A 433,405-nucleotide genomic window follows, 5' to 3' on the forward strand; every position below is an offset into this window, starting at 1 on the left:
ACGTCGGACCCGGCGGCCGCAGTGCACCTGCACACGTGCGGAGAGGGGCGCTGGAGGCTACTCTGGAGCTTCTGCCATTCCGCGGCGCGACTGCTGGCAAAACGGCGGCGATTGAGGCGGTTGGGAACAGCTGTAGCAATGGTGATGGCGGTGATGGCGACATGGCGGTTTGGGACTTCATCTCAGCGCGGCCGCCGCCCAGGCGCTGCTGCGCCCGGCTGCTCAGCCACCTACCGGATGGCGGAGTGGCCCTTACGGCCCTCACGCCCGTTCGGTCTGCGGCCACGTTGTGGGGTGGCGGTCGCGGGGTTAGCGGCGTTGGACTTCGTCCTTTATCCAAACTGCACCGTACCATCTGAACGGATGGATCTGCCAAGAAAGATGACATCCAAGGCGGCTATGAGGCGATCACAAAGCTTCACCAAGAGCTTCTCCTTCATGGGGCCGGCCGGCCGTTAAGTCGCAACACCGGCTGCCGAGTGCCAACAGCTGCGTGCGCTGGCGCCGACGCGTTGTGGGCCGCGCTGCTGACGCCCAAGCTGCGATATCAACCATCTATGAATAAGTGGCAGCGGTGGCGGCTTGTCAGTTGTTAACGTGCCTTAACAGACGTTGCGAATAGCCCGCGTTGGAATCGCATGGTTGGCAACACAACGCAAGTAAAAATGGGCTTCCTTGATGAACCTACTTTTTAAGCATTGTAGCCTTTGTAATTTTGGATGTTTTGCTGTAGATATTATTTTCTACATATATACTATATAGGCACTCACGTGCTTTAAATCGCGCAATGCAATTGAACCATGGTAAAGACAATGATAAATGAACTGAGAGCTGACATACCCCATGCTTTGTGTGTGTATGTGTGTGTGTGTGTGTGTGTGTTTTTTTTTTGGCGAGTCGATAAAAGTGGTTTTGGACACTGGATGAGTTTTTAGGGGTGTGGTGAGGGGGTATGTAATTCCACAGACCTTCTGTCAGATTCACTAATGCAGTAGGTCTCTGCGGTGTTTAGTTACCGGAGCATTCTTTGAAAGTAGTGAATAGGGCCACCGAGTACCTAAAGCCGTGATATTCCCCCACAAAACTTCTTTTAAATAACCGGGGATAGGTACATGAGCAGAGTAAATGCTATTACGAACGCCTATCACAATGCTGAGCGAATAGGAAAATCCATAGATGGAGAATTGTGCCGCGTTACGGGTGCTCGGGCGCAGCCAATCCACCGTTACCCCAGCGGTGACCTTGACCCGCATCGTCTGTCTCGGCTCCAAAGCCTAACTGGCGTGGAATTGGGAGCGTTCGAGCACTTATGGTCCAGCGCAATTCTCCACCTAAATCCATTCCTGATACACATTTGCTTGCTCATAGTCATGTAACCCCGGTAAATTCACCCAACTTTCATATTGGTCGCTCCATAGACAGATGGCCACAGAGATCAACTTAAAAGGCCATTGTTGCATTCATTTAGTGGAGATCATTAAAGAGCCGTGACAGGCCACAAGTCGCGTGACATCATACGTGTAACGACCAATGACGTCGGCCTGCAAAACCCAATGGAAGCGGCTAGCAGCGTGCAATAAAACAGGGCGCTGCTTTCTAAATGTCTGTCGTGCGCCATAAATGAATATATTCTTTGTAGCCTGGCAACTCAGTATCTTTTTTTAACTATTGTACTAGTATTTAATAATTTCATAATTTTATAATTGTGCTTACGCTTTATGTTGATATTAGTGATAAATCCTTAGATAAAGTAAATCGATGTGATATTTAATAGAAAAATAGCAAACTAACGCACCATTCATTCGAAAGCTGGGGAACCTACTAAAAAGAACTACTAAAATTCCTGAGGAACCAAAGGATCAAATGGGGATCAAATAGATGCCTGCTATTCCGTCGTGAAAACGGCCAATAAACACTTTTCGGCTGGTAAAATTACATGATAAGCAATTTAAATGAATGTTTTGAGTGTTGATTTCTGCGTAATTTTCGGACATATTTGGACAAATGGCTGACTTGAACATTTTTGGATGGAAATTAACAGAAATGCCGGATATTGGACGAATATTGGACATAAATTTTCTAAAACTGGCATCACTTATCTGCTATTGCTTTGAATCGAAGACATTGGCAAAAAAAACTATTATAGGAGCGTTGCTTTTCGGTGCTATCCCTGTCTTCACGAAAATTCTCACATTTATGTTCAAATTACCCCACACTATAAGTTATTTTGTGATATTTAAAACAGCTTTCAAAAGCAAATTTATTGGATTGAAGGCACTTATTAGTTCATTGTACAACAAAAGCCGTTGCGTATTAGGCCCTGACAATGTAAGATTTTGCTTTGCAATGAAGTTGCAATGACGTGTTGTTGGACGTTTTTACTTGCGAAATTGATTTTGTGCAGTGTGCGTCAACGTCTTCATTCCCTGAAACTTTAAACCCCGTTCATATGATAGCCCTTTCAGTTACAATAATTTCCCTCATTGGTCTTACTGGCGTGCCACGTATGGTTTTTCCGTAGTTTTGTATTATTCATGCTATGTTCAAATTGTCCCACATGTTCAAATTACCCCACCCAACCCTACCCAGGATTTCGCCCAAGAAGGGGTCACCTGCTCTTGAAGGGGCCCGCGAGTCACCCGGGGGCCCGGAGTCAGCCCAGGCAGGGACGTATCCAGGACCTTTCGATGGGAGGGGAGCGGGAGCAAGGTGGGTCCAGTCGCACTGGCAGACGGGCATCTTCAAAACGACTCTTTACCCTGAGAAAATGTTGAAAATTGGCAAGTAGAAGTATCATTTATGTCCGAGGAGTGTGCCTACTGTATGTACAGGTCTCGCGGGTTTTAACGGTAGGTTTTGCACCTACCTAGAAAATTTAGTGTACTTCAGGCTATATCTTCGTCGTCTTAAGCTTTTAAGTGTTGAAGATGCGATCGACTTGTTGGTTCACAAGCCGGCCATGATCGTGAAAAATGGCTTCATCGTGGATCGATTAGTTTCTGAGATATAACCGGAAAGGTAAAAGTGCAAAACCTACCGCTTAATCTCGCGAGAGCCGTACATGGTATTTTACGAGCGAGCGAAGCGAGCGAGCTCCTCAGAGTCACCGGTGTGTGGCGCGCTCAGAGGTGCCGGTGAAAGGCCGTCAGATTCGCTGTTGTTGGGTCCTCACAGGCGCCGTTGCGGGGTCTTAGGGCTTAGAGATACTGGTGGGGTCATCATTGGCATGCGTGTGGCCCTACAAAGTGGCCTGCAAGTGGAAAGTGGCCCTTCATAGGCTGGCAAGGACAGGGGCGGATCCAGGAAAACTCCAAGGGGAGGGTCATGAATCGAAGTGGTGCCCCTACCTATACCCAAAATTAAAAACTCAACGGATTTCGTCCACTTCATTTTGGTGGTGCCCCCATTTTCAGTTTTTTTCTTCTTTTTTTCTTTTTAGTCAGTATCTTAACTCTTAGCCACAACCACATTTACCAATTGTAAGCAAGTATATATGAATGTGCTATGTGCATAGATGCTATGTGTATATATGTATGTTGTGGACGCTGAGTAGTGAGTACTTACCAGGAACGTTATCAGGTAAGCAAATCGTTGTCAGTCCGACGAACTTGACCCTGGCGTCTAAAGGGTCTGTCCTTGACACTTCAGGCTTGTCAGGGGCACCAAAGTCCTTTAAGGGACACCACAAACCTTTCAGGGGCACCTACGGCCTTGTAGGGGCGCCACAGGCCCGTCAGGGGCACCACAGGCCTGCCAGGATTAGGAAGTAGGGGCACCACAGGTCTAGCAAGTATACACGACAGGCCTGTCAGGGGCACAACGGACCTGTTGGGCCCATGAGCACCCCTAGGGGCAGGGGCACCACAGTCCTTCCAGGGGCACCGCAGGCCTGTGAGGGGCACCAGCGGCCTAGCAGGGGCACCAGTCAACACAGGCCTGCCAGGGGCACCACAGACCTGCAAGGGGCACCAGAGGTCTGCCAGGAGCACCACCGACCTCGCAGGGGTAACTTGGGCCTGTCAGGGCCCAGGGGCACCACGGGCCTGTCGAGACTGAGAGGCACTTCAGGCTTTTCAGGGGCACCATAGTCCTCTCCGGGCGCAGGGGTAGCAGGGGCACCAGAGGCCTGCCAGGGGCACTACAGGCCTAGCAAGGGCACCACTGGTCTATCAGGGGCACCACGAGCCTGTCATAGCCAGGCATCTCAGGCTTGTCAAGGCCCAGGGGCACCACAGGTCTGTGAGGGGCACCAGCGACCTAGCAGGGGCACCAGTCAACACAGGTCTGCCAGGGGCGCCACAGACCTGCCAGGGGCACCACAGACCTGCCAGGGGCACCAGAGGTCTGCCAGGGGCACCACCGGCCTCGCAGGGGCACCTTGGGCCTGTCAGGGGCACCACGGGCCTGCCGAGGGGCACTTCAGACTTTTCAGGGGCACCAGTCCTCTCCGGGCGCAGGGGTACCAGCGGCCTAGCAAGGGCACCAGAGGCCTGCCAGGGGCACCAGCGGCCTAGCAAGGGCACCAGAGGCCTGCCAGGGGCACCACAGGCCTAACAAGGGCACCACGGGCCTGTCAGGGACACCTCAGGCTTGTCAGGGCCCAGGGACACCACAGTCCTTCCAAGGGCACCGCAAGCCTGTCAGGGGCACCAGAGGCCTGCCAGGGGCACCACAGGCCTAGCAAGGGCACCACTGGCCTGTCAGGGGCACCTCAGGCTTGTCAGGGCCCAGGGGCACCACAGTCCTTCCAGGGGCATTACAAGCCTGTCAGGGGCACCAGAGGCCTAGCAAGGGCACCACAGGCCTGCCATGGACACCACAGGCCTGCCAGGGGCACCACCGCCCTTGCAGGGGCGCCTCAGGCCTGTCAGGGGCACCACGTGCCTACCGGGGACACTTCAGGCTTGTCAGGGGCGTTACAGTCCTGTCAGGGCCCAGGGGCACCAGGCCCGTGGTGTCCCTGCTGGGCCTGTGGTGCCCCTGGCGGTCCTGTGGTGCCCCTGTCAGGACTGTGATACCCCTGATAGGCCGGTGGTGCCCCTGGCAGGTCTTTGGGCCCCCGGGCCTCAAGGGGGGGGGCCATGACCCATGTGACCCCCCCCCCTTGGATCCGCCTTGCCCACTTAGAGGCTGGTAAGCGGCCCTCAGAGTCACTGGTACGTGGCCCTCAGAGGCGCCGTTATGTTCATGATACAATGAAATGATAGTGAATCAAATAAGTCCAAAAAGTACTATCATTTCATTGTATCATGAACATAAGGCCATTTTCTAACATCATCATATTCATAATTATGCTCAAACATATAGGCATAGGTCACCTTCAACGTATTCGACTTATCTCGATAAGTTAATTATAACGGACAACGGTGATAAGGTCGTTGCTCTAGATATGACACAGTAGACCCGCTCAAGGGTGCGAAGGGGTGCTTAAAAATGTACATGTGCAATGATGCACATTTAGATATTGTGTCTAGTTACACTGAGCCTAACTCGGGATCTGGGCCATGTACATACAGGGTGTCCCATAAGTTCGTTCTCACCTAAATTTTACGTTTTTAGGCTCTCTTGCTTAAAGGCACGCTGAAATTGGTTCGTTTCTGGGCTTACGTGGTTGCCATGGCTGGTAGAAATATGCTCCACAGTAACTAATTTCTGTAGACAAAATAGTTTTTGCTAGAGAGCCCGTTTCCTACACAGACGGCTGACGCCGCAACATAGAGGTCTCCAATACGGGTACGTCTCGGTATTTAGTCAGCACGTGACCATTCGCGACGATTGAGGGTAATTGAGGCCTACCAGTCTGTAGACAATGTCCATCGCTAACTGGACGCACAGTCAGCAAGTGTTACCGATGATTTGTCGGGAGTCAATCATTGCAAGTTTATCCTCTTTTTTTTGTCAGCTCTCAGGAGTGAGCCATGTGGCCAAAACTGTGTGGCGCCAAAGTGGCCATCAAAAAGGTCAAAGGGTTAGAAAGTTGGTAAGCAGACTTTTCAGGATGGATTACCAGCTGTCTAAGAGTGTTCTTTCGGGGTACATAACTCAAGGTGACTTAAGCTTTGCTTACCGGAGGGCTCAAAACAGTTGGCCAAACATGAGTTTCGTTATGCCTGAGGCTAAAAAAACTAAAGGGCTGAGGACATCAACCAGGTCATCTGGACTAACAAGTCCACGTTCGAGATGAAACACCCGTCCAAACCCGAAAACAACCCCATAAGGGCGAAGGAGGAGGCAGGGGTGTAGGATCGCAAAATAGGTGGGGGGGGGGGGGCTGAACCCTGGACGCCGGTGGGGGCGGCGACGAAAGGTGCTGACCGGGGGGGGGGGGGAAACCACCAGTGGAAAAGGTGTTGACCGCGGGGGGGAGCGTGGACCGTGGTGGTGAAAAGCGGGTCTATGACTTGAGTGATTTGACTTAACCTCTCCTCCTGATCCAAGTTCAGGCTTATAAAATAAGGCGTAGGTATTTATATGTATTTAGGGGCTCCTTAGAGGGACCACACTTTCCTAAAATCTAGGTACCTACTCATTTTTCACCAATCATCCACTTCATTTCGGAAGGGTCAAGTTTTTGTTTAAAGATTGTAGACTGTTTAATAGCTCCCTTTTGGCCGTTTCAGGGACCACCTCGACTACTTCTAGGGCCACGATAGCGGTATCGACAAAGTAGGCGATCGTGATCGGTAAAGCAGGACCGTCACAGAGCAATTTCTGTTGAAGTATTTCGCAAACCCCCGCATTCTGCATATCATTGGAAGCATAATTTAATTTTTTAAGTTGTATAGGTCGTGTAGCGACAAGAATGCTCCCAAAGTGCACGAAACAATTGCAGGCACGTACCTAGGATTTGGCCAATGGGGGGGGGGGGGGGCGGAGGATCCCGGGGGGCCTCCTCTCTACAGAGGGCAAGGGAGGATCTAGGCGAACGTTTTGTGAGCGTGTGTGTGTGTGTGGGGGGGTTACAGGTCGGCCGACATGCCGGGTCTGATGGATGAATTCTGACGACCGGGGAGGGGGAGCGAGTATGTCGAGATCAAAAGGCATTTTGTCTTCGTCGTTTCTGAGATTAAGCTTTATTGTTATAAGTCACTCGGCTCAGTAGTTTTAGTTAAATCCACCTATACAAGTGCGTTGCCACGGATTTCTTACTGGGGGCGGGGGGGGGGGGGCGTATCGACCGACTTAAAAACCCAGAAGTTGATATTGTTACCGCACACCGTTCCGTGCTTCTATCCTCAGGATACAGAAGTCCTTCTCCTCCACGCCGCAACCCCCTTCCGGGCTGGACAGGCAACTTTATCTCATGCGGGCCGCTCCAAGGGAGCGCACCCCGTAGTCGGGTGCAGTGAGTACCTTGGGGCTGGGTGGCCTGTCCTCTGGACGGCTCAGCCCCGGTGACTCACTAGGGTGCCTGCCCGGGCCAATGTCTCCCCCTATATCCTATCATCCTCTCGGCTCTGAAATGGTCCCATGGACCGAAAGGGCCTAACCCAACAAAACAAATATTGTTACCGCTTTTTTAGCCTAATGCATTAGTAGCATACAGTAGCGATCTCTCTTATTGACCTGTTTATGAATCGGCGGCGCGAAGCGCGGCGAAAATTTGCAAAAAAAAAAACATTTGTCAAAACACAGCTCCAAAACACAAATTTTACGACCCTTTAGCATGCTAGTACATACAAGCCGGAGTTCCTTAACAGTACACATATGAATTTTGATTCAATTTGACACGGTTAATGTTATTACAGTCACGATCTTTCTTATTGATTGGTGTGTGAATCGGAGGCGCGGAGCGCCGAGAAAATTTGCAAGAGCATTTGTCAAAACACAGCTCCAAATCACAAATTTTACAACTCTTTTAGCATGGTAGTACAAGCCGGAGTTCCTTCACACTCCACAGTACACACATATAAATTCCGATTCAATTTGACACGGTTGGTTGGTGTAATTACAGTCACAATCTCGTATTGACATGTACGTACAAAAAAATGCAAAAAATCAAAACACAGAGGGGCCTCATCTCTACAGAGGACCACCTCTCTACAGAGGACCACCTCTCTACTGTGGGCCTCCTCTTTTTAAAGGGCCTCTCAACTACAGTGGCCTCCTCTCTACAGAGACTTACTCTCTACTGAGGGTCTATCCCTTTCAGAGGGCATCCTTTCTTCAGAGGGCCTCCTCTCTAGTCTTTACAGGGGACCTCCTCTCTACAGAGGACCTCATCTCTGCAAAGGGCCTCCGGCCTCCTCTCTACTGAGGGAGTCCTCTCTACAGACGGCATCCTCTCTTCAGAGGGCCTCCTCTCTACAGCGGGCCTCCTCTCTTCAGAGGGTTTCTGGCTTCTGCTTTCAGGCGGTCTCCTTTCTACAGAGGGCCTCCTCTCTACACAGGACCTTCTTCTTACAGATGGTCTCCTCTCTACAGAGGGCCTCCTCTCTACAGAGGGCCTCCTCTCTACACAGGGCCTCCTCTCTACACAGGGCCTCCTTTCTACAGAGGGCCTCCTCTCTAAAGGGGCCTCCTCTCTATAGAGGGCCTCCTCTCTACTGAGGAGTCAGTCTCTACTGTCTGACCCTAGCGGTCAGACACAGACACTAGCGTTTATTCACAGGAGGCCCCAGGAAGTAAGAAAGGCGCTAGCTGTCAGGCTGGTCAGAGGCCCTGAATGTCCTGGCTTTATTTTTGGGATTCCCCCCGTGGCCTTCGGCCCACGGGGGCCTTCTGAAAACCCCAGAGGGGAGGGCGCCCCGTCCGCCCCCCCCCCTTGGGTACGTCCCTGAACAACTGTCCTCGTCGTCCGTCCGTCCTACCGTCCGAGTTTCACCCACATGGCATTGCACCCACCCCTAAACAAACGAAACGAAGCTGTCGAGTGTTGCACCTTTGTTTTGTTGTTTTTTTTTCTTCTCTTTCTGCGCCGCTTTAGCGTGCGCTCTGTATCCGGAAAATATTATCGTTTGAATATTCTCGGCCGGAAAATTATTAGTGAGCACCTATCTTCAGCCTGTCTCGTTATCGCGATACCGAACGTAATCCCCGATAATTATCGCTGATCCCGGATAATTTTCCCTGATTATCCGGATGCCGAACGCACGCCTAGTAGCATCCAAAGGTTTTGTGCTGCATCGTCTGCTGCCTACGATGGCGTCAAATTCCGTGAAAAGGATTTGGCCTTCTTCTGAAGGCGGGACATAAGTGATATCTTAGAAAAAAAATATGGTAAAAAAGTTAAAAGCTAGTGAACGTGCAAATTTCTTTCACCAAAATATTTTAAGATAATGCCTGCTTATTTTTAGTCATTATGACGTTATCATTATTTAAAGATTTGACATAATCATAAACATAATCAGCTGACGATTTTTACCGATTTCACCTCTATTTAACTAGTCTTGATACAAAAACGGTGTCACCGTTCCGTGCTTCTATCCTCAGGATACTGAAGTCCTTCTCCTCCACACCGCAACCCCTTCCGGGCTGGACAGGCAACTTTATTATTATTATTATTATTATTATTTCATATTCCCACTAACCACCATTCGGTGGGCATTACAGAGGGAAACACATTGACACACATAAACAATATACATACAATACAGGCAGCGCAGTGCCCTGTCATTCATAAGCACGTATAACGAAATCAAAATGCAGAACAAAAGCGATTTTCTATAACAAAAAGTTTGATGAGACAGCGAAGCCTCATGAGTAACCGGCAATTATTACAACGAACGATGTGACATCACCGGAACAACACCACATACATATGCATCATTTTACCGCGTGATTTTCCAAAATGTATTTCACAAAATCAGCTTTCGAATAGTTTCGGACATGAATGGGCAAGCTATTCCATAGTTTTGCACCACTGTAAGAGAAGGACGCTTTCTTCATTTCAGTCCTATAGGTATAACTAGGTCAAGGTTGCCTGATTGCCTTGTTTGTCGGTCTGACTGTCTCTCTTTAAAGAGAGACACAATTAGTGGCGGCATACATTCAGGGATAAGTAGACATTGACGAACTGTTTTTAATACCGCGATTTTATGCTGTAAGGCAAGATCTCCACGCCAAGCCAGTCTGTGAGCTTCGCGACCTGCGATACGCTGTGCAAATTTAACTATTTTTCCTATTCTCTTCCCTTGTGTCACATTACAATTTCCCCAGAGAGCCATGCAAAAGCGAATATGAGGAAGAACAAGGGCATTGACTAGGAGGACAATTACTTTTAAGGGCATCACGCGACGAAGTTGGCCCAATCGAATCAGCATACCAATACACTTTCGAATGACACCGTTTATCTCATGCGGGCTGCTCCCTTGGAGCGGCACCGCTGCTCCCGAGGGAGCACACCCCGTAGCCGGGTGCAGTGAGTGCCTTGGGGCTGGGTGGCCTGTCTTCGGACGGGCTCAGCCCCGGCGACTCACTAGGGTGCCTGCCCAGACCAATGTCTCCCCCTATATCCTATCATCCTCCCGGCTCTGAAATGGTCTTACTGGACCGAAAGGGCCTAACCCAACAAAACAAACAAACAAACAAAAACGGTGTGAGTGTGACAACGTTCGGGAGATGAGATAACAGATGCATTATTTTCGCGAAGGTTGTGTGTGCTCGTTTGTGTGCACGAACTGGAACTGTTATGAATGAAATTAGTTTTCGAGTGATATGCAGAATGCTTGATTCTTGTAAAATACCGCAACCGAAATTGTTTGGTGACGCCTGCTGTACTAGTGTTCTAACATGCTGACCAATTGATCAATTCAGGCTTGTTAAATCCACAGTTGATTTTTATAAGTACCTTCCTGCCCTGGGTTTGTTTTGCTAGTATGTTCTTTCTAATGACTCGAAGGTCCTTTTATATATTAAATTTACTCCCTCCATTGCAATGCACATTTTCAAAGTACCCAGTTAGTTTTCAGGCCAAAATTGGGCAGTCGTAAAGCAGAGAGGCGCTATACCCAGACTCCAGAGATGCTTTCTAATCGGACCAAACTAAACCAAACCTAACCAAACCTGACCTAACCTCACCTACAACCTACAACCAAAAACGTGCAACCTACAACCTAAAACCTACCGCCTAAAACCTAAAACCTACAACCTACAGCGCCTCTCCTTGGTTGCAAAAAGAAGTGTGACGTCTGCTTTACTACCACCCAAAATTGTACCAATTAACCTTGCCAAGTTGAGCTTTCTTTGATTTGTCCATATTTTATAATGCTGGGGGGCTGCCTGGCAAGTTGGGGGGGGGGGGGGGGGGCTGACCAGCAAGTTGGGGGGCTGAAGCCCCCCCCCCCCAACTGTATAGGATCCTACGCCCCTGGGAGGAGGCCTCCGTTTCGTACCGTTATGTTCCTATGCGAAAGGCCAAGGTCACGGTATTGTGGGGTTATAGGCGTCCAGACGCTGACCAGGTTGCGATTGGTGTCCCAGAAACAGCTTTGGGAAGCATAATGCTTTTCTAAGAACATCTGGGAGGAGTTTCAACCCTCAAGCTGAACTCGAACCGCGAGTATGAACACATTTATAGAGGAGAAAATGGCATCCGAGAGGTCGTAGGCCCATCTTCAGGCAAGACAGTGCATCAGTGCACAGGTCAAGCAAAGCTTAAAAGCGGTGCAAGGAGACTGTGACAGGCGTTTGTGGCAAGACCACATGCCAGGCACCTCATCGGATCAAAATTTCATAAAAATTTGTTGGTTATGCTGAAAATTAGGCTCGTCGAAGCGTAGCGCTGTTCCAGCCTCGAGGAGCTCACGACGCATGTCAAGTCAGTCTGGATTAACTTTAAGCCTGCTATGCAGCCAAACATGCCGGTTGGCATGCCGCAGCATGTGTTCATGTGTTTGCCTATTAAATGGGGAGCACATTGAGGGGTCACAAATATATCAAGACGCAATGTACTCTGTTTCACGTGCAAATATAATGTGAGAACGAACTTATGAGACACCCTGTATAGCGACACACGGTAAGTGACGCTCGAAAGAACGTAAAATCATAAAGAAGTTCTAAGTTAATTTTTAGGTCACCTCAAAGCCTCAAAGGCCAAGTCACCAGAGGGCGAAACGGCGAGGGGGGAGGGGTCGTACCCGCTCCCTCTCGGCAGGTAGAAAACCAAAACCAATAGGTCCGTCGAGAGTTAAAGCCATGACAGTGCTCGTCCTCAAGGAACACAATTAAAATGTCATGTATAGTAACATATATATGATACCAATAAAATTCATATTTCATCTTTCTCTGTCACTTGCCAACTGGATCACAAAAGCTCGAGCCGCGCTATCGGGGACGAACTGAGGACGAACTGCAGGGATGCGAGTTCTGCAGTTCTCCGGGCAAAGCTCCGGGTGCGGCCCCCTCGGCGGCCGTGCACATCTCTAATGCGGAGCGGGCGGCGGCTGCGGGGCGGCCGCTGCGCTGAATACCGGCTCGTTCTCGCCGAGTGGCGCCGAGTCTCGCGGCCGCCGGGGTGTTTTGGAGACTGCGGGTCAGTGTTAGCTTTCTGCCGGTCGGTGAGCGGTGTGGGCGACGCTGCGATTATCTGTGAACCCAGTGCTGGTGTCCCGTGTGTGGTGACCGGAGGGCGACCTCCGAACCAGTGCCATGGAGCCCGGAGGGCCAGCCAGACCCAACGGCGTCAATGGCTACCCGACCAGCCCGGAGCCCGGCGACCAGTCGCCCATCAAACAGGCCACTTCGACGCCCCAGCATCAGGTAACACACGTCATCCCCGCCCTACACATATGCCTGCTAGCTCAGTTTGTGTGAATGCAGCCCTAACAAGTAACAGCGAACTACAGGTTGAAATAATCTCTCAGTCTTCCGCCGGGCTCCCGCCGCGCCGGCGCGAAACACCCGAGTGCCGTTACGGGTCAGAATCGCGTGCTTCAGTTGATGGCCGGCGTCACGCCGGGTAGGAGACATTTCCAGCAGTTTTTTAAATTATTTATTATTATTCCGGCGCCCAACTCGCGCAGTGTGTGTGCCTCCCGTTGTTCTCCGGGTCTCAGGAGGGTCTGTGCGGGACTCGGGGTCGGCGCCTCCCTCTGATGTCTGATGGCTGTCGGGAGGCCGCCCTTTTACCCGCGGCTCACGATACCCGCGCCCCGCACCCGACGCCCACCTGTTGCCCAGACAGCCATAAGGGTCAGAGTCGCGCGCTGGCGGCCTCCGACCGACACCGGGGGCTGAGACGAATACAGAGGATCGGGGCGAGCAGGGAACGGGGGTGGGGTGGGGTGGGGGGGGGGGGGGTGATGCGACGGATTATCCTGGTGGAGCTCAGACGGACGTCACGCAGGTTTCCTGGGAATTTGGAGCACCGTAGGGGTATGGGCTGACACGACGGAGATTTTGATGAGCAACTCAGGGAAGTAAACCTATGTGCAGTGTGCACCGTCCGTCTACACTTTAAAGCTAGGCACGGAGTACGAGTCGAAATCACACCCCATCGTACCGCCGCAGTACCTTTTTTAATCAGCCCCCACTCGGGTCTCGCCCATCTCGAATCTCGATCGCTCTGCAGTCCGCGCCTCCAATGTCTGTGCTGGGCCGAGGCGACCCCTAACCCCTGGCACCCATCAGACCAGCAGGGGCGCAGCGTCGGACCCCCGCGGGGCTCTGAATCACCTCCTGGCTCACAGTTACCATCACTGAACTGAGAGGCGTAGCAGTCAATCAATTGTATTGCTGCTTTTATCCCCTGGCCCGGTCCAACACTACCCTTCTCCTCCTTGTCTTGTCTACCACTGCCCCTCCCCTCGCGGAGTCCCCACCTCCGCCCGTATGGATGATGTCACCTGAGGGGGGGGGGGGCAGGTGAATCCGGGGGGGGGGGCAGGTGAGCCGGACATGGGGGTGAGTCAGAACTCGACTCTGCTGACTCGATCTTGACCGGGCCGCGGGGTGGCGTCGTCCATGCTAGGTGTGCTGCGAGGAATGCTGTCTGCCACCTCACCCTCGGCTCCCAAACCCCGTCCCCATCACGCCAGCGCTCGCCGCTCCCTGTCGCTATTTCCTGGCTAACTGACCAGAGTGCCATTATGATACACACTGGTGTCACTGCTTGGAACCCCTGACGCCTACCAGCCGCCCCCCCCCCCGCCCCACCCGCCCTCAGAATATCTCACAAGAATATCAGATTATCTGCCAGCCCGTTAGGATATTCTGTAAATTAATACCGAAATTCACCAGAAATGAAAGAGCGTACCACACTTAAGGCTGGTGTTCGACGAGCCCCCGAAACTCAAATTAATTTATAACCTTTCTTTCTCTCTCTCTCTGTCTGTCTCTCTCTCTATCTCTCCTCTCTCTCTCTCTCTCTCTCTCTCTCTCTCTCTCTCTCTCTCTCTCTCTCTCTCTCTCTCTCTCTCTCTCTCTCTCTCTCTCTCTCTCTCTCTCTCTCCCCCCAGACAATTGTCTGTCCGGGAGAGTCCCGCCCCTCGCCCTCCTAGATGTCATTGACTGAGATAGGACAGCTTCAGTCAGGGACAATGGTGACCGAGACAGGTAGGCCTAGGCCGCGCGGGTCGGAGACAATGCTCCACAAATTCCGACCGCTGTCATTCTTCGGCTGAGACTCGCCGCCGGAGCGATGGAACGAGACGGGACGCGGCGGCATGGGACAAGGGACAGGACGGGACGGACAGGGGTGTGGACGGGACGGGACAGGGGACGGGACGGACAGGGGTGTGGACGGACGGTACGGGACGGACAGGGGACAGGACGGGACGGACAGGGATGTGGACGGACGGGACGGGACGGACAGGGGACAGGACGGGACGGACAGGGATGTGGACGGACGGGACGGGACGGACAGGGAACAGGACGGGACGGACAGGGGACAGGACGAGACGGACAGGAATGTGGACGGACGGGACGGGACGGACAGGGGACAGGACGGGACGGACAGGGGACAGGACGGGACGGACAGGGATGTGGACGGACGGGACGGGACGGACAGGGGACAGGACGGGACGGACAGGGATGTGGACGGACGGGACGGGACGGACAGGGGACAGAGGACGGGACGGGACGGACAGGGGCGTGGACGGACAGGGATGTGGACGGACGGGACGGGACGGACAGGGGACAGGACGGGACGGACAGGGATGTGGACGGACGGGACGGGACGGACAGGGGACAGGGATGTGGACGGACGGGACGGGACGCAGTGGGACGCGGTGGCATGGGACAGGGGACGGGACGGGACGGGACGGGGGTGTGGACGGACGGCGCTGGGCCAGACGGATGGACGGACGGACGGACGTTGGACGGACGTTCTAGACTGGGGTTCCGTTATTGACGAAAAAGTGGTTTTGATTCAGGTGTCATTTTTATGACGTGATGACTGAACAGGCTCGCTGCCACTTGCTGAGTAGCTTAAGTAGTCGGGAGCGGTTCCATTTGGGGTATAGGGGAGAGACACCCGATACAATTTAATATGGAAAATAACCTGGACGTGGTGCTAAAATTCGGAAGTAAATAGGAGCGTGGTTTCGTGCTACTTCCTCAATGACACCACATGATGGTGTCGGGACCAAGTCGAGATGGTGGCTGAAAAAGAGAAATAGGATTGTTGAATGAGGACAGCACGACTAAAATCAGAGGTGAACCATTATTTGGAGCGCCGATGACCACTGTAGTCCGGGCGCCCAATTCCCAAAAACCCCAATACATCATCATCATCACAATTATTTGGAGGATTACGCTTTTTATGATTTGGTGGTTGTGAATGTTTGCGCTCAGCGTATGTTCCTGAATGCACGCCAGTCCGTGGCTCGTCCGTGAGTCCGTAGCTGGCAGAGACAGAGTGGACCTCTCCCTGTGCTCCGCGCCGCAAACGCTCCGCCGAGTGACTGCGCCCCCGCGCGCCGACCGGGGGTGACGTCACTGATCTAAGCGGTGACGTCACCGGCGAGGTGACCTCATCGGGCTGCGCCGGGCTGGTCCACAGGCTGGTAAGGGGTAGCCAGTGGCTCCTACTGGACGATACCGACTGAACGGCGCTGGTGCAGGATATAATTCGGCACTTTGTCGGCGTGCTCGAGAGATTTGCCCAGACAACAAAAGATTAATCTATCACATTAATCATTTTTATTCGGACAACGTAAGGAAGCTATACAATATGCGTTGCTGGTGGACTTCATCCATTTTGTTCACAAGCATGAAACATTTTCTTAAAAAATGTTTTCAGTTTTATTTATCTGAATCACAAAGGTGCGACTTCGTCTCAGTGTAATAGAATTCAGCTCAGTTCAGGATGCGCCCCGACCAGTTGACCCACTGGGCCTGGGGCGGTGCGGCCCCCGGTGCAGTGTGGGAACTGGGGCTGCGGGTCTCCCCTGAGCAACCCCTCCCCCGTCTGCATTTGTGGCGTTCTCGGGGACCAGAGTCCACTGGTCACGGACGGTCACGAACCCGGCTCGGTGCTCACGGACTTCGTGATCCTGCTATCGGCGCGAGCCACTGGGCTGGCGGGAATGAATGGCCGGAGTTCGGGGAGAATGGCTCCGGCAACCCATGGCTCGTTTAAAAACACCAACACTTTTTATTCTTCATAAAAATACTTTTTAAATTTGCTCGTTTTGGTTTGATGGCTTTGGTTGGCGGCATCGCTGTTTTGTGTTAGCTTGATTGACCAGGCTGCTTCACTTATTACAATACTGTTAATAGGAAATAGTAACAAGCATCGCCAGCAACTTTTAAATATTTACCTATATACGAAAAATTATAGTCTCTCGACTCCCAAAGTTTTTTTGCGTATTTTTTTTTTTGCTGACGCTCACGTTGCCATCCAAAAGTTACGTAATCGAAACTCATTTTACTAACCCCCAACAAACATACAACAACAAACAAGAAACTCATTTTACATATCTGCCCACATAGTTACATAACAGAGCTCCGTTAAATTCAGCCTACATGCATGCATGTCATCGGACATGTTTTGGGCTGCTATCCGCTCCCAGATCTGTGCCAAAGCCACCGTCCACTGCAGAGGTTTGCAGAAGCCCCGTCTCCGCCCCCTTGCCCCGTCCCTCTTCTCCTCTCGCTCTCCCTCGGTACAGGTCGCTCAAGGTCACCTGCCCTCCGCGGCCAAGGTCACCCCCTCCCCGCTCCATGCGCGCGCTGCCATTGGCCGGCTGGGGGCGGCGTTGGCACAGTGCCAGAGATGGCCCCCAGGATATGGCTCGTCACGGGACCGTGATTTACGCTGGTGGGAGGTGGGAGACAGGCGATATGCTGCTAACCGTGACCTGTTCGAGACCTGAATACTGTCGTGGATACGATGGGAACGGATCACATGTTTGATACCAGATGGGACCGTTTTATTTTATGCCTGCTTTGATTACTCAATGCTGTCATGCTTGCCTTTTATCTCCGGTCTACTAAAAGCTTGTTGAGCAGTTCACGGTATGCTATTGCTCGACGAATAGCGCACGGAATTCTTTCAGAGCTAGATCGCTGATTCACAGAGATCCTGAACGCGACACATGAACTAACTCCCAATTGAACGTCGGATAAAAGAGGCCACGTGTGACGTGACCCTGCCCTGCTGCCCAGTGTGCCCACCCTCGGGGGAGGGGGGGGGGGGGCACTGATGATTCTGATGATTAATGGACCATTTTTATCGCTGCCTTTCACATCTGTGGGGGACGCGGCGCCCCTCCGTTGTCCCGTTGTCCCGCCGTTGGTGTCCCGCTGTTCCCCCGTGTGTCGCACGTGCCGAGCGGAGTAAATCACCCTCTTCGCACAGCCGCCAGATGAAATTGAATCGTCAATGAGCGTCCATGTGCGCGCGCAGAGGCGAATCCAGATTGGAAATCTGGGGCGGTAGCTAAATTTTCGGCCACTATTTACGGACAGAAAGTGGATGTTTAAACATTGAAGGTTGATAATTTTGACATTGGCTACTCGCTAGAGCGCGTTTTGTTCGATAATCGCAAGTATTTGGTGTATGACATAATATAGGTAGGTGTTTGCTTATGTGCAAAGATGTAGGTACTGCACATGAAAGTTGAGCGCAAAGGAACAAATAAAATTGATTTATTTACTGCATTCATCTACACCAAATTTTGTTTTCCATGATTAAAAAACTTGTGTTTGTCGATAAGCGCACTTTAAGCCCTTTCCACGTACGAGAGGACCACACCATCAGTGTCTCTGATTTGGCCGTGCCCTCCGACCACCCGTGTCGGTGGGTCCGCCCGTGCACGGCCGGCGTCAGGCGGTCTGGTCCTCTCCGGCCGTGGGAACTCGGCCGGAAGATCGCACTGCAGGGGAGCCGGACCCGTTCCGGGCCCCGGGGTACGCGCTGCCTGGTCGGCGGGAGGTGATTTGGGGGGGGGGGGAGCGGGATGAGGACTTGTTGAGCCGACTTTTGTCAACATATTGCCTGAAATGACCTTTTACATTTATCTGTGCACTTTATCGTGCTGTGCAGGATTGCCTTTTTTATGTGGCTTCTGGGCCTGGCTGCCTTTACAATACGGGAGCTTTTGCTGAGGCACATCGAACAATCTATTTGATGCTTGCCTTACTTTTCTTTCGTACGTTTGAAAGACGTTTGTCACTCATTGTATGTCGTTGTTGGAGGGGAATGAATGAAAAGGTTCAAGGCAAGAGACGCCAGAAAGGTTCCGTCGATTGTTTAGGTGCCGAGTACCCTTGCAAATACTAATTAATTGTCGCTCATCGTCCTAGCATGATTGCAGTGTGAAACTGTCGAGATTCGATTTCAATTCCCACCTCGTAATGCCCAGCGGGTTAATGCAAAGTTAAGTTTAATATCGTGAGCTGAGGCTCCGATGCCCACAAAAGGAGCACCCAGCTGCGTAACGCGACAGTACTATAACGCATTGACTGGTGAGCGCGTCGGCATTCACGGCAGACCTCAGCGCCGTGACGCCGTGGTTCGTGACGTGACGCGACTGTCGGCGGACGTGACGGACGTGAAACTGGTCGGAGCTCCTGAGCTGGGGCCGGGCGGCAGGCAGAGAGGCCATCCTCCTACTGATGGGGGGCGCGTGTCTGGGAGACGGCTGGGCCGGGCGGCTGGCGCAACACAATGGCGCTTTTCACCACTTTCCAGCGTGCTCGGACACCGCACCTCGGCGGGGAGTGTCGGAGTGTCGGGACTGCCGAGTGTCTGTGAGGGTGGGGGAGGTCAGCCATCTGGCAGGGGTCACCAGTCACGGGGAAAGTGGCGGGGTGGCCGCACGCCTCTGCTGGCACAGGCGTGCCCTGTGTGCCTTGTGTGCCGTCGGTGCGGTGCCGCCCCTCGCGTCGCCACAGTGCTGAACTGCAGAGAACAGAGGCTGGTGGATAGGCTGTTTCGGCAACGAGACTGATTTTCGGTCTGAGAACACCAGGCTTCGTGCTGGTTCTGAGGATGATAAGTCAGGGCCGCTGATGGTTGCCTTGAAGATCTCAGGTGGAATTTGGCTGAATGCCAGATATATTTGAATGTTTATTGGTGAAGACGCTGCTGTCATTATGTAACGTTAGCTTAGTGCATAATTGGTGTCTGATTTTTAATAGACAGTTAGCTTCCTCGACACGCGAGGGATTTTCAGAGGCTTTACTCAGCCACTATTTCTGTGTTTTACCAAGACGTGCTGAACTTTCCTCAGCGCTGGCCTAATCGACTGTTCGGTCATTGTAAACATTCATCAGCCCGACCCTTTCACCGGTACTGCAGTGCGGTTACTGGTTACCGTGCCAGTCGGGCCCTCCCGCAGTGTGGTTACTGGTTACCGTGCCAGTCGGGCCCTACCGCAGTGTGGTTACTGGTTACTGTGCCAGTCGGGCCCCAGGCCGTGACCGCCTGTGACCGAGGCTGCGCCGTGGAGAGTCTGTGTGGAGGGTCTCTGCTGTGCTGTGGCTGCGACCGCCCGTCTGGAGACGGCTGGTAGCCGCTCGCCCCATCACGGGTAATTGTCAGTGTAACTGGGTGAACAGACCACTTACTCATGGTGGCGGCTCGAGGGGGATGACTCACAGCCCGCCTGGGGGGAGGGAGGGGGGCTGCAGCGCCGCAGACACTAGCGAGGGGCCGAGAGGTGCACGAATGTCGCCAATCAACGCGACATTTCGACATCGTCCATTGAACATGGTGTCTTTCACTCAGGCGATAGAGCTCACTTCTACAACTGTCAACCAGAGGACAAAAGACTGGTGATAGACAATAGAAAATTACACACGAACTGAAAAATAAACGGTTTGGCGGCCGTCTTTGACTGTTTAAATATCCACAATGCCTCACCGATCCAGGGCTGCTCTCAGGGAGTGACGAAACTCAAACACACCCGATGGCCGACTGTTGACTGCAGGGCTGCAACTCATCCCTATCACCTGTGTGGCGACGGTGGTGCAGTTGGCGCCGGCACCAGTCACGTTCGTCCTCTCACTTTCATCTCCTGACCTGTAGGGACGGGGTCGTGGTGGTCCACTCTCAGTGGTCTAACACGGTGTCCCCCTACCGCGACCTGTGTGGGGCCGTGAGTCCACTTATTGCTCCAGCACTGCCTCCATATTGGCCTCCAGGCCATGACTCGTGTTGGTTCGCCGCGAAATCTGCTATTTCTCTGTCTTTTCGTGTGTTTCTGTGTCTCCGCATCCTTTCGTATCTCCGTGTCTGTCTCCATCTCTCCGCTTCATTTCTCTCATCAGCATCGGTGTCTCATTGTCTCTCCGTGTATCGCTTGCCTCTCCCTGTATCGCTTGTCCCTCTGTGTTTTCTCATGTCTCAGTGTCTCTCTGCCTCTCCGTCTCCGTCTCCGTCTCCGTCTCCCGTCCCTCGGCCGTGACCGGGCACGTTTGCCCTCATGTCTACCGCGCAGCAGACCGACTGTTTAGAAAGGCGCCACTCCGCGCTGACTGGCTCATTGGCATACAGCGGACGTCGCTTTGACGAGGCTCTCCCTGAGCGAGCACTGTCTGCAGGGCCTCCCTCTGCCAGGGTGGCAGGGAGGCCGCTAATTGTCTGTCTGTCTGTCTGTCTGTCTGTCTGTCTGTCTGTCTGTCTGTCTGTCTGTCGGTCTGTCTGTCTGTCGGTCTGTCGGTCTGTTTGTCTGTCTGGGTCTGGGTCTGGGTCTGGGTCTGGGCCTGGGCCTGGACTGAGCCGGCTTTTGTCTGGTTTGGTCTTGGTCTGGTGTGGTCTTGGTCTGTGTCTGGGTCTGCGCTGAGGGGTCTCGGTCTTGGTCCGATCTTGATCTGTTTTTTTTTTTGTTCTGTTTTTGTTTTAGTTTTGGTCTTAGTCTCTCGTCTCTGATCTCGGTCTCTGGTCGTGGTCTGGTGGCTATCGACTGGCTGGCTCTCTCAGAACTCATTAGAAACTCGCACAGAACCGGCACCCGCCTACAGGTGCAAAAAATGTGTCCCCGCGCGGTAATGAGCAGACGGAGTCGCTGGAAGCTCTCTGATTAGGCTATGTGGGGCGGGGCGGGAGAAGGTTGTGATTCTTGGCCGCTGTGGCAACCCACGCCTGTTTTCCGTAATCTGACTCCGTGCGATGAGACAATTATTTGTGGAGCTGTATAAGAAACGCTTTAGGTACTTGGACAACGTGCGGTACAATCGTTTTTGAAAATATGGTAGGCTGTATAACACCGCTGTGATCAGCGCAAGATCAGCGTATCGTCTCTTCTTTGTCATTGTCCATGCAGGACGTCCCCAGTAGCAATACCCGACTGCAAAGCAGCAGCCCCCCTGGGTCACCCTGTCCTCGTGGACAAATTGTTCCTGTCCCTATGGACAGGAAGCGCCCCAGTTCCGCCGTCCGCCGCTGGTCGCACACCCTATCCTTGTGGACAGACTCGCTGTCCCCGTGGACAGGAAGCGCCCCAGTTCCGCCGTCCGCCGCTGGTCTGTCTCTCTGTCCCTGTGGACAGACCAGTTGTCCCCGTGGACAGGAAGCGCCCCAGTTCCGCCGCCGTCCGCCGCTGGTCGCACACCCCTGCTCTCGTCGATCGATGGTCCTGTGCCGGCCGCCGTGCCCGGCGTGGCTACGGCCCCAGTCAGCCACGGCCGCCGCGGCCGAGCGCACGGTACGGCGCGGTACGGTACGGCACGGTACGGTACGGCGCGGTACGGTACGGCGCGGTGAGGTGTGATCTGTGTGCCACCCTGGAGAGGCGGTGGTGGGCAGTGCCAGTGGCGAGTGGCGAGTGACGTGCAGTTCCTGTGTCGACTGTTCTCGCCAGAAACCAGTGGCTCAGCTCGGCTAACTCGGTTCGCTCTCGGTTCTCGATCGGTTCACGCTTGGTTCACGCTTGGTTTTTATCGCTTGACGCTCGTTTTGTGTTCGGTTCTCGCTGTTTTCTAGTTTGGTTCTTGCTCGTTACCTGTTCGATTTTGCGTTGCATCTCTACTAGCTAGGCTCCGTGCGATGCCACCTTTTATCGCTACGGGAAGTGCCGTGACGGTTCGTGCGTAACGTGAACTGTGTGTGAGGAACGGGTGGATGAAAAGGAGTGGTTTGAAATGGAAACAATGCGATTTAAAGAGTGATGCGAAGAAGAGCAACATGCGGTCACTACGAGATCAAACATTTTCTGGCCACTGATGTGATCAATTACGCCGAAAATTGCAGCATTGCGTGATACAGATTTTCGACCACCCCACACTGCCGAACCCAATCTGCGAATTTCCGTACCGGGCCGCCCGGTGCGGTGCACACCACTGCTGCCACTGCTGCTGCCGCTGCCGCTGTGACCGCCGCCTTTAGCGTGTGTCGCCGGTCCCCTGCGGGAGTTCAAACAAACACTCGGCTTTTATCGGGACGATTAGTGGAGGGCCGGATTTACAGATCGCCTTATCAATGTGTGCTGAGGTGGAGTACCTCGGCCAGACATTTAATTAAACTGTGTTGTTCTTTCTGTCACCCGGCGTGTGCAGTCCGTTGTGAATTTACCATTGCTATTTTCTAAGGCTTGAATTAGGTACCCTCTTGAATTTGAAAGCTTGAATTGAATTGAATTTAATTACCCTGAATCATGATTTATCAATCATTGTGTTATTCCTATGGGGCCCCAGTAATGGGTCCGTATCGATGGGGTGAGTTCTTTACCCAGTACCCTCTCTGCGCTCAGCGCCATGGAGTCGGGCTGCCAGTTAGGTCACGTTCGAGGGGACATTGCGGTGCAGTCCCCCGTTTTATCCGGTCGCGGTGACAGGCTGTGCCACCCGGTGTAGGGGGGGGGGGGGAGGGGTACACCGATGGGGTGCAGCGGGGTCAGTTGCAGAGGGGGAGTGTATCGTCACTGACCTGCATTGGCAGAGCTGCGGGCGGTATACGGGTACAGCGGAGGGATGGGACGGTTGTAGGGTGGATGGGGGACAGATAGGAATGGGAGGCTGGGGTTTGTGCACTGGAAGAGGGACGGTAGGCAGGTAAAACTGGGATGGAGGCTGAAGTCAGAGCTCAGGCCGTGGGCAAAATTAAATGAGGAAATTAGGTGACTCAGGTCTATCTCTGTTTGCTGTAAACAGGTTGCTTAGTAGCGCCGATGTCTCAGATAGGACAGTGTCAGTTTCCGGCAGGGGACGGGTAGCCGATGAGTGCCCGTCCACGGAGGTCACTCACCCCTCCCCAGTCCCGTGACCAGAGGCCCCTCCCCTTGCCTAGGGGACGCCGGGAACGCCGGCCGCAGACTCAGTAATCGCCCTACCAACTGTCCAATGGCTGCCGAGGGTCCGCTCAGGGGAGGGGGGGGGGGTCCCGACGAAAGGGAGGGGAGAGTGACCCATTGTGGAAAGTGCAGTCCGCCGCGCCGCGGTGGGGGAGGGAGGGGTGATTAGCCGATTAGCTATTAATGAGAAGCGCGCGCGAGCCGCGGGGATGGGACACTCCTCCCTCGTGTGGGGACGGGATGGGAGGGGGGGGGGGGAGGGAGGATGAGTAGGTGGTGAGGTGTTCCGGTGAGACGTCAACCTGGGCCAGCTCAGGTTTACATATGTAATTCTTCCCAATGCTAATGCTATACCATTTTTGAATGGCATTTCCTTGCTGGAATGAAACCATGTTTTCAATCGAGCCATGGCTGCGTTTGATTGGCATTTCGGAACCGCTGCACCTTTAGTAGCCCCTTCCATCAATCTGTTCCCGTCATTGTCGAATTTCTCATTTCGTTGATTTTTCGCAGACCGCAGTCAGATCATGTCCTTTCGTTAATGGTAGAGGTAGCGGGGGTTAGTTCATATTTCACGTTTGTGCGTGATTGTTCCGCAAAACAGTTCCTATAATGGGCGTTACATTTTCTGGGAACGGTCGCTGCCGTACGGTTCTCCAGGGTATTAGTCGTTGGTCGCTCGGCGAGCGGGAGGGCAACCAGTTCCGCCCCTGTATCGCGTGACCCCTTGCTCCGCCCAGTTACGCACGAGCGTACTCCACGCCGCGTAGTAGCATGGGGAGGGGAGGGTTAGAATGGTGGCATGTGTAGAGGCTAGAACCGGTTTCCACCGCCATGCCACCGCCCAGCGACATGGAGCGGGGTCGGTGACCAGGGCGCAGGGAAAGGTCAGGGGTCAGCTATAACGTAGAACTTTGTGTCTCTCTCCCCTCCGCGTGTAACGACCGCACGACAGCGGCCGGCCGCCGATCAGGCTAGACATGTCAAGGTCACCCGCAGTCAACGGGCTCAGAGGGTTGGTCGAGTGTGCGTCCGTGGCTGACGACAGTCTCGACCATGTGCTATGGTGCCGATAGACTAGCGTGGGTAATAAGTTTTTGTTCAGGCTGCTGGGGTGTGTCATCTTGATATGATGCTTTGTAACATGTATGATACGCAACCTCGCTGGCAGTGGCCGAGAGGAGGGGGGGAGGCGGGTGCCGCCTCCACATGTTTAATTTTGTTGATAGCTGCGAGAGCTGAAATTTGGCAAGCCTGGCCTTTGGTTCAAGCTGAATTTTTATGACAGCAGCTGTATTTTCACCCTCGCCCATATTGGTGTTTTGCCAGCGTCTATCGTAAAGAGGGGGAGGAGGGTCCGTTGGACCCCTTTGCCGTTCAGCTCCTGATCGAGCTAGAGCTTCGCGGAAAAAGAGCGTGTTGCCCGTGACGAGAGGAGGCCGATGATACCCAATTTTAACCATCGCCGGCACAGGGGGGGGGGGGGGGGGTTGATGCAACCCCCCTAAGGTTTTTCACGAATAACTCGCGTGAAAAGCGGCCGATCGCGACGAAACTTTCAGTACCCTCGCATTGATCAATTTTACACCTACCCTGAAAATGTTTTGACCCTGACCCAAATGACCTTTGACCTGTGACCTCTTTTCCGAGACCATGTTTGGCCGGAATCGCGATTCGGCATTTGTCGGCTCGCATTAGCCGCGCGTTTGCAAGCTTTTCGTGGTTTCAAACGTTCAAACATGTGATTTGATGTTGCTCCCATACATTAGGGTGGGTTTCAAGGTCAGCTGAAGGTCAGGTCAGGTCATTGACCTTTGGTGACCTCGGGTGACCTCGGTTCACTTTTTCGAGTTTTACATGCTTCTAGGCTAGTTTTTGGAGCTGAATTCGAATTTAGCAACCATTTGAACATTTACGAAGTAGTTTTGGTGCCTTCGTAACATGTTACGAAGCTGTCAGAGGCGGTTGACACGTATTACGAATACCCGTCACAACCCCTACCGGTTGACCTGACCTGACCTGACCCGACCTGGTCTAAATGCTTAAAGACATCATCTCTGATCAAAACTAATACGATATTCGTGATCAGCACCCCGGAAAACCACATGGCAGCCACACTTTACGACTTTCTAACAGGTCCCGATTTTCCCGGTTTTTGGGTCATTGACCTGACCTGGAAGGTCACCCGATGACCTAGGACCTTAAAATTGGGTAGCATCGGCTTCCTCTCGTGACGGGCAACACGCTCTTTTTTTTCCGCGAAGCTCTAGCTCGATCAGGGGCCAAACGCGAGGGGGGGTCGCACCAACCCCCCTTGTGCCGTCGAAGGACGCAAAATGGCCTGTGCCGTCGAGGTTTAAGGTCCTAGCTCATTGGTTGACAGGTCAATATAACTCAAAAGTCGGGGAATCGGGACCTATTAGAGCTTTGTAAAGTAAAGCTGTTATATGGTTTTGCGGGGTGCTGATCACGAAATTCAAGTTAGTTTTGATCACAGATGATGTTTTCGTGCATTTAGGCCAGGTCGGGTCAGGTCAGGTCAGGTCACATGTTACGAGTGAACCAAAACTACTTCTTAAATGTTCAAACGGTTTCTAAATGCGAAATCAACTCCAAAATCTACCCTAGAAACATGTAGAACTCGAAAGAGTGAACAAAGGTCATCAAAGGTCAGTGACCTGACTGATCTTCACGTGACCTTGATACCCACTAGAATCCATGCGATCAACATCCTTTCACATGTTTGATCGCTTAAAGCCACAAAAAGACAATAAAACGCGTTCTACTCGAAATACGCCAAAACGCGATTCCGGCCAAACATGGTCTCGGAAAACAGGTCACAAGTCAAAGGTCTTTTGAGTCAGGGTCATGCAAATTATAGGGTAGGCGTAATATTGAATAACTCGAGGGTACTGAAAGTTTCGCCGCAATCAGCCGCTTTTTGCGCGAGTTATTTGCGAAAAACTGAGGGTAGGAGGTCTGTTCGACACCCTCCTACAGGTGCGAAGGTTAAGGTCAGGCCGTTGACCAATGGCGTCAAAAGTGAACCTCTGTAAGGCCCCAGGCCCAAAATGTCGCGACGTCGCAGCACCCTTCGTGGCAGGGGACTTTTCAACGGGGAATGAAGCTTATATGATCTAGTACTATCTCCCAGAGGCCTCACAACTTGTATGTAGCTATCTCGTATTTTTCTTAAGAGTCACCTGAAGTCAGGTCGGTCACGCAACCTCACGATTATTAATCAATTGGGAAATATGAAAACTGTTATTTTGGCGCCGGGAGCCATCTAAAGCTGTCTCAAGCGCATGAATTCGCGATTTTATACAATTTTTGCAAGCCCCAGCATTCACTTTTCCATTCTTAAAGTTAGGCGACTTCATTTATGACGTCAGTAAGGTCACAGGAGATTTCACCAAAAAGTCACGATCAAATTGAGCTAGCGAGTCGGGAAGCCACCAGTGGACTTGTAAGGACCTACCGCATCGAAGAAGCGATATGACCTCCTTGAGTCAGCCTCGTGGCCTGAATGGCTCTGCCCTGACATGACCTGAGGTGAACACCTTAAATTGACTTCAACAAAAACAAAGCGTTAACTATTCGAAGCGTTTGAGCATGCAAAACTCTTGGCTCTGTAACCACTTAAAGGTAGTGTGCCACCTTTGAAAGATTTCCCATTTTATTTTTCCTAGGATAAGAAGCTTCTGTTTTTACCTAATATCGCAAAAAAAAAATCAAAAATGGGCCTGGAATAGTGCCTTTTTCGCCTAAAAGTTTATCGGTTTTTAGATATGTATAACAACTGTAGTGGGCTCACCTGCAAACAGGCGTCGGGCAACAATCGCGAATGCGGCGCACTTGTGACAATAAGCAAAGGTCATTATAGTGTTACGACCATACGACGTACGGGAATGAGTTATCAGCTGTCTAATCGTAGACAACACAATGTCGAGCCTTAAACTGTAAGCCCGTATTGGTACTGTTTCTTTTATTTGGCTGTCGAACATTATTTATGGTTTGAAATATGATTTTATGTAAAATAATTGATATGAAAAAGCCGTCTTATAAGTTATGACCCCATTTCACCACACGCAAGTGGCAGAAATGACAATGATCAGCTGACGCATTTTTATTGGCCGAAGTCAGAGCGCGCGGCCCGACGCACCACGCGTATTTGGAAATTCCGACCTCGACGAGCATCAGAAGCCACCTAACAGGCGTGTTCGAAACCGCAGGAGATGATGATGAACGGGTTTATCGAAACTTGATTGGATTAGCATATCGGTAATAGCGATTTCAGTGTGTGCATTTATTGTTCATAGTGGTGTGAAATGTGGTTGGGGTACGACCGACAACCCGTCGGGGCGAATTTCGCACTGGGGTACTCAAAATTTGAAGAATTTAAGACGTTTCCATGAGTTTTGAAGGTATGGATAAGTTCTAAAAATCCGGTTCTCCTTATCTGGGCCATTAACTCCATACGGTCCAAGAAAGCTGGCACACTGACACTACCTTTAAGGTGAAGTTGTTTACCAAAAACCGATCCCGCGACTTGGAGCTCTTATACTGACCTCAAAGTTTATCGGTGGACGTGAGACATTCAACTCGGGTACCAGTTGCTGCATCTCATACGACGCACGCGCTCAGTTTTATCCGCAATGCGCTAGCTCAATTAGGGGCAAAAAGACGGAGAGGGGTCGTAATCGCCCCCCCCCCTCGGCCGGGGTATATGCAGAAAACCCAAAATTCCGTTGAAGGTTAAGCACTGAGGTGATATATTATGATGCGAGAAGGTATAGGTAAAAACAAGTATGCACACGAGCGGATGTGAATTAAACTGTATTTGAGGTATGCCTTTTTTATTATACATTCGATTTGCTTTAGTTATTGGTAAGAACAGATACAACCAAGAAGAGCGCCCCTGAAGAAAAGGTGGCACACCGGACGGGTGCGATTTTAAGGTCCAAGGTCAGTCGGGGACCTCTAAGTTCGGATCAAGCGCTGCATGTTAGGGTTAAAACTTAATAGAAAAAAATGGGAGCAAACAAGCATCCCGATTTTGGCAGCATCGTCATGCTTTGTCACGGCACTCATCCACTCCCTCGGCCAAAATATTAGTTCCTTTTTGTATGAGTTCTGGCATAATCCCGCACATTATGCTGCATGTTGTTTGCCATGAAAAAAGCATGTTCAGCTACGTTCTACGCAGTACGCACTAACCTAACCACCATCCCATCATCCACCACTAGCCACCATCCCGTTCTGTGATCCGTTCCACCCCACACGAATCAGCCGAGATACTAGTCAGTCGGGCTAGCGCTATCCTCCCCTCCCTTCCTGACTGCACAGCGCTAAAACCCAGAGCCGAGACTTCCCGAGCGCGACCTCTGACCCCACGCGGTCCGAAGGGTCGGCCGATGCCTAAGGGCGCGCCGCGCGCCGGCCACCCGGATAGCCTCTGCCGAGTCTCCCTTCCATACACCGTTTACTACGCGCTCGATTCATTCATGATTCTGTGTTTCTGCGTCCCTCTCGCTAGGTGGCACCATGGATGTCATAGGCGATCCCAGGAAGATTGCGGCCAGAATACCCCAAACGGCAGAAAATGAGGTTTTTGGTGGATATCTCGGAAAGTATTTGGCATACAACGATGAAATTTCACAGTCTCGTGGTAAATGTGCATATACATAATCCGGGTTGATACTTATGCATTTAAACATTATATAGGACCAGATATGTCCGAAAAAGCAAAACCAATAAGACTTTTACTGGAGAGCCGTACATACAGGGGTGGAGGGATATGGACACTGAGCGATTGTCCGGGAGGGCTGGAAATGCGTGCTCAGGCGCGCACGTGACGGCCGTAGATAGGGTGCAGCTGCCTATTGGTGGAGGGGGACAGAAAGGACTAATATTGTCGTCACATTCCGCACAAAATCATCAATCATACCAGCCGCTGATGGCTTCGATCGACGACTGCTCTTTTTGCTGAGTGAGCGGACACAATGAGTCAAAACTGACGGACCAATGACCTGCCCTCACGGGTCAATAGGTCAACAAACTCGGACTAGTCGATGGCGAATGTGCCCGCCCTCACATTATATGGAAATTTGATGGTAAATTACCGATGTGAGATGGAGATTCGAGCTAATGTGATCGCGTATCTTCAAAAGAGTAGCGCCTCATCAGTCGTTGGATTGTTTATGCTAAGACGTGATGATTTCACTCGCTTATAATGGTCTTCGGGCCATCAGAAAAGCTTTGGTGATAAATGCATCTGGATATAATTTTTCATCCCATCACAGTTAAAAACATATTTCGATCCGGAATGTTGGCTAACAGCAGACAGTAAAGGCAGCAGCAGAGGCAAAGGCGGCAGCGGAAGGAGCAGCAGCTGCAGATACAGCAGCGGCAGTAGCATTGTTGTCCACCATCCCACTGAACCCGTCTGTGCTGACCTCACCAGGGCGAGGGACGAACTCCGAGTCCAGTGACGTCACCAGCGCAGTGACGTCACCAGGACCGAGTGACGTCACCGGCCGCCCGCGGCAGCGAACCCTCTCGACCGAGTCTCACGAGCGAGCGATACGAGCTGCTGAGAGCAGTGGCGGCACCTCCAGTGACCTCGAGTGACGGACAGTGACGGACAGTGACAGTTCAGCGGCCTGTGGTGACCTGTGCTGACCCGCGGTGACCCCTGGTGACCCGGACCGCCCGCGGCCATGTCTGTGCCGCCCAAGAAGCCGCCCCGCTCAGCACTGGCATCCCGCGATGGCACCGCCGGCTCGCCAAAGCCGCACATCCGCTTCGAGGACTCCAACAAGGTATCGGTAATCACGTCTGTCAGTTTGTATTCGACGGCCGGCGGCCCGTGATTTGATTTTGTCGGACGGGCTTTTTTTTCTTCTGAGATTCGGGGTGGGACACGCTGCTTTGATTACCTGTGTCGGAAGATTGGTGGTTCAAAACATGATGTTTTACAGGTTCTGTCGCGTTTACTGGATTTTTCTCGTTCCCAAGTGAACTTCGTCGTCTGTAAACTGAAATGGGCCATCTTCTTTTCCGTGTGTTGGAGTTTTTACGACTGCGGCTCAGGTAATGAACTGCCTCGTCATCGGTGGCTCATGGTTTGGTCAATACTGTCCGAGGCCAGCACGAGCTCAACTGTTTGAAGACGGGCTGGGTGACCTCAGCTACTGAGCCCCCTCTCTCTCTCTCTTCCTCTCCGTCTCTCTCCCTCTCACTCCCATGCTAAATTGCGCAGCCGTTCGGCGCCTCAGTCGGAGTACTCTCGAGTTGTTTAGTTGAAGGATGCTGTCCGCGGGCTGGGAGAGAAGGGACCTTGGAGACCGGTACCCCCTCCCCTGCCCTGGTGGCGTCCAGCCGTCTGGTCACGTGACCCCAGCCGGGATGACTCATGGCTGCTGGCCTACCGCTCAAACGTTGAAGGTTCGGGGGTCTGCTTTCTTTGATTTTGATCGGCGTGTGCACAAGCACATGAAGAACGATATTAATTAATTACATTAGGTTAATGACTCCCCAACGTTTTTATTAAAGCTACAGTGCATTAATATTAGTATGTGCTAACTGTTGTTCTTTTCTCTTGCATGAACTCGAAAAAGGGCCCTTCACTGTCGGCAGATGCATGTGACATTCACCGTGATACCCTATTGACGGGTAGTGGTTAGTGCGTCCATGATCTATCTTCCTCGTTCCGTTCTGTATCTGTATTTATCTGTGGCTCTGTTCCCTGTATCTCCTACCAGCCTTACCAGATCGCGTGACCGCTAATCTAATCACGGTGTCCCCGTGCTGTCTCTGTACCGGGGCGGCTCAGGAGGACCCAATCTGCCTTACTTTGTCGGTATGGGTCGCGACCCGTCCCCCTGGGACACAGGGCGTCTGCCGCTCGGCGGCTCCTTTGATCCCCCTCCCCTCCCCGCGCGAGGGGGTGGGGGTGGGTCACGCCTGACTGACCCCGGGGAGACAGAAGGAGAGATGAGAGACAGAGACGGGAGACATCCATTGGAGGGTGGCTCCGGGGTAGGCAGGAGACAGGAGACATTCATATGAGAGTGGTTTCGAGGGAACCGGGAGACAGGAGACATTCATACGAGGGTGTCCTCGAGGATTCAGTCGTAGTGTGATTAGGAGGGCAGTTGTGAGGCTTCTCATTCACCTTGGTAGGTGATATGTGCTCCTTTACTGGGAAGAGTTGATTGTAGCACGAAAACGAGGACGCGCCTTCCAATGGCACCCGATGATGTGATGCTCGATGACCCCGTGTCGGCTCCGGCCGCCTAGTCCCTCTGCTGCTGGGTGTAGGGCCTGGGCCATGAGCGCGCACCGGGCACCCCACCAGCCGCACCCGGCTCTGTGGCGTGCACAGTGCACAAACTGCACATACCGCTGGCCGTGCACGCCCCCGCCAAACGGTGCAATGTGCATAGATTGGACACGACGCCGGGCCGGCAGGAGGACGCCGCGCCGCCCCCGCCCCCGCCCAGGACCGGTTTTTCTCGCCAGACCCCTGCCGGGGCTCCCAAACCGGCTGTCCGGGGCTCTCAAACCTGTTGTCCGATGAGATCACCAGGATAGGGCGCGGCCGGACTCCGCAGCTCCGAACGACCATTGCTGAATGTTCGAGAAACAGAAACAACACCAAATCGGCGGCAAGTTGCAGCGATGCCGGGCATCGCTGGCTATTTCCTAGTATTCTTTTGGGACAAAATACCAAATAAAAGCCTGTGCGGATTGGATGGTGTTGCCCGTCGGCCCCCGCGCACCGTCGCAGCGCTCTGCCACGCCCATTTTACTCCCGCTTTACGCTGGCCTGCCCTCGTGACGGTGCGGCTGGGTGTGGGATGATCTGCAGCAGACTGCAAAACAATTCCTGGACTGCACGATTCAGGGGGTTTCAAACAATTTACACGAGTGTGTTTACTTATTTGAGTTACTCTTTCTGGCATCTACTTGCTTGCTAATATAAACACTTGATTAATGGAGCCTTTTATTGAGTTTTTTTTTTCATGACCCGGCTGCTTGCTTTTATCGGGCATGCCTTTATCCCATTATTGTCGTGTAAGGGTCCACAAATGTCCGAGGACGTTCGCTGAATACGTTCTAGTGTACTATGTTTACGGACCTGGATGGCTCAATGCCTTTTTGCTACATCGCCTATAACAATAGAGGATCAGTGAGCTATTAGTCTGAGCTAAGCATTGAACCTTCAAGGAGTAATGCGTTTTCCGCTTGTGTCAGCTTTCCTATCGCGGTTTGATATTATTATCGCTTTTCACGGTAGTTTCTTTACCTCTTCGTCGTCTTTTGATGAAGGCATTGTGCTATTTTCTGACCTACACCACTCCCCAGCGGCCACCAGAATCCTCACCCGACCTGACCTGCTCTGATTCGGTGCCAGTGCCGTGAAGCCCTAAGAAGTCTGAGTTTGACGAATATGCATAGGTATCGGTAATAAGGATGCCTGGTGAGTAAATCCCTGGTGAGAAGATAAACCTGCTGATATTTGCGAAATTGTAAAACCGATTTGGGGGAGTATGCCCCCCCCCCCGCAGCGTTCCGAACCACCTTTCTGGATCGGCCAATGCGTCTGGGCGACAATTCTATTCCCCTGGCCCCGACCAATGGTAATCTATTGGTCATTGTCGGCGATAACTGGGCCGTAATGGCGATCGGAGCCTTATGATAGCGGCGCGATCGGACGGGAACGTTCTCATCACAGAGCCTCATATGAGCGGGAGCTAGGGGAGGAGGATTGATAGACGGTGTGGGGAGGGATAGATGACTGAGGACTGGGGACTGGGGACTGGGACAGGGAGGACTGAATGGGCGGGGAGCGAGGACTGAATGGGCGGGGAGCGAGGACTAAATGGGCGTGAAGTGAGGACTTGGAAGGAAAAGGTGAGGGGGAGGGATAAGATCAGGGATGGGCAGGAGTGATCATGTCGAGCAGGGTAGGGAGGAAGAAAGACTTGTCATCGAAGTTATTTGGTAATTAACGGACATTGTTACTTGTTAATCCTGACACAGCCACAACATCGTATTTCAGCCAACATAGCACCACAGATGCAGACACAATGCAGACACAGTCGATTGGTGGCGCAGACTCAGCGTCGAGGCGCTTCGGACAGGACAGCCAAACGGCTGACAAATCATCAACACAGGAACACTGGCCGATCATTGTGTGTGTGTGTGTGTGTGTGTGGTGGTGGTGGTGGTGGGGGGGGGGGATGGGGCAGCGATGACAAGTGTGGTCCATTTGTCAATACCCAAATATAATCATCCGGCCCCAAGGGAGATATTGGTCACCAGTTGGCACTCCAGCCGAGCTCCGGCAGCTCTGGTCTAACTAGCTCAGCTCCGTGAGCTGGGGACCTCAGTAATTCAGTTCGAGGAGCTGGGGATCTCGCTAGATCTTCTTTGTGTGCTATACTGCTTTGTAACTCAGATGAGAGCTGCGACCACTCACTTGGTGCCCGACTAAGCCATCCGCTTGTCTCCGACGGCCGACCCTCTCTGATAGGTACAACTTTCCAATATTCGCTGATCCATCATCTACGAGTATACATTCATAAATGTGACGATTCCGCTGGTTCTCGTGTTTCCTTTAGTCATTATTCATTCATTCGTGTTTCCTGTTCATTCAGTCGTGCTCCTTGCGTCTTCTGTCGTGGTCACGTGTTTCCTGATACGGATCTGTTTACCGTCTCTGAGTGAATACGCAGCAGATGAGGCGCACACGCAGCGTACCTGCCTGCTGGTCCCCCATCCTGACTGCCCTGTGTTCACTGCCGCCGTCCACTGTCTTAGTGTCCACTGTCTACTGTCCATTGCTCAGTGTCTAATTAATGTCTTCTGTTCCCTGTCCAGTGTCCACCTGCGAAGCCTTGGAGCCCTAGTGGGTAGCTAAGGAGCCCTAGTGGGTAGCTAAGGAGCCCTAGTGGGTAGCTAAGGAGCCCTAGTGGGTAGCTAAGGAGCCCTAGTGGGTAGCTAAGGAGCCCTAGTGGGTAGCTAAGGAGCCCTAGTGGGTAGCTAAGGAGCCCAGTGGGTAGCTAAGGAGGGGATAGGCGACGGGGGTGGCCGTGTCGCCTCACTGCACGAGACGGAGCGCGATATGCATCTGTGGGCTACTCACGGGGGCGGGCAATATGTACAACAGACCTAACAGACGGGACGGGTGGGCTGAGGCGGCTACCGAGGCTGCTACTGAGATTGTTACGAAACTGCTGGTGAGCGGTGAGGATGTAGCTGAACAGCGAGACTGCATCTGAAAATGCTGCTGAGTCACTGATGAGGCTAATAATGATGCTTCGAGCTGATGATTCTGATGTTGACTTTTTACGGTCTTTGAAATATTGTTTGAAACATTTTGTTGTTGTTGTTCAACAAATAAATCATATGAGATAGCAATGATTATACCAGGAGAAAACTAAGAGGAACGGCGTCTCACAAAGATGCCAAACGTTACATGCACACCTGTCCGCACCCCGTCCCGTCTGTATGACGTATATGTGTTCGTCTGGCCGGTCTGTCCCGTCCGTCTGCCGGCGGCTGGCGGCTGACCGGCTGCGCGATGTCCTTGTGACCATGGCGTCAATGGCCTCTGGCACCTCGGACCAATAGCTGCCCATAACGCGACGCACGTCATGAGCGGTCGCCGGGGATGCAGCGGTGCAGATAGCACGCCGACCGGGTCGGTCACCTAGCAACACCCGCCGGGCAGGGCGAACCGACCCCCGCCCCCGGCCGGCGCCGCAGTCGATACAGCTCTGCTCGGCTGGGCCCGATTGGTTAATGGGGACCGACACTAAATGGCTAACAGTTCCCACGCTTCGTCACCCGCCGCTGCACTGCACCGTGCAATTTGCATGGCATAGAGCGGCAAGTAATTTATTTATTAGTAAGTAGTGAGCCTGGCCCACCGCGCCCCGGGGCCGGTGGCCGGTCAGCGCTCTGCACCAGCTGCCCATACCGCCCGCCCGCGTCATGGCAGCGTTGCCTAGCAACAGAGGCTCGTGGGGTCAGAGGTCGCCGACTGGCACTTGCCGGGCGTCACCAACACTCGCCGAGGTGTCAGCTAAGCCGAGCGAAGCCCCGCGCGGGGGGGGGGGGGGGTAATGCAGCGCATTGAGCGGCTGTGTGTCACTCAACTGTCCTGGGAGGGGGAGATGGGGAGGTACGGACGCTACAACACGTCATCATCAGTCGGATCCCGGAAAAACGCGCCGATGACAGAGAGATAGTGGCCTACTTGTAGCGTCAGCGGGAATGGGGGAGGGGGGGGGAACAGGGTGCGCTGCAGTCTGGTCAAGGGTTGGGTGAGTCATATTGGATATATGTATTATTCCAATATCCACGGGATCAGGAAGTGGGTCGTTCTGAATTTATTTCTGTCTTTGCGATTGGTTTTCACGAAGCAAATCGTTGGGAACAGTCTGGCCTGGTATTTATATTTATCACGATGATTGGTTGCTGAAATTTGAGACACGTCCTTGAATCTGGGAACACTGATAGATTGACTGCATTTACATAGTGCCTTTTTATGACTTTATAGTTTAACTAGGGATCAGACGATGTGCAATCGCTCCCGCCGCTTGCGAAAGACCATAAGATCATAACCATAATGGTGCCAGATGCGACGATAGTTCAGGCGCAACCACCAACCAGAAAACCACCAGCCAGTAAATCTCCCACCGATTTAGTCTTGTCTACGATGGGTAATCTCCGTGTTTTGTTTGCTGATCGGTCGGGTTAGATTGGTGGTTCCAGCGGGGCTCGTCTCGGTTCGGTACCGATCTACCTCAGCGAGAGGGAGGTGCCTCCCAACTAACCAGCGGGTCCGTTCACCGAGCGAACGGCGACTGAGGGCGCCCTGTCGGCGACCTTTCATCCCTACTTTCTGGCATTTGATCCAGGCCTTTGACCCGCTGCGAACGGGTTGTTCCTCAAATGATCGAAACACCGAATAAGGCACCATCTTCGTCTCTGCTTCACCGAGACTCCCTCCCCTCTCTGTCTCTGTCTCTCTCACTCTCTCTCTCTCTCTCTCTCTCTCTCTCTCACTCTCACTCTCTCTCTCTCTCTCCCTCTCCCTCTCCCTCTCCCCCCTCTCTCTCTCCCTCTCCCTCTCTCATGATCGAGCCAGTCAGGTTTATCATAAACCTGATGTAGACTGCTGCAAACATCAGCCAATGTTGACTGATTTGATCTGCTGATTACCAAATTCCATGATTTCGTCAATCGTCATTTACTATAACGCTGACACAAGATGAAATAATTACACGGCGTCCCCGTACCTTACACACGAGCCTGCCGCCCTCTGGTGCCGCCGCTCAGGCTGAGGGTCCTCGCGGGTCCTCCTGTCCTCTTGCTGATCGTTTTCTACCTCCCGGCCAATATGATCGATTGCACGCTGAGGTGGCCGTCTCTGCGGACCTAGCGCACGCCTCCCTGACGAATCGGACCGAACCCGTGACGAAATGGTGATCATTCGCGTCTTGTGAAACCGCCGACTATGGTTACAGAGGGCTCGGAGAAGCTTCTTTTTAACGGTAAACAGTTTAGAAACTCATTGGCCATTCATTTGGACGTGACGCAAGCATAAACCAAAGTAAAAAGTTAGTAGGTATGTTGTCAGCTTAGTGGTTTTATGCTAGTTTTGTGATTCAATCATTCATGACTCGAGTTTTCACTAACTTGTTAAAGCGCTTAACTCTCGTCCTTTTATTTTGAAGCAAAATTGAAATGAAATTTGGCAAACTATAGTGGGCGTTGTTGCATGCTTTATAACAAACTCCTGCTGGCCACGATTTGGAGGCGTGACTAGGGAACATGAATCACGAATAAGAGCGTCGCTGTGAAGCGCAAGTTTGCCCATAGCCTGGTCGTGAGGGCACCTCCATGTGTGCCTTTCTATCAACCGTGGCCGAGCACGGGGCTTCTGTATCGACCCCGCGGTACCCCTGTACGGGCGTTAGTGCAGCGGGGGCGTACACGGGCCACTCGTGAGTCACGGCTCACTCGTGAGTCACGGCTCACGGCTGGCCGCGACTGTACGGAGCCGGCCGGTTGTGGGACCCCGGGTGATTGGCTCTCAGATTCCAGCGCCGATACCATGGCTGCAGGGCTGATCCCATTGGTGCTGCATGCCGTGCTAGTTGGTGGTGATATTTCGGTAAACAATTATAATTATCGATTTACCTTATTCCCACGATCCTGTCAGTGATATCCCATGTGTTCCGATATTGGTGTTAGTTTTATATTGATTGATTGAGGGACACATCAACCCTCAGCTCGTGACCGCAGACCCAAGACACATTCACAGGCACTGGTTATAGGCTCTCGGTGTTAGCAGCACCTTGTTTGGGTCTGAATAACCAATGACACAACCACCGACAGTCTGTCTTCCTCGTTCTATCCCGTGCGGTCTCTCGGCCGGTTCGCGATGGTCGTCCTGGATAGCTCCTTGCCGAGGCAGTTCTGCCTCGTGAGCGCCTTCGTCTCGAGCGACTCCGCCTCGAGCGAGTTCGCCTTGAACCAATTTGTCGCCAGATGAAGTTGTTTACGACTCTGAACTCCGGAATTGGCCCCTGGAGAAATGTCTTAAGTGGGATGCTGAGGATGCGTCGGCGGCTGCTCGAAAGAAACCCTCGGTTTCCACTTACGGAAATGATTTCATATTTCTTCTTGTTAATCACTGCTTTTATCTCCAGTAACTGGTCATAAATGCGTTTTCCGAAGATGAAGCTGTTTGTGTTTTGACTGCCCATCTATATGTTTGGTTATATCGGCGTTGGTCGAGTGTACGAGTTTTCCGCTTATTTGAAATGGTGCATCGTTTTGACTCGTGAAATTCATTCTATCGCATTGTCGAAATCCATCAACAAGAAGCCTCGTACTCGTATGACTGTTAAACAGCTGCCGAGTGTGACGACGTGCTGAGTCTAACAACCGTGTTTGTTGTGTTTCAGGTAAGCCGGGGTGTGACCTGTGACCTGTACAGTGTGGCCTGCCGTACAGTCTAAGACAGCCTCTTGGAGGTGCGTCTTTTACCTCCCGTCAGCGAAAACAATAGTAAGAAACAACGCATCATCGAATAGTTTCATCACCTCATTCATCACACATTGGTGCTATTTATTCGTCCAATCTCGCTGTTCTCCGATTCGTTTCCTGCGGGACCACCCACACGGGCCCTGCGTGTCGCTGGGCTGGGTGAGGAGGCGGCGGCGCGCGCGTGCGGGGGGGGGGTATTCACAGTCACGCACTGTGCGCTCCGCTGCGGCGGGACTGGGGCGATCGGGCCGATTGGAGCCGGCTGAATCGGCGGGGCGTGCGTCAACAGCGCTGGTGGGAGGTGCTGGTGATGTTATTATGGTGGTCCAGGTGTCGATATTTGAGCGTTATATACAGGATATCAATGTGCAGAAAGTCAAGCCCGTCCACTTTTATTCCATGTGTGGATGGTCATCATTGGCGATAATGGTGGTTCAGACGACGGCATTGAACGCTATTTGCAGGATATCAGCGCAGGATACTCAATGATTTAAGCTCTTTCGCATGCTCCTCATGTCAACTGTTATTCCTGAACCCATTTCTAACGCCATTGGCTGGCGAATGCCCTCCGGTACCCATCAGGCGTCAGGTGCCGTGGAGCGACCTTCACCCCCCTCCCCTCCCCTCCCCCACGCCGTGGTGAGTGGTGACGCTGCGGCCGACCGGGTGAGCTGATAGATTTGGGCCGGCTCAAATTTCGAGGCCTCGACACCGACACCCGCTTCTGGTCAGGGGGGGGGGGGGGGGTGATGGGACCAGTGTATGAGAACACTAGGAGCTTGGACTGCTCTTGAACGACAGTCGTTGCAAAATTTGGTTGAGGAAGTCCTGAGTCTGACAGGTAAATCTTTTAGGGCCAAAAGGTAAGTTTTACCGACAGAAAAATAGCCGCCAGCCGGAATTTTTTGCCTAAAGACCGCTTCACATACAAAGCGTAAACGCGATGGGCACGTAAGCGGATAGGGCTTTACCGTTTTCGCTGTGTATGTGAAGCGTTCTTCCGACAAAAAATTCCGGCAGGCGGATGTTTTTCTGTTGGTAAATCTGGCCTCTGTACTTTTTATCTCAATTTTTATTTACGCTTTCGTAAGTCCTCTCTAATCCCATACCGATGCCAATAATCACATCATCTTCGAACTATATCGGTCACCAAATCCCGCTAGTCACCGGGCGCAGACCTTCCCCACTGAAGCGGCGCTGTCCGGCCCGTCCCGCCCCGCGCCTCTGCCCCTGCAGCAGCGCGGCGGCCCGGCACGTCAGGCCCAAGGCCCTATATACCAGGCCCGAGTAGGACGTCCGGTCTGTCCATCACAGTGGCCCACCGTGTGAGGACGTCTGTTATAGGCTGTACTGCGCCGACAGATACTGTACCGGGGCAGGCTAGGTCCGGGGAGATGGGGTGTGTGGACCTCGGAGCCGTGCTGTCAATATTTTGACAAATTTGCGCATCTTTATTTTCGATGGTTTCATATCTGTAAGCGTGATTTTCAGGCCTCTACTTGTCCAAAATGACGAAGGAGACGTTACGTCTAGACAATAAGCAAATATCATCAAACGCTACATTTTTTAAAGTATGTAGTTGAATTTTCGTTCCCTCAAGTACAATTGCCTAAGTAAAAACACTTGAACTGTTAGAGAAGCCAGAGCTCGACGAAATATATCCTTGTTTATTCAGCACAAGCCGCAATCTGACTTCACGCTTACGTCAATCACAAAAGCAAATCAGCAATGAACGGTAATCGCGAACAACCGCAGCGGATGCGCCATAGTTTAACTGAACACGTTGTCAGGTATAACGTTCACAAAAACTGCAGCGTCTTCAGACATAAGGGGAGCAAAAAGTCAATTCTAGCGCCGTGTCTGCGTGCTGCCCAGGAGCCGTGTAAATAAGCTGCGGCGAGGAGCGGCGCGGCGCGGCGAACTTCGCGTGACGACGCCGGTCATAAAGAGCTGGCCGCGTGACGGTCTGTGACGCATCATAAGGTGACGTGACGCCGGCGAGCAGGACATAATGCGCCGGGCCGACGGCGCTTCCTGCGTCTGCAGGGGTAACGGGGAGTGGAAGGGGTGACCCGCGACAGGTCAAACGACGTGCGACGGCCGGAAATGCGCTGCTGGTGCTTTTGACATCGCCTGATAAGAAAATGAGCAGTACCTTACAATGGTCTTTTCCTCATGTCTTTATCTCCACATTATTGATCGCGTTTGTTATGAAAGTTAGAGTTGTCCAGAATTTTAACTCGCTGGTGCATCGTTTTTTTTTTTGTCTATTCCTACTGCCCACTGGTCACCCGCTGTCCCGACTACCTTCCCTGGACCGGTGTGTGTGACTATTCCTCAGTTCAGACCGGGCGCGGAGCTCACAGCGTCGGTCGATGTGTTGTTTACTCCCCCCGAGCCTGGCGAGCTCACACGCTGTGGGTCGACCCGCTGAACTGGGCTCTGTTCCGTCCTCCCTCCCTCCCTCCCTCGGAGGCCCGCTGCTCTCTCATCCTGTCCGAGTCTGACGGCCGCTCCAACACAGGTAACTGTTGTTGTAAGCGGCCGTCCATTTCGCTCCCAGCGCGCACAAAAATAGCAGGGAGAAACGGAAAAGGCGGTGGTCTTCGACGAGTATTGAAAGACCGTCTTCCAGTACCCGTTTTCAAAACTAAAGGAATCACGATCGCTCTATGCATAGGCTCTGCCTACGACATAATCGATAACGCTCCGCGCTGTCTTGGCTTTTTATGTCTTTGTCTTCGCTTTTGAATTGTGATATTTTTTGTTACCTTCGCTGTCTTGTTCCGGTCACACACACGGCCTCCCCAGATGATCCGTCTGAGAGTGAGGACTTCCTCCATCAACCACATCACACAATCTGAACCAATCTCCCCGAATGTCGCGCGGCGCCAGCAGTGGATGATGTGCGCCCTCGTCGCGGATGGTCTATGGTCATTGGGCCGTCTCTGACCCTGCCACATACCGTAACCACCGGCCAGTCCAGCCGGGTCTCAGCGTGGATTGATGACACGGCGGATGGCGGGAGAAATCGGCGCGCCCATCTGCCCCACCGCCGATGGGTCGGGGATGATTGGATGTCGGCGGAATGGCTCAGAGGCTGGGGCCGATTCCAAATGTCCCGGTGTGGGACGCGACTGTGGGACTCTCATGCTGGTGACGTTCTAGACGCAATGCGCTCTGGTTGATTGCCGGGATTTCCCTTGAAGAATCTGTGTGGTTCCAGAAAATCGCCAGGCTCAGTTGCGAATTCTGAATTAATGCTGATCTTGCGTGAAGATTATTCAAACCTTTCCTGTTATAAGTCCTGTGACTTACGGCTTTTCGGCTCGATTTCATGGAAATGACCCATTGTTGTCTCGCAATGGCCGGCCTTACTGAAGGTCAGATGGGATGGTTTCAGTTTTCGGATTCACCATGCGAGGAAGCGACCGTATGAAAAGAAGTCCTTCCAGGGGAGGGAGAGGACTTCTCGCATCCGCATGCGATCAAACCGTGAATCAGTTTCCGTTGATCGGGCGGGTTACATCAGGGCGTGGTATCGGGCCCTCTGCTAAAGGTAGGAAGTGGAACTGATACTTACCGGACGCTGGCGGAACTGAGGGCTGGCGTTCGCTGTTTGTGAGGGACAAATTTACATACCGGCTTCAGAGTACCAATTTCCGCAGGACGCGTGCAGGAAATCGGTCCTCGTCGTGCTCTTGGTGGCATGACGGCATAATGCTGCGTTATAGGTACTGAAGCCTGCTTATGTAAATCTATCGTAATTCGTAGATGTAAAATTATGCACAATTTTCTTTAATACGTTTGTGTACGTTGGCTACTTAGTTTGCTTTTTGTAAGCTAATGCGTGGATTTATTGTACTAAAACTTTGGGATATTCCTGTGGGTAGAATATTGTATTTTTCTAGCTGTGCATGCAGACACGTCGTGCAGTACTAACGCCAAAATGGTGGCAGACTGCTGACACATGAGGACAGAAATGTGTTTCGACGCGAGATTTAAGCACTTCCGCTTTGCCGCACCATTTAGCTGTCACCGCAGTGTAGCTGGCAGCTGGGTAACACAGTTAGTCAGGCTCCAGGCCACATAATCATGCGCTCAACAGCCCGTGCCACGCACTCCTGTCAACGCCCAGCTGGCACCTAACGCCGCGCTGGGTAATCCTAACAATTCTGCAGCTCGTTAAGCTTCTGATAGGCGCCAGATTTAGATTAGGCATCCCGTCATCGAAATGACTCCGATCCGGTTTAAATTGCTGCCCGAATAAAGCTTGAAGGCCTGGCGGGTGACACGCCAGGCCTTCTTCACGCCTCAGCTGACACACGGACCCGTCCAGTCGTCACGTCTGTCACGTCACACGTCCAGTCGTCACGTCTGTCACGTCACACCGTCACACGTCCAGTCGTCACATCTGCCTCCTTCGTCACCGGCTGGTTGGCCCGGCGCCCGCTCTTCGAGTGTCTCCATTAACTACAACGTCCCGCGAAATACCGCGGACCAGCGTCGGCAGCAGCAACTGGAGTAAAACATGACGGGACTATCTGTCACCGAGCAGGGCGCGTCGGACCGCCCCTCTCCCTCCCTCTCCCTCTCTCGTCCTCTGACCGTCTCACCGCTCTCCCCACCTGCCCGCGAATTCCTGCTCTGCTATCTTTAGAAAAAGACCGGCGTCTCGGGCGCATCCCGAGGCGCGCGATCCCCGGCGCCGCCCACCCGGCTTGGCTTTGGTAATGTGGACTGGCGTTCCGAAGTCGAGCCGCTGCCTGGGGCGCCCGGGTCGTCGGTTTCGACGTTACGTCTGTGTACATTACGGGTGGCGGCGGGCGTCGCCCGTCGGGCCGACCGGAGACGGACTGCGCTCGGAGTGTGGGGCGCACCGTGAGGACGCAGTGCGTGTCAGTGTGACTCCGCTACTGACTCTGAGTCGGGGCTGGGGAGTGCGGGGATCGGGAGAGATTTAGGAACCGAGACTGAGGTGTGAGTTGATCAGTGAGGTGTGATCAGTGTTGACGTGGGGCGATTTAGTGGTGTTTGGGGATGTGTGGGACTAATTTGTGGTGATTTGCAGTGATTCTGTGGTGATTTTACGAGTGTTAGTGATTGGGACATTCTCGGAGTAACTGTGACGGTGATTGGTGATGACTGGGGAGTGACTCCCGGTGGTGCAGTGACAACCTCACCAGCCGGGGCTGAACTGAAGTGACGGGCGACCACCCCGCTGCTCTGCGGGGAGAGATGGGCGTCTCCGACACGGCCCCCAGCTCCTCCGGGGACGAGACGAGAGTGAGTATGAGAACATAGGCCTGACTCCTCCCTGGGAACGACTATCGACCATAGCCATTCTGTGCTTGTCGTGTGGGTATGGGACGATGAGGCCGTTTGTAGGTGAACTTTTGTGTTACAATGATTGGCTGGCCGGCTAGACTGCTGTAGTCACGCTAAGAATGCGGCCAGTGATCTAAGGTATGGTAGAATCGCCGCTTAACGTCATTAGTTTGGCTTCTGATAGTTTTCTCGAATAGCTTGAATGCATAGCGGCCGTTCAGGGTTTTTCTTGTGTGTGTTATCCAATGTCTTATCCAATAGCACGGTTATATAAAGGGATTGGCTTATGGTGCAGTTGAAACAATGGTCGTATGGCACTCTGCAGTGATTTACACACTGCGCTTGATCTTATCTGCACGGTATCCGAACAATCTTCTGTAAACACGCTGATTCCCACTGAAGTGGCTGCGACAACGTTTGCACTAGCGGCTAGTGTTTACTACACTACTCTCGAGCAAAGTTGGCGATGGACCATTGATCTCGTCCAATGAATCACTGCAGTGATTTTGTCTCGGCGGCCGGTCACGGTGGAATCGGAAATCAAAACAGCCGGTTCACAGTGGCCAACTTTTGCTCCAACTTTGCTAGCCAACTTTTTTACGGCGAAGCTATATTGCGTTAAAGACGTTTAAGTGATGCCTTTCGTTTCGCTTTGTTTCTCATTTCCCGCAGTCAGTGCTGGCCAGATATGGGCTTATTTGCCTCGTTAGTTGTTTGGTGTAGGTTGAGGTGTTCAAACGGCCTCCGTGAACCTGTTTACCCGGTGGATGACCGTACACTCAGCGGTATTCTTGACTCGACCCGCCCAGCGCCGTAACTGCCTCACGCCTATCGACTTCCCGTCTGCGATCACCGGCCGGGGGCTCATCGGTCGGCGCTGATGGCCGCTCTCAGACACGGGTCGCTCGCCGCGGCAGTTCCAGCCCGGTTATCGTCGCTCCGGACCCTCTCCCGTCGATGGACCGACCGACGAGGTGCCACCGGTCGCGGCAGCCTGTCGTCGCCGCTGTCATCGGCACAGTCAGCACCGGAATCGAATCGTCGGGTCCGGGTCGTTGGGTTGAGTCGCTGGGATGTGGTGCTGGGATTGCCTGTCTGGCTCGGGTCTGGCCGTCCTGTCGTCCGGTCGCACGGTTCGAGCCGTCTGGTTATCTGCTCCGAGCCGTTTGGGCTGTGTGACTGAAGTTAGTTGGTACGGACTGATGTCGGCTGGGGCGCTGTTCGGCGTGGAGAGTGTGAGACATGTTAGACCGCTCCCAATTTCAGGATAGATTAGCATTGATTCTGAGCATGCTAACTGCAAGCTCGCAGTCATTTGAATATCTTTTTTCAAACCTTTACACAGAAGGCTGAATCAAACATTTCTGCAATCTGACGTATTCAAAACCTCAATAGTCCTTCTTGCGCCCGTGTCCTTCAGCATTCCCGGCCACTGTCGTTGGGGTCAGGTCTCTCCTGTACCTCCGTGTAACCTCAGACTGGGAGCCCCGGAAGGCGGCCCATTACCGCGAGCCGTGAGCGACGTCCCGTGATCCGGCAGCGGTGGCCGTGAACCCTGACCGGTCACGGCCGTGCCTGGTCTGAGTCTTAGTCTCAGTCTCAGTCTCAGTTGGACGGCGTGCTCTGTGGTGTCACCGGTGCCGGCTCGGACATGGATCCGTGAAGTGGCGTGATGCCTGTGGTGATTCATTAAGTCCGGTAGAAGCGGAGCTTTGCGTAGGATCTAGTGTTGGCTGTGCTGCTATTGGTGGTTTAAAGTTAAATTTAACCTTCCGGAGAGGTCAACTAGCTGATCTTCAGTTGTACTTGTATGGTAACGGACGCATTCCAAAGTCAGAAACCCTCACCGTCTGTGAAGTGTGAGGCCGCTCGACATCAATCACCATCTGTTTGCTCCTGGGGACGTAGCGTCCAGTGCCGACCAGGTGACCAGCGATCACCAGTGGACCTCGTGGCTGTGAAGTCAGCGGCACTGAACATGCTGCCTTGGACGCCCTTGTCGCTCTCCACGGCCGAGGTCGGGGTCAGACTGGCGACCCTGCTGGAGGTGGACCAGGCTGCTGGAGGTGACGGGCTCTGCGTGAGTTGGCTCAGTCCCTCCCTCCCAGAGGTCCCCCTCCACCCAGAGACTCCCTTCCTACTAGAACGACTTCCTCTCTCCGGGCGGGATTGATTGGCAAACTTTGCGCCGGAGTTAGCGTTTCCGCGTTGTTTGGTGCTGGGAGGGGGAAGGTGGCGGGACCATTTGAGACTATTGGCGAACTTTAGAGCTGATGTTTCTGAGCGCTGGGCGCTGGGAGAAAAGTGCCGCTTGTTGGCTGGTATATAAGGTGTGATGTCCTTGCTTGTCTGGTGATGCAGTGAGAAGTCGTCTTCAGAATACCCCACGCTGTAAACGAATGCTACTTCGCTCACCTTTTATATAATTTAATACGGACGAAATCTTTTAAACGCTGCATACTTGCATGTCTTGCTCTACTCCGGCCGTGACCTCCGTTCTTTGCTGGCAGTTGCCCCTTTGAAGGCTGGTTTGTTCTGTCGGCGTGCCGCTGCTCTCATGTGAAAAGCTCCCAACGACCCTTCACATCCTCAGCTGCATTGTTTTGTGCCTCGGAATGTCCTCGGTTACGGCAGTGTAAGTGGTCATTGTGCGCTCCTTTAGACGCATCCTCAGGCACGGTCTAAGCCGCTGCTTTGAGAACTGTCATCGCGACTGTCACGGTAACCGTCACGGTAGCTGTCACGGCTAGCTGTCACCGTCACGGCCACCGCGAGTCAGCCCCGTTGTCACAGCCACTCTCACTGTCAGGGCTACTCATATGGCCGAATTAACCCTCCCACGCCGCTGAGAGAAAATCAGCCGGTTCACGCCAGATATCCCAGGGCTTATCACGGTTATAATTTCGCGCATCAGTGAGCCGGTGGGGCCGTTAAGGTTCATGGCAACTTTGCCGCATCATGGCGCCCGTGATTGAAATGTTATTACTGCGATCCCGTTCATCACGTGGCGTTTAATGTGCCCATCCTCACGGTTGCTGCCGTTTTTATCTGCACTCCTCGCGGCATCAGGTACTGTTTTTACACCTGTTGGCACGGTGCCAGAAAATCTCCGTCCTCTGCGGCGCCCCAATCAACATTCCTCATTAGTGGACTGTGGCCGGCGCGTTTTTACGGCTCACCGGCTGATGACGTCATCCGGACACCGGCCAGTGACAAATGAACCTCTTATTGCGCGGACCTTGGCGAGGCCAGCTCATCGGTGGTGTGCTGGCTGGGTGGCGGCGCCATGAATGCCAATGACACCGATTTGGCGCCAAAATGGCGTTGAAATGGCGCCAAATGACGGGTGCGCTTATCGGTTGAGCAGCTTCAAAGCCACCGAGCGCTGCGGATTTGTGCTCGCCGACGAACGCGTTTATTCAGACGGAGCGGGACTGTATGGATGTGAGGTGAGACTTCACCGGCCGGGCATAGCGTCCGTCACCTGCCTGGTCGAGAATAGAACAAACGAGCTGTGCTTGACGACCTTTGATTGACGAGCGAGCGATGCTGACTTCGAACGCTGCCGACGTCGAGCAGTGCTGACTTCTAGCAGTGCTGATTTCGAGCGGTGCTGACCCCGAGCGGCGCTGACTTGTTGCTGGAGATGAAGGTGAACTCGGGATAGTGCGAATGAACGATGTGCCGAAAGACTTTTCTGTGAGGATTTACAGCACCATTGCTCGAGCTCATTCAGCATTCTTTCCAAATCGCTTTTCGCAGTATCCTTGGATTGTTTTTTTTCGCATCGCGGCTGCCTTTTCTGAGCTTGTATCGGGATAGAAGCTGCGATTGCGCAACAGCTGTTGCTTTGACTTGTGCAAATCTGAGGAGCCGGAGACTTGCACAATATCGCGCGATCTTCCAACAACATGGTTGGCGTATTACTGATTTCGTTATCGGCACATCGGACTTGCATGAGGCCGTGCCTACCCCGATTACGCCTATCAGCCATCGCGCAGAAAAGGCCGTGTAGCAGCCGAGATTTCGGTGATTTATTGCGCCGCTCATCATTAACGCAGTTATAAATCGCTAATTCGACCTTTTCTGTGTGCACCTCTGCGGGATGTTAGTTTTCACTTGTGGTTGGAGTTTTTCCCTTGCAGTTTCTTGCTGGTTGATCCGGTTGCATTTACGAGGATCGATAGCAACCTGTAAGCTATATAACTTCTATTGTTGCAGAGGCTGTGAACCCCAATCACCGTGATCATTTGTCAAGAACAATGGTTGTATATTAATGCCGGACTGATTGTGCAACTTTATCTCGCTATTATGTAAATATTCGCGAAGAGTAGGCCGGCGGAGCAGATGGACGATTTATTGGGCCTGTCTGTGTGTTTGGAGCGCCCCTGACCGTGTCTGGGGCCGGGCGGAGGTCACAGCTGAGTCACTGGGGTCAGACAGACTCCACACGGGCCCTCGCGTCGGCGGCACGTCCGATGTCTCCTTTTATAGCTGCTGGAGTCCATGTGTGGACCTCCGCGGCCCAGCTGACGCTTAGCGGCTTTTATTGTTTCCACGTATCCCTGGGGCTCTTCAGCATTTTCCGTGTCAGCGCCTATCTAGGGAGCTCATGTGATCCTCTTTATTTTGTTGTTGTTGCTATGGATCAGGACTGCCCGGGCGAACTGCTTCCAATGTCAAATCAGACCATGCAGTCAACGCCTTATCCGTTTTTCTGTGTTCTCTTCGAGTCTGCATGATTCTTCTACTTACCGAGCAGTGTCGGTATCAGCGGATTACCACACATGAAGTTCCTGTAAACCCCTCCCAAGCTCACATACTTGCGGACTAAACCCGTGCTTACTACAATGCGAGTGTGCTAAACGATAGGTAAGCTCATACACTAGGCGAGATGTAATGCTGACTCGCCCTTCAGTGTGCCTCGGCCAGTCTCCTTTGTTTGGGTTTGGATTTTCATTATGTGTTTTATATGAAAGTTACTGCGGGGAGATGAGGACAACCTTTTTCCCGAAACTCGTTAAATAGTTATCGGTTGATTCAGTTTGACTAAATTTTGTGTTGTTTTGAATAAGTGGCCTTATGAGTGTTGCTCTATGCATTCCCAATGCCGGTTCTCTGTTGCTTTGACGGTTGTGTTTATGACGTTTCTGCCGTGGCGTCATGCGGGCTATGTCGGTGTTCCTGTTATGCGTGTCATGCCTGGTTTGATGCTATGCGTGATATGCCTGGCCTGCTGCTATGCGTGTCCCCATGCTATGCTATGCAGAATCCCCATGCCGGGATTCTGGAACGTCTCCAGATGACATCGGAAGTCGTGTGTGAAAGGCAGGGTGCGAAACAGCGCTGAAATTCCAACCACTCCTCTATCATCTGTCTATCGTCTATCATTCCCCTCTCTGTCTTTGCTCCCGCCTCCCTCTTCCCAATTTTATTCCTCGTCCGTCTCCGTTTCCTGCTTTTTTCTTTGCCGCTGGATAATGAATATCCCCGGCCTAACCGCCCATGAGTTTATATGGCTGAAGCTGAAAGTTTTTTTTTTTGCTGGTAGTGGGTTCTACCAGATTGGCTATTGTCCTGGCTCGTTCGGATGGCACAACCCAACTCCTATACCTATATCGCTGTCATCCTGGTTTGTGTAATGTATATGAATGGGACATGACTTCCTGCTGGATTCGGAATTCAATCACCGTGATCGATGTTCAGCAGTTATTGTGAAATGCTGGTGTCCATGTTAGGTGGTGTTCGGGGCCAGGCCGGTCGTGTATAGCTTCCGACGTATTAATTCGTACTGGGTTGCGGCATCGGGAGCCTGGCCATTTTTGTGAATTGATTCGAAACTTGTCAATCTTTATTAATTCTGACCACAAGACGCTGTCGCATTTGAACGCTGTGCAATTCATCCTGCTCAGTGCCCACGTTTTCATTGGTAGTCTCCACAGTGTAACTATTAGTCAGGGGAAGGAGGCCCAATTTTGGGCCGAATAACGCAAAATTGGGTAGAGCTTAGCAAAGGGTGGTTTCTGGGACAAAAATGACCGCTGAACCCGAATCTGACCGGTGCGCACCACTAACTAATGTTGCACCACTTCCAGAGCACGTGCAACTGCGTAGTTCTTCTTTTTTGAAGAATGGTACCCTTTTTATATATTTTAAAATAAAATTAGTTGTGTAGTTATGTTGTATTCCAAAACTTTAATATTATAGTCAAAATTCATTGCATAAATGAAAATTCTAGCCAACGCATATCGCATACAATCTATGACGTCACTGTGACGTCATTTATTCGTAAATTGACGAGAAAATGAGATGTGACAACAAAACATTTAACTTTATTCACAGGATACGCTCATTGGCGCGTTTAAAATGCATTGAGCATGCTCAGAAAATATCTCCCCGTTGCAAAAAGAAAAAATCGTCTGGATGGAGGTACCATTTTGGCCTACAGGGGGCGAAATCCGCGGAGCGTGCGTTTTTACCCCAAATAGTTTTTGTGCAATAACTTTTGATACAATGCTTGCATGTCGTCCATTTTACCATCGTTGTGATTCTCTCACCGAGACGCATCGAATAGTATGCAAATTGGCTTTGATTGGTTAAGATTATATTTTACCGCAGTTCATGCCTCATGGGCTCAGGTCGATTATCACGCTAGTAAAGGTTATGACCTGACTGGAAATGGTCATGTAGTTTACCAATCGCTTTGGCCGATTATCAAGATAATCGCATGGAAAATGCTTTCATTGCTCTTATGTGGTTTGATCAAAAGCTATAGCTGAAAAAATTGCTGATGACGCTTTCAGGACGCCACATGACGAAATTAAAAGTAAGGTATAGAAGTCGTTCATACATATATGTGTTGGCGCCGCAAAGCATTCGTAAGGCATTGTATTCTTGCGAGATTTTAGAATTAGATGTGTTCTTTAGTTTATTACGTTGGCATACGTACCTAATAAGGTGGGCGTAAATTTCGTCACAGAGGGTTTCACATGTGTTATGTCCCAAGTTCTTATCAATGTCTTGTGGTTATTCATGTTCTTAGACGTCACATACCCGAGCATTGAAGAACACATAACAACTAACCGGAGAGAATTTGATTCTGGTTGGTTTTATTTATCTCTTTTGGTAAATACATAGGTTTACACACACGCACAGGCGAACACACATAATGTAGCACGGCTACTATCAGGAGGCGTTCGGCTGCCGGCCGCCGGCACGGTGACTCTGTGCACCCTGGGCGGTGGCCTTCGCCCAGGACGTCTGCCTCGTCCATCCAGCGGACGCGTCTCGTCGTGATGATACAATATGTTCCGTCCCATTCTGTACAGTACACGCCACGCGGCATACGCACATAGGTAGTATCCCGAGTGCTTGGCACCGCCGTTAAGTTGTACGACGCCAACCAGCCGGTACGTGAAGTCGCCGGCCAGGTCGACGGAGCAGAGCGACTGGTCGTTCTCGACGCAGGACTCGGATAGATGCGCCTGTTCCGATGCGTCAGCCGGCTCTCCCTTCTTCTTCCGCGCACTGCCGGCCGTGCCCTAGGGCGCGGCAGACCGGCGCTGGTCCACAGGTGGCGTGATCCGCCCCACTCGGTCGAGGAACTCCGTGACGTATTTAGCCGGCCCCGAGAGCACATCCTAGAGGGTGGGGAGCGGCCCCCAGAGCCGGGTTCGCGTTCTTGCGCGGCCAGGCACTCGCATAGCAGGTGCACGACCGTGTCCTCTTCGCTGCACTGTCCGCAGAGAGAGCTGGTGGCCAGGCCAATCCTGAAGAGTGTGGCCCGGACCAGGGGTGAGCAGCCGCTGCGGATCTGCGAGACAGTGGTCTGTCCCCATCGGTCGAGGTCGTCGTGGCCAGGAGTGTTCTCCAGATGTGGGTGATGCTTGGAGCGATCGAGGGTGAGCCGGCCGGCCCAGTGTCTGATGGCGATGCGTGCACAGGCCAGGTCAACTGGGATCCGACGCTGGTCGCCTGATGTTGCCGCGATGTTTGCTAGGCGGTCCGCTTCTTTACTACCCTCGACCCCCGCGTGGCCCGGGATCCACTGGGGACTGATAGCTCTGCCCCCGGCCGCGGCAGAGTGCAGGAGAGCCCAGATGCCCCGTGTCAGGGCCGATTCCTGCGCTGCTGGGCCTCGGCTGAGCAGTTGGAGGCCGGACAGGGAGTCCGAGCAGAGCAGGACAGACCGAATGGCAGCGAGGGATGGCTCCGGCAGTCCCAGGAAATATTTTAACGCCTCCGACATCGCCGCCAGCTCCGCCTGCATGCTGCTGCATACGACTTCTGCCGGTATGGTACATTTGATCTTGCGTCCCTCACGGTGCAGTTCGAGGAGGGCTCCTCCGCCGCCTTTCTTGGTACCGTCTAAGGCAGATCCATCAGACCAGATTGTGAGGTCTTGATTTGGGTAGGCGGCCAGGGCCTCCAGGGTTGCAGTCTTCCGTAATTCTGGTGGGTCGGTCCTCTTGGTAGGTCTCGGAAGCTTCAAGCCGAAGTGGACGTTGGTGTTGTACTGATTCCACGGCGGTTCTCCCTGGTGCAGGGGTAGTGGGGCTACGGGCACTCCACCCAGTCCAGCTTCCTCGCACACCCACTTCCCCACTCGTCGGAAACAGGGTCGATGCTGGAGGCCAGCAACGTCCTCATCTGGCGGCGACGGCGCCGGCACTCCCACCTCCTGGGCTTCCTGTTTCTTTCGCATCCAATGGAGGTGGGCTCTGTAATGTAGTCTAGGTGGCGGTGTCTTATCAATGAGCTTCCGAGCGGGATCGTCCGGAGGGAGTCGCGTCAGGCGTCCATACTCTCGGCCTGCCAGCTCCTTGGCCCGTACTGCCAGCTCCGGCTCTCCCTTCTCCAGCAGCCGCATGCTGGTATTATTCAATCTCTTTTGGACTCAGATGGGCGAGTTGGGAGAGCTCCATATTCAGCTCGTCGCGCCCGTCATCATCAATCTGCATTCTGCAGCTTTGTCTAAAACGGTTCCATGTGTGTTCCAAGAGCATCTGATGGTGTCAAGCCACATGCATGTTGAAGGTGTCACCAAGCTTCAACTTTATAGGGCAATCACTAATCCATGCTCCTTTGATACAAATGAATTTTCACTTGCAATGTAGTCCCAAGAAAATGCACTTCACACAAAACAGGTTTATGAGGAGGCATTCGGTTTCAGATCATTTTTGTAGGTACTGTTTTGTTCCTGCATCGTCTATCGTGTGGTCTCGCTTCGATCATGGATTGTTTTCCTCAAATATCTAAGATATTTCACTTTCTTACAAAGGTGATTTTTGCCCTTTTTGATAAACCACAGCTGTTTATTTTCTTTCCCAGTCTTCATGACAAGCACAATTCTGGATCATTTTTTTTATCGCTAGCCAAACGCACGGAACGACTAAGCTGAACCCACGCTGACTTTCCGTTATTCATAGGAATGGATATTTACTTGAAATAAATAAAAAATTATACAATTTGAACTATAAATAAGACCAAAGCAACGATATTTAGTCAATTCAACGCCAACAGTATTTGGATTTAAATGCCGTCGCAGCGCCAGAACACGGTAAAAATGATATAAAAATATCCCATTTCACGTGATTCATCAATCTGCTGTACTACTTCATCCAGTTTGACCAAATTTGTCAGGTGATGAGTTGGACTGTCACGTTCTCAATGTGACTCACATGTACCTCTGCAAAAACGATTTTAGCATGATCCGACTCAGAAATGTTCATAGATCATGTTTGATTATTTTCCCTTCTCTGATTTGCATACGACGGGAATAAAGTTAAATGCTTTAAGGACAAGACGACTTTTTCCACTCATTTATAGGTAAATGACGCCACGGTGACGTCATCGGCTGCCCGAACATTGCAAAACTTCAGCTTTCAATTACGCCATGTGTTTGTAGCACAGGGACAAAATCTCAAAACAATATCTCAAATATCAACGACGTTACATTGCAATTCATTAAAAAGGTACCATTCTCCAAAAAAGATGAACCAAGCAGTTGCACGTGCTCTGGAAGTGGTGCAACATTAGTTAGAGGTGCGCACCGGTCAGATTCGGATTCAGCGGTCATTTTTGTCCCAGAAACCACCCTTTGCTAAGCTCTACCCAATTTTGCGTTATTCGGTCCAAAATTGGGCCTCCTTCCCCTGACTATATGTGGAGACAGTGTAACCATGGATGAAGGAGAAATGAAGGGTTCTTTCATCCATGGTGTAACTCTGTGTATCAATGCGCTCCGTCCCAATCCAGAACTTGCTGGTTGATATTGCTGGGTGATGTTGGAATGTCGTGCTCTTGCAATTACCGGGTTGATTTTTTTTCGTGAAGTCTGACTTGTCAGCATCTGTCGTCTGAGTTGGTCACTAACTTAGCGGTGTTATAAACTGTGGCAACTGTTGCCGGCGGCTATGTCCAGCGGCTGAAGGCTGAGGGCGACGCTCGGGATGTGTATCGTGTTCGCTGCTTCCCGGTAGAGCTTCTGATACACAACGTCCTGTGCTGGTTACTGGTTGGTGTTTACTGATTCGAGTGGTGCCGGGAGCCACACCTTACACCACCGGGCGTGGCGGGTGGTAACTGGTGACGGCTGGAATGAGTGCCGACTGGTGTCGTCCCGTGGTGCTGATGCTGACTCCACTCTGGGGCTACTGGTGGCATCCCATGATGCTGGTTCACCTTTCGTCAGCGCCACTGTAGCCCGCCCCGGCTGAGTCTGCGGTCTGACGGTATTAGTGCTGACGGTGTGACATCCGAGCCGCCGCCGCCGCCACCGCCCGGCCGCCACAGCCATTGTCACCGCTCTACAATGACCGGGCCGGGCCGCTCACTGATTGTCTGGGAGGATGCTCTGACCGCTCACTGATTGTGTGGGAGGCTGTGGTCGACCCGCCTGCCCCGCCGTGCTCGCGGGCGGCTCGCCGGCCGGTGCGGTAGCCCCGGAGTGGTGGATGGTGGGCGAAAGACGCCGGCGGCGGCGGGAAGGAGGTTTATTATTACCGGTGGGCCGGAACTTTCGGGAACTTTCTCTGGTCTGTTTCGAGACCGGAAATGCTACTGTTTTTCTACATATTAGAGCAGGAAGCACTCACGAACTTAAACGGGAAAAATTACTCATAAAAAGAAGAAAGTATTTCATAAAGACTCCTACGCGTCAGAACACTGTCCTCTGTTACATTTTGCCCACGAGCGATCCCGCCCATCCATCAGTTCCTATCACCCGTGCGGCTATGCAGTTGTGCACTGTGTGCCGTGCGCGTGTATGTTTGGAGGTGCAGCGAACATTGCGGCCCGGTGAGCGATCGCCCCAGCTGCTGACACGGAGTGTCTGTTGCAGCGTGTTTGTGAGGGGCCTCTGGGACTAGTCTAGCTGCTGGGCAGGTCTGCTGCTCCGCTGTACGGCCCGTCTCGGCCGGGTTTGACTGATGTCGCGCTGGTTCTCGCGTTAGCGCTGGTTTCGCTGAGGCTTGACGTTGTTGATGCTGTAGGTGTTGATATTCGTGCTGTGGTAGGCTAGTGCCCCTTGCTAGTGGCGGTTTCTCTCGGCATTGGTGCTGGTTCGAGTGGTGTCGCTGTCGTAACCCTACATCTGTAATCAGGCAGCCAGTAGCGGTCGTCATAGATTTACCGTCGGTTTGTCCGTAGCAGGGCTGTGGGATGGCTGTTTTCACGGCGCCGTGGTAGGATCGTCAGCGCCGTCCACTGGAACAGATATACCGGGCCGAGGTGGTGGCCGATACCGTAACGACACGTCCGCCTGGTGAACTGTGGACCGCAGGGGGTAGGGCAGGGGTGGAGGGGGTGTGAGGACAGACTGATAACGGAAACATGCTCTGCGGGATTGACAACGGATAATTATTCAGTGTGACAACGTTTTCAGAATTGTTGGAAATCGGCCTGTCTCCATAGGCCCCATTCCAACACCGCTCTATTGATTTGTGCATTATAATTTAATATTGCCTTATCCTTAGGGAATATTTAAAATCCGTTTCGGCACCAGGATTTTCGGCACATAATACTGGCGTCGATAGATGGCATGACTCTGCAGCCAATAGCCGATTGGTTTCACTTGACATACCGCAGGGACGAGGTCTGCATACTCGATGTATTTACGGCTGATCGCTGGCGACCTGCTGACCCCCCGCTGACCGGCTGCAGCGCGCTGTGACCCGCTGACCCCCCACTGACCGGCTGCAGCGCGCCGTGACCCGCCGTGACCTCAGTGATGTCAGCCTGACTCAGACGTCTGGTGAACTCTGTGCTATCCGGTATGTCTGAATAGGGAGTGCACAAAAGGAACGAAATGGAACGCGACGATGGGGCGTACGAATTCAGTGCAACAATCACTGGGAAGCTGTGGCTTGATTGAATTATTGCAACGTAGTTCAAATTGGATATTATAAACAAGTTTCCTGATTGTTGTGTATGGTTGTGTATGATGTGTAATGCGTATGAAATGCAACACACTGTAGTGTAGTTTTCACTTCATCTTATTCACCATTCTAAAAATGTGTTTTTTTTTTGTTGCGTTTGGTCATACGCACAGCAATGTATTTGATGAAGGCGCTGAGATTTCTAACCCTTTACGGTGAAGCTGTTTGTTTTGGTTATGAGCTGTCCTTTCAGCCCGTCAATGGTTGTCAGCATTCATTATTGCCATACACTCAGTCCCATGGAGGAAGACGGCTCCTTTGAAACGAAGTGCTGGTTTGATGGAGCACCTCCATTGTAATGACAAGCACGAGGAGATGGAAGGCGACGTTGAAGGAATAGATTCACAGCATACCGATCCTGGTCCTTTTGATTTACCTTTGGTCTATTGATCATTTATTTCAACTTATCCCACCTCTGTCTTCGGCGACATTCCGCTGAATGAGTGAAAAAGATCAGGTAAATACCCAGCTCTCTGTGATGTGGGTGTCTATCTACTGTCTCTACTGTCTAGGCTGCCTCCAATAAATGTACGGACTGCAGACGGCGGCTGTCTGCGGGCGGCTGGTCGTCTGTCTGCTCCCCACCCGCCCCCGTCTCCTCCCCCTCCCTCCGTCTGACCCCTCTGCACTCTGCGTGCCAGACACCGGGGGCGTCTCGCGTGACTGTCTTCATCCTGGCTTCCCCTGAATCCCGCCCGTATCGTCACGGCGAATTATAAAGCAGCCACAAACAAACTGCAAACCAGCTGACGCCGTGGCGGCGGGCCGGGGGCGGAGGGGACGCCGCGGAGCTGCGGTGGCAGCGGCGGCGGTGGTGGCGGCGGTGGTTGGGTCGGTGTTGACGCCATCAGCGATGCCAGCATTGAAAGCGATGGCGGTGGTGTGGGGGCGGCGGGGGTGGCAGCGATGATGGCGATGCTGATAGGAATCATGTTGTGGTAGTGGTGACGTGGGGGAGCAATGTTGATGGTGGCAGTGGCTGTTGCGATGACATGTCGATGGGTGGCGACGGTCTCCGCACCGCGCCTCCGTCCGCCGTATCAGCCGGAATGCGTTCTGTCCGCACGGCACTGGTCGTTTCGGGTATATTTGGCAGGCACCGGCGCGTGCCGCCAGTTACCAGGCGGGTCTCACACACCTCCGTCAGATTACCTGTCCAGTGCCCATGTCTCACCCTCAGCCTTCTGCGAGCAGCCGCCTGACGAGCTCACGGCTTACGGAGAAGTGCTAAACGTGAGAGCGGCTCGCGGCTGAGCGTCGCTTTGGCTTTGCTCCTCTGTTGTGACTGGATTCGTGGAGATTTATCCTGTCCACCTACTGAGCTAAGCCTTTCCTGACCTTGAAGTTAGATGTCGCCTCTTGGTAGCAACTCTTATGTTTATCGCAAATCACGCATGGATTCCTTATTTCTTGGGCATATTATCTTCGCCGTACCGTACCTATGTTGAATTTCATTGAGAGCCAATGGACCGTTTGGATGGGGCCCTTTCCGAAATTCGGCCCGCCTGCATACCGTTCTAGACGGGCGGGAGCCTGTTTGTCCGTCTATCTGCCGGGTGAAGAGCACGGCCTGCCATCTGCCGGTTGCTGGGGAGTGGCGGCGTCTGCTGTCTGTTTGAAGGTGGTCCGTCTGCCGGTGGTCTGGAAGGTGGCAGCTGGTCTTAGTGTGGTCCGTCTCCCTCTATCCGTCTGTTTTTTGTCCATCTGTCCGTCTGCCGCTCCAAGAGTGGTGGGACGGGATGCCGTCACCCCGTCTGTTCGTCTGCCGCTCCAAGGGCGATGGGTCGGGATGCCGTCACCCCGTCCGTCCGTCTGTCGCTCCAAGAGTGGTGGGTCGGGATGCCGTCAGCCCACCACTCTTGGAGCGGCAGACGGACAGATGGACAAAAAACAGACGGATAGAGGGAGACGGACCACACTAAGACCAGCTGCCACCTTCCAGACCACCGGCAGACGGACAGATGTCCGTCACCCCGTCTGTCCGTCTGCCGGTCGCGCCGATAACCGTGTCGCCCCGGACCGTGTCGCGGCGATGGCCGTGTCGCCGATGACCGTGTCGCCGATGACCGTGTCGCCGATGGCCGTGTCGCCGGGGACCGTGTCGTGTGGCCTCCGACTCCCCGGGTGATGTCATGCCTGAGGAGACGGTTGGCCAGATTTGGCGCCATCACCCGATCCGCGGAATGTGCCGATCGAGTCGGGCCGGAACCGGTCCCGGCCAGGGGGTGGTGGGGGTGGGGGGGGGGGGTGTCTGGGGGTCGGGGAGGGTTAGGGCACCTGGCCGGGACCGGTCCCTGCCTCGCAGGGGTGGGTGGGGGTGGGGGTGGCTGTAGGGAGGGAGGGAGGGAGGGGGTGAGGGCTGCCAGCACACCTGGGACCAGTTGGAGTTAGTAGCAGGGGCGGAGCTTCCTATACAGTTGGTGGGGCGGCTGCCCAACCAACTTTGTATTTTGCCCCACCAATGAGCGTTTTGCCCCACCAACTTAAGGTGATTTCTAAGGTTTGTTGCTTTGCAAATTAATCTTTTTCGCATTGAAGAACTTTGAAATGTCTGTTTAATGCAAAATAATGTCTGTAATGATAGGAATTGATTCAGTGTGGCATTTCATTCAACTTCATAATCAGACATTGTGGGTTTGACGACTTTTTGCCCCACCAACTTCCCTGGAAAAGCTCCACCTATGGTTAGTAGTGTGTTTGTGTGAGGTGGGATGCCTCGGAGGGGCTATGTCGTTTTCATTACATGCTTTTTTTTAGCTAATAATCTGAGCTAAAAAATTCCACTGCTGCATGACATCAAATGATGCAAATTCAACATATCACTGGCTCCAAATACCTGAGGTGATGTGTTGTGAAATTTGAGCTTTATTGCGAGGAACGGTCGATTATTTCGGTTAAACTGCCCCACCAGACGGTGGCACGCGCCTCCGTCACGCCCGCCGGTCAGGTGACGAACTGCCGCGCCGTGACGCGGCGTCCGCCGGCACCGGAAGTGGCCAGTTTCCGGCGGCCCAGTGACCTCCAGCCGGCGGCCCTGTGTCGGCTGCTGCTGGACGGCTGATGTGCCGAGTGTAGCGCCCGGCTGGGCTGCAGCCGGAGGAAGGCACCGCTGTTTGTTTGTGTAACACAGGCGGATGTGTTTCCTGTTTTGGGTTTGTTGAGGGATGTAACAGTGCAGTGTGTCGTGTCAGTCTTTGAACTAGTCGCTGATTTGGGTTTCTGTGATAAGAGATTATTGATACAGTGATGTGTAACTCAACATCAGACTCCATTCACATCATAGCGGAATGACTGACACACAGCCGTGGTTTCACGGAGGCTGGAACTAATTGTTTTAGTATTGGATGCTTTGTTACGTTTCTTCTGCCTTCACCGGACCTTCATTCTACTGTGGTCCCATAGGCGGCAGAACGGTGAGGGCACCGGGGCATCGTGCCCCCCTTTGATTTGGACATTTTAACATTAGCCCTATGGGCGTTGCATGGAAAGAATGGGACCAAAAGTCGGCAGTGCCCCCCCCCCTTAATTGAGGGTGTACCGCCGCCACTGTGTGGTCCTAATTTACATAAACATATATTATCGTCGCCTTTTATGTAACGAACTACTAAACACTCAGCTTTACCCCAAAACGATCAACATGATTCCATGGAAGTGGACACATTCTAGCTTCCACCTGGGTGCTAGCGACCAGAAAAATGTCTGTTCCTATTCCGCTTTCGGCTGGTGGAATGCTGACGGTTATCACGCGATTACAGTTTGTTCGCCGTCATTGTTTGTCGTGTTTGAATGGGCGGCGACTTGTCGCGTTTTGTGGAACGCTTCTGCCGAAAATCCTTCGTAGCTGGAATGTTTGATAGGTTCAGCCGATAAACTGCCCATGTTTTACAATGTTTCGCAGTGTGATATGTGGTGTTTGTGTTCTGTGACCTTTTCTGTGACCTTTTCTGACCTTTATCTGTCTCTGTTCCAGGTGAGTGGCAGGAGAGGTCTTCGTGCTCCTTGGAAGGTGGGTTTGAAACATACACTTCACCTCAAGCCACGACTTCAAATACTCATCGAGTCCTGCCGTCTTATGGAAACAACGCGTAGCACTTGTAAGCCAAGTGCAGAAGCTGACCATACGCGGTACTTTTGGATTTAATTCCACGATTCGTTTGGTTCCCTCGGCCAGAAATCTTATATCGATTTCGCCGGCGGTCGTTAGCTTCTCTTTCCCACCGCGGGACCTTCCCCTGTCCCTGAGTCAGTCGACTGGCGGTGCCTCGACCATGTATGGAGGCTGCCGGCGCCCCCGCTCCCTGCCACCCTTCCCCTCCCCGCCCCCAGCGGTGCACGCCAAATATGGCTACTGACGCCGGCACGGCCACTGCCTGGTCAGCGCTGGGGACACGGTTGGAGGCTCGTGAGGAGGCGCCAAGGCGGTGGTTAGGGGAGGTCGATGAGTCGGCAAGTAGGGGAGCGATATATGCTTCGGGGCTGATACGAAGGGAATGAATATGTTGCAATGGGAGATGAATTCCGTGTTGGATTTCTTGTGAATTATGCTGACAATCTGAAAGTTACAAATTTGAGTCTTACGTTATTGTAGTTTGACAAAGATCGAGTTTGAGAAAGATTGACCACAAATTTTTTCATAAACCTGACATGTCAAGTAATAAAATCGTTTTAGCTGGACAAGAACAAATGGTAATGCGCCCGCCGGTTTCCATGTGTGGGTCCGGCTGCCGTTTCGTTGGTCAGCGCCCGCCATGAATGGAGCCTTCCAGGGCTCGTTAGAAATCGCTGCCAGGCTCCTGAACAAATCGCCATTGGATTGCATATCTGCAATCGGCATCTGGGCAATCCGTCAATCGCAATACGGGCTAAGCCGATCGGCAGAAAAATCGCGAACCTGTCGAACTGCATTGCCGAGTCATGCACTGGCCACGGCGGTCTGGTAACAGAGCTGCCAGATCCCCCAGATCAGCCTTGGCGCTTTTCCCGGAAAAGCCATCGCTCACCGTGAAGATTGACTTTCGAAAAGAGCGTCGCCCACTCAGCCATCGCGGGCGAATAATTTGCTGTGAAAACACTCCAGTGTGGAGTTCGCGCTAGGCATGCCTGCGTTCAGAGGAACGGGACGAAAAGATGCGATGGAGGTGGAATGCTAAGACCTCTAGCTGGCAGTGTATATAGTTATATAATACCTATAATTCAGTGACGTTACATGTCTTTGGTCCGCCGGCCCACGCCGCCGTTTTACCGCCACGTGCAACTGTTGGTGTCAGAACTGGTCCCTCAGCCCGTCCAGTAGTGGTAGCCGCAGCTAAACTACACCAGTAGTTAGTTGCGCGTCAGAACTGGCCCGCCCGCTGGTGCTACTGTGGACACCCACAGCCATTGTTTGACGGTCGTATATGGCCACTGACGGCCCGGTCCGCCGCCACCGCGCAGGGACTGTGCTTGAATCGTCATCAGAGTCCTGACACAGTGCCTTACGGCGTTTTTGTGGTTTGACTTACGCATTGTGTTTGTTACTGTGTTCGAGTCACCATAGAGTCCTGACGCGGTGCTTTACGGCGTGGTGTGTACTGTATTTGTGGTTGGAGACTGGAGTGACACTGTGTTTCTGGCTTTATGTGCGTCTGCCCGCATCTTGGAAATGCCTTCTGGGGAAGATGCCGGACGTTGCTGTGGGGTCTTAGAGAGGGAGATCGCTGGTTAGGAAAGGATTGTGGTGGCTGACATCAACCGTCTGGATGAGGTCGAGGACGGGGGAGGGGGGGGGGGGGGGGGGGGGGGGGGGGTTGTCAGTTGAGACGGGTAGGAGTGTGGTATTGCAAAGGAAACTGAATTTCACTGTCGGTGTAACTATTGATAACCATCCCAGGAATGCACAGCACACTAGGTGCATGAGACATTATGCCTTGCGTCGTACCCCATTGCGCTTATGTCGTTTCTCTGGGACCGGAACCCCGGCAGCTGATGCCCCGCCGCCGCCGCCCCAGCGGCGGTGGGGTGCCGTTGGGGACGGGTGGGGCTGACGGGGGGGGGGGGGGTCGTCCGGCGTCCCGTATGCCCGGTATTTCCTGGGGAGCGGGTTACGGCGGCCGGTGTCACGACTCCCCACCGACCCCGGGGAGGGGAGTGGGGGAGTGGGGAGTGCCTGCCGCTGCATTCCGACGGGGTGGGGCCGGCCGCCCTGCAGGGACGATAGGAGGACATCGGTATAGTGGGTGGGGTAGGGGCCGTCGGAGGGTATCGGTAGACTGGGTGGGGCAAGTGCCGCTGGAAGGCATCAGATCGGAAAGCTGGGTGGAGTAGTAGGTGCTGCCTGGGTATGGAATGTGCAATGTGCATTCCAAAGGCATGGCCGGCAGGTCGCCGTCATATAGAAACAATAGAAAACACTACGAGCGACTTGGGAACAGCTGTGGCATGCGCCAAAACACTATATAATACCTGGGCAAGGTAAGATATTCACAGACGTAGGTATGTTGGCACGTGAACAACTGGTTCACGATAAATTGCATGACTAGAGGATGTCAAATTCGCCTGTTTTCCGTTCCGTGCCGTAGTTTTTCCCGTCCAGCGTTATGCGGCGTCCCGTGGTGACGGCGCGTGCCACGGCAGTAGGTGGCGTGACGTGCTCTGGCGTCACGGTTACCAGGGTGCCAAACGTAACGGCTGCGTTACACGTGGCACTGCCGGGGCTGGGCTACTGATAGAGACTCAGCTTCAACGGGGCCTGGAGGGCGCCTAACTTGGGGGAGGGATTGTGGGCAGAACGCTCACTGGAGAGTGAAGAATGAATTTCCATTGTCCATTACTTTCTATCCATTATCAGGAATTGATGCGACATGAATGGGGCCATTCGAGACCCATTTTTTCAGCTGAAACTGATACAACCACTTGGCCTATCTTTGTACTTCTGCGATCAGGCTGCTTATCTGTCAGCGCTATGTTTCGGCTTGATATTCACTTCCTATGCGCGTGGGTGACAGCATAAATGCGTTTTTTATGACAGCAGCTCTCGATTGGACGGTAGGACAGATGTCATTGTTGGAAGAGGTCAGGAGGCCACTCGAGCCTCGTTTGCCAGACTGTATTTTAACTGTTTGTTGTGTCGATGGATGTCTACAATGCATGTAGACTCTACATGTAGACTCTACATGCTGCATTTATCACAAACCCTGGACGGAGCGTCAGTGAGAAAATCGTACCTCGTTTTCACACGGCGAATCGCACTATTAATAGACTCTCCGGACTTTTAAACCACATGGTTCTCACAGATAGTGTTGACTCGGCGTGAAAACTGTTCTGACTTCCTCTCAGTGGATTTGTTAGCGTAATTGCTGATCGACTGAGTGAAATATTTTTTTTTTTTGTCAGTCAACTCCGTGCTCGCACCTTTCACATTCATTACGAATTTAAGTGCCGGAGAAGCGCAGAGAGGTATTAAACATTTCCAGTTCCCATAGAGCATTGTCATGGCTTCCGTTTAATGAAGGGGAAACTTTGATTCTAATCACTTACTACACACTCATGCACAGGGGTGTAACTTTTGCTTTTGAGATGGGGGTGCACTTGGTGATGGGGGCGACCTTCAGTGAGGATAGGGGCGCTTCCAAGGAGCATACATGGTGCATATCTCTCAACAGGCGCGCACACAGGATTTTTTAACGGGGAGGGGGGGGGGGGCACGACCTGCAAACTGGGGCCCTTCATGCCGAAGGACCACAGACCCCAGCCAAAAAAGCTCCCCAACGTGATTATATTTCGGTTGACTTGAAACTTAGCTTCTGTCGATACATGATAAAACAATTACTTCAGTTCCCTTTCAATTTTCAAAGCATTAAATGCTCCATTTTTGTTTACGCAGCATGTTTCATTCAAATACGATCCAGTGAGTCGTTATCACCATTTTAATGTCTCTCAATTTTGGTAAAATGCTTTGTTGGTATATTTCGAAATTCAGACTTAAGAGTGATCACCATTTTGTGTTGCTCCAATTTAGTTTGAACACAGTCTGATGCTGCAAATGGGATTGCAGTTCATTTATATTAACCCAAGGCCCTCTAACCGGCGCACCGATAAACGGGTGTCAAGGCTTCTACTTATAGGTACAAGAACTTTTCAAATAAAATGAATATTTTTCATGTGCAGTTTTAATTGTAAGAGCACTAAACACCCCAATGTTAGAGTCCAATGGTACAAAATTGGATATTACGAAATGACATTAAATTCGTTTGCACGAATATCAATCAATCAAATTGATAACGAAATTGCATTTAGCTTTTTCATTCCGAAATTTTATAGAATCGGGGTGCCCTTTTTACGCTCGGCGACTGGTGACACCCACTTTTGCTGGAATCACCTTTTTTATTGGGCGCCTTTCTTCTGCTGGGGTCGCCTCTCTCTTGCTGAGGTCACCCCTCTTCTGCTCGGCGGGACTTGCTTCTGATGGGCGCTCCTCCTCTGCTGGGGTCTCACACTTTTCTGCTGGAGACTGACACTTCCCTTCCCGGGTATGCCCTATTTTTGCTAGAGGCGTCCCTCTTCTGCCGGGCGAGCCCAACGTCTGCTTAAGTCGCTCAACCTTTCTACTGAGGGCGCCCTTCTTACTCGGCGAGCCCAACTGCCGCTTGAGGTGTCCCATTTTTATTGTATGCGCCCCCTTCTGCGGGCAGCGCCCCTCTTTTGCGGGGCTGCCCCTCTTCTGCTGGAGGCGCCCTCGCCCATCTTCTGGTGGCGGCGCCCCTCTTCTGGTGAAACCGCCCCTCTTCTGCGGGTGCGTACTCTTCTGCTGAAGGTGCTCGGCAATATCTGTTGGGGGCATTGCTCTTTTGCTGGGGAGCCCCTGTTCTGCTGGGGATGCCCCACTTCCGCCGGGGCCCTGCTGCTGGACGAACCCAACTTTTGCTCCAGGTGCCCCTTTTGTATTGGGGCGCCTCTATTCTTTAGGCATCCCTCTCCTGGTAGGGCGCCCCTTTCTGCTGGGGCGGCCCTATGCTGGGGGTACTCTTCTGCTGGGGGCGCCCCACTACTACTGGACGAGCCCAACTTTTGCTTGAGGTGCCCCATTTATATTGGAGTGCCTCTCTTCTTCTGGAAGCATCCCTCTTCTAGTGGGGCGCCCCCTTTCTGCTGGGTAGCCATTCCTGTGTTGAGGGCGCTCCTTTTCTGCTGGAGGCATCTCTCTTCTGGTTGGGCGCCCCCTTTCTGCTGGGGTGCCCTTCTTCTGGTAGGGCGCCCTTCTGCTGGTGAGGCGCCCCTTTCTGCTGGGGTCGCCCGTGTTCTACTGAGGGCGTTCTTCTACTGGGCGAATTCAAGTTCTGCTTGATGGACCTCATTCCTACTGGGGGCGCCTCTCCTCCGCTGGGGCGCCAGTCTTCTGCTTGACGATCCCAACCTACGTTGGAGGTGCCCCACTTCTGCCTCGGGCGCTCCACTTTTGCTGAGAAAGTCCCGTTCTTGCCGGGGTGCCCCTTTCACCCATTTTTGGGGAACGATACGACTGGACGCTTTCCAAGCCCGCAGGCAGCACGACGCCGGTCACGAGACGGAATGTAGCCGGGATATCACACTCACCATCTGCTGTTCAAGAGCTTATCGGTGTCGGGCAGCGTGTGGGGCGCCGCTTAGCCTATGGGGGTGCACTTTGACGTGATGGGGGTGCACCTGCACCCCCATACATATAGAAAGCTACACCGCTGCTCATGCACACTAATCACACCACTTCAGCTAACACGCTATCCGATGAACTGACCGGCCCCATGAAGTTTGCGTAACTAGAGTTCGCCGGATACTCTCCCTCTCTTCCTTTCCTCTATTTCTCTCCCTTTTTCCTCTATCTCATGTTCGACTTTGCCGGTCCTGTTAGAGGAATATATTATCTGACATGAATCGTTTGCGTCTTTCACCTAGTTAAAGGGACTGTCCCACCTTCAAAAAATTGCTTTGATATACTGTTCTTGTGTTGCAAGACATAGATTAGGGGCCCCTGTACACGAAATTGGCAAACATTCGGCCCATAGTTGGCTAATTGTTTAAAAATTCCAATTTAAAGCTTTTGGATCGATTACGTCATATGATTGTTTTTTTATCGGGCAAAGTTTTTTTCCTAGCTGCCAAATAGGTGGCACAAAGTTTTGTTACGCTTCTGCCGCGAATAGTACAAACATTGCGCATGAAATCAAAACTCAGGAAATTGGTATTTTAGTAACATGCAAGGCAACATGTTCAATGTTCATTGAAAGGATTGAAATGAAAATTGGAAAATTGAAGCTTGAACTTTGTCAAGAAGAAGGTCGCAAACTGCAAAGAATATCAACAAGGCCTTATTTATCATTTTTAAAAGATTATAGAATGCTCCCTAGTAAGCAAAAGCAAGATATTGATGTTTGATTATTGATGCTGCCCACAATGTCTTGGGCACATGGATGATGGAAGTGAGCTCAACTTCAATAATCAGACCTAAGAATCACAATGGATATAGCCATGAGCCAGACTGCAAAGTATGGCAATTTTGTCCAGATGTTGTCAGTGCAGACTCCTTCGTCTGGTGCGGATTTAAGTGTGGTGCGGTGTGGATTTGGTTTGGTGTGGTGCAGATTTAGTGTAGCGGGGTGCAAATTTGGCTTGCTGTGGTGCAGATGTGTAGCATTGTGGGGATTTGAGGTCAGTGCAGATTTTGACTGGCCATTTTGGGGTTTGGTGCATTTTTTGTGTTCTCTCAGCCCCCTTTGGTGTGAATTTTCTGGCTCAGTTTGCAGGGTTTGTGTCAATTTTGAACTTAGGCCAGTGCTCCTTGGCGACCTGCGAGCCATACTCTGCAGTACTGGCCTGGGCCCATGAGCAAAGTAATATAATATAGTCTGTTCAAGATTCAATATAATAAGTCTGCAAAACACATTCCAGCAATTGTAATTGAAGCAGAATGAATTGTAGTGACCTGCATTTGTATTTTTGTTGTGTCTGTGAAAAATAATAAATATACCTACTTATTGGAAAAATCGTGGCCTTTCAGCACATTTGGCAGAGTTGTGTGACTGATTTAGTGGCTCATGTGGAACGCAACGAGCTGCGGAACAAGCTTGAATAGCATTTTGCCTCAGGGCTATCTGCCAGAAACATTTCATCTGCATGAATTTATCTACAGGCAAGTCTGACAAATTTGTGGATTAACTGGGGACCTTGTAAGCCTGCATATTAAATTCTAGCCTACCAGCTCAGCCCTATCCTCAGTTTCAGCATTCAGCATGATAACAGTTCTGATCAAGTTCTGATTGTCACCACTGAGACACCAATGGAGTCCTCTGAAATTTTGCCTTTCAATTAAATTATTTGTAAGAGTTTCAAGCTATATTTAGACCAAACATTTCACTCTCAAAGATCTGCGACCTACCCCACTCGTCCAGTAGGATGCCTGGCGCGCAAACAGTCCAGCAGTGAGCTGCCAGCCGGCACGCAGGGCAGCAGCAGGCAGCGGCAGCAACGGCAACTGGTGAACACGTCTTGGACTGGAGCCACGACATAATCTAGGCTAGCGTCTATTCAATTTGTCCATGTACAAGTCCCACAGCTCCTGCCCGAGGTGCCCGAGGTTGCGCAAGTCAGGGAACTGACCACCTCCAGCCCAGGCGTGGTTCACTGACTCAAGATATTTCAACTGACCAGTCAGAGTTCATATTTTGCAACTTTTATCCAAGTTATTTGTAATTGTAATATTCTAAACTGAATTTTAGGCATGACTTCATTTTTCAAGAGCTACATACAAAGAACACACCTTCCCTGTGCAGCACGTCTATTGTCCTAACATTAGTCACATAGTTGCAAGAAGCGACTTGAATGCGGAACCTGCCTGTTTTGAAGCCCTGTTGTCTGTTGGGTGACACTGCACAGAGGTAAGGATGGGGTGTGATTTTGCTGCTGTTTGTCAGGTGCAATATGTGTGTCAATGATCACAAAGTACTCTAAAGGTTTAAAAAATGCACAGCATGGCCTAACAAAGCACATTACCTAGGTTTTGACAAGCAGCGCAGCGACTGTGGTACAAAGGCCCAGTCCTGGTCCCATGCTCATGTTAGTAGCTGGATCTGCTCCCAGGAAACAAAGGTAAAACACTATTGACAGCTTTAAGATGAAATCTGCAGGAAAACTAAGCCATCTATAAAATCTAACATAAGCTTAAAAGCGCAACAGAGCATTTCTGATTCAACGTGCAGCACTTCCGCTTTCATCCGCCATCAGCAACTCAGTTCAAAGAATGATGCATTACATCACTAAAATTTATTTCAAAATACCTCTGCATGGTGTTTACACAAACAACAGTTCTTTACTAGACATGGTCGACCTCAGGCCACCCACACTTCAGCAAACAGGGTATTATCAATGTTTAACGGCTCAAGGTTAGTCGTCTTGGATGTTCAGAAATAAAAAGGTGAACATTCATTGTCTCTTCCTTAGTTGTCACCATCAATAGATTGTGGACTCCTCAGAGCATGTCTTGATTATGGAGTTGAAACAGCAGTGAGCAAATCATTTATGATTTTGATACTATGATTAATTTCAGTGAGTTGCACACTTGAACCTGACACCTGCCATTGATAAGTTCATGGCTCTTGCATTCTTCAGTCACATGTAGGACGGCCTCTTAAATATTTAAATACAAAAATAAAAATACTGCTAGAATTAGAAGACTATTAGAATTAGTTTGCCATATCAATTTAATTCTCCACCTCGTGGCGCCGGGCGCTGTTCCAAGAGGCGTTGTTATTTTTCAAGGTTTCAATAAAAAACAAGTCGACAGATACAGAAACTTCGGAAAAGGCGGAAACGTCACAGGTTTTAAGTGCCAATACCAATACATTGTGGCACTTATTTGCACAGATGTCAAAATCAAACACGAATTTATTTGCGATGAAGTAATTGCTGGAGAAACGGTTTTCACGACTCTGATTTTCAAAGAACGCCCATCAAGATGGCTATCTCAACTCAATTCTAATGTTAAGGTGGGACAGTCCCTTTAACTTGTCATCAGCGTATCGCAAGTATCTACATGGACGATGGCTGCTGTCGTCTGTACGACAGAGGATGTCTGTCCGCTATCCACTGTCCCGTCTACCACGTCCACGCTGTCCACTGTCCACCGTCCACTGTCCGCTGTCCACTGTCCACTGTCCACTGTCCACCGTCCACTGTCCACCTTCCACTGTCCACTGTCCACGCTGTCCACTGTCCACTGTCTACGGTCCACTGTCCACCATCCACTGTCCACTGTCCACTGTCCATTGTCCATTGTCCACTGTCCACTGTCCACTGTCCACTGTCCACTGTCCACTGTCCACTGTCCACTGTCCTCTCCAGGCCGCCCGTGTGCTCCCGTAACGTCTATCGTCTCTGTCATCTGTATACTGTCCTCTATCGCTTACCGTCTCTGTATACCTACGGTTCTTTATCGTGTATCTGGCTATGTTGGTACACGCACACAGGACGCGGTGACGTCAGAACAAATATCGATGATAAGGAGGGGGAGGGGGGGGGGGGAGCTGGGACCTTCTCAATACTCACCGAGATGAGAACTGTGGTCGTGGTCACGCGACCCAATGACAGGTCATGTGACCTGCCAGACCGCTGTAATCATCGGTAGGTGCTGACAGGTCACGTGCCCGGTGAGCCGCTGTCATTACTGCTGGGTGCTGACAGATCACGTGATCAGCTGACCAGGCGTTACCACCACCGGGTGATCTGGTCATGTAATCCGGTGATCTGATTATGTCTTGCTGGATAATCCTGTTACTGGGAGCATGGGTGTGACGTCACCTCATTTCCACTGTATAACGGAAATCGGCATAAAACGACATTGGTTTCTCTCCGCGCTAAGCGAAAGTGGGCGCTCTGGTTGTATGCAATGACGTGCTAATGTCACCCGATTGCATAACGAGCGACAACGTTTGCATCTGTGCATTGAACCGTGCAGCTGTCATACAAGCTGCTTCGTTAGGCGCACCGGCTAATGCACGGTACGCATTACGGTAGGGGTTGTTAATGTGCACACTGCACAGACCATGTGTAGCGATTATAGCTCATTTTAATAAGGAGCTAGGGATGCGGAAGTTGTAGGTTGAGATGCCATGGGAAAGATGGTGACTTCTGGAAGAAATAGGACAAAACCCCGCTGGATGAGCAGTACCTCACAGTGGACCCAAAATACACGCCAAGGTCAGAAACTTCCCGTAAGGCCAGAATCTCGCAGTGGGCTAACTGGGGCATTCCACGTCAAATCGAACAAAAATCGGCTGTTTTGCACCTTACCATCAGCGATTTCATTATAAATTTGTGAGCGAGTTCCTGTGTGGCCCCGGACATTACATTGACGTTTTTTGCACATTCTGACCACAGGTCTTCTAAATATAGGGCATCAAATTTTTACAAAATGTTACATCTTTATATTTTTGAACGACCATAACTTTGGTTGTACTTGTTTGATTTGAATGAAATAAACCTTACTGTTTAGGTAATTTCTTAAGCATTTGTTTAGAATTGCACGTACTTAAATATATGACCTTGAAATTTGCTTAACTCTGTTCTTAAGCACAAATATTGAAATAGCAAAAAACACGTCACCTTCGATTTGGCTCATTTTCATATATTTTATTGCCTACCATATTCTTAACAACCTGTGAAAAAATTAGAGTGGGCCATTCATAAATTTTGAAGAAAATTGCACATATGCAAACGTATGTTAGCACGCGCAGTGGAGGGGGAAGAGCGAATTTCGCCCACCCCTCCTGTTTTTCGCCAATATCTCATAAGATTAATGCGAAATTAATTTTGGCTACCTGTCAAGAATTGAATTGGACATCTCATCGTGCAAGCAATAAGAAAATCGGTTCACAACTGTTATAGTAATAGCGGTGTAAAGTGAACACAATCCTGTCGCCGCAGCGACGCGGCGACTCGGCAGCCGGCGCCGACTGCTACGCGCCGCCTGAATTGTAGACTGTGCCGGGACGGAACGGAACGGTTCCGTCTTTACATCGCGCTCCCTACCGCTGATTACGTTCGATTCGCGTCAAATTTTGTGAGAAGACTAAGAAATGTACAGGCAATCTTATGGTGAAAGAATTTTGAAAATCGGTTGGTAAACAATTGACATATGAACGTGTAAACACAAAATTGTGATTGCTGCGTTTCCCGCATCGGCCGAGCCCGCCTCAGCCGGCGACATGTTACTCTTAGCAGGCCTCTAACTGCCATATTTATTATTGGATTAACTAGAAATTCCCCATATATACTAAAAAAATGTATGTTCTTTCGTATAGTGAAGATCAAAAGACGTGAAGATATCGTTGCGTGATAATGTTTTCGTTGAATTTACTTCATGATGCATTTCCACACGGCTCAAAATTCACCGCAAAATACCTTTTGCCTGAGACACTTTTACTATGGAACGTGAATGCTTGACTACGATGACTATGCATTTCCATTCTCGCAGAGTTTGGGATATCACTAATCAGCAATTATTCATTTCAGAAAGTGTACACAAGCAAGCATGTCTTGACTCTGTCTTTCAAGGTCACGCGCGGTTGCGTGATGTTGATGCATGAAAACGGCGTTTGCCCCGAAAGTTATGAATGGCCCACTCCAATTTTTTCACAGATGGTTAGGAACATTGTGACGGACATAATATGTAAAAATTACCCAAATCGAAGGTGACGTGTTTTTTGCTATTTAAATTTTTCTGTTTTAATTCAAGGTCAAATGCATTTCAAGGTCACTTCAATTTAATTTTATAATTAAAAATCAAAGCCTTATCAATTGCCTATAAGACCCTGTTAATATCATTTCGATACCAGAAAAGGAACCAGAGTTATAGCCATTTAAAAAATTGATGTGTGGCATTTTTCGCTATATTCGATGACCTATATCTCAGCGATACGTTATCAAATTTCGAAAATATTATACGTAACTCAGTTTTGAACCATGCCCAGTCTGCCTACAAATTTTCAGAAAAATCGAAGGGGATGACGGATTTCGGTGTTTGATTTGACGTGGAATGCCCCAACTGCGGTACATTGTCGGGGACTCACACGAAGGTCACCAGCTGACGGGTCGGGCGCCGGCTGGTAGGAAGGACGGGCGTCCTTTTGTTCTCGGCTTTGGTGGAATGTGACGAATCACGTGCATCTCGTCCACATGGCCCTCACCGAGGAGGGCTGGGCGGGAGGATTTCGGCACGAGAATCGAGATCCTCTCTGTGGGGGCTATGTGTCTGAGAGGAGAGGCATTGGCACGTCAGAGGTAGACTAAACTTTTGCTTATCGTAATAACTCAGCCACTGTTATTGCCTTTCATCTTGTAGGTGCTGTATTCACTATCCAGGTACTCGTTTTCGCTGTCTGGCCATCCCCAGTGAGGACTGATGGGTGATGACTCCATGGGAGGCATAATACCGATGATGAGACGAGGTCCGCCCTGTCCCTTATGTCTCCCGCCGGGACTCTGAGAAGGCCACCCTCCCTGCTCATGTGACTGCCGTCCTGTCTGCTGATTTGAGTTAATGTGACTGCCTTCCGCCCCGCTGATGTGACCGCTGGCCACCCTGCTGATGTGACTTTGATGTGGCTGTCACCCTCCCGCTGATGTTCCTGTGATGTGACTGATGTAACTGTGATGTAATTGCCGGCCTCATTGCTGATGTGACTGAGGTGCTGCTATAATGTGACTACCGGCCACCCTGCCCTCTTCCACGTGCCGTCCCGGCTCCGTCGGCACCTGTTGCCGAACACATCACTCACGATGATGGACCAATCACTACAGACATGTGCATGGATCCGAGTGATGGATCTATGATTTCAGTGGATCTTGAAGCAAAGTACAGGTTGGGATCTATGATCCCACCGGATCCGGCGTGAAAAATACATCTTGGATCTATGATCTCAAATGATCTGACGATAAATTAAGAACATGGATCTATGATCTGAGTGGATCCCACCATGCACCACATTTGAAACCATGTTTTAAAGGGTTTCTATGTCAATAAGTGACACAAAACTATGGATTATGACGTGCGATCACATAAAATCACTAAAACAGAACCTTTGTGAGTTGAAACAAGTGCTTTTTTGGGATATATGTGTTAACAAAAAATAAGTGAGGATCTATGATCTCACTGGATCTCAAGCAAAAAATGAGACTCGGATCTGTGATCCCTATGGATCTCTCGATAAATTACAGAGCTGGATCTATGATCCCGACGGATCCGAGATCAGGATCCGTGGGATCAGATCCCAGATCCATTTTCTCGGATCCATGCACATGTCTGAATCACTCATCCCTGGGCGGGCTGCTTATGGCTGTGTGTTGCTCGGTGCTCACACATTGCCGGGCGGTGGCGGTGAGGCGTAGGTACTGGTAGGGAAGTTGGGGCAATGCCGGAGTTGGGGCAAAGCCGAAATTCGAGATATTTCGAAAACCGTAAGACATGGATGCCACCTGTCAGTGATGCTCTGAAGCTTAAGTGACTACAATTATCGCATGTTTGTTACGAGTCGTCATTCGGAATACTTCGACTGTGAGGGCGCCAAGAGCGTTTTCAAGGTACGTTTCCCTTGTACTACATGCGCCTTTGAAGCTGCATTTTTTACTCATTATGCTACCGTTTGTCTGGCCAATTCGGTCAAGTAATCTTTAGCATGTCTTTGCATAAGTGTGCTGCCTATTTGAAATTTATACAGCACGTTGAAAAGTTATGGGCCTGCAAATGAAAGTATGGCTGGCTGGGGTAATGCCGAAAACATGCGATTACGCACGTGTTAAAAGCACGCTACGTGGACTTTACTGCTGTAGAATATCAACGCGTATTTTTAGTCACACAAATTACACTTTCAACCGACACAACGGCCTGTTACCTATAAGGAATGATTTACCTGGCATTTTCTTATTATATCACACAATTATAACTTCCAGTGTGCACCGCGTCCTCAAGCTCTTGAAACGTGTGTCAGCTTTGATGAATTCTGGATAAAGTTTGAGATAAAATGGCAAAACATCAATGTCGGCATTCCCCGTAGATCATTTCTCCCATTTTCGGCTTTCCCCGCAGTCCGGGGCAACGCCGAAAAAGTCACTTCTTTGATATTTTTAGTTTGTGCGCTTAACGGTATGCGAATTCATCAAATGCGCCTGGTATGTTTGAAAGGCAAAAGACTGGCCTCTCGAATGACGCCAACAAGAATAGCGTATGTTGTCTACCTTGCGTGCTACGGGCGTCAGAAAAAAAGTCTTCGGCGTTCCCCCAACTTCCCCTATGGTCAGGGCGAGTCCCATTATATCACCTGGAATACGGCATCATAAGTGATGGAGTAAACGCGTGTGGGAGACGAGGGCAGGGGAGGGGCTGAGGAAACCGCCGGTAGTGATCATTTAAGTCGTAACTATTTGGAGGCAAATATTGATATGTGAGAAAGTTTTGCGACGATGTGGTTAACTCGGCTATCACTAAACCGTGTGCTAGTGCGAAATGCGAATTTTCAGTGAAAAAGCGTGCGGTCTTAAGTCGAATCTGTCAAGTAACTTAGGCGTATCAGCGCAGCCACGTTCTGTTTTATTTGACCGTTGGGCGTAAGACTCCGCGGCCTCCTCAGCGCCACCCAGTGCACACTGACTAAGTCACTACACAGCCTATACGCAGCCTACGCAGTAAATGTACACACTACACAGTATACGATACACGCCCAGTGGGGACGTGCCCTTCCATAATAGCATACGGCGCCACTGTCTGGTATATTTCGGCAGCCACCGAGGAGGCGGGGACACTCATTCAGTTCACAGGCTCATTACGCGTGATTTATTCAGATATATGCCAATACCATTATTTGGTATTCCGGAATACAATGAGCGATTGGAAACCGTTATTGCATGACGCTGATTCTTATTCTAATGAATTGTTACGTTAGATTATATTTGCATCCATATTGAGCATTCGCAAGTGACGACTGTGGGGACCGATTTTCTGCGGGAATTAGGGGCTTTTGGGCTCCTCTGAGAGCCATTGGCAGCCTCCAACAATGGCCCTCTCGTCTCCCGCCGCGCAGACCCCCTGCTACTGGAAGGGGGGGGGGGTCGTCTATTGAGTACGTCCCGGCCGGGCGGTGCCGTGAGCGATGGTTGGCCACCTCTGACGCCGTGGGCGGGATGGCGGTGGGTGGTAGGGGAGAGTGGGGTAAGATGCCCAGGGTGGGAAAGACGCCCCACCCCCTCTAGCGGCGAAACAAAGAATCGGACCTGGAAATTAATGTTCTTAGCGTAAAGCGGAAGCCTGCCTTGTAAACTGCACAAAAATTTGCGAAGCTCAGTTGGGCAACGGCTGGCTGATGATTGCATGTTTTTTATTTGCTGCTTTCAAAAAATATTTTGGTGTCAAAACATTGTAAATATCAAAGAAGGTAAATAATTTTTGCGTCCCTTGCTATAGTCGTGATACATTAGCATGCGTGTACTGTGTCCCAACAACAGTGTTTCAGGGTGTATTTTTATGGCTCACAAATTGTACTGATTTAATGTTACTTCGGTACCTTGGGGTAAGATGCCCCCTGTCCTGATGGGGAAAGACGCCCCCCTAAATCCGTAGGCTGTCCTTCAAACAGCCCGTCAAATCATTTATTACATACTTGTGATGTAGACAAAAGCCGATCTGGGACTACCTATTGAGAGTCCAGTACGATCGGGTGCTCCCCATGCCGGTCTCTCGGCCCACATAGCGACTTTTTGGGCGGCATCTGACTCTGAGAGCCCTCACGACGGCCTCTGTGGGCCCCATTATTGGCTCCAGGGCCCCTCACGATATCCTTTGAGGGCTCCCACGTTGGCCCCACGTGCCGCGCTGGCATCGGAGGTCCCCACGATGGGCTCGAGGGCCCTCAAGCATCATGAAGACCTATAAGAGCCCCACAGTGGTCTCCGAACGCCACCACGGAGGCTTGTTTGGCCGCGCTGGACTATGATGGCCCTAACGATGACCTCTGAAGCCCCTTACGACTACTTTTGAGGGCCCTTATGATGACGTTTGGTGTCTACTGCAGGCTCGAAGGGACTACTGATTCGTTCAGGCGATTCACGTGCCCATTTATGTCACTTATAGTGCAGGGGGCATCTTTCCCAACGTCAGGGGGCGTCTTTCCCACCCTGTGGGGTAAGATGCCCCCTTTCACTTCTTCAGGAAAATGCTTAATAGCAAAAAAAGTTATAATATTTCAGGCACGAAAGTGTGATATTTTTGGAGAAAAATGATGTCGGCTTCCGTTGAAACTCCAAGTTTTTGCTTTCCCATCGTCATTTTCGAATAATATTTGACATAGCAAAACCCTGGGCATCTTTCCCCACTCTCCCCTATTAGTGGAGAGTGGTGGGCGGTGGACGGTGTTAGTGGGTGGTGGTGGATGGTATGGGCGGTGTATGTGGACAATGGATGAAAGGCGGTGGGCGGAGGGCGGGATGGTGGTGGAAGGCGCACGGTGGACAGTGAATGGTGGTGGAAGGCGCACGGTGGACAGTGGGCGGTGGATGGTGGACGCTGTGCAGTGGACAGCGGACGGTGGGTGGCGTGGCGATTGGCGGTGGGCGTTGGACGGTGGACGGTACATGGGGAGGGGGTAGCTTGGGTGTAGTCAGTGACTCAGGCCGCCAGCGGCGGTGATGGCTGAAGTTGCATCTCACCATGACTTTAACAAATAGCGCCAATACGCAAAGTGAAACGGCCTTGACGGCTATTATGAGCCTATGACAGACACCAGCTGAATGACACTCCACCCCCTCACTCTCTGGTGAAACAGCGGCTCTCACAGGCGCGCCGTGTTTTCATGTCAAGTGTCAGTAAAACCGCCGGTCGGTGTTTTCGCAGTGTGTTTGGACGCCGGAAGGTTTGCCCTCGTCCATTGGTAGCGGCACGTCGTCATCTAATTATAATAAAGGCCCCGTCAGCACGCTTATCCTCACCTGGGACGGTGGCCGGGCTAACAGCAGACGATCACGACACACACCCGCACACGCGCTACGTGTGTTATCTCTGCAAACACGGGGTGTGATGGGCGACATCCATGGCCGGACGGGCGGCTCGTAATGCGCCGTCAGCCCCGGGCCGCAGTGTTGTATGACCCGCCGCTCCGTAACACCTCGGCAAACACGTAACTGACACATGTGTCACTCGTAACATCTCGGGAAACGCGTGACGCGTCACGTGCGTGACTCGTACTCTTGTTTGTCACGTTGTGTTGCGCTATCGTTAGTCTACCGGCTTTTTGGGTCGCTTACCTTAGCTTCTCTCAATGCTGCTGCTTAGATGACTTGCTGCGCATGTCGTTAGATCGGTGGAAAAATCCTATCCCTGTGAACATTAAGCATGCATTGTCTATTCACAAGTAGTTATTGATGTAGTAAGGTACTCAATGCTCATAACTCGCACTGAGGTCGCATGACTATGGAACAATGTTCTGATAGCTGGAGTAGGAATTAGGATAACGCCAGGATGCCTAACAGTCGAATTTTTAACAACTTGGCTAGACTCATTTGCAAATTCACCAACTCGGTCACTATTGTGTACGCCACACACTATCAATTAACAAGTGAGGCACCATTAATTATTAATCGCATCACTGTTTTGTGGTCTACAGTAGCAGCTGCTAAATAATGTCCCTCTGCCGGATGAGTCGGTCCTGTTTTTGTCAGTTCAGACCATTTCACCCTGTTACTGACCTGCGGTGTTTTTCGGCCCCTCTGTGGACCGGAAACCTGCCGTACGGAAGCGCTATTTAACGCTGTCGCCCGGCTATTCGAGCTAATTCAGCAGCTCGTTATCTGAGACCTCGTCTACATATTAATGTATGCTAATGAAGCGGGATACCAATTTGAGGGAGGTATTCTCGTTCCTGTAATGCGTTTTTCTTCCTCTTCTCAATGACACAAAGTTCCGCGACTGAGTTAACGATCTTTGTGATGGGTCATACTGTAAATTACCAGTTTTACCTTCCCGATTCTGTTTTAGCTCCCTCTACCATGTTTCACCTGCGTTCGACAGTAGCGGCAGCGTCCAGCCTCGCATCACTCCCTCCCCGCCCCTCCTACCTCCCCTCCCACCTCCCGCCTCTTCCCGCCGCCTTCCCGTCCCCTTTACCACCCGCCGAGCCGGGTGATGGATAATTTATGGGACTCCACTTACGGACTCGGAGCCCCGGGGTGGGACGGCGCTGCTGAAAAACCGCTGCCTTTTCGTGCTGGATCCGAGGTGCGTGGGGATCGGGCGGCGATAGGACCGTCTTGTAAAACCTGAAATATACCCGCAATTTATCGGTTTCCAGTCTGAGCTTTATTACATATATCAGAGTCCGACGGATCCAGGACAGCCCACAGAGCCACACACTTATTTGAGCTTCTAGCCTTTTATGCAGTCGATTGTTAAGATGATGGTCACGATGAGCTTCGCGCAGTATTTCTGATATTTTTCCACTGGCTTCCCACCAATCTTAGAAGAGGTCCTTGACTCTCGGCGAATTTCGAATACAATGATGATTCGGAGGGCGCGAACGGTCCATTTCTGAGCGATCGCTCCGCTCATACGCCCAGTCTCCGTACGCCCAGTATGTCGAGCGGGCGGCGTTTGGCGCCCATCACCTGGTCCTACTGGGCGGCGGCTGGCCTCAGATAAATGGCCTGTTTTCAATTACCTCAGCGATGGTATCTGCCGGCTGACGCGGGAACTGGCGTGCTCCCTGGATCACTGGGGGCGCCGCGTGATCCGGGGATCACTGTATCTGATCTGTCGCCGGCGACCGAACCACTCGCGGTGTGACCCGGGCTTTAGCGGGACAACCGAACGGCTGGTGGTGTGGCCCGGGCTTTAGCGGGAGGAATATGGGAGCACACGGGAGAGGACGTAGCGTGAAGTAGGTACCGTAAAGTGGGGCTATTTGAGACAGTGGGGCTATTTGAGACAGTATTTAAAATCGCTATAAAATGAAGATCGTTTGATTTTTGTGTGATATTTTTGCTCAGGGAGGTGTGGAATCGAGCAGTAAATCGCCTGAGCAAAAAATCAAACATAAATTTTAAGTGGTTTTTATTTTATAGCAATTTTAAATACTGTCTCAAATAGCCCCACTGTCTCAAATAGCCCCACCTTACGGTACTCTCCGATACATCATGGGCGGGTGCTTCGCTGCTGGATGAACCTTAGAGATCCAGGATGTTTTATGGTGCGTTTTTTTCGAGATGGCTGCAGCGGGTACCAATGTTGAACTTGCAATGGAGTCCTGAGAAAGCTACCGGACTGGAGCTGTTTCATTTCATTAGGATATAACGTAATATATAAGGCTGGATAAGGTCCTTGTAAATGAAATATTCGGGTAGCATTTATCTGTTCAGACCACTCCAGGTCGTTTGAACCACATGTGATGCAGCCGGACCGGCCCCCTCCAGCGACATCGCGCGGCGCGCCCACCCCCTCCAGCCGCGCGGTCTCCGCCGGCCGCCGCCCAGTCCCAGCCGTCCGAACCCGCCCGACGGCCGCTCACAGCTCTAATCCGCTCCCGCCAGCTGCACTGAATACCGGCCGCCGGCTGCCGCGCGCCGAGTCCGTACGGTGCTGCCACCTGCTGGCGGCGCGGTGAACCAGGCCTCAAGGGCGGCGCGTTTGAACCAGCCGGCGCGTGGGCGTGGAGGAGGGGAGAGAGGGGGGGGGGGGCGGTGGCTCTGCCGACCTTGTGGCCAGACGCGCGCCACTGCTGCCGCGGCGCGCGGCCGGAAGGTCATTGACTGGCGGTCGGCGCCGCCACATGGCGGGAACGGGCCGATGGGCGGACGGGGTTACGGCGCGGGAAACTGGGGCGGCAGGGGACGGGACGGGACGGGACGGGACGGACCAGAGGACGGGAGGGAGGGACGGATCGGGTGGCGGCGCAGAACAGCCGAGCAGCTACTGAAACTGGACTTCAGATACTGGGTCGTGATCATGATTGAACTACTTGAGTTGCTTGGAAGGTGGATACATCGCTGCATAACATAACATAACATAACATGTATTCCATGTAACAGCAGGCCACTTGGGCCCAACGAGGTTACAGGTAGATGAACAAACACTGTATGTAAAACACGGTACAATTACACCATTTCATCGAACACTAGCCCACGCTGTTTATAATACAAGTCTAACTCATTTTTAAAATTACTTAAGGAGGAACTATTGATAACTCTAGGAGGTAAACCGTTCCAAGCTTCTATGACCCTACTGGTAAAAAAGGACTGTCTTAACTTGGTTCTGGAAAATTTCTTTACTAGTTTGCACCCATTTCCTCTCGTGGAATTTGTATTGATTGTAAACATCTTCCCAAAATCTAACTTATCAATCCCTTTGTATATTTTAAAAAGTTCAATCAAATCCCCTCTTATCCTGCGGTAATGAAGTGAAAACATATTTAAGGAAGCCAGGCGTTCTCTGTAGCTCATTTCACCCAGCCCAATGCATGCTTCACATTTTCACAATGCATGCTTGGACATTGTTTGATGTTTGAGACTTCGTTAATTCCCTTCGTCATCTTCTCTGTCAAACTTGAATGCGTGAACTGTGTAGACAATTAAAGGTGCTTTTTGATAAAATAATTTAGGCTTGCTGAAAGAAATAAGTGATATTGGTCTCAGGTCTTACTGTCAACGTTTTATATTTTGGATGTTTGATATTTGATTAGCGTTATCGACTATTCCCGCTCCAACTGTGGTCGGTGTTATGGGAGAACCCTTCGATTGTGAACTTCCTGTACCCGCTGCTAACATTGTTTTCCGTTTGTCTGTTTCAGGTGAGTGTCGCTCAGTGCTCAGTGCTCAGCTCAGGCTCGCCATATAAGGTACCTACTGAGTCTGTAAGGCACATCTGTTACCGCTGCATAGGACAGAGATACCCAAGAGATACCTCACATCGGCTCAGGTAGGTGCGGTGTTTGACAGCCGTGGTGACCTTTTCACATCGGTGCCTCCATCCAACTCCGACTCCAAACATTGCTGCTTTGTTGGTTGATTTTCGAGTTTCTAAGTTGGATGTTTGAGACTTCGTTCTTTCCATTCTTTTAGGAGCCGGTGGAAGATGGACACTGGACAGGTCCACTGAACAGTCGTAAAACAGGAAGTTAAGGATCTTCGGTCATTACTGCTAACGACACAGCAGCGTTCATTTATACTGTCGTAAATTTGTGAAGTGTCTTGCCACATTCTTTTTAACTGGTAATTGTGTCGTAAGTTAACGTTTCCAGTTAAATTAGGATAATTATTTCAATAGGACTGTGGTTGCCACGTTTGTTTGCAGATCATTATTACTTAAGGTTTTCAACGAACAATTTCATTGACGTATCTTCCTCGTGTGGAAGGCAAGGTTCAGTTCATTCCTCATCATAGCGCGCTGCTCTCTTTCAAGACTGCCTCCGTATATTAATGAGTGTCAAACGCGACAATGCACTGCGGAGCAAGGCCCTAAATACACTGCGGACTCAGCGGAGTATCCGGTCCAGTTCCACACCGCCTGCCTTGCAGCTCAACGATCTTTTCAATTTACTCGCATTTCCCGCCGTCTTGGACGTGTAACCTCCGCAGTATGGACTGCGCATTGAGTCCCTTCAGATCGAAAAATGGAACTCTTTGAAAGCTTCTCTCGCCGTTGACCGACGATTCATCTGCATCGGGGCGTTCATAGTCGCTCCTGGACTCATCTCAGCTCTATGGATGGGATCTGAGGCCTGTTGCTGAACTTCCTATGAATCTTGATGATCACTGGTTAGATGATAACGTGGGGTAGTGGGGCCATTTAAATCTTACTGGGATTAATGAGAGCTTTGACTATATAGTTTTCACAATTTGTCGGCACATTTTTCAAGAGTCTGCAGAAGCCCTCCACAAACCAATGATAAACAATCGTTTCAGCGAGCTGGTGGCTAAGTTAGCAGCAGGCGACGCGGCGAGACTACTCATAACACTATCAGAATGACCAGCCAGTCTTTTCTCTGCGGTAACTCAGCTGACATTTCGCCGGCTATCAGCTTCTCCTGACAATTTGACCGCTAGCTCCAGATCCCCCCCGCTCCCCCACTCTGCAGCCGACCAATGGCAGGGCCGTATCGACTTCTGGGACCCCCGGCGGCGGCTGGGTCGGGTCCGCAGTGCTCCCCGCTCTCTCCCCGTGCTCCCCCGCTCTGCCCGCTGTCTGCGCAGGACCAGCTGAGCTCTGTCGGGGCGGGGGCCGCCGCGGCAGAGGAGGCACTGAAGGCAGACCCGACTGTTCCGTGGCCAGGGTCTGCTCTGGCGGCCGGAGACCGGGGTCTGCTCTGATGACCTGAGGGATTTGGTCTGAGTGTCTGTTCCGGCGGGGTCTGGGTGTTGGTTTGATGGACCTGACTGGTTGGAACTGAGTGGTGAGCCGGGACTTGGAGAGGAGCTGCGGCCGTCCGCGCCGCGGGGATGGAGGAGCCGGTCACCGTCTCTGTGATCCCCACCGGCGGGCAGGAGGTCACCAAAAAGGTGAGCAGTGAGCACCCCGCTCCCCTCCCTCTCCCCCGCTCCACTGCCCAGGGTGCCCGCCGCCGGCGCCGGTTACGGCGAGACACAGAAAAACGTGAAAACTATTACGGCTTGCTTAAGATCAGAATTCAGTTTTCCTTCTGGCCTTCTGCATATCAATTGATGTCGTTTTATCCGGAACAGAACTCAGAAGACCAGAAACTGTTTTATTTGAGGAAACAAACACATGCGTCCATTGCCGGGGAACCTTACCGGCAAACCGTGGCGCATTTTCTTTTCGCAAAGGGCATTCTTAGACCATTCTGTTTTGTTGACTTGCGATCGAAATATCGATAGCTATAACACAAACCTCAAGATTCTGCTTCATAGGCTATAATGCCTCATATTTGTTGCGCATTGCGATACATTTCCAACAAATTTCGCTTGATGTACTCTGGGCATTGGACAATGACGTCTGATAAAATCCTCGTCACAACATTCCTGTTGCTTGCCATTTGATTCAAAAGTCTGAAGTCGGGCTGTCTCGAATCGCTCGCCGATCACTCGCTACTTGCATTCTCGTTAGTGGTGTCAATCGGAACTTGAATCTTCGGAATTCTGATGTTGTCCAATGTCCAATTCGGAATTCGGTTGGACAATGGCAGCAGGCTTTGGACAACTTTGGACAATCGCTTGCTACACCTCAACATTTTTAAAAAGTAGTCGTGTTTAACATTGATTGGCTATTAGAAAGCTCAGCTTTCTATATGATTAACACTTTTGAGCTTGTAACGGTACATGAAAAGCAAATTAAATAACAGTGTTGAGTGTAAACTATTGCGTAGGTGTCGTACATCTTTGACAAATGGCTGGCTTGGACATTTTTGGACGGACAATCGACGCAAGCATTGGACATTGGACGGACTTTGGACATACGTTTTCTTAAATTGACACCACTAATTCTCGTCAATAGATGGCAGAAGCGTCGTGCGCCTGAAGTGCAGACTGTGCCGCACGACTCGCCACAGTCACAGGCTGTTTGCAGTCCCGGCCACTAGATGGCAGGGGCGTTGAGCGCCTGAAGTTAGACTGTGCCGCGCTACTATTCACTGCACTCTGTCTCTGCTTACCGCTAGATGGCAGTGGCGTTGGACGCCTGAAGGCAGGCTGTGCCGCAATGCCATCACTTTACTTACATTCCTGCCACTAGATGGCAGCAGCGTCAGACGCCTGAAGTTAGGCTGTGCCGCGGGGCTCTCGGCGTTCCGTAAGGTGAAGCGGTCGAGGTAATCATGCAGTGATCATACGAAGAGTGGCGTGCGCTGCACCTGAGCTCGGCGCCATCCAAGCTGATCCTCAACGATCATGTCCGATATTCAATCGTCTTTTTACCTTGTAGACTCATCGAGACACCCTCTGGCCTCTACAGTGCAGGTTAGATCTCCAGCAAACCCTAGCGCTATAAACTCGTTCGGTGTTCATTTTACAGTCTACCTGGTTCGTTTCTACCAGCCTCTTTCATGGCACTGGTTACCAGTGTCCGTCCCCTTACCTACTTCATAGCTCGTTACAACATTTCTCCATGCGACCATGCGGAACTCGATCGCTTACCGTACCGCCGTAACTTTACCGTCGCGACGGTAAAGTTACGGCGGTGGCGCCGTCTCGTGCTGCCACCTACCGATCGTTCCTGGAACCACCGGCCTCCCGGCGGCCCTGCAATGCGGCGACCGTGGCGGAGCTCTCCGACCCCAGAGGGAGGAGTGTTTGGAATGCAGCCCCACGCCCGCCGCGGCCGGGGACCTCTGGCCAGACGGAGAGGGTGTTTGTACAGAACTGATGAACTTTTGCGGACAGGCGTACCGAGAGAGTCTTAAATTTACGGCCGCCGTTAAAGGAAAATGGCCACCTTTAACATGGGGACTGAAACTGAGATAGCCATCTTGTAGCCCGTGTCCGAAAACCTATCTTTCTACCTCCTTACGGCCGATTTCGGCCTCCATTCGTAGTTATCGGCAATTTTAAAAGAAAATACGCCAGGAATGCGTCCTTATCCCAGAAATGCGTTCTTATCCGACAATACAGCCACCCGCGGCGAGGCTTTGGTTTTTTACCAATCAGCTCCAACCAGCTCAGCTTTAACCAATCAGCTTATCTGACACAATCCGACGAGTCTGTCTTCTGAACGCTGATTGGCTTGAGTGTGACGTCATCGCTATGCCATCATACAGTAGGTGCCGTAGAGAGTATCAACATAGTACCAATATGTTAAATAGTTTTAAATACTTTTTCGCGAATTGTGCACTTCTGGCACCAGTTTTAAAAAGAAAATGAAAAATAATAATGTCAAAATGAAAAACAACGATATCTTCATATTTCACGAAGGTGGCCCTTTTCCTTTAAAGGGACTATCCCACCTTTAACATGGGGTTTGAGTTGAGATAGCCAAGTTTGCGGCGAGGTTCAAAAACCACTATCTATCTAGGTTGCAACCCCCGCGGCCTCTTGGTGTTGAAGAAATTCGTTCTCTTCATTTGAAAATGGGCCTTGTACAAGGCCCTATCTTCAACATGGAGCGACCGTTAGTGTGACGTCACCTCGTTTAGTCATTCTGATTTAAATGGGTTTGTTCGTTGAAAAATCGCTTAAAACTTGGTCTGAACTTTGTTGTGGTGCCTACAGAGTAAAAAGAATCAGCTTTATGACAGTAATGTGGCCTGGGGAAGGAGGTAATTTTGGGCTGTGACGTCACATATTTGAAAGTTTGTGTTTGGAATATGGGAAGCCTAAGATGTTTAATGAAAAATAAATGCCAGAACCGTGTTCCTGGTCATCCAATCTATAAAGTCGGGCACAATTTAACTGGTTTTAACAACATTTTAGAAGGTGGGATAGTCCCTTTAACCCTATTAGTGGCAGGCTCCTGGCTACCCCCTATTAGTGGCAGGGGGGGGGGGCTGTTTACGACCCCCCTTGATATCTCGAGATCTAACGGGCCGATTTTCAAAATTCAAACGGCATTCGATTTCGCTCAACGAGATCTACATTTCTAAAAAAAAAATAAAAAATGTCAATAGGGGGGTAGAAGGGGGTAAAAACGGGCAAATTGCAGATACATTTTAGACTGTTTATCACGGCCAGGTTTCTGAACCAATCTTAACGCAACTTTTGCCGATCGATAGAGAATGAACCAGGAATTCACATGGATCCTAAAAATATGCATTTTCAAAAATCATAGGCGGATACAGATCATTGAGATTGGGGGTACACAAAAAGTATAGTAAATAAGGTTTTTGTTAGTACTGTTTGTAAAAAGGGTGGCAACGGTCTTGTTATGTTACAATTTTCTTATGAGAGAACGACTAAAATTGTATTGGTCATGCATAGGCGGTGTCAGGGCACCTATGTTGGGAGGTAAAAAATAACCCCCCTTTTTGGACGCCTGGATCCGCCTATTATAGCAAAAACGTGTCAAAAGAGGATGCACAATAACTTTGTATATGTTATCACATGATACCTTTCATTCACTGTTCGTAAAACTGGTGCAGCATCGTGATCTTCGCCCGAATGACTCGCTTCACGAATAGGACCCCCAATTCCCAGTGCTCTGGAGCCGCCCCTGGTAAAGTTATGAACTTGAAATTTTCAGGGAATGTGCCCAATTTAGTTTTAGGAAAAGTCAGAAAATTTCAGCATCGTAGCTTCAGCAGTTTCGGAGATATTCCCGAAAAACCTGAGGGGTGGATAAAAACACCCCCCCCCCCTGCCACTAATAGGGTTAAAAGGGCAGACTCTTGGGTCGTCTGTATTGGCTGGTGATTTATTTGGAGACATTTTGCTAACCTTCTCAGCTTTCTCTCTTATCGAGCCTACTCAATAATGTCTTGTGTTTCCATTGTAATATTGAGAGTCTTCTCGAGAAATACGACACCAGAATGCAAATGCATTGCATCATTTCTATGTGTGTGGGGGCCGCAAGAGCCGGGGGCGGGAAGGAGTGTTCTTGTTGCCTGAACGGTGGCTCGGACCGCACAGAGATGACGTGCGTCACCTTCTGCTGACGTTGCGTCATCCGGTAGCGTTCTGCACAGACGGCGCGATCGCGTATGTATGTATGTCTGTCTGGTGAGCGCCTGCATACATTTGGAGCAGCGAATGTATGAATGTGCCTTATCGATACAGCTCCGCTGATATAAGTAGTTCAATCCCAAGGCTACTTTGCATGTGAGAGAAAGTGATCTCTATTGCTGGTGACTGCCGTGCACGGAGCCTCTGTAGGTCCTTTGATTTTGATCAAAGAGGAAGTGCAGGAAGCCTTCCTCACCCACGTCTTTCCACATTCTAAAGAAAAACCTAAGTTCAGTGATATTTCCGTTATGTCCTGTACGGTTGCTGTTACCTTATTTGTAACATTTCAGATTTATTATTTGATCCATACTGTAACTCTGCCGTTTGTTGAGTCACTGGGACTCGGATTTATCACCATCAGCCCTGTGTTCACCCACTCAAGCTCTGTTCCATGGTTATTTGTCTTCATTGTCTGCAGTGACCCGGTGCATCGCACTGGCTCCGACGGCGTCACTAAGACTCCCGGAGGCCGGAATCCAGCAGTGTTTGTACGGAATTCAACAGTGTTTGTACGGAATCCAGCGGTGTTTGTACGGAATTCAGCCGAGGCAGCCGAGCAGAGATCTGTTTTGATGAGCTGGGGGTGGGAAACACGCGATCGATGATCTGTAGGGGATAACTGGAACTGGAGCTGGGTGTGCAGTGTGCACTGTGCACTGTGCTGGGATGCTAGAGGCTAGGGAGGAAATGAAGGGCGTAACTAGAGAGTGGGTTTGATAAAAAGTGTGGAATGCAATTGTGGAACAGGTGCTAAAATTGAGTCACATTTTGGTTTTGCTGTTGATTTAGTCATATTTATTGGCATTATATTCCAATGCTTTCTTGATTGTATACTATTTCAGAAATGATTTTTGACATAATACGATATCGTTATAAAGAAATGCCGCGCGGCACTACCTACCTATAACCGCAGCCCTGCCCGCTCAGTTCCTGTATCCCCGCGACCGCCCTTCGCTGCACCGACCGGCTGTTTATCGGTACGGTCCACGGACGGCCGGACCGCCGGCCACATAGCTGGACGGCCGAAAACACAAACAGTTAGCCGACTGCGACACATGGAAGTGCGACCCCCAGGGGGACAGGCGTTGGGCATTGGGCAATGAGCAATGTAGAGGTGCAACTTTTGGCAGAGTTGTCATCGGCGCTGTGGTGTCATGTGGAGAATCGAACCAAAACCAATTGATGGCAAACCCGTCTGATTAAATCAGCGCGGCGCCGTGCAGCGGGCCGCTTCTGTGCACCCCTTCACGGCCACTGGGTGCAGGGTGGACTTCTGATCGGACCGAACTGGGGGAGTCCAGCCAATGCCAAGTCCAAATGATCCTAAGTCCGCCGAGTTCAGCGCTCCACCGGGTATGACTTGGACCTAGTCTGGCAGAGTCCGCCAGTCGCTCGACTCGAGTCACGGCCCGGCTGAGTCGAGTTATGGGCCGCTGGGCGCTGACGCCACCCCGACAACGCTTGTGGGTAAACTCATCACCTGACCAGTGCGGCTGACCTCACGACGGGACTGGGAAATTCATGGTCCGGCGGGGCTTCAGTAGGGTGGAAAAGACAGGCTTATTACACGGATGGGTGAGGTGATAAAGACAAGGTAATGGGGAATTCTGAATCATCTGTTCAGCTATTCATCATATTTTCTTCTTTATTCCTTTTTCAAGAGTACGCCTTTCAAATCCAAACACACTCAAAAGATCAGCGTGTATTTCTATTAAATGATTTTATTGCATTCGTTTTTGTTTCTCTGTTCGCGAGTCCAAGCCAGTATTGTTGCCCAACATCATTGTATCAGTCAAGTTACATTATTACGTCTAGTGGTCACAATGGATATTTTTTTCACCTGAATAGGTGTGAGCACCTAAATACATCCAGGCTTTATGTTTTCCTTCAGTCAGTCGCTGAGCCTGGAAGTGAGTACATGACATAACGTCTAATTGTTCATTAAGTCCGCACCGTTTGGTTAATTACTCCCAGCTTCTATAACCGCGCCACTACAATGGGTCATTTGGCGGCGGCTAACGGTCGGGCGACTTTTCTGCCTCCGTGCCGCCTCGAAAATAGTCCAAGGCCCATGACTGGGACGGTACGACTGGTCAAATAAACACGGCGGAACCGTCTAAACAGGCCGGCGACGAGACAGACGGGGCACCGGACCGGGGGGGGGGGGGGGGGGCTGTGCAAGGAACGGGAGAGAGGGTAGGGAAAGGGAAAATGAAAGGGAGTGACATTGGGAATGGGGTCCACGAGAATAGGGTACCGATAGGGGCACCGAACGGCGAGGAGGGAAAGGGGTTGTGAGAGGGAAAAAAGCTGAGAAAGGGGAAGAGAAGAAGCCGAGGAAGGAAGTGGAATAAAGTGAGATATGGGGGCATAAATTCCCCAGTGAATGATTCTAAAGTGAACTAGCTTACCAACAAGGAGATATTTGGCGGGGCACCTTTCTCAGCAATGCAGTGGGATGTTCACGGCGTTGGCCGGGGGGAGGGGTCGGTCCGGAGCTCCGGGGGCGGGTGACGCCGCGGACGGTGACGTCCACCCTGCCGCCGGTGGGAGGGGCCGGACAGGGGTTTAAACCGGCGCCCCCGGCGGCCGTCCTCACTCGGGCTGTGCGGCGCTCTGAGGAAAGGCGTGGGCAGGCCTCCCTCGTCCTCCATCGGACGCCGCCGCCGGACCCGCTGCTTGGTGGAGACGCAGCGAGATCCTCTGTGATTGGTGGATATAGTGGTCGTCCAGGAGGGAATCCACGCTGATTGGGTGGCACGTGAATTGAAGAAAAAGTGAAAACACAAAAAAAAAGAATTGTTAAATTGAATAAGTGTGTCAGCGGAATGTTGCGGTGGTGAATGTGCTAAAAAGCAAAAAACAAAATAAAAATGGGTGTGACGTGATATATGTATGTGAGCGAAAGACTTGCGATCGAACGAATCGACATTTTGAGTGCATAAACAAAACAATCGACGAACATTGTCGAAAACACGCGTGACGCTAAGGGACAAATTCTTAGTGCAACAATATGGAAGGGGAGTTCACCAAAATGACCGAATCACTGGGACGCAGCTTCTCATTTCGGGTAAGTGCTTCGGTGGAAATGTCGTCTGAAAGTTCTGTGAACGGAACTGTTTAATGCTGGACTGATGGAACTATTTAATGCTGGACTGATGAGACCCTCCCCCAGTGTCATGATGCTCCTTGGTGTACCCTAGGCGTTGGTGCCCAAATTTCCAAATGACGTTACATTATGTCACCTGGTTGACGTTTTCGCTGACGCTCTGACGTGTCGCGTACGGCGCATAATTTCCTCCTGGCTTCTGTAATTTCTGGCTCATATTCGTGACAAAGCGGTTCCATTTTCCTGGAAACAGGCTGTCGCTATGAGTCGACCGGTGGTCATTTCGCGGTGCCGCCAGCCTGTTAGCTGGTGCAGGGTAACGAACCCGTTGGTGAATTTCACGTTCACGGCTGTGAAGGCCCTGTGAGGATGACGGGAGAGTGGCACAGGCCGTAATACCGTTCACCTGTAACTGTCCGCCAAACTCCAGGGATTGTGGAGCCGAGTAGTGGTGGGCATTAGGTATCTGTGAGAAGCGGTGGCGTGACCCTCGGGCTGTGTGGAGACTAGGCGCTAATCGTCCGTCGTCGTGATAGGCGGTCACATTACTACGTTGGAAGGGCGCTCAGTTCAAAAGATTTCATATATAGAGGTCCGTGTCTGGTGCTTCAGCCATCCCATTGGATGACTGTGTGCTCAGGCTTGTTTGTTGCAGTCTGGCAAACATTATGAGTCTCATTTTGAGGTTCGACAACCATTTCCCTGTTTACCTTCATCTCCACGATTCCCTGACATCGTGTTGCGTTTGCTAGTGGGTTTCATTGGGATCCCGTGGGTCAACCAGTCGTGCCCCTAGTTCGTCGTCGACTCCCTAGATGGCAGAACTAGTTCCTCGGGGACCGCCCGCCCGAGGGGCGTGGCTGGGAGGGGCTGAAGGGCGGGGTAAGGGGAGGGACGGGTCTGATGATGACTGGCCGATGCTGTTGATGATTGATTCTCTCCACATTCGAAATGATGGCATCATCAAATAGCCTTTAGCAGGCAGCTGATTATTCTCATCTGCGAGTGCGATTCTCATCTGCGATGATTCTCATCAGCTGGCTGGTTGGATGCTTTGAATTAACACGAGTGAGCCTGGGCGCTGAGGGTGTGCAGTGCAAAGTCGTGTGTCAGCTTCGGTGCATACAGACGTTTCAGGTTTAACGGACTGCGAATGCCGGTGTGTGCTGTTTGGGTGTAAGTATGACCGGCATGGGGGCGTAGTCGGCCCCTCCAGACACTCCGGCTAACTCGGCTGACGAGCTCCAGAGCTACCTCAGGGAGTGGCTGCCGGCTTCTGGAGATAACGAGTACAGTTAGCTTAAAAACATACTCGCGGTGGAGCGGTTCAAACATGTCGGCTGGCGTGTGTAGCTGGGTGTGCTGTTTGACCAGTGATGCAGCATAGAAATCCGGGTATTTAGGGAGCTGACATTGAGAGAGGTGGCTTCACAAACAACGCCCCTATCCATCATAAAGGGACTTACTTTACCAAACTTTGGGAAAACTTGTAAACATTCTGTGAGCCGGGTCTGAAGACTACCGCGGAGTGGCTCAATCTCGGGGAAAACTTCTCGCTGTCAAAGTATTTACAACAGTTTTTTGTTTTAGGAGGTCATTTGCCTGGTATCGTTGATACCCACTGCCTTTCGTGATTTGTTTTCCTGTAACTGTTTTGAATTAGGAAACCACTGGTCCTGCCAGCTCGTAATTGTCTATCGCGTGCTTTTTTCGTTGCACCGAATCGTTTCAGTTCTTTCCGTGCACATGCCGACGCTTGTGAACAGGTGGTGACCGCACATGTGTCGGGGCGTGTAGGCGGTAAAGGTACAGGTGTCAGCGGGTGGATCACAGGTGGGCCCTGAGTGTATGCGTACTCTGCTGGCGACAGAAACGGCGGAGCTGCGGCCAGTGTGGCGCGCTTGACCGGGCTGGCGGTCCCGTGGTGGCTCAACGTCCCTTCCCTAGGGGTCGGCGGCTCAATGCTGAGACGGCGTGAGTTCAACTCATGAGCCTTTGTGACGTCAGGTCTGACTTAGTGAATTCGGCTAGGGTGAGCCTTTCTGAGGCGAGCATTTGAGAAATGAGACAGCGTCCGTGGAATGGTCCATTTAAATTCACCACAGCTACGACAATGACTAATGCTTTGCGGCTGCCTGAAATTCTGCCGTCTTCTCTGAACTACTCAGACTCCTTGTTTCCCGAAACTGTCCAGACTGCCAGTCTGCCGTCTGGAGTCTGACCAGCCAGCTGCAGTGGGGTTCGGTGGCCGGCTAAGCTAGACAGTCAGCTGTCATCTGACAGCTGACAGCCGCTCCTGACAGCCAGCCGGGCCTGTTCCTCACGCCGGCCGGCCGCCCGGTCTTGTCGGCTGCTGTTTTTGCCCGCCCTGCCCTGCCCGTGGCCGGCCGCCCCAACGTCGGCCCCGCGGCGACGGAGGAGGCGGCGGTGCGCCTAAAAATAGGCGATTTCTCATCACACGTGCCAGGGGCGCATCCCGCACCGCTCTGCGAGCTGAGGGTGCTCCTGTTCTCAAACCGACGCCGCTCAACTGGACAGTCTCACCCGATGTGCTCTTAGAGAACTGTTGTACCAATATTTATGGCTATTAAATCCGCACCTGTTTCTCGTCGTTTTCGACGCCGTGACATGTCCGCTGTGCCCCGCGGCGGCTCCCGGCGGTCGCCGCTGCCGCGGGGTTGGCTCGCGGCCCGAGACAGCGCCGCCGCCGACACGGACGCCCTCGTCGCCGGCGACGGTCTCAGTTTCTGGCGACGAGGCGGCCGGTGCGAGCCCAGGTGTGCGCCGACCCCGCGAGCCGAGAGGTCGCCGAGCGCGCCGATAGCGACACAGACCGAGACGGGACCGTTGTGAGACGGTGGTGAGGTGTTCGTGGTCCGAGACGCGGCCGCTCGACCGCTGTTGAGCGCTCCAAGTCTCCGGTGCTCGGAGGACAGGTCTGGTGGCTCACGGCGCGGGGTGCTGAGCGGGGTGCTGTGAGTGTGAGGACGCGAGGACGAGAGGACGGGCTCGCGGGGCGACCGCCGGCCGCCGGCGAACGATCGACCAACAGACAGTGACGTCTGCGCTGGACGCACTGCCGGGCATATCCGGAACGACGAACTTACCGATCCGAGATGAGCAGCTACCTGAAGAGAAAGTTCCCCTCACTGGGCAGCTTGGGGGTGAGTAGCGTCACCGGCCGGGAGCGGCGCAACAGGTGGCCGGGGGCGGAGGGAGCCCTCAGATCACCCGCTTTTTTCATTGACACGTCTCATTTGGGACCTGGCAAGATTGAATTGCTTTGTGTCTTCCCCTGACTTGCGCAGTAAAAAGTAAAACCTTCCCGATTACAAGCTTTGAGCAGATAAAGAAGGCTGCAATTACGTCTGCCAGTCACTTTTGACCTCTCAGTCGGCCTTTTGTAAATGCTTTATCTTCATAATTATTTTATTGACAACTGCCATTTTAATAAACAGCAAAAAAGGTTTGCAATGATTCATAACAAAAGTTTCAGATATTATTCTGCAAAGCTTGGACAATATTTTCACGGATTTTGTTGGACTTAAAAAAAAAAAACAATTTCTCATTGAACACTCAACCAATTGAGCCTGTTTCTTGGTCTCACTTTTTTCTCGTTAGTTTCTTGCATTTGACGTTCATTACTATTTTCCTGTCGTACCGGCGACTGGCGCTAATGTAGCCCACCATTTCGGTCGGCACCTGGTCCCATATAGCGCCGTGCTCGCGCCGAAATGAGCTCCTTCATCAACATCAGCTGAAGCCGCCGCGTTATTACCGGTAATGTCTCTTGTAATGTCTGAATTCTGAGACACCGGGGACGGAGCTCCGGAGACAGCGCTCCGACTGGTGGTTGTCTCAGCTGAGACACCGGTGACGGACTGACGGGTGTCTCAGCTGAGACACCGGGGACGGAGCTCCGGAGACACCGCTCCCACTAACGGGTGTCTCGGCGGGACACCGGGACTCATGTCGGCCGTGTTATCTGGTGAACGCTGGTCTGAACGGGAACAGTGGTGTGTGGGTGCGGTTTGCTGTGGCGGTGCGGTTTGCCGTGGCAATCATACGAGGGTGGGCAGCGCTATGCCGTATTATAGCAAGACATTAAGTGGCAGTGGAGACCAATCAGGAAGCGATTGGCTGTGCCTCAACATGGTAACGATGTCGCTATGAAACATGAAAATTGAACTTATGTAACGACAACTATGGGGCGTTACATAATGTGAGCGAATTCAGTGTGCTGCCAAGCGGACATACCTACTCAATGGGTTCGGATTCCTACCTCCGCTCGTGGAATTCCATGTACAAGGTAAAATTTAGTGTCAAGCGTTTAGGTCCTAAATGGTGTCACAATATCGGACACGTGATGTGGGCATGTGATCTACGTCCGTACCCACACGTACTCGTATGTACACGTGTTTGAGCCAACTAGCGGATGTCAATTACTGCGCACCTGTATTTTTCTGGACTTCTTAACATTTTGATATTATTTTAGTAGAACATAACACAGTTCTCCAGCTTCCAGTCATCATCATCGATTCCCTTGTCGTATTCACTTCCTCCCTCAGCAGGTATAAGACAGACTAGGCCCGGTGGTTGAGTGCGGGGGCGGGCGCCCTGCCTCCCTGTCAGGTCCAGCCGCCGGCTGCCAGGCCGCTGGCCAGTTGCCAGACGCCCGGGGCGGTCTGCCAGGCGGTCTGATGCCAAGGGCGTGGCCAGGAGCCCCCGCTGGAGGATTCCTCGGGTCCCTACCGGCGCGCGCCGCCGGGCGGGCGGTGCCGGGGTTTAGGCTGATCGGGGTCAGCGGTGCGGTCCACTGCGGGGTTTCACTGGGCTGCGGGAGGCTCAGGACGCCGCTGATCTGGGTCTGACGTCCGGCGGACAGCGGCAGCCAGTGGACAGCTCAGCTGAGTGCTGAGGCTGCAACCAACGCTGTGTGGCGGCAAAATGAGCTGTGTTTAGAGTGGAAACGTCTGCCATATGAGGCATACATATAACCTCATTGCTCCTAATGCCGCCACATTTCTTTTGCGGGAAATTGAATGCCAAAGTTGCCGTGTTCAATTGCACGTTGGGTTGAGATCGCTGAACATTGAACACTGAACGAAACACATACCGCACCATTGCAGATGTCTGCTGCATCCTGCCAGTGAGCGCTGAATGTTTCTCACATTTGCGTTGTCTCGCTGGGGAATGGTCTGTGGTATGGTGCTCCCGATCCATCTGCTCCATAGCACCATCAATCACTTAGTTGGGTCGGTCGCCGGCCTATAACCCGGCGTGGGCCGCTCCCAGTCGGTTTTACAGGCGCCGGCTCCAGTTCAGATGCGCCGAGCGGCTGTGTCGTTCGCTGTGTAATGCGCCGCGGATGACGCCGCTGGCAGTCGGCGCCCGGCGGTACCCCGCAGTTACAGAGCCGGCGCCGTGGTGCCGGGGTGATCTGGCGGGGGAACCGGGCGGTCTGCTGCAGTAAAGACGGCGGAGCTGGCGGGCCCAACTGAGGAAACCGAGATCAATATGCGCGTGGTTATGAGACTTCGAGCTTCAGCTGGGCAGTTTGGCTCACTTTTTCGACGAATCTGGTGTTTCATTGGTCATTTCTGATGCTCGAGAGCCACTGGTCCCTTGCCATTATATACACAGGCAGGCACAACAAGAAGTTGCTACACCCGCTCGATGAATGCGGTCGTCTCACAAGGAAGTGTCCCAATCGAGGTGACATTTGACCCTGCTCGCCGTCACACAACTTTGTCAATAGGTATTTGAAGAAGTTCGTTCTTCAGAATCCGCCGCGTGTAATTTCAACCCACGCCTCGATCTGATGGCAACAATTTCATCATTCCTGCAAAGTTACCGTTCGAATTCGTTCCTAACTTTGTTGAAATTACCTCAGGACCGGTCGTCTCGGCCAGTCTGAATTCGTCCGCCGGCCGGCGGTCTGCGTCTCGACCCTCCGGCGCGGCGGCAGCGCCGGTGCCAGTGGTTTACTGCCAGGGTGGTGGCTTTGTCTGGGGCGGAGCGGAGCTGCGGGGGTGATTTACACCCGGGGTGCGGGAAGTCCCGGGGAGTCGCCACTCCGAGAGGAGCTGCGGTGGGGTCTGGAGAGGTACTGGAGGGTGCTGGAGGGTGCTGAATGGGTACTCGAGGGCTGCTAGATAGCTGGAGTTCTGTTCTTCAGAGGCTGGGTGGCGGAGAAGAGCCTTTATCGGACTCAATTTCACAGCCATCGGAGCCATAAGCCGCACGGCGTGACGGCCAACTGGAGCGTGACGTGGACGTGACGCGGTCAGACCCGGGAGACGTGACGTGACGCGGTGAGACCCGGAAGACGTGACGTGACGCGGTGTGACGTGACGGATCACCGGGCGATAGGTGACTGCCGTGACACCGAATGTCATCAATTCCCAATTCGGGCGCTCCCCGGGATCTGATAGAAACTTGGCGTGGCTGCTAAAGTCTCGTATATTCCCATCCTGGCATCGTGGTTGGTACTGTTCGCGACTGACGAACAAAAAAGGAAATTGTATGGTGCAGTGTCATGTGTCATGTGTCACCTATGTCATGTGTAGCTATTTAGTTGCAAATGTTTATGTGTGTACTGTGTTTTCATCTTGGTTCGTTTGTCAGTGACTGAATGAGGGCGGTAGGTCAATCAGGGAGTGGGGAGAAGGCGCTTGACATGACGCCGTTTAAGCAGCTTTTTTTCGTAATGATGTTTTTCTTTCATCCCTTTCATCAATTTAATGGTAGGTCGTTTTCACGCCAGAAATACTTCAGTGACGTTTTCCCTTGTAGCAGAAGTTACGATGGGTCACTGCCCCCATTCTGCAGTGGCTCAGAAGTCTCTTTGTCGACCATACATTACAGACTTAACAAAGGTCAGCGACGAATAGCATGGGCGTTAACCCTATTAGTGGCAGGCTCCTGGCTACCCCCTATTAGTGGCAGGGGGGGGGGGCTGTTTACGACCCCCCCTTGATATCTCGAGATCTAACGGGCCGATTTTCAAAATTCAAACGGCATTCGATTTCGCTCAACGAGATCTACATTTCTAAAAAAAAAATTGAAAAATGTCAATAGGGGGGTAGAGGGGGGTAAAAAACGGGCAAATTGCAGATACATTTTAGACTGTTTATCACGGCCAGGTTTCTGAACCAATCTTAACGCAACTTTTGCCGATCGATAGAGAATGAACCAGGAATTCACATGGATCCTAAAAATATGCATTTTCAAAAATCATAGGCGGATACAGATCATTGAGATTGGGGGTACACAAAAAGTATAGTAAATAAGGTTTTTGTTGGTACTGTTTCTAAAAAGGGTGGCAATGGTCTTGTTATGTTACAATTTTCTTATGAGAGAACGACTAAAATTGGATTGGTCATGCATAGGCGGTGTCAGGGCACCTATGTTGGGAGGTAAAAAATAACCCCCCTTTTTGGACGCCTGGATCCGCCTATTATAGCAAAAACGTGTCAAAAGAGGATGCACAATAACTTTGTATATGTTATCACATGATACCTTTCATTCACTGTTCGTAAAACTGGTGCAGCATCGTGATCTTCGCCCAAATGACTCGCTTCACGAATAGGACCCCCCAATTCCCAGTGCTCTGGAACCGCCCCTGGTAAAGTTATGAACTTCAAATTTTCAGGGAATGTGCCCAATTTAGTTTTAGGAAAAGTCAGAAAATTTCAGCATCGTAGCTTCAGCGGTTTCGGAGATATTCCCGAAAAACCTGAGGGGTGGATAAAAACAACCCCCCCCCCTGCCACTAATAGGGTTAAGGACCTGAATGAAGCTCAGATGATGAAGAGACGCTCGACGTAGATCACTACGAGGTCTGCCAGACGTCAGCTCATCTGTCATTTGCTCACCACACCATCAAGCTAAGCGTCTGAAGATATAATTATGCAGGTTATGAACGTAATCGGAAACTAATAAAGCGGCGTGGCTCCCGACGGCGTCACCTGGTCCGTCCAATGGCCGTTATCTGGTTTATTCCGCATGACCGCGCCAGAGACGTGGCCGCCGCGCTGATGATCTATTTCGGGTCACAGCCCCTGCCCGCTGTCACCCTCAGACGCTGCGACGTCTAGACTATTGGGCGGCAATGGGGCGCACTGCAGCGTCTACATGGACTCTGGGACGGCAGCGGGGTGCGCTGCAGCGTCTAGACTCTAGGGCGGCAGACGGGTGCGCTGCGGCGTCTACATGGACTCTGGGGCGGCAGACGGGTGTGCTGGGGCGTCTACATAGGCTCAGGGGTGGCAGTGGGTGCGCTGCGGCGTCTACATGGACTCTGGGGCGGCAGTGGGGCGCACTGCGGTCGCGCTCGGCACACTGAAGTGTCTGTCACTGGTAGGTATGGGCGGCAATGCCGGTCCCAGTGCCAGACTGACTCGATAATAAGTGAATTGTGTGATTCTGGACAGATACGTATTGCACTCGATGTTTATGATCTCCTACATGAAGGCTAATATTGTCAATGTTTGGATGTTTCTCATCTACAGAAGCACGGGCTGATAAAGAAGACATTTCGCTTGATTTGGGATGATTGTATGCGCTTTGCGCTACGCTTCGCAGCGTAAGCCGGGAAGTGACCCCTCGCAACAGCCTCACATCGGGGTCATCAACACCAGGGAGGGGAGTCACGCACCCTTCTCCTCACCGCATCCTATCATCGGGACGACGCCATTACCGCCCGGTTCATCTCATTGTAATCCAGTTACCTCTCCTCTCCTCCTCTCTGCGCGGCCGGCCGCTCGGCCACCCCACGTGGTCCACCCACCCCTGCGGCCCGTTTCCGGAAGTGTTGCCGAAGCGGCGCGCGCCGGGGGCCGAGCCGCGCCGCCGCCGCGCCGGCTTCAAAGCGTCGCGATCGATGCTGCCGGGCTGACGGCCGCCGCGTGCCTGGCCGGTGTCGACGCTCCGCGGTCGGCCCGGCGCCGGCGTCCCGACGGCGGGCCCATGAGCAGCGAGCGGCCGCGCGCCGGAGGACAGGGCACTGTGGCAAGCGGTGTGGCAGGCCCAGTGGGAGGCGGTGACGGAGCAGGTGACGCAGTGGGTGGCGGAGGAGGAGCGGGCGGTGGCCGAGGTGAGGTGAAGGACCCCCGTGATAAGGCGCGCACCGGACGAGAGAAGGCTGCTGGCACCAGTGGAAGACCACACGGAGACAAAGAGCCAGGCCCTGCTGGAGGAGGAGCTGGCCGCGGACGTGCTGGAAGAGTTGCCGAAGGACGCGCTGGATTCGGCTGCTGTGCTGCAGCCATGGACGGCGGGCTGTGCCGGTGTCTGGCCTGCGGCAGGAGGCGGACGACGGACTCGCCGCAGGGCTCCCCGGCAGAGGACAGTGACCTGCGTATCAGGAAGGTTGGTGACCTAACTGTCGGCGGCGACCAGGGTCTGGTCGGGTACAGGACTGGCATGGTAGTCCAGGCTGGGACAGAGACCTGAAAGGGAACTTGAGGGGTTAAATGAGGGCCATGTAGCGAGATTCTTGGTCGAATTCGGTGCCTGGGGCTAGACAATTATATGAGATGCAGTTATTTACAGAAAAAGAGACTGAACCCGAGCAATCTTTCCTTGAGCTGGTCCTTCAATGGGTTTGTAGGTCACTGGAACAAACTAGTGGAAGAGGAGTGAGGGGCTGCAAAGTGGAACACTTCGTTTTGTTGAATAAGGGCAATCAATAGCTGGCGTAAGGTGATCGTGGATGGTGACATAAACAGCGCCAATTTTAGGCTTGTCGGGTTTCAAGCAAGTCAAAGAAGTGATGAACAATAATGAAATTTGGTGGAGGGGCTGGCATGAAGAAAATAAAATAACGTCCTACCAACATATCTTGAGCTGTTGTCACTGGTTCATTTTTTTCACGACTTTGTTGCCTGTTAGCGTCCGCTCAGCTGCAACAGGTGCGCCCACACTGTGCCCCCCGGGGGCGTGACCGACGGAATGGGTCGTTACCGCGTGCTCTCGATGGGCATCGCTTTCGGTCTGGGAACTGCTACTGTGGGAATCGCGATGGCTGATAGGATTTTCTCGAGTGCTGCTAGTTCCATACTCTTATCCGTGATAGGCATTAGATAATGAATGGGACATTTTTTTAAAATTTTGTCCGAATGGATGAATGGGTGGCTATGGGCCCGGGTGCCCCGCTAAGCAGAGCTTGTTGCGAATGACACCACGGACCCACCACCCCACCTTGCCCGCGCCCGGTTCACCGGTGATAATTTGGATCGAAAGTTTAACGTGCCGCAGGTAGATGGCGGCACGGTCCTCCCGGGTCTAGCGTGGCCCTCTCTCGCCAGTTGCCAGCTGGCTTAATATAGGAACGCGGGTCAAACGACGTGGAGCTTCCCGGCCGCGAACTCGCTGCCACCGAGTTAGGAGACGGACGCCTTATCCACTAGGCCACGGGGAGGACATTGGTTGTCGTCATTGAACGAAGTAGTTCGCCGCCCATCAAATATTTCTTTTCATGAGATTAAGGATGCGAATGCTTTCTTTCGTTCTTTTAATTGATTGGATGAATACTAGGGTTACCCGCGTGCTCCGCAACGCGAAGAAGGGTTATTTTTGACCCGTGGGTATTGGGTTGGTCTGTGTCGATTTGGTTGGCATCCATTTCGTTCGATTGTTTTTCGACGGCCAAGCATTTTGTAATAAAACAAAAAAGATACATCGCATCGAGGTGCCCGTGTCGTATTATCATGCGTTCTACTTTAGAATGATTCGAAAACTGGCGTGAAGTCTTTTGAGGGCCATCGATGAATTTCGCTAAAAATGACAATGTAATGGTTTGGAACATTTACATTTTTAAGGATACTGTTGCTAATCATGCAAAAATGAAGAGTGAATATTGGACAGAATTGAATGCTCTATCTAATGGTACCATATTCAATTGCCAAAGGTATCAGGTTACGCAGCAAACTCCGTGTGATTAATAAAGTGGCACAAAATTGACAAACACCATTTTCTCCTGTGATTTGCACCACCTTGATTTGGATCAATCAGCTTTTCACAATTTTTATATGAGAGGCGGTACCTTTCTCTTGCAAATAGGCGTTGATTCAACTCGCTCCATTTAACGGTCACCTAAAAATAAAATTAATTCCAAAATCCCTCAAAAACCGCAATTTTTCAAATAAAAGTGCCCTATCCGGTGCACGTGGCGCGTGCTATCCTCTGCATTGCACACCATTCAATAGCCCGTTCAATTCTGTACACGATGCTGTTTTCCCCGTGCCGGTCGGACCCCTGGTCACCAAGATATTGCACGGGAACTGGACCCGTGTCGGCCAAAATCAGCCGTTTTCGCCCGATTTTGCAAGCCGATTTATACATGTAAAGTCTATGACGCGAATTTGCACTTTTTGAGCACGCGCCACGCGCTCCCTATCAATCCGATCGAGCCCAGACCCCTCAAAGGCACGTCGCGCATCCTTGATCTATAAGTTGTGCAAATTTCACCGGGCTAGGTGCAACGGTCGGGCCTGTAGTCCACGCAAAGCACCACCAAGTCGGGACCTCGGTAACGGACAGACGCACCCTCCTCAAATAGTAATATAGATAACGATAAACGAAATATTCTGGTTTTCCATCGCTTTGTAAGACTGGGCTATCTGTCCTGACCGTTCTGTTCTGTCCGTGTCGCTAATGTAAGAGCTGGTACGTTTTTGAAGTTGACTGATCGTATAGTTGGGTGACATTGATATCTCTTTTGATTGCCAGCCTAATGGATGACAGCTTATCACCAAAGTCATTCCTTAGACCGCCTCGACTCCCCTGGCCGACATCACCAGTCAATCGACCGATCATTTGACTTGCACTGACAGTGACGACAGCAGAGCACTCTTGCGCCGTGACTGTTTTGCATGGCCCAGCCTTATCTTGCACCGTTAAAGACATCTGGTTAATAAGCAGAGCGACACTACTTCTGTAGAATTGAGTAGTGATTCATTGACTTTTGGTTGGGGGAAGGAACCAGTCGACCGCTTCTTTTTAGGCTCTGGCTCTGAATCTTTTTTTATCAAACGTGATGAAGACACGTGTTCTGGATTAGTTTCTTGGGTAAACGGTGAGACTTGTGCTCAACTCTCGGCAGCTTTCAGTGGTCTCTTGATGACTTTCTAGCCACCAACTTTCCAGGGTAGCAAGCCGCGTAAGAGGTTGGATTTATGGAAGGATCGAGCTCTAATAGAGACATTCAATATCATATGAGCTGCCCACGCAGGAACTTTGGAAGGCTCAGTACCTAATCTGCCCACTTGCACCGGCTCAGCTATGGCCCCGGTGAAGTTAACCAACTTCTCGTTGACCCAGCGTCGCAGGTCTCGGACTTCGACGACCACTCTGAAAGCAGCTCTTTGGTGACTTCTCACGTGACGTCGCCGCCGACACCCACATGCCGGTGACACCCACCTGGCTTTGCTGGTGACACCCACGCTGGCGCGATGTTCAGCGACCTATGAAGAGGTCTGGTGACCTCCGCCGAGTGATCTATTGACCTTTGCCGTGACCTCTGCCGAGTGATCCGATGACCTCAACCGTGACCTCTGCGGAGAGATCCGATGACCTCTGTCGCGACCTGCACCGAGTGATCCACTGACCTCTGCCGGTGTAGGTGATGACGCAGTTCCGTCACGGTCCGGGACGTCTGGGTTTGTTTTTCTGCTGGCATGGCTGGCACCGTGGACCGGCCAGGACGTTGGGGTAGTGGGTGGTGGGTGGTGGACTGCCGGCGATAGGTGTTGGCGAGGGTGACGGTGCTGTAAATTAATGGCGTCATTGGCCGCCAGTGCAGTGGGCCAGAGGTGTTAATGAGAATGAAGATGCAGACATGACTGTGATATGTGAAGCAGCACCTGTTTCCTATGGAAATTATTGCCGCAAGTTTTGATTCATTAAATTAAGCTTGTGTATTATGAACTAAGGTCACCAAAGCTGAATAAGGATATATCTGTTTCTGGAACTCAATAAGGGCTCCCTCTCTCTGGGCACTTCAAGGGGGTCCGACGCTGTGATGCCGACGCAGGCTGCCTAGCCAAAGCTCGGGCCGCTTTGATATCGGTCCATGAATGCTGCTTCCATTGATCAGTTTTGATACCTGACTTTGCCGAATTCCTCAATTTGCTTCCAATTTTGCTGCTGCTTTTTTGCAGCGTCCGACGTTCATGTTTTTACTCCGACAAGAAAGCTGGTGCTTGACAGATAAAACTTTTCCGCGGCGTGTCTTTGATATGGCTCGCATGTTACTTACGTCCTGACCTGAATTCGGGATGCGCAGCCTTTGATATTTTTTTCCGTGAGCGTGTTTTCTTTTGCTGGTAGGCCTTTTTGTTATAAATAGCCGGCGCCGGGCCGCGCTCTTGCGAGCTGTGTCGGCCGGTACCTCGGACCGCCGATATCAGTTCTGCACTGCCGGCGATTGGCGCAATTGTAGCCGCCTTTCTGCCGTTCCCCCGCGGAGGCTCAATAAGCGTTTCGGAGAAGCGGCGCCTCTCCGAACGACAAAGGCTGACGGTGACAGTGTGCTAACGAGCCGAGCCACTGCCAGCGAACGTCGCCGTCGGTCTTTGTCACAGCCGGTGGTCGGTGGTCACTGACCGGTCCGTGACCGACTACCAGCGACCAATGATCGCTGCACTGACCGGGGCGGGTGGACGAATGGATTAACTTGATTACAGCCCAGAAATGGACCCGCACCGGACGCTACGCTGGGGTCTCGGTGAGCCCGCATCGGTTGGATGCCCGCCTGGCTCGGATAAGACCCGGGCGGGATGACACTGTTTTCCAATGGTCGGCTAATTACAATGTATAGAACAGATCCATACAACTAAACTCACTGGTGTCCATATCTTAGCAACCGATGAATATGCTGATCTTATATCAGTAGAGAGTCGCACAGAATGGGAAGCCCCCATCGGATGTGGTCGTGACGGTTGCCGAAACACTTGTCTTCACTCATTCAGCCAGACGTGCGTGTTCATCACAGACCGGACATTGTTATTTGGTTGTTCCGGTCCTCACGTCGGCCGCCACTTCCCGTCTAGACGGGGCTCACGCACGGAATAGTGCCAACACGATAGCCCACAGCAACCCTTACAGTAGTTACACTCTTACACCCTTACAGCCCTACACAGCCCTTACAGCCCTTAAACAGCCCTTACAGCCCTTAAACAGCCCTTACGCAGCACACATACAGCCTTTCACAGTCCTACAGCATCCTCTGCTCGGTGTTACCGTGACGCTGGCGACAGTCCCGGATCGGCCGCCACGTACGGGCGTGCCGTCGAGCCGAGATCATCAGTCTCGAGTCTGACATGATCTCGACAAAGCCACTAAAGCCCGTCCGACGGCCGACGCACGTGGGCAGGCGCCAGCGGCAGCCACGGTGGCGGAAGGAGCTTCCAGTGGCGGCGCTGGCTGTGGCTTTGATCCTACGCACCATGCAGGTGTATTTTGTCCGGATCGACTGAGTCACGCCATCCAGAGCCACCCCGGCCATCGGTGCAGCTGTCGCCAATGTCCGGTCGTTAGCGATGTCGATGGCGCCTCGTCGTTACTAGTCTGTGTCTGAGTGGCCTTTACATGTCTAACGCCACAGGAATGATAACGCTGTGATGAGATATAAAGGATGCAAGTGAAGGCTGGCTTATGAACGGAATACATCGGTGCTTCGGAGACACTGGCGGGCATGGTAAGATCGACAAGTTGCGGCTAGGTCGACATGGGAACCTCGGTGGCACAGGTAGAAGCAGTGTAGTAAAACAAGTTTAGGTCCTCGACAGCGCTGGCAGCGCAGTGCAGTAGCACATTGCAGTGCTACCGACAAAGGCCCTGTGCACCGCTGTATTGATTGGCGCCGCGTGTTACCGCCGGCCGGCGGTCGTTAAAGGCGGCGGGGAGGAGATTGTGGCCAGATATTCATACTCAATGGGGCGACACACATACATAATACAGCACTCAAACGGCGACCCGGCGGGGGTGGGATGGTGTGGGGTGGGTGGGGTTAGCAGCGAGCGGTCGGTGTTGGCGCGAGCTCCGGACGTTTGGAGTGACGCTGACAACACACCTGGCTGTGGCTTGGACCGGCGGATGGTGTATGAATCACGGACTGCAGGTTACGACTTGCTCCGGGGGCCGCGGAAGAAGGCACCCGAGGGTTCCCACTCCTAGCCGAACGCTGTCTACACCGAAGAACGGGCTAACAAAAATCGATGTGTTGACAGTTGACTGTGTAGTTGGTGGGACAGGTGGAAATAACGGACTCTTGAAGCGACGGCCGCAGCTGTTCAGCCAGAGGGCTCAAGGGAAACACGTTTATCCTCTAGTCATTGGCTTTGTTCTTCATCCATCAATTAAACAAATCGCCAAACGTTTAACCCAGTCCAGCAGTGGGACAAAATGCCTCCATTCTAGTGATTCACCGCTGCCTGATCGATATTCGATTTTGTGTCGCCCGACTAAAACGGACACCCAGAGTCCCCAACGAGCTTAATCGATATTAAATCTGGCTGTCGAGGGACCATTCCGTTACTGGAATTTCGACTTCCCCAGCCGCCGATTGAAAGTATCTCATCGTCGACTGAATGGAACTAGGTCGGGAGCAGGGCTATAATGGCCTTTCTATATCAGAACCCTCGCCGTGCCGCGGGGCTGGGATATGTCACCCTCTATCACCAATGATCAGCTCTCTTGGAGCCAATCAAACAGTCGTCTACTTCGGAGGACGTGTTCATTTGGAGACGGAGTGAGATACCGTGATAGATCGGAGACTGAAACGCAATGAATCCGTACCATGGTGACTATACGGTCATCCTTTGTTCTGGTTCGATGCTTTGGTACGATGTGCCTCCCTGGTTCTACTTCTGCGATAGAGACAGCGCAATAACTCGAAACAATTTTATCTCAACCTACAATTTTCATTCAAATGCTTCTGTGAATAGCTAATGATTTGATAATAGGACTTTCGCTGGCATGTAAACCACATTAATACATACTTTACGGTGCGTTCACTGGAGATTAACCGTGCGTTAATTCGAAGGTAGCCGTGCACCAATTTAAATTGGTGCACGCTCGTGCAGTGATGAATTTCTCGACTGAAGTTTTTCGGAAGGGTCATTGACTTTCTTCTAAGAATTCCCATAAAAGGCCCTTTTAATGTCATGGACTAAGATTAATTTTAATTTTAATTCGCACCGTTAAGCATGTATTAATTAGTTTAACACATGGTTTCCGTGCATAAATGGTTTTAACGCACTCGTGGATGGAATGGAGCACTCGTGCGTTAATGCACTCGTTTCACTCGTGCATTAACACACTCGTGCTCCAATCCATCCACGTCGTGCGTTAAAACCATTTACACACGGGAAACCATGTGTTAATATATAATGTCGTTGATCATTTGTCAGAGCTCACACCAATCTCGACTTCGATGGTACGAGCGGTTGCCATGCCAACAGCCATGACGTCACGTGGTGGGATCGTCCATGTAATTTAATAATCTCCCAGTGCGCCGTACGTGCTTTTGTTGCGGATTATTATCGGCCACTAACTACCGCCATGTTTCCAAGGGACTGGAAAGGCAGGAGGCAAGGTGTTGCCGATCTAGTTCCGGCTCTTTGTGGCAAGGGTGCATGGCGCGTGCGCTCGAGGAAATTACTTTCCCGGCACGGCGCGGGTTTGTTTTAGTTTAATTTTATGCCTGGGATGTCTACAGGGATGTTTTTAGCCAAACGGTGTTTCTATGAATTGGCTATTTGTGAACTACCTACCTACCATTTTTTGCTAGCCTTTCTTGTTGACTGGATCCGCTCTGACTAACTGAGTTGCGCTGGGCTTAAATCTGCCATTTTAGCATTCACTGCCACAACCATCGTCCAACTTCATTCCGTCGAGCCCTGTGCCGGAAGTCTGGCTCCAGAGTTAGCGACGTCCAATAATGTTGCCATTTGGCCGCCCTCAACAGGCTGCCATTTCTGACAAACTTCTCCGCCCCCGTCGGTGAGCTCACAGATTTATTGTTTTCCCAAAGTTGTCAGACCCTTCTAGATTTGGACATTCTCTGCTACAAATGCAGCCATTTGAAGTGGTCAAACCGGACGGGCACGTAAGAGGCAGACGGCAGTCCGGTGGCTAGCTTGATGTTTTGGGTGTGCTAATATCGATGCCATCATTTGGGTATCAGCCCTCCTCCTCTGTCTGTTAGGGGACTGCTGTGACAGGACAGGTCTCCCCAGTCCCGCCTCTGTCACTGGAGTCCACCCTCGTCTGTTTCTCTGTGTTCCGTAGCAGAGTAGTATGACTGACCCGCCTCTGCCACTGCGGCCGCCATTGGGCGGTCTCTCTGTGGAGTCCGGCAGGGGACTGCAGTGACAGGTCACCCCAGCTCCGCCTCTGACACCCCAGTCGACATTCAGCGGCTCCTCCGCAGCCCATCTCTCCACGTTGGCCGGGGGCCAGAGCCGAAACCCGGCGGTGATGGGACGACTGCCTGCCGGAGCCGGTTTATGGAACCGCGGCGCCCGCGTACATTTGGAGGAATTCTTATGGAAATCGGGGATTGTGTGGTCAATATCCTCATCTCTGAGATGGTAGCAGATGTTTTTGTGAAGGCATGAGAAAAAGATAGACAATGGGCTATATTATTTTTGTACTTCACATATTTTCTGCAGTTACAGTCGAGAGAAATGCAAAACGATGTACAAACACCCTTAGTTTATTCCTTCTACTTACCCCTTCTCCCCTCAGTTTCCGTGCCATTTACCCTTCCACCTGTCTCGGCGCCGCTGCCGGTTTGGTAACTCGACCCGCCCTCCTGTATCAGTAGCACTGAGCAGTGAGCGGCGGTAGCGGCAGACCGTCGACAGCGACAGGGGCGGGCGGGGTGTCGATGGAGAGAGCCAGGGAGCGGGGTAAATATACACGCCGCGCGCTCCAGATACGCGCTGCGTGCTGTGAGTGTAGCGAACCGTGCGTTCTGCGGGCCGGCCGGGGAGGGAGGACGGATCCACAGAGATGTCGGAGGGAGACTAGCTCACTGGGTGGACGGGCGGTCCGTCCGTGCCGTCAGTGTGTATTTACGGGTGTCACGCACATACTCCTCTGACGGGGTGGGACTGTATGGGTCACTGACCGGTAAACGCTACTCTATAGAATTCATCCTATTATTAGCAATAACCTGACGAAAGTAGAGGCAATTAGTGTGTCATAAGGGAAACTCCATTCCGCATAAAACTGCTGCAGTACCTCACCTAACCCACCAGTGAAATAACGCGTTTGGGAAGAGTGAAGCTCCAAATAGTTCCACGAACCTGAACCGCTCAGCGGCTGCACAGTAATTGGTCTCGCTCAGATATATCACCTGGGAGTTCAATCTCGTCTGATCGACTGTAAACTGGGGCTCTCTGCCCCGACGGCGGACGCTGGCCGGTTCCGGTCGGGTCACGTGGGCCATACCCGGGGGTCGTAACCGCGCCGCTGTGAATATTCATGGCGTCGGACGGCGGTGACGGGCGGGCGGAGCGGCGCGGGATGGACGGAGTACGGCCGGAGTGGCGGCCGCAGACCGCCGAAACTGCCACTTATACGAGTACGGCAGGGACGGGAAATGAGACGGGTGGTGAGAGAAGTACAGGAGAGGAGACTGTCTTGCATTGGTTAATCAGAATATGGGAAGTTATGCGGTAAATTATGCAACAGAAGAACTTATCAATTTTTACATTTTTAGGTGACATGAACTTCTTGTACTGTTAACGGAAAATGAAGTCAAATGTGTCAGTCATTATAAAGTTAAAAGTTTCACTAGTTAGAAAGATAATGAGAATGTTAGGCACTGATTGCTGGTGACGTACCTATACAAGCTCGAAAAATACTTTTTTTCTTTGGAGCTTTCCTCCAAAACAAGTATTTAGAAGCTGCTGTTGAAAGTCTGAACAAGTAAGGGGATGTAACTCCATCGCAACCCAAAGTCCGGTGGCTCATCATGCTTACCGTGCATCTGGTCGGTGGTGCACCCTGCGACCTCTGACGTCAGCGTCCGTCTGTGTTTGTGGCACCTCTGCTGTGGTGATCCTTCTCCCGGTGTTTGTCCTGTCCTGTCTGCTGGATCAACCGCGCAGACAGACACGTCTCCACACAGCAGGGCCCTGGGCCCAGTTTCACCAAGTGCGGTAAACTAAATTTTGGGGTAAAATACCAAACTATCCCACTACGTAGCTACAAAAATATTGCCCCAAAATTGAGTTTAATTAACTTGGCTAGATTAGGCACTTGGCTCAATCTCACCAAGTGGGGTAGTCTCAATTTTGGGGCAGTATTTTTGTAGTTACGTAGTGGGGTAGTTGGGTATTTTACCCCAAATTGAGTTTACCTCACTTGGTGAAACTGGGCCCAGCAGTCGTTTGCTGCTCCATATCCGCGTTCGTCTAGTGGAACTGTATCCGTCTGGCGGCTGTCGGGAGCGGCTCTGCCCTGACAGTCCCACGGCACACTCAGCGCCGCTTTGAGCTCGTTCGGCCATTCGTTTAGTGTTTCTCTCAGGTGTGTGTGTCAGGTGACCTTTGACCCGGAACGGGGTGACCTTTGACCCGGTACGGGTTGACGGCAGGTCCGTGTACGGACCTCTACCAGAAGTTTTGCACCCCGAGGGAAAACGGCGATACACGCTGAAAGCATCGCACTCTGGACATTTACATTTTACATATAAGGACCGTAATATTCTGCCTGGGGATTTCCATGCAGCGTGCTATCATTCATGTTGAGGAATTGATGCCATTGCAATTTCATGTAATTGGCTATGGCTAATCCCACCCTCCATGTAATGTAATTCCGAAAAAAGTGATTTTCATACAGGTGAACTGCATCGTCATTTTTGTCTGATTTATGAATCCACTGTTCAGATTGCCGAGTGACCATTGGGGGTTTCGCGCCCAAAAGCCCCAATAAAAAACATTTTTTAAAGCTCATATTCCCCCAGCTGTTTGGATGCGCTGCTGACTTCGGGTCTTCCACTCTAGTTGGTACTCAACGATAGTTCATCGTTTGACCATACAGTTTGAGTTAGGTGACTTTTCATTGAAACACCGATGGCACATGTATCTGACCATTGATGTCGCCGCCACAGTACCGGGGTAATAGGTATCGATGGAACACGCCACACGAGTCACTGATGGGGGACAGGGGTCACGTCACTCGCGAGTCCTGTTGCTGTGATGTCGCGTCAGGTCTCATGACGGGGTAACGGTAGGTGACGTCACGTCAGCACGCCATCGGCGTCAGTGACGGGTCGTCGGCAGGGTCACCGCTACTGCTGCGGCGGCGGCTGTGCGGTCACGTCTTGTCGCCACCCGAGCTGCCGCGAGAGGTCGGGTTACCTGCCCTCCCCGTCTCCACACCCACACCAGCCCAGGTGCCCACCTCCCCACCGGGGACCGCCTCCCACGGCGCACTGAGGCGGCCACCTCAGTTCCAGGCGGCGGTGTGCAGTGGCAGGTCGGGTGGGTCCGGAACCCGAGGAAAGCTCTCCGCTCCGGTGTGGAAGTGTCGGAACTGCAGATAAGGGACTGGAAATGTGGTGGGAGCTGAATGGCCGCCTCAGACGTGAACAGTCCGTGACCCTGGTTTTAACTGCTCAGCTGATATATGCTGAAGTGTAAAATGTGGTGAATGAAGAACTCAAAGTCGCAAGAATAATCGCCGTGCCAGTTCGTGCTGTCAGAGGATTGATGGTCATCCGCCGCCATCAATTGTCACTCGTATCGACCAGTGGATGTCGTCGCTGATTTAAGTGCATTAGTTATCACTCTAATAGCCTCTGCTGACCCCATACCAGCGCCGTGTTGCCCCTGACCGTGACCGTCGCTGTCGACGTTTTCCCGTCGCTGCCGACGTTTTCCCGTCGCTGTCGACGTTTTCCCGTCGCTGTCGCTACTCCAGCCGCCTCGGGTGGGACGGGCACGGCGGGGCCGGGGCGTGCCAGGGCGTGGTCGGACGGTCCCAGCCAGCCAGCCGACCGGTGTAGCGAGGTTCCAGCTCACTGAGGGACAGACCTCGGCGGCGACGGCGCCGGTGTGAGAGTGATACTGTGAGGATACTGTCTGTGGTGGCGGCAGTGACTGCAATAATCCGAACGCAGAGAATGTGATACAGAGAGGTCACTTGAAAGATACAAGCTAGCAGTGAATGGCGAGCTAGCAGTGAATGGTCGCATCAAAACAAATATTGAGTGTGAAAGGAGTTGAAGAGATTCCTATCACATGTTAGTAAATACAGAAACACTTCGGCCAGAAGAACTTATGACGCAGAGGAAAAGGAACGTCAGGAACAGTGAAAGCTGCGGTTGTGATGAACCGTGTTTGAAGAAAGTCTGACTGGAACTCTGAGGACCAAGAGCCTCAGTCTACACATGTTTATGTGGATAACGCAATGCCAACTTGAGCAGGAGCGCTGGTAACATTTCTCTTGATCAGCGGATGATAGGACATCCAGTGGAACGTGTTCAAAGTGCCCTGGAGGAACGAGTCACAGACATGACGTCCGGAGGTGTCGAGGTGATGAAAGAGACCGTCGCGATGTGAAATTGCCTTCCATTTACGGTATGACAACACGTAATGTGTCCAACTCATACTCCGCGTTCAACAAGTGCTTCGGTTCAACTACCGTGTCAACCGACCGGCGTCGTTCCATCGCCAAGATAGCCCAGCTGTATCGGCTAATGTCTACGTGAGCTCAGCGGTGTCACTCTGCTACTACCACCCGGCGCTCTCCGCGGCTGTCGACCCTTGACCTGGTGTCCGCGGGCCATGGGGCGCCTGAGGGACCTCTGCGGCTGCTGGAGGCGCCAGCGGACCCCGGATCCGCCACCCCCGCCGGCCAAACAGAGGTTCTGGAGGCAGGACTTCACCAGAAGCCCCAAACGCAGACGATCGGTAAATTGGGGGCGGGGATGGTGCACTATAGTTTGATTCCGAACTTCGTCCGTAGGCTTCTATTGTCCTAATCGATTTCCTTTTCGTGGTGTGTGCAGAAGAGAGCCTTTTGACGTGAGAGGAGGTAACAGTATGTAGACGGGTCGACGGCATGATACGGACAGTACCCAAAATTCTGATTTTAATGGGACACCGGTATGCAGCGGATTTTTACGTGAACAACAGAGGTGTGACCGTTGTGGTTCATTGCTCGTGAATCATTCGTTTCCCATCGCCTTTTTGCAGTATCCTGCCGACGTTTTGATAGGGCAGCGAGTCCGATCGATTTGACTAACATGCCGTACAACCGGAGCACCGTTATTTAGCCTGTTAAAATTGACCACTGACTTATGCCACCTGGCTGAACTTTTTTAAACACACTTTTGCTTTGAATAACTTGATTATGTTTGTGTCCCTAATGCTTTGTTGGCGTGAGTTTGTATTTAATACAGTCATACCTTGGATGCCCCACGTGTCCAATACTCATGGTCTCTGAGTCTGTCCTCAGCAGCCCTGACCGTGTTTCCTCCTTGTGTTTCAGGTGAGTATACCGGCCGGCGCTCTCCGCTGCTGCTATGACGGCCCCACCAGACCAGCAGAGATACGATAAGTGCTCCCTCGGCCCCGGCCCGCTGCGGCGCCGGGACAGAGCTCCCCCAGGGACCACCGCTGGGGAGGACATTGTTTACTCCATCTCCGTCTCAGCGACGGGTTTGGGAAAGTGCTGGTTTTTAGTTGGATTCGGTGGTATCTGGGGTAAACAAAAACATTCTGCTGATGGAATGGGCGGTATGATTCAGCTGTACTATCAACAGTTTACAATAATGGAAAACAACTCCAGTTATTTTTGTTCTCGGTTTTCCAACATTCTGCCTTCCAGTCTTGACGGAATATTTTCTGAGCGAACCTGATCCATGAACGGTAATGACGCTGTTAGTGATGCTTCAAAGGCACCTTTAGACACCTTTACCCAGGTACCCTGTGTGGTGCGTCATAGGCTCTCTCCGCTTCTCGGACCGAAAGTTTGCGCCCCTGCCGTCCATCACGCTATCTGTGCCGTCCGTCATCCGTGGCAGGCTGTCACCGGTCCGGGGTGGCACCCCTCTCCGGCTGCCCTGTCCGGGCCTGCGCCCCTCTCCTGTTGCCAAAACTCCCGTCCTGTCAGGTGCGAGACTCCGCCGGCCGTCTGTGTAGCTCCCGTCGCGCGCGGTAGGCGGCGCTGGCGACGGACGCTGGAGGGCAGCTCCGGCGCCCGTCGCGTCCGTCGAGCCTGTCGACGATCGTCGAGAGCGACGGCCGACAGGGCGGGGCAGGGTGGCGATGGCAGTGGCCGAGGGAGAGGATTGGGAGGGATTTGTGACGGGAGGAAGGAAGACAAAGTTGGTGTTGTAAGCGGCGCCAGAATAGCCACAGGATGACAGAGTTTGAGGCTGCATAGGACGGAAATAGGAAAGGCTATTTGGCGTGCGTGTAAAAATAGAACCAGGAGCAAGCGAAACACACCATAAACTTGTCTCTCCTTCATCCTAGTTTGAGACAGAAAGAGACCGAGGTCAACGACGGTGGATGGAGGAGGATGAATCGAACTGGGCGTAATACTGGCATAAAATGAGCAGCGAAGGGACGTATTGAGATTGGTAATGATCATTTCCAGTAGGATCTTCCCCACGGCAATTGTAAATGATACGGAACGGCTATAACTTTCTGAAACTTTGACACTGGTCAGGCCAAACTGTCCCAAGTTCTGTCGTGAACTCAAATGGGCCGTATTTTTGCCAGAGCGCTACCGCCAATTGGCTGCCGATCCCCGCCTGTGTGCGTGTCCCTCTGACGATATTCAGAATGTGTGAAACATTTCGTCCAACTAGCTGACAAACATGGGTGGTGGTAGTTTCCAATTCGCGAGTCACAGCACGCTTTATGCTGATGAAGTGATGATGTTGCCCATAAAGCTAACCATTCACGCTCCCTCGCCTGTTTTGCCGAGTGACCGCGCTGCCGTGCGGATCGTGGAATTGGAGGGAAGGAGAGGGGACGCGCGAAATAAACAACCGCGCTCGCAGTAGCAAACTACAGTGATTTCCCGTCAACTTGTAAGTAAGGGAGGGAAGGGAATTAGGAATCGGGATTGGTGCTCTATGATTGAAGCTGTCCTATTTCTTTTTCATTATTCTATTATAACAGTTGGTTAAACATGTAACATCACTGTCCTTTCCGAAAGCAATGATGCTTCTGTAAATTATCAACACTGGGTTCTGTGGAAGTGCAATACCACACCCATGGAACGATCGCCCAACTGCGCCGCTGGTCGGGAGCGCCGACATTTCGCCGCAAACGTCGCTGTCCTTCTCCAATATGGCGGCGGCGGCCGGCGGCGGCAGCCATCCGGTCGGTTATTTACGTGCCGCCGGCGGCATTTCATGAGCGGCGCTGCAGAGCGGCGCCCCGGGCGCTGACCTTCGGCTAAGGTCAAGGTCACGGCCCGCGGCTGTTCGCTCCAGACCAGCCGTCTACTGCCGCCGCCGGCGAGCCCCGCGGACGGGAAGACTGGAAAGGCTCTCCCGGGCCTTATTGATATGGCATTGATGCTCCGCGTCGGCATATTGATGGCTCGTTCATTATGGGTGATGACTGCCGCCTTCATCAGTGAACAGTTTTTAAAGTTTGGAACTGCCCTCGGCTAATGCTGCAGACAGGTGTCAAATGTGGCGTATCAGTTCGAAGTGTGGTGGAGACTGCTGCTGTCTGAAAGCAGAAGGAAGCTAGATTGCTTCCATTTCTTGAGTCTGACCTAGAGCATTGCTAACTGTTTTTTTTTCTCGACATTTCTGCTGCGGCCCGTCTCGCGGCTCGACTGCTCGGCTGCAGTCGCAGAGTCTCATTTCCTGTCGATAATGAAAACCGCTGTCCTAGCGGTCTCGGGTTCCACTGTGAACATTGGGCCGACGATAGTTCATTTCCGGGCCGCTCAAAATGGACCGTTTTTGTTCATCCAGCCCCCTCCCCGAGGTACCGGCTCAGTCGGTCTGAAAGACATCGGATACAGGACAGAAGCAAGGCTGCTTTTAATGCATGATTGGCTTTAGTTCTTGGTTGCAACAGGTGATCCGAACGCTCCGTCGTTTGCTTTTGCAACGGTTCCATTGTGAGAACGTTATATTGACGAGGTCATTTTCCATTTGATTAAGATAAATCTTAATGCTTTTCATGTCAACATTTGATTTACTTTTTAATTGAAATTGATATCTGCGTCAGCTGTAAATTCTTCCGTCTATTTTCTGTGAATTGTCTACCTAGACAATCTTCTTCTGGTACTGGTGTCCTGCCTCAAGTGGACTCGTGCTTCGCTGGCCGCGTCATGACGCATCATTTCCGCCACAGGGCAGCGTGCCGTCCACCGGGAGGGCCATCCTTTGACGTCACATTGATCTAATACGCTAATTTGTCCGTGTCGCGACTGATGTATGGTATCGATTGACCGCGTCCCATGTCCGACCAGCGGCCGATATATCGCCAATATATCGCCGATATATGGTCGATAGTCGGGCGATATACGGCCGATTGCCAGACGATGCACGACCAATTGTGCCGCGATATACGGCCAATAATTGGATGCTCGTTGTCGGACTGTTGGCCTTCGTTATTGATACGACGCCCGGCGTTTCGTGGTGACAGCTCACTTGGTGATAGGCGTCCAACCGACTAGACACCGGCCAATACTCACGCGTGATTTGTTTGTGTTTGGTGATAGGTATGTGGGTGGTGGTTGATGCTGTCGTTTGTGCTTCGCTAGAACCTGTGGGGCTGGTTAAACTGTTCTATCGTTTCGATAAGCCGACCGAGTACATCAGCTGCCGGAAAGTCGCAGCGCCGTCTCACCTCTGGGTCTATCCATCGCTCCGATAGGCTATCGGAGCACACCAGCTAGAGATGTGGCGTGGCTGCATCTCTGTGATATTGTTATCGATCCAGCGCTCCAGTCCGACTGGAGCTGGCAGCCCGTCTGAGTGAGCACCACTTCCAGGAGCTGTTGAACAGCCCGACTGGTTATGACCTGCTGCGGATCCTCGTGTCTGAAGGGAAAAGGTCGCGGATCAGACCGGCGTGGCGGCGACGGGAAGAGGTGCTGGGATGAGCGGCGAGGCGCTGCCTCACTCTGGTGTTTGGATGAGCGGCGAGGCGCTGCCTCACTCTGGCGTTTGGCTGATCGGCGAGGCGCTGCCTCACTCTGGTGTTTGGCTGATCGGCGAAGCACTGCCTCACCGTATGCTGCTTCCTGGCGAGCTAAAATGACTACAATCTTCGGCTGACGGTTTTTTCTTTTACATGGCAGACGAGACAGGTCTGATTTGCTGTGGGCCGCAGTGCCGATGGGAGGAGTTGTTTTTCTTTGTTGGTCTTGTCTAGAATTTCCTCCCAGACTGTCTGAAACCGTAGCGTGGATTGTTTTGTTTTCTGAATGAATAAATAAGCAGTTTCGAGACATCAATGTTGTTGACTTTTTAGAAATTTGCACTTTTATTTTCCTTTCTTTGTTCCTGTCACGGTCGGTAAAAATTAATCCATATCTCTGCTAATATTTTGTGATGGAGGCATTGAATTCATCTTCCACCCGTCACTTCTACCAGTCTGCCCTGGACCGCCATCTTAGTATGTTATTATTCATCACAGCGTTACCGCGTTTGGCCGTCAGCCGGTGGTGGCGGCGGCGGTGGCGGCTCGGCCTTGTGGTATCTGTTTCTGCTAATATCTGCGGTCCCACAGGGATCTGCCCGACGCAGATTGCCGCGTCTGGGGGTGATGGGGAGAGGGAGATGGGTATCGCTTGGACGCACGCGGTGTGCGTGATTGAGGCAGAACACTTGTTGGACGCCCGAGATCTGCAGATTTGCCAATCACTGGTCGAGAGACTTGTGGGGGCGGATGCTCAATGATTGAACTAGGGCGAAGCTGGAATATTCTGCCATTGAATTACCTGAGTAGAAATGACAGACATTCGTTTGTGTGGGTATTAATTTTCGCCCTGTTTAATTGGTCACTCTACGCTGCAGCGAGGCTTTTTCGGCGCAATTTTCTAAGCAATTCTGTCTTTTTCATGATGTCATTTCAAGTTAATAGACATCGCGCTTGTATGACAGACGATTCTGTCTGGTAAGTGGTAAACCACTTGAAATTAACACTTAATCGTCAAATGTGAGTTGTTAGATGTCATCTTACAAAGGATCTGTCTGCATTTCTTTACCTACATACATCCGTATTTCTTTTTGTAGCGCAGCGGCCCTTTCCGTTTGTGTTTTAGCCGGTGACTTCTGTAATCAACTGCGGACCCGCTGACAGCCGGGCTCCTGCGGCCTGGCAGGGCGTGTGTTTCTTTCACACGTTAGCGTCGTGCTCTAAAAGCCACGGTAATTGGATTAACAAGTTGAAAGCGACGACTCGCCGGCAGTTTATTCTCCCCGGGTCCTCAGCCGGCTGAAGTTTTCGTCCGCCGCCCGGCGCGGCCGGCTCTGATAGTAGGCTGTGCCGCGGCGCAGCCGGGCGCTGCGGAACAGTCTACCCACGCAGGCCAACCGCCGCGGATGTGGAAACTACGGGATGTTACGGGCCGGAGTCACAGGCGGGCTAGCTACCAAGATTTGTGGGCTGAGGCCTGAGGGTCGGCAGCGGCACTGAATGTTGAGGCAGTCGACAGCTCTCAGCGCTAGCATGACCTGGTCTTGGTCTGGTTGTGATGTCGTGCATAAGACTTGTTTAATTTCCCATGGGACACATGAGCTTTTCATTTACGACGGTACGGTCGGTATTTTTCACACCATAGTAAGTTTGTTCATTAATTGTTTATCCTCCATTTGCTCAATATCTATTTCGACAGAAGCCATTTTTTACTTTGAAATATAAATGAGTGTTCCTCGATACGGCTCATTGCAGTGACTACCGCTTTTTCAGTGGCATGTTTTAGGGAGCCGTGCGCTGCGTGATCTTATGTACAGGTTTTCAGAGGAACTGCGTACTTAGCGAGGTCGTAATACGCTGTGCGAATGCTCCTAGCCTGCGCTTTATCGATTCAATGACATTTCCGTGAATAATAACACTTGAATTCATGCAGAGGATACTGCATAATAAATTACAGCTGAGGCCTTTCTGAGGCGCCCGGCTCCGTCCGCCGCGCTGGCAAAGCCGGCCAGAATTCGGCGTCCTGTAGGGGTCAGGAACAGCGCCGAGCACGCGAGAATGTCATAAACGTGCTGAACTATTCAGCAGCCGACAGAATGGTGCAGGGACGGGACGGGCGGACAGACGGACGAACTCTCACTCCCGGCCCCGTAGGACTGCGTCGAGTGTCGGGCGGCATCCCCGCTTCGTATCGGCTCCGACGGCCATCTCCTTTTCCTGTGGCGCTGCTTTCGGTGGCCTGTTTTTCTGTTAGCGGCCGGCGACTCAACACTTGAAGGTGAATGTCACCAGTGACCAGTCCTGATGGCTCTGACCAATTACTCGTTACCTGTCGCTTGTGATCAGTGGTCAGAGCCGGTGACTTGTGACCAGTCATAAGTCATGAGTCACTCATACCAGTGCTCATTACTCAGTGACCAGTACCTCAGCTGAGACCGCTCGACCGGCTCAGCTGCCCAGCTCGCCGGTGGAAGGCGCCGGTCGTCCGCCGACGACGCGTCATCAGGCGGCCCATGCTGGGGCCATCGATTGCCGCCCGCCGCCGTCGGTCCGCCGGTCCGCCCGCCGACGGCCCGCCGACGCCGCCGCCGGTCCGCCGCCGAGTATTGATCGGCGCGGCGGCGGGCCTCGAAATGCCCACCGGCGGAGCTGCGCACGGCGTCGGGCGGGTTCGAAATGCCCACCGGCGGAGCTGTGCACCTCGCCGGGCGGGCTCGCCGGCCGGCCGACTGGGAAGGGTTAGCGTCGTGGGCCGATGACGGCCGGGCTGGGACGACGATGGTGTTACCGGCCCAGCGCGGCCGCGGCTGTCTCGCCAGGCGCTGCTGGAAATATGGGTGTATTACATTACCAGCACCCAGATCGGCCTCAATTACTGGCCAGATATGCCCTATCTGCATGCATTATGTGCATTACAGAATAACCTGACTGCCCGATAATGAAGAGTGTTGTTCAGCGCCCCTGCTGACGGTAAAAAGGTGCCGAAAACACGAGCAGTTTGTCGGTAATTAGCCGTCCGATTTGGTTTCTGTTTGCGCCCGTCCGATGGCGTGCGTGTAGAAGGGGGGGTGCAGGAGCACATGTTTGTCAAACAACCACACGCGAGATGGGCGTATGCTCACTGAAGATTGAGTGAGTATAAATATGCAGCAATTATGCGTCTGGTTTGTTGGAACGGGTAATTGAGAGGAAGGGTACGTTTTCTGTACTTAGCGGTGTTTGATGTCAAACGTGGGTGGACGAGCATATCAATTGAACTGAGTACCTGCGAACATTATTTTCGTTATCATCGGGTAGATGGGGAATACACTTCCCTATTACACCTACTCGTATATTATCTGTCCAATTTTCTGTCCACTCTGTGTATCATTTACATTCCATGAAACTTATAACACTGATTAACGATTAACTTGTAAATGTTTTTTATATACAGTATACACACAAAACGGTATTTCAGAATCGTTTCATCCGTTTCAGCTTCGTTCGTTTCAACTTATGGAAAGAAGATCGCCTTTCTTTTCCGAGGGCTTCAAATGAAGAAAAATCATTTACTGGTCAACCTTGAAGCGCAATCCGATGTTTCTTGCAAAGTTTGAAGCAGCTTTGCGTACCCTCCTCATCCGTTGAGCTTGCGTCAGTCTGTTGGTTCAACAGACTCTCAACGTAGCAGCTGTGCTCTTATTAGCCCCGATGTGTCATGGAACCCAATCCTCACAACCCCTCAAAGCCGTGAGGGTGCCATTGTTGATTAAGTCTAGGTTTGCCACCGTGCTCGCGCGGCCCCTTCCCCCTCCCCTGCTGGCCCGGCCGGGGCTGCACGGGATGATCATGCAGTGTGTCCCTAGGCGTGCCGCCGTGAGGCGTGCCATGGGACGGCACCCATCGACCCCTTACCGCCACCGCCGCCTCGCCGCCCGGGGCGGACCGGGGGCGGTGACCGGTCAGGGGACAGTGGGGGGGGGGGGGTAGAGGGGGCCAGACGGAGGCCGGGCCATGAGATCGATACTGCGGCGGCGGCGGTGGTGGTGGACGGGAGTGGTCAGAGTGTGGACCAACCGTGGGTGGGCGGTGGACGGGGTGTGGACGAACCGTGGGTGGGCCATGGGCGAGGGTGGACGGGTGTGGACGAACCGTGGGTGGGCGGTGGACGGGTGTGGACGAACCGTGGGTGGGCGGTGGACGGGTGTGGACGAACCGTGGGTGGGCGGTGGACGGGTGTGGACGAACCGTGGGTGGGCGGTGGACGGGTGTGGACGAACCGTGGATGGATGGTGGACGGGGTTTGATGGGGCGGATGGTGGGCGGGATGAGGATGGTGGACGGACTTTGGTCCCACTTTGGTGGATGGGTGGGAGACAAGTACAGTCCTCAGCCGGTTAAGCAGCCGATACACAGCTGACTGCTGACTGCGGGGTGCTTACTCAGCAGCTGGTCCCCACTGGTACAGGTGGCAAATACCGGGCTGATTCTGCGGCCTGCAGTACGCCCCAGTGGCTCCGAAAGGGCCACTGGTGCCGTGATCTCACCCGCCCGTGCCCTGCCGCTCGCCGCTGAGCCACGTCACTGTCACGTGGCGCCTCCTTCCTGATTGTTGGCGGTGTTGGCAGCGGCGGCGGTTGGCAGGCGTCGCCCACCCCTCCCCCTCCTACCCTCCCCAGTCGGCGGAATTGACCGGAACATACCGGACACTTTCCCCTCCCCTCCCTGTGACCCCTGACCTCCTGAGCGGGGCAGAGTCGGTCGGTCACCGCCGCCTGTCACCCCACTCATTCGTTAGAGCCAGACTCATTGGCGGATCAAACCGCCTCGGCTCGGCAATGCCAGTGCGACTGCTACTGCAGCTGCTACTGCTCTAACGGTGTCTGCGCTATTCTGCAACTGCGGCTAACTACTGCTGTTACTGTAATGGTCTAAGCAACGTTTTGCAGAGACCGTTCCAGAACGAGTTATGTTGCTTCGAGATGCGTCCAAATGCGTCAGTGACTTTGAACAGACTAAGCATGAACAATCGAAACAAAGACTTGCCGTTTTGGATGAAACGACGATGTAACAAGGTCGCTCGGAGTTTTCACACTGTTTTTGCTCGATTCTCGGACTGTTGGCGTCATACGAAGTCACCGGTGACTATAAATAGCTGGCCAAGTTCACGGGACTGTTGATCTGCCGTTCTGCTGGGCGGTGCTGGGTAGTGTTCGCCGGTCCTGCTCACTTCTCTGGCTTCTCTGGACCTTGCGGCTCAATTCGGGTCAGAGCCACTGAGCTCAGTCGGTTTAACCTCAGCTGTCGACCTCGGGCTGAATTTACCCGGCTTCCTGTCCCAAAGAGGATGTCAATCAGCTGCCTCTGTGGGCTCCTGGAGGTTAGATCGTCTGAGAAAGTCTCCCTGTGGAAGTCTAGCTTTTTATGAAAACCAGCAGTGGTCAAATGGTTTGCAAAATGTGCATCTTCACCGAAATCTTTTAGTAGGTTATTTACACATAACAGCTAGAAAGGAAGGTCAATGCTTGCCGCACTCCTCTCGACGTTTTTTTCTACCATGCCCAGGAATCCATGTGCCTCAGACATGCGTCGATATCTTCCGGCACTGCGCATACCGTCGGTCTGCATTGGGACCGCGCCTAGCCCCCCCCCCCCGGCGCGCCCACTAGCCGCGGGCTGTGTCCTGTTTACATAATTTCACCGGCTGTTCCCATATGCATTGGCCGGTTAACGGGCGGTCCGCTGGACGTGCCTGGCCATGCGGTCTGGTCAGCAGGGGTGACGATTTGGGGGAGGGGAGGGGAACTCTACGGCACGTGCGCAATGCATGTGATGGTGAAATGTGATCTTTGGATAGGTTGTGATAGGTCATGTGATAATGACTGCGTTAGCACTGACCGTGTATGATCATTGTGATTTCAAGCATCGTCCATGTCCCTTCCGATTCCGTCACTGTATTCTTCTGCCATGCATAGACATTAGACCGCATTCTAGTCTCTGAAATCGTCTGTTGGCTTTGGGACATGTCCCGGCTGCCGTCTGGACCCGCTGTTTGCCCGCGGTCTGAACACTCTCTAAGACACTGTCTATCCCGTTGTCTGGCCACTGTCTGGCCACTGTCTGCCCACTGTCTCCGTCAGTCCTGTCTGCCCGTCCAGTGTTTGTCCCAGCCCTGTCTGTGTGTTTACAGACATACGCGGCCACACAATCTGTCCATCTGCCATCCGCGGTGATCTGTAAATGCGTCACACCACCCACCCTGCCCCGCCCCAGTCGGTGGGCCCTGAACTCTGTCACTGGGGGGGGGGGGGGGTAATGTGTCATTGCGGGCTCAGAGGAATTTGGAGAGGACTTTGGCCGCACGGTGTTCGGTGACAGCTTACTGGACTGTGGTAGAGACAGAGCCATGTTTTGTGTCAAAACAAACCGACACACTGACATCCGTAGCCGTTTTTCTCGATCGACTGTAAATTCGATCTGGGCGATGGTATGAATCACTGTCTGATGCTTTGATGCCGCTTCGCAATGGAACCATTTGCAGATATCCAGGATTTATTAGTTCGTGATTTAGGCTCCAGGCTAATTTGTGAACGAGCTACAATAATTTCACTCGTTGGCAATGCCAATGAGCCGTAAACGGATCGCTAGATCGGCCCAGGGCCGTTCCACTGCATGCCAAATTATCGATGCTGAGCACCGGCTGATAGATAAATTAGGTGAATCCTGGACATTCGAACCAATGTCGGATATTGTTCTATCATTCATGAATCTTTTGGAAACGGTTTCTCATAGATTGCGATTGATTATCCGCTATGTAATTGATCTGACACCAATCTGAAACTTTTTCTAAATGGCCCGCTGTCTTGCCGGCTGTCTTAACTTGCCAGCGTCTGAAGTTGTCCGTCCACTATCAACAAATCGGCCGATCCACAGCCCGAGCAAATCGTCCGACTGGTCACCCGAGCAAATCGCCCAATTGGCTAATCCATCGTCACCTGATGGGATCCTCTGCATCTAATTCAATGGCAGCCCAATGTTCCCACGCCGCCGCCGTTCTATAGATCGCCGTCGTCGCGGCCGACGCTGCCGACGCGTCGGTGTCGACGCGCAGCGAGCCGCGCCCCGTCGGTTCTCATTTCGAGGCCGCGGCGGCCGGCGGCGGCGCTCAGTCGCTGTCGGTGAGTGTCTGAGTGAGGGGAGCTGCCGATACCGAGCGACGAGTGACGCGGGAGAGAGCGACAGCTGCGGGCCGAGCAGCTGCGGGCCGAACAGCTGCAGCAGCTGCGGCGGCAGCTGCCGACCGCTGGCCAGACATGGTCACCGAAAACAAGAGCCTGGTGAGTCCGACTGCTGAGAGGGAGAGGGTGGGAGCGCCGCCGGGCGGGTGTAAATAAACACCGGGCAGAGCGGAGAGCAGGCAGAGGGCGTCACTCCGAGCACCGCTGGGACGCGTGAAGCTGTCCGCTGTCTATCGGCTGCTGTTTAGAGTTCCAATTTTGCTGACGCATCCGGCTCAAAGTGCTGGCACATCATCCGGGTATTTTACCCCGTAAATTATACGAGCTAGAAAGTTTCACAGTGAAATGTTCAAAATGTCAACACTGGTGAGGCGGTCTTCCGGTTCAAAGGTCAAAGGTCAAGGTCACCCAGGTGTCTGGGCGTGGCAGTGGTGACACGTCACTGCAGTGCGCATGCGTTCAAGTGTCTTCGACGGTGTCCGCAGTGGCGGCTATTGATTAATTTGTCAGCGCTTTAAACTGCTGGCGTGGCGTGCCGACTCAAAGATAGGTCAGACATGTTCTGTATCGTCGGCAGTCTCTGGAATTGCTGTCAATTTGCTAGCAAAATACGGATCTCGTCACAAAAATTGCGTTGGGTGTGTCGTGTGACATGGACACGAATTTCGTACTGGGAAGGATAACTGGATGCTTTTTCTGACGCACAGGACATCCGTTCATCAGCATTTTGTGCGACTATAAAAACACAACAATTGCAATAGATTGCATCAGCGACATGAGATTGAACCTGTCCAGTTCCAGAGCATCTCGTTATATAACTGAATCGGGAGTTATTGATCCAACCTATTTCTGTCAGTGGTAAGGAGCGCCTCTGCGTTCGTTCATTAAATGTCAGAGGGGCTCTCGAAGCTTTCGAAGCTCATGCCAACGAAGCTCTCCTGTCTGAGATGGGTGCGTCTATCTGACGTGTCACATGTTAGCTAGACTCGGCTAGGCCGTGCAGTTTGGTGCACCTTATCTGTGGATAAATAATTCGGACCTAAGCTGTTCAAATGGTTGCCACTGAGATTTGCTGTTCAAGAGATAGTCAGCTCATAGGTTTTCTGGCCTACCTTGCTTGCTGATCGTTTCTCAAGTGTCATCGACATAATGTATGGCCCTGGTCTTACTTCCGGCTCGATGGATGTATCTACTATCTAGATTTAAATGGACTGTTCGATGCTCACCCAATGCGTCCTCACTCTGCTCTCACCTGACGTTCTCACCCTGACATTCTCACTGTGCCACTCACATGCCCTCTGCCGCTCTCACCCTGCTCTTTTCAGCGTCTGCAATGCGTCACCGTCCTGTCAGCAGTCTGTCCACCCACTAAGCCTTATATCGGCGCTGCACTGATGTCCTTACCGTGTCTGTGCATCTCGCACCGGAGGGTGCGTGGGAGGCACTCCTGGCGGGGAGTGTCAGTCCGCAGTCTGACGGAGTGTCAGGCCGCAGTCTGGCAGAGTGTCTGTACACAATTCAAACGAGATTGGAACACCATTCTGGGGGCGACGCTGGATCCCGCGGTCTTGAGGATGCAGTGCTCTGTGCGCCGTGTATAGACGCGCCGAATGCTAACGATCTGATTGAAATCCGACGACGTATCTCGTTACGCTTTTCTTGTGCCTTTTGTGGATTTTTGCAGCTTTAAATGGAAAATTAACTTATATTCACATGATTTATGCACCTAATAGGTTTTCTTTTCCCGAGAGAAATCCCATTTTAAATGGAAAATGTATTTTCCCGGTGTCCGTGGCCCCCTCCGTCCCATTAGCACATTTGTGCCGCTGTGTAGGGCACAGTCCACAGTGCGCCGCCGTATAGGGCCGGGTCGCCGTCTGCCGCCCGTTCCAGCGTGGCTCGATGGAGCGTTTCCGATGGCACCTAACACGCTGACAATGACTCGGTGCGGAACAGAGTGGTACAATGGCAGAGGGTGGGCGCCGCCCCTCTGTCCCGGGGACGGGGGGGGGGGGTGCTGCCGGGACAGCTGACGGCGCGATGGCGAGCTAAGTGCCAGGTCCGGCGCTAAGTGGCCCGTGACGTGCTAAGTAGCCTCGGGAAGGATGCAGGCTTTTGTTATGGGGTGGTATGATGCCTATATTATCGTGGAACGATGCAGGAAAGAGTTGTCCTGGGCAGCGGCGTATTTAGAAAATCGCGAAGGGGGGGGGGGCAAGGGTTTGGAGGGCGCCACCTCACCCAAGGAGGGCGCCATACGGTCGCGAGATAAAAAATCGCTCAGTGGGGGTTGGGGGGTTGGGAGGCGTTTTTTACCATGCCACCAGTTTTTTTTTTGCGTAACCTCGTATAGGTCGTGCTGCATTGATTTTGCATCGTGTGTATTCTTTATACTTCAGGTCACAAAAGGTCAAGTGTTCTTGAAATGCTGCGCCGAAGGCGCGCGAAATTTTTGAAAACAACCTTTTCCTCCGCTTTTTAGGCACGCCTTTTATACGATCACTGTTCAAAGCTCCTCTCGCTCTTTTACCAAATTTGAAGGTGTAAAAAATACCTAAGGTTTGGTCGGGCCGCTGCCACACAAACTGTACAGAAAGCTTGGCTCATGGGTGTCGATGTATAAAAGTTTATTGGCGGTGGCATATCTACGCACCAGATCACCGTATCGGATTGATACCGGAGCGCGAGATGCGTAAACATCATCCAAATTACCTCAGACCAGCCTTCATAGCCTTCTCACAGATGCATAGTGTACTTACATAACCAGTTTCAATCACCGAAACTTCAGATGCCTGCTGTTGCGCCCGAACCTGTTGACAATACTTAATCGTAATCCATATAGATGCCATGATGCACGTAAAGTAGGATCAATCCGTTAAGACCAAAGACGTGTTTTATGCATCGTAGAGCGTAGATAGTTTTGGTAGGTATAGATACTTCATTCATTGTGCTGAATGCACGTTCATTTGTGGCAGTTTTCACAGGCAAGACATCAACTTTGTGCAATAGAACGACTAAGTTGAAAAACATGCCAAAGGAGTAAATAAATGATAGGAGGGCAGCGATCAACGGATGTTGCCAATAGGTAGAAGGGCTGCGATCCACAGGAGGGCACTAATAGGTAGAAGAGCCTCGATCAACATCCCGAGTTTCGACAGTAGGGCACCGATAGGTAGGAAGTTGGCGAGCAGCAGGAGGGCGCCAATGGATAGAAGGGCAGCGATCAACAGGAGGGCACCAATAGGTAGGAGGGCGCCGATCAACAATCAACAGGAGGGCGCCACCAGGTAAGAGGGTGGCGAGGAACAGGAGAGCACCAATAGGAGGGTGGCGATCAACAAGAGGTCGCCAATAGGTGGGAGGGCGGTTTATCAACTGGAAGTCGCCAATGAGCGGAAGGGTGACGATTAAAATGGGGGTGGCAATGGTGAGGAGGGCGCCTTTGCTCAAGAGGATGACACGAACAGGAGGGCGTCTGTGCGGAGGGCGCTGGTCAACAGGAAGGTGCCAGTGGATAGGAGGGCGGTGATCAACAGGAGGGTGCCAGTGGTTAGGAGGGCGGCGATCTACACGAGGGCGCCAATAGGAGAAGGGCCCCGATTAACATTCAACAGGAAGGACTAGGGAACCAATAGGTAGGAGGGCGGCACTGAACAAGAGGGTGCCAAAAGGGAGAAAGGCGGCCTTCAAAATTTCACATGAGGGCGCAATAGGTAGGAGAGCGCCAATAATTATGAGGACGCCGATCAGCAAAAGGGCGGCAATGTGTAGCAGGGTGGCGACCTACAGGAGGGCGCCTTCGGGTGAGAGGGCGCTTATTTACAGGACAGCGGCTTACGCGACCACCGTTACGCTTAGAGAGCTACAGCCTACAAATGTGGTTGGAGGGCGCCCGAGGGAGCCCTCCAACCGTATTTGGAGGGCGTATTTGGAATGGGCGTCCTCCGAGGGCGCCCTCCATCCGTATTTTCCCTGTAAACACATTCGCGATTGGAGGGCGCCCTCCAGTCGCGATTGTTTTTCGATTCGATTATATCACTATTGCATTTGCGATTGGAGGGCGCCATCGGCGCCCTCCAATCGCAAAGGGCGCCTTCGGCGCCCAAGGGGGGGCATGGCCCAGTGGCCCCCCCTGCCTACGCCCCTGGTCCTGGGGCTGGGGTGGGGGTTGCGTGTATGTTCAGACCCGGACTTATGATTTTGGTTCTTCTCTTGCTTACCGAATATCTCACGACCGGACGCCTATCCCTCCGCTCACCCTGTCTCTCTCCCCGGACATATCATCGGGCCTCCAAGTGCAGCTGGTGTGTGGCTTAGTGGCTGTCATCGGCCACCGTTCTTCTAACGTTCTACCGCAGCCCCTGACACGACTAACCGCCGTTCTACCGCTCCCGGTGACACCGCTAACCGCCGCTATACCGCATCCCTGACACCGCCAACCGCCGTTCTACCGCTCCCGGTGACACCGCTAACCGTTCTACCGCTCCTGGTGACACCGCTAACCGTTCTACCGCTCCCGGTGACACCGCTAACCGTTCTACCGCCCCGGGTGACACGGCTAACCTTTGATCAATAGCCGCCATCGGCAGTCAGCTGACGGTGCACGCAAACAGCTGTCTGCCCCGGGGCGGTGTCAGCGGCGGACCGAAGCCTAATGGCTGAACGGTTTGGGTCTTTTGTAGCCATTTAAAATTAAAATGATCTTCAAGTTGACGAAAAAAGGCTACGTTTTAAGCATTTCTTTGCTGAATGCGTACTGAAAGCAAGTTGTATGTCGGCGAAATACACAGTAGCTTATTATTTATCCGCTGCATTTCTACACCAGGCAAAACCTTGGCTGCTTTGCAGACTGGATGTGATCAAAATTAGCTTTCCCTCCGGATCATTCCCTGGCTCTTGATAGCTTCATCGGGTGTCTCTGCAGTGGACTCGGCCTCAGCTCCTCTGGGGAGCGGTCTGGCGGTTCGATTGGCTGACTCACCCCCCCCCCCCCCCGCCCCTCTAGTCGAGTCATTGTTGTTGGTCTGACTGCGCCACCGCCAGTTCATCTATTGATTCAGGGGTCCAGGGGAAGGGCGCGGGGAGGGGGGGGGGGTGACTGACCGGGGGTGAGGGGTCAGACGCCACCACTTCCGGGCATTTCTGGGTGACGCGGACTCGGTGAGAGAAATCCGGCAGAACTCAACTGGATGTGTGCTTCGGATTTTATCTGCCGCTTTTTTAGCGAAGAGCGCCATTCAGAACTTTATTTCTGTCTGGTGCTACTTACCTTGACCTTTTGACACACACGTATCGTTATCGTCTGCCTATCAGGGCACCTCACAGTATGAGCCATTTCCCATGTGTGGCATACAGGAGCTATTTGCGGAAGGCTCCCGGTTGATTCCCGCGATACTGCTATAGTCAGCGGTATGCGACCGCTGTGGAAACCAAACAAACACGGCGACGGGCGATAGCGGACTACGACTATGGCTCGGTAAATTCCGCCGTGTTGTTCACCACGGTTAGGTCAAAACCGTGCCAAATTGATGAAGAACGCGCATAACCACTTGTGAGTCGCAATGGCAAGTGAGCTGCGGAACCTGCTCCCCTTGGTGACCCGCGTCTCTGCTTGACCTCTCGTGACCCCTGTGTGACCCGGACGCAGGTCATTAGCGGCACCCCGGAGACAGACAGACGTACGGATGCCCGACGGACCGGTAGCGGGGTCCGGGGAGCCGGAATTCCGGACCTGCCGCCGGCACGGATCGTCTCTCCGGTCCGCTAATATCCCCCGATCGGAGCTTCCTGGGGTGTTTTTACTGACTTCATCAATCTTGTCTGTCGAGGAGGAGCCGCCCCCATCGTTTTCGGCTGCGACCAGAACATGTTTTTTTTTAGGGTGATGTTGCCATGATGTAATTTATCTCGAGTGTTTGCAGTAATTATTTTTGGCTAATGTCTGATACTGAGAAGTTCTTTGGAATGATTGCGTGAATCGATGTATCGGTCGGATCGTATATGACTATTTACGCCGCTTTGTTTCTCTCTCTCTCTCTCTCTCTCTCTCTCTCTCTCTCTCTCTCTCTCTCTCTCTCTCTCTCTCTCTCGCTCGCTCGCTCCTACCCCCTCTTCCTCTCTATATTTTTCCTCCCTTCCTGCCTCTCACTTCCTCTGACCTTTCTTTTGTTCTCTCTCCCGCTCCTTATCCTCCATCGTCTTTCCACCGCGTCTGCAGCCATCCCTCACCCATCCCTCCCATCCTCTCCTTCATTGCATCCTCCCCTCTACCTTTCTGCCTCCTCCGCCGCCGCCATCCCGCGGCTCTCGTTGTGTGTTGTGTTGACAGCGTCATCAGACCGTCTGTTTGCTCTGCCATTGCGGCCCGGCCGGCTCCGCTTGCCCCGCGGCTGTATGGAGGTCACGCCCCACCCCTCTCCCCCCACCTCTCCTCTCTCCTTCTCTCTCGGGTGGTGGTCCTGTTTCTCTGCTATAGTGGCCGCAAAAGGCGGTGGGCTCTTTCATGGAGAGGCCGCATTGTTGTCGAGGAGTGGCTCGTGGCAGTATGCTTTTATGCCAGGCATGGGCGCCCATTGGGCGGGCGGTTCTGGCAATGTTCGGGTCAGTGAATGCCTAGAATGCTGAATGCCGGGACACGCTTAAGGAAAAAAATAATAAAAAGATGGCACTGAAAGAACAGGGTTGTGTAAAACAAGCTTAAACACTTGGCTGGAAAGTACAGGTCTCGCGAGATTAAGCGGTAGGTTTTGCACTTTTACATTTCCGGTTATATCTCAGAAACTAATCGATCTACGATGAAGCCATTTTACACGATCATGGCCGGCTTGAATTACCCAACAAGTCGATCGCATCTTCAACACTTAAAAGCTTAAGACGACGAAGATATAGCCTGAAGTAAACTAAATTTTCTAGGTGCAAAACCTACCGCTAAAACCCGCGAGACCTGTACGTAAAAGCGAATACGTGGAGTGGCGATATTTGATGATAAATGCATAGAGGAACTGCATTCCCCGGATGATGATCGTCTTCGCTCCCGTTTCGCAACTCCTGTTTATAAGATGACGGCAATAAAACCGCCCATGGCCTGCCAGTGACATTTGCTGCCGACCGGCTGACATCAGCGAGATCTTTCCGTAAACTGAGCCTCCGCCGCTGCTCCTGAACAGACCCAACAGGGCCCTGGGCGGGGGTGATCTCCCGGGTCACACCCCTCTGCTTGGGCCCCCGGGGGCGGCAGGGACCTCACCTGGGCCCGGGAAGGGGTCACACCCCTTCTGTTTAGCCCGGGGCGGCAGTGATCTCACCTGGGCCCGGGGTGGGGTCACACCCCTTCTGTTTGGCTCGAGGCAGCAGTGACCTCACGTGGGCCTGGGGAGGGGTCACAGCCCTTCTGTTTGGCCCTGAGGTAGAAGTGACCTCACCTGGGCGTGGGAAGGGGTCGCGGCCCGTCTGTTTAGTTTGGCCCCTGATCACGGTACCGGCGGAGGCGGCGGAAACGAGCGCTCATGGATTGAACGGGGAGCCGGCGCGATGTCGCAATGTTTCCAGAAATGGGTGACGGCAACGGTTTCGTTTTCGAATGAAGTAATGTTTTCGTGGACTTCCTGTTGATGGTAGGCGTTGCACTTTTAAGCTGGTAACCCAAATAATTACGCTCAGAAGTGCACTCAAGATAGTTGATTCTTCCCCTCCCCCTGCTAAAAATGCCAGGCTCGTTTTCCGTCGTGCTTCATTTCTCCACTTCCCGCTACCTATGGCCTTCTAAAACTATGCTTCGCTTCCATTTTCCGCATTGATTAAACACATGCTGCCGTCCAGCACTGGAAAACGCACCGCTACCATGCGGCTGAAGCCTGTGTGGCGGCAATTTTCAGCAAGCGAGGGGCCGACGGGTAGCGGGGTTTTAGCGAGGGGCGGGGCCGTTTTGTAGCGACTACATGCTGATTGAGTTGGAGCCGTGGGCGTGGTCGTTTTGTAGCGACTGTTTGGGAGCTGCTACAGGCCGAGGCAGGGCCATTCTGGAGCGACTACAGACCTTGTGACGTCCGCCGGGCATCGAACGGGGTCCATTGACGCACGGAGTGGGGCTAGAGGGAGATCGGGCACGAACGGAACGGGGGGAGCTAGAGAAGGGATGAGAGTGCGTGAACAGAGGATAATGCGAACAGTGATGCCAATTCGCTGTGGAGATCACAGTTCATGCATCGTCTGTCAAATGGCGAACTTGAATCGTCACATTCCAGAATATCACAGCAACTTTTCGGTGAACGTGGTCTGTTGTTTTTTATTGGCTGAATGTCGCCGACATTTGCCCAAATGTGATTTCGATGATAAATCAATCGGGCTGTGTTGTATCAGCGCTATTTGGTGATCAATAACATACGGTGCCATCTAATGGAAAATGCCAATATGTCCCAGCAGTGGACTTTTGCATTTTTGAACAAAAGTGCTTCACTATGTTCTCTATCAATGAAGAATATGGCGGTGGGTGCAGTGGGCAGTGGGCGGTATACGCCGCCGCCGGAGGCCCTGCCGCCCGGTTTATTATTGGTATCGCTGCTGCGCCATGTCGGAGCCATTAGCAGAGTCGTACCGACGCCGGCGGCAGTTACTGAGGGAGGGGGAGGGGGTAACGGATGGGTGGATCGGCCCGCTCACTGCGTGTTACCCTGGGCAGGGCGGCGATACTAACTGATGGATGATCATTGGTCTGCTAGGCAAATTGAGCGCAACTAGGCGGCTGGTGTTCCTTTACTCATGGTGGTGGTAAAGCCTGTATCATATATGCAATGCGTACTCGCTATGCACAGTGCATGCTTATTAATGACATGGCATCACTGCAGTTCACCTGCTTTTGTGACTGCTTGAAGTCCGCCAAATTCTTCGTCTATTATTTTTCAGGACCTTACTCAAGGTAACGGATTTTTTTTTATAACATTTGGCTTTTAAAATAATTCAAATTCTGTCTTGCGCTTTACAGTAGTTTCCACATTCCCATGCATATTTCATGTTGAATTCAGCAACACTCGCAAGAAATTGTTCCAGTAAGCCAGCGCTTGTCATTTAAGTACCTCATTGTACCAGCATTCCGTTCCAGGTCCCCCTCCTCTCTTCCCCTCCCCTCCCCTCCCTGACCTGACCCGATGGTCTCAGCCGGAAGCCCCCTCTGTTATCTTTGGACACCCCCGTCAGGTCAATGATCTCAGTACCACCACTGGTGGCGGCGGCATGTCCTTTGATCTTCCGATCATGACCGGTAAAACAGGGTGGGTGCCGGTCTCTGTTTATCTTAAGGGGAGGCAGGTGCGCAATGAAGGACGAGGGGAAAAATTGTCATCTGTATACACAGTTAAACAAACTACCTACATGATGTCGACATGACTCGCTGACGTGGACCTATGTTTATGCAGGTTACGCTCCTTTTTTAATTTGCTCGGACTTGAATACATATCGCATCTCAGCGGTTGCACGCAAATAATGTGAAAAAGAGTCACTTTTACTACCACTACCTCGCTTGACTACCTCGCTTGGTGATTTGTGGGATCCTTGTGTCCTGGGGCCCTTCCAATGACATCCTAGGCTCACAGTATTCTGGGTGGTATGAACAGTGAACACCGCTAGGAACGCCATGGTTACTAGCGCCGGTACCGTCGCTAACGCGTCCCCGCTTTGTTATCCGTGGCTGGTCACGTCAGGCGATCTGACCATCTCTATCTCCCTGATGACTCTGATGACCCCACGCCTGACTACTCAGCTAATGACGCAGGGTGTCCCGGTCATGGCCCCCTGGCGATGACCCCCCCTCCCCCACGGCGAGGTGCGGGTGAGGGTTCAGGCTGACCTAGCAACAATGCGTAGTGCGTATGGAAGAAAGCAGTGTCGTGACAGAAAACTGCAATAATACATTCTTCAATACAGCAAACTATACCTAATGTATTTGGTGGTTCGATAAAGTTTCGGTAATTTATCGTAATTCTGTACTCCGCTGTGTAACCTGTGGATGACCTGCCCACTTTTCCTCCCCTCGCCCGTGTCCCAGCGCTGTGTGACCTCGGCTGACCTCTGCCCTGTCTCTGTGTGTTTCAGTCCGATGCTAGCTCCAGCTTCCTACGGGCAGCCAGGGGCGGCAACCTGGACAAGGTTCTCGACTATATCAAAAACGGCACAGACATCAACACATGTAACCAGGTGAGAAGGCGAGGGATATATCTACTGTGGAGGGAGGGGAACCGCGGCGGGGGGTGAACCGGGAGGACAAGCTGACTGAACTCTGTAGAACGTAAAAACGTGCAGCGATTGGTAGGGAATTTGGATTGACACTTGGTGTAGCTTGGAACAAACGAAGAAGCTCTGACTGACCCCGAGAAGATTTGGTCTAGAGCAGGTATTTACGTTTTGTGGACAAAAATCTGTTGAACTTTTTTATCAAAAATACCTTCTCAGTGCAGATGGTAAACTTCGATCGTAACCATCCTTTTCATTCGCTAGTCATTGAACCTACGGCAATATGTCCTGTGTTATCCGGCCGTCGCGACTCAGTCCGATCCAATTCAGTCTGTCTGCCCGCCGTTAGGTAGCTGAGTCACGTCTGTTCTCTAATGGGACTGATTGGCGCCTGCAGTGGTTCGGTGACGGTCAGTTGGCATTGGTCCAGCCGCGGTCTGCGCCGAGTCACACACGGTGAACAGAACTCCTGCGGTGTACTAACCCATTGGTCATTAGCCCAGCACCCGTGGGCGCTAACTCACAGTGAACAGAACACCTGCGGTGTACTGACCACTGGTTATTGGTCCAGTACCGGTCAACACTGAAATATTCAGTGAACAGAACACGCGCGGTTTGCTGACGACACGGGCCGTGCTGCCGCGCACCATTGTGTGCGCGCCGTGAATTCAGCTCGATCGCTGGACGATGCAGAGGGTCGCCATTAGAGCAGCGCCATCAATCTAAAGACCAACCGCGTTAGCGAAACAGGCCTCCCGGGAGGCACGCTGTTGTTCGTCCGCGTAGAATTGGCCGGAAAGTGAAACCGTGACAGCTTTTCATTGGACTATTAAATATTAATTTACTGTCATTTAAGAAGGCGATTAAGTACAGGGATAGTAAGTTCTTCTTTTCAAAGGCGTTCGGTTGTTTGGTGTGAAGCTCAACGATATCCACCTTTGTTGCCGAACCAGTGCCATTTTTCCTGGCCGGGTGCTACGTGTGGTTATTTTCGTCTCGCCTGAGGCGTATCGTGCGACCTTCAGTGACCCGTCCCCCCGGCCTGGGTGGGGGAGGTGGGGGAGGGGCTCTATTGAACCCGCCGTCAGGTGCGGGGCGCGTGCTGCGGCCACAAGGTCGGCCCGCCGCCCAGTCGGGGTCACGCCCTGCGGGCACTGGGATCACGCCCCGCGGCCACTCGGGTCACGCCCTGCGGCTGAGGGGTGGAACGGAGTGGTGGTGAGGTGTCCGGGTCACGATGTGCCAAGAGCGTTACCCGGATTTTAGCAGCCTGTGATATAAAAATGGCATTTTAATTTCTTTGATAGCAATCGATGTTTCTTTTTTGATCAGTGATGTTCATAAACATTAGACAAGAAACGACTGTAGTCTTAAACGAACCTTGTCATCGGCTTCCATCTACTAATATTGCATTATATGATAATAATTTACTCTTCTTGGCGTTATTCATTTCACTGATTGCCCATTTTACAATTCCTTTTGTTATGCTATCTCGCTATTTAATATTTTTTTCAAGGTGGTGTAATTTATCAGACTGGAGCTGCTATTGTTTTTCGATTCCAATCAAAATCTTCTCAGCCGTTTCAAAACGTATTTTTACGGATAGGATAGACTCGGGCTCGCCTGGCCGCTCAGTTTCTCGCTATTGCTCTTTTATACGCCATCCTGCGGCTCTATTCGGCCATCGTTCACCCCCGACCCGACCGTCACCGCCGTCCGATCGGTCGCCGCCGCTGCATTGTTTGCTCAGATCGGGTTTCGATCAGCGCAATCAGGGCGCGCGACGGCGATCGGCGGCGTCTGTGGCGAGGCGGAGGCGTTGGCGCGATCGATGCGCGCTGTCATGGCGGCTGTCCTGTGATTCTAGAATCCTGAGAGAGGGAGTTTAGAGGTGGCCTAGACGGAGCCTCCAAAAGACTGAATGAACTGTGTCTGTTATCGCCAGTTTCAAGTTTTTGGTCGTTTGCACTTATACGGCAGATAATTTGTGATTTATTTACTTTTCTAGCCATTTCGTTGTGACCACTCCCGTTTTATTGTTCATAGGTGTGTTGATGATTTTTTTAGTACCTAATATGTTTGAGTTTGTTTTTTGGAGACATCTTTTTAGCCAGTGGCGGCGTAACACACCTGCAATTAGGGGGGGGGGGGGCGCTGGCGACTTTTGGTCCAGAGACCAATTCTTTCCATGCAACGCCCATAGGGCTGATGTTAAAATGCGTAAATCAAAGGGGGGAGGGGTACGGTGCTCCGGTGCCCACCTTTCCGCCGCCCATGTTTTTAGCGGAAACTACCTTCAGTAACATTATAATTATATGAAATAGACATGGCGTTATAGGACATGAAAACACTAGCGATACGCTTTTCATGATTACCTGCAGTAATAAGCTTCTAATTGACGTTATGGCGTTGGCTATGCAGTGTGCAGTTTGCACTCTGCAGGGGATCAGACTCTGCAATTAGGTAGGTGGGATAGAGATTGTTGCTTATTGGTGGATAGGGCTTATACAAGTTGAATGACAGATCAGGGCCTGTTGACGAGCCAGGAGGTAGGACCGCTGGCTTCATAGCTACGGTTTCTGTTCAAAGATTCGCTTATTTATCTATTTGGATAGCTGCTTAATCGCCATTGCGTCATTCCGGAATGACGTCAAAACTGACATACTTTTGCGAAATGGCCGTTTATTTCTGCTTCATATGTCATAAATCGCATCCATAGTGGTTTATTCTGAAATATAACTGCAGAACTTGCGTTGTCTTGAACTCATCGCTCACTGAAAACGACTTTTCTCAGTAGACTGGCAATTTATGTCTTATTATACCCGATCTTTACCGTATGCTATATGCCGTTTTTTGTGCTCATGCCCCTGCTCAGCGGCTTTCATATGCCGTTAATTTAAATCCTGAATCCTGTTTTCCTTTTTTAGCTTCGTGATGACTGTTCTTGTCTTCTACATTGACCGACCACGAAATACCCAGCCTCTTGCAGTCTTGACCTCGTTTAGAGCCCGTCTTTCGTATGACCTGACCTGACCTGACTGTGCCGTTTGTGTCTGTCTTGTTCCAGAACGGTCTAAACGCACTCCACCTGGCCAGCAAGGAAGGCCACGGCCACATCGTCAGTGAACTGCTCAGCAGAGGGGCAAATGTTGACGCAGTCACCAAAAAGGGCAACTCGGCCCTGCACGTGGCCTCCCTCGGTGAGTGATCCGCCCCCCTCCCTTTGGAAAGTGTGTGCGTGTTTGTTACACAGGAAAGGGCGAGCGGTGTGGGTGGATAGGTGACTTTCAAAAGGTTATAAGAAAGTTGAGGTTTAAAAGTAATGGGCGCAAAATGACCTCGCAGTCGGCGCGCCCCTAACCCCCAACAAACAAGAGGTTTAAAAGTAAAATTTCGTTCGATATTTTAGTGAATTACATCGCACTACATTTCGTTTTCACTGTACGCTTGTTATAATTAACAAGCGATTTCTGTTTATATGTGGCTAGGCCTGTTTACATTGCTAAAAATATGCATTGCATGAACAGTTCTACACGACCCTCGCAGTATAGCACCGGCTCCATTATCAGCCGCTTGACCTCCCCAGCTCATCAGCTCGTTCCGGCCCGCCCTCCGCCGTCCGCGCGGCCCACTGTGGGCATTTTATTCATCACGGTGGTTGTAACCTTTGATGCACGCAGCTGTGCAGCTCTGCTGTGTGTGACCTTGACAGTCCCAGTCGGTCCGCTGGAACATCTGGGACAGACAGTTCTGCGTCTACGGGCGAGGCTTTAAACATTTGTTTGGTTTTGTATTTGGGGCAATATCTATTCCGCTTTATCGGACAGATTGATTGATTTCTGTCTAGTATTCTAAATATTGGATTGAATCAGTTAATTTCCTTATTGTTGAGGCTCGCCATAAGCCGTGATTGCTAAGTCCTTTATCCGACATGCGAGTATATCAGTGCAGTGCGCGGCGGCTAAGTTCACGCTCGCCCCAGCTGCCCCTGCCCACCCCATAGTCCCCCGTGTCTGACCGCCGGCCTGCTCCGCGTCTCTGACACCGCGTTACTCACGTGTTTATTACACCAATTACTGGTGTACGCTGGGATAGAGCGCCGGGAGGGGCTCATTTGTGGTTGTTTATGCGAGATACACGCGTGTTATGATTATAATCCCACCTCCTGATTAGGTTTGGGAGGGAGACTGATTAGTCTAGTGATGATTCAGGACCGTCACAGGTTCTTGATAAGTTATCATCTGCAACAAGATTCAAAGTATGGGTGATGTCCGAAGCTCCTAATCTAATTACTATCATACACATTACACAACTCTAGTTTATCTTTTCCGGGCACTGGAAATGTTGATTGTTTTGCTTCTGTTACTCAACGAAAATGAACTGAACGGAAAAAATTGAACGACAGTTAGCTATTTTGCATCAATGATTTTTTTTAATGGAAGTTCAATACGAACTTTCTATCAATGCATAAATCATTTAGTTTTGTTTGCTTTTTGGCATTTGAATTACTGTCTGACTGCTAGGTCCCAGGTAGAAACATTTTACAAGTAGATGTCATGTTTTGAAAAAGCCAGCCTTGCGGCCATATGAGGGCCCCACCCTTTGTCGGATGCGTCACTGCGGGTGCCCAGTTGGTTTATTTTTATTGACGCCGCGGTCATTTGGCAAATGACGCACTTGGCCCGGGTCAGGGGACTTTGTGACTTGCAGCGAGGACCTTGTGACTTGCAGCAAGGACGTCGTGACTTGCAGAAAGATAGGGGAGGGATTTAGAGGGACATGGGGGCGAATAGAGGCCGGAGTGACGAATAGTTAGGACGCGTCACTGACAAGTGACGCCCTACTCCATGTTCTGTTAGGTTATCCTGTCATATGATCAGTGACGTAGGCGGGGTGGGCGGAGTATCGTGTTTTCTGAAGATGTCTGATTGGTGGACATTGGTCCCTGAGTGAGCCGAACCCGCCAAGACCCCTTTGAGACCCTGTTTGGCAGTGTCGCTTGGTGCACTTCACGGGACGTTGCCTTGAGACGCGGGCGTGCCAACGGACGCGCAGTTGAAACACGATTCTGGAAGGATGCAGATGGCTGTCGCGGTGAATCTGGATAAAAAAGACAGCTTACCTATATGAAGCTGTTACACAAAATATATTACGGTTGGGTCGAATTTTCATCCTTCTATTGTGCGTCTTTCTCCCTTCCTTCCCGTCTGGCTACTCCCTCCCCCCCCCCCCGTTTTCAGCCGGTCAGGAGTGGATAGTCCATCTAACTCCCCCGTTCTCCCGTTTGCCAGCCGGCCAGGAGTAACTAGTCCATCTAACTTCCCTCCCTCCCGTTATTTCAGCCGGCCAGGAGGAGATCGTCCGTCTGCTGGTGCAGGCGGGCGCCAACGTGAACGCCCAGAGCCAGAATGGCTTCACGCCGCTGTACATGGCGGCGCAGGAGAATCACGACGCCGTGGTGCGGTACCTGCTGGCCAACGGAGCCAATCAGAGCATCGCAACAGAGGTGAGACAATGAGACACAGGACAGGAACACTGAGAAACGGAGCCAACCAAAGCATCGCAACGGAGGTGAGGCAGCGAGGCTCTGATTTAGACACTGAGACAATACACTGGCGCGAACGGAGCCAACCAGAGCATCGTGACGGAGGTGAGACACTTACGGGGATATCAACTGAGATACGGAGACACTGAGGCAGTATAGTGGCCAGCAGAGCCAACCAGAGCATCGCAACAGAAGTGAGAATCGTTCAGCATCCAATATGCAGAGAGGTGCAACGGAGAATTGCTCTCGGTGGGAATTGAACACAGGCGAACACATCACAGGCGAACATGTGTTCGCCGATGGATGCAGCCATTGCTGCACACGCGATTAACCAGTGAAATTGAAGTCCTAACGACGGCGGTACTAAAACTCAGCTTTCGTTCGCCCGTATCGGTTTCATTTTTCTGTCCCTCCCTCTGCGCGTCTCGCCGCCCCTGCGTCGTTTGTTTTCTACTGGAGCCGGACCTAACGGGAGATTTCCCTAGAGGCTAGAACAGCGACGGTCTTTCCCCAGTGGAGGTATTCGCTCCCTCTCCCCCAGAGAAGGTGTTCCTGCTCTCACCCCAGAGCAGGTATTTGATGGTACGTCCGCCGACCTTATCGTGTATGCAGCCCCCGTCTGGTAGCTCCGCTGTCGCATTTGGCAGCCGTGTCGGGGTGCCAAACGGTGCTGCCAGATGAGATGATGGGGCAGGGTGGTGGCGGTGGGCTGGAGAACAAATAAACCGGCCGACGCTGCAGATAGTTCCGCCGGGGGGGGGGGGGGGGGAGGAAGGTACTGCAAGGACAGCGCTCTGCACGTATTGAGGTGTATGGTCGAACTGCCCATGACAGCCGTTGGTAGGAGACGCTTCTGACCCGCTCCAGCAAGGAGCTGCTGACCCAGTATCGTAAGAAATAACACCTGTGTTATACTTACGATTTACACAGTGAGTAATTCCTTTTGTTCATTCCAACAATCTTAGGTGTAACTAGATGCCAATTGCCATGCTTACTGCAGATCACGACGAGCCTTTTATGCGTCTTTGTGTAGTTACTTTTTATATTCTTCAAGATTGCTCTCAAACTTAACCTAAAACTCCCTCTCTGAACTCGACAGTAGTCTTGCGCGTCTCCTAGTACTTGTTTATTCTCCCCCGTCCCTTATCTCTCGTCCCATTTCCCTCATTAGCGTCTCATTATTCCCGTCTATGCCCCATTTTCCTCGCTCCACGTGCGCTGACTGCCGTCGGCCACAGGCCGCAATCGATGTGCGTTACCATGCTGCCCCGCTCTGACCAATCTGAGGTGCTCCCTCCGGGGAGGACAGAGCAACGACCTGGCGATAGAGGAGACAGGCAGGCGGCAGGCAGAACAGGGAGTGGGGCAGCACTGACTGTGTTGTGGGTTTCCGCAGTCCTGGATAAGTTAGCTTTCATCTCATATGCTCGACTGCCTGCAAACTGTAATCAATCCCTGTCCAACTGTCTGTCCCGAACTTCCGAGGTAATCGGGATGTGCTCTATGTAGATCAGCACTGCTCTCTGGCCTTCTTCTCTCTCTCCGTCTCTCTCTCTCTCTCTCTCTCTCTCTCTCTCTCTCTCTCTCTCTCTCTCTCTCTCTCTCTCTCTCTCTCTCTCTCTCTCTCTCCCCGTCTCTCTCTCTCCCTCCCTCCCTCTCTCTCTCTCCCTCCCTCCCTCTCTCTCCGTCTCTCTCTCTCTCTCTCTCTCTCTCTCTCTCTCTCTCTCTCTCTCTCTCTCTCTCTCTCTCTCTCTCTCTCTCTCTCTCTCTCCTCCCCGCCCTTCTCATCAGTGCCAGAGCACACACTCGAGGCGCTCTTCTTGGGACGGTCATCTCCGCCACTGCCACTGCCGCCGGCCAGCGCCGGTCTCTGGGTCAATACAGACCCGGCGGCTGCTGGGGCGGCTGTGGCCGTGTGGCCTGTCAGGAGGATTTGTGCAGGGTTATCCTGGAAAGGAGTGTCACCAGTCTCGCATAGCCCTCGGAGGTAAGGTATCATTGAAAGGACAGACTGTCTGCCGGGCGGTGCGTTTTCAGCCCCAGTCACCGTACCCCGCCCCAGAGTCTGTGTTCCGCCGAGGTTGGCTGTTTGTCAGCCGCCGGCCGACAGGCCTGTGACGGCCCTTTGACGGCCGTGACGGACGTGACGGTCGTGATCCGTCACGTACCGTACGCTCGGCCCGGCGACTGTTTGCGTATGCCGTGTGTTCAGATGGAGTGAGTCAGGGTCTGCGTCTAGGGCTGATGTTTCTGACGCCAGGGAAAAGGCAAACGGCTGAACACCGTACATTCACGTAGCTCTGTCAATCCATTGTTTCAGAAGGAGACAGCCATTGAAAACAAGAGGCCTTTGCATATCCTTATCCGCTATAGGCACCAGTACTTCCACTGTCCTAGCGTCAAGCCATTCATTCACCAACTAAAACATCTCAAGAACGGTGTTCGTTCCATCGCGCACGTCATCACTTCACGGCCCGACTCAGATCACGTAGCTAGCTGCTCTATCCCGTATCCGTTGGTCCGGAGTACAGTACCGTCCGGAAGGCTGGCTCCACGGATGGCTGTCGTTACCCGATGCTGCAGACTTCCCGGCCCGCTGGAGGGACCCCGGCACAGAACCGTTCTGCCAGATTGGAGACACCCGCTGCCCAGCGCCAGTGGCACTTGGTCTGATTGGATGTGGGCGGAATTTGGGCGGAATGTCCGCCGCTGTTACCGCCGCCATGTTACCACCGCAGTGTTACCGCCGCCTCTGGTAACAAGTCTGACAAGGTGTGACTGGGTGTCCGCCGCCGTTACCTCCGCTGTTAGCCTGGACTCGGGGTGCGACTTGGTGTCCCCGTCGGCTAAATGTCCGCGTCTGTTAGTGCGGACATTGGGTGTCCGCCTCTGGCTAAATGACCGCCACTGTTCTGCCCCTAGCTACACAGAGCGATTGGTGTCCCTGATTGCGGCCGACCGGCCATACAGCCGCCGAGGGCTGACCGGAACGGTGGTGATTAAGGGGGATGGAGTAGGATGGAGACACGCGCCAGGACCAGGGGCGTGACATGGGGCGGGCCGACACGGGAAACTTATAACAGTTTCCATCTGTTAACGAAATTTTAATTGGGCAGGAGATAGGAAGCGTATGTGCTCCTGAGTAAAGCGCTCATCTCTGATGTGTGCTGCATAGTTGGCTCATAAATGATGGTGGCGTACACATGACTAACATACACATGCCACAGTTTTATGAACCCAGTTGATATTACCATATTACCATAAGATTCTCTGAAACCCACATCACGGGAGGCCTTTCACGGCTGCTATTTTGGCGTTTTCCGTGCAGCACGAGGTGTCGGGTCACGGACAGCCTGTCCCTGGTAACAGAGACCACACCCGGGCGTTACCGGGCGGGGCGGGGCGGTTAATAATTCAGCAGCAGTAGCACGGCCCACCGCCCGTTGGTTCAGCGCTGGCAGCGCGACCTCTGACCTCCGGAGTGACCTGGGCCGCGCGACCTCTGACCTCCGGGATGACCTGGGCCGCGCGACCTCTGACCTCCGGGGTGACCTGGACAGCGTGAACTGGGCCTGAGGAGTTGGGACTTTGATCGCCGCTATTGGCGCCGATCAAATGGGTCAAAACTAACACTCCATTTTTGGATCACAACCCAATAGTTAATTCCCAGGACGGTCCCAGAATGTGCAGCTTTGAACCGTCTTCCTCTGCCGTCTGAGTCGTTTCCAGGCAAAGCCATGCCGTACCATTTACCGTGGACATCCATTTGTCAGCAGTTAGTACAATTCAGAGCGACTTTGTCAGAAATTCCATCAGCGCCGCGGACGCCCTGGCCAGCCAGCATACATAGTCCCTCATCAGGATCTCACGGAGCTAACAGGGCGGGGATTGGATGGCCCGGGAAACAGCGACCGGAAATAGAATGTGACTGGTCGCGGCGGAATAATTCCAAACGAAATTACCTACCTGGCAGGCTTGATGTTTCTTCTCTCGTTTTGCTCATCCGGCAGTAACAATTCATGTTCGATGACCGTTTTACTTGCGACAACGAAAATTGGCCGGTTTTCACAGATGGCGGAGGCAGAAAGTTTCATTTACCGTAGATTGCCGAAGCAATAGACGACTTATAAAGTTCCCGATAGATGGCAGCAGGGGTCGGCGCCTGGAAGCATGCTGTGCCGCAAGACAGCGCACTCTCAGACAGCCTAATGCGGGCGAGTGGAATGATAAACAACAGGATAGGGAATAATAGTCTAGACTCTAGTGAATGTGGATTGTGGGTAAATGATTTTGGTAACATTTTGACAATATTTGACAAATTCGGCTGTCGTCTACAAAGGACTTTCCCTGAGTCCTCACATGTGGTAGGGTTAAAACCTCAGCGTTAGGTATCGCTCCTTCTGGTGGTCGATCCGTCCTCTAAATTATGTATTTAGTGTCGCTGTCGCCCGTTCGATAAGGTCCGGACATCAAAGCCACCGCCGCTGTGAGCTGTGTTCGAGACTGTACGGGCCGTCTGGGCGGCGGTGCCGGAGACTGTACGGGGCGTGGTCGGTCGATGGGTTCCGTCCGGCGGGGACCGTTTATCGGGGGGGAGGGGGGGGGGGGGTACTGCTGGCACTGCTGACCCGGAGACATGCCGAGACATACTGAGGCAGGGTGTAGGTAGGGTTAGGGGTACTGAGACAACGCACGCCTCACGGAGTTCTTTGGTGAAGATAACTCTTTAAAATTCGGTATATGAAATCGACTGCGGATGCGGAGAGGGACATTTGGATCAGTGGCAACACAGCGAGACTCCAATATTGACCCAGGGCGTGAATGCTCAGTGGAATAACACTCATACGAGCGTGAAACAGAAACGAGACTGGATATAGAATAAACTGATAGGATAGGACGTTTTTCTGGCCTCTCAAACCAGACGACCTTTGCAGGGTGAGGGACTTTTCGGTCGCCGCGCTGCATTTATAGCGGGGCCGCAGCTGCCGCCGGCCCCGTCTGCCGTTTTATGCCGCCGTGGTAATGTGATCTCCTGATGGCTTCCTCAAACGGTCGAGCGCCGCGGACGGCCAATTTATATTAATCGCCGTTTCCGAGACCGCGCTGTGCCGTTCAGTCAGCAAGCATGGAACTCTGGGCCAGTGACGCCATCGGGAGATGTCGGCGACGTCACTTGGGTCTATCGTTGACGTCACACTGGTCAGAGCCATGGGGCTGCTGCTCGGAAAGGATGAAAAGGCTGCTCAGCAGCTTAAAATATGCAAGCAGATATCGGTTGGTCAATTGTGCTAATTTTTGCACGACAACCTCACTAAGTAGTAAGCACATACGAACGCCCCTTGAAGCACCGCCATTACTTCATCAGCTGACAGGACCGAAGGATGGTGACATTCTCTCACAGTGAGGGGACGGTGGGGAGGTGACACCTGTGTGTCGCCACCCTCACCACCTGTGTCAGTAGAGGGAGGGGAAGGGGTGAACGGGAGGAGAGGGACGGCCTTGGGGCCGGGTATAGGCCGATACACACGTGCCTAATCATAACTGACACGCATATAGACGCGCTGACCAACCAGGGCTAACTGTTTGTATATTATCACTTCGAAATACACAAAGCATTATTTGTAAAAGATTCTGTTCGCTGGGACGTGCTGGAACGTGTGTGAAAAAAAAAACTTACAACTTCGCTCCTTTTCCTCATTAAGATAATGCAACAGCTCATGCTTTCTTAAAGGCGTTTCGTATCTTTCGACTAACGCGGTAGCAATTCATTCATGCTTGAACTGCCATGGCTTGCCAGTGGTGGCCATACGTGATCCACGAACAGCAAGAACCCCCCCCCCCCCATCTGCCCTCCCTCTGTGCAAGACGTGGTGACCTGACTGAACCCCCGTCTGACCTCCCGTCTCTCTCCGGGCGGTGACCTGCCCGAACCCCCGTCTGACCTCCCTGCCTCTGCTCTTCCCCAGGACGGGTTCACGCCACTGGCCGTGGCGCTCCAGCAGGGCCACGATAAGGTGGTGGCCGTCCTCCTGGAGAACGACACCCGCGGCAAGGTGCGGCTGCCAGCGCTACACATCGCCGCCAAAAAGGACGACTGCAAGTCGGCCGTTCTACTGCTGCAGGTCCGTACCGAGCACACTCGAGGTCATAGGAGGGTCAGCGACATCGGCGAGATTATTGAACGGGCGGGGATGAAGAGAGATTTGGGATAACAATAGAAACAGAATTTGACACGAAGAAGGGAAGATTGGAGACTAGACTTTTTCAATTCAATGTAGCTTTTTATACTATGATGACGTTTACTGTATTTCTAAAGGTGGTGCTGTTATCATGTAGTTCGGCTAGTATGATAAAGCGTGGCTTGCGTCTTGCGCCTTTCAATCGTAGTCGGATGACCATTGGCAACTTAACCCCTGATCCTCACAATTGTGACGAATGCTCAACGACCTTTGACCTGAAATCTATGACCTGTCTCGGACAGAACGACCACAAGTCGGACGTGACGAGCAAGTCTGGTTTCACGCCGCTGCACATCGCGGCGCACTACGGCAACCAGAACATCGCCTCTCTGCTACTCGACAAGGGGGCGGACATCAACTACATGGCCAAGGTGGGTATGGTGGGGGACTGGGAGGGGGATGTATGGTGTAGAGGGGCGCGGACATCAACTACATGGCCAAGGTGGGTAGGGTGGGGGACTGGGAGGGGGATGTATGGTGTAGAGGGGCGCGGTCATCAACTACATGGCCAAGGTGGGTATGGTGGGGGAATTAGAGGGGGATGTATGGTGTAGAGGGGCGCGGACATCAACTACATGGCCAAGGTGGGTACGGTGGGGGAATGAGAGGGGGATGTATGGTGTAGAGGGGCGCGGTCATCAACTACATGGCCAAGGTGGGTGTGTGGGGGAATGAGAGGAGCGGACATCAACTACATGGCCAAGGTGGGTATGGTGGGGGAATGAGAGGGGGATGTATGGGAGCGGACATCAACTACATGGCCAAGGTGGGTACGGTGGGGGACTGGGAGGGGGATGTATGGTGTAGAGGGGCGCGGACATCAACTACATGGCCAAGGTGGGTATGGAGGGGACTGGGAGGGGGATGTATGGGCGCGGACATCAACTACATGGCCAAGGTGGGTAGGGTGGGGGACTGGGAGGGGGATGTATGGTGTAGAGGGGCGCGGACATCAACTACATGGCCAAGGTGGGTATGGTGGGGGAATGAGAGGAGCGGACATCAACTACATGGCCAAGGTGGGTATGGTGGGGGAATGAGAGGGGGATGTATGGGAGCGGACATCAACTACATGGCCAAGGTGGGTACGGTGGGGGACTGGGAGGGGGATGTATGGTGTAGAGGGGCGCGGACATCAACTACATGGCCAAGGTGGGTATGGAGGGGACTGGGAGGGGGATGTATGGGAGCGGACATCAACTACATGGCCAAGGTGGGTATGGTGGGGGACTATGGGCCGCGGGACGGGGAGGGCACAGGCCGGAGTCTATGTGTGATGCTAATAGGGCAGGGCCAGATTACACGGGGAAGGGCTGTGAAACCGACGGTGGCTGGGTCACAAAACTGTATCAGTCTTGTCAAACGGCTCAACCCCATGTAACCGCTGTCCTGTCCCTGTCGTCCAATGATCTGTCTCTCTGTAACTGTGACTGCTTAGCCCGGTTCATCCTGTTGTAACTGCGGCCCGGTCCAATGACCCATCCCGTTTTAACCTTTGTCGTCTCGGTCCGGTCGGAAGGTCTCCCCATTGTAGATATGACCGTCTCGGCTCGGTCTGATAGTTTATCCTATCGTAACTCTGGCAGTCTCGGCAGTCGTGGTATGTGTACTCGTATTGTGTCCATTCTGTTCCCAGCAGTGTGGCTGCGTTGTGTTTCGGTTATCGCTCCCAGTACCCAGCCTGGGTGGTTGCGCTTTGTCGTCCAGCATTCGTAGCGGACCCCGGGCGCGCTGGGTGTTGTCCAGCTCTCCTAGCAGAGCCCCGGCCGGCCTTGGTGGCCAGTCAGATACCGTTCTGTCTCCATTAGATGGTCAGGGCGGCACGGCGCTGATGAACGGCGGTGGGGTGGTTGATGTGTGGTGGTGATGGTGGGGGGGGGGGGGGGTGAAATGGGGTGGTAAGTGATGAGAAGTGGGTGGTGACGGGTCATGTGTTCGTGAATGTAGAGGCAACTTACCAGGCACTGGAGGTGCTGTTTGATGGGCTAGGAAGGGTATTATTGGTATCGTTTGCCTCGTTAGTGTGTAAGGCTGTGGCAGGTTATGACTGAATACATCATAACGTTTGTTCGTACTTTTTTAGTCGACTTCAGGACCGTCCCTGGATCAGTTGACTTTACGAGTCGCACTTACGACTTTACGAGTTGTTCCAATTACCGTAATTGCTGAGTTGCGTGTCTGAACCGCTTACGGTGCATGTGTACAATGATGTTCATTAGCGGGGTCTCATTACCGGATATCACTGTATCTGGGTTTACATCTGGAACAGAACACGCCGGTTTGTTTGATGGTACAGTGGTCCATCAATCTCACCCCAGGTCGATGTCAGCTTGATCCTCCCCAAGTCGATGGAAACTGTAATACGTACAACGAAATAAACACGTTTTTCATACAATTTTGAGCTAGTTTGTATTTAGAAGTCTTCATATCTTCATAGACATGAAACTGTTGTTTCATGCCTGTATTATGGTGCATATCACGGTGGTGCATATGACAGCTGTCCCCTCTGCCATGCCATGGCGTAGTATGTGATCTGTCTCAGCCTCAAGCAACCTAAGCTCTCCCTCCTGCCTCCCCATGTCGTTTCCAACACAACCTGCCCCCTTTGTGTCCGTTTCCCAGCACCCCTGACCTGACCCCCTCTCTCCGTTTGTTCTCAGCACCACATCACGCCGCTGCACGTGGCCGCCAAGTGGGGGAAGGCCAATATGGTAACTCTGCTCTGTGAGCGCGGCGCCAACCAGGAGGCCAAGACGCGCGACGGCCTCACGCCGCTGCACTGCGGCGCGCGCAGCGGACACGAGAACGTCGTCGACCTGCTGCTCGAAAAGGGCGCCTTCATATCGGCCAAAACCAAGGTGACCACAGCTGAGTGGACCAGGGGGTGATAGGGGTGATGTGGAGATGACTAAGGGTGGCACGTTTTTGTGGTCATGGCATGCTGGTTATTTGTTGCCGCTGTAAAACACCAGCATGTTTGTGATCCTCGAAAATATCAGGTAGCGCTGTGCAGTGGAACTTATTTTCTAGCTGAACGTAACCTTGACTTGTTTTGAACTGTTTGCTCGAAACGATTTTTGACGTCATCCAACGTTCACGGTCCAAGCTATCTTTCTGTTCGAACGCTGTTTTCCCGCCGATTCAGCATTGTAATTGATTGTCACATTCAGAGCTCGGACGCCCTAATTTTGAGCTCGGAGTGGAGCTTAATGGAGAGGAGAGGAAAAGATCTAAAAGGATCCCTAACTATGGTCGCGTTTTTAACGTTCGGTGTCCATCATATGGAGCACTCATAAGACACAATTACAACAGCTATCCAGCACCGACCACAGATTCTATGGGTAGCTGTTGTACCTCACGCTGTGTTCGTCTACTGCGCCCAGTCTGACCGTCCCCTCTGTCCCGTGTTTTCCGCTCCCCAGAACGGTCTGACGCCGCTGCACATGGCTGTGGGCGCGCACTGACTGACCGTCCTCCCTATTTCTGCTCCCCAGAACGGTCTCACCCCGCTGCACATGGCTGTGGGCGCACTCTGACTATTCTAACTGCCCGTGTCTCCCTCATTACAGAACGGTTTGACGCCGCTGCATATGGCGGCGCAGGGCGACCACGTGGACGCCGCCCGGATACTGTTCTACCACAAGGCGCCCGTCGATGACGTCACCGTCGACTACCTGACCGCCCTGCACGTGGCCGGTACGGAGAGAGAGGGAGGGGGAGGAGGGCGTTAGAAGGAGCAGGAGTTGTGGCTGGAAAAAGCTAGTGCTGTGGTATGCGCCTTTTTCATTTTGAAAGGCAAAATTCCTTTTGTTTTGAAAGTGCTTTGGATGAGCAGGGAATCGCACTTTGCTGAGTGCCTTGAGTGTCATCATCTTATACACCGTCACCTTCTCTTACACTAATGGGCGACATCTGTCTTCCAACTAGCTCGTCGGTAGCCCCGACCAGTCTTCCTTCCCACAGGCCAGTGTAGTCGCCTTTTGAATCTAAGACAGCCCGCTGTAGCTCCGGTGACCCATCTCATTACCGCCTCCCTGAGCCCACTATATCTAATATTTCCGTCTCCGACAGCCCACTGCGGCCACGTGAAGGTGGCCAAGCTGCTGCTGGACCGTCACGCCGACGCCAACTCCCGGGCGCTGAACGGATTCACGCCGCTCCACATCGCCTGCAAGAAGAACCGTATCGAGGTGGTGGAGCTGCTGCTGAAGTACGGCGCCAGCATCGAGGCCACCACCGAGGTCAGTCAGAGCGGAGGGTGTAGAGGGTAGAGTGTGGACTAGGGCGGGTACTGGGTCGGATCATTTCGGAGTCGGGGGCTGTTTAGTAGTGTTGTACAAAAGTAAAAGGCTGGTTCACAGGATAGGTATGATGCTAGGCTAGTCGAGACGAATCCAGTGAAACCAAACGGTTGTTCACGGAAGTGTTTTTCCTCAGATAGATGCATGTTTTATATGCCATCTCCCTCTATCGATTCGGCCATTATTGGCTACGAAATATTGGGTTTCGTAGCAGCTGTCCCCGACTTCACTTGCTCTTTATTCTGCCGCCTGTTCCCTCCCTGTGCTGTGTGCCCGCGCAGTATTATCTAACACCCGTCTCTCTGCGTTTCCAGTCTGGCCTGACACCGCTGCACGTGGCCTCGTTCATGGGCTGCATGAACATCGTCATCTACCTGTTGCAACACGACGCCAAGCCCAACCACGCCACGGTGCGGGGGGAGACGCCGCTGCACCTGGCGGCGCGGGCCAACCAGGCTGATATCATCCGCATCCTGCTCAGGAACCGGGCAGAGGTGGACGCCAGAGCCAGGGTAAGAGGGAGGGGAGGGAGAGAGGGTACAGCCTGCTCAGGAACCGGGCAGAGGTGGACGCCCGGGCCAGGGTGAGAGAGGGAGAGATAGGGGAGGGGTACAGCCTGCTCAGGAACCGGGCAGAGGTGGACGCCAGGGCCAGGGTGAGAGAAGGAGAGAGGAGGGAGGGGATAGTCTGCTCAGGAACCGAGCAGAGGTGGACGCCCGGGCCAGGGTACGAGAAGGAGAGAGGAGGGAGGGGATAGTCTGCTCAGGAACCGGGCAGAGGTGGACGCCCGGGCCAGGGTGAGAGGGGGAGAGAGTAGGGAGGGAAGGGAGGACATCCTGCTCAGGAACCGGGCAGAGGTGGACGCCAGAGCCAGGGTGAGAAGGGGCAGAGGGAGGGGGACTACTATCTTACCCCTGTTCCGATCATCTGTCCCCTAGGTCTCCCAATCTGACCCTTGTCTGACGCCGTCTGTTCCCTCCCCCTTCACAGGAGCAGCATACTTCTCTATCTGGGGCATTCCACGATAGATCGTACCACTTTTTTCCAATTTGACACCCTAATCTCTCGGATTTTGACGAGAATCGGTCTCAGGGGTAATCAGGGGCTCTGAATCCACCTGTAACAATTTCAGGCTTATCAGATAAGTATTTTTTGAGTTATGGTATATAACATTATTTGGATCTTGCTTTGCAGCGCTAAGTTTGGTGGGCTGTAACTCGAAGACGGATTATTCAAATGTCAAATATTATATAGCATTGAACTTGCAATGGAACAGAGATTAATATGTATTTTTGAAATTTTGAAAAATACGTTATTTTTGATATATGGCATTTCGAGTTTTCCTTCATTTGTATTTTTTGGACTTCGGGACCGAATTTTTTTGAATTTTTATTTCCTTTAAATAATGTTTGGCTCATTGTTAAGAAGTATGCAAAAAATTAGGAAGGTGTTCTTTCTATAAATGTATTTATTTTGCGTCGCGATAACGGTCTCGAATAGTGATTTCAGGAGGGGAGCTTACAAATGGCGTGGTAAAGCTGCCTAGTGACATCACGGGTTACTGATATTTCAATTGAGGTCCGAGTCATCTGAAAAAATAAAAAGAGGGTTCATCCAACCCTCTTTCCTATAAGCGCGGGAGTAAAAAAGGCTGTTTGGTTCTGTCATTGTTTTGGACACCAATGACCATAGCTGTCCGAGATGAAAGTTACAGGACGCATATATGCGTGTCCTCCAGAGGTCTCATAACTTGTATATCTGGGAATTTTTAAAGGTCACATAAGGTCAGGTCGGTCACGTGACATCACTGTTATAAGCCAATGGGGAAATATAAAAACTGTTATTTTGGCACCGAGAATGATCTAAAACTATCTCACGTACATGGTATCGTGTTTTCATGCACTCCTTGCAAAGTCCAATGCTTCACTTTTGCATTGCAAGCCTTGCGTGACGTCATTTATGACGTCACTAGGGTCGTACGAGTTTTTTGTCAATAACTCCCGATCAAATTGAGCTAGAGCGTCGGGAAAGCCACCAATAGACCCGGGAAGACCTTCCGAATCGAATGATATGCCATATGATATCCTTTGCCAGCTTCGTGACCTGAGGGCCTCTGACCTGACCTTGACCCGAGGTCAACTATTTAAGTTGACCTCATCCAAACAAAAAGCATATCATTCGACGCACCTGAGCTAGGCGAACACAATGATGCCAAAATCGCGGCTCTGCGACCATTTTTTGCGAAGTTATTTACTAAAAACCGAACCCGTAACTTCAGTCACTTGACCTGACCTCAGACGCTACCGGTTAACCTGAGACCTTAAAATCGGGTACCAATCGCTGCGACTTGTAACGGCACACACGCTCGTTTTTTCCGCGAGGCTCTAGCTCTATTAGAAGCCAAACGGCGTGCTGGGGTCTTATTAACCCCCTCGAAACCTATTTTGTTTGCGGGAAAATGAGAAACTTATAGAAAGAACACCTTTCTAATTTTTTGCATGTCGATTTACAATGACATGAAGTTTATTTTGAGAAAGTAAAAATGTGAAAATTTTTGGTCCCAAAAGTCATTAGAGGTAAATGAAAAAAGATTAAGAGTTTTGTTCAACAAATAAAATTTTTCTTTGGAATTTTTAAAAAGTAATATTTATCACTGATTCATCGCAAGCTTAGTGCTGTTCACCATTTGTTGGTTGCTTAACCCGTTCTTGAGTTATAGGCCATCAAACTCACCGTTATAAACCGAAGTTAAAAAAATGTAATGCAATATAACTCAAAAAGTTTTGATCTGGGAAGTCTGATATTTTGCCAGGCGTCTTTGGGGCCTATGTTTACCCCTAGAACCGATTTTCATTAAAATCTGAGAGATGAGGGTGATGGGCCTGGTACGATCTATCGTGGAATGCCCCATCTGGCCCCTGCCCCCCCCCCCCTACCTGACCAATATTCTCCTGATTGTGACCACTGTCCCCTCTCCCGTCCACAGGAGCAGCAGACGCCGCTGCATATCGCCGCCCGTCTGTCCCCTATCTGACCCCTGTCCCTGTGTCCTCAGGAGCAGCAGACGCCGCTGCACATCGCCGCCCGTCTGGGTAACGCCGACATTGTGATGCTACTGCTGCAGCACGGCGCCGCGGTCGACTCGACCACCAAGGACCTGTACACGGCACTGCACATAGCCGCCAAGGAGGGCCAGGACGAGGTCAGCCACGTGCTCGGACTGGCCGACCAGCTGTGTCTGTACATCAGTAACGGCTACCTGGCCGACAGAATGAGGCACAGGCTGGGCGAGCTGGTGGCAGCCGCTGGCACAGGGCAGGGGGACGCGGGGATGGTGGATGGGGAGGTTTAGTCGTACGGCGGGAGGGTGGTACTAGTTAAAAGACCATTGTGCCTTTCGTCCCCGTCCTGAAATACTATGAGTTTTGGGAAGTATCCTTTTCCCCAAAATATTTAACTTGTGTCGAAAACGGACGACCCTGGCAGGACTCGAACCTGCAATCTTCGGATCCGGAATCCGACGCCTTATCCATTAGGCCACAGGGCCTGCAGCGATAGTCGGTCTCGGGAGTGCTTCTGACACCAGCGTGGCCGCGCGTTGTGATCCATATCACGTCAGACTTGGGGGGGGGGGGGAGGTGATGTGGTGGGGAGGACTGTTGCGTGGATTCAGAAAGCTGGATTCGGGTCTGAGTACAGGCGTTCCCACTTTGGCGACCATTGTCATTCGGTAGGTGCAACTGATAGGAAAAACAATTGCCCGGAAGTCTAAACCGGCCTAGCATGAAATTGGTTTAGGGATGGTTTGTTTAATTGCTCTGACTTTCAAAGCGCATCTGCTACATGGCAATCGATTTTATCTTACATAAAATCCAGCAGCGAAACGAGTCAGGCTGGGCGAGGGAAACGGGCACTGCCCCCCCCCCCCTCCCCGTAAAGACCAACAGATATCACTCAAACGTAGCTAATGGATAATTGATCAACACTTACACATGCCACCATCATGCTTCCTGTCTCGCGTATGGCGAGTTCCCTGCGATTCTTTATGGCATGGCTATTTGATACGATTCACTGTAAATGGCAACTATTGGTTGTTGAGTCGATAACTATTCTCCAATGGACTTATCTCCGAGAGGACAATTATCGACAAAGTTCATTATTTCGGGCGGTGGACGCTTAGTAATGACTGCTCTCAAGACAAACCAGTGCCTTACGTCACGCAGTGCTCTATAACGTGCCAATCTATTTGCCCTGTGATATCACTTCGGAAATCCGATAAGCCGAATACTGCCGTCCTATTACCGGCTTGGCCATGATTGCAGCCCTCGGGCCATCTGAAGTGAAAGGCCCTCACGGCTCATTCTCTCTCTGTTTGTCGGCAAAGTCTAGTATGCTGCTCAAAAGGGGTTTGTACCAGATGAAATAGGCTCGGTGCGCCCTACTCTGTGCGATTACGCTGTCATATGGAACCTTAAATCGTCTCGACTGCCTGGTATTATAGGGAAACACCTTCCTCATAAATAATGTGTGGGGACCTCTCGCGTTATCATGCCCCGGGAGCAAACCATGGGGCTGAGGTATCCGTCTTCACGAATGTCGAGAGAACCCTGGGAAGGAGGAGGGCCTTAGCAAGGGCCTTACTCGAGGATCGATCCCACGCTCACCTGTCTGTGAGGGCGCGGGTGCCTGTGTGAGCACAGGCTGTGATAAACCTTATGACCAGTTGACCTGACGGGTGGTTAGCGACCATTGTATGGTAGATGGCTTGTGGTGGTACAGCCCACCGCTAAAGTAATGTAGGGTTTTACCAATCTCAACGGTTGGCTTTGACTGGCGATTGTTTAATGCGGAGTGATCGAAAAGAAGATGCCAATAGCTAAAGTTGCAGCTGCGAGGGTGATGATACATATAAGCTACATTAAAAGTTTCATTGTAGTCTGGTTAATCGTTCCTAAGCTTCAGAAGCAGAACATACCCATGACTGAAACCGCACATTACTTCTGCTGTGGACTGTACCTTTGACACTCCCGTGTTACCTAGCCCTGAATATCCTCTCTCCTTACCTACCTACCTCATGGGTAAAAGACGGGCTAAATAGACTATTTCCGGCTGGTCAATGATTCGGTGATCCCCCGTCATGTGTTACACCCTATCGTCTTTCCTCGTAAAGCGGCCGATCTGAGTCATTGTTACGGAGCGAGCGAAGCGAGCGTAGTCTTTCCTTAGATTAACGGAAATTTCTGAGTATGAGCGGCCGGCCGGCCGGCCGGCCGGCCGGCCGGCCGTGGTCACGCTTTTGCGAGGCTTATATCTCAGCAACCACTTGACCGATTTACACGCGGTAATTTTTGTAGGGTAGCTTCATTCCTTCTACCAAGTATTGGACTATTCCCGATGCATGTGGGTGACCCCTTATGCACGTGCCACGTGCAAAACGAAGAGGTGTCACTTTTGTAATTGTTGCAATATCTCGGTAACTACTTGGCCGATTGCGCTGAAAGTTGGCATGTAGGTAGGCACCCACTAGGCACTGCATATACATGTGCCAGAGTTGGGGTGCTGCTGCACGTGCGCACGTGCAGGGGTCGTTTCCAGATCTCGGGAACGGCTGGACCGATTGCGCTCAAATTTGGTACACGGTTAGGGACCGGTTAGTAGGGTGCCGTGCACAAGTCAGTTGGGACCCATTTTGCACGTGCGCACGTGCAGGGTGCCGCTTCCAGATCTCGAGAACGGCTGGGCCGATTGTGCCCAAATTTGGCACATCGCTAGAGACCAGTTAGTAGGGTGCCGTGCACAAGTCAGTTGGAGGTACCCCCTCGCAATTTCGCACGTGCAAGGCCCACCCTCTCGCTCGCTCCGTTAGTCGCCCCAAAAGGCGTTATACTGGTATTATGGGAATTTTTGATTACGGAGCGAGCGAAGCGAGCGTAGTCTTTCCTTAGATTAACGGAAATTTCTGAGTATGAGCGGCCGGCCGGCCGGCCGGCCGTGGTCACGCTTTTGCGAGGCTTATATCTCAGCAACCACTTGACCGATTTACATGCGGTAATTTTTGTAGGGTAGCTCCATTCCTTCTACCAAGTATTGCACTATTCCCGATGCATGTGGGTGACCCCTTATGCACGTGCCACGTGCAAAACGAAGAGGTGTCACTTTTGTAATTGTTGCAATATCTCGGTAACTACTGGGCCGATTGCGCTGAGAGTTGGCATGTAGGTAGGCACCCACTAGGCAATGCATATCCATGTGCCAGAGTTGGGGTGCTGCTGCACGTGCGCACGTGCAGGGGTCGTTTCCAGATCTCGAGAACGGCTGGACCGATTGCGCTCAAATTTGGTACACGGTTACGGAGCAGTTAGTAGGGTGCCGTGCACAAGTCAGTTGGGACCCATTTTGCACGTGCGCACGTGCAGGGTGCCGCTTCCAGATCTCGAGAACGGCTGGGCCGATTGTGCTCAAATTTGGCACATCGCTAGAGACCGGTTAGTAAGGTGCCGTGCACAAGTCAGTTGGAGGTACCCCCTCGCAATTTCGCACGTGCAAGGCCCACACTCTCGCTCGCTCCGTTAGTCGCCACAAAAGGCGTTATACTGGTTGGTATGTGTGCTGTAGGTATAGGTGTTGCCGCAGTGTTTGGTTTCCGATTTTGATTTGAGTTTTGCTGTTTGCCCGTCGTTTGATTATTTATTATTTCGGATGAGTGGATGTGGATTCTAGTCATTTTAGTCGTTTTGTTGATCCCCGAATCTAGTCAAGTGGCTGTTTTTGTCAATGCTTTGTTATGTTGTTAGTGAAAGTTTGGTTTCAAAGATAGGTTAGCCAAAACAAGCGTTTTTTAGATGTCCTTTGAAATTGCTGTCAGCCTCTTGGCCATGCGATCCTATCAAACTTGCCGTATTGAAACACTGATGACATTTATTTGCGGCACATTGCATTTATGTTTTACTGATTTATGTTGAAGTCATCACACGCCTCCCAGATATGATTTGCCCCCTCTGACGTTTAGTGTGTGTGGGCGCGTGTGTTCGGTGACATTCACTAGATGCCAACTGTCGTCTTCCACTGCAGTGTGTGACGAATGTACGGCCCTGTCCCAGTCAGTGCGTCGGAATGTTGTGTTCACAATACACCAGTGGGCCGCCACCTGTGCCTTTCTGCTGCCACCGCCTCCGCCGCCCGCCGAAACTGCCGCCGACACTGCCATTAATTACCTAACGCTTCGACTAAAAAAGACGCCGTCCGGCTTCGGCTATCATGGCATAGGCAACCCACTGGCTTCTTATTATTATATGCTTTCTCCATACTCAAAAACCAAAGTCATCAATGGAAGAAATCAATATATTTTTCACATCTAAAGCCAAGTTAGTAATGGTAGAAGATGGATTTTTACTAGTGCTAAGTGGGGGCCGTTTGAGCGGAATCTGCGGCGTCTCGGCGGGTCGCGGCAGTTGTGACGGCCAGCGGCGACGGCGGCAGAGGCGGCGCAGGGGGCGCCACGCCCTGGGCACTATTTTTAGCGCCGTGCGGCACTTCTGGCGCGCTGCCCGCCGGTGGCAGCGGCGCCCCCCCCCCCCTCAGGGCAGGTGGGAGCCCGTTCTGGGTCAACTGTTTACTGAGTGCCCGGGGCTGAGTCAGGAATTTGGGATCGTTTGTGCCGCTGGTAGAAAGTTTCCCCTGATGCTGCTGTGTCCGTGTGATAGGGGTGTCCCTGGACAGCTCATGTGTATGTGTGACTTCTATGTCGAGGTGTGTTTTTAATTTTACCTGCGACATGTGTCCCATGTCGGCTCCGCTAAGTGGCCCGCTTTTCTCGGCCTAATGGCGGGGACGCTGTTGGCCTTACGCCGAAGGGGCGAATGGGTGGTGGTTTGTGGGTGGGAGGGTAAAATGTTATGCTTGAGGGCGTGAGGGGGGAGGGAGGGAGGGAGGGGGCGGGACTTGGAACCTATGTGATAGAAGGAAAGTGAGGGAAGTAGTAACCCCGTCAAATTGTGTTGTCCGGTTTAAAAGCTCATCGTATCGACGGGCATCGTATTATGAGAATAAGCAACAATGTTTGTGATCTTATGGAAGTTTAGTAGAGGTGTATTGGCGTAAGGCGCCCTCCGTCGTTCTGTTCCGCACCGTTCATTTCCCGTTCGCTCCGTTCCGTCAGGTCGCCCAGGTGCTGATGGAGCACGGCGCCTCTCTCTCGGCGGTCACCAAGAAGGGCTTCACGCCGCTCCACCTGGCCGCCAAGTACGGAAACATGCGCGTCGCCAAAACGCTGCTGGCCAAGGACGCGCCCGTGGACGCACAGGGCAAGGTGAGGTCACCTCACAGAGGTCACAAACGGGGACAAAAGGCCAGGAGATCACCATAGTCAGATCGTCTAGCCTTGTGAGGACTGTCTGAGGTCAGGGGAGGTGCAGATCACCAGAGAGATTACTCGGGGTCGGTCTATCCGCAGTTACGTCGGTCAGTGTCGTCAGAGACAGGTGACCTGAGAAGTGAGAAGCTCACGAGGAGAAGGAGCGAACTGAGGAGTTCGTGGTCATGGGGGGTCACGTGCGTGCCTCGGTGGGAGGAAGTCGCCAGTCGTCGCCAGCTGAACGTGTTTCTTTTTCATTAAGTTACCCCTGTCCTCCCTCAGAACGGCGTGACTCCGCTGCACGTGGCGGCCCACTACGACCACCAGAATGTGGCGCTGCTGCTGCTTGAGAAGGGAGCCTCCGTCAAGGCCACCGCCAAAAACGGCTACACGCCACTGCACATCGCCGCCAAAAAGAACCAGGTATGACAAATAGGCAGTTTTAAATATACATTCGTCATATCTAAAACCGTATTTTTATGTTTCCGTTTTTGGCGGCGTGTTAACGATCGTGTTGTCAGTTCACATACTGACGCAATTAGTGGTGCTGCTCCGATTCCCTACGTTATGTCTACTGTTGCCGCATTATTGCCTCCGCAATCCGGTTACTCTTACTTCCCGCCTGGTTTGTGTCCCGTCAGATGGACATAGCCACCACTCTGCTCGAGTTGGTGGCTCTAGTGGTTTGTGTCCCGTCACCTGTATCCCTGCTGTCCGTGTTGCAATGCGTCAGCTCTAACCCCCTGTGTCGGGTTTGTGTCCCGTCAGATGGACATAGCCACCACTCTGCTCGAGTACGGCGCCGAGACCAACTGCGAGTCCAAGGCCGGGTTCACACCGCTCCACCTGGCCGCCCAGGAGGGTCACTCGGACATGAGCACCCTGCTCATCGAGCACATGGCAGACGTCAACCAGAAGGCCAAGGTGGGGACAGGGGTACTAAGGGAGGGAGGGAGGGAGGAAGGGAGGGACACTCGGATTTGAAACGCTGCCCTGAGTATCTCTGAGTAATTTAGCCTCTTGAAAGCTCCATATCGGTACCTCGTTATGATGATGAAGAGTCAAACACCTATCTAGCCATGTATCTGCAAGAAAAATAGTCATTACCAGAGTCAATTCAAGTTTTCTTTGGGTGCTGTTCTGCCCATCGGTAAACCATGTTATCCCTTTCTTGACAATCTTCTGCCCCTCTCTACAGAACGGTCTCACGCCGCTGCACCTGTGCGCCCAAGAGGACCGTGTACCACTACCGGTGGCCGCCCTCTAACCCCCTCCCCTCCCCTCAGAACGGCCTGACGCCGCTGCACCTGTGCGCCCAAGAGGACCGGGTGCCGGTGGCGACCCTCTAACCCCCTCCCCTCTCTACAGAACGGTCTCACGCCCCTGCACCTGTGCGCCCAAGAGGACCGGGTGCCGGTGGCGGCTATCCTTGTGAAGCACGGGGCAGAGGTGGGACCAGAGACGGCGGCCGGCTACACGCCGCTGCACGTGGCATCCCACTTCGGGCAGCTGAACATGGTCCGATTCCTGCTGCAGCACCAGGCCGAGGTGAGGGGCGCGGGGATGGATGAAGAGTTGGGGAGAGAGTGAGGGTGGATGAGGATGACTGGCTCTACATATTTGGTGGGCAATGGAGGCGTGAGACGAGGGACATTCGGGACGTTAGTGTTCTCATAGAAAGCCTGTATTGTCGAGGACCTTTGCAGGCCATGGTACGGATCATTAATATCATATTTGCATTTGAGAATTTTTATTTCAGACATGAGCTACTGGTCCACTAAGAGCACGGCCATCCAAAGCAGTGTTTTTGAACGATTTCATTTTGTTATGTTTTGTTGGGGTTAGCTTTTTCGGCATAAGGCAAAGTTATGGAATGATGAGATAGAGTGTAGACATTAGACTATGCGGGTCACCGACGGAGCACCGCAGCGGCATAGACCGTCTCGGTAGGACATAAATGTCCCGTTAGGACAGCCCACCCTGCCACTCAAACGGTCACCCCGTTTTTAGTGACACTGACCCCCCCCCCTCCCCCTTGTCAGGTGAACCCTGTAACTGCCGCCGGCTACACCCCGCTGCACCAGGCCGCCCAGCAGGGGCACACGCTGACACTGAACCCCTCCCCCTTGTCAGGTGAACCCGGTAACTGCTGCGGGCTACACGCCGCTGCACCAGGCCGGGGCACACTCACCCTCAGTCTGACACTGACCCCGTCCTCCCGTTCAGGTGAACCCTGTAACTGCCGCGGGTTACACGCCGCTGCACCAGGCCGCCCAGCAGGGGCACACGCTCATCATCAGCCTGCTGCTCGAACACAAGGCGCAGCCGAACGCTGTCACCAACGTGAGTAGCGCCGCACCGCGGACAGACGCTGAACTAACACCAGAGAGACGCTCCGCGGGCGGAGGTAGAAGTAGCTCCGGCCACCGAGCCACCGACGGAACAGCAGGAGCGTTTTAGTCCCGACGGCGACATCCGTTGAATGGTTAGGTGTTTGGAATAGTAGGAGCCTTAGTATGGAAACGAGGCCACTCTTCGTACCTCTTTTTCAACCAGTCTGATTTCTCTCTCGTTCTTTGCTCCTCGCCCTCATTCCTTCATCCTGGTTTTGTTTTCGTTGTTCTGAGCCGGTATCTTGGGATTTTCCTTATCGCTCTGCCCTGCCGTCTGCTGTCCGATCCCGGTCCCTTTCTCTGTCGTTGACACGTTGACACCTCCGCGGTGTCAGGTGTCGGCCTCTCTCTCTCTCTCTCTCTCTCTCTCTCTCTCTCTCTCTCTCTCTCTCTCTCTCTCTCTCTCTCTCTCTCTCTCTCTCTCTCTCCCTCCCGTTGACACCTCTGTCTGGCCGCGTTGTGGGTGGCGGCGGCGCTGGACAGAGGACACCGATACCGAGCACAGGCCCGGGTTAGGTTACCGACGGAATGCCGACACCAGTCTGATCCTCCCCCACTGGGGTGAGGGGAGAGGACGGTTGGTTACTGACCGATAGAAGCGCTCGATGGTGCGATATTGCGCGGTTTAGCTGATTCTGACTGCCAGTTTTGTGGCCCATGAAGGAAGAGCAAAAAGAGCTCGAGGAGAGTAAATACAACAGTTAAGATTCTCTTATTCCAACACAACCTTTTATCTCTTAGCTATTGGCAAGCTCCCGACAGACATTTTTTGTCATAAGCAGAGGATGTATTCAGTAGACAGGCCCATAAGCACCGCCCTGTCCCTGTCACTGCGTGGCTTTGCCGCCGCCTCGGGCTATCACCGCGGCAAGGGCTTGACAGTGCGCCGGCCGACCTAGCCGCTGAGGAGAGCTCCTCTCGTGGTAAAGGTCACGCCATATATGGCCCCGATGACCTTTGGCGTCCCCCTCCCTCCCAGTAGATCCCTCCTGGTGTGACCGCGGGCTGATCAGACGCTGACCTTTAGGGAAGGCGTAGCCAGAGGCGGGGCGGCGGAGCGGAGCGTATGGCTGCGAGCGTTGGAGGGCTGCCTGAGCGCTGAACACTTATAAGCAGTGATGGGCGGGGAGTGGGATGATAGGGTGATCAGATAAAAGTGGCGTGGAATATGTAGAGTAAATTGGAAGAAAAAAATATGAAGCTTTGTAGGTGAATCATCAGGTGCGCGTACTACGCAGGTATGATTTATAACAAAGCCTGCACTAGAAGTTGAACGAGAGCCTCAAGTTTCCACAAAAACGATCTTGGTGTTCAATCTCGTTAACTTGGTCGTGTGACTGTTTATGTTATTGCGCCCCCACAGACTAACCTCTCTGTGTAACTCACTATGACTCTCTGCTACAGACTGACCAGACTCTGACTCCCCCTCCCCTACAGACTGGTCAGACCCTGACTCCCCTCCCCTACAGACTGGCCAGACTCTGACTCCCCCCCCCCACACACACACACACAGACCGGCCAGACGGCGCTGTCGATCGCCCAGCGTCTGGGATACATCTCCGTGGTCGAGTCGCTGAAGGTAGTGACGGAGACGGTCATCACCACCACCACCACGACGGTCACGGAGGAGAAGTACAAGGTGGTCTCGCCCGAGACCATGCAGGAGACCTTCCTCAGCGACAGCGAGGATGAAGGAGGTGGGTCGGGGGAGAACGGAGGAGAGGAAGGGGAAGGGAAGGGGCGGGAACTATCGGCCACGGTGTAAAGCGCGTTGAAAGGCGTTTTGTGAGACTGAAAGAGAAAGTAAACCGGGAAATGAGCACAAACGTTTACGGAGGGAAGGATGGAGGAGCGAAAGCAGAAATAAGTAAAAAGTGAACTGTGAGAATTTGAGAGAATTTGAGAGTATGTGTGTCTGAGGAGAGGGTGTGTGGGAAAGCTGAGACTCATAAATCGCAATGCTCTAATTACCGTGTAGATAACTGGGAGAGTGCCAGTTTTGGCCCGTCATAAATGCATGTAATAGGGTTTTACCAGGTCCCCCATGGACAAAGGCTGTTTAATGACGGGAGGTGACGGTCTCAGTAGTGGAGTTCTGATTTCTCTTGGCATTCTGTGTGCCCTTAATGATGCATTCTCCACTTCTTTCATCAATCAAAGAAAAGCGGCAACTATCGAAAGCTGTCCCTTTGGAATCATATTGTCCATTTAATCTCCATGGAACCCACCGAGCGCCTGTTGATAAACCAATATGTATCGACAAATTGCCCGCGTCTTGCGCTCCCAAAATAGGCCAATCAGCGTTGTCTGGTCATTGATTTCCCGTCTCGGTCGAGGCCTGGCTCCTCAGCCGCCCAATATCAGGGGGGGGGGGGCCTCTCAGCCGCCCAATATAGGGGGGGGGGCTCTGAGCTGCCCAATATCGGACCACTCTCATTGGTGATCATTGATCTGGAAACAGGCGCCGCTCGACCGGGCTGCAGACCTCTTATTACGGACGGTGACGTCAACAGGGGGCCAGGGACCGAAGGGGAGGGATGCAAAGATGGGATGGAGGGATTAACAGTGGTGCCTTACGTTACGACATCCTGACAGCCCTAGTACTCTTCATTGTAAATTTTGGTATAATCTTGGTTCATTTATTTATCTATTTATCGACTAAGCTTTGTGTTCTTCTTGTTGAATGTTGGCGCCCCATACAGAGCTATCGATTCTTTGTTTCGTAGTTTGTGCGCCCTGCAGTACCTTACATATCGTATCTACCGTATAACTGCCTTGCATCCCTCAGTTCTGTGCTCAGACTGTTCAGTTGCTGTCTTTAGTAGTCATCTCACCCCCGTTATGTTGTCGCCGGACCCCCTCCCCCGCTCGCCCGGCCGTGTCTGACGGTGCGGGTACGACCAGGGGACGATTTTCTCGACTCCGCCGTGTACGGGCGTCCGTCCAATGCCCAGCACGTGTATCTGCCCTATTACGAGGGTCAGATGGAGCTCAGTCGTAAGTGGACCCGGCGTGCGCTAACCCCCTGCTCCGAGCACCCCTCCCCCTCCCCCTGCCGAGAGAGGGGGCGGCATGGCGACTGCAGACCCGCGAATGACTGCTGCATGAATCCGAAAAAACTGACTATCGGTAATCGTGAACGAAATTGAAAGCCGGGTGGTTAATGAGAATGGTATGATGCATTTGGCTGATTGGCATTGATGGAAAAGCTGTACTGATGGATATTGCATAGCGATTAACAGCTCACAGTCATGATCAGACAAATAACAAGGAAGAAAGATCCGGATGAGATGCCTGAGGATGACATTGGGGATGTTCGATCTACACCATGGCTCGGCCTGCGACTGCCCTGGAGGGACTTGTCGGGCTTGCCGTCCGGTGCAGACCGAATTGTGGTGTGTCACCACTGTGATGTGCAGTGTGCTGTGCTGTGCTGTGCTGTGTGCAGTGAGTGTGCGGCGCGTCCCTTTGATGCGCTGCAGTGTGTGTGTGTGTGTGCTGTGTGCAGTGTGTGCGGACCATGCGTCCCTCTGATGCGCTGCAGTGTGTATGGACGTGTCGGCGCATCATGGCTCGCTGCTCGGTCGGCGTCAACTGCCTTGATGTTGTATACTAACGCTCCACGCTAACCGGGGAGATGCATTCTTGGACTGAGAATAGCGGGCGCGAGTGTGCACTGGGCATGCACGGACACTAACCTGGGGCTGATCGGGAGGGGGGGGGGGTAAATAAGCCGCTGTGGCAGCTAACTGGTCGGCGGGGGCTGCTGCCTGAGCGGTGGGCACGGACGGGGAGGGTGGGTTAAATGGACTGGGGGGACGCCTGTTCTCTGATTGACGATGCATACGGTTTACTCTCAAGGGAAGTCGACAGCATATTTGGCATTTCCTCTCAAGGATCGTGATATATTTACCTATGGTCAGTTATGAATTGCTGGAGTGTCTTTTTTAGCGATATGCAAGCCAATCACTGCCCAAGCTCTTGTAGTATAATGTGTCGCTTCTTCAGAGTCGGTACTTAAGCGGAGCCCCATACTGTGAGCTGCTCCCCCCTGTTGTTGGCTCCTGGTATAGTGGCCCCCGGCGCTGTCCCTTTGAGTCTAGCAGTCGGCACCGCTCGACGGCCCGACGTGGTCGATAAATCGATGTCTGGCCGCCCTGCAGCCCGACTCGGCCGGAATTTCATTAATATTTGCCCTTATGGATGGCCATTGGGTCCCGGGGGCGCCCGCTATGAGCAGTAAACAGTCGCAGAGCGTGTTTTTGAACATACATTTTAGGAGTCGAGGGTAGGGGATCACGTGGAGGTGGGGTGGGTGTGGCAACGAATGCATTTCGTCAGGGTTTACCTATTTGTGACGATATTTTGGGCATCTTGAAATTCAAATTGAAATTATCGGAATTCGCTTTCACATATTGTGAATTCCTCACCAGCCATGATGTGCTATTTTATTTTGACATTTTAGAAATGGAGGCTGTTATCAGGAGTGCAGTTTTATGATTCACAAATTATAATCAGTATCATCAAGATACTTCTTAGGTGTTGTTTTTATCCGCTGGGACTGAGAGCGTGAGATGATGTTTTTCGTACTCCAGCGTAGATGGGTAGCCATACGGCTTCCACGGTTGACAGTGATGGCATCAGTCATCTTTTGCATCTTTTGTCATCTTGCCATCACTGTCAACCGTGGAAGCCGTATGGCTACCCATCTACGCTGGAGTAGGTACGAAAAACATCATCTCACGATATCATCAAGATGCAATGCTTTCCACGGGAACAAAGCGGTTCGCTGTTGTGTGCAGCCTTCTCATTGGAGCTGCTCGCCCCATCGATTAGTTGCAACATGCAACATCCATCTCCGGTTAACTATTCATTTACTAGGCAGGGCCATAACTCAGACAGCTTCACAAAGGGAGCCGCCCTGTTCCCATGTCGGCACATACCGGTGTCCATAGGGGTCAGTTTACAGTACAGCCGGGCGGCCGGTGACCCTTCCTGACACGGTGGGTGGTCGCCGCGGGGTCCGCGGGCAGGCAGTTCGTATAGCTGGGGGTGGGGTAAGGCGGCTGGTATAGGCTGGTTTGTTCGCCGGTCGATACGTCAGGCCGGGAGGGACGGAAGTTGTGCCTTACAGGTGGTACAGATCTATCGCAGGCTGTGGGTCGGCGCAGAGGTGAAGGTGATCTTGTTTCTTTTCTTGGTCTAGCTTAAGTAGATTACGTTACAAGGGAACTACGCTAATCTAAATTCGGCGCCTGGAGTAGTGGGGTTTTAATCTAGGATCGGCTTCCAGTTCTGCCGGCTCTGTCTGATGCTATATTCGTCTGGTTTCGGTTATAGTTGTACCCGCGGCTGCAATCAAAGTGTTCATCGAATCATAGAGAACAAATTGAGATGCCAGAGAAGCCATCCGGCTTATTTCCATTTATTTTAGCTGGCATTTCTCGCTCCCAGTCCGTATGTCTCCTGGAAGTTCATTGGTTGCCTCTCCACACGCACCACACTCCATGGCCCGAGTACCGCTGAACCGGCTGAAGGATCTGGTTTGGAGACTAGGCCCTCTTAAGATGAATAATTTCCGCCACTCCACCGCCCAGAGATATCGCGAGGGGCCCGTCCGTCTCTGTTAGGTACCGGACCGTCCGGGGACCCTGCCGGACTGCCCGTCTCGGCGTTGCCGCACGCTGAGCTGGTGTTTTATTCAGGACTGGATCAGCGGCGGGGCGTACGCCCCGGCAACGTCGAAACTGCGTGAGGACGACGATCTCTACTGATTTCCGTTTTCGGATACGGAGGCGCTCCGAGGCGTGGTCTGCCGATGGCAGACGCTGGAAGACGTCCAATCTACTGATGGGTACGGTGATCCTCGTGTGTAGGAGGAGCGGTAAACACGTAAACTGCGCCCGGGTGTCATATCCGAGGCGACGCACCCGGTCTGTTTTGATGGAACTCGGCGGTTAGGGTGGCGGTATTGATCTGATAGCTGCTCCCCCGTCGGCAGTCGCTCCTTCTGCGATTTAACATTCATCCACCCGCCCCTCCGGCGTGGCGGTGCGGCCACCGGCGCCGCCGCCAGCTCGGCCTTACAGCTCCTCCGGCTCCAAAACAGCAGGGCGAACACTTCACCGCCGTCGCCGCCGCTGCTTCCCGTTACGCTGAACGCCGCCATCGTCTCCAGCTGTCCGCCCTAGGATAGGATCTCATTTGTCCGCCGGCACCGGCGCCATCGGCGTCCACCCGCAGCCCGCAGCTCACAGGAGAGCCGGGAGGCTCTGGACGCCATCGATCCGGCGGGCAGAGCTGCGCCAGCTTCTCCCGAGATGTGGGGGGGGGGCTGTAAACCGGGAGTGGAGCAGTTAGGAGTGCCGCGAGACGGGCCCGCGAACCGGAATTAGGGTAGGTAATGGTTAGCGGCCAGAGATAGTGTTGGGAATTTCCGCTGAAGAGTCACATAATGTAGGACAAGGAAGACATCTACAGAAATAAGGAAGAAAGGTATGGTGCGTAATATTTTACAAAGTAACTGCTACTGTTACTTGGGGAGAATTATTTGAAGACCCACGCGTCCGTACAATTACCGTGGGCCGGGGTGAAATACAGGCCTTGTCTCTGCTGAACGACGGATGGTGCGAGCCCTGGGGTCTAAGGGGCCGAGTGGCGGCAGCGTGCGGGCAGCGGCGGAGACGGGGAGGGACGAGAGTGGATCCGTTCAGCGCGTCCCCTCCCTGAGTGCTGCGGTGACGGATGGCGCTTCTGATCAATGACGGCTGACGTGGAGACAGACCATTGACAACTGTGACAATCTAAGAACAGCCAAGACCACGACCAGGATAAGTGATCTAACTCCGTCGGCTCAGTGCGTTTGTGGCACCGTCAGCATGGCAAGCTTTAAACTCGGATCCTCACCAAGGGTGTTGGATTATTTCTGGCGGAATACGAGTCCTCCGCGGGGCAGAACTCACGTCCAGGCGATAAACCGCGGGTTCATCCATCAAACGTCAGCGGGATGTCGCAGATGGCAAAAGTTGGCGACCTTTTCGCTGAAACATCACCAAAGTTGGACGTCAATACGGTCCAAGTTCTTGGAGTCATTTCGATCGGCGTGTAAACACAGTTATGGTCTGCGCTAATCAAACTTCAGGACCGCGTCAGTCAGTGAGCTCTGAAAGATCTGCAAACTCCTCCACTCTCTCCTTCGATCGTCGTCCCAGCCTCTCTACGTCGGGCAGCAACAGAATGCGTCTCTTGTCTTCGAGGCATCCCTCGAGACACACGACTTCCGCGGCCCGTAACACGCGCTCATCTGCCGCCGCGCTAAACGACTACCCAGTGACACTGGGCCACTCCGCCCCTGGGAAATCATCCCTGAGACGCGCCGCGGTCCCTGTCGACCTCTGATGGCCCGCTGTCGACCTCTGATGGCCCGCTGTCGACCTCTGATGGCCCGCTGTCCACCTCTGATGGCCCGCTGTCGACCTCTGATGGCCCGCTGTCGACCTCTGATGGCCGGCTGTCCACCTCTGATGGCCCGCTGTCGACCTCTGATGGCCCGCTGTCGACCTCTGATGGCCCGCTGACTCCCAGCTGAGGTGGTCTGACCTCGGCGGTGGAGTAGGATAAAGGGAATATCGGCAGTCGCCAGAGGGGACTCCGTTGAGAGAGGCAGCAGAGGCGGATCCAGCTCAGAGTTTGTTTTTTTTGGGGGGGGGGGGGGCAAACCATAACAATTTATCGATTCTTTCCATGCCTCGTCCATAGGCGTAATGTTAAAATTATGCCGTTTGGGAGGGGCAAATACCCATTTTGCCCCCCCCCCCCTGGATCCGCCACTGAGAGGCAGCGTAACTGTATGGTGGAGTGCTCATTCAGGAGTTAACTGGTCATGATGGCAAAGGGAAGGCTAGAAGGGAGAGAAATGTTTAAGCGAAGAAGAGTGGAGTTGAAGTTTTGACGTCGGACTTCGAAGCTGGAACTATCGCATGTCGTCCGCCTTGTCTTTTTAGTGCTTATCGGCAGGCGCTCGACTTAATTTGTCATTCAGTAATCAGTAGTTCAAGTTTTGTGTGCAGTATTTGTCTCATCCGCCTATTCCTAAACCCGTTCCATTCTCCCATTCTCCTGCCTCTTCTCCCCTTCTCTCCTGCGTTCCCTCCCTCTCCCCCTCACTCACAGCCACTCGTAACAGAGCAATCCCGAACAATGACCGGTCCTCGGTCGCCGCCCCTCTCCCGTTCTCCCTCCCTGCTCCGCGCCGTCGCTGCTGTCGCTACATCTTCATCTGCCGTCATAGCCAATACGACATGATCAATCGCCGCTGTCGGCGACTTCCGCCCCTCCCCGGTCTCCTCTCTCCCTCTCCCCAGTCTCGGATGTATCAATAGTCGGCGCACGTGGCCGCCTCTGCCGCGTCCCGTGGCTGCGTTACCGTGTTATCCGCCGGTAATTCGGCACGGGCCGACGCTTTGTGGCGCTGATCGATGCTGCAGTCCCGGCGGGTCGTCCTCTCCCGCCGGTACGTCCTCTCTCGGCTGTCGGTCGGTGGTCTTCCTCTCCCGTTGGGCCAGCGCGGCGGTCGGTCAGTCGTATGACCAATGACCGCGTCTGATCTGGTTTATTGATGCTGCTTTACGCGTTTTGCGCAGAGGGCGCCTTAGTAATGATGTGAAGTGTAGGATAAAGATGAAACATCGGTGAAAATGCATCACATTTGACCGATATCTCCGACTATATCGTCCAGCTAATGGCCGTTGTTACTGGGTTTTACTGGTACGATTATCAAGCCTTGCATTGCTGCGGGCTCTGCAGCGAGCCGGTATGCTGGGCTGAAAGATCTTGTATGTGGGAGGTGTCGCCTTAGCGGCAGTCGTGTTGTTCACTTCGGCCTCCCACACAAGCCACAGTGATGACCCGGGCGCGGTTTGAGTCGATACGGTCACGGAATGACGGCAGAGAGGTGCGGCGCTCCACTCCCTGGGGCCTGGCGTTAGCGCCGCCCCCACCACCCCCACACTGACGGCCACGGCCGCTCGTGGCAGCCTCTCCTTCCTCCGCGCCTCACCCACTTAGGTCTGCGGGCGCGGCTCCGCTGGCTTCGTCTCTGACGTGGGTTAGTACTTTTGTCAGACGGTTTGGGTCGTGTCCGATATTTTGGGTGGTCCTCGGGCCCGCGATGCCTCCCTATTGTCCTCATGGGTTTAAGGGGCCCTTCGGCCAAAATTTGAGGGCCGATCCTCCTTATTTCTCCGACTCCCCTCCGCCAGCGACCCTCGGCTCCCAGCCTCAGAGACGGGGACGGTCTCATCTCCCCCGTCCCGAGAGAGCCGCTCTACCGTGGGGTGTGACGGCGGTGCGTTAGTGTCTCTCGGAGAGTGGTGCTGACGGCACAATGCCTGGGGGATCGTCACCAGCATTGTCACCACCGCGCCGGTGGCTGACCAGGAGCTGCGCCAACACCAGCAGTTTGTGACGCTGCGCTGGTTGGTGCTGGTTACTGGTTCTGGTCGTGATTGCAGCGATGTCAGCATATCGCCAACCCCTTCCTCTCTCCTGTGACAATCCCCTGTCGGTGTTGCCGCTGACTAACCCCGTCTTCCGCTTCATTTGCGTCCTGACATCCGATGTGGCGCGTCAGCTATGCGTTATCGCTGCAGGAGAAAGGGGGACGCTCGCCCGATCTGGGGTGGGGTCCCGCACTCCAGCGCTCGGTATTGGCTGCGTGGGACCGTGCTGCAACTGCAGGCTCGCCCGTCAGTCGGGCGGCGGAGACGTCCCGATTCCCCACCTCCGCCGTCCCCGCCGTCGGCCGGCGCGGCAATCTCCGGACGACGGGCCGTAATCGGACCGTCTGACGACGGCAGACCGTCGCCGTCGACGCGAGGAGATCGTCGTTTGTCGGCTCCGGCCGGCGGCGAGCTGAGATTTACCGATCGACAGCGGTGTGACGTCATAGGGGAGAGGGGGGGTTCTGCGACTCGGGGAGAGTGGAGGAGCTCGGAGTTCGGCTTTGTTATGCCTACCGTCATAAACACTCCACATACGGACCAATTCCTCTAGTCAACTTGGAGTACGATGTTGACTGTGAAGTTTCCTGGTAGAACTATTTCCTAGGCGTAGTTTGTGTTTTAGCCGTCGTTCTAGCCCCCACCCTCCGTGGTCATTGCTCCCTGGAACTCCAGACTAGGTGTGCCGGTGCAGGTCATGGTTCTCCGTAGTTCCACCACTGAGGCAGGACGTCCGTGAGGGGCGGAGGGGACTGGTCGGTCACGGCTCGCGCACAGTTCATTGCTCGTTCGTCTGCCTTTTATTGTCCGCCGTCTACCGTCTGCCTTTTGTCGCTACAGCGTCTGCCGTCTATGGTCCGCTCCTCTACCTTCCACTGGCAGCCGTCTACTGTCTACTGTCTACCGCCTGTCCGCCACAGCCCGAGAGGCGTGTCCGTTCGGACGGCACCAGACCGCCCCTGCCAGCTGGGGCGGCCAAACTCGGCATGCGAGCAGCATTGATCGCGGCGGCAACAGACTGCCGGCGCGCCCGCCGCCGCCGCCCGCCGCTCGGCAGTTCGAGGGCTGCCCGCCGCTCGGCGAGCGGTTCAGGCTGATCGGGCTGTGGAAGCTAGTGAGATTGTGATATTCAAAGCGACACTGGACACACTGTCAGGGCTTCGAACTCAGCTTCTGTCTCTCTACCGCCCACCGCTCGCCGCCGTCCGCCGTCCACCGCCCGCCGCCTGCCGTCCACCGCTACTGACTGGCCGGATTACTCCTGAATTCGGCGGCGGATTATTTCTGACCTCATCGCCCGCCCGCTGAGTGGGCGGTTTGCTGACCCGGTGACTCTGACTCCGTGACTCGGGCCACCGCGCCGGTCCGGCCGGCGCCGCGAGATCAGTTGCCGGGCCATCGGCCGCCGGCGCGCCAGGATCGATCGACGCCCTCCGCCGCCAGCGACCGACTCGGCTAGACGGAGGTGTTCGACCCGCGCCACGCCGGGCGTAGCGGCGTGCTCGGTGGACGTAGCGGCGGTAGCGGTGGGCGGAGAGGTATACATTCCGACAGTGCTCTGTGACTCGCTCCGACGGTCGTATCAAAGTGACGGAGACGAAAGAAGCCGCGATAACAGTCTGCGTATCCTCTCGAGAAGTGAATCTCAGTGAAGCAGTTTGCTGTGCTTTGAATTGAACGCTATTAGAGAGGACGCCACCAAGTTGGTATAAGAGGTGATGTCCAGTGATCGTCTAGTTGAACAACCTCCTCAGCCGATGAGCGGGTGACCAGCGGACGTCGTGACCACCTGTCCCGCCGCTCGTGAAAGGCCCAGCTCCCGTAATTGGGAGTGTCACGGACCTCAACTGCCGTGGTTAGCGTGCACTAATCTATGCACTCTGTCGTTGCCTCCGCTACTCCACTGTGATACTCCAACAGCCCGGAACGGACGGCGATTCAGTTGTGATCCGGTCGTGATCCGTCTGTGAATCGGCCGTGATCCGGTCGTGATTGGTTCGTGAATCGGTCGCGATTGGCCGCGTCGGCGGGAGGTCCGTCTCGTCCCCGTCCGGGCGTCTGCCGTGGTCCGTGGGACGTGACAGTGGCACCGGTAACCGGCTGGGTGCTACTGTGATCCATTCGGAGCGAGAGAGGGAGATGTGAGAGTGGTGAGCGCGCCGGTGAGCTGACGTGAGGGATTTGGTGAGGTCTGGTGAGCCGTGGTGAGCTGGAGTGGTGAGCTAACGCAGTGAACTCGTCTGTCAGCTCTGGTGAGCTCTCCGTTGAGCCGTGGTGGTGAGCTCTAACAGTGAGCTGTGGTAAGCTCAGGTGATGAGCCTGCTGCTGTGATTTGAGGTATCCGAGCAGTGAGTGCCCGCCACAATGCGCCGGTTTTGGCGGCGGGTGCGGCGCAGCGGCGCGTTCTGCGACCACCCGGAGGAGGCTGAGCGGAAGGAGCACCAGCATCAACAGCAGGAGAACCAGCAGGAGCAGCACGAGCGGGAGCTGCGGGAGCCCGCAGGTAACGCCAGCGCTCTGGTTGGGTTGGGGTGGAAGGTCGCACGTGGTTTGGGGTGCCGCCTCCCGCTTGTGGCCGAGTGCTCCTTATCCACGGGGTGTCCAGTGTTAGGTCGACATTTCCCAGGATGATGTGGGTGCAGCCCAGTTTCTTTATAGCGGTTCCAGCGCAACGAATTGACCGATTTTTTTTTAACTTATAGTCGGCCGCAATTTTATTGAGGCCGTTAACATTTCTTAAAGTAATATTACTGCCAATGTCAGCTGCTCAAGTTTCTCGAGTGCTCTGGGAAATAGGATCCGATTTCATTTTTATTTCCATTCAAACTCGCTGTTCGGGCGGTCAGGGTTATCCCGACGTTGAGAGGCTTCATATCCCCTACTCAGGGTCACTAGGACAGTGGGATGACTCAGCTGCACTTCTGGGGCTGCCTTTTGATCCTGGCTTACTGCTCGGAACCGTCGACCCATTTTATCCGTGTCCTGGCCACGCCCATTCTGTAGCTTCATTGCTTTCATGCTGAAGGCATACTCTACCGATGACCTTTTGAATGTTTCATCCGCGAATGGCGTTTGTGTTCCACTGGTCAGTTTGACATTTCATGACTCACCGCTGCTATACGTGCAACCAAGTTGCCATCCGCACACTTTCAGGCTTGTGCGTGACCCACCTCCCCTCCCGTCACCCCTAATGAAGCCGTTTCCCGTCTGTCCCGCCGTCTCCCCTGACCGCGGCGGCCGCGGTCAGCGGCGTGCTGCCCCGTGTACCGGTGTCTGTATAAACACATACCGCGGCCGGTCAGCGGCGGGCAGCAGCACTGCGCGGCCAGCCCGGCCCGGTCAGGAGGGCGCGCGGTGACGGCGCCGGACGAGCCAGTGACACCGGCCCCCGGCGGCTCCGTACTGACAGCGCAGGGTCGCCTCAGAGTGCCAGAGGTGGCCGCGGCGGGGACGGACGGCTGTGAGCTGTGGACGGGTCGGTGTGCTGAGGGACTGTGAGAAGTGGCGGTCAGAGGCTGAGAGGTGGAGCGCCGGTGTGGAGTCGTGATTTAGGTCGTGGTGGCAGAGTCGTGATCACATAGTCGTGAGAGGGAGATTCGTGAGTGAAGCTTCGGCCGGTGATTGCGATCGAGGGCCGGTGTTCGGTGACTGGTGAGCTGCAGTGATCGGTGACCGTTACTCAGTCACTCGGTGACGTGTGACCGGTGACAGGCGTTCACCGAGCGGTGACATATTACACCGCCCTCCCCTTCAGCCACATACCTCTCCACACCTCTCCGCGCGCCATTGGCAGCTCGTGTTACCCTGATCGGGTCACCGCGCGGTCTCAGCTGACCACCGAGTGAGTCACGTGACACAGTTCGTGAGCCGTGACCCGTGACACGTGATCAGTGGCGCTGACCTCTCGTGAAGTCAGTGTGTCAGAGGCTGTGGCCGTGACTGCAGGACAGACCGACGGAAAAGGATGGATCACGGTACGTGTCAGCTCGTGAGGAGCTCTCGTTTGACCAGTGAGCCCGTAAAGGCGCGTACCGCGGTATCTCAGTATATCGCTCCCAGGACAGCTTATTTCCACTATCATTGTCATGCAGCCGTTGCTAGGTCGCGATATGATCCAGCCTCCTTGCCAGGCAGCTGTGCCATCATGCATTGAGGAATGAGGAACGTCCAGCTCTGGTGTGGTGGTCTCATCGTTTGTCCTGTTTATTTATGCAACGTTAGCTGTTTCCAGAAGGAAGTAAAGTTACTGAAACAAATGAGATCTCTGATTACAGTTATGCTGCTTATTGATGTCAGGAAGTTTCAACTCTCGGCTTTTTGCTTATCTGCCATATTCATGATGCCATTATTTCTCTTCTTTTCTGGGATATCGTTTCCGGGGAAGCAGAGCTCGCTATTACCCACATCCGGTGGTGTCCTGAGCCGTTACGCCCAGTCCTGCGAGTACAATGGGCCCCGGCCGGTCCCCTCTGTAGGTCCCTGTGCCTCTCAGCTCCCCTTGGAAGGCCCCCGCCCCCGGCCGCCGGCCGTCGCTGTCCTCCGCTGAGACAGCCGCCCTGGCATACTATCATTAGCCGCACAGCAACCACCGGTCTGCGGCGGCGGCGGCGCACGCGAGCGCCACTAATTGTCTACAACTGACGGCGCAATTCCGGGCCGGTCGTGATTGGGGAGGGGGAAGGCAGGGGTGGAGGAAGGAGTTTTTGGGAAAAGGGGAAGGAGCTTAATCACAGCTCCAATCACAGCATATTAACTGAATTCTAGGGGATTGTGCCCCCCTCATTATCTCAACAGACCCACGGGTGTGCGTGGCCAGACTCATTGGATCTGTTCCAGTCGCACTTCCTAACACCTCATAACTCCACCAAGAGCAAGATAGAGGAGGTTGGAGCAGGGCCTTCCTTGGCTTTGTAGGGGCTAGAGCTGCCACTGGAACAGGGAAGCAATCTTGGAGGAGGTTAGAGGTGTTTGGAAGTGCGACTGGAACAGACCCATTGGCAGCTCGTTGGATTTCTTTAATGAAGCGATGTTACCCGGACTCTACACCGGCGGGGATAGGTATAGCCCTGATATGGGCCTGTCGGGTATGCAGGGGGCGTGGCGCCGCCCCGGGTCGGCTCTGACCGTTCAGCGGCCCAGAGTTACGGTCGGCGGTGGACAGATTTAGGGGACGTTTACGGACAGCCCCACGGGGTCATGGTATGGTGCCGGCCAGTACAGCGGTGGCCGGTGTCGACCTCAGAGGCCAGACTGATCAGTGATCAGACTCTGCCGCTGGACAGGGTCAGGGGTCATTGGGTCAGATGCTAGCTGTCGCTGATGTGAAGAGATCACCATGTCTTCTTGCCCGCAAAACAATGATTTTATATCCGTCCGCTCCACGAAGCGGACATGGTTTACGAATCTTTTCTTGGCATTCTGTTCAATATATTGATTTGCTTAAATGCCACACACCTTTTGACCAGCCCTGCCCTCTGTCTACCGTGTGCTTCCTGTTCTGTCTTTTATCACTCTGTCGTAATATGAGTGTCACTTTACTGAGCTGTTCCTCCCCTGTCCTCCTGTCCTCTCACAGATGTGACCATGCCGTCGTGGCCCCCGGCGCGGTCCTCTGCCAGGCCCGGCGGTGAAGTGAGGTGTGACCTCTGTCCCACGTGTCTCTCTCCTCTGCGCTTCTCGCCGCTCTACTGAGCTCTGCCTGCCTCTACTGAACTCTACTGACCTCTACTAGCCTCTTCCGATCTGAACATCTACTGACCTCTCCTGGCCTCCGAACGATGAGCTCTCCTGACCTCTGGGTGACCTCTGGTAGACGGTGCACCGTGGACCTTTTCTTCCTTCTTCCTGTTGCGTTGACTAAAGGTGAGAGTGCGTTATCCCCCATTTCAGTCCCCCGTTTTCCCCCATTTGCCAGTTTCAACGAGTTCGTTTACTAGTTTTACCAAGTGAAAACTTTCTTTTTTCCAATGTAACCATCTGCCAGCTCTGCAATCGTTCAACAGTTGGTCCGTTTATATCCCCAGCTGGTCAGCTTCACGGGCCTCTCGGTTTGGTCGTGCACTGACCGGTAACCCAGTTGGAGACAGTTGGCAGCAGGATGCATTATTTATAGCTGGACATGGGCAGCCAGTTAGTAACGTGTTAGGGTACCGGGCAGGCGACGGCTGTAGACGAGGAGCTCTGATATGAGTTAGCTTCAGAGTTCAGACATCAGTGGCTGAAGCGGTCGACATGTTACATTTTTGGGGGAGGAAGTTGTCTAGGGGCTGGTATTTGTGGGAAAATGCTTGCTCGTATATGAGCGCTTTGGGAGATGTATTCCAACCAGACAGAGGGCATGCTGGGATGTCCTCAAAAACTGTTATGCGAGAAGAAAAATACGGTACTTAGTTTCGAATTTCATTGCTTTATGGGAACGGGGTTATAACATGAGAATAAATGGCTCTTGGATAAATAACGTTACCAAACACCATATGTGCATGGCGATAGTGATGCTGTAGTAGAACGGCGGAGAATGCAGAGCAGGGGAGCGGTACCAGTGTCGTCTGGTGGTCCCCGGGTGACTGGCCCGCCCTCGGCCATCACTTCTGCCCGGGTATCGGACGGCGGGGTCAGTCACACTGTGGCGCTCAGCTGGACCCAGTGGGGGGCGTCACGAATCGGGACGAATCGGCGTGATGGAGAGAGGCAGGGGGAGGGAGGGAGGCAGTGGAGAATGGATGGATTGGAATCACATGAAGAGCAGAACGAGTGGGATAAAAAAACTCAATTTCCGTTTCTCTCATGCATCCCCATATGACTCCACAATCCACATGCCGTCGTGAGCTCTGTGATCTGTCTCTATCCTCTGTGACATTTCTGACCGCTGCGATCTGTCTCTTACCCCTGTGACCTGTATCTGACCCCCTGTGACCTGTCTCTGACCGCTGTGACCTGTATCTGACCCCCTGTGACCTTTCTGTCCCCGCAGCGGAGGACCAGCCTGCCGGCGACTCCACGTACAAGTACCTCACCGTGGACGAGATGAAGTCGCTCGGCGACGACTCGATGCCCATGGATGTCTCCCGGGACGAGTTCTTTGACCGCTCGCACGACTTCCACACCGGTCAGTTATGGGGAGCATCAGTGCGGGAGAACGATAACGGGGCCGTAGGCATGTGCTTGTTTGAATGGGAGGAGGAAGGGATGGTATTGTGAGATGATTCAGGGATGGTTCCATGATGAGCGGGAGTCACTGGAGATATTTGAATATAGTGATGCTCTGATAGAGCTGGGGTTTTCAGCGACTTGTGAAATTATTAAGGAAAAACGCTCAAATAAGCTCATCAATGCTTTTACGATATCATAGCAAAACATTTTAAAATCACATTTGTCGATTAGGAATAGTATCATAAATATGCCAAAGCGATCGTTGTGATCATTGGACCGTTTCTTTTTCAGATTTTAGCTTTTGGTCTTCTGTAAAATGTTTCCACATTTCAGTTTAAACCGTTGTTGTAATTCCCGGGCCGGTCACCGACCACCCGTCTCCACTTTGCCCGCAGACTGGATCAGCCCGGCTCCTCCCGTCGAGGAGACCATCTCGCCACAGAAGATCAAAGAGTCGTACGCCCAGTTCACGGGCAGTTTCGCGCCCGACAATGTGGACATCTCGCGCTCGCCAGTCACCGCCGGGTGAGTGGGCGGCCGGCCGCGCAGTGGCAGCACTGTCGCGCCGCCAGATGGCAGCACCGGCGCTGTGCCGGACGTGGAGGCGGGCTGTACAAAATAAGGCCGTGTCGGCGGTGGTGGGAGCGGTGGGTGCCGGTGTACAGAGGTGGAGGCAGCGCGGTGGGTGGTGGGTGGCTGGATGGGACACTGGCGGTGATGGTAGTTGGTGGTGGTCGGGCAGGGATCTGGCCAATCTGGTCCTCCCAGGAACTTGAAACGCCCGCTCTGCTCCTCCGCAGGTATATTTAAGCTCTGCTGCGGCGTAGATTTTTGTAACGGCCTCTGTATATGCTTTATGTAGTATATGCCGCATTTAAGTTACACATCACCTGCATATTGTGATTATTTTCATTGTTCTTATGTTTGTTTCTCCCGCCTTTCGGTGGTGTTTGTTTCTTGACTCAACATTCTTGTGTTCTGTTTTAATTTATTGCTAGCTTTTTCCTTTTGTTATATTTGTTTCACAATATTGACATTTTTGCTTGCTCGTATCATTTCACTTTTGTGTTACATTAAAGCAAATATTTCGTCTTGTTTTGGCAGCTGCCGTCACTCTCAATCTCACTCGTATCTTGCCCTGCACTGTTCTTTGCTCGCTCTTCATTTCCCTTTTGTTTTGTCTGATGTGCGTCCTGTTTATATGCCCGTTAAAATGAACGCTGCCCCTCACTACCCTAAAGATCCGGCTTACATGACATTTTGCCACAATAACTGCCTTAACGCTAGCAGTAACAGTCCGTCATTCTCGTGGCTTTCTTTGTTGTCCTCCGGCATGTCCGTTTGTTCCGTCCGCTTTGGGGCGTGATCGGAGATTAGCTGTCCCAGAGCCGGTGTCAGCGGCGAGATATATAGGTGGCGCCTATATATCATATAGGTGGCGCCACGGTTCACACTAACCGCCCCAGGGCCTGGCTGCGGTGCCGGTGGAGGCCACTTAATTTAAATTATAAACGAAATAGAGACGCAATGGAATAAACACATAAATGGAAAGCATAACACGAACAAAATTCGCTTGCTTCGCCTTTAAATTGGACGCGGGATTAGTCTAGACCGTTCGCGCGTAAAGACTCTGATAATTCATCACAGAAGTGCCCCTCCTACTTACGATATTCAAACATTTGGCGTCGAATGTCTTGCGGGGAAGCATAATTATTAACCAAGTGACATTGGCTGTAACGCAGTAACTTCTTGATATTTAAGTCCAACTGAATGAAGCGAATACCCATGTCTGCTCTTGAGATGCGCTTTTTTGCCGCCATAATTGAATGTCATTTGAATCAGACATTTCTTCCCGTTTCCCCTGTTCTGAAATTCTTCCTTTCGTCTTTCTCTGTCTCACATATCGCCTCGCTAGCAGCGTTCTCTCTGTACACCTCTTCCGTAAACTTTACTGGCGCGCCCGTGGCGCCGCCCTGGCGACACGGGCCGAAACCTCTGCTGACTGCTCTCGCCCACAGATGTCTCTGACGGCCGTGTTTGTGTGTCTTGCGTCCCGCAGCAATTCCATGCACAGCCTGGACACAACACTCTCTTGTTGCACCGCGACTAGCTTTGTGGGAATGTTTCGCAGCAGGTATACCGTTTAAAGGTGGCGCCACCTTCGCCGCCGTCTGGCTGTAGACCGGCCCGCGCCGGCGGTATGTTCGGCTGGGGGCGCAAAATGCGTGATAAATGACGTCGAATGTTACGAAAGGTCTTCTCAGTTCCTACCATCCAAAATGGGAATTGTAAATGTGGGCAATGCAATTCCATTGTGCTCTTTCACTTGACCATGTTTGCTTTGATCGGCATCGACTGGCCAACGACGTCATTTCTCACCGTGTCGCCCTGCGCCTCGTCTCTGCGGGCGCGGGCCGGAGCCGCTTGTAGTCTGGTAACGTGCCATGACGGCCCGGGCTGGGACAGTTCTAACAGCTTCCTGCCCGCTGTGGCTACCTCTACCCGCGTGCTGCCATCCCGCCTGCCCTGCCTGGCAGACAGGGAGTCCCCGCGGTAGGACACTGATACGCATGTGGGGAGGAGTAACCCCGTGTGGACTAACGTACGTGACCCGCTATCTCTCTGGAGAACACCCGCTTCAGGGGCGCTGGTCAAAGCTTCTTTGGGGTGTGGGAGCAAACGCCGCTGTGTTTAGGTGGGAAGGGAATGCGTGGAAGGAAGGGAACAGGAAGTTGGGGTACCAGGACATGACGTCGAGAAGGTAGGTATGTTTGTGGTTTTGTCCGCGGGGCAGTATGACCGTTTGTCGGGCTGCGATGCGTCGGGGGTTTGCTGCTCTGGGGTTTGTCGCTAGCCAGCTGTGTATGCCGCTGGTCCGTCCTTGATGGGTCGATCTCGATCCTAACCGACCACTAACACCTATCCTGGCCCTCCGTCCTCGGCTGCTTGGTCGGTGAGCTCCGAGTGAAGCTCTCGGCCCCTGTAGTAGGAGTGGGGATCGGTAGTTACCGCCGGTCTGTACCGGACGGATGGTGACGGGGTGTGACGACCCAGCCGGCCGGGCTGACCTCTGACCCCTGACCGGGCGGCGCTGACCCAGGGCCGGCGACCCCGCCGCGTCGGCCCCAGCAGCCGTCAAGTCGACTAACCCCCCGCTCCCACGCATGCTACCGGCCAGACCTAAACTCAAGTGGAAGTCGTGAGTATCGACCCGGGCCGGGTCAAGGGCGCATGGCGGACGGAATGCTGCGCGCTCATTGGTCGGGGGACGAGAGCTGGCTGCTGATTGGTTGGGACGGGAAAAGAGCGCCAATCAGGGCCGAGGAGGGGTGCTGTGGGTGGGAGGACTGCGGGAGGGGAGTTTCGCACGGCTGCGAGTTGCGACCGAAGGAGCTTTCAGCTTGGGTACCGGCGCGGGTCTTATGTTGGTGAATGCTGGTATGCTGGTTTAGTTGCGTTTTACAACGCGCTGCGTTATTTAGTTATCATTTATTTCGACGAATGTCACTCATTGATTTCATTTACTTGTATTCTCTGAGATAGTGTAGGTATAGTTCTTGCTTTGGATAATTTTTTATGTTATCGTCAATGCTCAAGTTACAAGTTAAATGTTATATTGCACATCACGTATGCATGCCTGTTGGGTCGGTCATGTGATTGTTTCTCGGGTTGGATGTCCGGATGACTGTGGTCCTGTGAATGTGTGATAGTACCTAGTTTCTGGATGGTACTATAGTTGCTGTTTTGGACGATAGATGTCGGTATGGTCTTGCTTCCGGTGGTCCGCTGGGCCTAACCGCTTCGTCCCGGGCCATGTAGGCAGACTAACGAAACTAGATGTAGAGTTGTCTAGATTAAGCATAGAGTGCAGATAGTTAGAATACTATAGTGAGATGTTGTTAGACCAATTATTGAATTCTAAAAACAATGAAGTTCTTTCGTTTTTATTGTCCAATCTTGTGAAGACCTTCAAAAGGATTTTTGTTTTCATTGCCAATTAAACGGAAATGCATCAAATATGAGTCAAAACTAGGCGTGACACCCATTAGAATATTTGCCTTAGGGACGGCAATAACTCAACATTTTTAGGACAGCAAGCTAGTAAAACGTGCGAGCCCCAAATATCAACTTAACGTGCATATTAACTCATATAGTACTTTTAATTGAAGATAAGATTAACCCAATTGATAACACTGCTAGGTTTTAGGTCATACCTTTACTAGCGCCATCTATCGACAGCCCTCCCTACCGCCCCCTATACTACCGGAGCGCCTCCCATACTAGTCACTGACGCCACCTATACGCGCGGCGCAGGTTCCTGGTGAGCTTCATGGTTGACGCGCGAGGTGGCGCCATGCGCGGGTGCCGCCACTCTGGGGTGCGGGTGATCGTACCGCCCCGGAAGGCGGCGCAGCCCATGAGGATCACCTGCCGGTGAGTGGCGAGGGAGACAGTCGTGAGAGGGGAGAGGGAGAGAGTTCCGAGAGGGAGGGAAGGGCTAGGCTGCGGGGCAGGCGATTCAGTTAATTGGAACTCCTAATTGTTTGTTGCTTATGAAAACAGACATGGAAAGTTGACTTGTATCATCTACAGATCGTGGGATAAAGTTGTTAGGTGCGTGAGCCCTGTTTCGTCAAAACTTTGTGTTTGAATTCCTACCTTACGCAGTTCCTCGTCTTCGCTCCTTTCCAGGAAAACCTGATCGATCCAGGATCGATTCCTCGATCCTCATGCCCATATTGATGGAAGTCCAAACGAGCCAGTTGGAAAGCCGAAAGCGACAGCTCCGTCCTGCAAGAGTCGATCCGCTACGTTATGCCATCCTTCTCTGCCGCCCGCTGGTTTCCGTCTTTGACCTCTTCTGACCTGTGTTGACCCCGCCACCTCTGTTGGGTTCCGTCATCCGTGGGACGTGTTGTTTTGTGATGATGTTACGGATTTTTCGTTAATACTTTACTGATATTTAGTCGAAGACTCCCTCGTATACTGATTATACTATTCAAATATTTCATATTTTGTCGGTCCTGTTGTTGTTCAGGAGTTTTACATGATGATATTTATTGTTCTTTTGTTACGAAATGTTTTGACTCTTACATGCGTTTTCGTTACTAATAAAATTATCGCACTCACAAAAACCTTATTTTGTTGTGAATATCACATTACTTCGCTCCCCAATGGTGGTCTGTCGCGTTTGCGCCGTTTGTTGACTGCTGCCTGTTCACGTCGCCCGTGCTGCCATCTACCAGTTACCTGAAGAAGGACAAGTTGCTGCACCCTCCGCCTCTGATGGAGGGCGAGGCGATCGCCAGTCGAATTCTGGAGATGGGCCCGGCGCAGGCCAAGTTCCTCGGGTGAGTAACGGCGGCGGGGACAGTCCCGGGGGATATGCCGGGGACTGGGGCGGACTGAGGCACGAATTACCGCCCGCCTGGCCGGGCTCAGGTCGACCATTGGTATAAGTAGTCGGCAGTTTGGGGCCACCAATCAGCATTCATTCTACACGAATGGATTCGGGTCGTTTTCCAGATTTATAACGGCCTTAAATTGGCCGTTATGCTAGACAATCGCAATGAATGTAGTAAAGAAGTGTGATTAGTTGACTGCTGAAATGTCACAGTGTTTGTTTCTGTCGCCTGCCCTTGGTTTCTGACCTGATCCCTAACCAATGGCTGTGTTGGCGTCATTCTGCTGCAATAGAGCTTGAATTCCGTCACTATCTAATGTTTATCGTTTTGTTACGTCTCATCTCCTCATCTTGACTTTAACTCTTCTATTCATTTTCGATCTTCCCCCTCTAACCCTTCCCACACAGACCGGTGATTATCGAGGTGCCGCACTTTGCGTCTCTGCGCGGCCGGGAGCGGGAGATCGTCATCCTGCGCTCCGACAACGGCGAGACGTGGAAGGAGCACACACTGGAGGCCTCGGAGGAGGCCGTCCAAGAAGTCCTCAACGAGAGCTTCGACGGAGACGGTGAGAGGATGGGAGACATCGGAAGACGGGGAAGCAGAATTCAGAAGCAGATTAGGTTGGGAAGGGGGCTCTGTACGAGGGAATGGGAAACTGAGAATGGAAGAGCTGTGGCCTGGGTGTAACGCCAACCCAGCCACAGCAGCAGGATCCAGCTAGTCCCTTGTTCTTTCTTCTGAATGTCTCTGGGACATTGGGACGGTCACGCTCACGCTCCGTTGATCCTGTGTCTACCCCGCCGGTCCTCCCGCAGAGCTGAAGCAGCTGGAGGACCTGTGACTCTGTGACAGTCACCCCTTCCCTCCCACACCGTCTGACCCTGAGTCTACCCCGCTGGTCCTCCCGCAGAGCTGAAGCAGCTGGAGGACCTGTGACTGTGACAGTCACCCCTTCCCTCCCACACCTTGTCTGACCCTCTGACCTCTGTCCTCCCGCAGAGCTGAAGCAGTTAGCCCCATATCTGACCCTCTGCCCGCCGGTCCTCCCACAGAGCTGAAGCAGCTGGAGGACCTGAACACGAGTCGCATCACGCGGATCGTCACCACCGACTTCCCCCAGTACTTCGCCATCGTCAGCCGACTGCGCCAGGAGGTAAGAGCGCGCGAAATGGACCGGACCGTGTACACCTGTTTGAGGTCCATATGGTGACCTTTCAGGGTTCAGGGTCTAGCACCGCCTCACGTTTTTAAACAAGGATGAGTTGGCTGCTGATCAGTTTCTATTCGTGCCGCTCTCACATTCATGTTTGTCCTGAGGATGGGACTTTCTAAGAATGCAGTCGTCCCGGATTTCTCCCATTAAGACTGAATTGCTGAAGCAATTCCGCATCAGCTTTGTAACTCCCCACCCCTTCAACTGTCGTCCCTCCCTCTGACCCCCCGCCCCCTCCCCTTCAGGTGCACGCGATCGGCACGGAGGGCGGCATGGTGTCTAGCACGGTGGTGCCGCAGGTACAGGCCGTCTTCCAGCCGGGCGCCCTCACCAAGAAGATCAAAGTCGGCCTTCAGGTAACCAACCCGTTCCGGCGGCGCCGGGAGCGGGCCGCCGCCAAGCAGCAGGCGCCGCCGCTGGTGCCCAAAAAGAAGCGGCTCTGTCGCATCTGGTGAGGGTGTCTGGGCAGGCTGGGCCGACGCTCCGAGAGCGACCTCGAGGTGGTGCACGTGGACGGAATCCTGGACGGAAATGGCGCACTGCGCGGCTAGAGCGCCGCCGCGCCGAGCCGCTGAGACAGAGGGGTGGGGCGACAGGGAGAGCTGTGGGGGAGGGGTGATTGGTGAAATTCGCGGTACGAAATTCGTGATGAAGTTGGTGGGATTTGGTTCCTTTCCATTGGTTTCGCTCGTGGTTTAGATCGGCATGCGATAGCTGGAGCTGAGTGCTGGTTTTCGGGCCCTTGGTGCCCTGCGGAAGAGGTCAACTGATTGATCGTCGGGTCGAAAGACTCCGTGAGCCGCAGGCATCGCCCGGCGATTCTCTCGGTCGGCGTTTTTCACAGAAAAATCACCAGACCTCAGTCCTTACCTTGTCTATGAATCTCACTTTGAATGAGGGAAACACAGTGTAGGCTCAAAAAGGACACATTGTGCACTATTTTTAAAGCGAATGGCAACGGAAAAGCAGGGTCTAGCGAAGGCCAAATGTACAGAAAGTTATATGGAAGAGAAATGAGAGGTATTCTTTGCGTTACTTCTAGTCCGTTACCTAAGATGAGAACATAGCTAGTTTTTTTTTGTAGCTATAAGCTACTCAAGTCACAATTCTAGTCATGTCCTGTTTTCTCAGGGTTTTCTAAGTCACAATTTGTCCCAGTATTTATTGCAGTATTTATTCCAGTATTTATTCGTCTCATGCGGTTGTCTCTCAGTATCGGATATGAGCGCCGTTCATTGAGGGTTGGGATGTGATAGCGGCCCAACCTGTCCCACGTCGTCCGCGCGGTCCGGACCAGCCTGTCCCGGGGACCAGTGTGGTCCCGTCGGCCGCGCGGTCCCGCCCAGCCTGTCCGGGGTACGGGACCAGCGTGGTCCCTTCGGCGGTCCGGCCCAGCCTGTCCCAGAGTCTCGGGACCAGATTACGGTTCTATACGGTCCTGCCCCGCCACTCCGCCGCGTTTGCAGCGAGGCGGTGCCGCTGTCTGTGTGTCTGGGAGCGTCCCCGTGTCAGGGCGCTGGTTGGCCCGAGACGGACCAGATCTGACAGAATCTCAGAGTGTGGCGAGCCACTCATACGTAACGGGAATCTCAGAGATCTGACAACACAGCGTGTCGTGAAACACCGCGATATTATTTATTTGTATTTATTTCCTTGTGTATTTATTTTCGGCGTGTTCGTGTGCGGGTGTCTCGCGTTGATGCGGTCGTGTTTATTGTGTTCCTGCTCCTATTTCCTGAATACATTCCACACTTCCCTGTCCTATCCTGCATCTCTGACCATATATTCTACGGCGCACAAATTTCTCAGCTGCCGCCGCCGCCGCAGCATGTGTTCGGGTGTTTTCTAACCGTAACCCCGGGCGACGTGTCACTGTGAGCGCCGGTAACCATAGTAACGCGTCGGCGCTGCGCTGCATGCTCTAACGCGCATGCTTCCTGCGACTGGGCGCGTGGCGCGCGGCCCTGTCCGGCCCGGCGGCCGTGCCTTTCCTTGCAGTACAAGTCGGCACCGGGAGCAAGGCCTAAACTGTCACAAACGCACGGCGCGGACCGCCGCGCCGCTGTCCGGGGTGTGTGGATGTGGGTGCCGCGCAGGGCGGGCGGGGAGGGTTGAGGTACGTTGGCATATATTTTGTGGGTGTGCGGTGGGCGCTGGACAGCGGTGCCCGGTCGGCGGCCGCTGCGCTAGCTGTAGGTGTTCCGCGCCCCCCGCGCGGGTCTGTGTGTGTGCGCGCTGTGCGGCGGCTCTCTGGGCAGTAGTCGCTCGGGTTGGGCCACTGAGGGTCCAGCTCCTATATCAGCCTGGCGCTGTGAGGGCTCCGCGCCCCGCCGGACCCGTGTTTGGTCGGCCCGCGCCGCCCAGAGGCGACATCTACCGGCCGTCCGGCGCACTGTAACTTCACTGAGACGCCGCCGCGGCCCGGGGGCCTGCTGGTGCGGGCGGCCGGTGAGACAGCCGGCGGTGGTGGGTTCGATTCCCACCCGGGCCGCGCGGTTTTCGTCACTGTTTGTGCGCGTCCGGTGACGGCAGGTAAGCGTCGCGCGCCAGGCGTCCGATCAGATGCCGCCTCTGGGCACTGCTTTGCCCCGCTTGGCTGTCTACTGTCTACTAACCAGTTTGGCATGTCTCTCCCGTACCGCCTAGCGTATATACTCTAACGAAGCCCAATAAACTTAGAGCGAACCGTCTATTAGCTTTTCCAATTCTGGCTCCAGTGCATGGCTCGAAGCGGTCCAGGCAAATGCCGTTCATCTCTGGCTACTAACCCGCTCACTGTTTTGTCCATCACCCGCCGGTTCTAACCACGGCGAGCTGACCGAGCCGCCGCATAGCCGCGGAGCCGCCTCTAACTTTATTGGGCTTACGGTAGCTGGCCGCTGCTTAATGAGTGCATTTGCCCGGTTCCGGCCACTTCGAGCCCTGCATGTGCCTGTCGGGTGGAGGAGAGAGTGACGGAGGAGGAGGAGAGAGGTGGTGGAGCGGAGACAGTGGAGGAACGTCAGGAACGACACACAGACATACAAACGGCTGACACGGCAGACACAGAACACACGATGCACTAAACCTTGGATAACGATCAGATGCTGTTGTACGATTTTGGCTAGCGAGCTTATAAGCGAGGCTTGAGCCAAAGGCATACGGATAAAGGCTTATTCGGAGCGTAGACGAACGTGTGCCGTAGCTTGAATAGTAACCGGATAGAAGTTACCGAACACGTAGGCGCTAAGTATTTTACTTAACCCATTAACTACCCTAACTGCAATTCGAACGCAGGTGTTACATGATAACGGTTTTGTATTTATAATGTGCTACCGAACAACAAAAGATAAATTATAATACATATAGCTGCTTATAATTACGAATAGGAATGGCTGCTTGAATGCCTACGAAGTTTGTAGGAGACATAATCCACGCCAAATACACAGCAGCACACATTTCACGAGAGATCTGGTAGAATGGCGGGTACATCAGACATTAATTCACATCAGCACTTTTCACGGGACGACTGGAGTCCACAACTTTACCACGAATAAGAAGGGTGTGATGATGAGAGGTATGGATAGCACACCATGGGACAGCGGGGGAGCACACAGACCCACACACAGACACAAACACTCACAGCCTGCATCAGAGAGAGACTCGGCCACTCCAGGGAGGTCTGGAGCTCGATATCCGGATGGGTGACGCGGCGGTGGTGGCTTCCGACTAACACCAGGTATGTGTGCCCCTTTTTACTCACTAAATGCATGTCTAACACCAACCACTGTACCATGGCTGATCACACTCACAACGCATCCTTGCAGTCCTGGCCGTGGCTTTGTCATATTAGCGGCAATAACCTAAACGTGCTGTGAAATTGCTTTGTCCTGCTTTGATGGCCAGTAGTTGCTCAGAATCAGAATTATACCGTCAAGTGCGCCGTGGAATGGGCAGATCCTCCAAATTGAGCTGGGCGCCCTGCTCAAAATTGAGCTAGTCAGCAGTGGCGGATCTACGTTGGGGCAAAATGGGCAATTGCCCCCCCTAAACGGAAAACCTCTGGGCAAACATATCTTTTTGCCCCCCCCTAAAAAAACTACAACTTGAATACTAAAAATATGGTGTTTGAAAAGAAAATGTGAAATAAATGGAGGAAATAAATGGTGTCGGTGAGGATTAGTGATGAGTTCGGTGGGGATTAGTGATGGGTAAACAATGTGGCAGTCAGACGCTGTGAAATGTGAAGTAAAGCTGCGCTGGTGGTAGCTGTAACATGGCAGGCGACATGGGTGTCGATTTGTATACCTACCTTTGGGGGTGCTGCAGCACCCCCAATGCTCAAATGAGCACCCCCAATGGTTTTCCGGACACCCCCGAATGTTCCAGTTAGCACCCCCAAAGATTTTGTCCCTCAATAACTCCCACTAACTCTGCTTGAAGAAAATAATTGGTTCTGCAGTCTTTCACTACTAAAACTAAAACAATTACACAACTTGCAATGCATGAAATAAAGATGTACCCAAAGAAAAGAAAAGTTAGTTTTAAGAAGAAGGGCGAAAAAACGGTAAGTTGCAAAGACACTGGTGTGGGTCCGTCGTACACGGGTGTCGGACCCTTAGAGCTGCTGACGCGTACCCTTTACAAGCCGGCAGGGGGCTCCAGAGACCGGCGACGGGCACTCAGAGGCCGACAAAGGGCCATCAAAGGCCGGTGGTACCTTAACCCTCGCCCGCACATGCCATTTTCCCATCCTAGAACGCACATGGTGGGGGGGGGGGGTGGTTGCCACCACCCCCCCCCCCGCGCCATTTCGTTCCTGTTGGAGATAGAGCTTAGCAGTAAAGACCAAAAAGATTCTTTGGGAAGAGACGAATCCAATGATACCCAGTTTTACCTTCTCAGGTCAGTCATTGACCTTCCAGGTCAGGTCAAACTAAAAAATGTTGCTGTTTTGGGTCACCGTTGGATATCAAGTGCGCTGCTTATCAAATACCGATGACGATGCTGTTTTCTGGTGCCAAGCCAGCTAGAACCTCTTTGTCACACTATCCGACCAGAATTTTGCTACTGAGGTCATTTCAGGTCAAGTTAGGTCAAGGTCAATTATATGTGTTTGTATGTCTGTGTGTGTCTGTGTGTATACTGATGTGTGCACCGATTGTTTTTGGGTCCATATCACATGAAATCATGATCTGAGAAGCTTTTACCAAAAATGCAGTCAAAAAACTTCACAAAAAGTAAATTCATCTTGCCTAAAACGCAATTATCTTAGATGACCTAGGTTGACCTTGACCCTGACCTTGACCCCTGTACATCGTCGAACAACATGTTCCATGATAGGTGGGAGGTAAGACTGGCAAAAAAGGCCGAAATTAGGGTGTCAAAAGCTCACAAGGCCCATGGCAAACGCAAGATGTTGAGAATTGGCCATTTGGGTCATGACATGACCTGAAAAACAAGGTCATATCTCCGAAACCAAAAATCACAGAAACTTGAAATTTTCAGTGGACATCAAGAAAGGATAGACGAGCAGCTATACGAAAAATCAGCCTTCTAGCTCTAAAAATGTTGAGTGCAGATCAGAAAGACTGCCTGGGGGGGGGTGGCAACCACCCCCCCCCCCCCCCATGTGCGGGCGAGGGTTAAGAAACCCTGTGGGGTCGTCTTTAGAGACCGGCACGGACTCAGCGCCGATGGGGCCCTCAGAGTAGCCGGTGTGGGGCCTTCAAATGTCACCGGTGGGTGGCCGTCACATGCGCACTTGTGGGGCCTTTAGAAGCTACGATGTTGGGCCCCCAGAGCCGCCGATATAGGGCCTTAAGAGGCACTAGTGTGGGGCCCTCAGATATGGCAATGTGGGGCCCTCGGAGCCGCCGGTGTGGAGGGTTCACAGTCGCCGGTGACGGCCCTCACAGGCGCCGTTGTGGGGGCTCTCAGAGACACTGGTTTAGGGCCATCACAGGCGCGCGTGGGGCCCTCAGAACTGCTGTTACGGAACGGACCCTTCATAGGCCGACAAGAAGATATTAAGAGGTCACCGGTGCCTTCAGGAGCCTTGTGGGGTTCTCAGAAACTGGTATGGTGCGCTCAGACGCCGCTGGGATCCTCCGAGTCACCTGTGTGGGATCGTCAGGGTCGCTGGTAACTGACAAGGGCCCTCAGAACCGCCCATGTAGGGTTTTTAAAGCCATTGGTGTAGGGCCTCAGAGTTAGGGGTGTGTGGCCCTTAGAGACGCCGGTGTGGCGCTCAGGGGCGCCGGTGAGGGCCCTCACAGTCGCCGTTATAGAGGCCCTCAGAGAAATGGGTGTGGGGCCATTACAGGCGGGTGTGCAGCTCCTAGAGCTGGCCCCCTATTGGCCGTTTAGGACCCCCAGAGGCCGGCAAGTGGGCCTCAGAGGCTGGCTTGGGGCCCTTATGGAGATCTTAATGTTGGTACTTGTGGGCCCATGAGGTGTTCTTACGAGCCCTGTCGGGCCCTACTTAGTCCAAATATGGCCAACGTGGACCCTCAGCGGCCAAGTGGCGCCGCAGGGCCCCTCAGGCCCGAATAACCCGAGGGGCCCCTGAACCTGATGGGGGGGCATGTGCCTCACGGGCCCACCTGGCTACGCCACTGACTGGAAAATCGTAAACCCATAAATATCGAAATGCGATCACCTGTCATTATCAGAGATTATTGTGATGGTCTGATTACCGCCAGAGCTTCGTACCTACCGTTCCCTCCGCGCAATATCCGCTCCTGCGGACCACAGGGGCTGCTGCACCGGTGCTAATCGCCGTCATCGGTTACTGTCGCCTTATTACCGAGGTGCCGGGGCTGCAACCAGCTGCCGGCAAATGTACGACTTTTTTCGGAAACATATTTATGTAATAAGGTAGCCAAGTACCTACCAGGACGAGCAGAATGATGCTGAAGAACGTTCAACCTTTGTCCATAGCGCCGGTGAGCTATTCTCTAACTGTCTCCCGGAGTCAGGGTGGCTGCAAATTTTTTTTTGCGCTGCCCTGGCTTGGCCGGACTGACAAAAATGTAAAAAATCAAAAAAAAATCCCGAAATCCGAGGAGAAAAATAGGGGTAGCTCATTTTTTTGTTCCTAAGACTGGACGTTTGAAATTCTCGCCGACTTGCCTGGCGGCGCAATGTTTGCCCCCCCTAAACTCAAATCCTAGATCCGCCACTGCTAGTCAGAGCTCAAGCTTACGGTAAATGATATCCTTATTTCCATCAGGCTCATACTGACGTGCCTTCCTACTCCAAAAGACCTACACTTTTAGAACGTCTAGGCCCAAGCGGGACGGAAAGCGCCTAGCCGCTGGCCAGCTTCTCATATGCTCATCATCAGTGCGCCTCCCTCCGAGAGGTCTATCGCTGGTCAGCCTACACACCGGGATCCGATAAGCGACGTCACTGACCTCTGGACTGTGTCGTGTTCCCGTATAACATCGAACACTGCCAACCTATGCATGACATCCCCGACCCTGACCATCGACCATACCCTTGACCTTAACCTGAAGACAACATTCCTGAGTCCTGACCCCATCCAACTTACGCACGTCACCCCTGACATTGACCTACACACGACACCCTGACCTGACCTCTGACCCCTGACCCAAAACCACCCTCGACACCCTGACCTGAGCTGCAGATGTCATCCTTAGCCCTGACCCAGACACCAGCTGTTCTGCAGTCAGGTTTCCTAGCCCTGATACCAACGAATGTTTCTAACCCTTAACACCAGAACCAGATGACCTACTGACGGCCCTCTTGACACTAGAGCTTACTTCTGACCTGACCCCAGCCGACCTCTCGACCCCTGACCTACAGACTACTACCCTGACCCTGACCTGACCTCGGTGTGACCCGGGACGATACCCTGACCTCCGACCCGCCCTCACGCGGCGGTCGGTCCCTCTCGCAGGCGCAGCCGATCCCACCGGAGCTGGTGGCCAAACTGCTCGGGAACCGGGTGGCCGTCTCACCAATCGTCACTATAGAGCCCCGCAGGCGCAAATTCCACAAGGTGAGGTCGATTACAGGGAGAGGGAGAGGGGTAGAGAGAGAGAGAGAGAGAGAGAGAGAGAGAGAGAGAGAGAGAGAGAGAGAGAGAGAGAGAGAGAGAGAGAGAGAGAGAGAGAGACCGTCTCACCAATCGTCACTACATATAGAGCCCCGGCGGCGCAAATTCCACAAGGTGAGAGCGATAACAGAGAGAGTGGAGGGAGGGCAGCTTCAGCAGCGAGCCCGGAGAGAGGGATTGTGGTATGGGAGCGTGAGCAGCGCGGCGGCCCGGTAAGGGGCTGTGGTAGCGAAGCTTTTGCAATAGAGGGTGAGGTGCTCAGGACGACTATAAACATAAGATGAAATGCAGCGAGCTAAGTGAATTAAAAAATGAGTGCGACAGGTTGACAGTCGAACGCTCTCTGGCTATATCCTCATTCGTGAGCAGGCGGTTTACAATCTGCAGTATCTGGTTCGTCAGATGTTAATGTCTTGCCTGCTGAGTGATGGTCTGCTCACATTTACTCTCACCCCGATCTTTTTGGCTGTGTTCCCGTACCGCTGACGCATGACCTGCCCTCTGTTTTTTCAGCCGATAACCCTGACGATTCCGGTGCCGCAAGCGGCCGCCAAGGGCATGATCAACCAGTACAGCGGCGACGCCCCCACCTTGAGACTGTTGTGCTCGATAACAGGTGAGGGGCGCGGGACCTCCCCCTCCTCCCCCGCCTCCCCTCCTCCCCCATACACACCCGCCACCGGGAGGGGCCGATCCCGGGGTGAAAACCTGGAACAGCTGGCCAGACGCCACAGCGGAAACACCGGCCTCTCGTCAAAGAACCGTCTGTGGAGGCGTGTGGGTGAGGGTTTTCAGGCTACACGTCCAAAACCCTCAGCTCACACGCCTCCCTATAGATGTCTTCTGACGAGGGCGGGTTGTTCTGAGTGTGGCGGCGGCCGGAGCCCGGTTGCCGCCCCGTCCACCGGTCTGCTTTCAATGTTATCGGTATCGGCTTCGCTTTCGCCTTTTTTCCGTGCTCTGCCGCGCCTCCCTCTGTTCTCGTCATTTCGGCGCTGTTGTGTGAAATTCGGTTGATTTCTGGCGGTTTTCTCTCGTGCGCGTCGTTTGCCTCTGCACCGCCGCCCACCGTTTCTCGGCGCCGCCAAATCGTTCCGCTCTTGGTGGTAACTCTTTGCGACTCAGTGTCGCCACCGTTTTCACGTCGGGTCCAGGGGAGGGTCCCTCCGCCCCGCCCCGTCCCGCCCCGCCGGAGCCGGGCCCAGCCCGTCATCAGTCGGACCTGTAGTCAGGATAAACCGCCCTGGATGAGCCCTGTTGTCGGCTAGTGCCCCCTCCCCCTAGGTAGAGACTCAGCCGGGCAGATCTGGCCGGAGGAGCCGCCCTAGTTGGACCCGGAGATGTGGAGACTCGAATGTGACTATCTAGTGCCTGAGACCTAGCTAGTGTAACTAGTCGGCCGGTCAGTGAGGTGTACCGGGTCGGGCCGCCGCGGTATAGGCCGGGTAGCGGGCCGCTCTGTAGAGGGTCGGGCAGGAACCCTGGCTGTTCCCCACCAGCTAGTGACACCGGGGCACTCTCCGCTCCCTCTATATCCCTCACTAACATCAGTCTTTGTGTTTCCCGCGAAGGAATCTTTCGGAAAAGATCTCTCAAAGGTGGGCAATATCGAATACTTGTATTTTCTGCGCTGTTTTCTCATCCACATATCTCTGTCTCTGCCTCACTTGTTCATTTTGTCGTTTTGATTGTTTTTGCGGCGCATGGAATCTCGCCTCCCGTTCCCCCATTCCCCGGTATGGCGGACATTCCCCATTCCCCGGTATGGCCGACCACTCCCCGGTATGGCGCGCCGTCGAATGCCGCGGGTCTCCCTGGCTTTCCGGCGGCGTTAGAGGTCGATTCAGGTCGGCCCGGGCCGGCGCGTTGCTCCTCAGTTGGTTCTGTTTGGTTTGGGTCCCGCGGGGAGGGAGGGGGGGGGGGGACAGCAGGGACCTCCCCGGTCTCTACTGAGGTCGATCTCTCAGTTCCAGTAGCTTGGTGAACGGTACAGCCATGATTCCTGGCCAGACCCCCGGGACGGTTTTTACATACCCAGAGGGAAAACAGTTGCGAGTTATAACAGCGGGAGACTTTGGTTAAATTATCTTTAACCATTGTTTATTTAAGCTTCGAGTTTATAATTTTCCTGTGACATTTTCCTTTGATTAAAACTAGGATGCCAGGTTTTCCCAAGACATATTTTTGGCGAATTTTGAGGCACCTTGCAAGACGTTTTGTTGTTTTAGGATAATGCGTGATATTTTTCCTCTTTGAATAGCTACCATCAAGCTTCTTTTGTACTTTAAACAACCCAACCCTAAAAGATATACAGCCGTTGATGGTGAATATTTTGCTAGCTTTGAAGTAGTAAAAAGGTACCCCGTTTAGAGTCCTTTATGACGTCGCGAGGTATGGGATGGGACCCTGGCCCGCCTGGTACCGGCATGACTCCCCCCCCCCCCCCCCCTCAGTAGGATCAGAAGGCGCTGCGGTGTGCCCTCCCAGCCTCCCCGCGTGCATGGGGCCTCTGTAGGCCCTCCCGCCCGCCCTAGACGCGCAGAGGCCCCGCCCAGTGGGCGTGGTCAGTAGAGGGGCGCCGAGACCCGCCCCGAGGGCGGAGAGGGGCGGTGCGGCGCGCGGCGCCCGCTGAGCTGGCTGCGTGTGCTGCATGGCTGAGCACTGAGCATGGCTGCGGCGGCTGCGACTGACTGCCTGTCTGTGTGCGCAGGTGACGGGGGGGGGGGGGGGCGACCCCCACCCACACCCCCTGGGGAGGTGTAGGAGGGTTCAGCTGAGGGTGATAGGAGGCGGACTGTAAAATATCTAACATTGTTCCGAGGAGTCCATATGGATTAGTTTTAAAGCCGTCAAACAGGGCCGGAATAATGTGTTGCCCCATTTGCAGATAGTGCTAATAAATTTGACTTGACAGGTCCTTTATTGGTGTCACACTTCTCATTCATCCAGGTAGTGCTAAGAAGACGAGCGAATCGTAACATGAAAAGCGGCCCATTCCTGTCTAGGGATTCCATGCGCCAGTATATCCACTGAGGTCTTCCACTGGTTCTGTCCTGTTTGTGAACTTCACACAATTACTGGGTCGTATTAGAATGGACACGCCCGTCGCTCCTCTGTCAGGGCGGAGAGAGACGCCGTATTAGTGCGAGCATGCCGTCCTCAGTTCCACAGTACACAGGGACGGGCCGCGGGCGCCGGAGAGCCGGCCCGGCGGGCCGCACGCGCGGTATGCTCCGCTCGCTTTGCCTGCCGCCGTAATGTGCACCGTGCATCTACTGCATTCCGCGGGAATAGACAGAGTGTGGGCGGCCGAAACTGTGATCTGTTCCTCACAGTGAGATGGTGTGTTTTCCCGAACTGAATCTGATGTGATCCTGGTTTGCCACCCATTTTCATACCTTAATCCTTTTTCGACATGTCATTGATTATTCCTCTCCCCTTCTTATTTTTTCCACTAGAGCTGCAAGTCTGCAATGCACGGGCCACATCAGCCCATAAAAAAATAAGGTTTTGTTTTGGCTTCTGCTGCCGAATCCAACCTTCGGTCGCAAATGTCGATGCCCATTGCCCATCAAAATGCCTCTTTTATGAAATCAAACACGGTACCCGTGATGTCGAGAAACGGCATTGTTTCATAAAGTGACACGTGTGCGATTTTTCATTTCGTTCACCCTGAAACCACGTTCAGGTGATCTCTGACGGCTCCCCTGCTCACTGCAGCAATGGAAGTTACCACCGAGTCACCGAGTTACCGCGGCTCTGGCTGTCGAGTGATCTCTCCATCAGTGACATTTTATCTGTGATTTACCTTTCTTGGTCATTTATCTTGATTTACCTTTCTTCACCTTTTTACCTTTTGATTTATCTATCTTGTGATTTACCTTTTTACTGCTGCATTCGGGTTCTCCTGGCTAACACCCCTAGAGCCCCATCTTCCGCCGTGGTCCTGTGATTTTTTTGACTGGCTAAGAGAAGAACTCAGCTTTCCCTACCTAGGCCTTACCATTCCTATGTCAGGTGCCATGTGTTTTCCCTGGCCGGCCTTTCAACCCCATCATCCATCCGGCGTCTTTTCTGACTCGTTCCTAGTCTTCAGCTCAGCCTGAAGATCCGGTTCTGATGACGTTGCCTCCTTTTGTGACATTCTGTCCTCTCCTGACTCCCTTGTTCCGACCTTGCACCGTGCGCAGGTGACACGACGGGAGCCCCTCCTGCCACTGACCGTCTGCTCCCCCTGTCTTCAGCTGTGACCCTCTGCCCTCCCGGTGTGTACCTTCTATCTGACGCTGCGCCTCGTGCAGGTGGCACGACGCGAGCCGCTCCTGCCACTCCCTGTACTGCTGTGCCCGCTGCCTCTCCTGGTACCCCCTGTTCTGACGTCTCCCCACGCGCAGGTGGCACGACGCGCGCCCAGTGGGAGGACGTGACGGGCAGCACGCCGCTGACGTTCGTCAACGACTGCGTCAGCTTCACCACCACGGTCTCTGCGCGCTTCTGGCTCATGGACTGCCGAAACGTCACAGAGGCTACCGCCATGGCCACCGAGCTCTACAAGGAGGCCATCCACGTCCCCTTCATGGCCAAGTGAGTGGTATTGGGAGAGGGGAGGGAGGGGCCACCGAGCTCTACAAGGAGGCCATCCACGTGCCATTCATGGCCAAGTGAGTGGTATTGGGAGAGGGGGGCCACAGAGCTCTACAAGGAGGCCATCCACGTGCCCTTCATGGCCAAGTGAGTGGTATTGGGAGAGGGGAGGGAGGGGCCACAGAGCTCTACAAGGAGGCCATCCACGTGCCCTTCATGGCCAAGTGAGTGGTGTTGGGAGAGGGGAGGGAGGGGCCACCGAGCTCTACAAGGAGGCCATCCACGTGCCCTTCATGGCCAAGTGAGTGGTGTTGGGAGAGGGGAGGGAGGGGCCACCGAGCTCTACAAGGAGGCCATCCACGTGCCCTTCATGGCCAAGTGAGTGGTGTTGGGAGAGGGGAGGGAGGGGCCACCGAGCTCTACAAGGAGGCCATCCACGTCCCCTTCATGGCCAAGTGAGTGGTGTTGGGAGAGGGGAGGGAGGGGCCACCGAGCTCTACAAGGAGGCCATCCACGTGCCCTTCATGGCCAAGTGAGTGGTGTTGGGAGAGGGGAGGGAGGGGCCACCGAGCTCTACAAGGAGGCCATCCACGTGCCCTTCATGGCCAAGTGAGTGGCATTGGGAGAGGGGAGGGAGGGGCCACCGAGCTCTACAAGGAGGCCATCCACGTGCCCTTCATGGCCAAGTGAGTGGTGTTGGGAGAGGGGAGGGAGGGGCCACCGAGCTCTACAAGGAGGCCATCCACGTGCCCTTCATGGCCAAGTGAGTGGGGATGGGGAGACGGAATGGGCGTCTTCGTTCTCGTTCCTGTTTATGATGGCTAATGGGGGAGGCGGGCGTGCTAGCTGGCGAACGTGTCATTGTTGAATGCGTGTCTGTTTTTGTAAGTGCTTACGCATTACGCAAGCTCCGAAAATCTACCACTTGCTAGCGAACGGCGTCATCTATTCTTTGTTGATCTTGCCCTCGATACTTTCTTGGTGTTCCTGATTTAATCACATTTTTTGCGGATTTTTAGCGTCACTCATCCCTTCCCTGGCTTCTGTGAGGTCCGCTGCTGTCGGGACTTGTCTAACTTCCCCCCTCTCCCCCTGTCCGCAGGTTCGTGGTGTTTGCGAAGCGTCACGACCCGCTCGAGGGCCGGGTGCGCGTGTTCTGCATGACCGACGACAAAGAGGAGAAGACACTGGAACAGCAGGAGCACTTCGTCGAGGTCGCCAAGAGCCGAGACGTCGAGGTGAGATGCGGGGCCGGGAGATAGGGGAGGGAGAGGAGGGCGTTAGCTGGTCCTCGCCGAGCGCGTCTGGGCCGCGATGGACTCACTGGGGGAACAGAACACGGCCATCATCCTCCAGTGGGTCCCAGGCCATGCCGACATCGCCGGCAACGAGGCGGCAGACAGGCTGGCTAACCGCGCGGCGGCCGAGTGTGCCCAATCGGAGACGCCCATCGATCTGGCCAGCGCCCGAACCGCCATACGGCAGCGCGCCAGGGAAATGCAGGCCATGCGTGCACACCGGCACCCGCACCCCCAGCCCACGCCTGGACTCCAAGACCTCCCGCGCTGGGGGCAAGTGACCGTGTCGCAGTTGCGGACCGGCTACTGCCCCCTGGCACGAGCGACGCTCCACCGCCTGGAGCTCACCCCGGACCCTCTCTGCCGGGAGTGCGGTGCCGAGGACACCGTTCGCCACCTCCTCACCGAGTGCCCAGCATTCGCCACCACGAGACGCCGGCTCTGGGGGGGACCCCTGCCATCCCTTGACGAGGTCCTCTCCGGGCCGGCCGGCAAGATAGTCGACTACATTCGGCGGGTGGGGCGGTCCGAGCCGCCGCTCGACCAGCCCCCGTCCGATGCGCCTGCGGGCGCGTCCACGTGACGTGCGGCAAAGAAAGAAGGGCGTTCTTGGGAGGTCGGTGGTGTGACCAAGGCTTTCGAACTCTGGTGGGACTATCTGGAGGAAGAGAGCTTGGAGGGCTGCTTTGATGAGAGGAGGAGAATTTGTTGGACAGGAAAAATATTGTTCAGCTTCAGCTAGGTGAGTTTATGGTTGGCTTAAAAGACCCGAGTGTACAATCGGGCTTAAACACGACTGGACGCATCTGGAACTGAACTGACACTGGATCCTGACGGTGTTTACTGTGACCCACCTGAAATTGCCAGTGATCTGATCTGACGCTGCCCGTGATCGCCCCACAGGTGCTCGAGGGTAAGCCTCTGTACCTGGAGTTTGCCGGAAACCTGCTGCCCGTCACCAAATCGGGCGACCAGCTCAACTTCAACTTCTACAGCTTCCGGGAGAACCGAATGCCGTTCAATATGCGCGTCAAGGACCACACCCAGGAGCCCATGGGACGCGTCGCCTTCATGCGGGAGAAAAAGGTACGGATGCCTGTGATATCTCTACCAACAATGGTCTGTTAGTGTTCCCTGTCTATGTAGTGTTCATAGTGAAGACTAGCTGTTGCGGATTCAGCTCTCCTTTTGGTTGGTAGTTTGTAGTTTGGGGATCTTGGATGATACCTTTTCCGTCTTTTGTTGCGGAGAATTGACCAGTGTGTCGTTTTCGTCGTCTGTTTTCTTTTCAAGAGGTCGTCATCGTGGAAAACTTTGTGGCTTGTGACGTCTGAAAAACGGAATGTGTGCGGATGGATGCTTTTCTATTGTTGACTTTTTATTGGCGAGATCAATTAGAGACAGCAGTTCTTAATTTCTGTCCCATTGTTGGAATCTGCTGACCCCTCTCTCTCCCTTACAGCTCTCCCGCCAGGACGCGCCTCAGCCCCCGATCTGCAACCTCAACATCCAGCTGCCGGCCGACATCTGTCCCGAGGCTGATGTATCGGCGGACAGCGAGCTGCTGCGGCAGCGGCTGACTCCGCTCACTGTGCGGAGTATCGGCAGGCTAGGTCAGTTACAGAGGGGACAGAGGGAGGGAGGAAGGGGAAGAGGGAGGGAGAGGGAGGGGACACCGCTCACTGTGCGGAGTATCGGCAGGCTAGGTCAGTTACAGAGGGGACAGAGGGAGGGAGAGGGAGGGATTGACACCGCTCACTGTCCGGAGTATCGGGCGGCTAGGTTAGTTACAGAGGGAGGGAGGGGAGGGAGGAAGGGAGGGAGAGGGAGAGGGGGACTCCGCTCACTGTCCGGAGCATCGGGCGGCTAGGTCAGTTACAGAGGGAGGGAGGGGAGAGAGAGGGAGACAGAGGGAGGGAGAGGGATACTGACTCCGCTGACAGTGCGGAGCATCGGCAGGCTAGGTCAGTTACAGAGGGGACAGAGGAAGGGAGGGAGAGGGAGGGAGGAGAGAGAGAGGGGACACCGCTGACTGTGCGGAGCATAGGGCGGCTAGGTCAGTTTGACAGAGGCGATAGTTTCTGATGCTGCTTAAAATTTTTGGTAACTTTTTTAATGTCATAACTCGATAAAGCGCTCGCTAGGCTGATTGTGTCTCGAGATAATGTGTTAATTTGCTGTATAACGATTTTCTGTCCGTATTGTAGCGACTGCCCGACGAGTTTCGTTCCCCGTGTTCAATATCTGACTAAAGTTTCGTTCCCCGTGTTCAGTTTCTGACGAGTTTTCGTGTCTCCATGTTTCAGTTCGGCCGGAGATCCACCGGGCGGATATTCGGATAACGGACATCGCCCACAAACTAGGGAAGGACTGGGTAGCGCTCGCGCCGCACTTAGGTGAGTCTCCGCTCACAAACTAGGAAAGGGCTAGTAGCGGCGGAACACCTTCAATTAAGGGGGGGGGGGGGCACTGCCGACTTTTGGTCCCATTCTTTCCATGCAACGCCCATAGGGCTGATGTTAAAATGCCAAAATCAAAGGGGGCACGGTGCCCCGGTGCCCTACCCGTTCCGCCGCTTATGGGAAGGACTGGATGACGCTCGCGCCGCACTTACTGTTAACGCCAAACCCCTTGAGACCCTAATTTTTCGCGATTATTTTTTAATGCGTCGAAGAATTTCAACCATATTTAGGAAATAGCTGTTTCAAGACCTGCCGAAACTTTTTCTTCAAATACGTTTTGTTGGCACTTAAATATTTGTGGCACTTGTCATTGACTCGTAATGTTAACTGTTTTTCCATCCCGGATAGAGGCTTTCATACGTCATATGACATTAGGCTCCGCCCACGACTGCGGCATTGACCCGTGCCCATCAGCGACCTCTGTACAAACGACACCCCTGCCATCTGTAAAGGACTATGAATTTCGCTGACGCTTCACGTGCTATGTATCAATTGCAGCAGACGGTCAAGTAAATGTTAGGTTCTTGTTGACTCTCGTATATAGGACCAAGAGGGCCATCACTCCTCAACCTACTACTCACACATGCTTCGAACAAACGTTAAAGATTCCTAATACGATGTTCGATGTAGGATATAGGTATGTTTGAAATACGAGCGAGCCTTATGATGTGAAGCGAAGGCAATTAAATAATTATTGCGTTGTTCGATGCGATGTACAAATCAGCAACTACTTGATGAGATCCGACATCCCATTATCACATTATCTGCAACGCCATAGGCTTTAAATACAGGTGAATATTTCCTAACCTTATGTCAGGTACATATATGCCATCTGCCAGTCATTTGCAGCTTATGAAAAATAAAACAAATATCAGCCGTCAGCGAACCTATCAGCATTGTACAAGCAATGCGCATTGAGCATTTATGGCTCCTCAGTCATCATGTCGCTCTTTGGGCACTGTCAGACAAGACGTTACGCACAACTCCGCGGGCTTTCGGCACCGCTCGACCGTCCCCGCTCCCCGCCACAGCGCGAGTGACCGCGCGCCGGCCCGAAACCGCCGCAGGCCAAGACCACAGAGGCGGGGCTTAGCTGTGACGTCATAAAGTATCACAGACTGACTGGTGATAGCCTCTACACACCGGGTGAAAATCTTGCTCGAAATTTAACATTACGAGTCAATGAGAAGTGCCTGAAATATTGAAATGGCGACAAAATATCTAAATTGTAAAAGTTTCGGCATGTCTTGAAACGGCCATGTCCTGAGTTTGGTTGAAATTCTTCCGCGCATTAAAAAATAATCGCGAAAAATTAGGGTCTCAAGGGGTCTGGCGTTAACAGTAGGTGAGTCTCTCTATGATAGATTATCACTGGCGCCGCACTTTGGTGAGTCTCTCATGATAGATATCACTGGCGCCGCACTTAGGTGAGTCACTCTCTCTCTGATAATCACGGGTGCTGCTCTTGAGTGGCTCACTACACCCGTCACAGGCGTCTGCTGACAACTATCTATAGTAAGGGAATAGGGAGTTGTCTTACCCTGTATGAAAGATTTTCATCCTAATAGGAAACTATATCGTATCATTTTATGGTTAGCTTGTCTGTGGAATCGCATTTCCAGCATTATGCTAAGAATTCCATGTGATCGTTAAAAGTCCGATGGCAATGACAGGCATCGCTGTAAAACATTAGAAAAGTCGTGTCCAAACAACCGAACTCGCGCGGGGCCCTCTGAGGCGGCCCATTCCTGTCCCTTTATCGGGTCAATATCGTGTCAGACAGGGCCGGCTGGCTGTCCCGGACCATTAGTAAACAGTGGTTTGATATCGCTGAGGTTGTCGTGGTCAGTGATGGGAGGCCGGTCAGGGATATTGTCTCTGAAAGGAGACGGTAGGGCGGTAAACGATGAGGAGCACTTGTTAGAGGAAATGCATTGCTAGAGTACTTTCAAGCCCTTGCGGAATGACTAGTTAGTAAGATAAAACTGTGTTTTAACGCTCTCTGGGGCCGTATTCACGTCGATCATTTTCGTAAGAATTTCCTTAAGTTTGACCTACTTCTTAAGTAAATTTTTTTAATCACGTGAACTCCGTCGATAAAAACTTATGGAGTGTCGACGTGAATACCAAATTATACTTACGAAAGAAAATCGACTTACGAAGTCGACGTGAATACGGCCCCAGCACATAAAATAAAATAAAGCACATAAAATGCTTGTCGCTGGTAAAATTATTGTTCGACAAAGTAGTGCTTATTTATCGTATAATCGTTTCTTTCAAAAAATTAACCAGATTTTTTTGGCCTGTTTGTGCATAAACAATCGGAGGAGGTCTCCCGTCCCGTACTGTGGCTGATCTCCCGTCCCTCAGTGTGTCCGTTATCTCACTGTCCGTGTCTCATCGTTTCTGTATCTCACTGTATCTGCATCTCACTGGTATCTGTCGCAGATATTCCCGAGTCGGACATCCAGCTGATCCGGAGTACCCGGACGACTCACTGTATCTGTATCTGTGTCTGTATCTGCCGCAGATATTCCCGAGTCGGACATCCAATTGATACAGACAGAGTACCCGGACGACTCACTGTATCTGTATCTGTGTCTGTATCTGCCGCAGATATTCCCGAGTCGGACATCCAATTGATACAGACAGAGTACCCGGACGACTCACTGTATCTGTATCTGTGTCTGTATGTGCCGCAGATATTCCCGAGTCGGACATCCAGCTGATACAGACAGAGTACCCGGACGACTCGGCGCAGCAAGCCACTGTGATGCTGCGACTCTGGATGAACAGCGCCGGCCATGACGCCACCGGTGAGTACCCCGATCAATAAAATAAATACCCGGCGTGACATTACTGAGTGGTGGTGTTATGTGGTTGTGCTCAAATGTGTGCATCGCTCAGTCCCCAATTGGTTAAGATTTGCTGTGATGAATTGTTTTGTCAGGCTTTATAAAGTCATGCGTAGCTATCTCGACGTATAAGTCTGACTTATAAGATTTAAAAGCAAGCTATTTGGTGAAAACGCTCACAAGAAATATGGCGGCACGTTATGGCCGATGGTTATCGCGTAATGTTTGTAACATTTTCAACTTCCTCATTAGTCTTTGTGATCAATGGTTTACATCGGATTGTGATCTAAATTCACTGCATTATGCGTGTCGCGCATGCCGCTATGCTTCTCGTACCGTCCCGTTTGTCCCCCCCCCCCTTCCCCCACACTGACAGAAGTTTGTGCGCTGTGCCCTGTGAGCTGTTTGTGAGAAGTGTGAGATGTGCTGGGTGTCGTTCCTGTCTGAACGTCCTGTGTCGACGAATCGGACTGCTGCGGCCGCCGTCACGGTTTGGGCGGTGCCCGCGGAGCTTCCGACTGCGGCCGCTAGATGGCAGGCAGGGTCGGTCCGCCGCCCGCGTTGGACCGGACTGCCTCCGTCGCCTGAGCTGCTCCAGCGCTCCTCCCAACGCTCCGAGCTATGAACAGACCATTTCGACCTCGATTTCTCGCGACGCGCTTCCCCTCTCGCTATCCCTACCGCGGGATGGTCTGCCCCTCGCGTCAAACCGTCCAAAGCGCTACGGTAACCGTCGCGTCTCGTCGACCGGCTCCCCGAATTGACCGGCCGGCGCCGCGGCCCGCGTGCCCCGTCTCCGCTCGAGTGTGGCGCTACCGCCTCCGCCCCCGCTCGTTCCGTTCCCTGACGGGTGGGTGGCGGCATCCAAACTTCAGCATTCGAGGTCGACAGGCCTGAATGGCCTGGCCTTGAGCGGCGGCGCGGCGCTGTTGGGCTGTAAATGTCTGGAGACGCGCCGTGGTGGGGGCGGAGATGGGTGGCGCGTGCTGAGTGTCAGAGGGATGGGGTGGAAGGCAGGGGTGGCGGGGTTGAGTGTTTGGTATACACGCTGCTCTTAGAAGGGCGTGAAGAGATTTAGGGAGGGATACATCCCAATGTGTGGTGATGATTCGCAGGACGTTAGTTTGCACGATTTAAAGGCATTGGATGATTGTTTCCCCCGTAGGTAAGGTGAGATAAGATAGGAAAGGCTACCAAACTGGCGATAACCAAACGTATCAATAATGTAAATGAAAAAGACGACGAAGAGACAATGCGGTGAACCCCGGTGTACCCAGCACTGTCGCTGTGTAGGCAGTGGGCGGACGGGCGTTCCGAGCCATCGGCCATTCCGAGCTGATGAGATGGAGGGAGGTGGGAGCGATAGGTGCGTCTCCCGCCGGTCATTGGTCAGAGTTTGAGGGAGCGGCAGGTGCGTCTCCCGCCGGTCATTGGTCAGAGTTTGAGGGAGCGATAGGTGCGTCTCCCGCCGGTCATTGGTCAGAGTTTGAGGGAGCGATAGGTGCGTCTCCCGCCGGTCATTGGTCAGAGTTTGAGGGAGCGATAGGTGCGTCTCCCGCCGGTCATTGGTCAGAGTTTGAGGGAGCGATAGGTGCGTCTCCCGCCGGTCATTGGTCAGAGTTTGAGGGAGCGGCAGGTGCGTCTCCCACCGGTCATTGGTCAGAGTTTGAGGGAGCGATAGGTGCGTCTCCCGCCGGTCATTGGTCAGAGTTTGAGGGAGCGATAGGTGCGTCTCCCGCCGGTCATTGGTCAGAGTTTGAGGGAGCGGCAGGTGCGTCTCCCGCCGGTCATTGGTCAGAGTTTGAGGGAGCAGCAGGTGCGTCTCCAACCGGTCATTGGTCAGAGTTTGAGGGAGCGGCAGGTGCGTCTCCCGACGGTCATTGGTCAGAGTTTGAGGGGGCGGCAGGTGCGTCTCCCGCCGGTCATTGGTCAGAGTTTGAGGGAGCGGCAGGTGCGTCCCGCCGGTCATTGGTCAGAGTTTGAGGGAGCGGCGGGTGCGTCTCCCGCCGGTCATTGGTCAGAGTTTGAGGGAGCGGCAGGTGCGTCTCCCGCCGGTCATTGGTCAGAGTTTGAGGGAGCGGCCGGCAGGCCAGACAAGCCAGTCACTGCCGCTGTCTGGGAGCGGCTGTAGAGGCGCAGACAGAATGTATTTGCCATACCGGTGTCAGGGAGCCGATTGGAGCTCACAGAGGGCGACGGAAACACACAGACACTGATGCAGACAAACAGTAAAATGGGCCCTTACGTAACACGGCGAATTATAGGGAAAAAACGGGAACGGCTGGTGCGGACTTCGCTCACTCCGAGCATTTTATGTTGTGTTACACTGTGGAAGTGTTCATTTATACTCCCAAATGAGATGGTAACGATGTTGGGAAAACTACCGTTGGATTGGTTTTGGCTTTCGTTTCTTTTGAAGGATTTAAGTAAAGGTCTCCGGTAGCTGATCTTTGGAAGCAGTCATATCCCATTATTCCAATGCGTCACATTCCTTAGTGCGTGTCGATTTAGAATATCTGATCTTGATATCTGCTATTCATTATTACCTCCTCGGGTTAGCTCCGCTGCGATAGCTGGTGTACCTGTCACAACTACAGGTGTTAAGCCGGCCGCTCTGCGCCCGCTGAGCCCCGCTCCAATATAGCCCGTCACGGAGATGAGCTGCAGATCACGGGGGCGACGACAGCCCTATTAAGATGCCGGCCCAGATAGCCCACATATGGAGCTCCGCCGTCCATCCTACAGCAGCTCAGCGATTAAATGTACCAGCGAGGTACTCGGGTACTAATGGCTGTATCTGATGGCCAGTGGAGCCCACCCACTCGATTAATGACCGGCCAACAGTTGATCACGTGAAACCGGAGCATGGCGACATTAATGATAAACATTAAACACTGGAACCACACGAGCGGCATGCTCTGGAACGTCGGAGATTCAGGGGCTGACCACGCTCACATGAACAACATTGCAACATGTGATGGCGAAATAGGCATATCTTACCTAACGCATTTGTGCGGAAGATATGGCAACATGGCTGGGTATGGTTTTATTCAACTTGGATTCATATTGAAATTATGAACAGAAAAGTGCCAAAAAAGTGTTTTGTCGGTAAAATTAAATTAAGTAATAACCCGTTATTGGCTAAACGCCGAATGAACAATGATAAATTGTCAGATAACTGCGTGATATCTGAGTAAACAATGATGCCAAAACCCTGTGGCCAGCCCCGCAGTGAGATGCGGTGTCCTCGCCGCCGGAAGTCAGTCCCGGCAGTGGTGTGGTCGCAGCCTGCCCGCGGCGTGTGTGTGTATACTCTGCCGGCGATGGGGCCCCGGATGACATCACCCCCGGGGGCGGGGGCGGGGGCGGGGGCGGCTGTCCTTGGCGCGTCCGCAGCCCTCAATGAACTGCCGCAGCGGCTGTGATGAGTGTGGGCGAACGGTCTCTGGACGAGTGCACCCGCTGATGGACGAAATGCGCGCTCAATGGACGCCATGACACCTCTCAGAGACACCGCCCCGGGCGGGGACGGTAGGGGGGAGGGGTGCCGGGTATTTCGGGACCGTGTTTTACTCACAGTGGCGGCCGGCCAGCCGCCGGGGGGGAGGGGGGGGGGCAGAGACGGGCCATCGGATCCAACTGGGAGCGGTCCAGCAGCGACACGCAGTCGGTCGGCGGCCGCGGAACAGCTCTGAATGTTCCAGCGGTGTCTATTACGATGGTCTGTCAGCATTGCAGGCTGACTTTTAGTCAGTGACTAAATAATAATATTTTGTTGGTCATCTGTCTTACCTAATGCTGGGTTTTGAAACATATATCTATAAGAATACCATAATAGACCCTTTCTATACGACACATCGGTTGATACGCTTGTACGCAGGCACGGTCAAAGTGAACGTGACTAACATGCTTTTTGCAGCATTTTACCTATTTGTGCATTATTTTTATTCCAATGCTTTATTACGTAACATGAATTCACTCCTTTTATTGGTTAGTGCATGTGCATTGGCATGCAGATACAAAAGCAAAGTCATATGCGACCTCCCCTTCTACCCAGTAGGTATACCCGATTGCCACCACGCGTGTCGCTGCGGCCACCCACCTGGCCCGCTTTTCGGGGCCCTGGGAGCCGGCCCGTACCCCGGGCGGTCGTTAACCCCTGACCCGTGGCGTGACCTCTGACCCGGCGGGGTGACCCGGCGACCCATGACGTCAGCGCCGTTATCCCGGGCTGGGGACGGCACAGGGCCATGCTCACCTGGTTCCCGCGGGGACACTAATGTGTGGGACAAACCTTCCGTTGGTGGGACCCACACGATGACGCCACAGGAGACGAGGTGGGCGAGGGAGTTTGCTTTGATAACCATGGCCATAAATCCCCAGCCATTTTCCTACGCACATCATCCATCAGAAAATGATTGATAAATGAAGATAAATCAAAACGTTTACAGAATTGATCATGCGACATCCTACATGATTTATCACACTATGATTTGATAATGCTGAATGTTTCATCCATTGAAAAACATAATTTAGAAAACTCGAACACAAGCGCTCCCCTTTCCGTGACTTCCGTAAGCCATCACTGTCCTCCACTCCTCGTCACAACATTCGTTACCAATTCGGACCGTCACGTGACCCGTGAGTCCCGTCACGTTTGCCGTCACGTGTGGCGCTGGCCGACACGCTCTGCCGTCGAAAAGTGACGCTCGCGCGCCGCGAAAATCGATCGCAGATCGCATGCATGCCGCTTGTTTGGGATGTGTAATTATTCCGCGTATGATTAGGGGTCTGAACTGCGTGAGGGCGCCTCTACTTTATTCGGCCATATTGGACTGACAGGGTAGGAACTCGAGCCGTTTAATTGCACGATAGTATGGCGAGATAGGGGAGAACTGGCGGTAAAATGGACGACTGGGGGAAATTGGCTGAAGCGACGCTGTGAAATGGGTGCCAGGGAGGATAAATGCAGCCGTACTTGCGATGGATGTCATATTTTATTAACACATATACCATATACTGACGGCAATTAGGGTTTATAGTCTTTTCGATAGATGCCGCCGGTCTTTGGGGACAGAAGTCTGGATGGCCTAGCTCAACCGTTCTTCATCAGTTCGGATATCCAGCGAGCAAAACGCTGTCATTCGAAAAACCGACTTCGAAGGCATGAAGCTGAAAGCATTGTTTCAGTATTTGTATTGCGATCAACATTGGATATCATTCGGGACAACAAACTATTCTTGTGTAGTATTGCGCCGAGTTCTGCTCCCGTTTGGCTTTGCGTATTGTTCCAGCTTTGCGTCGCTGTGACATTGTTGGAACATCTCGTACAGCAGGGCGCAGCGATATGCTGAAACAGACCCTATTCAGATGACAAATCAGCTATTGAGGGATGAAGAACGTCTGTAAGTCCCGAGATGTTTAATGCTTGCGTAAGGTAATTGTTTCGCTGTTTTGGCTTATTCTCTCTCTCGGTCGGCGCATTCCCGAACGGTGACTCGGCTGACGGATCCTCGGAGCGCGCTGACCTTGCTCCTCTCGCCGCGTTTTTGCGTGCTGATGTATGCAGATCTCCTCCGGGAGTGCGGAAAACAGCTGGGTCTCGCGGGCCTCGGTCGGCCTCCGTTCGCTGTTTTCGGCTCGGAGGAGGATGTTGTGCGCGGTGTTCGCCGCCGTCCAGTGACGACAGGCGATGGATGTTGTGATCGAGTGCACGCCGACAGGCTCCAGTGTGCGCCGACTGGCCGGGGGGCCGTGTTGGCGGGGCTGCAGTGGGCGCCGACAGGTCGGGGGGCGGTGTGGCGGGGCTGCCGGCGCCGGGCCGACGAACCGACGGACGAATTGAGTGGCGGACTGGCTCCAACCGCGCGGAGCGTCTCGATTGGCAGTGGAGCGATTGGAGGGAGATTCACCACTGGGATGAGAAAGCGGAGAAGGATGAGGGATGGAGAGAGAGAGAGAGAGAGAGAGAGAGAGAGAGAGAGAGAGAGAGAGAGAGAGAGAGAGAGAGAGAGAGAGAGAGAGTAGATGAAATGGAGAAATTCAGGCGCGAAATGGAGGATGCTGGACAGATCCCATTAAAAAGAATCGGACATTAAATGAGGCGAAGAAATTAGAAAGAAGGGGTGGACAAACGAGCAGAGAAAGTGAGGACGGTTGGCTGGAAATAAAAAGACGGGCTTTTACACTTTTGTGTAGGACTTAAAGGGTGATGTATAAAAAGCCCAATCCTTTTACAGCACAGTCTGGGACAGGGTCTGCGCTGGACCTCTGGGAGCCCATGGCGGCGAATTTATCAGCCTCTCCGTCAAAAATGGGTAGACCCCTCTCGCTGGGCGTATCGGGTGAGATGAAAGGAAATGGACCGGCTAAACATCCAGGAATGGGCCGCGTAATGAAGAAAAATTGCGACGATCTGTTTTGGCTACCTTGAGTGACCCAACTTCTTGGTAAGATTGTCGGTTTTAATACAGGCCCATCCATTTTTCTTTGAGGTATCAAAGGCTGTTCTATTTTTCCCTCATTCCCACAATATGACCGACATTCACGGGAACGTATTACGGTGCTGACTGAACAATACCATTAGCATTGAATAGCAGCTAACCCGATTCCAGTTTCCAGTCTCCTTGTACTCCCGCCATCACTTTCTCTCCCTCCCCTCTATCCCCTCCCGCTGGCCCATGGCTCTCTCTCTCTCTCTCTCTCTCTCTCTCTCTCTCTCTCTCTCTCTCTCTCTCTCTCTCTTTCCTCTCTCTGCCACGGCCACCTCTGCTGCTGCCCCGGCGGCTCTCTGGATTTGGGTTAGTGGCCCTGCCCCGGCGGACGGGGCCGCCGCGGCGGCTGCCCTGGTGGCTGGCTGGCTGCACAGGGTGGAGGGTGGTGGCTGTTGGTGGCTGGTGGTGAAGATGGGATGCCCTGACCTGTTTTCCGGCCCTTTGACTCACCGTCCTCAATAGCTCGCCGGCTGGACCCGGGCAGAACTCTCCTCTGCCTCAGATGTCATGCAGGCTGTGCTATTTCCGAGTCTGCGGATAGCAGAGACGCGCTACAGCTCACGCCCTAGCGCGGCCGTACTCGCCGTGGCAGCCCTGTGCCGTATTGACGTCCCACACCAGTCCCCACGAGCTGGTTAACGAGCACCAGCCGCCGCGCCGTGGCCATGGACTCAATGGGGGCCGGCTGGCGGGCACAGTGCACAGACGATGCACGTGGCGTGCACAGTGCACGGCAGTGAGCGATGCACGACGCCCCGCCAGCCAGACCGTGTCCTCAGGGCCGGCGCGGTGGGTTTGAGAACCACTGAGCGATGGGTTTGAGGACCACTGAGTGATGCCGTGCCCTTTGGCAAGGCTGAGGCGCCGGCACGGGACAGAGGAGAGGATCGGTGCACCGCTGTTTATAGTGCTGTTATGATCGGTGTCCTGTAATCCTTTAGTTTCGTTTATTATTTTGAGAATGTGGGCCGCGTACAAACAAAAGTAAATCGGTCGCGGCGGACTATTGTCAGTAACCAAACTGCTTGAGTGCAATTGCATATTTCGCTTTGCAATGTGCAATATACGAGCAGATTCGGATGTCCATTGCCCATATACCCGCATTATAATTCCCCAATAATTTCACCTCACCTCACTAGCAGGAGATGCAGTTAAACCCCATCCTCCGCACGCACCCTGAATAGAAGTGCGTTGTTCGGCTGGCCCTCCCGAGGAACTCCACGCGCAGACCCGAGGCTCATTGGCATGCTAATCCTGCAAATTGGCCGCCCATGAAGGCCAGCTGCGTGCCGGACCCGAGACGCGCCGTCACCATGGCAACGAGTCCCCGCTGGGCCCGCGCTGAGCTTAGGCTGGGGGATGGGACGGGAATCTTCGGAAATGGTGACCTCGCCGTGGGCTGTGGGTGTGTAAGGGAGGACTTGACCCTGGGGATGACCCTTGCGCCGTCTCTGCGATAGCTGGTGGGGGTGTGGGTTACGCAGCGACATACTTGTGCGAGAAAGTCATGAAAGTTAAACCACCCGGAAATTTCAACCGACAGGGAGAAAATTCAGCAGGAGCCTGTTTGCAAAAGTTATCTCGAGAAATTCAGATCCGTGGTTTTATGTTCTTGGCAGTCATCTCATTCAGTTTGATCACGTCATCATAATCAGTTTGCAATGGTATATGACGGAAAGCGAGCTCTGTCGTATCTTTTTAGCTAATATGCTGATACAAACTGGGCCCTAATGAAGTAGTTGGTATCTACAGTTTGGGCAGACGGTTTGCTGAATGCAGCGGCGCATTTAGCCGCTGACCTAAAGAGAGGTGAAATATTTCGGTTATGTAAGTCCAGTGTCTTTACTATCTAGTATCTTTACCCGTCCCACCCTTCCCCATCATCGTCGGTCAATACCTACCTCGCCTGCCGCTGCACTTCACTCGTAACTAAAGTACTCCTTGCATCGATTGAACACGCCACATTCCTGCAGTGGCTCACGAACCTGAGCACGCTACACTCCAGGGGCTCTCAAACCACGGCGGCTATTCTGACCTGCGTGAGGGCCGGGTGAGAGTGCCGTGCTCACAGTAAGGCCTCGCGTGTGGTGACGCGAGCTGTGCTGCTTAGCTGCGGAGCTCGGAACAATGGTTAATCGAGAATTGATTCAGCGATCGCATATACTGATACGAATCGGTAATCAGTCATAAATCAAGTGCAGTCAATCTGTTATGCTGTACAGACAAAAAAGTCGCATTTTATAGAATTGTACGTGAAACACTCATTATGTTTTCAACATAAGTTCCCTCGAAGCCCAAGGAACATTGGCTATTTTTTCGCCTTATATGTATTTGATTGACAGCACACGAGAGTGACACGATGATAGTTTGTGGCATTTGTGGCGTTAATTTATTTTTCGGCGTGTCCTGGTTTCTTGGAGAGCTTGCGTTCGGCCATATTTGATGGGATGGATATTTGGGTACCCATCACTTGGTGTGTGGGTGGCGGGTGGGGGAGGGGAGGGCTGAATGCGTTTGTGCGTGCGGGATTACGGAGCGAGGCGGGTAGCTGTAGGGCATGATGAGGCCCGATCGGCCCCGAGGCTGGTCCGGTCGGAGTCCGACCACGGTTACCGAGAATCGCTCAATACGAAACTCAGAACTGGGACGGACACTTTCACATAACTTGGTGGCGGTAGTCAATCCATGGACGAAACTGGTGTATTGGGTTCTCCCCATGGCTCCGCCATTTGAGCCCTCTTTCGCGCCCGGCAATTGGACCTCATTTCCACGGACCGAGGTCATTTTGTGACCGGTCACCACTGCTGACACTGTCGGATATGAATGTTGCTTTGGTCATGAGCCTGGTGGCCGGTCCCTCTGATTTTTGTGGGAGCTCTCGGAGCGCCGAACCCCGGTCAGACGCCGTCGGCCGGGTGGGCCGTCGGTGACAGACGTCTCCGGTCGTTTGTCGACGACGCGTCGGTGGTCGTTTGTCGTCGGTCGTCGGCGGAGCGTCGGTCGTCGGCAGCGACGCGCGCGGCGGAAACTGGCGAGACTGCGGAGGTGGGAGGTGGTGACAGACTCCTCATTGGACCCCGCTGCTAATGTGTCTCCCTCCCCTCCGGAGAAGAAGGAAAAACCGCCAGGGCGGCTGAGAATAGCCATGACCGTGATTTCTCTCGAGGGCGCGCCTTCGTCGGGAAGATGGACCGACGCCAGCAGGGAGCGGAGGTGCGGGAATTGGTACGGAGGTAATGACATTGGCCCCGATTTCTTGCTCTGGCTCTGATGGGGCGCTTGGCTCCGTGGAGGAAGGTAGAGATACGGAGTTGGTGAAGAAAGGCCAGACCAGACAGACAGACAGACAGTCAGTCTCGCCGGGCGGCGCCGCGCCGGTCCCGTTTTTATCCCGGCCGGGTTCCGTGTCACCCCGTCTCGCCAGTATTGACCGGACGTCTGCGGTGCCCCAGGCGGAACGAAGCGACAGGGACGGCCCAGAGGCGGCCAGTGATCTCAGAAAGAGATGTCTAAAGGTTCTTATAGCTTGGAGTCACCAACATCCTGAGCTGCACGCGCTGCTCTAAATCCTAAAAAGAACTCGAGCCTCTTGCCCTTCCCGCAGTAGGTACGGCCGCTGTCGCTGTTGCCAGGCCTCCTCTGTTGTCTGCTGGTCTGTTGGTCTGTAGTTCTGTCACCTCGACTCGCCTCCTCCATCAAACCGTCCATTGCCACCCACTTCAGGTCGTTGGGCGTCATCAGCTCGGAGATCCGGCCGCCGATTTCGGCAGGCGAGTCCGGGGACAACCGAGTGTCCGGGGTGCTCGGTTGTCATTTTTCGTCGATTTCGGCAGGAGCTGAATGGGCTGCAGCTGTCTCTGCACTGTCCAGTGATGGAGAATGCCGTCTCCCGAACTTGGGAAGATTATGAGAGCATCAATTAAACCATAATTCAACGCTGTTCAGTCTCGCCCCGTATGACACCTTGGGAAGAATCTGGAGTGGGATAGTTGTTTGATTGATTGATTGATTCATATTTTATTTATAGAAGCATTTTCACAGTCATACATTTACACGGATTGGTGCAGAAGCGACAAGCGCTTATCTCTAAGCACCTCTCCCAGTTCCCTACAAGGTAGGAGGCACGACCCGCCCCCGACCGCCCAGCCAGCAGACCAGAAGCAGAGCCGCCCGTCGCCAGTCCGCCTATTTTATGCTTAGAGAAATTACTTCCAAAAGCGTGCTTTTTATATGAACCTACCAGTGCCAATGATATAATTTTGAATGGCCCTGACCAGCTCCCCGCCGCCGCCGCCGCCAATACCTTGACCATCTAGGAGAATTTCGAGTTGTCTTCTAAAAGAAAAAGCGTCAAAGTCGTGGAATACAGTGGAGACAGAGTTAAAAAGAAGCGTCCGTTCGTCAGCGTAAAGAGGGCAGTGCAGCATAAAGTGACGTGAGTCCTCCCAAGGATGACCGCACTGACAGGCCGCATCTTGGGTGTCCTTAGATAAAACTGTGAAGAGGTGTGCTTTTAGGGTGGACATGTGCAAACGAAGTCTAGTGTGGAGAGTGTTGCCTAGCTTGGATCCTGAGGAGAAGAAAGGGTTGGGCTGGGGACAGAAGTGCTGTCTTACTTCATTGGAAAACTTAGAGCGTGATCGGATCTGACGGATATGTTCGGGGAGGGAATTCCAGGATCTGGTAGTTTCAGGGATGAAGGATCGCTGGAAACAGGATAGGCGGTTTTTCGGGAGCGTGAGCAGTGATGAGGTGCGGAGGTTGCGTTGAGTCGAGTCCTGGCGCGTCGGCGTGATTAGGTCTGTTACATAGGCAGGAGTTGATGGCGGTGGATGGCGGAGTTGATGGAAAAATGTCAGTCTGTGAGTCAGTCGTCTTGTCGTCAGTGTTTCCCACCCCAGGTCCTTATGCAACTTGTCAGTTGGAGATCTGTAAAGGGCACCAGTCACTAGTCTCGCCGCTCTGTTCTGTAGTTTTTGGAGTCTGAAGATGTCTGAAGTCGTCAGGTGTCCGTCGTACACTATGTCGCAGTAGTCGAAAAGTGGTCGAATGTAAGTAAAATAAATGTCATTCAATACTTGTCTTGGCAAGTATTTAGCGACAGGATAGATAAGGCTAAGTGCTCTATTTACTTTAGTTACAACTTTGTTCACATGTTCGTGGAAGCGTAAGTCAGTCGAGAACGTCAGTCCTAGATGTGTGTGGCTAGATGAAGTTGGGATCCGTTCACCTCCAAAAGTCAGCTGTAGTGTCTGTGTGTCTTGTCTTGTGGTGAATGTCTGCTGCTGTGTCTTCTGTGGGCTAAAATGAATTCCCCATTTATCGCCGAACTGTTTGATGACATCGAGGTCGCGCTGGAGAGACTGCTGGTGTTCGAGTGAATTTCGCGGGTGAGAGGAATAAAGAGAGGTGTCGTCAGCAAAGAATAAAATTTGGTTTTCAGTTAAATTAGATAGATCATTAAGGTAAATAAGGGCTAAAAGGGGTCCGAGGACCGACCCCTGGGGGCAGCCAGCCTTAATCTTCTGCCAGTCAGAGAATGTGTTTCCTATTCGCACTCTTTGTGTTCGATCAGTAAGATAAGATTTTAACCACTCCAAAATGGCTCCAGAAATGCCACACTGCGCTCTGCACTTGTATAAAAGACCCTCATGCCAGATTCTGTCAAAATATTTTGAAATGTCAAGGTACACGGCAGTAAAATCTTCGTTGTTGTCCAGTGATAAACATAATTTGTGTGAGAGATAAATCAACTGCATTTGGGTACTATGGCCTGGCCGGTAGCCACTTTGCTTATCGGAAAGGATGTCATTTTCCGATAGATGTTTGTATATCTCCTTAAAAACTAGTTTTTCAAGAATTTTGGAAGTGCATGATAAAAGACTAATTGGGCGATAGTTGGTGGGTTCTGAGTTTGAACCTTTATTTTTGAAAATGGCAGAAACGTTGGCCTGTTTCCAGATTGTAGGGAAGTACCCTGAGCTGAGGGATTTATTAAAAAGTTTCGTCAGAGGTTCATAAATAAGTACAGCACAGAGCTTTAAAAGTTTACTTGGAATTTTATCAGGCCCTGTAGATTTGTTTGCATCCAAGGAATTTAAAGCTCTTAAAACATCTGGAGCTGACACCTGAATATGATTGAGGATTGGGATACCAGTGAGGTTGGGTGAGATCTGTGGGGTAGTTAGGTTTGATGTGTCAAGATGAGTTTGTTGTGCAAAATAAAAATTAAGTGTGTTTGCCTTTTCCAAATCATTTGTTGTTAGTGTTCCCTCTGTTCCCATAAGGGGTGGAATGGTTTGTTGTTTGCTGGTCCCAGTCATATTTTTCAAAATTTGGTGATATTTATGGGGGGTCTTTTTTGTTAAAGGGACAGTATCACCATTTTGATGAAATTTGACATTGCATAGGCCCCACCTTTCTGGTCCGGGAACTGAAGACCGATCCTCGAAGCTCCACACCGTTATCCCGCTATCGCCGCTCAAAGTACGAAAGGTGTACCACACTTTGAATCGTGCTTCACTATCTTCACTGTTTAAATGTTTGCGCCGTTTTGAATTGACCGCCAGTAATAAAACTTTTACCCTGGTCATTTCATCAAATTTTATAAAGCCAAAACGTTTTTCGCAATTATTCATCACCGTTAAATTCATTAAATAGTCGTAGGCAATTTCCGCTGTTTCCTTCGGATTCTAGCGGCTCAACAAAGGAATTCCTCCAGCTTGAATCACAATCTCCCCCCAATGTATGACGTTTATCACGTGATTGTCACGTGATATTTTCTCCCATTGTCAATTGTCACGTCCAATTGTCACTCCCTCCAATTGTCACGTTATATTTTTATAGGCAATACCTAAGGCTACCTCTCCCTAAGGACAACTCAATCAGAAGAACGACCGCGTAAGCGTAGCGTCAATAATGTATTATCTGCGCCAGTTCTGTAGTAATTTTGCATGCTTCCAAACTGGCGGCCATGCTTGTATAGTGGTGGTTCGCTCATGAAAATGAATCATGAAAATGAAATGTGGTTGCAATATTTTTCACCGAGTTCGGTCCTCAAACTATGTTTTTCTGATTCAGAAAAATAAGAAATGCTAGTAAAAAAAAAATCAGCTCCATACATGGATTTTTTTTTCGATGATACTGTCCCTTTAAGAAGAAGTTTGTTGACTTGCTTCTGCATGTGTTCAGATTTTAGTCGTCTGTTTAAGGCTGTTGTGTGATTTCTCTGAATACGCCACTTCAACCAGTCATTGTCTGATTGAGTGGCCTGTGCTGTCCTAAAAAGCCTATCCCTCTTGCGTGTCTCTCTTTTCAACCCTGATGTTATCCACGGCTTATCCTGGCTTTTGACTTTTACATTTTTGCATGGTATGGAAGCTCTGTCAGCTGAAAGGAGGACATCTGTAAAATTTGCTGTTGCTTGGTCTACATCTCCATCAAGAACACTATTCCAGTCTGTTTCTAAAAGCATTGAGCAGAGTTTGTCAGAGTCAAGTCGGCTGTAGTCCCAAAACTCCCTGTCATAGTTGTAGTCAGTAGGCTGGGTAAAATTCAGGGAAATGAATATAGGGAAATGGTCTATGCTTGAAAAGGGAGGCAGAGTGCCACTACTGGTTATGAGGGTGGGATCAGAAACAATGGCCAAGTCCCTTAAGTTTGCCACTCCAGTTTCTTGGTCTACACGTGTTGGCTCTGTAATCAGCTGAGTCAACTGGAGAGACATCAATTCCTCTTCAAAGCGTTTTTCAAATCCTGTTACGGGACTGTGATTTGAGTACATTGGTAAAAGGTAAGTGTTTCCAAGATTAAAATCTCCCATGATTATAATCTGGGAGTGTGGGAGAGATTTTGCCTGAGCAAACCCCTCATTGAATGCGTCCAAGAAATCTAAAAACTGGTCAGCTAAGATATGAGGTGGCACATATGCACAACACACAAGTATGGTGTGATTTTTGATGCTGAGTTTACACCAGATTAGTTCAAAATCACCAACCTCAAGATCGGATAGTCTTTTAGTAGGAATGCTGTCCTTAACGTAAATAGCCACTCCACCTCCGTGCCTGTTACGGTGTTTAACAAAAGGTGAGTGAAAATGGTCAAGGGCATAAAGGGAAGGGTGAACATTGGCATCTAACTTAGTTTCGGTGGCACATAGCACATCAATGTTATGAGTCAATGTATGTTGAGAGAGCTCGTCTAGTCGGCAGTCAGAAGTGATAGAATTAACATTAACATGGGAGAAGTTGAGGAGTGAGGGAGGACATGTCAGCGGCGACAGCAGGGAGCCGGGGCAGGGACCAGAATTTTCATCACCTGCTATTCTGATATTCCCCATGGAAGAATTTACTGTACCTAGCCCAGGTGACTGGCGACTGACAGACACAGCCACAAGCAAGCGGGCCGGGCGGTGCAGTGAGGGCGGTCAGTACCTACAATCTACATGCAGTTCACCAATTCGTCATACTCTGCCACAGAAGCTTCCCCTTAATCAAACCTGTAGGTTGACTCAGTTTAAGCGAGAACTACCCCTCACGGGCAGAACTTATTGGTTAGAACCTAGCCTATGATCAAAAAGCAGCATGAAGCGGACCCAGTCTACAAAGGACCTGGCCTACACGCGAGAAGCAGCATGAAGTGCGTCAGCATGAAAACCAACACAAACCTTGATCATGTGGACCAGCTTCAGAAAACTTAACTTATGCATTGCTTATTTGCTGATCATCAATACATCGTGTGATGCTTATAAGAACAAGAACGATCACTGAATACCTACCTACCTAATTGCATCCCTGCAGCCTATACAGACACCAGCATTTCACCGTAAATGCTGCAGGCGCATGAAAACCTTGTTACTCAGGTTACTTACATAGCTTCCACGTTCTGTGCACAAAAACTATAGTATGCAGACAATAAGGAACTCATTACCACGCTTCTAAAAATAGACACTTTCATTTTCACAACACTTTCACCTTCGCAGCATCATCTTCGCCGCTGCGCCACGTTTGTCTGTTAAACCGCGCAGCCAAATGCTGCCAGATCGCAAAGGAAAACTTTCTTCTTCTTAAAGGAACCTCCCAAACACCGCAGCACTGATTGTGATTGACAGGTCACGACTCAGGGAACACGAGCACGACTCAAAATCAATCGCTCACGACTGTTCACGACGCTCCACTCACGACCTCGGGAAGAGTCCTTAGTCTGCGCGAGTGGGCCGGATACCTCCGGCAGCTGAGGTACCTACTTTGTCACCGGTTACTTACTTCTGGCTGCCGTCGTCGACTCCAGCCGCCTTGAGGAGGTCGTCCATGCTGGTTATCCTGATGGTTGGGCTGCCTTCTCGGACCCGCACCTTCATGATGCAGCTGTCAGTCCAGACGGCCCACAGCTTCTTCTTTCGGCGCAGCTCTCGGGCCGCGAACATGATCTCCTGATTGCGTCGCGTCAGGTTCTCTTGGAGATATACATTCCTCATGTTCTCGGGCAGTGATGAACCCCGAGGGGGTTTCGCGTCGCGCATCACTTTGCGAGCACTCCATACCTGCTCGCGTCGCTGGTACGTGGCGTATTTCACCAGCAGTGGCCTTGGTTTCTGTCCCTGCCCGACCCGTCCGACTCTGTGAGCCCTGTCCAGATCGGTCCTGTCCAGTTTGACGCCGACTGTTTTGGCAAGGTCGATGGCGAGCTGGACTGGATTTTCGGCGCTCTCCTCCGGGATTCCCGTGTAACTCAAGCAGTTTCGCCGGGAATACTGTTCGAGCTCGTTGAGCTGCTTGTCCTGATCCACTATCTGGGCTTCCTGAGTTTTCACGAGACTTTTCAGCTCCGCGATTTCGCGCTCCTTCTCCTCCACACCGAAGAGCTTTCGAACTTCCTTGCGAATGTCCTCGTCTTGGAGAAAAGCCAGGAATTTGGCCTTCATCTCCGTTGGGTAGATGGGTAGATGTGCTCGACTTTTGGTGTTGTCTTTTTCCTTTATGCATTTATTGCTTTCCAGTGAATGAGCCTTTCCAGTGAATGACGATATTAGAGCCACAATGGCCTGTGCCATCACGCCTTCTGGCGTCTCCGCAGTTTCAAGCCGCCAATATTCCATAAACCCGGCCAGTTTTCTCCATCAGCCATACCGGAAGACACGGTGCTGGAACATTACTGCTCGGCTGCGGACAGGGGTTCAGACCACACCGGCCGCTAGACGGCCCCGCGGTACCGGGGGTGGGGTGCCGTAACGTCTGTAAATCCCTGCCCGAGGAATCCGTGGTAAAAGGGGGAAACACTCGGGATATCAGACAGCGTGACGGTAGCCGTGACAGGTAGCGCCGTGACGTTAGCCGTAACGCTCCGTGACTCGGCGCCGTGACGCCCCGTGACTGTGGGCGTCACGAGGGTTCCGTGACGGAGGCCGGCGGCTGTCGCGGCTCAGCGGTACACCGCCCGGTAGGGACGCTACTGCTGCGACGGTCTGCCGCCGGGGATGGTCCGATGCGCCCCACGGCTCGGTCGCGACTCCCGGGCAGCGTGGCGGTTCGTGAACCGTGAGTCATGAGCTTTGGACTGTGAGCCGTGAATTGTACCTAAGCGGTGAACTGTGGGTTGGTGATCAGTATCATCAATTTGTCGCTCGCTGGTCGGTGCGATGATACCGAAAACATCTTGATGCTAGAACGAGTTCCCAAACGAGTTTAATCGGACGTGCTTAAAAAAACTGCCGGTTATATGCTAACTCGTGTGCCGACACAACAATCGACCATTTCCTGGGCGACATTTCTGAGGTTTTCTGTAGCCGAGCAGTCCGCACATGGCCCTGTCTGTAGACCTCTACTCTCTGGCGTGTCTGCTCACAACACCCACGTAGACCGGGCTCTGCCCACCTGTCTGGCACGCCGCGCCGGACCGCGCCGGACCGCGCCGGGCCGGCCGCCGGCGACTCCATCCGTTATATAACGCTGGCGGTTTGGGTTGGCCGTGTATGAACCGCATGGTCCTCCATGGCTGCCACGCACGGGCGACTGGGGCTGGGAGGGAGGCACCAATGCAGGATCCGCTATGGTTGAACCGATCGTAAAAGCAAAATATGGATTGGAGCAAAATTTTAGTAGGCGCCATAATACCAAAATGTCCTTATTCGTTTTTTGACTGCATGGAAGCTTTGATATTCAGGGCGTTTTTTTAAGGGAGCACACCAGTTTCAGTGTGCTTACATTTTACGAATGGTGGCACTATTCTGTGAAATTCCTATCCATTAGATGCAGTTGATATGCCTGTGCACCTTGCAATTCGTTGAACCCAGCCATGAAATGAATGTTGTTTCCTTGCAGCAACCATTCCTGCCATTTCTGCACTGCGCTGGCTTTGAGTGCCGATTGGATTAGGGTAGGGGAGGGAGGGGGGGGGGGGAGCATGTTATCAGCCAATCCGCCTGGCAACAAGCAGACCCACCACGCAGGAAACTTGGAGCCGGGCCAATCCCACCATTCGGTTAGTACACTACACCCAAGTCCCTGACAATATTGTCCCGGGGTGTTTTGACATGCACAAAGGCAATGCTATGTGAAACAAAATTGCTATCTAGTTATATAAGTAATTGTTATACCTACATGACTTCCTTAGGTATGCCATAGCCGTAATCCTGAAGCCAGGTGCCAACGAGCTTCCTTTGCGCTCCAGCGGTCCAGCAATGTTATACGATTCTCCGGGTTGAAGTGTTGCGATCTCAAAGTCACGAAGCAGATGACACAGCACTCCCGGCCTATGTAGCATCTGGTCCACCTCTGGCCCAGCTCCCACTCCACAAAAATTTCAAATCGGCTTGTCTTTGTTCGCGGCCCCGGCGGCGATGCGACTCATCACTGTGCGCTCGGCGTCACCAAGGCCAGCCGTTCCACCGCTGAACATAAACAATTTATACAATTATTGTCACCGAGACACACCCGTTCCGTGAAGCGGTTTATTATGATGGGACTGTTTATAATTGGCTCTTATCAAACTGACAGGTGTATAAAAGAGAGCGAACTCGCCCTTCCTGTTCTTTTCAAACGTCGACAGATGTATAAAGCAGTATGGGGTCAACATGCGCCACACCCAGCGTTAACTGACAAGTACGCGGCATTGTTATGACAGATGTGTTCTGCTTTTTGTCTCCAGTGTACGCACTGCTATTTTTTGTAATAACGCTTTGTATATGTTATGTAGCATCTGTGTTATCTCATCATTGTATAGACAAAGAGATCACGAGGCCAGCAACGTGACCGGCGCGTATAAAAGCTGACTGTCGCTAGGTTAGGGCAGTTCAGTTCGGACCGAGGCACTGTACCATCAAGACCTCTGTCCTAGGGCGGCGCAAGATCCACCGGGTCGAAATGCTAGCGTGTCCCCTGCTTGGCTGAATAGAAGAACAACTGACATCTGAGTTTTCTTCGAAGCCGAGTCTGCTTCACCAACACCGAGAAGCACGAGGGGCGCCACGTTACATTGGTGCCGTGACCCGGATTAAGTGACGTCAACGACTTCGATGTCACTGCCGCCGCCCAGCCCTGAGGTACGTTTTACCATCCCCGTGCTACCAGCACCGCCGAATAACGGGCTTAGAAGACCAAACCTGGGAACTGGATTCAACGATATTGATAACCCCAACGGCCAGTGTCTCTGCTGGGATACGATCATCCAATCGATCTACTTACTACAAGGCCCAGACCTAACATCAGCTAAAGTCTGCGACTACCACAAGCAGTATCTTGCGAGACGTTACCACCTCAGCCAGACCCACGAGTGCCAGTGCCACTATCACCCAGACGTGCACAGGTGCCTCGATTGCGGGTACTGTCACCACTGCGGTTGTGACCTGGTAACAACATCAGCACCCGGCTTCCATCGCTGTTCTTGCACGTACTGCCTGGAGAGGTGTTGCCCACGACATCCATCGCAGCACATCTTCTTGTCGCGAGCAGTGTACCTGACCCACCTGGTCAAAAGCAACCGGCACGCCGCTATCCGCTGCCCTCCAAACACGCCACCCTCACCGAGAATCTACGGATATCGTGCATCCGTCGAGGCCCCTGTAACCCGGCTGGAACTACGTACCAACATCAACCAGCCCCTAAAGCCGCCAGTCAACAACCGCTGGCCCAGCCGCTTCAACTGCGCCACTCTGGTGGAGGAGGACCGGACAGAAACAGGCCTCGGGGCACCGCAACAAGCCCAGCCTGAGGATCATTCAACGACGACCAACGAGGACATCGAGATCAACTCCACTGCAGCCGACATCGGAGACGACTACGACCTCGACGACGTCATAGTATCTGACAGCGAGGGTACCACTGTACAGCCGCCAACACCGGTGGCTATAGTTCCACCATTCCCCGAGAGAACCGGCCAGTGAGGGAGACGACGCCGTCGCAAAGCACCGATCGCCACAGAGCAGGTACGTGCCTCACACCAACAGCAACAAAACGTAAAATTCAGTCAGAAATAATTTTGTCAAAGTCAGATATAGAAAAGTTCAAGCAAAATATCAACATGGAACAGGCAACATTCGTAGAGCTTGCACGATCAGTTCAGCGGTTGGGAAACAGTCAAACTATCAGAGATGCATTGGACATCGGAAAAGTCATATTTGATGGATCGAGTGCCGATACTTTCGCAAAATGGTTAGCGATGATGGAAGAAGTATGTGACGAATTAGAGCATGATGACGTTAGGATCTTAAAAGCCGCATCCCTCACCCTGAAAGGCACCGCTCATGACTTCTTTCGCGATATCAAAAGACAGTGTACGACATGGTCCCAGCTCAAAGACGCTCTTACCGCTCGCTATTCCCACCTTAATCTCGCGCCCCGTTCAAAACAAAGAATTAAGACTGCCGTCCAACAAACAAACGAGACCGTGTCAGACTTTGCCGAAAGGATCAAAAAGCTAGGACAACAGGCCTATTCAGACCGACTGGAGGAGAAAGAGGTAATCGAAACCCTGACCAATGCTTTTATCAACGGGCTCCGTGATCGCCGTATCCAAGAAAATGTAGCGAGAAAGATGCCGAAAACTTTAGACGACGCCTTCAAACTAGCCATTCACGAACAACAGGTAAGGGACCATCTCTCCCTCTTCAAAAATCACTCGACGGTACAGGAACCCGAACCCATGGACTGCGACATTGTGTCCAAAGAAACCAGCAGACTCACGGACAGTGACGTTAAACGCATCTCCGACGTCCTCATGGCCCAAATCTCAGCACAGATGAGGCCACCGATACCAACAACAGGTCCACCGCCACCGACAGCTAACCAGTTTCAAGTCCAGCCACAGGTAAGGCAACAGTACCAGCAAACGCCTCCACGTTTCCAGACCTCGCAGCGACCCCGTAACGCCAACAGAAATGTAGCAGGACCTAATGGACGGTCACAACGTCCAGAGTACCGTTGGACCGACGACGACAGACCCATCTGCTATTACTGCGGAATAGCCGGACACACCCAGCGTATGTGTCGCAAAAGGAGGGCTGACAACGAAGCACCCCGTCAGCAGCAGGGAAACTAGCAAAACCTCACCCTCGGGAGACAAAACAGAAAACTCAAGAAACAAAGCAGGAAATTCAAGTACTACAGGTAAGCCAGGATTGCCCCTACATAGACATTCACATAGGTACACACCCATTTAGGACCCTTTTGGACACTGGTGCACAACTCTCCCTGGTAAGCAAAGAATTCCTAGAGTTATGCGACCCAAAACTTATCAAATCTTCCCAAAACACACCCAATGTCTCTCTGCGATCAGCAACCGGACATGTATTAGAAGCAGCAGAAAGCGTCAAAATCCGTATTACGTTAGGCAAGGTCAGGATGTATCATGACTTCATCGTGGTCAAAGATTTCAAGCATGATATGATCCTTGGCGTAGACTTTTTGAAAGCCCGCAAAGCTGTCATTGATTTCGAAACTCAAATCCTCAAAATGGGAAAAGTCGTGCAACCGTTGAAACAAAAACCAGATCCAAGCAAACCAGAAACCAACCTTGTGAGACTGGCGGAGGACGTAGACGTCTTCCCTCGTTCAGGGGTACAAGTGAAGTGCTTCATGTCAAAAAGGAAGCAGTCAGACAAAAATTTTGTGGTCTCGCAACTAGTTTCATCACCGTGCTTCGAAAACGAACCAGGTCTCCTGCTCCCAAATGCGTTAGTGAAAGTTTCAAAAAGCAACCATGTCCCATGGGTTATAGTAAATGAAACAGGTAGACAAGTCCACTTCCGAAAAGGGCAAGTGCTAGGAACTGCTACAACAGCCCAGGACCCAGTACCCAACATCTCTACAATATCAGATGAGGAAACCAGGTCGTCACAACCAAAAGAAAGTCCTGCAGACATTCTTTCAACTTTCAATCTGAATCATATTCCGAAGGATCAACGCGAACCTCTCACAGAACTTTTGAAAAGGAACCTAGATGTGTTTGTGCAAAAAGATTCAGAATTAACAACTACTAACGTAACGGAAATGACGATCAACACTCAAAATCACCCACCTTCATATCAAGCTCCGCGTAGACCGCCACTAGCCTATCGAGATATTTTGGAAGATCAAATTCAGGAAATGTTGAAAGCTAACGTTATCAGGCGAAGTAACTCCCCCTGGCTATCACCGGTCATCATGGTACCCAAGAAAGATGGAACAATGAGGCTTTGTGTAGATTTTCGCAAAATCAATGCTATCACAGTGCGACCCGCAGCTAGTATACCGTCAGCAGAGGACATCTTTTATGCACTAGGCAAATCTAAGTTCCGGACTTGTTTGGATATGAAACAAGGTTTTTGGCAGATCCCCATTAAAGAAGAAGACAAAGAAAAGACAGCTTTCGGAACAGCATCAGGTGTATATGAGTTCAACAAGATGCCATTTGGAACTACGGGAGCGCCTGCAATCTTTCAAAATTGCATGAATGCTGTACTAGGAGACGTTCGTCATTTTGCCCTAGCGTTTGTTGATGACATCATTGTGTTTAGCGAAACGTTTGAAGAGCATATCACGCATCTGCAGGAAGTTCTGAATCGCCTACGAAAGGCCAACCTCAAACTCAAAATCTCAAAATGCGAATTCATTAAAAAGGAACTAAATTACTTAGGTCATGTCATTTCAGATCAAGGCATCTCAGTGGATGCTGAAAAAGTCGCAGTCATGAAAAATCTCAAAGCGCCCGAAAATATCCGCGAAGTTCGCAGTTTTCTTGGAATGGCATCGTACTATCGCAAGTATGTACAAAATTTCAGTAAGATCGCACGACCATTGACATCCCTCACCAAGAAAAACGCTCGTTTCAAGTGGTCGGACGAAGCTCAAAATGCGTTTGAAACATTGAAAGAAGCCTTGCTTCAAGCTCCAGTTCTCGCGTTTCCAGACATCACCAAACCCTTCAAATTATACACCGACGCATCACAGTATGCGATGGGTGCAGTTTTAGTTCAAGAGCAAGAAGGCATGGATCGAGTCATCCAGTACATCTCCCATCAATTTTCAGATCAAAAACAGAAGTGGCCCACTATAGAACGCGAAGCGTTCGCTATCATTTATAGCTTGGAAAAATTACGCCCTATTCTGATTGGAACCGACATCACGGTATATACTGATCACAAACCTCTGAAGCATTTGTTCACAAGTGAAATGAAAAATCCGCGCATTCAAAGATGGGCTATCATTCTTGGAGAATATGCTTGTAAAATCGAGTATATTTCTGGTCCGAAAAATGCAGCCGCAGACATGCTTTCTAGACTCCACCATACCCCAGTAGCCGGCGAATTGAACGACAACTGTCACTTAGATTGGAAAGGGGGTCAAGCTGATGTAAATGTGGTAGACAATGCCGCCAGTCGTGAAAGTACTGAGATTGCCATTGACAACGAAAAACCTGAACCACTAGACTATCAAAATTTTAGCATGGAATCATTGCGAAAAGCTCAAAAGAAAGACAAAGAACTGCAGGATATCCTCGGTCAACTGGAAAATGACACAGCTAAATCGCAAAATACCCAGTACTTTGTTGAAAATGGCCTATTATACCACCTGGAGAAAGGCACAAAAACACGACCCCTCGCTAAAAAACAGCTTGTCATTCCGTTAACTCTGAGGAAAACTGTTTTGGAAGGAGCCCACGACGGTTACCTTGGTGGTCACTTAGGCATTGAAAAGACCACAGACAAAGTCTTGAAGTCATACTACTGGCCAAGTGTTTTGAAGGATGTTTTACAGTACGTCCAGTCATGCGAAATTTGCCAACGGAAAAAGCTGGTGAAGGAAAGGCGACCAATGCAGGACATGCCTATGCCTTCAGCACCAATGGAAATTATTGGTATCGATACGTGTGGACCTTTTCCTGTGTCAGAGAAGGGAAACAAATATGTGTGCACGATTGTGGATCATTTCAGTGGATGGCCAGAGGCGTACGCCATCCCAGACAAGTCTGCAAATACCATCGCACGTATCATTTTGGATCAGTTCATTCCACGTCATGGATGCCCTCGCCTGGTGATCAGTGATCAAGGTACAGAATATTGCAATGCACTAGTGGATTTAGTTCACAAAGAATTAGGCATTTCTAGGATCCACACTTCTAGCTATCACCCACAGTCAAATGGGAAAACCGAACGCTTTCATCGTTGCATGAATGACATGATTCAAAAACAAATCAGTGAAGATCAGACGAAGTGGGACGAGATATTACAACCATGTTTAGGAGCGTATCGTATGAGCAAAAATGAATCAACCAAATTCTCGCCGTATTTCATTATGTATGGCCGTGACCCTGTACTACCTGTTGACACACTCCTTCAGCCTCGTCACCGCTATACTGGAGAGGAGTACGTGCCAGCCATGTTTGAACGTTTACACAACGCGTACACAGAAGTGGCTAGCAACATCCAACAGGCTAGGGATCACAACAAGTCACTCATCGCCAGCTCAGCCACCCCCTCTAACTTTAAACCCGGTGACCTGGTATTCTATTTTGACCCCTCGATACCACCAGGTGACTCGTCTAAATTATCACTACCATGGAAAAATCACTTCCGTGTCATCTCCAAATTGGGAATTGAAAATTATTGTATTAAGAACATGATCACGGGCAAAACCAAAATAGTGCACTCAGAAAATTTGAGGATCAGGGATTCCAACGATGTATGGGACAGGTCGTATCAGTCAATCAGACGCCCTGTTCAGGTAAGTAGTATGCCGGAGGAACAGCCAGTTCGACAACAACCTCTCCGCGCTGCTCGCCTTCCCTACAGCGATCGAGATTGGTTTGCAAGTTACGAGCCGACACCGGTTGAACTCCCGGACACACCCCTCGTCACCAATCCACAAGTGGAAGCCCAAATGGACGAAGAGAATGCAGAGCAACAAGGTCCGCTACAACCTTCGACGATAACCGCCAGTCCCGCTGTTAACTCGCCATACTTACCGGAGAATGGTGAGCACGGTAAACTGACACCATCGTTAGAGAGGAGTACACAGGAGGAACGACAGCCGCAGCATGGATATGCTCTACGATCACGGGGCCCGGTCACTGACCCCGTTGATACTCAGCCTCCTCCAGAAGGTTTTAGTTATGCAACTTCTCGGTATATACCAAAGAGACAACGTGACCCATCGACCGAGCGGACCCCTGACAAAAGACCACGAGTCCAGTTTGATTTGGATTGCGTGTCCACCGGGACACCAAACCCCAGTGTTGCCATGATCCAACAACCAGTTGTGAAAGGGGACGAATCTTATGATCTGTTCCAAAATTGGCACTCGATGGTATCAAATATGTTGCTATTTTGTGTAGAACTCATGTTTCCCAGCTTTGGCTGATGATGCATTCTCTATCGTTGCAGGCGTAACCATGTGGCAACCCGCGATGATCGCACTCCTAGGTTGGCTCACGACAGTAAGTGTGGTAACAACCACCACCACCCCAAACGACCCCGGTCATTTGTTCATACCAGTAGGAAAAACGTATCCGAGCTACAGCTCTTGGGCAATAACAATTTCGACTAACATCGCACCATTCAAAAGGCATGCGGAAGACCTTCACTCCACGCAAACGAACCTAGACAAATTGGTCAAAGTAGTCACAGAGGTAGCAAACAGAGAACACCAATCAGTAGATAATTCTACCCAACGTGTAATGTTTTTCATGTATGTAAATCACCTACATGATGCCCTAACAGAACTCCATAGTGAAACAGCAGGACTGAAACGAACATTCCTTGACATCCTTCATCCGTTGAATACACCCGATAACCCTGAAATAGGCAATGAGCCATTAAGTAGAGCAAAACGCGGTCTGATTGATGGATTAGGAAATGCCTTTAATTATCTGTTTGGCACAGCCACCGAAAGTGAAATTAAACACTTGCCTAATAATGTGATCCTCTTAAACCAGAAGAATTTGGCGATGGCACATCAGTTTAACGGTACCCTACAAGTTCTGAACTCCACGAGAATAGCAGTAAAAGAAAATCGTTTAGCCCTCCAGTCACTTACTAGTGCAGTTCGCAACCTCAATGCAGCCTATGCGGACGCAATATCTTCAATCCAGAATGACACTGACGATGTCCGACTGTCATTCAAGCTTTTTGAACTTACCAACAGCATTATCAGCGCAACCCAGGCTGTCCAATATTTATACGCAGAGCTAAGCTCTTTGACCCATCAATTTGCCTTGGCTCAGGTAGGGATCCTTCACAAAAACCTCATTCCCAAACGAGACCTCCAAAAACTCCTGCGTCGGATAGCTAAGAAACTCCCCTCCAACTTTGAACTACCATACCCAGTTGATCAGCCCAGCGAATTTATTCGCATCGCTAAAACCAAACTTGTCGAAGACGGAGATACCTATCATGTTCTCTTTTACATCCCACTCCTGCATACCCGCCATGCATTCGATGTATACCGTTTCTTCCCATACAACGTGCCCATGCACGAGCACAACGTGTCCCTGTCATACTATCCTGATGAACCCCGTTACCTCTTGATGTCGGAGGACAGACAACACTACATACAACCCGAAGCGTCCGAAATAGAAACATGTATACTTGCCAAACAACCCTTTTGCTCCCTACATGAACCAGCGTACTCCACAGCTGGCTCGGTCTCCTGTGTCGTGTCTCTCTTCCGAAAAGACAGACAACAATCCCAACGCTACTGCTCTCCTCGCATCCTCCCGGCCAACGATTCTCCCAAAGCGTATTATCTTAACACTGGCAAATGGCTCATTGTTTCGCGTCCACCGCTACGCCTCACCATTATGTGTTCTACCTCGACTACCCCGTTCAGTCGTACTTTATCCCTCACTCGTGCCATCGATATTCTAACCCTTGAACCGGAATGCGCTGCCTCGAGCGACTCCTTTTACCTTCCGCCCTACTATGCTAGTGAAACACACCTTGAACTCCCACAGTTCACGCCAGAGTCCGTGTTCGACAACACCTCTCTGCCCATCTGGCGCTCTCACTGGTCTGCCACGCTTGCCAACATCACACATTACAATCTTTCGTCGCTCCCTCCTTTGCATATTCATGGCATGCGTGCCGACTCATACTTCAACACGATTGAAGCCCAACCACTGGAGCAGGTCACGATTGATTCCCCATCAGCTTTCTCACGTTCCATGCTCATGATGATCATCATTGGGGTACTCTCGTTTTGCTGTCTAGCATTTTGCGTTAAGCATTGTTGCACCTCACGGGGTACCTACTTTCCCCGCCGAACATTCCGAACTGTCCCGCAAGAGCCCCGGAGCCAACCTTCGAGCTGCAGGAATCGCCGCCAATGGTTTCGTCCGTACAGAATGACTCTGTTCCTGTTGAGCAGCTTGAGCTTGAGCATTCAGTTAACCAGGATGCAGCGCCGCAACGAGGTGCCGCTCCAAGTTCACCGTTGACCCGAGTCGCGTTCGTGCCACCGGGCACTGGACCGACCACTGTTTTGTCGCCTCTGGTGTGAGGTACATCTATGGCTCTTCCATCGCTGCTTTCCGACATGGCTCAGCCCTCCAGCCATGGTCAAGGTGCCTCGGCCTCCGCCGTGTGCACGTGGTCTAGCCCGATTGCGCTAGACGCGGGTAGGTTAAGTTTTAGACTAAGGGTTTGCGCTAAGTAGATACCATGATAGTGTTCCGCGTGTGTTTTGTTTCTGTACTCGCTCAGTGTATTTTACTGTAGATTATTCTCGCGTTAGGTTAAGTTTTTGCTGTCTTACCTTACCGGCACATGTCATGTTTTCACGGGTTATGCCATGTTTTACGCTAATCCTGTGCCCTTCAGGCTCCGGCTTCAACGCAATTTACGCGTACGTAAATTGCTTTGTTTATAAGGGGGGGAGGTATTGTAGCATCTGGTCCACCTCTGGCCCAGCTCCCACTCCACAAAAATTTCAAATCGGCTTGTCTTTGTTCGCGGCCCCGGCGGCGATGCGACTCATCACTGTGCGCTCGGCGTCACCAAGGCCAGCCGTTCCACCGCTGAACATAAACAATTTATACAATTATTGTCACCGAGACACACCCGTTCCGTGAAGCGGTTTATTATGATGGGACTGTTTATAATTGGCTCTTATCAAACTGACAGGTGTATAAAAGAGAGCGAACTCGCCCTTCCTGTTCTTTTCAAACGTCGACAGATGTATAAAGCAGTATGGGGTCAACATGCGCCACACCCAGCGTTAACTGACAAGTACGCGGCATTGTTATGACAGATGTGTTCTGCTTTTTGTCTCCAGTGTACGCACTGCTATTTTTTGTAATAACGCTTTGTATATGTTATGTAGCATCTGTGTTATCTCATCATTGTATAGACAAAGAGATCACGAGGCCAGCAACGTGACCGGCGCGTATAAAAGCTGACTGTCGCTAGGTTAGGGCAGTTCAGTTCGGACCGAGGCACTGTACCATCAAGACCTCTGTCCTAGGGCGGCGCAAGATCCACCGGGTCGAAATGCTAGCGTGTCCCCTGCTTGGCTGAATAGAAGAACAACTGACATCTGAGTTTTCTTCGAAGCCGAGTCTGCTTCACCAACACCGAGAAGCACGAGGGGCGCCACGTTACACCTACGGAGCTCGTTTCCCGCGCAGCGAGTCCGGGCCGAGCTGCTATTGTTGCTGTTGTGCTGTTGTTCCGATCCGACCCTGATCAGGCAGACTCAATACCCCGTGACTCAGAGCTGAGTAGCACCTGCCCGTGTGGGCGGGTGGAGGAAGGGGAAGGATTTAGGAAGGAGGGAGGAGAGAGGTGAGGGGGCGATCCCCCCCCCCCCCACCGCTGCCGGTTTTCCGCGGAAACACCGTGACTTTATCGGTGCTGACGGCAGCCGCTCATAAACCGGCGGCTTAGCGTGTGTCTGGGACGCCGTGGTGCGCCGCGCCGCCGGTGACCGGGCGTTCACGGTGTTTGCACGGTAACCGCGCGGGGGCGGGGGCGGGGGCGGGACCTGCCCGGAAATTGCACAGTAACTGACGATATCACGGCGACGGGAGTCTGGTGGTAATGCCGATAGGCCGACAGTCGCCTCAGCCCGCCACCATCGGATGTGTGGAATGGCTGTAAATGATGACGTCAGGGTCGCGTCAAATGGTTCTTCAGGTCAAGTTGAGTGGAATGAGTTTATTGAAATGAAAATATAGTAAACCTTCTTTTCCCTATTAATCTCCCCAAATCATCCTAACTGTACTTAATGGTTCACTTTTTAAGTCTACGGATAATGTTGGTCAAACGTCGAATAAAGACGTTCCCCATCGCCCGTCCCGGTTCTACAGCCACAAGTGCTTGCACGCTAACCCCATCTGGGTCAGGTTTGGGCCGCCGCCCATTCTGCTCGGCGTGTGGGAGACGTGTCGTGACGACTCTCATCTCGCCTTTTTGCGTCTGTTTGGGCTAACCGCCACTTGCTGGAGGTGTGCGACCGTTCGCGGAGCGGTGGTGGGCGACCGCCGCCCCCTGAGTGACCCTGCAGTTTGGGGCGGCGGTTGGAACCGTGCGTCCCACGCCCGGACTACGCCAATTGGACGCTCATTGACAGTGGGTGCTGTGGGTTATGGGGTCTAAAACAGTCACGGAGTGTATTGGGTAGATCGGATAGCTCACAACTGGGGTCGGGGAGGGGGGGGGGCTGAAAATGGCCGTCTGCGCTGTGGACGAGGTCACGTCTCATACACAGCTCGCGTCTCGTTTTCCTCGCGGTCTCTGGGGGTGATAAGTAATGCCCATTGCACTGTCTTCTCTTGGGATGTTTTGGACCCAGTGCTGTATTTATGAGATTGTTGGACCGGACATTGTTTTTTGCTCACTTCATTTATTCATTCTCTTTGCTAGAAAATTTGACGGTATGTTAACGTTTCGTTTAACCGTCTGCTATCGCGTGATTATGATTATCACTGGAGTCAAACGGAAGCCCACATTTTATCTATCCTTGCAAAGTCGTGTAATGACAGTTGATCATTCAAACATGACCTACTGATAATTAGGCCGGCCTAGCTGGCTGAATCCAGTGCTCAGTTTGATATATTTTACGTCCACTTTAGATATCCGCTCGTTCAGTTCAGTCACATCCATCTTTCTGAGTCAGCCGTGTGCGCGGCTTGTCAGCCACCGTCATCACATTGCGAGCCGCTCGAATGAGTCGATCCGGCCAGCGCGCGTTTACCAGCTCAAATATTTGTCTGACGCTGTTTATGCGGCACTTCTGCTGTCTCAGACAGTGTCTGTTGCTGTCCCGTGACTTGGCCTTTGGCACCCCGTTCAGAGCGATGTCTCTAACATACAGCTGATGTTCGCTCTGACGGGATGGTTTTCAGTCTGACTCCTGACTCGAGTCGGGCTGTCCGTCACGGCACTGCGCCGTGACTCGGGACACGTGACTCGCCCACATGTCCCCCGCTCCTGTCTGACTCGGAGTCACGTGACTCGCCCACGTGTCGGCCGCTCCTGTCTGACTCGAAGTCACGTGACTCGCCCACGTGTCGGCCGCCCCCTGAATCGGAGTCGCGGCCAGTGACTCACCCCGACCGGTGACCTCGACTCGGCGGTTAGCTGAATTGGCAGCCGGCCAGGAGTCAGAGTCAGAGTCACCAGAAAGATGGCGGTGGCGATAGCGCGAAATGGACGACCCCTAGCGTGATGGATGGACTCCGCGTCGAGTCCTTTGACTCATCCTGACTCCAGCCATGACTCGAGGAACGTCCCATGAATCTGTCGGCTCTGAGAACTGGCCATTAGTGCTGTCACCAGCGGCGGGTGATGTCAGTGATTGGTGATGTCACGTCATGTCGTGTCACATCAGTGCTTGTACCTGCACCTCTGATCGACTGATGTGATATCAGCGGGTCGTCCGGTGGTCTCTCAGAGCCACCTGTTTCTGACATCAGCCGTCCATTTGGTGACATAATTGTCAGTGTGGGCACGGGACGCGGCCGGTGGCGACCGAGAGACATTTTTCAGCCGTAAATGGTGGTATCTACTGAAGGATGAGTCATGGAGTCCGGTCAACCGGTCTTGGACAGTGGTCACGAGTCATTCAGCGGTTGTTCTGTAATCGAAATGAACTTATGACTAATTACGTGGATTGTGATTGGAATGGCTGGTTTGGCTGAGGCTGCTAGATTTTATTGCACGCTGTCGCATTTTTACATATTGCAGTACGTTCCCAGCTACTTTTTATCAATTTCCATGCAGACGTCCGCCATCCTGTTTTCGGTCGGTATCTCGTTGTCATTCTGCTGCTGCCGGCAGCCCGTTTTATCTCTGGTTATCTGGCTGTCGGCATGCCAGCGGCTCTGATCTGGTCCATATAAGGCTATCCCTGACCGGTTACGGGCCGACCGCGCGATCTTCGGCAGTGATTCTGCAGCCGATGGCTCCTGCAGGGTGGCACTGACGTCCCGCTGTGGATTCGGCGCCGCTGGCGTACTGTGGTAGTGCCTATGTAAGACCCATGCATGGGACCGTAGCTTGTAGGTACTCTGGTCAAAGTAAAATGTATCTGAGACCAAGAATCCAAATACGTGTGCACTTTTCTTCTTTTTGCGTCGCCTGTTGGAGTGGGTGGTTGCGCGATAGGGCTGGTGCGTGCTCTAAACGGGTTTGAATTGCCGGAGTGGATTTTGTTTGGCACTGCAGTCTGCACAGTGCACTTCAGCATAATTTGCAGTGTGGGATAAGGAGGCAGGATAAGGAGACAAGGGATCTCAACTGGCAATCTCGCGAATAGCGAAAAGCGAGAGCGAATGCATGTGGAAAATGTTAACAAGAGCGTTAGAGGGTGTATTTCTCATATCGGCTTCGGACTGAACCCTCTCAAGCAATTTTGCTGTCTGGCGCATGATCTTTGTGAGAAAACGCTAAATGGCCCTCAAATATTTTTCAGACGAAACTGACCACCGATTACCAATCATGCTTTTCTATGCACGGAAATTGTCCAAGGCTACCTTATCGAAGTGCTCTGCGTATTTTTCTCGTTTGAATCACGAAACGCTGCAGTGTTTTGCTCGGGCTGTGGTAAAAACCAGTCGCTGAATGCTCCAGCCGAACTGTCGGCCTGCCCGCTGCAGTCCATGTCTGAAGTCGCTGCAGAACTGGCGATAAAATCGCGGCTGGTCAGGCCGTACCGAACCTCTCATCAATTAGACCGGATCGGACAGAATGCCGGTACCAGGCCCGGCTGCTTTGGGGCTGATTGGCTACGGCTGTTTGGATGGAAAATCGGGGGTTTGTTTCTATGTGATAGCTGATCAGTGATCAACAAATGTTACTCTGTTGCTGGTTCCATATTAAAGATATGTATAAGTGCCAATGTACAGCCACTTGATCGTGAACCTAACGGCTAATTAGATCCAGGAGTTTCCAACCAATGATAAAGCGCGCTGTTATTGGCAGCCAACGTGATTATCGAATTAGCTATCATACGAGTACGGCTGGGCTGGGAAAGCGGTGTGATAAAAGCGTTGATAGATAAAACTGTTTTACGTATTGTTCCACTGTAGTAGATGGCTTGTAGGAGCCGCGCTGATAGATAAGTGCTGTATCCATCGCCTCATTGTTCAACGTTCATAGCACATGTATTCAGAGCATGTGATTCAAACCGATCAGTTGTATCGGTGCAACCGACACGGTCTCACCAGTCATCACGCGTGTCGATGCATTGTCATGCAACTGAACTGAATTGCGCGGCCTTCTGCGGTATCCGTTCAGTAGCATGAACGTATGCGCAGTGATCGTGCGTGAATTCGTGAGCGTGTGCGTGCATGGAAATGGGTCGGCATTGCAGCGGTCGGTTACTGCTGACCGAGAGGTTGACACGACACTGATACTCGGTTCTGTCCGGCGCATTTTCCTCAATGCGTTTTTTTCATTCATCGTGTTGCCTACGCTGGCCTTCACCATATTATTTTATATTTTGATTATTTACTTTGCTCTCGCCTCTCGGTGCTAGTTAAACGATGTACTCATTCCCTGATTTAATCTGACATTATGATAACATCCCCGCAATTATGATATGACGATGTCCCGGGTAGAATAAACACCGGTGATGTCTTATAAACTCTTGTCGGCGTTTATAGCCTGCTCTTGCATCAACTCAGACGCCTTGGTAGCACACTTACGTGTCACCTTCATCTGCTGCTTCTCACTAGAGCTCAGGCCATCCCAAACAGCGCTGAACACTTGTTTATGAATTCATATTGAGTCACCTACAAATAATATAGAAGCTGCTCTGCGCGTTGAGTCGGTTCCGGTATGTACCGGTTGCAGCCGGCTGCTCCCGCTCCTCCCACCTCCCTCGCTCTTTCGCCTCTGCCTCGGTCTGCGTCGTTGAGCCGCCACCCCGCGTGTCCCAGCTCCTGAGCCTGACCTTCGGCGCAATGTGCCCCCTCCCCCCCCCCCGCCTCCGGCTGGGAGGGACTGGTGATGTCATGCAGTGGTCTGCGCCGCTCAGCAGCCGCCGGTGCAGGGGCGGCGCCAGGCACGGCAGCTGGGTTGGACACCCCCCCCCCCCCCCGGGGGCTGGGCTTCAGTAAGCACCGAGTGCAGAAATCTCCACAGCTCAAATGTAGACTTGTTTCGAGTTGAAGTTAGTTGCAGGACGTTGATCGCACGAACTGTGGGCACTTTGGATGCCGTGGCTGCCGCCCGTTCCAGCGTCTTGTTCCGCCTCTGCGTCTGGCTGCAGCCGTCAGCTGCGCCAGCTATCGGCGCCCCATCCGACCCAGGCCATGGACCGGGCTGTGTTTGACCCCTGGACCGGGCTGTGGCATGGACCGGGCTGTCTGCGACTCACCATGGGCCGGGTCTGTCTCGAGTTTGAGCACCCGCTTTTACCCCGACCGCGGATCTCTCTCTCTCTCTCTCTCTCTCTCTCTCTCTCTCTCTCTCTCTCTCTCTCTCTCTCTCTCTCTCTCTCTCTCTCTCTCTCTCTCTCTCTCTCTCTCTCTCTCTCTCTCTCTCTCTCTCTCTCTCTCTCTCTCTCTCTCTCCCTCTTCTCTCTCTCTCTCTCTCCCTCTTTCTCTCTCTCCCTCTCTCTCCCTCTCTCTCCCTCTTTCTCTCTCTCCCTCTCTCTCCCTCTCTCTCTCTCCCTCCCTCTCTCTCTCTCTCTCTCTCTCTCTCTCTCTCTCTCTCTCTCTCTCTCTCTCCTTTCCTTATTGGCTTTCGAAATGGCTTTCGAAACTCTTCGTCGTTCCGTCCTCTGTTGTGGTGGAGGGCTCCACAGTCGGTATCCAGGCCTGGCAAAATAATTGTTTATTTGCCTAATCAGTATTGAAGTCTCATCCATATCAGTTAGCTTCTGAGAAGCTAACTCATCGATCTGGCATCACCAATCATCTGGCACCACACAGATGACGTCATCTGTCGAGGCGGTTCCTCGTGCCTGAGCGAGGGCCCGCCGCTGTTTGTTTTTAGGGAAAATAAACGGTCCTGGCGACCGTCGGCGGCATATCTAGAGAAAACATGGCACAAAGGCGTCAAAGTCGGCCGACAGAGCGAGATGTCCCTGAGTAAAAATGTCACCACGTATGTGATAATATTGACTGATCGCGTGAGATTACGCCCCGTTATTCGTTATGTTTCGTTTTACATTTTCCGTACGCCAAAGCGCATTGATCAGTGGTAAGGCGGACAGAACAACTACGAACAAAATTTTCACCGTTTGCGGTCATGTTTGAGCTTCTTTCGTCAACCAAACTCTCTGTAACTGGTCTCCAGATAGAACTTTTGCCATCATCCGGTATTCGTTTGAAAAGCAAAAATATTTTTGAAGTTTGCGCATCGATATTTTTTATCCAATGTCTTTTTCGGCGCTGCATTGTTTTCCATATTGCATCTTATACCTAAGCTAATATGCTACTATGCATGTTAGTTGTCAGTATATTTTTTTTAACAAGTGAGTGGTGTTCCGTTTATTGACCTAATGGCCATTGCAGTGATATTCAGTCAATGCCCGCCGCTCGGGAGCGTTGGCGTTCGGTGGGATTATATCGACAAATACCGCCATGGGCTCCTGTTTATTACCACGCCATTAGGTGTCGGAGCTTATGATGTCTTATCCCAGCCGTCCCTGTGTTGGCCTACCCGCAGTCTGAATCGGTCGTCAAATGGTCTACTTGGCACCGATAGCGACAGGGATTGTCGAACAAACACAAACTCGCCTATCGAGCCGTGATTCGAACAAACTACCACGGCTTACTGCGCGTTCGTTGTATGGGCCGCTTCCGGCGAGTGTTGCACGAATGTGGCGATAATAACCGATCCGTGTATTGAGCGAATGTTGAGGAATTGGCATTGTCACGCCGGGGTAATATCACCGGAAGGCAGTCGGACACCGGAATTCATCAAGAAATCAAGAATACTCTTGGGTCTGTTACTCATTCCGATTGATAGAAAAAAAACTAAGGTCATGGAGGAAGAATTATTGTTAAATTGATTCGAATGCTTCTAAGCCCAATGCCCTTTTTTAACACCCTGCTTAACGAAGAAGTAGATGAAATGTAAATGACAAAGCAAGATTTTTTTGTTTTCTGTGCCCCGTTTCCATGGGCAGGGCAAGCTGATGTCATAGTTTCCTGTGCGGCCATTGGCTGACTGGCCGTGGTGTGATGTCATGACCACGCTCTGCCGCCATTGGCCGTTGTCTGGCCCGGTATGACCTCACCTGACCGCGGTATGACGCTGCATTAGTCTCGTGCAGACAGCCCATTGCTCAGATCTCTCAGCGGTGATGTCATATCCGGGATGAAGTCACCCGGTCGTTGGGTGCTGCGGTTGGCTGCTTTCGCCGTGCAGTGAGGTCACTTCTGCTGAGAAAGTATGACGTCACTTGAAATGCGGTTTATGTAATAAGCATTTTGCATAGAAGGAGCTTTCGGTACAATGCAGATTTGCGTTCAAAATAATATTTTCCTCAATATTTGGTGGCATAAGTTCATGCGTGGAACTCAAATCAAATCTCTCATGCGTTTTACAATCTGCTGTTTTCTGTCCTCGAAAGTTAATGGCGTGAATATATTTACATATTGTCTATTGAGGCCTCTCCGTGCCTCCTAATAGATAGTCTGCCGAGCTCTACCGCCCAGACCCAGCCGTGTTTCTAGGCTGCAGCGTTCCCTGCAGTACCAACGCTGCCGCGTTCACAGACCGCAGGAGGGAGCCCTGTGCCGGCTCCCCCTCCCGGAAGCGTGTTGGTAGGTAGGTACCCAATAGGAACTGCGGTCCGCTTCGGCGGCTGCTGCAGCTGCTAATTCGTAAACTCTTACATAACGACACCGAAAACACTGTGATAGGACGTGCCCTGATCGGACGGTATAATCTTCCAATCAGGGCAGGCCACATCTGTCGTTCCGACGTCAATTTCCGCGTCAATTTCATCCGGCGCAGGTAACCACAGACGCCAATCAAAGTCGCATTTCTGCCGCGCCGCTGCTGCCACCTGTAGGGGTCTCTGGGAACTAGACGGCGGCGTCTGCCCCCAGGCAAGGTCAGCCGCATTCTCGGCGGCTCTGGGGGGGGGGGGGGGAGCCGGGAGCGGAACTGGGAGCGGAGCTCTGGCGGGACCCGCTCAGGGCCGCGGCTCCCGCAGAATGTGCACTAAAATCGTACCGGCTTCTGATACCTAACTTAAGTAGATCATGCATGTTTTTATAGTCTGGTTGCCACAGGACCCATTACGACCAAATCAAGTGCTAGTTCCAGCCCATATTATTTTCTCAGTGATTCCTAGATACTTCTATCCTCTATACAACTGACGTCTCCTAAGTAGTCTGAAGTCTTTTGGCGCCTCCTATCGATCTCCTGCCCAGCGTCTGCAGTTTGTCCCGTCTCCCCCCCCCCCCATGCGGCCCAGACGGCATTCCATCGGCTGTGTTTGGTATTCAGCCGGGCCGCTGTCAATGCACAGTGAATACTCAGCACTGCACACTGCACAGCGGCCGCTGAGCGAAGCGGCGGCCGCCCCCGCGGACCGGACCGGACTGGACTGGACTGGACGGACCGAGGTGGACCACTTGGACCGGACCAGGGACGGACCACACTGAGGCGGACTGTATGGCTATATGAACGGACCATTTCGGTCCAGGACGGACAAACGAGATAAATCATACCCAGATTTTTGGGGACGGAGATGGGTCATAGCGGACAATTCTGGGCTAGTCTGGGTTAGTCGCGCTCAGTAAAGGAGTTAGGGAGAAATGGGCAAAGAGGGCTGCAAACTTACGTCAGCCGATAGACATGCATAGTGGTTGGCGAAGACCTGGTACTTATTTAAACGGAGATTTGCAATGAACACCATTCTTACTTGGCGTTCATCCCAGAGTTTAATTGTTGGTTAACAAACTCTTTAAATCAAAGCAATCACAATGTCTGCATACGAAATTCGGTAATCGGGCCGTGTCTGGCTGAAGGCATGCATATGAAGTGTGGAGTACATCATGTCTAATTGACCAGGGTTAATCATGACAATAGCCTACATGCCATTGCGGCAACCTAGTTATTAATATTGCATGAGCATACAGTCACTCCATCAGGACGGGACGAAAATTAAACACCCCAAGGTGACCAGGAGAAATGAATTACGATGCATCACAGATAATGCAAATTTGGGAAGGAACTGGGACCTTTGAACCAAATGCGTCAAATTATAATCGCTGGTGCTGTCATAAGCGTATCCACATTCACAACAAGTGGATGAGACAAACAGATACGCGGTTCTTTGGCATCGGTTTGATACAACGCTCGCCCTGCTGCAACAATATCCCTCCCAGACCTTACATACGGCGCGGGTACTGATCCATTCCCTTCTCCATGTCTGTGAGGAATGCCGGCAGCTTTCTCCTCTAACCGCTGTATGTATGTGCCGTCCGAGCCGCGGGGAGACGCCTGGTCTGAATATGAAATCGATCCACCACCACCGCGCCATGACCTCCTCCCCACAGTCAGTCAGCACTCGTCCGCGACCCTTACGAAACCCCGGAGCGCCCGCCGCGGCCCGCTGGGAAAGGCGCAGACCGTTAGGTTATTGTGGGTTCTGGAGGCTCTGACAGACAATGTCGACATACAACCATAAAACGCGCCGACCCAATTCGCCGGGATGGGATGTTAAATTCAGAGTGCGTGTGCCGAGGGTCAGGAGTCTGCGTATTGTATCGCCCGCGGCCCGCCCCTGGACGTTACGGCTAGCTGCGGGGAGATCTGGAAGGCCGTTTTACGACACGAAATTGGTAGCTGCGGCGCACGGAGCGTGTGCGTTGGCTTGCGCCACGCATAGTCCTGTAATGTCTATTTAAACGATGGCCAGTCACAGTCACTCTAAGATCTCACGCACCTGAAATGATGCGTTTAAATCTCGCTTTGAGCTGCTCATCAATCCGATTCTGAAGATTCCTTAGCGATGAAAGTTTATTCTGTTTATACGCAAAAGTAACGTTATTCAATGTCGACGATACATTTTCTCACAATGATACCTAACCTATCCTGTTATATTTTATGATAATTTGCGCTAATGACGGCGGCTGCTCAGCCTGACTGTGAAGTTGCACTGGGTCAACAGTCTCACCCAAAAGAACCTCTCCCAGCCGTCTCCGCCATTCCTTCCCCCGCCGACCGGGGTCGGACGTGAGGGCCTCCACATTGGTCACTATTATTGGTCATAGCTGCGATGACAGCATCATCGACGGATAGCTGACCTCTGTCCTCTGCACAGAGGGCATCCGTGGGCGCGGCGGTGGGCGATGATCTCACATCCTACACGTACCTCTTCCTCCGCCGCCCCCGCCGGGCGCCGGCGCCCCCGCCGCCGCCCCCGCCCCCGCCCCCGCCTCGGTCACTGGAGAGGCAGCGGAAGGCTGGGCTGACGCTGGAAGGATGGCTTATCGCAGCGGAGCTACCGGCGGAACAACAGAGAGGAAGTGTGTATGGGTAGGAGAGAAACAGGGGAGGAAAAGTAAGAGGAAAGAGAAGGGCGAAGGCAATGGTGAGTGCTGGGATAAAGTGGGGATAGGATGCGGAGAGATGCTGATTAGAGAGTTGTTAAATGTTTGGGGTGATATGTGATTGGGAAGGGGTTACACGAAGGTGTTTCTATCATGAAAATCTGTGGATTAAAGTTAAGATGAAATCTGAACAAATATCCGTGCTTCTCGGTGGAGACCATCATCCCACTCGAAAAGGTGTTTGGTTTTGCTGTTTGGTTTCTGGTACTGCTGTTGGCAGTGCCCTTTCCCCTTCCACCCTCAGCAGGTGTTTAGTGGTGACTGTGGTCACGGTTTTCGTGGTCTCCAACAAATCACCGTTCCCAGCTGCGGAGCTGACAGGTAGAAACGGAAACAGAACGGGGTCGGAGTGGGGAGCGGGCTCCGGCTCCCCCATATAATGACACACTTGCGGGACGTAATTTATACCGGGGATTATGCCTGTCATATGGATATTATATACGTTGCTTGTCGCTGATATTTTTTTCTAGGTATAAATAGTATTTTGTTTGTTTCTGAAATGCTTAGAAATGCCATTACATGTCTCTGATCATCCCATTCATTGCCCTGCGGTCGTTGTTCTCCATTTAACAGTCAAGTGAGCCGTATTACACGTGCGGCGAATGGGCTGGGAGGCTGCGCGGTGGGGGGTGTGCACGATTAATTTACCGAGGCTGCTCTGCTCTTATCACGCGCGGCGTTTAGCGTAATGAATGACATGTGATATTGAAGCACTTGTCACCGTTCGTCGGTTAAGTTGCAAATTTGGGCCGCCTCATTCATAAGCTGTTCCACCGGTCACAGCGGAGCGTCTTCCTTCACCATGTAGTGAATCTGCCGAAATATTGCTGGTGAAAATGTTATTTTCCCGATGCGAGTCTCCGGACCCGGCACTTCTGGTCTGTTCCCCAGCTCAGCTGTTTAGCCGTGATGCCATCGGTGTTCCACACTCCTTCGGTTGACATGTGGGGTACACGGGACGAGTCATTAGTTGATGAACTACCGGCGGCGTGCATCGTAAGAAGCCTGCAGTAAATTCGGTCAGGACTTGGCTACAAACATTATGCTTACGTGGTAGTGCATATTAAATGAGTTCCCGATCTAACACCTCTGACGTTTTTTTCACGTTGCTCTTGAATCTCCATTAGGTCTGCCTTTCTCATCTGTCCTACCCTGCATCCAAGGTTCGGATCACGGATGGCGCTCTTTACGGAATATCAGACCCTCACCGCTCGAACCCGCGCCGACACCGGTGGCTGAGTGCAGGGGAGCCCGCTACTAACCCGGCAGGCGGTGGGCCTACCAGCCACCTTCCGCGCGGTGGGGGGGGGGGGGCATTTTTTGCCCCCCCCCCCGTATCTCCGAAACTACTGGACGGATCCGGTAAATTCAAACGTCGTTCGATAGCCCTGTCAAATTTGTTGAAGGAATCCAAATTTTATTGACCTCGGGGTCACCGATGACGTCACAGGTCAGGTCAAAGATAAAATGTTTCACCGTTCACGGGGCTTCTAGGGAAAGCGCTATAACACCGAGTAAAACGCATTTTGTCGAAAATCAGCGATAAGGCGTCAGTTGTCTAGTACATATGTTGCTATTAGAGGTCACTGGTTATACCAGGTCAGGTCACAGGTCAGGTCACCAAAGGTCACCAAGGGTCACCACATAAGCCCAACTTTACTAAGGTTATGCGATGCATGTTTTATGGCCAGTTTTTCATTTCCAACTCAATGGTGTTGGTTATAAGACCATCAGGTACGGTTTAGGTCACTTTCTGGTGGAGGTCAGGTCAAGGTCAGGTCAAAAAAGGTCAAATTTCAAAGTTGATATTTTTGCATAAAATGGGTATCGATTCGATGCAGCTCGTCATGGGGAGTCTAATGGTGGTCTTTGTTTTGCGCTATGAGGTCTAGAATTGCTAAAAATTGAATTTGAAAATTTGACGTCATCAATTTTGAACAGTTTTTTTCGCTATAACTTGGCCAAAAAAGAGGTATCGATCTCAAATTTGGTATGTAGATAGAAGGCGGTAGGGACTATCACATATATTCCGTTTTTTTTTCGAAATTCAAAAAACTTTTTGGATTTTTTGGCTATTTTAATCAAAAAATCTATTTTTTATTTTTGGGGGTCAAAATCCAAAGAAATTCGAAAAACCAAAACTGCAGTTTTGTAGCCCTATTGATTTCACACCTTTTATGTGTGAAACATTTTTCTGTATCTCTAAAGCTGTAGGCCTGACAGCTCTTCCCGCGAAACCTTTTTTTGGGGGTCGAAAATGGCAAAAATGACGTCACTCTGACGTCATTAGCGGCCAACCTATCATAGCCTTTGGAAAAATTTTTGGTCATTATGTGCGCTAGCTGCTCCCGGGAGGGTACTGACAGTTTGGTGACGATCGGCGCAGTGGTTCTCGAGATATATTGAAAAAAGTAAAGGGGGGGGGGCAAAAAATCCCCCCCACCGCCTGGAAGGCTAACAAGCAGTAGATAGGATCGTCTGGGACCGGGGACGACCTTCGAGCGCCGGATGTCCCTCTCCGTATGCAAATGGGGGACGGTGTCAATACACCGCACCGACGCGAGGGATGCTAATGAACATCAGGGATTTTAATACAATATCCTAGCTTATCTGCAGACGAGTGGGGTGGTCTACTTACTAGGGCAGCTCAACGACTTGTAAGATGCTGTTCATATAACTTGGATCAAAATACAAAAGGTAAAAGTTCGATTGCAGTACATATAAAGGAGCATGCACTGTAGAGACATTTCCCCAGGTGCGTAGCCTGGTCTGCCACTTCTGGAACGTCTCGTCTCTCGGTGCCTGTATTGGTTCCGCCTATTTACCTGGGTGGGACACGTAACTTGTGGCCATCCAACAGAGAGGCGTCTCAGAACTTCAGAGGGATGTGTCAGAGAGGACGAAGGACATGATGCTGTCTGTCGCTCATCCATGAATATGGATACTCCGTGACTGTTAGGCTGACGCGATGGTCCGTGATGGTATTCCTTCTCGGCTGGTGGTGGTGGAGGATGGGCGTCTTTGCTGTATTCACTCAAAGAAGAGAAATCGTCAATATTGGTGATGGCTTTCTTGTTCCGCGTCACTTGGCGTGCAGTTTGTGGCATTGGTTATGTCCACCTGCACTAAGTCCTTAAACACGGCAGCCTTTTGGCTTTTTCCTTTCTCATCTCACCTCAATTACAGGGTGTCTGGTCCCGCAGCTGAATTCTCCACTCCCTGTTACCGGGTCCCTCTCGCTGTCTCCCGGGTCAGGCCACTCTCCAGTCCTCCTAGCCCGTCCTCCCAATTTCCCGGTTCGCCGCGCTCCCACAGCGCCCTGCCAACCCGTGGATACCCAGGGATGCCTCTCCCTCACTCCGGGCCGCTCCGGACTGTTCCGGGCCGCTCCGGTCCCGCTCCGGGCCGCTCCGGACTGTTCCGGGCCGGTCCAGTCCCGCTCCGGGTCCGGACCGGTCCCGCTCCGGGTCCGGACCGGCCTCGGACCGCAGTTCGCCGCGGGCCCGGGCCAGCCCGCCCATATCGGCCGGCCGGCCGGCCGGCGTGACCGACCAATGCCGGTCGGCTGGCCGGTCTCACCTGCCTGTCTGCCTGCCTGTCTGTCTGTCTGTCTGTCGCGCCCGACCGGGTGACTGGCTGGCTGGCTGACTATTGAACCGGTCAGTCCCTGATTTGCCGGTCAAACGTTTAAGGGGCCAGGCGACATTCTGTTCTGACCAACCGACAGACTGACAAACCGACGCACTGACCGACAGGTAGACTGACAAGCAGACCGATAGACTGACAGACAGACTGACGAACAGACCGACAGACTTGCAGACTGACAGGCAGACCGACAGGTAGACCAGGAAACCAGCAAACTACCCATATAGGACACCTGCACCGGCCGCCCCTGACCTCAGGCAGAGAGAGCGACCCTGAGGCGGTACGCCATGGTACATGGGCTGTGTGAGCGACAGACTCCGCCTCCACCGCCGACGCATTCCACCGCCCCTCCCGAAATACACCGCCGCCACCGCCCGGTGCCGGCGGCGGTGGCCGAACCGCCCGACCGAACCGCCCGGCGCACCGCCCGGCCGAACCGCCCGCGCTGTGCGAAAGGCCCGGTCGCGTCGGCGTCGGCGGCGATACATAATTCATGTGGGCCGGCGCAGGCCAGACAGTTCGGGGTGGGCCGGCACAGACAGGTCGGGGTGCGCCGGGACGGTCCCAGCCGGCCGGGCCGTGCTTCCTGTCCGGGTGAGGTAGAGTAGCGGAGTAGCGGCAGAGGGGAGGGGAGGACGGGGAGGAAGGGTGGAGGAATCCGGACCGGACCAACTGGAGCAGGTGGGCATGGTGCTGACTGATTTGTGGGAAGGAAGTGGGCCAGCTCACGGGATGAGTAGACATCTTGTCTACCGCACCCTGCGCGCTGGATAATGCCCGGGTCGCAGTGACCGCAGTGACCACAGTCACTACTGACCGGTCGGAATGCAGTGACTGCCCTCGCCGGCCGGCCGGCAGTGACTCACTCCCATGTCGGACCACAGTGACTGCAGTGACAGCAGTGATTGCAGTGACTGCACTCCCCGGCGGTCGGCAGTGCTCCCAGATGGCCCGTGTCGCTATGTGTCGCTGTGTTTATCAACCCGCTCAACTGACGACCACTGGCCGCATTTCATCATCCACCGGCGGTAAACATTTCGCTGAATGGCCGACTTCTTGCTCCCCCTCTGGGTGTCAGACGCGGTGTCAGAGTGTCAGTGTCGGTGTCAGGCTGTGTCGCCGACACTATCCCCCACAGCGCGAGGTTTTTACCTATTCGTTCGTCCGAGTATCCGTGCACAAAGGATGTCTATTTGTATGCTGCGCCGTCACACCTTCGCCTTTTTTCGACGCCGTTTTCGCGAACTCAGCTGTCAAACCAAGTCTGTTCGGACGCCACTCAGTCTGATGTTTCTTATTCCTCACTTCGGCTTCATACTTGCGTTCTATGAAGGCTCACTTTTCAGTATGAGAAAGACCGATAGCCTAGGTAATTAGCTTTGCTGTTTAGTGTTCACTCCTGTAATTCGGCATTTCTTTAACATCGTACTTGTGTATCGGATAAATTTTAGACGTCGATCATTCGGTCATTTTATCTTTTCTCATGGGACAACACTAAAGCGAACTATGAAGAAAAAACGTGGATGCCGCTGAGTTTCGACTCATCTGATGCCGCCTGGTTGTGCATTTCTCTATTCTCTATTCTAGATATCTGAAGACTGCATATGTCGATGGTTAACTTGATTATGTAACATACATAGACGCTCGTTTTGCGCTGCCAATCATCCACCATCACCTCTGTCGGGCCCATCTCAAACCGTGTTCCCTCCCTCCTCTCGTCCGCTGTCTACTCTACCTGCGCGTGCGCGCGGGGCGTTACGCATACTACGTGCGTCCGCGCAGGATATGTGGGTCATGGATCCGCCCGGCCCTGGAAGCACCGCGTGTCCGCCGACCCGACCCGGCCCGCCAGCAGGGCCACAATTGGTGGGCCGTTTGGGGTCCAGCTTGATTGGTTTTACGGCGCAGTAAGTGGGCCGGATGAGGCGCAGGGAACTGAAGTGCCCAGACGCTGGAGTCGAGAGATGTGAGGAAGATCCGCGTGCTCTGAGAGGAATGCCAAAACGTAAAAGAGCGAAAAACGGCGGTCAGTTTGGTAATGAGAACACAGAAACGATATCAAGCTACATGTTTATGAATGTTATTCTGGGCCGTAGTAATACAATACGATAAGACGGTATAAGAATGTCGATATAGCGAGTCGACCAAGGGTTACGTAAGCCCTCGATGCACTGTTGTCTGCAGAAAGTTGGCGCTTATATAACGGTCATGCATATCAGACAGATGCTCGCCATTTCCGGGTTACAGACCAGATGCGCCACTCGAGAACTGTTCCCTCTACCCCCAGGCCAAATTCGCGGCGTGTCCTGTGCGCTGCCAGTTGCGTTTCCACCGCGTTTCCTCCTGTGACGCCGATTTCGGTTTTAAGCGCAATCACGTGACACACCGCAGTCACGTGACCTAGAGGTGCGCTTTCAATAGACTGAGTGCGCTCATATCGAACCGAGAGTTTTACGCAATTAAAGACAATAAACGTGCTCAGTTTAACCTGCTCTCTTCAATAAAGCGAGATAAATGTTTCATAATGCTTCGGTACCAACGATATTGCCAATCCATCAAACATTGTAGTCAGGAGACGATTTGGCATTCGACACTTTTTCAAATTAATTCGGCGTTAGAATTGCACATATTTTAACAAATTGCGCTTTACAACAACAGTCGACTGAGCCGTCCGAGCGCACCCATTCCATCTGCGCCGGCAGGCGACAGAAACCGCCAGTGGCGGAATCAGGGAGGAAGGGGGGGGGGGTAAGAAAGTGGGGAAGAAGTAGCAAATGGCTTGTGGCGTCCGAAGCTCAATAAGAGCCTAGGTACTCAACCGGAGCCGGAGCCGTCCACAAATCTACGGCTCCATATCTTCTTTGAATTGGGCTGCCTAATCGTAGGCTATGACTTCATTGGTGGTTGATTTATTTCAACCGAATGTCATAGTCATGAGCTGCTGATCGCATGTCTCTGGTCCATCTGCATTCTGTAGTTACTATCATGAAATACTCGGGAAACTTTGCCCTATTTTAGCTACTGTGGCTGTTGACGGCGTTCAAGTGTGAAACCAATGGCGTTAATGACGTAGAAGAACTTCAGTGAAAATGTCTCCCAATTACTCCAGTGACCTTGACTCCAGGGTGGTGTTTCACAGCAGATCGCTGCAGTGCGCTGCGCGCGTCGGCGCGTTGGGTTTCCATGGCAATATCAACAAACTTCACTCTGACGCTAAGCTATGACGTCATCGCAAAACGCTAGCGCGCCGCTCCGCCAGCACGCTAGCAGCATTCGCACCCAAACCTCTGTTCTCTTTGTACTTGGTTCCTTAGGACCTCTGTTCCAAACGCGATTCATCATAAGCTAACAGATCGCTCGCAACGTCATTCGAGTGACGTCAGGGGTATGCCTTAGCTCCCAGCGCGCGCAGCGTCGGGCGGTGAGACAGGGGCCAGGGCCCAGGACAATATTCATTAATCGGTTTATCGTCCAAGGCCGTATATTAGGGGGTTAACCCGCGCGGGGCTGGGGGGGGTAAATTTTACCCCCCTCGCGAATTTTTGCAATATCTCAAAAACGGCGGCGCGCAGCGCCGCCAAACTTTCAGTACCTTTTCTTACATCAATTTGACACGTTCCCTGAAAATTTGAGCGAAATCCGTCGGAAAATTTTTGAGAAATTGACGTTTTAGTGACGTCATGTTCGCCATTTTCGCCTCAAAAACGGCAAAAGTTCAAACGCCGCTAACATCTTCATTTTTAAAGGAATCAAGACGTAACAAAAAGGATATACGTAATTCTACTTTGTCTATCAAATGGTTATCTCGGTTTTTTGAAAATTTTGGATTTTGGCCCAAGTTTTTTCAAAAAACTGACTTTTGGGAAAATAGCTATAAAATCCAAAATTTTGAGTGTATAAAAAAAAACGGAATATATGTCACAGAAGTGGTCTATGTGCACCTACATACCAAGTTTTAGAAGAATCGGTTCAAAAATGTGGGAGTTATTCAAAATTGTATGACGTCACGACACACAAAAATTTTGAAAAATGATTTTTTTGGAAGTTCTAGACCTCGTACGGAAACAAAAATAGCCCCATTCGATTCGCCGTGAAAAACTGCATCAGATAGACACCTTTTTAGGCCTTAACAACCAACTTCAAAATTTGACCTCACTTGACCTGACCTTGACCTGACCTCGACCTGAAATTCATCCAGAGGTGGTCCATATCACTTATTGAGTGTGCCTATTGAATTCTATGAGTAAAATGACCCATAAAACATGTGTCGCACATGCCCTTTTCTATATTTTGTTTTTGGTGACCTGACCTGACCTGACCTGACCTTGACCTTGACCTCTGAATGATATTATATGCAACGAATATTGTCTTGGTAGCCTAAGAACACGTTTTGGGCGATCAGTCTCAGTCCATGACTCCATTCTTCGGCAACTACGGTGCAAGGCCGATACTGTAGGAACTTGCAATCTGTACCCTTGACCTGACCTTGACCTTGACCTCAAACTTAAAATTAAGTACATGTTTTTAGTTGTTCGTGATGAGATCTTTCGATTGGCGTTTGAATTTTCCAAATCGGACCATTAGTTCGGGAGATAACAGGGGGGGGGGGTAAAATTTACCCCCCCCCCCCCCCCCAGCCCCGCGCGTTCGGCTGGAGACCCCAGCCCCGCGCGGGCTCATCAGTAGGTCTGTTTACATTTGCTCAGCTGACGAAATGACGTCAATGGTCGTCCGCCCCGCAAGGATCAGACGGCCGCACACAGTAGGTAGGTACATAACGCGGGCACAGGCAACAATCTCATCGACCTTATCTTGATAGAAAACACAACAGTAAAACGCTCTAAGCAGGGGCGCAGCCATGGGGGGGGCACACTGGGCTTTAGCCGCCCCCCCCAAATCTAGTAGGCGCCCTCATCCAGGGCGCCGAAGGCGCCCTGGATGGCGCCTTGGATGGATGGATGGATGGATGGATGGCGATGGATCGTTTCGGGGTGCCGAAGGCGCCTTTCTAATGTCCAGCACTCTAGGCGCCCTCGACGGTTAGCCATTGCGGTACACCATGCAGCACTGGCGCCCAGGTTTACAATTTTATATCTCTTTGTGGGTGAAGATGCACCCACAATCCTGAACTGCCAGACATCCACCCCCAATCTCCTGACCATCTAGTTAGCACCCTGGCATCATCTTCAGCGCCCTTCTGTCTGTTCGGCGCCCTTCTGATCTGTCGGCGCCCTTCTCGCCATTCAGCGCGCTTATGGCCTGCCGGCGCCCTTTTCACATTCGGCGCCCTCTGGGCTGACCAGTCGGCGCCTTCATGGTCCTTACCACACAGCATCCTCCTGATCTTTCTGCGCCCTCCACACTTGCCGGCGCCTTCCTGACCTGTCAGCGCCCTCCTTATCGTATTATAGCGCCCTCCTCACCGTACATCGCCCTTATGGGCCCATCGATAGCGCTTCGGCGATACCTATCGCCTAGAGGCTGCAATGGGGCCCTTAGAGTACGGTGTCAGACCCCCCCAGAGGCCGGTGTTTGACCCAAGGGTCAGCGAAGGGCCTCAAAGGGCAAAGGCCCAAGGTAGGGCCCCAGAGGCTGATGTGGGCCTTCAGAGGCAAGTGCGTGACGCCCAAAGGTAAGGCTTGAGCCCCCCCAGAGAACATAATAGGGCCATCAGTGGCCGGTGTAGAGACCTCATAGGCCAGTTTGGGCCCCTCAGAGGCTAGTGTGGGGCCTCAGGTGTCGGTATGAGGCACTTAAAGACCGTTATGGGTCCTCAGAAGCCGGCATCGATCCTTCAGAAGCCAGTACGGGGCCCTCAGAGGCACATAAGGGTCAGTTTGGGTCCCAAAGACAGAAATGGGAGTTGGGACCATCAGAGGCCGGTGTGGGACCTTTAGAGGCTGGTTTGGGTCCTTAGGGGCCAAATTAGGGCCCTCAGAGACCAGTACAGGACCTGCAAAGGGCAGTTTGAGACCATCAGAAACCGAATTGGGCACTCAGAGGCTAATGTGGGTCCTTACAGGCCAGCATGGGGCCCTCAGAGGTTAGTGTGGGGCCCTAAAAGACCAACATGGGCCGGCGTTGGGCCCCAGAGGCCATTAGAGGGCCCTCAAAGGCCAAGATGGGCCCTCAGAGGCCGATGCAGGCCCTTAGAGGCCGGCATCAGGTCTTCAGAAGCCCGTGCAGGGCCCTCAGAGGCTAAGGTGGGTCCTTACAGGCCAGCACGGGCCCTCAGAGGTCAGTGTGGGGCCCTAAAAGACCGGCACGGGCCGGCGTTGGACCCCAGAGGCCAACAGAAGGCCCTCAAAGGCCAAGATGGGCCCTCAGAAGCCGATGCTGACCCTTAGAGGTCGGCATCGGGTCTTCAGAATCCAGTGCGGGGGGCCCTCAGAGGCTAATGTGGGCCCATACAGACCGTCATGGGCCCTCAAAGGTCAGAATGGGACCCTAAAAGACTGGCATTGGCCGGCGTCGGAACCCAGAGGCCAGCAGAGGGCCCTCAAAGGCCAAGATGGGCCCTCAGAGGCCGATGCGGACCCTTAGAGGCCGGCATGGGGTCTTCAGAATCCAGCGCGGGGCCCATAGAGGCTAATGTGTGTCCTTTCAGGCCAGCATGGGGCCCTCAGAGGTCAGTGTGGGGCCCTAAAAGACCGGCATGGGCCGGCGTTGGACCCCAGAGGCCAGCGCAGGGCCCTCAAAGGCCAAGATGGGCCCTCAGACGGCGATGCGGGCCCTAAGCGGCCGGCATTGGGTCTTCAGAATCCAGTGCAGGTGCCCTCAGAGGCTAATATGGGTCCTTACAGGCCAGCATGGGCCCTTAGAGGTCAGTGTGGGGCCCTTAAAGGCCGGCATGGGCCGGCGTTGGACCCCAGAGACCAGTGGAGGGCCCTCAAAGGCCAAAATGGGCCCCCAGAGGCCGATGCGGGCTCTTAGAGGCCGACATCGGGTCTTCAGAATCCAGTGCGGGGCCCTCAGAGGCACTTAACCCTAGAACGCCTAGGGGGGGGTGTATCACCCCCCCCCTGAGGTTTTTTCGAAGTGCACGCTAAACGGCTTGTCGTAGCGGGCTGAAATTTTCAATACCCTCTGGGGCAACCTTTGCGCATCTTTTGCCGAAAAAAATTGATCGGGTCATGTGAGGTCACGGAGTTATGACGTCATAAGAGGTACAGCCTCCGGCCGACAGTTACCAAACGTGTGCGCCGAATCCCTAGGTTTTCTGCCGGTGATACCCACATTGTTTGATGGATCATGATGAAACTTCCCATGCATGTTGGGGCAAGCATTGGCTATCGTGTGGTGCAAGAAAATTGACCGGGTCAGGTCAGGTCACGGAGCTATGACGTCACAAGAGGAACAGCGTCCGGTACTATTTTTGAAAAGCGCCCGAACCACTATTTTGCTAATTCTTGTCACCTCAATGGGAATATGCAGCAATATTAGCTTCTATAGGGAGCAAATGGACCTCCCAAATCCAAAAATACAATCAGATTTCAAAAATTTAAATTTTGATTTTTCGAATTTCTGCCGCCGACTGTGACCTTGCCGACTTCCGGCGCTCCCAACGCGCCATTTTTAGAGCTAGGGAAACGAAATACATACCAAACGATAGAGAATTGATCAAGGAACACGATAGTGAAGATTTCAAGTCGATATCTCCCACCGTTTTGCCGCAATCGCCGCGGAAAGTTGAAAAAGTTTGATTTTTTCGGAAAATTTGACCTTTGACCGGTCATAAGTAGGTCAAATGTTGACCTAGGACCAAAAAATATACCACCAATCGCGAGATCTCGTTGAGAGCAATCCGTTGAATTTTTCCGCAAGCTCTACGACCTTCCGTTTCGAAACGCCAGGGGGGGGGGTCGTAACAACCCCCCCTGGTCGTTCGTGTTATGAGAAATGGCCTGGTCGTGCGAGGGTTAAAGGCTAGTCTTGGGACTAGAGAGACAGAAATGATGCCACCAGAGGCCGGCGTGAGGCTATCAGACGCCGGTTGGGCTCCTGAGTCCAGTTTAGGGGCCCTTAACCCGCGCCCCGCTGGGGGGGGGCAGAATCTGCCCCCCTCCCGTTTTTCGCCAATAACTTCTAAACGCGTTACGCCAGCGACGTCAAACTTTCAGTACCTTATCATACATCGATTTGACACGTTCCCTGACAATTTGAGCGAAATCCGTCGGAAAATTTTTGAGAAATTGACGTTTTAGTGACGTCATGTTCGCCATTTTCGCCTCAAAAACGGCAAAATTTCAAACGCCGCTTACATCTTCATTTTTTAAGGAATCAAGACGTAACAAAAAAGGTTATACGTGATTCTACTTTGTCTATCAAATGGCTATCTCGGTTTTTTGAAAATTTGAGTGTATCGAAAAAAACGGAATATATGTCGGAGAAGTGGTCTATGTGCACCTACATACCAATTTTTAGAAGAATCGGTTCAAAAATGTGGGAGTTATTCAAAATTTTATGTCGTCACGACAAACAAAAATTTTGAAAAATGATTTTTTTTGGAAGTTCTAGACCTCGTACGGAAACCAATATAGCACCATTCGATTCGTCGTGAAAAACTGCATCAGATGGACACCTTTTTAGGCCTTAACAACCAACTTCAAAATTTAACCTCACTTGACCTGACCTTGACCTGACCTCGACCTGAATTTCATCCACAGGTGGTCCATATCACTTATTGAGTGTGCCTATTGAATTCTATGAGTAAAATGACCCATAAAACATGTGTCGCATATGCCCTTTTCTATATTTTGTTTTTGGTGACCTGACCTGACCTGATCTGACCTTGACCTTGACCTTTGAATGACATTGTATGCAACGAATATTGTCTTGGTAGTCTAAGAACACGTTTTGGGCAATCAGTCTCAGTCCATTCTTCGGCAACTACGGTGCAAGGCCGATACTGTAGAAACTTGCATTTTGTACCCTTGACCTGACCTTGACCTGACCTCTGACCTACTTAAGCAAAAAAATTTGGGCTCTTAAGATCCGCCTTGTTAAGAGCTTTCGATTGCCGTTTTTCCCGTCTTTCTACGACCATCGGTTCGGAAGTTAGACAGGGGGGGGGGCAGAATCTGCCCCCCCCCCCAGCAGGGCGCGTATGGCTGAATAGCCGAGCGGGGCGCGGGTTAAAGGCCAGTGGAGGGCCCTCAGAGGTCAATGTGGGTCCTCAGCGGTCAATGTGGACGCTTGACCGCCACTGAAGGGCTCTCAGAGGTCAGTGTAGGACCCTCAAAGACTGGTATAGGAGCTGTTAATAGCTGGCGTGGGTTTCTCGAGCCTCGTGACAATCGAATACGGGCCAGGGCCCCATACGGCCATGGGGGCCCATCGGTTGTTTGGGGGGGGGGGGGCAAATGATATGATGCCCCCCTGATTTGCCTTTGGGGGGCATGGCCCTGATGCCCCCCCCCCCTGCGACCGCCACTGGAGCCGTCCGCCTTGCATACACCTATGCATTCATATCTCGGCCAACACCGACCAGCTGAGCGCCACACGGACACATTTGGCAGCACATAGACCAGTGCGAAGGAAATCCCCTCCGCTAATACTTTACACATAACAGGCCTAATGAAGAGGGGTCCCGCGCAAGCAACAGGTAAGTATGTGCATAGAGTAAATACAACAAAACTGATCTTTAACATCTAAACATGCTAAAGTATAGCATAAAAGGCATTAAATCCACAAAACCAGTGACTGAAGCCGCCTCTGTCAAGTAAATTGTGCCGTCAAGTGTAAGTGCAATGCGCCCAAATCAAACATGAAAGTGTCTGGAAAGGGCGCATATGCGCTCGGATCATACTGCAGAGTGTCGTTAAATGGCGCAGTGCGCTTTTATCTGACTCGGTAGTGTCGTTTTTAGGCTAAGTGTTTGATAATTGCGCCTGAAGTCGACTCGGGAAAATTATTCAAACAGGTATTTCGAGAAAAATACAAGTGTTAAACGCAAAAAAAAAACTGTCGGAATGCGTTTTGCAAACACACCTATCAATTAAAAGTGTTTGGGTCACCTTCAGGTCATTATTTAAAAAAAACTTGTGCACCGAATTCCAGCTCAACATCTAGGTAAGGTATACGACACCCACTCCGTCGTCAGGGCAAAATCCTTCATATGAAAATTCAAGTACATATGGTTGTGAGTATGATGTACCAAATGTATGCATTATGCATCAGAAATGACGAGCGAGAAAATCTCTTTCAAATGAGCATCATTTTTTAAAGATTGGTTGCGAAATAAACGAATGAGAACAGAAAAACGGAAAGTGCTCGACCACTCAGGCTCCAACAGGACTGTTGAATACAGGCGCAATTTGCCCACGATTTGTCGCGAATGAGCGCAGTTTCACCGCATCGTTCTGCATCGCGTTTTTCTCATTTGTGGCGGAATCAAACAGTGTCCTGATACTATCACATATTCCGGGGGGCTAAATTTACCTCTTTTCATTGCAGCGAGCTTCCTAGAATGCATAACTTTGAAGATTTTGCGACATGAAAGAAATGTCGTATTTCAGCGCAGTTTGAGTGTGCAATTTGCGGCAACTGTCGCTTTTAAGCGCTGTCGTTTTATTTTGCGCAAAGTCGAATTCGAGCGCAAAAAAGTCGAATGAGAGTTGAATCGTATTCCCGGTGCGTTTCCGTGGCCAGCGGACCCTTCCCTCCCCTCCTGTGCAAGGCAGCTGGCGACCGGGGCAGTAATGACCAGTTATGACCGCGACTCGACCGTTTACCAGAGCCGGGCAGCGGACAGACACGAGGGGGGGGGGGGCGCTGGACCGCGGCGGAGGGGGGGGGGGGGCGTGGGCGGCAGCTGGCCGTGCAGAGGGCACGGAAGGCCACACATTCGGATCGTGTACGAGCCATTCGGCCAGGCCTCGAGATGTTAGTCTGCACGTCAGGAGATAGGGAGACACCATGCAACTTACATGACATGGACGCCGAGTTGCGGCACTGACTGCGTGGGCGGCTGGCGGGGGCGGCGGCGGCGGCGGCGGCGGCGACCACAGGCGCGGCTTGCTGCGGTCCGCGGCTGAATCAGACCCTCGTGAGGCGTTCTACCGCGTGGGCGGGCGGTAGAACGCGCCTCCTGTGGCCGCTGCCTGCGGTCTGCGGCTGGTGTGAGACGGTAGAGATCGCGCTGCAACCTCAGAATTTGGATAATTCATACCTGGAATTGATGGGCAATTCATGTCATTCAAATGGTATACAGTGACTAATGTTTGAGATGCCCGTGACATTACATCATACGGTAGACGATAGGTTCGGTTAAAAGAAAACTTTGTTGCTGGTCTCTCGCTTCTTCCTTGACGAATTAGCTATTCTTATTTTGTGTGATTTTGTCAGAAAACATTCTCGTCATTCTCTTCTCCCGTCCACCTCCCCCGCTCTGTGTGTCAAGTCCGGTGCGTGGGCGTCTGAAGGGCCCGGGCCGTGACGGTGAAAATGTCCCTACCGCCGTGTCAGACACCCGTCGCCCCGACTGTAGTCACGACATGTCCGTCACCGGCCCCAGGCGGGATGTGCCAGCGGTACAGGACCAAACACGGGTGCTCCTCGATTCAGGCATACATAGCTATTTTTGAGTTTAATACATGGGTACAATAAGTGAGTCATTAGAGGCGGTAAATCAATCGATGCTCTTTTTTATACCTACTTGTAGAAAGCTGCTTGTGTTTGAAAATTTAACTTTTTATTTTCTTGACATATTACTATGCCAGCAAATTGACAATTCGTCAAACATTGACAATGAAAATGAGCTATTGTATACTGTCAGGCGGTAGTTTTATGATCGCTAGAAATGTTGAGGAAAACTGGCTTGTTATGCGTTTCAGCACGCATCCCGGCCATCCGTTTGGACACGTAACAATGTGTTGTATCCGGGTAGGCACATTCCGAACAGGACTGCGTCCTTGCAAAGTAGGTATATACTCACAGCACCTAAGACAGCAAGTACAGATGTGTTTCCGGCTGGCAAAGGAAAAACTCCGAGAACATTTCCTAAATGACCCAGCCACACTTGATTTACAACCTGCTGGACATTCTGTTCACCACCAACTTACAGAGAGCGATCGCTAATTTTCCGCCTGTTTCTCTTTTTGTCTTACCGAAAGAGGATACTTGAAAGCAGCGAACTGCACCATTCTGCCGTCAACATATGCCTCTCTTCACAATGTGCGATATTTTTGTGGGGTGAGAACTCACTTTGTGGTCAACGAGGCGCGTCATATGCTCGTATGTATGCCGCTGACGAGGGTCGGGGTCACGCAGGTCACGGTTGTCGCTGACCTGCGCCCCATCTCCCCGCCGCTGCGGCCCACTGCGTCTCACCCAAGGTCAAAGGGCGGTCCCTGTCGCCCGGGGCGGCTGTCAGAAATGCTCACGGCCCATGACATTTCGGGGAAAACGTGGCCGCCTTCAAGGACGCCACTCGGCAGCTGTTTCGGGAACTGGGAGCTAGCTGGTTTGATGATGGATTATTCCTGCGTGGGAGTGAAGTTTTTTTTTAGATTTGCGGGCCAGCTCCCGGAGTTAAGATGTGGTCGGCACATTTGAAAGCCTGAGGCTTTGTATTCTGGCTGACTGAAATACTGCTGGTTACTTAGTAGGATTTATGAAATGTGTGCAGTTACCTTTAAGATCATCACCAGAATACGCTGGAAATGGCAACGCGGCACGTTTTCTGATTGGCTTGGCTTGCTCTTAGTTATGTAACTAGCCCGCGATACATTTGACCGAATTCAGAATAATATTTCTGTCAGTTATTAACTCCTATCGAGATTAGAGATAGGTCGCCAAAGTCTGGGTTCGAGACTGACATCGTGCTCTCTGTTTCCTACCACCGCCACTGCGATTCTGTCTCGGCCAGTAATCGCTATCTCGGTGGTAATCCCTGTCTGGGCCGGCAACCGCTGTCACGGCTGGTAACCGCTGTTTCGTCCGGTAACGGCTGTCGCTGCCAGTTTCTGCCACGGCCGGTAACGGCGTCATTAGCGGCAGTGACAGCAGGCACCGCCTCGACAGTTCCCGGTAAAACTGAAACTTTTGCCAGGAGGTGGCCAATGTCCAACAGTGACCGGAGGGGGAGGGGCTGTCACGGCCGGCGGGGGGGGGGGGGGGGCTGGCACAGGAGCGATGGGTTTCTCAGAACCCGCTGATGGGAGGGCTGAGCTGGCAGCGGTCCGCGATAGGTCACTCCGGAACTGACGATTACGTAGCGGACACAATCTCAGCGGAGCGGAAACTGTCACTATATTCCGCACTATTTACTCAGGAGTCACTTATATAATAATTTTCTTCCAAGGGATTGTCCACCATGGTTGTTCCGGAATGTGTTGTTGGGGCTTATCTAAGCCACCTCATATCCCATTATGATGATTCCACCGTCCGCCCATCGCTCATTTCTCTTGCTCAGTGTTATTTCCACCGTAGTGTTAGCGTCGTGGTCAATATCGCAGTCTCTGTCTGCGCCGAGCCGCTATCGAATGACTGGCACGGGGACATTCGCGATCGGACGCCACTGAACGCGATGAACGGTGAACGGTGGGGACTGACACGGTGGTGCCTGGTCGATGGTTAGGTATAGTTTTGATGTTTAAAGCAGCTTGGGGTAGGAGGTGGGGGCTGCGATAGTCTGTCTGTCCTGACCTCGAGTTGCCGGGTTTGATGGATCGTACACGGAGATGGATGGACCGCTCCTCTCCCTCTCCGCGTGACCGTGAACCGCGGGCCGACCGACGGGCCGACTGTGACCTTCGTGAACTGGTCACGGGAGTCTGTTCAGCCGCCGGGAGCCCAGGAAATGCTCCGCTGGGAGCGGGTGCGGAGCTGACGCAGACAGAGGCCAAACATCGGTCGCATGAATACTCGTATAGCGGGGGGCGCACAGTTGTGTCTGTCATGCTGCCTGGTTGTCGGAGTCCCGACAATGTGATGTGAAAAGTCCAAAACGAACTACATCATCCGATGTCCTTCCAATGCTATAATCAGTGCGGTACTTCTTTAGGCTTTTGGTACTCGACAAACATTTTCCATTCGTTATCTCCAAAGCTCGGGTCAAATCCTTGTCCAGCTTTTCTTCTTACAGTTGTGAATGGGCGATGATCTTGATACCATTTGGTACAAAATTTTGACACCATGTATCGTATCAGATTACCCTCGTATATAATAATCAGTTGAGAACATTATGAAGGCCCATTACGAAGGCCCATTTATTCCCTCCTTCCCCGGTATCGGTGGATCCTCTCCGGCCCGTTCGAGTCCCTCCCATGTAGCCGGCACGGCAGACAGTTCGAAACGTGCCTCTCTCCGGACGGTTCGGGTCCCTCCCATGTAGCCGGCACGGCAGATAGTTCGATACCGTCTCTCCGGACGGTTCGGGTCCTTTCCGCGTGGTTTGGTACGTCGGACAGACGTGGGCACCTGTCCCACGCCGCCGCACCGGCCGCCACCTGACGGGCGCGGCCGACCCCGTGCTCAGCCGAGGAGGCAGGCAGCACTCCCAGGGGCAGCGGCGGAGACAGGCAGCGCGTACCTGGGGGGCACGGCCGACCCCGGGCTCAGCCGCAGAAGGCAAGGAGGTTGAGCTAAAGGTGGAGCTGTTTGGATGATATCTTCTGCCGCTAATAGCCGTCGCGTTTCTATAGGTCGGTACGACCTACGAGTCAAATAAATCGCCAGTTCAGCTCAGCGTACGGCTCTCCAGTAAAAGTCTTGTTGGTTTTGCTTTTTCGGACATATCTGGTCCTATATAATGTTTAAATGCATAAGTATCAACCCAGATTATGTGTATGCACATTTACCATGAGACTGTGAAATTTCATCGTTGTATGCCAAATACTTTCCGAGATATCCACCAAAAACCTCATTTTCTGCCGTTTGGGGTATTCTGGCCGCAATCTTCCTGGGATCGCCTATGACATCCATGGTGCCACCTAGCGAGAGGGACGCGGAAACACAGAATCATGAATGAATCGAGCGCTTAGTAAACGGTGTATGGAAGGGAGACTCGGCAGAGGCTATCCGGGTGGCCAGCGCGCGGCGCGCCCTTAGGCATCGGCCGACCCTTCGGACCGCGTGGGGCCAGAGGTAGCGCTCGGGAAGTCTCGGCTCTGGATTTTAGCGCTGTGCAGTCAGGGAGGGGAGGATAGCGCTAGCCCGACTGACTATTATCTCGGCTGATTCGTGTTGGATGGAACGGATCACAGAACGGGATGGTGGCTAGTGGTGGATGATGGGATGGTGGTTAGGTTAGTGCGTAGGGTAGAGTGGGGCAAAGCGCCCAGGGCGGGTCAAACGCCCACCCCTCTTTTTTATGAAGTGCTCGACTTTTCGAAGAATTCTCGATAGCCATTTTCAAGAACGAGCAGGAATCTACTTTTGCCCCCTTTTTCGGTTCTACAAGTGGGTTGTTCTGGACGTAAGATAAAGATTAGTTTATTTCAGACAATTTTTAGATATTACATGTTTTCATACTACTAAAACTTTGTCTGACAGAGATTAAAGAAGGCAATGAAATTTAGCTACGCAGAACCTGCGGATTTAAGCTACGTTTTGAGCATTTACTGGTTTGCAACACAATCGTCACACGCTTAATTTTGGTGGACTTCGTTTTGAATGTGCTGTTGGGGTAATACGCCCATTTTGGCGTGGGGCAAAACGCCCATCATGGGCGTTTTACCCCTAATGGGAGTTAAACAGTGCGGGTATTTGCGAACATTTTTGGCTGAAAGTGAGTGTCGGGATACGTTTCTAATGCTCAGGATTCTTATGAAATAGGCAATATACTGGTTAGTATCGCCTGGAACAATTTATTCGCACGAACTAATCTCCGCTCTTTAAGGCGGTGACAGCCCGTTGACTGAATGAGGAGTGGGGTGGTAACAACAGTGTTCAAGATGTGTTTGGTGGTGTAATCTATCGATTTAAAGTCAAACGAAATGAGAATGGATAAATACTGCATTCTTTTGTCAGAGTACCGAGCGTGTAATGAAACGTTCAGGACTGGGCGTTATGCCCCACTCATATGGGCGTTATGCCCCATGGGTGGGGCAAAACGCCCGATTTGTAGTCCTCTCAATTCGGATGGCATATCTCAAAAACCATGCATGCCACTTGTTTCTGATGTGTTATTCGAAGAAAGCCAAGGTAATGAGCTACCAGATCAGCTACCTAGTTGTCTTTCAAATTTGTAAGATAAAGAGATACTGGGGCTGGAAAGTTAGGGTGGGCGCTTTGCCCCACTCTACCCTACTGCGTAGAACGTAGCTGAACATGCTTTTTTCATGGCAAACAACATGCAGCATAATGTGCGGGATTATGTCAGAACTCATACAAAAAGGAACTAATATTTCGGCCGAGGGAGTGGATGAGTGCCGTGACAAAGCATGACGATGCTGCCAAAATCGGGATGCTTGTTTGCTCCCATTTTTTTAAATTAAGTTTTAACCCTAACATGCAGCGCTTGATCCGAACTTAGAGGTCCCCGACTGACCTTGGACCTTAAAATCGCACCCGTCCGGCGCGCCACCTTTTCTTCAGGGGCGCTCTTCTTGGTTGTGTCTGTTCTTACCAATAACTAAAGCAAATCGAATGTATAATAAAAAAGGCATAACTCAAACACAGTTTAATTCACATCCGCTCGTGTGCATACTTGTTTTTACCTATACCTTCTCGCATCATATCACTTCAGTGCTTAACCTTCAACGGAATTTTGGGTTTTCTGCATATACCCCGGCCGAGGGGGGGGGGGGGCGATTACGACCCCTCTCCGTCTTTTTGCCTCTAATTGAGCTAGCGCCTTGCGGATAAAACTGAGCGCGTGCGTCGTATGAGATGCAGCAGCTGGTACCCGAGTTGGATGTCTCAGGTCCACCGATAAACTCTGAGGTCAGTATAAGTGCTCCAAGTCGCGGGATCGGTTTTTGGTAAACAACTTCACCTTAAGTGGTTACAGAGCCAAGAGTTTTGCATGCTCAAACGCGTCGAATAGTTTACGCTTTGTTTTTGTTGAGGTCAATTTAAGGTGTTTACCTCAGGTCATGTCAGGGCAGAGCCACTCAGGCCACGAGGCTGACTTTAGGAGGTCATATCGCTTCTTCGATGCGGTAGGTCCTTACAAGTCCACTGGTGGCTTCCCGAATCCCGACTCGCTAGCTCAATTTGATCGGGACTTTTTGGTGAAATCTCCTGTGACCTTAGTGACGTCATAAATGAAGTCGCCTAACTTTAAGAATGGAAAATTGAATGCTAGGGCTTGCAAAAATTGTATAAAATCGCGAATTCATGCGCTAGAGACAGCTTTAGATGGCTCCCGGCGCTAAAATAACAGTTTTCATATTTCCCAATTGATTAATAATCGTGAGGTTGCGTGACCGACCTGACTTCAGGTGACTCTTGAGAAAAATACGAGATAGCTACACACAAGTTGTGAGGCCTCTGGGAGATAGCACTAGATCATATAAGCTTCATTCCCCGTTGAAAAGTCCCCTGGCACGAAGGGTGCTGCGACGTCGCGACATTTTGGGGCCTAACAGAGGTTCACTTTTGACGCCATTGGTCAACGGCCTGACCTTAACCTTCGCACTTGTAGGAGGGTGTCGAACAGACCTCCTACCCTCAGTTTTTTCGCAAATAACTCGCGCAAAAAGCTGCTGATTGCGGCGAAACTTTCAGTACCCTCGAGTTATTCAATATTACGCCTACCCTATAATTTGCATGACCCTGACTCAAAAGACCTTTGACTTGTGACCTGTTTTCCGAGACCATGTTTTGCCGGAATTGCGTTTTGGCGTATTTTGAGTAGAACGCGTTTTATTGTCTTTTTGTGGCTTTAAGCGATTAAACATGTGAAAGGATGTTGATCGCATGGATTCTGTGGGTATCAAGGTCACGTGAAGATCAGTCAGGTCACTGACCTTTGATGACCTTTGTTCACTCTTTCGAGTTCTACATGTTTCTAGGGTAGATTTTGGAGTTGATTTCGCATTTAGAAACCGTTGAACATTTAAGAAGTAGTTTTGGTTCACTCGTAACATGTGACCTGACCTGACCTGACCCGACCTGGCCTAAATGCACGAAAACATCATCTGTGATCAAAACTAACTTGAATTTCGTGATCAGCACCCAGCAAAACCCTATAACAGCTTCACTTTACGAAGCTCTAACAGGTCCCGATTCCCCGACTTTTGAGCTATATTGACCTGTCAACCAATGACCTAGGACCTTAACCCTCGCCGGCGCAGGCCATTTTGCGTCCTTCGACTGCACAAGGGGGTTGGTATGACCCCCCCCCCCTCGCGTTTGGCCCCTGATCGAGCTAGAGCTTCGCGAAAAAAAAAAACGAGCGTGTTGCCCATCACGAGAGGAAGCCGATGATACCCAATTTTAAGGTCCTAGGTCATCGGGTGACCTTCCAGGTCAGGTCAATGACCCAAAAACCGGGAAAATCGGGACCTGTTAGAAAGTCGTAAAGTGTGGCTGCTATGTGGTTTTCCGGGGTGCTGATCCCGAATATCGTATTAGTTTTGATCAGAGATAATGCCTTTAAGCATTTAGACCAGGTCGGGTCAGGTCAGGTCAGGTCAGGTCAACCGGTAGGGGTTGTGACGGGTATTCGTAATACATACGTGTCAACCGCCTCTGACAGCGTAAATATTCAAATGGTTGCTAAATTCAAATTCAGCTCCAAAAACTAGCCTAGAAGCATGTAAAACTCGAAAAAGTGAACCGAGGTCACCCGAGGTCACCAAAGGTCAATGACCTGACCTGACCTTCAGCTGACCTTGAAACCCACCCTAATGTATGGGAGCAACATCAAATCACATGTTTGAACGTTTGAAACCACGAAAAGCTTGCAAACGCGCGGCTAATGCGAGCCGACATACGCCGAATCGCGATTCCGGCCAAACATGGTCTCGGAAAAGAGGTCACAGGTCAAAGGTCATTTGGGTCAGGGTCAAAAATTTTCAGGGTAGGTGTAAAATTGATCAATGCGAGGGTACTGAAAGTTTCGCCGCGATCGGCCGCTTTTTACGCGAGTTATTCGCGAAAAACCTTAGGGGGGGTTGCATCAACCCCCTGTGCCGGCGATGGTTAAAATTGGGTATCATCGGCCACTTCTCGTCACGGGCAACACGCTCTTTTTCGGCGAAGCTCTAGCTCGATTAGGGGCTGAACGGCAAAGGGGTCCAACGGACCCTCCTCCCCCTCTTTACGACAGACGCTGGCAAAACACCAATATGGGCGAGGGTGAAAATACAGCTGCTGTCATAAAAATTCAGCTTGAACCAAAGGTCAGGCTTGCCAAATTTCAGCTCTCGCAGCTATCAACAAAAATAAACTTTTGGAGGCGGCACCCGCCTCCCCCCCCCCCTCCTCTCGGCCACTGCCAGCGAGGTTGCGTATCATACATGTTACAAAGCATCATATCAAGATGACACACCCCAGCAGCCTGAACAAAAACTTTTTACCCACGCTAGTCTATCGGCACCATAGCACATGGTCGAGACTGTCGTCAGCCACGGACGCGCACTCGACCAACCCTCTGAGCCCGTTGACTGCGGGTGACCTTGACATGTCTAGCCTGATCGGCGGTCGGCCGCTGTCGTGCGGTCGTTACACGCGGAGGGGAGAGAGACACAAAGTTCTACGTTATAGCTGACCTCTGACCTTTCCCTGCGCCCTGGTCACCGACCCCGCTCCATGTCGCTGGGCGGTGACATGGCGGTGGAAACCGGTTCTAGCCTCTACACATGCCACCATTCTAACCCTCCCCTCCCCACGCTACTACGCGGCGTGGAGTACGCTCGTGCGTAACTGGGCGGAGCAAGGGGTCACGCGATACAGGGGCGGAACTGGTTGCCCTCCCGCTCGCCGAGCGACCAACGACTAATACCCTGGAGAACCGTACACGAAAATTACGCGCAGCATATTGTTCGTCACGCAGTGCGACATTCGTTCAGACTTCAGTTCCGAATTCCGTCAAATCTACTGTTTGCGGCCCGCCCCCACAGTCTCGCGCGCTTCGAGCCACCCGCGGGGCGTGGACGCGTGGAGGTGACTCGACCGGCGGCCGCCAGGGGCGCCACCGTCGCGTGTGACGTCACCCGGCGCCGCCGCCGCCCCGATGCCGCCGCCGCTGTGCAACACTCCGACGGGGGCCCGCGAGAGCTCTCCGTCCGGCGCGAACTGTCGAAACCGACGCTTGGGGCAAAGCGTCGGCTTCGCGGCGAGCAGTGTGGTGTTGTGTCGGCGATCCGACAGCGATCCACTGCGGTGGTTTGTGTGAGTGTGTGTGTGTGTGTGACGGTGCAGAGTGAGACGGTTGTTGTTTGTGTTTGGGTGCCACGAGTTGGGCGAAAATCTGCCATCGGACTCGATCGTTCGGAGGTGCGGTTGTGAGGGGCGCTCGCTCGGACGACCAGCCTGTGGCGGGCTCAGTGGTGACCCTTGGTGACCTGTGGTGACCCAGTGGTGCTGTGTGGTGCTGTGTGGTGGTGCCGAGACCCGCCCGGGCGCGGCTGACTCTGGACTGCCCCCTCTGGCCCCTCCGAGACTGTCAGTGCTGTGAGCGCTCCGTGTGCCGAGCGCGGCGCTAGTCGCCCGCTCCCCACCCGTGGACACCCTCCCCTCCCCCCCCCCCCCCGCCGCCGCCGGCTCGGGGCGATGGCGCCCCGCCCGGCCGTGGCGCCGGCGCTGCCGGTGACCCCCAGTGACCCGCCGGTGACCCGCCGTGACCCGTGCGCAGGCAACACGCTGGCGCGCGGCCTGCAGGCCATCCACCGTGACGACATCGTGACGGCGTGCATCACCGACTCCGTGATGGTGACGGACGCCATGGAGGCCGCCATGGCCAAGGCCCGGCTCGACCAGTCAGGTGAGGGCCGAGAACCGGGGACGGCGGGTTCGAATCCCGACCGGGGACGGGGGTTAGAATCCCGGGAGCCGTGGGGTGATTTGGGTTTATTTTGGGGTGAGACGCTCTGCGGAACTTGCAGACCCATGAGGAACATGTCCTCGTCGAAGAAGTCAAACCTGCAGCAATGGAATTCCAAGTGACAGTCTCGCTCAAAACATGTAAGAGATATCAGCTAAACGGTCGGCTTTTTCATGACTAGAAGGGTACTGCCGCAAAACCGCGTTATACCCTCCCAAATTATCCCCGCCCACTTCAATGACAACAAAAACAGAACTCCTATTGTCACGTCATAATTATGCACCAGTCCGGAACAGTCCCGGCCTGCGGTCCGGAACAGTCGGGGCCTGCCCCCAGTTGCGCAGTTGAAGCCATTCATGTCGGCGTCAGGCACATTCCTGTGCCCGTCCAGTGCATACGCCCGTGCCGCCGCGGCGTACCCCTTCCAGGAACGGCGCGCTATGTAGTGATGCGGCAGGTAAACCGGCGCCTCTGCGGCAGGCGCGGCGCGGCGCGGCCGTTTGTTTTTGTTGTGCCGAGCAGAGGGGAGGGGATGGGGCGGAGGGGCGGGCGCCGGGCGCCGCACGCCATCAGGAACCTGTCCGGGTCGGACACGAAAAGTGGCGGGCTGGTGGCGGCCCGCCTGTTCGGCTTCCGGCGATAACACAGCCCGCCGTGTTCTGGTTCAGCATTATGCCGAAAATAGACGTGGTCAATGGTCAACCTCCGTAAAGTCGCCGCCCACTTCGTTGGGTTCCGCCATTTCCTTTGAGAATCAACTCATAGCGGCGACGCGGCTATGGAAGGTTAGGACCCTGCCCGGGCGCCACTGAACGTGACCGGAGCAAAGGGAGACGGGGGTCGGAGATAGATAAATCACCCCGCCGACAGACGCGGGGCAGACCCTGACTAGGGGTGGTGCGAAGGGGAGTGTAGGAACGGGCGCGCCGCTGGCAGGAGAGCCGAGAGGCGCGAACGGCAGTCGTCGACTGCGACGGACGGCGAGTGGAGCAGAGAGTGGGCGAGAAGTGAGCTAAGGAATCCGTGCGGAGTGCCAACGGCTACGAGGATTATCCGATCACGCACTCCTTAACGCCGACATGGCCGCCGGCGAGTGGAGCGGAGAGCGAGCGAGAAGGCAGGGAAGCTGTGGGGAGTACCAACGGCTACAAGGATTCTATGGTCAGGCATACTAACGCCGGCACGGCAGGTGAGGCGTATCGAGCACGGCTCGGGGGTACGTACAGCGGAGTGCGGTTCCTTGGCGGCGACACCACGAGGATGGTCGCCCGGCGACTGACGCGGCGCCACCATGAGGATGGTTTCCCCGGCGACTGACGCGCATCTATTCAGAGGCATATTAAGCGCACACGCAATCGTAAAGGAAACCGGGGAGCCTGGTAGGCACGCTTTGAAGGGTCGTGCAACGCGGCACCCCAACCTGCGACGCGATACACACAAAACACCTGGTTCCGGCCACCCTACAACTCATGCACACACATCAGGTCCGCCGCCGACCCCTCGGCTACTCTGCAACTGCAATGCGTCCGACGCCCCGGCAACTCCGCACTGCAAATACATCAGGCCCGCTGCCGACGCCTCGGCTACTCTGCAACTCACGCACATACATACTCATGCACATGCATCAGGTCCGCCGCCGACGCCTCGGCACGCACATACATCAGGTCCGCCGCCGACGCCTCGGCACGCACATGCATCAGGTCCGCCGCCGACGCCTCGGCTACTCTGCAGTAGAGATGTCCTCGGATATAACTTTTCGGTATACCGATACCATACTGATACCAACTCGGTACTTGCTAATTGATTCCTAATGTGTTCGGTATTTTGTTGGTATAATGCACCCTAGGTTGGTACTTGGTTTGGTATCGGTATTCCGACTTTCCGTAGTCGACGTCCTACTCTGCGCCGCACATACATCAGGTCCGCCGCCGACGCCTCGGCACCCACACGCATCAGGTCCGCCGCCGACGCCTCGGCACCCACACGCATCAGGTCCGCCGCCGACGCCTCGGCTACGCTGCTGTAGAGATGTCCTCGGATACAACTTTCGGTATACCGATACCATACTGATACCAACTCGGTACTTGGTATTTGATTCCTAATGTGTTCGGTATTTTGTTGGTATAATGCACCCTAGGTTGGTACTTGGTTTGGTATCGGTATTCCGATTTTCCGTAGTCGACGTCCTACTCGGCACTGCACATACATCAGGTCCGCCGCCGACGCCTCGGCACGCACAGGCATCAGGTCCGCCGCCGACGCCTCGGCTACTCTGCAGTAGAGATGTCCTCGGATATAACTTTTCGGTATACCGATACCATACTGATACCAACTCGGTACTTGCTAATTGATTCCTAATGTGTTCGGTATTTTGTTGGTATAATGCACCCTAGGTTGGTACTTGGTTTGGTATCGGTATTCCGATTTTCCGTAGTCGACGTCCTACTCTGCACCGCACATGCATCAGGTCCGCCGCCGACGCCTCGGCACCCACACGCATCAGGTCCGCCGCCGACGCCTCGGCTACTCTGCTGTAGAGATGTCCTCGGATACAACTTTCGGTATACCGATACCATACTGATACCAACTCGGTACTTGGTATTTGATTCCTAATGTGTTCGGTATTTTGTTGGTATAATGCACCCTAGGTTGGTACTTGGTTTGGTATCGGTATTCCGATTTTCCGTAGTCGACGTCCTACTCTGCACCGCACATACATCAGGTCCGCCGCCGACGCCTCGGCACGCACACGCATCAGGTCCGCCGCCGACGCCTCGGCTACTCTGCAGTAGAGATGTCCTCGGATACAACTTTTCGGTATACCGATACCATACTGATACCAACTCGGTACTTGGTATTTGATTCCTAATGTGTTCGGTATTTTGATGGTATAATGAACCATAGGCTGGTACTTGGTTTGGTATCGGTATTCCGTTTTTCCGTAGTTGACATCAATACACTGCACTGCACATACAACAGGTCCGCCACCGACGCCTCGGCTACTCTGCAACCCACGCACACACATCAGGTTCGCCGACAACGCCCCGGCCACTCCGCAAATCACGCACATACATCAGGTCCGCCGCCGACGCCTCGGCTACTCTGCAACTCATGCACATGCATCAGGTCCGCCGCCGACGCCTCGGCCCCTCTGCTACTCATGCACACACATCAGGCCCGCCGTCGTATAGCCTCAGCCACCCCGTAAAATCTGCACCGGCATGGGTCGAGAATATGGTATGGCAGGCATGGCACGCGCCACACCAACTTAAAAGATGGTATGGCAATGCCATACCAACTTTTCAGGGTAACAGCTACGAAATTTAAGGATTTCAGTTTGATAAGAATAAAACACGATAGTATTGTTTCGAGCAACTGGCGCCATACCAACTTTGAAAACAATTCTCCACCCATGTTCGCACGTACATGAGGTCCGCCGCCGACGCCTCGGCTACTCTGCAACTCACACACATGCATCAGGTCCGCCGCCGACGCCTCGGTTACTCTGCAACGGCACATACATCAGGTCCGCCGCCGACGCTTCGGCTACTCTGCAACTCACGCACACGCATCAGGTCCGCCACTGACGCCTCGGCTACGCTACACCCCTTGCACGTAAGTACCTACATCAGGACCGCCGCCGACGCCTCAGCTACTCTGCAACTCATGCACATACATCGGGCCCGCCGCCGACGCCTGGGCTGCACTGTAACCCCTGCACACATCGGGTCCGCCACCGGCGCCTCGGCTAATCTGCAACCCATGCACACGCATCAGGCCTGCCGCCGACGCCTCGGCTACTCTGCAACTTACAGGCGCCAGGTGCGCCGCCGTCACCTCGGCCCTCTGCAACACGGTAGGCACTTAGCTTACTAAAGCGCATTTTAGTGACATCAGAGCCTGAGTCGATCGCCGGCGACCTGGTCACTCGTGGAGGTGTTCACCGCCGTACCGTACAACACGGAACGCAGACCATTTAGTCACGCCGGCGATTCGATCGGAGTCTGGCAGGCGTAGTTCAGACACGCTATTGTCATCGCATATAACATCTTGCCACGAAACCTGACACGAACCTGCCTGGGAGCCGCTTCAATAGCGAGATAAAGCAGCACTTGTTGACGAGGCAACGTGGCGGGGTTGGTTAGATGGGATAAGGCCCCTTGTCAAAACAGACCACGCATTTCGAGAAGCGCTTCCGAACGCAACCTGATGGACATACGCTGCCGCAGAAACACATCTCAGCCAGTCACCTTGGAGGCTCGGTTTAGCACTCAAGGAGTCTCTTTGTGAAAAGGTCTCAAAGTATTTTCTAAGTGGCCGCCTCCGTATTTCTGCAAATCGGCATACGCATACATCCGGTCCGGCGCCGACGCCTCGACCACTCTGTCTACACTACACACCTGGTCCGCTGCCGACGCCTCGGCTACTCTGTCTACACTACACACCTGGTCCGCTGCCGACGCCTCGGCCACTCTGTCTACACTACACACCTGGTCCGCTGCCGACGCCTCGGCCACTTTGCGCTTAACACATACGCACACACACACACACACACACACACACACACACACACGCACCCCCCCCCACACACACACACATACACACCCGGTCTGCGTCATGCATCGGCTGCTCTGCAACTCGACAGGCATCTAGCTATCGACAGACTATGAACTTCTTTCGTCCAATGTCTGAAATACTGGGCTCAACGGTGGCAGACGAGACCGAACGAACAATCCGCACACACTGAGAAAACAGTTTCTCCTTTTTCGGTCTCAGAGATCAGTTTCGGGCTAATGTCCCCGATTCAAAACAGATCACACATTTTGAGAATATTTTCTGAGCAACGCCATTGATCGCAGAAACAGAGCTCAGTCGGTACCTATTTTCGGTGTCAAGCTTTTAAAAATTAGTCTTACTATGAAACCAGTTTCCAGTCCGAACCCCAGTTTCGGTATCGCTTGAATCCAGTATTCGGGTACATGAGCCCTTAGGAAGCCTTACTGAAACCGTTTTAAAATCAGACACATTTGAGGCTGGTTTTCAGCGCTCAATTGAGTCTTTATATTCAAACTGCTCTCAAAGTGTATTCTGAGTGCAGGAATCGAGCAAGCACAGACAAAATGCATGCAAGATCATGCCCGGACACAACTACACCGACTACGCCGCTGCCTGCCGGCTCCCCACTCTCGAGACTCCGAGTAAGCGTCGCGACACTGCAATCTGCGGCAAGCTGGCAGCCGACACTTTCGCGAACCCTGCCCACCCACGGTAACCCGTGCGAGCAGCTGCCAAATGTGAGTCCCCATATGCGCTGGCAATGCAAAGTTGTCATCCCGCAGGCCAGAACGGAGCGGCAGAAAAGTCATCGGCGCCCGTGCTCACAGGCCTCATGAACAGCACGTGATTCTTAGGTAGGGGTAGGTGCGTTTAAAGTACCCTAACAATGCACCGTTCCTACTTTCCGTGAGGCACTGTGCTTTGCGTGCGGTGCCATCACAGCACCGGAATCTATGCACAACCTTTTCTACCAGTCATTCACGGCCACATGGCCATACAAACCCCATTTATGTATGTGCGGTCGTATGAGCACGTAAACCGGGTCCGCCGCCGACGCCGCGGCTAAGTTGCGCGCAACATAGGTCTACGGGACCGCTGCAGACGACTAGATAATCTGCAGCACGATATCAAAGACGAAACCAGGCCACTGATCCCAGATTCGCGGCATTCCATTTTAGCCAGCACCGATGACGTCGGTTTAGGCGCCGGGAAGCGTGCCGGGCTAAACATCACAACCCCGAGGCCGTGAACACGGGGGTCCAAGACCGACACGAGGACAAAACCATCGGATCGGACCCCCCCCCTCTCACCGCAGTGTGTCCAGGCATGGCTTCACACACACCGGAATATCAGCGAACGACACGGCAGGGCCGCCGGGAACCACAGTCGCCCCTCCCCCCCCCCCCCCCCACCCCCTCCCCCAAGGCCGACCGCGCCGACCGCCAGTCAGAAAAGACAGCCATCGGCGGAGCCAGAGCCGGCCGCCGGCCGCTGTCACAGCCCCGGCACCGCCATGACACCGGGCGAACGCTTGGTGATAGTGGCGCGGGCAACGGGGGCCTAATCAACTCATAGCGGCGACGCGGCTATGGAAGGTTAGGACCCTGCCCGGGCGCCACTGAACGTGACCGGAGCAAAGGGAGACGGGGGTCGGAGATAGATAAATCACCCCGCCGACAGACGCGGGGCAGACCCTGACTAGGGGTGGTGCGAAGGGGAGTGTAGGAACGGGCGCGCCGCTGGCAGGAGAGCCGAGAGGCGCGAACGGCAGTCGTCGACTGCGACGGACGGCGAGTGGAGCAGAGAGTGGGCGAGAAGTTTCCCACCCACCCTCACCTATTTAATAGATGCGACTTCGAGATTCGTCAAACCTGCATATCCTTAATCCCGACCATATACCTCGTCGTTATCACTCCGTCGGTGCGTTTTTTAGGGGCCGTCCTACCCTACAAACGAGCCGACGCGAGTGGTTTCGGCCGCTGACAGCCAACTGAGGCGAACGCTTGGTGATAGTGGCGCGGGCAACGGGGGCCTAAATGAATTTCGGCGCAAGAAGGTCGTCTAGGTACCGGAGTCCAAACTCCAGACAGACCCATCAGACCCGGATTCAGAGGCCTTTTCAAGCAAGGAGTGTAGACTGTAGCCATTCGTGTAACGCGACCGGCTTCTGCCCCAAAATGGGCGTGGCCGTAACTTTTCTACAAGACAGGTCACTGCGGTGACACCATAAGACAGTGCCTGTGACCCTAACTGGGCGTGGCCCTGCCCCTGCCACTGCCCTTGCCGCCGCGCCGGGTCGCTTTGGGGTCACTGCAATATGGCGCCTGTGACCCTCTTTGGGCGTGGCCGTGCCCTTGCCGCCGCGTCGGGTCACTGTGGTCACTGCAACATGGCGGCAGGCGGCCGCTGCAACAGCCATAACGCTGCAGCTATAGTGGGTCGGTCAGTAGCCGTTGTTTGGGTACACTGGTTGCATGACGAGCGGGGTATAATGGGCCGTAAACGGACGGGGCGGAGCGCCGAACGGGTGCTGGGGGCCGACGGGAGGGGCGGGGAGAGGAGGGGGACTCGGACTGGGCGGTGCGAGGGTTTGGGCGTGGCGTATATTCTGGAGGCGAAAACAAGAATTAGACATTTCAGGCTTCTGGCAGTCATTCATTTATGCACGAGCTCGAAACGCTCAGGCTGGAGTATAAGTACACATATCTCATAAGAACGCGACTGTTTTCATTGGTTACGAGTGCCCAGCTGATAAAAGTGCCGCCCTTGAAGAGGACACGTTCATTGAATAGGTCATTGACAGCCGGGCTCCACTCTGCGACTAAGAAAGGGTGGGATCTCTGTGATACTTGCCACTGCCAGTTGTCACTGGAGCCGACTGGGGTGGGTTCTGGCCGATTCCCAGGACCGTCTGACCCCCCTCCCCTCCTTATCCGATATCCCTCCCCGCCCCGCCCCCGCGTGCCTTTCCGGCCCGCCGGCCAAACAACATGACGTCGCTCTGAAGATGCGGAACAGACGGACACTGTTTGAAGCCCCCTGGTAAGGGGAGCGAGAGAGGAGGGGGAAAGGTCAAAGGAGAGCAGGGGACCGGGCACCGAGGTTCCTGGAAGCTCTCTTGGTTAAGAAGGTGGCGCCTCTAAAGGGCTGCTTTGATCATTTGATCAAGCATTAGAGCAGTAATGCCCATGGATAACTGATTTACAGTTGTCCACATTTGATGTCGAAGTAAGCTGCCCGATTATCACCCGAACCACGACAGCCTGGGCTACTTGTGTTGCCAGTAGGCCACTCTGCTCTCCCCTCCTTGTATCCCTCCCCTGCGAGTGCCACCACATTCCGCGCTCCCCTACCCTCCCCTCCCCTCCCCTCCTCGGACTTCGGAGCACATGTCCCCGCCACCTGTCTCCGACCCCTTCCCTCCCCTCCCCTCTGTGCTTGGAATTCCATTCACATGGTCCGACATTGCATCGACAACAACCTACATCCACCGCTTATACCTGTTGTTCCAACTCTGGTGAGCGGTGGTCAGCACATCCCAGAGGGCAGAGCGAAAGGCACCGTTAGATCGACCTCCCGGCTCGCGGCCGAATCATCGGGCCCGGGCCAATCGGCGGAACGAACGGGGACCCTTGGGTTCCCAGCCGTTCGAGCCCGACTCTAGCTTGGGTGTGTTACTGCCGGTATGGGCAAGAGCGGGTTACGTAACACTAGTGACGGCTTCAATGCTTCCTCCAGCCTCAGTGATACGATAACGGATAACTTTTCGGTTTTTGTGATTCGTACATCGACCGTTCCCCCTCCGTCCGTCTTCATCGCAAGAAAGCTCTCCCCTCATGCTCTCCAATCTCACATCCTCTCCCCTCGCCGGCAGCCGGCGCCCCCCCCCCCCCACCCCACCCCCAGTGGAGGCGCCGCGCGCGCGTCGCTTCGTTTCAAGGTCATGGGGGCGGCGGCCCGGCTCTCGGTACAGATGCACTCGGCTCCGCTCCAGGCGGAGCGGCGCGGCGCCCTAGCTCTCTCCGCGTCGCCAGAAAAGTGCGGGCTATTCGTCGGCAGTAGTGGTGTCAATTTCAGAAAGTGTACGTCCAATGTCCGTCCAATGTCCAATACTTACGTCGACTGTCCGTCCAAAAATGTCCAAGCCAGCCATTTGTCCAAAGATGTCCGACATCTACGCAATAGTTTACACTCAACACCGTTATTTAATTTGCTTTTAATGTATCGTTACCAGCTCAAAAGTGTTAATCATATCGAAAGCTGAGCTTTCTAATAGCCAAGCAATGTTAAACACGATTACTTTATAAAAAATGTTGAGGTGTAGCAAGCTATTGTCCAAAGCTGTCCAAAGCCTGCTGTCATTGTCCAACCGAATTCCGAATTGGACATTGGACAAAATCGGAATTCCGAAGATTCAAGTTCCGATTGACACCACTAGTCGGCAGTAGGATGGATATCGTTTCGATTGCGCTTTCCATTACACAATTTGTATGCTCCCGCTTAGTCAATTTGATGGGCGTTGTGAAAAGCGCACTGTCAATGTCATATCATCGACATCCTATCAATAAATTATCGATAACATATTTGACTCAATGTTAAACCTAAAAATGGCAGGAGATTGCTGAGCGAAAATTAGGGGAGGAAATGGGAGCATGAATTACCACAAGGGTTTCTTCTACGCATTCCTACCCCCACCTAAATTTGCCAGCGTAATTTGTCCGTTCTCCCCTGAGGCGAATTGAGCCGTGCAGTATGACCTTGGAATCGCCCGGGGCGAGGCGTTACGCAGGCTCCCCACTGAGCCGGTGTCACTGGGCGCCCCCCCCCCTCCGCTGAGAGGGGGGCGGGGAGCTGCCATTGGTGGGCCCGATCGATGCCGGCTCCGTTACCATGGCGACGTGTTGCTCAGGTTGAAACCGCCGAGAAATGGTGCCGACACACGCGGTGACGCTCTGATTGGGTCTCGGAAGTTTCGGGGAAGGTGCCATCGCGATGGCAGACGCGAGCTGAATGCCACGAATTCATTAAGTTTGGATAACAAACATGGCAAAACTTATATGTCAACTCAAAACTGTCGAAAATTGATGAATGGAACGATTTTTATATCATGAAATAAAGCGTGAATGTTCCATTTGAATTTTGTCCAAAAATCGTCCCCGAATAGTTTATCGATAAAACACGACCAAATTTCAGTCCTTCTCACAGGCCAACCAAAACACATGCTGCTGAACGACATGAATCATGTCGCTGGTGCGGCTGGCGCAGCTGGGGCTGACTTGACGCGACGGACTGGCCCCCTCCAGAGAATCCTGCGCAGTTCCGGTGTCGCGAGGCTTCGCCTTCTGCATCGCAGTAGTGATTCACCTCTGTGCCTTTCCTTCCACTCCTGACCCTGCCTGATCCCTAACTGATCCATCGGTGATCCTTTGTGATTCCGGCCGACTGTCTGGATTCTTGAGTGACCCTGGGCTGTCTGTGCTTACACAGTTTTGTAGTCCTTGCCTGACCTGGCATGTTGATGTCATGGCTCGCGCCTTCCGTTTGTGTATAATTCACGGCTTCCGTCGTCCCGTGCAGTGGTTGCCACATTTATCGCCGCGTTGATACGGACTGCACTACGGGCTGTGAGCGGTGACGAAATGAACTCACCGGCAGCTGCCAATAAACGTCTGCCAGGCTGCCGGGCCGGGCCGGCGCCGGCTGCGCAAAATGCCGATAAGATTTGTCACGTAGGGCGCCATGCGACGCGACACAGAGTAAATAGTTCGGACCGTGTCGCAACGTGTTGCTCAAATCACTGAGCTCGCTTGATTATAAACTGACAAACGAGTTGGCCAATGTATGATGGCACCTCATTTGTAGCCTCGGTTTGGAATAAATTTCCTTGAATATTTTCTTAAACTTTCTGGAGATGAAGATAGCAATGTCTGGACCTTGCAGGCGCTCAGGTTTGCGTAACACCGGATTGAGCAGCTGTGTCAATAGCTCTGATTTGTAAACACGACCGATAAGGATGCTATTGATTTACACACGACAGGTTATGTTTATATGGTCCATCGCAGTCTCCCATGTGCGCGCAGTAGATATTCCCGATAAACGTTTATAACGTGTTCCGCCGTGGCGCCTTTGGGTCGGGACGGGCCGCGTGGCCCGGCGTCCCTGTCGATAGGTAATAGCGCCCTGTCCCTGCGCCGGGTCAGGGGTCACGGGGCTGAGTGCGGCCCCGGGCGGGCCCTCAGGTGTGGGAAGAACGGAGGTAGACCCAGGCGCGCCTGAGGCCCTCCGGTGTGGTCAGAGCTGTGATTGGAGCCACGGTGGGAGCGATAGAGAAACCCGACGCTCTCTTTCGCAGAAATCGGGATGTGGGACATTGGGCCAAGTGTTTTGGTGGAATTAGGTAGAACGGCCTACGTTGAAAATAAGTGATATCCGAAGTCATTTCCTGGATCAACATTTCAGCCAATATCAACCTGCTCTAGAAAGGGATATAATTTATACTTTAACGCGTTTAAGCCGCCATCGCCACCTCCCCCCTCCACCTCCCCCACGCCTACCTCCGCTGTGCGCCCGCCGGACCAGTTTTCCGCCGTGAGAACGCAGCGGCAGCGGCGGCGGCGGCGGCCACGGACGAATGGCGGCCGACGCGGCGGCGGCCACGTGGCCGGGCGTGGCACGGGGCACCACGTGGGCGGGGCACGGTCTGGACGCCACGTGTGGGCCGCGCAGTGACGTGGGCCGTGCCACGCGCTCAGTCGGCAGCGCTCAGTCTCAGCTGTGGCTGGCTGCTGTCGTCTGCGCCCTGGGATGTCGATGACGCCGGCGGCGGAAGTCCCCCCCGGCGGGGCCCGGGCTGATGGTGCCGCGCGCTGACGGCGCCCCGCTGGGGGACGGATGGACGCCCCCCTCCCCCGCCGGGGGACGGATGGTGGTCTGAGATGGAGGGCGGCTCTGTCGTCACACTCGCTCACTCAGCGGGGTGCAGACACCGAACTATTTCAGTGGCATACCACGGGTTTGAACCAGCCTTTATCTACTCGCGATACTTTGAATTAACTTTATTTTGGGAAAATAGTCCTCTTTTTTCCATTTGGTTCTCTTCCCTTGCATTTTCTCCTTCTAAAGTCAAGTTTTTCTCATTTTCTCCGGCTGCCTTTTCCTGCTGCCACCATTCAACAATCAGTACAATAAGTGGGGCGACATGTCATTCTGGCTGTGAATGGGCTGCCATTGTCACAGCTCCTGTTCAATGTTCTCTCGCCCGTTTTTGCCATTCCTGTTTCCGTTCCCTCTGTCTCCCTCTCTCTCTCTCTTCCCCCCTCTCTCTCTCTCTCCTCTCTTCCTTTGCCGTTCGGTCGCGGCACGCTCCGTCCGTGGCGGCAATCGTGCACGGCGGACGCGCCGTTTTTGCCGCCCCGCGCCGAGATGGACGCACGCGCGCAAAAAGCCGCAAATATTCATCATCGGTGCGGCCCGAAAAAGGACGCGTTCCCGTGCCGCGGTAAAAAGCCGTCGGTCAGGGGCGGGGGCGGTAAAAAGGTGACCGTTTGAGGGCGTCAGACAGCGGACCACGACAGGAGGAGGAGGGTGAAGTGCCAGAGAGACGAACGGGGAAGTGGAGGAGAAATATGTGAGAAGAAGAGCCGTAACGTGGTGGTAACAAGGACGAATGGAGGGAATAAATCAAATAGAGCGGTAGGCCGGGCGTGCTGAGTGGTAGGTAACTATTCACCTTAATTGGACCACACGAATCACATGAACCGACGCATCACCCTTTTAAAATCATAGTCGATAGCTTCGGGCACCTGCTTATGAGCGTTTGTAGATGATCATTTGCTTTTTCTATTCCAGTTAGGGTAATTTTTCCGAGCCCTGACCCGAGAGTCCATGTTCACGGTGTCATTTTTATTCTACCCAGCCATCGATGCGCCTCTCGCTTATGTAACGTTGTTTTGAGAAAACCTCCCGTCGCTTTCCCTCATCACCGCTCGATTCTGACACCCTAGGTAGTCGGCTCGGCACTCGACTGTGTGCCTGTCTGTCTGCTGCGGGCGGGGGCGGGGGCGGCTTACGGCGCCGTCCGTCAGTTGACCAGCCTCCTGGCACGGTTTACTGGCCGCTGGATGTGCTGTTTGGCCCCGCAGTGAGCGCTGGAGGCGGGGTGTGGGCACGGGCCGCCGTGACCTGACCAGGCCCCGGGGCCGGCCGTACCGAGAGGCGCTGCTTTGTGGGCCGGGAGGGGTTGGGGTTGTTGTTTGGGCAACAGTTTTATGAGAAGGGAGTGGGCCGGGGTGGAGGTGGTGACAGGAGAGGTCATGCACAGACGTGGGAGGATGAAACATGCAGGGTTTTGAGTGCTTAAAGCTGGAAGCTGAAGCAAGTGGAGAACATTCATGACTACTGGCTAAAAACAAGGCGTTAACCTGCGGTACACGCAGTTTATCCGTATCGTATAATTACACAGGATGCAGGATGTATCACAGGATTGCACAGATACTCCTGGGCGCTGTCTACGACATGTTAGAGCTATGTAATTAACTAGTATGTACGGTGTTCCTAGCAGCTACATCTGTGAGCGCATGTTGACATCAGTGTCAGTCACGTGTCACGGGTCACCGGCGCACGCGGGTCCAGCCATGGCCACGTGCCCGCCTCCAGCCCTCGTCTCACCCTCTGACGCTGCCGTGGCGGCCGATCGGGCCCGTTTCTAATCTCCACGCGGGCCCGAGGAATGCGACGCTCGCTGGCCAAGCTGCTGGACGGGTCATTGACTCCCGCCGCGAGCGACGAGCGCCATTCTCCCTGCGCCGCCCGCCGCCCGCCGCCCGGCGTCTTCGTGGGCTTTCTCTTTTTTCGGGAGTGGGCCCCGTACCGGCGCGGCCGCGGCCATGGATTGGCGAGGGCTCCGGCCCGGGGCGGGCGGAGGATCTAACGGTGCGGGACGGTCGCCGGGCGGACGGTTAGACCGCCAGGTGAGCTGAAATGGATGGCGGCGGGGCGGAGGACCGGCAGACCGGGGGTGACGGGTGCCGGGCTGGGCGGCCGGGGCAGTATATCTCCCTACACTGCTCTCAGAACAGGTGTCTTGTGAGACAGAAGATACACTGCTAAAGGACGCCTGAGATCGTGTTTTCTGAATTGAGATGACCCACGCAGGGATCTGTTATCCTGGGTGGACAGGTAAAGGTAAATGTTAACTGAGACGAACACTGGTGTTGGCGTCTCTCTTGGTTCTTTAGGTTGATTTTGTTGGCGTTTTCTCCCGCCTGCGTGACGCCGAAGCTGACGGTCCAACACAGCCCTGATTGTCGAAGGACACTTCACTTCAAAGGTGGACACTTCACTATTGGTGGCCCAGCCGGGTGGTGTACGGACCGGACCGGTTCAGACGTGAGATGGGGCAGATGTCAGCCCTCCAGGAACCAGTGGGAGGAGCGGTGATTGGACGACATCCTGTGTGTCCCGAGCTCATCACCGGTGAACAAATGTCAGCCAAAGTCCCCCGAAAGGTCAGCGAGCCTTAGCGGGCCGGCTCGGACGAGATCCTCAAATGCCACTAATGAGATTTGGGCCTCGCCAAGGTGACTGTCTGAACGACCATTTTGAACCGTTTGGTTGTGCGGAAGACCCATCGAGTCCAGTCCACTTCCGGGTAATACCTGGCAGTCGGATGGACTGACATCCCTGCGCTGTCATCTGTCAGTAATACCTGCCAGTCGGATGGACCGACATCCCTGCGCTGTCATCTGTCAGTAAAATACCCTTCACCGCCCATGTCCGTCGGGCTCCCGTCACTACCTGCCGTCTTCGGTCATGGCAATTAGACGGAGTGTCAATGCTGGCCAGACCGGCCTCTGCAGTCTGCACCCGCCGCCGCCGCCGCCGTCTCGGGCGGTGACCCGACACAAACAGCCGCCACGCCGCCACGCCGCCACGCCGCCACGCCGCCACGCTGTCGTGCCGACTTCCGTAAACGGCGCTGGCCGCTGAGCAGCTCTGAGCGCTGACTCAGCGCAGCGCTGACCGCTGATAGCCGCCGATATCAGAGGTCAGCGCGCGATCGGTCAGCGAGAGGGAGCGGACCGCACTGAAGACCTTCAAAGTCCTCCGCGAATGGAGACACATGAGGCGCCCTCCGCAAGCCGTCCACAACAGGACGGGGGCGTAGTGGTAAACTGATCACGGATCATGGTCTGCGTCAGAGGGCTTGAAGGACTCTGTTTCGTTTAAATATTTGAAAGATGATGCTGATGGAAATCGAAGATGGTATCTGACCGTGTAATGACACTCAATTTGACTGACTTCCGCATAAGGGCTTTTCTCTAGACTTTGAAGATCCTCAAGTCTTTGAGATTCATGGTGCTTCTATTCACATTAAATTCAATCCATCCTTCAGCTCAACATTCAGGTCTGCCCTGCGCTCACTGCAATGCCCAATGCCCATCTCGTCCCTGAGTGGAGCCTCCCTGCGCGCGCCGGTCCGCGAGCGTCGTCCAGTCGGCGCTGCTGCTCTCCACGGTTCATGGCCTCCTCTCTCACCACGACAAACAAACCCCGCCGGCCGGCAGCCGTGCACCGCGCCGTGCACCGGTCACGTGACCTGCCGCCGGCCGGCAGCCCTGCACCACTCCGTGCACCGTGGCCGGTCACGTGACCTGCCGGGCACCAGACCGAGACATGGGCATATATGGCCTGGCGCGGGATGCACATTGCACACTGGCGCGGCGGTGGACACAGGCTCGTTACTTTGATAAGCCGCCCGGTCGGAAGCCGTCGGCTGAGATTAGACTCCGCCGCGCGGATCAGCTGGTCTCGACGTGGATAAGCGGCCCGGATAAAGTCCGTATCTGGGTGTAATTTGAGCGTGGCTGAGTGTGTGGTCCTGGGATGTCATGGCTCGTTTGGTAGCCTGCAGTTGAGGCTCAATGTCAACAAACGTCGCTCGGTGCCGCTGAGACGGTAACCGAGCCGCTGCGGCGCGTAACGGCTGGGACTGGCGCCTCATGGGGTGCGGGGGCGGGGATTAATTTGTCACATTAGTCGGGTGCGTGGAATGGTGACAAAGTCGGCCGATCCGTCTGTAATGTAGGACCGAATTGGTGGGCTTTAGAGGATCATCCGAGGCACAGTTTCAGACCTGTCAGCGATCTGCAAATGTGAAGCTACTGGAATTAACTTCCGTCTGAGAATTCACATCGACCAAAAAATGGCCGCCTTTCAACATCTCGATACCCACAATTCATTTTTATTGTACCTACAGATTATAGACCATAATTCAAGCATTTGATGCTTGACTAAAATGTTATTGAACAATTCTGAAAGCGACTTGCGAAACTCTCCAATCGCGATATCCAATTGCGATATCTCCAAAATTAGGGAAACTCTCGGATAATTTTCGCTGATCCGTCACCAGCGGAAAGCCGTTTATGTTCGAGGATGAGTTATCTGAACTCTTTCGTCGAACGGTGGCTGTCGGCGATTCGTTAACTGGTGGCAGTCTCATTCCTGGGACGTGTCGCGATGCCGCCGGCGGCTACAAGCTAACAACTCCGGCTGTTTGTCGGTGAAATGCCTGGCGATGTTCCGTGGTGATTTGTCCCCGGATTGATAAACACTGTCTGCCGACAGGAATCATGTGACGATGAGCTGGACTAGCTGTTGCCGGGTGGTACTAAAACAAACTCCTGATTGATGAAACTACTTGCCTGGAATTTGTAGGGCTATATTTGGATATTTGTCCTGAAGGAATCTGACAGGAGCTCGGCCTGAAAATATAATGAACGGGAAATGCCAACTTGTCATAAAGGGCTTGCGAGCTTCGGCTTTTGTCGGTTAACAGCTTCAACTCTTTGACTTCACAGAAGCCATTGAGGCTTATTAAGGTCCATTGCTCCTCATCAAGCCCCGGATGAACGTAGATCAGGGCTGTTGTGGCCTGGTTAATCATGTCCTCAATTCAGCTTGATTGAGTCGCTACTTTGATGTCCAAATTGGGACATCTGAACGTATGATTGTTGCTTTCAACCCGTGTTCTTCCGTCCTGCAGCCCTCATCCCACCGCATGATGTCCCGCAGATCGTGTTCTCCGTTGATTTGACCGTGGTTTTGTTGCTGTTTCAGGTTTCGATAGTCTGCGTGAGGAGTTGGGGCCCTCCAGAGACACCTCATTCAGACCGGACCTGACGCTCGATGACCGAGACATTATGAAGGTGAGTCCCGCGGGCGGCTGAACGTGCTACACGAGCTGCCGAGCGTGCTACAAGAGCTGGTAAACCTGCTCTACTGGAGGGAGAACGGCATGGGAAGTGAGGGGCGGCATGAAGGAAGTGCTTGAGGCGTCAGAAAGTCTAAAGGCGTAGCTTCGTGGATGGTTCATCGAGTCTCCTGCCAGCCGTATCACAATCAGCTTCGCCTGGTGGCAGAACTCTCACCAGGAGAACAGTGACGTCTTATACCTTGCCAACAAGGGATCTTGCTGCTTCATGGCGACTTAAATGATCCAGCGTTATGGGCGGACCTACGAAGCACCTTACATGGCTCAACTAGCTGTGCCCAGCCGCGCTCCAAGCCTGCGACGTGCAGCGCGCTCTAACCACATATTGCTGGAAGGTTCCTTGCCACCGTGGCAAAGAACGCCTGAGGAGACTCCCTGGCGCCGTGGCTGAGGACGCCCCGGGGCGCCGGGTGGCTCCCACGCGACCGTCGCCTGCCCGGGGCGCCGGACGCCCTTCCGGCACCGGGCGCCCGGGCGCCCGCGGTCGGAGCGCCCACCGCAGACCGTTCTGGCAGTGGCTGGACGCATTGGTCAGGGGCGATGGACGGACACCCAGGGGATGTTCCACGCGAGAACGTCGCTAGCGTGCATTTGCTAAGCGGAAGTCTCGCAAATTCCGAGGGATTCTAGTCTGTCTGCAGCGTTGTCACGGAGGCTCGTCTGTTGCACTTAGTAACGTCCTCGGTCGCCAATGTTGCATGGTAATCTGCCAGACAGTCTCGCCACGCAGCTGTCTGAGCCACCGTCTGCCGATTTCTCCCGCCGTTGCAATCGATCGTCCACGCTCTGTTGCGGGGTGCACGGGTTGTGGTGTGGGACACGCGACCGTCCGCAGCTGGTCTGAGGCTGAGCTGGCGGCCGGAGCACCTGTGTGGGACACGCCCCGCGCCCGCATCCCTCGGAGCACGGCACGACAGGGTGTTCGGCCTACCCTGCTGCACAGCACAACTTCTACAGGGGATGATGGCACCCGGGTCCACTGGGGGACTTCCCCGCTATATTTGGGTGCTGATTCAGCACTGGAGTATCGAAACACAATGAGACTCGCGTCAGTCCGTGTGGGGTGTAACGTTACGCCGACCCGCAAGTGGCGACTGTTGCAAATGCTGCTGCCTTTGTGACTGGTATACCGCTGTACGGCCAGACTTTTGACAATATCGTGTAGTTCGTGCCATTGCGAACACCTTGCCACGATCTAGCCCGATTCCGCTTCCGTTACATTTTTGTTTTTCCGCTTTTTATCAACACCGGCTGCATTCTCCACCCTTTGTCACACGACTCACGACATCGCACTATTGTGCCCGTCACGGAACCCTTTCGTGACGGTCTTGGCGTGACGAAACGGGTAATTGTGAAACACAAACGTGGTCGACTTTCGGATGCTGACAAACTAGCAGTAGGAACCGCTGGACATCCGCAAAAATGATCACCACCAGAACTCGATGACACTTATTTGAATGTGTTTAGGCAGGTATCGCCGTTTTGCTCGATTATCGCCACCAATTCGCAGAAAACGGGCCGATTCTCATAAACGTCAAACTGCTCCAAACTTGTCTGGAAACTCGTCGGTGTCCACAAATGCTTGACGTTGTCATGCTTCTTGGACCGCATCAGATGTCTTCCATTGTCAAGATGCCTTCTGCCGGCCGAAACCACCAGCCAGGGTCTGTTCTGTGTGTGAATCGCGGTCGAAAGCGTGCGAATCCTGACCGGAAACGTCGCCCGCCGGCGGGCGCGGGCCGAACGGCGGAGTTCGCGGGCTGCTGGCGTCGTGGTGTGGGGACCGGACCGTTTGGAAGCTGGGGCGGCTGTGGGAACAGTGGGACGCGCGGCACGGGCGCCGCGGTCGTGCGGCTCCTACGGCACGATCGTGCGGTTCCCGGTCGGACGCGGGATGGCCGTTGACTATGGTTATTGGTTACAGTGCTTGGATGTTACGAAATTTGACACGTCCGAAGAAGTGATGTGGGGTAATGCTCACATGATCGAGTTGCTGTCACCTCCCGAAGCTCAAGTCTGGCGCTTTCACTGGGCGTGGCTCTGTGCTGGGGTTCGTCGCCCCGTACCCCGTCTGCCGTCCCCCCTCCCCCCCCCCAGCCTCCCTGTCTGTCGGCGCCGGCGGGTCGCCGCTGCGTCGTTCCGTCGCTGATGGCCGTCGTCTCCGTCGGCCGGTCGTATCAGCCCGACCAGGCCCGGCCGGCTGACGGCTCCGGTCGCAGTGGTTCACAGTTCACCGCTCAGAGGGGGGCTGCAGCGAGTGGGGAGAGGCCCGGTCGGTGACTGACGAGCTGATGGGACTCGCTCAGGGTTATAGCGCTCCCCGCTCTTGAGTACTGGCTGATGGACGCCCGGTTATCGATCCACCCTGAAGCGACGTTTTGAGATTCCCGTATTTCACGGATCGGTGGGTCTGCCAATGTATCCTCCGCGATCTCCGTCATGCCGTTGAACCGGGTGTTTCGGATCTCTGTGGCGGCGCCGGCGGGGTAGCGGCTGAGCGGCTACCACGACAGAGTGGCGGCGACCGTCGCGCGCCCCAGCACCAGCTGGGTTATTGATGGCGGCAGACGGCCACCAATTTGTCCGATGGTGTTTTCGCCCGCTGCCAAACGAACTCTGAACGCGCCCGACCGGTTATTGGCTTACCCGAGAAATGGGGCTCACTTTCACTTTCGTTTTCACTGAGACTTAGATGGAGCAGATAGTTTGTCTTTCATTATCTAGAACCTTTTGGTGATATGGGTGGCATTCAGCCATCTTACATTATCTCTCCGATTCCCACTCACCTTATGTTCGTTGGTGTTACCACCGATGTCGCCGCCCCTACTTCCTCGTGCCCTGATGGGTCCAGGACCACCCAATACCAGGTCAGTGGATCCTCCTGATCCCCGTCTGCCCCTGATCCTCTCACCTCCCAAAAAACGCTCCGTGACCGCGCCGGGCGTGCGTGGCTGCGGCGCCGGCGGCCCCGCAGCTAATCGACGCGCCGTTTTTTGTGCGCCTGTCGCCGCCGGCGCCTGGTTTCAGGCTCCGGGTGGCGGACGGTGGTACTGGACAGGACTGGGACAGGGGTGGTGGTAGTGGAGTAGTTTTTTGTGGGATTTGATAACCGGTTTGGTGGTAAGCGGTGTCTCTGGTCGCCACAAAAAGTGGATGATACGATCCGCCTGCTCCCTGACGGGCGGAGACGCACCAAAGGAGACCGCACTGTGTCTGATCGGGTCAGGAGTGTGGTCTGGCCGTGCGATTTTTTGTCGACTTGGGGAGTTGGTAAGATGATGAATTTCTGATTTTGTGGAGAACTAACGCTTATGTTTTTGTTTCTGATGCATCATTCATTAACTATTCATAGCGTCTAGTCTTAAATGTTGTGCTAAATTAAGCACAGATACGTCAATGCTCATAGTGCATTCATATCACTAGGCCACCTAAGCCGATAAATCCGCACAGCACCGCGCCGGCCCGTGTTGCCGTGTGTTTTGACACTCCCCAGTCCCCGTAGCGCCTCGCGGCTCAGGCCGATCAATACCTAGCCACCTCGCCGCGCACCCCTCCCCTCCCCTACCCCTCCCCTACCTCCTTCACTCACCCCTTCCCCATATGATCGCCCTGTGATTGGTGCGTACGCAATAACTCGGCCGACACGCTTTGATCTCGCCGCCACCACTCAGCACCGGAAAGGTAGCACTTCCGGTGGCGAAATCGGTCTGGACATCCATCTAGTTTGAACCCTGAATGGGTTAATTGTCTCGCTGTTTTCGAAAGTGGTCCCTACTCGGAGAAGGTATTCGATAATCCCAGGACATAAACAGAAATATTTCCCCGTTTGGTGTTCAAATGGTTGCATCAGACTGCCTTGTTTTGGTAATGGCCTCATAAGTTCCACAATCGTTTCCCTCAAAAATGGTTCGGCCACAAACAATTTCGGCTCGTTTCAGCCACATTGATTCGGCGATCCGTGTCGTTTAGCTCGGCCCCGGCGTTTCGTGGCTCGGAGGCCGTTAACTCGTTAGTACCCGTCAGACCACTTAGAAGCCATCCGCTCGGAGTCTGAATAATGATTGTGCCGATTTGAAAGCGGCCGCCCATGAATCTCTATGACGCTGGCCGCTTTGTATACCGCCGCCTGCGGAGAGTGCTGCTGATTAGCCGGGCGGTGACCTGTCATCTGTCAGAGCAGTCAGCTGACGGCTGACAGACGGCTGACTGGTGACAGTGCCGGCGGCGGAAGGGTTGGCGGAAGGGCGGCCGCCGGGCGGAACCGGACGGCGGGACGCCCCTCTCCGCGGGTAACGAGCGATATCTGCCCACCGTGACCGAATGATAGGGAGTGGGGAGCATGGGCCGACCGTGAAACACGAATAAAATTAACCAACAGGCCTGGGACGTGTGGGATTAGCTGGGGAGTTTGCACCCAGCTGGTGGAATGAGTTCCGTGTTGTCGCGTGTTGTGCTCCGTATCTATTGACTCAAACTTTGACACGCTGCGCTAAAATCGCTCCCGTTCGCACGGCGGCGAGCGGACGCATGTTTGTTTCTCACCGAGTCCGCCTGTCGCCCGGATCAATTTCAAGGTCTGTAATGTCATTCATCACTGCCTGTCGCCCCGAGTTAGTGCCATTCCCGGCGGTTTGTCCCGATGTGACCGGGAACCGTGACCGGCCGGCCGCCCCTGGCCCGCCCGGCACTGCACGGCTGCCCTCAGTGACGTCAGATGACGTCACTGGGGTGGCGGGGCGTGTTGCCGGGCGTTGCACCTCGGTACCTATGGCCAGGTAATGGCGGACGAAGGGGCCGGCCGACGCCAGTAGACGTTTACGACTTCTAGGAACGGTGCAGCCGACGCCGCCCGGCCCGGGCCGCGGCCGGTGCAAGCATGGCAGGCGAAACAGGCGAGGCACATGAGAATGGATTGGGGAGTTCTGGAAATGCTACGAAAAGGATCACTGAGCTAGAGAATGGGTGCCTTGGAGCGCAACTTATACGCATTGTCAGTAGCTCCAGGGTTATTGTGGCTTATGGGCCTGCAATATCTGTGGCGTCACTAAGCAGGCATTTGTTCACAACTTGGATTGTCAACTTCGCATGGCTGAGCTCAACTGAGCTCATTTATCGAGGAACGTTTCAAGGAGCTGAATGCTCCTCAATCCGACTATAGTAGTTTCCGGTAAATCAAATCCCGGTTACGATCTGTCTGTCGGTTATGGTCCGTCGTCAGTCGGTCGTTCTGGACATTAACCCGCGAGTTGCTGGGGGGGGGCGTTAAACGCCCCCACTTTTTTCGCCGGGCCATAGCATAAAAACGGCGCGCCGCAGGCGCGCCAAATTTTGGGTACCTGTAGGGCATTGATTGAAGTTTATTGTGACGAAGTTTAAAAAAACTCGGTCGGAAAATTTTTGAGATATCGAGGTTTTAGTGACGTCATGATTTCTGAGTTTTCGACCAAAAACGGCATATGTTCAAAAAAATCATATAAAATCACAGAATAGACATACAGACATGCCGTAAACGCCATTAGACTGCCAATACCAAGAACAATCAAATGGCTATCTTCGATTATTGATTATCGTTCCACATTTTCCAAAATCTTGAACTAAATCTTGGCAATTTCTCGTGACTTCTTCACGACCATGATACATGCATTTCTTAAAGTGACCTTTTTTAGCCAAACACGTACACATATGATAAAATGAATGTCACCATCGTGTTCTACGCCCCAAAGTACCCATAAAACATGTGTCACAGGTTGCGAATATCAGTTTTGATTTTCGGGGATATGTGCCTGCCCGGTTGACCTGACCTTGACCCTGACCTATGCTTGGCTGACCCCTACATGGAGCTGACACTCTTGTAGGCCTTATATGATGGATTGTGCACCGTTTTGACAGAGTTTATGACGAGAGGCGCCCATTGCGAAGTCCTGAAGTCCATGCTACTGAAAGCCCGATTTCAGGTGTTTGACCTGACCTTGACCCGACCTGTGACCTCAAAATTCAACTTTAAAGTACTCATCTGAAGCGTCTCGTCGCGTTCTTTCGTTTGCCGCCTCGTACGTTTCGCTGCGCCTATTGGTTCTCGAGTTATCGGCTGGGGGCGTTTAACGCCCCCCCCCCCCAGCAAACGGTGGGTGGCGAAATACCCCAGCAACTGCCGGGTTAACGGCCCGTATCGGCGGTCTGACGCCGCCGACTGGAGAGGATCCGACCCCGCCTGTTGATGACCTCTGACCCCAGCCCGCTGACCTCTGCGGCGGCGCCGGGCTGTCCCGGCCTCCGCCCCGCCGTCTGACCCCTGGGGCGGCGGTACCACCCGGTCGATGGGACTCGATGAACGGGCCCCGCGGCGTCGGCGGGACACACCCCGTCTGAGTCTGAGTCTGAGTCTGAGTCTGAGTCTGAGTCTGACCGGCAGCGGTCGGGATGGCGGGAGGTCTGGTTGTCTGAAGAGGCGCTGTGCCTGGGAGAGACGTTCCTTAATTACCGAGCTCGTTATCATCACCTGTTGATCTGTGACGGGTTGCCGGGTTGCCCGGTCTGAAGGGGCTGCTTATACGGTTGGGCGTGGTCCTTGTGTCTATGAGGACAGGGACTGTCTTGTCTGGTCTGTCCATGGACTTGGCTGGGATATGTATGTACTATGTAGCATGTTAGTTCAGCACTACAGCGATATCTTCACTATCCTCGCCCAGTGGTACACAATCCACCACAGTGGCCCATTCCTGCGGCACGGGGCGTGGCTGTGTGGCAGGGCCGGCGCGGTGCCTGTGGTGAACTGCGGGCTCCTACCGTCCGCCCCGCGGCCCAGACGGCGGGGTAAACCCAGCCTCTGGACCGGCATATCGCAGTTCGAAGGTGACCCCCGCGGTCAGACGGAAAGAGGACGGAGAAAGGCTGTGAAAGCCAGCGGACCTCGCGTGGGGCGTGCGAATATGGAAACCGGGAACGGCTCCCAGCTCGTGATTGCTTTGCTTGGCGGGGCTAATTAGCTGGGTGGGGACTGTAGGGTGGATCTCTTCAGACGTCTGGTTCCTCATTTCAGCCCACCGAGTGGCTTTTTCATCCTTCTCGGGCTTTTCATTCAAGTAGCTCTTTTTTCGAGCAGCTCGTTTTTCATCCGTCTGGGTTATTTGTGTCAGCCTTCGCCTTAATTGATCCCACTCCAGTCCTTTCTCCGGTCTGTCATCTCTCCCTTCCCACTCATCAAATCACGCCCTCTCATCCTCGTCCGGTGATATCTCTGATCTTTCCGCTCCTCTCGTCGCCCCGTCTCTCTCCTTTCATCCTCGCCTCCTCTCGCCGCCAGTGCTGGTCATGCAGAGCGGCGTCAGCTCACCACATCGCAACTGCGCACCGCTCTGCTGCGCCAACCGGGCAGACCCACGTCACTACCGCGCATCCTCCCCCTCCGTCCCTCTCTCCTTCCTCCCTCCCTCTCTCCGCCCTTCAGCCGGTCAACTCGTTCGACGCAAAATCCACCTCCCGGGTGGGCCCCGAGTCGGGTCTGCACGGACCGGCCGCCGCGCCGGCCTGTCTGCCCGTCTGTTTCTGTCTGTGTCTGTCCAAACTGTCTGCCCGCCGCTGCTGGTGGGATGCAGACAGCGGACAGCGGGAGTTGTGCAGCGGACAGAACGGCCGGTGCAGAGAGGGAGCGGGGGCGGACGGAAAACTGGCCGCTCCGGCAGCCAAACCTGTCGTGCTGCACTGCTGGTCTGACGCGGTGGCCGCAGAGCTGACTGGCCACATGCCCGGTGGTGCTGCGGCTGGGTCCGTGGCTCAGCAGCGCCTGTCCTTCAGTGGTCAGCCCTCTGCGCGTGTGCAGCTCCCAGCGAATCCCCACAGTACGGCCCGCAGCACCACAGTGAACCCTCAGCGCCGGGCGGGGCTGTGCGCGGCGCGGAGACCTCAGTGTGTGGGCGTCTCACTGCTGTGGTCGAGCTGCCGCGGAAACTGGTCGGACAGGTTCCGTGTGGCGCGGTCTGGTGCTGTTAGTCGCGGTGGTTGCGCGGCGTGGGGTGAGGCGAAACGGCGTGGGTGACCGAAAGACTACGCCCACTAACGAGACTACGAACTGATCAGCTGCAACGCCGGGGGAGTAAAGACAAAAAATCGCCGGCGTGGTCCGGGACCGAGGCGGCGGATTTGGTCAGAGAGGCCTTTTTATAGCCGAGGTCTGGCTCCGTTTCCAGATTAGGGTTTGGTTGTGCTGGGTGCAGCTGCCGGTCAGTCGTCGGCTGCTGACGGGACAGTGAACAGTGAACAGACTGAGCGGCGGAGAGCTCTGTGCCATATGGTGGCCGAGTGAGCTGTGGTTCTACCACTGTGGTCGAGTGGTAGCCACCGTCCACCGGTTGGGACGTGACGCTGCACGGTGACACAGAGTGACACCTGCGTGACGTTATATAACACGTGATCACACCGTGACGTGACGTCCGGTGACGTGACGCGCTGTGACGTCACAGTCAGCTGTTGGTGCCGCTCGGAGCCGCTGTCGGTCCCGTGCAGACTAGGTGCTGCAGTGTGTGGTCCGGTCCGCCGTCTGTTGGGTCGGTTCGTGCCGATATCCCGGCGCCGGGCCGCCCACCACAGTGCTGAGGTCACACAGCTCTGAGAACCGGACCGGCGCCGGCCCAGACAGTGACCCCACCCCGCCCTCCCCGACCAGCCGCCTAGCCCAGACGGCGCCGGCGGGGGTGTGCGCTGTATCAGCTCTGGGACAGTGGGACAGCGACCTGTGTGGGAGTGCGCAGCTCACGGCGCTGTCACGCCCCGCTCCGCCCCGGCCCGCCCTGGTGTGCCGCCGTGCACACAGGTCGTGATAAGGAGTCGCCGCCGGTGTGTGCCGCTGCCTTACCGGAGGTCGGAGCTCGGCGGGCAGTGGGGCCTGAGCGCCGAGCGTGGGTGGTACTGTGCCGACGAGGCGGCTGAGGGAGTGCAGAGGTAGTGCAGAGGTCGTCGAGGGAGTGTGCTGAGGTGGCCGAGGAAGTGTGCAGAGTTGTGCGGAGTTGACGGTGAAGACATGTTGTGAATGTGAGGCGCAGTGAATGACGACGGACGGCAGTGAAGGTGCGGTGGGTCGAAGCGGATTGTATTGACATTGACGTTAGGACCAGCGTCTCGCGGAGCTCGCAGGCCCATACCTGAGTGGATGTTTACGACAGGATCGAGTGATGGCGGAATGGACCTAGGGCTGTCGGATACTGAGTGAAGATCGCGGTGATAATCTGCAGAGTTTATAATGCAGCATGCCGCGCTGAAGGCCGACCTGCAGCCCCGCGATGCGGCCTGACCTTGATTGAGCTGCAGCGCTATTCGTCAGGACGGGGATGATGCGGCGAGGCTGGTCGGCTTCGGTCTGACGTGTCCACCTGTTGGACGCAGGTAATCTGTCCAACCTGGCGGCAGACACACTGACACAGACCTCACAGAGTCACCGAGCCGTGTGGGCCGCGCTCTGTGTCCGCGGATTTACACTCGCTCCAGCCGCTGAGTCCTGAGCCGCTCGGTGAGGCGCACCTCACACCGGATGTGCGGAGCTGCACCGGTAGACCGGAATTCAACCATACCCGTGAACACCCCTCGGTGCGTTACGAAATTCCGAAAGGTGTGAACAGGGACCAGTGTCAGACTGCGAGCTCTTGGTGTGGTGAGGTGCTGCGAGAAAGGTGCGTGGAACTGGAGGAGTGAGGTGAAGCTAGACATGATGGCTCTTGCAAGTGCCTGCGGCTGAACTGTTGTCGGGCTCGAACGGTGAGGACAGCTGCAAAGGCCCAGTGTTGTGTGCGTGCAAGGCCGGACTCGGGTGTGCGAGGTGCTACGAGAGGAAGTGATCGCGTTGGTGCCGATGCGGTGGTGATCTGTGGGACGTTGACATGATGCTGGTGCTGGGAGTGGTGGTGGCGCTGGTCGCCGTAGTGGTGACGGCCTTCCTCTGGTGCTGTCGGGACCGGTACTACAAGGTTAGTGTCAGTAGGTGTGCGCCAGTTCATCTGTTTAGGGGTGCTGCGTATTGCCGACAGCGTGGAGAGATCTTCAGAGGAACGTCACAGCTCCGAGTCCCCACGTCACTGTCACGCCACTCGTGATTGCTGATGGCGGTCTCTATCAATGCATCCAGGCAAACCTCATCCCACCTCGACCACGCAATGGGTCCTGGCGCGAGGACTCGTGATTCATTGCCCCATCTTATCACCCAGTAGGTAGAAGAAGAGCCACTTGCTTTCTATGGGGATCGGGGAGTAAGGCATTGTCGTCTCCTTTCTTGTTACATGGTAGTCAGCTACGCATGTGCATTCATGTCGTTTGCGTTATTAGAATTGTTTAAACCTAATTGCCTCGTTGGGCTCCTATTTACTCCACGCAACTGGAATTATTTGAAAATCGGTAGCCGCGGTGGAATGTCAGCCTGCAAATACCATTAGCACGACCGGATGCTGGGTATCGTGAGCGACGCTTGATTTTCCGGACCTGGGCACTGGACAGCCTCTTCGTCAAACGGAGACTCGAGCGTGAGTGTAATTTACATTCCCAGCTTACAACAAATCAAACGTTGCATGTGTCCGCTGGGTCCGACGAATTTTTGCGAGAAACCGGTTACAACTAGTTTACCTGCAAAGGACATCCGTTCTGCCGTTTTCCTCAAACAATGCATATTGCGGTGCCGTAAAACGCACTTTATGGAGTCGCAAAGGCCAACCTACCCGGATAAGCTTGATCGTTTCAGGGGTTCTGATGAAATATTGGAACGTCTCTCCAAATCCGCGCACTACCATTCGGCGGGTCCTTCGATGCCGGCGCTGCGCATTCCATTGGGTTTCCGTCAGCGGCTTCCAGTAGCTCTGCGGCGCTCTGATGTCAGCGCTGGCAGTCAGCGCACCTGATCTCTGCTGCTGCTGATGTCAGCGGCGGCCCGCTGGGCTGCAGCCGACCGGTTCCCGCTGCGGTTCGGACGGACGCGCCGGTCCGGACCCCGCCGGCCGGCCTGGTCGCTCAGGTGGACGGGCGTGGCAGGGTGGCCGCTGAGGCCGGGCTGGTCGCTGCGTGCCGCCTCTGCAGAGGCTGTGAGTCGGACATTCCTGAGAGCCAGCAGCGGGTCTGACTGGCAGTGCCGGGAGCTGGCGAACGGCCCGCTGGTGTTGGCACGCCCTGCTGATTGGTGCCAGTGGTGCGCGTAATGAGGGGGCAGGGTTCGCGGCGGGCTCCGGCTGGCAATAGGTACACAGGTGCCAATGGCACAGCGGGGGCTGGCATTCTTGGATGTCGCTCATGCCACCACTACACTAATGCGCTTATCATTTTCCGCACGATCATTCCGATGGGCTTCGTTTTATGCAGTGGCTCAACAAATATTTAGGTTAATCAGGAGCTGTTTATGATTTGATCCTCTTGAAAACATTCGACCCTCGTGCCCTTTTAAATAGTTTCGTCATCACAGCTCAGTTCGCCCAGCTGCCGCTCTCGAGTTGCCATGTTTTGCGGGGGCTGCACGGTGTCAGTGCCGCCGTCAGCAGGTCTCGGGGGTCAGGGCGGGAGGCCGGTTCGGCCAACCATCTCCTCTGACCGTCCCGTCAGCAGCGTTGTCAACTGGAGAACGTCCGGCGGTCATTGCGGTCAGACGCAAACAGCGTGACTGGCGCGCCGGCTGTCCTGGCAACCGCTCTGCATCGCCCCCGCCGCCACTGAGCCTCTACATCCATACATCAGCCAGCCATCCTTACAGCCGCCCCCGCCGCCACTGAGCCTCTACGGCCGCCGTCTGTTGATGGTGCCTGCGCTGCTGCTGACCTCCATTTCGTTGCACCGTGATTGCGATTGCAGCTGTCGACTGTCGCGCTGCTCGAGGTGGGGAGGATGCGCCCTCGCTGTCCGTTACGGCTGAAGACGTTTGTGACGCGTGAATGCACCGGAGGAGGACTGCCACCGGAAGGCGGTGTTTGTCGGGCTGTTTGTCGGTCTGTTTGTCGGGCTGTTTGTCTCGCCCATGTCGTCAGGGGTCCTGCCAACCCCTTCCAGGTGAAACAGAAAGGAAGGAGAGTGGTATACCCTGGGCCGAATTCACAATCTGCCCAGGATGGTTCACTGGTGTTTCCGGCATGACATTTTCTCAAGCAATTTTACTAATGGACATAAGTGTTGACGTGCCTGTTCATTGAAAAGTAAGAGTTCTTACTTTTCCAAAGTCATTTATGTCGACGAAATCTATTGATCACCTTATTTATCATGTCTCGCAGTTACGTTACCTCAAACATCCGAGTGACCTCACAGGTCACGGGTCGTCGCCCCCTTGGCCCGCCGCGCCGCCGCCCCATGGGGAACCATGGACCCTGCGGCTTCCCGGCTACTTTCTCCGCCCGTTTCCTTTCCATCACGTGCCTACCTTCGTTTGCAACTGCTCGGCGACGCCACGCCTCGGTTCCTCTCTTTATACATTCGGCAAACACAGACAGATTGGTGACGTTGTGCGGCAGTCTGTTAATGGCTCGCCGTGGTGCGTGGTTTGCGTTTTGCCACTCCAATGCAGATGAAGGTCGATCTAGCTGGCCTGTGCCGCCAGGCAGCGCATGCCTGCCGACCAAGTATGTCTGTGTTCTCTGCCGCCATCTGGATCAAATTTCACCAGATCATCTGAATCACGGAGACCGCGGACTGTCAGCCTCATTAGTGGCAGAATCGTCTTTGGACGAGTCTGTTTTTTAAGTTTTTATTTTGTTTGGTCTAGCGAATGAAGTTTTGCAATGAACTTGATTGTCATGTCTTGGGTAGCCAGATTTGCAGCGAAGCTGAACGAAACCTTGAACTTTTTCTGAAGCGGAGAAGATGGGTCTGGATGAGGTTTAACTGGTGCTGAAAGAGGCCTAGACGCTGGGGAGGCGGCTGGACCTGGACTGGTTCTTGACCAGGCCTGACGGCAGGGGCTCTAAGCGGGGAGCCTGCACTGATTAGAGATCGACAGCAGAGGCCCCAGACGGGGGACCGCACTGATCTGGGACATATGCTGATCGTTCCGCGATGTGATGATGTCAGTGGCTGATGGCGGGGCGGTGGTGGTGGTTGATACGGTCGCCGTGTTGAGGCACTGGGTGAGCTTGGTACCTGTTGATCAGCCCTCAGCGGCTGGTATGAGTCGGAACGGGGCCGTACCGGGTGGCGAGAGGCCTCCTTTGGGGCCCAACCCCACGCCGCAGGAGGGGGACGGAATGCTCGGTTGAGGCATGGTCCTTATTTTCGGGGATATCAGTGCTGAGGAAGGTGACAATCGATCGAATGCAGTTGAGATATTGGTTGCACTTTATGCCGAGACACGAAGACTGCACTGTAGCTGTCAAATCTGCAGCGCTTTGTTCAAGGCCACGATCAATATCAACACAGCATGGCACAGTGTAACGTAAACAATAGCATTACGTGTCGTCCGGGCGGAAAACCGACTCATTGAAATCAGGCATGGCTCCATTCCATTCCTCACCATAATCCTGGCTTCGTCAACCGTTCAGACGCAATGCATGTAGAATAGGCGTTGGAGTGTCCTTTTGTCCTGCTCTCATCGCGGATTTCTGCCCTCTTCTCGACGATAGTTATGCGGTATGCACGTCTCCGTCGCTGCTGGTTATCGTGCTGCTCGTTTGGGCGACTTGTTTGCCTGCTACTGGGACACTCGTTCGGCTGTGGTACTGGTTGTGTCGGCTGCTGACTGCCGAGGAATGATGTCCTTCCTTTCCGCTGCTGACGGGCGCAGCCAGGGTCTGGGGAGAATTTTGTGGCCTGCCCGTCAGGCTCTGACTCGTGTTAAGTGTTTACTGGCGCACTTGAGACGAGGTTGACGTCAGCCCCAGAGGCTCGTCTTGGGGTGAACCCGGCAAAAAGAGGCCCGCAGTTGGGAACGGAGCCGTTATATACTGTAGGCGTAGGGGATCTTAGCATCGGATATAGGTTTACGAATGAGCCTTATTGGACAAGAAGTGCATTCTCGAATAGTTTTCATCTTTACGTCATGTTATCGGAAACTGCACATTATCCTCATTCCTCCAGCACCTGACTCAGGCAGATCTTATATAAGCCTTATGTAACTGTTGCTAGTGGTGTACAATATCTTGAACTTCGCCACTGAGCTCATTCAAATGCGGCATAGCTCTGGACCGCAAGTCTGCAACGTTGGCCGCGCGTAGTGTTCAGGCAAATTAGCCCGCTTGTGGCGAAGTTTTTGGCAAGGGCACTTGGCTGGATGGAGCGACTCCGGAAGATCGGTGTGTCCCAGACCACCTGCCGCTGTGTTTTAGCTGGGAGCACCTGGCGTTTGATGGGACGGCCAACGTCAACAGATGACCCGGCCGGGGCGGCGGCGGCGGGCTCAGTTCGCGGTGGTCCTGGCCGCCAGGCGGCCGGAATTTATTGATCGCACCCCGAACACCATTTGTCGTGGATATTGCACAGCCTAAATGCAGCTTAATCTCTCTCGGAAGGCGACAAGGTGTTGCCCAGGCGTTTAGTTAACGTGGGCAAAACTGGCGCACACGGACTGAGCTGTGACCATTGAAAATGAATGATGATCAATGTCGAATCTATTCATAAAAAGCTTTTGTGGTTCTTTGGCTTGGATCATCGTAGGTAGGTAGCTTCTTTTGCCCTTGCCCTTTTCAAAAGGGGTGGCGAGTGCCGTACGTCGGGCTGTCCCGTTCAACATGTCCGTCTTGAACTTGTCTCCTTGTTCTTCTGAGTTATGACTTGTGGGGAGGTGAACGGCAGCTTTCACCAAAGTATCTTGGAAAAGCTAGACGTCGCCTTTCTATGCCAATACCACCACGGGACGAGAGGCAGAGAAACCGATGACGCGTCTTCGTCGCTCACACGATGTGCAAAGGCGCCCATCAGCAGGGTCTTGCGCTGTTCCCTTGTCAATGCCTCCCTTCAATGTCTGCTACAACACCATGTCTATTGTCGGCCGGCCCAACACTCACCCCATGGCGGGATTCCTGCATAGCTGCGCCGGTTTGCCGCGGCGCGCCGGTTCCGCCGCGGCGCGCTGCCACGCCCACCGCGCCGGCCGGCGCCGCCATGTTGTGCCGCCGCGCCCACGCAGCCGGCGTCGGCTCAGCTGACTGCGCCGCTCAAGGCCACCGTTTGGCGGCGCCACCGTCGCGCCGGTCGTGTCAGTCACGTGCATCAAGTGCTATGATATTCAGATTCACTTTCAAATGCACATTCAAAAAAACTCACCAAATGCAAAGTTTTGGCTACCATCGTGTAGCCAGGAAAGCCCTGATTCTGAAAATATATATCCCAATACATGACACTCAATAGTTTACGAGATATATCTGTTTTCCTTTTGAAGGTCATTCAAGGTCATATAGTGGCAGGTCATCAAAAAAACTCACCAATATACACCAAAATTACAGGATATATAGTCCAAAGCAGCCTCCATCGAATGGTGGTAGTCACTATTCATGACACTTCTGCGTTTTTGGTACAGGGGCCATTTTCAATTTTCAAATGCCTATCTCGCTAATGTTAACACTGCCTGACTTAAAGGCCAATAACTCCCAAAGTACATCACCGTTCTCTTTCATCTTTTGGTGACACGTTTGCAAGGCCCTGGGGCAGTTTTTGGTCAAGTGCCTACCCATGACGCCTTCCCAAATCATTTGTACGCGGGTTTGAAAATTTGATATTTTTGGTCATACGGCCAAAGTCAACAAAAAAGAACTCACCAATATGTACAAAAATTACAGGATATACATTCCAAAGTGACCTCCATCAAAAGGTGGTAGTCTCTATTCATGACACTTCTGCGTTTTTGGTACAGCGGCCACATTGATATTCAAATGCCTATCTCGCTAATGTTAACACTGCCTGACTTAAAGGCCAATAACTCCAAAAGTACATCTCCGATCTTGTTAAACTTTTAGTGGCACGTTAGCAAGGCCCTGGGGCAGTTTTTGGTCAAGTGCCTACCCATGACGCCTTCTCAAAACTTTTTTACGCGGGTTTCAAAATTTGATTTTTTTTGGTGATACGGCCAAAGTCAACAGAAAAGAACTCACCAATATGCACAAAAATTACAGGATATATAGTCCAAAGTGACCTCCATCGAATGGTGGTAGTCTCTATTCATGACACTTCTGCGTTTTTGGTACAGCGGCCACATTGATATTCAAATGCCTATCTCGCTAATGTTAACACTGCCTGACTTAAAAGCCAATAACTCCCAAAGTACTTCACCGTTCTCTTTCATCTTTTAATGACACGTTTGCAAGGCCCTCAGCAGGGACCGCGGATTCAAATTCTCGTAGGGTGTGCAAGATGTGGCGATTGGGCCCCCCATCTCACGCCGGGCCTCTTTCAAAAAGTCAGCGCCGCCACTGCTCCGGAATAAGCCGGTTCTAAGGAAGCGGGGCGGGAAAATCTTCAAAATTGACGGTCGTAAGATGACTGAGCGAGCATCTTACGGTCAGGAGATGCATGAGCAGAGTAAATGCACATGCATGCAAGCAACGTGATCCAAATCGATCTCCGATTTTCCCAAGCAGACCCCTAAAGGCTTACAGTGACCTTCAAGGGCCCCTACGGGCCTCAGAGAGCCCTTTTGCACAGTTGATGTTGGCACACTTCTTTTTATCATGGATTACATGAATTAGTTTAAAAATAAAACACGGCCGGCGGGATGTTTGGGCCCATCGATTTGGCCCCTATGACCTATGGGGGTCTGGCCTCCGGCCCCCTTAGCTTCCCCATTGCTCTACGGCCCACACGCTGGCTTTGGGGCCCCATAAAGGCCGCACGCCAGCTCCTGAGACCCAACGCCGGCAATTCTAAGGGTCTTCGGCGCACCGCACACGGTCTTTGAAGGTCCCATAATGGCCTCTGGAATACCTCATGTACATAGAAATATGGATGCCCACGCCGCTTCTTGGGCCTCCATACCGGGCTCTTTGACACCTGTCGCCGGCTCCATGGGGTACCAACTACCAACAGTAGCGGCGGAACACCTTCAATTAAGGGGGGGGGGGGGCACTGCCGACTTTTGGTCCCATTCTTTCCATGCAACGCCCATAGGGCTAATGTTAAAATGCCCAAATCAAAGGGGGCACGGTGCCCCGGTGCCCTCCCCGTTCCGCCGCCTATGACTACCAAGCAAGCTCGCCTGGAGGTCCCCCACCGTCTCTTGGCGCCCGAGTAGCCTCGATGCCTGAATAGGGCCCCGAGACATCGACCTTGGCCAAAAAGCGTTCGTGTAGGCCCTCAGAAACTGGTGTGAGCCCTGAGATTACTGTGTGGGCTACTCAGGCACTTCTGTCGGGTCATCATGCATCGATTTGGGTCCGAGCTAGTGAGGGTTATCAGAAGCACCCTTTAGCCCTGCGACTTCAGAGGTTGGTGTGAGATCCTAAAAAAGAAAGTGAGGGCACTACGAGGCTTTCAAACGGCTTTTCCTCGGAGGTCGGCCTTGGCCGAACGGCGTTCCTCAAACTGGTGTAGGGCGCTGAGATTACTGAATGGGACTCTCGAGTGGGGCCCTCAACTATCAGCACGGAACCCTCAGGCGGCCCCCGCCGAAGTTAGTTGGTAGCACTGCTGCTCCACGGCGTACATTTCCTACCAGCCCATAGGGTTTACATGTTAAATGGCCTGTTTTCGGCGAGCGATATCTCGGTCAACCTTTGAAGGAATCAATGGTTCTTAGTCTCAAATGATAGATCGATGAATTTTCTTTCGACAATCCCTCTACCATTTTTCACGAAACCCAGCCGATCTTCTACGGCGTACAGGGTAAAGATTTCTCTGCACGCCAGCACCCGCGAGCCGCCTCTCCGATCGTCGGTGCGCGGTCCTCGGTAGCGCAGTCGGTAGCGTATCGGGCTACGGATCCGAGGGTCGTGAGTTCGAATCCTGGGAGCGCCGCGTGATTTTGGCTAGAATTGAATGATGTAGATTCTTGAATGTTTGCATAATCAATAATTAATAGCTAATTGAATATATCTGCCCACTAATCGGCCCCTAAAACCTGTTATTTAAGAAATTTAAGAAATGAATGTCACGTGCGCGTCACGACTGCCAACCATAAGCGCTACCATATTCTAGTTTGAACTAACTTTTTGCTAGTCCCGACCACATATAGTAGGTTTTCTAGTAGTTATACTAGAAATTCCTACCAAAGTTCGTCCTACCCTTCACTCAATATACCCTGCCCTCAGGAGCCGGTAAGGGCTCCTCTGCGGCATGCATAAGCCGTCCGATCTCAGAGGCCGGTGTGAGATCCTAAACAAGAGCTGAGTGCACTTAAAAACCTGCGTAGGGCCCTCAGAGATCAGCTTTGACCAGATGGCGGTCGTGGACGCCCTTAGACAGTGACGTAGGGGCCGCCTCAGTCGGTCGGCCCTCTCACATCAGCCTGGGGATCTCAGGAATCGGCCTGGGGCCCTCGAGAGCCGGTTTGGGCCCTCGGAAAGTGGCATTATACCCTGAGATGGCTGTGTAAGGCCCTCGGGTAACGGCTTGGGGCCCTCGGGCATCGGCCTGCGCCCCCGGGCATTGGCCAGAGGTCCTTGGATATCGGTCTGGGGCCCCTCAAGAGCCGGTGAGGGCCTTCAGAAACTGGTATGGGGCCCTGAGATAACTTTGGGGGCTCTCAGGTGCTGATGCGGGACCCTTAGGCATCGGCCCCAAGATGGGGTTAAGGAGGGCAGGGGGCAGGGGCCCTCAAGAGCCGGTCAGGGCCCTCAGAAACTGGCGTAGATCCCTGAGCTAGCCATGTAGGTACTCAGACACCGGCGTGGGACCTTTAGACATCGACTTGGGGCCCTCGCGCATCGGCCTGGGCCCTCAAGAGCCGATGGGAGCGCTAAAAAATGGCGTGGGTGGGGTTCTGAGATAACCCCTGAGATAACACTAGAACCCGTTCACGCCTTCAGGCACCGGTGCGGGACCATCAGGCTCGCACTGGGGCCCTCGAGAATCGGCTTGGGACACTCAAGCGCCAGGGCCGCATGGGCCCCCACAACGAACTGTGGGTGTGCAAAAATAGGTGTTTGCACACCCTCAGGATTTTCAGGGTGTGCAATTGCACACCCTGCCCCCCGGAATCCGCGGTCCCTGGCCCTCAGGCAGTTTTTGGTCAAGTGCCTAACCATGACACTTTCTCAAATCGTTTTTACGCGGGTTTGAAAATTTGATATTTTTGGTCATACGGCCAAAGTCAACTAAAAAAAAAACTCACCAATATGCACAAAAATTACAGGATATATAGTCCAAAGTTACCTCCATCGAATGGTGGTAGCCTCTATTCATGACACTTCTGCGTTTTTGGTACAGCCGCCACATTGATATTCAAATGCCTATCTCGCTTATGGTAACACTGCCTGACTTAAAGGCCAATAACTCCCAAAGTACATCACCGTTCTTTGTCATCTTTTAATGACACGTTTGCAAGGCCCTAAGGCAGTTTTTGGTGAAGTGCCTACCCATGACGCCTTCTCAAATCGTTTGTACGCGGGTTTGAAAATTTGATATTTTTGGTCATACGGCCAAAGTCAACAAAAAAGAACTCACCAATATGCACAAAAATTACGGCATATATAGTCCAAAGTGACCTCCATCGAATGGTGGTAGTCCCTATTCATGACACTTCTGCGTTTTTGGTACAGCGGCCACATTGATATTCAAATGCCTATCTCGCTAATGTTAACGCTGACTGACTTGGATGGGTATAACTCCAAAAGTACATCTCCGATCTTGTTAAACTTTTAGTGGCACGTTAGCAAGGCCCTAAGGCAGTTTTGGTTAAGTGACTACCCATGACGCCTTCTCAATACTTTTGTACGCGAGTTTCAAAATTTGATTTTTTTGGTGATACGGCCAAAGTCAACAAAAAAGAACTCACCAATATGCACAAAAATTACGGCATATATAGTCCAAAGTGACCTCCATCGAATGGTGGTAGTCTCTATTCATGACACCTCTGCGTTTTTGGTACAGCGGCCACATTGATATTCAAAAGCCTATCTCGCTAATGTTAACACTGACTGACTTGGATGGGTATAACTCCAAAAGTACATCTCCGATCTTGTTAAACTTTTAGTGGCACGTTAGCAAGGCCCTGGGGCAGTTTTTGGTCAAGTGCCTACTCATGACGCCTTCTCAATACTTTTGTACGCGGGTTTGAAAATTTATTTTTTTTGTGATACGACCAAAGTCAACAAAAAAGAACTCACCAATATGCACAAAAATTACGGCATATATAGTCCAAAGTGACCTCCATCGAATGGTGGTAGTCGCTATTATTCATGACACCTCTGCGTTTTTGATACAGCGGCCACATTGATATTCAAATGCCTATCTCGCTAATGTTAACACTGACTGACTTGGATGGGTATAACTCCAAAAGTACATCTCCGATCTTGTTAAACTTTTAGTGGCGCGTTAGCAAGGCCCTGGGGCAGTTTTTGGTCAAGTGCCTACCCATGACGCCTTCTCAATATCACCAAAAAAATCAAATTTTCAAACCCACGTACAAAAGTTTTGAGAAGGCGTCATGGGTAGGCACTTGACCAAAAAACTGCCCCAGGGCCTTGCTAACGTGCCACTAAAAGTTTAACAAGATTGGGGATTTACTTTTGGAGTTATACCCGTCCAAGTCAATCAGCGTTAACATTAGCGAGATAGGCATTTGAATATCAATGTGGCCGCTGTACCAAAAACGCAGAAGTGTCATGAATAGGGACTACCACCATTCGATGGAGGTCACTTTGGACTATATATGCCGTAATTTTTGTGCATATTGGTGAGTTCTTTTTTGTTGACTTTGGCCGTATCACCAAAAAAAATCAAATTTTGAAACCCGCGTACAAACGATTTGAGAAGGCGTCATGGGTGGGCACTTAACCAAAAACTGCCCCAGGGCCTTGCTAACGAGCCACTAAAAGTTTAACAAGATCGGAGTTGTACTTTTGGAGTTATACCCATCCAAGTCAGTCAGCGTTAACATTAGCGAGATAGGCATTTGAATATCAATGTGGCCGCTGTACCAAAAACGCAGAAGTGTCATGAATAGCGACTACCACCATTCGATGGAGGTCACTTTGGACTAAATATGCCGTAATTTTTGTGCATATTGGTGAGTTCTTTTTTGTTGACTTTGGCCGTATCACCAAAAAAATCAAATTTTGAAACCCGCGTACAAACGATTTGAGAAGGCGTCATGGGTGGGCACTTGACCAAAAACTGCCTCAGGGCCTTGCTAACGTGCCACTAAAAGTTTAACAAGATCGGAGTTGTACTTTTGGAGTTATACCCATCCAAGTCAGTCAGCGTTAGCATTAGCGAGATAGGCATTTGAATACCAATGTGGCCGCTGTACCAAAAACGCAGAAGTGTCATGAATAGGGACTACCACCATTCGATGGAGGTCACTTTGGACTATATATGCCGAAATTTTTGTGCATATTGGTGAGTTCTTTTTTGTTGACTTTGGCCGTATCACCAAAAAAATCATATTTTGAAACCCGCGTAAAAAAGTTTTGAGAAGGCGTCATGGGTAGGCACTTGACCAAAAACTGCCCCAGGACCTTGCTAACGTGCCACTTAAAGTTTAACAAGATCGGAGATGTACTTTTGGAGTTATACCCATCCAAGTCAGTCAGCGTTAACATTAGCGAGATAGGCATTTGAATATCCATGTGGCCGCTGTACCAAAAACGCAGAAGTGTCATGAATAGAAACTACCACCATTCGATGGAGGTCACTTTGGACTATATATCCTGTAATTTGTATGCATATTGGTGAGTTCTTTTTTGTTGACTTTGGCCGTATGACCAAAAATATCAAATTTTCAAACCCGCGTACAAACGATTTAAGAAGGCGTCATGGGTAGGCACTTGACCAAAAACTGCCTTAGGGCCTTGCAAACGTGTCATCAAAGGATGAAAGAGAACAGTGATGTACTTTGGGAGTTATTGGCCTTTAAGTCAGGCAGTGTTAACATTAGCGAGATAGGCATTTGAATATCAATGTGGCCGCTGTACCAAAAACGCAGAAGTGTCATGAATAGAGACTACCACCATTCGATGGAGGTCACTTTGTACTATATATCCTGTAATTTTTGTGCATATTGGTGAGTTCTTTTTTGTTGACTTTGGCCTTATGACCAAAAATATCAAATTTTCAAACCCGCGTACAAACGATTTGAGAAGGCGTCATGGGTAGGCACTTGACCAAAAACTGCCCCAGGGCCTTGCAAATGTGTCACCAAAAGATGACAGAGAACGGTGATGTACTTTGGGAGTTATTGGCCTTTAAGTCAGGCAGTGTTAACATTAGCGAGATAGGCATTTGAAAATTGAAAATGGCCCCTGTACCAAAAACGCAGAAGTGTCATGAATAGTGACTACCACCATTCGATGGAGGCTGCTTTGGACTATATATCCTGTAATTTTGGTGTATATTGGTGAGTTTTTGTGATGACCTGCCACTATATGACCTTGAATGACCTTCAAAAGGAAAACAGGTATATCTCGTAAACTATTGAGTGTCATGTATTGGGATATATATTTTCAGAATCAGGGCTTTTCTGGCTACACGATGGTAGCCAAAACTTTGCATTTGGTGAGTTTTTTTGAATGTGCATTTGAAAGTGAATCTGAATATCATAGCACTTGATGCACGTGTGTCAGTCGGCGTCCGGCGCCGTGACCGTGAACTGGGCGGCCGGCAGGACCGGTCCGCGAGGGGGCGGGGCACTCCGGTCCGCCGGTACCGGCACATGTGGGGTAGGTCCGCGCGGGGACTGAGAGGAACGCTTTTCTAGCCATCTGCAATTGTTTTGAGAAATGAGAAGAACGATGAAGATGTCTGGCATGCGAAGAGCATCGAGGTTCGTCAAGTCGTTTCTTTTTCTGGCTGAGGACGAGGAGTCATGTGCTTTGCGTCTCGTGGTCAAATGTTCTGCAATGTTTATGTATCCGACTTGTTTCGCTTACATGCGGCTGCGATCTTTGAGATCGTTCTGCAAGCTTCTGCACTCCTATTTGACACCTTCGATGTTGATCTTGACACAGTCACCCGCGATATGCTAATACGCGTCCGCCGTACTTCAGTCGGGAGCAATTGTGCGTCTCCTATATTTAGCCACCAGTGGTGACAGCCGGCGTGCACGGACGCCTCAGATGGTCTGGGCGTCCTGCATTTATAGTGCGGTTGCGAAATGTACTGGCGGCGGGAGTGGGTGAGTTGCGTAAGTCCCATCCGTTCCGGTTGGCGCCCTCGTGATCAATCATACCGAAGCTGACGGAAAACTGGTAATTAGCATTTAGTGGTGGGCCGTTTATCATCTGTATATCTCCGCGGAGGGAAGGTGTCGGCGTAGTGGGGTGGAATGCGCTGTCGGACGCCGGGGCGACTTCCAGAAACAGGAGGGAATGTTGGAGAATTGGCGTTTGTTATTTTGGGGACGTTATGGTCGAACTCAGTAGATAAAGGTTATGTAACCTCGTTTTGATGAAAAGTGTGACCGGTAACCCTAAACGTAAACTTCTGCTGACAATGCCGAAACAGAATCAAACAAAATGTCGTTGATTTCTTGAAAAACAGTGAAGTTGCTTTTCTGAACACCTTTCGGGGGCTTGAACTACCAAGCCTCACTGTGAACTTTCGAGCTACGACACGCTTTCGAGGGACTCCTCTCCATCTGCTTCATATACCTAAGTGATGCACACTGCACAGGCCACCCATGACCCAGGTCTTTGTAGGGTTAGGAAGACACTTTCCCATACGCCGAGATATCCCTTTAGCATTATCCTAGCCGTGCGGGAAACATTTGCACGTGATCTTTCCTGCACTGTTTTCCGGCACGGGTTGATGACCTACAGTTCTGGTGATTTTTTGATAAAAATCTTAAAAAAGGTGATTTCAATAATTAAATTGTGAGTTTCTGAATAGATATTAAACGACGTATGGGAAATATCTTACTGAACTTGCTCTGGGAAGAAAAATGGAAACCTCGGTCTTCAAAAAATCTCCGGCACTCGGCTACGCCTCGTGCCTACAATTTTTTAAAGACCTCGGTTTCCATTTTTCTTTCCCAGAGCCGTTCAGTAATATATATTCAGATACTCCCCATTGGAAGTGCATCCTAGCTGAATAGCTTTTTAAATCGAGCTTGCTGATTGCTTTTGTGGAGGTGATGACAAAACGGTGTTCAGAGAAGTGCGGATGTGTTTTCTGGTGTCCCGGCTGGTAGCGGCAAAGGCCTGGGTTATTCGTCTGGTGATCGCAGCAGTCCATTGTGGCTGTTTGTTTTGGATTTGGCCGCTCGTGTGAGGCGGTTGGCCTGCAAAAATAGGATGTACGCCAGACGGGCCCCGATCCAGGACTATTGGCACCACTGAGCACGCCTTGTGTCGGAATGTTTGCAGCACTTCGCGCGGCAGCACGCGAGTGCAGATGTTGTGGGCGATAAGACGGCGGCTGGTCGGGTTTTGGCGTCGGCGGACCGGTCCTCTCGGGCACCTGTTGTACGCCGGGCTTGGTCAACGGCTGTGGAACGACGGCGTACATACGAGGAGGCTTCCCGAAATGCGTTGTGTCTGTTTGGTTGCCACGTGCCTTAGGTTTTGCAAAGTACATCCTTTGAGAACGACGTCATTCACCACGGTCATTGTGATGTCGTGTAGAAAAATCGTACCATGCAGCTTTTTGTCCTTATTTTATTGAAAACTTGTTCAGTTAACCACTTAATTGTCCACGTGAACCACGTCTGCTGTTGACATTGTCGTTGCAATCTTTTGTGCATTCGTAGGTACATTACGCTGCTAATGTACCGTGACTCGTGAGGTTGTGTGGAGCAGTTCTTGGCAGCTGGCTGACGATGTCTCTTTCTGTTTTCAGGAGGCAGAAAGTGTTGAAGATGTACGAGTATCAGAAGTTGGCAAAACCGAGCCTGGTAAGTTGAGCAGAAACGAACAACATGTCGCGATTCCCCTTCTTTATCCGTCTCAGTCATGCTAGCGAGTATGAATTTGTTGCTCGTCTTCCAGCACTCCCCACAGTTGAGCTTTGTCGAAGCCTCCACCCATCCCTTCCCTTCGCGGTCCCCTCTGTCAGGTCGTCTGACCGCCCTCGTCATCACACCGTGCACCGCCTGGCCCGTCTCCTCTCACACCCCCTCCCGGCCCCTCCCCGTATCCTGCAGGCGGCCGTGTTTATTATTGGTGGGGCGAGATGGGGGAGTCACGGTGGTCCCCGGCAGACGGGTGGGAGCCTCCGTGGTCCTCAGCAAATCTCAGAGAGCCTTGGTATCCTTAGCCAATATCCGGGAGTGTCGGTGATCTTCTGTGAATGTTCAGGCTTCTAAGTGGTCCTGAGCCGTGAGGGAGCCTCGGTGATCCCCAGTGAATGTCTGGGAGTCTCGATGGTCCTCTGTGAATGTCTTGGAGTCTAGGTGGCCCTCTGTGAATGTCTGGGAGTCTCAGTGGTCCTCTGTGAATGTCTGGGAGTTTCGGTGTTCCCCGTTGAATATCTGGGAGCCACAGTGGTCTCGGAGCTGGGTGGGAGTGGCTGACGCCCCAGGTGGCATCAGCAGCTATTACCGGGGGTGATCTCGAGAGATCCCGAGGGTGGACCCGCTCACTTTAGGAGTGAGAAACGTTCGCCCGTTACCACCGATTGCACACTCAAGTCTGGGATTTTCACACTAGAAATGCGTTATTGGAAACGCCCGAACCAGGAAATCTGTCAACACCACACCCACATTGAGATGAATGTCCCAGGAATTAGATCTCATCCTGCGCTGAGAATCTGCCCACAACGACGGCACCCTGCTCTGAGAGTTCTCCCATTGGACCGTCACTAGGCTGGTCATCGATTCTGCGAGATGACAGACGTTCAGACCAGTGCGGGGCGGTGATGCAAATGTCGGGACCACCGGAGGGATTCCGATAGAATGAGGATGGCGAAGGGCAGTGATAGATAGATCTGTCACTCTGCGGGATTTGTAATTTGGCATCCTGTCTGCCAAAGCTAAGCTATGGTCTCAGCGGGTTAGGGCTTGGTGCGATATAACTCTGAAAGTTTCGATCGGTTTGGGTAAGCTCCGCCTGACCCTCCTATTCCTGCTGCCACGCCTGTGTCATGTCCGTACCACTTCGGAGTTACCATGGAACGCCATGTTGCACTGTTGTGACGGCGTTACTGGCTCGTTACGACCTGCTGCGCTCTGCGCTGTACAGTGTGCACGCTGACCCGTCACCCGTCACGCTGTCTGCTCACACTGTCCCGTCATGCAGTCACATGTGGCAGATAGTTCCGGTGTGGGCGCACTGCCAGCTGTATTGGGGCGGCGTAGGTGCCTTACCACCCCTGGTCCATCCCTGCCTTACCCTTCCCACTGGAAAGCTATACCGAGCTCAATGTCCATACTGCACGACAAGTTCCCCGAGGTCACTGCCCCATAACTCTGTCCACGGAGTTGATAGGGCAACGGGGTCAGTCCTCGCCGGGACCACGCCCCCTTGTACTGATCGTTATCTGTATGGACTGAGGGACGGCTCTGGGAACTGCGTCTGTGCACCGCTGATCTGACTGATATCGCTAAACACGAGGGGAATGGAGCGGGAGTCGTGACAGTACCACAGGGGGCCAGGCTCACTGGAACCGGTGTCCTGATCTGTGGCGGTGAGATCAAAGCCTGTCTGTCGGACAGAGCCCCTGTATGGGTGGAGGGGTGGAGTTATCTGTTATCACTGCCGCAGCGCTCTTCTGCCATGTTCCATTGAACACGGGTACCGGCTGGGTAAACAGATGTTCTGCCCTCCGGTGGCCAGGGCAGGTGCAGCCAGGGATAATGGGAGGATACGTGAGGAGCGCAGACCGTGGGATGGAACTAAAGGTGGAGCTCAGCAAAGCACGGAATGAAAATTGAATAATCTTCATTTACCAAGGACACTTTTTATTTTACGCATCTAACTATCTCCAAGACCCACTCGCAAAATCATGTAAGGTGTACCGTCTGCACTCTCCAGTTTTGATCCCGCTTCACCGCAAGGCGCAAAGCTCTAATGATAAATCAGCCTTGGCTGTACTATAAAAGAGTCATTTGTGAACGCGGGCGTCAGCTGGCGACTGTGCAGTGTGCGTTGTTGTGACAGCTGGACGGCAGTCGTACGGCAGTTGGCAGCGTTGGCAGCGACGGGCGGCAGTTGCGTGCGCCGTGCCGCCGCTGGGCGACTGTTTGCTCGCTCTGTCCAGCGGTTATTTCGACGATACCGTCCTAGAACGGGCTATCTGCGAGGTTGTTTCAAGTTGCATTCTAAATTTGCCGTTAGTTTCCGGATTACTGGTCTATTTGTTCCCGAGATGCTCGCTGGCGCATTAATCGAGTCCAACGAAAGGTTCTGTGGTACGAGTCCAATCTGAGGAGACGGGCACAGCTGACCCGGTGATGAAAATAGCTGGCAGACCGACCGACCAAATTAAAACGCCGCTCTCATTGCATTTATTTTAAACAAGGTTTGGTGAAGCGCCAATAATAGGCACCTGAAGTAACCGCGCAAACTACCTGGCTGACGTTTTATTAACGCTTTATTTTTATTCTTAGGTGTTGTTCTTAGGTGTTGTTTTTATCCGCTGGGACTGAGAGCGTGAGATGATGTTTTTCGTACTCCAGCGTAGATGGGTAGCCATACGGCTTCCACGGTTGACAGTGATGACATCAGTCATCTTTTGCAAGCTCGTTAACCCGCGCCCTGCTGGGGGGGGGTATTTGAACACCCCCCCTTGTGGTTGTTCGCTAATATTTCAAAAACGGCGGCGCGGAGCGCCGCCGTTTTTTGTACACCTTATCATACATCAATTCTACACATGTTGTAAAAATTTCAGACCAAGGTCATTCAAGGTCAGGTCACCAGGTCACTTGAAGTGACCTCACCTCATAAAAAGTTTCAATGTCTGTCATAGCTACACCGAGTGACCGATCGCTTTGAAACTTTCAGCGATTGCTAAGAGCGATAGCATGTACAAAATGTTTATCTCAGATTTTTGATATCGATGACCTAAGGTCAGGTCAATTTTGCGACCTCCCCATTATAAGTCAATGGGAGAAAATTGAAATGCGCCTCTTTTGAATGAAAGACATTATAAACACTCCCAAACACCGAATTACAAGTGGTTTAGACACACTGAACATGAAAATGGTGTCCGTGACCCTTGTTTATGCCCTGAGGTCATCTTAGGTCACGAATAGTATCTAACAGTTTTTCGCAAATAACTTTTGATAGAGGCATGCTAAAGCGATGAAAACACCTTAGATGTGTTCAGCTCGACGATACGGATCGACTGATATGCAACATGACCCTTTCCGGTCAGGTCATGACCTTGACCTGAGGTCAAATTTTCAAGTTGACCTTTCAAGGTCAAGTTATAGTTCATTCGATGCGTCTTGACAAGAGGAACACGATGCCGGTAAAAGTAAGCTCGTACAGGGCTTGGGTCAAAAGTTATTGCAGAAAAACTGTTTCCGAAAAAATCGGCTATTTTTGCAGTTTTTGCCCCCTGCAGGCAAAACCGTTGACGTTAGGTCAAATCTGAGAGAATTACTCAGAAAGGGCGTTAATAGGGCTATCGAATGCGCTTTTCCGCGGCGCTGTAGCTCTATTGGTTCCCGAGTTATGCGTTGGCTTCTTGGAAATTTTCGACATTCGACCTGGAAATCGGCGAAATTTTGCCTTCAATGACCTCTGGTGACCTGACCTTTGACCTGACCAAAAAAATGACCGAAGTGATTTCGTCATTATTTTTGACGCTCTTTCGAACGCCGCCTTCCGCGTATCGCTACGTGGCCCAGGAGCCGAGTTACAAGGGGGGGTGTTCAAACACCCCCCCCCCAGCAGGGCGTGGAAATCCAGGACCCCCAGCCGGGCGCGGGTTAAAGATTTGGGGTGTACGGGGATCAGCCCAAATCTTTAACGAGCTTGCAAAAGATGACTTATGTCATCACTGTCAACCGTGGAAGCCGTATGGCTACCCATCTACGCTGGAGTACGAAAAACATCATCTCACGCTTTATTTTTAAAGTTTTACACGCATACGGATGAAGTACTATTGCAGAAACTCGCTGGCTGTCTTGTGAAGCCTGCCTTTGGGGACACACGGCCACCGTCGGCTCCAATCCGGGCAGTGCTGTGCGTGGTTCCCATTTCCCCGGCCACTGGCTATAATTTGGGGGTGCTGAACGCCGGTATCGATTGCGGTGTGGCTTTCCCGCGCGATCGAGGAAAAATTGGCGGGAACGGAGGACACTGACCCCCGGCGTGCCAGGTGGATTGAAGGGAGGGGGCGACTACTTATTCCGGGAAGACATTCCGAGCCAAGGAAATCAATAGGAGAAAGGCGAATTGACGTTGAGGCTGGCTGTGAGCACTCACCTACCTACCATGTGCCTGTGTTTGTGTTGTTTCCCATCACTCTTGAGCATTGGCATATGTGGTGATGACTTTCGGTTTCGTGTTTATGTTTATCATGAAAACATTGTCATCTCGAGTTACTGCTGTCTCCGTTAGTTAGCTTTGCTGCCTCAAGCGCTGCAGGCCCGCCATGTAAAAACAAATGACCCATCCTTGACGCCTTTTGGATGTGCTGTGTCTGTTCTCTTCAGACGTTTGTAACTCACATATTTTCGGCATACCAGGAGATGAGCAACTTCAGTGACCTGACCCCTCAGTGATCTTAGCAGAACCCGTGACCCCTCAGTGACCTCTTCTGACCCTTCGGTAACCTCCAGCTGGCCCGGTGACCCCTCCCTCAGTCATCACGCCGCCCGGTGACGCCTCGGTGACCTGATGACCCTCAGTGACCTCTCGATGACCCCTATGTGACCTCTCGGTGACCTCTCGGTGACCCTCCCTCAGTCATCACGCCGCCCGGTGACGCCGACGAGCGGAAGTACGCCGCCGAGGAGAAGACGGTCTCCTCCGCCCCGGAGCCGGCCCCGGAGCCGGTGCCGGCGGCGCCGCGGCCCAGCCGACCCGTGGCGCCCATCGCGCCCAAGGACGGCCCGGCCACCGGCCAGGTCACCGTTACCGACCTGGCCAGTCCCATCGAGCAGGAGCGGGAGATCGCGCCCGTCAAACTCGAACACCCCGAGGTGGCCGAACGGGAGGAAAAGCGGCGCTCCATGGTGCTCAGGGAGCTCGGAGACGCCCTGGCTGAGGTGGAGAGGACCCAGCCGCCGCTGGAACGGCCCGACAGGGAACCGACAGGTACGGTATACCAACTGAGTGCAGGGAACCGACAGGTACGGTAAACGGTCACTGGTATATCCCGGGTACTGGTACAGGGAACCGACAGGTACGGTAAACGGTCACTGATATATCCCGGGTACTAGTACAGGGAACCGACAGGTACGGTAAACGGTTACCCGTATATCCCGGGTACTGGTACAGGGAACCGACAGCTATGGTAAACGGTCACTGGTATATCCCGGGTATTGGTACAGGGAACCGACAGCTATGGTAAACGGTCACTGGTATATCCCGGGTATTGGTACAGGGAACCGACAGCTATGGTAAACGGTCACTGGTATATCCCGGGTATTGGTACAGGGAACCGACAGCTATGGTAAACGGTCACTGGTATATCCCGGGTACTGGTACATATCCCGGGTACTGGTACAGGGAACCAACAGGTACGATATTGCTTCTGGATGGACAGGGGAACGGGAGCGGGCTCAGGGCTGTTGGAGGACGCAGAAATATGTAGAACCAGCCCGAAAAGACAAGTGCTACAGAAAGGTGGGATAAGATGGGGGGCGAGGCGTAGTAGCGGCTACACGAACAACTTTGCAATACTATAACATGGAGTGCAGAGTTGAGACATTTACACACTGGCACCATCATAATCACATCCTTCACTTGAAAAAAGTGAACAGAACACCATTCTTGCAATACCTATATGAAGACAAACCAACAACGCACCTGCTGGAATTTAACCGTGCTGCATTTTGTGATCTAGACTTGTTTTACCTCTTACATGTGGATAAACCGCATGAATGGTAGTCAGCTATGCAGTGTTACGCCTTAATTTTCGGACCTTCTAGTGAAGGCTGCGTTCCATAGCAGCAAAATCCACTCTGTGTTCAGCCACTCGTAATAAGCAGACGAAACGTCAGAACAGGTGTTTGCGATATCCTGTCTGGGTATGAGGTAGTGAAACTGCATTTTCTAGAAATGCTATTATTAATAGAAACATGCTGGCACTGTTCTAAACTTTGAAGCCAACAAAAATGCAGAGGAATGCTGTAGGAATGCGATAGGAATGTTAAACGTTAAGGAATGTTTATAACGGCCTCGATGAGCAGTGCTGATTCGCCTCTGTTAGCTGAGTCCACTGTACATTGGTGCGTGCCACTGAAATCACGAGGAAATCGCGTGCAGTAGGTAATCGTCTTTCGTTCCAAGTCAGGCCAGTCTGGAATTCGTTAGCGGCCTTTTGACTGCCTGCCATAGACATATTTTGATTTTTTTCTAGTATAAATTGCATTGCTGGATGGTTGCGATTTAATTGCACATATTTTCACACCAAGACAATATCGCCTAACCACAGAACATGACTAAATTCCAGTGAACATTCCCCGCCGCTGTATACTCCTGTTTAAATCGTGCCGGTCTCGGCGCCACGCGCCGTGCTGTGGGCACGTGTCGGTGCATTAAACTGTGAGCCCTGCCCTCCCTGCCTCGGACTGCAGACGTGAGATTCTCCACATACCAACCCCCGGCACCTCGGCACGCTGGGAGTCGGTATAGAACACGGAGGGCTGGGCGGCGGCGGCTCTGGAGGGATTGTGGACTGGATACAGGGTCTTACCGGGAGGGATTGTGGACTGGATACAGGGTCTTACCGGCGCCGAATTCGGTGACCGGGCGGGAGATGCGGTGTCTTATTGAAATTATTAGTTATGAACCTTCTGCTGCACAGGGGTGCTGTCCAAGCGCAATGTAACGTCTCCCGTGATGGCTCCTTGAGTCACCATCAAATAATATTTGATTTAGATAAAATTCAAAGTAGGGCAGCAGGCATTTGAACGTTTCGCTCGTAGCAGGGAATAAGACATACGCACATATACACACCCAGCTGTGTATCTTCCTCCTTCACACACGCACACACTATACACATTACACACATACACCGTGCACATGTGTACTTACATACACTCGCCCTGAATGGGCCGTCGACTGTTAGCATGTTAGTCTGGGAGGGCGGGACAGGGGGAGGGAGAGCCTGTTAGTTTGATGAGGAGGACCTCTGTGAGTCTGGGAGGGCGGGGAGAAGGGACGGGGGCGTACCGTTGTAGGCCTGGTAGGGCGGGGCCACCAGACTGTAAGTAGACCCTCCAAATACACGTCCGCTCCACACCAGGTCTGTGGGTCACCCGCCGTTGACCCAGCCGTCAGCGCCCCTGGCTGTGAGCCGCCCGTGTGTGAAGGCGGCGCCGCTGCCTGTTCAAACCCTCTGCGATAGCAGCACGGATGTTTGCGCCCGGCCGCTGCTCCAATCCTGGACTGGGGTGTTGTCCCGGTGCCAATAGATTAACGCCTGCTGGGTGGCGCCCCAACCGCCGCACGCTTTGATGTGGGAGTTGATTCATATGCGTGTGCGCAAATGAAAAGCGTTGTAATGTCTTATGTTTACCCTTTACGCTATATGATTTGTTAGCAGTTGGGTGTTGTTGCAGTTGCCTATTGTTAATTGTTGTCTTCTCCAGTGTAGCTCCGTGTTTTGTTGGCATGACTTTTTTCGTTGTGTATTACTTGTTGCTTGCTTACGTTGCCTGTTATTTGCGACAATATTACCCTCCTTCGTTCTATTTGCTCAAGCCGCTAGGAAGAGCCCTGATACCCGGGTATTACATGTGTTTATGAATAGGATGTAATCGATCTCGCGGCCGGCTAAGCTGGCGTCAGTAATTTGATTGCCAATCTGAGCTGGTGAGCCGATTTGGCGGATTTGCCGGTAGTCTGTGTCCTAATATAGGCCCCTGTGATGCGATTGCCGATTACATGCGTTCAGTTAGGACGTGCAGAACGGAACGGATTTACAGGATCTGTATGCTATCTATTTCGTTGTATGTTGCGCTCATTGTCAAGTCCGCTGCTGTTTATGTTGTTGGTACTTGGTTCTGCTTCTTGATTTTGCTTTATCTGATTGGACTGCTTATTGTTTTTGTTGTTGCATTTGTGTTTTAACGTGACTAGCTGAGCTTTTCTTTTGAATTGTTTTTTGTTCGCATAGATGGTTTGTCTACAGACCGCCCTGACACGTTCTTCTCTGCTGGCCAGCTAATCGCTGCAGTGTGTCTGTCTCATTCACATTACCCAGGTTCAGCACTGTACTGTAGCTTTTTCAGGTGCCACCAGCCCAGCAGAACCCAGCAGGCCCACCCTTCCCCTACCAATGGCCACGACCCCCCGTCAGTTACCTCCTCAGTGGCTGTGACCGCTCAGCGACCCCCCCCCCCTAGTGACTGCCCCCCCCCCCCAGTGACTGACCGCTCCCCAGGTCTCAGGACTGTCGGACTGACCTCCCCGTGTCTCCCTGTTTCAGACGAGCCCGTTGTCGAGGAGCCGGTCATGGTCTCAGAAAAGAAGGGTCTCAAGTCACCGGTCACGCCCGCAATGATTGTCCCCACGGCTGCCGTGCGCACCCACACCGCACCCGGTATGTACCCATTCAGCACCCACACTGCACCCGGTATGTACCCATTCAGCACCCGATATGTGCCCATTCGGCACCCCGATCGGTAGCAGTGTGCACTGTGCACCTTGGTAGAGCAAAACACCCCAGCGCACATCTTCGTTTCTGAGAACCCTTTGCAAACCACACCCGTGCCACTACGTGTCATGTGTCCTGTTGCACCCTTCAGCTCCAAGTTCCCCTCGTTTGGTCTACGCCCACACGCGTCCCCCAGCCGAGGCTGGTGTCTTCTGTTTATGGGCGACTCCAGTACTTCTACAAACGCTGACGAAATGGCACTCAGCCTTAAACACAGATGTTGAAGTGTTGTACGCTGGTGACCGGTGTCGGTACTCTGTACCGTTCTGTGGAGCTGATTGAACCATTGTGTGGACTGTGCACGGCAGGGTGTCCCTCCGTGAAGTTAGGTGTCCCGCTGTGTAGAGCCCACTCAGCCTGGTCGGTGCACAGACGTCTTGGTCTGGAGATTGTGTTGAAAAAACCGACACATAAACTCTCCTTTTCGGACATTCCAGTGTGCATTCGCTAATTGTGTTGCACAGGCTTTTCTTTAGTTGGCTCCGCTTATTTTCTTTCCCTGTTGTCCTACATTTTTTTTCCTTCAAATTTCTATGCTTTTGGGCACTTGGTATATTTTTATGCAATATTGTTGTCATATTTTGTCCCAGAAGGCCAGAAAGAATTACTTTTCCCGAATATTTGCCCGTGTTTTGAAGTAAAGCGAGAAATTGTCCCCAATAAACTTAGAATGCTCGGCAATAGACGATGTCGTCTCTCGTTGCACCGTGCTGGTCCATTTCACACGGCTCACAGGCAGTTTTTCACCGGTGGGAAGTGCGACCATTATGCCAAATTACCGTGATCATAACGCGTCGGCTCGGAACTTTGCACAACTCGCTCTGTGAATGTGATTCCAGCTGTGTGGACATCGTGAATAATGCCGCCGCTTGTTGTCGGTTTACACGGCTGTTTGTGGTGTTTTTCACCATCGGTTTCACGGTTTCTGTGGTGCAGTGACTGCCTCAACTATTCGGTCTTCTATGTGTGTCACGGTGTGAAATGACCTCTCCTACCACATAAATCTCGGGTGATTGGTACTTGTTTCCATGACACTTTCCAATACGTGTATGCCATTATCCACATTTAAACCTAGCACAGGTGGCGGGCTCATAACTACATCCGCCAGCTCGTTTAGTTCGACCCTTTACTGCTGACCCACTCTGGGCCACCCGCTGTCACCGTTCCCAATCGGTCGCTGTACCCTTATGCTAACGGCACCATCCCCAGCTACCCTACCGTTCTTACTTTGTATGAGTTCAGTGGCCGGGAGAGCAATCGACAAATGGGGCTAATTACAAATAATTTTGCGTTGCTGCTTTCACTATGATTTTCAAAATCTTAGAATTCAAAAAAAAAAAACAAAAAAAAAAACAATACGGCATTGTTATGTTGATTGTTCTGTTGAAAGTATTGATATCCTATCTGGAAGTTAATTGTTAAACTTATCTCGCACCTCTTCTTGTCGATTGTTTCTCTCCCTCCCTGGCCGCTCTCCCCGCCTCTCTCTCTCTCTCTCTCTCTCTCTCTCTCTCTCTCTCTCTCTCTCTCTCTCTCTCTCTCTCTCTCTCTCTCCCTCTCTCTCTCCCTCTCTCTCTCTCTCTCTCGCTCTCTCTCTCTCTCTCTCTCTCTCTCTCTCTCTCTCTCTCTCTCTCTCTCTCTGTCCCGCTCTCTCCCTCTCTCTCTCTCTCTCTCTCTCTCTCTCTCTCTCTCTCTCTCTCTCTCTCTCTCTCTGTCCCGCTCTCTCCCCCATCACTCTGACTGCTGTCCCCCCGCACAGGTGTCTCTGAGGCCCGCGAGCTGCCCCGCGCCCCCACTCCCCCCTCCACCCCCACGGAGCTGGAGCCGCCGCAGCCAGGTACGACCCCCCCCCCCCCTCCGCCTGAGGCCACCGGTCACGTGACCGACCCACCCCCCGTTGCTGTGTATACGGGCGGATGGAGCTTGGACTGCAGTGGTAGCCGGGGGTCCGCTGAATGCAAAACGGCTGGCGGTGATTGGTTTGTCGAATAATCCATAAATTTGCTAAAATCATTTTGCCAAAAAAGAAATGGTCAAGTCAAGTTTTCAGGTAAGCAAATCTATCAGATTTAACGCACGCACTACAGGATAATTAAATCGTTTCGAAATTCCAGCTAGATGGAAATGGCGAAAAAAGAAACTATCACATAATCACTAGCAAATCACATTCACTATCGCATAAATGACCTCATGTTTTGCTGCCAGCCGTCTTCTATTCGCCTCACCTCCGGTTTGGGTGTTCCCTTCTTCCGGCTTGGTGTTCCCTTCCTCCTTTACTTGGTGGCATGACTGTTGGGTGTTCCCTGTTTGGGTATGTTTGTCGGTGTCCGGCGAGGGCATGCTTCTGTATTTCCGGTATATTCAGAGGGGTGTGTGTCGTGTCGACTGGCCTGCCTGTGTGTGTTGTTTTATTCAGAGCTCAGCTCCCCAGCCGCCTGGGAGCTGCCTTCTTCATGTTTGGAATGTTTGTCTAAGAGGTATTTGGTGCTAAATCGATGTCTGTTTTGTGTTTGTGGTAGGCGTATGCCAAGGATCAGTGTTGGGTTGTATTTCTGTTGATAAATGTCTTATGAATGATAATTTTGTCGTATGATTGACATATCCTAATGTATGTGATGATCGGGGTAAACATGTGGGAATGTACTGGGTGAATATTGCATCAATGAGATTTGTGAGAGTAAGAAAATAATAATAGCATCCTCGTTAGATAGAAATTTGTTACCGTCTCGGACAGTTTAAGTTTGTCTTATTTTTCTCACGTAGTAGCCGTTTCACCTACTGTAGGTACCACCTATTAATTGTTAAAATAGGCATTCGTGCCGTATACTAGACAGTAGATAGCTAGCTGTTGGTTACGGAGCGAGCGAAGCGAGCGTAGTCTTTCCTTAGATTAAAGGTAGTGTGCCACCTTTGAAAGATTTCCCATTTTATTTTTCCTAGGATAAGAAGCTTCTGTTTTTTACCTAATATCGCAAAAAAAAAATCAAAAATGGGCCTGGAATAGTGCCTTTTTCGCCTAAAAGTTTTTCGGTTTTTAGATATGTATAACAACTGTAGTGGGCTCACCTGCAAACAGGCGTCGGGCAACAATCGCGAATGCGGCGCACTTGTGACAATAAGCAAAGGTCATTATAGTGTTACGACCATACGACGTACGGGAATGAGTTATCAGCTGTCTAATCGTAGACAACACAATGTCGAGCCTTAAACTGTTAGCCCGTATTGGTATTGTTTCTTTTATTTGGCTGTCGAACATTATTTATGGTTTGAAATATGATTTTATGTAAAATAATTGATATGAAAAAGCCGTCTTATAAGTTATGACCCCATTTCACCACACGCAAGTGGCAGAAATGACAATGATCAGCTGACGCATTTTTCTTGGCCGAAGTCAGAGCGCGCGGCCCGACGCACCACGCGTATTTGGAAATTCCGACCTCGACGAGCATCAGAAGCCACCTAACAGGCGTGTTCGAAACCGCAGGAGATGATGATGAACGGGTTTATCGAAACTTGATTGGATGAGCATATCGGTAATAGCGATTTCAGTGTGTGCATTTATTGTTCATAGTGGTGTGAAATGTGGTTGGGGTACGACCGACAACCCGTCGGGGCGAATTTCGCACTGGGGTACTCAAAATTTGAAGAATTTAAGACGTTTCCATGAGTTTTGAAGGTATGGATAAGTTCTAAAAATCCGGTTCTCCTTATCTGGGCCATTAACTCCATACGGTCCAAGAAAGCTGGCACACTACCTTTAACGGAAATTTCTGAGTATGAGCGGCCGGCCGGCCCCGTGGTCACGCTTTTGCGAGGCTTATATCTCAGCAACCACTTGACCGATTTACACGCTGCAATTTTTGTAGGGTAGCTTCATTCCTTCTACCAAGTATTGGACCATTCCCGATGCATGTGGGTGACCCCTTATGCACGTGCCACGTGCAAAACGAAGAGGTGTCCGTTTTGTAATTGTTGCAATATCTCGGTAACTGCTTGGCCGATTGCGCTGAAAGTTGGCATGTAGGTAGGCACCCACTATGCACTGCATATCCATGTGCCAGAGTTGGGGCGCTGCTGCACGTGCGCACGTGCAGGGGTCGTTTCCAGATCTCGAGAACGGCTCCACCGATTGCGCTCAAATTTGGTACACAGTTAGGGACCCGTTAGTAGGGTGCCGTGCGCAAGTCAGTTGGGACCCATTTTGCACGTGCGCACGTGCAGGGTGCCGCTTCCAGATCTCGAGAACGGCTGGGCCGATTGTGCCCAAATTTGGCACATCGCTAGAGACCGGTTAGTAGGGTGCCGTGCACAAGTCAGTTGGAGGTACCCCCTCACAATTTCGCACGTGCAAGGCCCACCCTCTCGCTCGCTCCGTTAGTCGCCCCAAAAGGCGTTATACTGGTTTAATATTTATAATGTATCTAGTGTAGTTTATCTTAGTTATGTATAGTAGGTAGCTCCTTAGCCAAGCTGGCTGACCTGTTCTAACTAAATGTTGCTATTTTACTGCAGTGCCATCGTTGTATGATTTTTTTTTATTACATGTCTGTACTGTGTCTGTTTGATTGTTCTGTTCAATGTTTCTTTGGACGGCTCCTTCCTTCATTCTCTACCAAAGTCACTCGAGTAACAGTTTCTTTAACATGGCTCTGCTATTTGTCGGCTGTCTTAACACCTAACAAGACTGTGTTGCTCAATTTTCTGCTTTTCGACTAACAATATTTTTCTGTAGTTTTCTCTGGCCTGGCTATATGTATCTGAGGGCATATTATGTGAAACGCTGATTAAACCTGGCCTCTACTTGCGTTTTCGCCTCCGTTTAGACGGTTAGATACATGATTTGTCCAGCAATCCCGTTCCTCTCCTATTGATGACAATGAGCCGTAATGGGTCGAGAATGCGTCGATTGTAGGTAGTTATTTTGCTATCCTTAATGTCGTCATCCGACTAGAATAGAGGTCATTGTCTTCACGCTAGATCAACTGCTGAAATCAAAGACATAGCGTGTTAAGTGCCGCTTATTTGGAGGCGACAGATCGTTAGACAACACTACACTGCAGCTCTGTCAGCGCCTGGCCCGGATCCTCCATCCAGTGCTCACCCAGTACTGCAGTTACGTAACCGTCCAGGCATGGGTGGAGCTTTTCCAGGAAAGTTGGTGGGGCAAAAAGTTGTCAAACCTACAATGTCCGATTGTTAAGTTAGATAAAATTCAACAATGAATCAATTCTTTTCATTACAGAGATAATATTTTGCATTACACAGACATTTCAAAGCTCCTCAATGCGAAAAACATAGGTTTGCTAAGCAGTAAAGTCCTGCAAATCGGCTTAAGTTGGTGGGGCAAAACGCTTATTGGTGGGGCAAAATGGCAAGTTGGTGGGGCAGGCGCCCCACCAAGTGAATAGGAAGCTCCACCCTTGTGTCCAGGGTTCCCCGCAGGTTCCAGTGTCCTCTGTAGCTATAATTTACCGGTGTCGTCAGTAAAAACCACCGATCATCCGCCCAACAGTCGATGATGGGCCTACCTTCAATATGGCTTTCCCTATGGCTTGGTCCCAGTGGGCCTGCGACAAACTGCTGCTGTTCGATTCTCCTCGAACGTCCTGTCATTGAAATTTGGTGTAGGATAGGTCACCATGACATTTCACATAAAACGCAGCTGATGAAAGTATGAACGGGAACTTACAGGCCAAAGATATTTTACAGAAAACCTTCCCTGATAGTGCTGTAACCATCGTCGGACACAAAGCTATTCAGCACATTTGTTAACCATTGTTTTCTTAACTGTTCTCTCTGATGGTTGTTTTATATTTACCGTACTGACGACTGTTTCCATTTCGTGTCTCCAGATGGCAGTAAAACCACCGTAATGCAACAAACGAGCGATACCGTCACCGAAGACGGTCGATTGGTGCAAAAATCGACCACCATCACCACAACCAGTGTCGGAGGTAAGGATCTTAGGCAGCACAAAATAGACAGTTGTAGGCAGCAGAGAGTAGGCGGGGGTGTTAGGAAGGACTGGGCAGGGTTAGTCGCGCCGGGTCACCGACTGGGCGTTACGTGAGAGACCGGGAATGAATTTCCATTATGTCTTTTTCTTTGCTGTTTTTTTAGATCCTTCAAAACACATAGATCCTTCTTAGAGGCCGTTTTCACGTGTAGTTCGTTTTGTACCGCACATTTCGGGGTTCAAGCTTTTTTTAAGTTTCACATTTTTTAACCAACCTCCTCATTTCGTGTTAAGTTTGTCATTATAAGACTGACTTCCTTTCCCCACGCAGACGGGACCATATATTTGAACCGGACCCCAGTGGGGGACATATACATAGACTCCCTGGTAGGCCTCCGTGTTATTCTGCTGTGGTAGCGTGGGCGGCTGGAACGAAATGTGATCGGTCTCAGCCATATTTTGACTGCTCCGACCTGAGTAATGGAAGCGCTGACCTCGTTAAAACGGCCGAGGAGCAGTTCACAGTAATGGTTTGACATTCGTTAATGACAGCTCTTCCGGGCTAGGTGTCTGTAACCATCGGCTGAGATATGACATGATTCTTCTCTTGCTTCCCCCCTGACCCTGCCCCCATTCGTCCTCCCGCCCCCGCCCCCTCTGCCGCCCACTCTAACCCCCTCTCCCTCTCTGTGTTTCAGAAACCTCCGACCTTGTCGAGCGCCTCACTTCTGAAGGTACGTCGGGCTCTGCCCCACTCTCTCCCTCCCCGCTCCCTCCTCTCTCCTTCTCCCCTCTGCCCCTGAGTGTGAGTGGGTGTGTCTACCGCTTTGCCAGTAACCGCCGCGCTTCCGCCGCTGCCGCTGTGCTGGGGCGACACCACTGCTACCTGGCGGGCGGAGCAGACATCGCTGACTTCATCCTCCGGTCCTCTCACCTACTGCCACTTACCCGTGCTGGACTCTGCGCCAGTCTCCTCCTAACCTCCGGGGTCTTCTAACCAGCGAAAGAGTCGGTTGCTGATCTGAGATCTCTTGTCTAGCATTACCATGGTCCAACTGGACCGCACCCCATTGAGCCGAGCTAAATGGGCTATTGTTCCCTGTCTATACCATGATTATTGTTTAGGACTGTAAAGGCAAAGGAAATGGGCTACGCTGTTGAATCAGTTTTGATACCAGGGCTTCTGTCAGCTGATGGAATTTATCCGTGGCATGCAAGGAAAGGAAAGACAATTCGCCGTCCAGGGCCCGATATCAGTAGCAAAGTGGGTCCTGCAACCCACAGAAACAGTCCCAAAACTTTCGTTTTTATGATATTGTTTTGCCTTACTCGATAGGATGAGTCAGATAATGACTTATTGAATGTAGGTTTTCGTAAGATGTTGGTCTCCTGGTTTCATGATCGTAGTTCCTCGTATGACGCGGGCCCGGCTGGGGTCACCGGCGGGATCTGGATATCCTGGGTTCAGGACCCTAGTTTTCTCTATGAGGCGGGCCCGGGACGGGTCACCTTTTCAACGATAACCCTGAGCTCATGGGCCTTAGCTCCCTCCATGACACGGTCCCGGGACGGGCTCATGGCCGTAGTTCCACTTCCCTCTATGACACGGGCCCGGTGCGCTCCCACCCACCACCGGATGGGCGGCTCTCCAATGTCGGTCTCGCCTCGGGTGCCGTACTTTTCTCTATGACACGGGCCTGGTGCGGGTCCCTCCCACCACCGCCGGATGGGCGGCTCTCTAGTGTCAGTGTTGCCTCAGGTGCCGTAGTTTTATCTATGAGGCGGGCCCGGTGCGCTCCCACCCACGACCACCGGATGGGGGGGGGGCTCTCCAGTGTCAGTGTCGTCTCGGGTGTCGCCTCACCTGAGGCCGACCCGGCTACACGGTATACCGGCTGACCCGCGCGGCACCGGCAGACGGTCCAGCTCAGAGGGCGCTGCAGTGGTCCGACGAACGGGGACCGGGTCGGTGCTACACAGGTGCTCCCGTGGTGCTCCCGCAGTGCTTCCTCGGTGCTCTGGGGTTCGGTGTCCTTTTAGTCTTCCGGGGACATAAGCTGATTTTGGTACTGGGCTTGTAAATGGTCAATGCGGTACTGTTGGGCGTTCGTTAGCGCTCCCGGGACCTCTAGTGAGCTCAAGGTTTTCCCGGGTTCCCAAAGGGTCTGGCTTGATGCCAATGACTAATAGTGCCATCATCAGGTGGTCTAGTGGCGTTGCGTTAGTGCCATTGAAGTTCATAGACTGTGTGCTGTTTTTTTCCGGCTAGCTGAATTCATTCGTACAATCAATTAGCATTAGCATCCCATATATGTATATTCCGCTTTGTTCCGGACACTTTGCTAATGCTTAGGGAATTCCCTGGGCCTTGGCCATTGGTCATGGCGCTGTTGATGCTATAGCTGGGTTACTGAATTTATCACCCTCCCGAGGACTAGCTGGCGGTTGGGTTTCCTCAGTGAAGGTCGCTGTGTCGACCGGTTCCCTATCTGGGCGCGGACGGAAACCCCTCAGGTGGGGGCCGCTTCCCGTGGCGCGGGGGCGGCCTGGCGCCGTCTCAGACTCATACCGAGACAGCGCAGCTCACTAACAGGCTTACCGGGGGGGACGGGGGAAGCCCTGAGGTGCAGTCGGGAAGGCTGGCCGACAGTCCAGTGCTCCGGGGAGCTCCTGACTCAGTGGAGCTGTGGCGCTACTCGGCTCGCGTCTCCTTCAGTTCAGACAAACAGCTGTGAGACAGTCAGAGTTGTGTCTGTGCAGCGGTGCTGGTCAGACGGTCAGACGGTCACCGGTAAGACGCACGTTTCGTGCGGCGGTGGGAGGGCCAAAAGGGCCGGGTGGTGGAGCTAGGGCGTTGCAGTTGAACACTGCACTTTATGGGGCGTTTGACGCCTGCTTGCTTCGGTTTGGTTTCGTGTTCTGGGACTTTCAATTGGATACTTTGGTTTGGATAGTTTGGTTCAGTTGTTCAACATATTCAACAGGTGTAGGTAGTCGAAAAGTGAAACGGAACATTGAACGGTATCGATAAAAATCTTAGGAACAGACAGGCATTGCTATTATGACCATAACACCGTTTAGTATCAAACGCATGCTTTTTGGGCGTACAATTTGGCACGGGTACCCAATAGCTGTGAACTTGGGCCGCGGGTTTCCAGCCTCAGTCCTGCTCTATCCGAATCTCCCGGTCCCTCCCTCTCTCTCTCTCTGTCGGCGATGTCTGCCGCACTGTCGGCGGCGGCGGCGGCGGCGCTATACGTGTGTCGCTCGGGCTCCGTCTCAAACTGCATGTCGACCTAAAGCTTCCACTAACCAGAGGTCCTCAATGACTGGTGCTCGCGCAGTGTACTGTCCGCGTCCCGCGCCGCTGAGCGCCGCTAAATTTGAGAGCCTCTGCCGCTCGCGACCTGGGTGACTCCGGCTGGCGACCAATCACAGAATGAACAGAGCTCTCTGCATACTGCACAGCTCCGCCGCTGGAGAGGGACACTGGAAATAAGGGTGTACAAAAGAGCTGCATTTTTGTATATGATTGTAATATCTTTTGATAAGGGGCGCCCTGTCGAGGATTGTAAAAAAAAAAAAATGTACAAAACATGGCCTTCGTCAAGAAAGTCGGCTGAAATTGCGTTTCCTGAAAATTTCACCCTTAGTTTTCGCACCTTTTCAATTTCACATTCTGATTTAAATTTTCAGTTCATTGAGCAAACATACCCATCATATAATTCTTGTGAATTTTTTAAAGAAGTGTGCGTGGCTGATTTTGTATCTCATTTTTCGCTACTGGATAATTCCGGAGCTCGCCTTTTACCAGCTGACCTTGACCTTTGGCCGTCGCTGCCGAAGGAAGCCCTAGCGAGTCCGCCGAGCTCGCCGCAAAGCTCTTTCGCTGACATGCTGCCTGTTTGCCTGCGTGTCGTACTGCGCTGCGCCAGCTTCGCCGCTCGCGCGCCACCTCCCGTCACTGCGCCCCGCCCGACGCGGCGTGCCGTCGGAGTGCCCAGGTCTCGAGCGGCTGGTTCGGTACTCCCGGGGTGGTTTCTGTCGCGGGAGCGCTGCAGTGGTCCCGGCCCCGACTCGTGGTGTACCCTGTCAGCCGGTTAGCGGCTCTGCCGGTCGCCGGTTCCTGGCGACTCGCCTGGGTCTGTCCGGGTGTCAGTATGTCCCCACAGCGCGCTCCCATGGCCGGTTAGTACCTCGCGCGGAGGCGCCAGCTCTGACAAGGACCGCTAACGTTACCTCACCGTGCACGAGGCATCCGCGCCGCCTGGATAACCGCCAGCTGGCCATTGGCCGGACGCCCATTGGTCCGTGGACTTTGGTCGAATGCCGATTGGTCCGTTTTAACCGGTTGCCATGGTGATATTGCCATCAATTTTCCTGGCCGGCGATGCCTGCAACGCCCAGCTGTTGAAATCTGGTAACATCAGACTAATCGTTTTACGAAAGTGCATGTTTTTATCATTATCAATAGCGATTGCTGGGCAAGTGCTACCAGATTTCTTCAGTATCGATGTTGTGGTGAAGTGGTCTGCCTTGTCTCAAATTTTGGCACTTTTATCAATCGGGCCTTATGACGCCACCTTCTTTGAGACAACGGTATCCCACGCGGATATGTGTGTGTGAATGCCTTCACCTCCCGGTCTCACCAGTACTCAAATAACGGCACCAAAGGCGCTACCTTGTACGACACCCACTCACAACTTTATTCGCCTCACTCGCAAAACTTCGCAGCGCTTTTCGAAAGTTTGGATGTAATTATCCGCAGAAAATATGTATGCTATTACAAACATTTTGTGTTCCTTTCTTTTCTTCTTAGCACATAATCAAACTCTCATCAACATTGACTAACACGGTGGCTTGCGTATCGCTCCTCTGCATTGAACGAAATTGCAGACTCCTGAAAAAACGTCTGGAGGTAAAGCGACATCAGTCGCAGCCCTTCTGGACAATATCCCTGGCTGCCTGATTCTTTCTAAGCAGATGAGAGCGGTATGCTGGCCGTAAGGGCTAAGGCGGACACCTTCGCTTTCTGTCTCACACTTTTGACTTTGTTTACCTACCCGTAGGTATGCCTACATATAGCCACACGTGGTCCCATACTAATATTGTTCAATTATAATATTTATATGACAACGTTTTATTATTTGAATGTGTCATTATTATACATTTCGATCATGCAATCAATCAAGCATTCAACCAAATCAATCCTTTTATCGAAGAACTGTTGGACATTGCTCGAGTTATTTGAGTACTGACTTTCTCTCGACCCAGCGGCCTGTCTCTCTCCTTTGTCTGTTGAGTTCCAGGTAAGTGCGTTGCTGGTTGGTTTGGTTGTTCCTCGTCACCGCCCTCGAGTTTCCTTGGTTCACCCGCGCTGTCCTCGAGAATCCGTCGATCGGTAATCGCTGCATCACCGGAGGACCAAACGTTGCTCGAGAAACTGAAGACGGAGTTGTGGGAGTGTCCGAGCGCACGAACTCGAGGTGCCTGAGGCGGACTAACGGGCAGCTGGCTGAACTAGGGGAGAGGGGGTCCAGCCGGCTGACTGGACTGGGGAGCAGCCCAGCCAGCCGGGGACCGGCGGCGCCCCGTCCGGCCGAGGGCACACTCCTGTGCTTGGCCGGAGCGGCGCAGCGGCGCGGGCCGGGAGGGGCGCGGCCGGAGGCTGTCGGCGGCGCCGCGGCCCGCCGAACCAAACCCGCTTGGGGCGGTGGCTCAGGGTGCCGGCTCCGGCTGCACCGGGCACCGGCTGTCCGTCTCTAACCAACTGCATCCAACGCAACTCAATTAACCAGCTACTACTGTAAAGCAAACGATAAACTGTCCACGTCCATCTAACACCGCGCGTTCTGGCGATAAGAGAGAGCGTCTCAGTCTGTAGTGCCGGGCAGAGGACTCGAACGGCGCCCAACACCCGTTTGGTTCTGTTTGCTTGTAACAGTTTCCCAGGCCAGTTCAGTTTGACCGGAGTCCTGGACCTTCCGGATCCATGCTAACGTTCGCTTATGATTTTGCGTTCATGTTTTGTTTTGCTACTTGTCCCCTCTGCCAGCCTCTGCTCACTCCCTAACTGTAGCGCGTGAGAGCGAGAGAGCGAGAGACCAGAGTCAAGGAAATCTGATGGCAAAAAACCGGAGCATCCAAATCTCCCCAGGTCACTGACCGGTCATAATGACGTCACACCGCCCACACACGTCTGTCTGTGTGTGCGCGCGCGTGTGACGTCACCGTGTGAGAAGTGCCAGCGCCTGCGGCTGCTAACCGTGTGTGTCTCTTTTCCCCGCGGCGGCACCAGGACCGCGCAAGGTCACGCAGGTCAGACCGGGGCCGGCGGAGGTGGACGGGTCGCCGACGGCCGGCTCAGCCGCTCTAGACGCGCGCCCGGCCGGAGACGCGTCGGTGCTCGACTCGGGTGTGACGGCGGCCAGTCACTCTGTCACGGCCGCCCGCCAAACTGTGGTCGTGTCCGCGTACGAGGAGTCGGTTGTCGCGCGCGCGCCCTGGGCTGCGGCGACCTCGCCCGTCGCCAGTCCCACTAGCGGGTCTTCCACTGTTGCGGACGCGCCGCCTTCCGTCAGTCAGGATGGCGCCAGTGCGCCCACCTCTCTTGTTGACTCTGTTTGTCGAGTTTCCGACGCGAGTGCGCCTGTGCCCCCGTCCGAGTCCCGTCCTGAGCGCCCATCCAGCCTGCGTCCCGGGTCCTCTGCAGCGGCGCGCAAGGGCGCCCGACTGGCCGACGACACGGTGGTGTCGCACTCCGACAGTCTGGCCGGCCTGGTGACGCCCGATACGGGCATCATCAGCGACTTTCAGCACGTCACTGACGAGCGGCCCTCAGACGGCTCCGTCTCGCGGGACGACGACGGCGAGCCGCCGGCCGGCGCCGAGCGCGAGCTGACCGCCTCGGACGCCAGCCCCATCCACACGGAGGCGGTCAGCGTCGGCCTGTCGCCGCTCGAGCTGCCGTACGAGCCAGCCGGTGAGGCGGACGCCGACGCCGAGACGCTCGTCTGTGACGTGACCCACTCGGGCACCAGTCCCATGAAATGGGAGTCGTTCGACGTGGGCACTGAGACAGACGACATCTCGGTGGCCGACGTGGCCTCCAGTCCCGTGAGACGCGAGTTCTTCGAGGCCGATTTCGGAACCCAGAGGCCGGAGCGCGAGGACCACACGACTAGTCCGCTCATAGACGAAATGTGGGACGACGGGGGGATGCACATGGACGATGACGAAGTAGAGGGATTGGGGAAAGCAGAAACGTACCAGGCTCAGGGTCAGGTGGATGTGGAAGGTGATTCTGGTGGGGAGGAGGGAGAGTCTGAGGCATTGAGAGAAATAGGAGATTATGGGATGAGAGAGACAAGTGATAAGGGTTTCAAACAGCGTGATATTTTAGATGAGAAGGTAGCTCTTCCTGTTCAGTTCGAGGTAGTATCTCAGGTACATGAAATAAGCGCTCAGCGCATTCCCCTTCAAGGCAGCGATTCTGTGATAGAGCAGCTCGCACGGAAGGGCGAAGACCAGGTCTTCCCCGACGGCGAGCCGTTTACCAATGTTCTGGAGATGCCCTCCGACAAAACGACGGGCGAGCCGATCGAGGGGCTGGTGCGCCAGCCAGCTCTGGAGCCGGCTCGCGACGAGGTGGCGATCGAGGCGACTCGAGCCGACGACCAGGTGGGTGTCGACGCCGGTGCTCCGGCGCCCGCCGGGGACGGTGGCGTGGGTGTGGAGAGGCGACTAACCCCTGGCGATGTGGAGGCCGAAAGGCGCGAGGACGAGTGGCGTCTGGTGGAGAGCGCCAAACTCAAGGAGTTTGTGATGGGAAAAGGCACCGAAGTGCCAAAGTTCCTGGCCGATGCGCTGGCGAGCGATTCTGAAGAGCGAGAAGACATCGGGGAAGAGGAGCAGCGAAGTGAGGCTTCAGAAGATCTGGAGGAGGACCGCGAGGATTTCAAGACGGACATCAAAACTGCGAAACAAGATGACGTCAGTGGAATTGAAGCCACTTCCGCTGTAGCAACAAAGAAGGGCGAAGCCGCGGTCACTGATGATCTTGTGACCCATGACGATGACAAAGCTGTGAGAAAGATTCTGCACGTCTCTACTGAGGTAGAAGTACTGAGTGAAGGCGAGGAGGCTGCCACTGATGCAGACGCGGCTGGTCTCGGCGCTCCGACTGTTCAGAGGAGGGTCAGCGAGCTGGCCCTGGAGGAGGACATCGAGAGCGTCATTGACGCCATGGCCGAAGTCGAAAAGCACAAACACGACATCACCCACCCAACAACAGAGAAACGCAGTCCAAGTCCAGAACAACCACATAAATCGGATGAAGAAGACGTCAGCGTTGATAGTAAAAGGTTACAGTCGACTACACGTGTCGAGAAAGAAGAGACGGAAGTGACGCCAGTGATGGTAGTTGAGCGAGCTGCCCATGTGATGGAGGCAGGTCGCGGACGCGAGGAGGCGAAGCTAGAGGATACAGTCACTCTTGCTACAAGAGAAACTCACGATGAAATAAAGGACAAATTCGATCAGTCAATCTTGGTCTCTCACACAGTTGACGAAAAATGGTCAGATATAGTGGACGAGTCTCTGGCTGCTTCTGCGGAAACTTCTACACTTTCTGAGCCTACTGATGTTTCAAAAACAATCAATGAGCCGTCCGATGTTTATGTTTCTTCTGATAAAAAAGATGTATCCAAAGTATCAGACAAACCGAGTGCGGTGATGTCGGAAACTGCCGAGGAGGCAGCCGATGTAGGCAAGGCTGTTACATTTTCAGAAACTGTTCAGAAAACGACGTTTGATGGGGAGGTGTCACATGTGCCAGAACTAGTCTCAGAGTTGGCAATGGCTTTTGATGTCACCACCCTTTCCGCCACCCAGAGTGGTGAGGTCATTAAAGCCATGCAACTTCATGATGAACCTGCAAAACTCCCTCAGCCTATCGAGGGTGAAGATGCCTTCCAAAAACCTATTGAGCCCACTGATGTCCGTGGAACGGAGCCCGAGATAGTCGACTCCGAGGAACTGAAATTGACAGGTGATCAACCACAAATATCCGATACCGCCCAGGCTCCTAAATATGTCGATGCACAATATGACGTGTCTGTCGTCACTGAAGTCACTGAACTATTGGATGAGTCTTTCGAGGCTCAAGACACCCCTCAGTCTAGCGAGGTCTCTGCACAGCCATCCGATTTCCCTGAGATTGAACCCGACCAGGAAACTCTCCCCGAGGCTCCCGAAACTGCTGAAATCCCTGGTTTCCTCGACTCTGCTGACATGACTGAAGTCAGTGACTTGGCGGATATGGCTGAACATCGTGCCGAGACTGCCGCATCGGCCGCTCCCGCTAAGATGCCTGAGGAAAGGCCCACTGGCACTGTAATATCTGTCGTCTCTGAAATACTGGAGGAGACAGAAGCTCCTGCAGAGGCCTCTGAGATACCAAAGGAGTCAGATCAGTCCACTGAAGACACACATATCACAGACGTGTCCGACATTCCTGAGGAGCCCGCAAAGACTCCGCAGGTCACCCTCGTTACGGAGATTTTCGACTTGGATGAAGTAGCTGTCGAGTCCTCAAAGACCTCTGATATCACTGTCGTCACCGGAGTAGTCGCACCGGAGGAAGTTGATGACAAATCGTTCAAATATGATGTAGCTGCTGTTCGTCTGAACTCTGAAGGTCTCGATCAATTTACCACAGTCGCAGCAGCTACATCTGTACGGGGGACTGCTGAGATGTCATCCGTGGCAACTGATGAGACTCTTAAAGACGCCGAGGAGCGTTTCAGAGTCACTGAACAGCCTCTCATGATCGCTAAAGAGCCTCCCAGGGTCACCGAGGAGCCTGTCGAGGTTACCGAGAAACTTATCAAGGTCACTGATACTGCTGAGGAGCCTACCAAGGCCACCGAGGAGCCTGTCAGGGTCACTGAAGAGCCTGTTAATGTCACTGAGGAGTCTCTCAAGGTCACTGAGGAGCTCTTCAGACTCACTGAGAAGGCTGCAAAGGTCACCAAGGAGCCTCAGGAGGTCACCGAGGAGGCTCTCGAGGTCACTGAGGAGCCTTTGAAGGTTACTGAGGGGCCACTCCAGTCCACTGAGGAGCGTCAAAATGTCACTGAGGAGCCTCTCAAAGTCACCGAGGAGGCTCTCGAGACCACTGAGGAGCCTCTCAAGGTCACTGAGGAGCTTGTAAAGGTTACCGAGGAGCCTCTCGAGGTCACTGAGGAGCCTTTGAAGGTCACTGAGGGGCCACTCGAGTTCACTGAGGAGCGTCAAAAGGTCACTGAGGAGCCTATCAAGGTCATCGAGGAGCCTCTCGAGGTCACTAAAGAATCTGTCAAACTCACAGAGGAGGCTCCCCTCAAACTCACTGAAGAGGCTGTCAAGATAACTGAGGAACCTCTCAAGGTCACTGAGGAGCCTCTCAGACTCACTGAGGAGCCTGTAAAGGTCACTGAGGAGTCTCTCGAGGTCACTGAGGAGCCTCACAAAGTCACTGAGGAGCTTCTCAAGGTCACTGAGGAGGCTTTCGATGTCGCTGTGGAGCCTATCAAGGTCACTGAGGAGCCTCTCGAGGTCACCGAGGAGCCTCTCGAGGTCACTGAGGAGCCTTTGAAGGTCACTGAGGGGCCACTCGAGTTCGCTGAGGAGCGTCAAAAGATCACCGAGGAGCCTCCCGAGGTCACTGAGGAGGCTTTCAAGACCACTGTGGAGCCTATTACGGTCACTGAGGAGCCTCTCGAGACCGCTGAGGAGCCTCTCGAGGTCTATAAGCAATCTGACAAACTCACAGAGGAGGCTCCCCTCAAACTCACTGAGGAGTCTCTCAAGGTCACTGAGGAGGCTCTCGAAACCACTGAGGAGCCTCTCAAGGTTACTGAGGAGGCTCTCCAGACCACTGAGGAGCCTGTAAAGGTCACTGAGGAGCCTCTTGAGGTCACTGAGGAGCTCCTCGAGGTCACTAAGGAATCTGTCAAACTCACAGAGGAGACTCCCATCAAACTCACTGACGAGCCTGTCAAGGTCACTGAGGAGCTTTTCAAACTCACTGAGCAGCCTCTAAAGGTCACCGAGGAGCCTCTCCAGGTCACTGAGCAGCCTTTCAAGGTCCCTGAGGAGTCTCCCAAGGGGACTGAGGAGTCTCTCGAGGTCGCTGAGGAGCCTATCAAGGCCACCGAGGAGCCTGTCAGGGTTACTGAGGAGCCTGTTACTGTCACTGAGGAGCCTCTCAAGGTCACTGAGGAGCCCTTCAGACTCGCTGAGAAGGCTGCAAAGGTCACCGAGGAGCCTCAGGAGGTCACCGAGGAGGCTCTCGAGGTCACTGAGGAGCCATTGAAGGTTACTGAGGGGCCACTCCAGTCCACTGAGGAGCGTCAAAACATCACTGAGGAGCCTCTCAAACACACTGAGTCTGTAAAGGTCACTGAGGAGCCTGTCAAGGTCACTGAGGAGGCTCTCAAGGTCACTGAGGAGCCTCTCAACGTCACCGAGGAGGCTCTCGAGACCACTGAGGAGCCTCTCAAAGTCACCGAGGAGGCTCTCGAGACCACTGAGGAGCCTCTCGAGGTCACTAAGGAATCTGTAAAACTCACCGAGGAGGCTCCCCTCAAGCTCACTGAGGAGCCTGTTAAGGTCACTGAGGAGCATCTCAGACTCACTGAGGAGCCTGTAAAGGTCACCACCGAGGAGCCTCTTGAGGTGACTGAGGAGCCTCCCAAGGTCACTGAGGAGCCTCTCAATGTCACTGAGGAGGCTCTCGAGGTCGCTGTGGAGCCTATCAACGTCACGGAGGAGCCTATCAAGGTCACCGAGGAGCCTATAAAGGTCACCGAGAAGCCTGTCGAGGTCACCGAGGAGCCCTTCGAGGTAACTGAGGAGCCTTTGAAGTTCACTGAGGGGCCACTCGAGTTCACTGAGGAGCGTCAAAACATCACTGATGAGCCTCTCAAACACACTGATAAGTCTGTAAAGGTCACTGAGGAGCCTCTCAAGGTCACTGAGGAACATGTAAGGGTCACCGAGGAGCCTCTCAAAGTCATGGAGGAGCCTCTCAAACTCACTGAGGAGCTTCGCAAGGTCACCGAGGAGCCTCAGGAGGTCACCGAGGAGGCTCTCGAGGTCACTGAGGAGCCTTTGAAGGTTACTGAGGGGCCACTCGAGTCCACTGAGGAGCGTCGAAAAGTCACTGAGGAGCCTGTCAAGGTCACTGGGGAGGCTCTCAAGGTCACTGAGGAGCCTCTCAAAGTCACCGAGGAGGCTCTCGATACCACTGAGGAGCCTCTCAAAGTCACCGGGGAGGCTCTCGAGACCACTGAGGAGCCTCTCAAGGTCACTGAGGAGCCTCTAAAGGTCACTGATGAGGATCTCGAGACCACTGAGGAGCTTCTCGAGGTCACTAAGGAATCTGTCAAACTCACAGAGGAGGCTCCCCTCAAATTCACTGAGGAACCTCTTGAAGTCACTGAGGAGCCTCTAAAGGTCATCGAGGAGCCTCTCGAGGTAACTGAGGAGCCTTTCAAGGTCCCTGAGGAGTCTCCCAAGGGGACTGGGGAGTCTCTCGAGGTCGCTGAGGAGCCTACCAAGGCCACCGAGGAGCCTGTCAGGGTCACTGAGGAGCCTGTCAAAGTCACTGATGAGGCTGTCGAGACCACTGAGGAGCCTCTCGAGGTCACTAAGGAATCTGTCAAACTCACAGAGGAGGCTCCCCTCAAACTCACTGAGCAACCTCTCGAGGTCACTGAGGAACCTCCAAAGGTCACCGAGGAGCCTCTCGAGGTCACTGAGGAGCCTTTCAAGGTCCCTGAGGAGTCTCCCAAGGGGACTGAGGAGTCTCTCGAGGTCGCTGAGGAGCCTACCAAGGCCACCGGGGAGCCTGTCAGGGTCACTGAGGAGCCTCTCAAGGTCACTGAGGAGCCCTTCAGACTCACTGAGAAGGCTGCAAAGGTCGCCAAGGAGCCTCAGGAGGTCACCGAGGAGGCTCTCGAGGTAACTGAAGAGCCTTTAAAGGTTACCGAGGGGCCACTCGAGTCCACTGAGCAACGTCAAAATGTCACTGAGGAGCCTCTCAAGGTCATTGAGGAGCCTCTCAAAGTCACCGAGGAGGCTCTCGAGACCATTGAGGAGCCTCTCAAAGTCACCGGGGAGGCTCTCGAGACCACTACGGAGCCTCTCAAGGTCACTGAGGAGCCTGTAAAGGTCACTGATGAGGCTCTCGAGACCACTGAGGAGCCTCTCGAGGTCGCTAAGGAATCTGTCAAACTTACAGAGGAGGCTCCCCTCAAACTCACTGAGGAACCTCTGGAAGTCACTGAGGAGCCTCTAAAGGTCACCGAGGAGCCTCTCGAGGTAACTGAGGAGCCTTTCAAGGTCCCTGAGGAGTCTCCCAAGGGGACTAGGGAGTCTTTCGAGGTCGCTGAGGAGCCTACTAAAGCCACCGAGGAGCCTGTCAGGGTCACTGAGGAGCCTGTTAAGGTCACTGAGGAGCCTCTCAAGGTCACTGAGGAGCCTCTCAATGTCACTGAGGAGGCTCTCGAGGTCGCTGTGGAGCCTATCAAGGTCACGGAGGAGCCTATCAAGGTCACCGAGGAGCCTGTAAAGGTCACCGAGGAGCCTCTTGAGGTGACTGAGGAGCCTCCCAAGGTCACTGAGGAGGCTCTCGAGGTCGCTGTGGAGCCTATCAACGTCACGGAGAAGCTTCTCAAGGTCACTGAGGAGCCCTTCAGACTCACTGAGAAGGCTGCAAAGGTCGCCAAGGAGCCTCAGGAGGTCACCGAGGAGGCTCTCGAGGTAACTGAAGAGCCTTTGAAGGTTACCGAGGGGCCACTCGAGTCCACTGAGGAACGTCAAAATGTCACTGAGGAGCCTCTCAAGGCGACTGAGGAGCCTCTCGAGGTCACTGAGGAGCCTCTCAAAGTCACCGAGGAGGCTCTCGAGACCATTGAGGAGCCTCTCAAAGTCACTGGGGAGGCTCTCGAGACCACTAAGGAGCCTCTCAAGGTCACTGAGGAGCCTGTAAAGGTCACTGATGAGGCTCTCGAGACCACTGAGGAGCCTCTCGAGGTCGCTAAGGAATCTGTCAAACTCACAGAGGAGGCTCCCCTCAAACTCTCTGAGGAACCTCTGGAAGTCACTGAGGAGCCTCTAAAGGTCACCGAGGAGCCTCTCGAGGTAACTGAGGAGCCTTTCAAGGTCCCTGAGGAGTCTCCCAAGGGGACTGGGGAGTCTCTCGAGGTCGCTGAGGAGCCTACTAAAGCCACCGAGGAGCCTGTCAGGGTCACTGAGGAGCCTGTTAAGGTCACTGAGGAGCCTCTCAAGGTCACTGAGGAGCCTCTCAATGTCACTGAGGAGGCTCTCGAGGTCGCTGTGGAGCCTATCAAGGTCACGGAGGAGCCTATCAAGGTCACCGAGGAGCCTGTAAAGGTCACCGAGGAGCCTCTTGAGGTGACTAAGGAGCCTCCCAAGGTCACTGAGGAGCCTCTCAATGTCACTGAGGAGGCTCTCGAGGTCGCTGTGGAGCCTATCAACGTCACGGAGAAGCCTATCAAGGTCACCGAGGAGCCTGTAAAGGTCACCGAGAAGTCTGTCGAGGTCACCGAGGAGCCTTTCGAGGTAACTGAGGAGCCTTTGAAGTTCACTGAGGGGCCACTCGAGTTCACTGAGGAGCGTCAAAACATCACTGAGGAGCCTCTCAAACACACTGATGAGTCTGTAAAGGTCACTGAGGAGCCTCTCAAAGTCACCGAGGAGGCTCTCGATACCACTGAGGAGCCTCTCAAAGTCACCGGGGAGGCTCTCGAGACCACTGAGGAGCCTCTCAAGGTCACTGAGGAGCCTGTAAAGGTCACTGATGAGGATCTCGAGACTACTGAGGAGCCTCTCGAGGTCACGAAGGAATCTGTCAAACTCACAGAGGAGGCTCCCCTCAAATTTACTGAGGAACCTCTCGAAGTCACTGAGGAGCCTCTAAAGGTTACTGAGGAGCCTCTCAAACTCACTGAGGAGCTTCTCAAGGTCACCGAGGAGCCTCAGGAGGTCACCGAGGAGGCTCTCGAGGTCACTCAGGAGCCTTTGAAGGTTACTGAGGGGCCACTCGAGTCCACTGAGGAGCGTCAAAATATCACTGAGGAGCCTGTCAAGGTCACTGGGGAGGCTCTTAAGGTCACTGAGGTGCCTCTCAAAGTCACCGAGGAGGCTCTCGATACCACTGAGGAGCCTCTCAAAGTCACCGGGGAGGCTCTCGAGACCACTGAGGAGCCTCTCAAGGTCACTGAGGAGCCTCTAAAGGTCACTGATGAGGATCTCGAGACCACTGAGGAGCCTCTCGAGGTCACTAAGGAATCTGTCAAACCCACAGAGGAGGCTCCCCTCAAATTCACTGAGGAACCTCTCGAAGTCACTGAGGAGCCTCTAAAGGTCACCGAGGAGCCTCTCGAGGTAACTGAGGAGCCTTTCCAGGTCCCTGAGGAGTCTCCCAAGGGGACTGGGGAGTCTCTCGAGGTCGCTGAGGAGCCTACCAAGGTCACTGAGGAGCCTGTAAAGGTCACCAAGGAGCCTCCCAAGGTCGCCAAGGAGCCTCTCAACGTCACTGAGGAACCTGTTAAGGTCACTGATGAGCCTCTCAATGTCTCGGAGGAGCCTATGAGGGTCACTGAGGAGCCTCTGGAGGCAACTGAGGAGCCCCTCAAAGACACTGAGGAGTCGGTTAAGGTCACTGAGGAGCCTCTCGAGGCCACTGAGGAGCCTATTAAGGCCATTGATGAGACTCTTAAAGTCACTGAGGAGCGTCTCAATATCACTGAGGAGGCTCTCAAACTCAACAAGGAGCCTCTCGAAGTAACTCGGGAAATTTCTGACACTGCTGAACCTCCCATTGCCTCTGAAGTACCTCCTAAGGCTGCTAAGAAACCTGCCGAGGACACCGAGGAAGTTGTTAGGGACGTTGAGGGACCTCTTTCGGCTACTCAGGAGCCCTCCAAACCCTGCGAGGATTCAGCTAAGGCTGCTAAGATCACTATCGTCTCAGAGGTGGTTGACGTTACCGAACGCAGTGATAAACCAGCCGTAAGAGAGACCCCAGATGTCTCTGAAACAAGAGAGACGCCTGGTGACGCTGCCTCGATCCCAGAGATGGTGGCGACCTCAGAGAAGAGAGTTGTGACGCCAGAATCCGCTGGTGAGCCTCGTGACGCTTCCCAACTCGAAGACTGGGTGAACGTCGAGGTACCTAGCGAGAGTATCCAAGCACCGATATCCACTGAACCCTTTGTGACACTTGACAAGCCTTTAGCTGTGAAAGATTCGTTTGATTTTCAACAGTTAGAAAATGTACCCAAAGCCACAGAAGACCAAGAAATTAATATAGCAGCTCATGCATCAGAGTCTCAGACCTCCGAGGCTGTGCGTGATCACTCGAGCATTATTGAAAAAGAGTCTGAAATTTCGAAGGGTGAGATGCTGGCTGATACACGCGATATCTCTGACGAGTCTGAAGATTCATGGGAGATTATTGACACATTTGAGGTCGGAAAACAACAGGAGCAACACGAGAGTGTCCAATTCACTGAGCGAGCCGCCGATTCGACAGTGGCTCAGGCTGCTGCTGAACCGGTTGGCCTTACCGAGGTAAGTAAGCTACCAGAGGGACGTAGCGGCTCACCGGACGTCATGGTCACCGCTGACACAGAGCCCAGCAAACTGGGTGATGCCTTTGCTGTGGAGGACAAGTTCCACGTCCCTCAGGAAAAGACTTCTGGCGATGATGTTATCGTTGCTGCCTCGGAACACCCACACGTGACTCATGTGACGGTGGTTACTGAGGTTGTTGAATCGCATGATGAAGCTCCCGATGGCTCTGGGGTTTCTCTGACCTTAGTGTCTCCAAAAACGGCTACCGAGCCATGTGAACATGTCGATGCTCTACAGGAAAGAGGGACTGTGGGGCTACCAGAAAAACCATCTATTGACAATAAAGTGGCAGATGTCGCTGAAGAGCCTGTTCTTGATCAGAAGCCATCTGATCATGGAACAGCCGCTGAGGAGACTGAACAACCAGAAGTAACTGAGAAACCTTCTTACCTTCGGGACGTAACTCAGGCGAGTACTATCACCGTAGTTACTGAAATGATCGACGAGCCACCTGAAGTAATAAATGGTGCTGAAAAGGCCACAACTGCTTTGACCGATACTCTCGAGCCAACCGATATTGCCGAGGATGCGAAGGTATTCGAAACAGCTGACACTGCACAAACAACGGATCTGGCCGACAACTCCGAGCTAGATCAAAGGCAAGCACTGGCTGCCGAAGTTCATAAGAGCTACGACATGACAGATGTTGATCAGCCATCTGATATCAGCACGACCACTGAGGTGACAGATGCAGCGAAGGTGAGTGCACCTCCATCTCAAATTTTCAAAGTTCCTGTTGAAACTGAAATGCAAGAAGAAACTGGAGAATCACCAGAGGGAGTCGATGAGTCGTCTAAGATCACAAAAGCTCTCGAGGTCAGTCGAGTGTCAGAGAGCGACGAGCAGAAAACTGATGATATGCAGGCTTCGAAGGTCATCGAAGTCCCAGACGTTTCTGAGGTACCATCTGATACTTCTGAGGTGTCCGAGGTCACTTGGACACGAGAAGTAGCCGAAGAGTCACGTTTGCTTCCCGAGACCTCCTTGGTAATCGAAACATCGGAAAAAGCCGACGATTCATCTGTGGTTACTGACAATTCAGAGGCAGTCAAAGAACCAGCGGCAGAACAACAGCCCTCGGAGGCTGCTAAGATTCCTGATGCGATCAAAGAATTAGAAACTGACGAGCAGCCGTCTGAAACTGTTAAGGCAACAAAGTTCAGTAAACCACGGGAAGTGACCGTGGACCAATCTGAAGGTTTAAGGGTTACAGAAACGTTGGAGGTAAGTGAGAAGCCATCACACGTTGGCAAAGAGTCCGAGATAACCGAAACACCGTTGCTGAGTGAAGAGACATCTGAAGCTACAAAAGCCACCGGTGTGCCTGAAACTACCGATATTCTCTCCGATGTAGTGTCTGATGATTTAGCTATCACCAAGGACACGGAAACAACATTCATGACTCAAGAACATCGTGATGTTACAATCACCGATTCTCAAGTCCCGGCTGGAGAAAGCTCTGTGAGAGATAGCGCTGCCGATGCACTTGAAGCACAGCGTCTTTCTCATGAAGCGTACAGAGTTAGTGACGCCCATGAAGACAAAGACTCACTTATTCTTGAAGCAAAGCATGATGAGCCATCAAAAGTTCTGACAGGTCTGAAATTAGCTGCAGGAGCGGTTGTTCTTGGTCCTGCGATCCTGGCCGGCAAATTGGGTGAGAAAGTTCGCGATGCGCTGTCTGAATCCAGGGAAAGCACCAGAGACACTCGGAGAGAGGCGTCATCTCAGATTAGCAAGGTTGAGGAGGCATATCAGGTGACAGAGGTAGGCGATACGTCACCTAAGAGCACCAAAGAATCATGGGAACTAGCTGAAGTCACCACCGAGGTGCCTGATGAGCCTTCAGAGGTCACCACTAAGGTACCTAAAGAGCTTTCTGACGTCACCAAAGTTTCCGAGAAGCCAGCTGTGGTCACCAAGTTACCTGGGGAGCCATCTGACGTCACCAAGGCTTCTGAGGAACCATTTGAAGTCACTGAGGCACGCCAAGAGCTGTCCGAGACTACCAAGTTTCCCGATGAGCTATCTAAAGCCACTAAGGCACCCGACGAAGCATCTGAGGTAAAAGAGGAATCTGAGACGCCTTCTGAAGTCCCCAGAGTATCAGAGGAGCCAGCTGAGGTCGCCAACCTATCAGAGCAGCCACCTGAGGTAGTCAAGGCGCCTGAGGAGCAATCTGAGGCTGTCGTGGAATCAGAGGAGGAGCCATCTCAGGTTCTCAAGGCTCGTGATAAGCCATCTGGGATCTTGAAGTTATCCGAAGAGCCATCTGAAGTCGATGTATCAGAGGAACCCGCTGATGTTACGAAGACCCCCGAGCAGACATCTCAGGGCGTCAAGATACCTGCGGAGCCGTCAGAGGTCGTCCAGGTATCATCGGAGCCATATGAGACCGTCAAGGTATCAGAGGATCCATCTGAGGTCGCCGAGGTATCAGAGGAGCCCTCTGAGGTTACCAAGGCTCCCGAGAAACCAGTTGAGATCACGGTACCTGAGAGACCTCCTGAGATCGTCAAGGTATCTGAGGAACCGCCTGAGGCTGTTAACGTATCTGAGGAGCCGCCAGAGGGCGTCAAGGTATTAGAGGAGCCATCTGAGTTCGTCAAGGCATCGGAGGAGCCATCTAAGGTCGTCTTGGTATCAGAGGAGCCCTCTGAGGCTACCAAGGCTCCAGAGGAGCCATTCGAAGTCGCCAAAGTATCAAAGGGGTCTTTTGAGGTCGTAGAGGTACCCGAGGAGCCATGTGAGGTAACCAAAGTATCTCAGGAGACATTGGAGATTGTTGAAGCATCAGAGGAACCATCTGACGTCGTCAAGGTATCGGAGGAGCCATCTGAGGTCATCAAGATGCCCGAGGAAGCAGTTGAGGTCGTCGAGGTATCTGATGCGCCGCCTGAGGTCGTCAAGGTATCAGCGGAGCCATCTGATGTCGTCAGAGCATCAGAAGATCCATCTAAAGTCGTCGAGGTATCAGAGGAGCCCTCTGAGGCTACCAAGGCTCCCGAGGAGTCATTTGAGGTCTTCGAGGCATCAGAGGAGCCCTCTGAAGTTACCAAGGCTCCAGAAGAGCCAGTTGAGATCAGGGCACCTGATGAACCATCTGAGGTCATCGAAGTTTCAGAGGAGACGTCTAAGATCGTCAAGGCATCAGCAGAGCCATCTGAGGTCGTCAAAGTGTCAGAGGAGCCATCTGAGGTCTTCGAGGTATCAGAGGAACTCTCTGATATTGCCAAGGCTCCCGAGGAACCATTTGAGATCAAGGTACGCGAGGAACCCCAGGTCATCCCAGTATTAGAGGAGCTATCCGAGGTCGTTAAGGTATCAGAGGAGCCCTCTGAGTTTGCCAAGTCTCTTGAGGAACCAGTTGAGATCACGGTACCTGAGGGACCATCTGAGGGCGTCAAGGTATCTGATGAGCCGTCTGTGGTCGTCAAGGTATTCGAGGAGCCATCTGAGGTCAAGGCATCGAAGGAGCCATCTGAGGTCGTCGAGGTATCAGAGGAGCTCTCACAGGCTACCAAGGCTCCCGAAGAGCCAATAAAAATCAAGGTGCCTGAGGAGCCATATAAGGTCGTCGAAGTATCACAGGAGCCATCTGAGGTCGTTAAGGTATCAGAGGAGACCTCTGAGGCTACCAAGGCTCCAGAGGAGCCCATCGAGGTCGTCAAAGCATCAGATGGCCCATTGGAATTCACTAAGGTACCTGAGGAGCCATTGGAGTTTGATGAAGCATCCGAGGAACCATTTGGCGTCGTCAAGGTAACGGAAGATCGATCTGAGGTCGTCAAGGTATCGGCAGAGCCATCTGAGGTGGTCAAAGTATCAGAGGAGCTATATAAAGTCGTCGAAGTATTAGAGGAGCCCTCTGAGGTTACCAGAGCTCCCGAGGAGTCATTTGAGGTCGTTGAGGTAGCAGAGGAGCCCTCTGAGGTTACCAAGGCTCCCGAAGTGCCATTTGACATCAAGGCACCTGAGGAACCATCTGAGGTCACCAAAGTATCAGATGAGACGTCTGGAATCGTCAAGCTATCAGCAGAGCCACCTGAGGTCGTCAAAGTATCAGAGGAGCCATCTGAAGTCCTCGAGATATCAGAGGAGCCCTGTGAGGCTACCAAGGCTTCCAAGGAGCCGTCGGAGGTTACCGAAGTCTCAGAGGAGCCATCTGAGGTCGTCGAGGTATCAGAGGAACCCTCTGAATTTACCAAGGCTCCCGAGGAGCCATTTGAGATCAAGGTACACGAGGAACCATTCGAGGTCCTGAAAGTACCAGAGGAGCCATCTGAGGTCGTCGAGGTATTAGAGGATCCCTGTGAGGCTACCAAGGCTTCAGAGGAGCCATCAGAGGTTACCGAAGTCTCAGAGGAGCCATCTGAGGTCGTCGAGGTATCAGAGGAACCCTCTGAATTTACCAAGGCTCCCGAGGAGCCATTTGAGATCAAGGTACACGAGGAACCTTCTAAGGTCGTCCCAATATCAGAGGAGCCATCCGAGGTCGTTAAGGTGTCAGAGGAGCCCTCTGAGATAACCAAGGCTCCTGAGGAGCCATTTGAGATCATGATACCTGAGGAACCATTTGAGGTCGTCAAAGTGTCAGAGGAGCCATCTGGGTTCGTTGAGGTGTCCGAGGAGCCCTCTGAGGCTAGCCAGGCTCTCGAGGAGCCATCTAAGGTCGTCGAGGTATCAGAGGAGCCCTCTGATGCTAACAAGGCTCCCGAGGAGCCATCGGAGGTCATCAAAGTTTCAGAGGAGCTATCTAAGGCCGTCGAGGTATCAGAGGAACCCTCTGAGGCTATCAATGCTCCCGATGAGCCTTTTAAGATCAAGGTACATGAGGAACCTTCTGAGATCGTCCCAGTATCAGAGGAGCCATCCGAGACCGTTAAGGTATCTGAAGAGACATCTAAGATTGTTAGCTCATCAGAGGAGTCATCTGAGGTCATCAAGGTACTCGATGAGGCAACTGAGGTTACCAAGGAAACAGAAGAGGAATCTGAAGTTGCCAAGGTATCAGAAGGGCCAAATGAGGTCATCGAAGGATCAGAGGAGCCCTCGGAGGTCACCAAGGCACCTCAGGAGACATTTGAGGTCGTCCAGGTACCTGAATCACAGGTCAAAGAAGTACCCAAAGAGTCATCTGAAGTCGAATTGACGGAAAGACGAGAAGCTACCGAGGTGTCCGAAGTCATGAAGGACACTGGTGTAAGTGATACGACAGATATCGTTTCCAGTGAGGTATCAGGCCGAGTTGACGTGACCAAAGACACAGAGGCAAAACCAGGGACAGAAAAACATACTGACATTCTAACGGCAACAATGACCACGAATATTGCTCAAGAAACAGCTGAGGTAGGAAGTGTCACCCATCTCACTGAAACACAATTTGTGGTTGATGAACCATTCAAAGCTGATGTATTTGTTGAACTTAGAGATTCGCGTGAGCATTTGCAGAAAGAAGGTCAATCTAAAGTTCTAACTGGTCTGAAAATGGCTGCAGGTGCAGTCGTTCTTGGTCCAGCCATTCTTGCCAGCAAATTAGGAGACAAGGTGCGAGATGCCATCTCCGATGCCAAAGAAAGTTCCAAAGTAGTACTTTCAGATGATGTCCAACACATCACGTCTCCTGGAGATGCGAAAGAACAGCCTGAAACATCGAAGGTAGCTGGGGAGTCATCTAATCTTGACAAGGGTCCATCCGAAGTCATTGATACGATGAGTGTAAGCGAAAGACCTGCAGTCACAATCACAAAGAATATCGATGTGTCGGAAACACCAGAAGTGGTAGAGACGCCACCTCTGCGCGCAGAAGATTCTGACTCGATCGGGGTAGCCGAAGAGCGGCGCGAGGCCGCTCAGCCTTCTGAGGTGGTCGTCACTTCAGAGGTAGGTGATGTCAGCTCAGCTGATGGGAATGGGAAGAATGCGGTGGTTTTTGAGACTCAAGGAACTACTGAGTCACCTCAGGTTGCCGATGTTACTGAAACACCAGTTGTTGATGAAGCGATTTCTGAGGACACTGAATTCACAATCACTGAGGAGGACGCTACGACTCAGGTGTGCGAGATGCATTCTAAAGCCATTGAAAGTAGCTATAGTAAATCACTGGATGTTTCTGAGGGTCCCGCTGAGGTCAAGCCTTCTGATGAGTCTGAGACCACGGGCACAGGTGATGATGCTGTTCAGAAGACTTGCAAGGTATCCGAGCTCTTGGATTTAACTGACAAATCATCAGAGTTTCCGGAGACCACTGCCACAACAGAGACACCGAAGGAAGCCAAGCTGGCTGATGGGATTGGCGGTGCGGCTGACACGACAAAAACAGCGGATACCGATGATAAGGCACCAGGCGATACTGATTTTACGGAAACTGGCGAAACATTGGAGGTGGCAGCGGAGTCCTTTGACATTAGCAAGGCTTCTGCAGAAGCCGAAGCACCACAGACAGCTGATGTGTCAGCGGATGACTCCAAGGCTGTCGACGTGTCTCGGCCAGAGGCTGTCGAAGAGCCATCGGCTGCTGTCGACATTGAGAAAGATGTTACTGAAACGGCAGCAACAGCTGCGCCTCTCCAGGCTACCGATGATGCTGAGACACCAACGGTCACCGAGGAACAATTGGAGATCACGCTGGCCTCTAAGGCGACTGAGCAGCCACATGAGGCTGCAGATGTTTATGAGAAGACTGAATCAACGCAGCTGTTTGAGGAGACATCTGAAGCTGTTCCCGATCTTACTGAGAAGCCAAAGGTCGGCGTCAAGTCACCTGAGGACACTAAACTTGCTGAAAAAGCCGAGTCCACCGATGTAGTCGGTGAAAAATCGATGGTCACAAAGGCTGCTGAGCTGACTGAGTCAGCTGATGTGGCTGAACAGTCATCGGAGATTATCGGAGACATCGATGTGACAGGGGATCTTGAGGCATCTGAAACAACGTCTTTAGCTGGTCAAGCCAGTGGAGTGGGCCAACCACCAGAGGGTTCTGAGCAGTTACCTGATGTTCACGTAGCTAGCCAGGTCCCTGAAACATCTAAGGCAGCTGAGGAGCCGTCTGAGTCTCCTGAGGCCCCCGAACTCGATATAACACCAGGGGCGGACTCGGTACTGCCTGAGATTGTCGGGGATACTGACGTACCCGAGACAACCAAAGTTCCAGAGGAATCGTCCTGTGACATAATGCCGCCTGAGGCGCGCGAACCATACGAGGTCACGGAGACAGTTGGCAGGACTGAAACACAGGAGGTAGACATAGAGGAAGCTGAGACTGGTGGCGCTACTGACACGTCCAAAGCGGTTGGCATGGAGGAAAGACCATCTGGTGCTACTGATGTGTCTGATACTAGGGAATCACCAGAGGATGCGTTGGGATCATCAGAGGTAAGAAAGATTACTGAGTTGGGCGAAACACCGGAGCTTCCTGAAGCGCAAACTGACGTTACCCAAATTACCGATGCATCTCTAAAAGAGGTTGTCGAAGAGCCTTCAGCTGAGGAGCTTGAAACCAAGGAAGAAAGAGATACCACTGAAACATTCAAGCCGGACGAAAAGCGGTCTCTGGTTCCCGTTCCAACTGATCAGGAACAGCCAACTCAGGTGCAGGAGGACGTTCTGGAAATAACAAAAACTTCAGATGACATTCAAACTTTAGACGTGTCTGAGACACATTCCGAAATTACTGAAGCCTCTACTGTAGTGCCAGTTCTCGAGAGTGAGGAACCAGGCCAGGGTTCTCCGGCTACTGATGTAGTTCGAGGACCAAAGGTCGATCAGGACCGGTCCGAGCCTAGTAAGGGGAGAAGTGAAGAACCAGAGGCACGCGGTGAACCACTAAGAGGGTTATCTCCAGCAACTGAGCTGACTGAGGAGCCATCAAGGGTAGCTGAAGATCCCGGAGAGTCTGACACACTACAGGGGACTATGGAATCGCCTGAGGTTGACAAAGTCACAGACTTCGGCGAGACGTCAGGTCCTGCCAAGGTAAAATCTGACAGTGACGAACTGAAGGGCGCAGAAATCCCGCAAATGGCCCGTGATGACACTGAGGCTGAGACGATCACCGAAACAACGGTAGTTAGAGGTGTCACCGGGGTTACCGATATGGACGTGCGAACACATGAACCAAAGGATGATGAGCCATCCAAAGTTCTCACCGGCCTGAAAATGGCCGCGGGAGCGGTCGTTCTTGGCCCTGCCATTATTGCCAGCAAACTGGGCGAAAAGGTTCGAGATGCTATCTCTGAAGCCAAGGAACGTCCCAAATTGGTCTTGGCAGAGGATGAGGCAACAACAGGCGCCACATCTCCTGTAGATGGGCAAAAACAATCCGACATGTCTAAGGTGACTGAACAACCATCTGTGCCTCTTGTGGTTCCATGTGATGTGATAGAGGTAGCTGAGAAAGCCGACCTTACCAAAGCTAGCAACGTTGGTGATTACGTAGAAACACCAGAAATACCTGAGGTGACATGCGAGATCACCGACGTAACCAAGGAGCCATGTGAAACCGTAAGGGTATTCAAAGATGCATCTGATGATTTCAAGGTGCCTGAGGAAGTACCAGAGGCTACAAAGGTATCGGAGGAGGAATCGGATACCTCCGAAGTACTTGGGAAGCCATCTGACGTCTCCAAGGTACCCGAGGAGCCATCTGATGTCTCCAAGGTACCCGAGGAGCCATCTGATGTCTCCAAGGTATCCGAGGAGCCATCTGATGCTATCAAGGTATCTGAGGGGCCCATTGATGAATCCGAGGTATCCGAGGAGCTAACTGATATCACATATGTATCCGAGAAACTATCTGAACCTACAAAAGTATCTGAGGAGCCTTCTGATGTCGTTAAGGTATTCGAGGAGTCAGCAGCTATCCCCAAAGTGTCTGAGGAGCCATCTGAGGTTACGAAAATATCCCAAGAGCCATGTGAGGTCACGGAAGTATCCCAGGAGCCATGTGCTGTCTCTAAGGTATCCGAGGAGTTACCAGACGCCTCCAAAGTATGTGAGGAATTTCCCAAGGTCACGAAATTACCTGATGAATTTTCTAATCTCACTGAGGTTTCCGAAGAGCCACCTGTCACAAAAGTATCGGGAGAGCCATCTGAGGTCACGGACGGATCCGGGGAGTCATCTATTATCACCAAGGTATCTGATGAGACACCCGATGTATCCAAAATACCTGAGGAGCCGTCTGATGTCTCCAGGGTATCTGAGGAGACACCCGATGTATCCAAGATAGCTGAGGAGCCATCTGATGTCTCCAAGGTATTCCAGGAGCCATCTGATGTCACGAAGGTATCCCAGGAGCCATGTGAGGTCACAAAAGTATTCGAGCAGGCATCTGATGTCTGTAAGGTCTCCGAGGAGCAATATGGGGTGACAAGAGTAGCCCAGGAGCCCTCTGATGTCACGGAAGTATTTGATGAGCCAACTGTGGTCACCAAAGCACCCAAAGAGCCATCTGAGGCTGCTAAACTATACGATGAGCCATGCGAGGTCACGAAAGTATCTGAGAAGCCATCTGAGGTCACGAAAGCATCCGGGGATCCTTCTGATATCTCCAAGGTATCTAAGGAGCCAACTGATGTCTCCAAGATGCCTGAGGACCCATCTGAGGTCACGAAGGTATCCCAGGAGCCATGTGAGGTCACGAAAGTATGTGAGGAACCATCTGATATCTCCAAGATATCCGAGGAGCCATCTGATGTCTCCAGAGTACTTGAGGAGCTACCTGAGGTCACGAAAGTATCCGATGAGCTAGCTCATGTATCCGGGGTGCCTGAGGAGCTAACTGATGTCTTCAAGATATCCCAGGGGATATCTGAGGCTACGAAAATGTCCCAAGAACCATGTGAGGCCACGAAAGTATCCGAGGAGCCATTTAAGGTCAAAAAAGTATTCCAGCAGCCATCTGATATCTCCAAGGTATCCGAGGGGTCACCTGATGTCTCCAAGGTATCGGAGGAGCCAGTTGATGTCTCCAAGGTATCTGAGGAGTCATCTAATGCCCCCAAGGTAGCTGAGGAGCCATCTGATGCCTCCAAGGTGGCTGAGGAGACACCCGATGTATCCAAGACATTTGAGGAGACATCTGATGTCGCCGAGGTATACGAAGAGTTACCTGATATCTCCAAAGTATCCGATGAATTGTCTGAGGTCACGAAGTTACTAGATGAGCCATCAAATGTCACTGAGGTTTGTGAGGAGCTACCTGTCACAAAATTATCGGATGAGCCATCTGAAGTTACAAAAATATCCTTGGAGCCACCTGATATTAACAAGGTATCTGGGGAGACATCTGATGTATCCAAGATATCTGAGGAGCCATCTGATGTCTCCAATGTATCTGAGGAGACAATCGATGTACCTAAGATATCTGAGGACCTATCTGATGCCTGCAAGGTATCTGGAAAGCCATCTGAGGTCACCGAAGTATACGACGAGCCAAGCGAGGTCACGAAAGTATCTGATGAGTCAGGTGAGGTCACGAAAGTATGCGAGGAACCATCTGATATCTCCAAGGTATCCGAGGGGCCAACTGATGCATCCAAGCTGTCTGAGGAGACACCCGATGTCTCCAAGGTATCCGAGGAATTATCTGAATTCACGAAATTACCCGATGAGCCATCTCATGTCACAAAGGTTTTTGACGAGCCATCTCAGGTTACAAAAGTATCTGATGAGGCATCTCATGTCTCCGAAGTACTTGAGGAGCCATCTGAGGCGGTCAAAGTAACCGAGGAGCCATGTGAGGTCAGCGAAGTAGCTGATGAGCCATCTGATGTCTCTAAGGTATCCGATGAGCCATCTGAGGTTACGAAAATACTCCAAAAGGAAAGTGAGGTTACGAGTGTATCCGAGGAGCTATTGAAGGCCACGGAAGTATCTGAGGAGCCGTCTGAGGTATCTGAAGTAGCTGAGCGTCGTTCTGAGGTTACGAAAGTACCAGAGGAGCCAGCTGACGCTGCCAAGGCATCTGATGAGGTACCTGAAGTGACAAAGGTATCCGAGGAGCCATTGCAGGTTACGAAAGTATTTGAAGAACCTGCTGAGGTCGCTGAACTTTCCCGAGAGCCATCTGATGTCACAAATATATCCGAGGAGTCATCTAAGGTTACGATGACTTACGATGAGTCATCCACGGTGACCGAGGCAACTGAAGGGACAAAGTTGCCATTTGATGCAGTCGCAGTGCCATGTGCGACTGAAACCAGAGAGCTCGAAGCTGAGGTAGCGGCTGGCAATATTGACGCTGCCAGAGAAATGAAGCAGCCACAAACGGAGAGAGACATCATCCAGACTGCTGACGCTCAGTATCGGTCTGACGAGCCTTCTGGCATCGCTGGGATTGTGGACACGGACCGATATGCGTCTGAACCCATAGAGCAGACATCTTCTAAAGTACTAACTGGACTGAAAATGGCCGCGGGTGCGGTCGTTCTGGGTCCTGCGATCCTCGCCAGCAAGTTGGGCGAAAAGGTTCGAGACGCCATCTCCGAAACCAAGGAGCGACCCAAAGCTGCCGACACCGATGTTAAATTAATAACATCCACTGGGTCCTCATTGGTTGAAGAAAAACCGGCTGGAGTACTAGAGTACGATGAGAAACCACCTGCTATTCCAGACATTCCGTTTGCCGCGTTTGAAGCATCACGATTGGGTGACCCGACCAAGGCTGAATACAGCCAAACACCAAAAGCACGTGAAATGCCATCTGACGTCACTACATTACGCGAGGAGCCATCCGAAAGTGCCAAGGTTACCATGGATCCATCTGATGTTACAATGGCATCCGTCAAATTATCAGATGTCACAAACGTATTCGAGAGACCACCTGAGGAGAGCATAATGGCTGATGAAGAGAAAACTGAGATCACAAAAGTATCCGAGGAGCCATATGAGATAGGGAAGGATTCCGAAACACCAATCCAAGCCACCGACATACCAGGGAAGCTCTCTGAGGTCGCCAAGGTACCTGAGGAGCCATCTGAGGTCACCAAGGCACCTGAGTCCTGTGAGGTCAAGGTATCAGAAGGACCAACTGAAGCCGACAAGGTATCAGAGGAGCCATTTAAAGTTGGCAAGCTACTAGAGGAGACCTCGGAGGTCACTAAGTTATCAGGGGAGCCATTGGAGGCCACTAAGATATCAGAAGTGCTATCGGAAGTCGAAAAGCCATCAGAGGAGCCATCTGAGGTCACCAAGGTACCCGAAGAGCCATATGAAGTAGTCAAGTCAGAGGAGACTTCTGAGGATATGAAGGCTCCAGAAGAGCCATCTGAAGTCTTCAAGGTACCCGATGAGCCACCTGAATCCGTCAAAACGCCAGGGAAGCCATCTGAGACTACAAAGGCTTCAGAAGAGCCATCGGATGTCCTCGAGGTGTCCGAGGAAACCTCAGAGGACATCAAGACTTTTGAGGAGCCTCCTGAGGTCAGCAAGATATCAGAGGAGTCCCTGGAGGCCATCAAGGTGCCCGACGAGTCATTTGAGGTTTTCAAGGTGCCTGAGGAATCGTTTGAAGTCAAATTACCGGAGGAGCTGTCTGAGGCGACCAAGGTATCAGAAGAGCTACCTGAAGTCGTCGCGGTATCAGATGAGCCATTTGAAGCTAGCAAGGTTCCTGAGGAACCATCTGAGTACGTCAAGGTGTCAGATGAACAATCTGAGACCTTTCAAGCTCCCGAGGAGCAATCAAAGGACTTCAACCTAGCAGATGAGTCATGCGATGCTACCAAGGTGCCTGAAGAGCCATCTCAGTTAACCAAGTTACGAAAGGAACCATCTGAGATTATCAAGGTATCAGAGGAACCATCAGATGTCACCAAGGTACCTCAGGAGCCATCTGAAGTCGTCAAGGTACCCGATGTGCCACCTGAAGTCGTCAAGGCTCCGGAGGAGCAATCAGAGGTCCTCATTTTATCAGAGGAGCCACCTGAAGTAGACAAATTATCAGAGGTGCCATCTAAGATATTTAAGGTACCTGAGGAATCATTTGAAGTCGTCAAGGCACCGGAGGAGCAATCTGGGGCTACAAAGGTGTCAGAAGAGTCATCTGAGTCCGTTGGGGTGTCAGAGGGGCCCTCTGAGGCTATTAAGGCTCCTCAAGACCCATCTGAGGTCGTCAATGTATCAAAAGAGTCTTATCAGGTTACAAAGGTACCCGAAGAGCCATCTGAAATCGTCAAGTCAGAGGAGACTTCTGAGGCTACGAAGGCTCCTGATGAGCCATCTGAGGTCGACAAGGTATCAGAGGAGTCACTGGAGGCTACCAAGGCGCCCGAGGAGCCATCTCAGGTTTACAAAGTACCTGAAAAATCACCTGAGGTCAAGTTTTCGGAAGAGCGGTTTGAGGCTACCAAGGTATCAGAAGAGCCACCTCTGGCTGTCGAGGCATCAGGCGAGCCCTCTGAGGAAACCAAGGAGCAATCTGAGTCCAAGGTATCAGAGGAGCCACCTGAAGGCGACAAGGTATTAGAGGAGCCATCTGAGGTCTTCAGGGTACCTGAAGTATCATCTGGGATTATCGAGGTACCGGAGGAGCGATCTGAGGCCACCAAGGTATCAGCAGAGTCACCTGAGGTCGCTGAGGCATCGCAAGAACCTTATGAGGCTATCAAGTCCCTTGAGGAACCATCTGAAATCATCGAGGTATTAGTAGAGCCATCTGAGGTTACGGGGTTACCTAAGGAGCTCTCTGATGTTGCCAAGGCTACCGAGGAGCCACCTGAAGCCAAAGTATCAGAAGGGCCTTCTCAGGCTAGCAAGGATCCTAAAGAGCCATGTGAGGTCGTCAAGTTACCCGAGGAGCAATTTGAGCTCGTTGATATGTCAGAAGAGACACCTGGGGTCAACAAGGCTACTGTAGAGCAGCCTGTGGTCCAGGTATCAGGGGAGCCACCTGAAGAAAAGGTACCAGAGGAGCTATCTGAATTGGTCAAGGTACCTGATGAATCATGTGAGGTCGTCAAGGTACCGGAGGAGCGATCTGAAACTACCAAGGTATCAGAAGAGGCACCTGAGGTCGTTGAGGTATCGCAGGAACCCTCTGAGGCTATCAAGGCCCCTGGCGAGCCATCTGAGGTCATCAAGGTATCAGAAGAGCCGTCTGAGGTTACAGAGGTACCGAAGGAACCCTGTAAGGTTGCCAAGGCTACCGAGGAGCCATCTGAAGTCAAAGTATCAGAGGAGCCTTCCGAGGCTAGCAAGACTCATGAAAAGCCATCTGAGGTCGACAAGGTACCCGAGGAGCCATCTGAGGTCGTTAAGGCCTCAGAGCAGCTCTCTGAGGCTACCGCGGCTCCTGAAGAGCCATATGACGTCATGAAGGTGGCCGATAAGCCATCTGAGGTCACCAAGGCTCCCGATGAGGAATCTGAGCTCGTCAAGGTATTAGAGGAACCATCTGAGGTCACCAAGGCTTCTGAGGAGCTACCTGAGATCAAAATATTATCGGAACCCTCTGAGGCTATCAAGGCTCCTGAGGAGTCATCTGAGGTCGTTAAGGTATCAGATGAGCCGTCTGAGGTCACCAAGACTCCAGATGAGCCAACTGAGGTTACCAAGGTACCTGAGCAGCCATCTGAGGTCGTGCAGGTCTCCGAGGAACCATCTGAAATCGTCAGAGAATCACTTGAGCCATATAAGGATGCTAAGCTACCAGAGGAGGCCTCTGAGGTCACGAAGGTATCAGCGGAGCCATCTGAGGCCGAGCCATCTGAGGTTGCTACGGTATCCGAAGAACCATCTGAACTCGTCAACGTTCCAGCGGAGGCTACAGAGGCTCCCGCACAGCCGTCTGAGGTTGTCAAGGTACCCGATGAGCCATCTCAGGTCGTGAAACTATTAACGGAGCAATCTGAGGCTACCAAGGTATCAGAAGAATTACCCGAGGCTATTGAGGTATCGCAGGAGCCCTCTGAGGCTCGGGAGGCTCTTGAGCCATTTGAGGTCGTCAACGTATCAGAAAAGTCATCTGAGGTTACAGAGGTACCTGAGAAGTCAACTGAGGTCGTCAAGGTCCCAGAGCCACCCTCTGAGGCTGCCAATGTCTCAGAGCAGCTCTCTGAGTCTACCAAGCCTCTTGAGGAGCCATCTGAAGTCAAAGTATCAGTGAAGCTTTCCAAAGCTAGCAAGGCTCCTGAAGAACCATCTGTGGTCAACAAGGTACCCGGTGAGCCATCTGAGGTTGTCAAGGCTCCCGATGAGCAACCTGAGGGCAAGGTATCAGAGGAGCCATCTGAGGTCGCGACATCTCCTGAGGAGCCATCTGAGGTCGTCAAGGTACCTGAGGAGCCGTCTGAGGTCGTCCAGGTATCAGAGGAGCCACCTGAAGCGGACAAGGTATCAGAGGAGTCATTTAAGGTTGTCAAGATACCAGAGGAGGCCTCTGAGGACACAAAGATATCAAGGGAGCCAGCTGAGGCCAGTAAGATATCAGAAGAGCCATCCGAAGTCGGAAAAACGTCAAAGGAGCCATCTGAGGTCGCCAAGGTAGACGATGAGCTAGCTGAAGCCTTTGAAGTGTCCGAGGAGACTTCTAAGACAACGAAGGCTCCTGAAGAGCCATGTGAGGTCGTCAAGGTATCCGATGAGCCACCGGAAGTCGTCAAACTACCAGGGGAGCCATCTGAGGCTACCAAGGCTTCAGAAGAGCCATCGGATGTCCTCGAGGTGTCAGAGGAAATATCTGGTGCTAGCAAATCTCTTGAGGAGCCACCTGAGGTCAAGGTTTCAGAGGAGTCCCTTGAGGTTACCAAGACGATCGAAGAGCCATCTGAGGTTATCAAGGTGCCAGATGAGTCATCTGGAGTCGTTGAGGCTCCCGATGAGGAATCTGATGTCGTCAGGGTATCAGAGGAGACACCTGAAGCAGACGAGGTATCAGAGGAGCCACCTGAAGTCTTCAAAGTACCTGATGAATCATCTGAGGTCGTCAAGTTTCCGAAGGAGCCGTCTGAGACTACCAAGGTATCAGAAGAGCCAGCTGAGGCCGTCGCGGTATCAGATGAGCCCTGTGAAGCTAGCCAGGTTCCTGAGGAACCATCTGAGTTCGTCAAGGTGCCCGATGAGCCATCTGAGGTTACAAATGTACTTATAGAGCCATCTGAAGTAACCAAGGTACCAGAGCAACCACCTGAGGTCATGAAGGTACCTGAGGACCCATCTAAGTCTATCAAGGCTCCTGAGGAGCCATCTGAGTCTATCAAGGCTCCTGATGATCCATCTGAGGTCGTCCAGGTATCAGAGGAGCCGTCTGATTTCACCAAGGTACCCGAAGAGCCATCTGAGGTGGTTAAGGTACCCGAGGAGCCATCTGAAGCTACCAAGGTATCAGAAGAGTCATCTGATGTCGCCAAGGCATTCGAGGAGCAGGAGCCTTTTGAGGCTACTAAGGCTCCCGAAGAGCAATCTGAGCTCGTGAAAATAGAGAAGCTATCTGAGGTTATTAAGGCTTCTGAGGAACCAGATGAGGATTTGAAGGTACCCGATTATTCATTTGAGGTCACCAAATTACCTGAGGAACCATTGGAAGTCGTCAAAGTATTAGAGGAGACCCGTAAGGTTACCACGGCTCCTGAAGAGGCATTTGAGGTCGTCGAGGTGACCGATGAATCCTCTGAGATCACCAAAGTATTAGAGGAGCCGTCTGAGTTCACCAAGGTACCTGAAGAGACATCTGAAGTAAAAGTTTCAGAGGAGTCATGTGAGGTCATCAAGGTACCATTGGAGTCCTCGGAGGTTCAAAAGACATCGAAAGAGGCACTTCAGCCCATCGATGAAGGGCCTTCTAAGGTTCTAACCGGGCTGAAATTGGCTGCAGGAGCTGTCGTTCTTGGCCCAGCTATCTTAGCCAGCAAACTGGGTGAGAAGGTGCGAGATGCCATGTCTGACAGTAAGGAAAGATCTGTATCTGCCGACGAAGCTCTTGACTCCAGCAAAGAGTTACCTGAACAAATTGTTCCTGTCGATGCTGCTAAAGAAGTGACCGACTTAGGCGGATGTCGTTTTGGCAAACCGAAACCTATGCCTGACGATATCACCTACTGGGCTGGAGAGAAGATTGACGACTCCTTCTACAAACCGTCATTGGTCACACCTCAGAGAGTGCCAGATGCACCGGCAGAGGACATTCCTCGTGCTGGCGGCGCCTCAAATGTGCATCTGAATATGGCTGAGCAGCAGCAGGCGCCAGGAGAGACTGGTTCTGTTCAGGAGCCTTCAGAAACAGTTTCAGATCAAGATGTGGCCAAAGAACCCATCAAACAGGACGGTGATTTCGACGCAGCCGACCTAAAGGCCATTGAACAAGTTTCCGATTTCTCAGAGTCTGTTCTAGAAATATCTGCTGATAAGGAAGCTGCGGTCGATGAATCAGTGGGTGAGCAGTCATCTGAGGTTTTGAATGCTGATGAAAAGGCTTCTGATAGCGAAGCATCATCTGGGAAAGTTATGAAATATGCACCAAGTGAAATTACAGTAACTGAAGAGAAGCCTACCGACACTGATGAGATGACAAAATCGTTAGATCCGTTGTCTGAAGAGCCTAAAAAGCCGTTTGACTCCACTGAAGGTTCTGACACTGCGCTGGAATCCACTGAGCCTCAACAACAATCGACAACTGAGAGGATTTCAGACCTACCGTCTGGTGCTGCTGAAGTTTTGGAGGTGAAATCACTTGGCAGTACTGCAGTTACCGATAACATATCAGATGAATTACGTGAGGGAACTCTAGAGGAGCCAGAGGATGGCGGTGCCAAAGCTGAGGAAAAACAGCATGACACTGCTGTGGGAATGGAGGAAAATCTGGCTACTGACACAACAATATCAGTGGAAAAACCAACTGATGGTACTGGGTTGACGGAAGAGAAAACTGCCGTTTCAACCGAGGTGGCTGAGGCTATTCCTAAGACGGCCGACGGACAGGAAAGTAACATCGAAGCAGTAGAGAAGAAATCAGTCGATATCCCTGAAATGACCGAAGCCAAACCTTGTGACATCTCACATATAACAGAGAGCGAGCCACATGATAGTGTTGAGCCTTCAGATGATAAGCCAGATGACTATTCCACAACTCCGAAGAAAGCGGACGCTGGTGCTGATTTGCGTGAGGGTGAAACTCATGAAGACAAGAAAACGACAGATGGCAAACCAGCTGATGCTTCTGAAATGACACAAGAGGCACCAGATATCACGGAGGTGGCCATGGTGAAACCAGATCATCTCGCAGAAATGGCTGAGGAAGAACTGGAAGAACATACAAATGTGACGGAAGCGAAGACAGCGGTTTCAGCTAAATCGAGTGACGTTACATCGGAAGATGTGTCTCAAGTGGTATCGGAGGATACCACGCAGATAAGCGAGAAGCCAGAAGTGGACGAGGAGAAACCGGAGACCAAGGCTGAGATGGCCGATGAGAAGCAGATTCAGGTCACCGAAACACCCGACAAAAAGCCTGTCACAGAAGTGTTCGAGGCCGAAGATGAACCACTCGATGACGCTGAAGTGGGTGATAAGAAAGCAGTTGATGTCACTGAATTGACTGTAACGACCTCGGGAGAAAACATCAACGTGGCGGATGAGGAAAAATTTATCAGTTCTGATGATACACAGGAGGATGTCAAGAAAGGCTCAGAAGGGAAAGGGGATGACAAGAGTGAAACTATCGAGCATCTCTCATTGGATGTTTCTGAATTGAAAGAGGAAGCCAGCAAAGACAAGGAGCTGTCAGGTGACGCCAGTGAAATACCCGAGAGCAAAACGAAAATGACCGATTCTACTGATGAAACGCCGGAAGTTCTGCCTGTTGTTGGGGGTGGAACATCTTCAAGCCCCGTTGTAGAGGAGGGCTCAGAGCTATCACCAGAATCAGAACCACAGGAGGAGCGTGAGTCTGCTGACGACTTGTTGTCGGCCTCGCCCCCGGTGCATCCAGCATCGTCCTCCTCGGAGAACGAGCCTGCGCTGGAGGGGGACAGTGAGGACGCGGCGCTCTCGTCGAGCCCTGCCGTCGAGGTGCCCACCGACGACGAGTTTGAGTTTCTGGGCCAGGACGCCCAATCCCAGGGATCGCCGTGTCGTTCTCCGCCAACGGAGCGACGGGCTCACACTAGCGGCGAGACATCCCTGACGGAGAGCTTCGAGATCCAGCACGTCTGGGTGTCGTCTGAGCCGTCGAAGAAGCCGTGGGATTGCGCCAGCGGTGCGGTTACATCGGAAGAAGTTTCGCCTGTCCACACTGCCGTCGAGACGAGTGAAGAGGAGCCGTCTCCTGAGCATCTCCTTTCGTGTGAGGAAATTGAGACTACCCCTAAGCATCTGCGCGAAACCAGCGAGCTAGAAATGGAGTCTGGCATTGGTCAAAGTGAGGCTGAACTAACTGAGAAGACGTCTGAAGGGTCACCGGATCAGGAGGAGTTCAAAACTCCAAGTGATATGGCTCTTGTGCCAGAAGGGATTGATATTTCTCCAAAGAAGGGCTTGAAGTCAGTAGAACATGACGTTGAATCTCCGAATGAGGCTGACCAGATGATCAAGTCGACTGGTGAGGGTGATGTTGCGTCTCCAAAGACCAGTGTAAGCTCCCTGGATGAGACGGCTTCCTCACCAGATGTGGCGCTATCAGCTCAGACTGACCCTGTCAAAGGGGCTGATGACGCTTCTGTTAAAACCTCAGTAACAGAAATCCCTAAATCAACTGAAACTGTCGCAGACACGGTAACAGAAACAGTTAAGACCGAAGCTCGGTCAGCAGAATCATCCATGCGGGTAAATGAAAATAGAGATTTGTTACTACTCCAGGAAGCTGCAGATACGCTCAAAGAATGCTCCGGCCAAACTACTGAACCCATTTCGGAGACGTCCCAGTCCCAGGTATTAGAAGACACATCAAGGCCAGCTCGTCAACTTGCCGGTGATGACCAATCACCGTGCCACACCCCACCTTCCAGCCCAGTTGAGGAACCTGAAACTCCCCGACTGTTTACGGGTTCCTTGAGCGCGGTCACTCAAGAGGAGGGTGTCCCTGATGTGACCGAGGATGTTGTGCGGGTAGAATCTGACGCTTCGTCTCCGGCCTACTCGGCGGGCTCTGCTGATTCCGAAGGCGCCCCGTCGGCTGCTTCTCGGGACGCTCCGTCAGTCGGGGTGCCCTCGGCGGTGTCGGCGGAGGGGATATCGGCCAGCTCCAGTGACCACCGCTCTGTGGAGTGGCCTGTGAGTCGCGTGCTGCATCAGTCGAGCTCGTCATCGCTGGCTGCCGAAGCGGCCGAACAGCTCCCGGCAGAGCCGACGCCAACTGAGGAGTTCCTCTCCCAGTCGCGCACAGAGACGACCGTGCGGGCGGAGCTCGTCGAGGAGGTTGTTCATGTGACAAACCGGATCCAGTTCCGCTCCGGCCTGGTGGCGAGAGACGTATTCGACTCGACGGCATCAGACGTCGGGCCGTGCAGCGCGGAGAGCGTGGACGGCAGTCTGGCCGAGTCAATGCCGGAGATCGTAGACTGGCCGGAGGACGTGGAGGGTGCCGGTGCCGAGGAGTCGAGCCCCGGGGACTCGAGTGATCCGGCCACTGCTGGAGACTTTGAGATCGTACCGAGGTTCGTTGATGAACTGGACGTCGTGCTTGCTGAAGAGGAGCTGGAGGCGAGAAAGGCGGCTGAAGAGCTGGCCGCGGGTGACGCAGCTGCCGCCGCGGCGCTTCCTAAGTCCGAGTCTGACGACAGGATTGTAGAGACCTTGGAGCGGGGTCGGCGGACGCCAAAGCTGGACCTGGAGTCGCGCATGTCGTCCATCGACGAGACGTTCCGCGACGACTGTCTGACGGTGCGCAGGATCGCCGAGTGGACCGCCAAGTCCCCGATGGACCCGAGGGGCGAATTTGCGCGGCCGATGCCAAAGGATGGCGCCAGTCCCAGTTCGGTGACCTGCCAGCCACCGTCAGCGTCCAGCGAGGCCGAGAGGTGGGGTGATGTGTCCCCGCAGGCCGAACTGTCAGCGCCGGCTGTCCCTGACGACGGTTCCTCGACCTCACCCTCGGCAGTGGAGGATCCTCGGCGTGAGTCTCCCACATCAGCCGAGGAAAACCCAGAGGAAAAGACTGTCATGACCTCGTCTACCGGCTGGGAAGGAGTGGGGTCTTCGGATGATGCACTGGCTCAGGGCCTCGGCGACTGGGAGGCCACAACTAAGCTGACTTCCGTCATGACAACCTCAACGGGATGGGAAAAGATATCTATGAGCTCATCAGAGGAACCGATGAGCGGCAGCGTTACAGCTGTGACTGTCGGCGACACTGGCAGTGGCTCGGGAATAATTGTGCCATGCACGGACCCGAGTAAGGTAGTCATAGATGTACTCGCATCAGGTAGTGGCGCACAGCCCGAAGAAACCAAACGAGACAGTACTCATTTTGAGGAAACGAAAACGGACTCAAGTCCACAACCTCTGGTCAAAACAGAGGTTCCTGCTTTGGAAAGCACACTTGCAGAAACGAAAGGTGACGATGAGGCTGGCGAGCCTCTGCTCGGCGCAGAGGCTCAGTCAGCCGAATTGAGTCACGATTCTGACAGAGCGGAACAATCCACCACGGAGCAGATCAGCGTGGTTCTGAAGGAAATCGAAGACGGTGGGCATGCTGACTACTACAGATCACAGGACACCACGGAGCTGTCTGAGTCTGCGCCCATCAGCATCACTTTAGAGAAAACTATCATAAAAACTAGCACGGAGCAGCCTGAAGAGCCGTGTGTAGATTCAATTGACCATCCCGAAACACCCTTAGAGACAACTACTGTTTCTGTTTCTGATGCAAAATCAGACAATGTAGATGTCATGTCTTCCCATAGCGTTGAATCAATAAAAGATGTGATGGAGACACCTGTGAGGCCTGAACAAATTGCTACGGCTGAGGTTGCCAAAACAACACAGGCAGTCGCTGAGTCTGAGCTAGATTTAACACAGGAATCTGAAGAGGATGCTGCACAATCTGGATCCCCTGCTCCCCAAGAAACTGGATCAAAACAGATGACTTCAGATACGACGACTGTTACCAAGCGAGTTGCGTTCGCAGAAGACGAGAGGACAGGAGTGGCTATGGGAGAGGTGAGGAAGGAATCACTGAAGGAAGTTTCTGAACCAGTCACTGCAACACAAGAATCTACATCTGAAACATCGATAGAGACAAAGACAAGCAGTATTGATGCAGTCACGGGCTCTCTGATGAGCGCCATACAACCAGTCGCCGAGACAAAGCACGATTCCTCTGAACCCTATGATGAGGACACAGATTTTACCGAAATGGCTTTTAAATTGAAACAAACCACACCTTCTCAGCCCACTGAAACCGACCAGCCATCTACAACAGAAACAATTGCTGAGGTGTGCTTACCTTTACAGCATGAACAAGACGATAAGGAGAAGTACGACGCTGAAAGAAGAAGCCCAACTGAGGAGGAAATGATTGCACAGGCTGAAGCGCTTCAGTACATTCACCTGGAGCCCCAGACTCTTTACCAGACCCAATCGGCTTCACTAAAAAGCGAATATGAGTTTCCGACAGTCTCAGGCTTCGAATTTCAGTCCGGATCAGAAGAAATACCGAAAGAAGAGAAAATGCCAGAAGCTGATCACTCAGAACTGGATAGCAAAGATCTAGGAACGAAGTCAGCTGGCGATCAAATCGAAGAACTGGACGCAGAGAGTGTGGACGTTCCAGGTACGCTGGCCGTCTCTCTTACAGAGGAAGTTTCTGGTCACTCTGCTGGTCAGCAGAAGCAGTCGTCGTCGTCCTCTGCCCCAACCGAGGCCCTGATGGCAGTCCTGGAGACCAGTCCACAGGAGAACACGGAGGAGATGATGTCTCAGGTGTGGGATCTGGGCTCCTCGCAGACGGAGGCTCCCTCAGACAGAACTTACGGCGCTGACGAGGTGCAGCGAGTGGAGAGGAAGCGAGAGAACTTCTCGGACACCGATGGCGAGTATGATGAGATGCCGGTCCTGACTGAATGGCTGGAGGAGCCTGCTTCCAAACCAGGCGACGAGTGTGAGATGATGGGAAGTGTCATTAGTCAGCAGGAAGATTCCCCCACAATTCTTGCGTCGGAATCGCCGTCGGATATTGGCACAGTTGAAGATCCTACCGCCAGTACGCCGCGCGAAACAGCGTTTGTAGCTTCAGCTTTACAAACGCCACCCAAAGATGACGAGGATCACAAAGAATCGGTAACAGCTGCAGAATCTTTAATGAGATCTGAAGGAGAACAGACTCTTGCCTCATCAACTTCCGATTTGACGCAGCTGGACTCACCGGCGCAGACTCCTCAGGGAGCTGCCGCTGAGCCCGCCGCCCTCGATTTCCCACCATCGGCACCTCCAGCGGAGGCGGATATGGCAACCGAACCGCCGCCGCCACCAGCCGACACGTCTGCCCGCAGCGAAGCCTTGTACGCGGAGGAGATCATCTCCCGTGAACTGGCCCGCTTCCGCGCCGCCCGCCAGGCGCAGGCAGACTCCTCTATGACTCCTCAGGAGCTGCAGGAGCGCCTCAGCTCCGACCTAGCCGAGGCGCTGGCAGCCACCCCGCCGCGCACACCAAGCAAGGAGAAACCTGTGGCGCTATACCTGAAGCCTGGAGCTCTGATTCGCGTCCGTGTGGAAAAGCGCCCCAGCACGGGAAAGCGTGTTACCGTGGTGACTCGAACGGTGGAGCATCCGACGGTTAGCCGGGCGCAGGAGCACGCTCACGACGCGGCGCCGGAGCCGACTCACCACGAGGAGCACAAGGAGATCGAGGAGTTCACGGAGTCTGACCTGACGGCGCTGCTGGCCGAGGTGCAGCAGATGTCCCGCGAGATCCGGCGGGAGGTGCGGGAGATCCGTCCGGGCATCCAGCTCACTCCGACACCAGACTCGACGCCGACGCCGCTCTCCGAGAGCAAGGAGCTGGCGGTGATGATGAAGCAGGAGCTGGGAACGGTTGACGAGGAGCTCGATAAACATCAGGCGGAGGGCGATGAAGCGGGAGATCTCACTGGAGAGACTCGTGACGTGGAGAGAGATCTGGGACTGGAGAGCGCGGGTAAGGACTCTGAAGCTTCTTGTCTCAAACTCGCCGATGAGAGTGTCAGAGAGATGCAAGCAGATAGGCGACAGGTCTCAGCTGACACAACAATAACCGAGGAAAGCTGTACGTCGGTTGACACGACGATGGAAGAAACCACCTTTTCTGAGTCTCACACTGTAACTTCAGAACATATGGCAACTCGAACTGAGGTAGCTAAGCATGTTGAGTCATTTACTATTGAAGACACTTCGTCCGAGTTTGAAAAGCTTATCGAATCCAGTGGGCGCGTAGTTCAGTGTGAGACGAGAGCTGACACCGCCGGAGAAGTGCTTGTTACGATGGATTCTACGATGACATCAGATGAATCGTTGGTCTCAAAGATGCAAGTCGGTGAAGAGTTTAAGATCACTAGTAGGTCACAAACTATATCAGATGACAAATCAGGGAAATTGGCACTTGTCACCATCGAAACTAGCTCAGTTACTGAACCGAAAATTGATGAGGGAGGCAAGCAGGGAGTGTCTGAGGCCCCGGAGCAGTCCGTGGCGGGTGCTGACACTCAGGAGCCTGTCCAGTTCCCCGCTCAGGTGGTCGATGTGGGCAGTCAGGCGTCGCGACGCTCGCCTGGTGACGAGATTGGTGACCCCGGTATGCACGGTGTGGTAACAGTGGCGGCCTCGACTGTCGAACTGGGATACGACACATCACCTGACGCTGTAACCTGCACAGTGGTGCCAGTGACAGAGGAAGGCGATCACACTCAGACGTCAGAGACCGCTGAGCAGGAACCGGAGCAGAGAGATCCCGTGGCACAGTATGTGACGAAAATCAGCACTGAAGTGACTCGTGAAAGCCGGGAAGGAGACGACATTACATATGTTACTACCATCTCCCTCGACGAGGGAGATACCACACACGAAACTGCGCAATCAGAAGAGGAAAGAAGGCATTCTGATGAAGCACCCGATTTAATTCCTGCATCTGGAGGTGACGATGTTTCTACCGTCACGGTCGAGCCATCACCGGTGTCTCAGACCGTCTCTTGGTCAGACCAGGGCCCCTCGGTAGCTCCGGCTGCTGAGGCTGCCGACAAAGCCGAGGAGAAGTCCACTGCGGTGGACTCACCCGAGGACGCGCCCGACGATCGTCAACGCTCGTCGGCTTCAATGCCGAGCACTCCGAGGCGTTTCCCCTCAGGACTGGCCACCTCCGAGGTGTTTATGCGCACGGTGGCCAGTGGTGATGCGCTCCAGTTTGTGTACAGTGAGCCGGACCTCAGCGCCGGCCGACAGCCCAACTACTCTTCGTTTGAGTTCTTCCGCATTCGTCAGGATCCTTCTGACGAACGATGGAGTCGCTCTCTGGAGCGTCTGCGCTCCAGTGGCGAAGAGTCGTCGTCGGCGTCTTCGCAGCCGTCGATTGAAGTGCTCGCCTCTTCGGCTGTGCCATCGAGTCACGCCTCTGTTGAGTCGACTCGCGGTGCCCGCGCACGGCCGGGACCGCATGGTGCAACGCCGAGAAAGCAAAAACGAACGGTCACGGGTGGCCCGCGTCTGGAGAAACAGCCCTCTGGCGGATCCGCGAAATCTTGCAGCAGCAAGTCGACGTCGTCAACGGGTACCCGCTCTAGTTTCGTATCCACGAAGGAGGGAACATCATCCTCCCGTTATGAGGTGTCACACTGCTCAGCCGTGTCCTCCAGAGGTTACAATGTGTCATCGTCCTCAACCACGTCATCTGGCCGCAGCTCCGCCTCGTCCGGAGTTGCTCCTCGCGCCACCTGCAAGCAGAGGCACGGACTTTCTTCCAGCTCCAGCTCCGGCCGCGATGCGGGCGAGCTGTCGTTCGGTGACGTGGAGGCGGTGGTCTTCTCACCACAGACCCCGATGTCAGGCACCTCGCCCGACTCGAAGACAGAGTCGTCCTGTGAGGTGGACATGCCGTCAGCAGGCTCGTCGTCGACGACAACTAGCTCATCACTGCGCTCGGAAGGCCGACGCGTCGAGTTTGACGACTCCTCGCTGTCGCCAGACGAGCCAACCACCTCGTTGGTGACCCAGATTGTGCTCGATTCGGGAGCGTCGTCGGGAGGAACGGTGACTAAGGACGAGAAGTCCACGTCTCCAGCACAAGCCGCTGCCGAAGCCGCGCAGCGCCACTCGTCTCCGCCGCGCCGCCATTCGCCGCAGCCAACGCGCGTCGCCTCTCCACCCGCGCCGCCCTCCCCGCCCAGGTCGTCGGCCGACGTTGTCACGCCCGTGTTCAGCGTCAAATCCAAGGTCGCGAAACGCATGCGCCACAAGTTCGAATATAAGCCCGAGAGTGGTGAGGGCGACTCCGAATAAAACACGAATAGCGCGCAACGGCGCTGCGATCGGCAGGGGGATATTACAGGGGATATACGTAGAAATATTTTGCTTCTGAGCTTAGCGATGCCCCTTGGTGGTCAGAGCCTGTTTTCTGACGCTTTTGCCCCCCGCGGTGCTCCTACGAGCACCGTTGAGCGTCAGGAGACTGTCTGGACTGCTGGGAGACCCGCGGCCTGCTCCAAAGCAGTGAGATTAACATCGCCATGCTTAGCTATCCGACGCCAAAGGGCGTCCCGTGCTGTGCTTCTTTCCGTTGTCGCTCTAGCGTAGTGTATTCTGAGGTAACTGGCGTCGGTTCAGGGTAGCGGGTAGCCGCTCTCGGCTGCCAGCGGTGGCGCCCAGCCGAGCAGTGAGAATGTGAGTGTCTTTCAGGGGCCGATGGGCGGGGTATGTGATAGAAGGATGGTACCCAAACCGCGCGGCTCCCGAGCCCGCAAACGCCAACTCTTACGACTGATTTTGAGCTCGCTCTAATACTCAGATGGTGTTCCTAGATGAGCAGGACGGGACTGTCCGTACCCCCTCGGGTTGAACAGGGTGCGCGCGAATTTATCTCTGAAATTTGTCTCCGTCCGCGGCTGCGCGGCTCCGAGCCGCCGCCGCGTCTCACCCGCACCCACCTTTCTCTCCCACGTGTCTCCCACTTCCTCTTCTACCCCTCCGTCCATCGGTGGCACCTGTTATCGTGTGGCACCCGCCATCCACCGGCTTCTCGCTCTTCGGTGCACGTTTCTCCTGTTCGGGCACAGCGATGCGATAATGACGCGAAAACCGTGGATCGGCCTCGTAGGCGGCTCGATCGCGCCGCGCAGGGTACGTCTGCCGCAGTGGCTCTGAAACTTCCGAGTTCATGACTTGGCGGAACTGTGACTTGCTGTCGTTGCCAATCAAAATCCGGTAGAAAGCTTATGGCATCCCAGGCACCCTGCTTCCCGCCTCGGCTGCTGACATGATTCAGAAGTTGCCGAGCCTCTGCGACAGAGTGGTGTGCATTTTTCTCGCCCGGCTCCAACTGAGTGTGCTTGAGACCCGCGGCCCTAGAACGCTACTGCTTCTCTGCCCGTGTACCTAGCGTTGCCGGTAGAAAGGCGATATACACATTGTTCCGTTTCACCTGATCTGTGTGGTGCTGGGAAGATAGTTCTCCAAAGTGCCTTGCCACCAGCATTGACAGTCACTGACTTGGGCCGTAACAGTTCAACCGATACCTACTTACCTGCTGATGTGACTGGAATGCTGCTGGTTTGGACGCATTGGTGATTGACTAGAACTACGAAAGAAGACGACAAATAGCGCCGAACTGGGGGGACACCGACGACATAATGATGGCTGGGAATTTCGATATCAATTACTTGGAAGTGCATACCGTGCATACAAATCACTGACTAGGAACACTAGTATTTTTAGACACATTTTTACAATGAGACGTTATTGTATAGTGTAACAGGAATTAACAGTCAGATACTAACTTCTATCATATGGTCGTCCAAACGAATGAACTTTCAGCTTGTTAACTCTATTGTTTTTAACGTTTCAAGAAAGAATATCAGTACCTCTACAACGGTATGATCTCATCTGCTGTCAACAAAGCGTTTTGCGTTCTCCTTCCAGATCGAAACTGACACTTCTTTTGAAGACGACGCTTTATTACCCAACACCTTATCCAATGAGCATATTTTGCGTAGTGTAGTCTTAAGCGTAGTTTTCACTCGCCATATCGCACTGACCCTAGTATTCACTAGGTATTAGAGCCGACTAAGTTTCCGTTAGCTGCCGCCATGGGCTCCAGGTCCCCCGCCGCCGCCCCGACGGTTCCTGACCTGCAGATTGTCGACGTCGACGAGTCGTCGAGCTCGTCCGACGAGTCGGCGGGGCCGTCCCGACAGACTGAGAACGTCGACCGTCCTGAGTCGACGGGCTTCTCCCTGGCCCCACCCTCCGACCCCGGAAACGAAGGGGAGACGGACCAGGAATCGCTGGGGTCAGTTGACGAGGCTGCGGCCGCCGCGGCTGCACTCGGATCCCGGGGAAGCGTAACGCTGCCCGACTCGTCGCCGATGGTGGTGCAGCTGCGAGAGACGGCCGGCGGGGGCGAGAGTGTCACCGTGCTGCCCGCAGAGGGAGAGCTGCGAAAGCTGTCGATGGCCGCCGCTCCGCCTGGAGTCACTGATGAGGAGCTGTGCGAGGATTCAGAGGAGGAGGAGAGGAAGGCGCCGCCGCCGACGCCCGGAGAGCAGGCCACCACACCGGTGGATGACGCTGACACCGTGACGTTCGTGGCCGGAAAGCAGACGGACCGACTGTCCGTGCCTGTGCCGGAGGTGGCGGTTACCACTGACGAGGAGGAGGTCACTCCCGAAACGGCGTCAACCTCGCCGCCAACTGCGGTCACGTCACCGGTGGCCGAGACCGGCGGCGCAGTGGCCGCAGCAGCGAAACCGAGCCGCCGGCGCCGCGGTCCCCGCCGCCGCAGCCGGCAGAAGGACCGCGGGCAGACGGTGCCCCAGCAGATGACGTTTATTGTCCCGGGCGGTGACGCCGACTCTGATGACGCCCAGTCGCCGCCGGCGCCGGCGCCGCGCCGTCGTCCCGAGTCGTCCTCGAGTCGGCGGTCCCGTCAGACGCCGAGCCCGTCGCCGGAGCTGAGCGCCGTACAGCGCCGGCTGCACCGCTGGCCGGAGGGCTACTGTGGCCTGGAGGAGCTCTGCGGCCTCCCCACCGACGAGGAGTACCTGTCGGGCGGCGAGGACCCGGCCGTGGGCCGCTCGGCCGCGCGCCAGAGACCCTCATTCTCAGCGACGGCCGCGGCGGCTGCGGCGGCGGCGTTCTTCGCCCGGCTGGAGGATCTGACGGGCCGCGTGTCCAGCCTGGAGACGTACCACGACCCGGACCAGGAGCTGCGTGAGATCGTCGAGACAGCGCGCCGCGAGAGTCTGAGTGTGCAGGAGGTGCAGCGACTCCCCAACACGGACGGCACCGACCTGGACACGGACTCGACCGGCTCCGAGGAGTGGGATCTGGACACGGCGCTGCGCCGGCTCTCCACAGTCCCGAGCCCGAACCAGGCGGGCGACAGGAGCCAGTCCACCGGCGACTCGGACCTCTCCGATGAGGAGGGCTGGAGCCTCCAGGAGGCGCTGCGCAGACTGAGCGTGGACGCCTCCCTCCTGCCATCCCCCAGGAGGAACATGGTTCGTATTTCGGACAAAGGTGTCAGTGAAGAGCCTCTGCCCGAAGGGATGCAGCCGAAAGACGAGCTCAGCACTGGCGAGGACACCGAAGGAGAAGACATTGAGACGGATGGTTACCTCGGGATAGCCGATATGCCTCGACGTCCGTCGACGCCCGGTGTTCACGCGGCCTTAACCCTCCTGGAGTCTACACTGGTCGTCATGGAGGATGGCGAGAAGCTGCGTCGCCGCGGCATGCCCGACTTCAAGTCTTTCTCCATCGACGTTCCGGAGCCGGCTCCGCTGCGCGAAGGGGAGACGTTCGTGGCGCTGCCGGGACGAAAGAAGCGCCGCCAGAAGCTGGACGGCCTGGACCTGGCCTCCCTTCTGACCGACACAGAGGAGGTGGCCCTGGGCGAGGTGTACCGCAGGAGGAGGTCGTCCGTTATGGTGGAGTACCTGCTCGACCTGACTGAGCCGTCTGCCAAGGCGTCTGGTCAGGAAACTAAGCGCAATAAACAGCAGAAGGAAGGGAGCGGCTCTCAGGAGTCGGGCAAACAGGAGCAGACGAGGCGCCGGCGTCAGCATGGGGCGACGCTGGAGGCCCGCGCGCCGCCTGGTGGACGGAGAACCGAGACAGAGGTTCCTCAGGCCGCCGGTAGACGGCGCCAGGGAGGCGAGGCGCGGTCGGCGGCTGGCGGGAGGAAACCGGCAGCCCGTGGCGGCAGGATGCAGAACGGAACCAAGTAGACGATTGTTTTGCTGTAGGCTTAGGTTGTTCGTAGTTCTTATGTTTAAATAGCAACAAAAAATAGGAAGCATTTCACTTACGTTTTGTATTTATCAAACCTTATAGCCATCCAGGTGTATATATTTCCTTTCTTCCGATATTTATACCCTCCTCTTATAGGTGAGCAGCTTATGACACAATAATATCACTCACGTTGACACAACGTCAGCACCAAATTATCACGTTCCCAAACCCTCTATCAGCGTACCGGGTAGAGCACCGTGCTAAGCAGAGGCCACTGTGCCAGAGTAGAGTCCCTCGGAACACCGAGCACCCGGCCCAGAGCACCGAGGGTCACTGTTCCGAACCTCCCGCCCTTGTAAACTGAGCACCAGTGGCACCACGGTAGCACCGACCCCAATCACCAATCACTGACACCGATCACCGACCAACGTCACCGACCACCGGACCATTTCAACAACGCCGTCCGAAGACGACTTCCACTGCGCGCACCGAGTTGGCGCGCCATCGGACACCGAAACACTATCGAGAACTACAGAAGCCTGCGGCCATGCCTGGGTGTCGGACGGAGCTGCGGCTGGAGGTGCACAGCCCCGCCTGCGTCTCTGCGCTGTTCGTCAGCTTCCACAAGACTGTCTGCCTGGGAGGTGCCCTCGATCGGTCTCCGCCGCCGTCCCCGCTGCCGCCGCCGCTGCCGCCGCGAACGCTGGTGCCGGCGGGTACCGTGCAGCAGAGACTGGAGCGGCTGTCCCGCCGCGCGGCGGTTGTCCCGGAGTGTCCTCTGAGCCGCGCCGGACCGACCCGGCGCTCGCTGACGTACGCCGACTGCCGCCGCTTCTGGGACCGCCGCTCAGATGGTACGCACCGTCTCTGAGCTCTGCGCCGCGGTCAGGTCAGGGTGGGAACAACGGGGAATCTCTGGGCCAGGTCAGGGTGACACAGCGGGCTATCTCTGGGTCAGGTCAGGGTGGGTCAGCGGGGAGGTCAGGGTGACACAGCGGGCTATCTCCGGGTCAGGCCCCGCGGCCAGGTCAGGGTGGGTCAGCGGGCCATCTCTGCGTCAGGGCGGTCGGGATATCGTCTGATTAGGAGGGCAAACAGGGAGGGCAGGTCAGCAACACACCTGTGGCAGGCTCCAGTGTTATTATAACGGTGATATTAGTCCCCGCAACCTGTCACATATTTTTTTTTTTTTTTGGGGGGGGGGGGGAACAGGTCAAGTAAAAAAGTCAGTGGGATGAAGCGTAGAACTTGCTCGATAGGACCGCAATAACTCAGTATAGCTGCACGATTTTGTCATACCATCCCGCTAACAGAAGTCGGGACTACCACAAATAAATATCCTTAAGCAATTCTTCACACAGCTTCTGAAATACGGTCACAGGGCCCCTTCAGTCGCCATATACCTACCCTCGCTGAAATATCCTCAAAATAGCCACGTCTGCTCCCTTAGTTAGTTTCTGCAAGTCTCACATGAGTGCAAATACAGGGGTGAGGTGGTACCTACCTGTCTTCTGCTCTCCTCCCAACAGGTACGTAATCACATCTTCAGAAATCTGCTGATGATCAGTCGTCCAAAGCTCAGGTAAGTCAGCCAGTCATTGCGTACGTCGTGCAGCGCCAGTCTAATTTCTCTCTTCCTTGTGTTTCAGGAGATCTTCAGAAGTCCGAGGCTGCGCAAAACGTCGAGGAGAAAGGTATGTACCGAGACGAATCGAACTCGTCTTAGATGCTGTGTATGATTTAATGGCCGTGTACCTACTGGGGCGCTCGAATGGTGGTGCGGCTGACTAAACATACAAGATAGCAATAAAGCGGGTTCTCAGAAGAAAATGCTTTTGAAATCACTACCCACTCCGTGACACATCGGATATATATTCTGTAAAAGTTACTTATAAATATACCTATCTCAGACTCGTTTTGTTGACTAGTTAACCCCTGCCACCATTCGAGCGACCCAGTAGTCGGTCCAATCGGACTATGCTATCTCAAAGGCCCGCTCACGGAGCCTATAGTCGGCGCGGGCCCTCAGAGGGCCGGCCTCTCACACTGTGTGTCACATGGAGCGAGTGGTCCTGCCTTACCGTGATGTGTGAGCGGGTGTCGACCTCGTAACACAGGTACCGAGCGTATGTTAGCACAGAGAGATTGGTCGAGCGCTGCCAGTTCCAAATACCTGCAACTCCATGCGATGAATGAGTGACCTCTCCTCTGCCTATGTGAGTGAGTGAGCTGGTTCCTTTTCACCGTGAGTGAGTGAGTGTTGTGCTCCTAGTATGAGCGGTGTGGAGTGCCCCACTGAGCGAGTATGGTTGGCTCGTGCCCGTCTGTTCGTGATCTCTGAGCCCACAGGCCCGCAGCTGGCAGCAGGGTGTGAGAGTGTGAGAGTGTGAGAGTGAGTGCGCCCCCTCCCGCCCACCTCTACGGCAAACCCAGTTAGCACAGCGCAGCGTAGTTTACCTATATCCGCCGAGCTCGGCCGACAGTGGCGCCGCCGGCGGTCGCTGCTGTAACTGCTAGTTGGTCTGACCAGCTGCCTTCACACAGATGTTTCGGCAGATGGCGCGCCGGTCGCCTCCGCTCCGCCGCAAGGTACAGGTTCGGGCGCAACAATGCTCCACTTTGTTCTCGGACAAAATTCGCCATTTTCTCGACAATATTCGTTATTTTCTCATGTGACTGCAGACGAATTTGGTTCATTTGTTCTGTAAGTCGGGATTTTTGCTTTTTCATAGCATCATTGAGAGGCCATGCCCGTTTTGGGGGAAAATGTTCGCTTTTGCATCGTTCTACAGTCATTTTTTCGTCATGGTCGACAAGCATTAAATATTCAATTACCTTCATATCAATTTCATATCATTTTGATGTTTTTTTATTATATTCTGGATAAAGTACTTGAAGTAGATTCCGAACAAAGTGGACATTGACGGCGGTGCGTGACCACTAATCCGAGTGACGTCCCGTAGCGCTAACACTCGCCGTCTGTGAGGTCGTCTCCGCTGAACCAGCTAGCTGGGTTCTCCGACCCGCCTGGTCGCTCCGCCACCGAAACTTTCTCACACCGAGCCGGCACGACTGTCAGACTCTCTCCACAGTGCCAACGTAGTGCCCGTCTCACACTAGGTCCACTCCGTAGTTTTCTGGCGGCTCGATGCAGCTCTATTTCCAGTTGTCTAGTCTCTCCAGTTTTCATTGTGACTCAATTCTATCAGATTTCCCTACATAAAGGCAGTGTTTGTTTCGTCCAAAGTAACTGAATGTTTCCAAATAACAGCTCTGTCTGCCCGATAACACTGCTCGTTCCATAGTCGCGTTTTCTTGCACGCCAATGTGCTCCCAATCGCCTGTCGTAGCACCGTTCACTTTTCAACAGTTGCTAACGACAATGCCACCTCTGTCGACTCTTTGCACTTGTCCCACGCAGTTGTTTGGCAACCGCTAACCACTTCTGAGCTCGAGATGACGTCACCATTGCCTCCGGACGCCGCTGATTGGCCGCCTCGGACCACCTCTGAGATGACGTCACACCTGCCGCCGGACGCCGCCAATTGGCCGCCGCTGACCATCACCGAGGAGTGGCCGGTGACGTCACTCGCCGGGGGACCGGGCAGCCCCCGCTGGGCGCCGCTGGCTGTCGCCGACCGCGACCTTCTGCCCGGTGACCTCGGTGACCTGGGGCTCTCTGGTGACCTCGGTGACCTCGGGAGTCTCCCTCGTCACTCGGATGATACCGCCACAGCCGTGCCGACATCCGCCGCTGGGTTCCCTCCTGTCCAGAAGCCCCTGCCTGTTGACGTCACGGCTGACCTGACGGGTGACGTCACGGCCTCGGTGAGCCCTCTGAGCGAGTTCGCGGACGCGGCGGCCGGTCCTGCGGGCTGGGACTCCTCGGACGCGGAGGTTGAGACGGCGCCGGACATCAGCCTGACGGAGCTGCCGGCTGGCGCCGAGCTGGACCAGGACCAGTGCCGGCTCATCAGCGTGGCGCGACAGCTGGCCGACGTGGCGGAGGGCCTGCGGAGCCTCTCCCTGACCGAGGAACCAGAGCAGGACTGGGCCAACTCGCTCCTGGCCTCTCCCGAACCGGAGGTGGGCAGAGATCCACTCGTGGGGGAGGAAAGCGGAGATACTGCCCTTGGAGAAGGCAAAGCTCTCTTCCAGGATAAGCCAGGCAGGATCTCATCTCAGAGAGAGAACATAATTCCCTCTGTGCGAGAGGCGGACGGCTCGGTGAGGCGCTCGGCGGTGGCGTTCGGGGGCCCATCGAGCCTCGCCAGCGGTCCCAGCCCGCCGGGCAGTCCGCTGGGGGACGCTTCGTGGGGCGGCGGCGGTCTGTCCCTCGGGCCGCCGACCCTGAGCGGCTCGGATGAGTCCCTGGGGCCGCACATCCAGCGCACTGACTCCACAGAGGAGGAGGACCAGGGACCGGTGTGTGCCCAGGTGCGGCTGGTGGTCCGGACCCGCTCCCCGGGCTGCGAGGCCGTCGAGATCCGCAGCATCCGACAGTTTGTGAGCGGGGAGCCGGGCCGGCTCGAGCGGGCCTTGCGCGCTGGCTCGGCGGCGGCCCGGAACCCGCCCGCCGGCCCTTTCGAGAGCCAGAGGTGTGTGACTCGCGCTGAAGTGGCGGCCAGGTCTGCGGAGGCGCAGCGTCCCGATGACCTGGGACTGATGGCCACTCTCCAGGGAGAAGGTCGAGGTAAGACGCGATACTCTGAAGATAGAGGACGGCGATGTGGCCGGTCTTTCAGAGTGGGGTTCCCTTAGCTAACCCAGTGGATGCTCTTGCCTTCGCCTGCAACCAGCGCCTCTGGTTCGTATGCAACGTTTGTCCGGTGCTAGAGTTTGTCTTTCGGCGTATGTTGCTAACCATTAACACAACAGGCGATGTTTTATGCATCTCTGGCATGGAATATCTGCTGTATTTTTGTGCATCAGCGAAGTTTGATTTCCTTCCCCAAAGATGGTATTTGGACACCAATTGCAGAAGTCTGTGGATGTTCCAGTCTAGGGTCAGTGTCTTCTCTGTCGCTTCTGTGCTCCTGGTGACCTGTGGCCCTACTCTGTGTGACTGGACACTCTGTGTCTGCCGTCTCTGTTTCCGCTCAAACGTGTCTGTGAACCAGTTGGAACCTCCGGCGCCTCACAGATCGAACACTGTCTTTATGTTGGGAAATCTCGTCAGTTCTGTACGGTAGCATTATGACACACTAGTTGGCACACCGTCGCTCTCTGGTGGTCGCAGTGACTACATTTGTAGGGCGGTCATCGCGGTTATGTTCTCCTCTGTAGCCAGCTAGTTTCGTCTTGGTCTGTGGCTCCGGCACTGCATGCGCCGGACCGTGCACGGTGTGGAGTGCACTAACCGCCGACAGGGCGCGGCGCCCTGACGCCACGCTCGCCTCTCACCCAGCAGGCGCGGCCGGCAGGGGCTCGCCGGGCCTGCGGGGCGCCGCTGCCGCTCGGCAGGCCGCCCCGGAGCCCAGCGAGGCGCTCCGTACGCCCTCGCCACCGGCGGAGCGGCCCGCCGAGGACGCGGCCGGCCGCCAGTCGGTCTCCTCGTGGGCGTCGTCCCCACCAGAGCTGCTGGACGACTACCCCCGGCCGTCGTCCAGCCGCTCCCCGTCGGTGACGTCACGCTCACCGTCTGTGACGTCATCGGCCAGTGACGTCATGGAGCGTGTGCTGCAGCCGGACGTGATCGCGGGCACTCCGGAAGCGGAGAGCTATTTCCGCGATCAGTCGCGCAGGATGTTCAAGCACGCGCTGCGCGGTGACCTCGATATCGACGTGGATGATCTGGACACGCTGGCCCCGGGCTCTGGCCTCTATGTCATTGAAGGCGATGACGAGGGCGACGACTCTGAGGTGGTTGTCGTCGAGGGGGGCCGTGGCGTTCCTCTGCCGGGTGCCGGTCTGTATGTGAGGCCCGATGGCCACGCGGCGGAGCCGACCCGCGAACTTGATCAGCCGGGTGGCATCGCCGCGCCAGAGCCCGCCCAGGCCGGTGCGACGGGTAGGGAGTCCGACAGTGCCGTGCCCCCGGCCGCTGACGCAGGCGCCGCCGCTCCGGGGCGCTCGTCGAGCTTCGAGCGCCTGTACGACGAGATGGAGCTGGCCGCCGTACCGGGCGCCAGCGCTGTCTCGGCGGAGCGGCTGGAGGGCCGCATCGGCGACCGGTTCGACACGCGGACGCTGCCGCGCGCCTCCAGCTTTGAGGACGTGTACCGGCGCGCGCTGGACGAGGACGAGGAGCCCACCTCTGAGCACTCGGACGAGTCAGACGCCACCTACCCGTCCGTCATAGCAGTTGAGCCCGCCGCCGCGCCCCCGGCCGCAGCGCAGTCCGGGGATGCCGGCGGACCGGCTGGTCCTCAGACGGCGGCTGCTCCCGAACCGGCCACCGAGCTAGGCTTGGACTCAGATGATGAGTTCGAGTTCCTCGAGCGACAAATGGCGGGCGAGGAGCCGATTGAGGGTGGCTCAGGCGAGGCCATTGCTGAGCACCCTGCTCCAGCCGACCCGGTGACCGATTCGCCTACAGAACTAGGTACGGCTGTAGAGCCCGACGCCGGCTCCGGCAGTGATTTCGAACTCCTAGAGCGGCAGCTCTTCTCTGAGGGGGACGACGTCGATGCTGATGAGGAGTTTGAGAGACTCGAGCGGCAGCTGGCTGCCGAGGATGCAGCGCGCTCTGCCGCTGGTTTCGTGACCAGCAGGGCTGCTGATGGCGAGGGCACGAGCGGCGTGCGTGCCCAGCCGGCCGAGCGGGGCGGCGCTGAGCAGTCGGTCGCTCCCCTGAGTCCGTCGCCGCCGGTCGAATCTGGTGCTGGTGGTGTCCCGGAGAGCTCGCCACCCGAGCGGGCCTCTCCGGAGCCGCTGGTTAGCACGCCGACTGGTGGTCGTCGGGCAGCGCCCGTGCAGCGTCACGAGACGTTCCACCACGTACCGCGCGTCACCGTCACTGACGCCGACGACGTTCGTGACGTCACCGACGGCGGCGAGGAGGGCGTCGTCACCGAGCCGGACGAGGAGAGCAGTGACAGCGACCCTGGCGGCGGCCGGCCCATCATCGTCGAACTGGCCGATGACGATGACGCCACAGGTAATCCGTGACCTGAGCGCGTGGTGTCGTGACTAACACCGCCCCGGCCGCCTGGCCGCTCCTGTCTTCCACTGGGCACAATTTAACTGAAAAGCCGCCCGCTGCGCTGTATCTGGGTTTGCCGTAGCTGTGCCCCGTGTTGCGTGTCTGCGTGTGAACGTGCCAGTCTTTACTAGCCCACTGCCCTAACGTGGTGTTTGCAGGTTATACGAGTACGCTATGCTGCGTATTATGTTTCAGAGCACTCATCTGTGTTCCGGCACCAGGCGATTAGCGTCGTTTGCCAGTGTAACTGCGCGATGCGCACGCTGCTCTAATAGGTGTCTGTGATTCTTTCTCTCCTTAGATGTTGTGCATGTCAGCGCGCACGCTGGGCTGGATCTTCCGGCCCCTTCCGCCGAAATCGAGTCCGACTTCGGCCCGATGGTCACCAAGTTTAGCGAAATAGACACATGCATTCCACATATCGATAGTGGGATGGAGGCTGCCGCCGCGGCTGGCTCCCGCCAACCCCTCCACATCACTCCCCGAACCCTTCGATCCACCTCGCCCAGCAGCTCCGCGTCTGAACTCGATGTCGAGGACTCGCGACCGCGGCGGAAGAAGTTAAAAAAGAAAAAGTCTCGTAGTTCGCAAAGTTCGCAGACCGGTGACTCGTCGTCGTCATCTTCTGACGAGGCAGAAGCTGACGCTTCACACAAACAGTCTCCAATTAAAAAGATCAAAGCGTTCTTCACCAGATCTCCAAAGCACAAGGACGGTTCCCCGCAGCGCGCGGCGCCCGCCCCCGTTGAGGCACCGCTGACGTCGAAGGTGGGCAAGGTCTCCATCTCTGGCGGTGCTCAGGGTGGCGCGGCCGGTGGCGCCGCACAGGGCGGCGCCGGTGCGGGAGGGAAGGATGACAAAGGTCGTGGCACTGGCGGCAACGCCGGCGGCGGATCCGGTGGAGGGGACAAGGACGGCAAGGATAAAAAGTCAGGGAAGGACACGGCAACAGAAGATAGCTCTCATGAAAAGGACGGAAAGAAGAAAAAGAAGCGGGATAGTTCGTCGTCATCAAGTTCTTCAGAAAGTGAGGATGAAAAGAAAAAGAAGAAGGCTAAGAAGTCGAAGAAGCCGGCGATAGAGGAAGAGGTTAAGGAGCTGATTGTACCGGCCGGTGGCGTCCTCGAAGTGTACAGCTTCAAAGACGGACAGAGCCGATTGGTAGTTACGAAGGACATCACCAACGAGCCCCAGGCTCGTATCCCCGAGGGAGCTAAGATCGTGGTCGACAAGCACCCGGACGGCTCTGACCGCCGAGTCTGGACCCAGTCGGTCGACACGGATGCCGACATTCAGCTCACTGAGACGGATGACATGACCACTGAAACACTTAGCGACGGAACCATTAAGAACACGTATCGGCCACGACGCGGCTGGCGCCTAAGGCTAGGAGAAGGTGACGAACCGGACAGTGCCAAGAAACCAAAGAAAGAAAAGAAACGCAAAGAGAAGAAAGAGAAGACAGAAAAGGGCTTCTTCGGAAAGCTGTTTGGTGGCCGGAAACATGGCGAGTATGAGGTGAGCGCGCCTCACCCAGACGAGGCAGTTTCAGGAGTCCAGCTGCGAAAGGTTGAAGGGCACTCGGAAGTCGATGGAACGAAGCGGAAGAAGAAGCGCGATTCCTCGTCTAGCAGCTCTAGTAGCAGTAGCAGCAGCGACAGCTCCGGTGAAGAGGGGCCCAAGGGTAAAAAGATGAAGATGAAGGTGCTTCTTTGCAAGCTCACCCCACCGAGACCAGACTTTGCCATCCCTGAAGAAGCGGAAATTCATGTAGTGGATAGTCCGAACAAGTCCCGTGATCTGGAAATTGTGTGTGATATCACCAATAATCCGTACGCTTTGGTCCCAAAGGACGCGCAGGTGGGAACGGAGCGCACGTCTGATGGAAAGCAGCGTCAAGTGTGGCGTAAGACGGTCAAGGCTGAACCCAGCGTCGTCCTACCAGACGTGAAGAAAGCAGTGGAGAAGAGGGAAAAACGATCAGATGGCAGCATTGTCACCATTTACATCCCGAAGAAGAAGTGGGACTTGAAATATTACAAGGAGGGTCAGACATCAACTGGATCGGAAGAGGAAGTCAGCGAGTACGAGTATCACACCCAGGCCGATGGCAGTGTCAAGAAAGTGAAGAAACCTAAACTCGAGACAAAGAAAAAGGCGAAGAAGCCTCCCAAGGAGAAGAAAATGAAGATGGAAAAGCTTGTAAAAGCCCTCGTGAAAAATCCAGATTTCAAAATTCCAGAGCGTGCTGATATTGAAGTTTTGGAACACCCCAACGGCAAGCGAGAGCTGTTGGTTGTGAATGATATCACAAAGCGGAGGGCTCCAAAGCTGCCTCAGGGTGGTGCCGTCACCACGCGCACTTATCCAGATGGCAAACAGAGGAAGGTCTGGATAAAAACTGTGCCATGCAACGCCTCTGTCAAGCTGCCAAACGTGCGGAAAGCGACCGAGGAGCATGTGCGCCTGCCAGAAGGTGCCTCGAAGGTTATATACCGTCCCAAAAAGAAGTGGGACTTTGATCTAGTCACTAGCGACAGCTCAGCGAGCAGCGAGTCGTCCTCAGAGAGTGACGATGACAGTAAGCGAGAACTCAAGTTTCCTGGTAAGAAGATCGAAATTCAAGAGCTCATCGACAGTCTCGTTGTCGCCAAACCTGATTTTGAGATCCCGCCGAGGGCTGAGATCGAAGTGCGCGACTCAGCCGCTGGCAGACGAGAGATTTATATCCGAGACGTGGCTGGAGGCAAGATACCTCAGGGCGCAAGCCTGCGAGTGGAAACGCTGCCAAATGGGAAAGAGAAACGCACATGGGTGAAGACAATCAAGGCGCGACCTGAAATTCCGCTTAGGAACGTGCGAAAGGCGGTGGAGACTGGTGGTGACTTGCCGGATGGAACGAAGTATGTTCTGTATAAGCCGAAGAAGTCATGGAAATTCAAAAGTGCCAAGAAAGTGGACACCAGCTCAGATTCCGATGCCGAGAAGGTAAAGGCCCAGAAAATAAAGATCAAGGGTCACAAGATCGAGATGGTCAATCTGCTCGACAACCTGCTGTATCACAAGCCCAATTTCCAGATACCTCCACAAGCAGACATAGAAATTCATGACCTTGACGCGCAGCGGCGGCAGGTGATCATTCGGAGTGACGTATCCGCTTCAAAGCCAAGTGGCGCCGAGGAAACCACCCAAACTCTTGCTAACGGGAAGCAGCGGCGCGTTTGGTTCAAAGTGCTCGAAGCACGCCGTGAAGTGCCCACTCCTAATGTGAAAAAGGCCACAGAAGAGCGAATCACGAATCCCGATGGCTCGTCTTACATTGTGTACAAGCCCAAGAAAGCGTGGCAGCTCTGGTACGATGACAGCTCCTCTGAGTCTGAGGACGAGGCGCGAGAGCTGCACATCAAGGGCAAAAAAGTCGAAATGGAGAAACTGCTCTCTGATCTAGTCGGACAAAGGCTCGGATTCGCTGTCCCGGTTCATGCTGTGATCGAGGTGAACGACCAGCCCAGTGGAAAACGTTCGATTCTTATCCATGGTGATGACACCGTTCCGCCGCCCCCAGGTGCGCGGGTTGTTGTCGAGGAGTTGCCTGATAAGAAGTCGAGAACTAAATGGTCCGTGACCATGCCGGGTCGTGACATCCCCCTTCCGAATGTACGGAAAGCAACTGAAGAGATGGTGAAGAATCCCGACGGTTCTGTGTCCATCTTCTACCGGCCAAAAAAGCAGTGGAGATTCCGAGCGGAGTCCAGTGACTCGGACGACGAGACCAAGCCGTCTTCGACCAAATCCAAGAAGGTGCAAATGGACCTTCTGCTGTCCGATCTATTTGTTGACAAGCCTGACTTTACGATTCCTAGTAACGCGCACTTCGAAGTGCACAATAAGCCATCAGGCAACCGTGAAGTTGTTATTAAATCAGACATGACGGAGGCTCAGTCCTCAGTTCCCCCGGGCGCAAGGATTCATGCTGAAAAGGTGCCTGGTGGAGGTGAACGCCAAATTTGGGTCAAAACAGTCACTGCTAAGCCGGATGTACCACTTCCCAATGTTCGCAAGGCACATGAGGAGATGAGAAAGACTTCGGACGGTGGCAGCGTTGTCGTGTACCGCCCTAAAACCCAATGGCGATTCCCGTGGCTGCACGATGCCACGTCCTCGGAAAGTGAGGATGAGAAAGACAAAACCAAAGAAAAGAAATGGAAGATTGATGATTTGATTGTCACTTTACTTCCAGGAAAGAAAGTGAGCATTCCGAGCAAGGCTGAAATAGAAGTTCACGACCTTCCCAACGGTCAGCGAAAGCTACTCATTGTCAATGACATTACGAAAGAACTTGATGCGCCTGTTCCTCGCGGCGCCAAGGTGGTGAACGAAAAAGTGGACAAGAAAGATAGGAGAGTGTGGATACAATCTTACGATGCCAACGCTCGTATCAAGCTGCCGAACTTAGAGAAAGCTACCGAACACGAGTTCACTCTTCCTGACGGGACAGAGAAAACCGTTTTCAAGCCCAAAAAAGCCTGGAAAACGCGATTCGCATATCACTCGTCGTCGTCGAGTTCAGAGTCCGAAGAAGACATTGACAAGCCAAAAAAGCTAAAAAAGACAACCAAACTAAAGGGTGGCAAAGTCCGAATGGATCATCTTCTAATGGATCTGTGCTCCCCAATGCCCAACTTCGACATACCAGAGAAAGCGGACATTGAAGTACATGACAAGGCCGGTGTACGACACCTAGTGGTTATACATGACATTACGTATGAACCAGAGCCCAAAATCCCTAAGGGCGCTGACGTCCGTAGTGAAAAGCTGCCAGATGGCACCTCCAAGCAATGGTGGACCAAGACTGTACCAGCAAATGCGAATATCAGACTGCCGAACGTTCGCAAGGCCTACGAGTCGCAGACTACGACCCCAGATGGAGTCACAGTGACCACATACAGACCCAAGAAACACTGGAGTTTCAAATGGGGAGCGGCAGGTACGAGCTCTTCAGACTCAGAAGATGAAGCAAAACCCCGCAAACCCAAACGTGTTTCTAAGATCAAGGGACAGAAGACGCAGATGGATCATCTTCTCATGGAGCTGGTGCCACCAATGCCCGACTTCGACATCCCTCCAAAAGCATCTGTCGTGGTACATGACCAGCCAAGTGGAACTCGGCGACTTCAAGTTGAACATGACATTAGCTACGAGCCAAAGGCAGTCATTCCAGCGGGAGCGGAAGTCATAACTGAAACTTTGCCAGATGGAAAAATCCGCAAGGTCTGGACGAAAACAGTGAACGCCAATCCCAAGATAAATCTACCCAACGTGCGGAAAGCATATGAAGAAAAAGTAACCCTTCCAGATGGTTCAATCCATACCACTTACACGCCAAAGACAAAGTGGAGGCTGAAGTGGGGCGAACATTCCAGTTCCAGTTCTGATGACTCAGACCTAGAGCCACCGCAAAAGCCCAAAAAGCGTGTCCGAATGAAAGGGAAGAAAGTACAGATGGATGAGCTACTGATGAAGCTCTGCCCACCTAAGCCCGACATAGACGTACCGACACACGCCGATGTCGAAGTTTACGACCATGCGAACGGTACTAGAAGTGTGCACATCGTCCATGACATCACCTACACGCCGAAAGCGCCGGTTCCGCCGGGCGTGGAGCTTAAGACCACTGAAGATGCGGACGGAAAGACGCGAAGGCTGTGGGTTAAAAAGCTGAACGCCGATTCTAGTGTGGCTCTGGCTAACGTGACAAAGGCGTACGAGACACAGCACCGCCTCCCGGACGGCACGGTGGTCACCACTTACCGGCCAAAGAAGGGCTGGAAGCTGGTGTGGGGAGCTGAACGCGCCGCTTCATCTAGCTCCTCCGACTCTGAAGACGAAAAGAAGGAAAGGAAAGTGAAAATTGGAAAGCTTCTTGCAGACCTGGTGCCACCAAAACCCGACTTTGTGATCCCACCGCGTGCTGATATCGAGGTACACGACCTTCCCAATGGCACGCGTCGTCTGGTTGTGGTCAACGACATCAGCACGGATGCCAAAGCAATCGTGCCTCCTGGAGCACGTGTGACTACCGAGACTATTCCTGGCGGTCGCGAAAGAAAGGTTTGGATCAAATCCGTTGATGCCAATGCAAGCGTCAAACTGCCGAATGTTAAGAAAGCCACTGAAGAGCGAATTACGCTACCCGATGGTACTATGAAGCTGATTTATCGGCCGAAAAAGCAGTGGAAATTCGATTTAGATGACACATCGTCGTCGGATTCAGACGCGGAGCGTTCGAGGAAGGAAAAGAAATTTAAGAAGACTGGTACTTTGGATAAGTTCAAGTCATTTTTTGGCGCAAAAGGTGACATCAATGGATCAACTGAAGTCGATGCCTCAGTGAAGGTTGATTCTGGGATGACCAAGAAAAAGAGCAGCTTCTCGTTGTTTGGGAAAAAAGAAAAGAAAGCCAAAGTGCAACTGGATGAACTTCTTGGCCAAATGGTTCCAAAACCGGCCCTGGGCACGGTACAGGTCCATCCTAACTCAGTGTTTGAGTATGATGGGAAGCGCCTGTGCATCAAGTCGGAGGTCCCTGAAATCGAAGCACCACATATCCGCAAAGCTGACAACATTACCATCAAACCAATCGACGATGGCAAACTGCTGGCTACTCAGGTGGTAGAGGCACGTGCCAACATCGAAATACCGGAGATGGAGGGAATCGCAGTGGAAACCTCCACTCTTCCCGATGGAAGTGTCAAGAAGATCATGAAGCCGAAGGCAGGTTTCAAATGGCCTCAGTTCAAAATGCCTTCAATCGATCTTCCAGACATAGAGTGGCGGGAAGGGTCGCCAGACTCCAAAGAGTTTGGAGTACGGTTCCCGTCTTTCGGAAAGGGCAAATCAAAGGTGAAGCTTCCCAAGGTGTCAGGGCTGGGCGACATGCTCTTCCAGATTGTTCCTCCCGGAAAACTTCCTAAATTAAACTTCAAGGACGACTCTGCGGTAGACATTCTAGATGTGCCGTCTGCAAAACGACGAGAGATAACAATCCGTACCGAAGTACCAGAGAGTACTGCACCAACTCCAGGGATCAAGATGAACGTTGAAAAGGTGTCCCTACCTGATGGATCCTTCAAAACTGTGTCAACCCAAAAACTGGACGGTATTTTCGACGTCGTGTTGCCGAAGATAGACGGTATCGACATGAATGTAGAGACGCTGAAGAACGGTGATATAAGCACCACTTATCGTCCCAAAGCTGGCTTCAAGTGGCCCTCTCTCACAATGCCTTCCCTGTCATTTGAAGGTGGTGCCAAGTACAGTCCAGAGACTCAAAGGAAGGAAAGTGTCTCTCTCCAGGCAAAGAAGCCAAAGGTTTCTGGGAAATCGCCGAAAGCTGGTACAATCAGTGACCTACTTGCCTCCTTGATTCCAAAAGCCAGCCTTCCCTCCATCCGGTTCAATGACAGTTCGTCTGTAGACGTTATCGAGCTACCCTCTGGTAAACGCCAGCTGGTGATCAGCACTGAAGTGCCTGAAGCTGAGCTCGGTGACCTCCCCACTGATGCAGTTGTCGAGATGGAAGTCGCGGCCAACGGCACGAAGCGGAAGGTGTGGAAGCAGTACTTCGACGTGGACGCCGACTACCAGCTTCCAGAATTAGACGGCATTGAGCTTCACGAGGTGACACTACCTGATGGCTCAGTGAAAAAGAGCTACAAGCCAAAAGGGAGCTTCAAGTGGCCTGATGTCCATCTACCGAAATTCCATCTTCCTGATTGGGAGTTCCGTTCGGATCGAGGCCGCTCTCCAAGTCCCACCAAAAAAGATGACCATTCCTTTGGAATCAAAATGCCTTCGTTTGGCTTCAAAAAGGGGGCAAAGTCGCCCAAAGTTGATGGAATTGATGGTTTGTTGTCATACATCTTACCCGACAGTGAACTATCCAAAGCAAAAGTTCGTGACAACTCTGAGGTGGAAATTGTCACTATGCCGAAAATGAATGGCCGAGAAGTGGTTATTCGCACTAAAGTACCTGAAGCGGACGTCACGAAGCTTCCAGCGGGCGCCGACATTGTTGATATGAAACTGCCGAATGGCGAGGTCACCAAGATGTGGAATCAGACTCTGCAAGGAAACACGAACATTCCAATTCCGCAGGTGAACGGCGCTGATCTTGACGAGATCAAATTACCGGATGGGTCAGTGAAACACTTGTTCAGACCGAAGGCTGGCTTCGCATGGCCGAAAGTCAGTCTGCCATCGCTTCAGCTGCCCAACTGGGAGTTCAGATCTGGTGAGGTGTCACAGCCGAAGCCGAAGGCTGGCATTGAAGTCCATATGCCTTCACCTAGTGTACAAACAAAGAAACCGAAGAGCTCTGACATTGGCGACCTTCTTGTAGATCTCATACCAAAAATGAGGCTTCCGTCCCTACATTTCAGTGACAGCTCTTCCGTTGAGCTGCTTGATTTACCTAACGGAAAACGCCAGCTCGTCATCACTTCTGAAATTTCAGAAGCTGACATTCCCAGCCTACCAGCTGACGCTAAGATCGAGGTGGAAACCCTGCCAACCGGTGGAACAAGAAAAGTTTGGAGACAATATTTTGATGTCGATGCTGACTACCAACTACCTGAAATAGAAGGTGCCGATACTCTTCAAACAAAGCTACCGGATGGAACTATCAAAAGAACGTTCAGGCCAATGGGTGGCCTAAAGTGGCCTGAAATAGCAATGCCAAAGGTTTCTCTTCCCACGATCAGCATGGGATCAGAGCACCGCACCTCTAGCCCTAAGAAGGGCGATCATGACTTCCACTTTGGTATAAAAATGCCTTCCTTTGGCTTCGGTGGGAAGGAACCCAAAGCACCCAAGTTTGATGGCCTCGATGGCATGCTTCAATATCTATTACCAAAAGGAGATGTGCCCAAGCTTCGGATCCGCGACACGACACAGGTTGACGTCATCGACCTGCCTGATCTGAAGGGCCGAGAAGTTGTAGTGAGGACCGAACTTTCCGACGTTGACCTGCCAAGACTACCCAATGACGTAAGTGTGGAAAAGATTCCTCTTCCTGACGGAAAGATCAAGAACATGCTGAACCAAAAGTTCCAGGCCAATGCAGAACTGCCCCTGCCGAAGCTGTCTGGTGCAGACATCGATGACATCAAGCTGCCCGATGGCTCTATCAAGACGTCATTTAAACCGAAGGCGGGCTTCAAATGGCCCAAGATCACCCTCCCAGAGTTTGAGCTACCCGACTGGCAGTTCGGATCAGGTGACAGGTCACCGAGTCCCGAGCGGAAGCAGTCCAAGGGGGACCACGACTTCCACTTCGGAATGAAAATGCCGTCATTTGGCTTTGCTGGGAAGGGTCCGAAGGTTCCCAAATTTGACGGCCTAGACGGTATGCTCGGATACCTACTTCCGAAAGCAGAGCTGCCAAAGCTGCGAATTCGTGACAACACTGAAGTTGACGTCATTGACATTCCCGACATGAAGGGTCGTGACGTCATTGTGAAAACAGAGATTCCTGACGTGGACCTTCCGAAGCTGTCTGGTGATCTGAAGGTGGATAAGATCACTCTACCTGACGGGAAGATCAAGAACATGCTGAACCAGAAGTTCCAGGCCAATGCAGAACTTCCCCTGCCGAAACTCTCGGGTGCAGACATCGGTGACATCAAGCTACCCGATGGATCTATCAAAACGTCATTTAAACCGAAGGCAGGCTTCAAATGGCCTAAGATCACACTACCAGAGTTCGAGCTACCCGACTGGCAGTTCGGATCAGGTGACAGGTCTCCTAGTCCCGAGCGGAAGGAGTCCAAGGGTGACCACGACCTCCACTTCGGAATGAAAATGCCGTCATTTGGCTTCGGCGGTAAGGGTCCGAAGGTTCCAAAATTTGACGGCCTTGACGGTATGCTCGGATACCTACTTCCGAAAGCAGAGCTGCCAAAGCTGCGAATTCGTGACAACACTGAAGTTGACGTCATCGACCTTCCCGACATGAAGGGTCGTGACGTCATTGTGAAAACTGAAATTCCCGACGTTGACCTCCCGAAGCTGTCTGGTGACCTGAAGGTGGATAAGATCACTCTGCCTGACGGGAAGATCAAGAACATGCTGAACCAGAAGTTCCAGGCCAATGCAGAACTTCCCCTGCCGAAGCTGTCTGGTGCAGACATTGATGACGTCAAGCTGCCCGATGGCTCTATCAAGACGTCATTTAAACCGAAGGCGGGCTTCAAATGGCCCAAGATCACCCTCCCAGAGTTCGAGCTACCCGACTGGCAGTTCGGATCAGGTGACAGGTCACCGAGTCCCGAGCGGAAGCAGTCCAAGGGTGACCACGACTTCCACTTCGGAATGAAAATGCCGTCATTTGGCTTTGGTGGGAAGGGTCCGAAGGTTCCCAAATTTGACGGCCTTGACGGTATGCTCGGATACCTACTTCCGAAAGCAGAGCTGCCAAAGTTGCGAATTCATGACAACACTGAAGTTGACGTCATTGACCTTCCCGACATGAAGGGTCGTGACGTTATTGTGAAAACTGAGATTCCTGACGTGGACCTTTCGAAGCTGTCTGGTGATCTGAAGGTGGATAAGATCACTCTACCTGACGGGAAGATCAAGAACATGCTGAACCAGAAGTTCCAGGCCAATGCAGAACTTCCCCTGCCGAAGCTGTCTGGTGCAGACATCGATGACATCAAGCTACCCGATGGATCTATCAAGACGTCATTCAAACCGAAGGCGGGCTTCAAATGGCCGAAGATCACCCTCCCAGAGTTCGAGCTACCCGACTGGCAGTTCGGATCAGGTGACAGGTCACCGAGTCCCGAGCGGAAGGAGTCCAAGGGTGACCACGACTTCCACTTTGGAATGAAAATGCCGTCATTTGGCTTTGGTGGGAAGGGTCCGAAGGTTCCCAAATTTGACGGCCTAGACGGTATGCTGGGATACCTACTTCCGAAAGCAGAGCTGCCAAAGCTGCGAATTCGTGACAACACTGAAGTTGACGTTGTCGATCTACCTGACATGAAGGGTCGTGACGTCATTGTGAAAACTGAGATTCCCGATGTAGACCTTCCGAAACTGTCTGGTGACCTGAAGGTGGATAAGATCACTCTGCCTGACGGGAAGATCAAGAACATGCTGAACCAGAAGTTCCAGGCCAATGCAGAACTTCCCCTTCCGAAACTCTCGGGTGCAGACATCGATGACATCAAGCTACCCGATGGCTCTAACAAAACGTCATTTAAACCGAAGGCAGGCTTCAAATGGCCTAAGATCACACTACCAGAGTTCGAGCTACCCGACTGGCAGTTCGGATCAGGTGACAGGTCTCCTAGTCCCGAGCGGAAGGAGTCCAAGGGAGACCACGACCTCCACTTCGGAATGAAAATGCCGTCATTTGGCTTTGGCGGTAAGGGTCCGAAGGTTCCCAAATTTGACGGCCTTGACGGTATGCTCGGATACCTACTTCCGAAAGCAGAGCTGCCAAAGCTGCGAATTCGTGACAACACTGAAGTTGACGTCATTGACCTTCCCGACATGAAAGGTCGTGACGTTATTGTGAAAACTGAGATTCCCGACGTTGACCTCCCGAAGCTGTCTGGTGACCTGAAGGTGGATAAGATCACTCTGCCTGACGGGAAGATCAAGAACATGCTGAACCAGAAGTTCCAGGCCAATGCAGAACTTCCCCTGCCGAAGCTGTCTGGTGCGGACATTGATGACGTCAAACTGCCCGATGGCTCTATCAAAACATCATTCAAACCGAAAGCTGGCTTCAAATGGCCCAAGATCACCCTTCCCGAGTTCGAACTACCCGACTGGCAATTTAGATCCGGCGACCGTTCCAGATCCCCAAGTCCAGAGAAGTCTCAAGCGGGTTTCAGCATGAAAATGCCGAAGTTCTCGTTGAAAGGAAAACCGGTGAAGTACGATGGTATTGCGGATCTTCTTGCACATCTTATTCCGAGAGAACAGCTCCCATCCATTCAGTTTAAAGACACGTCTGTTGTTCACGTGATTGACGCACCAGACGGAAAGCGCAAAGTTTGGATTGACACTGAAATACCGGATGCCGAACTTCCGAATGTGCCGACGGATGCTGACATCCAAATGGAGCAACTTCCAGATGGGTCAATGCACCGAATATGGCGACAGACATTTGATGTGGACGCAGACTTTGAGCTTCCTGAAGTGGAGCATGCGCAACTTGGCTCTCTTACCCTGCCAGACGGTGGCGTCAAGCGCACTTTCAAGCCTAAAGAAGGATTTAAATGGCCTGAGATTCATCTTCCAAAGTTCCACCTGCCTGACTGGCATTTCCACCGTGGCAGCAGCAAAGAGCGCTCTCCGAGTCCAGACAAAGGCCATGACGACGGTGACCATGGTTTTAGCATAAAGATGCCTTCATTTGGTTTTGGAGGCAAAGGACCGAAGATACCGAAGTTCGATGGACTAGACGGTATGCTTGAATACCTGCTTCCAGCAGAAGACCTACCGAAACTGAGGATTCGTGACAACACCGAGATCGATGTCATCGATCTGCCGGAAATGAAGGCCCGTGATGTTATTGTCAGAACTGAAATCCCTGACATAGACTTGCAGAAACTTTCAGGAGATTTCAAAGTGGACAAGGTTAGTCTTGCTGACGGAGAAGTTAAAAGTATTTTGAACCAAAAGTTCAAGGGAAACGCAGAGATACCACTCCCAAAACTTTCTGGTGCTGACGTCGTTGACGTTTCACTTCCGGATGGCTCAATCAAGACGTCATACAAGCCAAAGGCTGGCTTTAAATGGCCGAAAATAAGCTTACCGTCACTGCAGATGCCAGGGTGGGAATTCAGTGCCGGAGGAAGTAGGTCGTCGAGCCCCGAGAAAGGAACCGATGCTGGCCTTCGAGTGAAAATGCCAAAATTCGCTGGCAAGGCAAAGGAGCCGAAAGCTCACGGCATTGGTGACCTTTTGGCCTCACTTATTCCAAAAGCAAAACTGCCGTCCATAAGTTTCCGTGACAACTCAACAGTAGATGTTATTGATCTACCGGATGGAAGTAGAAAACTGCTGATCAACACAGAAGTTCCGGAAACGGAGCTCCCGAACCTTCCTGCAGGTGCTGACATTCAAGTCGATACACTGCCTGACGGAAAAGTTCGCAAAGTTTGGCGACAGTCTTTCGATGTCGATGCTGGTTTTGACCTGCCTGACGTTGACGGTGCTGAGTTTGTGGAGGTGACGCTTCCTGACGGTGCTGTTCAGAAAAGTTACAAGCCCAAAGGTGGTTTGAAGTGGCCCGAAATCAACATGCCAAAGTTCCATCTACCAGACTGGGAATTCCGGTCTCGACGGTCGCGGTCACCGAGTCCTGAGGGTGGAAAGAAAAAGGACACATCAGGCGCGTTCCATATGAAGCTCCCATCGTTTGGCTTTAAGAAGGGAAAGACTGTCAAAGTCGATGGTCTCGATGGTCTGCTTACATATCTCCTCCCAGAGGCTGACATACCGAAGCTGCGCATTCGCAACAATACTGAAGTTGATGTTATCGACGTACCGGATGCGTCGACGCGGAACGTGCTTGTTAGGACCGAAATCCCAGAGGCATCGCTACCGAAAGTGAAGCCGTATGGAGAGCTGATAGATGTGACACTTTCCAGTGGAAAGACTGTGAAAGTATTAGAACAAAAATTTTCGACGAATGCTGAACTAGCCTTGCCGAAGGTCAGCGGAGCCGATGTCGTTGAGACCCCAATGCCGAACGGTTCGCTGAAAACATCATTTAAGCCTAAGGCTGGCTTTGAATGGCCGGCAATAAAACTTCCGTCCCTGCAGCTGCCAGACTGGGACTTTGGATCCGTCAGTGTATCGGGGAAGGCAGAAAAGAAAAGCCGATCACTTGATAGGCAGATGCAGATGCCAAAATTCGGAATAAAAGGTAAGGGGAAGGCTCCCAAGCTGGACAGCATTGCTGATCTCTTAGCTGGCATTATTCCATCGGCGAAGCTTCCTGAAGTTCAGTTCAAGGATAATTCTGTCATCCAAATTACAGATCTTCCAGCTTCCGCGGGGCGCAACATCTGCATCAACACAGAAGTATCAGAACCAGATCTTCCATCTCTTTCACCAAACGCGGAGGTGGTTACCATCGACTTACCAGACGGCACAAAGAAACACACCTGGGTCCAAAGGTTTGACGGTGAAGTGGGCTTCGAGTTACCAGAGGTAGATGGAGCTGAGATTGACATTGAAACCCTTCCCGATGGCTCAGTTCGCAAAACATATCGCCCCAAACTGGGATTCAAGTGGCCAGAGATTTCCTTGCCAAAGTTCCATCTTCCGGACTGGCATTTCAAGGCTAAATCTTCGTCTCCTCGAAAGCAAAAGAGGAAGGACAAAAAACGGTCCATGACACTGCCAGGATATGGTATATCACTTCGATCCAAAGGCCGTATCGATGGAGTTGGCGACCTGCTGTCTGCGTTGATCATCAAGTCGCAGCTTCCTGCTGTTCAGTTCCGGGAAAATTCCGAAGTTGACGTTTTGGAACTACCTCCGGACCACAAGAAACGTCAAGTGAAGATTCGGACAGAAATTCCCTCGGCGGAGATCGACAGGCTACCGAAGGGCGCTGTAGTCGATAAAATCAGTCTTCCAGACGGAAAAGTTAAACACGTTTGGACACAAACATTCGACGCCATCAAGGAGATCGAGCTCCCCGATTTCGAGGATGTAAGCATCACGGACGTGACACTTCCTGACACGACGTGGCAGAGGACCTACAAACCACTCAAGGCCAAGTGGCCTTCGCTGCATATGCCGGATCTGAGCTTCAAAGTTCGCTCGAAAAGCGAGACGTCGCTGGATCGCATGCGGCGCCCAAGACGCACTATCGGTGAACGCATCAGGGACTTTTTCGGAATCCGAGGTCGTTCCCACACTCCGCGCGGCCGAATGGACCTGTCGGCACCCGATCTGACGGCCGAAATGGACGTCAGTCGTCGCTCTCGTGCCAGCAGCACTGAGAGCATAGACGGGCGCACCGAATCGACATCCAAGGGGGGCACACTGAAGAGGCTTCGTGGTATGTTCCACGTTGATGGAAAGAAGAAGGTGAAGACACCATCTGTTGACATTAGCATGGAAGGTCCCGATGCGGACGTCAGCCTGAGGTCTCGAGGTGATAGGTCGCGGTCGAGTAGTGAGAGTACAGAACGCTCTGCTCGTGTTAAGGGGAAAGTCAAAACACCGAAGATGAAGAAGGGTGGTCTGTCTTTTAAGAATTTGTTTGGCAAAAAAGACGGTGACATTGATATAGAAGGACCATCTGTCGATATCAGCCTTGAGAGTGAGAAAAAGAAAAAGAAGAAGAGAACGCCAAGTTTCAAAGGAATGTTTGGGAAGAAAGACGGGAAAGTTAATATCAAATGGCCAACTGGAGAACCAAAGGGAATTTGGAAATTATTGACCGAACTTTTACCATCGGTCGAGCTTCAAAAACTCCACCTATCGGACCAGTCTAAAGTGAAGCTTGTCGACACCTCTGACAAGAAGAGAAAGTTGGTCATCGACACTGACCTGGACTCGAGTTTCTCCGGTGACACATCGATTTTTACTGACTACGACGAAGCCGTTCTTCCCGACGGCAATGTCAAGCGCCATGGACGTCAAATGTTCGATGTGGACGCTTCGCTGGAGATTCCCGATATTGATGGCATTGACATGAAACTAAACACAGAACCGGATGGCTCAGTGGTGCGAACATTCTCCCCAACGTCAGGACTCAAGTGGCCTGACTTCAATTTGCCGTCATTTGAATTCCCTGACATCAAGATGCCCAAGTTTGGCGTCAAAGGAAAGTCAAAAGAGTCACAAAGCTACAGCTTGCCAGAGCTCCTTGCTGGCGTTCTTCCCAGTGCGTCACTACCCAGCATTCATTTCCGGGATAGCTCAACGGTAGATGTGATTGATTTCCCTGATGGTAAGCGAAAGCTGATCATCAGCACTGACGTAGCAGAGTCGGAACTCAAAGATCTACCAGCGGGAGCGGATATAGAGTTAGAAACATCTCCAGATGGCCCTCCTCGTCGTATTTGGAAGCAAACGTTTGATGTGGACGCAGACTTTGAACTTCCAGAAATCGAAGGAGCATCAATAGAGGAAGTGAGCCTACCAGATGGCACTATCAAAAAGACAATCAAACCAAAAGGTGGCATTACTTGGCCAGATATTCACCTGCCCAAGTTCAACATGCCCGATTGGCAGTTGAAGTTTGGTAGGGATCGCTCTCCTAGTCCTACTAAAAAAGAGAAAGGCGATCACTCTTTCAGCATGAAAATGCCATCGTTCGGATTTGGCGGAAAAAGTCCGAAGGTGCCCAAATTCAACGGCATTGACGGAATGCTCGAGTATCTGCTGCCAGCAGGAGACCTACCAAAGCTGAGAATCCGAGACAACACGGAAGTGGATGTACTAGATCTCCCAGACATGAAGGGACGTGAAGTAATCGTCAAAACTGACATTGCTGACGTGGACCTTCCCAAATTATCTGGTGATGTCCACATCGACAAGGTGACGCTGCCCGATGGAAGCATTAAGAATATGCTCAATCAGAAATTCAACGCTGATGTCGCCCTTCCGCTTCCCAAGCTGGCAGGTGCAGACATTATTGACAAGAGACTACCTGATGGCTCCATCCAGACTTCTTTCAAGCCCAAAGCCGGGTTTAAGTGGCCAAAAGTCACGCTACCCTCACTCCAGATGCCTGACTGGGAGTTCGGAACATCAGAACGGTCGACAAGTCCCGAGCGCAAACAGGCTAGAGGTGAACATGACTTCCAGTTCGGAATGAAAATGCTGTCGTTTGGACTTGGTGGCAAGAGTCCGAAGATTCCCAAATTTGACGGCCTAGACGGTATGCTCGGATACCTACTTCCGAAAGCAGAGCTGCCAAAGTTGCGAATTCGTGACAACACAGAAGTTGACGTCATCGACCTTCCCGACATGAAGGGTCGTGACGTCATTGTGAAAACAGAGATTCCCGACGTGGACCTTCCGAAGCTGTCTGGTGACCTGAAGGTGGATAAGATCACTCTGCCTGACGGGAAGATAAAAAACATGCTGAACCAGAAATTCCAGGCCAATGCAGAACTTCCCCTGCCGAAACTCTCGGGTGCAGACATCGATGACATCAAGCTGCCCGATGGCTCTATCAAAACCTCATTCAAACCGAAGGCGGGCTTCAAATGGCCGAAGATCACCCTACCAGAGTTGGAGCTACCCGACTGGCAGTTCGGATCAGGTGACAGGTCACCGAGTCCCGAGCGAAAGGAGTCCAAGGGTGACCATGACTTCCACTTCGGAATGAAAATGCCGTCATTTGGCTTTGGCGGTAAGGGTCCGAAGGTTCCCAAATTTGACGGCCTAGACGGTATGCTCGGATACCTACTTCCGAAAGCAGAGCTGCCAAAGCTGCGAATTCGTGACAACACTGAAGTTGACGTCATCGACCTTCCCGACATGAAGGGTCGTGACGTCATTGTGAAAACTGAGATTCCCGACGTTGACGTCCCGAAGCTGTCGGGTGACCTGAAGGTGGATAAGATCACTCTGCCTGACGGGAAGATCAAGAACATGCTGAACCAGAAATTCCAGGCCAATGCAGAACTTCCCCTGCCGAAACTCTCGGGTGCAGACATCGATGACATCAAGCTGCCCGATGGCTCTATCAAAACGTCATTCAAACCGAAGGCAGGCTTCAAATGGCCGAAGATCACCCTACCAGAGTTCGAGCTACCCGACTGGCAGTTCGGATCAGGTGACAGGTCACCAAGTCCCGAGCGAAAGGAATCCAAGGGTGACCACGACTTCCACTTCGGAATGAAAATGCCGTCATTTGGCTTTGGCGGTAAGGGTCCGAAGGTTCCCAAATTTGACGGCCTAGACGGTATGCTCGGATACCTACTTCCGAAAGCAGAGCTGCCAAAGCTGCGAATTCGTGACAACACTGAAGTTGACGTCATCGACCTTCCCGATATGAAGGGTCGTGACGTCATTGTGAAAACTGAGATTCCCGACGTTGACCTCCCGAAGCTGTCTGGTGACATGAAGGTGGATAAGATCACTCTGCCTGACGGGAAGATCAAGAACATGCTTAACCAGAAGTTCCAGGCCAATGCAGAACTGCCCCTGCCGAAGCTGTCTGGTGCAGACATAGATGACCTCAAGCTACCCGATGGCTCTATCAAAACGTCATTCAAACCGAAGGCGGGCTTCAAATGGCCCAAAATCACCCTACCAGAGTTAGAGCTACCCGACTGGCAGTTCGGATCAGGTGACAGGTCACCGAGTCCCGAGCGGAAGGAGTCCAAGGGTGACCACGACTTCCACTTCGGAATGAAAATGCCGTCATTTGGTTTTGGTGGGAAGGGTCCGAAGGTTCCTAAATTTGACGGCCTGGACGGTATGCTGGGATACCTACTTCCGAAAGCGGAGCTGCCAAAATTGCGAATTCGTGACAACACTGAAGTTGACGTCATCGATCTTCCCGACATGAAGGGTCGTGACGTCGTTGTGAAAACTGAGATTCCCGACGTTGACCTCCCGAAGCTGTCTGGTGACCTTAAGGTGGATAAGATCACTCTGCCTGACGGGAAGATCAAGAACATGCTGAACCAGAAGTTCCAGGCCAATGCAGAACTGCCCCTGCCGAAGCTGTCTGGTGCAGACATCGATGACATTAAGCTGCCCGATGGTTCTATCAAAACGTCATTCAAACCGAAGGCGGGCTTCAAATGGCCGAAGATCACCCTACCAGAGTTCGAGCTACCCGACTGGCAGTTCGGATCAGGTGACAGGTCACCGAGTCCCGAGCGAAAGGAGTCCAAGGGTGACGACGACTTCCATTTCGGAATGAAAATTCCGTCATTTGGCTTTGGTGGGAAGGGTCCGAAGATTCCCAAATTTGACGGTCTTGACGGCATGCTCGAGTACCTTTTACCGAAGGCCGATCTACCAAAGCTGCGAATTCGTGACAACAGTGAAGTTGACGTCATCGATCTTCCAGACATGAAGGGTCGTGACGTCATTGTGAAAACTGAGATTCCTGACGTGGACCTACCAAAGCTGTCTGGTGACCTGAAGGTGGATAAGATCACTCTGCCTGACGGGAAGATCAAAAACATGTTGTACCAGAAGTTCCAGGCCAATGCAGAACTGCCCCTGCCGAAGCTCTCTGGTGCAGATATTGATGACATCAAACTACCTGATGGCTCCATAAAAACATCATTCAAGCCTAAAGCTGGTTTCAAATGGCCAAAGATCGTCCTCCCGGAATTGAAAATGCCCAACTGGGAGTTCCGCTCTGATGATAGAACAAGGTCACCAAGTCCTGAAAAGACAAGTTATGGCTTCAATGTCAAGATGCCAAAGTTTTCATTGAAAGGAAAACCGGTTAAACTTGAGGGTGTAGCAGAACTGCTCTCCCACATGATACCGGAGACCAAGCTCCCGTCGGTTCAGTTTAAGGACAATTCCTTGGTGCATGTTGTTGATTTACCAGATGGTGCTCGCAAGGTGTGGATTGATACAGAAATTCCGGACAGCGAGCTGCCAGACCTGCCAGAGGGTGCCGATGTTCTGATCGAGCCTCTTGATGATGGTACGGTGCGACGCATCTGGCGGCAGTCGTTCGACGTTGACGCCGATTTTGAAATTCCTGAAGTTGAGCATGCCGAAATGGGCTCCCTCACCACGCCTGATGGTAGCATCAAGCGCACGTATAGGCCTAAAGGAGGATTCAAGTGGCCAGAGATTCATCTTCCGAAATTCCACCTGCCTGACTGGCATTTCCACCGTGGCAGCAGCAAGGAACGCTCTCCAAGCCCCGACAACTACCAGGATGACCGTGAACGCGGCTTCAGCATCAAAATGCCGTCATTTGGCTTCGGTGGCAAGGGTACCAAGGTTCCCAAATTTGACGGTCTTGATGGCATGCTCGAGTACCTGTTACCGAAGGCCGATCTACCAAAGTTACGAATTCGTGACAACACAGAAGTTGACGTTATCGATCATCCCGACAGAAAGGGTCGTGACGTCATCGTGAAAACTGAGATTCCCGACGTGGACCTTCCGAAGCTGTCTGGTGATCTGAAGGTGAATAAGGTCACTCTACCTGACGGGAAGATCAAGAACATGCTGAACCAGAAGTTCCAGGCCAATGCAGAACTGCCCCTGCCGAAGCTGTCTGGTGCAGACATCGATGACATCAATCTACCCGATGGCTCTATCAAAACGTCATTCAAACCGAAGGCGGGCTTTAAATGGCCGAAAATCACCCTACCCGAGTTCGAACTACCCGACTGGCAGTTCGGATCAGGTGAAAGATCACCGAGTCCCGAGCGGAAGGAGTCCAAGCGTGACCACGACTTCCACTTCGGAATGAAAATGCCGTCATTTGGCTTTGGCGGTAAGGGTCCGAAGGTTCCGAAATTTGATGGCCTAGACGGTATGCTGGGATACCTACTTCCGAAAGCAGAGCTGCCAAAGCTGCGAATTCGTGACAACACAGAAGTTGACGTCATCGATCTTCCCGATATGAAGGGTCGCGACGTCATTGTGAAAACAGAGATTCCCGACGTGGACCTTCCGAAGTTGTCTGGTGACCTGAAGGTGGATAAGATCACTCTACCTGACGGGAAGATCAGGAACATGCTGAATCAGAAATTCCAGGCCAATGCAGAACTTCCCCTGCCGAAACTCTCGGGTGCAGACATCGATGACATCAAGCTGCCCGATGGCTCTATCAAAACGTCATTCAAACCGAAGGCGGGCTTCAAATGGCCGAAGATCACCCTACCAGAGTTGGAGCTACCCGACTGGCAGTTCGGATCAGGTGATAGGTCACCAAGTCCCGAGCGGAAAGGCGGAAAGTCTGACAGTGATTTCCACATGAAAATGAAAATGCCATCATTTGGCTTCGGAAATAAAGGAGCTCAAGCTCCTAAATTTGATGGTTTGGATTCGATGCTTGAGTATTTCCTTCCAAGGGCTGATCTTCCTAAATTGCGTATCCGGGATGACACTGAAGTTGACGTCATCGATATGGCAGACAAGAAGCTTCGTGAGGTCATCGTGAGGACTGAGATTCCCGAGGTAGACTTGCCAAAGTTATCTGCTGATGCAAGTCTAGAGAAAATTACTTTACCAGATGGGAAGATGAGAAACATGCTCAACCAGACTTTCAAGGCCAATGCTGACCTTCCCCTGCCTAAACTCTCTGGTGCTACCATTGACGACACTACACTTCCCAATGGTACCATTAAGACATCCTATAAGCCCAAAGCTGGTTTCAAATGGCCAAAGATCAATCTCCCCGAGCTTCAAATGCCTGACTGGGAGTTCCGCTCCAGCGGTCGGTCTCCAAGTGTGGAGAAGAAATCAGGAAAAGGTGACAGTGATTTCCATTTCGGCATGAAAATGCCTTCGTTTGGGTTTGGAGGAAAGGGTCCAAAGGTTCCCAAATTTGAAGGGTTGGATTCAATGCTTGCCTTCCTTCTTCCGAAGGCGGATCTGCCCAAATTAAGGATCCGAGATGACAGCGAAGTGGATGTGCTCGATCTACCTGACCTGAAGAGTCGTAGCGTCGTCGTGAAGACGAACATTACCGATGCTGATCTTCGTAAGTTGCCAAGTGATCTGAAGGTAGAAAAGGTTCCCATGCCTGACGGCAGCGTCAGAAGCATCCTAAACCAGAAGTTCGATGCCAGTGCTGAACTCCCTATTCCAAAGCTGTCTGGTGCGGATGTTGACCATGTCACTCTGCCCGACGGCTCAATCAAGACAAGCTTCAAACCAAAAGCAGGCTTTGCGTGGCCCAAGATCACTCTACCGGAACTAGAACTTCCGGATTGGGAGTTTGTTTCATCCGACAAGTCACCACGTGTTGAAAAGAAGCAAAAGGGAGATAGCAAGAAACAAAAAAGTGACAGTGATTTCCGTTTTGGAATGAAAATGCCGTCCTTTGGTTTCGGCGGCAAGAGTCCCAAGATTCCCAAATTCGATGGTCTTGATGGCATGCTCGGGTATCTCCTTCCAAAGGCCGACCTACCAAAACTACGAATTCGCGACAACACAGAAGTTGACGTCATCGATCTTCCCGACATGAAGGGTCGTGACGTCATTGTGAAAACTGAGATTCCCGACGTTGACCTCCCGAAGCTGTCTGGTGACCTGAAGGTGGATAAGATCACTCTGCCTGACGGGAAGATCAAGAACATGCTGAACCAGAAGTTCCAGGCCAATGCAGAACTGCCCCTGCCGAAGCTGTCTGGTGCAGACATTGATGACGTCAAGCTGCCTGATGGCTCCATCAAGACGTCATTTAAACCGAAGGCGGGCTTCAAATGGCCCAAGATCACCCTGCCAGACTTTGAGCTACCCGACTGGCAGTTCGGATCAGGTGACAGGTCACCGAGTCCCGAGCGGAAGCAGTCCAAGGGGGACCACGACTTCCACTTCGGAATGAAAATGCCGTCATTTGGCTTTGGCGGTAAGGGTCCGAAGGTTCCTAAATTTGACGGCCTGGACGGTATGCTGGGATACCTACTTCCGAAAGCAGAGCTGCCAAAGTTGCGAATTCGTGACAACACTGAAGTTGACGTCATCGACCTTCCCGACATGAAGGGTCGTGACGTCATTGTGAAAACTGAGATTCCTGACGTTGACCTCCCGAAGCTGTCTGGTGATCTGAAGGTGGATAAAATCACTCTGCCTGACGGGAAGATCAAGAATATGCTGAACCAGAAATTCCAGGCCAATGCAGAACTTCCCCTGCCGAAACTCTCGGGTGCAGACATCGATGACATCAAGCTGCCCGATGGCTCTATCAAAACGTCATTCAAACCGAAGGCGGGCTTCAAATGGCCGAAGATCACCCTACCAGAGTTCGAGCTACCCGACTGGCAGTTCGGATCAGGTGACAGGCCACCAAGTCCCGAGCGAAAGGAGTCCAAGGGTGACCACGACTTCCACTTCGGAATGAAAATGCCGTCATTTGGCTTTGGCGGTAAGGGTCCGAAGGTTCCCAAATTTGACGGTCTAGACGGTATGCTCGGATACCTACTTCCGAAAGCAGAGCTGCCAAAGCTGCGAATTCGCGACAACACAGAAGTTGACGTCATCGATCTTCCCGACATGAAGGGTCGTGACGTCATTGTGAAAACTGAGATTCCCGACGTTGACCTCCCGAAGCTGTCTGGTGACATGAAGGTGGATAAGATCACTCTGCCTGACGGCAAGATCAAGAACATGCTTAACCAGAAGTTCCAGGCCAATGCAGAACTTCCCCTGCCGAAACTCTCGGGTGCAGACATCGATGACATCAAGCTGCCCGATGGCTCTATCAAAACCTCATTCAAACCGAAGGCGGGCTTCAAATGGCCCAAGATCACCCTACCAGAGTTAGAGCTACCTGACTGGCAGTTCGGATCAGGTGACAGATCACCGAGTCCCGAGCGGAAGGAGTCCAAGGGTGACCACGACTTCCACTTCGGAATGCAAATGCCGTCATTTGGCTTTGGTGGGAAGGGTCCGAAGGTTCCTAAATTTGACGGCCTAGACGGTATGCTGGGATACCTACTTCCGAAAGCGGAGCTGCCAAAATTGCGAATTCGTGACAACACTGAAGTTGACGTCATCGATCTTCCCGACATGAAGGGTCGTGACGTCATTGTGAAAACTGAGATTCCCGACGTTGACCTCCCGAAGCTGTCTGGTGACCTGAAGGTGGATAAGATTACTCTGCCTGACGGGAAGATCAAGAACCTGCTGAAGCAGAAGTTCCAGGCCAATGCAGAACTGCCCCTGCCTAAGCTGTCTGGTGCAGACATCGATGACCTCAAGCTACCCGATGGATCTATCAAAACGTCATTCAAACCGAAGGCGGGCTTCAAATGGCCAAAAATCACACTACCAGAGTTCGAGCTACCCGACTGGCAGTTCGGATCAAGTGACAGGTCACCGAGTCCCGAGCGGAAGGAGTCCAAGGGTGACCACGACTTCCACTTCGGAATGAAAATGCCGTCATTTGGCTTTGGTGGGAAGGGCCCGAAGGTTCCTAAATTTGACGGCCTGGACGGTATGCTGGGATATCTACTTCCGAAAGCAGAGCTGCCAAAGTTGCGAATTCGTGACAACACTGAAGTTGACGTCATCGACCTTCCCGACATGAAGGGTCGTGACGTCATTGTGAAAACTGAGATTCCCGACGTTGACCTCCCGAAGCTGTCTGCTGACCTGAAGGTGGATAAGATCACTCTGCCTGACGGGAAGATCAAGAACATGCTGAACCAGAAATTCCAGGCCAATGCAGAACTTCCCCTGCCGAAACTCTCGGGTGCAGACATCGATGACATCAAGCTGCCCGATGGCTCTATTAAAACGTCATTCAAGCCGAAGGCAGGCTTCAAATGGCCGAAGATCACCCTACCAGAGTTCGAGCTACCCGACTGGCAGTTCGGATCAGGTGACAGGTCACCGAGTCCCGATCGGAAGGAGTCCAAGGTTGACCACGACTTCCACTTCGGAATGAAAATACCGTCATTTGGCTTTGGCGGTAAGGGTCCGAAGGTTCCCAAATTTGACGGCCTAGACGGTATGCTCGGATACCTACTTCCGAAAGCCGAGCTGCCAAAGTTGCGAATTCGTGACAACACTCAAGTTGACGTCATCGACCTTCCCGACATGAAGGGTCGTGACGTCATTGTGAAAACTGAGATTCCCGACGTTGACCTCCCGAAGCTGTCTGGTGACCTGAAGGTGGATAAGATCACTCTGCCTGACGGGAAGATCAAGAACATGCTGAACCAGAAATTCCAGGCCAATGCAGAACTTCCCCTGCCGAAACTCTCGGGTGCAGACATCGATGACATCAAGCTGCCCGATGGCTCTATCAAAACGTCATTCAAGCCGAAGGCGGGCTTCAAATGGCCGAAGATCACCCTACCAGAGTTCGAGCTACCCGACTGGCAGTTCGGATCAGGTGACAGGTCACCGAGTCCCGAGCGGAAGGAGTCCAAGGGTGACCACGACTTCCACTTCGGAATGAAAATGCCGTCATTTGGCTTTGGTGGGAAGGGTCCGAAGGTTCCCAAATTTGACGGCCTAGACGGTATGCTCGGATACCTACTTCCGAAAGCAGAGCTGCCAAAGTTGCGAATTCGTGACAACACTGAAATTGACGTCATCGACCTTCCCGAGATGAAGGGTCGTGACGTCATTGTGAAAACTGAGATTCCCGACGTTGACCTCCCGAAGCTGTCTGCTGACCTAAAAGTGGATAAGATTACTCTGCCTGACGGGAAGATCAAGAACATGCTGAACCAGAAGTTCCAGGCCAATGCAGAACTGCCCCTGCCGAAACTGTCTGGTGCAGACATTGATGACGTCAAGCTGCCCGATGGCTCTATCAAGACGTCATTCAAACCGAAGGCGGGCTTCAAATGGCCCAAGATCACCCTACCAGAGTTCGAGCTTCCCGACTGGCAGTTCGGATCAGGTGACAGATCACCGAGTCCCGAGCGGAAGGAGTCCAAGGGTGACCACGACCTCCACTTCGGAATGAAAATGCCGTCATTTGGCTTTGGTGGGAAGGGTCCGAAGATTCCTAAATTTGACGGTCTTGACGGCATGCTCGAGTACCTTTTACCGAAGTCCGATCTACCAAAGCTGCGAATTCGTGACAACAGTGAAGTTGACGTCATCGATCTTCCGGACATGAAGGGTCGTGACGTCATTGTGAAAACTGAGATTCCTGACGTGGACCTTCCGAAGTTGTCTGGTGACCTGAAGGTGGATAAGATCAGTCTACCCGACGGGAAGATCAAGAACATGCTGAACCAGAAGTTTCAGGCCAATGCAGAACTTCCCCTGCCGAAGCTGTCTGGTGCAGACATCGATGACATCAAGCTGCCCGATGGTTCTATCAAAACGTCATTCAAGCCGAAGGCAGGTTTCAAATGGCCAACAGTAACTCTGCCGTCCCTTCAATTGCCTGACTGGGAGTTTAGTTCCAGCGATCATTCACCGAGCACGGAGCGCAAGGGCCATTCCTTTGGTTTGAAGATGCCTTCGTGGTCTTTGAAGGGTAAGGAGACAAAGGCTGGTGGAATCGGAGGTCTTTTGTGCAACCTGGTGCCAAAAGCTCAACTTCCTCATATCCAATTTCGGGAGAATTCTGAAGTTCATGTTCTTGACCTGCCCGATGGTCGTCGTCGTTTACTGATCAGTACGGATGTGCCCGAGGCGGATCTTCCCGACCTTCCCAGTGGCGCTGATGTACAAGTGAATACGCTTCCTGATGGCTCTAAGCGCAGGGTTTGGCGCCAATCTTTTGACGTCGATGCGGACTTTCAGCTGCCCTCTGTGGAGGGTGCAGATGAAGAGGAGGTAACTTTGCCAGATGGAAGCATTCAGAAGACCTACAAACCAAAGGGTGGTTTAAAGTGGCCGGAAATACATCTTCCGAAATTCCATCTCCCTGAATGGGAATTCAGGTCTAAAGATTCTCCTGACCGGGGAGATCATGACACATCTTTCGGACTGAAAATGCCATCATTTGGTTTTGGAAAAGGCCCAAAGGCACCAAAAGTTGACGGCATCGATGGTCTTCTGTGTTACCTGCTTCCTGAGTCTGAGCTTCCCAAGCTGAGGATCCGCGATGATACGATAGTAGACGTAATAGATTTACCGAATTTGAACGGAAGAGAAGTCTTGGTCAGAACCGATATTCCGGACGCTGATTTGTCCAAGCTGCCTGCAGATCTTGGCGTGGAAAAAGTTGCTCTACCCGACGGAAGTTGCAAGCATACCTTGAACCAGAAGTTCCAGTGTGACCCAAAACTACTGTTACCTAAACTTTCGGGAGCGGATGTAGATGACCTGACACTTCCAGACGGCTCTATTAAAACATCGTTCAAACCAAAGGCTGGCCTTAGATGGCCGAAGATCAGCTTGCCAACGCTGCAAATGCCGGACTGGGAGTTCGGATCGGGACGTCAGTCGCCAAGCCCTGAAAAGAAGCATGACGAACATCACTTCAGCATGAAAATGCCAACTCTTGGCTTTGGAAAAGGATCCAAGCCTCCCAAGTTGGATGGCATCGACGCCCTACTTGCCTACCTTCTCCCCGAAAAGGACATACCTAAGCTGCGACTCACAGACAGAACTGAGGTCGACGTGATTGACCTGCCAGAAATCCAAGGTCGGAATGTGGTCGTCAAAACTGAAGTACCAGATGGCTGTGCTGCCGCTGTTCCAGCCGGACTGACGGTGGAATCTTTTTCGACACCTGACGGCAAAGTGCAGAAAGTGCTGAATCAGAAATTCCAGGCCGATGCCACCCTACCGTTGCCCAAATTAGCTGGAGCTGTCATCGACGATGTTAAGCTACCAGACGGAAGTGTGAAAACCACGTTTAAGCCCAAAGCTGGGTTCAGATGGCCCGACATTTCCATCCCAACACTTGAAATGCCAGACTGGGAGTTCAACACAGCACCCAAATCTACAGATGTCAAAGAGGAAGACAGTGGTGTTCACTTTGGTATGAGAATGCCTTCATTCGGATTCGGCAAAGGAATCAAGACGCCAAAGGTCGATGGCCTGGATGGACTTCTGCACTACCTCCTTCCCAAAGAAGACCTGCCGAAGCTTCGCGTTCGCGATGACACGGAGGTCGATGTCATCGAATTGCCACACGGTAAGGGAAGAGAGGTAGTGGTTACCACCAATATACCGGAATCAGAACTGCCCAAGCTTTCCGATGATCTGCAAGTGAAGAAGATTTCACTCCCGGATGGAACAACCAAGCAACTACTGACACAGGTGTTCCAGAGTGGTGCCGATCTTCCGCTTCCAAAGGTTTCTGGAGCTGATGTTGGCCACGTCAAGCTTCCTGACGGTGCCTTGAAAACCAGCTATCGACCAAAGGTAGGTTTCAAGTGGCCGAAAATCAAGCTTCCCCAGCTACATATGCCTGACTGGGAGTTTGGGGCGGGACGATCGCGGTCCCCGAGCCCTGAGAAGGAACTAAGAGGAACAGACATATCGTCGGTGTCAATGGGTAGCAAGCTGCCTGACATCGATGGTATTGGTGATCTACTGGAATTGTTTATTCCGAAGACCGAAATGCCGTCGTTATCTTTCCGAGAAAACTCTTCGGTTGACTTCATTGACCTCTCATCTGGGAAACGGCAGCTCATCATCGAGAATGAAATACCAGAGGGTGAGATGCCAGACTTACCCACTGGTGCCAGCATCGAGGTGATAGAGCTGCCTAATGGCGACAAACGACGGGTATGGCGACATTGCTTCGACGTCAGTGCCGACCTAGATCTTCCCGACATCGATGGAGCAGTAAAGATTGAGACGAGGCTGTCAGATGGTGGCACAAAGTGGTCTTATAAACCGAAGGGCGGTTTCAAATGGCCAGAAATTCACATGCCAAGAGTAGAGGTGCCTGAATGGCAGCTACGTTCCGCATCAGGAAGATCCATGTCTCCCCCCGCAGGGAAAAAAGATGTCTCGTTCCACATGAAAATGCCCTCATTCGGCTTCGGAAAAGGGACTAAAGTTCCCAAACTAGATGGCATTGATGGCCTGTTAGCCTATTTTCTAGATGAGTCTGACCTACCAAAATTGCGTATCAGAGACACCACAGAGCTCGATATCATTGACCTACCAGAGGCGAGAGGTCGAGATGTGGTGGTCAGAACCGATATTCCGGACGTCGACCTGCCTAAGCTCTCAGGAGACGTGGATGTGCAAAAAGTCACCATGCCAGATGGTACCGTTCTCAACACTGTCAGCCAGAAGTTCTCTGCTGACGCAAAGCTCCCGCTGCCGAAGGTGTCTGGAGCTGACATCAGCGACATCAAGCTGCCAGATGGGTCTCTCAAAACAACTTTCAAACCAAAAGCAGGCTTTGCGTGGCCCGAGATCAAATTACCATCCCTTCAGCTACCGGACTGGAAGTTCAATTCTGGAGACAAGCCCAAGTCGGCACCGGTAGAGCGGAAGGGAAGTAAGAACGAACATGACTCTGGTTTTGGCTTCCGCATGCCGTCATTTGGATTTAAGAAAGGTGCCAAGGCGCCCAAGTTTGATGGTGTTGATGAGCTGCTGGGTTATCTCCTCCCTGAGAAAGACATACCCGCGCTGCGACTTCGTGATGACACAGAAGTTGATGTGATCGATTTCACGAAATTGCAAAAGCGCGAAGTGACCGTTCGCACCGAAGTTCCTGAAGCTTACCTTCCGAAACTTCCTGGGGACCAGAAGTGTGATGTGGTTACCCTTCCCGATGGTGGAGTAAAACACGTACTAAACCAGCGGTTTGATGGCAATTTCGAACTTCCCTTACCAAGGATGTCGGGTGCTGAGGTGGACGAAGTCAAGCAGCCGGATGGGTCTCGAAAGACGACGTACAAGCCCAAGACAGGTTTCAAGTGGCCCAAGATCAAGCTACCTACCCTGAAACTACCTGACTGGGAGTTCGGCTCAACCCACGATTCGCCTATTATTCAAAGGAAAGACAAGGACGATCATGAGTTCCATGTCGGTCTCAAGATGCCATCGTTTGGAATGAAAAAGGGAGTTAAGACGCCAAAGTTCGAAAGCATTGACGGCCTGTTAGGCTATCTGCTTCCCGCAGCTGATATTCCCAAAGTGAAATTGAGAAACAACAGTGAAGTTGACGTTGTTGACGCGCCGGAGATGAAAGAAAGACAAGTTGTCGTGCGAACTGAAATCCCCGAGGTGGACCTTCCAAAGCTACCGACGGACCTAAAAGTGGAAAAAATGACCCTTCCTGATGGCACTGTTCGAAACGAGTTGACACAAAAATTTACTGGGAACTTCGAACTTCATCTTCCCAAAGTCTCTGGTGCTGACGTCAGTGACATCCAGCTGCCTGATGGTTCTGTGCGAACGACATTCCGTCCAAAATCCGGGCTCAAATGGCCTCAGTTCACACTCCCGTCGCTGGACCTGCCTGATTGGGATTTCAAGTCCTCCGACAAAGCAAAATCTACTTCGCTTGAGAGGCCTGAGAGCAAGGGAGATCGAGACCTAAACATCGGTCTGAAGATGCCTTCGTTTGGGTTCAAGAAGGGTGCAAAGATCCCCAAGTTCGACGGCATCGATGGCTTACTCGGCTATCTTCTTCCTGAGACCGATCTTCCTTCGCTTCGCATTCGAGATAACAGCGAAGTTGACGTAGTTGACCTACCAGACATGAAGGGACGTCAGGTCATCGTCAACACTGAGATTCCTGACGTGGACCTGCCGAAGCTATCTGGTGACCAAACGGTAGACAAGCTGACTATGCCTGATGGAAGTATCAAAAACGTTCTGAGCCAAAGGTTCACGGGAAATGCTGAGCTTCCTCTGCCTAAGCTACAGGGAGCAGATATAGGTGAAATCAAACTACCTGATGGCTCCATCAAAACGTCATACAAGCCCAAGGCTGGATTCAAGTGGCCAAAAATTTCTTTGCCAACACTTCAGATGCCTGACTGGGAGTTCGATTCGGGCGACAAAAGCAAAAGAACCAGCCTAGAGCGAGGAATGAAACTTCCGTCGTTTGGATTCAAGAAAGGTGTGAAGACACCAAAGTTTGATGGCCTGGATGGCATGCTGGGCTATTTGCTACCTGAATGCGAACATCCAAAGCTGCGAATTCGTGACGATTCCGAAGTTGACGTCATCGACCTCCCCAACGGAAAGCGCTCAATTCTCGTAAGGACCACTATTCCCGATGCAGATCTTCCTAAACTTTCGGAAGTATATGCGATCGAAAAGATTACTCTTCCCGATGGAAGCGTGAAGAATATTCTCAACCAAACATTCCCGGGCAACGGCGAGCTACCATTACCAAAGCTTCACGGGGCTGATGTCGATGAAGTCAAGCTTGCCGATGGAAGTCTTAAGACAACGTTCAAGCCCAAACCGGGGTTCAAGTGGCCCAAATTCAGTCTTCCTGGTCTCGAGTTACCTGACTGGGAGCTCAGCTCGGGCAAAAAATCTGCGAGCCTGGAGAGAAAGGAACCCAAAGGTGAGCATGACTTTCACATGGGTCTGAAAATGCCATCATTTGGGCTCAAGAAAGGAGTGAAAACACCGAAGTTTGATGGTATTGACGGTCTGTTGGGTTATCTACTACCAGAATCTGATTTGCCAACATTGAGGATTCGGGACAGCACCGAGGTTGACATCGTCGACATACCATCCGAAAAGGAGCGCAGTGTTGTGGTTCGTACTGAGATCCCCGACGCTGATCTCCCCAAACTGGCTTCTGACCTGAAGGTCGAGAAAATACCATTACCTGATGGTGGCGTCAGAAACGAACTGACTCAGAAATATAAGGGAAACTTTGACCTCGCCCTTCCAAAGGTCACAGGAGCGGACATCAAAGAGTTCAAACTTCCCGATGGCGGATTGAAAACAACTTTCTTGCCGAAATCTGGTTTCAAGTGGCCAACCATCACCCTTCCATCCCTCCAAATGCCCGACTGGGAGTTCCGGTCCGGTGAAAGCTCGCCCACACGTCAAAGAAAAGAGAAAGATGGGGATGGGGATTTCAGCTTCGGTGTGAAAATGCCTTCCTTCGGGATGAAGAAGAGCCTGAAGGCTCCGAAGTGTGATGGTATTGATGAGCTCCTTGAGTACTTGTTGCCAGATGGAGATCTCCCGAAACTGAGGATACGAGACAACACAGAGGTCGAAGTTACTGACCTACCAGATGGCATGCAGAGGAACGTTTTGGTTAAGACAGAAATCCCGGAAGCAGATCTTGGGAAACTTTCATCAGATTTGGAAGTGCAGAAGCTCACTCTTCCAGACGGCCGCGTGAAAAACATTCTTGCACAGACGTTTAGCGGCAATGCCCAGCTGTCCCTTCCGAAGGTGTCAGGTGCCGATATCGAGGATGTCCAGCTGCCTGACGGTGCCACAAAAACTACATTCAAGCCTAAAGCCGGTCTCAGGTGGCCAAAAATCAAGCTGCCAAGCCTGCAGATTCCTGATTGGGAGTTCAGCTCTGGAAAGAGATCACCTAGTCCTGAACGGAAGGCAGATACTGACTTCAATGCTGGTCTCAAGATGCCGTCTTTCGGATTTGGGAAAGGAATGAAAGTGCCGAAAGTGCGAGGAATTGACGGTCTTTTGACATTCGTTTTGCCTGAAACAGAGGTACCAAAGCTTCGAATTCGAGATAACTCAGAGGTTGAAGTTACTGATACTCCAGATCACACCATGAGAACGGTTGTCGTCCGAACAGAAATTGCCGAAGCGGACATTCCAAAACTGAGTGGGATGTTTGACATTCAAAAAGAGTCGACACCAGATGGGCAAGTGAAGCATGTTCTCATCCAGAAACTCGTTGGCAAACTAAACATTCCTCTTCCCAAAGTTGGAGGCGCGGAGAGCGATCGAACTACGCTGCCAGATGGAACACTGAAAGTAACGTACAAACCAAAAGCCGGTTTTGTGTGGCCAAAGATCAACCTTCCAACTCTGAGTTTCCCAGATTGGAACTTCAGTTCTGACACTGAAAAGCCGAGAGTGGAGTCAGATTACGAAGATGATTCCCTTGAGATAACCTTACCTTCACTTGGGGTAGGCAAGGACGCGAAGCCTCCAAATCTGCACGGTGTGGACGCTCTTTTGGCATACCTCATTCATGAGAAAGACATCCCAAGTCTTAGAATACGAGAAGACACGGAGGTCGATGTGATTGATCACGAGGATACCCAAGTTCGAGACGTCTACGTTCGCACTGCTATTCCTGAAATCGACCTACCGAGACTGCCATCAAATCTCAAAGTGGAAAATAACACATTGACGCAGAAGTACAAAGGCAACTTTGATCTTCTTCTTCCGAAACTTGCAGGCGCCGACGTAGAAGACTCCACCCTCCCTAACGGAGCCAGAAAGACAACATTCAAACCAAAGGTTGGCATGAAATGGCCAGAGATCCATCTCCCAACCCTGGAGATGCCTGGCTGGAAGTTCCGAGCAACTGATCGATCACCGAGTCCAGAGCGCAAGGCGGGCAAGGAGAGTGAGCATCACTTTGGCATCCGAATGCCATCATTTGGATTCAAAAAGGGAGTCAAAACCCCAAAATTCGATGGCATTGATGGTCTGCTCGGATACCTTCTCCCTGAATCTGACTTGCCGAAGCTGCGCATCAAGGACGACACTGAGGTTGATATCATAGACGACGCTGAGCCAAAGACACGAAGTATCATTGTCCGCACCATCATACCAGAAGCTGACCTATCAAGCCTTCCATCCGGCCTTAAAACTAAGAAACTTACTTTCCCTGATGGCAATGCCAAGAACGTACTCGAACAAGCTTTTTCAGGCAATGCTGAGCTTCATTTGCCCAAGGTATCAGGAGCTGATATCAGTGAAACGAAACTACAACCAGGTTCAATCAAAACTACTTACCGCCCCAAGCCTGGCTTCAAGTGGCCGAAGTTTACATTACCGCAATTTGACATTCCGAACTGGGAGTTCAGCACAGAAGCGAACGTCCCTCAAGCTGGCACTGAGCGTAAGGGTGATCACGAATTCCACCTGGGCATGAAAATGCCATCGTTTGGTTTTAAGAAGACACCCAAGGCGCCCAAATTTGACGGTATTGACGGGCTTCTCGGATACATTTTGCCTCAAGAAGACATTGACACGCTACGCATCCGTGACCTCACTGAGGTTGACGTCATCGATCTTCCGAATGGGAAAGGACGTGAGGTTATTGTTCGCACTCCTCTGTTTGATGCCGACTTGCCGAAGATGTCCGGAGATTTTGAGATCAATCAAATTACGCTTCCGAACAACGAAGTAAAAACTGAACTGATCCAGAAGTACACAGGAAATGCGGGTCTGTCTCTTCCAAAAGTTTCCGGAGCTTCAACAGATGATGTGAAATTACCAGACGGATCTATGAAAACAACATACAAGCCGAAGCCCGGATCCAAGTGGCCGAAAATTTCTCTTCCGGGAATCCAGATGCCGGATTGGGAGTTCCGAACAAATGAGACGGCCAAGGAAGATAGCGAATTCAGCTTTGGAATCAAGATGCCTTCGTTCGGATTCGGCAAAGGTGCCAAGGTTCCCAAGCTGGATGGCGTAGACGGTCTACTTGGCTACCTTTTGCCAGAGTCTGAGCTGCCAAAGCTTCGTATCCGCGACAACACAGAGGTGAATGTCATCGACTTACCCGATATGAAGGGCAGGGAGGTTGTCGTCAGTACCGAGATCCCTGATGTTGACCTTCCGAAACTGTCTGCCGAGCTGAAGACTGAGAAGATCACCCTGCCTGACGGAGAGATCAAGAATGTGTTGACGCAGAAATTCAAGGGCAACGCCGAGCTACCCCTACCTAAGGTGTCTGGCGCAGACATTGACGACTTCAAGCTTCCCGATGGCTCGATGAAGACATCGTTCAAGCCCAAGGCTGGCTTCAAGTGGCCCAAAATCTCACTGCCATCTCTACAACTTCCCGACTGGGAGTTTGGTTCTGGTGATAGGTCGCCAAGCCCGGAGAGAAAGGAGAAAGACAAGGAAGATGGCGACTTCAGCTTTGGGATCAAGATGCCTTCGTTCGGATTCGGCAAAGGTGCCAAGGTTCCCAAGCTGGATGGCGTTGACGGTCTTCTTGGCTACCTTCTTCCCGAGTCTGAGCTGCCAAAGCTTCGTATCCGCGACAACACAGAAGTGAATGTCATTGACTTACCCGATATGAAGGGCAGGGAGGTTGTCGTCAGTACCGAGATCCCTGACGTTGACCTTCCGAAGCTGTCTGCCGATCTGAAGACTGAGAAGATCGCCCTGCCTGACGAAAAGATCAAGAATGTGTTGACGCAGAAATTCAAGGGCCACGCCGAGCTACCTCTACCTAAGGTGTCTGGCGCAGACATTGACGACATCAAGCTTCCCGATGGCTCGATAAAGACATCGTTCAAGCCCAAGGCTGGCTTCAAGTGGCCCCAAATCTCACTGCCATCTCTTCAACTTCCCGACTGGGAGTTTGGTTCTGGTGACAGGGCGCCAAGCCCGGAGAGAAAGGAGAAAGACAGGGAAGATAGCGACTTCAGCTTTGGGATCAAGATGCCTTCGTTCGGATTAGGCAAAGGTGCCAAGGCTCCCAAGCTGGATGGCGTTGACGGTCTTCTTGGCTACCTTCTGCCAGAGTCTGAGCTGCCAAAGCTTCGTATCCGCGACAACACAGAGGTGAATGTCATCGACTTACCCGATATGAAGGGCAGGGAGGTTGTCGTCAGTACCGAGATCCCTGGTGTTGACCTTCCGAAGCTGTCTGCCGATCTGAAGACTGAGAAGATCACCCTGCCTGACGGAGAGATCAAGAATGTGTTGACGCAGAAATTCAAAGGCAACGCCGACCTACCCCTACCTAAGGTGTCTGGCGCAGACATTGACGACCTCAAGCTTCCCGATGGCTCGATAAAGACATCGTTCAAGCCCAAGGCTGGCTTCAAGTGGCCCAAGATCTCATTGCCATCTCTACAACTTCCTGACTGGGAGTTTGGTTCTGGTGATAGGTCGCCAAGCCCGGAGAGAAAGGAGAAAGACAAGGAAGATAGCGACTTCAGCTTTGGAATCAAGATGCCTTCGTTCGGATTCGGCAAAGGTGCCAAGGTCCCCAAGCTGGATGGCGTTGACGGTCTTCTTGGCTACCTTCTGCCAGAATCTGAGCTGCCCAAGCTTCGTATCCGCGACAACACAGAGGTTGATGTCATTGACTTACCCGATATGAAGGGCAGGGAGGTTGTCGTCAGTACCGAGATCCCTGATGTTGACCTTCCGAAGCTGTCTGCCGATCTGAAGACTGAGAAGATCACCCTGCCTGACGGAGAGATCAAGAATGTGTTGACGCAGAAATTCAAAGGCAACGCCGACCTACCCCTACCTAAGGTGTCGGGCGCAGACATTGACGACCTCAAGCTTCCCGATGGCTCGATAAAGACATCGTTCAAGCCCAAGGCTGGCTTCAAGTGGCCCAAGATCGCATTGCCATCTCTACAACTTCCTGACTGGGAGTTTGGTTCTGGTGATAGGTCGCCAAGCCCGGAGAGAAAGGAGAAAGACAAGGAAGATGGTGACTTCAGCTTTGGGATCAAGATGCCTTCGTTCGGATTCGGCAAAGGTGCCAAGGTTCCCAAGCTGGATGGCGTTGACGGTCTTCTTGGCTACCTTCTGCCAGAGTCTGAGCTGCCCAAGCTTCGCATCCGCGACAGCACAGAAGTTGATGTCATTGACTTACCCGATATGAAGGGCAGGGAGGTTGTCGTCAGTACCGAGATCCCTGACGTGGACCTTCCGAAGCTGTCTGCCGATCTGAAGACTGAGAAGATCACACTGCCTGACGGAAAGATCAAGAATGTGTTAACGCAGAAGTTCAAGGGCAACGCCGAGCTACCCCTACCTAAGGTGTCTGGCGCAGACATTGATGACCTCACACTTCCCGATGGCTCGATAAAGACATCGTTCAAGCCCAAGGCTGGCTTCAAGTGGCCCCAAATCTCACTGCCATCTCTACAACTTCCCGACTGGGAGTTTGGTTCTGGTGATAGGGCGCCAAGCCCGGAGAGAAAGGAGAAAGACAAGGAAGATAGCGACTTCAGCTTTGGAATCAAGATGCCTTCGTTCGGATTCGGCAAAGGTGCCAAGGTTCCCAAGCTGGATGGCGTTGACGGTCTTCTTGGCTACCTTCTGCCAGAATCTGAGCTGCCCAAGCTTCGTATCCGCGACAACACAGAGGTTGATGTCATTGACTTACCCGATATGAAGGGCAGGGAGGTTGTCGTCAGTACCGAGATCCCTGATGTTGACCTTCCGAAGCTGTCTGCCGATCTGAAGACTGAGAAGATCACCCTGCCTGACGGAGAGATCAAGAATGTGTTGACGCAGAAATTCAAGGGCAACGCCGAGCTACCCCTACCTAAGGTGTCGGGCGCAGACATTGACGACCTCAAGCTTCCCGATGGCTCGATGAAGACATCGTTCAAGCCCAAGGCTGGCTTCAAGTGGCCCAAGATCTCACTGCCATCTCTACAACTTCCTGACTGGGACTTTGGTTCTGGTGATAGGTCGCCAAGCCCGGAGAGAAAGGAGAAAGACAAGGAAGATAGCGACTTCAGTTTTGGAATCAAGATGCCTTCGTTCGGATTCGGCAAAGGTGCCCAGGTTCCCAAGCTGGATGGCGTTGACGGTCTTCTTGGCTACCTTCTGCCAGAATCTGAGCTGCCCAAGCTTCGTATCCGCGACAACACAGAGGTTGATGTCATTGACTTACCCGATATGAAGGGCAGGGAGGTTGTCGTCAGTACCGAGATCCCTGACGTGGACCTTCCGAAGCTGTCTGCCGATCTGAAGACTGAGAAGATCACACTGCCTGACGGAAAGATCAAGAATGTGTTGACGCAGAAGTTCAAGGGCAACGCCGAGCTACCCCTACCTAAGGTGTCTGGCGCAGACATTGACGACATCAAGCTTCCCGATGGCTCGATAAAGACATCGTTCAAGCCCAAGGCTGGCTTCAAGTGGCCCAAAATCTCACTGCCATCTCTACAACTTCCCGACTGGGACTTTGGTTCTGGTGACAGGGCGCCAAGCCCGGAGAGAAAGGAGAAAGACAAGGAAGATAGTGACTTCAGCTTTGGGATCAAGATGCCTTCGTTCGGATTCGGCAAAGGTACCAAGGTTCCCAAGCTGGATGGCGTTGACGGTCTTCTTGGCTACCTTCTGCCAGAGTCTGAGCTGCCAAATCTTCGTATCCGCGACAACACAGAGGTGAATGTCATCGACTTACCCGATATGAAGGGCAGGGAGGTTGTCGTCAGTACCGAGATCCCTGATGTTGACATTCCGAAGCTGTCTGCCGATCTGAAGACTGAGAAGATCACACTGCCTGACGGAAAGATCAAGAATGTGTTAACGCAGAAATTCAAGGGCAACGCCGAGCTACCTCTACCTAAGGTGTCTGGCGCAGACATTGACGACATCAAGCTTCCCGATGGCTCGATAAAGACATCGTTCAAGCCCAAGGCTGGCTTCAAGTGGCCAAAAATCTCGCTGCCATCTCTCCAACTTCCGGACTGGGACTTCGGTTCCGGTGATACGTCACCAGTTGTAGAAAGGAAGGAGAAGAGTGACGTCAGTGCTGGAATGAAATTGCCATCACTTGGTTTCGAAAAGAGAACCGAAATCCCAGAGCTGAAAGGAATTGATGCTCTTCTAGCCTACTTCATACAAGAGTCAGATATCTCAAAGCTGCGGCTCCGAGATAATACCGAAGTCGATGTCCTTGACGAGATGAATACGAAGAGCAGAAAAGTTGTTGTTAGAACGGAAATCCAGGAAGTTGATCTTCCAAAGGTACCAACTGGTGCAAAGGTAGACAAAGTGACTCATCATGGAGGTCTTGCCGGTATCATGGTTCAGGAATTCAAAGGAGATGCATCACTGCCACTGCCAAAGGTTTCTGGAGCTGAAGTACACTCAAAGAATCTTTCCGACGGAACGGTTAAAACCACATTCAAACCGAAGCCTGGCTTTAAGTGGCCAACTGTCACACTCCCCATGCTTGAAATGCCTGAGTGGGAGTTTAGTTCAAAAAGCCGTTCCCCAAGCCCTGAGAGGAAGAAAAGCGACAGTGATTTCCACTTCGGTGTAAAGATGCCTTCATTTGGTTTTGGGAAAGGAGTGAAAACGCCAAAGGTCGACGGTTTGGACCATCTTCTGGGATATCTTCTTCCCGAGAGCGACCTTTCGAAACTACGAATTCGTGATACATCCGAAGTGGACGTTGTTGATCTCCCAAGTACGATGGGCAGAGAGGTGATTGTTATGACGGACATTCCTGACGCGAATCTTCCAAAACTTTCGACGGATCTGAAAACTGAGAAAATCAAGTTACCTGACGGCAAAACCAAAAATTTGTTGACCCAGAAGTTCAAAGCCAATGCTGAACTGCCGCTTCCTAAGGTTTCTGGTGCGGATATCAGTGAAATCAAGCTTCCTGACGGCTCAATCAAAACATCTTTCAAGCCAAAGGCTGGGTTCAAGTGGCCTAAGATCACCCTCCCGTCCCTCCACTTGCCTGACTGGCACTTCGGAGGAAGCAGTGGCTCGTACAGTCCACCGTCTGTGAGAAAGGAAGAAAGTACAGATGCATCATCAGTGCGCTCCAGCAGACCAAGTGATACCGGTATTGATGGCATCGGGGACCTAGTGATGCAGTTGATTCCTCCTAACGAGCTCCCATCATTGGTGTTTACGGAAACATCGGAAGTTCGTGTGGAGGTCACTGGTCCAAAGAAAAGTGAACTTTTCATCGTTACGAATGTGACAGACGTTACTGTTCCGGAGCTAACACCCAACGCTAAAATAGACACAGTGAACGTCCCAGGTGGTGAAGAGCAGATCCTCACCCAGAAATTCAAAATTGATCCAAGAAAAGAGATTCCGGATGTCTTTGGGGCGAGTGTTGTAGAGACAAAGCTTCCTGATGGTACTGTTCGCTTCACCTACAAGCCTTGTCGTGGTCTGAAGTGGCCTGAAATTCACATGCCGTTAACAAGCATACCAGAGAGGGAAGTTCGTTCTGTCAGGGAACGTTCACTTTCGCCTGTGCGGGACGAGAAAGACTCGGCGTTCAGCTTCAAGCTGCCGTCGTTCAGTTTCAAGAAAGGAGTGAAACCGCCAAAAGTGTCTGGTGTAGACGGGCTTCTTGAGTATCTGTTGCCCAAAGATGACCTTCCCAAACTGCGCATCAGGGACAATACGGAAGTTGATGTTATCGACATTCCTGGAGGGGACGCTCGCGATGTCGAGGTCCGGACTGAAATTTCCGAAGCAGATATTCAGCTGCTGCCGCCTGATAGCGACATTATCAAGATCAGTCAGCCCAATGGTGCACTAAAGCATACACTCTGCCAAAACTTCCGCAGCAGTCCGGACCTTCCGCTGCCAAGGGTGAGCGGAGCTGACATTTCCGAAGTCACTCTGCCGAATGGAAACGTCAAGGCTACTTATAAGCCAAAGCCGGGCTTCAAATGGCCAAAGTTATCTATGCCCAGCCTTCAGATGCCAGATTGGGAATTCCGTTCAAGTGATCGCTCTCCCAGTCCAGAGCGCAAAGTGTCAAAGTCGGTAAAGAAGCCGAGGTTTAACGGAATTTCTGAGCTTCTAGCGAGCTTCATTCCAAAGGCCAAACTTCCGTCCATCGAGTTCAGAGACAATTCCACAATCGATGTGGAGGATCTTCCATCTGGAAAACGTCACCTTGTCATCACTACCGAAGTAACCGAGCCTGAACTGTCAAAACTACCAAAGGATGCCAAGATTGAAGTCGAGTCTCTTCCATCTGGTAAGACTCGCAAAGTCTGGCGTCAATACTTTGACGTCGATCCGGAATTCCAACTACCGGAGATAGAAGGGGCTGAGGTCGAGGAGGTTACGATGCCAGATGGCAGGATAAAAACATCTTACAAGCCTAAAGGCGGCTTCAAATGGCCAGAGCTTGATATGCCGAAATTCCATATTCCCGGTTGGGAATTCAAAAAGAAGGCTCCAGAATTCACAGAGGCTCCGGACAAGAAGAAGTCAAAACCTCAACCGGCACCACCAAAGAAAGCGATGAAACGACCACCAAACTTCCTCGGAATCGATGGAGTCCTCGAATATTTGATTCCAGAAGACAAATTAGGAAAGCTTCGCATACGGGACACCACAGAGGTTGACGTCGTGGATCTTCCACGAATGAAGGTTCGTGATGTCATCGTGAGGACAGAAATCCAAAAGTCTGACGTGCCTAAGCTACCAGCGGGTCTCACGCCAACTGAAGTCACCCGTCCATCGGGCCGTGTGGCGCAGACCATCGAGCAGCATTTCAAGGCTGATTCAGACCTGGCCCTACCAACCTGTTCAAGCGCCGACGTTGCTGAGGCTGACGAGGCCGATGGGTCACACAAGACCACTTACCGTCCACGGAAAGGAACCAAATGGCCGAAGATAAAACTTCCTATGTTACAGGTGCCCGACTGGGAATTCCGATCGTTCAAGGTGCGCTCACGATCGCCTAGTCCAGCCAGTGATGATGAGGCACGCTTTTCATTTTCTGGGCTGTTTTCTCGCTTCTTACCATCATTCAGCAAGGAGAAGGCAGAAATAGAAGTAGAGGAGCACCCAGTTCATGGGCATCAGTTTGTCGTAAAGACTGAGGTGCCTGATGAGGAGTTGAAAAACATTCCAGTGGACGCGCAGATCGAAGTTGAGTCTTTACCTGATGGTCGTCAACGTCGTGTTTGGCGTCAGCCAGTGAACACGGAGATAAGTCTGGATTCCCCAGAAATCGAACTGAAAGAAGAGGTACTTCCTGACGGTCGTGTGCGCAAAACTGTGAAACCAAAAGCTGGTTTCGAATGGCCATCGTTTTCGTTTGGGTTCAGTAGCAAGAAACAAGAGGAGCCTGAGGCACCGGGCAGGCTCCTTGCTGAGATGATCCCCGAGGACCAACTCCCTAAAGTAAAGTTCCTAGACACCTCTGAGATCGAGATCCTCGAAATGCCTAGCGGCCAGCGACAAGCTGTCATCACAACTGAGGTAACTGACTCGAACCTTGGAGAGCTGCCAGCTGGCGCGAAAATTGAGGATGACACCACACCCGACGGTCGCAAAAGAAAGGTCTGGATTCAATACTTTGATGTCGAAGAAACCTATGTCATCCCTCGATTCGAAACAATAGAGATTACGGAAATCGTCTTGCATGACGGCAGAAAGAAGAAAGTACTGAAGCCGAAACCAGGCGTAAAATGGTCTGGAATTCCAAAATTGATCAAACGCAAATCTAGTGAGCGGAAGGTCTCCGTAGAAAAGGTTCCAAAGATATCCAAGATCCCTGTACGAGAAGGAAAATCACCCAAGCCGGAATCGACCAAGCGAAAATCAAGCAAGTCAAAGGACGACGAGCCGACTGTAAAGCCCGGCGCTGCTATGACCAGCTTCATGTTGTCTATGGTCCATCCTGATGGATTGGAAATGGTTCGTGATTCCATGGTTAGCACAGAAAAGCCAGACGTGTCTCTAGAGATTCACGCTGGTAAGCATCCGGCAGCCGATCGAGGTCCGGATTTGCCATCAAAGAAACCACGGCCGGACTTCCCGGCTGAAATGACGTCCGCGCCAGCTGACAGAAAAACTCGCGAGAAAGAATCGCCTAGCAAGATTCCGAAGAAAGTTCCAGGCGCGCCCTCTGCGGAACCGCCCATCAAGGTCCGACCAGGCTCCACCAAGAAGGGTTCTCCTCCTCCCGATCCGGATGTAGATCTTTCGAAGGTAATATCTGACTCACAAATCGAGAAAATGCTGGCTCCGCTTGACGATGTCCCCGAATCAGTCACACCAACTGAAGCGGAGAAGGAGGCTTCGAAGAAGTCCAAGATTCCTAAAAAGATGCCATCGGTTCCAGCTCGAGGTGCAGCGAAAACTGACCCTCGTACCCCACCTTCAACACCCAAGGAGGAGTGTGACATTCCTCTAGCTGGTGACATTCACCTCCACCAGGTTGTTGAACGAACTGTCTGCGAATCAGATGACGAGCTTGATGCCCCTGATCCGGATTCGGTGCCGTTGGGTGCTGATGTTGAAATCCAAGAACAGCCGGATGGCAGCATTCTGCGCATCTACAAACGCACTATTGTTTCTTCAGCCGCAGACATGCCTTCTATGCATCTGCGTTTCCCCGATTATACCGTGTATGAAGAAACCCTTCCGGACGGTTCCGTACAACGCACCATTAGAAGAATTATCACCACCGAAGATTGGGGCTTCCTGCCTGAAGAGGGACAGGTCGAGGAGGAAAGGCAGCCTGACGGGACTCTCCAAAAGGTGTGGAAACAAGTTTTGAAGCCTGGTGATCCTGATTTTGACATCCCGGAGGATGCTGGCACAGAAATCCAAGAGCAGACCCTTCCAGATGGAAGCCTGGTTCGCAGAGTGAGCCGAAGGAGAATTGTTCGGCCCGCACAAAGTGCTGCAGTCCCAGCGCCAGACGAAGTTAGCGAGGAGACATTGCCAGATGGATCAGTCATTCGAAGAACAATTCGCCGAACGTTCATGACTTCTGAAGAGCCAGATTTTGAAGTTCCAGAAGGAGCTGAAGTGTCAGAGGAAGTGCAGCCAGATGGTTCAATAGTTCGCCGCATCATACGGAGACGAGTAGTTACGACCGAGGAACCAGAATTTGAGGTGCCGGAAGGGGCTGAGGTTTCCGAGGAAGTTCAGCCGGACGGTTCAATTATTCGTCACATTATCAGGAGACGGGTAGTGACTACAACTGCTGAAGAGCCCGGTTTTGAAGTTCCTGAGGGAGCAGAAGTTTCTGAGGAAGTGCAGCCCGATGGTTCCATCATTCGTCGCATTATCAGAAGACGAATCGTTACAACGACGGCCGAAGAGCCCGATTTTGAAGTTCCTGAGGGAGCAGAAGTTTCTGAGGAAGTGCAGCCCAACGGTTCCATCATCCGGCGCATCATCAGGCGACGAGTAGTGGAAACATCTGAGGAGCCCGAGTTCGATGTGCCTGAGGGCGCTGAAGTAACGGAAGAGGTCCAGCCTGATGGGTCGGTGCTGCGCCGCATCGTTAAGAGACGAATTATCACAAGCACAGAGGAACCCGAGTTTGACGTGCCGGAGGGTGCCGAAGTTCGGGAGGAAGTCCAGCCAGACGGATCGGTCATTCGGCGAATTATCCGACGCGTAGTGACGACTAGCCTTGACCAAGAGATACCAGAAGACGCCGAGGTCACGGAAGAGACTCTTCCTGATGGCTCTGTTCGCCGCATCATCCGGCGGACGGTGGTCACATCTACCATTCCAGAGGCCAATGTACCGGAGGGTGCAGAGTTCTCTGAGGAGACTCTTCCTGACGGGACTGTACGCCGCATTACGCGTCGACTGATCGAACTGCCCGAAGGCGCGCCATTGCCGGAGGACGCTGAAGTGGAGGAAGAGGAGACGCCTGAGGGCAGAGTGCGGCGAGTTATCCATCGGCGCATCGTAACAACATCTGAGGCCCCAGAAATGGCGGTGCCGGAAGGAGCAGAGGTGACAGAAGAGACGCTGCCCGACGGATCCGTGCGCCGCATTATCCGCCGGCGCATTGTTACCACGGAGACAGTTCCCAGTGACAGCGCTGCTCCGGATGAGGGCGAGGTGGTGACGGAAACCCTGCCGGACGGCACCGTCAGAAAAACCATTCGACGCCGCATTGTTCGAACCATGGAAATGTCACCGGAGGTCATCGAGCAGATAACAACGGGGGCGGTGGGAGACCAACAGGCCGAGCAGGCTGAACAAACGTCACCGGGAGGTACTCGACGCTTTGTTAAGCACCGCGTCGTGAAGATGCCAACCATTGATCTTGGAACCCAGGTAGTGCGGGGTGAGCCCACGCATCCAGTGCAGGCTGGACTACCTGAGGTCCCTGAATTGCCTGACGATGCTGAGGTGCACGAGGAGACCCTGCCTGACGGAACTATTCGGCGGATCATCCGAAGACGAATTATCAGAAACGTGACAGACATCGACCTCGACAACCTTCCGGACGGCTGCACCGTAGAGGAGCAAACGATGCCAGATGGTTCGATCATGAAGGTTGTGCGACGTCGAACGGTGAGGACGGTCATGACTTCCGATGTCACCAGTGTGCCACAGGGTCTCGAGGTGGAGGAACAGACTCTTCCCGACGGCCGTCTGAAGCGCACCATCCGTCAGCCGTACGATGGTACGACTCCGGTGCCAACTGGTGCTCGAGTGGTCGAAGAGCCGGACGCGGGAGGTCACGCTAGACAATTCCTGGTGTGGGAGGTGTACGGCGATGATGTGCCGGAATCACTGCGCGGACTGCTGGACTTGCCCGCCGTTGGCGGCGACGCCTGGCGTCTTGAGTCGGGCGGAGAGCTGCTATCCTCATCCGACACCCCTGAGCAGGTGGAGACGGAGGTGTTTCCCGACGGCACTGTCCGAAGGGTAGTCCGACGCTCCACTGTCCTTACTACCCAGTTCCTCACTCCGGAGATCGACCAGCTGGCGGCAGCCGAGCCTCAAATCGAGGAGGAGACGCTGCCGGACGGCAGTGTTCGTCGTGTGGTGCGCCGCACCGTGGTCCGCCAGGTGGCGACACACGAGCCGCTTCCAGAAGGGAGAAGAATCACGCGGACAGGCGCGGCCCGAGCCGAAGGTACTTGGCGACTCCTTGTAGCGGAATTCTATTCGGCGGCCGCAGCGGCCGTGTCGATGGTCCGCGCCGACTGGCACTAACCCGTTAGAGGGCTGGCTCATGCAGCGACAGCGCTATGAATTGGCTTGGTGTGCTCTCTCCGTTATGGCACGCCCACTCGCACCTGGTGTAGGCGGCTGGGGCGCGGCGCCTTCCTACTAACTGTCGTGCCTGCCTAGACGATGGCCTGCTCATGCAGAGCCGGCAATCTGGACGGTCACCGGAATGACTTGGCAGTCTCGTCTGTCGGCTCAGTCGTACGATGGAGTTTCATTGCTTCGGCGATGAAGCTCCATCGGTGAAGCACCCACCAATTGCATGCTCAATCATGACACTTGACCTTTGAGGTCGCTCCGCATTTTTTTCAGGTGACTGGGTGCTTCTTCCTCCGCGCTAACGCCGCCTTGTTCCAGGATTTATGTAATGCTGTCTTTGGCAGCAACTGTGTGATCGTCTGTGTGATTGAGTAAACGTTTGAATGAGTGGGTCCTTTGTCCTTCTTCCTTCACATTTGTCCTTCTTGATGGTGTATTAACGACATTTTCAGCTCGTTCATATGAGTATGTGATTTACTTTGTGGAAACAGTAGCAATACAGTTAGCGCAAAGTATGTAGGAAGTGAGAAGGTTGCTTCCGTAAGCAGTATCTAACTCGTATTTGTCTACTAACTTTATAGATTATGCAAGTCCGAGAGCGGAACCTCTCGATCCTTCACTACAAACACCTTTTCCTGAATCCACGTCCATACGAAACATACGATCGACTTATGACGAACGCACGACAGCCACCACCACTGTGACAACGCGAGTTGCAGAGCGGGTGATTGAGAGCAGTGGCATCCAAGAGACTCTTGAGAGTTACTCAGATCGCCGCAGTTTCTGGGAGGACGTCAGCCGTCGTTCGCAGGACACAGATTCGCAAGAGGGGGCATCCCCTCGCTCCAAAGAACAAAAACCACGACGACGCGACAGCCAGGACAGCAAGGACGAGGATGACACCGAGCCTCGATCGGACCCGCCGTCATCTGGCGGCGATGACGGAGCTGACGGCGGCGGCGGCCGGGGACTCGTCAACGTGGCATTTCTGGGAGAACAGGAAGTGGACCGGATCGACAGCAGTCTGCCGCGGGCGCCCAGTCCGTATGAGGTGCCGCGAGAAGATGAGGCTGAAGACGTCTCTGCCGCTGATGTCGCCACTAAGCGCCATCTGTTCGAACAGGAGATTCAGCGTGAGACGCAGGCAGCGCGAAGGCCGTTCATCGCCCGTAGAAGTCGGGATGACTCGAGTCAGGCTACAGATGACGACCAGCAGACGCTTAGCATGGATGAGGCCGTCCCACCTATTGCCGAGAAATACCAGCATGAAGCTGATGCGGTGACGACGACGAGTGATGTCATCGAGTCTCTGGGAACATCTTCCAAATATGAGGCAGCAGAAACAGAAAAGGGCTCCTCAAGGGAGGTTGAAGAAGCTACCCATGCTATCGTTGAAAAGCGAATGCGCACTGACATTGTGATGGAGGAGATGGGTCAAAGTCTGGAAAGTCAGAGCCCGGAGAGAAAGCGGCTTCTTACCCCAGAGGAGGAATTAGCTCGACAGCAGGAACTTGCCGCGTCCGCCGTCGTAGTGTCTGAGTCACAAGCTGCTGACGAAGAAGACCCTGAGGCATATGAAGCTAAAGAGTTTTGCACGGAAGAATACTCTGAAGCGGAGTGTGCTGAGGAGGAGGAGGCCGAACGCAAGATGCTGGCTGAGGATGACGAAGAGCGACAGAAAATACAGGAGGATGAGGTGCGGTCGGAAACGCAGCCGAATATTCTGGATGAGATCGAAACCAAATCGTTCGTTTCAGATACTCAGAATGACATTCTTGATGTTACTGAGGAGCATGCCCCGGAGTCGGAAGTGCTGGACTATCAAGAACCGTCCATACGCGAGCCAGACGAAGAGCAGGGGCATCGTGAACACCGTGTTTCCGAAACCGAACACAAGTACATCTCTGAACATCTGGATCGTATCGATGACGTGGATGATGTTTTGGAAGCTGAGGCAGCCGCAAGTCCGATGGATGATGATGAACTGAGAGGAGTTCATCAGCAAGTTCTTAGAAGTCCCCAACAGGAGCATTACGCTGACGAGCCATCGTCTAGCGCTGACGAATCGCCCAAGTCTCGGGATGTCGACGTTCCGGACGTCACACAGTCGGGACAGCGGATGGACCTGGAGCTTCTGGCTCCGTCTGCTCCTGACTTAGAGTACGTCTCGCCGTCTGAGCCAACGCACTCGCTACCGCAGTCCTACCGACTGCAGAGTGAAGCGTCTGACTCCAGATTCCAGCCTGATTCAGGCTTCCATGGCGATGAGCAGGGTGCCACGGAAGCTGCAAGTGACGATCATGCCGTGATGCTGTCTCCTGAGTGCCGAGAAGCTGCGGAAGATAATGAGGCGGCACCCTCCTCCGGAACATTTGAGTCATATGCTTATAAGCCATCGACTGAACCAGAACATCTCGAGCATGAAGAAGAGCATTATGAACCAGGGCCTATGACTCAAGAGGTGACACACTTGAAGGACGATGATGAGTCAAACTCTCAAAGGATCCTGGTTGAGGAGGAAAAGAAACTGCTTAAAGAGGGAATGGAGCTAATTGGTGAGGAAATTGATCTTTTGGAAGAAACTGAGAAACGGTTGGAAGAAGAGAAGGAACATATTGAAGAGGAAATGGAACACATCTATGAAGAAAGGAGACATGTCGAAGAGGAGAAAAGACATCTCAAAGAAGTGAAAGAACAAATGGACGAGGATAAACAGCACGTCGACCAGGAAAAACTGTTGATGACTGAACAGAAAGAACTGATCAAAGAGGGAATGGAAATGATGGAAGAAGAAATTGGATATATGGAGGAGCAGAAAGAATTGCTTCAAAAAGAGCGCGAATACTTGTTTCACGAAGAGGAGCACGTTCATGAAGAAAAGGAGCGCATAGAAAGACAGAGAGAAACACTGACTCATATGAAGGATGAAATAGAACACGAGAAACTGCACATTGAGGAGGAAAAGATGCACATTGAAGAAGAAAAGGAACATCTCAGAGAAGTGAAAGAGCATCTGGAAGAAGAAAGGAGTCATTTGATGCATGAGCTTGAAGAACGTGACCCGCATCGTGGCAGTGTCGAAGTAGATGCGGCTGCGGCTCGAAAGTCGTTGGATATGACGGTGCGGGTTAGGCCGTTAGATGCGCTGTCACCCGAAACACCGGCGGCAGCTGCCACTCTGCCCTCGCCCATCCACGTATCGACAGAGACGTTCGCCCAGCCTGTTTGGGAGGCGGCGCTGGATCACGCCGAGCAGGAGGACACTGAGATGGTTCACGACATTCCCATTGAACGGCAAACTGTTTTGGAGCGAGAGGAAGAGGTGTCTTCCAGCAGCGTTGGGGACTCGAGCGTGCGAGAGCACACGGATGAAACGGAGGGCTTTGAGGAACAGACAAGAACACAGGCGAATGGTGGAGCTGCTGGCGTGCCTCAGTCAATGTCATTTGAGGATGCCCAGCGACTGGCGGTGGAAATCGTGTCCGACATCAAGAGCCGGCTGTCGGAGCACCCTGAGCTGGTGACTGGCGAGGAGTCGGTGACGGGCACCATGACCGCTGTCGAGCCGGCGCGCCAGGACTCCGACGCACGCCTGCAAGACTCCATGTCGTCCGATAAGGTGACCACAGACTCGTCGGAGCTGTCTCGGCTCTCCGACGAGCAGCCGCCTGTGTTGCTGGGCGATGAACGAAGCCAGCTGGAGTCGGAGGCTGCCGCAGAATGTAAGCAGCCCGACGACAACGTTGAGGGCACTGATGATCTAGAAAGTCTTCCCCGACCGGCCCCAGATTCCGTGTTCACATCAGAGACACACTCCAAAGTGGACGAATACCTACGTCAGCTGACTGAGGAGGGCAGTCATGATGACGAACACTGTACCATGGTGCAGCAAGTGGTAGAACGTAAGGCAGCAGATCTATCTCGGCGACGCCATGTCAACCTAGAAAGCCTCGAGATCACCGATGAGGACCTTCGCGAGAGTGGTAATGACCTCTCGCCGTTGGAAAGTCACATGGAGAGGCTACGTCAAATGTCGGTGGTCGCCCTAGACCAGACTGAATTGGAAGAGCTGCGTGGTGAAAGTGACCTCCCGTCATCCGGGCACGAAGTCACCGAGCTCACTGAGAAGACGTCGGCGGATGGCTCCACCACCGAACGGAGGCAGAGAGTCATCAGCAGTGGGGATTTCGAAGAAGGGGTATCCGGTGAAAGGACTATTTTTACCACCACAGTAGTTCGGTCAGAGGAGGACGACGACATACACGGGAGTGTCACAGGGGAGGCGGCTCATCAAGCAGAGGTGGAGACTCAGACGCAAAGACAAAGTAGACAAGAATCGCTTGAGCCAGATGTCTTTGAGGCTTCGGAAAAGGGTGCTGGTTCAGTTTCTTTTGCTGATGAGCAATCATCGAAATTGGCCACCGAGTTTTACCGAACCACGTCAACGTCCAGAGAATCTGAATCAACTTTTACCAAGTCATTTGACGAACAACAAGAGCTGTTGTCCCGTTCCTCCGAAGAAGCATCTGAATTGATCAGCAAGTCGGCGGATGACACCTTCGAGAAGGGAACAGCAGAGACCGCCGAAAAGCTGCGCACTTCAATCACTCGCTCTTCGGAAGAGAGTTTTAGTAAGTCGACGGAAGAACGATCTGAGAATCTGACTCGTTCCTCGGGGAAGCATCTGAGGCGATTACTCGTTCAACAGAGGAGACGTTTGAAGCAGCTGTGAAGGCCACCGACGAAGCCACCTGAAAAACTCATCAGAACAGCAGGACTTCTCTCTCGCTCGGCTGAAACGCGTCTTGTAGACGAACAATCCGAAACTACCACAAGGTCTTCAGCGAAACCTCGAGGCTGTGTCACGATCTACTGAACTGTTTGACATGTCACTGAAGATGTCAGATGGGAAGTCGGAAAAGCATCTCAAAACCTCTGCTGATGTTTCTGAAACGTTTGGGCGCTCTCTAGAGGAAGTTTCCGAAGAGATTAGTCGCTCAACCGAGGAAACGTCGGCCAGATCTACAGATGAAAAATCTGAGAGAATCCATCGAACATCAGCTGATGTATCTGAAGCGTTTGCGAAATCACAGCAAGAGACATCAGAAGCACTCACAAAGTCTGTGGAGGAATCTTGTGATAGTTCATCGGAGGACAAGTCTGAAAAGGTCCGTCGCGTAGCCACAGAGGTGTCCGAGGCGTTCTCAAAGTCTCTGGTGGAAGGATCTGAAAAGACGAGCACCACTTCCGAGGAAATGGTGGAGGTTGTATCCGGGTCTTGGAGGGTCGGTCAGAAACATTAAATCGGACCTCTACGGAGTCTTCAGAAGTATTAGCCAGGTCATCTTCCGAAACATCTGAGAGCAGGTCGCTGGAGGAGACCTCTGAAAGCTGGCTGTCGTCGGCCGATGCAGCCGCCGGCCTCCGGCGGCCAGTCGGCTGACCGAGCGGACCTTGTCGCGTTCGTCCGACTCCCGCGCCGAGTCTTCACTGGTCTCCAGTCGCGAGTCGGTAGTTACTGTTGTGGATCGTCGACAGTCCTCAGAATCGCCATCTCATCAGAGGCCCTCGTCACCCGAAAAGTTTACCCACACCGGCCCCTCCCAGGAGATGCCGGAGGACAAGGACTTGGCTTTTGAGCCGGTGCCATCGCCGGAGCGAGGTGACGAGACTCCAGCCGTTCCGTCACGTCGTCAGAAAAGCTCAGACGAGGAGCAGTGGCCGCTGCGTTCCACGAGTTTCGAGTCTGGCGTGGTGATGCGGCAGCGCTCGGCCTCAGTCGCCCGGACAGCGAACTGCGTCGGTCGGCGGCTGACTCGCCGAGTTTCTGGTGACAGCAGGTACCAGACGGCTGCCGAAGGGCTATCGGACGCAGTCGCGCCACCTCCCGTCCGACGAGCTCCGAGGTGGAGCTGCTCGGCGGCACGCACACGGGCACGCCCTCTGAGTACGAGACGGCGCTGTCGGCGACCACCGGCTCGTCGCAGGACTACTACACCGCCAAGACGTCTCTCATGGCCAGGCCGGTCGCTGGACTCGTCAGAGAGCAGCGGTCACCTGGCCAGTGTGGAGGTCAGTGAGCCCTCCGAGACGCTGATGACTTCTGCCGTCGAGCTGGACCGCGAGTCGACCCCACGGGCCACCCGGCCGAGGAAGAAGACCAAGGCGGCTGGGCATGATGAGGACGATGGTGATGATGCGAAGGCGGAAGGAGCAGATCAGTCGCAGGAGGAGAGCGGCGAATCCACTCCAGAGGAACAGGAGGAGGCTCGTGCGGAGGCGGAACAATTCGAAGGTGACGACCTATTTGTGGAACCGAACATGAAACGCTCAGCTGAGATGGTGTTCGGGCCGCCAGGTCAGGGCGCTGACGTCATTCAGGGTCATGTGTTCGGGGAAAAGGAACGCGACAATGACCGAGTTGTATCACCGGAGCCAGCCATGGAGTCGGTGAGCGAGCCGGTCGAGCCCACGAAGATCATGCAGGAATCGATCGACAGCGGTCGGAGACGAGCCGGCTGACCGGCGCCGAGCAGCCGTCGGCCACTGAGTCGCAGAGAGCGGCCATCAAGGAGACGTGGCGCACAGAGTCGGAGCGCATGGACCTGTCGAGCGCCTCAGAGCAGCTCAGCACCATGACGTGCTCGCTCATGTCCGAGAGCTGCCTGTCGGAGACGCTGTGCCAGGATGAGCCGTCCGGGCCGCCGCCGCTGCCGCTGCCGCGCGACAGGATCCTGGAGCAGGACGACACCGGCTCGCAGCTCTCCGAGACAGACACGGAGGAAGTGGCCGAGACGCTGCAGCCGTCGCCGCCGCCGCTGGCCGTCGCTCCGCCGGCCGAGCGCGTGCTGCGGAGAGCGCTGTCAGAGTCGGCGACCAGCAGCGCCGTCGGGGAGCGTCTGCGCGCCCAGCTGCTGGAGAAGGGTCTGTCAGAGGAGCGTGCTGAGTGGGAGATCCAGCAGATCATGACGCAGCCCTCCGACCCGAGCATCGCGCCTAGCCTGGAGCGTCCCGACAGTCCCGAGCCGATGGCGGACTACCCGACACGCATGCCGTCCGAGACGCCGGTGACGCCGGAGTTTTCGCCCGAGTGTCGCCCCAGCCCGCAGCCGGCAGCGGCGCCGACCATCTCGGTCACAGAGGCTCCCGAGTCCGCAGCGCAAGAGGAGGCGGAGGCCTCGCCGCAGCAGGTGTCGCCCCCGTCAGACAAGTCGCCGACCTCCTCTGAGAAGTCGTCATCTGACGAAGGACGTGAATATGTGCTGGATGAGCAGCCGGAGTTTGCTCCCGCAATTCCTACACGCGTTCATGAGACGATCCCGAAGAAGAGGAGGACAGCGGGGATAGTAATGGACGGAAAGGTGATTCGGTGGCGTCCAGTGTCGGTGCCGCCGCTCCGCCCGCCCCACGGACTCTCGCCGGATGAGTTTATCCTTGTGGAGGGCGGTGGACGACTGGACTCGATCGTGTCGCCGCCGCCCACCGTGACGCCTCTGTCCCGTGTCCGCTACTTCCCCGAGGAGGTGCAGAAGATCACCGAGGACACGGTGTCTCCCACTGATGAGGATATCGACGTCAGCGAGCAAAAACGCTGGGCCGAGCAGCAGTTTGAGAGTGCGCGCGGTGCTACCGGCACTGACTACCAGGCGGAAGAGCTGTTTACCAAACATCTGGAGGACATCATTGAGGAAGAGCGGGAAGAGGTGCTAAGTAACCGAGAGCTGGAGCGGCTGAAGGAGTCGCTGAGCTCCACGCCCGAGCTGGAGATGGTCGCGCGGGGACGACTCGTGTCTCGCAGTGGTGAGAGCGATGACGTTTCCCTGAGCTCGCTCCAAGAGTTCGAGCGCCTTGAACTGCTGATGGCCCAGCGCGGGTCGCAGGACTCGCTCGGGTCTTCAAAACAACAGTGGCAGCGGCAGCGGCAGCGGCAACGGCAACGGAGTCGCCCGCCGAAACGGCAGTCCCCGGGCCGGCAGCTCCCAGGGAGATGATGTTTCCGTCAACTCGCTGCAGGAGTTTGAAGGTCTAGAGCGTCAGTGTCAGCTGGCCCAGCAGATCGAAGCCCGCGCCGAGCAGGCTGAGCGCTACTGTCCGAAATTGAGGAGGGTCACGAGAGTCAGATGTCGGAGAGTGACAGCTGCGAGACCGTCTCCCGCGCCAGCGAGCGGGCTGCCGAGCGCGACGACCAGCTGTTTGAGATCGACGAGATCATCCGGCAGGCGCAGAGCAACGTGGAGCGTCTGCACGCCGAGGACGAGCTCATGTCCGACAGCCTGCGCCTGGAGGACATTGTCGACATGACCGAGTCGAGCCTGGTGGTGGACACGCCCGGAGAGCGCGGACGACTCGCCGGCCTCGCAGCAGCGCGCCGGCGAGCCGGTCGACTCGCCGCTCCGCCGGCGCCTCTGAGCGAGGCGGCCGGCGCCGGAGCGTCCGGCAGCGCTGACTCCTTGGAGCGCGCCCCGCCCCGGCGCCATCTCAGCCGACTCGATAGAGGGCCGCCAGTGATGACTGACTCGATCGAGGAGCCGCGCCAAATGACTGACTCGATCGAGGAGCAGCGGCAGATGACTGACTCGATTGAAGAGCAGCGCCGGATGACCGACTCGATTGAAGAGCAGCGCCGGATGACCGACTCGGTGGAGGGCGCCCGGAGAACCGGCCCGCCGCCGAGGCCGAGCCGGACGCGCCGCCGCAGCAGATGACGGACTCCCTAGAGCTGTCCTCGGCAGCCGGCGGGCCGTGGTCGGACCCGGCGGGCGCCGCGGCCGCGCTGCCCGGGGACGTGCCCAGCGGCTCGGCCGCCGCCCGCGACGCGCTACTCTGCTCGTTCGACTCGGTGTCGAGCTCGCAGGCGACCAACGCCACCTACCAGTGCGAGTCCGACTCGCTGATGTCCTCCAGCATGGCCTCCACCATGTCGGCCACCATCATGGGTTCCAACGAGACGCTAGGCCCGGAGGCGGACCTGGACGGAGCCGCCGCCGGCCCGTCGGTCAGCTCGCGCACCTTCCAGACGCCGGGTCGCGTCTCTGAGGGCGAGTGGTCCACGGACGAGCCGGGCTTTGACCGCGTCCGCTACCGGTCGGTGCAGATGCCCGGAGAGGGCCGGCAGACGACCTTCAGCGGACCCGGCGCCGCCGCCGCCGCCCAGGCGTTCGCGCTGGAAATGCAGCCCGGCGAGGACCTGGTCGAGAGCCAGGTCACTGACGAGCACGGCAATGTGCACGTGCAGCGCGTGCTGCGCCGGCGCGTGGTGGTGGAGGCGGGCGCGCAGCCGGTGCCGGCCGAGCAGCTGGAGGCGCTGCTGGCCGGGGCCGACCCCGGACCAATGGAGGAGACCGAGGAGGTGGAGGACGACGGACACGGCCATGCCGCGTGCTGGTGCGCCGGCAGTGTGTGACGGTGACGCGGACCGGGGGACAGACGACCGCCGGGGGCCCGACCACCCAGCAGACCACCGTGACCTTCTCCTGCCCGCCGGCCCCTCGCCTCCGCCTCCGCGCCGCGGCGCGCCGCTACATGGACACAGAGGACAGTTCGCGGGGGACAGGTACAGACAGAGGCCGAGCTGAATGTTGTCTCTCGCTCTCTCTCATTCTCTTTCCCTCTTCTCAGCCCCACACGAATGCTCCGTTTAGCGCTCTCGGTTGCCGATAGGAGTTCTCAGTTTGGATGGCTTTCGATGTGCCCCCCGCCCCGCTGCTGTTGCGTTCGTTCTCTCTTCCGGCGGCCCGTTCACGTGGACTCAGAGCCGCCTCAGTTCAGTTGTCTTCGTTCTCATTCCGTCCCGGCACACGGCACCAAACTGCCAGCGTGCCCCTGTCCGTAATGCTGTGCCTGCACCAAATTTATCTGTTTTTCGCTAGCGATGCCCTGACAGCGGTTTCCAAACCTAAGTCTGGGCTAACAAAATTCCTCAGTCACTTTTAGCTGAGCGAAGACAAAGTTTGGGAACCGCTGAAAGCGGCAGTTTACTCTTTTCTTTGCCACGTAAAGGTTTTCTCTCTGAAATCAGCATGACTGCCAATTTATGTTATTTAGCTTCTGAACGCATGCACATTGCACATTTTATGTTAACTGTCTATGGCTGTGGTCCATTATAAAACGACCATGCTAGACAGTTGATATCTTTTTACTAAAGCCATAAATAGGCTTATATAAATATCAATAAAAGTTTCCAAGTAAATCAATCGAAATCATAGTTTGTTCAATAAATCAATCAGCTCAGTAAACCTAACGCTTTCAGTATGAACATGAACAGTGTAGTTAGTCGGGCGGCTAGTCGCTGTTCGAGACGGGCCGGCGGGCTGTGCCGCCTCACATACCGAGCCTCCCGGTGGTGGAGCCCCGCGCTTACAGGGGCGGGGGCCTAACGCACCCCCCCCCCCCCCACCAGCCCCCAGTCTGCAGCAGCGGTCTGTGTCCCCCCCCCCCCCCCCCCCCCCCCCCCG

The 433,405-nt window shown here is 53.0% G+C and overlaps 1 protein-coding gene and 1 non-coding gene across 2 annotated transcripts; one reads left to right on the plus strand and one right to left on the minus strand.

The window, feature by feature from the left end:
* The first annotated feature begins 89,705 nt into the window (after positions 1-89,705).
* LOC122387345 (ankyrin-2-like) lies at positions 89,706-427,683 on the plus strand. The gene is made up of 44 exons (XM_043377461.1): positions 89,706-90,161; positions 133,648-133,749; positions 136,853-136,985; positions 139,128-139,291; positions 145,297-145,452; positions 145,812-145,940; positions 148,230-148,427; positions 149,139-149,265; positions 149,641-149,810; positions 150,185-150,382; positions 152,926-153,072; positions 158,029-158,178; positions 158,506-158,646; positions 158,992-159,147; positions 159,592-159,771; positions 160,450-160,566; positions 162,130-162,313; positions 163,521-163,613; positions 177,087-177,221; positions 177,661-177,790; positions 180,366-180,464; positions 181,580-181,699; positions 182,512-182,616; positions 183,078-183,238; positions 183,726-183,826; positions 184,132-184,242; positions 191,790-191,891; positions 192,462-192,564; positions 196,343-196,532; positions 197,635-197,770; positions 198,734-198,916; positions 199,293-199,443; positions 200,137-200,226; positions 202,995-203,108; positions 266,520-266,648; positions 283,383-283,471; positions 308,404-308,458; positions 313,419-313,769; positions 317,110-317,223; positions 319,097-319,174; positions 323,190-323,291; positions 323,992-324,027; positions 371,992-372,036; positions 423,533-427,683. Exons 1-44 carry the CDS (start codon positions 90,105-90,107, stop codon positions 427,681-427,683), a joined length of 9,783 nt encoding a protein of 3,260 aa, XP_043233396.1. The 5' UTR covers positions 89,706-90,104.
* Positions 153,345-153,417, minus strand: Trnar-ccg. Its single transcript has one exon. It is a non-coding gene; the product is annotated as a tRNA-Arg (tRNA).
* Positions 427,684-433,405: the final 5,722 nt, after the last annotated feature.

Source organism: Amphibalanus amphitrite, unplaced genomic scaffold (assembly GCF_019059575.1).
Source record: "Amphibalanus amphitrite isolate SeventyFive unplaced genomic scaffold, NRLGWU_Aamphi_draft 000283F_arrow, whole genome shotgun sequence".
Classification (NCBI taxonomy): domain Eukaryota; kingdom Metazoa; phylum Arthropoda; class Thecostraca; order Balanomorpha; family Balanidae; genus Amphibalanus; species Amphibalanus amphitrite.

What these genes read in the sequence shown, in the direction of transcription:
- LOC122387345 (XM_043377461.1), top strand. Translation starts at nt 90,105, where the DNA reads ATGGAAGGGGAGTTCACCAAAATGACCGAATCACTGGGACGCAGCTTC. An exon ending in TCAGCCGACTGCGCCAGGAG is followed by an intron (nt 183,827 to 184,131) that starts GTAAGAGCGCGC and finishes CCTCCCCTTCAG; the next exon opens with GTGCACGCGATCGGCACGGA. An exon ending in GCAGGCGCAAATTCCACAAG is followed by an intron (nt 191,892 to 192,461) that starts GTGAGGTCGATT and finishes CTGTTTTTTCAG; the next exon opens with CCGATAACCCTGACGATTCC.